A 427,500-nucleotide genomic window follows, 5' to 3' on the forward strand; every position below is an offset into this window, starting at 1 on the left:
TGGCTTTGTTAAGTAGCACGCTACCCGTCTGAACACATTTGCTCACGTCCGTCAGTGACACGATGAAGAGAGCGGAACCTTACGCTGTCGTTTATTTAATTAGGAGAACTTTAAACGGTTCATTTTAGAATGGTTATGTCTTAATTAATCTTTTTAGCTGCATTTTAGTTGGAAGCATTCCGATGACTGGCAGTTTAACTGTAGAATACTTCCTTTTTAAAGTCATTTAATTTGATATGGCAACATCAAAGATATCCTCATCTCAGAGGGTGAGTTGTAAACGCTGTTTATGAGCTCAGAGAATTAAACGTCTCACCGGTGTACTTTTATCTGAATGCATCCCAAACTAAAGAACAAGCTCTTATCTGTGCTATGCATATATCAAAATAAAAACAAAATATCAATTTCTGCGGCTACTTCATAGTGGTACAAATGTCAGGCAATCCCAAGCCTTTTACGTATATGAATATATAACATTTGTGAATGTATTCACCCTGTTTCAGGCATATAAGAACCCATCATGGTAATTATGCGATACACAAATGCTTGTTTTCTCTAGCAATGGTTTTGTTTGTTGGTTTCTTAAATTAGAGTAATTTTTGTGCATCCTTTCCTCCGAGCTAAATTCCAATATCATATTTTTGTAATATCTTTTTTTAAAATGAACACAATAAAACTACACTGACATACATTAAGACAAGAGTCACTAATTTGACCAGAGAGCTTTTTTCTTAAATGTCAGGTCGGGGCAAGTTGTCGCATTTTTAGCAACTCTTTTAGTTGGAAAAATGTTCTATTGAAATGTTGTGGAAGTAATAACTCCTAATTGCTTTAATTTGATAACTTAATTTTAATGTGTACCACCTGTATGAGGGAATCTGTTCTTAATGAGAAATAATTCCAAGATAATCATTTCAACGATAAACACCATCTGGTTTACGAAAGCACTTCTGCACAGGTATTTCAGGTTAATTAAAACTTCATTTCTACACTGAAAATCCAATACAAGCTCAATTTGTGATTACATGCACAATTATCTTATGATTTATACTGCATTATTTTGTGGCCTGCTTGCTATTAAGCCTGATCAGGGCTCTGCGGTTCATCCACATGAATGAACAGGCACTGAGAAATATTAACCGAACGTTTTCTAGCTCACAGACTGTGAATTAGCTGCTCAGATACCAAAACAGTCTTCCGTTTGGTTTTCATACGATCGCATTATACCTCTAAACTGCACTGTGCTCTGGTGTGTACAGATGTGCTTGTGTTTTTATTGGAATATCTTAAACCATGTCCTTGATGCTGCATTGGACTGTGTGTGTGGATAATTAGCAGCATCGTAAACAAACGTAATCATTTTCAGTAATTCCAGTGACGACGTGTTGAGCAGATAGTCAAATGTGTGTAGTGGCACACGTGTGTGCAGTGAAGACCTCGCAGCGCCCAGGATTACAGCCTGCTAACACACACACACACACACACCCCATAGATGAGCTGGTGTGAAGAAGAGGAGCTGGTTTTTGTGGTTGTTTTTCACACTGGCAGACTGGCGCTGCACATGGGGACTTTTGCAATGTTTCGCTGATTTGCTGAAGGAAAGATCCCCTAAAAATATTGATTTAAGGGATAATGTACAACCAGCCGGTCATTATTGCAAAATAAACACTGATAGGGTTATTCAACAACACAAAGCGGGCAGTGATTTTTGCGATAATGACCAGCTTACTGTGTGTAATCCTGGTTATAAGGCTGTTCAGTTTGTGGTTTTAAAACTTGAAAGAGAATCAGCATTTTCAAGTCATAGCTTCCCTCTGGAGTTTCCTATCGGGTTATTTTATGAGTGCTGGTAAGCGAGTTAAATTATACACAGTCATATGTGAATTTTTAAGCCATTGTGTAATGTAACTTGCTAACAAGCTTCTACTTGAGGACTACAACAAAAGAAACTGAGTTTGCATACTTGGCAAATCTGAAAACTCCTTGTTTAGCAACTTTAATTTTAAAGTCTATTCTGAAAACCCAATGGAAATTCCCTTGGGAGCCCATGATGTCTGATCCGGGTCAACCTACAAACTGATGTCATGACTGAACAGCTCTATTTACTGCTACTTACCAAATAAATAACTTGAAATATCAATTGATTTGAGTTATGTCTAATCTGTTGCTTAGGGCAGTGTTTCTCAAACAAGGGGCCTAAGCAGACTTCTAAAATTATTTAAATCAAGATACATTCAAATAATCTTACTTGATTAAAATGCAAAAAAAAAAAAGAGAGAAAAAATCAATGTGTAAACTCCTATTTCATTGCAAAATTAATAAAATAAGTTAATAAGTTTAATTACATTTGACCTTGACACATTTTTACTCATTAAAGCTGCAGTCTGTAAGTTTTGCCTCTTTGTCGCCATCTCTGTTTGAAACCTGCAATTGCAGTTATTTGCGGAATTATCATCTTTATGTGGGTTGTGGTTCGGCACGGTTCCTCAGCACGGGTGAATCTAATGTTTGCTGTCAATCACCACATCGGTGTGGATACTGTACTTCAGAATCACAGATTCTATGTCTTGGAAGTGTGACCAAAATAAGAATTGTCACCAGAGAATGTCATCTGAACAAGTAAGTAACATGTCTGCCACTTTTGTTCTGACCAACTGAGAAAAAAAAAAAGCATTACAATAAATCGCGCTGCCAATAGTGACTTTGCTCATCTCACATCAAACTGTGCAAATTATTATTATTATACTTTATTCTCAAATTGTTAATGTTAACAACATCAGCTTTAAGTATTTAGTGTGTATTAGCATTACCTGTAGATTTCAATTTTTGTACAGTCTAATCTCTAACTTTAATTTTCCATACCATACAATCTGCCATCAAAATGTTTAATTATTGCAGCTATAAATTATCCGCCATCTGCAGCATCCTCACATGTGATATAGCCTACACTGGGACTCCTTCTTTATGAAAACAGATGTGACGCAATGATGCAAAAAGACGATGCTCGAATTTCCCGCGGAAACCTACCAGTACCACTCGAATTAGAAAACATTATTACAAGCTTACCGTTGTGAATCGGGCTAAGGTAAGGACATAGTTTTGAACACTGGCTGGTTATGTAATTGATTTTGTATCTTTTTTAACCAAAACTGCAGCTTTAAAATGTTATTTCATTAACCAAATTTATGGCATTCTATTAGAATATAGCCTATCTGAAGTAACAGAAGGTTGCTATGCAGCAAATATTATTATCCTACTGGCGGCGCACAGGTTAATTATGAATAGTGTATGTATATTACTGTTTTTTCAATATCTTTATATTGCAAAAATAGTAAAAAAAAAAAAAATAGGCTACTCTGCTCTTTCATATTCAGCCATAGTGAACTTTTTGCTTAGCTAGTTGGAGCGCTTCACTGACCAATCAGCATTCAGCATCGAAACTTTTTAAGGTAGGCTATAATATAGGAAATAATACTAAAAGGCAACAGATTATTTTCACCCATTTTCCCTCCCAAATCCTCTGTTTTAATGAAACATGATTTCGCAATGTCTCGCGCGACACATTGTTGTTTTGCTCCAGCAAAAACAACACAACAACTGAGGCACACGACATGCTTTTGCTCTATTTGCAATGCTGAATATTGCATGTCGAAAGCACACAATGTGTTGCGCATAATACACGACCCAACTTGGATAAACAGAGCGTTCAAATTCTCATCTCTCACATCAAAGCATGAATTTATTCTAAAAGGCAGCAAATATGAACTCCTCTCTCCCTAATGATCTCTCTCTCTCTCTCTCTCTCGCTCTCTTCCTCTCTCTCTCTCTCTCTCTCTCTCTCTCTCTCTCTCTTTCTCTCTCTCTCTCTCTGGAGTCGTGGACAGATGCTTGTACATAATTACGTTGTCAGTGCTCGTTATTTGGAAGAGGAAAGCTGTACTGACAGTTTCTGGGTCCATGTGTTTTTTTTTTTCTTTTTTGTCTTTTTTTTTTTTTTGTCCTTGCTGTTGACTCAGTTTTGACAGCATAATGCCGAAAGTGTAAGACAGAAATATCATTGATTAGCTATTCGAAAGGTCTATAGAACTCCACTTCTCAGTAAAGCAGGCCTTCCATTCATCTGCACACTTTCTTGCAATATACACGCCGTATTTGGATTAAAGTCCCAAAAAAAAAAAGAGGAGGAAGACGAGGGTTATAGATTGAGAAGGAGAAGCAGCAGGCTGATTACGAGGTGTCAAAATTGCCAGGAGCAAAAAGGTGAAAGCAATCAGGGGTGAGAAGAGTGCAGCATTCGTGAGGGGCAACTAATTATCCAATTCATTTGTGGAGAGCAGCATTTGAGGCTGAACGCTGACAGATTGGTGCGGAGGAGAGGGGAGGTGTTAGAACAATGGAACCCGGCTCACCCTCATTATTGCCGCATGCTAATCAGACGCTCCGCGCTGCCGCTGCTGCTGCCGCCGCACAGTTCAGCGAAAAACAGCAAGTCACCAGCTTCATTCCAACGCGAAGAAAACCGATGGAGAGAGAGAGAGAGAGAGAGAGAGAGAGAGAGAGAGAGAGACCCGCACAGAACTGTGCTGGCTCAAGTTCCACCAACGCATGAACGAGCCAAAAGGTTCCTTCAAGCAAAAGGAGTTGCATTGCTTGAATAGCCTACTCTTTTAAATTAGGCTGTCTTATTTTAAGAATCTGTCTATAATAATCTATAGGTATACTGTAAAAATGGCTACATATTTCTTTTATATATATTATAACTATAGCCTATAGTTATAAACTATTCTAGATTCAAAACGCCCATTTATTTTTAATGTTTTTATTTTTTATGTTTGGGTAATGCGAACGTTCCATTTTATAATTTTGCAAACACAGAATGCTACTTTCAAATGTTCTAACGTTCTGAAACTAGAAACAAACTGTTACTTTTTGAATGCTACTTTTGAATGTTTTATGAAGGTTCTGAAACTAGTAACATATAAAAACATTCCAGAAACAATGTACACTCTAAAAAATGCTGGGTAAAAAACAATCCAGCGATTGGATTGGATTGAAAATGGACAAACCCAGCGGTTGGATTAAATGTTTGTCCAACGTGCTGGGCAGTTTCATTTAACCCAATCTGATATAGTCTAATATTATAGTTTATATATACACTCTAAAAAAGGCAGGGCTGTTTCAACCCACATTTGGGTCAAATATGGACAAACCCAGTCATTGGGTTATATTTTTTTAATTGAATTTTTAACCCAACTGTTGGGTTTGTCCATATTTAACCCAAATTTGGTTGAAACAACCCAGCATTTAATACATAAGTAAAAACAAAAGTAAAATGTAGGCTACATTATATTATTATATTAAGATATATTATATTAGATTATATATACCCTGCATTTTGACAATATATATAGGCTATATATTAGTAAAAATGTAGCCTTCATTATATATTAGGCTATTATATTAAATAATTAAATATAGATAGCCTGTCATTTTTACTAGGCTACATTTATGTATATATACGGTAAAATTTTAAAATGAACGAATCAAACTGCTCCTTGAGGTAACCTCTATCATTTCGTCTGCTCTTATAATACTTTTCTGTAGCCTATGTAAATGATTTTATTTAAATATATCTAGGCTTTATTAATAATATAAACTAGGAAGTCACGTTGGAAGAGCTTTCTAATTGAATTAATTTCGACGCTACTTACTGTCAAGCGCAGAAATGGGGACACGGATAATGACATTAAATTAGCATCATTTGAAACATCTGTTGCTATTTCATTTGTGTCTAATCTTTCCTCAATTAATGTTTCCTCATGTCCTATAACAGCAGAACATCGTTCATGTGATGAATTTCCCGCGAGATATGGAATTGTAGGCCTGTACTAGAATAATACCAATGAATTATTATGATGTTTTGAGAATCATGAATAATTATTTATTCGGACATAATTTCTACTTTTATTTCACCTTTCTTTACTCTTTGCATTCACTTTATTTTTTTCTGAGAATTAATCTTGCAGTTTATTTTTCTTTTCTTTTTTTAAATGTAACGGCGCATGGGGAAAAACATTTAAACTACTGAAATATTTTATGCGCAAATGCATGAAAAAATACAAAACAGATTATAAACGTGTCTAGAAGAAAAACATTTAGACTACTCGTTTCGTTTACAGCGGTGAATAAACTAACTGGACGACTTTAATTGCATTATTGCGGCATCATAATTTTAAAAGAATCTACCTACATCGAAATGATTATGACATCACAGAGAGGATTTACTGAATTGATCAAAATCGTTCGGCTATTGGCTATGACCCGATTAAAAAACTGGTAGCCTATTTCGTTCAAGCAGATTGTGCGTAAATTGTTTTCTTAATTTTCTTGACCAGTTCTCGTCAACCACTGTAGCAAAAATAATAAATAAACAAACAAACATAATAATTATAATATTTATTAAATAAATTAATAAAAAAAACCTAGAAACTCCCTCTCGTTTACACATTTCCCTATTAAGAAAAATAATACTTTTTGTAATTTCTTTTTGTACAGCCAAATAACCACAAGCTGAGTACTAACCAAGCTGCCAGACTATTGCCAAATAACAGTCTGTGAGAGGAGAGGGGGAAAAAGATGGAGGAATTAATATGTAGTGTTAATTAACAGGAAGTCAGAGACAGTCTCAGCATCACCACTGACAAAGTTTGATCAGAGGAAGTATATTCCCACAGTATTGCGTGCAGTGTTTACAACGGCTGCTCTGTGTTGTCGCCTTTTTTGCAAACACCTGAGATCTGAGGACACAATCGTAATGTCAAATCATGTTTGTTGTGAAATCTAGGGTCAGGTTTGACTGTCATTCTCTTGCCACGTGCCTTTTTTTCCCCTCACATTTCATGATTATGCAGTTTGTCAGGCGTATATTTGCAGTTTTCTGTCCCCCCAGAAAAATACGAATATACACAATATCTCAGCATTTTGGAAATCTATTTTGTATATTATACTCTTAACAGTATTTGTTCATGCACCTTCGCAGTGTAAATCTCAGCAGGTGTTTTAGGTCAGTTGGCCGATATTTTCTAGCCTCCCGATAGCTCGATGGCCATCTCTCCATATCTAGGTCGTGCAGACAATCAACAACTTCCTACATAAACACATGTGAATACATGGGATGCAGACCAAATGTAAGGGCAAGAGAGGATAGGGCCACCCCGCAGTTTACATGTTACCCAACAAGCAACGCGACGGTCCCTCTCGGTTCAGGATGCGATGCGGTTCCTCCTCATGTCAGGCGAAATGTGTTGAAGCGAAAGGCTGCCTTCCGTAGGTCTCTGAGCAGTCCTGTCTGCTGTGTGTGTTTGTTTCGATGCCGGTTTGCGAGCCCCCCGATTCTGGAGCACGGATTTGGCAGTCACAGCAAGTGATGACAGAGGCATTGGTGAGATCGCACCCGGAACCCCAGAGGACGATACCGTTTCTGAGGAAGCAGTGGAAAGGAAGGCCTTTCAGACCGTCTTATAGGCTTTGCTTCAAGCTTGTTAAAGTCATGCGTTTTGGTGGTTCATACACTCTTCGAAATAAAGCGGGTTTTCGCAGAGATGCCATAAAAGTATTCCATTTCCAAAAGTTCCTTGAGTGAACAGTTCTTAAAAGAACCATTTTCTTAGTATGAAGAACGTTTAAATATATATCTTTAAGGTTCAATGGATTTTCCCAGCTAACAAAAATCTGAACGTTTTGCATTAATATGTTAAAATATTGCTTCTGAATGTTCTAGATTCAAAACACCCATTTTTTTCTCTCTCTTTTTTAATGTTTGGGTAATGCGAACGTTCCATTTTATAATTTTGCAGCAACGTGAATGTTACTTTTGAATGTTCTAACGTTCTGAAACTAACTGTTACTTTTGAATGTTTTATGAAGGTTCTGAAACAACATATAAAAACGTTCCAGAAACAATATACACTCTAAAAAATGCTGGGTTAAAAATGATCCAAGTTGGGTTGAAAATGGACAAACCCAGCGGTTGGGTTAAATGTTTGCCTAGCCTGCTGGGTAGTTTTATTTAACCCAACTATTGTTTAAAAATTACTGTATTGCTTGCTTAAAATAAAACCAAAATATGGAAATTACCACTTATTAATATGTTTAATAAATGGACAAGTTTAATGAATAATACACTCTAAAAATGCTGGGTTAAAAATGACCCAAGTTGGGTTGAAAATGGACAAACCCAGCTGTTGGGTTAAATGTTTGCCCAAACCTGCTGGGCAGTTTTATTTAACTCAACTATTGTTTAAAAATGACTATATGTCTGGCTTAAAATGAACCCAAAATAGGTTGGAAATTAAAAATCAGACACATAATTACTAGAGGCAACAACAATAATAATCTAAAGGTGAACATTTATTAATAAGCAATTTAATAAACGTTTATTGTTTAAATATTAAACTTATTAATAAATGTTAATTTCCAACATATTTTTGCGTTCATTTTAAGCAAGCAACACAGTAACTTTTAAACATTAGTTGAATGAACATTTAACCCAACCGCTGGGTTAAAACAACCCAATCGGCTGGGTTTGTCCATTTTCTGTTTGTTTTTTTTTCCATTTTGGCTTTTTTTTTTTTTTAAGAGTGTATAATAACATTTTTGTGCTAAAATTTTGAGAACATTATTAAGATCATATAATGCTGAACGAATGTTCTGTTAATGGTAGAACGTTTGTTTGTAACTTTGAAAGAACCTTGTCATAACATTCCCTGGGCTCAAGGTTCTTCATGGACTCATAGAGATGCCAATAAAGACCGTTTATTTTTAGGGTTCGATTCTCAGAAGGCCTGATCATATGCGTTGCAAGTCACACAGCGATCAATCCATCTATCTAAAAAATATATATATATTTTTTTTTTTTCATGCAAATTTATTCATAACACCGTTGCAAGCTGCGATTGCGACACCGCTGACCTTTCAGAAGCAATAATGATGCACAGCGTTTCATGTTGCATTCATATATATGGCTTTTCCCTTTGCTTTAGCTGGTTAAAAAAAGGAGGAAGGGAGAGATGCAATGCGCCTCAAGGGTTAAGGCAGCATGAGAGAATCCATTCTCGGCTTAATGACCTAGCCTAGCTGGGCGAGGACGGCAGGGAACACGCTCTTGACTTGTACCGAATTTGCCAATTAACACCTCGGATAACAGGCAGCCTCGGAACATCAGGCGCGTTGGGAGGAGAGGCTCACATGCACTTTGTTTTTCATTCTTGGCCTGCTTCCTATGGCTGGCATGCGTGCGTTTCAGCATCTTAAAGGCTTCGGGACGGCGCTTCAGTCATTCATATCGCGTTGAACACAAAGATCGATTCAAGAAACGTGTTCGTTTTGTCTCTACAGCTGGAGAGAGATTTGGCTCCGGCTGCATAGTCATATCTAAGATATTCTTCGACTTCTTCTCTTTTTTCCCCTCCCTTCGTATTTCTCCGTTACTGATAGCGTTTGCTATTTTCACACTAGCCCATATGGCCGCTTGCAGCCTCAATTAGATCCACAACTCTGGTTTCCAAGACACTCTCGTCTCTCTCTCTCTCCCTCTCTCTCTCTCTCTCTCTCTCTCTCTCTCATGCCTGGCTCAGTCTCCCTCTTCCTCTCTTTTGTTGCTCCTATTGAACAAATGAAGACTAACAGACTGATATCGTCTTGATCACAAAGTTAATTATTCAAAAATCTAGATCTTGACTCTGGTCTCCTTGGTTGAAGCACCCACTCCTCTCCAGCCTATTATTTTCTCACATGTTTATCAGACGCCTAAACAACACCTTGGGCGGGTGTGAATTTTCAAGCCCCCAGTGAAATTCTCACCGGGCTCCGTCACTGTTTTTCCTCCGAGTCCATTTACAGGTAGGAGAGAGAGAAACACCGCTGCCAGGTCCTAATGACTGGAAGCCCGTCTGAAACACCTTTCGGCCCGTGTGTCGCGCGGACGTCCTCACATCAAGCCGATGGTGAAATTGAATACGCGCGTTCCACACGTCGTTTCGCGATTCATTAGCAGCTATTCTAACGGAATGCGATCATCAAAGGAAAGATACATAATTGATAGAGGTTCACACCGCAGCCAAAGGTGATGCAATCTGTCTAACAATGTTCGCAAATGTGTGCCTTATACATCTAGGAGGATAACACTCCGAAGTGCGAGTTGCGTTCGGATGAGGAACGCGGTTAACACTTCCTTTAAACGGCCGCGCGGCCCGTCACAGCGCGCGTTCCGCTCACCTCCGAGGTTGCGAGATCGTAACTCGCCTCGTCTTCAAGACGAGCAGGGAGAATGTGATCCGTGCTATGGAGGTCCACACACCCGCATTCATTTATTTATGCAGTGTGAAGAAACCATCTGGCCGTGGAGAAATTGAAAGTGGATGTAATCTGGCAGGCGGCGGAGTGTATGACTGACACCTCATGCGGTATTAGTGGGAGGACAAAATCATTAATGCTCCGTCTGAACCGGCACAGGCCATTAAATGAGTGACTAGTAAAAACCTTCGATTCCTTGAAAGTCTCCCAAACATTGATGATTCACTTACATTCACAAAATAGCTAGTAGGCCAGGTCAAATTTACTCCCAGTGAGTCAGAAGTTGTGTGTGTTTTGTTGGACATTGAATTTTCTAGGATTTTATTTGAATCCCCACAGCTGTTGTTGTTTTTTTTGCCCCATCATTTTCCACTGGGTTTGCAGAGAGTTCAAAGCTGCATCACATTGTGAAAGATTCATAAAACGTGCTAAATTGTGCCCAAACTCTTCAGATCAGACTGAAGTGACCAGGAATCTTGTGATTCAAAATAAACTTCGGCTGCTCATTTTTATTTCGCTATAGGTTCTTCAGGCATTTAGGAATAATAGTATGGTGAATCACATGTGCTAATCTATTCACCTAAATGTTCAGAAAGGCTCATTTTTGCAGTTTCGTTTCAGCAAATGCTCTTTTTTTCAGTGGTGTTTCATAGTTAATCTGAACAGATCAAGGAGATTTTGATATGCCTCGTGATATGAGCCCTTTTCTGATCTCATGTCAGGCCTTCTCAGTATTTGGAAGAATCACACCTTTGCACGGCTATAAATTAGATTCAGATGAAGTTACTATATAAAGTGCTTGCATTAGTGCTTTTGGTAAACACCCTAAATGTGGAGAGTGAAAAATGTCTAAAAAAATGTTTTAAAAAACAAATGGAAAGCAAACAATTATTTTGGTGATGTTGGTGTCACTCAATAAAGCAATAAGGCATGAGATGCTGTGTTATAATAACTGTTTCAAACAATACAGCCAACGATATAGCAATTACTATAAAATAAAAAAATATTAAAGGGTTAGATCACACAAAAATTAGATTTTTGTCATTAATTACTCACCCTCATGTCGTTCCACACCCTTCGTTCATCTTCAGAGCACAAATTAAGATATTTTTGATCTAATCCGAGACAGCATAGACAGCAATATAATCAACACTTTCAAGGTCCAGAAAGGTACTAAAGACATCGTTAAAACAGTCGATGTGAACCTTAATTTTACGAAGCAACGAGAATACTTTTTGTGCGCAAAAACAAAACAAAAATAATGACTTTATTCAACAATCTCTTCTCTTTCCTGTCATTATCGATAAGCTCAGTGAAGGCTTCCGTGTTTACGTCCGAATGCCGACTCATTATTGGTCGACGCCGATCACGTGATCAGCACGATGCATGCGTTGTTTTGTTTTTGCACACAAAAAGTATTCTCGTCGCTTCATAACATTAAGGTTGAACCACTTCAGTCACGTCGACTGTTTTAACAATGTCTTTTCTGGACCTTGAAAGTATTGATTATATTGCTGTCTGTGGACGAGTCATATACCTCACGGATTTCATCAAAAATATCTTAATTTGTGTTCCGAAGATGAACGAAGGTCTTACGGGTGTGGAACGACATGAGGGTGAGTAATAAATGACAGAAATTTCATTTTTGGGTGAAGTAACCCTTTAAGGACACAAATTGTCCTTTACATTTTATTTTATTAAGCAAATTAAATGCCATATTTCTACTAGAACATTTAGTCTTTAAGTAGCACTTTATAGTTTCTATGGGTCCTGTGCTAAATCCAATTTGAAAGAAACATTGTTGATTTGTGCATTCATCTTATATATTTTTATAGCAAAGTAAAACAGTTTGAGCAACAGATGCACTGATTATATAGACTGAATTCATTTGACGTTTTCTTTTCCTAAGGTCTTTTAATTTAGTGCAAAACAAATTTGTTGCCTACTCTGCTCACACACTCCTCTATCTGGGGATGAGCTAGTGCAATTCTCCGCTGGCTTTTCTGTGACAACAACCTGCAAAGTGCTCCCACAACCCTAATCTGCACGTCAGGGACCCCACACCTCCTGAGCACCGACTGCTTCTCTTGTTTTCCTGCGAGTCCTGCTTTTGTTCTCTTGTCTTTGCATCCCGCAGGTCATGTCAAATTCATTGCATGTGTTTACAATGGAGCGAATGCATGTGCAAGAGGATGGAAGTGAGAGTTGTGTTCATTTCACTAGCTGTGGTGATGAACCAACTCCAGACATAAATGCCAAGTTTGGATTTAAAGCTGAGAAACAGGTGTGAGAAGTAATGAGAAATCCATTATTTCCCTTTCGAAGTTCTTTTTAAGGACCTTTGATTTCTGTAAACTTAAATTAGCACTTTTCCTTTTCCTCTAAGCACAGAGCTGGTAGTGCTAAGCATGTGGGTTCAATTTCCAGAGAACAAAAATATTGCAAAAATATACCTTAAAGGGATAGTTCACCCAAAAATAAAAACTGTGTCATCATTTACTCACCCTCATGTCGCTCCACACCCATAAGACTTTCATTCATCTTCAGAACACAAATGAAAATATTTTTAATGAAACTTGAGAGAAGTTTACACAACTACCACTTTGATGCTTCAAAAAGTTCATAAAGAGACTGTAAAACTAAGCTATATGAATCGAGCGGTTTAGTCCAAATTTTCAGGGGATACCCAATCACTTTATATGATGAATAGATTGAATTTAGACTTTTATTCACATATAAACATTGATCAGCGAACATAAACAGAAGCTCAACCTAACCTGCTTGATATGCGAGAACAAACCTCATCGGTTCTTGCGGAAGCTCAAAATGAACCTCATTGGTTCTTGCTGAAGCTCAAACGTGCTGCGTAACTCGAGAATGAACCTCATTGGTTCTTGCGGAAGCTCAAATGTGCTGCGTAACTCGAGAATGAACCTCATTGGTTCTTGCGGAAGCTCAAATGTGCTGCGTAACACGAGAATGAACCTCATTGGTTCTTGCTGAAGCTCAAACGTGCTGCGTAACACGAGAATGAACCTCATTGGTTCTTGCTGAAGCTCAAACGTGATGCGTAACTCGAGAATGAACCTCATTGGTTCTTGCGGAAGCTCAAATGTGCTGCGTAACTCGAGAATGAACCTCATTGGTTCTTGCGGAAGCTCAAATGTGCTGCGTAACACGAGAATGAACCTCATTGGTTCTTGCTGAAGCTCAAACGTGCTGCGTAACACGAGAATGAACCTCATTGGTTCTTGCTGAAGCTCAAACGTGATGCGTAACTCGAGAATGAACCTCATTGGTTCTTGCTGAAGCTCAAACGTGCTGCGTAACACGAGAATGAACCTCATTGGTTCTTGCTGAAGCTCAAACGTGATGCGTAACTCGAGAATGAACCTCATTGGTTCTTGCGGAAGCTCAAATGTGCTGCGTAACACGAGAATGAACCTCATTGGTTCTTGCTGAAGCTCAAACGTGCTGCGTAACACGAGAATGAACCTCATTGGTTCTTGCGGAAGCTCAAATGTGCTGCGTAACACGAGAATGAACCTCATTGGTTCTTGCTGAAGCTCAAACGTGATGCGTAACTCGAGAATGAACCTCATTTGTTCTTGCGGAAGCTCAAATGTGCTGCGTAACACGAGAATGAACTTCATTGGTTCTTGCTGAAGCTCAAACGTGCTGCGTAACACGAGAATGAACCTCATTGGTTCTTGCTGAAGCTCAAACGTGCTGCGTAACACGAGAGTGAACCTCATTGGTTCTTGCTGAAGCTCAAACGTGATGCGTAACACGAGAGTGAACCTCATTGGTTCTTGCGGAAGCTCAAACGTGCTGCGTAACACGAGAATGAACCTCATTGGTTCTTGTGGAAGCTCAAACGTGCTGCGTAACACGAGAATGAACCTCATTGGTTCTTGCGGAAGCTCAAACGTGCTGCGTAACACGAGAATGAACCTCATTGGTTCTTGCGGAAGCTCAAACGTGCTGCGTAACACGAGAATGAACCTCATTGGTTCTTGCTGAAGCTCAAACGTGCTGCGTAACACGAGAATGAACCTCATTGGTTCTTGCTGAAGCTCAAACGTGATGCGTAACACGAGAGTGAACCTCATTGGTTCTTGCGGAAGCTCAAACGTGCTGCGTAACACGAGAATGAACCTCATTGGTTCTTGCGGAAGCTCAAACGTGCTGCGTAACACGAGAATGAACCTCATTGGTTCTTGCGGAAGCTCAAACGTGCTGCGTAACACGAGAATGAACCTCATTGGTTCTTGCGGAAGCTCAAACGTGCTGCGTAACACGAAAATGAACCTCATTGGTTCTTGTTGAAGCTCAAACGTGATGCGTAACACGAGAATGAACCTCATTGGTTCTTGCTGAAGCTCAAACGTGATGCGTAACACGAGAATGAACCTCATTGGTTCTTGCTGAAGCTCAAACGTGATGCGTAACACGAGAATGAACCTCATTGGTTCTTGCGGAAGCTCAAACGTGCTGCGTAACACGAGAATGAACCTCATTGGTTCTTTCTGAAGCTCATATGTGATGCGTAACACGAGAATGAACCTCATTGGTTCTTGCTGAAGCTCAAACGTGCTGCGTAACACGAGAATGAACCTCATTGGTTCTTGCTGAAGCTCAAACGTGCTGCGTAACACGAGAATGAACCTCATTGGTTCTTGCTGAAGCTCAAACGTGCTGCGTAACACGAGAATGAACCTCATTGGTTCTTGCGGAAGCTCAAACGTGCTGCGTAACACGAGAATGAACCTCATTGGTTCTTGCGGAAGCTCAAACGTGCTGCGTAACACGAAAATGAACCTCATTGGTTCTTGTTGAAGCTCAAACGTGATGCGTAACACGAGAATGAACCTCATTGGTTCTTGCTGAAGCTCAAACGTGATGCGTAACACGAGAATGAACCTCATTGGTTCTTGCGGAAGCTCAAACGTGCTGCGTAACACGAGAATGAACCTCATTGGTTCTTGCGGAAGCTCAAACGTGCTGCGTAACACGAAAATGAACCTCATTGGTTCTTGTTGAAGCTCAAACGTGATGCGTAACACGAGAATGAACCTCATTGGTTCTTGCTGAAGCTCAAACGTGATGCGTAACACGAGAATGAACCTCATTGGTTCTTGCTGAAGCTCAAACGTGATGCGTAACACGAGAATGAACCTCATTGGTTCTTTCTGAAGCTCATATGTGATGCGTAACACGAGAATGAACCTCATTGGTTCTTGCTGAAGCTCAAACGTGATGCGTAACACGAGAATGAACCTCATTGGTTCTTTCTGAAGCTCAAACGTGCTGCGTAACACGAGAATGAACCTCATTGGTTCTTGCTGAAGCTCAAACGTGATGCGTAACACGAGAATGAACCTCATTGGTTCTTGCGGAAGCTCAAACGTGCTGCGTAACACGAGAATGAACCTCATTGGTTCTTTCTGAAGCTCATATGTGATGCGTAACACGAGAATGAACCTCATTGGTTCTTGCTGAAGCTCAAACGTGCTGCGTAACACGAGAATGAACCTCATTGGTTCTTGCTGAAGCTCAAACGTGATGCGTAACACGAGAATGAACCTCACTGGTTCTTGCTGAAGCTCAAACGTGATGCGTAACACGAGAATGAACCTCATTGGTTCTTGCTGAAGCTCAAACGTGATGCGTAACAGAAGAAAAACTCAAGCACGCTTGAGCTTCTGTTTACCATAACTGATATGCGAGTTGATGAAAGTTTATATGTGAATAAAAGTCTAAATTCAATCTGTTCATCATATAAAGTGATGATGTCTGTTCAGAAAATTTGGACTAAACCTCTCTATTAATGTGGATTAGTTTTACAATCTCTTTATGAACTTGTTGCGTAGACTGTCAATGGAGGGACAGAAATCTCTCAGATTTCATCAAAAAGATCTTCATTTGTGTTCTGAAGATGAACGAAAGTCTTACAGGTGTGGAACGACATGAGGATGAGTAAACGAAGACACGATTTTCATTTTTGGGTGAACTATCCCTTTAAATGCACTGTTAGTGTATGCAAAATATAAAGGTTGTACGCCATTCACTATTGAATTGAGAATGCCTTTAAAATTCCTGAATTGAATGCAGTTTATGCGCAACAAACTTCCATCTTCTGTAAAACAGGTTGCATTGCATGTTGAACACTCATACGGTTGCATCTTTATTTAACAAATTCTTTAGTGAAGCCTTATTAACTCCCATAACTTTAAGCGCCTCTATAAGCTGTAGTCTTTCATTGTCATATCCTTTACTACACTTTATTAAAACATGCTCGACTGTTTAAGGAAGATCACATCTGACACAACATCCAGATTCATGTTTTTCAATCACATGTAGTGTCTGCCTGGTAAAGTGCAGAGTGCCCAATTCTGAGACCAGATATTATACTGTCTTCCCTTCTATTCCCAAAGCTTCTCAACTATTCTGTTAACACTTTCTCCAACAAGCGGATGTGATGAGACCTGTTTTTTCCCGTTTATTCATGTGACATTCGGCGTTCACACTAATAAAATGTCGTAATTACCGTGATTTCGAGATGACAACATGTGACATTCTCCTCTGAGCTGTTTACGTCCTCGGACTGGGAATTATGCAATTTTATGGCAACACTATCAATGCCTAAATGAATCTGCAGCAGTCAGGCGGTACAAATAGGAGCTCTCAGGAAATTCCCAGCTTACAAGTTGTAATTACGAGCTCTGTACAAGAACGTGAATGCTCTTTACTAGTTGAAATCTCGTAATTACGACATGCCCACTGAGGTAACTGGATGCAGAGTTGCATTTTGTGTTGTGGCCAGTTCGTTAACTAAAAGCAGACCAACAGTTTGAAGAGTATCTTGCTAAACGTGTGTTAAAGTCATATTCCATAACAACTAATAATGATAACACATCTGCAACACGACTGTGTTCACGCATGCGTTTATGCACTTGAATGAAGTTTCTGATCTAAGTCACTTAGGATAAAAGCATCTGCCAAATGCATAAATGTTAAATACAGTATATGGTATATAACTATTCCACACTTGAACTTAATAATGTAGCATGCATACTAGCGGCATCCAAGTGCAACTGACATAAAAGCAAAAATAAACGCAATAGAGTTGATCTTAAAATGTTTGTGCCTGTTTTATATTTTTAGGTTCGAATGATTGCAGATATCTGAACGGCACACAGACGCTGGACAGCTATCAAGCACGGCTTATGTTAGTGCCATCCAGAAATCTCAGCTCCTCAGCCATGATGGCAGAAAGAGAGAGAGAGATGTGTGCTGGCAGCCTCTTCCATCTGCATTACTAAATCATACACTGTCTCTCTGCAGGGACAAATAAAAACCTCAGTGCTGAATATTTCAGCAACGGCTTGGATTTCATCATGGTAGGCCTGACAATATTGATAGAGGAGCCAAAAAGATGCTAAACCTAAAGCCAATGACATGAGACTTGTTTAGTAGCCTCACTGTTAGTAATGCAAGAGCAGGTTTTAATCATTCATTTATTTTTACTCTTGCGTGGAAGCGCTGAAGTGATATTTCTCAAAACAGTTCAGCCAAAATCGCAATGCCAGTGTTAGATATAATGTCTACTTTGGTTTTTGTAAACTTGATCATTTCTAGAAAATCTAAGATTAAAGTTTGAAAGTCTACCTGTTGACTCACACAGAATGTTCCCCATTCAAAACGTAAATGATTGTGATGATCTACACTCAAAATGTTGGGTTAAATATGGACAAGCCCAGCGGTTGGGTTAAATGTTTGCCCTTTGTGCGGGGCAGTTTTATTTAACTCAACTATTGTTTAAAAATGACTATATGGCTGGATTAAAATGAACCCCAAACAAGTTGGAAATTAAAAATCAGACACATAATTACTAGAGGCAACAATATTAATCAAAAGGTGAACATTTATTAATAAACCAATTTAAAAAATGCGTATTGTTTAATTATCATTTATTAAACATATGTTCATTTATTAAACATATTAATAAATGTTAATTTCCAACCTATTTTGGGTTCATTTTAAGCAAGCAGTACAGTCATTTTTAAACAATAGTTGGGTTAAATAAAACTACCCAGCAGGTTGGGTCAAACATTTAACCCAACTTGGGTTATTTTTAACACAGCATTTTTAGAGTACACTTTCTTGAATTTCTGCATACTAAATTTTGATTGATCTTGACTTTTTAGCCATGCTAACTAGTTTTTAGTTTTTTTTTTACAGTTGTGAAAAAGTTGTGATAACATTTTCATCCTATGTCATTAATATGACATTTCTTATATGACAACATTTTTCCAATTCAGTCCTTTTTTCTTTTTCTCTTTTACCTATTTCAACTTAAAAACTTAAGTATAATAAACTTGGTAACTTGGTCATTTCAATTTAATTTATATTACACTTGAGTTAAATCCTTTTTCTAAAAAAGTCGCTTGATTGCTTAAAATTGCTTAATTTATTTTAATAACTTTAAATGTAAAGTTACCATGACTTACTGATCATATAATTTTTCACAGCTATTTTTTAAATAAAAAATACATATTTTCACAGTGTTGCAGATACACTTGTCCTTGTCTAAATGTTTCTTTCTTTTTTTTTTTTTGTCACATTCATCTTTAAAAATAAAATGTTACCAATAACATAAAATGTGCATAAATGAGAAAAAGAGAGAGGAGTGAAGATTAAAAAAATAGTGTATTTTTGTATTTCTTCATAACTAATTTGCCATTCATACTGAACACATACAGGCTGACTTGGAGGGAAATAAAATGACTGGCATAAATCAGATTATCATACTATTAATAACTGTAATTTAAGTTCTCTGAGACGCAGTATTGAAGCGTCTCAGATCAACATTCAGCACTGACATCTGCCAGACTCCGATCTCGCTGAGACGGAAAGTGTACGAGCTCTGAGGTTATTGATCGATCCGCCTCTGAAGGCCCTGTCATGTCACCTCTGCGTTCTGGTGATAACTCGTTGTGGTGAGATTTGGCTCCTGTAAGATGAATGTTGTCTCTATATGTCACCTGTCTGCTGCTGCAGGTGGCCTCATGCTGAAATGCAAGTCTTTGAGCCTGTTTTCACACTTGGTTCGATTGCTTGGTCCGGACCTGAGTTCGATTCCACATCCTGCCCAAGCACACATTGGATTATTTGGGTCCATGCTACTTTTGCATCCTATTTTTTAAGGTGCATCACATTAGAGCTTTTGGTGCAGACCTGAATCAATTTGACATTCGAGTTCAGTTTTTTAAATGCAAAACTCATGATAGTACTCATGTCGAGGCATGTTTCAATATTTATTCTCTTTGTACATATGTGTCTAAATGCTTGTTGGCTTGTATATGTATTGATTTTCTGCATGTCTAAGCATGTTAGCATGTAATTGGCAAGTAACTAAGTGCATACCAAAGTCCTTATAAGGGTAATTTCACTCAGCGGCCATTTTTGAAACACCTCTGGCTCAGCTCCTGTCTCTTTGAATGGGGAAACATCAAATTCTCCAAAGCTGTTCACCAAGCTTATGATTAAATTTAATATTTCTTTTGCTCAAATAGCATTAAAAAGCTTAGTTTTCAGGCTGGACCAGCTTCTAATGGCAACTGCAGTGACACGATGATTTTACCAATTAGCAACTGGCTCTTTTATTTAGAAGGCGGGACTTATTCCGTTACATTGCTTGTTGCACTTTCTCCCATTCATAAGAAATATGAGTGCACCTTCTTTGTATATCTAAAGTCTTTGGCGCATACAGACTTCATTGAAACTTTATTTTGTGGATAATTTAATCTGTGTTCACATTGTACGATTTTGGCCATGATTTGGCTGTCTGAGACAAATTTTGCGAATCCTAAAAGATTCCTCTGATCCTAGGCCAAAATCTGAAGTCTTTGATCGCTAGTTTGACATGTTTGTGACAGCCGATTAATAACCATTGTGATCAAATTTTACCTCAGATGAAATTCTGTATCAGAAGTTTTGAGGCACAGTCCTGCAGAACCTGATGACTCAGTTAGTGAAACAACAACAAACCACCGCTTTCTCCACACACAGTCTTGTTGTTGTTTTTTTTTTCACTTTTCTTTTCAAGACAAGCCATGATCAAAATTAATGCTAGAGATTGTTTTTGTTTGCTAGACAGCATTTCAATCCTGCATGTAAATGCAACTCACCATTACCGAACGTGTCACAGATTGATAATGTAAAACTCCAGACGAGTCTTGACGATAGCTATGTTTCCATCCAAAGTTGCGAATTTAACTTGTGCGCAAATTTGGAATATCGCATTAAACATTAGCGCATAAAGCATACAGTGAGTCAAAGAGAACAAAATCGTCACTTCCTGATAAACTGGCGCTAAATATCACTGAGAAAAATGGAAGTTGCTGCATAGAAGCCACTGTATATAATAATTTTCATATATAAAAATTTGTGCCTCAGAACGCGCAGACGGACCGCAATAAATGCTTGTTACACGTCATGATATCTTGCATTTAGATGCCTAGTGTTTGTGAACGCAATTGTGTGAGGCGCTTCTGGGAGGGAATTAAACTGAATCACTTTAAAGCTGCAGTCTGTAAGTTTTGCCTCTTTGTCGCCATCTCTGTTTGAAACCTGCAATTGCAGTTATTTGCGGAATTATCATCTTTACAAGGGTTGTGCATTGGCACGGCTCCACATTGTGGATGAATCTAATGTTTTGAGGAGAATGTGTGGCTGTCAGTCATCGCCAGTGGCGTAGCATCTGGGCATGCAAGGTATGCACGTGCATATGGGCCCGGGCGGATTGGGGGCCCGCTATTACGGGCTTAACCCCAAAGTATACTTCGGCATCCGCGCACCGTCCGCATCGCGAAATTTTCGTCATTAAGAGGGTTCGCTGACGTCTGCACTCCCCGTCCACGTGCAGCCCAATTTTTGTGATGGCACGGACAGTGTGTGTACTGTACAACAGCTCATGCGAGAGTGAATTGAGTGCTTGAAAACAAAAGTCCACTAGATAGTGCGCAGTGCACACACCGAACACGTCTTTCTGCAGCCAAATACTTTCAAAGGCTCGCACGCGCGTCTGTGCGCGAAACAGAACCCGTGTACATTCAGAAAAATGAAGTATAATAGAAATAATGTTGTCAATAACTTGCTATAGCATATCTATGTTAAATGTACTGAAAATCATTAAGAATAAATGGACCATAAAATGGTCAATGCCATGTCTTAGCCATGATCTATTGTATTTGACTGGTATTTGCTTTTCTGTCATTTTATCTAGATCTGCAATGCAAAGTCAAAATAATGGAGGAGCGCATATAAAACTGTAGTGCTGTTGTTGTCATTCCTAGAAATGTTTTTTTACCATTTTTGTCTGCATGTTAGTGATAATATCTTATGCATATTAAAGTCCTGGGACTCATTCACATAAGACGCACATCCCCTCCAGCTCAAATTTCCAGCGGAAGCCCACCAGTACCACTCAATTTAGAACACATTATTACAAGCTTACCGTTGTGAATCGGGCTAAGGTAAGGAGATAGTTTTGAACACTGGCTGGTTATGTTGCTCAAAAGTTGATTTTGGATAATTTTTAACCAAAAAAAGTTACGGACTGCAGCTTTAAGTTTAAAGTTAAAAATGTAACCGGTAGTGATATATATATTTCTTTCTTTTCTTTCTTACATCTATTTAACCAAAAACTGCATTGTAAAAACATGCTTTTTAAAGTTGTGAAAGAGTTATTGTATAATAATGTATACAATGATACAATAAGAGGTCATGGCATTGCATGGCGTGGTCATGGGTTTGATTCCCAGGGATGCATGAACTGGTAAAGCATTTACCTTGAATGCAATGTAAGTTGCTTTAGATAAAAGTGGCTTGCAAATGCATAAATGGAACTGTACACATACATGCATTTCTTTTTATGTGCTACATTTGCATGCATATATGTGCTCGCCTCTCTATGTGTTTGTGCACCATCGATTATCTGCGTTTTAGCATGTCTAGCGTGTTAGCACGTCTGTGTGCTCTTGTATATATGCGCTTAAGAACAGGAACAGAGAGAAGTCTAATCTGTTCAAGCACCTCAACAGTTCAACTGTGCCCTTCAACAGTTGTCATTTGCTTCTTCAAATACCTTTGTCATTGAAGAGAGATTAAAAAAAGCCTCAAATGAATGTGAACAAAGGCACAGCAGCGGAGCAACACAGTGCAAATTGCCTGATGATGAGGTGGCTAATCCCACTGCTAGTTTAATTGATACTTAAAGGCCTGCTATCTGCTCTGAAGTGCTGAGAGGCTACAAACCGCCTCGGCCAAGGTGTGGTAACAGGGTGAGTAACTGCAAGCGAGTTCTCTGTCTGCTAATGCTCTCTTGCCTTCCTCTGCAGTCTCAACTCGCTCTTGCACGTTTGCACTTGTGCATTTTAGGTGCCACTTTAATCACTGTCTATTGTTTTGGGGTTTCTTTTCACACCCCTGTGATACCTCAGACCTTGTCTACCCGCTTTATACCAGTTGTCTCAGACGATGTCTTCTCATTCGCAGGGTGGCATGAGTCCAGAGTGTTGTTGTGTGTTGACAGGCAGAGCTGGGCACTGTTACCTGTGGAAATGTGCATGCACAAATGAGCAGAATGGTTTCGGACAGTGACAAAATCATTCTGGAAGCAATGCAGGTTGCTCAAGGTAAGTTTTTTGAGTCTTCTATCACGCTTAAAGATGAAGTCTTCCAATATTTAGCTAATGTCATATTGCTCAAACTCAAAAATACTGTAATTCCGCTTGGTGCCACTAGTGGCGCAATAATTGCATGCTATTTGTCTTGTACATAATGTGGATAAAATGCATCATCAGAGCAATTATATACTTTTGGCTGTCATCACAACTCCTCATATGGCGTTCAACCACCAGAGCAGAAGTTGCATCCCATTTGACAAGTGTTTGTTTGTATTTGAACTAGTTGCAATGCATTCTTCAGCATTTGAACTAGTTACACGGTTACACAGCATGCCAAGCGTATGGGTTCAATTTGCATGAAATGCATGAACTGATCAAGTATATACCCTGAATGCAGTGCATTCATGCAAATGCATACATGTAAATGTACGTAAACATGCATGTGTGCATTTGCTCCATATGTGCATATATGTGTGCATGTAGTATAGCCAAAAATACTGTAATAATGCTTGGCTAATGTCAGATTGCTCAAATAAAACAAAACAGACTGCAATTCCGCTTGGTGCCACTAGTTGCGCAATAATTGCATGCTTGTTCAACCAACTCAAACTATTTGTCTTTGTGCATAATGTGGGAAGAAAAGCATCACCAGAGCAATTATATACTTTTGGCTGCAAAATAATCACGAAGTCCTCCTCATATGGTGTACGGTCACCGGAGCAGAAGTTGCATCCAATTTGACAAGTGTTTGTTTGAATTTGAACTACTTGCAATGCATGAACTGATCAATATACCCTGAATGCAATGCATTCTTGCAAATGCATACATGTAAATGTACGTAAACATGCATGTGTGCATTTGCTCCATATGTGCACACAGTAAAGTATATACAGTATATGCATGTGTGCATGTAATATAGCCAAACATACTGTAATAATGTTTGGCTAATGTCAGATTGCTCAAATAAAACCAAACAGACTGCAATTCCACTTGGTGCCACTAGTGTATGCAATAATTGCATGCTTGTTCAACGAACTCAAACTATTTGACTTTGTGCATAATGTGGACAAAATGCATCAACAAAGCAATTATATACATTTGGCTGCAAAATAATCACCACGACGTCTTCATATAGTGTTCGGTCGCCGGAGTGGAAGTTGCATCCAATTTGACAAGTGTTTGTTTGAAGGTAAGTCTCTGAAATAAGCACTCAATTCTTCCTTCCCCTTCCCCCACTCTCTCAACTTCAAGAAGACTTTCTCCCGCTAGAATTCTGGAATGATCATTAACCTTTCCTTTGGTCCCCCCTCCCTCCTCCTTGCCAGGCTGTATCTCCTGTTCTGTTTGGTTCCTGGCCCCATATGCCACTTTCCTATTTCCTGGCTGTAGACAGCAGGGAGTAGCTCTATTATCACCTCCACTGAGCTGTCTTTGAATGTGAGAGGCAATTCCATTTCACTTTGCCACGGGGAGGAGGAGGCAGGCGTACTACCCAGCTCACAGAAATTGGCTAAGGGTTCATTTTTATAGACAGAGCGCAAGGACACCGCTTTTCCTCTGGTGTTATAGAGGATTTCGAATGTACTACACTAATGCCATGATTGCTATTGTGAAAATTGCTCAATATGGGTTTTGACAAGTGCACAGATCGAGACTGTTTGTTTGTTTCAGAGAGGTGTCATTGCATTTAAATATTGCACATCCAGACGTTTATTCATATATTTACGTTTCTAGCATTGCTATATGATTGATGCGCAGACCGTTTTTTAATTTTATCTTTAGTTTGTTTGAATCAAAACATGCTTTATGTAGGTACTTAGTTACTAGATTTTGTGCATTACAGAGGATTTCGAATGCACTACACTAATGCCATGATTGCTATTGTGAAAACTGCTCAAGATTAGTTATGACAGGTGCACGGATCATGACATTTTTGTTTGCTGCAGAGTGGTGTCACTGCATTTAAATATTGCACATCCAGCCATTTATTCATTTATTTATGTTTCTAGCATTACTTGATTGATACCTGCACCATTTTTAAATTTTCAATTTGGTTTGTTTGAATATTCCCCAAAACATGCTTTAAGCAAGTATTTGAAGTAGTTAGGCTTACAGAGGCCATTAGCCCAAACTATCTTCTTGTACTGTCAATTTTCTCTTTCAGAGCAACAGTTTGAAGTTAATCTAGTTAGTTAATCTGACAATAGCTGCTTAAATAATAACACAGGCATTTAAAGGAAAAACTATCACCAACCAACAAAAGATTCCAGCGACAAACAATTAGTCTTTCCACACCAGACGCGACGCAACGCGACTATGAGATGCAATAAAGTCGATCAAAAATCACAGCCAATCAGAAGAGCATGTGGGCGGGCTCTCTCGACCAGCTCCCGCCGGTACTCGCAACGAAGTGGATATGTAATCAAATTCATGAATATTACACCATTTTAACATTATTGAAAATACATACTGAGTTACTGAAACAGTAAAAAATCTGAAAATCTGAGGTGAATTGTCCTTTGTTGTTTTCCGTTCGGCTATAAAAAGCACACAAAATGATATTCAAACTCACATTAGATGCTTTTAACATTAAATAAAGCACATAAACATTACCTGAGATTATCATTGCCATACTTTGTGTTGTTGTTCCAGCCGCGACATCGCAGAAAAATAGAAACCGTTTCTAGAATCGTCGCGTGTCACCGACGCGGCTAGTTAGGACAAAAATGATCGCGTGTCGCTGCATCGCGTCTAGTTGGACACGGTGTATCATGCATTTGAGCACTGAAGCTTGGTGCAACCACAGTAATGCACATTAAGTTTGCACAACAAGATTGCATGTTTGTAATGCATTGGCTAAACATTTGCGTCTACATTTGCATAAAGTATGTTTCTGGCCCAAGTCTCTGAGATTCTTTCAACCTGGTGCTTTGCAATGGTGTTTTCAGTGTATTTTTCTGTGATGCGACAATGCTATTGTACTTAAGTATGCATAATGTATGCTGAACTTCAATTCTGCAGAGACTGTGAAAGCATAATCTTTGGCAGCCATTTATTCTTAAGTTTCGTTAACATGTTTTGCCACATATTTTTTTATATTATGTGCAGTTCTGACAACCGAAAATCAAACCTGCACTGCTCAGGACTATATATATTGGGATCTGTTGCTTACTAGGAAAAAAATCAGCACAACACGTGGGCTAGAAAGGCTTTTCTATCGTTTAGGGTCTGGGCAAATATGCTGAAATCCTCTAAGGAGGCTGATGAAAAATGCACCCGCTTCGAGCCATCACTAGTCTTAAGCTAAAATTGATGTTTTATAAATAATTTCGACCCCGCAAACATCAAAGGCCACAATCACAGCGACTCAGTGATATTCATTTGGCATAAGTCAGTTTCATTTTTCCGAGCTTTTCATCAGAAATGGCTTAAAAAGTAGCCTTGCTCTGAATCTTTCATGACCTGGGGCTTGCAGGGGACAGTGGCTGATGTTCTTCACTTGTAGACGTCTGACAGCGCTCGGCAGCATCAACAACAAAATGGTCACAAACCCCCGTTGCACTTCCTGGGTCATACGGCCTGATAAATATTTCAAGGGACTAGCGACACACTGAGCGGCTGATAACAGGTCAGTTGCAGGTGATAAAAGTCGGTTTTAGTTGGGACATTAGGCCTTTTCTTCAGTGTGCGATATTATATCTTCACTATCGTTTAGCCCTGTATTACACATCAGTGATTTAGCTTCACATCGTCTGTACAGTGATAGATATCAAATTGCTGATCCGAAACAGTTGTGAGCTGTATATAGGCTGCAACTCTTCACGTGAAGCACATGAGAGACTTGAATCGCAATTTAGGCCCCATTTACACTAGTGTGTTTTTGTTTTAAAAAGGCGTTTTAAAATGAAAACGATCCTCGTGTACACTGGCGTTTCCACAGCATTTCAGAAGCAATCTCCGTCCACACTACACGACTCAAAACGCATGTCACATGACCGTTCATGCACATTGGGCATGCGCATGGAAGTGTAAACAGTTGTCTCTTGTGCATGTAGGCAGCTGCAGTTTTAAAAAATGCGTTTGACTGCACAAAATGGCTGCTAAAAATGACATCAAAGCCAGCAAAGATTGCAGTTCAGTCTCCATGTTATTGTTTACACAGTCGTCAAGGATACACAGAGCGAAAGTGGGCAGACACAATGTTTTCAGAAGTCTCCGTTCTGGTCCGTTTATACTGAAACGCAACCCCGGCGTTTTCAAACTAAAATGGAGTCTGCAGCGTTTTCGAAAGTCTCCATTTTCGAGGTTCAAAAACGCTGGTGTAGTGTAAACGACAGGTGTAACCGTAGCAAAACTTATGCGTTTTAAAACGAAAACGCACTAGTGTTGTTAAGCTAATGACGTAATAGTCCAATAAACAGTACACTCTAAGAAAAGCCTGCAAAAATAGGGTCCAATGTACTGTTATTTGCAGAAATACAGAATATAAATATTGCAGTATTTATTATAAATTATTTATCTGTGCACATTAGTAATTTTTTTTAAATTCATGTGTCCTTATATTCTTAAATCAGAATAACTTCCCATCCCTCTTGCAGCAACACTTCTTCTCTGATGATGAGGGCGGGGCAACCTGTCACTCACATGAGATCCACCAATAGCAAACCACAACCATCCAATCAATTCCACATGGACAAAATCAAGCCCCGCCCTACATTTTTTCTTGTTTGAGAAGCCATTTTACTCTGATCTTGTTTGAGAAGCCATTTTATTCTCATATGTACGTCACAATTGGGAAGAAAAGACAATCACAACTGCCGACTTTAAAGGAAATGTCTGTAAACTTAACAGAAAACATTCTGGCAGAAAATTACCAGTACATTTCGATCTTTCTACAGAAACAGTGTAAAATACATAACACAAAAGTTTAGTAAAATACTATATAAATATATAGTATTTTAAATAGTATAAGAGTACAGTGCTTTTAATTGGATTTGAAATTATTTTTTTCACAGATAAACATTTTCTATGATTGAAATGGAGGATGCTCAGGATCAATACAGCCTCTAGAGTACTGTAAAACATATTTTTGTCTTGTTTTTAAGCATTAAAAACTAATAACATTTGAGGTTTAAGCTTTAAAAAAAACTATTTGCCAATGTAGTATGAAATATAAACAAGATATCCAAGAGAACAAGTCCAAATATCTTACGCAATTTTATCCAAAGTAAATTGATCTTGCTTTATGGATGCGTCAATATTTTTACAGTCTTAAAATGTTGCCTATTTAGGTGCTCACTAGGTTTTTAGAACAGAGCCAGGGTGTAGTCTATTCACTATTAAAACAGAGTAAATGCATAAAGAAGATTATTAATGTGTAAATGTCATTACCTGAGATGTTTGCAGCTGGGAAAAGTCAGGGTGATCGTTGTTGTTTTTTTTCTCTTTATGGTGCTTCACCTCTAGAGTGATTGCCAGAAGGAAGCTAAAAGTAGAACAAGACATATTTTATGAGAATTCTTAATTAAAATGCTAATTAATTTGGTGTCCATTGGTCTGTTATTGCTGCTTATACGGACGCCATAATTAGACTAGGTTCAAGTTCAGCAAAGCTATACCGTCGCAAAGTGAACCAAACAGACCCTTTCCTACCTGAAAGGCCAGTGTCCTCATTAGCCTTGCTTTTGTGGTGTCAGGTGTGGAAAATAAAGCCAATAAATTGCTCTAATTTACTCTCTCTAGTGCACCTTTGTATGAAACAACTTTTATTGATTTACTTTTATTAGGTGCATATCGTCAATTAACACCTCTTAAAAACTTAGGGAACTTATTGCGTACAAAACTCATCATTCGCTTGTAAATAATAGAATGCCGTGAGCATAATACTACTAATAATATCATAGACTGACTTGAGTCAACCATGAAACGAGGGCACGGATAATTGGCCCATACTCTGATGTGGGCACCTGAAATGTCAGGCTTCAATTTTGCATCAATTCAAGAGAGAAAGTGTATTTAGAGGGTCAGCGCATATGCAGGTAAATCTGGCTCCTTTACTAGGCTGACAAGGAGAACATCGGTGACACCTGAGCAGGAGACCTAAAAGGACATCAATAATGAGAGGTGTGGGAGTGCATCTCAGGGGACGACATGGGCCCGGAGTCGTCTGCACAGAGGCTAATAAGGGTTTAAAAGCCACAACTGTCCACAGCCCACGCCAGCCCACCAGCCGTCTTTCTTTTCCAAAGAGCTGCCTGATGCTTTCTGACAGGCCTCAGCTGCAACCGCGGGGGACCATGGCGGTCAGTGGTTATGTCAGCATCAAACAATGCAGCCCGCGCCTATTAGAGAGCCGAGGCGTTGATTAGAACGCTCTCCCTCTGAATATCCTCTCAATTCGACAAAGAAAGACGTCATATTTCGGCTTGACTTCTTCGTATGAATTTCATCTGGCATCTGGCAAACAACTTATAAATAACTCAAGGGCCATCTTAAATGCATTCCCATGAAATTTTTAGTGACACTGTAATGTAAGCCACTACCTGTCATGAATCGCAAATAACCTCGGCCTCTTGCCGTGTTTACTCTGTTGTCCATCAGCTCGCCGTCTTCCTCTTATATTCACCCAAGAAAGCAATCTCTTCTGACTGGGGCGGCCTTCCCTTGTCCCCGTATCCAGGCTGGCAATAATTTCGTTGTCATTTGCTGTGCGGTGACCACATCATTGATGTGACAGTGCCGGGCATTAGGTAAAGTCCCCAGACTAGTGCTCACTTACAGAAGCTGCCTCGATCTGTCATTGACAGTGATTAGATTAGACCTGGCTGGCAAACACGTTCCTTAGCGACAGGACTTCTTGATTTGTGTGGTCCTTAACCAACCTCTGAAAACTTTAATATGCAATTTGTTTTAACATTTATGCATTTTATCCAAACGGACTTGGATTGCATTTAAGGTGTAGACTAGAGTTTATCAGTTCATGCATTTCCTGGGAAACGAACCCATGACCTTGGTGCAGCTCTACTGTTTCAGCTACAAAAAATGCCTTAATATGATTTTTTAGGTAATAATATTTCATCCATGGCATTGTTTTGATTAAGGTCACATCGGATGCATTGTGTTTCAATCTGCTGTTTGGCTTCTTCATCTAGGCAGTTGTTGGCATTGCACGACTAATGAATGCCGTGATGAAGAATCTGCGATCCGACCTCCAGATTGATGTCATTTGTTCAAGCTGTTTTCGCAGGTGTTCCTTAGTGTCAGGACTTCTTGATTTGTGTGGTCCTTAACCAACCACTGAAAACTTTAATATGCAATTTTTTTTTAACATTTATGTATTAGAGACACTTTTATCCAAATCGACTTAGATTGCATTTAAGGTGTACAGTTTATCAGTTCATGCATTCCCTGGGAATCGAACCCATGACCTTGGTGCAGCTCTACTGTTTCAGCTACAGGAATGCCTTAATTTGTCAAATGATTTTTAGGTAATAATATTTCGTCCATGGCATTGCTTTGATTAAGGCTTCTTCATCTAGGCAGTTGTTGGCATTACTCAACTAATGAATGCCTGTGGTGAAGAATCTGCGATCCGACCTCCGGATTGATGTCATTTATACAAGCAGTTTTCGCAGGTGTTCTTTAGCGACTGGATTTCTTGAATTGTGCAGTTCTTAACCAACCTCTGAAAACTTTAATATGCAATTTTTTTTTAAAATGTATGTATTAGAGACACTTTTATCCAAATCGACTTATAATGCATTTAAGGTTTACAGTTAGTTTATCAGTTCATGCATTCCCTGGGAATCGAACCCATGTCCTTGGTGCAGCTCTACTGTTTCAGCTACAGAAATGCCTTAATTCGTCGAATGATTTTTAGGCAATAATATTCCGTCCATGGCATTGTTTTGATTAAGGTCATATCGGATGCATTGTGCTTCAATCTGCTGTTTGACTTCTTCATCTAGGCAGTTGTTGGCATTGCACGACTAATGAATGCCGTGGTGAAGAATCTGCAATCCGACCTTCAGATATGTCATACAAGCTGTTTTCGCAGGTGTTCCTTAGCGACTGGATTTCTTGAATTGTGCAGTCCTTAACCAACCTCTGAAAACTTTAATATGTGATTTTTTTTAAATTTATGTATTAGAGACACTTTTATCCAAACTGACTTCGATTGCATTTAAGGTGTACAGTTTATCAGTTCATGCATTCCCTGGGAATCGAACCCATGACCTTGGTGCAGCTCTACTGTTTCGGCTACAAAAATGGCTTAATTTGTTGAATGATTTTTAGGTAATAATATTCCGTCCATGGCATTGTTTTGATTAAGGTCACATCAGACGCATTGTGTTTCAATCTGCTGTTTGGCTTCTTCATCTAGGCAGTTGTTGGCATTACTCAACTAGTGAATGCCGTGGTGAAGAATCTGCGATCCGACCTCCAGATTGATGTCATTAATACAAGCTGTTTTCGCAGGTGTTCCTTAGAGGCTGGACTTCTTGATTTGTGCAGTCCTTAACCAACCTCTTAAAACTTTAATATGTGATTTTTTTTAACATTTATATATTTGAAACACTTTTATCCAAATCGACTTAGATTGCATTTAAGGTGTACAGTTTATCAGTTCATGCATTCCCTGGGAACTGAACCCATGACCTTGGTGCAGCTCTACTGTTTCAGCTACAAAAAAAAGCCTTCATTTGTCAAATGATTTTCAGGTAATAATATTCCGTCCATGGCATTGTCTTGATTTAGGTCACATCGGATGCATTGTGTTTCAGTCTGTTGTTTGGCTTGCACATATAGGCGGTTGTTGGTATTGCATAACTAATGAATGCCATAGTGAAGAATCTGCAAGAATTTTGATTTTTAGGTAATAATGTTTCGTCCTTGGCATTGTCTTCATTGTGTTTCAATCTGATGTTTGGCTTGTTGTTGGCATTGCACGACTAATAAAGAATCAGTCTGACCTCCAGGTTGATGTCATCTACACAAGCTGTTTTCGCAGGTGAGGCTTTATTAGAGGTTCTTTCAATATCATCACCTTCAGGTCATTCGTCAAGTCACCTTCATTTGTATAGTGCTTTATATGTCAAACAGTAATATAACAATCTTCTGCTTCAAATTCTGCTGTAAAGCAGCTCTAGTGTCATTATTCGGCTAAAGTCAGTTCAGCATATAATTCATAATGGAAAAGCATTTAGTGAAATTTGTTAGAGACGCGTATGTGCAACGCAAACACAGCAGCTGCTCGCGTGGGTCAGTGCAGTATGTTTGTACCCACCTGATGATGGAAAAGCTCTCCATCCAACACAATGACCCCCTGAGGGAGCGGCTGGCCTTACCGTTCCTAATCACGGTGGCCCCTCGGCGATTGTGGCCACTGACTGCGCTAATAAGTGCAAAGTACAGGGGGCTAATACACAACAAAAGGAGAGCACAAAAAACAAGTAGGGGAGAAAAACAAACTCTTCGGGTAGGCGCATGCACGGTTAATTCAACAATAAGGCCTCAGAGCAAAGCCTGTCGGTAGCCTATTAAAGAGGAGGAGAAAGGGAGGAAAGGCAAATAATCCGGTAATGAGGATGAGAAGATGGCCGCTCGCTCTGCTGGAAGGGTGCAGGCAAGCCCGTGCATGCATGTTTCAGGAGAATAGATTACTGGACTCCATTGCCCTGTTATAATGACCCTTCTTGTTAGCCTTGGAGATGGAAGCCTCTTCATTAGGACTCACAACAACTCACCTCTGCCTGCATCCCCTTTCCGGAAGACAGGAGCTGTTTTGCACCCCTAAACACACGTTATCTTTGGCTTGCGAATCAGTTGGGAGATTATGAGGTGCGCTGAGGTCTCACCTGTGTGGCTAAATATCGTATGCAAGCTAAGTAGATTTCCTCAATATTAGAGATGAAGGGAGATACTGCAAGGATCTAGTTGTTGAATTTATCTCTTTATGGTTTGGGTCCTCAGAGATTTGTGTGTAAAAATAATTTTAAATTTTAAAATGAACCTCTTCAAATTATTTTAATACGTTCCTCTGACTAACTCAAAACCCATTTGACAGATGTTATTGAAGCTTAAACCCTCTGTAATCAAGTAATAATGCACTTTTCAGAAATGTGACTTCTTGCTCTCAAATATGTATTTAATAAAGGTTCCAAAAAAGGGTTTTTGAAGTGATGCCATAGAAGAACCATTTTTGGTTCCCCAAAGAACCTTTTACTTAACAGTTCTTTAAAGAACCAGTGTGAAGAACATTTTATAATCTTTTATAATCTTATAATCTAAAGAACCTTTTGTCCAATGGAAAGGTTCCAGGTTGCTCATCAATGCCAATAAAGAACCTTTATATATATATATATTCTGTGTATATATGTGAACCTGGACCATAAAACCAGTCATAAGTCGCACGGGTATATTTGTAGCAATAGCCAACAATACATTGTATGGGTCAAAATTATCGATTTTTCTTTTATGCCAAAAATCACTAGGATATTAAGTAAAGATCATGTCCCATGAAGATATTTTGTAAATTTCCTACCATAAATATATCAAAAAAAATTTTTGGAGTGGATATGCATTGGTAAAGACTTCATTTGGACAACTTCAAATGCGATTTTCTCAATATTTTGATTTTTTTCAGATTCCAGATATTCAAATAGTTGTATCTCGGCCAAATATTGTCCTATCCTATTGTCCTAACAAACCATACATCAATGGAAAGCTTATTTTTTCAGCTTTTATATGAATCTCAATTTCAAAAAATTGACCCTTATGACTGGTTTTGTAGTCCAGGGTCACATGTGTGTGTGTGTGTGACAAATCAGGACACAAATTTGTATAATGACATGGGTATGACAGGTATTACAAGGAGAAGGTGACTTATGAGGACATTACTCCATGTCCCCATTTTTCAAAAGGCTTATAAATCATACAGAATCAGATTTTTTGAGAAAGTAAAAATGTGCACATTTTTCTGTGATGGGTAGGTTTAGGGGTGGGTTAGTGTCGGGCGATAGAAAATACGGTTTGTACAGTATACAAACCATTACGCCTAAGGAATGTCCCCACAATTCACAAAAACAAACGTGTGTGTGTATAAAACATGTTTTATGTATGCATATGGTGGAAAAAAATATGCATATGAAAAAAAATATATAAATTATATATATATACAGTCAAACCAAAAATTATTCAGACATTTTTATATATTTTTGATATATTTTTACTAGTTGGTGCAGGACACTATAGTTCATTTATGTAAGTGAGGATAGCAAAATAAAGTGAACTGTGACATATTATACCCAAAAATTCTTCATACAGTGGACTACCAGTCAAACTGAGAAAAATTTGGAACCAAAAATTATTCAGACACTTTGACCTGACCATGTTTTGCTTAGGTGTTATCTGACATAATTAAGCTAATTTTTTCTGACACAGTTTTACTCTGAGATCTTGTCATATTTTATTACAATTTTATTACATATTTTATTTATTAGTTTTTAAACTATAGTGAATAAACTGTAATAATAAATGAAATGTTCAAGGTGTCTGAATACATTTTGGTTTGACTGTATATATATTATCATGTTTAATGTTTCTAGACCCCTGAACAGAAGTAGTTGCAACAGCAGGGGAAAAAACTAAACAAAAAGAAAAAAAAAAAACAATGCAAATAATAACATGCAAGGAATTGTGCATAGTTAGAATGGCAAAATGAATAGGCTTATCACCTTTTCTAAGAGAGGAGAACATTTTTCCCATTTCTTTTGTTGTTTACGTCACCCAATCAAACTGGTATTTTGGCGCAAATTCATCTGTCACTAATACTAAAACAATATTTGGCCCAGTGTTTATTTCTATGTGTTATGCTGTTAAATCACACTTGGGGTGTTATGCATTTACAAAAATTGTCAATTTTCCTATTCAGTCTCTGTCAGATTGTTGCAGATTGTTGGGCTTGTGCAGTTCAAGGTAATATTAATCAATTTCAGTAATTGATTTTTTAAAAATCTGAATGAAATCCAGTTGAGAACCACTGCTCAAATAATTGTTTTTAATTAATTATTTTGTATATATTTGATATTATTTATAATCAGTTCTAATCAAGTTTTGAACCTGATACGCAATGTTATCTGTGTTTTTGCCTTATTTAAAGGGCCAGAACATGAAGGACTCATCAAAGTCTTCTAATCGCTCGTGGGGAGAGTCAGTTGTGCCAGAGAGACAGGTGAGATGAACTGATAAGAAGAACCTATTTCAGGCTGGTGAGGGGGAGGACGATGTGACTCCTATATCAGATGACCGCTGGGATGCTGACATACGTGTTACTCTAGAATAGGCACAAGTGAGGGGTGATTAGGTAAAACTTTGAAAACTAACTGAAGCTATATGATTTCTGAGAAAAAACAAATGAACACCACTAGCCGTCGCGTTTTTGAAATGCATGCAATGACTAAAAAATGCAATAAACAATCGCAAAATCATTTCCCCTATTACTTACTCTGCAATGCATTATTTTCCCCTCCTCGAATATAGACGTTTTCTTTACACATTTCTGTTATAAAAACTGGATATTTGAGGAAACACACTCAGTTGGCTCAAATCCATCAAGCAGTCAGGACACCTCAAGACCATCTCTCTCTCTATCTTTCGCGGCCAATATGAGAAATCCTCTTAATGCATGAAGTATATATATTATGGGGGGGGAGATGCATTGCCATTTAATATTATCCAGATTTGAGTTAATTATAAGATGCGAATTAGAGCTGTTAATGCTTTGCTTTGGGAAAAAAAAATATTTTATTTGTTATTATTATAATGACAAATCCTTTCAAGATATATCATAAAAATAAATTGATAAACACAAAGTATTTTTTTTTTTCCAAAATGTGGTTTGACTCATGGCTGATTTTATTGTTTCGGGCATGTTTTGAAGCGTTGAATGCATAACCTGAAGTAGTCCATCCACATCAAATATTTATATGCCTTGGGAGCAGTAAACAGATCTTCAAGAGAAGCCAATATTTCACGCTATAACGCAAACATTTTAGGTAGGGCGCGAGGCGTGTCATTTCAAGCGTTTTAAATAATGAATAATGAAGTTTTCGTGGACTTCTGCTGTAGCTGAAATACCTCCAGCACACAATGACCTCGAATGGAAGACAATAGGGTTTATTTGCACTACTTAGTGGGCTACTGAAGAATCACACGAGCCCCAATTTTCACAGACTACAGTATACAAACATGGATGACCAGCAGAAGTGAATACACTGTGGCGTGTAAGCCTCCTTGATTACACTAATTAAGTTCTGTCTAATTAAATTACCGTCACGCGTTAACCAATAGCAAAAGTTGATTCATTAACCATGCAGACCGAGGACTGAAAAGCAAAGCCTTTCCTGATTGCAGGCTAGTGTCAATTGGCTAATTTGCCGTCTTGCACAAAGTAGCTCGAACCGCAGGAAGGCGTTAGTTTTCTCTCGCGCTCGCGTTAATTGCTATTTGTCATCGAGCGATGCAGCTCGAGCGTTGCATCTCGCCAGCTCTCGCGCGCTCCAAGAAATGTATGATTGTGGGCAGTGGCTACCCAAACTCACAAGCATCTGAGCTCGCCTTGCAGGACTACCCTATTATATCTGTCGGCGACAACCTGGAGAGAAGTTCACCTCTGAAAAAAAACTCCGCTGGGATGACGAATCAGTCAGAGGCAGACAATTTCGCCGACTCGAAGGACTCATCAGGGGACGTCCAGCGAGGCAAACTCTCTCCTGATCTTGACGGAGTCGCCGACAGTCGTCACACTTTCGATGGATCTGCAGGAGAAAGGTATCTCCTGTCTCAGTCCAGTCAAGTTCAGCCGAGTCCCACCACCATGTTTCCCTACCCGAGTCAGCATGGACCGACGCACCCAGCTTTCTCCATCGGCAGCCCGAGCCGCTACATGGCTCACCATCCGGTGATCACGAACGGAGCCTACAACAGTCTGCTGAGCAACTCTTCTCCGCAAGGCTACCCGACCGCGGGCTACCCGTACGCGCAGCAATATGGACACGCGTACCAAGGCACGGCTTTCTACCAGTTTTCCTCCGCTCAGGCCGGGCTCGTGCCCGGTAAAGCGCAGGTTTACCTCTGCAACAGGGCCCTGTGGCTTAAATTTCACAGACATCAAACGGAGATGATTATTACCAAGCAGGGACGGTAGGTGTTTTGCAATTACGGGTCCGTTCTAGAAGCGTTCCGCAAACTATATTCCTCACAAATTGAGGTTTTCGTTTCGCAAATATCTATAGAATAAATTAAGGTAATGAGATGTGGGGAAATTAGAGCACAGCATATTTATTTTCTTCCGAAAAATAAGCTTAAGCTTTTTTTCTTTTCTCTTTCAGTCTGCATTATCCAAAAATCATTTGATTTAGGTCAACCTATTATTTTCTTTAATTTAAGTATTATTTGTAGTATATATATTTCATTCTTTGAGTTTGTTTTCCAAACATTTAAACTAATTTAATATTCATGCTATATCCTTTGTCTTCATTAATCCAAAGTATTCTTTTTTCGATTTGCTTTTCCAAGATATTTAGATTCGTTTTATACTGATCCTTTTCGATTTTTTTTTTTTTTTATTCTTTAATCCAACGTCCAAATATATTTTTTTCATAGATTGCAAACGTTGCAACCTGTATGCTACATTACTGTGCATTGAAACTTGAAATTTTATGTACCCTCAGACGTATGTTCCCGTTTTTGAGTTTCAATATATCTGGTCTTGACCCAACGGCGCATTACAATATCTTTGTGGACGTGATTCTCGCGGATCCGAACCACTGGCGCTTCCAAGGAGGAAAATGGGTCCCGTGCGGCAAAGCGGACACGAATGTAACAGGTGAACAAAATATGCCTCCCTCCCCCAATTTATTTAATTTTATTTCCAATAATAAAGCAATAATATTTGCATTATTATTATTATTCGCCTATTATATAACTGTTTAAACAGCATTGATTTGAATAAGACGCAGAGATTTTATTTTATCTTTTTGTGCTACCTCAGCACTCACATTCCCATTATGATATCTGTGAACAGGAAACAGAGTGTACATGCACCCGGATTCGCCAAACACCGGTGCGCACTGGATGCGTCAAGAGATTTCCTTTGGAAAACTTAAACTAACCAACAATAAAGGAGCAACTAACAACACAGGACAGGTCAGTTATTGATCGTTAGATTTATTTCATCATTTGTAATTTTACTACTGTGTCATGCATTCAGACTGCTTTAGGAATATTATCAAGAATGCTGTGCATCTCTGTGTGTGGAGAATATTAAATTATATTGGATAGCATTTTACACACGTTACACAATAGTGTGGAATTACAAGCAGCTCCACAAAATGAGTTCCGTTAGGTTTATTATTTAGTATTTTTGTAAATACTACTATGATCTTTTGTGGTAAGATAATTTAACTGAAAAAGGTGAACATTAACGATATATTTGAAATAAACCAGCTAATTTACAAATGAGCTGCTAAAACTGGTTCTTTATTGGTGTGTGAAATGGAACTACGCGAGCGTAAAGACGCGTGAGGAGATGTTCTCTGACTCTCGTTTTTTCGCTTGAATTCCTGCAGATGGTCGTCCTGCAATCGCTGCATAAATACCAGCCTCGACTGCATGTGGTGCAGGTGAACGAGGACGGAACCGAGGATACGAGCCAACCCGGGCGCGTGCAGACCTTCACTTTCCCGGAGACGCAGTTTATTGCCGTCACCGCATATCAAAACACTGATGTAAGAAAGAAAGCTGGATTTCTGAAAATTCGATGGATTTATGAGAGTGTTTTGAAGTGTGTAATTTTTCTTCTTGTTGATTGCAGATCACGCAGCTAAAAATCGACCACAATCCATTTGCAAAAGGATTCCGTGACAATTATGACACGTAAGTTTTTTTTTTTTTTCTTGTTGAAATGATCTGACCCTTTCTATCCTGTCAGACCTATAATTAATTATATTAAATATTAATGAGTGAAACAAATTAATTTAGATGCAGTACATTTTTGCTTTTGCCTGAGCTTAATCAAAACACATCCTGTATTTGTGCGTGCGCATTTCTATTTCTCAGACTTACAGAGCACAGAACAATAACAGGTGCTCCTATATGTGGCATGTGAATATTTTAGCAAGATTAGGAGTCGTGTGTGCACTTTTTGTTTTATTTGCTTATTTTAATTTGTGCATGTGGATAAGAGTGTTTTTTATTTTTATTTTTTAATCACAAAGAAAGACTCCTAATTCCCATGGCCGATGCATTAATAACATCTGTCCCGGCTAATCTCAAAACAAATATATCTTAATTTCCATTCACATCATCTCAACAAAAACACAATTTAGTTACTTTCTAATTTTAATATTTATAATCTATATTGGTGCAATGTGCAGTTGGATTGTCCGTGCGCAGTGCTAATTTGTTCATTTGCGCAATTACGCACAGAAGTGAAAATTAGTTGTGAGCAACGCTCTCGAGCACATTTGCAACGCTTTATTTACGGTTAGCTACGCGTCTCATATGCAACATTAACGTGTTTGTCCACCATCTTTCTCCAGTGTCTACACAGGGTGCGACATCGATCGGTTGACGCCGTCCCCGGGTGACTCTCCACGCTCTCAGATCATGCCTAGCGCAAGATATGCCATGACTGGTTCTTTCCTGCAGGACCAATTTGTCAGCTCGTATGCCAAGTCCCGCTTTCACCCTGGCGTCGGAGGCGCTCCTGGCACGGACCGCAGCGTCCCACTTAGTAACAGCTTGCTCTCCCCGCAACAAACCGAGGAGACCACGGTGGCCTCCCCGCAGCGATGGTTTGTCACCCCTGCCAACAATCGACTGGACTTTGCCGCCTCGGCATACGATGCTGCCGCGGCTGCTGATTTCGCCGGTAACGCGGCCACCCTTCTGTCGTACGCAGCTGCTGGAGTTAAAGCGCTGCCCCTGCCCGGGGCGGGATGCTCCAACAGACCTCTGGGGTATTACGGCGAGCCGCCGGGGTGGGGCACTCGCACGCCACCGCAATATTGCAGCAAGTCCAGCTCCGTCCTCTCGTGCTGGCCGTCCAACTCCGTAGGGAGCAGAACGACCTCCTCCAGTTACCTGGTCCCTGGCCTCGAGGACGGAGACGCCATCGCGTCCGAGAGGTCACCGCTAGGCGGAGCGGATGAGTCCAAACCCAAAGACCTGTCTGAATCCAGCTGGATAGAAACCCCGTCCTCAATTAAGTCGATCGATTCGAGCGATTCTGGGATTTTTGAGCAAGCCAAGCGGAGGAGGATTTCGCCATCTGCCACGCCGGTTTCAGAGACATCGTCTCCATTAAAATCTGAAATGTTGACGCCGAGGGAATGCGAGAAAAACTGCTCCAAGGACATCGGCTACTACAGCTTTTACCCCCACAGTTAGAAACTCGGAACAACTAATGCATGGCTCATGTGTTCAAGGATTCACAAGTGACTTACAATCTATTTATTCCTATTTATGTGCTTATTTATTTATTTGTTTATTTATTCATATATCCGGTCGCCTCGTTCGAAGGACGTCAAACGACAAACTTTTGACACGAAAGCTTGAGCAGAGATATGTAAGCGGTTTTCGTTTCTAAATGACATTTTAAGGTTCTGAACCTACTTGTAAGTATGAAAGTACTGTACATAACTGTATTTATCTATCCATTTGTGATTTTTCTCGTTGAATGTTGATGTACAATATAGAAAACCGGATTAGGTTTATGTTTAATGTACTTAGAACCGTACGTACGTTCGTTAATTCGAATAGCTACATATATTAAATATTTTGATGTTTGAAAAAAAGAGTACAACTCGTGTAGGTTCCCGGTTCCAGTCGTTATTATGACAGAAACGATGGTCTGAGTGAATTGGAAGTAGCTGCTTACCCGTTGAAGAGCCCGCCAAAAAGAGTTCCTCTGACAGCAAAATGGCGGACGCATGTCTGTCAGAGGTCGGTTTTTATGTGAGCTTATATTGATGTTGCTTTTTAGAGTCGCGTCGTCTGTTCGTAAATATCATAGTCCGTAGTTTCATTTTGTGAATGTTGTTGTAAAGTTATCAGAAAGTAGGCTATGTTTTAACCGCACCAGCATAAATTCATTAATCCCATTACTTTTTTCTTTCTTTCTTTCTTTTTATTTTTTGTAGAGTTAAAAACATAGACTATCACTTCACGTATTCCCACCAACCCAGACATTTTCATTTGTACTTCATGGGCTGTTTTCTCATGAGAAAATACGCGAGTTAGGCCTGCTAATGTGTAAAGGTAATGTAATTGTGGTGTGCTTAATTGCAATAAATATGACCGAATGTGAAACCCGGGCGAAGTACACAAGATTCCAACTAAGCTGATTTCAAAACCAAATATTTCTGTTCTATTTTTCTCTACCTGTCTTAGAGAGGAGGTATATCGATAACGCCAGACACAATGTGAATTTTGTTGCCTGTACGATGCATTTTCATAATAAAATGTAGTCATGCAATGCAACAAATAAGCAAATCGCCCAGAACAACCTTTTTGGTAGTTTTCTATTGGTTACTCGTTTAATTCGACTATCTTTTTAGATGGAGAAAATGCTGTTGGCTACTATTTACAGTAGCCCCAAAGGTAAACACACAGGACACTTAATGTGTCAGTGTCATTGCATTTAACAAACTAGGCATGCACAACGAAAAATAGCACCAAAAAATGTTTTCAGATGATAAAATAAGAAATTCAAAGTTAAAACGGTAGTATTTGGATACTTTTGTCAGATTAGAAATAAGTGGTGCGCTGCCATGCATGGTGAACTACACCTCTCTAGGATATCAGGGCCAGAAATTAACCAGTTCTCATGAAGAAAGAAAAATAAATGCCATGGATTCTTTTTTTAAAATGGGGAGGTGTAAATATATTTTATTCTAGGCTTTTCAGTTAACTGATTCATTTGAAGTAGTGGACTTAAATGGACACTTAAATGTATAAACTGCCTCTGAAAATTAATGTTGACATCCATGATCAACCTTGGCACCACTTGTATAAAATTCATTGCAAAAAGGCTGATGTTGACAGAATTATGATATTTTATATTATGCAATTTACATTCAGATGTTAAGTGTGACTTGCATCCAAATAGCTACCTTTTGGGGCCACGGTAGCCTATGTTGGACACAATCTAAGATATGACAAAAATAACATATAATAATAGTCTTATATCACACAAATCTTAAATCTATTTCAGCTCATTTATGTCCATATAAATATGCATATCCGTGAATGTAAATAAGCACTTGACTATTGCCAAAAGCAGACTTTGTACACTCTTCTGGGACAGAACAAATACATTTGAGACCATTTTACAATTTCCACCAAGATTTCATAAGCTGTCCAGAGTTTTGAACGGATATATAAAATATGTTATAAAACGACACCATTGGCTGGTATACTGCACATTTGTTTACATGTGAATAAATCATCAACTGATTAGTGGCGTATTCAAGACTTAAACTGAATGGTCCAGAAAAGGGAGACATCCAAAATGTGTAGGTATATCTCCTTTATTTAATACACTTGATTCAAATAATCAGCTCGATTGTTGTCAGAAACAAGGGAGTGATGCAAAATGTGCAGTATTGTGCGCTAATCCTTACAAATCAATTCAGAATAGCATACTATCATACTACTTTTGCTTTTCCCCTGCTAAACAAAAACAGAAACACAGCAGTGTTTTAGTATCCTGTTCTGAAATCCTGTATGCTTTTTGATAGTTTGCTGCCTCCCTGTGGTTCAGTGATAGGCTGCCTAGTAAATAAAGCTATTTTAAATTCGTTATTTTAGAGTTCCAATATAGAATTATGAGAGTAACGTAAAGTTCATTATTTGTTACAAAAATCTGATGTCCGAGGAAGAAGCCTGCATATCTTACTACTAATCAGATCAGCAGCTGTAAAGCCTTAAACCTGCATTACACAATTGCGAACACTAGATGGCGACAGCGTCGCATAGATAAAACAATAGACACTTGCATTATTATTTTTCATAGTATATTATTACATTGTAGCGTGATATGATTAAACATTATGCTACAATATAATTATATACTTTATTAAATTATATGCAATACATTATTATTAAATATAAGAATACTGGAAAAATATGTGGAAAATATTGCACAAGTGAGTCCCAAATATACAGTAGCCCAAAAAGCATTTGGATAATACATAAAAGTGCAGCATTTGAGCACAGATGATACTTGCTTTGATAATCTGCTATCTAATGCAATGAAATTCAAACCTTTTTTGGCTCTTAATATAAAACCACTGTGCTGATCATGACTGTATGACTGTTTCCAAGCAAATCGAGTCATTGTAATGAAGAAAGCATTAGCCACGTAAATAATATGACAGAACTTGTTTTTATATAGATCATATACATAGGGGAGACATGGGCTAGTTTACTCTATAGTGAGACACTTTCTGTTGCACAAACCTATCAAGAAAGAACATTTTCACCATTACAGGAAAATGGGATCTTGCCGTTAAATAGGCTAATTTTTGTTGACCTTCATATAGGCCTAGTTGACCTTTGCATGAACATCACATGTAACTCTCACGAGACATTTCTCAGAACAAGGGTTACCATCTGGCCACTAACCAAAATAAAAATACACTATAGATGCAAACCAAATATTCTAATGAAAACTGTCATCATTTGCTCACGTATCTTTTTCCAAACGTGTATGACTTTCTTTCCTCTGTGAAACACAAAAGATATTTAGAAAAAATTCTGAAGCTTTCATATAGACAAAAACACGAGGCATTTTACCAAATAATAATAAAAAAAGTGTTCCACAGAAGAAAAAATTGAGTAAACGACTGATGGCAAAATGTTTAGTTTTGGGTGAACCAGCCTATTCCTTTAAGGCAATTTTAAGGTGTTCAAACAAGTGTTTGTGTAACTGGACATAGACAAATGTGCCCACTCAGTCCTGTGGTCTCCCCCACTTTCCCTAGTTATTTGTTCAAAACGTCGCTAATCTCTCTCATAAGGCCCAGTCCAGATCATTTACTAGGCACTATAACATAATGCCCCCTCCCCTGTGGAGTGAAAGTCCTGCTCCACTACTGCGTCACACAGCAGCTACATGCGCCCTTATGAGTGAGCTCGGTAGTAATATCACTGCACTAAATATGTGAGCACATCATCTGCCGCTGATCGGCGACGCGACACGCAGTACGCACTACACGCACTAGATCTGTTCTACAGGTACAGAAGATGGACGTGAAGGATCAAGGCGCACAAATGGAGCCTCTGCTGCCCGCGGTAAGACGCTCCTTCAGCCGTTATAACGCAGCGAATGCAGTGCACTACATCTGTCCGATCAGGGATCGTATGTTCTGATTGAATGGATGTGTGCGAGACCTTGACATAGACGGAATGGCTCGTTGCTCGTGAGTGTTTTGCGCATCTGCAGTTCGAAGGCGTCACGCATGGTACTGTTGCATTTTACTGCATTGCATGTTGCAGATCAGCACGGATTTTATTAACCCGCGAGGGTCTGTTCGCCACAGGTTCTGTGACATAAATGTGTGTATTTACATGTTAAACTTCAAGATGTCTTGAGAGGATGACGATCTTGATAAGAAAGTTGATTTGTACCATGAGTGAACTTAAGCAAACTCACATGTGAGAAATCAAGATTTTATATAAATAAGATTTAAATAAGATTTATATATATATATATATATATATATATATATATATATATATATATAAAGAAAATGAAGTCTAATTGCATTTTTTTTTCATGACAATTAATTATAATGTGATATGAAAAATTAATTAGCCTAATATTTAAACTGTAATGTATTTATACATCATGGTAGTATTTGATGTACTGCCATTAATTTGTTAATTTGAATCATTTTTATTACACTCAGTCATTGTATTGCAGTAACTTTGTAATACAGTAGAACTGTTACTGTATTACAGTAATGAGAATCTGTTAAATCATCATAATGCCATACAGTTTTTAATGTTCCTCAAAATAGGATTAATTAAGCAAAATATTATTTCTTTATTCTTTCTTTTGGGGTGGAACAAAGGAGGTATAAGTCAGTCATCTTTATTTTATAGTGCTTTATACAATACAGATGGTTTCAAAGCAGCTTCACAGCAATAAACATCAAATATAAGACAAATTCATATTCTGCTGTAAAGCTCTAAACAGACAATAGAGTCATTATTCAGCTCAATTCGGTTCAGTGTTGATTCAGTTTAGTTCAATAACCGTGTAAAGTTCATCAATTAAACAGCTATAAGCAGCTCTATAAGACAATAATGTCATTATTCAGTTCAATGTTGATTCAGTTTAGTTCAATAACTGTAAAGTTAATCAACAAAACAGCTATATAAGACAATAATGTTATTATTCAGCTCAAGTCAGTTCAATGTTGATTCAGTTTAGTTCAATAACCGTGTAAAGTTCATTAATGAAACCGCTATAAGCAGCTCTATAAGACAATAATGTCATTATTCAGCTCAATGTTGATTCAGTTTAGTTCAATAACTGTAAAGTTCATCAACGAAACAACTATAAGGCAATAATGTCATTATTCAGCTCAGTGTTGATTCAGTTTAGTTCAGTAACCATGTAAAGTTCGTTAATGAAACCGCTATAAGCAGCTCTATAAGACAATAATGTCATTATTCAGTTCAATGTTGATTCAGTTTAGTTCAATAACTGTAAAGTTCATCAATGAAACAACTATAAGACAATAATGTCATTATTCAGCTCAAGTCAGTTCAATGTTGATTCAGTTTAGTTCAATAACCGTGTAAAGTTCATTAATGAAACCACTATAAGCAGCTCTATAAGACAATAATGTCATTATTCAGTTCAATGTTGATTCAGTTTAGTTCAATAACTGTAAAGTTCATCAACGAAACAACTATAAGACAATAATGTCATTATTCAGCGTGAGTCAATTCAATGTTGATTCAGTTTAGTTCAATAACTGTGTAAAGTTTTATCAGTGAAACAACTATAAGACAATAATGTCATTATTCAGCTTGATTCAATTCAGTGTTGATTCATTTGAAATGTTGAATTAAGGTGAAACTTTTAGTGACATTTATCCAATTACTAGTAAACCATCTATAACTTGCACATCTCTTAATGTTAGATTTCATGTCTTCTCAATATAAATTGCAGTAGATGATAGTGTGTGTTTAATCCAGGATCTAATGATCCTCTCAGAGAGCAGTTTCGACAGCTGTCAGCGTCATTTTAATTCACAAATCAGATGAGAGCCACTGTGACTGGAGATTATCTGTGACACTGGGGCAATAGATCAGGCAGTGAGGTATCACATGATGTATAGTGTTTTTCTGACCATTCTGTTACATATAAAATAAAAACAGCTCAAGGGTAATGAAGTCATAAAGGCATTTAACAGATGTTTTGTAATGATTCTCAACTGGTTTTGCTCCAGACATCAAGTGGTGACCCAAAATGTTCTTAAGATCAAACGTTGATATTTATATTAATTTAATATAGAGATCCACCAGTTGAGGACCACCGATCTAAAACGGCTTTCAGTTGATTGTGAGATCTCCGATTAATTAGGAGTTTTGTATTTTGTACCCTATTGTAATTGTTAAAATTTCCAAGGATCAGCATTCTCCCATAAAAGTGATCAGGCAGACCAAACCGTAAGTCGTTGAGACTTTGAGACATTGAGACTTTGAGACGTTGAGAGCTTGTAGTACTCACACCGCCTACAATGTCACCAAGGCTTACCCCAGTCAGCCTGATGGGGGCGCTACAGCAGTCAAAAGTATGAAATCACTTAACTCCTAAACTGTTAGGCATAGGCTCAAGTGTCTTATTTCGTTGGAATCCTTGGCTCAAGACGGACAAATTCCATTGTCGTTCTGGTGAAATTTTTGGGTATTTTTGGATTTTTTGAAAAACCTACTTTTGCGAAGTAGTCCTAGGTTTTTGGCCCAATCGGAACCAAACCAGTGCAGCGAGATTCTCCAGTCTGATTCTGAGTCTGACTGTCAATAATTATCAAAAAAAGTTGAAATTTCAATTCACGGTCCCTAAGGGCTGCCAAAACATTACTAAAATGGCTATAACTTGTGAACGGAATGAGATATTTTCACCAAACTCGGCACACCTATGCAAGAGCTCATTGTGTGGTCACGTGAAAAAGGATGTGGCGACTGGCCACTTGATGGTGCTATAACATGAAAAAACATGAAAATGGCTATAACTACTTCACCGTTAGTCCGATTGACTGTGCAGTGTCTTTGTCCAAGGTGCCGTGATTGTCTATGAGGACATTGACATATCTCAAAAAACATGTCTGCTATCGGCCAATGAATTTTGAGAAGCTATCAGACAAGGTTAACGGAGGCCGACTGGAAACAAAACACGCTGGGCCTCTGACTCACGGCCCTAGAAGCCTGTGAGAAATTCGAAAGAAATCGGCCACCGGGGGCACCTTGCGTTTTTCACATGCATAAAGGATTGTGTATCGTGTGATTTTTTGCACACGCTCATGACATTCATACCACATAGTAGAATTCCTCATTCTGAGAAACTTTGCCTCTAGGACCGCTGCTGTCCATCGAATCGTTCGTTAAATATAGGAGATTATTTCAAAAACCAACTTTGGCGATCTAGTCCTAGGTTTTTGGCTCAAACTCGATAAAACCATTGCGGCACAATTCTCGGAACTCTCTAGGTCAATAGTTATCAAAAAAAATGTTGAACTTAAACCTTTGCATAGCTATAGCAGGGTCATTTAGAAAATAGGTGTCGCCAAGTCTACCAAAAGCCTATCATTCCTAAATGAAAAAATCAGAACTTCGCATCATTAGGTGAGCACATGCGGAACATGATTCTAAAGAAGCATGCATACCTTTATGGAGATCGGCCCATAGGTGGGGCTATAACTGCTAAAAAGGTGTAAAAATGATGTATTTCTATGGCAAATCCCATGAAATGGCTCAAAGAGGTCCTCTTCCTGCCTGATTTGTATAGAACTTCTTGAAATTGGTGTGCACATGTGTCACATAATTCTAAAGAAGCATGGAAACTTTTATGGACATCAGACCATAGGTGGGGCTATAACTGTTAAAAAGGTGTAAAAACCATTTCCTTAATAAATTGCCTGTATTGGCTGTAAGTGGTCTTTCCATCTATGATCGAGATTGTTACAGGCTTGATAAATAAAAAATAATACCTTTTTACGCATGAGCATAAAGGCCTTAAAGCGCTTGAACCCCGATATTGATTACCCCTGAATTGCTGCTTGCAGCTATATTTCTCAGGTATAAATGGAGCATATGTGCATAGTTAAATGTAGAACATCAAAACATTATTCCTCTCGAGTGTCTGGGTTGATAAACCCAGCAAGCTTCACATTAACAGCCCAGATCTTTGCTCATAAAGCTGTACTGTACCTCATGCCGGCTGGAGTGTCTCTGACAGGCCTAGTTTTATCAAGCATAGAGCTCATTTGCACTTGTCCAGCTGCAGTGGACTCTATTTTTGTTTGACGTGACGAATGGCAGGTCCAAGCTTGGCTGTGGTTCATTTCTGGAAGGGGTTGGTGACTGAGAGAGCCGAATAAGTTTCTGAAGATATATTTGAGAAAATATCATTTAAAGGGCTTAAATCACATAATGCAATGTAAATGTGAAGAAAATCAGACCATTAGCTTATGCCTGGAGAGTGCAAGATTGCAATGAACTGTTTAATGTTAATATGCTATTTTATATTGCTAAAGATTTAGAGTAAGGCTTATTGTAACTCTTTAAGATGTTAGTGAGATGGAAAAAGGCAGCATTGGATTCAAAATCTCTTTAGACCAAACCCAGTGACCCTTAGCTGCTGAGTGTGCTGGAGACTTGTACTGCTGTACAAGTAAAATGTAGAAAGTGTACGTTTAATCATTCAAGCAAGCAACTCTAATCACTTCAGAACGTTTCTTTTCATTATTCATCCAGTGCTGGCAGAAAAGGAGCTTTTGAATGACCCTTAAAACCGTTCTGAGTGGGTTTGTGGTTTAAAGCACCTTAGCACATGTTTAAGTAGGGATATCTGAGGTATCAGAGTTGTTTGTGTGATGCTGTGTCACTTTCTCAGCACATATGATTTAAGGGTCAGTGATGTGATGCTCTCTCTGTCTAGGTCTATTTCTATCATGACAGCTCTGAGTGTTTGGCATGGTAATGGATATGGCAATGTTGATATGTTTGGCGGAATAGATCTGCTATGTTGCTGCTGCTGCTGTTGGTTATTGCTGCTGCTGCTGCAGAGAAAGTACGGGACCTGCTACTGCCAATACGTACACAACACGCTGCTGCTGTACAAAACAGCATACATGAATTACCTGTAGTAGATCTATACAGGTGGAGCTGGGAAAGGTGGAGGGTTTCTGAAAGTGCGCTGCAAATGCTACAGCAAAAGCTGATCAAGTATTTGAAGGTTGATCAACGAGTTCATTGGCTGCTGATACAGCAGGAACTAATCAGCTGTGCCCTATAGAGAATGATGTGATTGCAAGCAGACTGAGTTAAATAGTTCATCCAAAAATGAAAATTATTCCATGATTTACTCACCCTCAAGCCATCCTAAGTTTATATGACTATCTTCTTTCAGACGAACACAATTGGAGTTGTATTAAAAAATATCCTGACTCTTCCAAGCTTTATAATGGTATGAATGGCGCTCCTCATTTTGAAGTCTAAAAAAGTGCATCTATCCATTATAAAAGTAATCCACATGGCTCCAGGGGGTTAATAAAGGCCTTCTGTAGCTAAGCAATGGGTTTTTGTAAGAAAAATATCCATATTTAAAACTATTTTTAAAAAATAACTAGTTTCCGGCAATTTTCATTTTTGGGTGAACTACCCCTTATCAGCCTGCACCATCTAGAGTTTCATGACAACTTTGTATTAATTTGTTCAAAAAATATATTAAAACATTTATTGGTAACACTTTACAATAAGGTTTATTAGTTAACATTAGTTAACATGAACTGATAATGAACTGCACTTATACAGCATTTATTAATCTTTTTTAATGTTAATTTCAACATTTACTTATACATTATTAAAATCTTGTTTAGTTAATGCCCTGTGAACTAACATGAACAAACAGTGAGCAACTGTATTTTCATTAACTAATGTTAAAAAAGATTAGTAAATACAGTAACAAATGTATTGCTCATGGTTAGTTCATGTTTAAACTAATGTTTAACTAATGAACCTTATTGTAAAGTGTTACCCATTTATTTATACAGACAATGACTTGATTACACCTTAAGCCCAGAATACACCAAACCGACGCCGATGAACTAGTGGCGATGAAAGCAGACTGCGGGGTTGGCTCACGTCGGCAGCGTCTGGGTCCAAAGTTGCCCTGACACACCAAACCGATGCTCAACACCCGTCGGCCAAGTAGCACTTCCGTTCTGCGCCTGCGTAACTAGAAATGCCTTTCCATACCAGCAGGTGGCAGTAGCTGAACAGCCAATCAGAATGACCCACGAGCTCTGACGCCGATTCGAATCGGCCGAAAAAAAGCCAACGAGGACCAACTTCAGCCGATGGTGCGGAACACACTGAGAAAACTTAGTGGGCAGACAAACAAAAACTGCCCGACAACTGACCGTCGGCTTGGTGTGTTCTGGGCTTTAAAGACATGTTGTTGCATTAAAATTAACTTTTAAAATATATTTTATATATTTTTTGTGGCGCTTCAACAAAGGTTTTAGGTGGTGTAATGGTCCAGAGATTATATTAAAGAAAAAAGGTCTCACTGAAAGGTTGAAATTCTGTTAAGTAGTTTGGTGTAATTATTTATTTGGGGGGGGAAAAGCAGTAAAACAATGTTATATCATTTGTAATATTATTTTATATAGATTTATTATGGGTGCAACGGTTCTAATTACTCACAGTTCAGTTTTATCACGGTTTTAGGGTCACGATTACAGTAGTTTTCAGGTACGGAAATTGAATAAAGTAGCTACACAGCAAAATCCCCAGAGTTAAATCAACTCTGCTCAGATTACATATGGTCCCTCTCTATATAATGTTAAAGTAACACTGAAGCAGTGTTAAAGTTAATGAGATAATTAAGTGATTAATTAAGTTATGATTGAGCATTAGTGATGAACACCTGCTGTTAACAAGCAGAATCACTGAAGAGAAATTTAATAACTACAAATGACTTCCAGCCACAGCCTTAGATGAAATCAACTGAAGATAAAATACATTAAATCTCTCAAGATCTGAATAAACAACTCCACAAAAAGTATATTATCTCATTAACTTTAACTCATTATCATTATTAATTATTAATTAAGTTACAAAAGCTATTCAGTTAAGAGCAGTCAGTGATTTCCTTGTCTTTTGTTGTTTGATTAACATTAAAAACTCTGCTGTCACTTTAAGACATAATCCAGTAGACTACACTGGTATTAAACATATGTGTTCTTTCTCGAGTGTTTAAGTTGACTTAAGACATAACTTAATATGTTTATAGGATACTCGCCATGACGGGCACGTTGACAAAATTTTTGTGTGAATTTGTCCTTTCAAGCACAAGACTTAATAGAGAACTCAATATTTGCGCGCTGTACATGTGTTTCCGTGTGCGCGCTTCAGACGAGTATGCGCTACCGAGAACCGTTACACCCCTAAAATGTATATAATTTTAATAGTAGTATTTTATATAAATTTATAATATTATTAATATTAAAACTTTGGTCTGCAAAGTCAGTGTGGTGTTAGCTATGCAGGATCACATTTTGAAGTCACGTGACAAAAAAGCAAAACAGGAAAAGGACCCCTGTAGACTCTCATAATTGTGTGTTAAGGTCAGTAACTTTCTTTAAAATATCATATATTTTGACCTTTTTCTGTCGTGGCAAGTTTAGTTCAAATAATACGTTAGAGTAATGATATTCATGATTTAAAAGGTCATATTTGTTAAAAAAAAATTAATAAAGATGTGTAGATGTGTCTTTTTACGGTGTAAGGAAATATTGTATTATTGAATGGTTATACTAAAAATTTAACTTGCATTTTGAAGTAGATATGTCTAAACTCGACACACATGATGTCGTCTGGTATCACAGGACAATATAATGATGGCTTTTTCAAAGCTCTCTGCTAAGACAAAGCTAAGCTTTATTATTCAGATTACACTGAAAAACATTTTCCGCTCAGCGTGAGTCAAAGCTGCTTATTATTGCTTAATGGAAAATAAACAGTGAGCTGTACAGAGACTTACATCTGTTGATAGTGATTATGTCACGCTGAACCAGGTAAATTGTCCGTCCAAGATGACGATAGATGAGAGCCAATTATGTGTATTGTTTGGACTAATCTGTTGTTGTAGTCTAGAGCTTGTAATCTCGATATGAATTCAGTGAATGTACTGATATGGATCAGTAGTAGAATAAAAATATGTCCTAAGTCTTCTCCCTCTGTTTTTGGATAATCCGCTAGAGATGCTCATGTAATGGCCTTTAGCAGAGATTAAGCATGTACAGAAGGCTTCTGAGATTGTTTTAAAACTAATTGGTGCTCTTTGGATATTCAGGATTATTGTGTTTGAAAGGCAAGATGTCCTGGTACCTCGTCTGTTAAAAATATCCTACCTTTTCTGGGGTAAAATTAGACCCAGAAGAAATCCACTCACTGCCGTCCAAAACGCCAGATATGTGCAGCTTGAGTGCCTGTAAAGGTACAACACAACAGTAGGTGTGTTTACATGCACTAATTGTTGTCAATCGGAATGAGTCCAATCCGATTTCAGATTCTGGATGTTCTGTTTATATGAACCCTAAACGATTCACATAATAGTTTATTTCTGCATTTCATGTATTCCGAACAAAATTGCCTTGCTAACATATATATATATATATATATATACACACACACCGATCAGGCATAACATTATAAGCACTGACAGGTGAAGTGAATAACACTGATTATCTCTTCATCACAGCACCTGTTAGTGGATGGGATATATTAGGAAGCAAGTGAACATTTTGTGCTCAAAGTTGAAGTGTTAGAAGCAGGAAAAATGGGCAAGCGTAAGGATTTGAGTGAGTTTGACAAGGGCCAAATTGTGATGGCTAGACGACTGGGTCAGAGCATCTCCAAAACTGCAGCTCTTGTGGGGTGTTCCTGGTCTGCAGTGGTCAGTATCTATCAAAAGTGGTCCAAGAAGGAACAGTGGTGAACCGGCGACAGAGTCATGGGCGGCCGAGGCTCATTGATGCACGTGGGGAGCGAAAGGCTGGCCCGTGTGGTCCGATCCAACAGACGAGCTACTGTAGCTCAAATTGCTCAAGAAGTTAATGCTGGTTCTGATAGAAAGGTGTCAGAATACACAGCGCATCGCAGTTTGTTGCGTTTGGAGCTGCATAGCCTGTAGACCAGTCAGGGTGCCCATGCTGACCCCTGTCCACCGCCGAAAGAGACAACAGTGGACACGTGAGCATCAGAACTGGACCACGGAGCAATGGAAGAAGGTGGCCTGGTCTGATGAATCACGTTTTCTTTTACATCACGTGGATGGCCGGGTGCATCGCTTACCTGGGGAACACATGGCACTAGGATGCACTATGGGAAAAAGGCAAGCCGGCAGAGGCAGTGTGATGCTTTGGGCAATGTTCTGCTGGGAAACCTTGGGTCCTGCCATCCATGTGGATGTTACTTTGACACGGACCTCCTACCTAAGCATTGTTGCAGACCATGTACACCCTTTCATGGAAGCGGTATTCCCTGGTGGCTGTGGCCTCTTTCAGCAGGATAATGTGCCATGCCACAAAGCAAAAATGGTTCAGGAATGGTTTGAGGAGCACAACAACAAGCATGAAATGCATTATTTTGTATCATGTCAGCAGTGTTTGCCTCTCATTTACATACAGTTCAGCATTATGCAACTTTTTGACTCTTTCACCACTTGCTGTGCTCTGCTGTCATTTCCACAATTCACAGCCTGTGACTAATGTCCCTTAGAGAATGAACTGAAAACACCCACTTAGCTCCGTTCGCTTTGCACCAGTTGACAAGAACGGTCAGATTCACAATAGTTTTAAGTGTACTCTAACTGAATGTTGATCAACAATTTATTGGGTTATATCCTGAAAACAAACCCTCAGGCTAGCACATTACTGTGTGTTTCATGAAAATAATTATAGGGGGCGAAAATGATACATAGTAGGGTTAATCGAAATAAAACCGAAATTGTGATATGGTTTAGTGTGATTACCAAATCAGAAAAGCTGCAATTTAATTAAATAAATATATGCACTGCATGTTTGAAGCATGGCCCTGTGTTCTTATTTTTTAATTATAGTAATATGTCTTATTTTGTTTTTATTTGGTAATTTGGAGTAATTTGGAAAAGCAAATGGAGAATAATTAGCGTAGCTGCTGTTCATAACATTAAGCAAAGATAGTCATGTGCAATTGATCTGATATGAGATGCATTATGTGAATGCTTTGCTAAAGAGATGCGTCTTTAATCTAGATTTAAACTGGGTGAACAAGTCTGAGCCCCGAACATTATCAGGAAGGCTATTCCAGAGTTTAGGAGCCAAATGTGAAAACGCTCTCCCTCCTTTAGTGGACTTAGATATCCTAGGTACAACCAGAAGTCCAGAGTTTTGTGATCTTAAAGAGCGTGAAGGATTGTAGGGCGATAGAAGATCGGTTAAGTACACAGGAGCTAAACCATTTAGAGCCTTGTAGGTCAGTAGCAATACTTTATAATCGATACGGAACTTAATAGGTAACCAGTGTAGAGATAATAAAATTGGTGTTATTTGATCATATTTTCTTGACCTGGTAAGAACTCTAGCAGCTGCATTTTGTACTAATTGTAGCTTGTTTATTGAGGAAGCAGGACAACCAGCTATTAATGCATTACAGTAATCTAGTCTAGACGTCATGAATGCATGAACTAACCTATCTGTATCAGAAACAGATAACATGTTCCGTAGCTTAGCAATGTTTCTGAGGTGGAAGAAGGCTGTTTTTGTAACATATGAAATATGAGTTTTGAAGGACAAGTGGCTGTCTAATATAACACCCAGGTCTTTAACTGTCCAGGATGGAGTAACAGTACATCCTTCTAAATGCAGATTGTAGTCTGAGAGATTCTGTGTACAGGTTTTTGGTCCAATAAGTAATACTTGAGTCTTATCTGAATTTAATAGAAGAAAATTACTAGTCATCCAATGTTTTACTTCTTTAACACACTCTGTCAGATTGGATAATTTGGAGATTTCATCTGGTTGTGATGAAATATGTAACTGAGTATCATCGGCATAGCAGTGGAAACTAATTCCATGTTTTCTTATAATATCACCAAGTGGCAGCATGTATATTGAAAATAGCAGAGGGCCTAACACAGATCCTTGCGGCACTCCATAATCTTAGATTTTTCCCCGTTTAAATAGACAAAATTGTGACGGTCTGATAGGTACGACCTAAACCACCTTAAAGGAACACTCCACTTTTTTTGAAAATAGGCTTGTTTTCCAGCTCCCCTAGAGTTAAACAGTTGAGTTTTACCGTTTTCGAATCCATTCAGCCGATCTCCGGGTCTGGCGGTACCACTTTTAGCATAGCTTAGCATAGTTCATTGAATCTGATTAGACCGTTAGCATCTCGTTAAAAAATTACCAAAGAGTTTGAACTAGCATAGCTTAGCAATGAACTATGCTAAGCTATGCTAAAAGTGGTACCGCCAGACCCGGAGATCGGCTGAATGGATTCGAAAACGGTAAAACTCAACTGTTTAACTCTAGGGGAGCTGGAAAATGAGCCTATTTTCAAAAAAAGTGGAGTGTTCCTTTAATGCCTGTCCCTGAATACCAGTGTAATTTTGTAGTTGATCTAGGAGTATTTTATGATCTATAGTGTCGAACGCAGCACTGAGATCAAGTAACACTAGTATTGAGATACAGCCTTGGTCAGAAGCTAGAAGTAAGTCATTTGTAATTTTAATGAGCGCAGTTTCTGTGCTATGATGAGACCTGAATCCTGACTGAAATTTTTCATAGATAGATGAAGGAGCACAATTGGACATAAATTTTAGTATTTTAGACATAAATGGAAGATTTGAAAAGGGTCTGTAATATGCCAATACATTTGGATCTAATTGTGGTTTCTTAATGAGGGGCTTAATAACTGCTAGCTTGAATGGTCTTGGGACATGGCCTAGAGATAAAGACGAGTTAATAATATTGAGAAGAGGCTCTTCTGCTACAGGTAACAGTTCTTTCAGTAGTTTAGTGGGTATTGGATCTAATAAACATATTGTTGGTTTTGACGCAATGATACGTTTATTTAGCTCTTCCTGTCCTGTAGTTGTAAAGCACTGAAACTGTTCTTGATGGGCAGTAATTGAAGCTGAATCATAAAACGCTGTCGAAGGTTGTACATTTACAGTTGTATTTCTGATGCTTTCGATTTTCTCAGTAAAGAAATTCATAAAGTCATCACTACTAAACTGTAATGAAATGTTTTGTTCTGGTGAGGTCTGTTTATTTGTTAATCTAGCCACTGTACTAAACAAGAACCTTGGATTGTTTTGGTTATTTTCTATGAGTTTATGGAGATGCCCGGCATTATTATGAAGCAGTTGAGATGGTGTTCTAAATGTGTGTGAAAGCTGTGCGCTAATTTTAGTAATTAGTAATTAGTTTTAGCGAGTCAAAACAAATGACATGAATTTTATCTGTAAATATTTGTATTTTGCAGGTGGTCACCTCTCCTGGAAGACAAAGTGTGGTAAGTAGAAATGTTTAATACACTTTATATTTTCTGATGGTTGATATAATGCCAGAATCGTGTCACATACTGGACTGGATCATACATGGATGGATTGGACTGGATTGACAAAGAAACTGCCAATATATTTTGATTTGTCCTGGAATGCTGTTCTAAATTCTGTAAGCATAAATTATTTGTGAATACTGATAGAAACAGATGCATGATTGGGGAAGGACAATTCACTGCCATCAAAATGTAAAAAAAAAAAAAAAGCCCAGTATGCTTGATCTCCTAGTGCAGCATTTTCTTCCTCATGTTGTTTTTCTCAGTATGCGGCTTATGCATTCAGACAGCACTGTAGCGTCTAGATACCAAAAGGTCACAGATGTTATAAATCTGTCATGTGTCAAAGATCACTGCTCACCACATGCTCATTTGCTTCTTTTGTGCAGGTTCAGAAAAGACCTTGAAACGTCAGAGGTGCCACAATGCGTAGTTACAGTAATCTAGCTGCGTAGCAGAGATTTATATCGCATAAACCGCAGCATTAAAGCATGTTTTTAAATCATTCTCCTCTGATCTTAAAATGCAGCATTATTAGATGAGCTGCATTGGCCTTTTTTGGAAGGGTTTTCATAAAATTATTCATTTATGTATTGTTTTGGTAGATGGCATATTTTTAAGAGAGGAAAATCCTGCTACGCAGCAGCAAAAGATCAGTGAAATGCATCACACCGACACTCAAATCGAATCTCTTTTGTTGTCTGAGAGCTTTTGATCTGCTTCTATATTTGTTCTGAATCTGTGTTACACAAGCTAACGCCTGTACTGATGTCAGACAAAGGCAGGAAAAGGTGAAGGATAAATAGTTTTCAGAGTATTGCTTTTTGTTCAGGATAGTATGTTATTTTTAAAAACGTGTTTTCCAGACCTGGGACAGCCATGCAAATACATTTTTGCAATTATGCTTTTTATTATTATTATTATTTATTTATTTATTTTTTATCAGTTTGACATTGTTATGTAGAGTAAAAATCATTCACAAGTAACACATTCACATGGAATCATTTTTTAAAGTTAATCCTTTTCCAGTATTCCTGTAGCCTACCTTAAATAAGCAGTAACGCCAAAGTCATGTGTTCAATTCCCAGGGAATGCATGAAGTCTCTTTAAGACAAGTCATTTCACTCGGCGGCCATCTTTGAAACGCCTCTCGGGCATGCAAGCCTAGCTCCTATCTCTTTGAATGGGGAAACATCAAATTCTCCAGAACTGTTTGCCAAGCTTTCGATTAAATTTCATATTTGAAATCACCAGTGAAATCTGACAACAACTGTCTCATAAATTTTGTTTCTGAACGCTTGAATCATGACAAAAAAAGGCATTTTTTTCAGGCTAGATCAAACTAATGCTCACGCGCAGTCCTAACTGCGCGTCTCTATAGGAAGCGCGCGTCTGACTGTTTCTATAGGAACCGGAGCTTCTAACGGCCGCTGCAGTGACGCGGTGACTTTACCAATCGGCGATTGGCTCTCATTTAGAAGGCGGGACTTATTCCGCCATATTGCGCGTTGCACTTTCTACCATTCAAAACAATACGTGTGACACGTGTGCTGCGTTTCAAACTCCATCTCTGCATATGCTGTGAGTTTGGATTGCTTTTAATGTTCATCTGGAAACGCAGTGTGCGTCATTTAATCAAATTTGTAAGGTAAGTCATCTGTAAACCTTAGCAAACACAGGAGAATACATACAGTATGTTTTTACTGTGCTAACTGCTCGTCGCGATTTCAAAATATAAGTTTAAGCCCTCGTTTAAGTCCACATGTTCTTGTTTAAGAAATTACAGTGGTTGTAGCATTTCTGTTGTAAAGAAATGGCCAAATATTAAAGATTAATTGGACAGTTGAAATAAATGTTGTAAACCAATATTAAACAAGGATTAGATCGCGTTTAGAGTGTAAAAACAATCGTCAGTCCACTGGCGCCCTCTGCAGGCATTTGTTATAATACATGAAAAACATTAGTTTTGATCAGTAAAACCATACGATTACTTGTTTTTCATACTTTACTTGAATCAATTTTTTATTGTGTTATTGCTATTATATATTTATTTTTAAGCCATATGTGTAAGTGAATGTGTTTTGTTGTGCAAGCACCAATGATCGCGTTAGTAGTTGAGCTATATGCGCGTGCCATGTTTGTTTATGCCACGGTCAGGAGAATAGATCTGTCGGATTTACACTTGGCACGATTACTCGAGGAATTGTTAGAATAATCGAATGATTACTCGATTACCAAAATAATCGTTAGCTACAGCCCTATAGCATGAACATTCCCATGAACATAAAGGGCCCTATCATACACTCGGCGCAATGCAGCGCCAGGCGAGACGCTTGCAAATTCCGCCATGTAAATAGCGAATCCGTCATGGCGCGAGCGCAACTGGCTTTTAAAGGGAATGGGAGATGAGACTCTGATTGGCTTATTGCACGTTATGCCCAAAACACACCCATGACTCATTAAGAGAATGTGTACAACCCTTTTAGACCATGTGCCTGGTGCGCTGACCATTTTTCCCATCATTAAACCAGCAAAAGTGGATTCGGACATGCCCTTAAGTGCACTTGCGCCGTGCGCTTTAGACCATGTGCTTAGATCGTTAAAATAGGGCCCAAAATGTAAACCTTGAATGTGTAACAGACGTAGGCTAGTAAAGGCCTTTTCACACTGAGTCTGAAATTCGCATCTGAAATGTTCGCACATTAAAAAATAAATACAACCTCACGCTGTGTCAATCACGTTTACACACTGCCTCCGAAACTTTCGTCCATCATAAAAAAATTAGGATCAGGTTCCATTTTCTGCGTTTTTCACATCCGTGCCATGCATTTTGAGAGACGTTTTGACAATTCAGAGCCACCGTACGCGAATGCCAAAATCCCCAATGCCATCTGACAAGTTAATCCACGTCGTCTACAGCACAAAGCCGTATGACAAACAAAGTGCGGAAAGAGACAGAATATAAAGATAGAGTGTGCCAGTATCGCTAGCAAAGCATCAATCTGAGGCACTGACATCCTGAAGTAAACTTTGAAACGCTCGGGATGATCACGCAGCTCCTTGATGAGGTGGAACTCTCCTTCCTCTCTACACAATCTCAGGATTGGATGTACCCAATATTTCCTCTTTCTTTTTGTCTTTTTAAGAAGAGAGAGGACAACAAAATCATGCTCACTGCTCGAAGACTTTATTTTGTATTATTTTGCGAATTTTTTTGCATCGGATTCATTAATACACACCGGACTCAGTGTGCAAGGTCTCTGTGCATGACGAATTTTTAGGATCTCGAATACGAAAAAATGCATACGGAAATTTCGGACTCAGTGTGCAAAGGCCTTAAGAGCTGTGCATGTAAACCTCACTCCCCTGAACTCAAGAGGTGCTCTAGCGACTGTTAGAGTGCCCGACTGCAATGCCAGGGGACCTGGGTTCGAATCCTGCTTAGAGTGGGCGGTTCAAACAGGTGGGGTTACAAATGCAATGTAAGTCAATTTGGATAAATGTAAATATTTTCATTAGCTCTGTTAAAGGAATAGTTCACTCAAAAAAGAACATTCTGTCATCAGCTCCAAACCCATAAGACTGTAGAAATTTTTAATGAAATCTGAGAGATTTCTGTCTTATACACACACACTAGGGCTGTGGAATATGGACAAAATAATCATATTGCGATTTTTTTTTTTTTTTTTTTTTTTTTTTTTTAATGAATATTGCAATTGCGATTTTATTTGCGATTTTGGCTATTGTTTTTGCTTTTTCAAATATGCTACATTTTAAATGTATTCAGTGCACAAGAAGTGCATAACAAACATTTCACAATTAAATAACAGTATTAACAGCTTGATAAACAGAAATGGCATCTTTAGTCGAGTGTTTGTATTAGTCTTTGGAAGCCGTCTTTACTGACGATGTACGCAGGCACCATGTCTTTGCATATATGTTAGGTGATCGCGTCGGTAATTTCTTTGTGCCGTTTTGATCCTTTCTCATAAGGCGTGATGCTTGCAAATGCTTGAACAGCGGATACTTGTTCAGTCAGTTCAGGCTGGCTTTGAGGTGTGCTTTTGTTAGTTTCGATGGACTTTGTCGACATGCATTGATCATACAGTTTTTATGGCGCTGTTTTAAGTGCTGGAACAGGTTTGTTGTATTGCCCCGTTTCGTTGCAATAATCTCACAGGTCTTGCAAATTACCTTGCTCTCTGACACATCCTCTCTCCTGAATCCAAAATACTCCAAAATATTCTGAATTAAAATATAAATAAATTAATAAATAAAATTGCAGTCTTATGCGATTTAGAAGTTGCATGTGCTCAAATCGCGATTGCGATTAATTGCACAGCCCTAACACACACACACACACACACACGCACATATACGTGTGTGCATGTTTTTGTGATTTATTAGGACACAAATTTGTATAATGACATGGGTATTACACTGGTATTACGACGTAAACATGAAATATGAGGACATTTCATGAGTCCTCATATTTAAAATAGCTTTACATACTAAACAATGTTTTATTAAAAATGTAAAAATGCAGAATGTTTTCTGTGATGGGTAGGTTTAGGAGTAGGGGTAGTGTAGGGGGATAGAATGTACAGTTTGTACATTATATAAAAACCATTACGCCTATGGAATGTACTCACTTTGATAGCAAAACAAACCTGTGTGTGTGTGTGTGTGTGTGTGTGTGTCCAGTCAAATATTGTGCTGCAAACATCATGTCATCATTAAAATCATGGATTATCCCTTATACAGTGTATACATAGATATACATATATTATCAGTGCAATGTTTTTCTTTTTTCTCTTTAAAGGCTGTTACAGTTGTGAAATAGACTCATATATGTCTGTTGTCTGTGACGTCACAGCTCAGGATAGACAGTGAAGGGATCAGTATTTTCATGATGTTGTGTTTCTCTGGCTCTAGATTGATTAGTCTGATTAGTCAGATTTTCAGCTGAAGTGATATGCTCTTCTTGAAGAACTAGTTCTTCCAGGTGGTCACACGCCAGCCAAGAACTGCCACTGAGGAGAATGGAAATGCTAACAGATAGTTTTCTCCAGGTATATTAGACCTCCTTGGTGAGAACCGTGAGAGAGAGAGAGAGAGAACAAGGTCAGGCCTCTTCTGACAGGTCAGCAGTTTACTCCCAGCATGCCTCTGGGGAGGAGGCGGGCAGAATACAGTGGTGCAACACCAGGAGGAGAAACAATTCCTCCCTATGAGAGAGAGAGACAGTGCAAGATTAAAGAGAGTGTAAGTTTGCATGCGAGAGATGGTGCTGATGTCACTGCTGTAATCGCTGGAGTAAGCTGTGTGTGTGTGTGTGTGTGTGTGTGTGTGTGTGTGCATGCGCTGAAGTTAGAGATCAGTGGCAGTGCATGCTGCATGAGGTGAAACCGTCCTGACTAATTCTGGAGCTGAACAGAAAGACCTGGGATATGCAGAATTTGGACCTTTACAGCCGACTGGACTGTCAGGTATGACCGGGGTGCTTGTTTTACTGTAGTTCAGGTTTTTAGCAAATTCTGCTGCATGCAAAAGTTCTAGGATGCAGTTATTGAAGTGTTAATATTGTCAGATAATATGCATTAGTCGTATGTTTATTTACTGTGTGCATCTCTGCATTGTTAACAGTGTGCAAATTGCAGTAGTGCACTACGGAATTGTGGGTGATGTAGTCCGTGTGTGTAATGCAGCGAATGCAGCACTGTTCTCTGCAGGCTGAATGTCATTGATCAGATGCGGGTTAGTTCTGTGGAGGAGGGGTGCTGAAGCCTCGCTGCACAGTTAGAAGCAGGTTAGCGTGCTGCAGATGTCGGCCAAGACCTCCCATGGATCCAGCACAGATCTCTGACACTGTCGAGCTTCATCCCTCGCTTTCTCTCTAGGACTAGCCTACTGAATGTGATCATGAGTTGCTTCACATTCTCAATTGTAAAGACACTCTAGATCCTACCTAGACAACATTTTTTAAATTCACTATAGGTGTGTTCTGGACATGATCCAAAAGCTTCTATCCCTATAATGCCGACTGTATATTTGATACACAAAGGCCTCTAAATGATTAACATGATTAAAACTTTGCAATCTACTACACACCTTCTGTCATCTGATTGATAGTTTATACTTTTTTGGCAAGTAAAAGGCCTGTTAGTATAATTGTAAAATGTCTCCCTTCAGCTTGTGGTTCCCTACAGCTAATATTTATATGCATTTTATGCAAGTAGTCTATTATACCGTTATAAAGATCTCATTGATCAGAATTTCATCTTACTATTTGGCCATAAAAATATCAGCAACTGCACAAAATTGCATATTTTTGCTCAGTTTTTTCCCACCTTGTGTATGAGCTCCATATTCTCACTATATCATACTATATGAGCCATAAAAGCCTGATGTATCAAATATGATACTTTTTAAGCATTATGTGCTTATTCACTGAACACAAATTAATAATGAGTTATGCAACAATTCTAAACCTGTAACCATACAGTATATGTGTTATATACTATAGATCAGATGTGATTGTTTATAACATCGCAATGTAATTTAAAGGGGTGGTTGATTATGATTTCACTTTTTTAACTTTAGTTAGTGTGTAATGTTGCTGTTTGAGCATAAACAACATCTGCAAAGTTACGACGCTCAAAGTTTAATGCAAAGGGAGATATTTTCTTTTACAGAAATCGCTTTTTAAGGACTACAACAAACGGCTGGTAGGGACTACAACGAGCTTGTTCCCGGGTTGGTGACATCACTAACCCCAAAATTTACATAAACTCCGCCCCTGAGAGCACGCAACAAAGGGGGCGGGGCCATGTTGGGCTGCTTTAGAGAAGAGGAAGAGTTGTTGTAGTAGAGTGTTGTTGTCATGCCGTCATTTTACGCCGGACTGCTTCACAAACGAGGGTCAATTCAACACTGGATTTGCACAAAAGAATAACATGACGGCACATGCTAGTCGATGAGTTGAATCAACTCCACAGCAACTGCATAAATTTATCCACTAACCATTCAGAAACGTCCAGTTTCATTCTAAAAGTTGTAACTTCTTCCTGAGTCTCTCCATCAGTGTCGACTCCGGTTTGAACAATGTAAGGCTGAACACCGTTACTGACAATCCTCATTTTGGCTGCGAGATTCTCCAGCTTTGCTGTTGTTGAGCAACCGAAGCACGAGCTGTTAAAGCTCCGCCCTCTTCTGGAAAGAGGTCCGGGAGCAGCAGCTCATTTGCATTTAAAGGGACGCACACAAAAACTGCGTGTTTTTGCTCACACCCAAATAGGAGCAAATTTGACAAGCTATAATAAATAATATAATATAGCAAATCTCAAATTGATTGAGATTGATTGTTTGTATAGTCGGAAAATGTAACTATATTATCACACAGCTCTAATCTGCTAAATGCAACTGTAAGGCATGAAGATATTAAGACATTATAAACTTCATGATTTTCTGTAAAGATGTGTATTGTGATAAGCATAATACAAATAAAATTGACTTGACGTAGTAAAAGAGCTCATCTGTGGGCTCTTCTACAGCATTTACTGCACTGAACAGCCCTCTATGGATTTGTTTTTGCAGCTGATAGTGATATTCTCCTCCATCTGCCACTTTCAGGATGCTCAATATGATTATCTGCTTCATCCAATTAAATCAATGCCAACCATCACGGGACGCTTGCTGATCTCTCCCCTCTCTGACTGCCCTTATGCTGCTTTAAAGAGATACTTCACCCAGAAATGAAAAGTCGGTCATCATTTAATCACAGTCATGAATTCTTAATTTGTGTTTTAAAGAACATTGGGGACCAAACAACATTGGACCCCATTGACTTTCATTGTATGGACAAAAAAACTGATTTTGTCAGATTGGACTATATTTTTAACCCATGATGCATTGCAGTTGCAGACACCTGTGTCCTCAAAAAGCATTATTCAGTGCATTTATAGTCAATATTGGCAACATTTTATGTAGTCGCTTTGCATAAAAGCTTTTGCTAAATGAATAAATGTAAATTTGATGGCATTTTTATTGTATGCTTAGAGTATTGAGCCATTGAAATCAAATGAAATTGTGAGTTGCATGGAGTTGTTGCCTACAAATCAGTCGCTAATGATGTTGTGTTACTATATTATAATATAAATGTCCACCCTATAGAATGCCACTCTTGGACTTGGCATCCCAGCATGCTTTGGGACAGTAATAAAGTCTGTGTTGTGTTTTTGCAGGTCAGTATTGCATGTTACTTTGCCTCGAAACTTTCCATCTTCTGTGAGTTGATCCTTTCACAAGGTTTAAGTGCACAAAAGTCTTTTTTTCCTACGACTAAGAGGATTTCATGTCAATTTGTGTCCATTTTTTGTAAACAAGCATTAGAATTAAGCTGATTACTCTTTCTGTTGTTTGGGGGGGAAATCCAAAGTTCTTTTTCTTTAGACATTTCCACAAAAACGAGATTATATTCAGGAATAATGGACCTGTATACTAAGAAAACAGGAGCTGTAATTATTCAAGTGTTATTTTTCAGATACTTTTGCTGCTAAAATTATACCAAAGCGGTGTCTTTCAGCCAGCTGGAATCTATCTGATCCACAAGAGAATAGTGATGAAAAACAAGATGGTGACTTATTTTATGCTTCTGTTGCCAGACTTTTGATTATCTGTCTTCATCTGGCCAAGAACTGAAACGTCTGTCTGACCGACATGCTAACCGGTCAATCGCAGTTTCTTTTGCTTTTACATGCAGTTTCTCTGAAATACAGTTCTACCTGCCTGGTACCTTGTAAACATGACTTTGCAGCGCTGTGCTGCCGGCAGCATTGATCTGAATGTGCAGGCATCCTGAGGTTTTGGGTCAGTTACATGGAACCTGCACTGTTTATTGATCGGACAGGAAAGGGCTCATTTTAAGCACTTGGAACGGTCAGTCCGTCTCAGTCTATTGACTGCAGGATGCAGAACATTTAGAGCTGCTATTTATATCTGTCATGCACAGACCAGCTTTGTGAGACACCCACATGTTATTGCTCTTTAAAAGCTCAGGAGTATTAATAGAGAGTTTCTTAACTTTGTCTTAGATACACTACCAATCAACATTTTCGGGTCAGTAGAAATTAAAGTGCCCCAATTATGCTATTTTAAAGGCTCTTATTTTTGTTTTGCATGTTTCCTAGAATAGGTTTACATGCATCCAAAGTCCAAAAACACCTTAATTTTCTCATAATATACATTGCACATCATCTCATTTCTCAAAGAGTCTGAAAACGGTTAGTTTGAAGATTCAGTCTCTTTAAACTCCTCCTTTCTGAGAGCCTGCTGTGCTCTGATTGGTCAGACGGCCCAGTCTGTTGTGATTGGTCGACCGCTTACAGCATGCATCGAAAACGATATGCCTATTACCATATCGGAATTTCAGCTCCAGATCGTCTTCAGCGCTTGATACACAGTGAAAATAACAGTAATGATGGCGTCGGTTTTACCATATCAGTTCGAGAGCGAGTCTCATCCTTTTAAAGTGGATTTGCTTTGGCAGCGCAGAGAACAGCATCTTCTCGACATGTCAACAACATGAACCAAACTCTTTCAGTCTCAGCTACAACTACAGTGTTTAAGGACGGGGCAAAGTCAGGGTTGCCAGGTTTTCACAACAAAACCCGCCCAATTGCTACTCAAAACTAGCCCAATCGCGTCCCCTGGTAAAAATCGCGCCCCGTGGGGTAAAAGCCACCTTTTTTGGTAGAGTTCCCCTAGTAAAATTAGCATTCCAGGGGCTAAATATCATTTTATTGGGGTCGCTTTAACCCACGGACATGAAAAAACAACCCTTGGCAACACTGTTAATGTAGCCCAATTCTGCGGGAAAACCGCAGACTTGGCAACACTGGTCAAAGTAGATGTTGTTCGCTGGCAGCCAATGAAGACCATAGTCTGGCATTATGCAAATTTGTTACAAATTTACATAGATTCAAGCAGGAAGTAAGACTGGAATTACTGATGATTCATTTCAGCAGTTCAGAATCAATTCTTTCTTTTAGGAGACAATAACTTCATTTTTTCGTGCACTTTGATCTTTAAAACTTTGCAGACCTTTTACATTCACAGACAGCTATATTACACAATATGTGAAAGATAATATCCGAAAAAGCATAATAGGGTCATTTTAATGCTTTGATTCAGCAAGGACACATTAAATTGATCAGAAGTGACAGTAAAGACTTTTATAATGTTACGAAAAGATTTACATTTCAAATAAACACTGTTCTTTTGAACTTTTTATTCATCTTACTTGCCTCAAATGAACCTGCGTGTGTGTGTGTGTGTGTGTGTGTGTTGTCCCTTTACAGGATTATAGTGTAGGATGTGTGTAGTTCTCCACACAGAAGGAGAGCGTGTGGCTTTTTGGTCATAAGAAGTGAGGATTCAGGATAAAGAGATTAGACCTCATGCAGATTACATGCTATTCATATTTTAGGCAAAAGGCACTTGTCTGAACGAACGCCTTGTGTGTGTGACCATGAGAGAGGTTATATCTGAACCTTATCCTATTTTAATTAAATCAAGACTTTATTTGTAATTACAAGCTTAGAGAATCATTTATAAAGGAATAAACTACAAGATACCAACTCGCTTGCAAACCTACATTTTTAAAGCACACAACAGTTTCAAAATTCATATTTGAAGAATGGCTACACTCTACAAAGTTATTTAGGACACACACACACATGGGTTTTCATGTTTTAAAGGGACATTCATAAACTTTGATTTTTTTATTGTACAAACTGTATATTCTGTCCACTAACCCTAACCCTACCCATTACAGAAAACCTTCAAAAAACATCACTTAGTATGGTTTATAAACTGTTTTCCTCACGAAGACCAAAAAAAAAATCCCCACAAGGAGAAGGATTTCGGATATTGCCATTGTTGTGGACACACACAAACACACACATTCTCTTTCTCACACATTCTCTCTCTCACTCACACACACACACACACACACACACACACACTATTAGCTGCTCCTCGAGGCCGTGTGAAACGTGACTTTCAGCTGCTGAAGGTGTTGAGATTTAGGTTGGATTTCAGTAAACTACTGTCAAACCAGATGGAAAGAAACTCAAATTATTTGCATCTCATTTACATTTATTTGCATTTGGCAGATGCCAAGCAACTTACATTGCATTCAGGTTATGCATTTTGTATCACTTCATGAATTGAATCGATCTGGTGCCAATCTTTTGAGTTGACATCAGAATGAAATCCAATGTGAAATCAAATTAAACTCTTAATGCATGTTTCTGCTTTAAATAGCATCTTTGATTTAAATGTCAGTAGCTAAAATACTGTTAGAGTTCAGTTCATGCCTGAATCAGTTCAGAATGTCTGATTCATTGAATCAGTTTGATTAAAAACTGATTCAGTGATTCATTTCTATCATCACTCAAAAATGTGCCATGTTAAAATGTTAAAAAGTAAATATTGCTGCATATTACTATTGATGCAAATAAATAAATGCTATTTTGTGCCTTGATTTCAATTGTATTTTAGTTCTTACATTATTTTTAATCAAATCACAAATGACTCTTAAGTCATTCAGAGAAGATACATATACTACCGTTGAAAAGTATGAGGTTTGTATTTTTTTTTTTACATTTAATTTATTATTATTATTATTATCAATGTTGAAAACAGTTCTGCTTCATATTTTTGCGGCAGTCGTGATACATATTTTCCAGGATTCTTTGATGAACGAAGTTGAACAGTTCAAAAGAACAGCATTTATTTGAAACAGAAATATTTTATAATAATGTGAAAGTCTTTCCTGTCACTTTAATGATCAATTTAATGCATCCTTTCTGAATAAAAGTTTTCATTTTTTTCAAACAACAACCCCAAACTTTTGAATGGCAGTGTACACATTGAGATATAAACTGAGTATTATTTTATCTCCCAGTATTTAAAGACTTTTAATAGTTTGTGTATGTGTGCAACCGTAGTATTGTATGTTTTTTTTTTTTTACACTCTTATGTAATTGCTCTGAGGGTTGATCTTGGCTCTGCACCATCTGTTTTAATTCTGCATGTTTCTCAGTAATGAGGCGCTAAAACACCAGCTCGTTGAGATTAGCAGCTGGCCAGTAATGCTGTCTGTCGAGGACAAATGCACTGATCCAGCCTACTTGCGTTATGTCTTTATGCCATATTGACATGAAGGGAATCTTGACTAGAACCTGCTTTAACCCAGTTTATTAGACCAGCAACCATTCTTTTAAGACACACTAATTAAAGACTCCCCCAAGAGCTCATTATAACACTAATTTGTTTTGTGCAGAAGCTGAGTGATGAGTAATTGTTTTCTAATTGTATTTCCACATGAAATATAAATAAGATACCACCAAATGAAATTAAGTGTGTTATATTCACATTATAACTCAGACATCTTATATAAAATGCACAACTGCTCTTTCATTAATAAATAATTTAAATTACAACCAACAGTGATTCTCAGCTGTACATGTTTTTACATATACACCGGGAATGATGGCACGAGGAGACGTGAGTGGCTCTGTGCTGATGTCTAATATGAGCAAATTCAACTTGACATTTACTTGAATGCATTTGGCAGCCGCTTGTTTTTTCAAAGCAACTTGCATATTTTCATTTATGCACTACCATTACAAAGTTTGGGGTCAGAAAATTATTTGTTTTATTCAGAAAGGATGCATTAAAGGGGTTGTTGATTATGATTTCACTTTTTTAACTTTAGTTAGCGTGTAATGTTGCTGTCTGAAGGAAAAGGAGATTGCTTTTAAAGAATTCGCTGTATAAGGACTACAACAAACGGCTGGTAGGGACTACAACGAGCTTATTCCCGGGTTGGTGACATCACTAACCCTAAAATTTACATAAACTCCGCCCCCGAGAACACACAACAAAGAGGGTGAGGCCATGTTGGGCTGCTTTAGAGAAGAGGAAGAGTTGTTGTAGTAGAGTGTTGTTGACATGCCGTCATTTTACGCCGGACTGCTTCACAAACGAGGGTCAATTCAATGCTGGATTTGCACAAAAGATTAACATGACGGCACATGCTAGTCGATGAGTTGAATCAACTCCACAGCAACTACATAAATTTATCCACTAACCGTTCAGAAACATCCAGTTTCATTCTAAAAGTTGTAACTTCTTCCTGAGTCTCTCCATCAGTGTCGACTCCGGTTTGAACAATGTAAGGCTGAACACCATTACTGACAATCCTCATTTTGGCTGTGTGAGATTCTCCAGCTTTGTTGTTGTTGAGCAACCGAAGCGTGAGCTGTTAAAGCTCCGCCCTCTTCTGGAAAGGGGGTGGGAGCAGCAGCTCATTTGCATTTAAAGGGACACACACAAAAACGGCGTGTTTTTGCTCACACCCAAATAGGGGCAAATTTGTCAAGCTATAATAAATGATCTGTGGGATATTTTGAGCTGAAACTTCACAGACACATTCTGGGGACACCAGAGACTTATATTACATCTTGTGAAGGGAGCATTATAGGTCCCTTTTAAATTGGTCATTAAAGTGACAGTAAAAACACTTTTCTTATGAACTTTCTATTCATAACAGAATCCTGAAAAAATGTATCAGTTTCCAGAAAAATATGAAGCAGCACAACATTGATAACAATCAGAAATGTTTCTTGAGCATCAAATCATCATATTAGAATGATTTCTGAAGGATCGTGTGACACTGAAGGCTGGAGTAATGATGCTGAAAATTCAGCTTTGATCACAGGAATAAATTACATTTTAAAATATATTAAAATAGAAAACAGTTATTTTAAATTGTAATAATATTTCACAATATTCCTGTTTTTACTAAAGACTTATTAGTAAAAAGTTTTTACCAACCCCAGACCTTTCAACGATAGTGTACATTTTGTGCATTTTGTGGTGTTTGATATGAAAATGATATAAGATTATTTATTGACCATGATCTATAACTGTTGTCAAGTTTTTGCCTGTTTAATGTTAATGTATTTTAAATGTTAAGTTGCTACAATTTCCCTTTTTTTAACCATTTCATATAGATTAGTAGTAGTAGTATTTACATGTTAATATGCATTTTATTATGAATATTCTACTTACTATGTTTATGATTGTTAAAAAATCCCTGGCATTTGTCCTGTGGTAATGTGCTCGTATTGACACCTGTCCAGTACAGGCTCTTTTACACTGTAAGTAAAGGTAAATGTTGCCGTCATGTTGGGGAGCATTCAGTATGAAAAAACACAACAAAACATTAGTTTGTTGAAGAACATGGGTCGGTTTGATTTCATGGAGAGGCTGCTGCTATTGGCTAGATTAGTAACCATGGTAACTGTCTTGTGGTTGGACTGCACTTTCGTTCCCATAATAAGCAGAGAAATACGTTGAGGAACTGGATGGAAATAACTGGATGGTGTCCTCAAGCAATACATGTGATTCTTTCCTTTTTCAACGCAGTGCATTTGTGTATCATTATTTACTCACTGTCATGTCATGTCAAACCTGTATGGAGCTCAGCAACTGTACAGCAATGCCCTAGTTTCTCAGGATGAAGCACTCGCGTTATTCTTCAGAAAATGTTCAAAACTATAGTTCATTATTCACTCAGCTTTGCAGTGTTTGGACAGCGAGCATCAGATGAGTGAGTGTGTGTGTGTGTGTGTGTGGTCAGTACAGTGAGTATCTGTCTCTGTGACATGCTGGGACAAATGCATCTGTCAGTGAGAGACGCATCCATTGCGCCCTGTCACTCTGAGACAGACCTCCATACTGACATCTCTCTCTCTCTCTCTCTCTCTCTCTCTCTCTCTCTCTCTCTCTCTCTCTCTCTCTCTCTCTCTCGCGCTCTCGCTCTCGCTCTCTCTCTACACAGAGGAATGATGAGGAGGCTGTCGTGGACAGAGGAGGCACTCGATCCATGCTTAAGGCTGGACTGGAGAAGGAGGAGCTAGAAGGTAAACACACACACACATTTGTTTTTGTGAATTGTGGGGACATTCCTTAGGCGTAATGGTTTTTATACTGTACAAACTGTATTTTCTATCGCCCGACACTACCCCACCCCTAAACCTACCCATCACAGGAAACTGTGCGCATTTTTACTTTCTCAAAAAACTCATTCTGTATGATTTATAAGCCTTTTGAAAAATGGGGACATGGAGTAATGTCCTCATAAGTCACCTTCTCCTTGTAATACCTGTCATACCCATGACATTATACAAATTTGTGTCCTGATATGTCACAAAAACACACACACACACACTCACACATACACACTCTCTCACACAGAATTAAAGCATTACTTTTTGCAATTAATTTTATTTTTATTTTATGTATTTACTTCGTTGCACCAAATTCTAAGGCAGCACTGCATGTACACTAGTGTTCAAAAGTTTGGGGTCAGTAAGATTTTAAGACTTTTATTCAGTAAGGATCCATTAAATTGATCAGAAGTGACAGACATTTTTAATGTTACAAAAAAAATTCTGTTTTAATTAAATGCTGTTCTTTCTATTCATCAAAAAGTCCTTAAACTTATCATGGTTTCCTCAAAATTATGAAGCAGCACAGCTGTTTTCAGGATTGATAATGATAAGAAATGTTTCTTGAGCAGCAAATCAGAATATAATGATTTCTTAAGGATCATGTGACACTGAAGACTGGAGTAATGATGCTGAAAATTCAGCTTTGATCACATGAATAAATTATATTTTACAATATATTCACACAGAAAACAGTTATTTTAAATTCTAATATTATTTCACTATTTTTATTGTATTTTTGATCAAATAAATGCAGCCTTGGTGAGCAAAAAAAATAAAAATAAAAAAATCTACTGAACCCAAACTTTTGAAAGGTATTGTATCTGTTGTAGACAATCCCAGAATGCTTTGAAATAACCCCAGTGGAAAAAAAACAATGTCATAGATGGTGGTTAAATTGAGAAACATGTCAAATCTATATTTAATTTGCTTATTCATGTACGTCCCACCCATGCGAGAACAATAAAAAATAGTCTAATTTGCTATGTATTTTAAGCTAACCTCAAAATCTATTGAAATCAATTGTGAATTAAAAAAAATTCTGTTAGATTTTATTTTCAAACGATTCTTTCATTGTAGCAATTCTGAAGTCTAGCATCAAAATGGCAGCTTCCAGTGTAGGAAACGTCAATCTGTGACGTGACATTAGTCAGTTGCAGAAGTAAAGCTCATCCTGTAGCTGCTGTCTCTCTCATACACACAATAATAAGCAGCTCCAGAGCAAATGCTCAGAGAAGTTAATGCTATGTCTGAGAGGAAAGTCTGTGGGTGGCAAATCAAGGGCACCAGCGTGGCCTGACAGAAGAGACGTGTGTGTTTATCTGCCTCTGAAATGACACGAACAGAAAAGACTGGTGGGAGGATGGAGAGCATTTCACAGGGGAAAAAGAGCAGCTACTCGAAGCGTCTTCTCAAAGGACTGCAGATGACGTCAGCTGCTCTTCTGCCCCTGGATGAGCTATTTTTACATCCTGCCGGTGAGAAAGAGACAGGAACAGAGAGAATAATTACACTATCGAAATTATAATAATAAATGGGTCATCAGTATCTAAATAGAGGCTCCATATCCTACACACCTCTGAAATAATCATATGCTTTTCTGTTTATTTTTGTACCTGCCTTATTTGCATTAATTATTGTAAATATGCATTTCTAACTTTGGCTGATAAACTTGAAGACCTCATTGTGTGTCATGATGAGCACAGTTTTCTTAAATTTTTTTTCTCTATTGAAGCATTTATGCATTTTTAAATGTTTTTATCTAAAGCGACTTGCATTGCTTTAAAAAAAAAAACTATATATATATATATATATTTTTTTTAAATATTTTATATAGAATTATATCACATCTTGTGAAAAGGAGCATTATAAGTCCCATTTAAAGCAAACAGACATGAACTAAAAGCCCTAAATGTCCCATTTTGATATCATGGGGGCTTTGAATACAATGGTTGGTCAAGAAAGTGTCACTGATTCATTATAGTGGTTTGGCAAGTTGTAAGATGCAAATGTAAAATCCACTTTCCAGAACTCAATAGCTGAAGCTCAGCGGTTCTGAGTCTTCATGATGTGTCATGACAGCAGTCGGTCTCATGCAGGAGACATATTCACTGTTCTCCTGCATTTCGCTGAAACGACAGGCTGGCATTATGTGGATATTACCCAGAATTCCATGCAATAATGAGCCAACTGTCAATGTATAGGCCTATATTAGACTGAGTTGTGTTGAAAATATTGCTTGTGACAGCAAAAATATGACTTTTCTCCTCACTCACTGTGGCTTGTAAATACATTTGCAGTTTCAGCTTGTGGATACATGTCATTTATTCAGATTCAGACACGTTTTATAACCCAGTGAACACTAAGCAGCTGTAAGCTCACAAAATGGTACTTAAACACTTGAGGTTATTTTCTGGATATTTTCTGGTGCTTGAAGTTGATGTGACAGTTTCAAAATATCATATAGTAAGTATATACTAAAATAACACTGCTCTGATATTCCAGTATGGTGTTTTTGATCACAGACAAGTCCCTTTAAGACTTTATAAAGTCTTTATCTGAATCTTGTAAGCTTCTTCACATCATCTTGAGTTTGAAATGTCATGACTTTGTAAACATAAGTTGTCAACCTTATAAAGTCTAAAGCTTTAGAAATCGATATAAGCTCATGTCATTGAGCCATTTCCCATTGCAGGACGATGCTATGCAATGTTATGCAATTCAAACACACCATTAGAGCTTTAGTGATGTAATTTAAGCCTCATTTCATCCAGCTTTCAGCCATTTTTAACTGACAGGAAGAGGAAATCTCTGTTGTCTGTAGGTTGGCATTAGTCTGTATATGTTGTGTGTGTGTGTGTGTGTGTGTGTGTGTGTGTGTAAGCTTACGTACAGATGTTATGTCAACATTTAAACCCATGCTGCTCGACCTCTCAATCATTCAAATGCAATTAAAGTGAGTGATTAAATAAATATGGGTTAAATATGTTTGGTAAATTAAATTTTTCCATTGCAAGGTGAAATACAGAGTGAACTAAAAAAGCAGTACACTTTAAAATCTAGTGAGCTGCCTACCTAGACAGCAATTTAAGGTATCATATGTTTAAGGTAGCATCCGTATACCAAACTGTAGGCAGCCGTATAATTATTTTATAATTATATTTTTTTAATTCATAATTATGCAGGATAATCATTCCAAATGAGCCACAGCATAATTATGCTGCCTTCTAAGACACCTTCTTTTGGCCAAGTACTAAAGCAGCACTGCATGTCTTTTATGGAAAAGACAAACCCAAACGCAATGCAACAGAGTCAGTCAGTCAGTCAGTCAGTCAAAAAAAAAAAAAAAAAAAAATCGAGACTGTTTAAAGTTAATTATAAAAGTTGATTATGTTAAAATATTGATTACAAATGTACTTATATTTCAATCACTGCTGGAAAATATTGTGAAAAAATATTTTGCTCAATATTTGCTGCTTTCATTACTTTTTTTGTCTTTTATTTGTAAATATTGTGTGTTTTATGCTCAATATAAGACCAGTTAGTATGTTTGTTACATGTGCACTCTGTTTTGGACTTGTGTTGTACCATTTCCCACCACTAGTTTGTCACCATAGTTACAGATCACCCTAATCATCACATCCAGCTGGTTTCAATCACCCACCTCGTTTGTCATTGTATATAAGCCCTGTGTTTTCAGTCCTGTATTGTTTGTGATTAGCGTGGTTGTGTTTCCTGTGAACCTGTTTGTGGATTACCTTGCCTGTGGTTTTAGTAAAACCTGTTATTCTTGAATCTTTCTTGTCGTGCGTATGCTTGCAACCAGCAACTGTAACAATGTTCCAAATGTTTGAGGTTTTATTTCAGTGAATGTTATTACTGTTGTTGAAAAATCCTACTTACCAAATGACCTCAGAACATGATCTAAAATGTGAAAAATTATGATTTAATATACGCTCACCGGCCACTTTATTAGGTACACCCGTTCAACTGCTTGCTAACGCAAATATCTAATCAGCCAATCACATGGGAGCAACTCAATGCATGTAGACATGATCAAGATGATCTGCTGAAGTTCAAACTGAGCATCAAAATGGAGAAGAAAGATGATTTAAGTGACTTTGAAAGTGGCATATGCCAGACGGGCTGGTCTGAGTATTTCAGAAACTGCTGATCTACTGGGATTTTCACACAACAGCCATCTCTAGGGTTTACAGAGAATGGTCCGAAAAAGAGAAAATATCCAGTAAGCGGCAGATCTGTGGATGAAAGTGCTTTGTTGGTGCCAGAGGTCAGACTGGTTTGAGCCAATAGAAAGGCAACAGTAAGTCAAATAACCTCTCGTTTCAACCGAGGTCTGCAGAAGAGCATCTCTGAACGCTCAACACGTCCAACCTTGAAGCAGATGGACTACAGCAGCAGAAGACACACCGGTGACACTCCTGTCAGCTGAGAACAGCAAACTGAGGCTACAATTCACACAGACTCGCCAAAACTGGACAATAGAAGATTGGAAAAACATTGTCTGGTCTGATGAGTCTCGATTTCTGCTGCAACATTCAGATGGTACGGTCAGAATTTGGCGTGAACAGCGTGAAATCATGGATCCATCCTGCCTTGTGTCAACGGTTTAGGCTGCTGGTGGTGTAATGGTGTGAGGGAGATTTTCTTGGCACACTTTAGTACCAACTGAGTATCGTTTAAACGCCACAGCCTACCTGAGTATTGTTGCTGACCATGTCCGTCACTTTATGATCGTCTGATGGATACTTCCAGCAGGATAATGCGCCAAGTCACAAAGCTCAAATAATCTCAAACTGGTTTCTTGAACATGACTAGAGTTCACTAAACTCAAATGGCCTCCACAGTCTCCAGATCTCAGTCCAATAGAGCAGCTTTGGGATGTGCTGGAACGGGAGATTCGAATCATGGATGTGCAGCCGACAAATCTGCAGCAACTGTGTGATGCCATCATGTCAATATAAACCAAAATCTCTGAGGAACGTTTCCAGCACCTTGTTGAATCTCTGCCATGAAGAATTAAGGCAGTTATGAAGGCAAAAGAGGTCCAACACTGTACTAGAAAGGTGTGCCTAATAAAGTGGCCGGTGAGTGTAGATTTTACATTCTCTGAGTCCCTGTCTGTTTGCTTTTGATCAATAGGTCACAGGACTCTGTATATCGGCGTTCATGTTCCTCTGGGCAGAAAAACCCATCGACGCCATCGGCATCACGGACACCGACACAGGAAGAGAAGCAGGGAGAGAGACTCAGGGGTCGAAGACGGACGAGAATCACCTTCATACAGTAAGAGTCCATCCTTCCTTCAATGCATGCTGTTACTTTTCTTCCTCAGTATTTTTGTCTTGTTTTCCAGTACAAATATCTGAACATTCTTAGATACATTTGAGACACAAAATGACTGAAAAACAAAAGTGGAAATTCAAAATTAACCAAATTTTACCATATTTTTTGGCAGATTTTTTTTTTTTTTTGTTTAAAGCTCAAACTCAGTTAAATTTGATACATATTTAATATCTTATGTAATTTCGAATTTCAAGTAAATGTATCTTGAATTAAGCATGTTTAGATGTTTGTACTGGAAAACAAAACAAAGATACGGAAACACTGTATATTAAGGTCATTAATGCATTAAAAGCATAGTTTACACTGAAAATGAAAATTAAGTCATCATTTACTCACCCTGCTGTGGGTCTAATGTCGTATGCCCTTCTTTCTTTTATGGACCACAAAAGGAGAAATGTTAAAAAATGTCCCGCTCAAGCTCGTCCATATAATGGCAGTGAATAGCAACCAGCATCAAGCTTTTAAAAAAGACGCAAAAGTATCACAGAATGATCCCATGAAACATGTGTCGTATATTCCAAGTGTTCTGGAGGTTTACGATAGTGTTTGGTGAAAAACAAGCCAAAATTGAATGCATTATTTAAAGAAAGTCCTCACTTTGGCTGTTCTATGCTTGACTGCATGTTCGTGAGACACTATTAGCGCTGCAGTTCACTCTGACTCGCCCAGAAAAACACAAGTTGTGAGAAATCAAGATTAATAAAAAATGCAACATGTAGGCCTAATACAGTGCCTAGAAATCCCAGTAAAGTATCTGTGTACTTTCTTCACTGAGTTAAATATCTCCGGACTGGAACTCTGTTTGTCTGATGACAGTCAGAATGACTGTTGACAGATGTGAACGCTATGACTTTGTGTTATGACGAACACAATTACCTAGTTCTGGCATGAAACTCTAGATGGTGCAGGCTGATAGGTCTTTAACTTATTTGGTAGCGATAATATTATCTACATTGCATAGCTCATTGGTTGCCATCGCATCAGCAGCCAATGAGCTGCGGCTCAACATTCAAACAAACACTGGTAGTGTTGCTGTAAGCAGTATGCAGCACGCTTTCAGAAACCCTCCACCTTCCCCAGCTCCACCTGAGTCTCTCCATCAGTGTCCGACTCCGGTTAAGACTGAACACCGTTACTGACAATCCTCATTTTGGCTGTGTGAGATTCTCCAGCTTTGTTGTTGTTGAGCAACCGAAGCGTGAGCTGTTAAAGCTCCGCCCTCTTCTGGAAAGTGGGGGAGGAGCAGCAGCTCATTTGCATTTAAAGGGACACACACAAAAACGGCGTGTTTTTGCTCACACCCAAATAGGGGCAAATTTGACAAGCTATAATAAATGATCTGTGGGGGATTTTGAGCTGAAACTTCACAGACACTTTCTGGGGACACCAGAGACTTATATTACATCTTGTGAAAAGGGCATTATAGGTCCTATTTGAAGCTTGATGCTGGTCTCTATTCACTGCCATTATATGGACGAGCATGGGCGCGAGCAGACCTTTTTTTTTATTTTTTTTTATTTCTCCTTTTGTGGTCTGAAAAAGAAAGAAGGGCATCCGACATTAAAACAACACCACGGTGAGTAAATGATGACTTCATTTTCATTTTAGGTTGAAATATCCCTTTAACTAACATTATTATTTATACAGTATTTTTTTGTTCTGTTTGATGTCTTCTTCTGTTCCTTCTGATGCCCTTTCATCATTTCTTTTTGTCTTTGACGGTCTGTCCTATTTGATTATGTTTCTTTGATGTGCGCTCTCTCTGTGTGTTCTGGTCTCTGATCTGGACAGGCTCACAGTCGTATTGCTCCTTTAGCAGCTCATCACTATGACTCAGCAGGGACAAGTCCAAATTATTTCCTGTGGTGTATTATTGTCAACATAACTTGTGTTATTTTGGCTCTCTGATGCCTTTTTAGCTGATATTGTATGACTATTTTAGCCATGTGACCTTTTCAACTGAGCTGAGTGGCTTATTAAAACAGTTGAAATGATGTGTCACAGATACTCCCTCTCAGAGGGTTCAGTTTCTGCTGGGCACTGAGGATGATGATGAAGAGCACATACCACACGACCTCTTCACTGAGCTGGATGAGATCTGCCTCCGTGATGGAGAGGATGCTGAGTGGAGAGAAACCGCCAGGTACTGAACCATGCGACTTAGTCATGTGATGTCACCTCAAACACATTCATACTGTGTTCATGACATGTTGTAATTACCATAATTGTGAGATGACAACCCGTGACGTTCTTTAATCTGCAGCAGTCAGGTGGTACAAGTTAGAGCTCTCAGAAAATTCCCAGTTTACAAGTTGTAATTACGAGTTCTACGAAGACCTGAATGCTTTTTACAAGTTAGAATCTCGTAATTATGGTATCCGATATGGCGTGAACGCACATTTTGTCATTTAATAAGCATTTATGGGTCAACGACAAATAAGGATGTCTGAGAAAATGAAAAGTATTTTAAAAATCTAGTTTAGAATGCATGTGCATTTTTAAAATATAATTTTTATAATCTTGATTATTCAGTGACCCTAAAAGAAATTGCCGTTATCATCTAGTAGAAAGTAAACATTTTATAATTTTAATGTTATTAAAGCTCTGATTTTTTTAAAATGATTTTTATTAAATGATTTTATTCAGTGACTCTCCATTTTCAAGGAAATGTTTTACATTTTTATTTTATTTTTATTTATAGTTAAAGATCTTTAGCTCTGATATTTAAAAAAAATCTGATATCTGATATTTAAAAAAAGTTAGTGTAGTATAAACAACATACAGGAAGCATTTTGTTGTCATGTGACCAGTCCAAGAACAGGAAATTACATCACAGAGAAGGCCCACTGTAGGCCCTCATGGCCACATGTCAAGGTCAATACATGTAATTTTTTTAAAATATCAGATATTTTAATATATGTTATGGTTAGTTCAGGTTGTCAAGTGGTGAAATAGCAAGAAAATGTTATTATAATCTAAAAAATGGCCAATTTGAATATTGTTTTTGAGCATAATGAAAGACATCCACTCAGAAGTTTTCCAGGTGTTAAGGGAAATATTTTAGGATTTTTACTTGATGATTACACAGATATAGAGTCTTTTATTCTTTTTCTTTTTCTTTTTTGTCAAAAATTATATAGATGTTTTTCAAAATGCATGAAACCAACCTGATGAATACAAAGATTACATTTTGCCCACAAATATTTAGCCCACAAATATTTAATCAATATTTTTTGGCTTTTGACATGATGTGTTAATGTTTTTCGGGGATTGATTCTTGGCTGCTCTGATATGAGCATGAGGGATGCATTAAATCTGTTGAGCAGCATTAGTCTAAGAGAGCTGAGATTATATAAAGAACCATTGTTGTGTAATAAAACAGAAAGGCTAAATACAGCACTTATAATGATGATGATGTTTTCTACATTGTCATATGGCGTCACATCTAAGTGCACTCAGCATGGGAATTATTTGTATTTTTTTTCATGAAGTACAGAAAATATGTAAACTGTAGTTCTTTATATCCAAAAATATGAAATATTCACATGAAACAACATAAATTATCATTTGCTTATTCAGTTACAAAGAAGGGCATTACAAAAATACCCTGAAAGTCAAAAATAATTATTTTTCACCTGCATGTCATCGCAAACACTGAATGACATATTTGACATAGGAAATAAAGGACGTGTGGCTTGTGTGCTATATTCTGATTCTTCTGGATTAGTACGAGAGCTTCATGTGAAGGTTCAGTTCTGAATTGCATCTTGAAGCTCTTATTTTCCACATGCATTGGTCGTCTGTCATTGCTTTTAACTCTGTCCAGGTGGCTGAAGTTTGAAGAGGACGTGGAGGACGGCGGCGAGCGCTGGAGTAAACCGTACGTGGCCACGCTCTCTCTGCACAGCCTCTTTGAGCTGCGGAGCTGCATCCTCAACGGCACCGTCATGCTGGACATGAGGGCCAGCTCTCTGGAAGAGGTCGCAGGTAGAGTTTTCTGTACTTTTACACTTATGCATTTAGCTGACGCTTTTATCCAAAGTGACTTACAAGAGAGGAGCAAAGCAGTTCGTCAAGGAGCCAACTATAGTCATAATATAAAATATTTATTTGACAACTAAATTAGGAAGCAGATGCAGGGAAGATTTTTTGTGTGTTTTATGTTAAAGAGATGCAAGAAATGCAAGAACTGATTCCAATGGGCTATAAAAACATTTTTGGCGAAATCTGTCATTTCTAGGTCATATTTATTCCAAAAATTTATTAAAAAAAGGAAATAATACAAAAAAAAATAGACTTTTTAGGACAAATGCATTGACATTATTTTTGTGAGAATTGCATTTCCCCAAATAATCCTTATTAATGCAAAAAAGAAAATTTCAGCATTCTGTTTGGGAGCTTGTTTCTGCCACTAAATAAAAAATAAAAAAGGTAAGTGCAACTTTTTATCTCACAATTCTGAATTGTGAGTTATAAAGTCAAAATTGTGAGTTATAAAGTCAGAATTGCGAGATATAAAGTCAGAATTGCGTGATATAAAGTCTGAATTGTGAGATATAAAGTCAGAATTGTGAGTTATAAAGTCAGAATTGTGAGTTATAAAGTCAGAATTGCGTGATATAAAGTCAAAATTGTGAGTTATAAAGTCAGAATTGCGAGATATAAAGTCAGAATTGCGTGATATAAAGTCTGAATTGTGAGATATAAAGTCAGAATTGTGAGTTATAAAGTCAGAATTGTGTTATAAAGTCTGAATTGTGAGTTATAAAGTCAGAATTGCGTGATATAAAGTCAAAATTGTGAGTTATAAAGTCAGAATTGCGTGATATAAAGTCTGAATTGTGAGTTATAAAGTCAGAATTGTGTTATAAAGTCAGAATTGTGAGATATAAAGTCAGAATTGTGAGTTATAAAGTCAGAATTGTGAGTTATAAAGTCAGAATTGCGTGATATAAAGTCAGAATTGTGAGTTATAAAGTCAGAATAGCATGATATAAAGTCAGAATTGCGAGTTATAAAGTCAGAATTGCGTGATATAAAGTCTGAATTGTGAGATATAAAGTCAGAATTGCGAGGGGAAAAAAAGTCAGAATTGTGAGTTTATATCCCGCAATTATGACTTTATTTCTCGCAATTGTGAGTTTATATCTCCCAATTCTTAGAAAAACATTCAGAATTGTGAGAAAAGTCGCAGTTACCTTTTATTTTTTATTTAGTGGCTAAAACTAGTTTCTGTAATTCTGAGAGCTGTAATGCGAACTGTAAACTATTTATACAACATTTACTGAACTTCCTTTACATTGATTTATATATAAAAAAAAAGCACAAACATTTTTTACTGTAATACAGTGCTTGAAAAATATTGTCAAAATGCAAAATAAGTAGTGCTGTCTATAGATTAAAAAATAACTAATTAATCACACATTTTTCTGTAATTAATCGCGATTAATAGTGCCTAACATTAAAATGTTGGTTACACTTTATTTCGATGGTCCACCTTAGACATTCTACTAACTATAAGTAACTTTGCAACTACTAGTTGACATGTAGTTGGAAAGTTACTCATAGTTAGTATAATGTCTAAAGTGGACTATCAAAATAAAGTGTAACCTAAATTTGTAATATATTTTGTATTGTATTGATTTTATTATTTTTTCATTGTTTTTGACCCATGTTACCTTGTATTTTGATAAATAAGTTTATGAAACTAACAATTTACATACCAGTAAAACTTTACAATTGTTGATTCTAATTTTTTATAACACAACAAAAAGCTTTATTTCCTTTTTGTAAAATATAATTGGTTGTTTTTCTCTTTTGATTGTGAGGCGAACTGTGACCTGAACATGTCCCTGTGAGATTCATCCTTTTATTCTTTGCGGTGCTTATAAAATGTTTGCCATCTTTGGTCAAATGAGCTTTCCTTGTCAAATTATCACATTGTAATAGGCTGTGGATGTGTCAGCGCTGGTATGTCGCTGAGGAACACCTTAAACTGAGTTCAACACTTTAATCTCTGTGGTATTGGTGTAAGACAGCTCAAGCCATGTGTACAGACTCACAGTGTTTAAAGCTCAGCTAATTGACACACATGTACAAAGATTTAGTGTTCGGCTTCTGAGCATCAATATTTCATGAGTTGAGCCTGAGAAAGTGTTGCAGATTCATTAGCATATAGAAGAGGAAAGTTAAAATTAAGTTAAATGGGAGACTGAGGGTTTTTATTTCTCTGAATGTTTCGCAATTCTGACTTTATAAATCGCAATTATGACTTTATATCACGCAATTCTGAGAAAAAAATCAGAAGTGCGAGATGTAAACTCGCAATTGCGAGAAAAAAGTCAGAATTGTGAGATAAAAAGTCACAAATTGCCTTTTTTATTTTTTATTTTGTGGTGGAAACAAGCTTCCATACTTTAAAGTCTTGACTAAAAAAAATCTGATTCAACATTTCCACCATTATTGCTCAGGGGATAAAAAAAAAAACAGGTCATCCAACACAACATCAAGAGGAGATCATGCTGTGGAAATGCATTGTCTTTATCGCTTGGTGTCAGTCATGAATTATACAGCGTTTGCACCTTCTCACTTTCTTAAGCATGTGAATTTTGCATAACTCAAAGCTGTTCTGCCTCTTCAGATACATGAGACGGATCTCTGAGCAGCTGCTCCTTCGGTTGTCATCAAGATCAATGTCAGTTTCTGATGCAGAGTTCAAGGAACATCTGCAAAAATAGGCACAGATTAGTTTTTTGCCAAACATTTAGCACAGATTAGCCATTTAAAGAGCACATTAGCTCCGTATCAAGACAGCACTGGCCAGACATATGCCTTGTGGGGAATTTGTGCCGTTAGGAATCCATAATTCTATTTATTATTCAGGTTTGAAATGAATAATTAACACTTTGGTGCAGCATATGAAGTTGAATATACCATTAGTCAGCATTATAACACTGCACATCTTTGCTGCTGTTTTAAAAATGACAATGAACATGTGAAAACAAGATCTTACCGACATCAGGTGATTGCAAAACTACAACCCGAATTCCGGAAATGTTGGGACGTTTTTTAAATTTGAATAAAATGAAAACTAAAAGACTTTCAAATCACATGAGCCAATATTTTATTCACAATAGAACATAGATAACATAACAAATGTTTAAAGGGAGAAATTTTACACTTTTATCCACTAAATGAGCTCATTTCAAATTTGATACCTGCTACAGGTCTCAAAAAAGTTGGCACAGGGGCAACAAATGGCTGAAAAAGATTCAGCTGGGAGAACATCTAGCAACTAATTAAGTTAATTGATATCAGGTCTGTAAGATTATTAGCTATAAAAGGGATGTCTTAGAGAGGCAGAGTCTCTCGGAAGTAAAGATGGGCAGAGCTGTGAAAGAGTGCGTAAAAAGATTGTGAAATACTTTAAAAACAATGTTGCTCAACAACAAATTGCTTTGCAAATCTCATCATCTACATAACATCATCAAAAGATTTTGAGAAACTGGATAAATCTCTGTGCATAAGGGACAAGGCCGAAGACCTTTATTGGATGCCCGTGGTCTTCGGGCCCTCAGACGACACTGCATCACTCATCGGCATGATTGTGTCAATGACATTACTAAACAGGCCCAGGAATACTTCCAGAAACCACTGTCAGGTAAACACAATCCGCCGTGCCATCTGCAGATGCCAACTAAAGCTCTATCATGCAAAAAAGAAGCCACATGTAAACATGGTCCAGAAGCGCCGTCATGTCCTGTGGGCCAAGGCTCATTTAAAATGGACTGTTTCAAAGTGGAAAAGTGTTCTATGGTCAGACGAGTCTAAATTTGATATTCTTGTTGGAAATCACGGACATCGTGTCCTCCGGGCTAAAGAGGAAGGAGACCTTCCAGCGTGTTATCAGCGTTCGGTTCAAAAGCCAGCATCTCTGATGGTATGGGGGTGCATAAGTGCATACGGTATGGGCAGCTTGCATGTTTTGGAAGGCACTATGAATGCTGAAAGTTATATAAAGGTTTTAGAGCAACATATGCTCCCCTCCAGATGACGTCTATTTCAGGGAAGGCCTTGTGTATTTCAGCAGGACAATGCAAAACCACATACTGCAGCTATTACAACAGCATGGCTGTTAGAAGAGTCCGGGTGCTGAATTGGCCTGTCTGCAGTCCAGATCTTTCACCTATAGAGAACATTTGGCGCATCGTTAAATGAAAGACGACCACAAACTCTTCAGCAGCTGGAAACCTATATCAGGCAAGAATGGGACCAAATTCCAGCACCAAAACTCCAGAAACTCATAACCTCGATGCCCAGACGCCTTCACACTGTTTTGAAAAGAAGAGGAGATGCTACACCATGGTAAACTACACAACTAGACCTGTAGCAGGCATCAAATTTGAAATGAGCTCATCTTGTGCATAAAATTGTAAAACTTAAAATATTGGCTCATGTGATTTGAAAGTCTTTTATTTTTCATTTTATTCAAATTTAAAAAATGTCCCAACATTTCCAGAATTCAGGGTTGTATTAAAATTCCGTGATGTTAAAGGGGACCTAAAATGCCCCTTTTCAAAAGATGTAATATAAGTCTCTGGTGTCTCCAGAATGTGTCTGTGAAGTTTCAGCTCAAAATACCCCACAGATCATTTATTATAGCTTGTCAAATTTGCCCCTATTTGGTTGTGAGCAAAAACACGCTGTTTTTGTGTGTGTCCCTTTAAATGCAAATGAGCTGCTGCTCCCGGCCCCCTTTCCAGAACAGGGCGGAGCTTTACAACAACTCTTCCTCTAAATCAGCATGGCCACACCCCCTTTGTTGCATGTTCCCAGGGGTGGGGTTTATATATATATATATATAAGGCCAATAATGCAATTTTATCCTCTTAACTGCTACTGATCATTTAATGTTGTGTGTTGAATTTCTTAGACATGATTCTGGACCAACAGGAAGTGGCTGGGCATCTTGAAGATGATGTCAGGAAGAAGATCAAAGAGGCTCTTTTGAAGCAGCACCATCATCAGAACCAGAAGAAACTGGCCAATCGGATTCCCATCGTCCGCTCCTTTGCTGATATTGGGAAGAGACAATCTGAGTCGAACTGCGTGGACAAAAACGGTATTCATGTATCTTAGCACAGAAAATACATGAGGTCTGATTCTGCGGATAACAATAAAATTATATACACTACAGCTCAAAAGTTTGGGGTCAGTAAATGAGTATGTTTTTTCAGTAAATATACATTAAATTGATCAAAAGTGACATTAAACTGAGTGACTCAAAGAATTCAAAGAATCCTGAAACAAATGCAAAGTTTCCACAAAAATATGAAGCAGCACAACTGTTTTCAACATTGATAATAGTAAGAAATGTTTCTTGAGCAGCAAATCATCATATTAAAATGATTTCTGAAGGATCATGTGACACTGAAGATTGAAGTAATGATGCTAAAAATTCATCACAGGAGTAAATTACATCTTAAAACATAGTACACTAGAAAACAGCTATTTTAACTGTAATAATATTTGACAATATTACAGTTTCACTGTATTTTTGATAAAATAAATGCAGCCTTGGTGAGCATTTCAAAATCTTACCAGCCCCAAACTTTTTGAACAATAGTGTATAACAATATTCAATGTTCAAACAATTCATAGTGGTATGTAAAATCTCTTAAAATGCAGAAATAGACATAATTGTAAAAGTGACTCTTGTATTCTGTACACAAATGGAAAGATAATTTAGGCTATTTTCCTTTTATAGGCTATTTACTTGCATGTAATTCAGTAACGCTGGTGATTTGCTTTGTTTGATTGTTTGTTGTTGCTGGTTTCATCAGAAATCTGTCACTCCATTCTGTGGATGTTTAACTTACACATGTCAGATCCACCATCTCAGAGTTTCTGTGTCTGTGTTGTTGTCCCGTGTGTGTGTGTGTGTGTGTGTGTGTGTGTGTGTCTGACAGGCGTTTCATCTCATCTCTTTAAGTCTCCTCTGTGGCGATCAGTTGTTTCAGATGGGGATGATGGGCAGGTCTCATCTTGTTCTCCATGTTGGCCTCTGTGCTGCTCGTCCAGTGTGTCCATCACCTCACCTCTCCCTCCTCCATCATCCTCCACTTCCACCCACCCAAACAAGAACCCCACCGCCACCTTCAGCCCGGACAGAGAGGACGGCTTGGATCCAGGCAACTTTTAACTTGAGAGACTTTCCCTTCTGCTGTAGTGCTTCCTAAAACATAACATGTAAAGGTGGTTATCTCAGTGAATAGGTTGCACGTGATAAAAATCATCTTAAATGGTGGCGGAATGTAAATAGTTAAAATGCTGAGTAAGAATGCATGACCCTCTGAGAAGATATTAACAACAAATAGGAAATGTTGTTAAGCTAAACCATTTCAATAGCCATGACTGGATATATTTAGTTGCTTTACTTCTAAAGGTGATATCAAACAGTTTTACACTAATAAAAAGCTACTAAACAAAAATTAGTTAACTGTATCTATTCTATATTAAGTGGTGAGATCTTTTAAATTATGATTAAATGAGTTTAAAAAGAGCAGTATTTATTTGGTGCTAAAATAAGGATGTAAGTTAGGGTGACGGCATCCATCTTAAAGGATTAGTTCACTTCAGAATTAAAATTTCCTGATAATTTACTCACCCCCATGTCATCCAAGATGTTTATGTCTTTCTTTCTTCAGTCAAAAAGAAATGAAGCTTTTTGAGGAAAACGTTCCAGGATTTTTCTCCATATAGTGGACTTCACTGGGGTTCAACAGGTTGAAGGTCCAAATGTCAGTTTCAGTGCAGCTTCAAAGAGCTCTACATGATCCCAGACGAGGAATAAGGGTCTTATCTAGTGAAACCATCGGACATTTTCTAAAAGAAATACAAATTATATACTTTTTAAACACAAATGCTCATCTTGCACTGCTCTGTGAAGCGCCACGCATTATGTAATCACATTGGAAAGGTCACGCGTGACATAGGCGAAAGTACCGATCCAGCTGTCTACAAAGGGAATGTGCAAAGACTAAGTCAAACAGCCTTTACAAAAAAAAGGTAAAACAATGATGTCGGACACTTTTGAAGTTGGAGGAGAAAATGAGATGGAGTTTTTCGCTCTACCGTGGTACTTCCGCCTACGTCACGCGTGACCTTTCCAACATGATAACATAATGTGTGGCGCATCGCAGAGCAGTGCAAGACGAGCATTTGTGGTTAAAAAGTATATAATTATTATTTTTTTTAGAAAATTACCGATCATTTCTCTAGATAAGACTCTTATTCCTCATCTGGGATCATGTAGAGCTCTTTGAAGCTGCACTGAAACTGACATTTGGACCTTCAACCCGTTGAACCCCAGTGAAGTCCACTATATGGAGAAAAATCCTGGAATGGAATTCCTTTTTGGCTGAAGAAAGAAAGACATAAACATCTTGGATGACATGGGGGTAAGTAAATTATCAGGAAATTTTAATTCTGAAGTGAACTAATCCTTTAATATGATAATATACATATATGCTTATAAATGACACACAAAAGTTCCAGGAACACAACTGAGTGATGATTTAAATGACCTGGAGAATCATTTTGCCATTAAAATGATCTGTCTGAATGAATCAACTCACTAAAATGAATTCAAATGTTTTTTGGAACATCCGAATGATCATATTTATGAGACAAATACACATGAACACCACCAAAAGTCATAATCACTGGTGGGAAGATTTCCTTTAAGTACATTTGGTATGAAGAACAATGAAAAAGCCTATAGCAGAAAATTCTACTCATTTGGCCAGTTTAATAGAGCGTATTAGTACCTGCCCACTTTTTGTGGTTCGGTTCATTCATGAACCAAACCAAACCATCTATGAGTTGAATCACAACAATACAAACCTTGATTTAAAGAAAAAAGTATTTGAAAATCAGACAAAAAGACAAAGGTGCAGGACTGTGAACTTAACTTTAGTGAGGGAAAGAACTACAATCCCATGAAGCAGTGCAGTTGACATAAAAAAAAAAACCTGACAGGTAAATATAAAACTATTGATTTAAAGATGTTTATTGTGTATATAGAAACAACACATTTAATGTTTATCCCAGAAATGGTTGTTGCGGATTACGTCATTCGGAGCCCGAGTGATCCCGAGATATCAAGGTCCCGCCCACACTCCCGCTTCCGCAAGCACAGCTGTCAATCATGATGTTACCATCAAATAGCTAACTAAACCTTATTGGAAAAACAAATACTTGTACATACATCTGCGTCATAAGAACTACCTAAAATGACAGAAGCCATCTTTGGAAAAAAATTATTTGAAGTGAAATTAGATTTTTTAATTTGGCTCGTGTCCCATTCAATTACATGGAGAGGGCGGGGTTTATGACCTATACTGCAGCCAGCCTCCAGGGGGCGATCAAAATGTGTTGGCTTCACTTTTTAGGACTTGTGTGGCACACTTGATTATGTCATTTGCAATGCTTCATGGGAGTGGGCAGCGCTAAAGTGTTTTTTGGTGTGATTCGCTTGTTACGATTTTCTGGTGGAGATTTCTTTGCAGAATCATGGTTGATATAGTTTTTCACCAGGAATTTCACTTTTAAACATTATTTATTATTTAAAAATTAAGTTGGAATGCATGCTTATGGCTTCAACAAAAGCAAATACCATCGATTAACAACCTCGTAGCTGACATTAGGTCTGTCTTTAATGTTTTTTGTTATCATTCAAACCAATTCCCCTATGGGGAAAATGAATAGGATTGTTGCATTCTATTGGTAGACAGGTTTGGGTGACAAAACTACATTTCCCATGATTCTCTATGGCTGCACAACTCACAAGATGGATCAAATACAAAATAAAGCATCAATTAGACAAATTTTCTCTTCATTGTGTTGCACAAATGCTAAACAACAGCTTGGAAAATTGTCCAAAACATCATAATTAGCTTTGGCTTGTAGACCAGCAAGAGTTGAGCTACTTTCATGCTACTGGAAAAATGTAGTTAAGTTGCTTCGTTTAGTTGGTTCACACCCAAACACTGATGCTAAAATGTAAGCAATAAGTGTGAATTTAGTATTGTACGATCCGTACCAGTAGATAAGCAGTGTTTTTGCAGATAAATTACATTATTATACCGTGAGGAAGGTGAAGGCTATTCTGAATATTCATCACCTTTATACAGGGCTTATGTTTAGGAAGTTTGCCAGCTTCCCACACGCTAACGCTAACACATGAAGTGCACCAGACCCCTTCGTTCTCCTCTGCTGTTTTCTGTACAAATGCTCAGAGGATCATTAATACTCTAATTCATGCAGCGCTGAGCCAAAGCTGCATTAAAACAGCAGCGAGCATGACTAATAAACACAAATCTGTTCATGCGATGTAGGACTCGCTCATGCTCTCTTAACGAAAGGGTTTGGTGCTTCTTCATGCGCTGAAAGCTCTAGAGATGTTTTGCCTGCTTTAGCTGCTTTTAGAGTAGAGCGCAATTGATTTGTTCATCGAGTTTGGATACAGTGATGCTTGGTGATTTGTTTATATCCATTTTTGAAGGCTGCTGTAGTTGGCATACTCGCAAAAATGAGAAATTAGTACTAGACATCATCTCTCAGCTCATTATGTCTCACTTTGTGGATGTTTCATTCAATTGTGATGGTTATAACACATCTGAGATCATAACAGAACTTCATTAAAATCATTTTCTCTCCTATCAATCCATTAACTTCGCTACATTTAATTGGGAAATACAGCCGATGCTTATGCTGCGTTCCATTAATCAGTTGATTAACATTGATTAGCGTTGGCATTGTGTTGATTGATTGATTGATTGGTAGCTTATGGGTTTGCAGGTCAGATGATTTCACCCCAGTCTCAACCCATGAGCACAGAGGGCAAGAATGACGTGAGCCGTGAAAACAGTGCCGTGGACTTCAGCAAGGTAATGACACAGAATGATTCCTCAAATACTGCAAGAAGCAACTATAGAAATATAACTATTTCAATAAAATATACTGCCAAGAAATTAAAACTTTTATTCAGCAAGGATGCATTAAATTGATCAAAAGTGATGGTAAAGACAAAAGATTTAACACTGTTCTTTTGAACTTTCTGTACTTTAAAGAATTCTGAAAAATTTATCAGTTTCCACAAAAATATATGAAGCTGCACAACTGTTTTTAATAATGATAATAATAATAAATGTTTCATGTTAGAATGATTTCTGAAGGATCATGTGACACTGAAGACTGGAGTAATGGTGCTGAAAATTCAGCTTTGCATCATAGGAATAAATTACACTTTAAAAAATATTCAAATACTAACAGTAATTTTAAATTGTAATAATAGTTCAAAATATTGCTGTTTTTACTGTATTGTTGGTGAATGAATACAGCTTTGGTGAGCAGAAGAGACAGAAATCTTTCTGACCTCAAACGTTTGAATGGTAGTGTAAAATATAACCAGATGTGGTTAGGATTGCAAAGGGGCAGAACATTTCCAGAAACTTTCCATGGGAAGTTAAGATGGGGAATTTTGGAAATATTCCAAGTTGGAAACTTAATGAGAATTTACAGGGATTAAAGGGAATTAATTGGAAATTTTGGGTAATTTATACAAACTGTATCATATACAGACGTAAATATAACATTTTGTTTGGTCATAAGCAGACATGCAAGCAAACTAATACAATTTTTTTTTAAATGACATTTTTGACTGATTTATTTGAGAGTAGAACTGTAATCAATTCTTTCATTGGACCAAAAAAAAAAAAAGCTTTTCCAACTACATTTCAGTTCCGTTATAGGCTAAAATCCTGGAATTTTGCAACCCTAGATGTGTATATGGAGCCCCGCACATGACATGCAGGAAAAAAAGTAAATCGTGTGCACGATTTACTATTTCGTTCCCTCGGTTTGCTAAATCGTACGCATGACGTACTATTTTGTTCCCTCAATTTTACTAAACCGTGCACACGATTTAAATATTTCGTTCCCTCGGTTTGGTAAATCGTGCACGGTTTACTATTTCATTCCCTCGATTTGCTAAATCACATGCACGATTTACTATTTCGTTCCCTCGGTTTGCTAAATCGCATGCACGATTTACTTTTTCGTTCCGTTGATTTGCTAAATCGTGCACATGATTTACTATTTCGTTCCCTTGATTTATAAATTGTGCGCATGATTTAGCAAATCAAGGGAACAAATTAGTAAATTGTGTGCACAATTTATAAATCGAGGGAACGAAATAGTAAATTGCACGCACGATTTAGCCTACTATTTTTTTTTTTTTCTTCATGTCATGTGCAGGGCACCGTAGATGCATAATTTTTTTTGGTAAAAAAAAACAAAACAATGTTAACATCAATTTACTGTAAGAGTATAGATTTTCAAAAACTTGTATTACATTTATTTAAAAAAATGTTATGGTAATTCTTACTTTTTCTTCCCCAAAAAACAAATCTGACTGTATTTTATAGTAAAATTACACAATGTCCTGGTAAATTTTTTTCATCATTATATGATGAAGTAACTTAAAGTTTCTGTTAAAACAACTAACTTTTTTAGAGTGGATAAAAGGTCTCACAGTTCAGGACAGTACAAAGAGGCCTGTCGATTTCTCTGAACCTCCGTCTGTCTGTTCTGTGAAAGGGATTATGGTTTAAACACATTGTGGTTGAAACCCTCTTTACCTGACATTAGACTGTTCTGGTTCTTGCGTTAAGTGGGTATTATGGTTGTGATCCCATGAACAGATGAGAGTGCTGTCTGGGTTCACAAGGGTCATGATGAAATGCTGCAATAAAAGAATCGCATTATGAAATCTTACACAACACATGGCCTTTTGCTTTATGTTAGCCTACATAATCTCTTTGGCTCTGTACATCATCTTGATCTTTGACCCTAAACCAGTCTAAGAACACATTTCCACAGTAATCAGAATTCTACAAAGCGTTTTATATAGTATGTGCGCATATAGGATTGTTTTTTTCATGCTTTTTAATATTCTATATGAAGATTTGATGATCAAATCTCAGAATTCTGGATATGGATTTGTTGCATAATTATGGTGGCTTGACAAAACCAGCATACTAGTAGAAAAATGGGTTAAGATTTCTATCATAACCAGTGATATTTTATAGTTATCTATATGTTCTATTTTCATTTTAGTTAATTTAATTTTAGTAAATTAATTATTTTTTGTTATATCTGTACTAACTTATCAAAATTATTCTTTTCCCATAGTTCGCCAAAAAACACCTAGGATGATTCTAACTCAACTATTAAACTTTTAAAATCACTTTAGAGTGTCCAGTTATTTAAAAACAGCCTAAGGCTTGAATGACAAACCTGTTCAAAACATCCGTGCAAGACTTTGTTCTCAATATGCATGTGTATTTCTCACCTAGTGATGCAGTAACCTGACTCCTGCGTAATAATTTGTGTGTAGATAGACCTGCACTTCATGAAGAAGATCCCTCCAGGTGCAGAGGCCTCTAATATCTTGGTTGGAGAGCTGGAGTTTCTAGACAGGCCTGTAGTGGCGTTTGTCCGCCTCTCTCCTGCCGTACTGCTCAACGGCCTGGCAGAAGTGCCCTATTACGACCAGGTGAACATTGAAGCTGTGATTGTGAAACTCAGCATAAGAACACCAGTTACATTACTGTTTTGTGCTTGATCTGTCAGGTTCCTGTTCATCCTGCTGGGGCCTCTGGGTAAAGGGCCACAATATCACGAGATTGGCAGATCAATTGCAACCTTGATGACAGATGAGGTAAGAGAGCATTGTATCGTTGTACAGATTTACAGCTTTTAACAAGGCCCATTTTAGGAGGGCTTTAGCCTATATATGAAACCGTTGACAGGCTTCGGCTCATCCTTGTATTTTAGTCTGCGTTATTCAACGTGTTCTTCAATCCGCAGCAGCGCAGCGTCAAAAGCAGAGGACGACATGTGCGCATTTATTGATAGATTGTTATGATATCTGCATCTGTGTAGTTCTTTGTCATAAATGCAGTTTACATAATATGATGTGGGAGCAAGTCAAGACGGTTTCCCATCCACTGTGAAATCTGGGCTTATTTATTTATTTTTATGAAATTCGTTTCATTTAAATGGCATGAGACTTTTCCTACTCTTGCTACTTCATACTTCAGTGCAATAAAATTGCTAAAATTTGTTATAATATTCATTTTATAATAAATCCAAAAGCAAAACACGTGAGAAGGACCATAAAAGGGACTGGAAATGGCAAATGAGCTGATGAGTGGTCCTCTGCTGCCATCTACTGGTTATAGTGGTAATTTCTTGTCATTTTCATGTTAAAAGTGTTTGTTTTCCAGCAGTTGACAGAAATCCTCCACTAAAGCATGGCACATTTTCCATGTTATCACCATGCATAAAAATGATAAATGTAGATCTTCTTTAAAGTTAATTTTACTGCACAAATGTAGAGTTAAAAAAATAACAGTGTTTAAAACATTACATGTGTTGAAAAGAAAATGTAAAAAATATTTTACCCACATATTGCCAATCTAGACAATTACAGTAATATAAAGTTTTTCTATATTCTTAATGGATATTAATGGATATTAGCTGGTTATTTAAAATGATTAGAAATTAATTAGATATTCAGGGATTGACTTGATAGGTAGTGTAGAACTTACTGTATTTTTCATGCCTACCCTAGTATACAAACTATTATTATTATTATTATTATTATTATTTTGGATGGAAAGGGAAAAACCTACAAATTAATTACCAACCAATGTAAAATTACTTAAAATGTACTTGTTTACTTAATTGTGATAAAAGAAAACAAACTAATGTGATATACATAAAGTGTTTGATATTGCGTATTTATGTTTGTTCTCTAAAGAGCGTCAAAGGGTTTCTGTTTACAACGTGTTTTTGCAGCGTTGAGCAATGTAGCCAATCACAGACATGTCTGATGATCTCTTGAACGCAGTGGCCAATCAGAGGCGTTTAAGTTAGTCAGAATCCACTCACTGTTTAAACGCCAGAGTTTTGGTTCAGTTCTGCATGCCTTCGAATCCTCTCATTATAACAAACGAAGTGTAAACACAATGTAAATAAGAGGTTGATTGTAACAGATCTTTGTGAGACTACCATGAACTGAGATCAGTGACAGCTTTTTAGTGATTTTAAATGAATTTATGCCAATTAACATCCTTTTATTACTTTAGATTACAATACAATACGATAACAAAGAATAGTTGACAACGTTATGTTGGACTAATTTAAAAACTGCCTGCATCATGACGTGATTAATACATAGCCATAATGCATTAATTATTGATAACAGCACAGTTACCTAAGGTATTAGTTTTTAGCATTCGCAACTTAAACTGTGCTTTGGAAAAATGAGTGAAAATCACAAGTTAACGACTCTTCATGGCAGACACTGATGTTTGTGTACTATTCTGAAATAGCTTTTTTAAAATCTCGCCTAGGGCACTAACAAAGCCCTGATTTTATCCAACATTAAAATGCATGATGGAAACATTCAAATGTACCCATTAATATTAATAAATGTAACTCATGAACGTTGATGTCTTTTATCACATTACTGTTGTTGCTGTGCTTTACATTTTATCCAGAACACCCTGCAAATTCACTACCTTAAATGGATTATTACTACTTTAATAAAACGGGTTTCATGCAGACTGGTGTCTCGCAGAGATGAGAGGATACGAAACTCCTGAGGTCTTTCACAGCTCAGCAGATTCTCTCTCACTTAGTCTTTGAGGTGCAGAGGAGACTTACAGAACGGCCCTAATAACATGCAAATGACTGTTAATTAGCCAGAAAACCACCCTTCGTGCCAAGCTGCTGGTTGATGTTGCTAAGGCAACATCTTAAGACATTAATGAAGAGCATGAACATGTGAATATGTACTTTTTTCCAGGCTTCCTGTATATGTGGTCTTAAAGAAATAGTTTATCTTGAAATGAAAATTGTTTATTCACCCTCATTTCATTTCAAATCCTCGTTTTTTTTCTTTTGTGAAACACAAATGGAGATACTACTAGGAAGAACATTCAAAATGTTTTTTAATACAAAGAATGTGGACTTTACTTTTTTGTCCTTTTTGGAGCTTGACAATACTTTTGTTGTTCTTTCAAACTCTAACATTGAATCTCATTTTGTGTTTCACAAAGGAAAGAGAATAATATGCTAATAATATGACAGAAAATATTTTGATTTTTGTAAAAACTGTTCCTTTAATTCAGATTTCTTCTTTCATCACATCTTATTCATATTTTTGACTAAGAATGTTCTGCTTTTTCTTCTTTTGCAGGTTTTCCATGATGTGGCCTATAAAGCTAAAGATCGCAATGATCTGATTGCTGGAATTGATGAATTTCTTGACCAAGTTACAGTTCTGCCACCAGGAGAATGGGACCCTTCCATCAGGATAGAGCCGCCAAAGAACGTCCCATCCCAGGTCAGTGGAACAGGACTACAGACAGGAACTATAAACCACAGCTGATGTAGGACAGAAAAAAAGTACTAAAAAGTTAAGTACTAGTCAAAAGTCTGGACACACTTGACTAAATTTATGTTGCTCACAATCTTAAAAGGCTTTTGATCTAAAGAAATACAATTTGTAGAGAAATACAAATTGCACATAAATATGAATTTCTGTACAAAATGAAATGTTTAATTGCATTGAAAGGGATGAGTTGCAGTATGTGGTGAAGGAAAAGCATAATGAAGTAGTCATCACACATATTCCTTCTTTACTAGTTTAAAAGCATCCCATCATGCACCTCATGGGCTTGATTTTGTTTTTGGGCTCTACTAGAAAAGGTTTTCATGTTTGAATGTTCAAAAAGCACATAATTTTCCCATATTCTCCATTGTTGCAGCTCCTTTCTTCCCAGTCTGTCAGTAACGCTCTGTTTAGTTCCTGTCTCTATGAAGCCCCTCCTTCAGAAAATCTCAGTGTGCTCTGATTGGTCAGCTGGATCAATGTGTTGTGATTGGTCAAGCGCTTCGAGCGTGTTTGGTACAGTAAATGTCCCGCCTCTTACCATAACCGCCAGTTTCAACACACTACTAACTAACTCAACCAAGCCCCTGCTCCTTTATTTTGCATATGCCTTGGGCGGGAATTATTTAAATAAGGAATATTGTGACGTGTTCGTTCCCGGAAGAAACTCAAGACTACAATGGAGGCGTTTCAGGGAGTTCAGAAACAGTGACACTGATATAGAGAATAACTCCCGCTGGAGGGACTTTGTGCTTTGGAGCTTTGCAGACCTTTTTTATGCTCAAACTGCAACATTACACACTAAAGAAAGATGGAAATGTAAAAAAGCATGAAAAGTCCTCTTTAAATATATGAGATTTTATGTCACTACATCATTCCCATACTTCCATTGTGTTATTTTAGAGTTTTTATCACCTTTAATATTATTTTAGAATGTGTAAAACATAATGAATAATTAGGTGTTAATGAATAATTAGGTGTTTTCAAACCTTTGGCTGGTAGTGTAGTTAGACACAGATATTATTGTGGTTAATATCAAATGAAAAACTGTTCTGTTCAGTAAAATCATTTGTCTGTACAGTAAGTCATGTGATGTAATGCACATGATTTATAAAGAGCACAGCTGGCTGTCTTCTCACTGTGAGTCTCCGTCTGATTATAAAGATTAAAACGGAGCATTTATTGTAGAAATCACGATCTAGAAATATTGAAGAGAGGATTAACTGTAGCTTTGCACTGTAAAACGGAAAAGAGCGAAAATAGACCCATTTTCTTCAGTGCATTTCAGCGATGTAAGCACAGAAGAGCACACAGACATTAATCTGAGGAGCATATTCATCTCAACCCTGATTATCTAAATGATTTACTTGTCCCTAGTGCTTTTAAATGTTTTAATGGGATAGTTCTGTCAATATTTACTTAATGTCATGTTGTTCCAAACCAGCATGACTTGCGTTCTACCATGGAATACAAAATGCATAAGAAAATTTTGCTCAACCATTCAAAAGATCAACTTTTTGAAAGAAATTAATACTTTTATTCAGCAAGGATGGATTAAATTGATCAAAAGTGACAGTGAAGACATTTTTAATGTTACAAAAGATTTGTAGATGGTTGGTGTAGATAGATATGCAAGGAAGACAAGACCAATCACAATTCAGTATGCAAAATTTCATAGCTGTCTACAAAGCAAATGTCTGTATGTTAAAGGTGCAGTAAGCAATTTCTGAGAAACATTCATGGCTCCGCCCCCAAAATAACAAACACGATATGCAACACAGGCAACGACTAACAGCTGCCGCATTAGACAGCTCGCGCAAGCATGGATGAATCAGCTGTGATTCAACAACAGCATATCTTGGTTTTGTGAAACATAGAAAAACCAATGTTACTCGCGTATCGAGCAGAAACAAAGTCTGTTTTCAGGCCTTCCCGCTCTCTAACGTCTCTCCTGCACTGGAAAGCGTTTCCAATATTAATGCGGGTCATATAGCTTCTTTCCAATTACATTCCTCTGACCTTTTCCTCTTTGGTAATATCTCACCCATCTCTCTTTCTATAAATGTCCTGCTTTCTCACTCTCTCCTCCCCCATCATGAGCAGACACGCCCCCTACTGCTGATTGGGTACAAGAGTGTTGTGGGGCTCAGTCTGATTGGTCTGATCCACTTTGTTTTTTCTCCTATTTACACAGTCAGGACTATGTACAGGACTATGAGGGGGTTTTTTCAGCACACACACACAGAACAAACCTCTAGCAAATACAGACATCCCACCCTGCGAAAAAAGAAGTGAGAGTCTCTACAAAATCCGAACACAAGTGGTCACAGTAGACGCCTTTGAAACGTGTAATAATACCAGGTGTAACGGAAACGTGTCATGGCTGACCACTTGTGATCTGAGACTGATACAGATTGCTCTGATTGGTCGGCTGGATCAGTGTTTTGTGACTGGTCAACCGCTTTGAGCGTGTTTGGGAAATAACTGCGAGTTTCAAAAAACTAAAAACTCAACTCAACCAGGCCCTGTCCTTTTATTTTGCATATGGGCGGGAATTATTTTAATGAGGAATATTGTGAAAACACATCTTAATTCCAGGTGGAAACAGGCTTTCTCTCTCGTTCGCTCGATTTCTGGGATATTGTATATAATTTGTGGGGTGTCAGGGAGCTGCTATCAATATGCGGGAGACTCCTGGACCTTCCGGGAGAGGTGGGATATCTGCAAATATTCACAGAATTGTTTGTTTGGGTGTTTCACTTTTCAACAGCATTTCTCAGAAATCGCTTACTGTACCTTTTAAGCTCTTCAGGCTTAATTAATTGCAGTAGTTCAACACTTATGATTACAGATTTAGAACAAACACTAACCTTCCGTTTCTCAAAAGCATCTTAAGCCTAAGTAGATCGTGGAACCTCGTAAAAGCTCACAATGCTTTTGAGAAACGCTGCCCAGAATGTTTGAGGAATATCTCTGTGAAGTCTTCTGCTGCTTGCTGTCAGATCTCCTCTAACAGTTTTATGCTAAGAGTGTTGGTGTATCCCTCTATTGTCTCTGTGTTTGATATAACAGGAGAAGAGAAAGATCCCTGCAGTGCCTAATGGAGAGCTGGCAGAGACAGAGGAACATGGTGGACATGGAGGCCCTGAGCTGCAGCGCACCGGGAGGTCAGTCTGGAGTGTGTGTATGTGTGTAGACACATCACAATCACATGTCAGTTTGTGTGAAAGCCTTGGAGAAAAAAAAAATCGTAAAGGAGATCTCTTTAATATCTCCTTTTAGAAGGAATAGAGATGTTTGCAGAAATCTCCTGCTTTCTAGATCTTTTTTTCCAGGTTTTAGAAGAGATGTTAATATAATCTTGCACTGCACTGACACTATCGGATAAGAACAAAACTTGAACTGAATGGACCATATGCACGGAACGTTCTTATGAACTTCCGCAATAAAATAAGCCAACTGGAAAACTTCAGGTGAAATGTCACATGTTGGTGTGTCTGTATCTTCATTTGTCCTGAGGCAGCTTTAACAGCATCAATAGTGTAATATTTAGTTTATAATCAGAATATAGTCACTTAAATAGTCAGGCCTAGCATTAATTTAGTAATTCAAACATAAGACAACATAAAAAAAGACATGTATCAGTGTTCCTCGTCTGCAAAATTCAATTTGCCCATCAGTTTTCACACTTTTGTGTGGAAAAAAACACATTTGAAGTGCTGGAAGAATGTTGCATGTGCATGTTTAATTACAGACAGTGTTTCTTATTCAAACGAATGAAATCAAATTAAGATATTTTTGATGAAATCTGATGGCTCAGTGAAGCTCAAGTTAATTTACACTTTCAGTGCCCAGAAAGGTACTAAAAACATATTTAAAACAGTTCATGTGACTACAGTGGTTCAACCTTAATGTAATGAAGAGACGAGAATACTTTTTGTGCGCCAAAAAAACAAAATAATGACTTTATTCAACAATATCTAGTGATGGGCGATTTCAAAACACTTCATGAAGCTTCGAATCTTTTGTTTCGGATCAGTGATTCGGATCGTGTGTCAAACTGCTGAAATCATGTGACTCTGGCGCTCCGAATCACTGATTTGAAACAAAAGATTCGAAGCAGTGTTTTGAAAGCGCCCATCACTAGATATTGTTGAAAAGTCATTATTTTGGGTTTTTTTGGCGCACAAAAAGTATTCTCATCGCTTTATAATATTAAGGTTGAACCACTGTAGTCACATGAACTGTTTTAAATATGTCTTTAGTAGCTTTCTGGGCATCTGAAAGTGTTAATTATCTTGCTGTCAATGGAGGCCTCACCGAGCCATCAGATTTCATCAAAAATATCTTAATTTGTGTTCCGAGATGAACAAAGGTCTTACAGGTGTAGAACATGAGGGTGAGTAATAAATGACATTATTTTCATTTTTGGGTGAACTAACCTTTTAACCTTTACAATTGTGCCTAGATACCAAAGTCTGCAATCAAAAGTCTGAGATGTCAATCTGAACTCTTATCAATTATCTGAGCTGTTATTCACATTTTGTTGATTTATACTCTGATTTCTTTAAGAGAAACATCTAAGACGAAGTTAATACTTAAACATAACACAACTTAATTCCATTAACTCTCATGAACTATTAAAAGGAGAAATGTTCCTCTCAGAAACCAATATGATGTAAAAGGTCACGCGGCTCACCGTCGTGTTCATTATGACAGTTAAAGGGCACATAATAACGCAGATCATTTAGGATGAATGTTTCATTCTCTACTACAATGTAACCGAGAGCCGTGCCACTGAAGACCAGGTTTTCAACTCTCCAGTGAACTGGACAGATGCCATGTTTGACATTTGGTCACACTCTTCCTGTTGAGTGACAGTTTTCACAACTTTGAGTGACTTTCTCTCTTCTCACAACAATAATCCCCTTCTGTTCTCAGATGGCTCTTTTCTCCCAAATGGTCTGCAGTGATCATATCTGATCAGCCCTAATTAATATTTCTTTCTGGTTAAAGAATACTTTCTTACATAGTCTGTATGCATGGAATACCTGAATGACCTGCTATATTTGCTAAAATGTGCAACGACAAATACTATGCACATTACTGAATGCTCTCGACTTGATATTACATTTCCAGTGTGACACTGGACATAATATCTGCTGTGATTTTAACATCTCTTTCTTGAATTTTTTCGTCAGCACTTGACCCATTAATATTAGCACTTACTTTTTTTTCTATTTCTATTCTGTCTCTCTATTTATTTACTTAAAAAAAGAAAAACTATGTGCACTTTGCTGTAATAACTGGGATTTGACACATACTGTTGATTTGATTGCTTCTATTGTTCTCAATTGTAAGTCGCTTTGGAGAAAAGCGTCTGCTAAACGTAAATGTAAATGAATTGGACTGCCAAATATTGACTTTTTAATACAAAATTGAATTAAAAATGTTAAATAGATGATAACTAGACAGTGTTTTACCTTTATATCTTTATATTTATGTACTACATTGATTTCAGTTTTTATATATTTGTAGTTAATTTTGTGCCACACCAGTTAATGGCGGTGAATTGTGAAAACTGTATTTAGCATTTACTAAATGTGACCCTGGACCACAAAACCAGTCATGAGGTTTGAAATTGAGATTTATACATCATCTGAAAGTTGAATAAATAACCTTTCCTTTTATGTATGTATGTATTTGTTAGGACAGGACAATATATGGCCGAGATACAACTATTTGAAAATCTGGAATCTGAGGGTGCAAAAAAATCAAAATATTGAGAAAATCGCCTTCAAAGTTGTCCAAATGAAGTCCTTAGCAATGCATATCCACTCACAAACATACATTTTTTATATATTTATGGTAGGAAATTTACAAAATATCTTCATGGGACATGATCTTTACTTAATATCCTAATGATTTTTGGCATAAAAGAAAAATCAATCATTTTGACCCATACAGTGTATTGTTGGCTATTGCTACAAATATACCCGTGCGACTGGTTTTTTGAATAAATAAATTAAAAAAATTAAAAAAATTGTCCCTGTGACAGTGCAACTGTTTTTCATATGCAAGATGCGCCAGACTTTCTGTCTTGCTGTGAAACTGCACTGGTCAGAAAAACCCGTGACTTACTGCGAGGAATATTCCACATATGTGTCGGAACATGGAGAAAAAAAACATCTCCAGCCATCCTATAGATAAAATATTTTTCTGCGTAGGAAAATGTTGGGAGAAGACGTGTGACTTGCAAGAAATTCTTTAGACTGTAAAATAAAAAAAGAAAAGAAATAATAGTTTGAAAATTAAGCCTATTTTTATAAGAGAATTAAGCAAGTTTACCCCCTAAACTTACATTACAGTAATACGTCTCGATATTTTATATCTGAGGATCTTTTTAATTCCCATTATTCTCATTAATATAATACAGTACTGTAAAAACACGAAACTGTATTTGGTCAGAAAACTGTGGCTTATTGCGAGGAATATTCCACATATGTGTCAAAACATGGAGAGAAAAAAATCTCTGTCCATCCTATAGATAAAATTATTTTTCTGCGTAAGAAAATGTTGGGAGAAGATGTGTGACTTGCAAGAAATTATTTAGACTGGAAAAGAAAAGAAAAGAAAAGAAAAGAAATAATAGTTAAACTCACATTACTGTAACGCATCTTGATATTTTATATCCGAGTATCTTTTTAAGTCCAATTATTCTCATTAATATAATACAGTACTGTAAAAACACGAAACGGCACTGGCCAGAAAACTGTGGCATAATGCAAGGAATATTCCTCATTTGTGTCGAAAATGCAGAAAAAAAAACTCCAGCCATTCCGTGTCCCAAATGTTGTTAGAAGATGTGTGATTCGCAACAAATTCTTTGTACTCCAAAATAAAAAAGAAACAAGAAAGAAAAAAGTTATTTTTTAGGTGCATTGAGATGTTTTATAATCTGTCACAATAACTGTGACAATATTTTAATGAGAATTAAGCACATTTACCCTCCCATATTCCCATTACTGTGATATTTTACATTTGAGTACATTACATTACAGTAAAAATTACAATTTAAGTAATACTAAAATCCTTTTTTTTTTTGCATTATAGTAATGACAATTTAGAAGGAAAGCATGTTTAATTTTCACGAAAATAATTTTGGTTCCTGGTGAGTGTTTATTTATGTAATTCTCTGTGGAACGTGACACAGCTCTAAATGTGTGGCACTGAATTCCGTTTAAGCCAGTTTTCCAGCTTTTCCGCAGCTCAGAAGGGTGTCTGGTGTTTTTTGTCAGGTTTTTTGGTGGATTTGTTCTGGATGTGAAGAGGAAGGCTCCGCACTTCCTGTCAGATTTCACAGATGCGCTCAGCCTGCAGTGTTTGGCCTCTTTCCTATTCCTGTACTGCGCCTGCATGTCCCCCGTTATCACCTTCGGAGGGCTGCTGGGAGAAGCTACAGAGGGACGCATAGTAAGAACACGTGAACATCATTCAAATACGCACATGTGGTCTGCTTCTGATTGGCTGGTTTAAGTTGCATAGTCAGTAATATTTTAATGTATATTAATGTAGTCATATAAACATGGTTGTTTTTATACATATTCTCCCCTCTTCTCAGAGTGCAATTGAATCTCTGTTTGGAGCCTCCATGACTGGAATCGTGTACTCTCTTTTTGCCGGACAGCCCCTCACTATCCTGGGCAGCACCGGACCCGTTCTGGTGTTTGAGAAAATATTGTTCAAATTCTGCAAGTATGTCTGATGATTTATATCACTGACTTAAACCGCATTAATGAATGAACGAAAATTATTTATACTTATTGGTTTAGATAATGGAAATTCGTTCTATTCTGTCTATCTCTCTCTCTTGTTCTAACACTATCGTTTTATCTCTTCTCTATCGTTCTATCATGTATCTGTCGTTCTGTCTATCAGTTGTTCTATGATTTTATTCTTTGTTCTATCTATTGTTCTATTGTTTTGTCTTGTTCTATCTATCGTTCTCTCTTTTATCTGTTGTTCCAGCTATTGTTCTATCGTTTTATCTCTCATTCTGTCTATCTCGTTCTATAGTTTATCTCGTTCTGTCGTTTTATCTCGTTCTATCGTTCTATCATTTATCTCTTGTTCTATCTATCTATCTATCGTTCTATAGTTTATCTCGTTCTATCGTTTTATCTCTTGTTCTATCTATCTCTTGTTCTATCTATCTATCTATCTATCTATCGTTCTATCGTTCTATAGTTTATCTCGTTCTATCGTTTTATCTCTTGTTCTATCTATCTATTGTTCTATCATTTATCTCTTGTTCTATCTATCCATCTATCTATCTATCTATCGTTCTATAGTTTATCTTGTTCTATCGTTTTATCTCTCGTTCTATCTATCTATCTATCTATCTATCAATCATTGTTCTATCATTTTCTTTTATCTATCATTTTATTATGTATCTGTCATTCTATCTATTGTTCTATCATTTTGTCTTGTTCTATCTTTTGTTCTGTCGTTTCTCCATTCTATTGTTTTATCTCCCGATCTATCTAACATTCTGTCGTTTATCTCGTTCTATCGTTTTATCTCTTTATCTATCATTCTACTGTTTCTCATTCTGTCTGTCCTTCTATCATTTTATCTCTCGTTCTAGCTATCATTCTATCGTTTATCTCTCATTCTATCTAATGTTCTATCTATCGTTCTATCGTTTATCTCTCGTTCTCTCTTGTTCTATTGTTTTATCTCTCATTCTAGCTATCGTTCTATCGTTTATCTCTCGTTCTGTCTCTTGTTCTATCATTTTATCTCTCGTTCTAGCTATCATTCTATCGTTTATCTCTCATTCTATCTAATGTTCTATCTATCGTTCTATCGTTTATCTCTCATTCTCTCTTGTTCTATCATTTTATCTCGTTCTATCTATCGTTCTATCGTTTATCTCTCGTTCTGTCTCTTGTTCTATCATTTTATCTCTTGTTCTAGCTATCGTTCTATCGTTTATCTCTCGTTCTATCTAACGGTCTATCATTTTATCTCATTCTATCTATCGTTCTATCATTTATCTCTCGTTCTATCGTTTTTATCTCTCGTTCTAGCTATCATTTTATCTCATTCTATCTATCGTTCTATGGTTTCTCATTCTGTCTATCATTCTATCGTTTTTCTCTCATTCTAGCTATCGTTCTATCTCTCGTTTTATCTACTGTTCTATAATTTTATCTCTCGTTCTATCTATCGTTCTATGATTTTATTTCTTGTTCTATCTATCATTCTATCTATGTATCGTTCTATCGTTTTATCTCTCGTTCTATAGTTATCTTTTATATCTTCTATCATTTAATCGCTTGTTCTATCTGTCTATCATTCTATCGTTTATCTCTTGTTCTATCATTCTATCGTTTATCATTCTGTCTATCTATTGTTCTATCGTTTATCTCTCGTTCTATCTATCATTCTATTATCTCTTGTTCTATCTATCATTCTGTTGTTTATCTATCATTCTGTCTATCTGTCATTCTATCGTTTATCTCTTGTTCTATCATTCTATTATTTATCTATCATTCTGTCTATCTATTGTTCTATCGTTTATTTCTCGTTCTATCTATCTATTGTTTATCTCTTGTTCTATCTATCATTCTATCGTTTATCTATCATTCAGTCTGTCTGTCGTTCTATCGTTTATCTCTCATTCTATCTATCATTCTATCTTTTATCTATCATTCAGTCTATCTATTGTTCTATCGTTTATCTCTTGTTCTATCTGTCATTCTATCCTTTTATCTCTCGTTTTATCTACTGTCCTATAATTTTATCTCTTGTTCTATCTATCTATTGTATCTGTCTGTCTATCATTCTAGATAGATAGAAACCAACCAGAACACCCTAGAATCTGCTTAGCAACCACTCGGAATACCTTAGAAACCTCTTAGCAAGGCCTGCGTCCCTTCAGACTTGCAGTCTCTCTCCAAACTGTCCAGTAACTCAGAGTAGATAAGGCCTGTGCAGCCTTCAGACTGTGTTAGCGTTCAGTCCAGGCTGACGGTGTCTGTGTTCGCAGGGAATACGGGCTGTCGTACCTGTCCCTCAGGACGTGTATCGGGCTGTGGACGGCGTTCCTCTGTCTGCTGCTGGTGGCCACTGACGCCAGCTCACTCGTCTGTTACATCACACGCTTCACGGAGGAGGCCTTCGCCTCTCTCATCTGCATCATCTTCATCTACGAGGCCTTGGAGAAGCTCATTCATCTTGGGGAGACGTATCCCATTAATATGAACAACAATCTGGAGAAACTCACCACTTACAGGTGAACACCCAACTTAATGAGTGACAGAATGAGATGGACGCCAATTCTGTGTAGAAGATTATAGAAAAAAATGCAGTTTAACAGCAAAGCGAGTTAAAGGATGCTTCTGTTTGTAGATGTTCCTGTATTGAGCCTGCAAACCCCAGCAATGCCACCCTTCTGTACTGGGAGCAGAACAACATCTCGGCTCCGGAAATCTTCTGGGAAGCTCTGGAAGTTCAGGTCAGAAAAGCAGTCCTGACTTTTGAGATTACCTGTCCTAGTTTACAACTGATATTACTCCGCTTCACACGTTATGTTTTATGGGAATAAAAATGTCTCGTTTGAGTGACATGATGGAGAGACTGTTAAGGGAGATTAATGAAATTGGAGGTGTAATAGACTGGATTACATCTGTTAAATCATCATAAAAGATAAAAAGACTGGCAAGAGTGGCAATAACAGCATGTTGAGCAGATGTCTGTGTGATTGTGTTTGTGTTTTGGAAATTCGTAGCATTTAAAGGAACAGCTCATCCACAAATGAATCACTTGTTACCATGTTGTTGTGAGTGAACTATTCCTTTAAGTAATAAAAAACAAACCTATTGTTTATCTTTCTCATTTCAGGACTGCATTGAGAAGAAAGGAGAATTTGTCGGGTCAGCTTGCGGGCCTCATGGTCCGTACGTTCCCGACGTTCTCTTCTGGTCTGTAGTTCTCTTCTTCTCTACAGTGGCCATGTCAGCGTTCCTCAAAGAATTCAAGACCAGCCGCTACTTCCCCACCAAGGTACTGCAGTCGTCGCTCGTCTGAGAGCTGCTGCAGCCTGATGGGTTATCTGCAGTCTGGCGCCCCCTAGTGTTACTGTGGAGTGTCTGCTGCTGCTGTAAGGAGGGGAATAACATTTGTCATTCCTGTTTCCTCCAGGTCAGATCCATCATCAGTGACTTCGCAGTGTTCATCACTATTGCTATGATGGTTCTGCTGGATTACGCCTTAGGGGTGCCTTCACCCAAACTACAGGTCCCCAGTGAGTTTAAGGTATCTGTCTATCTATCTATCTATCTATCTATCTATCTATTTTTCGTTCCTTCTGTCGTTCTGTCTATCCATCATTCTTTTGTTCTATCTATCTATCTATCTATCTATCTATCTATCTATCTATCTACCTGTTGTTCCTTCTGTCGTTCCATCTATCCATCGTTTTATCATTCTATCATTCATTCTAGCGTTCATTCTATCAAGTTGTCATTCTATCTATCTATCTATCTATGTCTGTCTGTCTGTCTCTCATTCTATCTATCATTCTATCTATCGTTCTATCTATCATTCTGTCTATCGTTCTATCTATCATTCTAATATTCTATTGTTCTATCTATCATTCTATCATTCTATCTATTGTTCTATCATTCTGTCTATCGTTCTATCTATCATTCTATCTATCGTTCTAATATTCTATCTATCTATCTATCTATCTATCATTCTATCTATTGTTCTCTCTATCATTCTGTCTTCGTTCTATCATTCTATCATATCTATCGTTCTATCGTATTTATTTATCTAATGTTTTATCGCTCTATCTATCTTTTTTACCATTCTATCTATCGTTCTGACGTTTTGTCATTCTGTCTATCCATCATTCTATTGTTCTCTATCTATCTATCTATCTATCTATCTATCTATCTATCGTTCTATCGTTCTATCGTTCTGTCTATCTATCTGTTGTTCCTTCTGTCGTTCTGTCTACCTATCGTTCTATCATTCTATCGTTCATTCTATCATTCGTTCTAGCATTCGTTCTATCAAGCTGTCATTCTATCTATCTTAAGTTCATTTACACAAGGATATATTTGGGCTGTAAAAGTAGAATAAATTATAGAAATAAAACATTTTAGGAAATATACAAAAGTGTTGTCATATACAGTGGAATATAATAAGGAAAATGCAATATGTAAAAGTACAATAATGTTTATGTGTGGAAAAAACAATAAATATACAATGAAATATACAGTGGTATGTACAGCTAATTATATAATTCAATATAATAACTTCATAAAAAAAAAACAATGTTCAAAGTTTAGTATGTTATATTAATAGCCTTGATAAGAATAGATGTTGCCAATTTAATTCATTCTTGCAACATGTTTTCAGCCGACTCGTGATGACCGTGGGTGGTTCATTAACCCTCTGGGTCCGAACCCGTGGTGGACGTGTGTGATTACAGTCCTTCCCGCCCTCCTCTGCACCATCCTCATCTTCATGGACCAGCAGATCACAGCAGTGATCATCAACAGGAAGGAGCACAAGCTGAAGGTGCTGCTAGTTTCATCTACACATACAAAACTAGTGAGTTTTGCAACGGAGTTAACCCTTCGTTTAACATCTTGTTCCTACAGAAAGGCTGTGGCTATCACCTGGACCTGTTCATGGTGGGCGTGATGCTGGGCGTTTGCTCTCTGATGGGGCTGCCGTGGTTCGTGGCGGCGACGGTTCTGTCCATCTCTCATGTGAACAGTCTGAAGCTGGAGTCGGAGTGCTCGGCACCCGGAGAGCAGCCCAAGTTCCTCGGGATCAGAGAGCAGCGGGTCACCGGTCTCATGATCTTCCTCCTCATGGGCTGCTCCGTATTCATGACCTCAGTGCTGAAGGTCTGGAGCTCAATCATCAACATACTTTCAATAACATTTACATTTATGGGTAAAGGTGTGGTCTCATTTACTGTTGCTCTGTGAAATCCAGTCATTCCAATAAGAATCTGCGTGATCCGGAGTTTCACATGAGGGCGAAAACACAGATGCGAATGACAAACAGTTGGTTGCTGCGCTGACCAATCTTGTTTTGAAAGTGACTTCTGTGTGAGCTGTGTAAATTATGACTGTTTTTTGCACAAAACCTGCACTAACAAAAACTAATAGTAACAAAAAATGTTTAATTTTGTCTCCTTAGTTCATTCCAATGCCGGTGCTGTATGGAGTTTTCCTTTACATGGGCGCATCTTCACTGAGAGGAATACAGGTAAAAACACTATAGACAATGTCTGTTTATCTAACACTGTGTCCTGACCAGGTGTGAAGCGATTAAAAGGCATCTTATCCATGTTAAAGGAATAGTTCACTTCAGAATTAAAATTTCCTGATAATTTACTCACCCCCATGTCATCCAAGATGTTTATGTCTTTCTTTCTTCAGTTGAAAAGAAATTAAAGTTTTTGAGGATTTTTTTCTCCATATAGTGGACTTCACTGGGGTTCAACGGGTTGAAGGTCCAAATGTCAGTTTCAGTGCAGCTTCAAAGAGCTCTACATGATCCCAGACGAGGAATAAGCGTCTTATCTAGAGAAACAATCATTTTCTAAAAAAAAAAAGAAAAAAAATGTACATACTTTTATCCACAAATGCTCGTCTTGCACTGCTCTGTGATGCGCCACGCATTATGTAATCATGTTTCAAAGGTCACACGTGACATAGGCAGAAGTACCGCGGTAGGGTGAAAAACCATCTCATTTTCTCCTCCAACTTCAAAGTCATCCGACATCGTTGTTTTACCTTTTTTTGTAAAGGCCATTTGACTTAGTCTTTGCACGTTCGCTTTATAGACACTGGATCGGTACTTCCACCTACGTCACGCGTGACCTTTCCAACGTGATTACGTAATGCGTGGCGCTTCACAGAGCAGTGCAAGTCGAGCATTTGTGGTTAAAAAGTATGTAATTTTTTTTTATTTTAGAAAATGCCCGATCGTTTCTCTAGATAAGACCCTTATTCCTCGTCTGGGATCATGTAGAGCTCTTTGAAGCTGCACTGAAACTGACATTTGGACCTTCAACCCGTTGAACCCCACTGAAGTCCACTATATGGAGAAAAATCCTGGAATGTTTTCCTCAAAAACCTTCATTTCTTTTTGACTGAAGAAAGACATAAACGTCTTGGATGACATGGGGGTGAGTAAATTATCAGGAAATTTTAATTCTGAAGTGAATTAATCAGAGGTTTTGTCCTAACCAGCGATAAGCAATGATTCTATTTTCTATTTCTGCGATGTTATAGAAACGAGACGTCGATTTTGTTGTTGCATCACATCTGGTGTGGACAGACAAATTGCTTATCACGTCGCATCTGGTTAGGACACGGTGTAAGCATTTCCAACTTTTCAAACTTGAAAAGTCTGTCTTGATGAAATTTTACTTTTTAATCTCCACAACAATATTCAAAGCAATGTTATTTTAGTATTATTGAGATACTATTGTAGTTTTTGTTCATATTTCCATTTTGATTTTAGACAGATGATTTTGATTTTAGTTTTTGTCATTTTTAGTATTTTTTTTTTTTAAAATATAGTTTTTATTAATTTATATTTCAGTTTTAGTTATTTTAGCTCAAGTTAAACTACATTAAAATGAGAAATGTTGGCAGCTAGCTGAAATAAAAAAGTTTGTTTTTATGATTTTTTTTTATTATTTTAAAAAATATTTTTACATAACTAGAAATATAAATATATTCATTATAAAAAAATGAATACGTTTTTTTTTTTATTATTTTACATTACTTTTCAAGGCCTAGAAATCACACTTTTAAAGTTAGGCTACTTCATATATCCAGTTTTTCCAAGACAGCAGCAATCCTGGTTCTTCAAAGACAAAAAAAACTGTTGAATTAAAATGAGAAATAGCTTGATTTTTGTTGTTGTTTTAGCTTATTTTAATCGTTTTGTCTTATTTATAAGTCATCTTGAGGCCCTATTGGAAGTTTGCTGAGGCCCCCTGGTTGAAAACCGCTGCTCTAATACACATTTCTCATCATCTCAGTTTTTTGATCGTTTGAGATTGTTCTGGATGCCGGCTAAACACCAGCCAGACTTCATTTACCTGAGACACGTCCCGCTCCGAAAGGTTCATCTGTTCACCATCGTCCAGCTTAGCTGTCTGGTTCTCCTCTGGGTCATCAAAACCTCCAGGGCTGCCATCGTCTTCCCCATGATGGTATATATTTCACATACTAAACCTTATTATATTATTGCTAATATTTACCACAGTATGCAAGTGTATGCAACTAATATCATCCATCGTACAGTAGATTTCTGACAACCAAGTTTATGTACACTACCAGTCAAAAGTTTTGGCATATCTACTTAATCTCCTCCCAATCCATTAAAAATATAAATGTATAGTTTTAGTTTTGTGAAGACATTCACAGGCACAAAACTAATCAGAAGGTTTTTAAGATCATGGAAACATACATGTCTAAACGTTTGTAATTGCCTCTCTTAACTGTTTTGATTAATGTACTTGGTGTAATATGTGATAATTGAATTAGTGATTTGCTCTTGGCAGGTGTTGGCGCTGGTCTTTATTAGGAAGCTGCTGGATTTTTTCTTCACAAAGAGAGAGCTCAGCTGGCTCGATGACCTCATGCCCGAGAGCAAGAAGAAGAAGCTGGAGGATGCTGAGCGAGAGGTGAGCTTTACAATTTATTATCTAATTGTAACATTCACTGCAAATGAGCACTTTTGCTGCAAGCAGCAATTTACAAGGTCCAAGTAGAAGAGAGAGAACCAATGAAATGCACAGATGCGCCTGACATCGAAGATTGGAAGGAGGATTTTAAAGGCAGCAAAAGGCTTCTAATCAAATCCTGAAAATCCTGAACACTACCATTCAAAAGTTTGGGGTCTGTAAGATTTGTTATTGTTTATGAAAGAAGTCTCTTATGTATGGAAGCTTGTTTCCGCTATGGAATAAAACTACAGATCCACAGATACAAAATTTCTTGGCCGATACCGATAGCTGATTATGCAGAATGATATCTACCGATAGTTTGTTTTTTCTTATATATATAGCTAACTAACAAACTGTGAACACTGGATAACTTTCCTGAGGTAAATGCAACGTTAAGTGACATTGTTCACAAGCTGTTTTATTGACATCTTTCGCTGTTGAAACACTGATTGAGTGATTACATGAGACATGACACAGATTTTGGTAAGTTGTACTGTATCTTTTAACATACCTTCAGATGTTCATACATGTTTTTCGAGCTGTAACTTGTATTAAATTGGAAGAGATGACTCGCGCTCTGCACTGCCGCTTAAAATGAGGCTCTACAGCGATCTGACACGTCACATTTAAGAGTGTCAAAACGGCATTTATTGTTTATTGCATTTATTGACAGAATTTGAAAGCTGAGACTTTGTTTCTTTTTAGAAGTAACAAAGCACAAAGCTCTTTGTGATTATTGGATGAGAGGCACGCTAGAAATAATGATTAGTGTAAGGAAAAACTGCAGACCTGGCAACCCTGGCTTGAACTACGGGTGATTCATAGAGCCTGCTTTAATGTCGCTATTTTTTAACTGATAATGTGTTATTATTGCATTAACTTGCCCTAAATTGACCCACAAGAGATTTTCTTCACACACAGTATGAGTTGCAGTCGGACACATTTTTCCGCACCCTTTTGATTGACAGGATATAATCGGCCCTGATCATCTGCTGTTTTTAAACAATCGGCCAATGGACGATAGTGAAAATAATTGCTTTTATTGGCCGATACCGATTGTTGGCTAATACATTGGTGCATCTCTAAATAAAACAATTTAAAAGATATCGGCAACTTTTTTCTCACAATTACGAGAAATATACTCGCAATTGCGAGTTATAAAGTCAGAATTGCAAGATATACTGTAAACTCACAATTCTGACTTTTTTTTCTCAATTGAGAGCTTATATCTTGCTGACTTCTTTTCTCAGAATTGTGAGATAAAAGCTTGCAATTGCAAGTTATAAAGTCCAATTCTGAGGAAAAAATGACTGACTTTTTTTCTCAGAATTGTGAGTTTATGTCTTGCAATTTTGACATTATAACATGCAGTTCTGGCTTTATAACTCACAATTGCAAGTTTATAATATCATGCAATTCTGAGAAAAAAAGAATTGTGAGATAAAAAGTCACAATTACCTTTTTTATTGTTTTATTCAGTGGCTTTCATCAAACTTCCATACGTATGCTCACCAAGGCTGCATTTATTTAAACAAATATACCATTTATTACTATTATCAATGTTGAAAACAGTTGTGCTGCATTTTTGTGGAAACTGATACATTTTTTCAGGATTCCTTGATGAATAGAATGTTCAAATGAACAGAATGTATTTGAAATAGAATCTTTTGTAACAATTTAAAGATCTTTACTGTCACTTTTGGTCACTTTAATGCATTCTTTCTGAATAAATGTTTAATAAAAGAATTAAATCTTGATCCCAAACATTTGAATGCTAGTGTATGTTAATTAAAACTGTCAGCAGCGCCCTCTGTCGGATTTGAGTGGTATGACATTCACTCATACTTTATTGACATTGAGCCTTATTCATTAAACATGAGCAGAATACATTTGTGTAAAATGTTCATAAAACCAAATGTGCATAATTCATAATCACTTAATCGCTCAAGCCTGTTTGGCAAAGCCAGGCTTTCAGATTTCAAAATGTTACAACATAAACTGTACATTTCTAAATACTCTGCAAATATTTGCCAGCTATTCCTTCACATTTAGTTAGTTATATATCCAGGTATATAGCATGTGTGCCCAATTTTGTGCAAGGTTACATGTTTTAAACACTTCCCAAAAAATCCAGGAAAAAGATCTGCAAGAGCTGAGAAAAGGAGCATTTCACACAAAATTTCTCTGCCGTCACTCAAACCGGCCAGCAGTACTGAGCACTTTGCAATTTGAGCAATTTTATATTGTTGTAATTTAGTTGCTAGGCAGCATAAATCCATCACATAATTGGGATTATTACATTTTGCCACAGAAATAACCCTAATGCAAAATTTGGTGACTTTTTGCCACACGGCGACAATAATAATAAGGGGGAAATAATAACCTGCTACAAAAACTTCACTGTTTGGACCCCTAATAACACAAGTAATTAGTATTTGGAAGACGATTTCTATGTAACTGAATGATACAACATGACTGCTGGTTGAATTTATTTATATAAGCTGAATGAGAGGAAAAGGACGAGATTTCTTCTCTGTTTTTGAGAACTCATGGAGGTCCTGCTTTAATGAGGAGATCTGATTTGTGCTCCAGTTTTACAGTTTGTTTTTCCTGCATTTAGAGACTTTCTGACCCCCTGGCAAATAATCTCATGTTTTACTCTTGCTAAAATTGCCATGATACGTTTCTTATAGAGAGACCCCGATTCACCCACCTCAGTATCTGAATGCATTCATTTCATGCCAAACAAATGGAACATGAATTGATCTGCCAAAATGTCCCTCAGCAAAGTTATTTAATCTCAAAGGGTCTCTGAAGTTCTCTTTGGCTGGACGGGAATAAAACTCTCTCTCTCACTCCTTCTCCCTGTGTTTTCTGCCAGGAGGAGCAAAGTATTTTGGCAGAGGAAGAAGGAATCGTACAAGTGCCATTGGAGGGACATTACAAGTATGGACCAGATTTTCCTAACTAATTCTCACAATAGCAAGCAATACTAGTTTTTGTTGGCTTATTAAAACAGTAAGGCCATAGTTACAGTGATATCCATGGGTCCCATAAAACACGACTTTGAGTGCAGTATTTTATTTTTTAAAAACAGCGACAGAATCAGTGTTCACCGACACACACTCTTAGAAAACAATGTTTAACGGGGTTCTGTGTAGAACTTTATACTACGGGGCTGTTGAATGCTTGAATCTGATTGGTTGACGAATGTTCTAAGGTGTGCAATTATTTTCAGGGAAACGCACGGCTAAAGTAGTTCTAGCAGGTCTTGACCGCATTACAGTTCCATATCACTTCGCCAAATGATTTCAGTTATCTCAAATAGGTCCTTACAGCCTACAACCGCAAAAGAACCAAAGCCCACAACGACACCGACCAAGCAAATAAATATAGTAAACAATAGGATAAAAACGACAAATTTTTTCCATGTTTTTTTGCCACAAAATTATATTTTATTATGTACGGAACAGTACAGACACACACTCGCACAGAAAGGTGTTGTCAGCGCTGCTCTGACGATTTTATCTGTAAAATAGTTTAGCAACTTAAAAGCTACATGACATTTCTCACTAGTGAGGCGATAACTGCGCTGTTCTTGAAGCAGATAAACATACAGTTTCGCTATTAGTAGAGACGCTGCTGCCGAACACTGTTGAGAGATGCACACAGACTCAGGTAATTCACACGCTTAATCTCTCTCTCTCTCTCTCTCTCTGAATAACTGATTAATGTCTCCTCTCAATGGCTCAAGCCTTCGTTACTAGTTCTGAAAAGATGTTTTGGAATTAGCAACGGAGGCTTGGGATGAGATGCGTAAGAAATTAGTCCCACACACAAGAGCATTTTAAGGACAAAAACCTGACAAATGTCTTGAAATACAACATCAGAACAGTGTCTTCAGGTGTGGTAACTGTAGTATAAGCAGAATAATTGACTTCAGTCTGTTGAATTATTAGAAAAAAATGCACACCCGCTTCGTTTCATGGCCGCATTACCACCTCAGGTGTGAATTATTTTCTAATAATTCAATGCCCCGTCATCAATTATTCCTTACCAAGTGTTTTTGACTCAATTTTAAAGATTCCTTTATGCCAAAAAGGTTCTATAAAATGAGAAATGTCTTAAATGATTGCATACCTTTCATATTTAATGGGTTATTTAAATGTTTTCTAGTGATGAAGTATGTTTATGAGCTGCTTATAATTCATAAAATTGAATTAAAATCGAAAACTATTGAATTAGTTAAAACTAAATTAAATCCAATGGGGGGTTCTACTGTATATATAAAGTGCCTGACAGAAGTTTCTGTATAAAATCTTTTCTTCTAAGAGCAGCACAAAGAATTTGGTATGGTCAATGTCCCTTTAAAGGTGCAATATGTAAGATTTTCTGTCCACTAGAGGTCGCTAGAGGCCTATTCTAAACAAAGGCGTAGCTTGATGACGCCAAGTTTGAGCACGAAATCTTGGGACATGTGGTCTTCACCTCACAGCCGGTGCAAAAGAATAGGGATAGGACTTGGGAAGAAATCATGTTCATGGATGCGATTATTAACGTTACTGTAGTATGAAGCAGAGCAGGACTGAGTGTTGTGGGAGCTGAACGAGGCCTCTGGAGCAATTGCGAAACACACGCCGCGAGCAGCGGAACTTTTATTATGCCACAGTCGCCGGCGCCACTTCCGCTTTTCCGGTCATGAGTATGAGGTAACACAGCTCTGTTTATCATATTAGATACATTTGAGTGTGTTGAAAATGAGGTTATAACGTTACTCTGTGCGTTCGCTCGGCGGCTGCTGTCAGACACTTGTTGCACACTGCAGTAAGCTTGATTGCAATTGACAGGTGACTCCTCACGCGTCCCAGAGCCTTGGTTAAAATTGCGATTTTCTCACGATTTACAAATAGTTGGAAACATTTGGGATATTCTAAGTACTCAAGTGAACAAAATATATAACACTGGCCTAGTGGTTTTTGGATATTTTACTGCAAAGATCTTACATATTGCACCTTTAAGGCAAGTTATTTCACTCGGCGGCCATCTTTGAAACACCTCTCTTTTAGTCATTCAAGTGAAGCTTCAGTCTCTTTGAATGGGGAAATATGAAATTCTCCAAAGCTGTTCACCAAACTTATGATTAAATTTCATATTTAAAATCACCAATGAAATTTGAAAGCAGCTGTCTCGTAAACACTCAAATCATGACAAAAAAAACTGCATTTTTCAGGCTTGACCAGCCAATGTTCACGTGTAGTCCTACATGCGTGTCTCAGAACAGTGACTGTGTCTATAGCAACCAGAGCTGCAGTGACACAATGACTTTACCAATTGGCGATTGGCTCTTTTATTTAGAAGGCGGGACTTATTCTGCCATATTGTGTGTTGCACTTTCTCCCATTCATAGTAATATAAGTGCACCGTCTATCTATATCTAAAGTCTTTGGAATGGATCCCAGATGCTCTAGGTACTTACAGTACATGCATACTGTACATATATACCCAAGAGAGAATAGATAATTCAATAAATAGAATAAAGGTTGAAAATCTTCAAGTAATACGTTTTGAAAAAAAGACACAAATGATAAATATTAACATTTATTAATAAGCAATTGTCAAGCATTCACTATTATATTACAATTTTGAGTCTGAATTTCTATTTTTTGACTGGTTTCATGCACACACCAGAATATTAATGTTATATTTATGTTTTTATTGGATATTTTCAGAGATGATCCTTCTACTGTCAACATTACTGATGAAATGTCCCGAGGCTCCTTTGGAAATACTTGGAACACCGTCAACTCCAAAAATGATCCCAAAAGGTTCTGATTAATTTTCATATGAAATGTTTTTGGTATAAACACATCTTTCTGAATCCAGCCACATGATTTGAAGAATCAATCATGTTTATGGCACTTGGTTGTAAACGATGAGTTGCTGAAGTTAAGCCAGGTACACACTGTATGATTTATAATAGTCCTTTACGGCTGTTTTACTGTAGTATTTACAGGGAATGTAGACACAATATCTGTTTTAGTTTTCTGTACATTAACTTTTAAAAAAATATTTACCACACCTTTATATGGTCATTGTTTGGAAACATCATACTACATATTGGCCTTTTTTAATCCATTTATTCTGCATGATAACCCAGTTTCATTTAATTATTTATTCTTTCTTTTTTCTTAGTCCCCTTTCCTAGATGCTGAACCCCCAAAGGTGAGTGTTCTCATAGCAACATCCCACGTCACTTTAGGATCTCATCTCGTCTTTCTTTGCATGGCAACAAGTATTTTGGTCAAATTGGCGGCGTTTGATAAAATTTGATTGTAATCCATCTGGAACAGACATTTACCATTATGTGTCTCTCCAAGAATGTTGGAATTCACCCCAATTTTCCCATCCAGTTAGTCAGTCGAAAACAATAAATCATTCACATCTCTCTGTAAGTGTCAGACAAAGATAGACAGCATGTGATCGTCTTTTGTTGTTGTTGTTGTTGTTTACTACTTGGACAAGAAAAATGTCTAATCAGCCGTGAACATGAATGTGTGTCCGGGCTGCTTATTATTATTATTATTATTAATTATTATTATTAAGATCATCATGTGCAATGAATTCAGAGGTAAATATTCTGCATATAAAGCCTATTTGACATGAATAAAACTAGCAAACTCACCAAATGGCATCTGTGCAGCAGAGAACTGTTTTTCCCATTCTTTTTCTTCATAGGCATTTGAAAATTTTCTATAATTAAAAAGTTCTGATGCATTAAAACCACAGAACCAAAACCAGACAGCTCCAAGATAAATCAAAATATTATAAACTTTGATGTGAATTATTTGGAAAAACAACATATGCACAAGAAATGAACTACATACAATGATGCATTGCATATCAAATTAGCAGTGATGGAACAATATAAAACTATTGACTGTAAATCACTGCAGTAAAAACATTATGAATATAAAATACCACATATTTGAAGTGCAATATAGAAAAGTTAAGAGTTAAGAGTGTAAGGAGACTTGATTACAGCGTTCGCAATGCTTCTTGGGAGTGCAGTTTCCACAGTAACTGGATTTTTGTCCTGATTGTTATGGGTAGTTAAGTTCTCCAGCCTGTTTTTATTAATTAGTTTATTTTATTAGTTAATCTGTGCTGTCTATACAGGAAGACTCAGGGCTAATGATTGAAAGGTTATTATAGTATAATTAAAAATCAGGTTCTCTGGAAAAAATTAATTGGATTTGCCAAACTGATAATCATTACACACTAAACTATTGCAGTTTAAGTACATTCTGGTAAACTAATTATCCTTTTTGTTATTTTGCAGCCTGTCTAATAAGAGAGTGCACAAGGAGCATCGATGGAAAGAAGAGATGAGAATCTGACTTATCTGATACACTGTGTACACACACACACACACACACACACACTTACCTAGCTATCCAAATAGACTTCTATTGTCTTTTAAAGGAATAGTTCATAAAAATGAAGAAAAACTATTCCTGAACTACTGAAGTGAACTATTCCTACTGTGGCCAGTTTCATAAACATAGCTGCTAAGTTAAGACTGTGTCTTAAGAACTAGTCTGATCAACTAGCAATTAGTTAGGGCTAATCAGTGTTGCCAAGTCCTCAGTTTTCCCGCGGAATCGGGCTACTTTTACACTGTTGCCACGTGTTGTTTTTCATGTCCACGGGTTGAAGCGACCACAAATAACATGATATTTAGCCCCTGGAATGTGAATTTTACCAGGAGAACCCTGCCCAAAATGTGGATTTTACCCCCCGGAACGCAATTGGGCTAGTTTTGAGTAGCAATTAGGCGGGTTTTGTTGTGAAAACCTGGCAACCCGGGGGCTAATCAGTCTTAAGGTCTTTGCACACTGAGTCCGAAATTCGCATCCGAAATTTCCGCACGTTAAAAAATAAATACGACCTCACATTGTGTCAATCACGTTTACACACTGCCTCCGAAACTTTCGTCCGTCGTAAAAAAATTCGGATCACATTCGATTTTCTGCGTTTTTCACATCCGAGGCACGCATTTTGAGAGACGTTTTGACAATTCAGAGCTACCGTACAAGCGAACGCCAAAATCCCATCTGACAAGTTGATCCACGTCGTCTACAGCACAAAGCAGCAGCACTGTATGACAAACAAAGTGCGAAATACAAAGAGACCGAATATAAAGACAGATTGTGCCATGTAGCAAAGCATCAAACTGAGCCACTGACATCTTGAAGTAAACGAAACGCTCGGGATGATCACGCAGCTCCTTGATGAGGTGGAACTCTCCTTTCTCTCTATGCAATCTCGGGATTGGATGGACCCAATATTTCCTCTTTCTTTTTCTCTTTTTAAGAAGAGACTAAATCATGCTCGCTGCTTGAAGACTCCATTTTGTATTGTTTTGCGAATTTTTTCGCAAGGGATTCATTCAAGGTCTCTGTGCATGACGAATTTTTAGGGTCATGAATACGAAAAAACGCATACGAAATTTTCAGACTCAGTGTGCAAAGGCCTTTACACCAGACGCGATGCAATAAGATTCCAGCGACAAACAATATAGGTGCGTTCACGCCATATTGTATTTGTTTTAACTATGATATTCTGGCTCGTAAAAGGCGTTCACATCCTCGTAGAACTCGTAATTACAGTCCGTAAGCTGGGAGTGTACCACGTGGCCGCTGTACTACCTGACCGCTGTAGATTCATTTAGGCGTTGATATTGGTGCCATAGAACTGCATATTTCCCAGTCCTTGAACGTGAACAGCTTTGAATATCATCTCAAGTTTACGGTAATTACGCGGTGGCATGATTGCAGCATTTCCACACCAGATGCGGCGGCGACGCGACTATGAGACGCAATAAAATCAATCAAATATCACAGCTAATCAGAAAAGCGCGTGGGCAGGCTGCCTCACAGTGTTGCCGCAGGTTTTCCCACAGAATTGGGCTGGTTGTTTTATGTTTGCGGTATGAAGCGACCCCAAATAACATGATATTTAGTCCCTGGAATGCGAATTTTACCAGGAGAACCGCGCCAAAAACGCGGATTTTACCCCCCGAAACGCGATTGTGCTAGTTTTGAGTAGCAATTGGGCAGCTTTTGTTGTGAAAACCTGGCAACCCTCTCGACAAGCTCCCGGCACTCGCAACAAAATGGATTACGTACATAAATTAATGAATATTACACCATTTTAACATTTATTAAAAATACATACTATGTTACTGAAACAATCTTTGTCATAGAATACACTTCTGTGTTCACAATGAGTTTGAACGTTCTTGTTACCTTTATTTATTTTGAAAATCTGAGGTGAATTGTCCATTGTTGCTTTCATTTCGGCTATAAAAGACACACAAAATGATATTCAAACTCACATTAGACGATTTAACATAAACATTACCTGAGATTATCGTTTTCATATTTGGTGTTGTTGTTCCAGCCGCGACATCACAGAAAAATAGAAACCATTTCTAAAATAGAATCACGTGTCGCCGTTGCGGCTAGTTAGGACAAAAAGTCCGATTAAAGACATAGAAAAGATCACGTGTCGCGGCGTCGCGTCTGGTTAGGACACGGTGTTATTTTTTATTCAAATTAGACCAATCTACCTTTTTATGTAACTGACTTTCTTTAAGTTATGACCAGTCTTGGAGAACATCATTAGCTGACAAATTTGTAATACTAGTTTAAGCAGTTTATGCAACCGGCCACTGGTATAGCCTAAGTAATGCGAATTATAATCAGAATAACCCATACACACACTCTACCCCTAACCCAACACGTAAATGAAAACCTTTCAAATTTGTGTTATGATAAAAACATTTGCTTTATGAACAACATATCCATGAGTTTTTACAGATTCTGGGCACATTATCCAGCATTTTTGTCCTTAAAGTAACAAGCAAACGCACATAAAGCTCCCAGTCTTGTCTTGTGTTTCTATATTTTTAAAGTATATCACAATGCTAAGCTTTTTAGCTTCTAGGTATAAAGCCTGTACATACGTATAGTAATACCAGCAAATAAAGCGGAGACATGGATTGTGTGTAAGATGAGGAGAAAGTGTGGCAGAATTTGAAAAATTTTAAACTTTATTTTAAATGCTCTCTAAAATGTTTTATATGTTTTGTATTTTTTAAAAAGTATTCCTGCACAACTTTCACATCCCTAAAGGTACAGTTTTAAACAAATGTGTAGACAATATCTACAGAAATTGATTAGCTAAACCAAGGATATTTTTCAACTTTTTAGCAATATATTCAATATTGCCACCATTGGGTCCTTGAGCAAGACACTTCACTTCTTGATGTTCAATATTCCTGCAGTCACTGTACTTACTTACTTGGATAAAAACCATAAAAACGTATTGTAAGTTCTTGATATACCTTCAAATATCAGAAAATTGCTGTATTTTGCTGAACGCTGTCTTTGCATTTATGCAATGAGGAATTAAATCTTAATCATAGAACATTAATTTTAGCTATTCATATTTTTGCAATTATTTGTACTAAGAATGCTGCTTGTGTAAATATTATTTCCATCAGACTTGTCAAGAGTTCATACCTCTATTTTGAAGGCTGTATGTTGATCCTCACAATGCCAAAGTGTAGATGTGTTTTCATGCCAATAATGATGATGGAAAGACATCTGAAGTCATATCAGCTGCACATCAGTAAACTGTCCCCTCAAAATGATTGTCTGTATTATCTCTTAAGCAATTGAATGCATTATCTGGATACTGTACTGTAAATGCATCTTCAGATACAGATTGCATTCCCTTTCCAGAAAAAGCAATAGTGTTTTAGAAGTGCGGGTCCATCTAATAATGTTTTCAGAATTTTGTTGCATGTTGAGTTCCTTATACAATGAATTATTTCCATTTAAAAACCTGTAACTTCTGCCATTTATATTGCTATGGATATTTATAACAAATATATACAAAATCATACATACTGTAATATTATTACCATAGTTTGATTCACATGTTTTGCTCTTATTGTTATGCATAGATTTGTTTTGTATGGATTATATCTTCACCCTCAGATGTTTTGATTTTAAAAGACAAGTGATTGTTATCATGCTAATATTTTCACAGTTTATTCTGACTTAAGCTTAAGTCCTATTATATTACTGGAGTAATACATCTTCTTTTGACTGTGTGTTGATGTTTGTGTAAATTATCTGGAATATAACTATATCCTCTGTGTGGTGTGACTTTGGGATCTTTTAACTGTGTGCTTTCATTGTTTTTTGGGGGATATGGCTTAAATATCCTTCATTTGCACTTGTATTTCATGAACTGGGAGAGATAATTAGATTTTTCTGAAGTTTTTGTTCCTGCTTTTTCTTCTACAGTGAAATAAAAAGCTCTGCCATATGAATATGGATGTGTCCCTGGATAAAGAATATCTTATTTTCTGTAATTGACAAAAAAAAAACAACAACAAAAAAAGCATAACAGTACAGTCAAAATCATATCAGTCTGACATAATCTATCGCTTCATCCCTTCTCTATATGTGGAGATGGCTGGAATTTACAGTTTTATTATTTCTCAAACACTGAGATGAATCTTTAATAAAGTACACCTTCACAAATACAAAAACAGACTCTCTCTCTCTCTCTCTCTCTCTCTCTCTCTCTCTCTCTCTCTCTTTCTCTCTAAAATTGCATTACCATGACACTAAATTACTGATTTGGGGGTTTTGCTCATTCATTCAGAAAATAAAAGTTTTAAATTTTGCTTGAAACTTATTTGACATATCAGAAGGCATTAAAAAGTGTTGTGGATATATAGTGACAGTTCTTTTTTTAGTACTACATACTAATGTTATCAATGCAAAACATCCTCAGATTTGTTAATAATAATAAATGTCGAGTTGCTGTACAAGCCAGGGTTTTATAGAAACTATTATTTATATAAGAATAGTTTGATAAGTCGGTAGAAGACAACAAAGTTATATGCGAAACAAAAACAATAGTAAAAAAAAAAAATTATATATAGTATAAGGAGAAATGAAATAGTAAGTGCAAATTTTAGGCTTGTGCAAATCTTTAATATAAATAAATTCAATTGCGCAGTAAGTCACTTTCGATAAATTGAATGCCAAAATGAATATAAAATAAATACCATAGGTGAATACTAAATGAATAAATTTAAATTGCCATATGAAAAATAAAATACATATTGATCGAAAGCCTATGCATTTTTCTCATAGACTTTTGGAAAATCGCAAAAAATAAGCTGTGTTTAACAAAGGGTTATGACACTTACACGTTTTGTCTATCAAGATAATCTTTACAAGTTAACACAACATTTATACATTTTGAAGCCTAAATAAAGTCGTCAGATATAAAAAGCTAACAGTAGGCTATAAACGGACTACAGCACACCATGGTCGTGGATCAACGTCACCACCACCAAGCTTCCTCAAACTTTATTTAAAAAACAACTTTATTTAAAAACATGCTCGCTAATTATGATCTGCGCTGTGTATGAATACTTATCCACTTTTTCATGAGAAATGCTGTCCAAATGTCCTGTTTGTCATGATGACGTGTAAAGTCCCTTTTAGCAATTTGTTAGCAACCGCCATTTTTAAGACACAATAAAGGTTTAAAAAAATCACAAGCGGGTTATAACTGGTGTGTTTTATGTCATAGATCAAAACGTGAAAATATTTAGAGGCTTTGTTAACCACAGACCTTATTTCAGGCGATTTAGCAAAAACCCATAAAAAAACCCCATAGACTTTAGGGTGATGGAACCGGAAGTCCTAAAATGCTAACTCGCTTCCGGGTTTTGCCCGAAAGCGTCATCCCTGAGGTACTCTATGAAGCATATAGACCCTTTTCACATTTCCGGTTTCTCAGAAGCGGTAGTCGTCATAGTTGGGTAAACTTTTATAGAGGTGAATGAGAGACTTCATTAAATATATTTTTTTGTGTTTCCATTTGTGCAAATAGCAAAAGAAAACCTTCACAACAGTGTTTTCACAAATTTCAAAAAGAGGAAAAAAATAGAGAGTGATTGATAATGGCAGTCAGAAGAGAGAAAGATGTCATTTTTACAGTCACTCCCTTAGCCGCTGTATTATAAACACCCTCACAGAAGCGTTAACTAGTTTTTTGTAATTTGACGCAAAGATAATATAATACTAAGTATAGTGTTGTAAATCTACATAATTTAAAAAAAAAATGAAAATATAAAAAAACTTTACAGGATTTGCGATATTGATGACCGTTAAAACGCGTCATCACAGTCTGTAAATTTTTTTGTTTTACAGGACTAGACCGCGCTTTTTACCCAATCAGAAACGCGCACTGCCTGTCAATCATTTTACATGACAGCTGGTTTGCTGTATTTGGGGGCGGGGTTTGCAGAGGGTTTTTCGTACCTGTTACGTTGCTCGTTACTAAGCACCGTTTTTGTCGAAGACGTCTTGTTTGGGGAACGAGAAGACGATTCGATCGTTCCTGTACAATTTAAATTACAAGGGTGAGTTGCAAGTTGTTGTGGTGGTTTCACAAAGGCAACATATTGTTATTGGACAAAATGTGTTTGGCTTGTTTCAAAATCCATAACATAAAAACGACATTTCTGAATGTCCCATAGAGCTGTCAAGCTACATTCACTAATTAACGGCAAACATAAAGATATACAAGATCTTTAACATGCTTTAATGTAATCTCAGCTCTTAATGCTGAAAATCTAAATAAACACACATTTGTTTCACTATATTAGTGAGGACATTGAATTGACTTCCATTGATTTTATATCAGGTAAGTTAAATGATATTTTCTATGGCCTGACCCAACCCTACCCCAACCTACCAATCACAGAAACGTGTGCAAAACACTAGATTTAAAGAAAAAACTTGTTTTGACTGATTTATAAGCCTTTTCAACTAGTAAGGACCAGTAAAATGTCTTCATTAGATGGTTGTACTAATATTTCACTATAAAAATGAGGACATTTGGCCCTCACAAGTATAGCCAAACCAACACACACAGGTTTTCATGTTTTATGGGGACATTAGACATAATGATTTTTATACAAACTGTATATTCTGCCCCATAACCCTAAACCTACCCATCACAGAAAACTTTCTGCATTTTTACATTTTCAAAAAACATCACAGTATGATTTATAAGCTGTTTTTCTCATGGGGACTAAAGAAATGTCCCCACAAGGACAAGGATTTCCGATATTGCCATCTTTGTGCGGACATTTTGTCCCCAGTACGTAGAGTTTACCACACACATTACACACATTGGTTTACCAGGACCACACGCGCACACACACAAATGTATAGGATGATTGTTTAGAAAGACTTTTTTTTAAAGAAAGAAATACTTATTCAGTAAGGATGCATTAAATTGATCAATGGTGACAATAAAGACATTTATGTTACAAAATATTTGTATTTCAAATAGGAGGCTGTCAAGCTCCAAATTTATGAAAAATACACTGTAATTATCATAAAAGTAGTTCCAACTTAAGTACATCAGTCCTATGTAACTTGAAGAGTTTTTAAACTTGCAGGGAAGAGTTTCCCTTGACAAACAACCAGTGTTACATGTATTAATTATATTTAGGTTCTCCTCTTTTAAAAAGAGTGAGTGTGTTGGCTTGATATTTTGTGCTTTTTTTGGTGAACAGATGGTTTGTAGCATCAGCTGACAGCTCAGAGAGAGACCTGCTCCCAGGACGGACTGCATCTCTGGCACCAGTGCCGTTTCCTCCATGCTGAAGGACCGGAGACGTGCGGCCCCAGGGTCCCTGACAGTGCTGGATAATTGACACATTTCCACAAGGCTTTGGTGACTCCCATCTTCTGTCAGTGTCATGTTAGATACGGTAAGGTAAGCAGAAGTGACACATCGGGCCAGTTTAGAGTGCTGAAGTAAGTTCTCCTCTGGGATTACGGAGGAAGATCATTTGAAAAGGTACCTGAGTGGAGTTCAAGCTTTACTTATGCCTGAACTCTGAATTCTGTTTGTTATACTGACAGAATGATTGAAGCCATTTGACACATGGTTATTCTGTTTGATTGCAGTTGCTTTCCCACATGGATTGTGTTTGATTTGCAGCATTTGCTTGCATGACATCTTGACAAATAGCGTTTTAACTGTTCATGAAGTCTCAATGTTGTATGTTTTCTCAAAGGGACAGTGAGGTAAATGTGTCAGATTCTACTGTTGCCTTTTAAGTGAACTAAAGGTTATCATTAGGTTTTGCATCCAGGCTTAGATTTTACATTGGGCATCAAGTGCCAATCAATGGAAGCTTGTTTCCGCCATGGAATAAAAAAAAAGGTAATTGTGACTTTTTATCTCACAATTCTGACTTTTTTTTCTCGCAATTTCTCAGAATTGTGATATAAAGTCAGAATTGCGAGTTATAAACTCACAATTGAGTGTTATAATGTCCAATTGTGAGGGGGAAAAAAGTTTTTTCTCAGATTTGCAACTATATCTTGCAATTCTGACTTTATATTACACAATTCTGACTTTATAACTTGCAATTTTGACTTTATATCACGCAATTCTTACTATAACTCGCAATTGAGTTTATATCTCGCAATTCTGACTTTATAGCTCGCAATTCTTACTATAACTCGCAATTGCAAGTTTAAATCTCGCAATTTTGACTTTATATCACGCAATTCTTACTATAACTCGCAATTGCAAGTTTAAATCTCGCAATTCTGACTTTATATCACACAATTCTGACTTTATATCTGACTTTATATCACACAATTCTGACTTTATATCACGCAATTCTGACTTTATATCACGCAATTCTGACTTTATATCACGCAATTCTGACTATAACCCGCAATTGTGAGTTTATATCTCGCAATTCTGACTTTATATCACACAATTCTGACTTTATATCACACAATTCTGACTTTATATCACGCAATTCTGACTATAACCCGCAATTGTGAGTTTATATCTCGCGATTCTGACTTTATAGCTCGCAATTCTGACTATAACTTGCAATTCTGACTTTATAACTCACAATTCTGACTTTATAACCCGCAATTCTGACTTTATAGCTCGCAATTGCAAGTTTAAATCTCGCAATTCTGAGAAAAAAAGTCAGAATTGTGAGATAAAAAGTCGCAATTACCTTTTTTACTTTTTTATTTAGTGGCAGAAACAAGCTTCTATACTAATCCAACACAGGGCAAAATAATTTATCATTAAAACTAAAGAAAATGTCCCAAACTGCCAAACAATATGCAAGATTATTAACATGACAGACTGAACAGAAAATTTACAAGCTTGGTTTTCAATTTCAAGTATGAAATAACTGCCAAAAAGCCAAAAGTTGAATACACAAAACACAATGTAGTCTGTGCAATCCACTTTTATCCTCAACCGACCCTGTTTTTTTTTTTTTTTTAATTTGTTTTTTTTATACATACTCTGGGTTGTATTTTTTAAATTGGTTTACAGAGTCGCTCAGAAACCAAAACACCAACTGCTTCATTTGAAGAAAGATTTATTTGCATGATTCGATGAAACTGACAGCACTAGTCATTATAAAACAGAGTATCGTTGAATATCACAGTTATGCAGGGTAGTTTTTATCTCGTTCTGGAGAATCCTCACTCGCGTCGCCCTCTCCCTGTTTTCAGCCAGGACACAAACTCTTTTGCCGCCTGGTCCTGCAGGTAGGAGCTGACATCACTGGTGTATGTGCCGTCTGCGTGGCGTCGTGTGGGAACTCTGGGGGAGTAAGGATGTTTAGTTAGAAAGGCTGATATTCTGTGTCCGATATAAAAATATATATATATTAATAATAAACTATATTTATTTATACTTCCATTCAAAAAATGTAATTCTTAAAGGAAGAAATAATTGTTTTTCAGCAAGGATGCATTAAATTGATCAGTATAGTAAAGTATAGTAAAGCTGTTCTTTTGAACTTTCTATTTATCAAATAATCCTGAAAAATTGTATCGCAATATGAAGCAGCACAACTGTTTTCAACATAGATAACGTGTTTCATATAAGAATGATTTCTGAAGGATCATGTGACACTGAAGACTGGAGTAATGATGCTGAAAATTCAGCTTTGATCACAGGAATAAATTACATTTTACTATATATTGAAATGGAAAACACTTATTTTAAATTATAATAATATTTCACAATTTTACTGTATTTTTGATCAAATAAATGCTGCCTTGGTAAGCATAAAATGAGCACTTTTTTCAAAAACATATTTTTTTTTGGTCACACTTTAGATTCCAATTCTCAATATTAACTATTAACTATGACTTTTGCCTCAATAAATTCCTGCTTATTAGTAGTTAGTAAGGTAGTTGTTAAGTTCAGGTATTGGGTAGGATTAAGGGATGTAGAATAAGGTCATGCAGAATAAGGCATTAATATCTGCTTTATAAGTACTAATAAACAGCCAATATCCTAGTAATATGCATCCTAGTTAATAGTGACAATTGGACCCCTATCTAAAGTGTTACCATTTTCTTTACCAAGTACAAACTTTTGAATGACAGTGTAAATGTACTTTAATTTAAATTATCACCATTTGGTAATTTTAATTTCAATACAAGGCATTTTTAACCATTCTAATGCTGTATTCTTGTCATGTGGGAATTAATTGAAATTAATTTCCAATGAGTGAAAACAATATTTTTCTATTTTCATAATTACATTTAATAATTTTAACTTCTTTTGCTTAACGATTGAGATGTCATGTTTTTGTTTCTTAAATATTTTGCAAGAGCTTATAAACTTACCCGCTCCTTTTGGAGTTCATTAACCACTGAACGAAGTCTTGTGCTCTCCTGGTCTCCAGGTATTTACTGTAATCGTTTGAGAAGGTGCCTTCTGAATGTCTCTTCATGTTGTTTACTTCTCTTGGGTCATTAAATAGTGCGTCCTCCTCAGACATAAAGCTGAAAGTCAATATCAAATACGTCATTCTCCAAAAAGAAAAACCCATCAAGAGCATGCCTGGGTCACATTTTACCCCAAAATCAAAAGAAAGAAATAATGCATTCATTTTGACATTATTTTTATGACAGATAAACACATTTCACATTAAATGTTTGTATTTTGTTGAATCTGTATCTGCCATGTAATAGCCTGTGAAGCTATAAAATTGCACATTTCACAACAAAATTAGAAATATTTAATGACATTTAATTGTCCTAGAAAAATGCTTCATTTTCTTTCAGTTCCTTTTTTTATTTTGAGGTTAAAGGTGTCCCAGGTTGTGTTTGATTGTAAAGGGAACAATCACAAATCCCAGCTGTAGAGGCCATTAAAAAATGAAATAATTCAGAATAATTTAGTTGCTCTTACCTGGCGTTTTCTTCCGTGTCTTGTATGGGAATCTGCAGGCTGCTCTGGATCAAGATGAGAAGTAAAAGTCCAATGAAGGCGTAGATCTTTACCATCATCTTACCTGAGGATGCAGACCGTACAGCTACTCAGTAAACCATTCACGCATTCTACCTGTATAGATATAGTATAGTGCCAAAGAGTTCTCGGGCTCACCTTGATTTTTGTTGGGTCGTCACGGAGAAATATACTCAATGATTTTGTCTTGCTGGTTTCTCCTTCCTGGCTCCCAGTGCGATTTCACAGTCCCAGCCTGATGTTCTGAGTCTTATATAGTGATGCCCAGGTGGCATGATCCACACACACACACACACACACACACACACACACACACACACACACACACACACACACACACACACACACACACACACACGTTAGTTTCAATCCATTAATCTCAATGCATCAATGTGTTTGCAGTGTGAACCTGCTTAAAAAGAGAGATGGGGAAATGGTCAAACAAGTCAAAAAGTCACTTAAGGGAAAAATCAAACATGATTTTTGTCCTGTTAAAAACAGGGATGAGCAAATAATTGCACAAGTACTTTCAGGATGAGAAGCATTCGGTCATATTTCCAGGAATTGATGTTTGTGCTCTGCAAAGCTTTCTTTCTTTTTGTGAGAAATCAATTGATATATCCTTTCATAATACAGGGAATTTTACACTATATTATTATTATTATTTTTTTTTTTTTTAGGTAGGATATACAAGTATTTGGACATTTAAATCACACTTAAAAATGTCTGAATGGCATTGCATTAGATAACCAAATATTAAATGAAATGCTTCTTTTCTCTGTAACCTCACTTTTCTTCATAATTTTTTTTTGTGTCTATATGCTTTTAGGTTTCGTATATCATGAGCTTTAACTATTTAGAATAGATGTCAGTCATGTTTCATTGTCATTCGCATCATATTTATATTTTTCTTGATTATAGAAATGTTTATCATAAACTGAAGCTTTTCCACTGCATGTCCTTGTTTTTAAATACTTCCTAAATTCTTTATATTGTATCAAGTGTTAAAGGGGTGGTTGATTATGATTTCACTTTTTTAACTTTAGTTAGTGTGTATTGTTGCTGTTTGACCATAAACAACATCTGCAAAGTTACAATGCTCAAAGTTCAATGCAAAGGGAGAAATTTTCTTTTAAAGAATTCTCTGTTTAAGGACTACAATAAACGGCTGGTAGGGACTACATTGAGCTTCTTCCCAGGTTGGTGACATCACAAACCCCAAAATTTACATAAACCCTGCCCCTGAGAACACACAACAAAGGGGGTGAGGCCATATTGGGCTGCTTTAGAGAAGAGGAAGAGTTGTTGTAGTAGAGTGTTGTTAACATGCCATCATTTTACGCCGGACTGCTTCACAAATGAGGGTCAATTCAACGCTGGATTTGCACAAAAGATTAACATGACAACACATGCTAGTTGATGAGTTGAATCAACTCCACAGCAACTACATAAATTTATCCACTAACCATTCAGAAACGTCCAGTTTCATTCTAAAAGTTGTAACTTCTTCCTGAGTCTCTCCATCAGTGTCGACTCCGGTTTGAACAATGTAAGGCTGAACACCGTTACTGACAATCCTCATTTTGGCTGCGTGAGATTCTCCAGCTTTGTTGTTGTTGAGCAACCGAAGCGTGAGCTGTTAAAGCTCCGCTCTCTTCTGGGGGCCGGGGGCCGCAGCTCATTTGCATTTAAAGGGACACACACAAAAACGGTGTGTTTTTGCTCACACCCAAATAGGGGCAAATTTGACAAGCTATAATAAATGATCTGTGGGGTATTTTGAGCTGAAACTTCACAGACACCAGAGACTTATATTACATCTTGTAAAAGGGGCATTATAGGTCCCCTTTAAATACTGTAATGCCTCAGTCTCACAGAGATCAATGTAATTACATCTAATTCTATTTAATTTAATTTATTTTTTATCTTATCAATCAATCAATCATTTATTTATAAAGCACTTTAAAAAAACCATAAAAGTATACCAAAGTGCTGTACACAAAAATCATTTCAAACACATCAAATGCCTGTGAGTACAAATAAGTCTTAAGACGTGATTTGAACATCTGCAGAGAGGTCGAAGAAGGCACAGAGAAAGGAAGATCATTCCATATTCTAGGGGCCACAACTGAAAATGCTCGATTCACCTCTACACTTAAGACGTGTATGTGAAACCTTGAGCAAAATTTGCGAGTTTGATCTTAGCAATCTTGAGGAGGACTGAATAACTGACAGATCCTTGATGTACTCTGGTGCCAAGCCATTGATGGCTTTAAAAACAAATAACAGAATTTTAAAAACAATTCGTTATTTAACTGGTAGCCAGTGTAGAGAGGCCAGAATTTGAGTTATATGGTCTCTCTTAGTATTAGTCAGCGGTCTGGCCACAGCATTTTGAACCAATTGTAACCTCGACAGGGATGACTGACAAACCCCTGCATATAACGAATCACAGTAATCCAAGAGTGAAAATATAAAAGCATGTATAACTTTTTCAAGATCATTCTTTGATGAAATTGATTTCAATTTTGCAATCCTCCTCAATTGAAAGAAACTATTTTTTACTACTGTGTTTAGTTGATGATCGAATTTGAGCTCAGAATCAAAAATTATGCCTAAGTTAGTGGCATGACTTTTTACACAGGATGAAAACTGCCCCAGACTCGTTTTTGGAGTAAACAATGTGCTTTTTTCCCCCTCAAAAAGCACAATTTGAGTCTTTTTATCATCTAACATTTCACCTCCTCAAGGCAAATCAGCAAGGCATTTTCAGCTGCATTATTTTCTGCTTTGAAAAGCAGGTACAACTGCGTGTCGTCAGCATAACTATGATACGAAATGCCAGATTTATTAAATATAGAGCCCAGTAGAATCATGTATAAAGAAAAAAGCAACGGCCCTAAAATAGAGCCCTGAGGTACCCCGTAACTTACAGGAGCAGCAGAAAAACAATTATTCCCAATCTTTACAGTGAAAGTTCTACTCTCCAGGTAAGAATGGAACCAGAGTAAAGCCACCCCAGTTACCCCAACACACCGCTCAAGACTCTCTAACAAAATGGTATGATCCAGTGTGTCAAAGGCCGCGCTGAGGTCTAACAAGACAAGACCGACACAATTTCCATTGTCAACTTCCAATAAAATATCGTTTAATACCCTAATAAGGGTGGATGACTGAAACTTATCTATTATGTCAATCTCTGCTAAAAAAGAAGAAAGCTGACAAAACACAATCTTTTCTAGGATTTTTGCAATAAAAGGAAGCTTAGAAATTGGATTTGGAAATTGGAAAATTTTGAAGTATAAATGGATCTAGGCTGGGTTTCTTTAACAAGGGCTCCACTACCGCATGTTTCAAACTCTGTGGTACACAGCCCTTGGCCAGACTTTTGTTTATGATTGATAAAATGTATGGACCAATACTATCAAACACTTCTATAAAGAGACTTCTTGGGATCACATAATTTGTAGATAAAGCGACATCATCTTAAAGCCTTAAAGGAGCCTGAGGGAGCAGCAACAACTCCAAGATCTAACTTCATTGGTGGAATTGCAGAGCGAATACCATCGATTTTATTAATAAAAAAAACTTAAAAAATCTCTCACAATTTTGCAACTGAAGACTCAAGACAAACCACGACTGAAGGCTCTAAAATGGAGTTAATAGTATTAAAAAGCACATGAGGCTGGTGAGAATATTTTACAATAATTTCAGAAAAATAATTTGCTCTAGCCATTTTTGCTGCTTCCTGAAATTTAGTCGAAGAATCCCTCAGCATAATATAAAAAATCTGCAACTTATCCATCTTCCATTTTCTTTTCGCACATCTACATTCTTGTCTTAATGACCGTATCATTTCATTTACCAATGGAAGAGATTTGACTTTCTGATGATGAATTTTACAAGGAGCAATATGGTCCAGTATATCTGAACAGAGTCAAACAGTCTTATTATTATTATTATAGTTAATTTCCCTGAGGATTCTTAATAGAACAGCAACATCGATGCTTTTGTAGTCATAACTGATCAGCATCAATTATTCCAGAGATCAATGTAATATCATATATCTCTGATAATGACCACTAAACTGTATAATTGTCACAGAAAGCTGATTTCCAACATAGCTGTGCTGTGTAAAATCATAGTATGACATGAGTTGTGTTGTATCAGTCTGCACACTTTCTTCTCACTCAAATGAATATTCTTTGTCCATTTATTTATTTGTTGAGTAGACCTGTAAAAAGCGTTGCTTGAGGTCCTAATTTTGCTATCGTGATTGGCTGACTGTACATTATTTCATAATGTTAATGTCTCTTGTCTTAATTCATGTGGGTTTTAGCTCATTTATCTAGTGATGCCAAAGTTTTGAACGAAATTATCTGTGCTCTTGGGCAACATCCAAATGGCATACATTTCAATAGTTCAACCAGCAGGTGGCACTATTCATATACTATTATATGTATACGCTACCAGTCAAAACAATGAAATGACACACAGAAGAAGAATGGGAATTATGTAGTGAGTTTCAGGAGAAACAAATTCAGTCCTAATTTTAGTAGTGTATAATAATATATAATATGTAAAATATATATTTTATATATATATATATATATAAAAGAATTAAGCATCCAGACGTAGAATTCCTTCACACACAGAAGTATTTTTAATTTTGTTCATTTTTCAGGATATATGAAACAGAGTCAGAAGACAAAGGCATCTAAATCCAGAATGTTTTAGTTGATCAGTTTTCGTACAGACATGCTCAAATCACACATTGAAGTCAGTGCATAAACACAACCGCACAAATTCCACAATCAATTTGTAAATGTAGAAATATGAAACATGACAAAAGTCTCTGATATAAACTACATTCATATAACTTTACATTCGTAAAGCGAGTTATCATCACAGCAATGTGGTAAAAAATTAAAATATCACATTAAGCAATATAAAAATAATAATAACAATACAAAATCAAATGTCATTGACTCTGACATAAGAGTTTGTTCCCATCAACAAGTTCTATATACAGACTAACATGTAAAGCGTCAAAACAGTGTTTTGTGTCAATGTAAGAGGAACATATTTTGTTTACATAATGCATCAATATGTCCATTTATTTTTTCTCAGTAAAGCAGTTCTGCAGAAAATGGTTCAAGTGTGTGTAGAGGTGGTAACGTGCTTTACCAGACAGTCCGTGATCTTTATCGGTGTACCACTGAAAAACATTGCACATTTAAATATGAGTACATTTTTAGACAGTTTTAAAGAAAGCAAGAGCTTGATAAAATGTTTTTCATCACCTTCAACCATTCATTAATACTCACCATTGCTTCAAAGTCCACTTGATTTTCCACCAGGGCCTTGGAAATTTGAGCAGCCTGCTGAAAGTGGACGTTGTCTGGAGTAGTGAAGTCAAAACAGCAAGAAAACATGTTAAGAAAACGAAACAAAAATATAAGCAATTGTCGGGGTTCAAGCGCTTTAAGGCCTTTAAGCACTAGATATTACGTTTTATTTAGCAAGCAAGTAACCACTTAAATCATAGAAGGAAAAGACCATTTACAGGCAATACAGGCAATTCACCACTGGAAATATATGGGATTTAAAGCTTTTTAAGAGTTATCGAGGTTTGAGCCAAAAACCTAGGACTAGTTCGTCAAAGTTGTTTTTTTTTTATTTTTTATATAATCTCCAATATTTAAGGAATGATTCAATGGACAGCGGAGGTCCTAGAGGCAAAGTTGCTCAGAATGATGAGTCCTATCGTGTGGTATGAATGTCATGGGCAAAAAAAATTGCGTGATACACAGTCCTTTACGCACGTGAAAAATGCGAAGGCGCCCTACGGTGGCCGACTTTTTTAAAACTTCTCACAGGCCTCTAGTGGCGTGAGTCAAACAGGCCCAGTGAGTTTCATTCTGATCTGCCTCCATTAACCTTGTCTGATACAGTAGCTGCTCAAACTTCATTGGCAGATGGCAGCCATGTTTATCGAGATATGTCAATGTCCTCAATTTTCAAGTCTATCGGACTGACAGTGAAGTAGTTATAGCCATTTTCATGTTTTTTTGCTGTTATAGCACCACCAAGTGGCCAGTCGCTGATCCTTTTTCACACGACCACAGAATGAGCTCTTATATGTGTGATGAGTTTGGTGAAAATATCTCATTCTGTTCATGAGTTACAGCCATTTTACTAAAACTGGCTCCGTCCACTTCAAAAGTTTTGGCGGCCCTTAGGGACCGTGAATCAATTTAAAAAATTTTTTTTTTGATAATTATTGACAATCAAACTCTGGAGAATCTTGCTGCACTGATTTGGTTCCAATCGGGCCAAAAACTTAGGACTAGTTTGCAAAAGTAGGGTTTTCAAAAAATCCAAAATACCCAAAAACGATGAGCGAATCCTTGGGTTTTGTCTGTCTTGAGCCAAGGATCCCAATGATATAAGAATACACCTAGCAGTTCAGAAGTTACGAGTGATTTCATACTTTTCACTGCTGTAGCGCCCCCATTAGGCCGATCGGGGTGAGTCTTGTAGTACTCACACCGTCTACAACGTCACCCAGCCCTCAAAGTTTCAAGTCTCTACGACTAACGGTTTGGTCTGCCCGATCACTTTTAGGGGAGAATGCTGATCCTTGGAAATTTTAACAATTACAACAGGGTTTCATCGATACGCGCTTGAACCCCTATTAAAAGGTACAGAAGCTGTCACTGAGGCAGAACCCTTTCAAAGTTGGTACCACCCCAATAAAAGCTTTTGTACCTTTATTTCTGAGAGTCAATCTATCAGATTCTAAATACAGATCTATAAACTTTACATTGCTGTTTTGTCTTGTCTATTCTCAGGTTTAGATCAAATTGTGTTTACCGTCTGCAGTGCCGTGCACCAACATGTATTGCACCGACTTGAAATTTCTGGCCCTGTCAGTCACTGTTGAATTCTGCAAACAAGCAAATCAGCCAAATATATGAAAAACTATTGATCACTGTTCATAATCCAAGGATGTGTTTTCTTACAGATTAACTTACTTTATATCTTTCAGCGTTCTCCTCAGGGCGAAGCATGTATCTCTCTGTATATACGGCATCTGTGAAGAACGCAGGGTGTGAGTTAAGTTTGCTAAATTGTCTTTGGTTAATCTATAACATAAATCAGAAAATCCATACCGTAATAATCCCACTTTGCAACAGGAGCCACAGCAATTCCACATTTGAACAGTCCACTTCCTGATCCCAGAACCATGGACGTCACATAGCCGCCATATGACTGAGCAAGACAAACGTTTCATAATTAGTCTGACGGTTTTCAGTCATCAGATCTTATTTTATCTTAATGAGAAAAGTTCATCAAGACAAACTTTGATGTCGTTATCTGAAAGTTTAAATCTGTTTTAAAGACTCTTGACATTTGACACTCATTTAAGTTGTATGTCGTTAAAATACTTGATTTGAAGATCTAAATGTTTTGTTAAAATATTGACTGTCTAAATGCTACAAATGCCTTGTGTACTTGGTTTAGTGTGGTTGATTGCTAGGGTGTTTTGGGTTACTTCTGGTATAATATACTAAAAGTTGAGTTTTACTAAGATACTAGATATAAAAAACAGTAAAATTGTGAAATATTATTACAATTTAAAATAACTGTTTTTTTATTTAAATATATTTTAAAATGTAATTTATTCCTGTGATCAAAGCTGAATTTTCAGCATCATTACTCCAGTCTTCAGTGTCACATGATCCTTCAGAAATCATTCTAATATTCTGATTTGCTGCTCAGATAATAATCAGAAACATTTCTGATTATTATCAATGATGAAAACAGTTGTGCTGCTTCATATTTTTGTGGAAACTGTGATACTCTACCACTTAAAATTTAGGGTAAGTATGCTTTAAAAAAGGTATGAAATTAAACCTTTTATTAAAAAAAAACTCAACATTTTCAACATTGATAATAATAATAATTGAACACCAATAATAATTAGGCAGCAAATCAGCATTAATTAGAATGATTTCTGAAGGATCATGTGACACTGAAGACTGGCATAATGATGCTGAAAATTCAGCTTTGATCACAGGAATAAATTACTTTTTACAATATATTCACATAGAAAACAGTTATTTTAAATTGCAATATTTCACAATATTAATTTTTTTTTTTTACTGTATTTTTGATCTAATAAATATAACCTTGGTGAGCAGAAGAGACTTCTAATGAGACTTCTTTCAAAAACATTAGAAAAATCATTATTCCAAACTTTTGACTGGTAGTCATTACCTCAGATTTATTATTTATTTTAAATCTCTTGCTTGGTTTGGTTTTTAATGAAAGCATTGCACTTACCCAACCCCACATTGCAATTCTGTCTTTGTCAATGAAACCCATTTCAATGAATTTCCTGAAATTAAACACAAAGTCACATAAAACAATAATTAAGATATTCCAAAACAAAATTACTACATTAGTAGAATACATTTTTTTTTAGTTGCTTTCAGTCAACTCAACTAGTGTTTGACCTCTATCAACCTCATTTTGACACATGCTCCGTGACAAGCTTGTTCCCTCTTGTAGGAAGCTGCTTTGACTCACGTCTGCCTCGTATCTCTCACCCGTCTGTGAGTGTTACATCAAGCTAAATGATTCTACATCACCGCCTGAATCACGAGCGTGTGCACATCGTTCCCTCCGCCTCACCTCACGGCCGAGATTTGATCTTCCACCTCGTACGTTCCCAGCCGCTTGTAGATGGCGTGCATTATCTCATCACCCTGGAAACCACTTCCCCTGCCATCAAAGCTGGCGATGATGACCTTCTCTGTGCTGCACAGGTACGTGGCCCACTCCAGTCGAAACACATAGTCTGTGTTCTGGCTGGCTGGTCCGCCATACCTTTAATGTGACAAAAACACAATTATATTAGAGAAAAACTAAAAACACCAATTTATTCGTGTCATGAAAATTTTTTTGTAATGGAAAAAAATTACTTTCTTTAAAATGCAGTTTGGTTAGCTGACATTTTATGATATTATACTTAATCTAAAATTGTTTTAAACAGCATTTTGCTAATTTTGTAATTATTATGCTTCAGATGACCCAACACCTGCGAGGACTTCAGATGATGCCTACTCTGAATCAACATACAACATACAATCAACAACTGCCAAATTTTCTATATATTGTAATCATTATGTTCACAAATTGCAATAATTGCTTTAATAAGCTCATTGTTTCTGCATAAAATAATACATGATGTTAGCTAACTGCATGATTTGTATTATCTGACATATGGACATTACTTTGACACAGTCACCACTGTTAACAGATCACTCTAAATTGTAATGTAGAAACATTCATTTTCTGTAAAGATTCTTTGAAATTATATATATTATGAAAAGTGCTATACAAATAAATGAAGTGAACTGGTCAAAACTCAGTTTTATGTTGACTGTTGCATTGAATATCTTCAGTTGGTTCAACTGAAGTGCCAGTGTTAAAAGACATTCAGGTCATATTACGGATGACCATAATTAACCTGTTAACCGACAGTAAGAATTTTGACCTATTGTTACTATCAGTAAACAGCTAAAAAGGTAATTTAAATAATTTTTAAAGTAATACGCTGCACATATCAGTCAAAATTGCATTTTTGAGAGAAAACAACAGATAAGTTGTGTATGTCATATTTTATTTTAACATTCAGAAATAATGTAAAATAAGCGTATACAAATAAATACTAAATAATAATATGCCATTTTATAAAATAAAACGATAAAAAGTGCTGCTTTATGCTGCTATTTGAGCACGTAAATCTAAACCTTTGTGGTATTTTAATGGGCCACAGACACTTATCCATTCTAATTTAATTTAAATCTAATTTAACCTTCTCATCTTGTTGGTTAACAGATAATAATAGGTTAAAAGGCATCGGCTGTCAGTCATCCCTAGTTCATATAACTGAAAATTTTGAAAACTGACCTCCAAAATCTTTACAGTGTGTTTGTGATGGTAAGAAATGGCAAATCAACTAAACAGGTGTCGCACTTTACCATCTAATGGGACCAAAGGCATTTTGTTTAATAAAATTACTATTTACTCTATAAACTGGTGACCTGCAATTGTTACCTTAAAGAGCTATTTCTGCTTGATTTAAAACATAAAACTTAGTTTTGTTGGTATAGTTTAGTATACCAAAAGTACAATTGCAGGGTATATTTTTATTTAGCACATAAATTATGCATGCAGCTTGTATGAGCTCATTTTAATTGAGAGACTACATGGAATTTGTACTTTGTTCTTTAAAAAAATGTTTGTTTAAATTTGTAAATGTGTTACACTACCATTTTACACTACCATTTTATTCATGCAGTAAATTCAGAATTGATGGAAAAGACTTCTACATGGTTACTAGAAAAATTCTATTTCAAATATATGCTGTTCAACATTATTCGGCATCTGTTTCCACATTATTAAGCAGTACAACTGTTTTCAACAGTTCAACTGTTTTCAACGATTAATTTAAAGCACAATTTTTTGTATATATTTTATATATATATATATATATATATATATATATTATTTTTAATGTTGCTTAGAAAAAAAAAATTATATATGTATAAATTGTAACTCACACTTGAATTAAAAGAGGGTACTTTTTGGAGGAGTCAAAGTTTGGTGGGAACATCATCTGATACCAGAGGTCTGGAGAAAGATAAACAACGCAAACAGCTTTAGAAAAAATATGATGCTAGAACCTATTTTCCTGGAATACTTTAAAATGTTGCACATACTGAATCCTGCTATCTTCATTGTGGCACGTTTGATGGTTGGCATCAGAAGCTCAGTAGTCAGAATTGTTTCCAGTTTCTTATTGTCCTCAAGAACCTGAATCTCTAATCCAAAAAATAAAATATATACATCAATTTCAAAACATTGGAAAAATAATGGCATACGAGTTTTAAACAACTTGAAGAATAGTAAATGAGGACAGAAATTTCATTTTTGTGAACTATACCTTTATTTAGCTCATAAAGGGATTGGATTAAACTGTTTCCAGCACAAACCTTTAGCAGGCTCTCTGTTGTCCATCAGTGTAAACAGTGGAATCCCTGGTCCTGTGAAATCAGTGTTTATTAGATTCAGCATACAGTTACCTCTCTCAGTCACCTCAGATCATCCAAGGTATCGTTCAGGTGTTTGTTTTGAGTGAAAGCGTGTTCACTAACCATAGCAGTCCATTCGGAAGTAAGAGGCGTTCAGGCTGAAGTAAGCCGAGTTATACTGACACCTGTCCTGGTACAGTGAACAGGTGAGACACTCGGGGGCAGAATGTCCACTCTTGCTTATAGAAATCCTGAGAAAACATTTCACAGTGATAATTAGAGATGGGAATCATTAGAAAATTCTGAACAAATTACTTCTAGTATCTTGTGTGCACTATTTCTGTGTTGTTGTGTGGTCTTGTGCTGTTGTATTAACTATAATATACAGCAAAATCTCTCTCTCTCTCTCTCTCTCTCTCTCTCTCTCTCTCTGTCTGTCTATCTATTGTTAATAAATATAATGAAAATAGAATTTTAATAAAATATAATTTTCTTAATATACAATGAATATATATATATATATACAAAATTTACAAAAAAATGTGTGTATGTATATATTATTTGCTGTATATTAAAATATTTTATTAACAAAATTATTCATATATAATAATTTAATTATATATATATATATATATATATATATAATTAAGATTGTTAATAAAATATAAGAAAATATTTTATTAGCAAAATGATATGTTCATTATTTATATATATATATATATATATATATAATATATATCAAATATCATTTTTTAATATACAGCAAATATATATATATATATATGTAATATTAATAAAAATAATCAAAATATAATTTTGTTAATAACATTTTCTTAATATACAGCGAACACTATACATAAATATATATATCATTTTTTAAAGTTATATATATATATATATATATATATATATATATATATATAAACTAATTCACTGTATATTAAAGTTTGATATTTTATTAAATTAGAAAATGACTTTATTAAAATTATATTTTCATTTATATATATTCTTTGCTGTATATTAACAGCAGCACAAAACCACACAACAATATATATATATACACTTTGCATTGTTTGATCCACATCTGTGCAGAAAGTGTCAAGTATTCTTTGATTGATACATCTGAAAATTGATTGTTGAATTTTGTTCAGTGCTGACAGAAAATTAAGTTTGCTGATTGTTGGAACAAAAAATAAGTAATTTTAAGAATCTTTACAGTATGGAATATTTTTATAATGTGCTTTTTTTTCTTTTTCTCTTTTTGGAGTTTGATAGTCATAAACCGTTGTTGTATAGGTGGAATGCATGCAGACTGCATTTATCAAAAACTGCTTTTATGATCCACTAAAAAAAAAAAAGAAGCAGCAAACGGGTTTGGAACAACCACCTGTGACATTGAGTGTAAATAAATAAATGATAATTATGAGTAATATTTATATATGTGAATAATTGGTTCTCCAACATTAAAATACAATCCTGATACAAGATGATGCCAAAAGGTATTTTTACTTGTAAAGGTTTCTCTGTCCAGGTCTTTGCATGTGTTCATTACTCACATAGTATCTGTGGAAAGAGCAGATTTTAGATGCATGCTGGAAAATTTGTGCATAAAGACACATGAGAAGCTTGTGACAAAACATACGCATTTCATACGCACATGGAATCTTTGGTTACTTTTGAGACGTATATCACTTCCCATTTGCCTGAGGTGATGGGTGTTGTTGTTCCCTACAAAGAAAACAACACAGTTGGCAGACCAACATCTTTGCTAAGCTTGTACTACAGTGTTCCTTTTGTATGCCTTTTAACAGTTATTGGCCAAAGGATATAGCATGTTATAATCTGTAATACAATGTATAGACATATCTGAAACTTGCACAATAGATCGCAACAGTGATCGCCTTCTCTTTCAGCCGCATTTGTTCTAGATATATTCATTCATTTTCTCCTTGGGGATTTCATAATATTTTGCAATAAAGAGTTCAAAGTCATGATCCAAAACAACCAGCTCTAAGATTAATCACCACAATCTTCCAAATGCTCATGGTAGGTCTGTTTTGAAAGGTTAATAAAAAAATACTACATTACTTACAGCATTCACATAGTGGAGATGTTTATAACCGTTGTCATTGCTCATAAGTTTGTAAAAACTCATGTTATTTTCAGCAAAGTAAGGAGCCGAAGGAAAGTACTGTGACGAGAAACACAGACCATTATGTATTAAAAGGTTTCATGGCAGCATCTTTAGTGTAAATCAGGACAATTTGAAGATTTTATGCAATTGCTGCATGAACTCACCCGTCCAACCCATCCAGTTTTGCTTTTTTGCTCAAATTTCTGTAAAAAAAAAAAAAAAGAAAAGATAAAGAAAAAAAAAGTTAAATCCCACTATTCAAACTATTTGGATGGCTTGAGGTCAAATTAGGGCAGTTGTTCTCAAAGTTTATGAAATGTCTGCATATGTAAACCTGGTCAGTTGACGATACATGTTTGTGTGCAGTTTCTTCCCTTACTTTTATTTGAGTTGTAATCTTTTAATGAATAATAAATCAAAAATCAATCTGTTTGTTACATAGGTCTATAATAAGGCTTCAGAAGATAAAAACTTACTGAGGTAAACACTGCACAATGGTATCGCTTTTTACAACGTCGGACACATAACGGTAATTAATATGATTAGCCTTTTGCTTGACTATGTTATCAAACAGCTGATAATGTGCTGCAAATGTTACACAAACCATGTTCCTGTTCACCGTCTCAGACTGCCTTCTAACAATCAGCATCGTTAGAAATGCTTTAAACAACTCAAAATGTCAGTGAAGAAAGGTATAGTTTATCATAACATCGTAATATACATCATACACTTGCTATATTGCTAAATCTACCCGATTTTTCAATATCAACAGAAAAATATACCGGGATAACCTGGCTTCTTTTGAGACTCCCTTGCGTGGTCAGTTAATGATATGCTAAAGCCCGCCGGCATGTTGACGTGATTGTTACAAGGTAGTTTGTGACGTCACAAACACCAGCGATTTCAAACCACTGTCTTTAGATCACTTCGTTTTAAAGAGAAAATACTCAGCATGGTGTTGACTTATGAATTTGCACATGGTTAGTCTTAAAGCATATTAAAAACACCACATAGACATATAAACAACATTAAAAACTTGATTTTCACCACAAGGAGACTTCAAATTCATCCATTTTTTAACCCTATGTGCCAAAGTCTGCAACAATACTGATTAGCATTCATAATTTAAAAAAAAAATAATTTCTTTGATTGGCCGGACCAAAAATAACAATAGAATCACTGCCTCTGGCAATTACAATGTTGATTCTCACCGAGATTTCTTTCCAGCTGGTGCCATCGTAGTCGTAGATCTGCAGAAGGACTCGGTCCTGTCTGCGTGGCTGCCATTGAACGGCCAGTCGCTCATCTGTGACCCAGGTGACTGTGGTCAGATAGTGATCGCTGGGAAAAAAAGCAGAATAAAAATGATATTACACTGAACTTTAAAGCTTATGTTTCAGATGTGAGGCTTTGTGTGAAAATGTGAAAGTAGAAACAAAAGAAGGACACACCCTGATCCGACAGATTTCGGGACCACCACTTCTGATTGTTTGGATGGATTTTCGACATCAATCACAAACAGCTTTGCTCTGGGAATAACACTGCCTGCCTTTGTAAGCAGAACAACAGTTTAGTAACAAAATTAGATTTTGGATGAAACTGTAATACAAGAACAGCAGAGTTCAACATGTCTATTTCATGCTACATACGTTTTTAATGCTACATTTTATCATGAAAAATAAAGGTTCTGTATTGGTATTGATAGAACCTTTAACATCCATGGAACATTTCCATTGCACAAAAAATTCTTTATAGTGGAAAAGGGTTCTTTAGATTTTTTTAAATGTTCTTCCTACTAAGAAAAAAAAAATGGTTCTTTTAAGAACTGTTAACTGAAAGGTTTTATATGGAAGCTTGTTTCCACCACCAAATAAAAAAATATAAAAGGTAATTGCGACTTGTGACTTTTTATCTCACAATTCTGACTTTTTTCTTGCCATTACGAGTATATCTCACAATTCTGCCTTTTTTTCTCAGAATTGCAAGATATAAACTCACAATTGTGAGTTATAAAGTCAGAATTGCATGATATAAACTCACAATTGCATCTTATAATTGCAATTTTTTTCTCAGAATTGTGAGTTTATATCTCACAATTCTGACTTTATAACTCGCAATTCTGACTTTATATCATGCAATTCTGACTTTATGTCATGCAGTTGACTTTATATCAAGAAATTCTGACTTTATAACTCGCAATTGTGAGTTTATATCTCACAATTCTGAGAAAAAAAGGCAGAATTGTGAGATAAAAAGTCACAATTACCTTTTTTAGTTTTTATTTCATGGCAGAAAACAAGCTTCCATAGTTTTATGGTGAACCCAAAAAGGTTCTTTTTGGAAAAACACCTTTTGGAACCTTTATTTTCAAGATTGAGACCAGGGACCATTGTAATAGGACAAACGTACTGTATTACTTTAAATGCTCAATAAAATTCTCTTTGCATTAGAAAAATAACTGTGACTGTTTCACTTTGTAAGTGTATTTTTAACAAAAATACAGTAATCATCATTTGAAGTGGATCAAAAAAGTTCATCAGAGTTGTCCTAAGAAGAAGGTTTTAGGACAACTTTGATAAAAGGTTTTGATCCACTTCAAATGTTGACTACTATATATTGAGATATAAAAAATATTTTTGTATGTCCAGTATTTTTTTCCCCCTGCTGGCTACAGACTTTGAATTTAAACTTTCTAAAAGTTTGGCTATGGTAAGGATACTTTGACACATAAAGAGTATGTTTCGTATACTAAAAGATGACCGGTAGATTTGTCTGTAAATTATAATGGAAAAATAATTATAATTGGTGGTTTCATTGGTCACCTTTATAACATGCTTTACAAGTCATAGGATAATTAAAATCTCATCATGGTAGGACAATGTGAAAATTTACTAAACATTCGGATATTTACTTTTGGGTAGGGGATAAATACTGTGGTGGGGTACTGGTCATTTCCATACATTGAGTATTCAATGTTGTGAACTCCAGTGTCATTAATTTGTAGATAAGCCAGATATTTCCCCTGCGGAGACCACCAGATGGCTTCGTTGGAGGCAAAAATCTCCTCTGTTGAGCAAGAAAAGATGCAGATGGATTAGCAGGTGTGACTGAATGCTCGGACATGTAAGGATGTCTGCGTGTGAGTGCATTACCTTCATAAACCCAGTCTGGTACTCCATTGAGAATTTCATTGACTTTTCCATTTTGAGTGACTTGTACAGCCTCAGCAGTGGCATTCGTTTTGAGGTAAATATTATAATCCCAGACGTAAGCCTGTGAACGATGTATGGTCATTAGCATTGACTATCAAAACAATACGGCTCAACTGCTATATATTGATCCCCAACATAAAACAACATTTCTTTTTAGAATATATAACAGTTGGGAACTCTGTGTTATATAGCCTACTCATTGGGAATGGAAGTAAAAATAAATACCCATCTGTTTTCTCAATAGATAAACAAATTTTTAACAGTAATGTGTAAACTTTTCAAGACAGATCTACCATAAGCTCTGAATTTAAGTGGTGGTATTGTATAGAAAGTGTCTGGAACCAAAGCTAGGCAAAGTCAAGTCAAGTCGCCTTCATTTCTATAGCGTTTATACAATACAGACTGTTTCAAATCAGCTTCACAGTAATAAACAGGAAAATAATGCAAACTTCAAATCAAATATGAGAAGCTCAAATTCTGCTGTATAAAGACAATAGAGTCATTATTCGGCTCAAGTCAATTCAGTGTTGATTCATCAATTGTGAAATAAGTTACAAAAGACAACTGTGTCGTTATTCACTTTGAGTCAGTTCAGTGTTGCTTCAGTTCAGTTCAATAACAGTGCCGATGTTGCAAAATTTGTCAATTATGAAACCAAGTTGAGTAACTGGTGTACTCAATGTGTTTTTTTTTTTTTTATTTATTTATTTGGTTTTTTTTTACACATTTTGTAGTAATGGTGTTGTTTTACATTAAATTTATTGTAAAATAAAATAAATTTGTATAAAAGATGCACAAGAAAAAAAAAATGAAATCTTGGACACTAGAGCCTTCAATAATGTAATATAGTAACTGGACGGTGACTGTTAATTTTTTGTCCGTGTTACTGTTTGTAACTCACCAGTTTATTTCCTGTTGGTGCCCAAACTAAGAGCTGCGTTACAGGTGGAATCTGAAACTTGGAGAAAAATTCCCTGAATCCAACAGAAAACAAGACACGTCAAAGTGAAACATTACCAATTGTTGGAAGTAATATATGTAAACAATTATACTTATTAGTGTACTAAAGTGTTCTAGACTTCTTTCTAAAATCACTCACAATGAACTACAGTACATCTATGTGAGTGAGTTTAAAATATACTGTTAAAAGCTGTTGAAATGTTCAATGCTTTCCCAGGCAATCACAATTTCAAAATGACATTTCCAAGTTTTCCCTGTATATTGACTATACTTTGACAGCTCTATTATAGTAATGTAATACTAAGTGAATAATTTATAACACTGCAGCAAATAATCTTTACTCACTGAGACTCCATGTTGTAAATGTGGTAGGAGGCATTGAAAGAGTGTCGCCATTGCTGTTGAAGCATTTCAAGCAGATATCAGCAAGAATCACTAATGCACAATATTAATGTGTATGGGTTATTATGAAGTGGTTTTATTTTTATTGCAGTCAAGTTACCTTTGAGTAATTGCTCTCAAAGACGACAAATTTTCTATCTGCTGACACAATGTAATCTGTGGCATCCACTTGGGCCTGTAAATCAAATCACATAAATGAGTGTTATTTACAACATATGAGTTTCTGGAAGTGCTCTAGAACATAAAACAACATCAGAGGCTCTTTAATGAGAATTTATGATGAAGGACGACTTTGTGAAGAGTCATTCAAAGACTTCAAAAATACATAAATAAATGTGAGGCAACCTACAAATGTTGAGTTGCTCAGGTACATTGAGCTTTCCTTCGTTTCAGCATTGTGCAAGTAAATATGTCCTTCATTGGTTTTGTGGAGGTATTCATTGTCTGTTGGAAAATGAGACTTTGAGTATATGTGTCAGGGTGATTTAGAGGTCATTACAAAAAAAAAAAAAAAAAAAAAACAGGGACCATGTGAAGCGCCCTCGGGTGTCGTACCTGATATCCAACGGAGATTGTATGTTTTATACCTGATGGTATCGTTGTAAAAATCATCAAAAGAATAAGTTCTCTTTAATCCAGACTCATCTCCTGAAAACAGAGTTTAAGTTTCAATCTTCAAATAAATATATGTATATATTTCAGGTTATGACATTCCCACCATTTCTTTGATATTCACATGGGGGCGCTACAGTTTTTTTTTTTTTCAACGAAACATACAAAAAAGATTATCTATAGGCCTCATATATATATATATATATGCTAGCCTATATCTATAATGTTGTTAAGAAATTGAAGACAAAATCACTATGCAGGAGATCGACAATCTTCAACAGATTGTGCCTCGAAAATTACCTTCACAACAAACGTTTAAATCGTTAACAACAAACATTTGTCATTTAGCCGTACATGACTATAAACTCACAAAAATACCAAGGTGAAGAAATGGTTAACTATCTTCTCCTCATTAAGACAAGTGATGCCCTTGGTAGGACCCTCACGTGTTGAGGTATAGACACAATATACATGCTTTTAAATGATTTTTTCTATTGACTGTTTAAAATAGAAGCAGATGAAGAAGATTTCACTCACTGTTCAAGTAAATTGCCGTGGGAATAACGATGAGCGTGATGACGACAACCGCCCCGATCAGCGCCACGCACACCTTATTACAGCCCTACAGGTGAGGCGAAAAACACTGCGCTTCACAACTCACCTCACATACAGTAATTCTGTTAAAAATCAAATTGTAAATTGCTCACAATATGATAGAAGTTGCGTTTAAACTGACACACCCAACTTTTTTTTTTTACCCAAGTAACTTTTTTTTGGCTAACACCGTGTGTGCAAAACACCACAATCCTGAGGAAAACATCAAGTAGTACTGACCATAATTGCGCAGGACTTTTTAAAAAGCGCATCCAATCTCCAGGAATCCACTTACGATGTCCTTAAACTGATCGTTAAACACCTTCGTCCGCGTTAAGTGCACTAGTTGGACAGACTGCTGCTCTTTATTCCGCCCGAATGCAATTTTCCAGGTTAAAAATGTACTTCCTCCGATGCATCATTGAGTCTGGAGTGAGGAAACAGTGGCAAAACTTCCTCAGAATCAGCATTCAGCACAACTTTCCATCGGAGTGCGTTTAGGACGTACTTCTCTCCGCGAGCGCCTATAAAACTGTGCTGTTGCTGCACAGCTGCTTTGACTCTATCGAGTTCAGCTCGACCGTTCTGCATTGAATGTGATATATGGAAGGAGAATGGGTCAAATTAAGACAGACTTACTTTAGTTTCAGGGAAGTTTTATTAATGTGAGGTCACACGTGTGAAGATGCTCCAGTGCATACTTTTATAAACCAATGCAAAACATTTTCACTACAACTGAACAATCTTGTTTTTCTTGTTTAATGGCAGCATGATCTTGAAAGTTTATGCAAAACCTCATGATCATGTTCTCTAGCACCAAAGAGCATCTTAGGCTTCAATGCAAGCAAGAACATCTAACCGTCTGTACATAGTCTTGTGATCATATTTGATTAGTCACCTAGATTTAGTGCAGAATGATACATTTTATGTCATAACCTTTTTTTTTTTTTTTTTTTTAATACTTGGTTTCAAAGTTTTGGACTGTACTGTGAATGGTTAGTTTAGACTAGAGCATGCATGTTTCTTGGTGACTGGATTTATATTGCATGCAAGTAATACTGCGTACATTTTTATAGTATCATATATAATATTATATGAGTCACATATATATATATATATATATATATATATATATATATATATATATATATATATATATATATACACACACATACACACACAGAGATCAGGCATAACATTATGACCACCTTCCTAATATTGTGTTGGTTCCCCTTTTGCTGCCAAAACCCGTCGAGGCATGGACTCCACTAGACCCCTGAAGGTGTGCTGTGGTATCTGCACCAAGATGTTAGCAGCAGATCCTTTTAATCCTGTAAGTTGTGAGGTGGAGCCTCCATGGATTGGACTTGTTTGTTCAGCACATCCCACAGATGCTGGATTGGATTGAGATCTGGGGAATTTGGAGGCCAAGTCAACACCTCAAACTCGTTGTTGTGCTCCTCAAACCATTGCTGAACCATTTCTGATGCTCACTTGCCCACTGTTGGCTCTTTCGGCAATGGACAGGGGTCAGCATGGGCACCCTGACTGGTCTGCAGCTATGCAGCCCCATACACAACAAACTGTGATGAACTGTGTATTCTGACACCTTTCTATCAGAACCAGCATTAACTTCTTGAGAAATTTGAGCTACAGTAGCTCGTCTGTTGGATCGGACCACACGGGCCAGCCTTCGCTTCCCACGTGCATCAATGAGCCTTGGCCGCCCATGACCCTGTCGCCGGTTCACCACTGTTCCTTCCTTGGACCACTTTTGATAGATACTGACCACTGCAGACCAGGAACACCCCACAAGAGCTGCAGTTTTGGAAATGCTCTGACCCAATGGTCTAGCCATCACAATTTGGCCCTTGTCAAACTCTCTCAAATCCTTATGCTTGCCCATTTTTCCTGCTTCTAACACATCAACTTTGAGGACAAAATGTTCACTTGCTGCCTAATATATCCCACCCACTAACAGGTGCCGCGGTGAAGAGATAATCAGTGTTATTCACTTCACCTGTCAGTGCTTATAATGTTATACCTGATCGGTGTGTGTGTGTATGTACAGTTGCAAGAAAAAGTATGTGAACCACTTGCAGAATCTGTGAAAATGTTAATAATTTTAACAAAATAAGGGAGATAATACAAAATGCATGTTATTTTTTATTTAGTATTGTCCTGAGTAAGATATTTTACATAAAAGACGTTTACATATAATCCACAAGACAAAAAAATAGCTGAATTTATTAAAATAACCCGATTCATAAGTATGTGAACCATTGGTTCTTAATACTGTGTGTGGTTACCTGGATGATCTATGACTGTTTTTTTGTTTTGTGATGGTTGTTCATGAGTCCCTTATTTGTTCTGAGCAGTTAAACTGAGCTCTGTTCTTCAGAAAAAATCTCCAGGTCCTGCAGATTCTTCAGTTTTCCAGCATTTTTTGAATATTTGAACAGTTTACAATTTGTCTTCCGGGTAACGTGCAAGTATCTTCTGTTGCTTCCGAAGGGCAGTACTAAATGAAAAAAAAAGATATGCAAGCGAAATAAGAAAAATTTGGACCTCTTCATCCTGTTCAGAAGTTTTCACCCCCGACTCTTAATGTATTGTGTTTCCTTCTGAAGCATCAGTGAATGTTTGAACCTTTTTGAATAGTTGTGTTTGAGTCCCTCAGTTGTCCTCCATGTGAAAAGATGGATCTCAAAATCATTCAGTCACTGCTGTAAAGGGTTCAAATATGCAAAAGATGGTGGAAAACTGAAGAATTTTTGGGACCTGGAGATTTTTTCTGAAGAACAGAGCTCAGTTTAACTGCTCAGAATAAACAAGGGACTCATGAACAACCATCACAAAACAAAAAAACAGTCATAGATCATCCAGGTAACCACACACAGAATTAAGAATCAATGGTTCACATACTTATGAATGGGGTTATTTTAATAAATTCAGCTATTTTTTTGTCTTATGGATTATATGTAAACATCTTTTATGTAAAATATCTTACTCAGGACAGTACTAAATAAAAAATAACATGCATTTTGTAGGATCTCTCTTATTTTGTTAAAATTTTGCACATTTTCACAGATTCTGCAAGTGGTTCACATACTTTTTCTTGCAACTGTGTGTGTGTGTGTGTGTGTGTGTATATATATATATATATATATATATATATATATATATATATATATATATATATATATATATATATAAAAAAGGAAGTACTTTGACTCTGGAAAAACTTGTTGAGCATTCATAACTTGTCATGCATAATGAGAGCCAGTTTCCTGACAGGTTTTCTCAGGTGATGTTTGCTCAAAGGGAGCCCATGTCTTCCTGAGAACACCTGAACAGGTGTGTGAGAGAGTATGTGTCACACTCTTCCCTGATGGTCCATCTCGTTTTTTCTCCATGAATGCATGATTCATAATCAAAGACTGTTCATGCGAGAAATAGAAAACAGATGACACATTAAGGGTCATTTTAATGTAAAGTATTTATAGCACATTGCATGATATCCTCTAGAGTAAAACTGTACTGTGACAGACTGCGTCTGCTTCATTGTGATTCTACATGCATTAAATGTTACAGAACAAAAGCTCAGACTGTAAAATCAATCAAAAAGTCTTCATTCAGTGCAGTTTTAGTAAATGCAGTTTGCTGATGAGTGGCGCTGAAGCAAACCTTCTTTTTTTAGCTTACAAGACTTTCCCCTGATTCATCTTTGCAAAGGCATATTTAAATCAAGAAATTAAGCAGAAATAAACAATATCTGATACATTAGAACCAGAATTTAAAAGTGCCACTTGAGAATTCTGGAAATTACAGATTCCATTTACCCACTTAATGTTGAGAAGTGCCAGTGCTTGCAGTACAACAGACTTGGTAAACAGTGCATCATTTTACAGGTAATGACATTTGATCGACTGTGACAGAGATGAGTTGGAATATCTTCAGCTCTTAATTTTCAATCAAAGTCCATGTCTTCCTCTGAGTCCTCTACAAGGAGATCGGCGTGTTGGGTGTAGTCAAATGCAGTGAAACTTATGGGCAGCTCGCTCCATTTGCTGAACGTCTTCTTCTTAGAGCCGTATGTGACCACAAAGTTCTTGATATGGAGGCAGGGACACTCAATGCTTTTATACAGCATCATCGAGCCCCATTGCTGCTCAGGAACGAGACAAAATGGAAGATTTAAAACAAATGCATAATAAAGGAGATATATATCTGTTTACTATTTTACTATTCTGTACTGTATATATTTTGTGATTTTTGTTGCCGGTATTTAGTACTACTTCTATTTTGAATCTACTTGGCTACCCTAACCCATATTTTTACATTATTTAAAGGGGCCATTTATAGAATTCCGTAACCTGTGTTATTAACGACACCAGTGGTCGTTAAGTGAACTGCAGCCATCAGCTTATTGCTCGTGCTAGCTATTGCTAGAGACTGAACATGATTCAAGTCCCTGCATATAACGTTACTCACGGCGCGAAGTTCTTTCTCGTTCTTTGCTTAGGAGTAAAAAGATTGAAGATATACTTTGCAGCGATATACTGTTAACGAACATCCAGACGCCGTCCACACTGTTGAGAGCGCTATGTTTATATGAATATGTAAATATGTGCTGCGCGCTTTCCTCAATAACAAATTTGATTATGAAGTATATTTGAGACTATAGATCTGGGTATGTGAGACTAAAGTTTAAATTAATACATTTTCTTTGCATGACACATTGACATTACAGTAGCTGTTTTGGCATTATCCTGAACATTGCATATGCATTTATTTCATGCGTCATTGAACGGAAGAGAGTTTCACCGGAGCGCGCGTAACCGTCACATCCTTGGATTTTCCCGGCAAAAACGTCCCGAGTCCTTCATATAAAAACCAGTCTACATGCTTTCATAGGCAACTTAGGAAGTCGGGAAAGGTCTCGTTTTTAAGTTTCGTTACAAGCTGTTCGCACTAATAAAAAAGCGATTAATACTTGAAGATTCGTACATATAGCCCCTTTAATCATGTCATTTTAATCATATATTTATAATTATATTGCCTAGGCTCAGTGGTGTAGTCTAGTTTTTTGTAGTGAGTATACCGATTTTTTTTCCCCCTCCCAGCCTCAAGTGCACCCATCCCAGAGTGGCACCCTATAAGCACCGCCACACTTACTAATGCATATAGTATGCATCTGATCTAGGCTACATGTAATTGAGAGTATTCTGAAAGACTGCCTATGTGTGTGTTATCAACATGTCAATTAAACACAAGACTTTAACAGCCAATGACATTGACAGCTGGAGAGACTTTTTCTACTGTTTAGTGTCATTCACTATCTAACTCAGCCAGTTAAGATCTACATTAGCCTTAGATGTTAAATGAATATGATGCCTGGAGCTTGGGTTTTTTTCAGCTGGCAAGTTTCATTGCACATTTAAGAGTGCAAGTTGCAACTATTATTACACTCTAAAAACTGCTGGGTTAAAAACAACCCAAGTTGGACTTTGTTTTCTGTTTTGCACCATTTCCTGCCAATTTGTCATCATAGTTATGCATTTCAATTCACTAACTTGCAATTCGATATCAGTTATTTTGGTACAAATGTAAATTACACTTAAGGAAATTTTTATAATAATAAGGTAATAATATGCCTTCTAACTTTAAAATTATTTCTACTCCAATTCGTTTTTTGAATATAGACATTTAAATGGTGGCTGTCAACTTGACGTATTTACTCAAACATGCATTATATAGGCTATTGAAGAACAATAAAATTTTAATTAATATGTTATATGGTGCATATATTTAGCTAAATGCTCCTCTCTATAGTTAATTTTTCTAGCTGACTAACAAGTTTATGGTCACTGAATATGTGTGTTCTGCCTAAATGTGACGTTACGTGACATTGTTTACTGTTATTAACCTCTTTCCACGGTTGAAACACTGATTAAGCGATTACACAAGACATGATACAGATTTCGTTAAGTTGTACTATCTTTTAACATACCTTAAGATGTTCATTCATGTTTATTTCGCACTGTAACTGGTATTAAAACGGAGGAGAGGATCAGTTCACGCGCGCTTCACGCTGCCACTTCTCTTGAACTACAGTGATCTCTCACTACACATTGAAGAGCGCCAAAGCAGTATTTGTTTTTTGTTTTTTTTTTATTTCGAATTTGAAATATGAGACTTTGTTTCATGTCAAAAGCAACAAACCACAAAGCTTATTGTGATCTATTGGGTGTTACGTATCCTCGTGCTTTTTTAAGTGGGTATACAGAAATCCTTGAACTTTTCTAGTGGGTATACGGCGTATACCTGCGTATCACGTAGACTACACCACTGCCTAGGCCTAATACTTAAGGTGTTTAAAAATACTGTGGGTTTTCATAAGAGTGTAGAGTTGTTTTTTGTAAATGGTTTTATAGATAAGTGTTTTTTCTTACACTACTCTGTTCTGTGAAATTCACAGTTGTCTAATGTCCGAGTCAAACTAAATTTTGCCATAATACTGTTATGATCAGCAGTAATGCAAAGACGGTTTATTTGAATGGAAGAGCTGACGTCAGCACGCACCTGTCCGCAGTTTTTGCATGCAATGACTCCGTTGGTCTCATAGTCCAAGAGTCGCTCCTGTAGTGACGTATTCTCTCGGACCGTAAACAACTTACTGCAAATGTCAACAACATTTATTGTCATTTATCATCATTATGCAGGACAAACATAATTTGCATTCATATTTCTGATTTTTCTGAGAAAGGTATTTGTGACAATCAAGCCTGTGAGTTTTTACCTAAACTGCTCGGTGACATTGACATGGTGCATTTTCTCGATGATCTCAATGTTTTCTCCAGAGCACACGAACACACTGCACTGCCTGCAGCTCAGGCTGATTTTGGATGGCGATTCCTTCATCATTCCCTTCTGCTGTTTCTTCTTTATCTTGACCTTCTCCTCCATTATGGCCTGGATCTGAAACTCTCTGATCTACACAAAACCAAAAAACGTTTATTTTGTGAGGTGAGGTATGTTGCAGTATATTTTCTGCATTCATTGAAGTAGATTCTCACTTTCTTCTCGTAGTCGGCTCGATTCATCTTGCACACTTTGATGATGGCTTTGCTCATCATTTTTTCCCTGTATTCGTTAACGCTCTCTCTCTCTGCCACCCCAGACCCTGCCTCCGCCACCAGCGTGTAACTACTGTCCTCCGCTCGTCCTCGTCCACGGGCCTGCAGAGAGGGAAAGATGGCACTCCTTACATCTTCATTAGAAGAATGCTGATCACAGATACTTTAGCATGAGAATACAATCTCAAAAACAGGCATGGCATCAGCAGTGTTCAATACGTAAGTCTCTGATCACTTCATTTGTCACTTTATAAGTAGTGATAGACTGAAATATTAGACAATCTTCCAAAATTATGGCCATTTTAAAATTGCCCTATTACCAGATATGGTCATTCAGATTAATGTCATTTTGTTCAAAAATTTAAGGTCAGTAAGAATACTTATATTCAGCAAGGATGCATAAAATTGGTCAAAATTGACATTTAAAATGTTGCAGAAGATTTCTATTTCAAATAAATGCTTTTGAGCTTTCTTTTCATCAAAGAATCCTGGAAAAATCGATCATAGTTTCCACAAAAATATGAAGCAGCATGACTGTTTTCAAGATTTATAATGAGAAGAAATGTTTCTTGAGTAGCAAATCAGCATATTAGAATGATTTCTGAAGGATCTTGTGACACTGAAGACTGGAGTAATGATGCTGAAAATTCAGCTTTTTGCCAGAAATAAATTACATTTTAAAATGTATTCAAATAGAAACACATTATTTGAAATTGTAATAATATCTTACAATATTACTGTTTTTTTTCCCTGTATATTTGATCAAATAAATGCAGCGTTAGTGAGCAGAAGAGACTTATTTCAAAAACATTGAAAAATCTTCCTGACCCCAAACATATTTTTTTATACAACCCAAAATCTGGAAATGTTGGGACGTTTTTTAAATTTGAATAAATTGAAAACTAAAAGACTTTCAAATCACATGAGCCAATATTTTATTCACAATAGAACATAGATAACATAACAAATGTTTAAACTGAGAAATCTTACAATTTTATGCACAAAATTAGCTAATTTCAAATTTGATGCCTGCTGCAGGTCTCAAAATAGTTGAAACGGGGGCATGTTTACCATGCTGTAGCATCTCCTCTTCTTTTCCTCTTCTCTTCTTTGACGTATTTTTCGTTTAATGATGTGCCAAAAGTTCGCTATAGTTGAAAGATCTGGACTGCAGGCAGGCCAATTTAGCACCCGGACTTTTCTACGACGAAGCCATGCTGTTGTAATGGCTGCAGTATGTGGTTTTGCATTGTCCTGCTGAAATACACAAGGCCTTCCCTGAAATAGATGTCATCTGGAGGGGAGCATATGTTGCTCTAAAACCTTTATATAACTTTCAGCATTCATAGTGCCTTCCAAAGCATGCAAGCTGCCCATACCGTATGCACTTATGCACCTCCATACCATCAGAGATACTTTTGAACTGAATGCTGATAACACGCTGGAAGGTCTCCCTCCTCTTTAGCCCGGAGGACACGGCATCCGTGATTTCCAACAAGAATGTCAAATTTGGACTCGTCTGACCATAGAACACTTTTCCACTTTGAAACAGTCCATTTTAAATGAGCCTTGGCCCACAGGACATGACGGCGCTTCTGGACCATGTTCACATATGGCTTTCTTTTTGCATGATAGAGCTTTAGTTGGCATCTGCAGATGGCAAGGCGGATTGTGTTTACCGACAGTGGTTTCTGGAAGTATTCCTGGGCCCATTTAGTAATGTCATTGACACAATCATGCCGATGAGTGATGCAGTGTCGTCTGAGGGCCCGAAGACCACGGGCATCCTATAAAGGTCTTTGGCCTTGTCCCTTACGCAGAGATTTCTTCAGTTTCTCAAAATCTTTTGATGATGTTATGCACTGTAGATGATGAGATTTGCAAAGCCTTTGCAATTTGACATTGAGGAACATGGTTTTTAAAGTATTTCACAATCTTTTTACGCACTCTTTCACAGCTCTGCCCATCTTTACTTCTGAGAGACTCTGCCTCTCTAAGACATCCCTTTTATAGCTAATAATCTTACAGACCTGATATCAATTAACTTAATTAGTTGCTAGATGTTCTCCCAGCTGAATCTTTTCAAAATGTCTTGCTTTTTCGGCCATTTGTTGCCCCTGTGCCAACTTTTTTGAGACCTGTAGTAGGCATCAAATTTGAAATTAGCTCATTTAGTAGATGAAAGTGTAAAATTTCTCCCTTTAAACATTTGTTATGTTATCTATGTTCTATTGTGAATAAAATATTGGCTCATGTGATTTGAAAGTCTTTTAGTTTTTATTTTATTCAAATTTAAAAAACGTCCCAACATTTCCGGAATTCAGGTTGTATTTTTCCACACTGCCCTCTAGATATTATTGTATTGTATTGAAACTGTATTGATCCTTTACAGATAATTACATTGTCACAGCAGCTTCATCACACAAAAACATAAACCAATCATAACAAGCAAGTCATTTCTGACTCTATACCACAGGTGTCAAACTCAGTTCCTGGAAGGCCACAGCCCTGCAGAGTTTAGTTCCAACCCTGATCCAGCACACATACCTGCAGTTTTCAAATAAGCCTGAAGGACTTGATTAGCTGAGTCAGGTGTGTTTAATTAGGGTTGAAGCTAAACTCTGCAGGGCTGTGGCCCTCCAGGAACTGAGTTTGACACCACTGCTCTATACCAAACTAAAATATTAGTAGTTGCATTGACCATAAAAAAATTACCATATCGGTCAACCACAATCACAAAGTCTGCATAAATGTTCATGACGTAACAATTTGTGTATACTATATTGTCAGGCTTGTTTCACACATCCTGCTATAAAATCTATGAACCCAAACCACAGACAGCTTACACTGAATATGGTTCTAGAAACAAATACATTAAGGCGTCCTATTGTTTTTTTTTTTTTTTGTGTGTGTTGTTTGTTCATTAGGGATGTGACAGTGAGAAAATTTTCCCACAAGTTAATCAACATGTGACAACACTGGTAATACTGGTGTCACTCTTTTTATTCTTTGTTTTTTAAATCGCTTATGAATGCCGGTGCGACTGTGTGCATTTTACTTTCACTTTGAATGGTAAGTTATTATTCTTACTGAAAAACAAAACAACAAAACAGTACAACGACAAACTTGATTATATTAAACAGAACTTTTATTAAAAAAACAAATAAGAATACAACATGCTAGGCCTAATATAAAATAACAAATAGGCTAACTTACACAACGTTTATATATATATAAAAAATGAAAATCAAACTGTGGAACCAAATAAATAAGGAACAGAATGTTTAAGTTCTTTAGTCAAGAGAAGTGAGTAATTCTCTCTCTTACCTTTGTATTTTGATTAACATTAATGACACTTTAAGATTAACTTATGATTTAAGTCACTGACAGACTGGGAAGAGAGGAGCTGCAACAATGAAAAGATGGGAAAAATAATCTGATAGAGCCCAAAAAACTTAAAGGGGGCCTGTTATGCCCTTTTTCGAAGTAAATATTGATTGAAAAAAATAACAGAAACATCAAGCCTTTAGGAATAGGCCAAAAAGAGTGTAGCATCATCTTGAGCATCTTTAGAAATGAGCAATAATCTAAAATCATACCTGAATCATGGCGACCTCATTGGTCACAAGGCAGTAGCGTATGACGACATTGCACTCGGCGATGTCCAAGCCCTCTTCTGCCACAGTGGTGGCTATCAGTAGATTGATCTCCCCTTTACGAAACCTTTGCAACACATCCTTCTGCTCTGCCTGAAGACAGCCAGACATTATTTTATTTAAATTGATATTATGCCTCAAAATCAATGAAATTGCTTTCATTCATTTCAACGAATGCAGAAACAGATACATTGCTCTAGTGACTTACAGCGGTCATCGGTTTGACCACGCTCTGATCTCCACCGCCGATCAGATAGCTGGCACTGACTCCCACTTCCTCAAACTTGGGGTTTTCTTGAATCCACTGGCAGAGAGCGATGGCACTGAGACGGGTCCGGGTGAATATAATGCCTCTCGCTACCTCTCTGGTGCTGAATTCCTTCAGGATGATGGTTTTCAGCTGGGCCAGATTATTATTTTCATATTCTGGCTTTCCCATCAACTCCTGCAGCTTTGCTTTTTTGTCTGTTGTGTATTAAGCAGGGTTATTATAGTTAACTAAAACTAAATCCATAACAAACACTTTTGTTACTTGCAATATATACACTGTAAAAAAGAATTGTTGGTTTAACTTAAAAAAGTAAGTTTCCTGGTTGCCTTAAAATTATGAGTTCATTGAAATTATAGCTTGTGTCATTGCTGGAGCCTCATAAACATTGCATTTTTTTGTGGGGGGGCGTTTATTTTTATAATACCTTTGAACAAAGTGAAGAGGAATCGCTCTGTGTCCGTGATTGTAATGGTGCCTTCGTCATCGGGGCTGGATTTCGTCTTCAGCTCTTCGTTGTGATACTTGTCGAGGAAGCGGAAGGCGTCTGACATGCGTATGGTGTTGCTCTGATGAAGAGCCTCATTGTAATGGCGTAGATGTTCGGCGCAAACACGGACCTTCTGATTCTCTTCCTTAGCAGCTGGTGAACAACACAGAAAGTCAATATTTATAATAGAGTTCAACAATATAACTGCTGTTAGCAGGAACTTCATCATGGAGGTGTAATGCAGTTTTAACATCATTTTATTAAAATCATATTTAGTTAAGTTACGTCATTCGCCGTGCATGATGGGATGAGATAATTCTCACATTAAATAATTTAAGTACACTTGTCTTGTAACATTTAAAAAAAACTAAAACTAATTAAGTAAAACTTTAACTAAAATTAAAATGTAAACAGAATATATACAAATAAAATCTAATTAAAAATATTAACAAAAACTATAATAATATATCAATAATACTAAAATAACCAAAGCTGAAAAAGTAGGCGGTGATTGTTAAGCTCTATACTAGTTAGTCATAACTAGCCTTTGAGGACGCATATTATTATACGACTACTGGATCTGTTCAGTTATTCTGAATGTCCGAACACAGATCAGAAACTTTGTTGGAATTCACAGTAAAATAACAGTCGCTTCTTTTAAAAACAGGAAAGAGACCCTGTTATTACTGCGGCTTACTGAAACACATTTTGCATGAGTGCATGACTGTATATGAAATTCTTATCATGACTTCAACAATATGGTGGTTAAATGGTGGTTAAATCATGGTTTCTGCAAGAAGCAGAGAACACACAGAGAGAAACCGCATTTTTTAATAAGAGCTTTGGAAAAATCCTCACCCAACTTTCTTTTTTTTACAGCCTTTCTAAAGGATCCGTGTAATTCTGACAAAACAATATTTTTGCAAGCAACATGCACAGTATTTTGCAAATATTTCTTTATATTGTAGTAGCAGACTAGTGAGAGATTTACGTTTTTGCGAGTGCGACTGTGTGTGTTTGTGGTGTCGTCAGCCTATCAACTTGGTCTTGATGTAGCAGAAGAGACTTCTTTTAAAAATCTTAAAGGGGTGGTTGATTATGATTTCACTTTTTTAACTTTAGTTAGTGTGTAATGTTGCTGTTTGAGCATAAACAGCATCTGCAAAGTTACGACGCTCAAAGTTCAATGCAAAGGGAGATATTTTCATTTACAGAAATCACTTTTTAAGGACTACAACAAACGGCTGGTAGGGACTCAATGTCCGACTCCGGTTTGAACAATGTAAGGCTGACAGTCTTTACTGGCAATCCTCATTTTGGCTGCGTGAGATTCTCCAGCTTTGTTGTTGTTGATCAACCGAAGCTCGAGCCGTTAAAGCTCCGCCCTCTTCTGGAAAGGGGGCCGGGAGCAGCAGCTCATTTGCATTTAAAGGGACACACACAAACGGTGTTTTTTTGCTCACACCCAAATAGGGGCAAATTTGACAAGCTATAATAAATGATTTGTGGGGTATTTTGAGCTGAAACTTCACAGACACATTCTGGGGACACCATTCTAAAACTTATGAACAGTAGTGTATATGACACCTTTAAGATTTTAATAATTTCTATGACTTTTTCCTGATATTTCCAGGTTTTGAATGACTCATTAAACCTCTATATATCTAAGAGTCTTTTTAAAATGCAGTTTTCTCACCATTCTGCTCTTTCTGTACCGCCCACTGTTCGTAGTTCTGTGTGCCGGGCTCACAGAGGGGCAGAAGACCAGCATGTGTGTGGATTTCATCCATTATCTTCTTGATTACATCTCCAAACGGGTCCTTTAACGTGCAGTAGAATGTTATGTTAAAGACACATTATTTTGAAATAATACACCTCTGAACTGAATGCTAATGCCATAACAGTACAGTACGTATGTTTTTGAGTTTTATTGTTTACAGGCAAGAAATCTTTGTATTGTTATCGTTGTTTATACAGATTTTTCTAGAAATATCTAAACATTTATTAAATGTGAAATGTATAATTTCTGCGCCACTAGTGGCACCAAACAGAATTGCAAAAATCTGACTGTTTTCAAACACTACCCTCATCTGGGACTGAATTCACCAAAATATTTGGTCACACATTAGAATGGGGAACACATATTCACTATTAACTATGACTTTTGCCTCAATAAACCTAATTTACTGCTTATTAATAGTTAGTAAGATAGTTGTTAAGTTTCGGTATTGGGTAGGATTAAGGGGTGTAGAATATGGTCATGCAGAATAAGGCATTAACACATGCTTCATAAGTATTAATAAACAGCCAATATGCAAGCTAATAAGCAACTAGTTCAAAGTGACAATTGTTCCCATACTAAAGTGTTACCAAAAATTCTTAAGAAAGAAGTTAAGAAATTTCGTAATATAAATTTCAAGAATTTCATAACAATGTGCAATTCATTGTGCAAGATTCTTTTGAAGAATTTGAATTCTACTTATGATTTGTCTTAAGAAAAAAGATAAGAACATTCTTAAGAAGAATTTTTGGAATACAAAATATTCTTAACTTCTCTCTTGAGTAAGAAAATTAGAAGAAAACAATATTTTATTACTAAGAATGTTTTGTGAATCCATGATACACATTAAGTGGAATTACCTCCTTCCGCTCTTCTGCTCTTGCTATCCTTTTGTACGGCGTTTTGGCCTCTTCTTCTTCGAAAGTCTTTGTTTTTATTGTGAAGGCGTCCAAGTTTGCACAAATCTGCAATTCATCAAAATAATGCTTGAACTCACAGTTCCAGATTGTAGATGACTAACAGATGATCTTATCGATAACATCATACACCAAGGAACACAAACTGACCTTCACTGTTTTAGTACCATTTACAAACAGCATTTTACAAACTGTTTTGACTATATATCGACATTTAATTCTTGAATTATCTGTTTCTTTGAAATATCCAGCTCACATGAATCATTTGATTGTGAATCAGACTACATTTGTTGCGCTATATATATGTTTGTTGTTCCGCATTGGAGGACAAATGCAGATGTTAAGGAACTGCTGAAGACATGAAAATCATTCTTAATTCTTAACCCTGTTTTCTAGCACTGAGAAACAAATGTAAAAGAGTTTCACTTGGCGCTTTGGTGGTGTTGTCATAAAGATTCATGGTAAAGCAGACCAGCAGGGTAATAATATAATGCAGGGTTGGGGCTGATTCTCTCTCCTGGCTGGAGAGGCATGAAAGGCATGCGGAGGTTTATGGCTGCCTCCAGCGCAGGGGTTGCGCGGAACATTGGAAACAGCTTTGTGGTGGAGAAAACTGTAAGAGATGTGGGAGAGGAGGAGGGTGTGTGTGTGGATGTGGAAAAGTAAGATTAGAGAAAACAGTTAGGGAAGATTTGATTTGAGAAAGGAAGGGAAAGATGTTTTGTTTGTTTTTTTCGTTTTGGAGAAGCAAAGCCAAATCTTTATGTGTGTAGGGCAATAACAGTGTGAAGGCATGGGTGTGGTAATTTTTACAAATGTAACAAATATGCTTCCTCTTAATGATTTCAGTTCCTTAACAATTACATTGAAGCTTCTTTTAGAACTTTTTAGGAACTATACACTCTAAAAAATGCTGGGTTAAAAACAACCCAAGTTGGGTTGAAAATGGAAAAAAAAACAGCGTTTGGGTTGTTTTGACTCAGTGGTTGGGTTAAATGTTTGCCCAACCTGCTGGGTAGTTTTTTTTAACCCAACTATTGTTTAAAAATTACTGTATTGCTTGCTTAAAAAGAACCCAAAGTATGTTGGAAATTAACATTTATTAATTATTTTAATGAATAATAAATAAACAATAAACATTTATTAAATTGCATATTAATAAATGTTCACCTTTTGATTATTATTGTTGCCTCTAGTAATTATGTGTCTGATTTTTAATTTCCAGCATACTTTGGGTTCATTTTAAGCCAGCCATTTAGTCATTTTTAAACAACAGATGAGTTAAATAAAACTGCCTAGCAGGTTGGGCAAGCATTTAACCCAATCGCTGGGTTTGTCCATTTTTAACCCAACTTGGGTTTTTAACCCAGCATTTTTTTAGAGTGTACTATGTTTGTTTATACCACTGTTCAAAAGTTTGGGATCAGTAAGATTTTTTAAAAATGTTTTGGAAACATTCTGCTCATCAAGGCTGAATTTATTGAATTAAGAATACAGTTGACACAGTAATATTGTGAAATATTATAATAATTTAAAATAAGTTTTTTTTTTTTTTTATTGTAATATATTTTGAAATGTAATTTATTCCTGTGATCAAAGCTGAATTTTCAGCATCATTACTCCAGTCTTCATTGTCACATGATCCTTCAGAAATTATTCTGATATGCTGATTTGCTGCTCAAAAAATGTTTCTGATTATTATCAATGTTGAAAACAGTTGTGCTGCTTCATATTTGAACTAGACTTTTGTAACATTATCGGTGTTTTTACCATTTTTTTTTGACCAATTTAATGCATCATTGCTGAATAAAAGTATTAATTTCTAAATATGGTCACACTTTAGTTTAGGGTCCAATTCTCACTTTTAACTATGACTTTTGGGTAACACTTTAGTATAGGGAACACATATAAACTATTAACTACAACTTTTCCCTCAATAAACTCTTAATTTACTGCTTATTTATAGTCAGTAAGGTAGTTGTTAAGTTTAGGTATTGGGTAGGATTATGAATGTAGAATTAGGTCATGCAGAATAAGGCATTAATATGTGCTAATAATGTACTAATAAATAGCCAATATTCTAGTAATATGCATGCTAATAAGCAACTAGTTAAAAGACCCTAAAATAAAGTGTTACCGACTTTTGCCTCAAACTCCTAATTATTGCTTATTAATAGTTAGTAAGGTAGTTGTTAAGTTTAGGTATTGGGTTGGATTAAGGGATGTAGAATAAGGTCATGCAGAATAAGGCATTAATATGTGCTTTATAAGTACTAATAAACAGCCAATATCCTAGTAATATGCATACTTATAAGCAACTAGTTAATAGTGAGAATTGGACACTAATAGTGAGAATTGGACCGTATATATTCAAAAATGTACTGGTCATGGTGTATATTGTCTTTTTTCATGGCACCTAGTCATTCTCTTTCATCACTTACATTTCAAATATCACTCAAACTCAAATAACTCTTTTTTCTTTGCTCTGTCACTGTAGATTCAGATGCAGATTAGAAGAACAACACAGATTGTCATTTACCTGGAGAATGTGTTGCTCTGCCATCTGCTGACTCATTGCTCCTCCCACTCCAGGTGAGGCAGTCAGACCCAGAATCTGAGGGATTGGAACTGGACTTTTATCCTGCTTCTTCAGCAGCTGGTTCTTATGCTTTTGTCTTAGGTAGCGAATCATGATGTGGTTATACACATCACCCTTCTTCGTGTGGTGGCATTCGTCAATAACCATCAGGGTGAACTCTGCAAATGTACGAATTGAATCAGTATTACAAATCATATTTACCAGATATATTAGAGTTAAAATATATTAAAGTATTCTCAATACTTTAATAAAATTATTAATGTCATTCTAGTGCAATAGTTCTATACATAGTCTTAATTTTATTTTTATTTAAATTTAGATTTTATTCCAAGTTTAATTTGAATAAATGACTCATTAAGGCAAAACCATAGCTTTTCCAGGCATTGGTCAATTTTGAGATTTTGAACTATTTTACTTCCATGACTTCTTTTAGATTAGTGGAAAGAAAATATCCAAAATATGCATTTAAGTGTTTAGTTTATTAAACTTTATCTGTAGATTTCAATTACAATGCATATATTTAAAGGCTGTTTTCTCAAAATTATTATTTTTTTCATCTGCACTAAACCAGAAATCTCCACTTCAGTATCACTTACATATACCAAAATTTACTCTATTATTCTTATCTCTGTTCTGAAGGTTTGTTCATATATCTTTCGTCTGGTTTATGTAACATTGAAAAAATATGGTGAATCTTTTTTCTGGCTGTTGACAGTATTTTCTATGGAAGCTTGTTTCCGCCACTGAATAAAAAATAAAAAAGGTAATTACGACTTTTTATCTCACAATTCTGACTTTTTTTTCTTGCAATTGTGAGTTTATATCTTGCAATTCTGACTTTATAACACGCAATTGCAAGTTTATATCACATAATTCTAAGAAAAGAAGTCAGAATTACGAGAAAAAAAGTCAGAATTGTGAGGAAAAAAGTCAGAATTATGAGATAAAAAGTCACAATTATTTTTTTAATTGTTTAATTCCTTGGCGAAAACAAGCTTTCATAATTTTCTGATTTATGGAGTGATAAAAAGAGATCTCAAAAAACCTTTAACTTTAATATGTCAACAAAATTAAACAATTTTAAACCTGCTTTATCCAATGTTCAGATTTCTGTTCTGGTGCGAATTAGTGCATATAATTATTTAGATGATGCATCATTTACATATTTAAACATAATATTTCGGAAAACTTATAGTACAAAACAATTGTCTTAATGTACTGTGATTAATTAACTGGGGAAAATATAGTGATATCTATTAGTTAACATTTTTTACCTATAGGTCTGTCTTGTCCTAAATCAGGGGTGTCCAATCCTGCTCCTGGAGGGCCACTGTCCTGCAAAGTTTAGCTCCAATCCCAATTAAACACACCTGAACCAGCTAATCAAGGTTTTTAGACATACAGGAAACTTCCAGGCAGGTGTGCTGTGGTAAGTTGGAGCTAAACTCTGCAGGACAGTAGCCCTCCAGAACCAAGTTTGTACACCCCTGCCCTAAAGGGATAGTTTGCCCAAAAATGAAAATTCAGATCAAGAATTCATCATTTACTCATCTTCATGTCATTCCAATTCCAAACTTGTACGACTTTCCTTTGTCCATGTAACATAAAAAGATTTTTTGGTTTTTTTTGTCCATACAATGAAAGTCAGTGGGGTCCAAACAACATTTGGACCCAAAGTTCTTCAGAACATAATTTTGCTCTGAAGAAGTAAGAACATCACACAGGTTTGGAACAAGGCAGAATGTTTAATTTTGGGTGAACTATCCCTTTTATTTGTATGACAATTAATCGCCAGCCAGAATTTGTGATCAGGACAGCACTGTGTATATATACAGTATGAAACACATGTTAATAATACATCGTTCATAGTCATTTTATACAAATAGTAAAAGCTCTTGGTCATTTTTTTTCTAGCATGTGTTTCTAATCAACAAAGGCGAGTGCTGTAAACCCGCAGTCCATTCTCACCGGCTAAGTTTACAGTTTTTGTGCCGCCCTCCGGCGCTCCCAGGGGACTCTGGGGGGAAAAAAAAGGTAGTCTGCATTTTCCACCGACAGAGGTAGTGGGTGATGGGGCCACATTTTACAAATCAGACTTTAAAGGTGCTGCCTGTTTGGCCCCTGAGGGCTGGAATGGGACATGCAGTGGAGCTCAGACTCTGAAAATGACAGCAAATCTCCACTGAATTTGATCAGCCAGACGTGTGGCCCATGGACCAAAAAATAAAAAAAATAAAGGCTTTAAGAGTAAAACGAGGGGGGAAAAAATCAACAAACAGCATATGCCACAGAGGAGGAATCCCACCTTGCGGCGGACGGTGCCAGAGAGACTCACAGGAGAGCTGAATCTGCCAGCAAAGACTGATGGGGAAAACACTGTCACATGAAACCTCAGAGGAGGAGCTTTGGTCTCCTTTCAACATCAGCAGAAGGTGAACCCATTTGACTGGACTCTGACTCTCTGAATGTGTTGAAATAATTCTGTTTAATGCAAGGGAAATGTGACCTACGTGATAATTTGATCCCATCCTCATCGCCATTCTTGGCTTTGGCGAAAGAGTTTTCCAGAATCTGTGCCGTGCAGATGATGATGTCATTTTGCTCTATGATTTGTGGTAAGGAGATTTTGAGCTGCGAGGCTCCGCTGACTCGCTCAACTGAGTATTGGTGCTTCAGAAACCGCCCAAACTCTGCCTTGTAGTGCTGCTCGACCAGGGGAACCTGGAAAGATTATTTAGCAGCATTATTACACGGCTCTCTGAAATGCAACAGTGCCCGCCCCCTTTTCAGTGATGCTGGTTCCGGAAGTATTTTTTCGTAAATTTTTCCAATAGGGATTTTATAATAGTCTTTGTTAAAGAGTTATAAGCTGATCAGCTACGAGGTGAATCACAACACTACAAACTTTGATTTGAAGCAAAAAAGTTTTTGAAAATCAGACAAAAAGATACAGTACGTAATGCTTTAGTGAGGGAAAGAACTACAATCCCATGAAGCATAATCGAAAACTATGGAGAAATGTAAAACTACTCATTTACAAATGTTTATTATATGTATTTAAAATAAATATTCAAAATATGCCTATATATACAAACATTTCACATTTTGAGAGCGTAGTGAGACGACCAACTCGATTACGTCATTCGCAGTGCTTCATGGGAATGGGCGGAGCTAAAGAGCTATTTTGTAGCTTGTTCCTTATTTCGACTCTGATTGGAGTAATTTTCTGTACAGCATCATGGGTAATGTAGTTTTCACTGTTAAACATGATTATTTTAAAAATAAGCTGAAATAATGCTTTAGCAGAAACAAATACCTTCAATTAAAAACCTTGTAGCTCACAGTAGGTCTGACTTTAAAGGTTTATAAGTTATCATTCAAAATCAGTTTCCTTATGGAGAAAATGAATGGCGTTTTTACTTCCGGAACACAACTGTTGCATTCTATTACACAGCTCTCTGAAATGCTGGATTCTGATTGGTCAGTCGCGACATTCTGAGGTCAGCTGTTCACCAATAATGACCGCTCATCCGGATATTTGAGGCGGGCATTTCCTTCATGTCTCTCATTTCATTTAAACGGAGCGTCAGTTATTGAATGTATTTATAGTAAAATAGGACTTCTGTATTAATAGTATTAATAAGATAATAAATGGGTCAGATTTTAAAATGGTTTCATCTTAAATGTGGCAAGTAGTCATGTAATAAGTGGGGATAAGCAGGATAATGTACATCCAGCCACTTTTTTTGTGATAACAACCAGCTGAATGTACATTATCCTCCTTATTAGGCAGTTGCTAATGTTTTCTTTGTGGTCGCTATAGGATATTGCATGACTTTTTTGTGATTTCACTTTAAATGGTCGTTATTTCGCTGCAGGGAACTGGCCGTTTAGAGGAAGTCTGGACCAACCGAGGTGCTGAGTAGTAGATTTGCAACACACTTTTGCTGATGTGGATCTTTTAACACGGTTTATAATTCAAGACATGATTCAGCAGTACAAAAAGTCCCTCTGCTGCTACAGCAAACACTCAAAAACATCATCTCATTTCTGTTTTTCTTTTGCAGAGACTTGAAAAAGACTCCAAGTCAGTGCCTGCTGAACTAATCAATCACAGTTGGGCGGAGGATAATGTTATTGCTCAAAAGTTGTTCTTTCTGTTTTCATGTAAGTATCAACTTTGTCTCAGATGTTTCCCTTAAAATTCTTAGAACAGACTCAAATGAGACATTTGTTGACATACAGTGAGACTTTTTTTCTCAGAATTGCGAGATTTAAACACGCAGTTGCAAGTTATAAAGTCAGAATTGCTTGATATAAAGTCAGAATTGAGTTATAGTCAGAATTGTGTCTTATAAAGTCGGAATTTTTTTCTTGCAATTGTGAATTTTTAATCACGCACTTCCGACTTTATAACTCACAATTTTGACTTTATATCTCTCAATTCTGACTTTATAACTAATAATTCTGACTTTATAACTCACAATTCTGACTTTATATCATGCAATTCTGACCTTATAACTGGCAATTCTGAGTATAACTCAATTCTGACTTTATATCACGCAATTCTGATTTTATAACTCACAATTCTGACTTTATAACTCGCAATTCTGACTTTATAACTCACAATTCTGACTATAACTCAATTCTAACTTTATATCACGCAATTCTGACTTTATAACTCGCAATTCTGACTATAACTCAATTCTGACTTTATATCACGCAATTCTGACTTTATAACTCGCAATTCTGACTATAACTCAATTCTGACTTTATATCACGCAATTCTGACTTTATAACTTGCAATTCTGACTATAACTCAATTCTGACTTTATAACTCGCAATTCTGACTATAACTCAATTCTGACTTTATATCACGCAATTCTGACTTTATATCACGCAATTCTGACTTTATAACTCGCAATTCTGACTATAACTCAATTCTGACTTTATAACTCGCAATTCTGACTATAACTCAATTCTGACGTTATATCATGCAATTCTGACTATAACTCAATTCTGACTTTATCACGCAATTCTGACTTTATATCACGCAATTCTGACTTTATAACTCGCAATTCTGACTATAACTCAATTCTGACTTTATCACGCAATTCTGACTTTATAACTCAAAATTCTGACTTTATATCTCGCAATTCTGAGAAAAAAAAAGTTAGAATTGTGAGATAAAAAGTTGCAATTACCTTTTTTATTTCATAGCGAAAACAAGCTTCTATAGTAAGGACCTTTGAAATAGCTGAAATCATTTGGCGAAGTGATATGGGACTGTAATGCGGTCAATACCTGCCTGGAACTACTTTAGCCGTGCATTTCCCTGAAAATAATTGCACACCTTAGAACGTTCGTCAACCAATCAGATTCAAGCTTTCAACAGCCCTGTAGTATGATATTTTTTTTTGATTATTACACCTAATAATGTTTTACTATTTCTATAATATTGACACAAGCTATATGTTACAGGTGAATTTGTCATATTTGTAGTAGATGGATGGCAGTGAGGCACCTTGTTGACCAGAACGACAACTTTCCCTGGTTGTCCCATCTGCTTCTTCCTTTCCAAATGTTCCTTAGTGATATACACAGCAACTCTGGTTTTACCACTTCCTGTTGGGAGGCAGATGATGATGTTCTTTTCCTCCAGAGCTGGTCTCGCCACCTCCATCTGATAGTCACGCAGAACAATTTCCCTCTTACTCACTAAGAGAGAGAAGGAGAGAGAAAGTGACATGCCATATATCATGATCCTGCAGGTAGACAGTTGTGCTTGCCTTCAGCATCCAGAGCAGAGGAGGGATTCTGTGTCTCGGCGGAGAGTCAGCTATTGCAATTACAGCTGTGTTTTCTTTATCCCCTGCTAGTTAGAATAACATCGTTGTTTATGAAGTCACCCACTCTAAAGCTCATTCAGACTGTCTATAAGCCTGCTGTGAGTCTCACAAAGCCTGTTAAGAACGTGTATGCTATGTTTAACCCCCAAAATCAAAAGAAAAAACATAATGTGCATCCCAATTCACATACTTATGCACTATTCTATGACGTTTTTAAGTACAAATAGTGCAAGTAGTGCGTTCACACAGAAAATTCCAAAAAGAAAAAGTGCACTTTAAATACCCGGATGATGCACTAAATTAATGGAAAAAATGAAGTGTGGAATGTTGGACACTTCATGCACTCAACTGTCGCAGCTCTAATTACGTATCGGAGGGAGAGAGGGGATATCAGACTCCGTTGTTAAATTCCAAAATAACCTTATATAATTCACGCAATGGTATCGGTGCATCCCTAATATATATACATGAATATATTTACATGAAGTAAAAAAAAACTTTTCTTTTGATTTTGGGATGAAATGTGAGCTGCATATGTTTTTGTGAGATTCCCCTTGTAAACATTATTTTTATAGCCTCTAGCTCTCAGTACTATTTAGACTAATGAATCCACATTATCCAAACACAAGCACACAGATATCTCACTGGGGTCTATTTGAGTCCATTTACACGTCTTTAAGTGGTTTCACTTACAGAAAGGCAGAATTCAAAATAGGGTTCCTAAAAGAAACCAGTCTGCTTCAATCTGGAGGAACAATTACCCTCGAAACATGTGAACTGAGAGCTTCTGGCAGAGGACAGATGAGCCAGTCAAGTAGGTCTGTGTGTTTTCATTCACGTGGCTTGATGTGTGTGGAAACTTGATGAGCTCTGCCAGTATTAAACTTTAGTTTTAGTTCTAGGATAATTTAGCATTGGCGTTCAATTTTAGAATAGGGTTTTTAGAATAGTCATTTTCATGAATCTGTGTAAAGATTACTTTTAAATTGTAAAGTGGTATATGTATTCATTACGGGGGTGCTTAATGTCGTGAAAATAATGCAACACAAATTTTTAAACTCAAACCCTCGTGGTAGTTGAAGATACTTGTTCAACTACTGATCTTGTACAAATGTGTTTAACTAATGGTCAACGTTTGCCTACAAATTGACGTCATGACTGAACAGCTCCATTGAGCCAGATTTTATAGTTAAACTTGTAATTTCACATGCCATTGAGAATTAGAGCAAAACTGATATGTAGTGATAAACCGAATCATGGGAATATAGCAAGCCAAATCCATTTGATAGTTCTGAACATCCACTTAACTCTATGTGTCCTTTTTATCTAAAGATGCCCTCATTTATATGATTTGACAAGGTTAATCCACATGCAAGCTCTTGGAGAGTGCTGCTTTAATCAAAGAGGTCATCATTCATAATCAACGTGTTATAGCGAGGCAAAAGAAATATCTAACCCACATACAAAAGAGTGATAAAAACCTTGAAGGATAGCATTACATTGCGAATCATATTGAATTTTTCAGTCAATATTAAGTCAAGCTCGCAAGCCGACCCTGTCCAACCTGACCATTTGATTAATGAAACAGCTTTTAGTTTAGGGAATTCATTACACAAGAAGGAAACAAGGAAGCAACAAATCACATTCCCGGGAGCGAAATTTTATTGCTCAAATGTTGTTCTTTTATAACTCAAGAGACTTAATGGATTTCTCAGTTACGTTATGCAAGTATGTATCAACTTTTATCTCTGATGTTTCTCCTAAAATTCCTTAGGAGAAATAAAAACGGACACAAATGAGATGGTTGTTGCATACACTACCTTTCAAACGTTTGGGGTCAGTAAGTTTTTTTTCAGACATTAATACTTTTGTTCAGCAATAATGTATGGAAGCTTGTTTCTGCAACGGAATAAAAAAAAAGGATAATTGCAACTTTTTATCTTAATATTCTGACTTTTTTCTCAGAATTGCAGGATATAAAGTCGCAGTTGCAAGATATAAAGTCAGAATTGTGAGATATAAGGTCAGAATTCTGAGATATAAGGTCAGAATTGCGAGGTATAAAGTCAGAATTGTGAGATATAAAGTCAGAATTGCGAGATATAAAGTCAGAATTGTGAGATATAAAGTCAGGATTGTGAGGTATAGTCAGAATTGCTAGATATAAAGTCAGAATTGCGGCATATAAAGTCAGAAATGTGAGATATAAAGTCAGGATTGTGAGGTATAGTCAGAATTGCTAGATATAAAGTCAGAATTGCGGCATATAAAGTCAGAAATGTGAGATATAAAGTCAGAATTGCATGATATAAGGTCGCAATTGCGAGTTATAAAGTCAGAATTAAGAGAAATAAAGTCAGAATTGTGAGATATAAAGTCAGGATTGTGAGGTATAGTCAGAATTGCTAGATATAAAGTCAGAATTGCGGGATATAAAGTCTGAATTGTGAGATATAAAGTCAGAATTGCGTGATATAAGGTCGCAATTGTGAGTTATAAAGTCAGAATTGAGAGATATAAAGTCAGAATTATGAGATATAAAGTCTGAATTGTGAGATATAAAGTCAGAATTGCGTAATATAAGGTCGCAATTGCGAGTTATAAAGTCAGAATTGAGAGATATAAAGTCAGAATTGTGAGATAAAGTCAGAATTGTGAGATATAAAGTCTGAATTGTGAGATATAAAGTCAGAATTGCGTGATATAAGGTCGCAATTGCGAGTTATAAAGTCAGAATTGCGAGTTATAAAGTCAGAATTGTGAGATATAAAGTCTGAATTGTGAGATATAAAGTCAGAATTGCGTGATATAAGGTCGCAATTGCGAGTTATAAAGTCAGAATTGCGAGTTATAAAGTCAGAATTGTGAGATATAAAGTCAGAATTGAGAGATATAAAGTCAGAATTGTGAGATATAAAGTCAGAATTGAGAGATATAAAGTCAGAATTGTGAGACATAAAGTCAGAATTGTGAGATATAAAGTCAGAATTGAGAGATATAAAGTCAGAATTATGAGATATAAAGTCTGAATTGTGAGATATAAAGTCAGAATTGTGTGATATAAGGTCACAATTGCGAGTTATAAAGTCAGAATTGAGAGATATAAAGTCAGAATTGCGAGATATAAAGTCAGAATTGTGAGATATAAAGTCAGAATTGTGAGATATAAAGTCAGAATTGTGAGATATAAAGTCAGAATTGAGAGACATAAAGTCAGAATTGTGAGATATAAAGTCAGAATTGAGAGATATAAAGTCAGAATTATGAGATATAGTCTGAATTGTGAGATATAAAGTCAGAATTGCGTGATATAAGGTCGCAATTGCGAGTTATAAAGTCAGAATTGAGAGATAAAGTCAGAATTGTGAGATATAAAGTCAGAATTGTGAGATAAAGTCAGAATTGTGAGATAAAGTCAGAATTGTGAGATATAAAGTCAGAATTGAGAGATAAAGTCAGAATTGTGAGATATAAAGTCAGAATTGCGTGATTTAAACACAACTGATCTCGCAATTCTGACTTTTTCTTGCAATTCTGTCTTCTTTCCTCAGAATTGTGAGATATACTTGCTCATACTTGTGAGTTATAAAGTCCAATTCTGAGGAAAAAAACACTGACTTTTTTCTCAGAATTGCGAGTTTATATCACGCAATTATGAGAAAAAAGAATTGTGAGATGTAAACTCGCAATTGCGAGAGAAAAAGGTCAGAATTGTGAGATAAAAAGTCGCAATTACCTTTTTTATTTTTTATTCAGTGTCGGAAACGAGCTTCCATAATGATGCAATAAATTGATCAAAAGTTAAACTAAAGACAGTTATATTACAAAAAATATATATTTCAAATAAATGCTGTTCTTTTGAGTTCTCTGTTCATCAATGAATTGTGGAAAAAAAAAAAAATGTATCAAGGTTTCCACAAAAATATGAAGCAGCACAACTGCTTTTTGAACATTGATAATAATCAGAAATGTTTCATATTAGAATAATTTCTGAAGGATCATGTGACACTGAAGACTAGAGTAATGATGCTGAAAATTCAGCTTTGATCACAGGAATAAATTACATTTTGCAATATATTACAATAAAAAACAGTTATTTTAAAATGTAATAATATATCAGGGGTTTTTTTTTTTTGATCAAATAAATGCAGCTTTGGTGAACATAAGAGGCTCCTTTCAAATACATTAAAAAAAAAAATTAAAAAATCTAACCGACCCCAAATTTTTGAATGGTAGAGTATAGTAAGAGTTTAGAGTTGTTTAGTAGTTTGGAGTTGTGGACAGCAGCTCAGGAGAATCATAGTCGGTCATATTGTGAGTCAAACATATTATTAATATGTTTGTTCATGTTTAAAATATTTATTGAAGACATCTGATTAGTCTTTTTTGATTGCTCACAACTACTCTTTGTCTAGTAGATAATTTATTTGGAGAAAATTTGAATGAAATCTCCATTCTGATTTTTCTTTCCTACGGGTCCGTCCTCCCTGATTGTGACTTCATGGAGTAATGAAGCGAACTGGCGGATCTCCAAACTCTTCAATCTCTGTGAGCATATGGAACATGTTCTCAATACTCCTGAGAGTCATTGAGGAGATTCACGGCTCTCTCATCCACTCACAATCTAATGCACCAAACAGCTAAACATGTGAATTTTGCTGGTCTTGTAAATCTGCCACTGTAGTTTTCTGAATGGATGTTGGTTGGTGCGATGCATTTTTTACATGCTAACAGTAAAATTAGAGTGTTTATAATCTTCTGACAATATGACATTCCTAGAGAAGTCATCTATCTAGATGAGTTGCTTTTATAAGCCTGTACGATAACTGTTAAGCTAATAGCATTTTTGGCAGGAGGATAGAATGCACTAAACAAATAATTAAAATTGTAGTCAAAATCACATGGAATTCCTCAAGTGGTGAAACACCTGAAGATTTTTAGTGTGTAATGAATCTGTGCATCAGTTTTTACATGCTGCAGTTGCATTACGCTTGCCATTTTTCTTTGCAATGTATATTTGAAGCAATACTAGGCCTCAGTGATATATATTGAATATGTATTTTTGCAATGATTATGCTAGCAATCATGAGTGTTTTTTTTTTTTTAACTTTTTATTCCCTCCTCTAAAGCCTTCCTGTCTCTGGAGAGTATAATGTATTATGAAAACAGAAATTCGCATATGCATATTTACTCATCACACATTTCCTCCTCTCTCCTGCAGATCTTGACCCAACCCGTTCTTGATCACTTCAATATGCCCTCATGTTAGCGGCAGGCCTCGGTCTGGAACAGGCGTCTTTGCTGAACTCCGAGTGGAAATATTCCCTGGATGTGACGGTGATTTAGCACTTTTTTGAGGAGATGGGACTGGTGAACTTTATGCGGTCGAGGGCAAAATCTCACATGTGGAGCTCTAACAGAACCACCGAGCGTCAGCCCGCTGAACACAACTAAGCCATTCTTTTCCATATGCTTTTTAATAATAACTCTTTGAAAATTCCCGAGAGATAATTGCTAGCAGGAATGTTTCTAAGGCGAAGGCTGGATTATGGATCATTAGTTGTTTTGCACAAAAGAACTAAGCTGAAATATCAAAGGGTAAAGAGATTTGATGCCTTATTTCCTTTTAGACAATGATTGAATGTTCAATTAAAGACATGACCAGTATTAAAGCAGGGTTCATTTTAATAGCTCTGTTAATTAGGGTTTTGTGGCATTTAATTCAGTTACTAATTTCAAGGTTCGCTTTTTGACCAATGAATTTGACTTTTCCAATCGTTCGTCATTACTGGAGAAGTATTGGTGAAAATTCATAATTACTTGTAATTCCTATGAATTTGAACGGAAATGGCCAGATCACACAGCATGTACAGATTCAATATACGTCTCAATACGTGTTGGTCTATTTTATTATTTTATGTTATTATTTTATTTTCATTTTATTCATTTTTTTTTTAATTTTTTAAATGTTATTTTATTTTATTTTGAAATGTATATTAATTCATTTTAATTTATATTAATTTGGTAACACTTTACTTGAAGCCTTTATATATAACGCATTATAAACATTTTCAATGCATTAAATAAGGCTTGTAATGCACCTTATAATGCATTATAAGGTCTCATGAATAATTGTAACCATAGTTATAATACATTATAATACTTATCTATTCTTTAAACACACCTTTAGAAAGTATAATGCATTAAAACACATGACAAATTTCATATGTATCTGCAAATATAATGTATTTTAACTTTGGTTACAATTATTTATGAAAAGCTATAATGCATTATAACACACATTATGAATACCTTTATAATGCATTATACAGAAAGGCTTTAAGTAAAGTGTTTCTGCACATTTCTATAGTAGGGATTTTGTTTATTGAAACTTAAGCAACATCAAGCATTTCTCAGTTTCTGAGTGAATGCTGGATAATGATTTTAAAATATATATATTTTTAGAGTTTGCACTCAATAATAGTTCAGAGATGGGCATAACTAGAAACTAAATCCCTGTAATTTGTAATTGAACTGTAATTCTTTTCCCCCCATCTTTTACAGTACATTAATTGCTGGGACTGTCCAAACTGGATCAAGTGCATTAGATACGAACCCACACCCTTTCAGTTTGGATGAAAGTCATTTGACTGTACCTGGTGGATCATCATCCTCTGTGAGATCTCCTTTCTCTTCTTCCTTGCCATTGTACATGTCGACATCTGTGAGAGAATACATGCATTGCGGTTAGTTTGGAAGATTTGAAACACTGTTCTTGGTCTCTCACACTTTTGCATTGCATTGCATGTGTCTGTCCAGGCTTTGATGTTTTTTCAGATAGGATAGAGAAATCAGTCCAATAATGCCAAGATATAGAAAACATTTATCCACGTATCTCCTCACAATAGATGAGCATGAGCAGTTGACCCTTTGCTGGCAGTTTGACAGGCGATCTAGTGCCGAATCCTCTGTTTTGTCCGACAAACCAGACAGGAGTTAGTAGATAAACGTTGGTGGACTTGATGTTGTGCAGTTGAAACAACATTCCTTCTGATGTTCATTCATGTTTATTTGATACTATAAATTAACTAGGAAGAGTTGATCGGTTTATGAGCCGCTTGAACTGAGGCGCTACAGCGATCTCACAGCACATTAAAGAGCAACAAAATGGTATTTATTGTTTACATATCTTAAAAAATTACAAAATTTGAAATTTGAGACTTTGTTTTATATCAAAAGTAACCTGCTCTGTCTTGTATGTCGACACGTTGTCAGTGTCCTCTTTGCTCTGCAATGTATTTTTCACTGAGTGAGAACATGATGTGTGGCGTGAGAGTGGCATGGCTTGTCAGACGTAGTAACAGTAACTAAAGGGGGCGGGTCTTTGCGAACGGCCAATTCCTCACAGAGCCAACAATAACAAAAACAACACCAAAAGCCAGATTAGGAGTTGTTGATCAAGAGCAGGATTGTTTGTTTGCTCAACCAAGTTTTTTGATTTGTGAAAGGAAAAGCTTCAGATATTCACCCTCATTTTCAGCAGACACACTCAGAACGCTGCTGTCCACACTGCTGTTTAGGTCCTCTGACAAAAGTGAGCTATTCACGGAGTCCGCCTCCTTTTCAGCAGCTAAACACATCTGTTCACCCTCCTCAACAGTTTTGAACTCGTGGGTCTCGACTGACATGGACTCTGTAACGCACAAAGGTAATCAATACAGTTGAATTCAGTGCAGCAGCTCATTGTAATTCAGCCTAGGCATAATACCAATGCACAGAATATCTTGTTATCCACAGATTCTTTCTATAGGAATCATTCAGGAAAAACTCATATTCTCATATCATATATACATATAATCTCATATTCATGCTTTTTCTTTTAATATGCTATAAAACTTACTAAACTGCAGGTCATTATTACTTTTGTTGAAATTAGAATATTAACAACACACTAGTGTTGACAAGTTTTTTTAATGTTTTTGAAAGAAATCTCTCTGCTCATCAAGGCTGCATTTATTTGATCAAAACTACAGCAAAAACAGTAATATTGTGAAATATTATTACAATTTGAAATAACTGTTTGCTATTTGAATATATAGTAAAATGTAATTTATTCCTGTGATCAAAGCTGAATTTTCAGCATCATTACTCCAGTCTTCAGTGTCACATGATCCTCCAGAAATCATTCTAATATGCTGATTTGCTGCTCAAGAAACATTTTTGATTATTATTATTATTATCATCATCAAATTTTTGCTTCATATTTTTGTTCCCCAGGATTATTTGATGGATAGAAAGAGCAGCATTTATTTGAAATATAAATCTTTTGTAACATAAAAGTCAATTTAATGATCAATTTAATGCATCCTGAATAAAAGTAAAATTTGTAACGTTATTTGTAAATAAAGTACTTAAGCTAAGATTTATTTATAAGAACATGAAGACAGATTTGCTATAGGACCTATTATTTGGCTACGTGAGATTCTCCTGTTTTGTTGTTGAGCAAAAGATGCGCGAGCTGTTAAAGCTCCACCCTCTTTTGGAAAGCGGGCGGGAGCAGCAGCTCATTTGCATTTAAAGGGACACACACAAAAATGGCGTGTTTTTGCTCACACCCAAATAGGGGCAAATTTGACAAGCTATAATAAATGATCTGTGGGGTATTTTGAGCTGAAACTTCACAGACACATTCTGGAGACTTAAATTACATCTTGTAAAAAGGGGTATAATAGGTCCCCTTTAAGAACATGTGAAAAATCAGACAATATTCTAGTTAATCAATCTCAAAACGACCATCTTTTTTCAGAGCTGATTTAGTTTGCAGGAATATACAGAAACTAACAGTGATGTTTCCAGGCTACAAATGTGTAGTCTAAACAACAGAGAGACGTTTGACCTCTGCTGGTTTCCTGTTTCCAACTACTGTTTTTCTAAGAGAGCCTGTGACAGCTTGATGAGAAAGCAGCACTTATTTATCAGTGGCTGGAAATGATTTGTGCAGAAAGGTTTCGTCCTCCATATGACCCTCACCGTCCTTGTTGCACGGCTCTCCCCGCAGCTCGCGCACCAACTCATGGTGTTCAGTGTCCTCCAGAGCCTGAAGGAATTTGGAAAACCAGCCAGCTTCATTTTTCACTAGCCTTTTGAGGAGCACTCGAGCGCCTTTTATGTTACCGTGATTCTCAGTGGCTTTCGTAATCTGCAGGAGTAATAATGAACAAATAGTTAATGCATTTAATATGAGTGACAGGCGAAAAGATTGGACCGACTGAGACAGAAAGACAGACAGATTGACGCAAAGGCAGGTCAGTTAAACTCAATATGGGTTATTTGTGATAATGTTTTGAACTGTAATACTCTACCAATTCCTAACTAACTATTAAAGGCACACTATGTAATTTTTTGCCACTATAGGTCGCTTATTCAAAACAAAGGCGTAGCTTGATGACGCCTTGATTTCGTGGAATCATGGGATGTCCAAACGTCTACAGCCGGTGGAAAAGAATCCGACAGGACTTCATATTAATGGATGAGCTAATGTATTAAAGATTTATTAACATTACTGTGGTATGAAGCAGGGTGTGGCTGAAAGCCGTTGGAGGAGTGGAACGAGGAACGATTGTTAATGAGAGACGAGCGTGACACACGGCTCGAGAGCAGCGGAGCTTTTATTATGCCGCAGACGAGCGCTTACGCTTCTTCCAGTCAAGCGTATGTGGGGTAACACAGCGCTGTTTATCATATTAGATACATTTTTGTGTTAAAAGTTGTTATAATGCTACTCTGCGTTCACTCGGCGGCTGCTATGAGACACTTGTTGCACACTGCTGTAAGCTAGATCGATATTAGTCATGGTACAACATGGTACTCGCGGTAAATCAAAAAAACGAGATTTAAACAATAAGACTTACTGTGTTGAGCTATATAACATGATTAGTTTTCTGTCCATGAATGTATCCAAACAGTTGCTCACCTGTCTAATAAAACACAAAATATGTTTAAGCATCTTTGGTGTTTCCATGGTTTCTACAAAATAAAGCCGAGGGTAACGCGGGTATGATGTCATTGACAGGCGATGCACGGACACGATCTGTGTCCTAGTTAAAATTGCTTAATTCTCTGGATTTAAACATTCTTGGAAACATTTGGGATAATGTAAGTACACAAGTCAACAAAAAAAATATAATATTGATCTTGTGGTTTTTGGATATTTTAATCCAAAAATCTTACATATTGTGCCTTTAACTACGACTTTTGCCTCAATAAACTCCAAATTACTGCTTATTAGTAGTAATGTAGGTGTTAATTTTAGGTATTGGTAGGATTAAGAATTATATCAAATATATATATATATATATATATATATATATAGTAATTAATATTTTATATTGCATTTAATATACTACTACTACTAATAATTATTTCTTATTAACCACATCAGTAAATTCATAAATTATAGCAAATCTGTATCTGTTTGGTTTCTAGCGCCCTCTACTGATGATAATGTTGTTTTACATGACTATATCTGTTTACACTCTAAAAATGCACACAAGCCCATGTTTGGGTCAAATATGGACACCCCCAAACTTTAATTTAGAACTTTAAACCAACCGTTGGGTCTGTCTGTCTGTCTGTCTGTCAGTGGTCCACAAACCCCAGATTGGGAAACCCTGCTCTAATGGATGACAGTATGTAAATATTGAAGTTGGATTACTAACATTCTCGTGGTCCTCCTGTGTTAAGAGCCCCTGTGAGAAGCAGTGCGCGCACACGTCGCCGGTTTTCATGTTGATCAGACTCAGCTGCATGAGATCGATCAGCCGAACACAGCTGTCATTCTCGGCCTCTTCTGTGGGGTTCGGTGGGCTGTTCAGCACATAATTCACAGCATTTGTGCACCCGACAGTTTCCAGTGCGGTGATCAGCTCTCTCGACCATCCTTTGTCGTGTGTTTTAAGAATTTCGTCGATCAGCAGTGCTGCGGCGCTTATGTCCCCGTCCAGGCGCAGCTTGGCTCTTATTCGGTCCTTTCGATCCGGTTCGAGGAAATGCAACAGATCCAAAAGTGGCTCGACGATGATGATCCGCTTCAGTCTGTCTCTGAAACAGTCCAGAATATGACGCGTCTCGGCGTCCTGATCACTACTCATTTTTGATAAGAGACTAGATGAGAAAAGTTCTGTCAGAGTTCACCGAGCACCGGTTACTACAAGCCAGTGAATCCGGGTTTTATTTCCCCAGACTCGGGTTACTTTCGGTTTCGTTTCGTGTCTTGGTTTTCAAACGTAATCGGTCAGATATGTCGGCGCGTCTTGCTAAAATTATCAACATTATTTAAAACCGCGATATATAAATAATTATTATATGAATAATTATTTACTGTTGAAATAACATCTGCTTTGCAGGAAATTAAAACATTTTGTACACAATTTTTCGGCAATATTAAATAACATAAACACTAGATGGCGACAGAATCCCTTATGCCAAACCGGTAACGTCCTGATAATATAATATAATATATTTATTTTTAATATTGATTTTGTAATAGTAGAAAAAGTGTGTTTATTAAAAATCTTGAAAGTGTATTAGGCTAATTTTTATAAGCTGCAACATTCAAACCTCATTGATCAGGACATTTTTGTTGTTAACTAAAACTATTAAACATTGTTTTTGCTAATTGAAAAGGCTGAAATATGTTGCTTGGCAACTAATTGAAATAAAATAATTTTAAGTTGAAGTACTAAAATTACAAAAAGAAAACAAAAACGAATAAAAATGACAAAAGCACATAATAAAATTACTAAAACTTAAAATAAAAAAAATAAAAGCTAATTCTAAATATTAATAATATTGGTATAATATCCTTTTTTTGTGCATAGCAAAATGACTAAAACTTGAACTAAAAATATAAAAATAAAAGCTAATTCTGAATATTAATAATAATTGTATAATATGCTTTTTTGTGCATATCAATAGTACTAAAACTTAAACTAAAATTATAAAAATAAAAGCAAATTCTAAATATTAATAATAACGGTATAATAATATCTTTTTTAGCGTATAACAAAATTACTAAAACTTAAACTTAAAATATTAAAATAAAAGCTAATTCTGAATATTAATAATAATGGTATAATATCTTTTTTTGCATGTAACAAAATTACTAAAACTTAAGCTAAAAATATAAAAATAAAAGCTAATTCTTTACATTAATAATAATGGTATAATATCCTTTTTTGTGATTAAAAAAATTACTAAAACTTAAACTAAAATTATAAAAATAAAAGCGAATTTTAAGTATTAATAATAATGGTATAATATCTTGGCACTATTGACCAGCTGACTGTATCATGCTCATTACAGGTTACTTTCTAAATAAATGCATGGAAATCAAATATTTATTTTAGTATGTGCTACAAGAGTAATGCTCTATTACAATCATGGTTATCATGTGTACTGATTTTATATTTCAGTGCTTCTCTCTTAAAAAGTACATTTTGACCCAACAAACAGCTACAAGAACAAGCACAAAACTGATATGCGTTCCTTTTATTTATATACTTTTTATACAGTACAGTTAGTCAAAATTGCCTAAAGCAAATGCTTCAAATGTATATATATATATATATATATTAAATCTTTAAATAACAGACACATTCAAAACACCTGTAGAGTATTGTGGTGTACAAACTATACAGTGCAAACTATAAAAAACAAGTCAGTCCAAGTGAAACGCTGGGATAAAAAGTGAGTGTTACGTGCAAACGTTTGCAGTGTTATTAACAGTATTAAATATCTGCCCAAATAATAAAAAAAGCCACCTCTGCTTCTGGCGGCCTCCAATGTATGATTATTATGCTTGGGACTCACGCCACATATAAACCAAATTAAATTAATAAATAAAAAAATAAAGACAGACATACACACACAATCACACACAAAGAATCTGCCAGCGCTCGAAACACATTCACACTCATGCAGAGGTTGGTAACATTTATTGTAAGGGCATGGAGTCTTTATTTTGAAATAAAGTGCAGATACTCTCCCTTTATGCAGAAATGAAACAATATTCCAGTGAGATTCAATGCAGATTTGATATTTGTTTGGGTGTGATGATTCTTAATTTTACATGCTGCTCTGCAATTTACTAGATGAAACTGACCATTGTTTGCTTTTAATCCACAGTACAGTGTTTTACAGTCACATATAAAAATAAACATACATGAAATAGCTCAAATCAAAGCTGTAACTTTCAAATCAACTTTCAAAGTCTTGATAGAAATTGAAAAAGTAATTTAAGAAAGCGTTTATTGCACATAAAAAAACTCCAGTGTATTACTGGGTATAAATACATATTTTAAGGTATAAACTAACATTACAGAAAAAGAAACAGATGCAAAAATATAACCCTCCCCCCTCAGATTATGACGTTAGACAGTGAATTTTACAATCTTTGCAACATAAATCAATCCTCTGACAAGAAACATGAGTGTAAAGATCCAGGCTGTGTCCCAAATCACATACTCTCTTCAGTAGGTACTTATTTTGAATAAGTTACTACTTCATGATCGCTAAAAAAGTATGTTCTATATAGTATGAATGTAATACATTCACCATGTTGTCATCATGTGACCTACCTGAGCGCCCGACTCCCATGCGGATGGGCTTGGGTTTGCTAAGAGCAGGCGGTTCGAACCGGAGTGGCTACAGTGGTTGCCCGTTCAGGGATTGAACTCGTGACCTTGGCGTTATCAGCATCAATATCTGTTTGAAAAGCCTGCTCTAAGCGGGACTCGAACCCAGGCCCATCCGCATGGGAGTTGGGTGCTTTAACAAGAAGGCTAAAGACCGAAGTCTCTAGAGCGCCTCTTGAGATCAGGGGAGTGAGGTTTACACGCACAGTTCTTACTAGCCTATGTCTGTTACACTTACCCTCCTAAACCTCACTCCCATTTCCGTACGGCGCCACCACTGTAGCTCCTCCATTTTGAACTGCCCGCTCTCTGGAGGACTCGAACCCTGGTCCCCCTGCATGGGAGTCGGCCGCTCTAACAGGGAGGCTAAAGACCGAAGCTTCTAGCATCAGTCGTTAGAGCGCCTCTTTAGATCAGGGGAGTGAGGTTTACACATACAGCTCTGGCCTACGATAGTTACGCTCACCCCCTTAAACCTCACTCCCATCCGGGTCAAGGCACCAAATGTAATTGGTTCTACGTGACCCGCTTTGAGCGAGACTCGGACCGTGGTCTCCAAGGAAGCTGAAGATGCCTCTTGAGTTCAGGGTAGTGAGGTTTACATGCACAGCTCTTACTGGCCTACGACAGTTAAACTCACCCACTTAAACCTCACTCCCATCCGGGTCACGGCGCCAAATGTAACTGATTTTACTTAACCCGCTCTGAGCGAGACTCGACCGTGGTCTCCGGCGTGGGAGTTGGGCACTCTAACAAGGAGGCTAAAGACTGCTTCTTGAGTTCAGGGGAGTGAGGTTTACACACACAGCTCTTACTGGCCACGACAGTTACACCCACCCCCTTAAACCTCACTCCCATCCGGGTCACGGCACCAAATGTAACTGGTTCTACTTAACCCGCTCTGAGCGAGACTCGACCGTGGTCTCCGGCGTGGGAGTCGGGCGCTCTAACAAGGAGGCTAAAGACTGCCTCTTGAGTTCAGGGGAGTGAGGTTTACACGCACAGCTCTTACTGACAGTTACACTCACCCCCTTGAACCTCACTCCCATCTGGGTCACGGCACCAAATGTAACTGGTTCTACTTGACCCGCTCTGGGGTGCGTTTCCCGAAAGCATCATTAGTCAACTGTGGTCGTAAGTCCCATTGAACTCTATTGGCAATGACGGAACTTGCGACCATAGTTCACTTTGCGAAATGCACCCCTGAGAGAGACTCGAACCGTGGTCTCCGGCGTGGGAGATGGGCGCTCTAACAACAAGGCTAAAGACCGCCTCTTGAGTTCAGGGGAGTGAGGTTTACACGCACAGATCTTACTGGCCTACGACAGTTAAACTCACCCACTTAAACCTCACTCCCATCCGGGTCACGGCACCAAATGTAACTGATTCTACTTGACCCGCTCTGAGCGAGACTCGAACCGTGGTCTCCGGCGTGGGAGTCGGGCGCTCTAACAAGGAGGCTAAAGACTGCCTCTTGAGTTCAGGGGAGTGAGGTTTACACGCACAGCTCTTACTAGCCTGTTACACACACTTCAGAATCTCTCCAGAAGTAGTAGGTCATCCGGGTACTTTTTGCCTACTCTTTTATGAATACTATGAATTCGGACATACTTTTTTTTGTCACATACTGTTTCTCAGATACTATAAAGTAGGGAAGTATGCGATTTTGGACGCAGTCCTAGTGTTTTATCATTATTGCTAGCAGAATTTGTGACAGAAGCTTCTCTAGACTAAATATTTGGAAAACAAAGTGATTTTGTTGTAAGAAGATTTCCAGTGACTCTAAGCCAACATGATTGTAGCTTTTAACATTTGAAGTTGATAAATGTACATATTCTTTTATGCATATATATTCATAGCTACATATTAAACTAACATGTGCTTTGCAAACAGTGGCGTACTGCAAAACCGTACAAGCAGTGACATCATATGTGAACGTTCTTGTGTTTTGTGCTCCGCTACAATATCTTCTGTGCGTATGTTTAGATGATATAGTGCTCTAAAAACTTCAATCAGTGAGTATCTTGCTTTCTGTCAACTTTTCAGTGTCTATAGCTATGCTTCCATCCACCTATTTTTATGTGCACTTTGGAATATCGCATAAAAAAAAAAAAAACGCTGGATGAAAACGCCAAGATCCACATAAATTCAAAAAATGCTCAATTGAGGCAGATCGTTTTTTATCTGATAAAAAGACATGCTTATAAATTGGGATGGAAACACATTTACTGAATAAATTCCTCAAAACGCAACAAAAAAACTAGAAGCGTCTCAAATGTGTTCCCAAATACCAGCATCTGAACGCAAGAGAACATGTCAGCATTTATTGTGTTTCGTCTGCGCTCTGAGATGCATGTCATTTGATGGAGGAAAATAGAGCCCGATTGCAGCAATTTCCATTTTTATTATAGATATTTTGCGCCAGTTTCCCAGGAAGTGACTGTTTGTTCTCTTGAACACATGGGATGGAAACGCTGCTTTATTTGTCAGTGTTTTATGTGATATTCCAATTCTGTTAAATCTGCAACTTTGAATGGAAACATAGCTTATGATTCATTGCTTCCCACAATTATGATTCCAGTAGAAATACAATTTTGCTGCATTAAAAAGTAATTATTATTAAATTGTCAGGAATGCATGGATTTTCCAGCACCTTTAAGACGTGACTTACATAACCCTACATATGAGGTTGTCTCATACACCAGTGTTTGCAAAGAGGCTGATCAGTGTAGTTGTTTTATGCCATGCAGAGTTTGGTTCAAGCTAGCATGACCATGTGCAAATAAATTAGAGAGGAGTGTGTTCAGTGATCAGCTCTGGAACATGCCGACATAACCTGCTTCCCAATATGTTGCAGTAAACATGCAATGGGTAAAACCTTCAGCCATGCGTCTCTTTTCCTTTAATAGAGGGGTATAATGTATGTACATGACAGCTACTTAAGATTCCATTTGCAGAAAATTAAACATTTGCAAACAAACAATATTTTGCTGCAGCGCGGTCCAAAACTCTGAGAGCACATGGAAAATCTTTTTAACTTTTCAATTTAAAATTTATATATGAAACTTTATGATGTAAAATGAATTTACAATATAATGCACTGAATTAGTAAGTGAATAAAAATTCACATTTATATTAATTTATTTATTTTTTATATTTATATTTGTGCTGTCATTTAACTTTTCACTCAAATTGTTATACTGATAATATAATGGTAACACTTTTCAATAAGGTCTCATTAGTTAATGTTAGTTAATGCATTAACTAACGTTAACTAACAATGAGCAAAGCATTTGCTAGTGTTAATTAATATTTGTTAATGTTAGCTAATAAAAATACACAAATAAAAATACGAACAAAATAGAAAATAGAGAGAATGAAACAGTAAATCGTGCGCAGAATTTAGTAAATCGAGGGAACGAAATAGTAAATTGTGCGTGCGATTTAGCAAATCAGAGGAAAGAAATAGTAAATCGTGTGCGCAGTTTAGCAAATTGAGGGAACGAAATAGTAAATTGAGGGATCGAAATAGTAAATCGTGTGCACGATTTAGCAAATCAGAGGAAAGAAATAGTAAATCATGGGCGCGGTTTAGCAAATCGAGGGAACAAAATAGTAAATTGTGCGCATGATTTACTTTTTTTTTTCTTGCATGCCATGTGCGGGGCTCCATACTAACATAGTTAACTAATGATAACAAATAAAACCGTATTGTAAAGTGTTACTAATATAATTTATGTATATATATTTTTACATTCTAAAAATTATTATTTAACATGTTTGGTCTGTTACAGTTTGACATGTTTGCATTATTTTTTTGCCCATAATATTTTGTATAACATACTGTTTAATTCTAATGAAAAATGCTATACTGAATTAAAATGCTATACTGAATTATTACAATAATGCAAAAAAAAAATGTTTTTTAATAATAATAATTCTCACTAGTGGACCACACTGTATGTAATTCCACAGAGTTCTGCAAATGGAAGTGTAAAATGTCATTATTATCATTTGGAATTTGATAATGATAAAACAGGGAAGAAATTCTGCCAGACACTATGATATATTAACTGCCATCAATATCCTGAGTCTTACATCGGTGTAAAAGTGTGCAGAACACAGAGTATGTGTAAAAGTGTTCAAGACAAGTTTCACCCTCTGTCTATGATAGATTTACTTCCTGAAAATGGAAGTGTTGTCCAAGAATCCATTCGAAATCTTCCTCGACAGCATCGAGGAGCATAACGCAGGAGAAGGAAGTGAAATCACAGAGGAAGCGAATGTACAGGCGAGTGCCAGTGGAGAATCTTGCATTAGTATTAAAGTTTTGCCCAATGCCTGTTTTAAAATGTCCTTTATACTTCCAGTGGAAGAGCTGTGTGACGTCCTGTAGATGAGAGAGTCAGTGCTGCTCCTTCAGCAGTCCTGGATCAGACAGCGGTCGGTGGAGATCCGGAGGTCCTGTCGCTGCACTGTTAAGCGGTGCGTCTGGGGGGGAAGAGTGCTGGATTGGAAGCAGGGATTTTGAATGCTGCCGTGTCAGAGGAAGAGTCTGGCTGTTTATGAAACTGTACATGGCAGTGGAGTCCTGTGTGGACAGACCTGACAGAGAGTCTTTGGGGTTCGGATGGATGTTTGCCATGGCCAAAAATTCCTGTAAAAAGAGGAATTTATAGCAACTTTTATAGACGTTTTGGGTATGTATTTCAGTATTGTGAACTTAAAGGATTAGTTCACTTCAGAACTAAAATTTCCTGATAATTTACTCACCCCCATGTCATTCAACATGTTTATGTCTTTCTTTCTTCAGTCGAAAAGAAATTAAGGTTTTTGAGGAAAACATTCCAGGATTTTTCTCCATATAGTGGACTTGAAGGTCCAAATGTCAGTTTCAGTGCAGCTTCAAAGGTCTCGACATGATCCCAGATGAGGAATAAGGGTCTTATCTAGCAAAATCTGTCATTTTCTAAAAAAAAATAAAAATAAAAAAATAATACACTTTTTAACCACAAATGCTCATCTTGCACTGCTCTGCGATGCACCACGCATTACGTAATCACGTTGGAAAGGTCACACGTGACATACAGTTGGCGGAAGTGCCGATCCAGTGTCTACAAAGCGAACGTGCAAAGACTAAAACATTGATGTCAGACGATTTTGAAGTTTGAGGAGAAAATGAAATGAGTCTTTCGCCTACTTTCGTGTGACCTTTCCAACGTGATTACGTCATGCGTGGCACACTACAGAGCAGTGCAAGATGAGCATTTGTGGTTAAAAAGTATATAAATTTTATTTTTTTTAGAAAATGACTGATCGTTTAGCTAGATAAGAAACTTATTCCTCATCTGGGATCATGTAGAGCTCTTTGAAGCTGCATTGAAACTGCAAGTTGGACCTTCATCCCATTGAACCCCAGTGAAGTCCACTATATGGAGAAAAATCCTGGAATGTTTCCCTCAAAAACCTTAATTTCTTTTCGACTGAAGAAAGAAAGACATAAACATCTTGGATGACATGGGGGTGAGTAAATTATCAGGAAATTTGAATTCATTTCCTGTAGGTTTGTGTACTGCTTGTGTAAGGATGAAGGTGTACCTGTGATCTGCAGGGCGGAGGGTTGGTGGCTGCAGAAGCGACGGGCTGCACTCTGATGGCTGGTCTCTTGCACTCTGGGCCACCTGTGAGGCTACTGTAGGCCGGAGGTCCTAAACACGTCTGCCTCTGGAGCAGCTGCAGGACACTCTGAATGTCTGATGTCATCTGAGACTCTAACCTGGTGAGACAGTAACAAGAGCACTATGAGAAAACTGACCTGGAACAAATAGTTCTGTGAGAGAATGAAAATCATTTACGCACTCCCGTGTTATTCCAAACCTGTATGACTTTTGTTTTTCCATGGAACATAAATTATTTTTTAAGTACGCTAATATTTGGGGTCAGTAATACATATGTATAGCTATGTATGTATTTATGTGTGTGTATATACTGTTCATTTCCAGTCAAAAGTTTGGAAACATTACTATTTTAATGTTTTTTCAAAGAAGTCTCTTACAAGGCTGTATTTATTTGATTAAAAATACAGAAAAAACAGTAATATTGTGAAATATTATTACTTTTTTTTTTTTTTTAAATGGTTTTCAATTTTTATATACTTTATATTACTTTTGTTATCAAAGCTGAATTTTCAGCATCATTACGCCAGTCTTCAGTGTCACATGATCCTTCAGAAATCATCCTAATATGCTGATTTGATGCTCAGTTATTATTAATGTTGGAAACAGTTGTGCTGATTAATATTTTTTTTGGAACCTGTGATAATTTTTTCAGGATTCACTGATGAATAAAAAGTTAAAAAGAACAGCATTTATAATTTTAATCAATATAATTTTTTTTAATCAATTTAACATATCCTTTTCTTTCAAAAAAAGAAACAAAAAAAATTACTGACCCCAAACTTGTGAACAGTAGTGTATATATTTTCCAAATATTTCTTTTTTTAAATAAATGCTGTTATTTTTTAAACATTTTGTTCATCAAATAATCCTGAAAAAAGTCTTTCCAACATTGATAATAAATCAGCATATAAGAATGATTTCTGAAGGATTATGTGACACTGAAGACTGGAGTAATGATGCTGAAAATTCAGCTTTGATCACAGGAATAAATTACATTTTAAAATATTTTCAAATAGAAAGCCATTATTTTAAATTGTAATATTTTTTCACAATATTAATGTTTTTTTTCTGTATTTTTAATCAAATAAATGCAGGCTTGATGAGCAGAAGAGACATTAAAAATAGTAATGTTTCCATTACTTTTGACTGGTACTGTATATAATTAGATTAGATTTTTAAATTAAATCAATACTTTTATTCAGCAAGGACTGCATTTATCAAAAGTGACAGTAAAAACATTTATAATGTTAAAAAAAGAGACACAATATTAATGTTTTTACTGTATTTTTGATCCAATACTTTCAAACTTTCAAAAACAAAAAAATTTTACTGACACCAAAAAAGTTACACAAAGTTGACATATTGTGCATCAAATATGGTTCAAGCTTTATTGGTTCTCACATGTTACAAGCATGCAAGTCATATGAACTACAGTGCTTGTTTTTGTCATTTTGACAGCAACAGTACCTATTCACTTTTATTATAAGGGGAAATACTATACATTTCTATTTATTTACATAAAGAATGCTTATTTTGAAAAGAAATATGTGTACAAACCTAGATTTAGATTAGAAAATGCTGTAAATGAGTTAAATACTCAAGAGTCTATCAGAATAAGAAAACATTGATAAAAGGGTTTAATTTTATTTATATAGTGCTTTTCAAAATGTTTCAAAGAAGCTGTATAGAACAAAACTGCAGTAAATAATCCTTTAATTTTGTGAGGTCTTCATTTAGCAGTTCAATTAAAGGAAAAGTATGTTCTAATACATTTGACTGAATGTCCATAGTTCATTGGCGTTGACTGTACAGCAGGGGGAGTTCTTGCACTGATCCTGTCAGCATTGCATGCATCTGAATGCTTATTTCCAGTTTATCACTAAACCTGCTCAACTTTGATGAGAAAGTTATTTATAACCTAGTTTGTATAGGGCCTAGTAGAGAGAGATGACCACAATATAACACCATTTCTGCTCCAACGAGGCATGATTACTTGATAAAAACCATGATCTGGCCATTCATGAACATTTCAGAAGCAGTAGCATTCATTATTAACATTCCTCGAAGAAAGGAGGCATGTTCATTTTTCATCCAGGTAATGGACATGTTTGGAGGTAACCGTGAGGACAGGGGTATCATTTATAGTATGTGATATGAAGTGTTCAATGAGCCGGCGCAGGTTTAATCAGTGTGTAAGGCACACCTAGTCATTAAAATAGAGATCCATTAACTGGAGCTCTCAGAAAACAAAGGAATAAGATAATCCCTTCTTTCTTGGAGTCTGCAGGCTGGAAATGGTCTTGCATGCATGCGCAGCCGCACACTTCTGATGCCTCTCCTGCGCAGACCAAAAACACTTCTGTGCAGAGTCAGACTCAAAAATGTGCGGGAACAAAACTAGAGCGCTCTCGAGCTAAATTGAATGGTTAGCATTTCAACACTGCACATCTAATGATTTTCTATATGGAGCTGAAGCTGTAATAAATCTTGTGTGCAGAAATACAGCGTTGATTAAATTTGCAAGATACGGATTGCATCCTATTTTGAGTTCACATAAGCGGCACCAGACAGAAATCCTAAAATGATGACAGTTTTGAAACTACAGAGGACATGCATTATTAGTTTTATTTTCTAAACATCACAACTTTTTTTGTGTGATCTTGATCTTGGCAAAAGTTTTTTTTTTTATTTTTAAGTTACCTTGAGAAAGCAAGCTATCTATCTATTATAGCTAAAGTATTGTGCATAGTTATATATACAGTTAGGAATTACAAATTAAACGCCTTCAAACAGATGATCTATTCTATACAATGGTTTTTAAATGCATCGTTTAAGCATATGTGCGTATGTATGTCAGCATATGGAATGCCTAGATTTTCCCTGGAATCTTTCCTCTTTCCAATCACATGAAACCTGCCAAGAACATGTCAAGGTAATTTCATTTCATCAAAAAAAAAAAAAAAAAAAAACTTTGCATAAAGAAAATTAAACTTATTTTATCATATTTTCACATTGTGATATTATTTGCATGATTATTAAGCACAATTTCACCACCAAATTCTCTTTACTGTAATGTGTCCAAATGCTTTACTTTAAATTTTCTATTATTCTAAATTGTTGCCATATTTTACTGTATTATGCCACAAGTGCTGGAATACATTATGTATTAATAATAATATTAATAATATATATATATATATATATATATATATATATATATATGTGTGTGTGTGTGTGTGTGTGTATAAACAATTTAAATATAAATCTAAATATTTAAATTTTATTATATTTAAAAAATAATATATCTTTATATTTAATATACTTTTACTATATATATATATATATATATATATATAAATATATATATATATATTATTTGGCAAGACTTTCGCTACAAGCATGTGAAAAAACGAGCCGCTCAGTTTCGCTCCCCTAGTGACGTAGGAAGGGGATCTTATTATAATATTACCGCCCCTTAATCTGCACGTTTCCACCCACGGTGCCACCATTTTGTTTTCGCAAGCGAAAACGTTGTACCAGTTCTAATGCCATGGAAAAAATTTGAGCAAAGCATGCTAACTGTTCTGTCGTTGGCTGCACAGATGAGCACAGAAAACTATTTAACTTGGATAGCCTGCAAGTTGACCCTGGCAAGCTCGATTGCTAAAAAAGGAGCATTTCCGTCCAAGCGATATTTTGGAAAAAATATTAGACCATTCACAGCATTTGAAAGCAATCATAAACGTTAGCCTGGTGTGTATGGCTCTGTTTGGCAAACAGGTACACTGTATAGTGGGCATCTATACGGGTTTTGCACAAAAGATTAACATGACGGCACATGCTAGTCGATGAGCTGAATCAACTCCACAGCAACTACATAAATTTATCCACTAACCATTCAGAAACGTCCAGTTTCATTCTAAAAGTTGTAACTACTTCCTGAGTCTCTCCATCAGTGTCGACTCCGGTTTGAACAATGTAAGGTTGAACACCGTTACTGACAATCCTCATTTTGGCTGCGTGAGATTCTCCAGCTTTGTTGTTGTTGAGCAACCTGAAGCGTGAGCTGTTAAAGCTCCGCCCTCTTCTGGAAAGGGGGCCGGGAGCAGCAGCTCATTTGCATTTAAAGGGACACACACAAAAACGGCGTGTTTTTGCTCACACCCAAATAGGGGCAAATTTGACAAGCTATAATAAATGATCTGTGGGGTATTTTGAGCTGAAACTTCACAGACACATTCTGGGGACACCAGAGACTTATATTACATCTTGTAGAAGGGGCAGTATAGGTCCCCTTTAAAGTCATTAAAACCCCAGGAAAATGTGCCTGAATATATTGTCACAGTGCAAAAAAAATAGTAATGTCCTAAAAACAGGTTTCATTGTCTTTAATAAAAATATGATTTTGTTAAAAATGACCCGTATATGTCCTTGTCAGGCCTCATCAGATTCTGTGCTTTAAGATGTGAGATATGGAGCTCAGCTGATGCAGGATTTTTGCTGCCTGATGCGTCTTTCTCTCTAAGCCAGTATTACAGCTAAAAATACCACCTGCTGTGATTCTGCTCACCCTGCTGCTTCAGTGTCAGTGTGTGTGTGTGTGTGTGTCTGCGCACGTATGTATGTATGTGTGTTTTAACTGCTGTTATCTAAACTTGTTTTGTCAGCTGAGGCTAATTTTCATGTGCATGTGAATGATAACCACAAGCAATGTTTTGTTTAGTAATGTTTATTGCAGGCGTGCATGTGGTTAGTGTAATTTGTTGTAGTGCACAGATCCCCTGGAAACACAGTGTAATGTACTGGAAGACTCACTCGCCTCTCAGAGATGCAGTATTTCACCATTTCAAATACGCACATGACTGAAGGGAAGCTATCAACAAAAAATATTTAATCATGCACAGGAATGCAATTTTAAATTTGCTTGAATAATTTTTCTATATATTTTATTAATTTAATACAATTATTAAATAATTGTAATAAAACATTTTTATAATTACAGTAATAGTGTTCCATCATAAAAGTCAACATACAAACCCGATTCCAAAAAAGTTGGGACACTGTACAAATTGTGAATAAAAAAGGAATGCAATGATGTGGAAGTTTCAAATTTCAATATTTTATTCAGAATACAACATAGATGACATATCAAATGTTTAAACTGAGAAAATGTATCATTTTAAGGGAAAAATAAGTTGATTTTAAATTTCATGGCATCAACACATCTCAAAAAAGTTGGGACAAGGCCATGTTTACCACTGTGTGGCATCCCCTCTTCTTTTTATAACAGTCTGCAAACGTCTGGGGACTGAGGAGACAAGTTGCTCAAGTTTAGGAATAGGAATGTTGTCCCATTCTTGTCTAACACAGGCTTCTAGTTGCTCAACTGTCTTAGGTCTTCTTTGTCGCATCTTCCTCTTTATGATGCGCCAAATGTTTTCTATGGGTGAAAGATCTGGACTGCAGGCTGGCCATTTCAGTACCCGGATCCTTCTTCTACGCAGCCATGATGTTGTAATTGATGCAGTATGTGGTCTGGCATTGTCATGTTGGAAAATGCAAGGTCTTCCCTGAAAGAGATGACGTCTGGATGGGAGCATATGTTGTTCTAGAACTTGGATATACCTTTCAGCATTGATGGTGCCTTTCCAGATGTGTAAGCTGCCCATGCCACACGCACTCATGCAACCCCATACCATCAGAGATGCAGGCTTCTGAATTGAGTGCTGATAACAACTTGCGTTGTCCTTGTCCTCTTTAGTCCGGATGACATGGCGTCCCAGTTTTCCAGAAAGAACTTCAAATTTTGATTCATCTGACCACAGAACAGTTTTTCACTTTGCCACAGTCCATTTTAAATGAGCCTTGGCCCAGAGAAAACGCCTGCGCTTCTGGATCACGTTTAGATATGACTTCTTTTTTGACCTATAGAGTTTAGCCGGCAACGGCGAATGGCACGGTGGATTGTGTTCACCGACAATGTTTTCTGGAAGTATTCCTGAGCCCATGTTGTGATTTCCATTACAGTAGCATTCCTGTATGTGATGCAGTGCCGTCTAAGGGCCCGAAGATCACGGGCATCCAGTATGGTTTTCCGGCCGTGACCCTTACGCACAGAGATTGTTCCAGATTCTCTGAATCTTTGGATGATATTATGCACTATAGATGATGATAACTTCAAACTCTTTGCAGTTTTTCTCTGAGAAACTCCTTTCTGACATTGCTCCACTATTTTTCGCCGCAGCATTGGGGGAATTGGTGATCCTCTGCCCATCTTGACTTCTGAGAGACACTGCCACTCTGAGAGGCTCTTTTTATACCCAATTATGTTGCCAATTGACCTAATAAGTTGCAAATTGGTCCTCCAGCTGTTCCTTATATGTACATTTAACGTTTCCGGCCTTTTATTGCTACCTGTCCCAACTTTTTTGGAATGTGTAGCTTTCATGAAATCCAAAATGAGCCAATATTTGACATGACATTTCAAAATGTCTCACTTTCAACATTTGATATGTTATCTATATTCTATTGTGAATAAAATATAAGTTTATGAGATTTGTAAATTATTGCATTCCTTTTTTATTCACAATTTGTACAGTGTCCCAACTTTTTTGGAATTGGGTTTGTATAATAATGCATTTATGCACTTATTTACTTTAATAATAATAATGCACATTCCTGCTCTTATTGTGCACAATGCATCACTCCATGTTATTAAATGTTTATTTTAAAGTACTCCTATTATGCTATTTTAAAGGTTCCTCTTTTTTCCTACAATAGGTTTACATGCATCCAAGGTCAAAAAACACATTAATTTTCTCATGACATACATTGCAGCATCACCTTATTTCTCAAAGAGTCTGAAAACGGTTCGTTCGAAGATTGTCTCTTTAAACCCCTCCTATCTCAGAGCCTACTGTGCTCTGATTAGTCAGATGGCCCAGTCTGTTGTAATTGGCCGACTGCTTACAATGCGTGTCGGAACCGAAACTCCCATTACCATATCTGTTGACTTGTTTTGGCAGTTCAGAATTCATTCTTTTAGGAGACAATAACTTTGTTTGTTGTGCACTTTGATCTTTATATCTTTGCAGACCTTTTACCTTCACAAACAGCTATATTACACACTGCATAAAAGGGAATATTAGAAAAAGCATAATAGTTTGTTTTCATTATTTTAATCAAAATTTAGTTTAACTGATGCTCAACATATGAAATATCTTTACCTTTTTTAAGCTAATATCACACAACTCCTCTCCTCCAGTCACCTGACCCCACACCCCTATCCAATCAATTACCATCTAGTATGAAATCAGCTGTTGCAATCAAAGCATTAAAATCAATTATGCAATCACAAGCTTGTGTTTATGATCATTTTGCGATGTCATCAAACATGGCTCATCCAGAGTGCTAATGAAGCATTATTTCTGTTACCTGCTCAGGTGTTCCTGCAGTTGGTCTAGTCTGTGCTCCACTTCTCCATACGTGATGTCACCGTCCAGATCATCAACTTCAGCGCCAGCCTGTTCCTGTGCAGCCATGTCCATGTCCGCTTTGACGCTGTCAGCTAACCACCCATCAGTCTGGATATCTAAAACAGGTATTTATTTAATACACAAACATGCATTTGTGCTCACATTCGAGTGTTGCTACATAATTGTTCATTTTTCACTATAAACGTGTACATTTAAATGTTAAAATATTAAAAGTATAGTAAGTATAAAGTATGTTAAACCCGTAAAGTGTGACATATGAAATAATAGTCCATTAAAATTGATCTAAAAAAGGTTGTATAACAGTACAGCACACTACTACTTACATAAAATGCATATAAATATCAGTCGTCACTCTATATCTGCCAATAATATGTCTTAGTAGGATGATATTTAAATGCTTCATTTTATGATCAAAGCTCTGAAGTTTTAAAACATAAAATGCAATACAATGATGATTGAGAGATGAACAAATAAATGTTCTTCAAAAGCCTGATGATCATATTTGATACTCACATTTTAACGTGATTTTTCTAAAAAATGATGTATGGATAATCACCCCACAAACAAAGGAAAAATACCACATACAGAGATTTACTGTATTTTTAAATATTGCTGTAATGGCCTTTTTTGGTGCCATTCCATCATGTTTTTTAAATTTTCCTCAATTCTTACATTTGGATTGACAGGATTTCCCTTCCACCATGTCTACAACGGCACAACAGTTTGAATCTGTCTACATTGGACCCATAACGTGACTGTTGCAAAATGCAAATCCATTTGTCCATGTCAGAAATAGCACGAGCGCTTGGAGTACAATACGTCAGAATTATAACAGGACATCAATTTACTGTTTGGGATTTGTTGTGTGGCATCCAGTGTTGCCAGTAAGTTACTGTAAAAACCCTCCTGAAATGTGTAACAGTTTGGTTCCCAATAGGATTTTTCTAACGGGATTTTGGATTATTGCAGAAAATAAGATCTGCGACCAACAAAAGTTTATGATTCTTACACGTTTTGTTCATCATGATAACCTTCACAAATTCACACAACTTTCATGAATTTTGAAGCCTAAATACAATCACCAGAAGGCTATAAATGTCCTACACCATAGTCACATGACTTCTGGCTTCATGCAACAACTCTCTCAGTCTTTATTTAAAAAACATTTTCCCTTAAAGTTTGAGTTAGAATAGTTAGAAAGTGCATGATCATAAGCACAACGAGGCTGTAAAAGTGGACTAGTGAGTAGATGAGTTTATCTGTTCAGCCTGATGATGTTTAATGTTCCCGACAATCTCTGTAGTCCCATTTAGACACTTAGCAAATGGGTTTTTCAAGACACGTAAAAGCTTTTAAAAATCACAATGGGCTATTACTGCTGATAATAAAACGTGAAAATATCTTGAGCTTGTGTTCAAAACAGACCTTATTTCAGGCATTTAACCAAAAACCCATTCAAAAAACCTATTGACTTTGGGAAGATGGAATGGGAAGTGCTAAAATGCTCATTTCCCAGTTTTGGTCTACAAAAATGCGTCATCCTTGCAGAACTCTGTTTGACTAGAATTTGCATCGAAATACTATAGTTTCATTGGACACATGACCTTTGACATCAACAACAAAACAGATGGGATGTGCTTTCTCCTCCTTTTGAAAAGTTGTTATATTTACTATGTATGATTATAATATTAGTTGCATTTGTGATTCCCCGAACACACATGCACCACAAAGTCCTGTGCAGAATGATGTTGTACAGGAAGAAACTGAGAAATTGCGTCTCAGGTGCGTGTATAGGGCTGCTGTCTCTGTGTTAGCACTTGTATTGGTGTTATATTGCTGTGACTTTCCTGTCAGTGAGACTCAGGACTAATAGAAACACTAAAGCCAATGGTTATCTCTCACAGACACCTGCTCCACGCTGATCAGAACGGCTGCCTCTGCGCAAGATGCCAATTTATGTCTGATCACAGACTGTGGAGGAACCAGACATGAGCAGTGTAGTGAAATTAGATTCCTCCAGGACAGATTCACCCTCATGGATGGACAGAGACTGAGAAGACACCTGAACATGTTCACCGGGTGAGGTTTCTCTTTAAAAGCACCATGAAAATTGCAGATTTCCTGCTGAAACCGGAAATGGGGCATATTGAAGCCTTGAAGCTGAGCAGTATTAAAGGGGTGGTTGATTATGATTTCACTTTTTTAACTTTAGTTAGTGTGCAATGTTGCTGTTTGAGCATAAACAACATCTGCAAAGTTACGACATTCAAAGTTCAATGCAAAGGCAGATATTTTATTTTACAGAAATCGCTTTTTAAGAACTACAACAAACAGCTGGTAGGGACTACAACGAGCTTCTTCCAGGGTTAGTGACATCACTAACCCTAAAATTTACATAAACTCCACCCCCGAGAACACACAACAAAGGGGGTGAGGCCATGTTTAGTTAATCAACTCCACAGCAACTACATACATTTATCCACTAACCATTTAGAAACATCCAGTTTCATTCTAAAAGTTGTAACTTGTTCCTGAGTCTCTCCATCAGTGTCGACTCCGGTTTGAACAATGTAAGGCTGAACACCGTTACTGACAATCCTCATTTTGGCTGCGTGAGATTCTCCAGCTTTGTTGTTGTTGAGCAACTGAAGCGTGAGCTGTTAAAGCTCCGCCTTCTTCTGGAAAGGGGGCCGGGAGCAGCAGCTCATTTGCATTTAAAGGGACACACACAAAACAAGCAAAAACAAAATAATAAAAGATCTGTGGTAAATAAATGATCTTGTAAAAAGGGGCATTATAGGTCCCCCATATTTTTGGTTTATTACCCTGGAATAGACATTTAAATCTGCTAAATGTTAATTTTTTAAGCATATATATGAGCTCAAAATGTCAAAAGCACCATAGGGTTTTACTAAGAGTGCATCAGTGTTATTTTAGTATCATTGAGATACTATTATAGTTTTTATTAATATTTTGAATCTGTTTTTATTTTTATATTTTCTGTTTTAATTTTAATTTTACTTAAAGCTTCAGTAATTTTGTAGTGTTTTTGTCATTTTTATTAGATTTAGTTGTTTTTGTTTCATTTATAAAGATGTCTATATAGTTTTTATTCATTTTTAGTTACTTAAGTACACCAAGTTAAAGGGGTCATATAACGCCAGTTTTACAAGATGTAATATAAGTCTCTGTGAAGTTAGTATGTGAAGTTTTAGCTCAAAATACCCCACAGATCAATTATTATAGCATGTTAAATTTGTCACTTTTTGAGGGTGAGCAAAAACACTCAGTTTTAGTGTGTGTCCCTTTAAATGCAAATGAGCTGCTGCTCCCAAGAAGAGGGCAGAGTTTCAAGAGCTCCTGTTAGCAGCGCGATTACCTCACGCAGACTCACTGAAAATGTCAGAAACCATTTAGCCTTTTATGTTCAAACCGGAGTCGGACACTGATGGAGAGACTCAAGAAGAAGTGACAACATGTGGAATGCAACAGGACGTTTCTGAATGGTTAGTTTATGAATTTACGTAGCTGATGTGGAGTTAGCTATCTTCAAGTCATTGATTAGCATATTCTGTCATGATAATCTATAAATCGCTCGTGTGGGAACTGTTGTAAGATCCTGCAGAGCCAGAGAATATATGCTGCATGAAGAGAGAACAGGTATAGTTTAGTTTAATTACGGTTATAACTTATGTTGTCATCTTGCTTTTATGACATGCTATTGCATTTGTGTTACGTACTGTATTGCAATAACATGGCCTCACCCCCTTTGTTGCGTGTTCTCGGGGGCGGGATTTATGTAAATTTCAGGGTTAGTAATGTCAGAAACCGGGAAGAAGCTCGTTGTAGTCCCTACCAGCCGTTTGTTGTAGTCCTTAAACAGAGAATTATTTAAAAGAAAATATCTCCCTTTGCATTGAACTTTGAGCGTTGTAACTTTGCAGATGTTGTTTATGCTCAAACAGCAACATTACACACTAACTAAAGTTCATAATCATAATCAATGACCCCTTTAAACTAAATGAAAATGAGAAACGTAGTCTTGAAATAAAATAAGTTTACATTTTTTATATTTTATTTCAGTTATTTTAGTAAGGAAAATGTTTTTTATGGTTTTATTTTTTGTTAACTAAAATGACAAGCATCAGCTTTAAATCATCAGGCAAACTTGCATGACCTCTAATATGTAATTCTTTAGTGGTCAAATTTTAGATGTATACAACTAGGGATGCACCGATATGAAAATTTGGCCGATACCGATAACCGATAATTCTTTAAATTTGAAAGCCAATAACCGATATATTAGCCAATGGACCGCATTTATAAACATTTTATTGTGCTTTTTAGAGCTTGAAAGTCTCATTCTTCATACATACTGTATGGAAAAGAGGGTCCTGAGGTTGGAAGGTAAATGATTACAGAACTATTACATGAACTATTGCTTTAATATTTCATGATAATCGTGTTCAGTTTAGTGTGTGTGTGTGTGTACACGTGGAGGTCATATTCCAATGGCAATCCCCCTCTCTAGTGGTTGGTGTGCATTAGCTTGCTTGGCTGTAGCGCAGGAGGGAACATTGTGTACTCGTTGAGGAGAGTTAGGGAATAGATGCCCAGCGGATTTTCCTAAAGCCTGTAAAACGGGCCGCACTGTGCCTTAAGCTCCTGAAAGACCCTGTTTTACCGTGGCATCTACTTCTCTCTCTCTCTCTCGCTCATCATGCTGCTTTATCTTGGATTTAGGAACAGACTGATTCGATCAATACTTTTTTTTTGTGTCTGAGCTCTGCTTTCCTTTTATACCCTGTCGAGCAGTGTTTTAAGGACTAACAATGTCTAAAAAGTTTTAAGGATGAATGTACAATGGTTTGTTTTGTTTTGAAGTCATCCATCAAGCTAAAAGCCTGTTTTATCTTCGCTGAAAGCACAGAATATAAAGAGCATTTTAAAAATTTGTGAAGGTCAACATACTTTTTTTTACATACTATGCTTTGGCAGAGATAGTTCTTGAAGGATTATGATAATATAAGAAGCCACTGACAAGTGTAAATAATTCAGTGTTTCCTTCATTTAAAGGTTTTTAATTTGACTATTAATGTTGCCATCATGGTATACGCATAATATAAATTATCAACTAAATATTTAGAAACAAAGATATAAAATACACAATTAAATTACTAATTAAAAGAAGAAAAAAACTATGGTAGTATTATTAGCTATTATTATTATTAGAAAATATTCTTTCTTATTATGCATGTGTGGATTATGTTGAATGTGATGATTTTGTGAGAAATGTTAAATTATTATTTAATGCTATAATAGATTACTATTGTCATGGACATTTCTATATTCTGTAATGTTTGTAGGGTTTTGGACTATATCAGCATAAATCCTTATCAATCCTTATTACTTTAGGGACAAACTAATAAAACATTTTATATAAAAAAGTAATGAATTTTATTAAGAAAAATAATTCAAAACTTATTAGAGCTAATAAACAACAACAACAAAAAAAATCATTACTGCTTCTCTTCAATGATAACTGCAAGTAAATTTGACACATTTATGCCAAACAATTATAAGGATTTATGCGGAAATTGAAACCTAGAGTGTTTCCAAAACTTTGGAGGACTGTGGTTTTTCTAGTTATGCTCTATAATATTTCATTAGCTATCATAACTATTTCAATCTTTAACTTTACAAACTACTTCAAAAATGTTTTGGCGAGGCTTTCTCAAGCCAACATAAAGTTTGTCTAGACAAACATTCTATCTAAATTTAGTGTACAGAAAAGTGCTATATAAATTTATAAAATATGTCATTTTATTATTATTGGTGTGTTTCCAAACTTTTGGAGGGTTTTGCAACAGGTTCACAAATCAGTCTCAGATTTATTGGTCTGAATTAATATGATTTTTTAAAAATCCTCATTAAGAGATTTGTAATGTAATGTCATTCACTCACATTTCATATTGGAAATCTGTTCCTGTGAATAAAATACATTTGTGATAGCTAAGGGAACTTTAGCTTCTGTTTGATCAAGTCTCTGAGTTGTTGAGATGTCCGAGTCAGGATCCAAGAGATCGACCGAAACCTTTATTAGGCAAAATGGGCTGTTGGGAACAGACAGGAGAGCGATGTCTGCCAAACAGACCATATAATGAACACAGTGTTCTCCTAGACGGCCGGAAACAACTTCATTTCGGTCATTGTTTTTGACTGACTTTGACATTTGCCTCTAATTCCCAGCCATGTGCATCTGACCATATCAGGCAGCTTTTAGAATTTCACCATAAAAGCTAAATTAGCTATAATATGAAAGTAGAATTTTCAGTTAAAAATGACCTATTATGCTTTTTTCCATGTTCATCTTTCTTTAGTGTGTAATGTTGCCGTTTGAACATGAAAATGGTCTACAAAGTTTCAAAGTCCCTCCAGCGGGAGTTATTCTCTATATCAGTGTCACTGTTTCTGAACTCCCTGAAACGCCTCCATTGTAGTCTTGAGTTTCTTCCGGGAACAAACACATCACAGTATTTCTCATTTAAGTAATTCATATGCAGAATAAAGGGGCGGGGCCTGGTTGAGTTAGTTAGTAGTGAGTTGAAACTCGTGGTTATGGTAAGAGGCAGGACATTTCCCAAACACGCTCAAAGCGCTTGACCAATCACAACACACTGATCCAGCGGACCAATCAGAGCACAGGAACTAAACAGAGCGTTACTGACAGACTGGGAAGAGAGGAGCTGCAACAATGGAGAATATGAGGAAAATAATGTGTTTTTTGAGGAACATTCCAGGATTTTTCTCCATATAGTGGACTTCACTGGGGTTCAACGGGTTGAAGGTCCAAATGTCAGTTTCAGTGCAGCTTCAAAGAGCTCTACATGATCCCAGACGAGGAATAAGAGTCTTATCTAGAGAAACGAAAAAAGTATATACTTTTTAATCATGCTCTGCGATGCGCCACACATTACGTAATCACGTTGGAAAGGTCACACGTGATGTAGGCGGAAGTACCGCGGTAGGGTGAAAAACTCCGTTGTTTTACCTTTTTTTGTAAAGGCCATTTGACTTAGTCTTTGCGCATTCGCTTTGTAAACACTGGATCGGTACTTCCACCTATGTCACTCGTGACCTTTCCAACGTGATCAAGTAATGCGTGGCGCATCGCAGAGCAATGAAAGACGAGCATTTGTGGTTAAAAACTATATAATTTTTTATTTTTTTTAGAAAATGACAGATCATTTCACTAGATAAGACTCTTATTCCTCGTCTGGGATCATGTAGAGCTCTTTGAAGCTGCACTGAAACTGACATTTGGACCTTCAACCCGTTAAACCCGTTGAAGTCCACTATATGGAGAAAAATGTTTTCCTCAAAAACCTTAATTTTTTTTTGACTGAAAGACATCTTGGATGACAAAGGGGGTGAGTAAATTATCAGGAAATTTTAATTCTGAAGTGAACGAATCCTTTAAGATAAAACTAAAAGCACTGTGTTAGTTGCGGTGGTTTACTTACTATAAATAAAGAAACTTCAAAAGACTTTAATGTTTATTGTGATGTCGTTTTAAATTATGCATCATTGTTCTGTTTAGGATGAATTAGAATGCATTTTATATAAGTGACTTTATCAGCCAAAATTTTCATATCGGTGCCCTAGTTGTATAAAACTAGGTATGCACCGATATGAAAATTTTATCCGATACCGATAACCGATTATTCTTTATTACATATTAGAGGGCATGCGAGTTTCCCTGGTGATTTAAAAAACCTTTGAATTCATCGCTTCAGGTTTGAGACACAACAGAAATGGACAACAAGGACACATGGTTAGGACATGGTGTTAAGATGAAATACCACAAAAACCTCACCATCAAATGTCTTTTTTTCGGCGTCTTCGGTGGGAGGACTGCAGCCCGGTGTGGAAGGGTAGCTCTGAACAGATGGATACTCTATTATTGCTGCTCCCAGAAGCCTCTGCTGTTCCTCTCTGGAGGTGTGACGGTCCTCTGAGCTTCTCTTAGAGCTGAGACGAGACTCTCGCCGCTCCGTCCTGCACTCGCTGTCCGCTTCTTTGAGGCTTCCTCCTACGGGGCGATCGGTAAGGGTTACAAAACGTGTTCGAGATCAGACCCGATGAAAAACAACACTGTCTGAACATGTTTTTAGGCAGAAAGAGCTCTGTGTACAGAGTACACTGAAAAAAAATTATACTTTGAACCAACTTTAAGAAAATAGCTAATTATAGCTAATTTAGCTTCTGTTAATAATTATTTTGACCAACATTTTGGCTAAAGAAAATATATTAAGTATGGTCTTTATAATAAATAATCTTTTTACTTTGTATGAATGTTTAATATTAAATGAAAATGTACCAAACCATAAATATAATTTGACAAAAACCAATGCATTTTTTTAGTAACACTTTACAATAAGGTTCATCTTTGTTAATGTTAGTTAATAAAAATACAATTCTTCATTGTTTATGTTTGTTCACAGTGCATTAACTAATGTTACCAGATACAACTTTTGATTTTAAAAATGTTTTAGTAAATATTGAAATTAACATTAAGATTAACTAATGCTGTAGAAATATTGTTCATTGTTTACTAGAGTAATTAACAAATGAAACCGTATTGTAAAGTGTTACCATTTTCTTCCCATAGAAGCCTGTTATAAAGAAATAAGTTAAAGCAACAATGTAGTCGCACAGAATTTCTCTCAACCCTTGATCATAATTCATAACCACTGTCTACAAGCGTAAGGGTGATGACATAATCATTGTTAAACATTACAGAAATGTTCTTTTCACCGGTCATGTTTTATTATAGTATGCAAGATGTAAGATTATGGGCTCATCTATAGAGAGCTTTTATAATCAGTGAGGTGCAAAAACAAAATGGTCTCTCCAGTCAGTGTCTCAGTACATTAAGCAGCGTTAAGCTGTTTCCTTGTAATAGGGGTCAATGAGGTCAAAAACTCTTCACATTAAAAAATATTGTCTTTCTCCTTGGACTACGGAGTAGATCATTTTTATGAGCATAAATTCAGTTCTCCCTGGTCATTGAAGTTGTGCATTTAGGCCACGGTAAGTGTTTTAAAATGTCCCAACAGTGTTTTAAAGGGATAGTTCACCCCAAAATAAACATTCTGTCATTAACTGACCCTTCGCAAAGAGCCGCCCCCCTTAGTTACTGTTGCTTTGTCGACAAGCCATGGCGCTGTCACGCCACACAGAGTGAAAAATACATTGCGGAGCAAAGAGGACACTGACGACACATCGACAGACAAGACAGAGCAGGTTACTTATGATATTAAACAAAGTCCCAGCTTTCAAACTGTGTAATTTTTTAAGAAATTCAAATAATACAAACCGATTTGTGGCTCTTTAATGTGTCGTGACAGATTGCTGTAGCGCCTCAGCTAGTTAATTTATAGCATCAAATAAACATGAATGAACATGAGAAGGAATGTTGTTTCAAACGCGGAAAGACGTCAGTACACACCTTTTTTCAAGTTCAAGTCCACCGAGGTTAATCTTCCAACTCCTGACTGCTTTGTCGGACAAAATGGCAGATTCGCCGTTATGACTGGTTAGATTGCTTGTCAATCAAACTCCCGGTGAAGGATCAATTACTCACCCTCGTGTCGTTCCAAACCTGCAAGATTTTTGTTAATCTTTGGAACACAGATGAAGATCTTTTTGATGAAATCGGAGAGCTTTCTGTCCTTCCACTGACAGCCTACGCAACTACCACTTTCAAGCCCCACAAAGGTAGTAAAAACATCATTATATGTATTTTTCAAAATATATATAATAAATCATTATTATGAGTAATTAATGACAGAATTTAAATTTTTGGGTGAACTATCCCTTTAAGAGCTCACCAAAGATATAGATGTTCATCAACAAATTTAATTTATGTCTTTTAGTTTGTAAAGTTTGTTCGCCATTTTTGAAGAGTGCACATGTGTGTACGAGCTCTAGTACGTAAGGGCTATGATTAAATCTGGAAATAAAGCAAAATAACTGAGAAAAAAAAAATAGTTCTCAGATGTCACATCCATAATTTACAGCAAAAATCTGGCATTAATTAAAGGGACATTAATAATCATTCTAAAAGTTGTAACTTCTTCCTGAGTCTCAGTGTCGACTCCGGTTTGAACAATGTAAGACTGAACACCGTTACTGACAATCCTAATTTTGGCTGCGTGAGATTCTCCAGCTTTGTTGTTGTTGAGCAACTGAAGCACGAGCTGTTAAAGCTCCGCCCTCTTCTGGAAAGGGGGCTGGGAGCAGCAGCTCATTTGCATTTAAAGGGACACACACAAAAACGGCGTGTTTTTGCTCACACCCAAATAGGGGCAAATTTGACAAGCTATAATAAATGATCTGTGGGGGATTTTGAGCTGAAACTTCAGACACATTCTGGGGATTCCAGAGACTTTTATTACATCTTGTGAAAAGGGGCATTATAGGTCCCCTTTAAATCTCAAGGAAACGACGAATTTGCAACATTACGGTTTTGGGAAACTATCGTGACTAGCTAGTTGATTTCTTTAAGGATGCATTGTACTATGGTAGTGAAGCAGCGAGCTACGTCTTTGTACAGGAAACACACCCCTAAACTTATCCATTTTATGCCTAAGTTCCTGCAACAGTGGCATGGTGTAATGTAATCAGTCGTTCATATTCACCTTTTGATGGTTTACGTTTAAAGGAGATCTTCCTTCGGCTCTTCGTGTCCTCTCCGTCTGAATCACTGGCATGTGAATAAGTGCTCTGAAGAGAAGGAGCCCAACAACAACAACAACACACAATAATAATCTCAGGTGACTGATAAATGCTTTATTTTAATCTGTTTTGTATATTATTTCTTGCTTTTGATGGGAAGTACCTTTGAATTCTCGTCCCGCAGGTTAAAGGTCAGCTCCAGATTGGTGAGGAAATAGTCTGCGAACTCTGGATACATGTCCAGAACCTCCAGCAGCTCTTCTCTCTGGATGGTGTGCAGGTCGCAGTAGCTGAGCGCTCTGACGTCTGCATTCGATTTCCCAGGCTTAGCGTACAGGTGGATCATCTCTCCAAATATATCATTCTTGCCTGGAGAACAAAGGACACATTCAGGTTAGGTATTTATTTTTATTTGCACATCTGTGTCACAGAAGACGTATCACACTGTGCCTCCTTAGAGATCTATCTGTATGCATGTGGTAGCATGTGTCTGCATGGGATTTCAGATGTTGATTGTGTCTTTATAAGTGTGTTCTGGGCAAGCAAGGTCAGTTTAGGTCAGAATGCATGCGGATTATCAGCGCACGCTCTATCTGCGGGGATTATAAATCGGATGATGTCAGGTATATGTTGTTTTATTTTACCCTCGACCTCTCGTTGAATAACAACTGTTTGTTCTTTTGCCTTTCTTTAAAGGTCACAGAATACAGGATTTGAACTGCTCTTTTGCATTAAAATATGGTTTAAAGTGCCCCTATTATGCTATTTTAAAGGCTCCTGATTGTGTTTTGGAGGTCTCGTACAACAGGTTTACATTCATCCAAAGTCAGAAAGCACTTTTCTCATAACATATATTGCAGCATCACCTCTTTTCTCACAGTGTCTGAAACATTCGATAAAGGATTTGGTCTCTCTAAACCCCTCCTTTCTGAGAGCCTGCTCTGCTCTGATTGGACAGATGGCCCAGTCTGTTGTGATTGATCGACCGCTTACAGCACACATCAGAAACGAAACGCCCATTACCATATCTGAATTTCAGCTCTGGATCTTCCTCAGCAATTGATACACAGTGATAATAACAGTAACAATGGCATCGTTTTTTCCGTATAAATTCAAGCGCGAGTCTCATCCTTTTGGAAGTGGATTCACAGCACAGAAAACAGCATCTTCTCGACATGTCGACAACACGAACCAAACTCTTCCAGTCAGCAACAACTACAGAGTTTGAGGGCGGGGCAAAGTAGATGATGTTTGCCAGCAGCCAATGAGGACCATAGTCTGGCATTATGCAAATTTGTTACAAACTTAGATAGTCTTTCTACTTCAATATTTAATTCAATGTGTTACTCGCTTTTTCTTTGTAATTGTGCAATTTTTTGAGTGAAATTTTTGGAAAAACAAATTATTTTCAGTGTATACTGTGTAGTTTTGCTTTTGTAAACATTTTACTTTATTATTAAGAAATTGTAAGGATAAAGTCTGGCTCACAGTGGGACATTTTAAGAGAGGGCATCACTATAATATTCCAACTGGTCTTCTTTCTTTCTTTCTTCTATTTGCATTCTGAATTGTAATTGGTCATGCCTTCCTTGCATATAATTAATCATTTATAGCCACCTCATGTATTATTACACTATTGATTCTTGTGTGCAGCTGAAAACAAGACGTGTGCTGAGTGATATGACAGCTGTGATGCAGCATTTCATTATTGCAGAACCTAAGAATTTTATAAAACATAAGAGACAATGAAAAACCTAAACTTACACTATAATTTTCAAAAGTTTGGGATCGGTAAGATTTTTAAATGTTTTTAGAGTCTCTTCTGCTCTTCAAGGCTGCATTTATTTGATCAAAAACAGTAAAATCTGTAATATTGTGAAATATTATTACAATTTAAAATAACTGTTTTATTTGAAAATATTGTAAAATGTTATTTATTCTGATGATGGAAAGCTGAATTATTAGCATCATTACTCCAGTCTTCAGTGTCACATGATCCTTCAGAAATTATTCTAATATGAAACATTTATGATTATTATCAATGTTCAAAACAGTTTTTGCTGCTTCATATTTTTGTGGAAACCATGATATATTTTTTCAGGATTCTTTAATGAATACAAAGTTTAAAACAGCATTTATTTGAATTACAAACCTTTGTAACTATCAATGACTTTACTGTCGCTTTTGATCAATTTAATACATTCTTGCTGAAAAAACAAACAAACAAACAAAAAAAAACTTTTGTATCTCAGCCTTTACCTTTACAAGCACTGCTCTTCCTTTAGGAAGTGCAAATTTAGTTCATTTTAATTATACATTTTCCCTTACCATTGTCTCTTATGTTTTATAAAATGGCAAAAATGCCACCACAGTACTGCGCCAAAGTCCATTCAAGTTATAGTTTATCTCAAAAATCAGCGGGTTCTCAGCTGGGCCGCTTTCCGGGTAAATGTCAGGCCCACCGAGTGATTCTGCTTTAAGTAAGAGAGACGTGACTGAGCTGCAGGTGACATTAAACTCAACTGGCTAAAATGCCTGACACAGATGTTCATAAGGGATCTGATACCTTTCTAAATCTCACCATAAAGCAGCAGACACAAAGCATTGTGGGCTCTTCCAGTGGGGAAGAGGAGAGATGAGAAGCACTTTCTCTTTTTAATGGATCCAAAGAACATTATTAAACGAACACTCAGGGTTCAGCACGAGTTCAGCTCTATCGACAGCATTTCAGTTTAAATAGTCACTTTGTGAGGTTTGAGAACTTTTCCCCATGGCTGTCTGCACTGTTCTTTGTTTTGACCCTATTATGTCACCGGATTAGCCAGCGAATATTCATCTGATGAAAGAGAGCTTTTAAACTGTGTTGAAGTTAAGAACACCTGTCAGACACACTATGCAAAACACCCTTTCCGGTGCACTCAGTGTCCGAATTCACTCACTCGTTTTCATTCACTCCTTCAAGTGGGCTATGTCTTTTTGAGATTTAGCAGCAGAATTTATGGTAGTACTGTCAAATTGATTTTCATCTCTCCCTTTCTAAGCAGATGGAAATATGGCTGAAAACTGCCGACCGCATTACACAGATGGGCACCGAGTGACCTGACTGGCTTTAAAGGTGCAATATGTAAGATTTTCTGTCTGCTAGAGGTCGCTAGAGGCCTATTCAAAACAAAGGCGTAGCTTGATGACGCCAAGTTTGAGCGTGGAATCTTGGAACATGTGGTCTTCACCTCACAGCCGGTGGAAAAGAATTGAGACAGGACTCGGGAAGAAATCATGTTCATGGATGTGATTATTAACGTTACTGTAGTATGAAGCAGAGCAGGACCGAGTGTTGTTGGAGCTGAACGAAGCTGCTGGAGCGATTGTGCAACACATTCCGCGAGCAGCTGAACGTTTATTATGACACAGTCGCCGGCGCTGCATCCGCTTTTCCGGTCATGAGTATGTGGTAACACGGCTCTGTTAATCATATTAGATACATTTGAGCGTGTTGAAAATGATGTTATAACGTTACTCTGTGCGTTCACTCGGCGGCTGCTGTCAGACACTTGTTACACACTGCAGTAAGATAGATCGATTTTAGAATATCATATTAAATGCTGGATGGCTTGTGTTGATAAATGGCATGCAATTCATTTTAAAACGTATTGTATGATGGAGAAAATGCTGTATTACTGTTACTAAAAATAAAGCTGCATCTGATTATGCTATGTTAGCTACTTCACAAAATAGTGTTTTTCTCTGAGGCATGGTAAAGCATGGTACTCGCAAAAAAGATCAAGAAAATTCGATTTAAACAATAAGACTAAACGTGTTGAGCTATAAAACAATAATTCGTTTTCTGTCTATAAATATATCAAAACAGTTCCCTTGTTTATTAAAACGTGTAATAAGGCATCTTTGGTGTTTCCATGGTTTCTACAAAATAAAACCGGAAACCGAGGGTAACGTGGGTATGATGCCATTGACAGGCGACTCCTCACACGTCCCGGAGCCTTGGTTAAAGCAATTTTCTCACAATTTACAAATAGTTGCAAACATTTGGGATATTGTAAGTACTCAAGTGAACAAAATATATAATACTGGCCTAGTGGTTCTTGGATATTTTACTGCAAAAGGTATTTCTTGCATGGGATACTGTATCCCACAAAGCACTGTTCTTGACTTAACCTTCCCTTTCCATTATCTGTGATTTTAACATCTCTATTTTGACACATTATTTTATTTCACTGCCAAAAGTTGACATTTTTTACACTAACTTCGCTATATGTTCAAGTAGTAAATAGAACGATTAATGGGTCAATGCACAATTTCTGAATTCAAATACTTGTGAATTTTAAGTATATAATCCATAAAAAATACAGTAAAATGTATTCCTGTGATCAAAGCTGAATTTTCAGCATCATTACTGCAGTCTTCAGTGTCACATGATCCTTCAGAAATCATTCTGATATGCTGATTTGCTGCGCAAGAAAAATTAGGGGTTTAAGCGCGTAGCACTGAAACCCTATCGTAATTGATAAAATTTCCAAGGTTCAGCATTCTCCCCTAAAAGTGATCGGGCAGACCAAACCGTAAGTCGTAGAGACTTGAAACTTTGAGGGCTGGTAGCACTCATACCATCTACAACGTCACCAAGGCTCGCCCCGATCGGTCTGATGGGGGTGCTACAGCGGTGAAAAGTATGAAATGGCTCGTAACTCCTGAACCGTTAGGCGTAGGCTCAAGTGTTTTATATCGTTGGAACCCTTGGCTCAAGACGGACAAAATGCAATGTGGATTCGCTTGTCATTCTGGGTGAAATTTTCAGGTATTTTGGATTCTACTTTTGTGAAGTAGTCTTCGTTTCGTCTGATTGTCAATAATTATCAAAAAAAGTGGAAATTCTGATTCACGTTCCTCAAGGGTCGCCAAAACGTTCAAAGTGGGTGGAGACACTTTTACTTAAATGGCTATAACTTGTGAATGGAATGAGATATATTCACCAAACTTGGCACACCTATGTAAGAGCTCAATCTTTGGTCACAGTAAAAAGGACGCGGTGACTGGCCATTTGGTGGCGCTATAACAGCAAAAAGACATGAAAATGGATATAACTACCGATCGACTTGAAAATTGGCATGCAGTGTCTTTGTCCGAGGTGCCATGACTGTCTATGAGGCCATTGGCATATCTCGAAAAACATCGGCCAGTGAATTTTGAGCAGCTATCAGACAAGATTAATGGAGGCCAGTTTGAACGAAACTCGCTGGGCATGTTCACCTCTGTAATCAATTGGTGTTTCACAAATACACACAATATTCATATCATTTGATAGATCTTTTCATACTGGAAAAACTTTGCCTCAAGAACTGCTGCTGTCAATCAAATCGTTCATTAAATATTCATGATTATGTAATAAACCTACTTTTGCAAACTATTCCCAATCGGAACCAAACCAGTGCAGTTCTCTGGACTCTACAGGTCAATAATTATCAAAAAAAAAATTTTTTTTGAACTTTACCCTTTGGATAGCTATAACAGGGTAATTTAGAAAAGGGGTGTGGCAATATACACTCAAAAGCCTATAAATCCTATAAGAGCACATGTGACATAAGACTAAAAAAGCATGCCTAATTTTTGAAGATAGGACCATAGGTGGCGCTATAATTTAAAAGCGATGAAAACCATGTTTCCTATGGTAAACTGCCTGTATTGGCTGTAAATGGTCTATGATTGAGATGGTTAAAGGCTTGCTAAATGAAACAATACCCTTTTACACATGTGCTTAAAGTGCTTGAACCCCGATAGTTGCTGCTCTCAGCGATATTTCTTATTATTATCAATGTTGAAAACAGTTGTGCCACTTCATATTTTTGTGGAAACAGTGATACATTTTCCATGATTCTTTGATCAATTTAATACATTATTGCTGAATAAAAGTATTAATTTCTTATATAAAAACCTTTGAACGGTAGTGCATATATGTGTGCATCTCATGTGTTTTAATTAAATTGTATAACTCTATATCAGCCATCATCTAGTTATCAATATTAGCATCTGCCATTAAAAAAAATAACTCATTTGTCAACCACTACTAATCTAGTATTCCATTCAGACAGGATCTACAGTTATTTCCCTTTGTTCTTTCCCTCACACCTTCTCTAATGTGCACTTGCATTCTATAGGCCGTTAGCTATAAAAAGCCCAGTGCAGCTCTCTCTCTCTCTCTCTCCTGTGCTTTGAAGATGCCAAACACAGCTAGCAGGATCCACTTAATAGAAATGTCAGAAGCCTCTTCTTATCAGACACGGTTCCAGGCACAGAATGGAACACAATGCAAAAACCCTGAAAAGGAAAGACAGGCTTGTTTCGAGAATATGCTCATCTGTTTGACATTTTCTGAGAGAACAATAATGGATACGTTTCACTCTGCCTTTTGATTTGGAGACAGAGCAAACTGCACCCTGGGCACCTGGGCTCTCTGCTGCTGTGTTTAAGCATGTAAGGACAATGGCACATCTACCCACTGGGAGATACAGCGTGTGCCTTCTCTCGCTCTCGTTGCTAACCGCCACGTCGGTAAACAACATGCCTAGGCAGAAAGTCCTCCACAGGACGCGGCTGTGACGCGGTAATATCTGCAGGCCGCTTTTAGCAAGCGCACACACAACTCAAGATACTAAACATTCAGCAGCCATCGATCACAAGAGCACAGTGAGAAATAATGAGACAATGAAATATATTCTTATGCAAGACTTTAAAAATAGTCTACCTCTGATTAAAATAGTCATTTATAAGTAAAAAAGTGATTTCTTAATTAAATATCTAGAGCAGGGATATTCAATTAAAGCTCCAAGAGGTCTAATCTCAAAATTTCCTTCTAACTAACATTCAAAAGTTTGGGGGTCAGTAAGTTTTTTTTTTTTGTAAAGAAATTAATGCTTTTATTCAGCAATTATGCATTAAATTAATCAATAGCGACAGTAAAGCATTTATAATGTTCTAAAAGATTTTAAAAGTGCAATGTAGTGTTTTCAAAAATATAGATTTTTCGATACATATCGATACTGAAATACGCTTCCAATACTCATTTTCCGCAGAATAGCTACACAATACCAGCTGCTCTTTCTCTCTCTCTCATCTCTCCGACAGCGAGTTGACACACAAACCCGCCTCCCCTCACTCACTCGTTTCATTTGCTCCAGAGGAATATTGTTGGTGTTACAGGGCTTGAATTTTGCCGTGGGATTGCACGTATTGCACATAATTTAACTTATTGCCGCAGATTTTGTTCTCACACTCAAAGTGCGGCACATAAAGCCGTCTCTCGGTACTAAACTGAGTTCTTTTTCACTGCTTATTGTGCTTAAACAGTCAAATACACACAAAATAATGTCAAAATGCCGGTCTTTTTGAGTATTCATGTAAACACAGTCAGTTATGTTTTAAGTGAATGTAAACAGTTGAGAAAGAAAACGCATGTATAACAGTATAATGGATCCGTGCGTCAGGTCTTAAAGTGACAGCAGCCTAATATACCTGCTGCCAAATTATGAGATAATATTAAAAAATATCTATATGGCAGTTTTTCCCCCATGGTATCAGTCAAAATTGTGGCCAGTGAAAATGCTGAGTGGCTAGTAACTTTGGAAAACGACTAGCCACAGTGGCTGGTGAGCAAAAAAGTTAATGTCAGACCCTGGTTGTATATGTGTGTGTGTGTGTGTGTGTGTGTGTGTTTGTGTGTGTGTGCATATATTAAAACAAGCTTGTGAGCTCTTACCCAGAATGGCCACCACTATGTCGTCCTTAAGAATCTCAATGGATCCTCGAGACAGGAAGTAGAGTGCGGTGAGAACATCTCCGCAGTGCACGAGTGTGTCTCCTGGAGGAGCATGGGTGGTTTTGAAGCGCATGGCGAGAGCACGCAGGCATCCTTGAGTCGCACCTTTGAATGCCTTACATCCCTGAAGGAGACTGTCGTTCAGATGGAGACAGATATCTGCCTGCAAACACTCAGGGAACCCTTTTAAGACCTGCAGAGAGACGTGAGAATTACTCTATCAGGTCCATCACTGAAGATTAAAGGAAGTACATTAGTGTAGACATTATCTATAATTACACTGTTAGTTATTCTGTGGTGTTATAGGCTCTGTTCCAACACAGTAATGTACACTCGCAGCATCCTGACTGAAACTGATTTCAGAGAACTGCTGTTTTGCACTGACAATTCAGCACTCTAATAATAATAATAATAATAACACTCACAAATGTTAAGTACAGTTTTTAACAAAACTGAACAGAAATTACTGTTCTAAAGTTTGGGGTCGGTAAGATTGGGCTGCATTTATCTGATCAAAAGTAAAAACATTAATATTTTGAAATACTGAATGTGATACAACCTTCAAGATGGGAGCGTTTCTATGATGCCTTAAAGTGACAGTTCTCTAGATTTTGGAACAGAGTCCTGGTGTTGAGATTTTTTTCCACTGCTAATGAAATTATTTTGCATTATGATGTTTCTGCCAAAGTATTCATACAGCTAAAGTGGTGAGAAAGAGACAGATTAATGATGCAAGTGCCAACTACTGTGCTCATATTAGCAGTCCAATCATAAATTAAAAGAGATGAAATAATGAGGGTTCAATAATGGCCAACAGAAATGATTCAGTTTCTTAGCAACATGCAGACTTGCTTTAACAAGAGCAACTTTTAATCTCCAAGTCTCATCTAAAGCAGAATGGCTACCATAGATCCCCATCTAATATATGCTAATTCATGCTAGCATGGAATATGCAAGGGCTGGGCAATATATTCAATATTTGCAATATATTGACAGTGATTTTGCTGGAAAAATATAGCATTTTGATGCACTTTTTATTTGGTCATTGTTTTTTTGTTTTTTCATTTATTTATTTGCTTTCTTAAAGACAGTATCACAAGAATAAATACATATTTATCAAAATGCTGAAAAATACTATATATATATATTGGGGCTGTTTTTGTAATGCTACTTTTTGTAATTTGCTTTTCTCATTTAATGCAATAATGACTTTAAATTATCTTTTGGGGTTAATTTCTTAGCCGAATTTGATGGGCAATTAAATTGTGATTAATTAATCGGCACATCATGTAATTATTTCGATTACAAATTTTGTTATCAAATTGCTTGACAGCCCTAATATATATCCCCCAGCCCAAAAATACATATTTTTTGAAATTGTGATGATTTCGATGCACTTTTTATTTGATTATTATTATCACTATTATTATTTGTTTTTTTTAAAGACTGTATCACAAGAAAAAAAAAAAAAAATAGGATATATGCATCAATTGGTTGCAAAAAAGATGTCTAAAATAAGTACCATCATAAATACTGCCTAGCCCAAAACTAATTTTTGAAAACATGCATTTCCTGCTAGAAGACCTTGAAAGAGAGTGTTAAATATGAAGGAGAGTTTCTGCACTGTGTGACTGAGATGAGCATCAGTACAGTATGTCCAGAACAGAGTGAAGGTTGATGTGAATGAGAGAGACTAAGAGCTAAGACATGAATGAAGATGAGTCCTGCGTTTATATAAATACCTCCTGCTCTTCCCAGGGTGACGAGGTCAGTCCATTTCATACGAGGCAGACATGGAGAGAGACAAGTGTTGCTTTCAGTACATAAACACACATTTATATTGTGATAACATGTTCAAATAGCATTTCAGAGATCATTTATAGGAATAGTTCAGCCAAAAATGAAAAGTCTGCCATTATTTACTCTCGATATTTAGTCACCCTTATATTCCAAACACCTATTATTTTCTTCTTTTTTTGTGGATCACAAAATGAGAACTTTATTTCTGCTCTTTCCATACATTACTATGGAAGCTTGTTTCTGCCATGAAATAAAAAAGATAATTGCAAATTTTTATCTCACAATTCTGACTTTTTTTTCTCAGAATTGCAAGATATAAAGTCAGAATTGAGTGTTATAAAGTCAGAATTGCATGATATAAAGTCAGAATTGCATGATATAAACACAATTGTGAGAAAAAAAGTCAGTCCCCCCTCACAACTGGACATTATAACACGCAATTGCAAGTTTATATCCAGCAATTCTGACTCTTTTTTTTTTTCAAAATCCTTACGTTTTTCTCAGAATTGTGAGTTTACTTTATAAGACGCAATTGCGAGTTTATATCATGCAATTCTGACTTTATAACTCAGAATTGTGTTTATATATTGCAGTTCTGAGGAAAAAAAGTCAGAATTGCAAAGAAATAAAGTCAGAATTGCGACTTTGTTCTGACAATTCTGACTTTATATCTTGCAATTCTGACTTTATATCACGTAATTCTGAGAAAAAAAGTCAGAATTGTGAGACAAAAAGACACAATTACCTCTTTAAAAAAATGTATTAAGTTGCAGAAACAAGCTTCCATACATTACAGTTCATTTTCAGTGAATAACAACTTTAATTTTGGTCTTTTCCTGAAGGAAAACAGCGCATGAGTTGTACTGTATGAACTAATTTTATTATTCTCTTAAGGTGCTTTTTCGTCTGTTTTAGAGCTTGACAGATGTGGTCACCATGAACTGTTATTGTATGTAAAAGTTTCTGCATACAATACGTTCGGAAGATGTGTGTCGCGTTCTATAACGGTCTGACTGGAAACAAAGCCGTCGTGAAGCCAAACCCCCTCATGGAAGAAGAATCCCAGTCGTGTTTACAACTGTGACTGTGACTTAACAGGATCAACTAAATGCTGACGATCCTATCTTAATGAAGCGCCAATTTAAATTTAATAAAGATTTGAAAACATCATGGCTAAAATGGTTGAATAACTAGACCTGGATGCATCAAACGCACCATGTTCAAGTCGATGCCGTTGGTGTAGGTCCACGAGTGTTGGAAGTACTCCTCCAGTCTCTGCCTGAGTGGGTTCGGGATCTGGTGGAAACGGATGAACTCTTTCACACGGAGCATCTGCATGTGGTAGCGAGCCGTTCCGGAATACAGCCTCTGGATGATGGCAGAAACGTTCCCAAAAATGCTGGCATACATCAAAGCTGGAGAAGACAGGACAAGGTCACACAGGTGAGATTGAAAATGCAAGGTACATTTTGTCTGAGGAGGCCAATTCAGATCAAATATATAGTGCCTTCAATGCCCTGTAGATGGCGATATTACTTCTTTTGTAGCAGAAATAAACTGCTGCAGAAAAAGTTAGGTGCTATGCAAAATGTAATGAGTAAATGTATTGGAGTAAAGATACATACTTTTTCAAAAACTTAGTCAAATAGAGAGTAAAAGTTGCTAATACCCTTGATACTCAAAGTACAAAGTAGCCAAAATGATACTTAAAGGGATAGTTCACCCAAAAATGAAAATTCTGTCATCATTTACTCACCCTCAAGTTGTTACAAACCTGTAAGAGTTTCTTACTTCTGCTGAACACAAAAGAAGATATTTTGAAGAATGTCGGTAACCAAAGATTTTTATTTAAGAACATGGTAACCAAACAGTTGATGGACCCCACTGACTTCCATACTATGGAAAAATAAAAATACTATGAGGTCCATCAACTGTTTGGTTACCGTGTTCTTAAAAATAAAAATCTTTTGTGTTCAGCAGAAGAAAGAAATTCATACATGTTTGGAACAACTTGAGGCTGAGTAAATGACAGAATTTTTATTATTATTATTATTATTTTTTTTTTTTTGAGTGAACTATTCCTTTAAGTACAGTAACTAATTACTAATTCACTCAAATACTTTACACCACTGTCTGTTCCTGAGTGCAGTTTTACTGTAAATGTATATGCTAAAATATATTTTTGTCAACATTTATCAGTACACTAGCTGGGCTAAAGACTAACAGACATGGATTAAAGATGATGTCATGTGGTCATGAAAAGACAATAAAACATATTGATTTGAAAAAGTCAGCATTGTTTCCAAGTATAAGAATTCATCTGCTAGATTGAAACGGAGATTAAATATATCAGTATGAATAGTTTACAGTTGCCTGAGTCATTTCAAATTCATTACAGCCATCTCAGGACATGCACTACAAATGAATATTGAAGAATATTAATTTAAAAAAAAATTCTTGTACCTTGATAAAAAAAATAAAAATAAAAAAAACCATTTAAACGGTTGTGTACATATTGCTTTCACTATTTAAAGGAATATTTCACCAAAACATAAAACTTTTATCATTATTCAGTCACCATAATTGTTTTATTTATTCCATGGAAACTTTCTCCCTTTGTGTTTCTCAGGAAAATAACAACATCCGGGTTTGGGACGTCATGAGGATGAGTAAATGATGACAGAATTTTCAGTTGTGGAACGACCAATCCCTTTAAGCTATTTGCGCACATGCATGTTTTTCAGACTTACATCCAATGAGCATGACGCAGATGGAGAAGATCTTCTCCGAGTTGGTGTTTGGGGACACGTTTCCAAAGCCCACGCTGGTCAGCGAGCTGAATGTGAAGTACAGTGCAGTGACGTATTTATCCTTTATGGTCGGCCCAGAGCTGGGGTCACTAGTGTTTATTCTCTTCCCAATGGACACCTCGAGATTGTCAAGCCAGCCGATCTTATGGTCCAGGTACGGTTTCTCCATATTTCCAATGGCGTACCAGATACAGGCGAGCCAATGGGCAATCAGAGCAAAAATACACATAAGGAGCATGAGAACTGCTGCGCCGTATTCAGAGTAACGGTCTAGCTTCCTGGCAACACGAACCAGTCGGAGGAGTCGCGCTGTCTTCAACAGGCCAATGAGAGTGGTTGTCTTGGGAAGAAGAGTAAAGGTGCTCATTAGTTAACCAAGAAAGATAGGAAAATACTCATTTGAGTATTTTTGGTTACTCAAATGAGTCTGCCAACTCTAGTGATCTGTGTCATATGATGCTTTTTATTGTTTTCCTATTCCTTGAGTGTGTAATGTATCTGTTTGTACATGTGTAAGGTCTGCAAAGTTACAAAGCTCATAGTCTCCCACAAAGGGATTTATTCTATCTAACAGAGAACACTGATACTGCCTAAAATGCCTCAATCGAAGTCCAGATATTACTTCCTCAAACATCCATGTCACAATGTGAAATATTAGCATAATGCCTGCTCAAAGGCATATGCATAAGAAAGAAGGACTTCAGTGAACTGTAGTGTTGTCATGTCACAGAGACACGGATGTGAAAGCAAAACCGATTTGTTTGGCTTTCTGAAAACTATGGAAGCTTGTTTCTGCCATGGTAATTGCAACTTATTATCTCACAATTCTGACTCTTTTTTTCTCGCAATTGTGGGTTTATATCTAGCAATTCTGAGAAAAAAAAATGTCAGAATTGTGAGATGTAAACTCAGAATTGCATGATAAAACTTACAATTGCGAAGAAAAAGTTTATAACACGCAATTCTGACTTTAAATCTTGCAATTCTGAAGAAAAAGTCAGAATTGTGAGACAAAATGTCGCAATTACCTTTTTAATTTTTTTTTTAGTGGCGAAAACAAGCTTGCATAGAAAACAGATGAAATTGGGAATCAGAGGTTAAGATTTATTTATAAAGCTGTTCCTGAGCAGTACAACCCAAAAGTTTGCTTGTGCATAGTGTACTTTACAGAGGACAGCTTCCTGAACCTGGGAGATTACAACGCTATACACAAATACTACTAACCACTGTGAAATGATCTGCTCAAGTCTTGCTTGCAAAGTTGGTTCCGATCGATTGGCTTGATTTTCAGAATCTGACTCAGGCTCGAACTGATATGGTGAAACTGACGAGATTATTAATTGTGTTTACAATTGCTTAAAGCTGAAGCTGAAGCTTGTGATTATGGTAAGGGGTGTTACATTTCTGACACACTCTTGAGGTGTTTGGCCAATCACAACGCACTGGGTCAGCTGGCCAATCAGAGCACTCTGAGCTTTCCGCAAGGAGGGGCTTTGTAGAAATCAGAGCATTTTACAATGTACAGTATGTGAAAAATGTGTTTTTTCAATATTAAAGCATGTTAACCTACTCTACACCTAATATTCAAAATAATGAACTTTTAAAATAGCATCATATGACCCCAAAACAAATAATGTCCAAGAGAATACTGTAGGTATGACCCGTTAAACGACCCAATACTCTAATAAGCGTAAAAATACATACAGTAGTAACACATCCCCCGAAAGAAAATTTTACAATTTAAAGTTAAATTCATCAATCTGGTGCACTTTGGGAGTTCAAAATTAAGAGCTCCAACCCATGTTTAGTGTGCAAATTAAAAAAAGAAGTTTCACAAGTATATTATTTTATGCTACAGTAGGCAAATTAGAATACTAATTTCTACACTTGCAAAAAATAAAGCCTTAATTTTGGCGGAAAACTGGTTTACAACTGGGTTTTACAAATTACAAATCTAGTGAAATGCTGTGATCATCTTCCTACAAAAATGTTGGGAATTAGGCGAATGTGAAAATGTACAACTGGTGCCCGCTACATTCCCAAATGCACGCTAAAGGTCCTTGCACAAGGCTTAAGCTAGTCCTAGACTAAAGTGTATGTTTGAGCTGTTTTAACTGAAAGCAACTTGATCTGACATATCTTAAAATATGTCAGTGCCATCGTTTTGTCTCAAAATGCACAACAGTAATGTTTTTGTTTTCTATGTTTATAAAAGCTACTTAAATATCCTAATTGAACTAAGGCCTAATCCTGGTTTAGGCTAAGCCCTGTCTGTGAAACCGGGCCTTTATGTTATTATGAGAAGTTTAAATATATTTTCAATTCATTATAAAACTGTGGCGGGACAGATTAGACTATTGCGGGCCACCACAGTCTAGTTTAATGAATGGGAAACACTGGTATTGGGCAACATGCTTAACTTAAACTTCAAACCATACTGAAATCAGTTGTGATTTTAATATCCCATGCACTCTGTGTAATTTAAATAACACTTGGAATTGAAGAGTTTTCCAAATCAGTCGCTTATTCCTGCATATGTAGTCAGCTCATGAGGTTTTGGAACAGAGCCGTGAGCTTTTATAGCTTTAATTATCCACAGTTAACTGTATTAGAAGAGCCGGAACACATTGTGGTCTAATACACCCAAAGCTCATAACAGGGTGCTACTGTAATGTCTGCACACACTAATTAATATTTTGATAATCCTGTTTAATTTTAGTCCATTACACACTGCTGCACCAACACCAGAGATCCATCTCATCAAAATTTCGCACCATGAGGATAAAATAAACACCCAACATGAGAGACCTGGGTAATGAATTTCAGCATCCACACTTCTCGTCCAGCTCTCGGTAAACAGTGCATAACCAAGCTGAGCAGAAAAGAGATAAATCCTCATTTGCAGGTGAAATCTGTTCAATAGATAGAGACACGGGAGAAAGGTCCCTGAGAGCTGACAGCGGGCACTGTCTCATCCGAAACGACTCCTTCAGCAACATCACTCGTCCCCCGGTGGGAGATCATTTGTTTAGCTGGCAATTATACGGTGGCCTCACAAAGCGAGGTTAGGACCCGCACGGGTATTTTTAGAATATGTCTTAACGGATGCGTCTGACAGCAATGCTTAGCATGCATACGAGCGCTGACAGTGTGTTAGCGAGCTTGTGGAGTGAAGCACGTGGGGTTTTTTTGTACTCTCACGTTGAGAAGTGCTGAATCTGTCATGAGCGGCCCATTAAAAACTCATTAGTAGATCCTGTTCACAGCAAATCAAGTTTTTGAGTTATAGCTGGACATGCTGATAAGACGGATGCTCAATTATACCGATTGTTCATCAAGTCTGACCTCACATGATTGGCCTATATTTTAAATTCCACTGTTTAACTAGACAATTAAAGTTTGAAGACTTTGATGGTTTGAACAAAGCCTTGTCTGAAAGTTTAAATCAACTGAGTGAAACCTTATACTCAAGGTTTTAATAGTCAGAGAAAGTCAATAAAATATGTTTTAGCACAATGCTAGCATGTTTTAACATGTTAGCATGATTTAGCATGTTACTATCATGATTTAGCAGACTGCTACCATGTTTTAAACATGTATTAATATTGATAACATGATGTAGCACCCTGCTAGCATGTTCCTAACATGTTTTAACATTATGATAACATGTTTCTAGCATGTTTTAACGTTGCTAACATTTTTCTATCATGACTTAGCACAACGTTAACATATTTCTAACATGTACTGTACATGTTTTAGCACATTGCTAGCATGATTTAGCATTTTATTAGCATGTTTCAACACTGATAGAATTCTTTAGCATGATGCTAGCATGTTTAAGCATCTTGGCTGTGTGAAATATAGTGTGGAAACCATGCCTTTAATAATTTTAAGGTATATTTTTCACCAAATATTTTGAATCTACTTGACTACACTGATTGTTTGGTTATGAAAAAATGAGACATTTGGATTCCTGTGATTGCAAAAAAAAAAAAAAAAAAATCACACTTCAATTTCAGAGCACAGATATATAAATATGAAGATTTTTTTTAGCTATATCACCCAGCCCTAGTTGCGACCAGAGACAGATGTGAGAGCGCCTCCAGTGAAAACGAGTGCAGATGCTGAGAGCGTGAGCTTTGTTAATTGGGTGATCTTCATGGCTGTTGGATGGCTAGAGCTCGACGGCCCTTTTCAGAAAAACTGCAAATATGAGACCTTTGGGAAAATATTATCTAGACGAAAGCAATATACTTAGCAAGACCAAGCATCAAAACTCATCCATAGTCTAAAAATATACTGCATGCCATCAAATAATGACATTTCCAGTAGGTCTTAATCTGTAATTCCATTCTTTAATATTTTAAAAGCCACTGTGTTTGTTTCTGGTGTCCTTAGGCTGTATATGGCTCTGACAGAGTTGCTGTCACTGGAACAGACCACAAAGCAGGAAAACCATATGCCAGGATGTGCCAAGAGCTCATGATAGGCCATTGACGGATGTGCCTACATAAACAAGCAAGGAAACGAGCCAACCGGCGTGCCAATGATTCAGCCTGTAAGCTGTTCAAACATCAGTTTTCTCTTTCCTCTCTCTCTCTCATCATAATCATTGACTCCCATTTGGTAAGCCACTAATCCAAATAAATGGATTCAGAAATGAGGGCCATTCAAAAAAAAAGGGGGAGAAAACAACATACAGTATATTCTGATACTGTAATCCCTGATTCACAGAAATAGTTTTGCTGTGGTCGTAAGAATCAGCAGCCAACCAGCGCTAAAAGCTCTCTGACCTCTGCAAAATGCCCTGATCGGATCTACATAATGGACACAGTACAAACAAACAATTAAATAAATAAATGGGTAAACAAATCGTTTAGGTCTCAAACTATCTGCCCGCGAGATTGTTTTATACAGACCTGTTTATCCCTAAAAGATTTTATTTTTATTTTTTTTGACAAATGTTTTTCAGTTGTTTTCTTAAAGCAGATAGCCTAAATTATAATTACTTTAGCTCCAAATGTTTACGTAGCTCAACTGATATGGTGATTGCAACGCCATTTACTCACCCCCATGTCATCCAAGATGTTTATGTCTTTCTTTCTTCAGTCGAAAAGAAATAAAGGTTTTTGAGGAAAACATTCCAGGATTTTTAGTGGACTTCACTGGGGTTCAACGGGTTGAAGGTCCAAATGTCAGTTTCAGTGCAGCTTCAAAGAGCTCTACACAGTCCCAGATGAGGAATAAGGGTCTTATCTAGCGAAACAATCGGTCATTTTCTAAAAAAAATAAAAATGTACAGACTTTTTAACCACAAATGCTCGTCTTGCACTGCTCTGCGATGGGCCACGCATTACGTTATCATGTTAGAAGGAGGAAGTACCATGGTAGGGCGAAAAATCTCATTTTCTCCAACTTCAAAATTGTCCAACATCGTTGTTTTACCTTTTTTTATAAAAATGTTCACTTTGTAAACCCTTGCTCGGTACTTCCGCCTAAGTCACACGTGACCTTTCCAACGTGATTACGTTGCATGTGCCGCATCACAGAGCAGTGTAAGACAAGCATTTGTGGTTAAAAAGTGTACAAATTTTTATTTTTTTTAGAAAATGACAGATCGTTTCGCTAGATAAGACCCTTATTCCTCGTCTGGGATCATGTAGATTTGAAGCTGCACTGAAACTGACATTTGGACCTTCAACCCGTTGAACCCTGTTGAGGTCCACTGTTATGGAGAAAACCTTAATTTCTTTTCAACTGAAGAAAGAAAGACATAAACATCTTGGATGACATGGGGGTGAGTAAATTATCAGGAAATTTGAATTCTGAAGTGAACTAATCCTTTAAGTGTCTAACTGTGCGAATGGGAAGAGAACACCACCTGCCAAATTGGTCATTTGAGTTTGTGATCCCTAGTTTAGACCAGCAGCCAAGTGCAGAAGGAAGTTGATTAAGTTCTGGTGTCACTTACATCTTCTGATCCTGATCCAAATATGAGCAGGTCGAAGGGAATGGCCGCCACCATGTCTATAAGGAACCAGCCTTTGAAGTAGTGGATGGCGATCTTCCCCGGATGGCTCACCACCTCCTCGTTCAAGTTCACGTACGTGGTGCGAAAGTTTATGAGGATGTCGATGATAAACATGATGTCCACCATTAAGTCCACCATGTTAAGAGGGCTGCAGGAATAGCCACATTTCCGTCTTTTTTGCTCCTCGATGTCGTTGAGCAGGAAGGCAGCAGAATAAGGGGTTAAAATGGCTGTATAAATAACCAGCAGCAGGATGAGCCAATCCCACATCGCTTTGAATGGGCTGTAGTGCAGGATGGTGAACTTATCCATGCGTGGCGTCTGGAGCTTGTATTCTGGCAGCACATCGGCGCCCAGAGACAAGACCTGGAACAGGAGAGGCAGACAAAACGTGAGTATTGTATGGTACATAATCAAGTCTGTCCTGATAGAGAAACATGCTAAACCAGTAAAGAATCACTTAGTTAGGTAATAAGTTAGCATCTAATGCAGATGGAATGGAGTTTATTTAGAATGATAATAATAATAAATACAAAGTTCTGTCATGAAACTCTAGATGGCACAGGCTGATAGGTTCTTAACTCAATTTGCTTGCAATCACATCATTCTCTTTAGGGCACAGCTGATTGGTTTCTGCTGTATCAGTAGCCAATGAGCTCGCTGCTCAACCTTCAAATACTTGGTCAGTATTTGCTCTAGCAGTTGCAGCACGCTTTCAGAAATCCTCCACTTCCCCAGCTCCACCTATTCCGGTCCCAAAAAACGCGCAAACGGATTCTACGAAGAGCATGCCAAAATGGACTTGAGGCTATATCTCCAGAACGCTTTAGCGTATTCAGACCAATCTTGGTATGTTTTATGACAACCAGGGTACCTGCATAGTTTCAGCACAGTGCCACCAAGTGGTCAGGAGATATTAAAAAATGGCTATTTTTGCTAATAAGTTCTAAACAGTTTGACAAAAAGAAAATCACAAAACAGGTCACTTTAGATTCGGTGCAGCATGCTGAGTCAAACGCTACCCAATTTTCCCATTTTGGACAGTGGCCATTTTGAATTTTGTCATAAAATGCTATATTTTTTTACGAATGCCTTGGTGTATCATTACGAAATTTGGTATGTTTCATCGGCACCATGCACTGAAGGTACTCAGAAATTTCAAGACAGCACCACCTTGTGGTCATAAATTATAATTAAATATCAAAAAATTATTAGTATTGCCTATTGTAATAAAACTGATCATAATATATTCCATGGGTCATGCCGAGAACAATTTTGAGTCTTATCATCTTCAGGCAAAAGTTATAGATTTCGTGTCGATAGACGAAACTGTATATCGCATCAACGAATTTAAAGGCATAATGCCAAATTGCATCTGACAGCTATATCTCTGGAAAGATTTGACATATTGACACCAAACTTTGTTTAATTGTCACCCAACATTGATTACACTAGGGGTGCGTTTCCCGTACAATGACGTAACTCACTGCTTCACTACTATAGTACGATGCATCGTTGAACAAATCAACTAGCTAGTCACGACTTTTTCCCGAAACCATATTGTTGCAAACCTGTCGTTCAACCACGTTAGTTAATGATGTCACACAGGTCGTGGAGTATTAACTTCTTTAAATTAATCCATTTGAGATTGAATTAATGCTAGAGCTGCCGTTCAACCACACAAGTTTGCGATGCAGTTTGCGAATGTTTGTTTGAACTATGGTTTCGGGAAACACCAAATCGTTGAACTATGTTAGTAACAACGGAACTTGCGATGTTTGTTGGCTAACGATGCTTTTGGGAAACGCACCCCAGATCAGCACCACCTATTAGTCAAAGGTAATATAAGCAATTATGTCACATTACAAGTGATTGTATTTATGGGCTTTCAACCATTTTGCTTAAAATCATCTCCAAATGTCTTCACTCATTTTTGCAGTCGATGCTCGCTGCCTTGATTTATTGCTCCTCATTCTGCTTCTGTAGTGTTTGTCCCTGATAATTGCTGCTTGCAGCTATATTTTATTATTATTTTTACAGTTTAACAAATCAAGAAGTTGAGTAATGTATAATTTTTCACTGTTTGTTATTATTTTTTACAGTAAAGAAGTTGAGTAATGTATAACTTTTCAAACTTTTCCCATTTAAAAGTAAATACTGCCATTTAAATATAGTGTATAGTTCTATGTAAACATTTTAGTTAAAATATTTCTGTCATGTTTCAGTAACCAGAGCACTGTTGATGGTGATATTAAATCTGAAACACTGATGTCAAGTTGCTGATTTGTGCATTTGCAAAAAAAATGCTGATTTGTGCATTTCTATAATCAGATCCGAACATTTTTGAATTATCAAAAATCTCTCACTATACACTACCAGTCAAAAGTTTGGTTCTCTATTTTAATATACTTTAAAATATAATTTATTTCTGTAGTCAAAGCTGAATTTTCAGCATCATTACTCCAGTCTTCAGTGTCACATGATCCTTCAGAAATCATTGTAATATGCTGATTTGATACTCAGTTATTATCAATGTTGGAAACAGTTGTGTTGCTTAATATTTTTTTTGGAAGCTGTGATACTTTTTTCAGGATTCATTGATGAATAAAAGGTTAAAAAGAACAGCATTTATTCAAAATATAAATCTTTTCTAACAATATAAATCTTTACTATCACTTTTTATCAATTTAACACATCCGTGCTGAATAAAAGTATTAATTTCTTTCAAAAAAAGAAAGAAAAAAAATTACTGACCCCAAACTTTTTAATGGTAGTGTATATTGTTACAAAAGATTTCTATTTTAATAAATGCTGATATTTTTAAACTTTTTATTCATCAAAGAATCCTGAAAAAAAGTATCACAGGTTATAAAATAATATTAAGCAGCACAACTGTTTCCAACATTGATAATAAATCAGCATATTACAATGATTTCTGAAGGATCATGTGACACTGAAGACTGGAGTAATGATGCTGACAATTCAGCTTTGCATCACAGAAATAAATTATATTTTAAAGAACATTAAAATAGAAAACCATAATTTTAAATTGTAATAATATTTCACAATATTATTGTTTTTTCTGTATTTATTATGAAATAAATGCAGCCTTAATGAGCAGAAGAGTCTTCGTTCAAAAACATGAAAAATAGTAATGTTTCCAAACTTTTGACTGGTAGTGTATGTTTATATTGTATTACTTGACAGCTGTCAGTTACATGTCCACAGGCCCATCATCATAATGCAGTATGTTTCGCCGCGCCTCACATATATTTTCCTGTAGTTGTCATCTGTTTCTTTCCAGCTGATGCAATATTTCATGAAAAGCGCCAGCACAACTGAGTTCCTTCACATTTCATAAGTGTACCGTGTCAGGGAGCCTCAGAGCATGACATAAATATTCATTTATTTCTCTATAGTTGCACAGTACAACCGTCTCTGCTGTCAGAAATGCTCACATTACATATAGCTTTTTGGATTATGAAATCTAGCTTTCATGCATCTCAGGTTGATTGTGAAGTTATCTGAGCACTCTGCTCAAGGACAAAACGGTGCACAAGACTTCACAAAATCTTGTTTTTCACATACTGAAATATGCTATTCAGGCAATCAGATGTCCTTTCCCTTTTCTTTAATGTGATTCGTGAAACGCAATCTAAATTCTCATTCTCAAGGCAGTGGAATTTACTTTTATTACTATTTCAACAACAATAAAAGCTAGAATAATAATTAAAAACACCTAAATAATAAATAGACACTAATTATCAAATTAAAACAAAAGCTCTACTATTCCTTCTGTTATTTTATAGTATGTTGCCTACATCTCTGTGTAGCTGTTTTGCATTTTCAAAGCAATTCTGGAACTTTTATTGTGGCTCTTGTCATGTTATTGTCTGCCTAGAATAAATCGCTTTTGGTGTAGCATTTCTTGGATGAAAGTATGTGTTAAATTAATTTAAAATCTGATTCTGGGACAACAACGTATAATTTTGCATGAATTTTATTATATAGGCTGGTGGCTAAATCATTTATTTTATTTTTTTGCTTCAGGAACTATACAGAATTTTTACATTGGCCATCAAGTGGCAACCCAACACGATAACAAAATTGTGTATCATAAAATAATATATTAATTGGTTTATTCTTGATTTCTGAATGTCTCTTGAATTTTGAAGGTTTCATGCTCTTAGCAGCCAATAATAATATCACATGGCAACACAAACATATTTATCCTCTTCAAACCCATTTTTAATGTAGTTTGGGTCATATTTTTCTCTATCTTTTGTAGTTTTGTTCATAGTTTTTGAAGACATAACACACTATCTGTTCATGTTGACATCTGTCAAATACAGTTTGAGTGGACATGTGAACTTTGACATCAGTGACACAAGGTAAGGTAAGTGTTTTCTCCTCTCTTTTATACAAATAAGTAAATCTGTATCTTTACATATTTATCTTTATATCATAAATATGCATATTGTTAGTTGCAGGGTTATTATAGTTAACTAAAACTAAAACCTTAAAAAAACAAAATTGTTGTTACTTAAAATAAAATGAACTATTACAACTATTAATAAAAATAACATGTGGTTAGTAGCAATTTATTAATTGCATTTAGTATTGTTTGTCTCTGCTATCTGTGACCCTCTGAACAGACTCGTGATCAGTGATGTATGTGTTTTGTCGAAGCTTGAATAGAAAGATCTTCAAGATAAGCATTAACACATTGCTTTCCTTTGCACTATAAAAGACACTGCCGGGGTTTCATTTCACTATTTTGCAAAGCCATTGAACAGCAGAAGTCCCCTGGTAAAAGCATTAGGATGATAATAGTCTGTAATCCAGCAGTGTGTGTCTGTAATTGAGCTTTAAATGAACACACGCACACCTTACTGCAGGATTTAACCAACTTTGACATTCAGCAAATGAGGTGTCTTTTCCTGATAAATACTTTATTAGAAATTATGCAGTGATCAGTTGCCATAGTCGATTTTTTTTCTCTCTCTTTCTCTTCTAAGAAAGTGTTGAGTTATGTATCTTTTTCTCTTGCAGGCTCTCACACGTCCAGGCAGGTCGGAGAAGGCAATGTGCGAATCACTCAGATGTGACAAGCCAAAAGTCCGCAGTGAACGAGTCAACTTCTGAAGTGAGGACTTATGTCCTTTGGATGGGCTGTCATCGACTTCCTTCACGGCTGGCCAAAAGGCGGACGCATTTACAACAAGGTTTGACCCAGTACTGTATGTTACAGCCTCACAGCGCCATGACTTTGACTTTCATTGAAGGATATTTCCAGTCACTAACCTTGATATTTTCAGAAGAATGGTAGAATACTTATAATTAACATTTCTATTGCTTCGTCCACCACATGCAATACATTTTTGTGATTTATCATTGAAAAACACATGTAATGCTGCCTTAGAATTTGCCAGAAAGTATTATCTTACAGTTTAAAACATCATTTGCACCGGAAGCGTGCCTATATGATGCCTTAAAGAGGTCATGAATTGAGAAATCAAATTTTCCTTGATCTTTTGACATGTCAGAGATATGGCTGTCACTAATGATTACTTTGGTAATTGAGTAACCGATCGATTATTTTGACGATTAATCGAGTAATCGGATTTTTTGTGGTAATAAAAATAAAAAATGCATTATGTACATTATGTATTATAGCAAACGCCTGCAGAGGGCACCAACGCCAAACACCTACTTCTATATCATTGTGTCTTTGGCCCCGCCCACTGGCAGAGAAGAGAGATACAGGATCACTGGACTAAAAATAACATTACCTTCCAAACGATCCGAATGCAAAGAAAGTGCTTATTTAATTTTTTATCTATGTGAATGTCTCGGCAGAGCATTATTTGTTTATTCAGTGTGTTTCACTGTGGATTCTTTGGTAAATCAGTCACAATTTCAGCGCAGGCTTTGCAAACAGACTTTTACTGTAAGATATGGACCTGACATAATGCCACAACATGCAAGTAACCGTGTTAATTCTAATGCCTGATCTGTGATCAGTGATTTCTGATATGATTTATATACAGTCAGACGTTCTTTGTCTCAAAATCATTTATTGCTGTTTATGCGTCAGTGACTAAACGGTCAACTTCATATTGTTTCTCTTAGTAGCATGAAAATAATCTGTTATTTAAATTGTGATTAAATTATATAGACCTTATGTAGCCCCACTCCTTTTCAGCGTTGTGCACGTTGTGTTCTGTTTTCTGGTTTTATATCCACCGCATGAAGGTAAGATCTTACTAGGGATGCAAAGGGGTGAAAATTTCCAGAAAGTTTCCAAAATTTCCCAAAAGTTTCCAAAAATCCTGGAAAGTTTCCAGAAATTCTGGAAATTTACCGGAAATTTTCCGCCCCTTAATGATTGAACTGCTCGTTTTATAATCTTCCCGGTCTACTGACGTTTGTTATGACATCCGCTTCAAACATTACAATACTCATGGTAACTTTCTTTAACCCTTTAAGACCTGAAGGCATTTTTAGAGTTGTTTAGAGTTGTTTGAGTTGTTTTAGAGTGTCATACACAAAAGTAAAGACCCATAACTCCAAAACTCTAGCAAGGAGAGTCAAAAGGTAGGTGTCATTTGATAGAACACTTTTTAAATTTTTAGAAAATATAAATTACATTACAATTGGACATTTTCATGCTGAGAAACATGAAAATTTTTATTATAATTTTACATATCTTTCTTATTTGACATGCAATAATTCAGGAAGGAAATAAGATGAAGCTTTCCTACATGTGAGCTGTATCTCAATCAAATTTTGTGGTGCATAAAGTATGCATAAAGTAATCAAAAGTTACAGTTTCGTTGCAAGGTGGTGCTGGCGGTACACTCTGGTTTATAGGGACTACTCAACACTCGTTAAGAGTTGATCAAAAAGGTTAAATGCATTAAAAAGTTGATTTCTAAGCTTTAAAATGATACCTATTTTGTGTTATTCCACATTGGGTAACAAGCATGGACGGTTCCGGAAACATTGGATAACACACTGCATCCCAGAAAGACGAGAGACATGTTTTGGCCAAATATGTTACATAATCCGTGAGTAATATCTTGTGATTGACACAATGGATTATGTTGTTTTTGGTCTCATTTTAATCGTAAGAATCTGCTGTAAATGGTGATGTGCCATGATCTGTGCATTTTTCATTAAGTTATAAGCAAAAATGGCACGTGAAACCTATTTGTTTACAGTTAGTGCATGTGCGCTGTTTTTGTTGTAAACTCAATTTGTGCAGACTCATTAGAGGGTGAAAACAACGCCACAGGAGCATGTTGGAGGCATGATCTGAACGTGTAAAGTCTCTGATATTATATGCAAAAAGATTTATTGTGCTACCTACTTGGTTTCAGTTTGTATTGGCTCTTAAAGGGTTAGTTCACCCAAAAATGAAAATAATGTCATTTATTACTCACCCTCATGTCGTTCCACACCCGTAAGTCCTTCATTCATCTTCGGAACACAAATTAAGATATTTTTGATTAAATCCGATGGCTCAGTGAGGCCTCCATAGCCAGCAATGACATTTCCTCTCTCAGGATCCATAAATGTACTAAAAACATATTTAAATCAGTTCATGTGAGTTCAGTAGTTCTACCTTAATATTATAAAGCGACGAGAATACTTTTTGTGCGCCAAAAAAACCCCAAAATAATGATTTTTCAACAATATAGTGATGGGCCGATTTCAGAACACTGTTTCGGAGCTTTACGAATCGAATCAGTGACTCGGAGCGCCAAAGTCACGTGATTTCAGCAGTTTAGCCGTTTGATAGGAGATCCGAATCACTGATTTGATTCGTAAAGCTCCGAAACAGTGTTTTGAAATCGGCCCATCACTATATTGTTGAAAAGACGTTATTTTGTTTTTTTGGCACAAAAAGTATTCTCGTCGCTTTATAATATTAAGGTAGAACCACTTTATGGATCTTGAGAGAGGAAATGTCATTGCTTTGAATGCAGGCCTCACTGAGCCATCGGATTTAAACAAAAATATCTTAATTAGTGTTCCGAAGATGAATGAAGGACTTATGGGTGTGGAACTACATGAGGGTGAGTAATAAATGACATGATTTTCATTTTTGGGTGAACTGACCCTTTAAAGAGAGACAGGCGGGCGCAGCCGTAGGTTTTAAAGGGTTAACTCTACAATAAGTAAATCCACTTCCCAGCTAATTACTCTTAAACAGCGATGCCATAGAAATATACAGAGCAACCGCAAAAACGGAAGTTCAAAGACAAAATTCTAAAGATGGTATAAGGTCTATACAGAAAGACATAAAAGAAGTTTCCCTTTAGAATCGCTGGAGCTGTCAATCACACAGCACAAATTCGTCAGTGGGCTCTCGCCAAAACTCCCGTTATAATCATTGATGCTGTCTACACTGCACAACGAATCTCTTCTTTACATTGTGTTTGCACCGTTAAGGCCCTTATATACTCACAACAAAGTTTTTTTCGTTCTTCGTTTAGGGGTTAAACAAAGTTTGAAATACATGAGCAGCGATATACTGTTATCGAACATCTGACGCTGCACACTGCTGAGAGCGACGCTTAGATGAATATGTAAATATGTCATGTTTATTTATATGGCATTTTATTCAATAGATTGCTTAAAAGAAAGCTTACAGTATCAAACATGAAAAACGGTGTCAGTGCCTCTTTTCATCAGAAGCACAACTTCATTTTCTACTATAAAGCGGCTATCCAGTGTTCATATTTTAACGCGTGGAAATCTTACCTCGACGGACTCAACAGATGAAATGAGTTCTGTGTGAAAGAAGGCGGAGCCTCAGAGCACACTTCCTATTGCGTTATCGTCACGGACCAATGGTAGTACGAAGGTGTTTTGCAGCTGAAGAGAACTTTTCCTGGGAGTTCACTTTGGCAAGCCGTTCGTCACATCAGTTCATTCTTCGATTTCATTTGAAGTATATTGGGGCCTTTAGTTATGTTAGTTATGTAGTTATTTGTGAAGGTGCAGAAATCAAGTTGAAATGACGAGATCACTGCATTCATGTGCTCAACAGATATGTCTGTCATCGGCTATAATGCTGCAACCTTTCATGTGATGAGAATAGATCTAAAGTTCACATGTATAGTTCCACATGTAATACTTATTTCATATGCAAAGATGTTAGCCAATCACAGCAGTGGGCGTTTACACTGAAGTCTCACAGCAGACACGCCCCTTCAAACAGAGCGTTCACATCAGAGAGCTAAAATCAGGGTAGAAAATGACCTTTTATTTCTAAATTATGACCATTTTTGATGTAAAAAAAATCATACTAACATTATAAGGGCACCTCAGGAAACATTATAAAATAATAATAATAAAAAAATGCTGTTCATGACCCTTGTAAATGCTGTCTAGCTATGCAGCTCAGCTGTTTTTGTAGCAGAGCCAGTGTGCAAACACAAATCTATCTTCCATGGATTAAAGGGGAAAGTTCAATTTACACTTGAGTCTCTAACACAGAAACTGTCACAGCGCTACTGAATCGTGTTTTGCCAATATTTGGAGATCCATTTCCCGGAGGTGGTAGAAAATCCATCTTCATGCTCAGATGCTCTTTTCAGTGATGCATTTCGGTGTCAGAAAAACATGCTAAATATGGCTGAGGTAAGAAAGGACACATGGACTCAGAATAATTAGTGGCTGTTGCCCTGTATTCTTGCTCTCATCTTAATACCCCCTAGGTTAAGTAGTATCCTCATTAGCATTTATTTGCATACATATGTCTGTTAGCATCATTTAATGCATAACCGAGCAGTAGTGAAATTATGCAGGAGAATTTGTTATAGTTTGTTTGTACTCGTTCACAAGACTATTGGATTTCCAATCGAATCATGAAGCACTTGACGCATACAATATTTCAAATAGATTACGCTCGCGACACATTGATTAACTCAAACTCCGAGGAGAAATAGAGCAAAAGCACATCCTTAGCTGAGGGCCTTATTGAAAAACATGAAGGGAGAACAACTGATTTTACTCTGTTAAAGTCAATGTGAAACGTTAATAACCAAGTGGGTCTATTATATCTATCTGTTAGCATTCACATTCATTTCACGCTTTTAATAGCCCAATATTGGGTGCTATAGTACATATATTACATTAGGGATGCACAATATATCGGCCACCATATCGGTATTGGCCGATATATGTTCATTTTTAATGTTAAAAATTAATAATGTATTATTTCCTTCAGATGAGACACTTCAGATGCGCACTGTTCACCATGATGGTTTTAAATTGCTTGAAATATGATTAATATCACTTCAAAAAGGAAAATACAGTTAAGTGCAACATGTGCAGCTCAAGTCTGTCATATATGCTTCATAAAATTATAATGAGAACATTATAATCGTGTGTTTAGAACATGGCTTTTAATGGTGAGACTTTTGTTTTTGTAATCAGGCTCTCAAAAAATATATACAAATTTGGATTTAGATTTATCGGCCAATATATCGGTTATCGGCTTTCAAATATAAAGAATTATCGGTTATCGGTATCGGCCAAAATTTTCATATCGGTGCATCCCTATATTACATGTATTATTATAATGAATTATTTGTGATTTATATACTATCGTCCAAAAGTTTGTTAATAAGTTGAACACTGAAGACTGGAGTAATGATGCTGAAAATTCAGCTTTGCATCATAGAAAACAGCTATTTTAAATTGTAAAAATATATTTACTGTTTTTACTGTATTTTTGATCATATAAATGCAGCTTTGATGAGCAGTTTTTCTTTTGAAGTAATGAGAACTGCAAAGGAATCGATCTCAATAAGACCAGAAACGTGTGTAAAGAAAGTAAATAGGGTTGGATTAAACTTCACAGTCTTACCTGTGTGACCTTCTCAGTGACGTTGTGTGTTCTGTCTTTGACCTTTGGTGCTATGATGGTTTTCTCTGAGGACGGAGGGGAAGGTGCTTTCTTATCGTTGGCTTCAGAGAAGTTGAGTGCGATGAGCGGGATCTTGTTGATGGTGCTGTATTTGTTCAGGTTCGAGTCTGAGGTCGATCCCAGCAGACTGGACTTCAGGTGGTTGAACGGTCCTGAAGATAAAGAGTAAAAAGTTTAGGTTTTGTTTATTCTTGTTCATTCTGCAGTGGGCTGGGTGATAAATCTAATATTCCTAATTTATCATTCACAGTGACTTTTCTTTATTATGAATATTGTTGATTTCTAATTGGTCATTAAACCCTTAGTTCTCCCAAAAGTGAAAATTATGCCATCATTTACTTGAACCTGTATGAACTGGATACTTAAACAATGACAAAATTTCACTTTTAGAAGAACTATTGCTTTAAGTTTCCTAAAAAACAATGTCATTATACCAGTTTCACAATCCTTCATTGACTTGTGATTCCTGTGTATGAGAATATTAAGACAGAGATGTTTTAATAGTGTAAAAAAGTTGATCTCTCTGCACATTATATATCTTCATTTGTTTTTTAATTTAAAAAGATTATATGCAGGTAAATATTGCTTTTAATTTCAGTATTTGAAAATATAATTAATCATGATATATTAAATATATATAACGAAATATTATATATATATATATATATATATATATATATATATATATATATATATAATGAAATATTATATATATATATAATGAAATATTATATATATATATATATATTATAAAATGATTTTAAAAAATTTAAATGTTCAATTTAAAAAGGAATTGATCGACAGGTCAAATGCTTAAATAAATTATGTCTGGCAGAAGAACAATTGTATGATTTTGCCTTGAATACATTGTTTGCTCAGCTTAATAAACCATTTGAATGAACCTTTTGTAAACACAGTGTGACAGATGAATTAAAACATCTTCAAAAATGTAGATGTGATTTTACTGTTAGAAACAGGATTTTTTTTAGTACATTTCAAGCTTTCCATAAACATCATCATTCATGCTTGAAACAAACATATGCAGTTCTGTAAGCATCCATTAACAATCCATTAAAATCCTGTGCAATATAATAGACAAATGATCAATAACAGTACCGCACAAGCTCTCTTGGGATAATTCAAACTTTGATTAAAGAAATATCCTAAACTGAAAGTGGCTGTGCCGGTTAACAGCTGATGGAAGTCATTCAGCATGTAGCATTGATTTTCTGTCCTGACTGTGAGCCGGAGCATCAGTCTCGTTCAATGGGATGTGAAGAAGAACTGCTTGTACAAGTCTGAGCCATTCTAATCCACCTTAATGCAAGACGGTCCAGACTAGAGCTTTACTGAAATAGCAGCAAATGTTCTGTATGATCTAATCAAGACATCAATAATAGCTGAGAGGAGAAATCAGACTGAAAATGGATAATCACGAAACGGCATGACGTCCCAGACACTGTGATGGGAGCTTCTGATCTGTATTCTGAGTGCGCTTTTGAGGAAAGATAACGGGTTTTATCTAGATTTTTTAGGTATGTTGTTTTAACTGGTCCAAGTTCTGATTAGGACAGGGGTGTCAGTGTCATTTTAAGTTGAAAACTGGACTAAAAGTTGCCATATGCTGACCAAATTTGTTATTTGTTAAATCTTGGGGTGTTCATGCAAAGTGCATGCAGAAAACACAATCTTCTGAAGCTTATAGTTGGACATAAAAACTGTATTTAAAAAGTGTTTTCATTTAAAGACCGGCTTCTCTGTCAAATTCAGAAGATTTTAAGGATCTAAGCACATGGTCTGAAGCGCATGGCGCAGGTGCACTTAGGGCGTGTCCGAATCCAAAATGGTCGACATGCCAGGCGCATGGTCTAAAAGGCAAAACAAAGGGGCGGGGCCTGGTTGAGTTAGTTAGTAGTGTGTTGAAACTGGCATTTATGGTAAGGGGCGGGACATTTCCCAAACACGCTCGAATCGCTTGACCAATCACAACACACTGATCCAGCCAACCAATCAGAGCACACTGAGCTTTTCAGAAGGAGGGGCTTCATAGAGACAGGAATTAAACAGAGCGTTACTGACAGCCTGGGAAGACAGGAGCTGCAACAATGGAGAATATGGGGAAAATAATGGGTTTTTTTTTGAACATTCAAGCATTAAAACCGTTTCTAGTAGAGCCTAAAAACAAAATCAAAACTTTGTAAAAGGGCAAAATATGGCCTCTTTAAGTAGTCAGTAATATGAATGATGGTGAACCCAACTGCTGTGTGTTTTTAAGCATGCAGCAAGAAGCCAGAGACAGTTATACATTCCTACAGAGTTCAACGTTACCTTTCGGACCGCGTACACGGTCTGAAATGGAGCAGTAAAGATTAGAAGAAGAAAATTAGGAAAATTCACCCAATTAAAGAAAACAGAATTAAAAGAGTTCATGTAAAAAAAATTTCAAGCACACATGCTTCTTTTAAAACTGATGAGAGCCAGCAGTGGATCATTTCATATTTTGGTTCTTTACAATGACTCTAAATTGATAATATCAACAAAACAGGCAGGGAGAAGGTCATTCATTATGATGCCATTATAATTGCCATTTCTTGCTGTTAGATGTGATTATCATTTATCAGTAAAAGCAATACTGGAAAATTATACATTCCTGTCTTCATTAAGAAACTATGCATTATGATGGTTGAGTTAATTAATTGCACAATTTAATGGACTTTATAATTCAAACTATTTTTTGGTGTAAAGAAAATGGCTTTAGACCAGAACTCCTCAAATTACATAGCTATTTCATATTCATTTGGTTTAAAACACAAACTTTTATTTTGGATGCGATTAATCTCGATTAATCGTTTGACAGCACTAATAATATTGTTCTTTTACAGATAAAATAGAGATATATTGTATTTTTTCTATAGTCTTATCAGTCCATGTGCTTCTTGAAATCAACATGGAATGTCAATATAAGTTTTAGTTCTCACCTTCACTTGCGTGTCTGTCCATAAACAGACGTTTGGAGTTCGTACTCAGCCCTTCAATGTCGTGAACGGAGGAGGCCCGTCTCCGGCTGCACATGCTGTCTCTAGAGATGGACTGGGCCAGGCAGGTGGTGGACTGTGCTTGGGAAGGACTGGGCCGATCCCAGGGCTGCTTGGGCGACGAGTGGTCGAGGGGAACGGACACGCTGACTGGGGAGGAGTGAGGGCTGGAGCTGATGAGCGCCCGTGTGTCGTTGGCATCCGCTGGACTGGAACCGTCCTTCGTGGGCGATCGGACGTCCATCACGGCCGCAGAGTCGTCACTGGCCCTGGGCGAGTCCACCATGATTGAATCTGGATCGTCCTGCGGGAGAGACTGCTTGCTGGTTCCCAACAGATTCAAGGCTGGCAGACGGAAGCAGAAGAATCTTCCTTTTCCTGGAGATATTCGGGGAAAAAATGTGTAGAACGTTTCATGTAGGGCTATTATTTATATTATTTATAAAAATAGAAATACTCACATAATTCTATCTATCTATCTATCTATCTATCTGTCTGTCTGTCTGTCTGTTGTTCTATCTATCTATCTATCTATCTATCTATCTGGCTGTCTGTCTGTTGTTCTATCTATCTATCTATCTATCTATCTATCGTTCTATCTATCTATCTATCTATCTATCTATCTATCTATCGTTCTATTGTTCTATCTATCTATCGTTCTATCATTTATCTATCTATCTGTCTGTCTATCTATCTATCTATCTATCTATCTGTCTGTCTGTCTGTCTGTCTGTCTGTCTGTCTATCTGTCTGTCTGTCTGTCTGTCTGTCTGTCGTTCTATCTATTTATCTGTCTGTCTGTCGTTCTATCTATCTATCTATCTATCTGTCTGTCTGTCTGTCTGTTGTTCTATCTATCTATCTATCTATCTATCTATCTGGCTGTCTGTCTGTTGTTCTATCTATCTATCTATCTATCTATCTATCTATCTATCTATCGTTCTATCGTTCTATCTATCTATCTATCTATCTATCTGTCTGTCTGTCTGTTGTTCTATCTATCTATCTATCTATCTATCTATCTATCTGGCTGTCTGTCTGTTGTTCTATCTATCTATCTATCTATCTATCTATCTATCGTTCTATCGTTCTATCTATCTATCTATCTATCTATCTATCTATATCTATCTGTCTGTCTGTCGTTCTATCTATCTATCTATCTATCTATCTATCGTTCTATTGTTCTATCTATCTATCGTTCTATCATTTATCTATCTATCTGTCTGTCTATCTATCTATCTATCTATCTATCTGTCTGTCTGTCTGTCTGTCTATCTATCTATCTATCTATCTGTCTGTCGTTCTATCTATTTAATTTATCTGTCTGTCTGTCGTTCTATCTGTCTGTCTGTCTGTCTGTCTGTCTATCTATCTATCTGTCTGTCTGTCTGTCTGTCGTTCTATCTATCTATCTATCGATCTATCGATCTATCTATCTATCTATCTATATATCTGTCTGTCTGTCTGTCTATCTATCTATCTATCTATCTGTCTGTCTGTCTGTCGTTCTATCTATCTATCTATCGTTCTATCATTCTATCTATCTATCTGTCTGTCTGGCTGTCTGTCTGTCGTTCTATCTATCTATCTATCTATCTATCTATCTATCTATCTGTCTGTCTGTCTGTCTGTCTGTCTGTCTGTCTGTCGTTCTATCTATTCATCCACCCATCCATTGAATACACTCCTTTATTTACAGTTAAATATTCATTAAATATTAACAAATTAAAATAGCTTTCAAGTATTTCTCAATTATAAATTATATTATATTATGTCATATTATATATTCATTGAGGAGAGTCAAAACTGAAACTAACAGGAAAAAAAAATATTATATTATAAATATATTATAAATATAAAATATACTATCTATCTATTATATATATATATACAGGTGCTGGTCATATAATTAGAATATCATCAAAAAGTTCATTTTTTTATTATAAATTATTTTTAAAAATGAAACTTTCATATATTCTAGATTCCCTACATGTAAAGTAAAACATTTCAAAAGTTTTTTTTTTAAATTTTGATGATTAGAGCGTACAGCTCATGAAAGTCCAAAATCCAGTATTTCAAAATATTAGAATATTTCCTAAGATCAATCAAAAAATGGATTTGCAAAACAGAAAAGTTCAAGTTCTTTAAAGTATGTTCTTTTGTGCACTCAATACTTGATCGGCAGGACATATTACAGCAAATGACTTGCTCCTAGCACAAATTACAGCATCAGTGAAGTGTAGCATGGAAGTGATCAGCCTGTGGCACTGCTGAGGCACTATTGAGCCTTCAGATCATCTGTATATTGTTGGATCGACTGTTTCTCATCTTTCTCTTGAAAATATCCCATAGATTTAGGTCAGGCATATTGGCTGGCCAATAAAGCACAGTAATATCATGGTCAGCAAACCACTTGGAAGTGGTTTTTGCACTGTGGGCAGGTGCTAAAGTCCTGCTGGAAAAGGAAATCAGCATCTCCATAAAGCTTGTCAGCAGATGGAAGCATAAAGTGCTCCAAAATCTCCTGGAAGATGGCTGCATTGACTTTGCACTTGATAAAACAATGGACCAACACCAGCAGACGTCACAGCCCCCCCAAATCATTACTGACTTCAGAAACTTCACACTAGACTTCAAGCAGCTTGGATTCTGTGCCTCTCCAGTCTTCCTTCAGACTCTGGGACCATGATTTCAACATGAAATGCAAAATTTACTTTTATCTGAAAAGAGGATTTTCGACCACTGTTCACTGTCCAGTTCTTTTTCTCCTTAGCCCAGGTAAGATGCTTCTGACGTTGTTTCTGGTTCAGAAGTGGCTTGGTAGTCCTTTTCCTGAAGATGTCTGAGTGTGGTGACTCTTGATGCGCTGACTCCGGCTTCATTCTACTCATTGTGAAGCTCTCCCAAGTGTTTGAATCGGCTTTACTTGACAGTATTCTCAAGCTTGCGGTCATCCCTGTTGCTTGTGCACCTTTGCCTACCCAATTTCTTCCTTCCAGTCAACTTTGCATTTAATATGCTTTGATACATCACTCTGTAAACAGCCACCCCATTCAGTAATGACCTTCTGTGACTTACTCTCTTTGTGGAGGGTGTCAATGATTGTCTCCTGGACCATTGCCAAGTCAGCAGTCTTCCCCATTAGTGTGGTTTCAAAGAACAAGAGATACCCGGAATTTATACTGTAGGGATGGTCATTTAATGAAACTCAGATGTAAATATTCTAATATTTTGAGATACTGGATTTTGGACTTTCATGAGCTGTACGCTCTAATCAACAAATTAAAAAAAAAAACTTTTGAAATGTTTTACTTTACATGTAGGGAATCTAGAATATATGAAAGTTTCATTTTTTAAAATAATTTACAATAAAAAAATGAACTTTTTCACGATATTCTAATTATATGACCAGCACCTGTATATATATAGGGGTAGAGTCAAAATAGAAACAATATATATATATATTTTTTTTTTCCTTCAGTGAAAGTTTCAATGTTGACTCTCCTCTGAAAATGACTGTTTATAGTGTTTCAGAAGTGGCCACTGAATACACTGAAATGATTTGTCAGCACCCCTGGCAACATTATTATAAGAATGGGTGTATTCAGCAAACATGCAACTTGAGCGGTCAACATTCATTCCCACAATGCATTTCCCCCAGGAGAACAACAATATGACATATGGCTCATTTGTTCAGCCATGCCTTTAATTATCCCACCGGCCTTTGGTCTGAATTCCTCCTTCAGTACGGACACAGCTCACCGCAGCTTTAATTAGCAGCCTCTCAAAATGTGTTTGTTTTTTTTTGTTTTTTTGACAGGATATGATCAAACAAATCCACTGCTTCCCCATGGAATTCAGTGTTTCCTCTCCAGTACATCACCGCTTTGAAGAGTAAATTGGAGTACACAGTACACACTTTCTAATAAATAAGGTCTACTTCAAGAGGAAGCTCTTTCGACTGTACAGGACTGCAAGTGTGGCGGAAATCAATGACATGCACAAGATGCGCTTACTATAGACTTTATGTTCCTTTCACTTCCATTCGTGCACATGAGAGAGCGGGAACACAAGCATATGCCAAGAAATATGTGAACAAATTTCAAGTTTGACCTGCAAATTTGTGTAGAGCATCTCTTACAAAACTAAAGGATTTAATACAAGTGGTGTAGACGGCATATTTTAACATTATGAATTTGTTATTATTTGTAATGTATTATTAAAAACAGAAGCCCTACGTGACGTTATATCCTGTTTGCTTCGGCATCCTGCATAAGTTCTAGAGATTGAGCAATATTATTTTTGTTTGCTGATAGCAATACAGATGTGTCCAACTGATGATTCATTTAAAAATAATTTAAAAAAATTATCGTTAAACTACATCATGGATTACTGTAATAATAAAAATAGCATTATTTATATACCATTATAGTTTTTAATATTTTTTGAATTAGCTTTTATTTCTATAATTTCAGTTTTTTTATTTTATTTTTAGTAACTTTATGTGCTTTTTGTCCTTTTTATTAGTTTTATATTTCTATATAGTTTAAATTCATTTTCAGTCATTTTAGTACTTCAATTTAAATTAATTTATTTCAGGTAGTGGCCAAGGCAATATTTTTAATTTCAAGTTTTTAAGTTTTTCTGCTAATATTTGTATTATACTTTTCTTTTTCAGCTTTTTTTTTTCAATTACAAAAAAAAAAAAGAAAAAAAAAGAAAAGAAATGTTGTTTAGCTTTCTAAATGATCACATATTTATTTTATCAATTTTAGTTTTCTTATTGTTTTGGACTGTGTAACCATTGAGCTACAAATTATGGAAACTTGTTTCAGCCACTAAATAAAAAAAATAAAGGTAACTGCGACTTTTTATCTTACAATTCTGACTTTTTTTCTCAAAATCGCAAGTTTATATCGTGCGATTCTGACTTTATAACTCACAATTCTGACTTTATATCTCGCAATTCTGACTTTATATCTCGCAATTCTGACTTTATATATCACAATTCTGACTTTATATCACACAATTCTGACTTTATAACTCGCCATTCTGACTTTATAAATCGCAATTCTGACTTTATATCACAATTCTGACTTTATATCTCACAATTCTGACTTTATAACTCGCAATTCTGACTTTATATCTCACAATTCTGACTTTATATCACAATTCTGACTATATCACAATTCTGACTTTATATCTCACAATTCTGACTTTATATCACACAATTCTGACTTTATAACTCACAATTCTGACTTTATATCACACAATTCTGACTTTATATCACAATTCTGACTTTATATCCCGCAATTCTGACTATATCTCTCAATTCTGACTCGAGATCTCTCAATTCTGACTTTATAACTCGCAATTCTGACTTTACAGTATATCACACAATTCTGACTTTATAACTCACAATTCTGACTTTATAACTCGCAATTCTGACTTTATAACTTGCAATTCTGACTTTATAACTCGCAATTCTGACTTTATATCTCACAATTCTGACTTTATATCTCACAATTCTGACTTTATAACTCGCAATTCTGACTTTATATCTCACAATTCTGACTTTATATCACAATTCTGACTATATCACAATTCTGACTTTATATCACACAATTCTGACTTTATAACTTGCAATTCTGACTTTATAACTCACAATTCTGACTTTATATCTCACAATTCTGACTTTATATCTCACAATTCTGACTTTATATCTCACAATTCTGACTTTATATCACAATTCTGACTATATCACAATTCTGACTTTATATCACACAATTCTGACTTTATAACTCACAATTCTGACTTTATATCACACAATTCTGACTTTATATCACAATTCTGACTTTATATCCCGCAATTCTGACTATATCTCTCAATTCTGACTCGAGATCTCTCAATTCTGACTTTATAACTCGCAATTCTGACTTTACAGTATATCACACAATTCTGACTTTATAACTCACAATTCTGACTTTATAACTCGCAATTCTGACTTTATAACTTGCAATTCTGACTTTATAACTCGCAATTCTGACTTTATAACTCACAATTCTGACTTTATATCTCACAATTCTGACTTTATAACTCGCAATTCTAACTTTATATCTCACAATTCTGACTTTATAACTCGCAATTCTGACTTTATATCTTACAATTCTGACTTTATATCACACAATTCTGACTTTATATCTCACAATTCTGACTTTATATCACACAATTCTGACTTTATATCACACAATTCTGACTTTATAACTCACAATTCTGACTTTATATCACACAATTCTGACTTTATATCACAATTCTGACTTTATATCCCGCAATTCTGACTATATCTCTCAATTCTGACTCGAGATCTCTCAATTCTGACTTTATAACTCGCAATTCTGACTTTACAGTATATCACACAATTCTGACTTTATAACTCGCAATTCTGACTTTATAACTTGCAATTCTGACTTTATAACTCGCAATTCTGACTTTATATCTCACTATAAATAAACTCACTGAGATAAAACGTCGCAATTACCTTTTTTATTTCATGGTGGAAACAAGCTTCCATAACAAATGCTACATTTCTCACTTGACAGTGAATGACTTCAAATAATTAAAGAAATATAAATAAGTAGCTTTACTCATAAATACCAGTGTTTCCTGTTTAATACACAGGATGTTACTGGGACTAATGGTAGATGCAGAATTAAAAGCATTCAATTGTGTGAATATGGGTTAAAATATCAGTTCGTCTCTAATAAATCTACATGCTTACAGTCTAGTATCGCTGCACTTTTAATGCTGAGTTTCTCTCTCCCATTATGCTTTTAAGGCAATGTACAAAACGTGTGCACCTGCACCTACAGTAATTATCTAAAAGACCTCAAACAGCTCATTATTAAGACATTACAGCGTGTGTCATGCATTACAGTACGCAGGTGTACAGGAAACACCATTTCTGTGTGTCAACAGAATGACCTGAACAACTCACTCGCTGAATTATAGTCCCTCTGCACAGCTTTTCTTGACTGTCAGCCTGCCTCATTCAGCTCAATGGGGTTTAAAGAGTGCACCTGTTAAACAGAGGCAGGTGTGCTCACTTAAACATGAAGCATTAACCTGCTGGCTGATGCTGATGAAGAGGAAACCCTGGAGTAGGTGCAGAACTCAGTGTTGTTCCGGTGGCCGTGTGCATGACTGTAAACACTCCTCAGGAGGGCTGTTTTGGATGCTCAATGACAATGGCGAGGTTGGAAGTGATCCAGCACCCGGGAATATGAGGACTTCCTCACTCAGCAAGCCCTTCACGTGCTGTCACTGCCATCACAACTACACATGATACCGCTGACCGATGCCCCCTGCAACGCACCCAGATCCAGGCAGGTATGGAAACATTAAGTATGTGTGTTTTATAGTTAAATAACAGCAGTTTGAAAGTTAAAATGGAAGAAGATATTCAACAGAATCATTTAAAGTGCCCTTATTATGCTTTTTCAGATATTTCCTATCATGTAATGTGTAATAGAGCTGTTTGTGAATGTAAAAAGTCTGCACAGATTGTGTCCCAGAAGAAAGAATTGATTCTGAACTGCCTGAAACGAGTCGTCAGTAATTCCAGTCTCACTTCTCACAATTTGCATAATGCCAGCCTATGGTCCTCATTGGCTGCTGGTGAACAACATCTACTTTGCCCCGCCCTCAAACACTCTAGTTGTATCTGAGACTGGAAGAGTTTGGTTTGTGTTGTCGATGTGTTGAGAAGACGCTGTTTTCTGCTTTGCATGAACTTCAAAAAGATGACGACTCGCGCTGGAATTGATACGGTAAAACCCGACGCCATCGTTACTGTTCATATCACTGTGTATCAAGCACTGAGGAAGATCTGAAACTAAAATTGGGATAATGGTAATGGGAGTTTGGTTTACGACATGCAACGTAAGTGGTGGACCAATCAGAGCAGAGTAGGCTCTCGGGAAGGCAGGGTTTAGAGAGACCAAATTCTTTATCGAACGTTTCAGACACTGTGAGAAATGAAGTGATGCTGCAATGTATGAGAAAATTAAAGTGTTTTTTTGACCTTGAATGCATGTAAACCTTCAAAGCAAAATTTGCAAAGCCATTTTTGTGTGTGTCCCTTTAAATGCAAATGAGCTGCTGCTCCCGGCCCCCTTTCCAGAAGAGGGCGGAGCTTTAACAGCTCGTGCTTCAGTTGCTCAACAACAACAAAGCTGGAGAATCTCACACAGCCAAAATGAGGATTGTCAGTAACGGTGTTCAGCCTTACATTGTTCAAACCGGAGTCGACACTGATGGAGAGACTCAGGAAGAAGTTACAACTTTTAGAATGAAACTGGACGTTTCTGAATGGTTAGTGGATAAATTTATTTAGTTGCTGTGGAGTTGATTCAACTCATCGACTAGCATGTGCCGTCATGTTAATCTTTTGTGCAAATCCAGTGTTGAATTGATGCTCGTTTGTGAAGCAGTCCGGCGTAAAGTGACGGCATGGTGCACTCGAATGACTTTCTCGACAAAGAGCAAAATGATCTGGTAGTGAATGAGTGTCTGAACTCTATCTGAGCTCATTCTGCAGTGTTTGCACACACGACCAGTGTCCAGCACTTCAGACTCCCTCTCAGAAACAAGAACTTCTGACACAAGAGGACACAAGTATCACTAAAGGCTGAAAACATCATTTAAACGGCACACAAAAGTCAAACGTCAAGCTTTGTGATTCTTGAAGTTTGTGATGAGCGATGCTGACGGTGAGAAGGCCAGTCAGCGGCGAGAGGTTAATTAAGCATAATGAGATATTAAACCATCACGGCCATGTCCCTTTTCTTCCTGTGACTGTTAGACATTAATACTCAATCATGTTCTCTGCACAAAATCTCTCTCTCTCTCTTTCTGTCTGGACTCCACTACCAGCAGCGGCCATCTAAAACAGACAGAAACACTGCTCGGACAATTTTTCACCTTTTGATTGTCAGAAAAATTGGAGAATTTAAGTTAATTTCAAGGACTTGTTGACCCAAAGATGAAAATTCTGTCATCATTTACTCGCCCTCAAGGCCGGCCTGTGGGTTTGTAACGCCCTGGGCAAGATCGAACAAAACACACTGAACATGAATTTTTCATGACATTTGTATGGAAGCTTGTTTCTGCCACTAAATAAAAAAATAAAAAAGGTAATTATGACTATTTATCTTACAATTCTGACTTTATTTCTCAGAATTGCGAGATTTGAACTCGCAATTGCGAGTTATAAAGTCAGAATTGTGATATAAGGTCAGAATTGCGAGTTTATATCACAATTCTGACTTTTTTTCTCAGAATTGCGAGATATAAACTCAAAATTGCGTCTTATAAAGTCAAACTCGCAATTCAGAGAAAAAAAGTCCTTCTTTTTTCCTTTGCAATTGCGAGTTTATATCTCACAATTCTGATTTTTTTAACTCACAATTCTGACTTTATATCTCGCAATTTCAACTTTATATTTCGTATTTCTTTATATCACACAATTTCGACCTCATAACTCGCAATTCTGACTTCATAACTCGCAATTCTGACTTTATATTACGCAATTCTGACTTTATAACTCGCAATTCTGACTTTATAACTAGCAATTCTGACTTCATAACTCGCAATTTCGACTTTATATTTCGCTTTTCTTTATATCACACAATTTCGATTATAACTTGCAATTCTGACTTTATATCACACAATTTTGACTTTATAACTTGCAATTCTGACTTTATACTACGCAATTCTGACTTTATAACTCGCAATTTCGACTTTATATTTAGCTTTTCTTTATATCACACAATTTCGACTTTATAACTCGCAATTCTGACTTTATATCACGCATTTCTGTCTTTATATCACACAATTTCGACTTTATAACTCGCAATTCTGACTTTATATCACGCATTTCTGTCTTTATATCACACAATTTCGACTTTATAACTCTCAATTTTGAGTTTATATCTCGCAATTCTGAGAAAAAAGATAAAAAGAATTGTGAGATAAAAAGTCACAATTACCTTTTTTATTTTTTATTTCATGGTGGAAACAAGCTTCCATACAACTACAACTTTGCAGAGATCTGTGTTGCACTCATCAGTTACTATGAAGAGCATATATGTTATTAAATATGTTTCTTCTACTAAGACTTAATCTATATGCATAAATTAGTTTGAATAGAAAATGAATTGGCAAATGCAGGCATGAACAGGTTGTTTATTTCATTATAGCCTAGATAAACAGAACATTACAAAAGACTGTATCCTAGCAAATTATTCATGACAGCAAGTTGATGTGTGTGTGTTATGTGTGTGCATGCTAACAGTCACAGCTCATATGTAGATTGCTTTATTTGAAGGTCATGTGCTGTTTGGTTAGCATGATTCTAATGTACATTAGCATGTAAATTACATTGCGTTTGCTGTTTTCTAATCATAGGGGAGGAGTGATAGAGTTTTGCAGTCTAAGCATGTGACATTCTCATTCAGAGCTTCTATTTCAGAATAAACTAGAAACTAGAGACTACATCCCATGATTCAAGCACTTCCATTTGTTGCTATGATACTGAGTATATGCATAATCAGCTTCTTGTTTGCCCCAAAAGTAATTTCAATCTGAATTGAATGTGTCACATGAATTCTACACACATTTGTAGAATCTGTGTGAAGAAATTTAAATATACAGTATATAGTAGTGGCCAAAAGTGATATTACTACTGTATATGACCTTATGGTATATTGTGTTGCATTAATCTACTGCTAATGTTGTCCAAATGATGCTATTTTAAAGCACTTTTTAATCATTTTTCATAGTTCATAGAATCAAAGTTCTACAGTATATACAGTAAAAACTACGCTAAAACTAAAAATGTGAGATTACACAACTTCAGTTTCACATATCACTTAGAATATAGTGCACAAATAATATGGACTACTATGTATGTATTTTATTTATTTATTTATTTGGTCCTTGACAGTATAAATCATCCACTTTCTTTGTCTGACCAGCTCAGACAGTCTGTCTAACATCTCATTTTGTGTTTCACAGGACGAGAAAATTTAATATAGTGTCGGAACAACGTGAGGGTGAGTAAATGATCTGTGAGTGAACTATTCCTTTAAAGTAATTTTGCCAGGCATTTTATATGTTGTGATGGAGAATGGATTATCTTCCCTCCAATCATTTGGCCTTTTTATCGCACTTGGCTTTCAATGCACATAATGTGTCTTGATATGCCACTGTGAGTGGTTTGGGCAATCTGATTAGCAATGCATCTTGGTTTGTACTTGCTATGTGGTTTAGACCAGATGTCTGTTTGATTTACTCAATATATATTATATAGCAAATCCAGCTGTGTGATATGTTTATATATTATCGCCCAGCTCTTTATATAAAGTTGGATATACAAGTGTGTCCAACTTTATCAGCATAAATACAGTATACTCGCATAGGGCGATATATATTATAGAGCAAATCTCAACTGCTTGATTGCTTGTATTGTTGCAAAATGTATATTATCTCCCAGCTCTAATCTGGTTAATGGTAAGTCTAAATCTAATCTAAATGGTAAATGCAAGTATAGGGCATGAAGATATTAAGATATTATAAACATTACATCATGATTTACTGTAAAGCTGCTTTGAAACAATGTGTATTGTGGAAAAGTGCTGTATAAATAAAATTATTTCAAGTCTCAAAAATCAGTGCCAACAACAGCAGTAAATCACCAGTATTAGCAATGAATGTTGCATTATTATGTTTGCAAAATTTCAGAGTCCAATTCACTAATTGACTATGCAAATTAGGTAATGCCGCAAACACACCCGTAAAATCTAATTTGCAAAGAGGCAAACATGTTGAATGGCCACATTAAACATGCAGTATGCTATTCCGAACAGTGCCATATGACATGCTTTCACATCATCCTTTGATACTCATTCAGGCCTTGTTTATACCTGGTATTAAGAAGCATTTTGGTCGATTGGATCACAAGTAGACAAGGGAGACACATATCCGTTTACACCTGGTGTTTTAATCCATCTCTTTTGTCCACTTTCAACCACTTCTGTACTGATTTCTCGAGGGGAGGGTCTATGGGCAGGTAAATGTATGGGCTTTTCAGATCTTTCGAAAAACCGACCGAACGCTGTGAGTGTGTGATAAAAATGAAGAATGTGAGAGAACATTGTGCTTGGTACATTTTTCATCTAAAACCAAAATTGGGTTTTTAGCTGACAAAGTTTAAATCCCATCTGGCTAGCGCGCTTCCCATAATGTTTATGCTTTAGGTCAGTAGGGTGGAGAGTAGGCGTCTTTTGCGCTGTTCGAACACATTTGATCACATGAGCATCTACACTACGAAAACAATCCAGTTGAATGCGTTTTCAACTACCTCTGGAAGTGGTTGAAAGTGGACAAGCTCAAAACGTTTTAGATCCCATTTACACCTGTATTTAGCGTCGTCCACTTGTGATTCGTTCGACCAAAACACATCTTAAAGGGGACCTATAATGCCCCTTTTTCAAGATGTAATATAAGTCTCTGGTGTCTCTAGAATGTGTCTGTGAAGTTTCAGCTCAAAATACCCCACAGATCATTTATTATAGCTTGTCAAATTTGCCCCTATTTGGGTGTGAGCAAAAACACGCCGTTTTTGTGTGTGTCCCTTTAAATGCAAATGAGCTGCTGCTCCCGGCCCCCTTTCCAGAAGAGGGCGGAGCTTTAACAGCTCACGCTTCGGTTGCTCAACAACAACAAAGCCGGAGAATCTCACGCAGCCAAAATGAGGATTGTCAGTAACGGTGTTCAGCCTTACATTGTTCAAACCGGAGTCGACACTGATGGAGAGACTCAGGAACAAGTTTTAGAATGAAACTGGACGTTTCTGAATGGTTAGTGGATAAATTTATGTAGTTGCTGTGGAGTTGATTCAACTCATCCACTAGCATGTGCCATCATGTTAATCTTTTGTGCAAATCCAGCGTTGAATTGACCCTCGTTTGTGAAGCAGTCCGGTGTAAAATGACAGCATGGTAACAACACTCTACTACAACAACTCTTCCTCTTCTCTAAAGCAGCCCAACATGGACTCACCCCCTTTGTTGTGTGTTCTCGGGGGCGGGGTTTATGTAAATTTCATCACTAACCCAGGAAGAAGCTCATTGTAGTCCCGTTTGTTGTAGTCCTTAAACAGCGATTTCTGTAAAAGAAAATATCTCCCTTTGCATTGAACTTTGAGTGTCGTAACTTTGCAGATGTTGTTTATGATCTAACAGCAACATTACACACTAACTAAAGTTAAAAAATACCAGGTGTAAACAGGGCCTAAGACACATGCATAGCTGTTGTGTGTATGTAAACCCTAACTTGGTCACACGCTTTCTATAGTGCAGTTGTGTTACTGGTGCTTCACTAGGTTTGGGCCTTATTTAACACCTACAGTACAATCAGGGTTCAGCGGTGAGTCCTTGTTGACTCTCCATGACACCCAGAGGCAGAAAAACACACACACTCTCTCCAAACACTCAGCAACATTCTCCACTATAAATAACCTTCACCTAGAGCAGCGTGTTTGCTAAGTGAGGATTTCTATAGATGCTGAAGCGGACCTGAGGCCCAAGCAGCTGTGCAGAGCTCTAAACGACCACACGACCCCCACGGACACTCAAAGATGCGTCATCGCTGCCACGATCACCCACCCTGCGGCCCACTGCGCTGTCAGAGGAAACTGGCCTGCAGATAGAGGAAATTAAGGAGACGATGGAAATGATAGATGCATTAATACCATCCGCTTCTTTTCTCATCCTCACTGAGGCTCTTTCTGGGTTCATATCGGTGAACGTGATTTCACCAAGTACAACATGTAACAACATTACAATCAACCTATCAGATTTAAAGGACAAGTTTACAGTTCATGTCAAGTTTAGGCTTACAACCAGTGTTAGGTGCTTCTATATCAGTGTTATTTACCTATTGTTTCCATCTGATTTTAGGGATAATTATGGGTAGGGTTAGGTTTATTTGGTCAGGGCTAAATTTTCAGACAGGAATATTGTTCCAGGATCAACAAAATATGTTGACCCATGCAGGGACATGTCTTACTTGGCGAAATCACGGTTAAGATCAGCCAGTTCACCATTCATTGGCCATTTGATGCACACAAAACCAGAACATTAGAACAAAACAAGTAGAACACATTATAATCAGTGATGCTGTCTACACTGGATGCCGCATGATGCGACACGACAAATCCCCAACAGTAAACTGTTGCCTTTCTATTTTTGACATACTCCATGCGCTCGCGCTACTTCTGACACGAAGAACACGCTTTGTCGCGTCTAGTGTAGACAAAAAAGAGAGTAAAAAATAGAGTTAACTATCATGCAGACACTGTATACAACAGTTTTTTTTTTTTCAACAAAGTTTTGATAACGTTGATAATTTAGAAGCCTTAGAAATATGGGTATCAAATATGACACAGTAGGATTTATAGAATTATATTATGTTTGAGGCTGTTAGTAGACAACAAACTAGATAAACAGAACAGTACAGTGCTTTTTTCTGCCTGTGAAATGATCTAGACTTTGATAGTTAATAATTATGATCAGTCTTACATCTATTTTCTGTGTCTATTTGAGATGCACCAGCTCTTAGACAGCATTCAAAAACACAACTAACTGTGATTAATCACTTTACGTGCCAGTCAGATCACCAAAGGTGCCCGACAGCATCCTGTCACCTGAGATGACAAAAAGAAGACCATATTGGCTTGTTCTGCAGGCCGGGAACTAAAGCTGTGCATGCTGATGAGCGTGTTAAATCCTTGATATGAAGCCAGTTACGAAAGCGTCCCTCATCTGAGCCGAGAGGAGAGGATGCCAACATCCCACCTGCTTCTGAGAGTCTCAGCGAGAGCCTCCTGTCTAATTAGCATGCTCTGTTGAGAAACACCCACTGCGCTCGACTGTTCCACACGCTGGCCAGTTAAAGCACTTCCTGTTGTCACTGGGTCTGAACACGACTGATTACAATGGCTGGTTTAGCACAGCGGAGGTGGGGTTGTGAAGGAGTCACTAGGAAGTCGCTTTACAGTCGGTTGCAAAGTGATTCCTGCATGATTTTAATTCCACCAGTCAAAGATTGTCAGAGAAATGTCTGCAGCTTATTTACACGCATAACATAAAAGTGGTTATCTTCAGGGGAATAGGAACAATGTGAAAGCTTCAGCTTTGTTGTTAATGCATTAGCAAACAAAACCTTTCTCTATAGAGACAACTGCTAGAATATTAAAGGGGTGTTTGATTATGATTTTACTTTTTTACTTTTTAGTTAGTGTGTAATGTTGCTGTTTGAGCATAAACAACATCTGCAAAGGTACGACGCTCAAAGTTCAATGCAAAGGGAGATATTTTCTTTTACAGAAATCACTTTTTAAGGACAACAAATGGCTGGTAGGGACTACAATGAGCTGTGACATCAATAACCCTAAAATTTACATAAATCCTGCCCTCGAGAACAAATTTATCCACTATCCATTCAGAAACGTCCAGTTTCATTCTAAAAGTTGTAACTTCTTCCTGAGTCTCTCCATCAGTGTCTGACTCCGGTTTGAACAATGTAAGGCTGAACACCGTTACTGACAATCCTCATTTTGGCTGCGTGAGATTCTCCAGCTTTGTTGTTGTTGAGCAACCGAAGCGTGAGCTGTTAAAGCTCCGCCCTCTTCTGGAAAGGGGGCCGGGAGCAGCAGCTCATTTGCATTTAAAGGGACACACACAAAAATGTTTTTGCTCACACCCAAATAGGGGCAAATTTGACAAGCTATAATAAATGATCTATGGGGTATTTTGAGCTGAAACTTCAGAGACACATTCTGGGGACACCAGAGACTTATATTACATCTTGTAAAAAGGGGCATAATAGGTCCCCTTTAATAAATGTTGTTCTTTTGAACTTTCTGTTCATCAAAGAATCCTGAAGAAAATGTATCACGGTTTCCACAGAAATATAAAGCACAACTGTTTTCAACATTGATAACCATCCTTAATGTTTCTTGAGCAGCAAATCAGCTTAATAAAATGATTTCTGAAAGATCATGTGACACTGCAGACTGGAGTAATGATGCTGAAAATTCAGCTTCAATCACAAGAATAAATTACAGTTTACAATATATTACAAAAGAAAACAGTTATTTTAAATTGTAATAATATTTCACAATCTTACTATTTTTACTGTATTTTTGATCAAATAAATGCAGCCTTTGTAAGCAGAAGAGACATCTTAATTATAAACTCTAAAAAATACTGTTGTTTCAAACCATGTTTGGGTCAAATATGGACAAACCCAATCGTTGGTTTAATTTTTTTAATTAGATTTTTAAACCCAATGGTTGGGTTTGTCCATATTTGACCCAAACATGGGTAGAAACAACCCAGCATTTTTTAGAGTGTAGGACTCTTTAAAAGAGACTTCTTCACACACACACACACACACAAACATGTTGTGATTAATTTCAGAGCTAGTTAGTTTGGATCATGTTTTAGAACTCTTGTTTAAATGATTTTTAAAAAATGCTTATGGAGGGAAAAGATGGGATAAATATTTGCGGAAGGAGCTGCTTGAGTGGAAAATCGATGTTAGGAACCAATCTGGAAAAGAAAACAAATAATAATAATGAAAGATTTTGCACTCACTGATTTCAGGTTTGGCAAGCGGGGTGAGGTTCAGTCTCTCCATAGAGTCGCTGTTCTCCTCATCTAGAACATAATCGAAGTTCAAGATGAACATCATCACAACTCCTTCCTGGTTCTTCACTGGGATGATGTGAGTGTTGCACTGGAAGTCTGACCCTACAAGAGGAAGATGAAGACATGTTTCATTTCCAAAAGCACTAACTCTGATCTGGTTGTTTCATCTGGTTCATTTGGTTCTGTTACCACCACCCATTGTCTGTCTCTGGACCACATCTAACATGTTACTGAAGACATGTGGCATGGTTGAGAGAAGGGAACCGAAGAGGGTGAGAGGGGTGAAGATTTTAAACTGACAAATCAAGCAGATAAAATGGAGAACTAAATCACCATAACAAGGTACTGTACTCATCATAAAAATGGTTTCATTTCAAAGTAGAGCAGCACGATTAATCGCTACAAGACCGCAATCTCGATTCAAACACCCACGCGATCTTATTCTTAAACTACTACGATTCGGATATGTCTATTAAACATTTGACAAAATCACACCGAAACATTAAAATCTGCATTGACGCTGCCACTTAGCCAGAGAGAGCACAAACAGTCTTTTCAACCACACAGTGTCATTGTTTCTGTGTTACAAATATTTATATTATCACAGAAGAACTGGGATAAAAGCGATAAAAATAGAGTAAATCACCTTTAGAAAGCAACATGGCCATTCTAATAACAACTGTATCAATTACATCGTTACACCAGTAGGTGGTGACATCTGACTGTTAAAAAAAGAATCAATCATTCAAGAGATTCATTTAAAAAATGCTGATTCATGCAGTAATGAAACAATTGAAGTTATGAATGAGTCATTGAATCATTCATTCAACCCGATTTTTTAAAATAATTCATTCAGATTAATTAAACGTTTTCATTTTTCCATATAAATGAACTTTTTCCAAAAAAATTTTTTCCATAAAATAATAAATGGTTTTTCATTGTTTATAGTAGGAACAAAGCACACTATAAGAATAATAGTAGCGGACTATATTTCAAGTTTTCTGAAGTCAAATTTAAGATGTTATTCACTGAAAATGTTCCCTTTTAGTGGTTTTTTGAATTAATCTTTTTGACGTGGGTCAGTTTTTGAATGTCAGGATTTCAGTCTTCTGTATTATTGCTAAATATTACCTTTATAATCAGTAGAAATTATGTTGCAGGATAAAACACAACAGAACATAATTAGACCCCTCAAAATGCACTTTTTGTGAGCTCCTTCAAAGCAGATGGACTGAAGCATAACAAACTAATTTGCACTATACAGCAGGAGAAGGTGAGATTTAGGAGCTGAACCTGAAGGAGTGAAGAGGTGATGGCAGCTTTCATCTGCTCTCTGATACTGACGGTACATTACTGAAATACCCTCTCCAGATCCACAACCTCTAACAGAGAAACAATGTGAGAAAGCACCAGTGAAAAGATGGAGAGAGAGAGAGAGAGAGAGAGAGAGAGAGAGAGAGAGACAGCCTGAGCTAGAGGGTGTGATCATGGATAAATGTGGTGAATCAGACCCAGAGGTCAGAGGTCACAGCCTGTGCCTCTCTCTGCAGGCTTAGCCCTGTTCAGCTGCTGTTTTTCTGCAGCCCGGCCCACGTGGACGCGGCAGGGACTTAGCAGGGCATGACAGGCACAATGAATTTGTCCACATGGACAGCAATGTTCTCCTTTTATCTTTTTTTCTTTTTTAGTCCAATCCATCCTTGTGTCCTTCTCATTCAGTCCACTCCCAAAGCCCCTTTAGTGATGAAAGGATATCTGCTGCACTGAAAGATTATTAAAATGTTTGGGAGTCCGTATGAAAGCTTGTGCCTGACATAATATAATATATCATACAAACAGATAGTATCTGTCCTGGATGCTGATCTGTCCTCAGACTCTGAATGTTTGAACTTGATATGGTGTCTTAAAAACACACTGTTCAGGGCAGAGACGTGACCGCAATGGGTAAAAACGTCTGTCTGCATGTGTATGTAGACCAACCATTCAAAAATACTGCAAACAGAATATAATACAAATTCTGCGAAGCAGGGTTATTATTGTTAACTAAGGGGCCGTTTAAACAGCATTGTTTTTAAAAAAAAACAGAGAAGTTTTTTATGAGTTTTGCCGTTTATTTACACAACAACGGCGTTTTGGGAGCCTGAAAATGGAAACTTTTGAAAACGGGATTCAAAGTACAAGTTTTTGAAAACGATTACCATTATTGTCTCCGTGTAAACTACAAAAACACGAACTTGTGAATACGGTGACGTCATGCGCATGCATATTACATGTTCAGTCTACAGGAAATAGAAAATAGAAATAAAAAAATGTACAAAAAAAACTCTTATTACTCTTAAAAACTCTATTACACTCACTAACCTAAACTGCACTCCTATCCGGGTCACGGCACCAACGTAACCAAAAGCGGGACTCGAACCCGGGTCTGCTGGCATGGGAGTCGGGCCTTCTAACAAGGAGACTAAAGACCGCAGTCTCTAGTGTGCCTCTTGAGATCAGGGGTTTACACGCACAACTCTTACCAGCCTATGTCCATTACATATGAAATTGAAATCTTTTGTAACATTATAAATGTCTTTTGAAAGGTAGTGTATTATCAGCAGAAATGTACTGAAATCTGGTCCAAAACAGCAGTGTTTCACACTATTCCTTCTCTCTGTCAGACCCTCCACACCCCTTATGGTCACAGTCACACCCAGCAGGAGCCAAATATGTCAGCTTTTCTTCTACAGCGCTGAAGCTCATATAGGACACAAGCAGGGGATAGTCTAGGGTTCTTCTTGAACATGCTGGACTAAGCATTTCCCGCATCCTGAGCAGTACATCAACGTCTCCAGCACCAGCAGGTATCATTAATACTTCTAACACAACACCGGCAAGAAAAATGGATCAAATGAGGTGTGGAATATTCTGTGGCAACTCTCCTCAAATGTAATCGAATCTACATGTTCAGTATAATCTAATGAGCATGCAGAGGAGAAGTGCTCTGAAAATCCTCTGAACATGAAGAACATCATGTCCTATCAATGAGAAGATACAATCACAAAATGATTCCAGCCATTTACCAAGATGTCCTAATGCAAATGTATTTTAGACTGGAAGTAGCCAGAATGTGACATTGAAAATTAAGCATTAGGCCTGTTTTACACTGCACGCAAATTTGGTCAGATTTATTGAATAGAAAGTGCTGTTTGGTAGATACTGAATATGATGTCTGCATGTGTAAATAAACCAACCATCCAAAAATATAGTGGATTTTTATAAATTATTTTAGAGATTGTACTCATAAATAGTGGAAAAAGTCAAAAAGACATTTTAGAAAATGAAAAATTAACAATAAATATTTACATGATTTTATAAAAATGTGTTAATTTAAAATAAAATTAGGGATCTAAATCAAAATGTTTATATAATTTTTGAGAGCCTGATTACAAAAACAAAAGTTTCTCCATTAAAATCCATGTCCCAAGCACACAATTATAATGTTCTCATTATAATTTTATGTAGCCTATATGACAGACTTGAGCTGCACATGTTGTACTTAACTGTATTTTCCATTTTGAAGTGATTTCAATCATATTTCAAGCAATTCATAACCATCACTGTGAACAGTGCGCATCTGAAGTGTCTCAGCTGAAGGAAATAATCCATTATTTATCGGCTTTAATATATTAGCTAAATTCTCTTATCTGGCCGATAACAATAACATTAAAAATGTACATATATATCGGCCGATACCAATATGGTGGCCGATATATCGTCCAACCCTAAATAAAATAATAATATTTGCAATTTTCATTTGATTTATCTTTACTTTTATGCTTCTACCTGATCTGACTCCAAATAAATTACTTTTGTTGGTGTAACTTAGTGAATTCAGGTTGTTTCAGTCATATTAAATAATATAAATGACTTGAATAAAATGGTTGAATTTAGATGTTATCACTTATCACATTTTTTTAGGTCATTTGACAAAACATTTACAGCACAGTTCTTTAATCACTTTAGCTTTTATGCAGTTCATTTACAGTAAATAGACTGCAGGATGAATTTATGAATATATAATGTATATTTAAGAAATAGTAAATGCTGTTCATAAGAACTCTGATGTTCTGTATGCATAAAGTCTGAAACTGTATGTGATACATCCCCTCAAAATGACGACATTTCAATGCTTAAATCCTGCTTATGTTAAACACTTCAACAAAATCTTGTTCTGCTTATGGAAAAAGCTCATGATGGAAATATAAGTGGCTCCACAGGACAACGAGAGGAGTTCAAAGCAAATTTACTAAACAATTGTGCTATTTTTGTGCAAAAACATGTTTCTTATTCATTAACCAGATGCAATTCCATTTATCTATATACTAGTGGTGCAAATGATATGATATAACATCGATTATTTAAGCCAGTAATATGATAATTGTCATAACTAAAAGCACGGCATTATGATTTGATTAGATTTAGGGGCCTGAAATCAATTTATCGATGATATTATATTATGTGCTAATTTTACTCAAACAGTTACATTTTTATTAACTCACAAATACAACCAAAATACAACATGAACATTTAATTTAACTCTCTGAAAATTGCAAATCCTGTATCCTAATTAGAACATACACAACATTTTTTTTTTTACATATTAGTCATTTGATGGATGTACCGATCCATATGGATGCATCGTTACACCCCTAGTGTAGCACTTTATTCAGTATTTAAAAGATTTCTTTCATCCTTTTCAACACAGCATACTCACTGTCTCTGTAAATATGCCAGTAAATAATACTGCTTACTTGTAACTTGGACTGTAATGTGTTCACACTGATTTCCCCCCTCAGCATCTGAGCTCTTATGAAGATCTCATGTAAAATGTGTGTTCACAAACACAACTGTCTTAACCAAACCCTCTCGCTTTCTTCTTCAGGGAGGAAAACTGATGTGCCGTTTGCAGACGGATCAAAGATTCTCACTGCACAACATAAGTGTCTGTTGAGCTCAGACTGTTTGAATGTCTCTCACTCCCTCCGTCTGGGAGGAAGCCATTGGTAGACTTCATTAGCAGCATGCTGGCTGTCTGACTAAATATAACTACTGTAGCTGGTGCTGGAGCAGGTCCGTTCAGAGCAGGCATCCATACAGACATTTTGATTTTTTTTTTAGTCTCTAACCAGTTTGAAATATACGGAGCCCCACACATGACACGCAGGAAAAAAATTGTAGGCTGAATCGCGCGCAAAATTTAGCAAATCGAGGGAACGAAATAGTAAAAAAGTATGCCCAATTTAGCAAATCGAGGGAAAGAAATAGTAAATTGTGACCACGAATTAGCAAATCAAGGAAACGAAACAGTAAATCTTGCGCGCAATTTTGCAAATTGAGGGAACGAAACAGTAAATCGTGGTCCACGATTTAGCAAATCAAGGGAACAAAATAGTAAATTGTGTTTACAATTTCGCAAATCAAGGGAACGAAATAGTAAATCATGCTCATGATTTAGCAAATCGAGGGAACGAAACAGTAAATCTTGTGCGCAATTTTGCAAATCGAGGGAACAAAATAGTAAATCGTGCGCACGATTTAGCAAATCGAGGGAAGGAAATAGTAAATCATGCTCATGATTTAGCAAATCGAGGGAACGAAACAGTAAATCGTGCACGCAATTTCGCAAATCGAGGGAACGAAACAGTAAATCTTGCGCACGATTTAGCAAATCGAGGGAACGAAACAGTAAATCGTGCACGCAATTTTGCAAATCGAGGAAACGAAACCGTAAATCTTGCACGCAATTTCGCAAATCGAGGGAACGAAACAGTAAATCTTGCGCACGATTTAGCAAATCGAGGGAACGAAATAGTAAATCGTGTGCACAACTTTGCAAAACAAGGGAACGAAACAGTAAATCGTGTGCACAACTTTGCAAAACAAGGGAACGAAATAGTAAATCGTGTGCACAACTTTGCAAAACAAGGGAACGAAATAGTAAATCGTGTGCACAACTTTGCAAAACAAGGGAACGAAACAGTAAATCGTGTGCACAACTTTGCAAAACAAGGGAACGAAATAGTAAATCGTGTGCACAACTTTGCAAAACAAGGGAACGAAACAGTAAATCGTGCAGACGATTTAGCAAATCCAGGGAACGAAACAGTAAATCGTGCACAAGATTTAGCAAATCAGGGGAACGAAATAGTAAATTGTGCACACGATTTAGTAAATCGAGGGAACAAAATAGTAAATCGTGTGCATGATTTATTTTTTTTTCTCCAGCATGTCATGACTCAAGACTCGAGACTACAATGGGGGTGTTTCAGGGAGTTCAGAAACAGTGACACTGATATAGAGAATAACTCCTGCTGGAGGGACTTTGTGTAACTTTGCAGAGCTTTTTCATGCTCAATCAGCATCATTACACACTAAAGAAAGATGTAAATGTAAAAAAGTGTAATAAGACCCCTTTACAATGTACACCATTTTTGTAGAGAATGTGATGCATTCAGTCAAAACTGATTTAAATGCTCATTTACAAATGAGGTCCTTACAAATAAATTATTTAAAGTGTTAAATTCATGACGTTTGTGTTTCACAACATTTCCAGTCTAATGACACTATGATGCCTTTTTCTCAAATTAATTATGGAACAAAGACGCAGATCGTGTATCCACTTGCCAGTCCATCTATTTGACATTTTTGGGCACTATTGCAGGTCAGTCAGGCCTCGTATTGTGACTCTACAACTAGTAACTAAACAGGTTCATTCCTGTTCGGCAGAGCCTTCTGAAATCTTAAGTATTTTTATATAGCTAATTATGCACCAGATTTTCAGAAATATGCTCTCATAAACTTCAACTTTATTATTTCCAGATTATTTGCACAATGACAAAAAAATGATCAGAGCTGTATTAGTGATTGCATAGTGAAAGATTGATAGTTAACTTGTATGAGGACATCAATTTAAAGATCGTTTTCATATTTTAACCTATAATATATTCTACTTGTATTAAATGTTCTTAAACTGAGTGACACAAACCAACTAACGTCACCAAATTCATCAAATCTAATACTGATTACTTGTTTTTTTACAGGTACAGACTGTGTTTTACATGATTCATCAGCAACAATTAAAGATAATTATAAACATTACTGAACTATGTCTCTTGTATGTTTAGCGCCATTAACTTGATGGTGCTTCACACAGTAAAGTGTGTGTAATTAATCTCTGGTGTCTCACGTCCTGACTGGGATAAAAGATACCGCAGACGCTCTTACACCGCAGACATTGTGACAGAGATGTGATACACAAAGATCTAGTGTCTTGATGCAGGTAAAGTTGAGGGAAAGAGGTCAAGAGGAACAGTTACATCCAGAGACACAGATTGTCTTGATGAATACGAATCACATAACTACACAACTAAAATGGCCTATTCCCTTGTTTTATTAAGTTTTATTGAAAATGTTTTATTTAGCTCTATTTTTTTTTTTTTTTTTTTACTCATTTAAAGGGACAGTTCACCCAAAAATGAAAATTTGATGTTTATCTGCTTACCCCCAGGGCATCCAAGATGTAGGTGACTTTGTTTCTTCAGTAGAACACAAATGATGATTTTTAACTCCAACCGTTGCGGTCTGTCAGTCGTATAAAGGGGCTCGCACACCGGACGCGAAGCTCAGCGCCGCGCAGCACCGCGACACGTCTTTAAAATTCGAACGCATTGTTTTCTTTTGTTTTCCGAGTCGTAGCTGGGTGCCGCGGACAGGCGCTGAATGTCGCACCGGTGTGCGTACACTCATAGAAAACAGTGCGTTCGAATTTATAGACGTGTCGTGGCGCTGCGCGGCGCTGAGCTTCACGTCCAGTGTGCGAGCCCCTTAAAGCATGTCAATGGGAACTCCATCTATAAGAGTCAAAAAAACATGCACAGACAAATCCGAATTAAACCCTGCGGCTCGTGACGACACATTGATGTCCTAAGACACGAAACGATCGGTTTGTGTGAGAAACCGAACAATATTTATATCATTTTTTACCTCTAATACACCACTATGTCCAACTGCCTTGAGCATCCGGTTGGTGAGGTCTGAAAACGCGCTCTGATGATGGAAGTGATCTCTCGCGTGTATACGTCAATGAGTGCGAGACATCACTTCCGGCATCAGAGTGCATTCAGACCTCACCAACCGGATGCCGTGTGTGCGCTCAAGGTAGAAAATGATATAAATACTGTTCGGTTTCTCGCACAAACCGATCGTTTCGAGTCTTAGGACATCAATGTGTAGTCACGAGCCGCAGGGTTAAATTTGGATTTGTCTGTGCATGTTTTTTTGACTCTTATAGATGGAATTCCCATTGACATGCATTATACGACTGACAGACCGCAACGGTTGGAGTTAAAAATCATCATTTGTGTTCTACTGAAGAAACAAAGACACCTACATCTTGGATGCCCTGGGGGTAAGCAGATAAACATCAAATTTTCATTTTTGGGTGAACTATCCCTTTAAAATTCTTAATCCATAATATAAATAATATTTAAGGATTATTCAATTCACTTTGATGGAATTTTACTATACAAGTAAAATTTGTAAATCTTAAAAAAAGGCTTACATTTTTTTGAGTGTACAGATGTTTTGTTGAAATTTAAATATATTTAAAAATATATAAAGATAAAATGTACTAATATATATATATATATATATATATATATATATATATATAAAATAAAAATACAAACATTTAAAACATTTAATTATTCAAAAATAAATGTAAAAATTTGATTGCATGTGATTTCAGCCAGAGTTATTTTAGTATCATTAATCTACTATCATAGTTTTTGTTAATATTTTGAATTAGATTTTATTTTTATATTTTCGTTTTTTTTCATTTGAAATTTTGATAAAATTTTAGTAATTTTGTTGAGCATTTTTCGTGATTTTTTTTTAAAAATGTCTAAATAGTTTTTTTTATCAAGTAGTTTTTGTTTATTTAGTTTTATGTATTTTAGTACATCAAATAAAACTAAATAAAAAAAGAATCTGAAATAAAATAAGTTTAAGTTTTTTATATTTTATTTAATTTAAGTTAATGTTTATTTTATTTCAAGTAATGAAATCGTTTTTTTAAATGGTAGTAGTTTTGGTTATGATAATAACCCTGATTTCTGCACCATTGGTGTCCCAAACAGTGCTGCCAATTTAGCGATTTTGTCTCAAGATTTAGCGACTTCCCTGCCCCTTTTGAGACTTTTTTCAAAAGCCTAACGACAAATCTAGCAACTTCTTGGACAAACCTTATCTAGATTGCATGACTCGCCCACTAATCTATATTTATATTAATATAGATCAGTGGACTCGCAAGTATGACGTCATCTAGCGACATTTAGCAACCAGTTTTAGATACTTTCAGCTGAAAGCAATTGGCAACACTGGTCCGAAAATGGATTTTTTTTTTTTTTTTAAGGTTGCATTGTGGGCAGCAGTATAGTTGGTACCTGGCGTGTCTGGCTGGGATCCCTGTGTGTCTGGGCATTCAGAGCAGAGGCAGATGGACAAACACTAGTTGAATGAAGAGATCTCCTTCCATCCTGTACCATGCTGAAAGTCACCTCTAATCTACAGAGTGTAGCATATCAGAGCTGTCATGTGCAATAGTATGTGTTTAAAATGCAGCTTTAATGCCAGTTCAGTGTGTGGATGTGTAACCCCTCTAGTCCTACTCGGACTGCTCTGAGCGGGACTCGAACTGGCGTCTCTGGCATGGGACAAGGATGCTAAAGACCTCAGTCTCTAGCATCAGTCGCAAAATAAAAAAGTTAATTAACTAAATCTTTTATGTTAATTGCTATCAAAATGTATGAGTTAGCTAATCAGTACTTCAAGTTAGGAGAAATTAACATGCATGAGTACTACAAACTCAAAATAGTTCTGCTTACTTAAAATTGGGAACATCATAACTCAAAAAATTTGATGTAACTACCTCAAATTTTCTGTGTTAGCCCAACTTATTCAGGTTTACATGGCTTGAAAAGACTTGTGCAGAAGTTATATGGACTATGTTTATGATATTTTATGGTGTTTTTGTCCTTTTCAGACATGGAGAGTGCTTGGTCCCTATGCAATTTCACTGTAGATCAGAAATTCAGCTAAACTTAGTTTTGTTTTGTTTTTTTGTTTTTTTTGACAGAAGAAAGAGAATCACACAGTTTTAGAAGGATATGAGGGTGAGAAAATGATGACAGATTTTACATTTTGGTGTGAACCATCCCTTTAAAGGTGAGGAGTGCACTTTGTGTGACTGTGATTTAAAGGTAAAGTGTGTATAATTTCTGTCACAAGCAGACATAACAACATTGGCTCCACCAATGGCATGAATCTGGGGTGGCCATTATTTTTGCAATATTGTTTGGTGCTGCTAGTGACAGAAATTACACACCTTACCAGTAAAATTACAGTCATCAGTCTGTGATCTAAAATTCAAGGAACAATTTTTTTCTCTCTTTTTCTTCTGTTTCTCCATCTGTCACCGAAAATCCTTCATTTCACTCTCTGCTGCTCATTAGAGAGGCGTGTTGTGGTAATACAGTAGACTTGTTTGACTCGTTGTCAAAGCTATAACACGCAGAATTTTAAAGCAATAGCACTTAAGTGACTATACATATGTTTCCAGACTCTTCTCAAGTTCCAGATAGGAAAGATACCCTTGTTAAATACTTAAGAGCCCCCCACAGATTACGGCGGTTAACCCTTGACACTCGTGTTGAGCAGGTCTATAGCGCTGATGTATCAGTAACCTGATTCGTGTTACAGAGAAGTCAGACAACAGGTAACCTTTAATCTGTACATTACTATCCTTTCTTTAAGCATTTCTTTAGAATTTCTCAGCTGCCACATTCAGCATTGAAAACACACAGTTAAAAGCATTCAAAAGAAATTTTTTGTGATATTTAAACAAATATTTTGTCAGAATGCACAGCTAATTTGAACGGTCGTTAATAGAGAAAGATGCATTTTGTTGCTTCTACCAGCACTTAACCAGGACCTAATGGGAATTAGTCGATGAGTTGAATCAACTCCACAGCAACTACATAAATTTATCCACTAACCATTCAGAAACGTCCAGTTTCATTCTAAAAGTTGTACCTTCCTGAGTCTCTCCATCAGTGTCCGACTCCGGTTTGAACAATGTAAGGCTGAACACCGTTACTGACAATCCTCATTTTGGCTGCGTGAGATTCTCCAGCTTTGTTGTTGTTGAGCAACCGAAGCGCGAGCTGTTAAAGCTCCGCCCTCTTCTGGAAAGGGGGCCGGGAGCAGCAGCTCATTGCATTTAAAGGGACACACACAAAAACGGTGTGTTTTTGCTCACACCCAAATAGGGGCAAATTTGACAAGCTATAATAAATGATCTGTGGGGTATTTTGAGCTGAAACTTCACAGACACATTCTGGGGACACCAGAGACTTATATTACATCTTGTGAAAAGGGGCATAATAGGTCGCCTTAAATGTATGCGCAAAATTGGAATATCATATAAAACATTTGCGAATAAAGCAGCATTTCCATCCCATGTGTTCAAGAGAACAAAATTGTCACTTCCTAGGAAACTGGCGCAAAATATCTGTAAGAAAACTGGAAGTTGCTCTTTTTCGTACAACATAAATGACTTATGCCTCAGAGCGCACAGACAAACGCTGTCATGTTATCTTGCATTCGGATCCTGGTGTTTGGGAACGCAATCGTGACAGTCATTATACACACCCATTTTGATGGCAGACATTGGCTCAGGCATTTCAGAACGACTAAACCAACATTTGATATGCTGTGCAATGAAACTGGTCCAGTGCGTCCCAGTTTCGATAGAAAACCGCTTTTCCATTTCGCTGTACAGTATAAGTTGGCCACATGTGCATCAGGGGACTTATTCGGTAAATGTGTTTCTATCAAAGTTTATTCACTTGTCTTCATTTCTCATGTTTTTTATACACATTTTTAGAACATATTTTATGCAATATACAAAAATTTGCATAAAATAGGTGGATGGAAACATTCCACCTGTGTTTGACTATATAAGCCCTGTATGTTCTGTCAGTCTTTGCAAAGTCTTGTTCTTCCCTGTTTGCCTGTGTCTTGGACTCTGTTATTATCTGCCCTGTTATTGTTATCTGTTATTATTGTTTGCCCTGTGGTTTTGGCCCTATGAGCGCTTATGTTTTTTATGCACATTTTTAGAAATTTATGCACATCTTGGCATTTCCATCCAACATTTTTATGCAATATACAAAAAATTGCATAAAAATAGGTGGATGGAAACTACAGTCTGTAAAAAAAAAAAAAAAAAGGTCCATTGCATGCATGCATTGAACTAAGCACTGGTCTCTGTCCCCTCTGTCTATACCTGATGGCCCATCTGAGACACCTTATCGACTCACTGTTTTTCCAGCTCACTGCGCTCTTCCTCTTCCCCTGGGCCTTCAGCATTGAGCACGTCAGTCAGGATAGAGCTGCTCTCATAGTACAGTCAGCTGTCTCACAGCTACGCTCATTCAGAGACTAAACCTCTTCAGTACACACGTAATAAAGAGTTACCGTTCGGTGTGCTGTTACTAAAACAATCACTTCTAGAGTCATATCTAGAGACCAGACAATCATACAAGGACAAGGCAAGTCACATTTTCTTCAGAAAATGTAAAACTCTAGTTGTGATTGATATGTGCTTTTTAAAAGTCACTGCCATTAGCAGAGAGCAGGATGTCTGATATAATGCTGATATATCCATAATGCAATAAGGACAAATGAGACATAAAAGAGTTGCTTTAAGGCATGTCATGTTCAGTCTTTGCAAAGTCCTTGAGAAGCTATTTTCAAGTCAACAGGCATACAAATACAGCTCCTGTTTACTTCAATCGGGAAAGACTGAGATCTCCAGAACAAAACAAATCTGTTTATGTTTGTTTCAATGAATCAAATATCAGATAATTGCATAAATCCGGCTTCTTTTGCTCAAATCACACTAAAATAATGTATTTTTCTTTTACAGGATGGTGCAGATGATGTTATGAGAAGGCACTTACAATACATTTTTCAAATGGACTGTCTTTTCGCACACATACTGTGTCTGGATGTACACCAGTATTATTTTAGTATTATTTATATACTATTATAGTATTTATTAATATTAGATTTCTTGTATTTTTGGGTTTTCATTTGAATTTTAGTTAGCTTTATTTTTGTTTCAGTTTTTTTTTTATTTTAGTTCTTTAAAGGTGCAATATGTAAGAATTTTGCAGTAAAATATCCAAAAACCACTAGGCCACAGTGTTATATATTTTGTTCACTTGAGTAATTACAATATCCCAAATGTTTCCAACTATTTGTGAGAAAATTGCAATATTAACCAAGGCTCCGGGACATGTGAGGAGTCACCTGTCAATTGCGTCATACCCGCGTTACACTGCAGTGTGCAACAAGTGTCTCACAGCAACCGCCGAGACAACGTTATAACATCATTTTCAACACACTCAAATGTATCTAATATGATAAACAGAGCTGTGTTACCTCATACTTATGACCGGAAAAGCGAAAGCAGCGCCGGCGACTGTGGCATAATAAAGGTTCCGCTGCTCACGGTGTGTGTTGCATTCGTCTCTCGTTAACAATCGCTTCAGCGGCCTCGTTCAGCTCCCACAACACTTGGTCCTGCTCTGCTTCATACTACAGTAATGTTAATAATCGCATCCATGAACATGATTTCCTCCCAAGTCCTATCCCGATTCCTTTCAACCGGCTGTGAGGTGAAGACCACATGTCCCAAGATTCTGCGCTCAAACTTGGCGTCATCAAGCTACGCCTTTGTTTTGAATAGGCCTCTAGCGACCTCTAGCGGACAGAAAATTCTACATATTGCACCTTTAACTTAAATTTCAGTTACTTGCCAGGTTTTTAAACTAATATATATTAGTTTAAAAACCTGGCAAGTATATATATATATATATATATATAAAACTGTAATTATATATATATATTGCAGTTTTATTTCCATTACTGAATACGATTTTTGATGTACACAAGATTTCTGAGATCAAATGAACACTTACTGTGCAGAATATTTACTTGAACCATACTAAAATTGGCACAAAAAAATTCTGAAAACAGATCAAGTTTATTATCCATTGACAAGTGTCAGTATATTTTGGAACTGACACAAGAAGGAAATAACACTTCTGTTAAAAGGAACAATATGTAGTTTTTTTGCCACTAGAGGTCGCCTATTCAAAAGTGTAGCTTGATGACGCCGAGACTGAGCGCGGAATCATGGGAGGTGTCATCTTCACCTCACAGCCAATGGAAAAGAATCAGGATGGGAATCAGGCAGAAATCATGTTCAAGGATGAGATTATTAACGTTACTGTAGTATGAGTACTGTAACAGAGCAGAGCAGAGTGATGTTGGAGCTGTATGAGGCCGCTGGAGCGATTGCTAATGAGACACAGGCCTCAAGAGCAGTGGAACTTTTATTATGCCACAGTCGCCTTTTCTGTTTCTTCCGGTCAAGCGTATGTGGGGTAAAGCAGCAATGTTTATCATATTAGATTATGGAATATGATATTGGAAATGATGTTATAACATTACTCTGTGCGTTCGCTCGGTGGCTGCTATTCAAACAATAAGACTAAACGTGTTGAGCTACGTATATAACAATGATTAGTTTTCTGTCTATAAATGTATCCAAACAGTTGTTCCCTTCTTCTAATAAAACATATTAGACAAGGGAACAGAAATATATTAAAGCGTCTTTGGAGTTTCCACGGTTTCTACAAAATAAAATCGAGGGTAACGCGGATATGATGTCATTGATAGGCGGCGCACAGACATGGTTAAAATTGCTTATTTCTCTGGATTTAAACATTCTTGGAAACATTTGGGATAATGTAAGTACACAAGTCAACAAAATATATAACACTGTTCTAGTGGTTTTTGGATATTTCAATCTAAAAATCTTACATATTGTGCCTTTAATCAAAAAAAGATGGAAACAGGCCAAATATTGACTGATATATTAGTCTATCACTAATTAAAATGGCAATCTGTCACCAAACTTCCTCTTTAGAACAACAGCTACACCAATATCAACATCAGAGAACTTTACTGGACTGAGACTAGTGTGCCAGTGTGTGCTTATCTATCAATTACTTCCATTTTGAAATGGTCACTGCTCTTTGAACTCCATGGCAGTGAGAAACTAACCTGTCAATCGCTCTCACTGTGAAACTGAGAGCAAAGTAATGAGCAGAATGAAGCTAATGACAGTATATTATTGAATCCGCATCTGCTGCACTTGCCTGCACATAAATAGCTCTTGATCTTAGCGCAGTTCTTCTTTCAAGATGATGGAAATTTCATTAGATTCCTATTTCCACCATCAATAATTAAAACAATGTAGCACATCGCAGTCATCAAAATACAAGTATGCATTTCACTGATGACCCTGTGAATGAAGACTTACACGCAGGGTTCAAAATTAACATTTTGTCGCACCTGACAATGGCGAGAAAGAACATTCACAAGTCATCTATAAATATATTTACTGGCCATGCATGAAATTGTATTTTGCATTATTTTTATAGCTGTATTTTTTTCATCATCACTTGATTTTGATCTTGCCTACAGCTAAAAGTGCAAGACAGATCCTAAGTCTTTTTTCATTCCCTGATTGCTTTTCCAACCAAAAATAACATGCTTAAAAAGTAAAATTGGATTAGCTAATAATCTGCAATGTAATAATCCAATCTCTTTAATCTATTGTGGCGTATCTGAAACTCAATGTCCAACGTGATCTCTTTAGTAAACATAGGTATTTGTACGTAAATGCAAACAAGCATTTCTGTACATTTGCACAGACACTGAAACATACAATAATAACATATTCACAGCATCTGGAGTAAATGCAGTTTTCGTATGAACAACTTTACAAATGTACAAATATTTACAAATCCTTTTAGGTTCATTGAATATATAATTCATGGAATTATTAATAGGTTGATTTTATTCTATTTAATCATTGATATTAATTAAAAAAAAACATATATTGTGATTAAAATTATTGTCAATGTACATTTATTTGATTATATTATGCATATATTACAACAAACATTGTTGTCACTGTACATTTATCTGACTATTACTGACATAATTAGGGGAAACCCTGAAATTCTGTTATAATTGTTAAAATTTCCAAGGTTCAGCATTCTCCCTTAAAAGTGATCGGGCAGACCAAACCGTAAGTCGTAGAGACTTGAAACTTTGAGGGCTGGCGAAATTTTCTGGTATTTTGGATTTTTTGAAAAACTACTTTTGTGAGCTAGTCCTACGTTTTTGACCTAATCAATACCAAACCAGTGCAGCGAGATTCTCTGGAGTCTGATTGTCAATAATTATCAAAAAAAAGTTGAAATTTCGATTCACGGTCTCTAAGGGGCTCGAAGTGGGTGGAGTCACTTTTACTAAAATGGCTATAACTCGTGAACAGAATGAGATATTTTCACCAAACTCAGCACACTTATGTAAGAGCTCATTCTGTGGTCACGTGAAAAAGGACGTGGTGACTGGCCACTTGGTGGTGCTATAACAGGAAAAAAGCATGAAAATGGCTATAACTACTTCACCGTTAGTCTGATCAACTTGAAAACTGGCATGCAGTGTCTTGGTCCAAGGTGCCATGACTGTCTCTGAGGACATTGACGTATCTCAAAAAACATGTCCGCCATCGGCCAATGAATTTTGAGCAGCTATCAGACAAGGTTAATGGAGGCCGATCGGAATGAAACTCGCTGGGCCTGTTTGACTCACGGCACTAGAGGCCTGAGAGAAATTCGAAATAAATCGACCACTGGGGGGCACCTTCGCATTTTTCATGTGCATTAAGGATCATGTATTGCGTGATTTTTTCGTGCACGCCCATGACATTTGTACCACATGGTAGAACTCCTCATTCTGAGCAACTTTGCCTCTAGGACCGCCGCTGTCCACTGAATCGTTTGTTAAATATTGGAGATTATTTCAAAAACCAACTTTACCGAACTAGTCCTAGGTTTTTAGCTCAACCTCGAAAACTGTTAAAAAGCTATGGTAAATTGCCTGTATTGGCTGTAAATGGTCTTTTACATCTATAATCTAAGTGGTTACATGCTTGCTAAATAAAGCATAATACCTTTTTTACGCATGTGCTTGAAGGCCTTAAAATGCTTGAACCCCGAAAATTGCTTCTCACAGCTATATTTGTAAAGTGTAAAAATATTTTAAGTTTCTAAAGTTGTGCATATGTAAATCCTTTTGCATTTTAGATGCTGTCAATATATCCATATTGTACTATATGTTTACAAATGCACATATATTTACATTTAAATGTTACGTGCAAATGGTAACAAACTTTTATGAGATCAATCTGCAATATATATGGTTGTTACGGCCCTGTTGATACTGATTTATTTGATGTACATGCATCATATGAGTACTGGATCTTTGATTTATATGTCTGTTTAATAGCAGAGTATTATAATGGCATATTTGTGCTTTTGTGCTTTTATTTTCAGGGCTGATGTGACCGGCAAGTCCTGACATGATGATCTTTAATAGAAAGCTGCACTTCATTATCAAGTAGGATGTGATGACGGGCACAGAGCAGTGTCAAAAAAACCTGTCAGATCCTCATCATTTCCATTACGGTAAGCATTATTTTTTTGGTCTATTCAGTGAATGCATTACAAGGTGATAAAGCAATTCCCATCATCCCAAAGGAAAAAAGTGGAGGATGCAAAATAAAACATTTCAGTAATCTTCCCATTTTTCCCCCATAATTTCGCCTACTCGGTTTGCCTCAGACTCGAGCAATTGAGTTCCTGCATCCCCAGGGAGAACAGATTTTGTTTCATTCACTGAGCAAGTTACGGCTTTTGAAGGCTAAAAATAGATCCATAATGGTCATACCTTCAGGAAAGACTGTGTTAAGTCATTACCGAGTGGACGGATAGGTTTCACTCTATAACTCCCTCCATTGAGAAGCTTTTTATTCGCTAGACAAGCCATCAGTGTCTAATGACCCCTGATGAAAGGTTGCATCTTTGTCATTCACTGGTGTGTTTTTAAACGCAATGCAATTTAGAGGCAACGGCTCAATGATACAGCGGCAGTCATCCATTATGGTCGAGAAGATGAACAAGACAGGCTGGAGTCCAGGCAATCGAATTCTGAATGAACATGTGAGAGGGAATCAGATTACAGCGTATGCTTGGGTAATCTCCAGCAGTTGACTATTTTAATCCAGTGTCGCGAACATTACTCAGGAGATAACACATGACCAGCTTAGGGGAAAAAATCATGTTGTAGAAAAAAACTGTGAATGCCCACAGTACACCAGAGAGGTCTGGGCTTTCAAGGACTGCCATTTTAGAAGTAAAACGACATGTATTTGATGTATCTGAAATATATTGAATTTCTAAACATAATAAAAAATATCAAGGTGATATTTCCATATTTGCAACATTGTTTTCTGTCAATGCATTAATATTGCACGGTATGTATACAAATGCAGATAAATCTGCATGTAAATGTTAAGTATTGTAACATGTCATGAATAAACATGGTTGCGTTACGGTTGATTTGTGATGAATATGCATCATATGAGTATTAGATTTTTGATTTATATCTCCATTTAATAATACAGATTTATAATGGCATATATTCGTCAGATATCATCTTGCGTGCACATTTTTCTGTACGCAACAACGAATGCAGGAGAATGCAGGTCGTAATGCCTGATTCACGAACAAATTATTCTTATTATTCTGATGGCCCTGTGCCAAATGGAACCCTAAGCCCTCGCTATCTTTCTCCGAGTCCGCACTTTTGTGATGTAACGGCGATTTGACTGTCGGGAAGAAGTCTGCGGAGCTCGCTTCAGGCAAAAGTGTGCTCACGAGCATCCTGCTGAAACATAAAATAAGAAACGGGACACCCTAAGGTCTTGTGGACTTCATGGACATGCAAGATTTATATATATAATATACAATGACAATAATATATACAATTCTGACTTTATATCACAGAATTCTGACTTTAAATCTCGCAATTCTCACTTTAAATCACAGAATTCTGACTTTATATCACACAATTTTGACTATATATCATGCAATTCTGACTGTATATCACATAATTCTGACTATATCACAGAATTCTGACTTTAAATCTCGCAATTCTGACTTTATAACTCGCAATTGCGACCTTATATCACGCAATTCTGACTTTATATCACGCAATTCTGACTTTATATCACGCAATTCTGACTTTATATCACAGAATTCTGACTTCAAATCTCGCAATTCTGACTTTATATCACGCAATTCTGACTTTAAATCTCGCAATTCTGACTTTAAATCTCGCAATTCTGACTTTATATTACAGAATTCTGACTTTATATCTCGCAATTCTGACTTTATATCACAGAATTCTGACTTTATATCTCGCAATTCTGACTTTATATCACAGAATTCTGACTTTAAATCTCGCAATTCTCACTTTAAATCACAGAATTCTGACTTTATATCACACAATTCTGACTATATATCATGCAATTCTGACTGTATATCACATAATTCTGACTATATCACAGAATTCTGACTTTAAAACTCGCAATTCTGACTTTATAACTCGCAATTGCGACCTTATATCACGCAATTCTGACTTTATATCTTACAATTCTGACTTTATCATGCAATTCTGACTATAACTCGCAATTCTGACTTTATAACTTGCAATTGTAATAACTGTCAGATATAAACTTGCAATTGCGAGAAAAAAGTCAGAATTGCGAGTTATAGTCAGAATTGCATGATAAAGTCAGAATTGTAAGATATAAAGTCAGAATTGCAAGATTTAAAGTCAGAATTGCGAGTTATAAAGTAACCTTTTTTATGTTTTATTTCATGGCGGAAACAAGCTTCCATAGAAAACAGCTTCATATTTTTGTGGAAACTGATTTTTTTCAGGATTCTTTAATGAATAGAAAGTTCAAAACAACAGCATTTATTTGAAATTGAATCTTTTGTAAAATTACAAATGTTTTAACTGTGACTTTTGATTAATTTAATGCTTTCTTGCTCAATAAAAGTATTAATTTCTTTCCAAAAAATCTCTGAACCATATATGGGTATATTAGTTGAAATGTGACTCTGACATGTTTTCATACACTGACGTGGCTTCATGTCATGAACATACAGTAGAATCGATCTTCTCCACTGTGATCAAATGATTCTTCATGTTTGGATAATAGTGCAGAGAAAAGCTCAATGGCCATGAGAAAACCATAGAAAATTCCTCTTTGCCCAGCGTATCCGTCTAATGCGCTGTGACAGCGGTGGTGTTGCAGGGCTGTTTTGCTGTAGTTAATGCACAACTGGTCTGGGAATCCACCAATCAGAGACGAGCGATGGAGGAGGGGATGGAGGGTAACTAACCCTTTGTTTGCTGTCTGCTGGCCATGTGGCTTGCTCTGGTCTTACTGGGGCTGCTGCAAGCCAGACGACATGGCCTACTTTCATTTCTAATCAGCTCTGCCTGAAGTTGTCCTCCAGACCGATGACTGCCTCACGCCCACTCGATGAGCAAAACTGATTGGCTATTACATTCGTGCAGAATTTTGCTGAACCACCAGTGATGTTTTTCCCCGCTGTCATGTTTTCAAATGGCCGAAAGGCATTTGTCATATTCTATTCCTCATCTGTGTCTTGGAGCAGCATGATCCATTGGGTTATATCATGAGAAAACACCCGTAAGACCGAATGAGAGCTGTGAATGTCTATGAATGTGTTGAAACCTGAAAAACGCTGTCTTAGAAGGCAGAAGACGGCGGTATGAAGGAACCAAGACTCATCTGAGTCCAGTGTTTGTATATCACATTTACGAAGCAGTGTTATTTTAGCATCGTTGCAATACTGGTTAAAGGTCCAAATGTCAGTTTCAGTGCAGTTTCAAAGGGCTCTACACAATCCCAGATGAGGAATAAGCAAAATGATCATCTTCATTTTCCAGACGAGGAATCTAGCAAAACGATCATCTTCATTTTCTAAAAAAAAAAAAAAGTACATACTTTTTAACCACAAATGCTCATCTTGCACTGCTCTGCGATGTGCCACGCATTACGTAATCACGTGAAAGGTCACGCGTGATGTAGGCAGAAGTGTATTTGACAGTTTAAGCGCAATAAGACGTGAAAGAGAACTTAGTTTAATACTCACAGGATGCTATAGGCTCCTCCCTCTTCCGGATAGGGGGGCGGGGAGCAGCAGCTCATTTGCATTTAAAGATACATGCAGGAAAACAGCATGTTTTTCCTTCTACTCAAAAATAGGCATTTACAACATGGTATAATAAATGATCTGTGGGGTATTTTGAGCTGAAACTTCACAGACACATTCTGGGGACACCAGAGACTTATATTACATCTTGTAAAAGGGGCATTATAAGTCCCTTTTAATTAATTCCCTCATTTACGTAAATCATTGTACTAATTCATTCCTTTGTTTAGGTAAATCGTGGCCATGTTGTACACTGAAAAAAAAATGGTGTTTACAATTTTCTTTTGAAGCTGTTTTCACTTAGAAATTGCTTGTACATTTCACAAATAATACCAAATAAATAAATTAGTTCCCTCTTTTTAATTTAGTTAAATCGTGGCTACGCTATTACTAAAATGAGGGAATGAATTACAATATTACAATGTGGCCATGATTTACCTAAATGAGGGAACAAGGGAATTAATAAGTTGTGGAAACAAATGATATCTTGATTTCTTTTCCCTCACATTTCATGTGCGTGACTTCTTAACTATGAAATGTCATTGTATGGAAAAAATTCGTCAAATTTTCCATAGAGTTTTCAGGGAACAAATAACAGCGTGCATTTGGGACGACATGAGGATGAGTAAATAATGACTGGAAAATCACTTTCAGTAGTTGTTTAGTTAAGCTCACTTTTTGTTCCAGATCATTACACGTAATGATATGAGGTCTTGGAAGGCAGTCTGAAACTTTAGGAGGTGTCTTCATACAAAACCGTTACCAGGTAAGTCATTGACTAATTGGTCAGCAAGGTTCCAGTCAACTAAATGGTCGTCTTCACCTTTAAATAGTAATGCAATGATGAGGAATTCCCAAGAAACAGTCATTGCTCTGAAATATTTTCTTCTACACAAGGATTTCATATTGGAATCACCGTGATCTCCCTTTCATTCTCATTTCCTTTCATATGTGCGGGCCAGATTAGATCTCGCTGTATTACAGTCGAGAGGGTCGAGAACAGAAGGAGCAGTAGGCGATGCTGGCAGCGGCAGAGGAACAGATGGTTTAGGTTGCCTCTGGATGGCTTTCAAAAAGGCTTCCCTTAGCTGAGCAGATATGTTTCATTAGAAGTGGTCCTGATGTATTGGACAGACATTTGCCCCTTATAATGCACTGCCCATCTGGTGCTGAAGTGTTGGTCGGGGTGCTGGTTATATCTGCTAAATAGAACGTGTGTGATCTTAAACAGAAGAGATCAGAGAAGATCTCTGTTGTTTCTCCTTGACAGCCGTGCATGGAGAGTGTTTGCCAAGAGAGAGGTCTGTGATCTCAATATGAACTCAAACATTTCTCATCAAATCATCATCATCTATACTTTTACTGTGTTTCAACAATTGACTCATTTGTTTCTATTTTTATTGTATATACAGAAGCATCTGAGAAAGGGTTGATGCCTAAATGCAATATATCTGAGCTGAGAATGTAATGAGGATCTATTATACTTTTTTACATTTTCACCTTTCTTTAATGTGTAATGTTGCTGTTTGAGCATGAAAACGGTCTGCAAATTTACAAAGTCACTCCGTGAAACGCCTCCATTGTAGTCTTGAGTTTCTTCCAGGAATGAACACGTCGTAATATTCCTAATTTAAATAATTTCCGCCCAAGGCATATGCAAAATAAAGGGGCGGGGCCTGGTTGAGTTAGTTAGTAGTGTGTTGAAACTGCCAGTTATGGGAAAAATTATGTGTTTTTTAACATTCAAGCATTAAAACCTATTCTAGTAGACCCAAAAACAAAATCAAAACTTTGTAAATGTGCAAAATATGGCCTCTTAAAGAAATAGTTGACCCAAAAATTTATTTTAAATTGAAATTTTAATTTCAACTGAATTGATTTTTATCATCCTTTACTCACTTCAACCCCGTATTCTTTCTTTCATGAACTTATAGCATTGGTCTGACTTGTATAAAGGTGAATTTTTTAAACACAAGAAGCACAAATTAGATTTAAAGGGATAGTCATCTTTGTCATTTTTGGGTGAACTATTCTACCACAATGCTGGGAAAAAAAAAAAAAAAAAAAAAACATTCTTTACTTTTAATGCAGAAAATAATTATATTTTATTTAGTGCACCATAGTCATATTTTCTTCTTTTATGCTTATTTAAATAAAAAATAATAATAATATATATATATATATATATATATATATATATATATTTTTTTTTTTTTTTTTAAAAACAAACATTTTCTTTATAAAAAAATATCATATAAAATATATGTTAAAAACCTTCCTTTTGAATTTAAGTCTGGCAGATGGGACAATTATGAGTGAATATCACACAGATTTATCATATGACTTCAGAAGACTTGGAAAACTTATGTGAATTTAATTTATGATATTCTACACTCTAAAAAATGTTGGGTTGAAAATGGACAAACCCAGCAATTGGGTTGTTTTGACCCAGTGGTTGGGTTAAATGTTTGCCAAACCTGCTGGGTAGTTTTATTTAACTCAACTATTGTTTAAAAATAACTGTATTGCTTGCTTAAAATGAACCCAAAATATGTTGGAAATTAACATTTATTAATAAGTTTAATGAATAATAATTAATAAATGTTCACCTTTTGATTATTGTTGTTGCCTCTAGTAATTTTGTGTCTGATTTTTAATTTCCAACCTATTTTGGGTTAATTTTAAGCCAGACATATAGTAATTTTTAAACAATAGTTGAGTTAAATAAAACTACCCAGCACGTTGGACAAACATTTAACCCAACCGCTGGGTTAAAACAACCCAAACTGTGTATACAAATGCAGTCATAGTTTTGCAGAACAATGTACTGTTCAATGTACAATGAACAATGTACTGACGACACCTGATCTCAAAATAAACTTGATATGTTTTGAATGATCTTTATTTTGATTGGCCGACCGCTGTCACTCTCTCTGCCAGACATGCATGCATCCGACCCAGCCAAACACACGTCACTATTTCACAACAGATGCAAGAGTAACCAAAGAGGTGGCGGCCCTTTAATAATGCATGCTGCCCTTTCAGGAGCAACCATCCTACACCTGCTGTTACACTGTACCTTCAGAGCCCTCCATCCACCAGCCTTCAGCTGTGCATGGAGGGAAGAAAGACGAGGATAAAGCCCTCGGGCCGGCCCTTCACGGAGGGGATGGAGCGAGTGAAACCCAACACCCTCGCCCGCCACATGGCTCAGATCCTGCGGCGTTTCTGTGCACAGGTGGAGCGGTGAATGTCTCATTATCTCTTTAGCTCCGGCACGCTCGATCGGTGTCAACTGTTTTCCTTTAAAGGACGCGTGACTTTACGTGAGCAGATACTGACAGATGCAACAAACACATGCTTTGACATGTTCACGGTGGAGCAAACTCATGATAAAGACACAATAACGGATGGTGAAATGCAACCTTTCCGACATATGCACGGCACAAGTGTTTGTTTGGAAGAAGTGTATGGAGACCTGTCCGTGCCCAGAGGAAAGTTTTATAGCTCTTTCATTATAATTTGGTAACACTTTACAAAAAGGTTTCACTAGTTTCACAATGAACAATACTTCTACGGCATTTATTAATCTAAGTCAATGGTTATTTCAACATTTATTAACACATTTTCAAAAGTTGTATCTGTTAACATTAGTTAATGCACTGTGAACTAACATGAACAATTCAATTTTTACTATCTTTATTAACAAGATTAATAAATGCATTGTTAGTTCATGTTAGCTAATGCATTAAGTGTGAGATATTTTTGAGAAATCGCTTATAGCTCCTAAACCATTAGGCGTAGACTCAAGTGTCTTATATCGCTGAAATCCTTGACTCAGATTCGCTCGTTGGCGAAATTTTCAGGTTTTTTGGATTTTTTGAAAAACCTATTTTTGCAAACTAGTCCTAGGTTTTTGTCCCGATCGGAACCAAACCAGTGCAGCAAGATTCTCTATAGTCTGATTGTCAATAGTTATCAAAAAAAAGTTGAAATTTCGATTCACGGTCTCTAAGGGCCACCAAAATGTTTGAAGTGGGTGGAGCCACTTTTACTAAAATGGCTATAACTCGTGAATGGAATGAGATATTTTCACCAAACTCAGCACACTTATGTAAGAGCTCATTCTGTGGTTGCGTGAAAAAGGACGTGGTGACTGGCCACTTGGTGGTGCTATAACAGGAAAAAAGCATGAAAATGGCTATAACTACTTCACCGTCAGTCCGATAGACTTGAAAATTGGCATGCAGTGTCTTTGTCTGAGGTGCCATGATTGTCTATGAGGACATTGATGCATCTCAAAAAACATGTCTGCCATCGGCCAATTAAATTTGAGCAGTTATCAGACAAGGTTAACGGAGGCCGACTGGAATGAAACTTGCTGGGCCTGTTTGACTCACGGCCCTAGAGGCCTGAGAGAAATTCGAAATAAATCGGCCACATTTTTCACGTGCATAAAGTATCATGTATCGCATGATTTTTCACACATGCCCACGACATTCATACCATACATTGAATCGTTCTTTAAATATTGGAGATTATTTCGGAAACCAACTTTGCCGAACTAGTCCTAAGTTTTTAGCTCAACCTCGATAACTGTTAAAAAGCTATGGTAAACTGCCTGTATTGGCTGTAAATGGTCTTTTCCATCTATGATCGAGATGGTTACAGGCTTGCTAAATAAAACATAATACCTTTTTACACATGTGCTTAAAGGCCTTAAAGCGCTTGAACCCCGATAATTGCTTCTCACAGCTATATTTTTAATTGGGACTTGAGAATGAAATATATATCTTACCACTCATATACTGTACAGTATATACTTTAAAAATTTCTCCATTTGCTCTCCAGTTAATCTCACTGATATATAGAAGAAACAATTAAGTTATTAAATAGATCTAATTTGTAATTTTTTATTGCTACGTACACGTATGTCAGTGGTTGAAAGTTTAGTCTTAATATACTACACACAGCATCCTTAATTAACACTCACCAAGTGACACATGCAAGTAAAATAAGTTTGGAAATTAAATAAAACATTTACTTTATTAGGAACTGCAACTTTAGGTGGTTTGTGTTGAAGAATGTTAGTCAGTAACATGCATGATTCAAATCAAACACATACCAAACACCTACTGAAGAAATCATCGGTTGCAATCATACCAACTTCATCTAGCAAACCTAGGTTAATTTCCTCCAGAACTACATGTGTAATATTCCTCATATTATTACACAAGCACAAAACTACGAGGAACTAAATGGCGAGGATGTGCCTTCGCATTTTTATGACAGGTGCAGTTTCACAGAGAGACGCAGACGGGCTCATCTCGTATTTGCCGCTGCGAGTGACACGATGACCTGTGCTGTCTGTCACAAAAATGCAAGCAATGACATTGTCATAGGGACTAAAATATATTTTTTTTATAAAAAATACTGCAGAGGGCCAGTGGTTAGTAAATGTGCTCTGACATGTTGCGCAATAGTGCTTGTGTGCTGGTGACTTCCGTTTGAAAAAATAGCAAATAGGATAGCATAGAAACTATTGTGTCTCGGACAGAGAGCAGAGTATGACAGAGAAAAGAGGCATCATCTGGACTTATTTCACTTCAAGAAATGATGAAACGTATGACATTTATTAAATGCTAGTAGTGGTTTGTGGTGTTTTATATAAATGTAAACTATAAAAGTTGTTAAATGTTTGATCGTGCTCGTATAAATTTTTGTTGGAAAACAAAAACAGTCTGATCATGTGCAGTTTAAGTCCATTTAATGATAATAGTGACTATTTAATGTTAAATGGGCAAAGTTTATCCATTTATCCTCTTAAGTCACATAAACTTTTAATTTATTAAAAGTATTGTAATTGGCAGAGATGATGCTTCTTTATTGAATCAAATTATATTTTCTTTTTTAAGGTTAAGTGAAGGCCAGAGACTCATCTGTCATGTATTTGAGCTCCGTCTAACTGTGCGAGTGCTGAACTGACTCGTATGGATCCTGAATGCTCTCAATACAGCCTTCAGACACACACAGATCTCATTTCCATGTCAGAATGTGACGGTGAGGCCATTAGGCCCAAGATTATCATAAATTCAATCTCCTTCTCTCTCGGGCATCTCCAGATGTGTTCGAAAGCCTAGTGAGCTGCCAACTGCCTTAGCCAGCATCCGCTAAAGCAGCATGATAATTTAAAAGTATTTTAATTTTCGCTCTACATAGGCAGAAACAGAATAGAAATGGTGATTCTCACATGAACCGTCAGTAGATGTTGGCATTAGCTAAGGATGTGATACTCTCATAAGCATAAAAACATTTAGTGCACAGAAATATTGGGTAAAATAGCAGTTTTTTCTTTTTTAATCAGCATGTCTTGTTTTGTCCACCTTCTTGGATTTTGTCATGCAGCTTGTTGCAATGCATTATGAGATCCCATCCTCTGTGAGAGATGCATGTAATGCTGTCTTAGAAAGGAGAAAATACTGCTTATATTATAATGACATAAAAATGGATGATTATTGACAGCATTCAATATTTGTAATAATATGCAAATTTTAATTTGACATTTATATGATTTAATTACAGAATTATTTATAAAAAGAAGTATTTATAAAAATATGGTGGTGCTTGCTTATGCAAATTTCACTAGGGTTTCTAGGGTGTTGCTAGGGTGTTCTGGATGGTTGCTAAGTTGTCAAAAAAAGCTTTTACAACTCTAGGGGTTATTGTTGTTTTAAACTCCACTTTTAACCCCAGGTAAAGGAACATTTCACACTTTATAATTTAGAAGAGTGGTTAGCACCACTTTTTACCGGGTTTAGTAGCGCTTTTGCGGTGCCAAACGTGTACAGTGTGATATGATGCAGTGTTAGAATGTTATGACTAGGATGCTTAGCAACTGATAACCAATAGCGTGCCTCATATTCACATGCTTTGGACAGTCACAGAAACACAGCAGAATGTATAAAGTGTTTGAGTGTTTCAAAGTTTGAGGGGGAAAACGTCAAACAGCGACAGAAAATGCGACAATTGGAGTGAAGAAGAGAGCGTTTCATTCTTACCTCTATAGTCAGGATAAACTTGATAGTACAGTCGGCAAATTCGGCAATATATTATATGTTAGACACTTCCCAAGTGTATAAATTGCAAATCATTAAAGGGGTGGTTGCTTATGATTTCACTTTTTTAACTTTAGTTAGTGTGTAATGTTGCAGTTTGAGCATAAACAACATCTGCCAAGTTACAACACTCAAAGTTCAATGTAAAGGGAGATATTTTCTTTTACAGAAATCACTTTTTAAGGACTACAACGAGCTTCTTTCCGGGTTGGTGACATCACTAACCCTAAAATTTACATAAACCCCGCCCCCGAGAACACGCAACAAAGGAGGTGAGGCCATGTTGGGCTGCTTTAGAGAAGAGGAAGAGTTGTTGTAGTAGAGTGTTGTTACCATGCCGTCATTTTACGCCGGACTGCTTCACAAACGAGGGTCAATTCAACGCTGGATTTGCACAAAAGATTAACATGACGGCACATGCTAGTGGATGAGTTGAATCAACTCCACAGCAACTACATAAATTTATCCACTAACCATTCAGAAACGTCCAGTTTCATTCTAAAAGTTGTAACTTCTTCCTGAGTCTCTCCATCAGTGTCGACTCCGGTTTGAACAATGTAAGGCTGAACACCATTACTGACAATCCTCATTTTGGCTGCGTGAGATTCTCCAGCTTTGTTGTTGTTGAGCAACCGAAGCGCAAGCTGTTAAAGCCACGCCCTCTTCTGGAAAGGGGGCCGGGAGCAGCAGCTCATTTGCATTTAAAGGGACACATATAAAAACGGCGTGTTTTTGCTCACACCCAAATAGGGGCAAATTTGACAAGCTATAATAAATAATCTGTGTGGTATTTTGAGCTGAAACTTCACAGACACATTCTGGGGACACCTGAGACTTATATTACATCTTGAAAAAGGGGCATTATAGGACCCCTTTTAAAGAAACATTAATCAAGTTGCTGACAAAAAAAGTATATATATTTACATTTATTTTTCTTTTTATTACTATTTTCCATTGTAAAATTGACTCTCACAAGATTTTTTTTAATGTTATTGGATCTATTTTAAGTCAGAATATCTAATGGACAATAATTTTCCATAATATGAACATAATTGACAACACACTCTGATATACTGGTTTCTGGATTTTTTGCTTGTTTTATTCTCTTCTCAAGCATATAAATAGCAATGAATATTATTCTAGTTTGTGGAAAAAATTATAATTTTTCATTAAACAATATTTTTTATTGCTATTTCCCATTGTGGAATTGACTTTCACTAAATATTTTTATTCCCCTAATTAAACTAACAAAAAAATCTTTCTATAATTATGCTACTGGAGCTAATTATGTCAGAATATCTAATGGAAATCAAATGAACATCGTTTATAACACACACTAGGCCCTGTCTCATCAGTAAACCTTCATTACAAACAGCTAGTTCAAGCACCAGATTCTGTTCAGGAACGACACTACGAGCAAGTGTATCGAAATAAATAAACAACTAGATGGCTCATCAGCTTTGCATGAGCGCTGTAATCCATCATGAGCCGGGAGTGAGGTGTCAGGGTGCACAGGTGTAACGACTCCATTAAGACTGCACACGAGCTGACATCTCCATATGCTCTACAACACTGATGTGACATCAGAGCCCATTACCCACAAACCTCTTCATCCACACCGCGCCCTGGAAGTGCTAAACAAACTCTGTTTACCAGGGGTCATGACAGCTGTGCGGTGTGATCGCGATGATGGTTTCATTGGCTGCACGCACACATTGATTTGCTTTCAAGGTGACTTGGAAGGGATTGCAAATGGATGTAACCTCGTTAAAACTGTTCAGAGGCCTTACTAGAAACCGCTTCTCAACACCAAAACTACTGAAAAACTCATTTTCATCGGGTACTACAGTAGATCAAGGATGGACGTTATGATATTAAAGGGTGTTTTTAATGCAGAACTTTGCCTTTTTATTGTATTACTTTTGCTTTTTGAGCCTTTTGTTTTGAACTGGTGTTACATAATGTGAAGCTGTTTTTGCTTCACATTATGTAACAATAAGAAGAGAAGAGAAAAAGATCAAATGGGATGAATTTTCTGCCATTTTTTCTGCCATTTTCTGCCACAAAGTATGTACTGGATTATCCAAAACAAGTCATCACCATATGGTTATTTATTTAGAAACCATATTTTTATTGAATTTTTTATACTGTATTATAGTAAAGTGTTTTTAAAAGAAGTCTCTTCTGCTCACCGAGCCTGCATTTATTTGATCAAAAATACAGTAAAAACTGTGATATTGTGAAATATTATTACATTTTAAAATAACTGTTTTCTATTTGAATATATGTTAAAATGTAATTTGTGATCAAAGCTGAATTTTCAGCATCATTACTCCAGTCTTCAGTGTCACATGATCCTTCAGAAATCATTCTAATATTATGATTTCTGATTATTATCAATGTTGAAAACAGTTTTTTTTTTTGGAAGATTATTTTTGTGGAAACCGTGATACATTTTCTTCAGGATTCTTTGATGAATACAAAGTTCAAAAGAACAGCATTTGTTTGAAATAGTAATATTTTGTGACATTATATACAGTACATATATATATATATATATATATAAGGTACGAGAGGCTGTGCTTTATCATGAATAAGTCACGGCTGAAGGGCGTTGTTAACCCTTTCAGCCGTGACTTATTCACGATACAGCACTATAGCCTTGAGTACCTTATTGCTTTTATAAAATGGTTACCACACAATACAAATATTAAAGCCAAAAATATGTATCAATGCAACTTTCATGAAGTAAACTTTCACTAAAAGCCTTCCTTCCGCCGGAAAAAATAGTCACTGACTGTGAACAGCAACAGAAGTTACATTATCACGCCTTTAGATGGCGCCAAAGACTGTCTTTATGAGTGTGTCAGTCAGTAGCGAAGACTTTTACATTGAAAAGACTGAATTGTTGTGAACACGGAACAAGATGCAAATGACAAATGCTTTGACTAGTGACTGTCAGTCACGGGAAAACCCCTTAACTGTTAAAAGGACAAGATAAAACATCGGACATTTAAACAGATTTTTTATTATGAACATAGGACTGACCTGAAGGAAAATGCTAAATCTGAATGCAGGTAATATATATATATATATATATATTCTGTCCTCTCCCTGACATAATAAACATATTTGACACATTAAACATTACCAAAAGTCTTATCAGATCATCATTTTAGAGGTGGTGCTTCTTCTCCTAAACAGGTCTTCATCGAGGTGCTTTATCTATCTCAAATTTAATTACACCTTCTTTATAATTCATATCTTTCGATGAAAAGCCAGCACAAGGTTCCTGGCAAAAGCTTGAGTCTCAGGTGAGCTGCACTGCTCTCTGATACCCAGCTGATGTGATGTATTGTTAGTCCGTGCATGTGTACAGGGTGTTGAATTTCACTCTCAGCTTGAAAACACTCTTTAACCGAACCTCTAATGATTCCTTAATGAGCCTCAGTCTGCTTTTCAGTCCCACTTTTATGCTAGCTAAAACGCTGCTTATTAATATCTATGTACAGGGGAAATGGCTGTTTGAATCGCCCTACAGGTGCTATTAAATTGCAGTGCTCAGCTGAAACTGCAAAGGCAAGTCATTAAACAATGGTGTTAATATATATATTCCCCAGCTGAAGTTCATTGTTAACGGTTTTCTATCTGAGCAGGTACAACCATTGACTTTCTCCCAGTACATAGCTAGTATGTAATAATTTCTAGATGCCATAAGTTGTCTATCAGTGGTATACCAATTCACTATTACAGAGATGTGCTGTTATCTGTTTAAAATGTTGAAACTTACTTCAGAAAGATGGTTTACCATGTATACTTACAGCCAGTATCCCTCTATGGTACATTGCCAGTATGTCAACCTATTAATTTCCTTGCATTGTTGCAATTAAAAAGATCTTTAACTAAAATATGCTGTTTTTAAGCCACATGACATTTAATTTTCTGTCTGTTTTTGCTCCTCAGATTGCACTATTAAAAAGTCTGTACATTTCTCCAACATTTGGATTTTTTCTGCATCATTGGCAAGTCAAATACATGTTTTTGTTCACAGATCATAGATTTACAATAAATTATTGGTATTACTATTGTCAAATTTTAGTGATGCATATTTGCCCATAGGGATTTATTTTAATCATTATCAATTATCAATTATGTTTTTGTCAGTCGAACCCCTTTGACATAAAATATTTACTTAAAGTCCCCCTGAGATTTTAAGTTAATATTTAAATAATTTAACAACACATTCACATGGTTCTCTGATGTTGGTTAAATGTGACATGCAGGTAAACAAATGTAATATTTATAGTAAGTTTTTTATTTATTTATTTTTTTAAATTACTTATTCATTTTAATTTTACATTTATATTTATTTAATTATTGATTTAATTATTTTTTTATATATTTAATTAATTATTATTATTATTTTTATTTAATTATTTATTTATTTATTTATAATTTATTTTTTATTTTTATAATTATAATTTTTATAATTTATTTTTATAATTTATAATTTATTTTTATTATTTAATTATATATATATATATATATATATATATATATATTATTTAATGCATTGTTGCAATTAAAAGGGTCTTAAACAAAAAATTATTTAATTATGTATTATTTAATTATTAATTATTTAAATAATTATTTAATTATTTGGAAGTGCTTATAATAATAAACACATGCTTTTATATATAACTAAACCAAAACAGAACATACAATACAGCTATAGGGTGTTGTGGGTGGTTGTTAAGTGGCCAAAAAAGTCCAGCAGCCCACTCTATGATATTCTGGTCTCTAGATTTGTTTTCCTTGTTTTATTGTGTATAAACTTCAAATCATAAAAAAAAAAAAAAATCTAATTAGTGAACAACTTGTTAATTTTTTATTTTTTTAATTCCCCCATTAATTAAAATATTTTTATGTTATTGGAGCAAGTTTATGTCAGAATATCTAGTAAAAATAAAATATTCCATCACTGGAACATAACTGAGACCTCATGGCTCATCTAGCGCACACTGGGATCAGGCTCATCAGCAAAGCATCTTCCTGAGTAACTGTTCAAACACTGCTAGCATAAGAGCCGATCTGAGCTCTAGCAGCAGACGCTGGCGTGTGTTTTTCTTTAATCCTGTGTGTTTGAAAGGATTGGACAGGCTGAGGGCTGAATTTGACTGAGTAGCTCTAGGCGGGTGTAAGGATGCCCACATTAGTGAGTCTGCTTCACTGCACACTTCAGCTGAAATCAGCTTTCCTCCCCACCAAATGAGGCGCTTACGATATTGTAGCAGAGACGGGCGAAAGAAAAAATAAAAGACAAAACAAAAGGATAAAAGAGAGAGAGGGCATGTGAAAAATGAAACACACTACTTGCATGTCTAGTTCTGTTTCAAAACCTGGTGAGCTGCCTGTCTAGACTGTATTTTAAGGTGTCATTCGAAACTGCTTATGAAAATATATAGAATTATTTTCAATACCGTAAAGTATTAAAACTTGAGTATTATGTACAATATATATATTGTGTCACAATATATTGCAATTAGTGCTGTCAAATAGATTAATCGTGATTAATCACATCTAACATAAAAGTTTGTAAATATATATATATATATATATATACTGTATATATATACACACACACACACACACACACACATATATATTAGTGCTGTCAAATCAATTAATCGCGATTAATCGCATCTAACATAAAAGTTTGTTTATACACACACATATTATATAAACACACTTTTATGTTAGATGCGATTAATCGATTTGACAGCCCTAATATATGAGCAATATCACACAAGTAGCCGTGTGTTATGGCTGTATATCAGCACGGCTGTGGTTCATATTAATATTTTTATTGGATTTGTAGGTGGCCGAGTGCCGTAGGTAATCACAGTGTGCTGATATACAGCCATATCGCACAGCTACGAGTGTGATATTGCGTTTATACAACAGTTCAACGGCACGAGTGTGTAAATAATTAAGAAATAACAATGGAGTGTCTTTAAAACCCTCTTTTGCACAGAACTACTTCCTTCCGCCATGGATTCAAATCTCAAGTTGACAGTTTGACCAATAAAACGTCACTTTAGAACTAGTAACGAAGGAATGTTGAGTCCCTCCATTGAAACTCATTGTATTTTGTACAGTATTAGAGCGAAAGAGAGAGAGAGTACCTGAGCGAGCATTACCTGTGTCTGATATAACATTCATTCTTCAGGTTGATGTCCATAATATTATATCCATTATAAAAATGTCCGCTGAGGAAAGCAATCTTTGTATTTGTCCTTTTTACAGCTAAGGAAATTTTCCATAACATACAGTGCTAAAACAACGTCCTTTGTTTACAAAAGTCCCTTTCAATCTAAAAGTCTCTTACAACTGACTCATTCACTCGTAAAGTTTGCCGCCATCTAATGGTGTATTAATGTAACTTTCACTCAATCCATATTACGCACTAATGGACCCTTTCTCAATACCAAATACAACATATTATTTATATAAAATAATAGTTATTGAACAACAATATTTAAATTAACAACAATAGCCGTTATAAATGACAATAGGAAATAAACACAATTGTATAATTCAGTCAAACGTACAAAAGCAGAGCTCTTCAGGATATAAGTTAAATATAGCCTTAATATTAAATTATTAAATTTAACATAGCCCAATTCGATTTGCTGTGGAACAGGTAATAGATTAAAAACCAAAGATTTTAATCCTGTTTTATGTACCGTTTTATGTACTTCAGTCTTTTTTGGATTCAGTGTGCGGTTAGCTATTTTTTTTGTTTTGTTCAAGTATATTGTTTTTGGTTCTACGCACCTGAAGGCAAAGAGAATTTTTCCAACTGAGAGCACAACTACTTTTTTTGATCTGTTTTATGTACCCAAAATGAATTATTTCTCATGTTCAACCATTATAAGAGCCAGCGGCAAATCCCCGAAGCACTGGCCGAGATGAAGCTGTTCTCGGCGGGTACACGAGCACTAAACGGCCCCTGACGGCCTGGAGCTCGCATCTCCAAAAAACGTCCAAACAAATTGTAAATTGGCACTATGATTAAATATGAGTCACATATTTCAGGTCTAAACAACTACATTCTCGCCTAAAAAACTACAGTTCGTGGTACAAGTGTAGTATTTGTAAAACATACGGTGGATTTGCTTGGCCGCCATGACAGTCGCTTCAAGCAGTGATACAAACAGTGAAAAGGTAGGAGTGCTGTTATCACTAGAATATCGCACAGCTCTCAGCCAATCAGATTCGAGAACCAGAAAGAACTGTTGTATATATATATATATATATATATATATAGATGTGATTAATCGCAATTAATCGATTTGACAGCACTAATCGCAATACAAATATGTGATGTCATAGATTTCGACAATATGTATTTTGTTCACCCAAAATGAGAGTTCAAAGTTTAAATTTAGCATCAAATATGGTAAACCCAAAAGTCAAGACAGAACAGACTAGCATGTTTAATTTTTTTCAGTCCTCCACGACGGGTTCTGTCACATCTGTGACATTGACCAGTAGGAGTACAGAAGCTCTTGCATACACACCTTTCAAACATGGTGCTGCTAGGTGGAATTATGCAACAGAGGAAAGGTTCGTGGAGCTATGACAACAATACTCCTGTCCTCGAGGGACTACCACGACAGAGTGAAAAAAAGATAAGTGCGGGCAAACGATAGCTGAGGAGCTTCAGCAACCTGGTGAGTACTGGAAAATAGCATTAGGGTAGTACAGCCATTGTTTGTTTACGCTCTTGTTTCCGAAAGTCAGTCACTAGTTCTGCCTTCTCGGCAAAGACGGCAAACGATGATTGGTCAGGAAGCAGCGTGTAGTCTGACCTGTTTCTTGCCCACGACACGACAAGAATTTAGGAGTCAAAATCGCATAATCTGAGAAGGTGACTATCGTAACAGACAAAAATATAGTGTAGTCTGAACCCGGCTTTAGTGTGCAAGCAGTAGATACTTGGTTTTGGAACAGAGCCACTCTTTCTGTTTATCTCTCTTTCTCTTTTGAACAGAGCAAAACCACTGACCCAACAGGAAAGGATGCTGTTGGACTCACCGTCCTTGCGATGGTACGTAATCTCCACTTTCCGTTCCTCTGACCCCAGGAGAGCCTGAGCCACCTGAGCAATCGCATGTCTCTTGGTTTGCTCCCCATGCAGGAAGTCGCATGTACAAGGTTTCTGCATGACGTCCGGCCGTGAGAATCCCGTCATCTCACAGAATCCGTCATTACAGTAAATAATAGCACAGTTCTGGACCCGAGCATTGGCTATGATGAACTTCTTATCTGCAAACAACCAAACATCACATGAAATTAGGCTTGGGTAAACATTTAAGATGAGTATGAGTTCACATTTTGAGACATTGTTCGGATCTCCAGGGATTACTTGGAAAAATATTAAAATTCTATTTTCATTGAATTGGATTTTGATTTGATAAACAGATAAGTTCATCCTTAGGTCTTTCTCTGATAAAGTTTATCCATTACTGCACCCAGAACTCTCAAAACTCATTAAAGACAAACAATCTCAAGTGAATATGTGTTTCATCCGCAGCATTGTTTTTAATTTATAAGTGAATAATTGCAATAATAAACCTATAGTTTATAATATTTACGATAATGCTAAATGGAAACCAGTATAATATGAGTTCACATTAAGTCGAGTATAAGTCAAGAAAGGTTGGGAAACACTGGTCTAAACAGTGACTAAAACATTTTAAAAGCATTACTATTACTGAAACTGACAAACAACTTAAGTTGTATAGTTTCATATCTTATTTAATATTAATAACTTTTTTAAAATATTTTACTTCTATTATATTTTAATTAGAGCGGTCAAATGATTAATCGTGATTAATCGCATCCAAAATAAAAGTTTGTTTACAAAATATATGTGTGTGTACTGTGTATAATTATTATGTACACACATATACATGTATTTATTTATTTAAGAAATATTTACATGTATACATGTGTTTACATTTATATATTATATATATATATATATATATATATATATATATATTTTATATATAAATATATATACATGCATGTGCGTGTATTTATATATACATAATAAATATACACAGTACACACATTATATAAACACAAACTTTTATTTTGGATGCGATTAATCATGATTAACAGCACTAATACTGTATTTAGTGCTGTCAAATCGATTAATCATGATTAATCGTGATTAATCGCATCTAAGGTTTGTATATGTGTGTATACATAGTTTACACACACACACACACACACACACATATGTATATGTATACATATATACACAAACATATTATATATTTACAAACTTTTATGTTAGATGCGATTAATCACGAATAATCGATTTGACGGTATTGTTTATTTTTATTATCAATGTAATAAAAACTAATACTATTTTATATTATTTTAGTTTTATTGTATTTTAATAAGTTTTACTGTTTAATTGCATCATAAAATTTAACCTGAGATCTTTTTGATATCTGTACAGCTTATATAATGAGTGCTTAAAAACCTTAGATGCCATAAAAATCCTTGAGCAGTTTAGATTTCACTGCGTATGTGAGTAATCTTCAGTATATAGAGTACTGGGAGCATCATTTATCTGAACACACAGAGAGAGTATGTTCTCATTCATGCATTTCAATGGTATAGCTGCTTTGTACATAAACACAGTCATCTGACAGATGCATCTGAAAGCCACAATGCTGAAAGTCTCCTGACTGTCATCTGCCAGTCTCTCTGTTGATAAGGAGACCCTTTGTGTTTCGCTTCCTGCCGTTACACTTATGCTCCGAAGCTTTATCAAATGCTATATCACATATAATCCCATTTATTATATTTTTAGTGTTTAAAACCTTATATAAAGGAATAATCGAGCATGCACAAAACTGGACAGTGAATGCACTCAACAAAGCTTAAAACAAACAACTGTTTACTTTCCTTAAATGTATATTAAAGGGTTTGTTTGTATGTAAATATTGTACACGTTAGCTATAAATGTGTATGTTAATAACACTTCCTTTATCATCTAAATGATATGGACACAAAGAATCAAGTATGTTTGATTTGTAATACTTACTCTGTCCCTCGAATTTCCGTATTATTATTCCAAGAAAGGTATTCTGAGGAGCGACATGACCTCTCCGTACAGGCATGATTATAACAATCTTCAGCTGCTCCTCCAAAAAACGCGAACCTCCTCAAAGTTATCGCTGCATCTGAACGGCACCTCTTTGTCCGATCTCTCCACTTTCAGGGAGCTTTTGCAGGCGTGAACTCACATACGGTGGTTGTAGTCACATGCGTGTCGGAACCTTGGCTGAACTCCTCGAAACCGACACCGACAGGAATCGGTGATGAGGAAGAGTCGGGTGAGATTCGGATGGAGAAGCATCGCTGTCCGCAGACGGGTAAAGTCCTGTGTGGTGCTGAACGCGAATGGAAGACTGTGTTGTGATGCGCCTCTAGGGGCTTTAACTGAGCTCCGCCGCCCCGGGCTGAAACTAAACTCACCCCAGCGCACGGGCAGGCTCAGCGGCGCTCATTTCGTCGACGATACGTAAAGGGGGTTGAGTTTGCGCGCTCATGATTCCTGTATTCGTGGCTGTTTTTCTGAGCACCCAAAGTGTGACAAAAAAGTACCCAGCTAACAAAAATGTGTTCTAAGAACGTTTTGCTAACGTTCCAGTTAAGTTATGAAAACCTTATTTTTGAATGTTCACTGAACATTCACTGAATACTGTTTTAAAACGTTTTTATTGGTTATTCGAACTTTAAAAGAACACGAACATTCCATTTTTATCATTTTGCAAACATTATGGAAATGTTCATTTTTGGTGTTCTGAACATTCTGAAACTATAGCCTTACATTAAAAAAAAAATGTTAGACGAGCATCCAACTAAAACTTCCTTGACCATTAACGATTTATAAATAATGCTTTTGTGCTAACGTTTTGCTAACGATAATAAAGACCATATAACTTTGAACAAACCGTCTATAAATGTTACTGGAAGAACGTTTGTTCATAACAAACCTTGAAAACCTTGCCAGAACATCCCTGTTAGCTGGGTATAAGAGGCGTGGATGGATTTGTTAAACGCAAAGTGCGAATTACACCGCGTTTTAGGCTACACATAACTTCAAACAAACATAAGCTGTGTCAGTAGCATTTTGGTGTTTAAATTGCATATGACAGCGATTTCACAACGACAAATTATTATTAAGAAATACAAGACGACACTCATTTCATTTGATCTTACCTTTTCACTATGTATATAAGAAATCGCTAAATAGCGAACAGAAATCGCGTTGGTCTGTTGACGTAACCACAGCAACGGTTAGCGAACTCCCACGTTGGAATTTCTGTCAGTGATTTTCTGTCGAGGTTCATCTTGCGAAACTCTGGAAGCTTGTTTTCGCCATGGAATAAAAAATGTAAAATATTATTGCGATTTTTTTTTTTTTTTTTTTTTTTATCTCGCAATTCAGACTTTTTTTCTCACGCAATTGCGAGTTTTTATCTCAATTCTGACTTTTTTTCCCTCACAATTGCAAGTTTATATCTCGTAATTCTGACCTTTTCTCGCAATTCTGACTTTTTTCCTCACAATTGCAAGTTTATATCTCGTAATTCTGACCTTTTCTTGCAATTCTGACTTTTTTTTCCTCACAATTGCAAGTTTATATCTTGTAATTCTGACCTTTTCTCACAATTCTGACTTTTTTTCCTCACAATTGCAAGTTTATATCTTGCAATTCTGACCTTTTTTCGCAATTCTGACTTTTTCTCACAATTGCGAGTTAATATCTCACAATTCTGACTTTTTTTCTCTCGCAATTGCAAGTTTATATCTCGCAATTCTGACCTTTCTCACAATTCTGACTTTTTCCTCACAATTACGAGTTAATATCTCACAGTTCTGACTTTTTTCTCTCGCAATTGCGAGTTTATTTCTCAAAATTCAGACTTTTTTTTCTCACGCAATTGCGAGTTTATATCAATTCGGACTTTTTTCTCACAATTGCAAGTTTTTATCTCGTAGTTCTGACCTTTTCTCGCAATTCTGACTTTTTCTCAGAATTGCAAGTTAATAGCTCACAGTTCTGACTCTTTCTCGCAATTACGAGAATAAAAAAAAGAATGAAAAAGAACTGAGAGATGTAAACTAGCAATCGCCAGAACAATTTTTAGAATTGTGAGATAAAAAGTAGCAATTGCTTTTTTTATTTTTATTCAGTGGTGGAAACAAGCTTCCATAATACTCAATTTTTATCCAAAACCAAAATACTATAGATTGTGCAAGATGAAACCCAACAGAAAATTACTGACAGAAATTCATCTGTGGATTTCAGTGGTTTGCACCGAGAATTATAGTAATGCCCCTTTCTTCATTTATTTTAAAGGCAATACATACTTAATTTTTCTGTAAAAGTATACAAATATGCATTCAAACATACATTTTTTTACAATATTTTTACTGTAAAATGACCTGTATTGTCTTTTCAAATATAACAGGTTTTTACTTTGACTTTTTTGGGTTAAAATTATTATTATTATTATTATTATTATTATTTCAATGTACTGTCATTGTTTCTCATATAACAAGTGGAATGTACCTTTTTTTTTTTTTTTTTTAAGAAATTCTTACGATAGTAAACATTTGGCCAACTGTGGCACCAAATGAAAATTTGACTAATTATGCCTAAAAATGACCTATAGAAAATCCTTTTCAAAATTCGCCACATTGAATGTTGTTTTGTAAGTCATTTCATCATTTAAAATGTATCCATAATTACGGATAAATGTTATATACCAGTAATGTATCAGCTGAAATCTTCTTCGCAGCTGCAATACAGTGACCTGTCCATGGTCCTGAAAAGCCCTCTACAATATTCCCACTCCATATGACTATACCAGACCTATTTTATGTGAACCCGTGATACCTATATGTTATAATCATGATGCAAATTTACTGAATGGGCTTCTCTGCTGCTTTGTGGGTGTTTGCATTAATCCATATATGGCCTACTGACAAATTCAAGCTAATCTCCAAGCTTGGGCTGCGTGCGGCTTCAACAGGGCTTAAAAAAGAAAGAGAGAGACAAATAGAAGGAAAAAGCAGAATGGATAGCTTGTCTTACTGAAACATCTGTCCCAGCATTTCAGTGAGGGCTGAAAACCCATCTGCTCCACTGAGAAAAAAAACAAGAGGATGGACCGCATTGAAATGCAAATAACAACGACATCAACAACAGAAGTGTCTGACCTGCTGCTCTTTTCCCAAAATCTCCTGTCAGATTGAATTGTTTCTGCATCTTTGATTCATTTCTAAAAGGTTTGTTAATGTAATCTCCATAATATCTCCTTTGTTTCTCATAGACAGTATTGAGAATGGAGAGCAAATAGAGATTTTGCTGTTTCAGTTCAAGTTTTGTTCTCATCCAATATCACAAACTGCAATTATTTCTCACCAAATGACTGGAATTGATATCCACATTAGTTTACGAAGTGTACGTAAATTGTGGCACAGGGCTAATGATCCTCAAAGCAAGACGTTTGAAAAGTCCTTAAAAATTCATTAGCCTAACCATTGGAGTTTGTATTGAGACAGGGTGGAAGTGTTTTGATTCAGCTTTAATAGGGAGTTTAATTGCGTGAGGAGTTCACAGCGATGATGATGGAGGTGATCTGGACTCTAGATACTGATCCAAACAGAAAGTGTACTGTTGCTATAGTAACCTCCTCAGACGAACCCCATTTCTGTTTGTGAGCATCAATTTAGTGCCAGCTGGGAAAATGCCATTTTTCGAAGGCTAGACTCCCACCACCCAAACCTTTTGTTTTGACTTCCTGTGGGGGAGTTCAGGTCTTAATTGGGGGAGACAAACCCCTCTGTATTTCACACGCTGATGTGAGTGACTCAACAGCCGAACAGGGAACTGCAGGTGTCAGTGTGAGACTCACACAGCTGTTGGAATGTCATCAAACATGGAAGCAGCTCAGAGTCACTTGTCACACGTCTACTTTTAGAGTCTGCATGATTTTCAGTGTCTTTTAGCATTTGCTTTTAATGTCCCATATGTTGCGGTGAATCTTATTGTTAGCAACATAAGAATGTGCACGGATGCATATAATCTGAACAAAAAACAGCATAGGCCTATATTTATACTAATATATATATATATATATATATATATATATGCTGTTTTTTCATATATATACGTATATACGCTATATTTTTCTGTGTGTATATGTATGTATGTATGTGTATATGTGTGTGTGTGTGTGTGTGTGTATATATATATATATATATATATATATACAGTATATTATATAAAAATTATGAATAAATGATTTTATTTATACACCATTGTACTATTTGTTGAGCTACTTTTAATTTATGCTTATTTAAATAAAAAAATTAATGTCACTATAAAAAAACAAAATTTTCATTCATTTTCTTGAGACAAATTGTAATCTAAAAATATATTATATATATATATACACACACACACACACACACACACACACACAAAACAGCATATATGTGTGTGTGTGTGTATATATATATATATATGTATATATACACTAATGTAACTGTTAGTGTTTTCTGATAGTAACACTGAATAAAACAAAATCACATCTTATGATTTTAAAACATATTTACTTAAAATTAAGTACATTTAGAAAACAGCAACATAAGTCAAGTCAAGTCAAGTCACCTTTATTTATATAGCGCTTTTTACAATGCAGATTGTGTCAAAGCAGCTTTACATTGATAATTGGTATATAATTTTGGCTGCACAGCAGCTCTTAAAGAAAATGGTGTCATTGTCCATCTTAAGTAAATTCAGTATTGATTCATTTCGATGTAAGAATCAATATTTATTAATTAATTTATTTATATCAGCACTGGAGTAAACAGTGATGTCATCATCCAGCTCAGTTCAGTTCGCATACAATGGTGTCAATGCAGGCAGATCAAAACACTGTTGAATATCAAATGTCAAGTGTCCACAACTAAGCAAGCCAAAGGCGACGGCGGCAAGGAACCCAAACTCCAACAGGTGACATCAGGTGGCAAACAGGTGTTAAAATAGAGAAAAAAAACAGAAACCAGGCTCAGCCGGAGGGCCAGTTCTCCTCTGGCCAACAGCAAATAGTGCGTGATTATGATTCAGGTGGCTATCATAAGTCCGATTGAGATCGCAACAGTCAAAGTATTTATTCCAGTTCCATCCAGTTGAGGATCGTATTCATCACGCCGGTATGGTTGGTTTGTTGAGGAACTGTGCCACTGGCTGTCGTGTCGATGAGGCCTTCACAGGCGATGATCTAGTTGACTCAATCTCTGCTGACACTTCAGGGCTGCGTTGTCGTCGTGTCAAGGCGCAGGTCCTCGATCTCACCTGGATACGGCCCGGATCCGGCTGACTACAGTAAACCTCGGGATAAACAGAGAGACTAATATTAGCGTAGATGCCATTCTTCTTCTGAGTACATCTGGTGTTATAGGAAGTGTGTTCCCGGTTCCGGCTGACCTAATTTATGCAGCCTAACAATCCTTTAACAGATTTTTTGAAAACATAAATTGATACAAAAACAAATATTCTTGTTGTTGCTGATTTCTGTGCACGATTCCACACCCCTCCCCCTCACCGCCGGAAAAACTCGAAGAATCACCAACGTATATAAGCGGCAGGTTTATTATGAAAAAAATATAAACGTTAAAAAAATGTAAAATTAGGAGAATAAATGAATTGTGATCAACTTACTGCCATTGTGTAAATAATATGTAATCATGTAATTCATAAAAAAGTAACTGTAGTCTGATTACGAGTATTTTAAAAAGTAGTTTACTCTAATTACAAGTACTTGATTTTTGGAATCTGATTATGTAATCCAGATTACATGTAATCCGTTACTACCCAGCTCTGTATATATATATATATATAGGCTATTCTGAACAAAACAGCATAGGCCTATATATATATATACAGGTGCTGGTCATATAATTAGAATATCATCAAAAAGTTGATTTATTTCACTAATTCCATTCAAAAAGTGAAACTTGTATATTATATTCATTCATTACACACAGACTGATATATTTCAAATGTTTATTTCTTTTAATTTTGATGATTATAACTGACAACTAAGGAAAATCCCAAATTCAGTATCTCAGAAAATTAGAATATTACTAATGACCAATACAAAGAAAGTATTTTTAGAAATCTTGGCCAACTGAAAAGTATGAACATGAAAAGTATGAGCATGTACAGCACTCAATACTTAGTTGGGGCTCCTTTTGCCTGAATTACTGCAGCAATGCGGCGTGGCATGGAGTCGATCAGTCTGTGGCACTGCTCAGGTGTTATAAGAGCCCAGGTTGCTCTGATAGTGGCCTTCAGCTCTTCTGCATTGTTGGGTCTGGCATATCGCATCTTCCTCTTCACAATACCCCATAGATTTTCTATGGGGTTAAGGTCAGGTGAGTTTGCTGGCCAATTAAGAACAGGGATACCATGGTCCTTAAACCAGGTACTGGTAGCTTTGGCACTGTGTGCAGGTGCCAAGTCCTGTTGGAAAATGAAATCTGCATCTCCATAAAGTTGGTCAGCAGCAGGAAGCATGAAGTGCTCTAAAACTTCCTGGTATACGGCTACGTTGACCTTGGACCTCAGAAAACACAGTGGACCAACACCAGCAGATGACATGGCACCCCAAACCATCACTGACTGTGGAAACTTTACACTGGACCTCAAGCAATGTGGATTGTGTGCCTCTCCTCTCTTCCTCCAGACTCTGGGACCTTGATTTCCAAAGGAAATGCAAAATTTACTTTCATCAGAGAACATAACTTTGGACCACTCAGCAGCAGTCCAGTCCTTTTTGTCTTTAGCCCAGGCGAGACGCTTCTGACGCTGTCTGTTGTTCAAGAGTGGCTTGACACGACAACTGAAAACCATGTCTTGCATACGTCTGTGCGTAGTGGTTCTTGAAGCACTGACTCCAGCTGCAGTCCACTCTTTGTGAATCTCCCCCACATTTTTGAATGGGTTTTGTTTCACAATCCTCTCCAGGGTGCGGTTATCCCTATTGCTTGTACACTTTTTTTCTACCACATCTTTTCCTTCCCTTCGCCTCTCTATTAATGTGCTTGGACACAGAGCTCTGTGAACAGCCAGCCTCTTTTGCAATGACCTTTTGTGTCTTGCCCTCCTTGTGCAAGGTGTCAATGGTCGTCTTTTGGACAACTGTCAAGTCAGCAGTCTTCCCCATGATTGTGTAGCCTACAGAACTAGACAGAGACCATTTAAAGGCCTTTGCAGGTGTTTTGAGTTAATTAGCTGATTAGAGTGTGGCACCAGGTGTCTTCAAAGTTGAACCTTTTCACAATATTCTAATTTTCTGAGATACTGAATTTGGGATTTTCCTTAGTTGTCAGTTATAATCATCAAAATTAAAAGAAATAAACATTTGAAATATATCAGTCTGTGTGTAATGAATGAATATAATATACAAGTTTCACTTTTTGAATGGAATTAGTGAAATAAATCAACTTTTTGATGATATTCTAATTATATGACCAGCACCTGTATATACATTTTTTCATTTTGACGTTTTCACTTTAAAATACAAAATATGTTTTTTTTTTTTTTCCTTCTGTATTTGGGGTGAAGTATGACCTCAACATGTTTTAATGAGATGACTCAAGAAAGTGAAACCTGGCTCTGGATTGTCATCATTCTCGGATGCTTCATGAAAGCCAGCACAGTGCAGCCACTCTGGAAGTGATCGTTTCTGGCAGTATAGACAGTTTCAGAGCCATGATCACTTAGGGCTTTTCTTCCGCTGATAAGAGCTCTGAATCTGTTGAGCTGTCAGTCATGAGGAGACACCGCAGATCTCTAAAGATCTGAGAAGCTGCAGTTTACCTAATGAAAGAATTTTAGTCTGAGGCATTGAATGAAAGCGCATGTGTGTGTGAGTTCTTTTCAAATTAAACAGTGCATGCTGTGAGATCAGACTGAAATGATCAGGGATCACTGAAATCCCACTTATGGCACCGCCCCCTTTTCTTCATACCCTCTGTTTGTCTTTGACATCTGCTAAAGATTGTGATCTTCTCATGTGTGATCAGCTGATACCTGAGCTGTGCATGAACTGACGAGGTTCATACGAGCTAAATTGCATGATGCATATTCATCAGCATCCAGGTCTGTAGATTCTGCAGGGGTGTGAGGTAATGCCGGGTGAAGAGGGCGTTACTAATCCTGCGTGTGAGATTTAAATGATGCACAGTGTGAGAGATGACCTGTTGTGATTTACTCCCCATCTGGACGAGCACTAACCTCAAAAGAAATTGACCATTTCAGACACTGCAGGTGTTTTTGATGTGGTCGTATTTCTGAGAAACTGTGTATCATCTGTGCATTTTTAGGCTCTGGAAAGGAGTACTGGCATATGACAGCTTGGCTGAGATTTCATCAAATTACTGCCCTGAAAGCAGAGAAATTGTAATATTGACTAAAATTGTGTCAGAAATGATGCATGTTGCTGGAAAAAGTGGTATGCAGCCTGAAAGGTGAAGATAAGCACAGTTTGTGCTTGAAAATGCTTGAAAACACAAAATTCAAGAGAAATTGTGAGCTGATTATGATCAATTGTCCTATTTTGCCTATATCTTTTGTTAGTAGTTTTGCATATTTTGGGGCCTATGCAGTTTAAATATGGAAACCCAGCAGTTGGGTTAAATGTTTGCCTAACCTGCTGGGTAGTTTTATTTAACGCAACTATTGTTTAAAAATTACTATATAAAATGAACCCAAAATCAGACACATAATTACTAGAGGCAACAATAATAACCAAAAGGTGAACATTTATTAATAAGCAATTTATTAAATGTTTATTGTTTAATTATTATTCATTAAACTTATTAATAAATGTTCATTTATTAAACATATTAATAAATGTTAATTTCCAACATACTTTGGGTTTATTTTCAAGTAATTTATTTTATTTAGTTGAGTTACATAAAACTGCCCAGCAGTTTGGGCAAACATTTAACCCAACCGCTGGGTTAAAACAACCCAATTGCATTTTTTAGAGTGTATGATAAACAGTTTTGCCATTTAATGTTCAATGTAAAATCCGGGTCTTGAAGTAAAACCCTGTGAGAAGAGGACTATCTATAGTCTTTGCAGCTATAGATAGCTTGATTGATCTGTATGTGGATGAACTACACTAAAGCAGAATGGGGACAACTCTAGCCTGCACTGTCATATTTAACCTCAAAAATATTAATGTTTAAACCTTCCTTTCTGTATACAGGAAGTGAAACCGCTCATCTGGATGTTCTAGACTGGAAGGTTAAGAGTAATCTGGGGCACAAATGACCAAATGCTGAAGTATAACTATTTTGCTAGCTAAAAAGTCAAATATTCTCAATATTCTCACCACCCTGAATACCCTATAGCGACCACCTAGCAATGCACTGGCAACCACCCAGAATACTCTAGCAATGCCCTGGCAACTAGGGTTGCAAAGGGGTGGAAAATTTCCGGTAAATTTCTGGAAACTTTCCAGAAACTTTTTAAGGGAATTTAAGCTTGGGAATTTTGTAAATATTGTTGGAAACTTAATGGAAATTTATGGGAATTAAAGGCAATTAATTGGAAATTCGGGATAATTCATAAATACTGTATCGTACCTATTAAAAATGAGGTAAAAGACCCACTGCAGTAAGTAGTGTGCTGTGTGCATGTGATTCAACTGAATTTGCAATCTGGTTTTTAACCAAGATTATGCTGCAAGATTTTTTTCTTTTTCAAATACAGTTAAGTTCCCTGTTATAGGCTAACCTGCAATTTTGCAAATTTCCTATTAATTCCCATATATTCCCATTAATTCTCATGGAAAGTTTCTAACTTTGAAAATTCCCGGAATTTTGCAACCCTACTGGCAACCACCCAGAATACCCTAGCAATGCCCTGGCAATTAGGGCTGCAAATGTGGTGGAAAATTTCTGGAAACTTTCCATAGGAAGTTAAGTTGGGAAATTTTGGAAATATTGTTGGAAACTTAACGGGAATTAAAGGCAAATAATTGTAAATTTGGGATAATTGATACATACTGTATCATACCCATTAAAAATGAGGCGAAAGTCCCATTGCAGTAAGTAGTGTGCTGTGTGCATGTGATTGAGGAATGCGCAGGGTTGAAATTCAACTGAATTTGCAATCCGGTTGTTTTAACCAAGAATATGTTGCAAGATGTTTTTTGTTCTTGTTGTTTTTTTCCAAATACATTTAAGTTCCCTGTTATAGGCTAGCCTGCAATTTTGCAAATTTCCAGTGTATTCCTATTAATTCCCATATATTTCCATTAATTCTCATGGAACGTATCCAACTTTGAAAATTCCCGAAATTTTGCACCCCTACTGGCAACCACCCAGAATACCCTAGCAATGCCCTGGCAACTAGGGTTGCAAAGGGGTGGAAAATTTCCGCTAAATTTCTGGAAACTTTCCAGAAACTTTCCATGGGAAGTTAAGCTGGGGAATTTTGGAAATATTGTTGGAAAGTTAATGGAAATTTACAGGAATTAAAGGCAAAAAAATTGGAAACTTGGGATAATTCATACAAACTGTGTTGTACCCATTAAAAATGAGGTAAAAGTCCCATTGCAGTAAGTAGTGTGCTGTGTGCATGTGATTGAGGAATGCACAGGGTTGAAATTCAACTGAATTTGCAATCTGGTTCCCTGTTATAGGCTAACCTGCAATTTTGCAAATTTCCAGTTCATTCCAATTAATTTCTGTTAAATCCCATGTATTTCCATGATTTCCCATATATTCCCGTTAATACTCATGGAAAGTTTCCAACTTTGAAAATTCCTGGAATTTTGTAACCCTACTGGCAACCAGCCAGAATACCCTAGCAACATCCTGGCAACCACTCAGCAACACCCTAACATATCAGCCTAGAGATCAGGCAAACACTGCTCATGTTATGTTCAGAAGACTTCAGACTCTAGCTGACTATGTTGTTCTACATCTCTGCAGTGATAGAGTCAGTGTTTTCCAGCACGAAAGAGCTTGACTAGCCTATATTGCTCTTGATTGTTTCAAAGAGCTGCCGTTTTTCCCAGTGACATGCTGCCATGGATCGTTCATTTTCCCTTAATCTGTGGGAATGAGGAGCAATTGCCGAGCAGCAGGAGAGAGGAGCGGTTAATCCAACTCTCTCCCTCACCTCAATCTCTCATTCTCTCTCTCTCTCCTTCGCTCCTGTCCATCACGATTAGGGTCAATGCCATCAGCCTTTTCAATAGCAATACGGCAGGCTGATTTGTTTCCCCTCTATCGCTCTCTTTGCCTTCTATCCCTTCATTCTCCACCCAGTTGTGTTTTCACAACGTTGTTTTATAAGAGCAACACTCTTGAGGCTGTGCATTACAGGAATTGTACCTCTTTATCTGCTTAGCAGCATGCATAAGAACACAATTTACTGTGGTAAATTTACTCTATCGCACAACCTCTAGTTGCTTGTTGCTTTAATACACTATACTGTTCAAAAGTTTGGGGGCCGGTATGATTTTTTAAAATGTTTTTAAAATGAGTATTTAGAACTTTCTTTTTCATTTGAGTTCACAGAACTGACACATTTAAGTAATCTGAATTGTTTCATTGCTTTGAGTTTCATGAACTTGTTTCTTTTAGTTTAGACAAACTTAAATTTACCTGAAACTGGGTTGGGATTTCTGTTGCCCAGCATACTTTGCCATGACACTCGAAAGGCAGAATAAATGGTAAAATTAAATGTTATATAATGTTTTTTTTGTGTGCAAGATTAATGTTAAGTGGGGGATTTAGCAGTGTTTAATACTTTGCCATCCCAATTTAGAAGAGTTTCTGTTATGTGTTCTTTTAGGGGGGTTACCATAATGGTGACGAGTGGAGCATGAGCTTAGTTTGATAAAAGGTATATGATGAATTTTCTATATTGCCATACTCTTTCAGTTTTATCAAAGCATTGTGTTACCAATTAGCATTTGCTGAATTAGCTAGTTATAGCTAGCTAAACTTCCACTACAAAAAATATAAATTGAGATTACATGATAATTTTAAGTTAAATGTATGTAATTTAAGTTAACTTACTCAAAAAATTCAAGCTAAGAGCAATTAAAATTTATTTGAAATCTGCCAGTTCTGCTTACTTAAACTTTGAATTTCTTAACTTAAAAAATTTGATGCAACTAATTACCTCAACTTTTTTGAGATTTGCCTACTTCGGGTTTACAGTGATATGTCAAAATTGCAAAAAAAAAAAAAAAAAAATGTGCATGGCATTTCATGCTGACTACGTTTCAAAACAAGAACGAAGATACATGTTCAAAAGTTTGGGGTCTTTTTTTCATAATTTTATGGAGCAAGGATGCATTAAATTGATCAAAAGTGACAGTAAAGGCTTTTATAGTGTTACAAAAGATTTATATTTCAAATATATGCTGTTCTTTTTAACTTCATATTCATCAAAGAAAAAAATTAAACAATTTACACAAAAATACGAAGCAGCACAACTGTTTTCAAATCAGCAAATTAGAATGTATCCGAAGGATCATGTGACACTGAAGACTGAATAATGAGCATTGAAGAATTGTCCACAATACGGAACATGTGTTAAGAAAAGGGGTGGTTGATTATGATTTCACTTTTTTAACTTTAATTAGTGTGTAATGTTGCTGTTTGAGCATTAACAACATCTGCAAAGTTACGACGCTCAAAGTTCAATGCAAAGGGAGATATTTTCTTTTACAGAAATCGCTTTTTAAGGACTTAAAAATTTACATAAACTCCACCCCAGAGAACACGCAACAAAGCGGGTGAGGCCATGTTGGGCTGCTTTAGAGAAGAGGAAGAGTTGTTGTAGTAGAGTGTTGTTGACATGCCGTCATTTTACGGCGGACTGCTTCACAAACGAGGGTCAATTCAACGCTGGATTTGCACAAAAGATTAACATGACGGCACATGCTAGTCGATGAGTTGAATCAACTCCACAGCAACTACATAAATTTATCCACTAACCATTCAGAAACGTCCAGTTTCATTCTAAAAGTTGTAACTTCTTCCTGAGTCTCTCCATCAGTGTCGACTCCGGTTTGAACAATGTAAGGCTGTAACAGTAACGTCGTTACTGACAATCCTCATTTTGGCTGCGTGAGATCCTCCAGCTTTGTTGTTGTTGAGCAACCGAAGCGCGAGCTGTTAAAGCTCCGCCCTCTTCTGGAAAGCGGCGGAGCAGCAGCTCATTTGCATTTAAAGGGACACAGAAACACCCAAATGGGGCAAATTTGACAAGCTATAATAAATGATCTGTGGGGTATTTTGAGCTGAAACTTCACAGACACATTCTGGGGACACCAGAGACTTATATTACTATCTTGTGAAAGGGGCATAATATGACCCCTTTAAGAAAGTAATTTTAAGTTGAGTTTAAAACAACAAATAAACAGTATAACTTTACTATGTTTTTTGTGCATAGAGTTGCAATGGAAACATTTAACAACTACTGTACAAATGTGTACAAACAACGGATGGTATAAAGTTTTTGGAATAGCTGGATTTGGGTATTTTTCCAAATAACACAAGGGCCGTGTATTGTCATGGGTGCAGGGCTTGTTTTGAGTACAATGCAACACAAAGCTTCTTTTTTTTCCGTTCATTTAGAGAGGTGATAAGTGTCTCACCATGCGAGCGCTTCTATCTTTAGCGAGGAGAGCGCATGTCCCGTGGGAAGAGGCCACAGTGTACATTCGCTAAATAACAGACACATCCCGTCTGTCACGCGCTGATAGTGCCGCCACTCCGTCATAAAACGCGCTCTCGCGCTCCTATTTTCTCTCTTGTCGGCTGTCAACCTCAGATGGTGTCACAGCCTGTCGTAAACTTTTTCTTGCTCTTTATCTCCCCCGTCTCCCTCCAGTTTATACCTCCTTCGGCGTTTCCTTTTGTGTGTGGTGTCACCCGCTGCTCTTCCCAGAAAGACCCCAGCGCGAGAGTCCTGAGCGTCGGCTCTCTCTGATGGGGTTATCAGGTTGGTGAAAGGGCATAACAGGATCTCTCCAGCGCCGCCCTCCTGGAGAAACAGACCCCTAGAGTGAGAACATGTGTCAGCACTTCATACCACCACTGATAACACGCGTGAGTTTACAGATTATCATTGTCTCACATATGCTTAACACATCTCAACTAAGCTTCTTTAAGTTTGAAATAATACAGCTACATTTTGACAAAGTAGTAAGCTGAGTAGTTCATCTATTTAATCTAACTTAAAGGGATAGTTCACCCAAAAAAAAAAAGTGAACCGGCGACAGGGTCATGGGCGGCCAAGGCTCGTTGATGCACGTGGGCAACGAAGGCTGGCTTGTGTGGTCCGATCCAACAGACGAGCTACTGTAGCTCAAAACGCTCAAGAAGTTAATGCTGGTTCTGATAGAAAGGTGTCAGAATACACAGTGCATCACAGTTTGTTGCGTATGGAGCTGCATAGCCGCAGACCAGTCAGGGTGCCCATGCTGACCCCTGTCCACCGCTGAAAGAGCCAACAGTGGGCACGTGAGCATCAGAACTGGACCACGGAGCAATGGAAGAAGGTGGCCTGGTCTGATGAATCACGTTTTCTTTTACATCACGTGGATGGCCGGGTGCGTGTGCATCGCTTACCTGGGGATCACATGGCACCAGGATGCACTATGGGAAGAAGGCAAGCCGGCGGAGGCAGTGTGATGCTTTGGGCAATGTTCTGCTGGGAAACCTTGGGTCCTGCCATCCATGTGGATGTTACTTTGACACGGACCACCTACCTAAGCATTGTTGCAGACCATGTACACCCTTTCATGGAAACAGTATTCCCTGGTGGCTGTGGACTCTTTCAGCAGGATAATGTGCTCTGCCACAAAGCAGAAATGGTTCAGGAATGGTTTGAGGAGCACAACAACGAGTTTGAGGTGTTGACTTGGCCTCCAAATTCCCCAGATCTCAATCCAATCCAGCATCTGTGGGATGTGCTGAACAAACAAGTCTGATCCATGGAGGCTCCACCTCACAACTTACAGGATTAAAAGGATCTGCTGCTAACATTTTGGTGCAGATACCACAGCACACCTTCAGGGGTCTAGAGGAGTCCATGCCTCGACGGGTCAGGGCTGTTTTGGCAGTAAAAGTGGGACCAACACAATATTAGGAAGGTGGTCATAGTGTTATGCCTGATCGGTATATATACATGTTGTCTTTATTAGTTTGTATTAATTAACATCATCTTTTTGAAGTGACTGCTGTAAATGAATGAAATTTACACACGTGGATGAATGGAAACACCTGCCACATGAATGGAATCATCTCTCTGGATTATGAAGACACAGGATTAGCTGTGATGATTGTGTACAACACAATTAGGTCAAATACACACGATTATCTCTCTGTTCCAGTATATGAATGAAGTAACTTGTGCATATTTAGACCTGCATGGGCTGAAGAGGCCTGAATCTTTTCTGGGTATCTCTGAATGTTTTAGAGGCTCAAGGGTAAAGCAAAGTCGATGAACTTTGACTCTGTTATTTATGGGTCATTCAAAGACGATCTTAGAGCGAACAGATCGAGACAGGCTGGAGAATATGGACTGTAATGCTCATGCTTTGATGGGCCGGGTGAGTCAATGCCATGCATACTGCCATTCGCAAGCTGTTTTAATTAACATGCCATATTTTTAAGTGAAACAGGATATTCAACTAGCAAAAATGACGGGAAAAGAAAAGATTAGATTGGGAAAAGTGGTCATTTCCCAGAATAGAGCCAGACTGAATGTGAGTTTGCTAAAACAATGATTAAATAATTTGAATATTGATTAACATTATCCAATATCCCATATAGCCTAAGTGACATCAGTGAAAAAGGAAAGTAGTTTCAGACTAAATCTCAGAACAAAATGCACTAATAAATTGTTCACAAAGACCAGGCATTCAGTAAATATTATTAGCTAACATATGACTTCAGAAGACTTGGAATATAATCTACACTGAAGAAACAAATGGTGTTGAAGAAATGTTCACTCAGAAAGTAAGTTACAGGGAAGAAACAAATTGAATTAAATGTGAAATTTTGAAGTAGAAAGACTGCATCTTTTCTTATAAAATCTACTGAAATAATCTTGAAGTAAAACTTCAAAAAATAACGTTTTACAGTGTACTTTTATGGTGATTTTTCTCCTTTTTTTGAGCTTGACAGTTGTGGTAACTGAATTGTCGTTAAATGGAAAAGCATGTAGAGTTACTACTAAATAAAACAACAATTAATAGGTTTAGTATGTTAACTCCTTTAAGGCTGAAGTATTTGAACTGGTTAGTGTCCTCATAGGTGGTTTCAAACCACAAACTCAATGAGCCGTGTGTGTGTGTGTGTGTGTGTGTGTGTGTACTCAATGGGTTTATTACCTCACCCTCATCTGTGTCTGACCTGGCCCTCGCTATCACTCACGTAACCATAGTAACCACCCCGCACCATCACAGGCTGCTTTTTTTCTCAATGCAAATTGACTTTGTGCTTCAAAAGCCCCCCGGATCCTCAACCCTCCACCGCATGACCAGCAAACCGCTCTCACAAATTAAACAGCCCAGACACAATGTCATATTTCAACAATGAAATGATTCTGACATCCAGCTGAGATGAGAGCATGTGTGCTTGAGTGTGTGTTAGTGGCCTTTAGATCAGTGTTTCTCAACCTATAAGAATATAAATACATGTATTGTGTGTGTATATATATATATATATATATTGCATTTAAATTATTATTATTACTACATTTTAAGTTGCACTTTAAAATATAATTAAAATATTAAATAAATTAAATATAAATAAAAATAATAACAAAATATTAAATAAAAAAATATATTAAAAATATATTATTTTCTTGAATGTTTTTTCTTAAATAACAGCACATTACTATATATATATATATATATATATATATATATATAGCATTTAAATTATTATTATTATTACATTTTAAGTTGCACTTTAAAATATAAATAAAATATTAAATAAATAAAAAATAAGGAAAGAAAACTATATATATATATATATATATATAGTATTGTATTTATATATTATTTTATTTCTTTAAAAAGTATTTGAATGTGCTGTTATTTAAGAAAAAACATTCAAGAAAATTATGTATTTTTAATATATTTACTATTTTGGTATTATTTTTATTAATAATTTATTTATATTTTAAAGTGCAACTTAAAATATAATAATAATAATAATTTAAATGCAATATTAAAAAAGTTTAACACTTTAACAAAGCAAAATCTTTCTAACATGGACAGATTTTGTTACCATTAACAAAACTAGACAAGGCTTAAAATGTAATTTAAATAATAAAACAATAATTTAAATAATAATAAAAATGCAATATTACAAATGCAAAACAGGTTTTAAAAGTTTAACAAAGCAAAATCTTTCCAACATGGACAGGTTGTGTGACGCTCTCATCCTCAAAAACCATCAACAAAACCACACATGGTCAAAGAAACTATGACCCAGACTACATGCGTGCGGATTCATTCATTCATTCGTTTATTCATTCATTCATTTATTCACTTAATTATTGGCTGCTGAGAACAGGAAAGCATTGAAATGCAGGCAATATTTACAAACAAAAATGGTCAATTTTCCTGTTCAGTCTGTGTCATGTGAATATTTTTGCATATACAGTAGTTGGGCCTGTGCAGTTCATAGTGATATTTATTTCAGGATTTGATTTTAAGGACATTTTTGTTGACCTTTGTTTTACAGTGTTCAGCAAAGCCAGTTGAGAAGAACTGCTCTAGATCAATATGAAACAACGTCTAGGACAAAATGAAACCATTCAAATGATGTTGTACTTAAGCAGCAGATCCACACACACACACACACACACACACACACACACAGTCTGTCTCTAGTTAGTCCTCAGAGGGTTTTGGGTTTGTGGTTAGTCTGTCTGTCTCCATAACAGCACGTCTGGCGGGCAGCCAGGAACTCATCTCTAAGGGTGTTTTCACTTGAGTCCTCTTTAAAGAACTTAAAAAAGTGAAGCCATTCAAGTCTTAGGCATTAAAAGTGGACTCAGATCTCATTTTGCTTCGGCCTTCCTTCCAGAAGATTAAACATTTAATCAGTATGTGCTTTTATTGGAATATAATTTTGGTCATATTTGTCATTTAAGTTGCTTTGGATGAAATTTCTGATAAATTTATAAAGATAAATGAGCAATAATAATACTGATACTTGCTTTAGCTAACAGCACTATTTATGATTGTAGTCTTGCACTAGTCTGTCTGGTACACAATAGTAAAAAGTTCTCCTAAATAAAAGTATTTTAGAGTGCTGCTGTTGTAGACTTGTTGGGTTTTTGCTGCCATCTAGTGGATTTTAGGGGTGCAGCACATTTCATTACCCTGAGTGTTAAAGCTGAATTGTAGTTTCAGGATTTTTTTTTAATCAAACTTTGTTTAAAGATGAATCTCAACTATGTTATGAAAGATATAACGGAATGCATTGATATACCATTTTACTTTATGCAATATGTGTGAGTAAAATGGCTTTTCCCATTTAATGTAATGTATCTATACACTGTATCTAATTTGCATATTAATGTGTTCTTGGAGCAACGTGTAATGAAAAAGAAGTGTAATAATGGGAGTAATAGTTGGCAACATTTTCATAATAATATCTAATATTTCATAGGAATATTGATATGTAATTTCTTTCCCTATTCACTTGTTGTGTCTCCTAAAATGCCTGATAAACATGATTTAAGTCCTGGTGTCCTCGACTGAGGACGTGTATGAAATCAATGCCCTGTTTTGTAACAGAAAGTCATATTTTGATTGGAAACTCCATAACATTTTCCTGAGATGTTGATTTATATCAAACAATTTGAAAATTAGTCAGATTTAAATTATAATTACAAAATATCATCACATTTCCATAAGAGTGCTAAATTTGATCTTTCAGTCATTTTTAAAGACCAAGGAGAAGTTGTTGTCTTGGTGAAACCTCCAAACATTTGATATCTCTGAAAAGTGTGCTCTTTACAGGACATCCAGACTTAAAACTGTGACATGTATGGTGTCAGAGAAGTTCACTAAAATATAATGTCCTCGAATGAGGACAGAGGGACCCAGGAGGTTAAAGTGGAACTGAAAAAAAGTATTTTAATATATATGTATATATATATATATATATATAACTAAAAATGTATTGTATTTTAATATATATGTGTATATATATATATATATATATATATGTATTTTAATATATATGTATATATATATAATATATATAACTAAAAATGTATTGGTGAATGAAAAAAACAAAACAAAAAAACATTGTTTGTAATTTCATGACCACCTCATAATGCCAGTGAATTTATATTTTGTCAAAGCTTTAGATTCATATTAGGATATAAAATAACAGAAATGACTGTTGTTTGTGTGCACTGTAAAAAAAAAAAAAAAAAATCAAAGTTGTAAACAAAACAGTTTATTGGAGCGCGTTTTACAAGACAAATCCATTTCAGTCTTTCTACTTAACAATTTAATGTTTAATTAAATGTAACTTGCCGCTTCTTTGTAATTATAAACAATTTCTGAGTAAAAATTGTTTCAATATAAATCCTACACATGTTCCCCCCTTTGTTGTTGGACCTGCATGTTAAAATGCCACAAAAAAAAAAAATGTTTTGCATTAAAGGCAATGTTTTTCATAAACATGTTTTGTTATACTGGTTGAAACTTTCTTCTCATCCTAATATCAATCAATAGGCTAATAGAAGTGGCCTATATATTAAAAAAAAAAAAAAAATCTTCTGTGGAAGTCTCAGGACCAAAATGTTCGTCCAATCATTGCATTCGGTTCGAATCCAATGATAGGATGCCTGTCAACTTTTATTTGCATACCATCGCGCACCCTGCTCGCGCAGACATCACACATCGGCTTGAACATGAGGCAATGCAGAGTTGTCACCGAGCGCAGCAAACAATCAACAGCCACCTTTTATAGTTCTTCCTGAACCAAAACAACAAGCTTATGCTGCGTTCACGGCATGTCGCAATTACAAAATGGCAACCCGTGACGTTCTACACGGAGCGGTACACTTCCTCACACTCGGATTTTATCAATGGCAACACTATCAACGCCGAAATGAATCTGCAGCAGTTAGGTGGTACAATCAGAGCTCTGTAAGTTGTTTACGTTCATTATTATTGTAATGTTATGTGCTTTTTGAAACACGAGGTCATTTAACGCCATCTCACGTGACGCTTTGTAGACTGCTCTGGCCTTGCGCGTTCATGTGTTATTATGGAGGAGGCGTGGCTTTGAAAAGAGAGCTCTGAAGGGAGGATTGGATCTTCAAAGCTAGCTTGCTATTGCTAGCCTCTACGAATTTGCACACCATGGCTTTAAATAAATAGTTATATTTAGTTGTAATACGTTGTTTTATGCCTAAATTTCCTGTTATTGAGCGTGGATCAAACTGATAGTGAGTTTGGTTTTCAGCCAGCGGGGGCAGCACTGTTTTTCAACGATTTTTCTGAATTAGATCTTTTAACTAGAATTATAGACGTGAGCTTTAGTTGTGTAGCAGCTCTTGTATTCAAGCTAGTCTTCCGTTATTTAATGATAACCACGTGTTCAATGATAAATGCACTATGCGCGCCATTATATTCTGTCTGCTGTTTAATTTTATTTCCAGTATGGAAAATAATGCACAATGGTTTTTGAAGATGGCCCTGAAGTTTCGTCAATCCCCATGTTTCTTGTCATAGAGGTGATTTCTAAGATAAAACACAGTCATTATTGCTCATGCTCTCTACCATTTAACTGTAATTACATTAAAATGGTTTAAACCTGTTAATCTTTTGCATGGAAGTCTGTGCTACAGACACGAATAGTCAAATTATGTGACTTGTCAAGGAGATTTGTGCTGTTGATTTACTTAGTGATCTGATTTTTTTTTTTTTACCTGTTGGATGATAAAACAGGTGAGAGAATCCACCAGAACATCACCGAGACGTGAGGACGAACTCTCCTGACACCAATTTCTGAACAGGTAAATGCTTTTTTCTTCAGAAAATGCAGTTTTTGTTTTGATTGTCAAATCTTTACCTGTCATCAGCAGTGACCAAAAACATCATATTCTCCTTATCAGTCCACAATAATACGCAAACCTCATTGCACAGTCAAACTAGGCTGTGTTCAGGGGCCTTTGTGATAATATCATTATCATCCCGACATATTACAAGTAAAAATTAGCTCATATCTAACTGAGAGGCTAATCACCATCCTGTAGTATGATTGCACCCATTGGAGTCATGAAACAGGCCTCTGATGAATGGATAAAGGCCCAATATCAACACGATCCCATCCAGAAACACACTGTTTTACAGCAAGCCTGTGACTGTATTACCTTTAATAAAAAAGAAAAATACCAGTCATAAAGAAAATAGCCTCCCCCACAGAATAGTTCATTTTCCTGCTGCAGAAGCTATTAGTTTCTCCCTCTGCAAAGCAATTTACATCTTCATAAACAATTACAGTCCTGCTCGGGCAATTTACGCCGTTGTTTTAAGGACATTGTGTAACCGAAATTAATATTCCGAGCCGATGGAGCAGAAGTGGAGCGGTCATTAGCTGAGCTGCCTGGGAAACGCAGTCAAATCTTCGCCCATAAACCACCGTAATCCTCCTTGTTTTACCCATTCAAGATCTTTATCAACAAACAGATCTTCTGATAAACAAGACATTACGAGTCTGCGTTAGGTTTGTTCTCTGTAGTAAACAAGAAATGAATTTAGCATGTGAATGAGTTTGGATGCCTAAATTAGCTTGAACGGATAGACGTATTAAATATTTATGCCAGCTCCATGTGAGATTTTTAAAAGCACCAGAACAATGATAATCTCAATCCTTCATGGTGTGCTGTTGGATAGAAAAATGAGAAAATAAATAAATATGAGATCAGACAAAAAAAGAGGTCATGAAGAAATATAATAGAGAGCGAAAATACAAGAAAGCAAGCTTAATTACAAATGGTATTTTTACAAATACAGTACATAGACTCATTTTCCATGACAGTGAGCAATAATCCTGCAGGATATTCTAGCATATCATATATTCCTCATTTTTGTTGATTTGTCTTTTTTTCCCAGATGCCACATGGAGAGATATTAGACAATTTGCAATAAATTTGAAGAAATTACACAAGGAGGAATTATTTTATGCAAAATTTGGCTTCTGTTGGCTAACATTAGTTAATGCATTTTGGATGAAGTTGAAACAAACAATTCTTATACAGCATTTATAAATTCAGGTTAAATAATTTCTACACTACCATTCAAAAGTTTGAGGTTGGTAAGAGTTTTTATTGGTTTTAAAAGAAGTCTCATCAAAAGCTGTTCAAAAATACATAATGTTGTGAATTGATCCTTCAGAAATCATTGTAATATGCTGATTTGCTGCTAAAGAAACATTTCTTATTATCATCAGTCATATTGTTTTGGAAACTGTGATGCATTTTTCAGTACTAAAACAAATATAAATATGAATGTTAGTGCTTTGTTATAAAGGAAACATTCTAATTTCCCTTTCCTTCCTCTAATTTCCTAATATCTCAAATAAAACTATTTCCAAATCACAAACCTCCTTGTGCAAACACTTTCATTTCCTGTCCTCTTGTTGACCTCTGTCGATCACAGCACCTCTATGCCTCACTATCAGAGCAGCTCTCCTATTGGCTGGAACACCGGCTGTGAGCTAATCATGATGTTGTGTGTTGAGCAGTGCAAACCTTCGCTGGTTTTGCTTCATTTTACATTGGACAAAGTTGTTTATCGTACAAAGGTAAATAAAATGTCCGTAAAATCAGATTTTTATTAATATTACCTTAAACTGCATCTTTTTTTTCATTTTTTTATTCGCACAACCTGGCCACGTTGACGTATGTAATGTGACTGGATTGTTTCAGAAGGTGTTTCTTCTCTTTTTTTAAATTTTTTTTAAAGTTAATAAGCTTGTTTATTTACCTATCTGAACTAGGGGTGAGTGATATACTGGTAGACACGTCTCTATTGTGGTTACTCTCATGTGATGTTGCTGTGCTGCGTGGTCACGAAAGCATATCGTTTGCATACGTTTTTAAGCATTACGGTTTAAAACAAGTGATTTTAAACTGTTGAAGCGCAATAGAGTGCAAAAGCCGGGTTCCGGAAGTAAAAACTCTATAATGAAATTGATTTTGAACGATAACATAAACCTTTAAAGACAGACCCTACTGTGAGCTACGAGGTTGTTAATCGATGGTATTTGCTTCTGTTGAAGCCGTCAGACTGCATTATTTCAGCTTATTTTTTAAAATAATCATGCTTAGTAGTGGAATTCCTGGTGAAAAACTACATCACCCATAATGCTGTACAGAAAATTACACCAATCAGAGAATAGAAAAAAGCAACACGTTCCAGAATTGCTCTAGTTCTGCCCACTCCCATGAAGCATTGTGAATGACGTAATCGAGTCAATCTCCCTACGCTCTCAAAATACTGAAATGTTTGTATATACCTGTATTTATGCATATTTTGCAATAAACTTAAAATACATTGTTTTTATACATATAATCAACATTTGTAAATGTGTAGATTTATATTTCTCCATCGTATTTAATTCGATTATGAAACACTCACTAAAACCTAAGTCTTGTATCTTTGTCTTTTTGTTTGATTTTCAAAAACATTTTGGCTTCAAATCAAAGTTTGTAGTTGGGATTCACCTTGTAGCTGTATGGCTTGGTTCAGGACTTATAACTCTTTAACAAAGACTATTTTAAAATCCCAATGGGAAAAATTAATGAAAAAAAAATACTTCCGCAACCAATGTCACTGAAAAGGGGGGCAGGCACAGTTGCACACTATAAGCAGCGAAACAGAACTCATTTCGCCATATGCGCGTGCTGTCAGAGAGAAGCGGCTGCTTATGCGTGTGAGTACTGAACTGAGTTCTTTTGCCGCCTTATTAGGCTTGAACGGTTAAATACACATACTTATGTGTCAAAATGCCCGTCTTTGCAACCATCCTTTGTAAACCGTCATTTATGTCTTAAGTGAAGGTAAACAGTTGAGAAAGAAAATGCATGTGTAACAGTATATTGGATACGTGCATTCTCTCTTAAAGTGACAGCAGCCTAATAAACCTGCCGCCATCTGACATTAATGTTACTCAAACATCAAAAGAGAGAAAATTAATCACTGCTCTTGACTGAATTATTTTTTTTAACTTTAAGAATATTTAATTTACATAGTGAAGACTATGCAGTGCTTTTTTTTAAACATTTGATTACTTTATATAATAGTATTTCTTAATTCTAGTGCTTGAAGTTATTCAGGTAGGTCTATTTCTTTGTTCTATTGTAGTTTGTTGGCCTGTTGCTTGTAATTTGTTACTTTGTTCTTATTTTATCACTGACTGTTTACTTGTCTTCAGTAAACTTGAGGTTTTTTATTAGTTAGGCTAATATAATTTTTTTTTTGTGATATTGAAATTGGTGACTAGAATTTGAGATAAAAGACACAAAGTGTAAATATTTTATGCAAAAGTTTTTGCCAAAACATTCTCTTTTTAAAAAAAAAGTTCAACGGGGTTCTATTTGGAATTCTAGGGTTCTCGACACAATTTTAAAGAACGCTTTAGGCCAAAAAGGTTTAATAAGGAGCAATGTCTTAAATAATTGCATAATACGTTCATATTTAACTGGTTATTTTAAAATTTTCTAGTAATTAAGTATGTTTAAGAGCGGTTTGATTCATAAAATGTAATCAAAATAAAAATGAATTTATGCAAAATTAATTCATTAGTCCATAAAATGACCCCATGATAGAAGTGCCTGACAGAACCTTTTAAGATTATCTTCTAAGAGTGAGGTAATGCTTCAGTTAGTTAAGATTAGTTAATGCATTAGGGATCATAATCTAGCAATAAACAATTATTTTATAGCATTTAATCTGGGTTAATTAATTTCTTTGCACACTACCATCAAATGTTTTTGAAAAAAGTATCTCATGCTCACCAAAAATACAGTAAAAATAGTCATATTTTTCCTCCTCTCTTTTAAAAATTGCTAAGCCTGTTTATTTTGCTACCTGAACTATGCATGATGGTTAGTTGCATTTCACAGAGGACTGGCTGTGTGTTCTCCATAACTGTGACGTTTTATTTTCTGCCACAAGGGGGCAGTGCTTGGTAAACAAAACCACAGTTATGGAGCCGTTATATGTCCCCTTTGGTGTCTTCTCCTTCACAGTCCCATATACTAATAAAGTGTGTTGAAATTCTTTCCTCAACAGTTGAACAAACCCAGATGACGCCACAAGGAAATCTGCAGGGTTATGGTAATATTTTATAAAATTTTTAAATCCAGATTTTTCTTAGCCATGATGGAGAAAGAGGCGGGCGGGGGAGGAAAATGCCAAGGTATGTAACATTCATATCATTTAAATAATAAATCAGTCTAAGGTAAAGACTACGGTGCGAGTTTATGAATATTTAAAATGTGGAGTTTACAGATCAGAAACATTGACAATGGACGAATACTAATTTCCTGCGGCCGGTATCTGATGAGGGGTTAAACTGGACGCTGGATACATTATTCATTTCCTTTCTTCCTGTTATTTTCGTACCTTTGATAGGCTTCCTTTGGTCAGGCCACTCCTGTATATTTTACTGTTTTATCTGAAAAACAGCAGGGAGAAAAAAAAGAATATCCACTGAAATATTAATATATTGGAATCTTGGCATGTCAATGAGAGATCAGACAGGTAGAGTGTGTTTTACATAACAATTCAGGTGAAGATAAAGTTCACCTCCCTGCAAAACACAGACGGAAGCATCAGATGTCTCCAGCCCATGTGTGTCTGCTCTTAATCTAGCTGTGGATGCATAATTTGTGTTGTAAATGGGTAAACACAGTAGCCAGCAGGAAGAAGTGTGTATGGAGAAGAGTTCTTGTGCTCATGGAAAAATGGGAGGTGTCAGGGAATAGTCTTTTTTCAGGCCTGGAAAAGCAATGGAAATGTATATAGTTTATATGCATTTATTGTGATGGTTGATGGTCTTATTGGACACATTTATGCAGTAATTACTGTCAAAAGTATTTATAATGTTACACAAGATTTCCATTGCAAATAAATGCTGTTCTTAAAAGGCATCGCCAGACGCGATCTAATAAGATTCCAGCGACAAACCAAACGCGATGCGATAAAGTCAATCAAAAATCACAACCAATCAGAAGAGCGTGTGGGCGGGCTCTCTCGACCAGCTCCCGGCACTCGCAACGAAATGGATAAGTACGTAATCAAATTCATGAATATTACACCATTTTAACATTATTAAAATACATACCGAGTGACTGAAACAATCTTTGTCATCGAATACACTTGTCTGTTCACAATGAGTTAACAGTTTGAACGTTCTTGTTGCCTTTTATTTATTTTGAAGATCTGAGGTGAATTGTCCATTGTTGTTTTCAGTTCGGCTATAAAAGACACAAAATGATATTCAAAATCACATAAGACACTTTTAACATTAAATAAAGCATTACCTGAGATCATCGTTATCATACTTTGTGTTGTTGTTCCAGCGGCGTCGTCGCAGAAAAAATAGAAACCGTTTCTAAATTTGAATAATCACGTGACGCCGTCGCGGCTAGCTAGGACAAAAACTCTGATTAACATAGAAAAGATACCTTTTATAGCGTGTCGCGGCGTCGCGTCTGTTTTGGACACGGTGTCAGGGTTTCCACAAAAATATGAAGCAGCACAACTGTTTTCAGCATTAATAATAATAATAATAATAATAATTAATGTTTCTTGAGCTGCAAATCAGCATATTAGAATGATTACTGAAGGGTCATGTGACACTGAAGGCTGGAGTAATGATGCTGAAAATTCAGCTTTGATCACAGGAATAAATTACATTTTAAAATATATTCAAATAGAAAACTGGGGGGGGGGGGGGGGGGGGATTTTGATGAAGTGAGGGCAGTTATGGTAAGTTGGCTGCAGTGCAACTTGTTTGGATGTGAGCTTGAAGATCCGACAAATCTCTTTTGTTGGATCATAATCCCTACTTTTCCAAGTGAATGTGCATTATTCCATTTCAAATGAAAGGAAGAGTGAGGGAAGTGCTAGAGGAAATCGATTCCATGTAAATTATTAAGAGTGGAGGAATGTGAACCCCCCCCCCACCACCACCACCACCACCACCGTCAGACAGACACACAGAGAGAGAGAGAGAGAAACGGGCTGCCAGGTGGACTGAAGCCTCTCGTCCTGTCTCTCTCTCCCTGTCTCTGTCTCTCTCTCATTAGCGGCTGGAGTCGGGGGTTCCCTGAGAGTGAGGAGGCAGAGAGCTCAGTGGGGGAGAGGCGGCCGGACCTTCACATCCTCAGGCTCGTGCTCTTTCTCTCTCCCTGGAAGCTCATTAGTATGAGCACTGATGCATAAGAGCTGGTCATTAGCTCGCTCTGTCTCTTTCTCTCCTCTTTTACCTCTCAACATCCTCCGTCCGTCTGTCTGTGTCTCAGAACTGAGACCGACACGAGACGAGGAGCGTCAGACAATTAACAACAGACAGAAACTATATTGTCCTTCTCTTTATATCTCTTCGCAATTCAATTTCAAGTACTTTATTGGCATGATTGGGTTTACATAACAAAGCATTGTACATGAAACCAGTAATAACATACAATATACAAATATACAATATTACAATAACAAATTACAAATATATAGTAGCCTGCTAAATTAAAGTGCTACGCTATTAATAAAATAAGATATATTTATATAATATAAACAATTTTAAATAAAAATACAATATTACAATAACAAATAAAAAATATTATTATAATGAGGTGCTAAGAATTTAAGAAAAATAATGCTGTCCCCTCAAAATAACTCAACACACAGCCATTAATGTCTAAACCGCTGGCCACAAAAGTGAGTACACCCCTAAGTGAAAATGTCCAAATTGGGCCCAATTAGCCATTTTCTCTCCCCGGTGTCATGTGACTCGTTAGTGTTACAAGGTCTCAGGTGTGAATGGGGAGCAGGTGTGTTAAATTTGGTGTTATCGCTCTCACTCTCTCGTACTGGTCACTGGAAGTTCAACATGGCACCTCATGGCAAAGAACTCTCTGAGGATCTGAAAAAAAGAATTGTTGCTCTACATAAAGATGGCGTAGGCTATAAGAAGATTGCCAAGACCCTGAAACTGAGCTGCAGCACGGTGGCCAAGACCATACAGCGGTTTAACAGGACAGGTTCCACTCAGAGCAGGCCTCGCCATGGTCGACCGGAGAAGTTGAGTGCACGTGCTCAGCGTCATATCCAGAGGTTGTGTTTGGGAAATAGACGTACGAGTGCTGCCAGCATTGCTGCAGAGGTTGAAGGGGTGGGGGGTCAGCCTGTCAGTGCTCAGACCATACGCCGCACACTGCATCAAATTGGTCTGCATGGCTGTCGTCCCAGAAGGAAGCCTCTTCTAAAGATGATTCACAAGAAAGCCCGCAAACAGTTTGCTGAAGACAAGCAGACTAGGAACATGGATTACTGGAACCATGTCCTGTGGTCTGATGAGACCAAGATAAACTTATTTGGTTCAGATGGTGTCAAGCGTGTGTGGCGGCAACCACGTGAGGAGTACAAAGACAAGTGTGTCTTGCCTACAGTCAAGCATGGGGGTGGGAGTGTCATGGTCTGGGGCTGCATGAGTGCTGCCGGCACTGGGGAGCTACAGTTCATCGAGGGAACCATGAATGCCAACATGTACTGTGACGTTCTGAAGCAGAGCATGATCCCCTCCCTTCGGAGACTGGGCCGCAGGGCAGTATTCCAACATGATAACGACCCCAAACACACCTCCAAGACGACCACTGCCTTGCTAAAGAAGCTGAGGGTACCTAAACCCTATTGAGCATCTGTGGGGCATCCTCAAATGGAAGGTGGAGGAGTGCAAGGTCTCTAACATCCACCAACTCCGTCATGGAGGAGTGGAAGAGGACTCCAGTGGCAACCTGTGAAGCTCTGGTGAACTCCATGCCCAAGAGGGTTAAGGCAGTACTGGAAAATAATGGTGGCCACACAAAATATTGACACTTTGGGCCCAATTTGGACATTTTCACTTAGGGGTGTACTCACTTTTGTGGCCAGCGGTTTAGACATTAATGGCTGTGTGTAGAGTTATTTTGAGGGGACAGCAAATTTACACTGTTATACAAGCTGTACACTCACTACTTTACATTGTAGCAAAGTGTCATTTCTTCAGTGGTGTCACATGAAAAGATATAATAACATATTTACAAAAATGTGAGGGGTGTACTCACTTCTGTGAGATACTGTGTATATATATATATATATATATATATATGTGTGTATATATATATATATATATATATATATATATATATATAATATACACAGTGCTTCCCACAGGTTTGAAATATACTTGCGGTGGTAGCCGGGTGGAAAATCCTCCTATTCCCCATGGCACAAAAATGGTCTTCTACATGTGACAAACAACAAATAACGTGATTTTTAACAGTATAATTACTCATTGAAATTAATTTTAACTACATAGCCTACTGTTACATTTAATTACATTCTAAAATTATGCATTATTATGCATTGTAAATTATGCAAAATTACAACATTTAAATAGTAAAGTTCTCCTTGCTATGTCATATAGTGTCTCTCTCAGTAATTGGGACACAGATTTTACTAGTAAAATTTATATAATGAATACATGTCAAATCATGTTCTTAGTCTTTTCTTCCTGTGAGGGAGAGTACAGTAATTTACTATGAATTAAATGTAAATCAAATTAAATACAATTTATTGTGTAACCAAAATACCAATAATCCCCAGAAGGAAAAAAAACTTAGCGTGTGACTTTTAATTATAAACAAGCCCGGAATACACCGGGACTCTTATTTTGAAATGTCTACTATTGCGGGCTGATCCCTTAGATGAGAGAGATAAAATATGCATTCTTACAACTGTCTAAAACATATTATGTAAAGGCAATAAAGTAGACATTGTCATAATTCATAAACTCGAGTTCATTAGCAATTCATTGGTTGAGAATTACTTAGAAGCAGTCTAAAGCCCTGTTGCGTGAGCCTGTAGAACGCGCAACAGCGCCGCCTTGTGACTTTTGCAACTTGCAGCGCTCTTTGTGAAATATCCACCGTGTCTCTGCAGCGCACGTGGGAATGTCAGGGGGAGTAAACAGTTCTCGCGCACAAAGAACGAACAGGTACGAAACGCGCATGGCGAGGGGAGATTCTCCACTAGTTAATCAATCGCGGATGGTTTCATCATCAATGTGTCTCCAAATATACTTGGGCGGCCCAAGTAAAGTCTATGTGTGGGAAGCACTGATATATATATATAATTTCTCCTCATTTTTCGTAAGTTTTTCTTCCTCTCTATGCTGCACTCACTTTGTTCTTTCCTCTTTTTTCTCATTTTGCATTGTCTTTTCTCTCTGCTTTTCTGCTTTCCTTTTCTCCTCTCATAATCCTCTTTGCTCCTCTACTCGCATTTCTCTTCTAGTACCTGGTGATTGACCAGGGAAAGACTCTCAGTAAATAAGATCTCTCTCTCTCTCTCTCTATCTCTCTCTCTTTCTCTCTTTCTCTCTCTCTCTTCTCATTGGTTGTCTGCTGTAGGGGCCGCTGGTAAATAATGTCTGGTGAGAACAGCGTGCCCGCGAGCAGGGTGAGAGTCGGACCACAGCGCACTCCTGGGGCTCCATCAGTCTATCTATTCTTCCCCCGTTCTCTCTCCTTTCCTCTTTATTTCATTCCTGTCTTTTTCCTTGGCCTGACACATACACAATTCACGTGACACCTGCCTTTCCATCTGCTTCACAAGCACACACACTGGGCTCTTCCTACACACACATACACACGTATATACCAGGCCAGATTCAGAATGGAAGAATCAGCTCAGTGTGATTTTGATTTGAATTGGAATGACAGGAAGAGAAATTCACTAAAATTGTGATTCAAAGAAATTCAGGTTGCACAACAGGACTGTTTTGCAACAATACGTAAATAATTACATGAATAATTTTTAGTGATTATGTATATTCACTGATATATATAATATGTTTTCTCTCATCTGATTACATATAGTTAATACTTTTATTCAGCTAGAATTCATTAAATGAATCAAAATTGGTAGTAGACATTTAAAATGTTACAATCTGAAGATGTTTCAAATAAATGCTGTTCTTTTGAATTTTATTTTCTTCAATAAATCCCCTTTGAAAAGTAACATTTTAAACAAGATCGCAATGAACGCAAAACAATTTCCAAAATGTTGACAAGACCAAGTTTTATATAACATCTGCTTAGCTTATAACATAAAAGTAAGATTAATAATATAACTTAAAGAACAAAATTTTCAGTTTTACTCAAATTAGGGTGATGCAAAAATGACTGAAAGTCTCTGGAGCAAAGCTAAATTTTAGACTACAAATGTCTAATTTAACAAGAATTCAGCCACAGGTGAGTCTAATTATTCATTACACAGGTGTCCAGTAGACAGTTGACTATAAAAGGGTGTTAAAACCCCTTCCCATTTCATGCTGTCAGCAATGGCACCACATGGAAGAGAAATGTCACAAGACCTGAGAAAGAAAATCATTTCTTTACACCAGAAAGGTGAAGGCTACAAGAAGATCAGCAAAGCTTTACTTACCAGTCAGAATACTGTAGCAAAAGTGGTACAAAAATTTAAAAAAGATGGAACTGCAACCATCTCACAGAGACGTCCAGGTCGTCCACAGAAGTTAACACCTCGACAGGAGCGTCTTCTGATGATAAGGGTTGAAGAAAATCGGCATGCAAGTTCACTGCAGTCATCTAAAGAAGTAGAAAGCCAAACTGGGGTGACTATTTCCCATGACACAATACGGCGTACACTGCAGAGGAATGGCATGCATGGGTGCTGTCCACGAAAGAAGCCTCTCCTAAAGCCCAGGGCCCATGCTGATAAAGATGAAGACTACTGGGACTCCATACTCTGGAGTGATGAGACCAAGATAAATGTTTTTGGAACTGATGGCTTCAAAACTGTATGGTGTCGCAAAGGTGAGGAATACAAAGAAAAAAAGCATGGTGCCTACAGTGAAACATGGTGGTGGCAGTGTCCTCATGTGGGGCTGCATGAGTGCTGCTGCTGTCGGGGAGCTGCATTTCATTGATGGCATCATGAATTCACAGATGTACTGCTCTATACTGAAAGAGAAGATGCTACCATCACTCCGTTCCCTTGGTCGTCGTGCACTTTTCCAACATGACAATGATCCTAAACACACATCTAAGGCCACTGTTGGATTTCTGAAGAAGAACAGGGTGATTAAGTGGCTCCTGATCCGAACCCAATCGAACACCTATGGGGAATTCTGAAGAGACAAGTTGAGCATCACTCTCCATCTAGCATCCAGTCTCTAAAAGAGGTCATTCTTGAAGAATGGAAAGATAGATGTTGCAAAAAGTTGCCAACTTGTTCATTACATGCCTAGAAGACTTGGTGCTGTCATTAAAAATCATGGAGGCCATACAAAGTACTAGATCTAGTTGTTTTTGTTGTGGGGTCTACTCATTTTTGCATCAACCTAATTTGAGTAAAACTGAAATATGTGTAATCTAAGTTATATTATTAACCTTACTTTCATGTTATAAGTTAAACAGATGTTATATAAAACTTAGTCTTGCCAACATTTTGGAAATTGTTTTTGTGTTTATTGAGATATTGTTTAAAATGTTACTTTTCAAAGGGGTGGTACTCATTTACACTGAGCACTGTATATTAAATTACACAAATATACTTTATGCATTTAATTTCACTTTATTAACCAGAGTTTCTGCTGCGTACAAATAAGCATGACTTTAGATAAACACATTTGTTTCATTTTTGTTTATTGCTGAAGTAAGAGTGTTGAACTTTCTTCTCCTGCATCAGCTGCAATCCAGAATGTTGTGAATTTGCATTTCCTTCAGTCTGAGGCTTATTCATTTCACTTTTTGTGTAAAAGGGCCTTTACAAAAATAAATAGAACTTTTTTTTGTTTTGTTTTTTCAAAAACCTACAAGCAAGCCCAGCCCAGGTTAGAAAAAGTAACACAACGCATTACTTTCCATAAAAAGTAACACAATTAGTTACTTTTTAAGGGAGTAATGCAATATTGTAATGCATTACTTTTAAAAATAACTTTCCCCAACACTATATACATATATTTTAATTCTACTTTCTTGAGTTCAAATTCGAATTATATTTCTGCATCCTGTTTCCTAAATCAATTCAAATGCAATTCAAATTCAGGAATTTAAAAGACATTTTTGATTCATTTCTGATGCACACCTGCCCTTCCACACACACACACACACACACACACACACACACGCACACACACTGATCTCCTCAGTCTCTCCCTCAGTCTCTGCAGTAGGTTGATTAATGTTAGCTGGCTTTGCTCATGAACTTTCAGCGCCTCCAAAGTGCTAATAACAGTGGTGTGTGTGTGTGTGTGTGTGTGTGTGTGTGTGCACTGCTCCAGTCCAGAGCCAGTCACTGAATTGATTTGCTCATTTATTTAAGGCAATATGAGCAAATTTGTCCAATAAGGCAGAGGGAACAGACCTTTTTCTGTTTGTGCTGGATCCACATCCCATAATTACTGTTTCACTGTGCGAGATGGACTCCAGGAATCTGGGAAGCAGAGAATATTATGCCAATCAAATTGCTCTGAAAGAACATTGAGCTTGATTTACAGCAGAGCCGGCTGACCATGACTGTACATGTGGCATATATATTCACACGGGATCAGATCCCATTACAAAAGCTCAAGTATATGACATTCATTAGATGACAGGACTCAAGAAATGCACAGAAATATCATTTGTTGGGAATATGTGATGACATCTGGGCTGCTTATGCACTTTGTTGTTTGTTACGCTGTTGTAATGCATAATTGCAGGGTGTGCAATGCTGTATGTCCTCTAATAGTGGTCTGTGAGGAGACCTGCAAAGAATTCTGGGAGATGTTTAGGACAAATGAAGATGTTGCAAAGGTGACCTGCCGTGTGGTCTATGGTAACTTTACACTGAAAGCCACAAATAAATGGATTTCATATACAGCCAGGCGATGAAAGAACTTCATTTCAGCCGTCAGGTGTTTGATTTCCACGCTGGAGAATCCGGGCTTGTGCTAGAAAGGAATTTCTTTGCTGCCTTTCAGAGCAGCTTTGGTTTAAACCAGCTGCATTGGTATTTTTTTTCTTTTTCTTTTCTCTTTTTCTTTTTTGAAGTAGATTCATTAATGCACATTTTTACAGGAAAATCTCATTAAACTGGTCTTGAACATGTTGTATTTTAAACCAAAATTTTTCATTTTTTTGCATTGTTACATTAATTTCATGACAGTTACACACGTCCACAAATGTATAAGTAGTGAAAAAAACATCAAGAAATTAGTATGTGCGTTTATTCAGCAAGCATGCATTAAAATGATAAAAAAAAAAGGGACAGTAAAGACTTTTATATTGTCTTTACTGTCACTTTTTATCAATTTTATCACTTTATGCAATTGACTGCAATTTGGACCTTCAACCCACTGAACCCCAGTGAAGTCCACTATATGGAGAAAAGTCCTGGAATGTTTTCCTCAAAAACCTTCATTTCTTTTCAACTGAAAAAAAGAAAGACATGAACATCTTGAATAACTTGGGGGTGAGTAAATTATCAGGAAATTTTAATTCTGAAGTGAATTAATCCTTTAAAAAATCAGCTCACTCAGGGCGGATCTATGCTAAAACGGCAGTGTCCGTCAAGAGTTGTGGGAGGGGCCTGTGCAAATTTATGTCACTTTGCCAATCTGTGAACAGCTTGATCTGACAAAGTGCTCATGATTTGTGGGGATTAGAAGCACTGGGTGGATTTTTATAATTATAGGGTGGTTGTGTAGACACACTGCCAACACACATTTATGTCCAAACATCATGTAAAAGTGAATTTTGCATCCAACGTCCCCTTTAACAAAGCCAAGTAAAACATCTTATATATAGATATACTTTTGTGAGATCCCCTTATGTACCTATATTTATCTGTTCTTACAGAGAAAACAAGAGAAAGTGGCAGTGAGAGGGAGAAAGATTGACAAGAGACGAAACCTGCCTTCCATCAGCCTCTAATTGGAGTGAAGGTAAGCTTGATTCTGGATGGCAGAACAAGTGATCTGCACAGTCATCTAAGAGAATGTGTCCCAGCTAATAAAAGACGCCTTTAGGGGTATTATGAAAGTTTGCAGAAGAATTCCAGTGATCTTAATGCTGCAAGAGAAACAGGAAACACTTGTGCCAATTAATGCTGTTTCTCTATGCTGCTCTGTCCACATTCCCCCCATTACTGCTGTTTTTGGACGCACAGGCCCAAACCCCTCGTTAAGGGCCAGAAGTGTTCAGCCCACCAGCAGAGGCACACAACGCGTGTCCACCGCCAGCAATTAGCAAAGGTGTGGAGGTTTGGAATGTGGAGACGGGACATTGGGCCATTACAATGCTAGGGCCGGAGCGGACCTGATCATGGCCACACAGCGCATACGGTGTTTGTTAACCCTGCAGGTCAATCCTGCTTCACTTCGGCCAGTAAAAGACAGGGTTTATGTAACTCAAATCAGCACCATGGACAGAGCTTTCACTAACATGAACAGAAAGTGCAGGGGTGTTGTTAACTATGGGGTGCCAAGTGTAACCTGACTAAATTTGTGGACTGAATGAATTGTATAATACAAAATGCAGTTAAACTTTAATGCACGTACACAGAAAGACAAAGGTCAGTTGTATAGTATTGGTGCAATTGTAAAGTCAGCAGTTTCGTGCACAAAATTTTAAACCCAAAACCCAAAGTTTCTTGCATTTCGGTCATCTAAGGATGAATGTATTTATTGTCCACAAAATGCACATTTCATAGATAGTATATGCATTTTTATGGACGTTTCTTAGAGTGTATTATATTCATGTCAGTGTAAAAGTCATGGCAACATGTTTTTCCATTACTTTAACTCATCAAAATATTTTAGTTTTCCAATTTCAACTTCATTTCAAGCTATACAAGATTCAACCAGACAAAATTAAAAAAGAGAGTTGAAATGACTTGTACAGCCAATTTGATTATAGTTAAAAATTTAAGGAAGCAACTAAACTTAAAGGGATAGTTCACCCAAAAATTCTGTGATTAATTACTCACCCTTGTGTTGTTCCAAACTTGTAAGACTTTCTTCAGAACACAGATCTTTTTAATGAAATCCGAGAGCTTTCTGTCCCTCCATTGACAGTCTACGCAACTACCACTTTAAAGCCCTGAAAAGTAGTACAGACATTGTTAAAGTAATCCATGTGAAGAGCCATGATATTTTTAAATATATCTCTGATTGTGTTCGTCTGAAAGAAGATAGTCATATACACCTAGGATGACTTGAGGGTGAGTAAATCATGGGAAAAGTTTTCATTTTTGGGTGAACTAACCCTTTAACTTTTAAAATTGAATCAGGGAGAAATTTCCTTACAGGGTGGGGGTCCAAAAATCTGAAACTTTGGGGCCCCCAAACATTATAAACCCTTCGCAGAGTAAGTGTTTGCTTTCCCTCTTTAATGCAGGCAGTGATGAATCTCTTGACATGCTTGAGACGATGACGCGCAGCACCGATGCGGCCTTAATTTGTCTGCGAGGACGTGTGAACATCCCGGGGCCGCTGTTGTTGTGTCTGTGATGGCCTATCAGTCCTCCTGCTTATCTACAGTTCTACCGCAGAGAAAAGAATCAGTCATTTGCATCCTCCGGGCCAATATCAGAGGGGTAATGAATGACTTTAGTCCCGTAAACGGCGTCTCTCTCCCTCTCGTCTCTGTGTGGAGTAAATTAGTATCAGCGTCGGCACACTGTGCCTCGGTGTAAAAGCGTCTCTCTGGCGCTTTTCCTGTTATTTGCCGGACAGGCGTCTGTGATTTCATTAACACCACTTGTCAGCCAAACACAATGGGGTTCCCACCTGGCAGCATTTTAGCACGGACACAAATAAACGTGCTCATTCACGCGCTCTACTGTAGATGACAAACACAAAGAGTGTGCTGCCCTTCTCACGGCGCCGCACAATAATGTACAATTTGTTTAATGTCCCTCCCGTTTCAAGACAGCGAGTGACGCATGTTATTTGTGTTCGCCACAGACGACACAATGGGGGAATGCATCCGCGTGCCAGGCTCTGTTCTAAAGGGCTGCCTTCCAATTGATTAGGCGGCTTGTGAAACAAACCCGTTAGAGAACGGCAACGTGCTGCTGGTGAGTGTTGGGAACGTTGCCAGAGTCAGCGCCGAATCAACGTTCTGCCAGCACTACGGTGGCAGCTGTGAATGGAGAATGTTTTAAAGTCAACTTCTTGGTTAAAGCCACAGTCTTTGTGAGGCCTACAAATCCCAGAGTCTGACAAACTGCCAGATGTGCTGCTTTAGCGTCTTTGAATTCGGTTGGCGTGATTTTGCCCAGTAAGACAACATTCTTGTCCGAAAACATATCCCATTCCCTACCCCTAACCATAACTTATCCCGGAGGAAAATGTTAATAACACTGATGTAGAAGCACCTAATCATGGCTGTAAGCCTAAACTTGTAAACGCAAATCTGACTAATGGATTGGAATGATGTTCCAAGATCAAAAAGATCCAGGAACATGTTGTACTTGGTGAAACTCCAGGAATGTTGCAGTTTGGACTTGTCAATGTCAGAATGTCTATGCTACTTACAGCCCTGGGCAGAACAAAAATATATATTTTAATATGTTTTTGAAATAAGTTTCTTATGATAAAAAATACAGTAAAACCAGTAATATTGTGAAATATTATTACAATTTAAAAGAGCTGCTTTCTATTTTAATATTGTTTAAAAATGTAATTTATTCCTGCGATCAAAGCTGAATTTTCAGCATCATTATTTTAGTCTTCAATGTCACATGATCCTTCAGAAATGATTCTACCATCCTGATTTTAAACATTTCTTATCATTATCAGTTGAAAACAGTTGTGTTTTTTTTTTTTTGCAGAAACAGAAAGGTTAAAAGAAAAGCACTTATTTGAATGACTTCTGATCATAAATCGCGTCTCCTGTTTTCACATCTGTTCTTGTATCTCCTTGTACTTTTAAGGAAGAACTAATCACTGGATTTGCCAAAGTTTTCCAGGTTAGTGACATCAAATCTTTAAAAAAAAAAAAAGTATTCAGAGTTTTATTTGAGGCTCTTAGTAGTAATTAAACGTAATATCCATGAGTAGAACTGTATATTCTGCAGTTTTTTGTGTTATGTTTGTGGAATAATCAGTACTTCTTATTTTTGAATATACATACATACGTTTTTCATTATCACTGTATTTATGTTTTTCATCCAGTAGTGGCCGACCATTGATGTGCTACTACATGAACAATTGGTATTTCCCTAAACGGTGTGCACAAATGTTCTCCTCCCATCTAAGTGGACGATGCTTGACCAGAATAAGCTGCGATATGGACCAGATGTTTTGCCGCAAATATGCATAAGGCTAGTATTTAGCAGACACCTGTGCTAGAAATATTTTATGTCAACATGAAATGTACAGAAAATGCAGACTAAGAATGCTCAGTTCAAAGACCAGTCATATGATTAGCTTAGATCATTACAAACCAATCACCAGAACAAATCACAGTGAAGAAGACATTGATTTTTACTCAACTTTTACAAGACTTAAATGTGCATGTATCTTTCTATTCATTGAGACTCACTCTGTTGTTGTGATGAGTGACCTCCCAGCCGTAAATAAAACTTTCTGCAAAGAGCAACTTGGAAGTCGTGTCAGGTATATGCTGCGCAGCTAAGGAATAGAAGTACTAAAGATCTACGCTCAAAAGACCACAGCAGAGACAGTGATAGTGTTGGAAGACTATAGAGTCGCCCTCGGGGTGAGGCTGTAATACTCAGAGTTAGTATTAATGATCCTGTGTCGGACCAGCGTACACCTGAGAAGGACGGTGAAAGTGTACAGATGCTAAAGACCTGTGTGCTCATGTGTGATTGAGGTAGTGATAGTAGCTTCTTGACGGGATGCCGTCACCTTACTTCAGGAGGGGCATTACCTCGAAGTATTGGAAATGTATTAGAAGTATTCGAGAAGGGAATTACATTGAGATACTGTAGTATTGTATTATATTCGGGATGGGAATTACCTCGAAGGTACTGTAGTACTGTATTGGTACTGTAGTATTGTATCATATTATATTGACAACTGGAGGTTGTTTGAATTGTCAGTGGTGAAGTCAGATTAGTATTGGGAATTTCCACGACACACCTTTCTCCCCAAAGTAATTTACAGGGATTTTTCTGGGAAAGTCCTGCAAGGGCAACCTGGGGTCAAGTGGCTTGCTCAAGGGGATGATGGTGGGAGAACTGGACTTTGCTTACAGGAAATCTTCACATTGTGGATCACCTCTACATGGAACTGAACCTGCAGCATTTGCATTTGCAGACTAGATCCTTAATGGTTACATCTGGGCCCAAACAGAATCTGCATCGCAGGACAGCTCTACATCACTGTAAAAAAATGATTTATTGGTTTAACTTGAAGGTTCAACCCAAAATGAAAATTCAGTCATTAATTACTCACCCTTGTGTCGTTCCAAACTTGTAAGACTTTCTTCAGAACACAAATGAAGATTTTAGTGAAATCTGAGAGCTTTCTGTCCCTCCATTGACAGTTTACGCAACTACCACTTTCAAGCCCAGAAAGGTAGTACAAACCCGATTCCAAAAAAGTTGGGACACTGTACAAATTGTGAATAAAAAAGGAATGCAATAATTTACAAATCTCATAAACTTACATTTTATTCACAATAGAATATAGATAATAGAATATAGATCAAATGTTGAAAGTGAGACATTTTGAAATGTCATGCCAAATATTGGCTCATTTTGGATTTCATGAGAGCTACACATTCCAAAAAAGTTGGGACAGGTAGCAATAAGAGGCCGGAAAAGTTAAATGTACATATAAGGAACAGCTGGAGGACCAATTTGCAACTTATTAGGTCAATTGGCAACATGATTGGGTATAAAAAAACCTCTCAGAGTGGCAGTGTCTCTCAGAAGTCAAGATGGGCAGAGGATCACCAATTCCCCCAATGCTGCGGCGAAAAATAGTGGAGCAATATCAGAAAGGGGTTTCTCAGAGAAAAATTGCAAAGAGTTTGAAGTTATCATCATCTATAGTGCATAATAACATCCAAAGATTCAGAGAATCTGGAACAATCTCTGTGCGTAAGGGTCAAGGCTGGAAAACCATACTGGATGCCCGTGATCTTCGGGCCCTTAGACGGCACTGCATCACATACAGGAATGCTACTGTAATGGAAATCACAACATGGGCTCAGGAATACTTCCAGAAAACATTGTCGGTGAACACAATCCACCGTGCCATTCGCCGTTGCCGGCTAAAACTCTATAGGTCAAAAAAGAAGTCATATCTAAACGTGATCCAGAAGCGCAGGCGTTTTCTCTGGGCCAAGGCTCATTTAAAAGGGACTGTGGCAAAGTGGAAAACTGTTCTGTGGTCAGACGAATCAAAATTTGAAGTTCTTTTTGGAAAACTGGGACGCCATGTCATCCAGACTAAAGAGGACAAGGACAACCCAAGTTGTTATCAGCGCTCAGTTCAGAAGCCTGCATCTCTGATGGTATGGGGTTGCATGAGTGCATGTGGCATGGGCAGCTTACACATCTGGAAAGGCACCATCAATGCTGAAAGGTATATCCAAGTTCTAGAACAACATATGCTCCCATCCAGACGTCATCTCTTTCAGGGAAGACCTTGCATTTTCCAACATGACAATGCCAGACCACATACTGCATCAATTACAACATCATGGCTGCGTAGAAGAAGGATCCGGGTACTGAAATGGCCAGCCTGCAGTCCAGATCTTTCACCCATAGAAAACATTTGGCGCATCATAAAGAGGAAGATGCGACAAAGAAGACCTAAGACAGTTGAGCAACTAGAAGCCTGTATTAGACAAGAATGGGACAACATTCCTACTCCTAAATTTGAGCAACTTGTCTCCTCAGTCCCCAGACGTTTGTAGACTGTAATAAAAAGAAGAGGGGATGCCACACAGTGGTAAACATGGCCTTGTCCCAACTTTTTTGAGATGTGTTGATGCCTTGAAATTTAAAATCAACTTATTTTTCCCTTAAAATGATACATTTTCTCAGTTTAAACATTTGATATGTCATCTATGTTGTATTCTGAATAAAATATTGAAATTTGAACATTCCACATCATTGCATTCCTTTTTTATTCACAATTTGTACAGTGTCCCAACTTTTTTGGAATCAGGTTTGTAAAAACATCATTAAAGTAATCCATGTCACTCCAGTGGTTTAACCTCAATTTTTGTGAAGCGACACGAGTGCTTTGTTTGTGCAAAAAAACATATTTTACCACTTTATCTCCAACGCGCATTCACGAGAGTACCACAATGCATGCGTGTTGTGTTGACGCGAGAGCAGACGTTGCGTGAACGCATTGGAGATTAATATTTTGTAAATAAAGTAGTAAATTATGTTTTTTTTTGCGTAAACAAAGCACTCGTGTTGCTTCATAAAATTGAAGTTAAACCACTGGAGTCACATGGATTACTTTAATGATGTCTTTCTAGGGCTTGAAAGTGGTAGTTGTGTAGACTGTCAATGGAGGGACAGATTAAAAATATCTTCATTTGTGTTCCCGAAGATGAACAAAAATCTTAGGGGTTTGGAACGACACGAGGGTGAGTAATTAATGACAGAATTTTCATTTTTGGGTGAACTAACCCTTTAAAAAGTAAGCACTGGTTGCCTTTAAATTGAGTTCATTGAAACTAAAGATTTGAGTTAATACAAAGAGATTTTGTTCTCTCTTTTTTGTTCTCTCTCTCTCTCTGACCTCAAAATTTTAAGGCAACCAGGGGACTTAATTTTTAAGTTAAACCAACAAATTTTTACAGTGAGATTGACATGCATTTTGCATGTTTGTTTATTAAATATTGGGCTAATTTGAGTGGCTTTCTGCTACCAATGTGTAGCACTCATTCTCACTCAAAAAAAAAAGAAGAAGAAAAAAAGTGCATAAATGCAAAAAAAAAAAAAGTCTGTTATTTCAACCATTTACAACCACTGCAGCATTTTACTGTGCATACTACACCAGGTCTCATAGAATAAAGGCAACTATTAGGCCTTTCTTGGAATGATTTTCCTTATTTTAACTAATAATTAAGGATTCCAAGCCGAGTGAGAACATCTCAGTGCTTTGGTCCGAGCAATGCAACATTTGATTAGAACCTTTTAAATACAAATCAGTGAGGGCACCAGCGCCTAGTTATTATTGTTGTTTTTTTCCCCCTTTTTTATCATAGCAATGATATTCATAACGGTGAAGTATTCTGGAATACACTTTCCACATTTCGTTTGAGATTAAGACACTTAGCAATTAACAATCAGTAATCAGTCTGTTTTACAAATTTTACTTTCCGCAATGATTCTCGGACTATTAATTTAATCACATATCAAAATCTGTGCCACAGGATGTGATAGAAGTGAATCAGGAAGCACTTAAAATATTGATTGCCAGAATTAGCCCGCAGGTCAGCCCAGGGCCAGAAACACAACTCGGGGCTCGGAGAGGGCAGCGGCGCGCCATAATGGGGGCCAGGCACTTCCAGACTACACTTGAGTTTGCAATCTGTGATTAGTGGCCACTTCAAAATGTGTGCATGCTTCGAAGCACAATCTCTCTTTCTCTCGCTCTCCAGTGCTGGCTAGTAAAATAAAAGTTGGTGATTGGATAAACAGCACCAGATTACTGTGCTGGAAAATGAAAACATATGCGCTATTTGCATGTTAATGAGCTGGTGAGGTCTGAGAAATAAATGGCTCTCGAAATGCACAGCCGATAAACAACAACAGCTCGGGTCTGAATAATACACTAAATGACCATGTTGGTTAGAAGGGCTGGGCGATATAGCTAAGAAAAATTATGTCTCAATCATCTTTAGCCATTTCATATATATCTTGAATTGTATGCATTTGCTCTGAAATGGCATAAATTGGTGTTATTATAAAACTTGAAATATAAAATACTATAAATATAAAAATATAAATAATGTGTATATGCAAATACATTCATTGACATGGACAATTTAAATTGGTTCACAGAAATTTGTGAATTGATAATGCCATTTTTAAATTTTAAAGACACAATTTTATCATTGTTGTGTAGTTTTTTAATCATCACTAATATATTGGGAACATCCAGGATCACCTGGATGGATGGATGGATGGATAGATGGATAGATAGATGATGGATGGATATTCTGTCCATATAGATAGATAGATACCTAGATGGATGGATGGATATTCTGTCCATATATAATAGGCTATAGTACACTGTGTTTATAATGGGAGTAATATGAGCATGCATTGCTATAGTTATGCACATCTGCAGCATGTAGACAAACTTACTGAATGTTAAAGCTTCATGTTTCCAATCATTCTGAGAATATCACGCGTCAATAAGCCACGCGTGAAATTAATGCACGGCTAAACAAGAGGCGGGTGCTCGTCGGGAAACACTGTTCAATTAAACGCAAACCAACGGCATCCAATGCAAAAGAGAATACGGACGCGTACACAGAGTGACACGGCGGCACAACGTCTCTAATTCAGAAGCGCTTCATGCTATACAATTTAGTTAATGCGTTTTCTCTTGCTCTTTAAAACAGTCGCACATTCAAATGTGCCAGCGTAATCTCTATGACAGAAGTCATTAATTATGGTCGTCAGACGATCCTTGTTTCTTCACAACATCTCTGATTAAAATTTCACACTTTGCAATGATGTGCGATGGAGCCACTAGCTGTGAAATTTCCCAACGCAGTCAATGAGCTTCACTTCGTATCCTTCAGAGATTCATCAAGCAGAAAAAAATGATGACTTACGGCCCGCCACAGTCAAATCAAAGCCCTTAAGTGCTTGAGGAAAAGCTTTATTTACATGCAAATGGTAATATATCTGGAGTTTGTGTTCATTAAAATATTGTGCAAATGAGGGAACAACAAAGCAATAACTTCTCTTCTTATTCATGGGTTCAAATTTCATATTTGGGAAGTTTAATTAAGCAATAGATTACGTTCTGAAGGGAACGTTGGACCTAATGAATCCCACGAGACGGCCGATAAACACGGCAATAGTATCAAAGCATCCGTCTCTTTAATGGATGGGTAAATTAGGGATGTAAATGCTCTTGGGTGCTTCTTTGCATTGCTCGTGGGAATGTTTACCAGATAAAGATGACACTTACATAACCTGCATTATACGAGGCTTCTTTATTTATTTAACTGTTTGTTTTGAGCTTGTGAATACTATTTTTGGTATGCTAATGAAGGACAAGGACAAATGACACCGAGTTTTGCCATCTTCCTATATGTCATTTAATGAGAATGGATGTTGGGACGTGGCAAAATATGTTAAAGAAATTATCCAAAGCTGATTAGTATCTGTCATGGCTCGGGTTGGGGCTTTGCTCAGCGCTGTTTTCTGTGTACCTGTACATGCAGTTGTGCAAACTTTTTACAGCATTGAAACTAATGCATATACCCTTGTGACTTTAGCATACTTGTAAAAAGAATTCTTAATATGGAAACAATATACTGAATGTAATGTTTTCGGACACGTGTAATTTACAATTAAATGAAAATGAAGTACATTGGTAATTTCATAATTACCTCTAGGGTCTTTGAAATATGGTTAAAGTGTACTGACTGAACATATTGACAAGCATTTATGGTAAACCAAAATATACCTTAATGTCACTTCTATTGAATCTTGTATGTCCTGTATTATATTTGTAATTACTCGTGGAATTTTGAAACTGCAATTTAATATATGTCAGCTTTAAATGTTATCAAATAACACACTAAAGTTAAAATTATATTCAAAAAATATACATCAATATAAGTGTACTTCTTTACAGCACAACAAAAGATTATTAAAACAATGATTTAAAATGAAATTTGATTTCATATTCATTTTAAAAATAATGTACTTTAAAGTAAAACTTTTAAAAGTGCATTTTTTGAAAGTGTGTTAAGAAATAGTCATGAAAGTGTACTCTCTTTAAGTATACTCAAGTGGCCTTTTGTTTCGTTAATATTATATTATCTGCAAGTACAGTTCTTTAAAAAATATAGTTTTAAGATTTGAAGTAGAGTACAAGTGCACATTCAATACAATTAAGCACACTTTTTTTTCCACAAGGGTATGCACAGAAAATATCTACATATATTTACTTAAAGGGGTTATGAACTGCATTTTTTTATTTTTTATTTTATTTTTTTTCCTGGGGTGCACTTATTTTTTTTTTTTTTTACATCAAAAATTGTCATAATTTAAAAATAAATGTAGAAATTTAGCCCTCTGATTTGAACGCTCTGTTTGAAGGGGCGTGTCTGCTGTGAGACTTTAACGTAAACGCCCACTGCTGTGATTGGCTAACATCTTTGTATATGAAAAGTATTACGTGTGAAACTCTCACTACGCTTTTACTAACACAACTGTATGAATGAAGTGATCTCGTCATCGCAACTCAATTTCTGCACTCTCACGAATGCTTTCATCATAATTAATAGTGCAGACACGTGAATAGGAGATTCATTGTGCAGTGTAGACAGCGTTATTGATTATAACGGGAGTTTTGCCGGGAGTCACTGATAAACTCGCACTCTGATTGACAGCTCCAGCGATTTTAAAGGGAGGCTTCTTTGATTGCTTTCTCTATTTAATTTAATCACAATTTAAATAACAGTATTTTCAATTTAAATGTAAAATTTAAATTGAAATTGAGTAAATTTATTTAAATACTCATTATTTAAATTTAAATAATGAGTATTTTCATGCTACTAAGAGAAACAATGTGAAGTTGACCGTTTAGTCACTGGCTTGATTTACTGACGCATAAACAGCAAGAAATGATTTTGAGACAAAGAGCGTTTGACAGTACATGAATCATTACATATCAGAAATCACTGATCACAGATCAGGCATTAGAATTAACACTGTTACTTGTAACATGTTGTGGCATTATGTCAGGTCCATATCTTACAGTAACAGTCTGTTTGCAAAGCCTGCGCCAAAATTGCGACTGATTTACCGAAGAATCCACAGTGAAATGTACCGAACAAACAAATAATGTTCTATAACATTCACATAGTTGAAAATAAATAAGCACTTTCCTAGCATTAGAATCCTTTGGAAGGTAATGTTATCTTTAGTCCAGTGATCCTGTATCTCTCTTCTCTCCTTCTCATCTCACTAATGCCAAAGACGTGATGAAGTAGAAGTAGGTGTTGATGTGATTCTGCAGAGGCGGGCTTTCATCGCACTATTACGTCATAATGTGACAAAATCATTTTCGTAGGCTAATGAAGTTCTGAAACTTACAGGATGTTTTTATAGTACAATGACCTCTTACATGTCAAAAACAATTAGATTACTCAATTCATGACCCCTTTAACTTGTTGAAGACAAGCAGTTTAAAAACTGTATGTGGTTTGAAAACAAACTGGCTTGTTTCCATCCATCACATTCTGATTGAATCGGTCCTGTTTGTTTGTTAGTAAAAGCTACCATCCAAATACATGAATAAAAGCATTTTAAGTCGATTCTCACTGTAAATAATGCAACTTTCTCTTCTTTTTAAACCCCAGGCCTGAGGATTGCAGGAATCTGGCTTTCCATCTTCACTTTTACCAGCCGGCAGAACAATGAAGTCCACACCTCTGTTTGAATCCATCCTGCAATTTCTGAAACAGTGGAGTCAGTGAACCCTGCTAGACCGCGTGATGGAACTGTGCGATACGTGCCTTTGGTGTGGAGCTCTCATACGTGAGCATTGTTTATCTCTGTAAGGCCCAGTTGATTGCACGGCTCCCCGAGACTCGGCGGCCCCCGCTGCGCTCAGCGGTGTGAAGACGTCGAGGCCAGTTGAGTGGTGGTCAGTAGCTGTCAATCACAATGCCAGGGATCAGGTACTTTCCATCATTCTGAAGCCCTGTGTTAGATTCTAGGCTCTCTTCTCTCATCTGGTGTTTGAGACGATATGGTTGAACTGCTCCTAATGGATTTGGCTGAGGGCTTGATTTTTCACTAGACTTCCTCATATGTTTGGACTACAGTGTTTTTTGACATTCCACTCACATTCAAATTTTACATTTAAATATTTGGAATTTAAAAGGCTCTGTTCTAACCTACTGTAGAGTGCTGCCTACATAGAAAGTGCTAGTCTGTTTTATTCCAAGATGATAGATGATGTGATATATAATTATTACTTTATACTTTAATTATTTTTTATTTATATATATATATATATATATATATGTATTTTTATTAGAGTATCATGACATTATCTGAGCAGTATACTAATGGCTACCTTTATTGTCGAGTCGAGTTTGTGTATCATGCATTGCTCATGTGTATATCAGTCAGTTATTAGGATTCACAACTGTTAGGATGCTGCCTTAGTAGGCAGTAGACAGCAAGGCGGCTCACTAGGTACAGCAATGCTGTGCAAGTTTTGAGAGTCAAGCCGTTAAAAGGGGGCATATGTTTGTTTGATTGAGGATGACAGGTTGTTTTTCTCTATGCGAGCGTGTGAGGTGTCCGTGCTGCTGTATGCAGGGTGAGAAGTAAGAAGTGAGGCAATCTATTCTTTACCTGCTGTGGCCTCGCAACCGGGACCCTTTGTGCTGGTGAAAACTCCCAAACACACACACACACACACACACACACATTCTCACAAAACATGTTCCCGAACCAGATACGAACGCATTGATTGTTTTATCTATACGGCGCTGGAAGCCCACGAGCTTCTGTTTTCTTGAAATGAAGTAAACAGAACATCTGACAGTAGCGTCGTCCTCTGTGTTTCATTTGCGCCGTGGCCTTTCCGACGCCGTCACTGACCTCTTCCCTCATCTAATTTCCCCCATCACATTCAGATCAGACGGCCAGCGGTCAGCCTCATTAGGGCCAATGTTTTAAATCACCTCTCGCATGGCTCTTCGCCGGCCCGCGCCCCGTCTCTCCTGAATCATCAGCATTTAAATTTGGCTCCGGTGATTGCGGTTGCAGGTGGTAATACATTAAGGGACTGAGGCGGTTGGCTATGCCGGGCTGAAAGCACCTTTTCCTATTTGCGCTAAGTTCGCCTGTGCATTCTCAGGCATGTAGCCTCCTAATTAGGCTGCTAGTTTCACCTGTTGTCATATTCAGCCGGGGCAATTTGGTCTGTGTTGTACAACTCGCTGATTCTATATCACAACAACAAATCTATAGGTATAAGACGGTGAACTGGTAAATTATGTCACGGGCTGGGGGAATTTCAAAGAGAGACGCTGCCTTAATTCCAGGAGGGAGGACGCCACAGTTCATTTTAAGCTTTATGCGCTCCAAAGCCAACAGGGACTACTTTAAACCTGCTCTTCAGACTAGAAAAACATGCGTTCAGCATGCAATACACTCAAAATGGGAAATGAGATATTACAGAACTGCTAAAGTCACAGCTTCAGAAGAAAACAATCAAAAAAATGACTTTCAAGAATTCAAGTTACTAAATTCCCATATTGATCAATTCCATAAATATATTTATATTTATATATAAGTTAATCATACACCATGTATCTGGTTTAACACATTCATTTTGTCATCATTTCCTATATCCATCAAAGTAAACCATCATATTGAAGGGTGATTCTCCCAAAACTATATTTTCTGCATTGTTTTTTTCCTATGTAAATTTCGGTCTTTCCAAAAATAGGACACTTGGAGACTCCAAAAGGACACCAAATAACCAAATGATGAAAGGAGTCCATATAATTCATTTATGCACACCAAAGCACCCATGGAAAAAAAAAAAAAAAACATTACAGAAAAAAACTTTTTCACAGTGTATAGTATTTGTACTTCAACTGCAACAGCAACAAGTCAAGTTGCGATACTGAACAAGACCAAATGGAGATGACAAAAAAAAAAAACCTAAAACACCAACCGCCTTGACCTGACTACATACTACAGTATACAGATCCATTCAGAATTACTAAACACAGCAACATACACATGACAAATCAAAACATTATTATTAATATGTGTGGAAACGACGTAAATGTACTGAAATGTGTATAAATACAATGTACGATCAGTGCATCGGGAGTGCACTTACACAGTTTTTTTGCATATCAAAGTAACGGACTCACGCTTGCATACCATATGAGTCCTGTACATCACTGCAATCGTCTTTACCTTGATTGCAATCCTCATCCTTTAAAACTTTACTAGCGAGACGCTGGTTTGCTTTATCCAGTCGAGAAATGTAGTTTGCGTATTATCAGGTCATACAGCGGTGGGATGTTTTGACGTTCTATTCAGTCTGTTTTTCACAGTGTTTCAGTAATTATTTGCATTAAATTATTTTAACGCGTTAAGGATTTTGAATTAATTGCAAGCGTTAATGCGTTAATGTTAACAGCCCTAATATTTCTACCAAGTGACATTAATTTTTGCCAAAACTTATTATTATGTTATTTTAGCAAAAGAATAGTTTGTTTGGATGCAAAACCATTCACATCATCAGCAAAAGATATGGGAAGTGTCTTCTCTCGAAATTGAATAATTTTACAGTACTGATCATGCACTAATATATAGTTCTTCATTTTGTTAATTACAATAAAAAATATAATGCCTCGCACACCCGAATCATTCGTATATGTGACTCTGGACCACAAAAGCAGTCATAAGGGTCAATTTTTTGAAATTGAGATTTATACATCATCTGAAAGCTGAATAAATAAGCTTTCTGTTGATGTATGGTTTGTTATGATAGGACAATGGCCGAGATACAAGCTATTTGAAAATATGGAATCTGAGGGTGCAAAAAAATCTAAATATTGAGAAAATCACCTTTAAAGTTGTCCAAACGAAGTCCATAGCAATATTTGAAATATTTATGGTAGGACATTTACAAAATATCTTCATGGAACATGATCTTTACTTAATATCCTAATGATTTTTGGCATAAAAGAAAAATCGATCATTTTGACCCATACAATGTATTGTTGGCTATTGCTACAAATACACCCGTGCGACTTATGACTGGTTTTGTGGTCTAGGGTTACATATGTGTGGGATAAAAAGAAACAATTTCAAGCACCAAAATGACAAAATACATTAAAGTAGTCCATATAACTTGTGCACTATGTTCTGAATTTTTTGAAGTCATAAAATGTTTTATGTAAGGAACAGACTGTAATTTAGTAATTCAGTAATTTTATTCACATTTTTTCACTGCAGCCAACCATCCAGTTGACAACCACTAAACATCTATGATGGTTAAAGCCATGAATGGATGTGTCCAAAGATTCATTTTTCTACAGTTACTTCAGAAAACATGTCACATGTTTCCCCAAATCAACTCCAAGTTCGGATAAAAAGTCGCCTGACATCCAGCCGAGGGAAAATCCGCTTGAAATGACACCAATCAGTGTGTGTGAGTGTCAGAATCTGCAGTCTTAAAGGAAAGAGAGAGTCTTTGTCCAATAGAGCTCTCCCCCGCCCTCCCGAGGCTCTCGGAGGTGGGGGAAGCGGATTACGGGTTTCCCCCAGCACTCGGCCTAAGGCCCATCCAGGCGCCGATCCCTCGGCTCACAGCCCATGGAGCAACCCACCAGGCAGCCAGAGAGCAAAGAGACACTGGGGACTCGTCTAATTGTCCATGCTCTCAGCAGCGCTCGAGCAGCTCAGCGCCAAACGCACACTCCCCCCTCGTCTTCTTCCTCCACCGTTCCCAAGGCAGCACCGGTCCTTCTTTCTTTTTTCCCCCTCTCCTTCTCTCATTGGATGGAGAGATTTAAAACGGAGAGCTTTGGTTTGAGGTTCTTAGGGACCGAGGCCCCCAAGTCCACCTGGAGATTCAGGAGAGAAGTCCAGAAATACTTCAATCAATATGGCTGTCTGCCAGTGCCATAGCAGAATAAGAAGGTCAGAGCTCTCCACACTAGTGCTGCTGTGGCTCTGTGCGCTGCCCAAAGGACAAGCGCTCTCAAGCACAGTTTGTATTCATATCTGAGTCTCAGCTTTAATAGAAAAGACACCTCCCCTGATAAATACACAGCCTAAGTTACAAACCAAGCTAACAAATAAACAAAGTAAGTCTTAAAGCAGTATTCCACCCATATATTTTCAATTTTCATTTTCAGTCTTCATGCATTTTTTCCCATACTTCTTAAAGGATTAGTTGATTTCATAATTAAAATTTCCTGATAATTTACTCACCCCCATGTCATCCAAGATGTTTATGTCTTTCTTTCTTCAGTTGAAAACAAATTAAGGTTTTTGAGGAAAACATTTCAGGATTTTTCTCCATATAGTGGACTTCACTGGGGATCAGCAGGTTGAAGGTCCAAATGTCAGTTTCAGTGCAGCTTCAAAGGGCTCTACATGATCCAAGGGTCTTATCTAGTGAAACCATCTGTCATTTTTAAAAAAAAATAAAAATGTATATAGTTTTTAAGCACAAATGCTCGTCTTGCACTGCTCTCGACATGCCACATAATCACATTGGAAAGATCACGTGTGACATAAGCGGAAGTACCGTGGTAGGGCGAAAAAATCTAATTTTCCAACTTCAAAATCGTCTGACATTGTTGTTTTACTTTTTTTTTTGTAAAGAGCGCTTGACTTAGTCTTTGCACATTCGCTTTGTAGACACTGGATCGATACTTCCGCCTACGTCACGCATGACCTTTCCAACATGATTACGTAATGCGTGGCGCATCGCAGAGCAGTGCAAGACAAGCGTTTGTGGTTAAAAAAATATATTCCAATTGATTCCAATGTTATAGTTTCTCTGTGCAGTTATCGTTATAGTTGTGCTATGGACTCTCTTATTCTTTTACATTTTAGAACGATTTTGAAAAATATCTTTATCATTATGATTATAGTTAATGTCCTTGGTGTGAACGGACCTCCATAAGACTTGTGCACTATATTAATTTTGAAGTCTTTAGAAGCCATAAATTGTTTTATGTCAGGAACAGACCCTAATTTATGACATTCACTGAAAATCTTTTTCTCTGCTATAGTTCTCAATTCTCATTTCCATATATTAAAACATGCAAAACTTATGGCAGATGCACTGCAACAGATTTGAGTTACTTAGTACTTATATTACTTATATACTTTATATTATGGAATAGCAACAGTAAAGGCGTTAAAAATATATGATCTTGCTTTGGTTCATCATTCAAAATGATATATTTGGGTATGAAGACATTGCAGTGAATAATACAGTCAAAACTTAAGTTAGTTTTATTATAAATAATAGTTAATAGGGTTTGGTGAAACAAATGGTGTTATCAGAAAGTCAATTCTGCTTTGAAAATGCAGGGCGATAAAAGTACACCACTAGACTATCATGACTCACAGTCTTAGGAAGAAGTGCCAGAACTGGCAAAAAAATGCCATTGGCTTGTGTCTCTTGTGACCAAATGTAATAGAAGTCCATTTGTGCATTTGTGTTGAGTAAGTGCATTAAATTTTCTTTGCATTCTTGAATGCATAAAATTTAATGCATAAAAGTTTCTCACACAAACCTATTGCATGGCGTCACAAGATTTTTCTGGACTACTGTAATGGTGCTTCATTTTAGTCATTTTTGATTAAACAATTGTGAATGTACACGTATCTGTGTATTTTGATTTATATACATCATATGGCTTTTGAACGGTAGGCATTATGAAAAGTGCTGTTTTTGTGTCATACAGATCATTGAAGATGGGATCCTGAGAATGAGGTGCAAACATCACCATTGTGACTTCTAGATGGTTCATGGATAAAGGTCTCAACAGCAATGTTTTCCCATATGAGACCGCCCTGATTAGGGTCTTTGATTGATCTCTATTGAAGCATCACCTGACAGACTACCTGCCACCAGGATCCTCTCAGCGAGGGATAAAATGAAGAGACATTTGTCCTGGACATATTACAAATATCACCATGTTTCCTGCTGACTGTCACACGCACCCTACCTGGACCGCACGCTGACATGGCTGCACACAGCGGCTCCGCTCAGCAGAGATTGTGTGCAATGATCTGAGACTCGAGTGTGTTGAATAGTCAGTACAGAGAGGAGCAGCACATATTGTTTCCTAGCGATGCTGCTGGTCTCCTTCCTGTTTTATTTATTGTATCAGAAATAATACCTGCCAATGAAGAGCTGGGAGGGTCAGGCCAGTGTGCCGTTTTCTCTGTGTGTTTGTTCACTGACGCAGGTTAATGTGGAGAAACTCTTCTCTCCTTTTTGTATGAATATGAATAACCGTGAGGTGCAATCGGCCAGAAGTATATTAAACTCAGTGAGTGGAAAGAAAGCCACAAGCACCGTTGTTTTGCACTTTACCCTCCAACATCTTTAAGAACAAGCAGCAATGCTTCATGTGTGATTTGTGTGAGTTGCCAATGATGAAATAAAACAATGAAAGGGACTTGAGTCTGTGCGTTAAAGTGATTTTACTATGGGTACGAGCTGTTTATGGAAGCCCTTTTCACCTCAGAGTAAAAAAAAAACATATTCTTGCAAAAGAAATATTCTTCCAATTGCAAGTTTATATTATATATAGTTAATATCTCAACCTAATTTCATAATTGCAGTTTCTTCATAATTCTGACATATCTTACAAAGTAACCTTTATAAGTGCAACTTTATATCATATTTGACTCACAATTGCAACTTTTGTCCTGACTGCAATTCTGCATTGACTAAGAATTTCTACTTTATTTTTCATAATTTTGACTTTATATCTCACAAAGCGATTTTATTTTATTTTTTTCCAATTGTGACTATATCTTACAGTTGCAATTTTATATCACTCCCATTTTTTTTTCACAGTGTGACTTTATATCTCTCAATTGTGACTCAATTTCTCATAATTGCAGCTTTGTTTTTATGATGACTTTATCTTACTGTCACTTTTTTGCATCTCAACCTTTTACTCAACTGTCTTGAAACTGTCTTTGGTGTTTCTGAGACTGCTTTAACCTGGTTTAGATCTCATCTCTCTGAACACCGCCTGTTTGATTTTGGTTTCAGGTCTGAGATTGGCACTGTCCCTACTGGTGTCCCCCAGGGTTCAATTTTAGGCCCCTTACTTTTTAGCATTTATATATTTCCTCTTGGATTGCTCTTAAGATCACTCAGGCTTAATAATCACTTTTACACAGACAATACTCAGATTTATATCCACTCTAAGCCTGGTCAAAATATGGATGCTTCTTTTCTCTCACACTGCATTTGTGAGATAAAAATATGGATGACCCAAAATTTTCACATCTTAATAGTAATAAGACTGAAGTCATGCACATTGGCTCTCCTCATCAGCTTCGTAAAGCTGGTTCACTAATTTTAAATGTGGATGGCTCTGTTATGGAGTTGACTCGAATTTGTCTTTTGAACCACATGTGCAATTCACATGCTGTAATCCACGTTTTTTCAACTCAGAAATATTACTAGTCTATGCCCTATGCTATCCTTTCCTGTGACTGAAGGCTTATCAATACTTTTGTTTTTTCTCGCATTGACTACTGCTATGCACTTCTTGCTTGGGTCCTTAAAACCAAAAGTGGCAAAGTGTGCAAAATTCAGCAGCTAGGATCCTGACAAATGAGCACATTCCTTGTACTGGCTCCTGGTCAGGATCTGTGTTGATTTTAAAATCCTTATGCTTACATATAAGGCATTGCATGGTCTGGCCCCTGAGTATCTATCTATGCTTGTAAATTTATATACTCCCAATAGTCATTGGCACTCCTCCCAAGCTGGTTTTTTGGTAGTCCCACAGACACACTTGCAGGGCTTTCTCATCCTATGCTCTTAGACTCTGGAACACATTCCCTTCTCATATTAGAGATGACGCTCTGACCACGGAAGTGATGTCTCGCACTCATTGAAGTTTAAGCGCGCAAGATCACTTCCGTCATCAGAACGCGTTTTCAGACCTCACCAACTGGATGCGCAAGGCAGTTGGACATAGTGGTGTTTTAGAGGTAAAAATAATATAAATACTGTTCGGTTTCTCGCACAAACCGATCGTTTCGTGTCTTAGGACATCAATGTGTCGTCACGAGCCGCAGGATTTAATTTGGATTTGTCTGTGCATGTTTTTTTGACTCTTATAGATGGAATTCCCATTGACATGCATTATACGACTGACAGACCGCAACGGTTAAAAATCATCATTTGTGTTCTACTGAAGAAACAAAGTCACCTACATCTTGGGGGTAAGCAGATAAACATCAAATTTTCATTTTTGGGTGAACTATCCCTTTAAGTGTTTTATTTCTTATACTCTGAGATGGAAACAGACTTCCATAGGTGTTTGCGGATGCAATCAGAGTTTAGCAAAGAAACCACTGATTTTTGATAACTGTTCCTCAACTTTCTTGTAAAAGGAAAAAAAAAAAATGGGGGGGGGGCGGAAATGATTCAAATGACAAACTACATAAATAGAAATGTTCCCAACAATACAAGCTTGGCCACTTTTGCAAAGTTCACGAGAGGCCGAGGCTCAACCGGGGGTCGTCTTAAATCCGAACGCTCGCGCCTTCCCCCGTTGATCCCAAGAGATTCGGCCACGCCGGAGCCTCTGAATGGCTGACACCACCCAAATTAGACAACCCACATCTTCTGGTACAGCTCTTATTGTCAGACTATTGTAAAAAAGAATGAGAGCTAAAATACGCGAGCCTCGCGTGGCCGTCACGCCGGAGGCAGTGCAGCGAGAGGACAGCTTCACAATACTCGCTAACTGAGCTATGACAGGCTAATTATTGGCCCACTGTTGTAAAATTCTCTCTACATAGGTCACTTGGACAGTGTAATTAAAAATGCATTACAGATTCTTTTTATTGAAGCAATTAAATCAAAAAAGCAAAAAGTAATTAAGCGCCGAGGTAATGATAGTGTTAGTCAACAACGTTTATTTGAGAGATGAGCTGTGTTTGCTCAGCCTCTTAACGCGTTGCGCTGTTGTATTTATAGCCGGCGATTTGATGAATGTGTCACGCAAGCCTTCAGTAAGAGCCAATTATGTTGATAATGTCAAATTTTGAGCAAAATTACTTTTATGGCTGTATTGTCATCTAGGAGGTAATTGGAGGAGCGGGCTCTGAGCACGATTCAAATCGTGAAGTGTACTTTAGCGTATTACGCCATTTGAAAATACTGCCGTTCCATTTGTGCCACCAGGTTTATAATTACATTAAATTGCTTGTCTTATCAGCACTTAAAGAGCTGGGATTATCAGAGTCGGGGCTGTTCCGGCCTTGCCAAATACCTCGCGGGCGTTTGCCCACAGCCCGCGGAAAGAGAAGAAGAAGAAAGAAGATAATATTCTGAGGTTAAAAACCACAATTTCCTCTTTAAAGAGGGTTCTGTGTGGAGGAGTCATCATATTAAAGCGCACAAAGCTTTGTGAGGTAAATCAGTCTGACTTTGAGTGTGGGAGGCATTAACATCCACTTGACTTTGAGTGTGGCTGAATCTTGCTGCCAACGTATACATGAAGCTGACACATCAGAGCCCCACATCTCTGTTATTATGTCAGGTAACTGAATTCTGATGATATGGAAATGCCGAGAGGCGGCCGGATCGCCGACGCTGGCCTAGTTAGCATATGGAACCGGTCCTCGCGGTCCCGGGCCGCGATTAGAATTCAGCGTGCGTGCTATGGCGCAACGAAAATACTAATGTAATTGTCAGGTGTGGAAGAAAAAAAAAAGCTGTACGGCAGCTATTAAGGTCAAATTTACATTCCTAACGAGGACAAAAATGCATCCAACATCCACGCTTCTCAAAGGTTCAGAGATGTGTATTCCAAAGTATATACACTGAAAAAAAAAAAATCAGTTTTCTTACTATATACACAGTGAAAATTTAATGGGATATTTCATTTGACAGTTTTTGTGAAAAGTGAAAAAGAACAAGTCATCTTGTAATTTACAGTGAAAACCGTAAATTGACGTTCCCAGAATTCCCTGCACTCTTAAAAATAAAGGTTCCAATGGGGTTTTTACAGCAATGCCATAAAAGAACCTTTTTTTTTCTTAGAGTGAAGAACATTTTAATAATCTAAAGAATCCTTTTCCACTATAAAGAACCTTTTGTGCAATGGAAAGGTTTCGTGGACGTTAAAGGTTCTTCATGGAACACTAAAAATGCTGGGTTAAAAACAAAGTTGGGTTAAAAATGGACAAACCCAGCGAAATTAAATTGCTTATTAATAAATGTTCACCTTTTGATTATTACTGTTGTATTACTCTAGTAATTATGTGTCTGATTTTTCATTTCCAACCTATTTTGGGTTCATTTTAAGCCAGACATATAGTCATTTTTAAACAATAGTTTAAAACATTTAACCCAATCGCTGGGTTTGTCCATTTTCAACCCAACTTGGGTTGTATTTTTTAAAGCAACCCATTTATTTTTAAGTGTGTGTGTGACAGCTCACATTTGATATTTTTCTTCTTAGTTTTTTTGTGCACATAAGGGTTTTATGTTGCATCTTATGCTGTTAAATGTTTATTGCATTACTTTAGTGTTGTGTGTGTTAGTGTTTTTGTATGTGTGTGTATGACACGGTGCACTTTCTATATATTAGTATTTTCCTTACTTGTGATGAGCTTTGATTCTACATGTGGCTTTCTTTACCATCTGTGTTTTTAAGATGGTTGTCAGTAAAGGTAAAAAACAGATTTTAGTACTTAAGTAGGTTGGTATAATCTATCTACCTATCTATATGGTATATATTCTACATTGTATAGAATCACATCATCTAAAATACATTTGTCAGCTGATTCATTCGGCAGATGCTTTTACCCAAAGTGACTTACATTGCATTCAGCAACAATTAAACAAAGTTGTGCTATTTATGAAATGTCAAAAATGTAAAAGGTAACACAAACCATTGTTTTCACTGACAGATACTGATATATTGTATAAAATCATCTAAAACACATTCGACAATTTGTCACGACCTGGCATTTATTAACTAAAAAACATGCAAAAGCACTTCTAAAACAAAAACAAAACAAATTTGTGTGACTTTTGACTTAAACCTGAATTAGATCTTGTGACAACTAGCCCCGGTCTCCCCTATACAGTTATGCTTACTCAAAAAGATTAATGTTGCACACAGCAGAATGACAGCAGATGAGCAGACGCAGGTGTCAGTAATGATGCTGTCCATGTGCTCATTTGTGTCTCTCCGCGAGTGTTTGTCTCCACACAGCTCGATGAGAGACAACAGGTCTCCTCAGCTCTATTGTTATCAGCCTTTGTCTTGTCATTGAGACAATCAACAGTAGAGGGCAGCTTGAATACACAAAAACATACTTCTATCAGTTACACACACACACACACACACACACACAACATTCGTTCATGTCTGCTGTTCTCCACAAACAGCAACGTTCCTGGTAGTACATTCATGATGGAGACAATAATATACTCCTTATAAACATGAAACTTATTTTTTTCTTGTTCTAATCTTTTAGACTTCCTTGGCTAAAGCAAGTTTTTCAATTTTATTGTGTGCAATCCACTTAAATGTGTAAAACAGTCACCACTTTCCATCCTGTTAGTCTTTTTAAATCCCTTCAACAAAACAAAAGCCAATTCCCCATTGACATCATCAGGAAGTGACATCATTTCGGTGAGTGAATATACGCAATGGATTTGATTAATTCTGTGGTGTTTGTTGGTTTGTGTCGCTCTCATTTTTACTCATAGAATGTTTGTTTTGCTGCCTGATCAATTTACTTAATTAAAATTGGCTCATTTTAAGTAAATTGAGCAAGCAGCAAAACAAGCACTTATTGTGAGCGAGGATGGATAGTTTACTTAATCCATCTGTTTTGGGACTACATGGATAATTTTTGTTTGCATTAAATGAAACTGGCCAGGGGATTTCTAGTTCCCAGCATGCTTTATATGGGACTGGATTGGGAGAGTAAATATTGAAACTAAATGTTTTGAAGATGAAAATGAGAGTTGTTAGTGTTTAAGCTTGAGTTATGTAGGGATTTAGAAGATTGTTTATGATTATATTGTTACAAAATATTTTTATTTCAAATAATTACTGTCCTTTTGAACTTTGGATACATCAAAGAATCCTGAAAAAAAAGTTTCAGTTTCCACAAAAATATTAAGCAGCATAACTGTTGTCAGCATGGATAATAATAAGAAACGTTTCTTGAGCAAATCAGCATTAATTAGAATAATTTCAGAACTGAAGGATCATGTGACACTGAAGACTGGAGTAATGATGCTGAAAATTCAACTTTGATCACAGGAATAAATGTATATTAAGTTTATAAATTACACAATAAACTTTGTTAACTGTGTTTTTGATCAAATAAATGCAGCGTTAGTGAGCATTTTACAACACAGTCATATTCATTTACAAGTTACTGTAAGTCTTGAACGCAGTGTGTTTGTGCGCGGTCTCCGCGCGTGTGCGCGTCTCCACTTCACCCCTGCTGCAGCGCTCAAGATGAATCTGCGCGCGTGTGCCCGCGCGCTCCATCACTGTCAGGCGCCTGGCGGTGGTCCTCCTTTCCCTCCGAACCGAGTACCAACTGCTGACCAGAAATATCCTTCACGAACAATCCCACGGCTTTAAATAAACAGAGCGCTCAGTGGCTTCGAAGTGCCGCCCATCCATCTTTAAGAATGAGAGTCACTTTTTCACTCTCTGTGAAGGCCGCCATTTTTAACAAGCTGCCCTAATCATATATTTCGCTCAGAGTAAATGCGCGGGGAGATACTGTAATTTTATTGTTATGGGCGGCAGTGCAACAAAGGAGCTCTGTAAAGGACACTGTTTACTGCTTTACAGGCGTTTCTGGCGTGACAAAAGAACATTTATTTTAATCAAATTGGAGAAAATCCCTATTTGATTCCCATTTTTTAACATGGCTGCTGTACTGTATATATTTTGTCTTACAGAAATTGTGAGGGGACAGAACAGGAACACAGCACAGCTATGAATCAAACAGGTTTCCTGGTGAGTGGTCAGTTAGACATTACCCTGGTCATTATATTATTATTATATTAGCCTATATATTTTTCTACTAAATGCCACAACTGTCAGAATCATGTATTTTAGAGGCATGTGTCTTAATTATCAGCTAGACATTTTTAGTATCACACATTTAAAACGATTTGAGTGCAAGTTATCTTGTATTTGTTTAACTATTATGTTTTAATAACCTTTATTCAAATGAAACATTCCATATTCATAAAGTAACATAAATATTCATAAGGCATCCATAAAATGACACTTTACACAAGTTTAGACGTTGTGTAGATTACATTAGCTCAAATAAATTTAAAGAAGAGCCATATATCTATCTTTCTTATCTTAAAATAGCCTATCTGCTCAATTAATTTGCTTCACCTCTGAGATTTTTAATCTCTAACTGTGCTTGAAGCCTCCATGCATAAATGAAGTAAAAACACTTATGAAAAGACTGGTCAATTGAATTTTGACTCATTAACAGGCCTGCGAAAAGGTAAAAGATTGCGCCTGTGTAATTTGACTGGTGTAATAATAATACAAGCTGATTTTAAAGTCTTACTGTAATAGAGACAGGATTGATTGGATAGCCCCAGCAGCCATTAGTGAGGAGGTGGTGGGGAGCGCTGAGGTAAAATGATGGAGCTCCCCCCATGCAGAGGCCCTCGCTGTGGGGTGGGATGATCCCTGCGAGGGGGTAGCAGGGCCAGCGATGCTACATCTGATGGCAGTTTGAGAAACTACAGGAGGGATCTGTGTTAATTAGGCATTTTTCAGCACACTTGGCTCAGCCTGGCTGTGATATTATTATCCAAACTTACTGGAGCATTTAATCTGAAAATTTCTTTAACAGTTAAACACGAAATCAAAACTGACCCTATTTACTTTTTTAATGCATGTTCCTGGTTTTATTGTGTATGATTCATCGTACGTGTTATTCTGTGTAAAAAATGTTCTTTGATCAAAATGTAATGACTTTCTCTTTTTCTGAAACAGCTTGCTTCCCATCTGACGTCACAAATTTCTCCTACTTTTCAACTTACAACTTACAGTCATCAGGATCCATTTTGGTTCGTAATGCTTGTTTTTTACTATGACTAAATCATTATTTTATGTTTCTAGCATGTTATATGTTTGGGAACAGTTCTTCTAAGCCTAATTGATGGAGTGTGTAGCTTTTCATTTCTCAAACAACCATGTAGAAAGATGTATCATGGTCATATTCAAGGACGACAATGTCAAGATTCATCAGGCTCAAATTGTGAAAGAATGGTTGGGAAGGAGCATGAAGAATAATTTTTTACACATGAATTGGCACCTCTGAGTCCAGACCTTAAAGGGTCCCATGACATGCTGCTTTTTGGATGCTTTTATGTAGGCCTAAGTGGTCCCTAGTACTGTATCTGAAGTCTCTTTCCCAAAATTCAGCCTTGGCGCAGAATTTCAGCCACTACGAGCCAGTCCCACAATGAGCTTTCCTTAGGACGTGCCATTTCTGTGTCTGTAGCTTTAAATGCTAATGAGGAGGAGAGAGGCGGGGCAAGGTGGAGGGTGTGTGTTTGGCCTTAACCAGCTTGCGGCCACGGTACCATGCGCTAATGTTATTTTATTAGTTAATTTTATACTTCAGATATCTTAAAAGTTTTTACAATCTTTCTTATTACAATTACATCAAGCAAGGAAATGTGGATATCGCGTGCGCCATAACACCAACAGCAGAACGGTTATCCAAACAACAAAGAAATGTACAACACTCGCGTTACAGTGTGTGTATTCACACACATACTTGATGCTATCTACCTTTACATTAGCGACAGTAACTGGGCTGTTAGCTGTTAGCTGCAGAGCTAATTTTACAGCCACATTCTAAGGATAACAAGCTAGGTAACCATATACAGTAAAGCAACAAAATTGTATAGCGTTAGTTGACTTACTTGTCTGAGGTTTGTAGCTGAGCCAAGGAGAGTTGGTACTGATCCAGACTTTATTTTCAGACGTTCAGCAAGGCCAGCACTGTATTGGCCCAAGTTGAGGAAACAGTCGTCGGTGAAATGTTTGGCGTAGACATACAAAACTTTGGGAAGTTGTGTTGGCGCATTACCAGAGAAAATAAAATTAACCCACTGTTTCTTCATAGTCTCGGAAGAAGGAACTAAAAAAATACTTCGGTGTTCATTTGTACATCCAAACACTGAGCAACTGCCATGCTTCGCTTGTTTGCAAGCCATGATGTCTCTCGAGGAAAAAAAAAATATTGCGCTAGCCTCACACGGTAGTAGCTCATTTTCTCATGGGCGGGCAAAGCAGAGAAAGGGGAGGTAACCTTTCCCCGTATGACGACATATAGGGAAGTTTCCAGATTGGGCCATCTGAGCTTTCATTTTCTCAAAGGCGAAGCAGGATACCCAGGGCTTGGTTTACACCTATTTCCTTTTCTAGCCACTGTGGGACCATAGGCAGGCTTGGGGAACTCGTATTAATGTTAAAAAACCTCATAAAGTGAAATTTTCATGCCATGGGACCTTTAAACTCATGGAAAGTGTTTGGGATGTGCTGGAGGAGACTTTACAGAGTGCTCACCTCTTGCATTGTCAATACAAGATCTTGATCAAAAATTGATGCACCTCTTGATGGAAATAAATGTCCATCAAGAGGTGCATCATTTTATTTGGTCAAGATCTTGTATTGACAATGCAAAAGGGGACCTATTATGCAAAATAGCATTTACATAATGTTTGAACATGAATTATGTGTTGGCAGTGTGTGTACACAGCCACTCTATAATGGTAAAAATCCACCCACTCCTTTTTTATATTGTCTATAAATAGAGATGCACCGATACTAAATTTCTCTGCCGGTACCAATAGCCGATTATTCAGAATGATATCGCCCGATACCGATTCCGATACCGATTCCGATACCGATAGTTTGGTTTTTCTTAAGGAAAAAAAAATCTCTCCCAATTAATGTTGCAAACTATACAGGGAACTCTCTCATTTGGTACACTTCAATATTAGAGGTTACAATTAACAGTAGAGGTGTTATATTCAGCTGCTGTTTATTTTCAGATATAATAATTACACTCAAATAAAAACTGAAATGTATAAAACTTAGTATCACATAAGGTAGTTTTCATAAGCACTTATCTTTATGGCAAATTTTGCACAAACATATAATTAACAGTAAATAAGCTCCTCTCTAGTGTTTTTTTATTTGTAGATAGCTAAGAACTGTGAACATTGGAAAACATTCCTGAGGTAAATGTGGCATGATGTGACATATTGTTCACAAGCTGTTTTATTGATGTCTTTCCGTGGTTGAAACACAAATAAAGTGATAACATGAGATGTGATACATTCTGGTAAGTTGTACAATATATTTCAACATACCTTTGATGTTCATTCATGTTTTTCGAGATATAACTTGTATTAAAGAGGAAGAAAAGACTCGCGCTCCGCGCTGCCGCCTGAACTGAGGCATTGCAGCGATCTGACACGTCACATTTAAGAGCATCAAAATGGCATTTATTGTTTGAATTTCATGATAAAATGGACAGAATTTGAAAACCGAAACTTTAATTTTTATCAGAAGTAATAAAGCACAAATCTTTTTGCGATTATTGGATGGGAGGCGCTACAAATAATATTTGATGTAGAAAAAAAAAACGCAGACCTGGCAACCCTGGCTTGAACTACGGGTGATTCATAGGGTCAAAAAGAGCCTGCTTTAACGTCACTATTTTTAAACTGTTAATGCGTTAAAATTCAACACGAGTGATTTTCTTCACACACAGTATGTATGAGTTGCAGTCTGAACACATCTTTCCACACCCTTTTGATTGACAGTATATAATTGGCCCTGACCATCGGCAGTTTTTAAATAATCGGCCGATAGTGATAATAATAGCTTTTATCGGCTGATACCGATTGTTAGCCGATACATCGGTGCATCTCTATCTATAAATCATAAACAGTGTCTCAAAATGATTCCTTCGTATTATTGTGATATCACAATGTAACAAGCCCCGCCCATGACTGGTGACGAAATCTGCCTTATTAGCTTAGCTACTCCCCTGAGTGAGCTGTACGCAGTCCGCCATGTTTATCTCCTCACCAGAGCAGGGAGTGGAAACACAAGAATGTCTCAGTTACATGATAAACAATCGAAGTGTTCTGTTGTTGGCTGTGTCAATAAACACAGAACACGTTTTTCCATTACACTGCGCTACTTTTCCATTGCTTTTATGTAAACATGCTAGTTAAAAGAAGTTTAAGTTTAAAAAAAAACGTCTTGACACCTTGCGTTTTCCACTGCCCACATCTTGTTTTTAGAAGCAAAGACACGTTATGTGTGAATGGCCCGAAATGGTCCATCTAGCACGTTTACATTAAAAATAATGGAAAAGCAGCACAGTGGAATGCAAAAACGTGTTCTGTAGAAACGGCCCCATATAATGTTCCTCCTGTTTTGTTGGTGGCAGAGTATCTGATGGGGAGTCGACTCCAAATGAGTCGATTCCTTGACTCTTAATATCCCTAGAGTTGGAATCGACTTCACACTCCGCTGACTTCATTGCTGTGTCTGAAATTGCTCACTTGTGCATAAGGAAAATGGAGCTATCGCAGAAACAGTGACTACATGTGCACCAATAATGCGATTATTTCTCATAATCAGAGTAAGGTCTTAATCGCAGTAAGATGTTTACATGACACGAGCACAGTTTACATGCAGTTTTTCATTACTCTGATTATTCACTAATAAGTATGGTTATACCACACTCAGATAGGCATTAAGAGCTTAATCGCATTATTTTAATCGAAGTATTGCGTTTACATGAGGTAAAGTTTTATCCTACATTTAGACTAGATATTATTTTTTAGTATCTTGAATTCTCCTGTCCAAGCAGCTTTTTTTGCACTATTGCAAGAGATGACAATGTGCTTATCGCCCTCATCTGACCATTTAGATGAAATAGATGAATTGGTTAAAGAATTCATTACCTTCTCTTTCGTTTATTTAACTCTGAAATAATATTTGACCAAGGCTTTTTTTCTTGTGACTTTCCCTCTTTAAAATTAGATTGGCAACAACTATAACGCATCATTTCAAGGTAATGTCATCTCTAAACTAGACTAATTTGACTAATTTGTGTTGTTTTAATAAAGGTAGTTTTAGACTTTGTGTCGGGAAAAAAAGAAGAAGAATAGCCTACATTTAGTGTGTAATAATGATGGCAATCTTGTATTCTTAAATTGCCGACCCTGTTTTGACTTAAAGTAAATGGAGCAATTGAGTCAATTCCCAGAGTCAATTCCTTCGACTCCTACAGTGGGAGTCGGGAATCGGAGTCGACTCCGAAAAACCCTGAATCAAACACCCCTAGTATCTGAGGCATGAGCTGTAAAGGCTCTGCCCTCTTCTGGAAAGGGGGGCGGGGAGTAGCAGGTCATTTGCATTTAAAGCTACACACACGAAAACAGCGTGTTTTTGCTTCCACCCAAAAAGGGGCATTTTGGGCATGCTATAATGAATGATCTGTGGGGTATTTTGAGCTAAAACTTCACAGACACATTCTGGGGACACCTTGTGTTACATTTTGTAAAAACTGGCATAATAGGTCCCCTTTAATTTTCAACTTTAGAACTGAACAAAAATCTTGCATTCTCAAAGACCGCCATTTAGAGTCGAGTCAGTTCGGAGCAGTTCAGATTACTTTCATCTTATCGCTGGAGGTGGGACGTCACAGTCACCTGTGGATGAGGAGGGACAGTGATTTAATTGCCTGTTAGTGGGATATTATGCAAAGCAGCGAGCGTCTCCTCCATGCCAAATGCCTCACGCTCGTTGGCCTTCATCGGCTACAAAAACGTGATTTCTTTTCCTCCCCGCCTCTGTCAATTTACCAGACTGACTTCCGTGCACGTTTTGTTTAATGGTTAGAGATAATGCAGCACGGGCTCCGTGATATTAAGCTAAATGAAAAGAGCATGGATTCATACCACACAGAAATTAAACTGCAATATGACAGCCATAAATCACCTTAAAAAGGAACCCACCTGGAATACCTCTTGATTAGGAGTTAAATAAAATGACCCAGAATTCTAGACCTTTAGTCAATCTCATATGAAAGTAGGCGCTCAGATATTTTCCATCCCCCCTCCTCCTTTTTCCTGCTCGAAACAGTCCTCGATCCAAATACGCACTTATTAAGTTCCCTGAGTTCAATTTGAAATGAGTTTCTAATTAACAAGTAAAGCCAAAGCTTTAAAATGTCAAATTTATTGTATTGCTATATCTCTGAAATTCAGAACTGAGGCAGAGTTCTACGGCGCCGTTGATAAGAGGCTTACACGGGCCGAATCTCAATGCTGATCACTCCGCTAACGACTTTGGTGGCCACTAGTTAAATTGGTTTCACCCTCATATTTGGGCCCTTTCTCAGAGATATCGTTTTTGAATGGTGGTAAGCAGTTTAGCTCGTCTAACAGGCGGAGGCCGATGCAAATTAACTCAGTTTTGGCCTGTTTTGTTTAATGTCGAACATTATGTGTTTTATGAAAATCTACATTCAGCCCGCCCGGCACATTATATAAGCTTAGCTTAGACACACCTATCTTCCCGTACGTTTGGTCTTTAAACCCTCACTGCATATCAAGGACACCGGAACACAGTATCTGATAATGCCATGCATTCATTACATTAATGAATCTAATATGAATAAGTGTCCCCCCATCAAGCCGCGCTCATTAGCATAGTCATTAATATTAATATCAATGCAGGTCTGTGTTAAGGCGAAGGCTGCATTCACAAATACAAAGAACTTCCTCCCAAATGCTAAACACAGTAATCTTTGCTGTTGCAAAGTGTGGTTTACGTAATATGAATCAACAGAGGAGGGTGACCGTGTTGGCTGCGGCTCACACATGAATATTACTCATATGCAGATCAGACTAGGGCGTGCTATGCCTCGACGGCTCGTTTGAAGCCAGCCAGAAGGAGGGGTGGGAACCCTTTGACTCCGTCCACAGGAGATTGAGCAACCGAGATCATTCGCTCTCTCTGACACTTGGGTTATTATACATACAATAATGAAAGAAATGAGGAGTGCACTTTCAGCTTTGAGTGTGTGTTATTTGAATATGTGTGAACATTTTATTGATCAGGAGCTTAATTGAGTTCTTAATTATGTTTCATTTAAGTATATAATTTGTCTCAAATGCGTGCATTCCTGTAGTTAAAACAGTACTGTTTTAACTACAGGATGCATTGATAAAATGCAATGATGCAATGATTGAATGCAGTGATAAAATTGTAAAATGCGTAATGCATAAATGTGTGTTTCTCCTAAAATTCCACACGAGAAAAGTGAGACAGTTGTTGTCAGACAGTAAGAGTGTGAATAGCATAGGTCAAATAATGTGATATTTTGGTCTTGAATTTGAGAATTGAGAAATGTTGCAATTTTTATGTTGAGATTTGACCGGAGTCTCCATATTCTCTCTTATTGTTGTTATATATAACAATATATCTTGACTTGCAATGCATGTCACTTTGGATAAAAGTGTCATGCATAAATGAAAGTGTTACTCCTAAGGAGAAATAAAAATAGACATTAAATGAGTGTTGTTGTCAAACAGTAAGACTGTGAATGGCAACTCTGGTCTTCATCTCTGGAGTCTCCATTTTGTCTCTCATTATATGCTCGATTATGGCAAAAATCACAATCATGATTATTTTGCTCAATATTGAAATCATGATTATTTAACATGATTATAGGTCGGTGATATGATCAAAGTCTTATTTCATGATATGACTAATTTTAAATGTCAGTGAAATTTCAGCAAAAACTAATCCTAGGTTAATTAATGTAAGTAAAAGTCCTCAGAACAGTTACAGAGGACAAGTAAACAGTCAGCAATACAATAAGAACAAAGAAACTAAATTACAAACATAACCAACAAAAATACAACAGAACAAAAACAAATTAAATAAATACTGCTTTAGGTTTTTCAGAAAGATGTACTAACATTGGTATTCAGATAAGTAATAGCCTACAACAGAAATTGAATAAAGTAATCAAATGTAAAATAACACTGCTGTATACATTAAATATAGACTAATCCTTATTAAAGCTACAGTTTATTCATTCAAGAGCAGTGAGTGATTTTATCTTTGTCTTTTGTTGTTTGATTAACAATAATGACTGCAGCAGGCTGCTGTCACTTTAAAAGCTAATGCATGGATCCAATATACTGTTACACACGCGCTCTTTCTTAGTGTTTACATTCACTTAAGACATATTTGTGTGTAGGCTGTTTGACCGTTTAGGCGTGTATCTGTAGCCCACAGTATAATTTGCTTATGTGCGTTCTGCCCCATCTCAAAGTCAGAGCGTGCGCATAGGAGGCCGCCTCATGGAACAGTATCTCTTTGGTAGCTTAATACGCTTTCAGCCCTACCTGTGGGTGTGTAAGAGTTAATAAGTGTTTGCATGTGTATGGTAAGCACAAGTGTGTGTGTGTGTGTGTGTGTGGTCCTGGTATTCCCTGAATAATGGGACAAAATGTCCCCATAAAGATGGAACTATCCGAAATACTTTTCCTTGTGGGGACATTTTTGGTTTATAAATCATACAGAATGATGTTTATTGAAAATGTAAAAATGCAGAAAGTTTTCTGTGATAGGTTTAGGTTTAGGGTTAGGGGATGGAATATACAGTTTATACAGTATAAAAATTATGTCTATAGAATGTCCCCATAAAACATGAAAATCCAACGTGTGTGTGTATGTGTGTAATGCATGTTCACATGATGCTCTGGTTCTGCAGCTGTCAAGTGACATTTAAAAGGCCTTTTATAGCCTCCATTATATAGCCCAGCTTCTCCATCATAACATCTTAAAATAATTTAACAGACATACTGTTTAGTTAAAGCATTAAACTCACACACTGTCAGAGCAGCTGTAGTGAATTCATTTGAGCAATCAATATGAGTTAACCCTCATGTTCTGTAGGGGGTCCGACAGACACAGAGGCCCTTTTAATATCTCTGAAACACATTTAACATCAAAGAATGTAGTTGATACTTCATGACTTTTCTTAATCTTATGAGAAATGATTATAAACAAACTTTCAATGTGATGGCATGCTGTTTGAATTACATCTATTTCTTCTTCTGCCAGTTTGCATATATTGTATTTTTCCACAATGTTTTTGAGCCCAAACAGAACAATGTTAGTCTATCATAAACAAGGTCATCTGAAAAGTGTACAATTGTTAACAACAGAGGGTTAAAGCTTCAATAATATCTGTTAAATGGGTATTGATTAGGTTGGAGGAACATATTAAAGAATCTGAAAAGGTTAATTTTGACATTGAAGGGGTAGAGAAAAAAAGGCATTACATTTTGCCATTATAAACAATATTACTTTTCAAAGTTTTCTTGAAATGTGTTATTCATATTTTTCTTTTAAGACCTTTAGAGTCTTAAAGGGTTAGTTCAACCAAAAATGAAAATTATCCCAAGATTTACTCAACCTCAAGCCATCCTAGGTGTATATGACTATTATCTTCTTTCAAGCGAACACAATCTGAGATATATTTAAAAATATCCTTGCTCTTCCAAGCTTTACAATGTCAGTGAATGGGGGGCCAAATTTTGAAGCCCAAAAAAATTCATCCAAGCTCCTCTTGTCTTATATCGAAATCCTCTGACATTTCTCTTTAAAAATTATCATTTTAGACTTCTAATCCTTGACCGGTGTTTTGTTTTGCTCTATCCTCTGCACTTCTGCGTTCATCATTATGTCATGCGTCGGGTCAGAGGTCACTCTTCCACAACAAATTGATGTGTACGGCCGAAGCTAGTTATTATAGTTAATAAAGTTTTAAATATGGATATTTTTCTTACAAAAACCCATCACTTCGCTTCAGAAGGCCTTTATTAACCCGCTGGAGCCTTGGAGCTTGGAGGAGCAAGGATATTTTTAAATATATCTCAGATTGTGTTTGCCTAAAAGAAGATATAGAAGATAGTCACCTTGCTTGAGGGTGAGTAAATCATGGGTTAATTTTCATTTTTGGGTGAAATAACCCTTTAAAGTAGGCATGAAATGGAAGTTGTGATAGTGTTTTCTTCCCTATTGTGAAGTATATCCGAGTGAAACTGCTTCTCAAACTACACAAAATGTAGGGCGGGGCTTTATTTTGTCCATTGGTAATTGATTGGATGGTTGTGGTTTGCTTTTGGTGGATCTCATGTGAGTGACAGGTTGCCCCGCCCTCACGCCAGTAAACACATCATCAAAGAAGAGTAGAGATGTTGCTGCAAGAGGGAGGGGAAGTTATTTTGATTAAAGGTTATAAGGCACATGAAAAAAAAAAATTAATGCATAAATCATTTATAATAAACACTGCAATATTCTGTAAAAAATAAGAATTGTCAATTTTGACTTTAATCATGGATGACTGCATTTCTACAATTGCATCAGCAACATAAAACTTTTCAAGCTTAAGACCACTGTATCAGCCAGTAAAACATAAACAAAATGATTGAGTGTTACTTTTTTAGGCATCAAGAGACTTGGCTATTTGGGTTGTGAAGATCAGTCCTTCAGGTATCTGGACGTCTTTGAAGTAGATCGGACGTCATCTGATCTGTAGTCTATCACAGGAGGGCTGTTGGTACCATCCTGTGCCGTGGCCCAAGGGTTCCTCTTTGCATGCTTTAGGTTTGGCAGCTGAAGAGATGCGCTTTCACATGCCAGCGGAGGTCACCCAGATTTTCCAAAGTGGGCGGCCTCCCTCTTTTTCCCCAGCTGTTTCCAATCAGCTGGCCTCTTCTTGGCCCATATTTTCTCACTCTCTTTCTCTCTCTCTTTCTAAACACAGGAGTTGCAACTTGGCTGCATCAACAACACCAAATACCAATATCAGCACCAAGAACAATGTCAGTATTAAAATATCAAATATATTTTAAAATATTTGAGACTTTATTTAGATATTTTTGATTAGTATATTTGATTATTTTAAGGTGAAATGTGTATTTTTTTTTGTTCCTGAAAACACTGATTTGTTTGTTTGTTGTCGTTCTAACCAGCCCAACACTGACTCAACCAATGACGTTCGTTTGGGGGCGGGACTAACGGTTTTTCAGACCAGTAGCAGAAAGGGTAAGTGTTCTGGAAACCTTTGCACCTTTGCTTTGGTGCTTCAGTTTTAAATGAGCACATTTTTGCTTCATATCCATTTTGTTTAATTTTTTTAGTCAGTTTTTTAAATTACATTTCACTGAACAAAAATTGGATTTACTTTGAAAATATTCTACGCCGAAATTGCTTGTAAATTTCACGAAGAAACGGCAAGTATCGCACTGAATTAAACATGAAATTTTGACTGAAATAGTATTTTCTTGTAAAACATACTCCAATAATCTTTGTTTCAATTTGAATTCATTTCGAACTTTGACTTTTTTTAAAAAATTATTTTTTTACAATGTATACTAAAATATGAGCAAAAAAATATGTACTTAGAAGGTGACTATCGAAAAAAAAAAAGAGTGATCTGCTTCAACAATTGTGACATTTCAATCTTGTAATTTAGGACCGTATTCCAGTCCAAATATGAAATGATATCATTTTAACATAATAGTCTGGAGTCCTCTGGGTAATTTTCCAGTTCCGCCCCCCCTCGACGCACATTCATAAAGACATATATTAAATGTGACGGTTGGCAATATTCACTAAAGAACAGTTGTACCTCAAGGATCAGAGATGATTCATCACAACGGCGAAAAAAGTGAGAGACGAGGCGTGCTAAAACCGTCCAATGCAAATTAGTCCGATTTACAATCGTGTATTCTTCTGCAGACCATTGCTAAATTGTCAGGCTAGCTAGTCACAGATATTAAAATAAATTATGTCTAATTTGAATTTTAGTCACGGTACATTAACTAATAGAAAGTTATTAACATTTCAAGAGAGGAGGAAAAAAAAGCTTTTGCCTGCAAAATTAACAGTGGCTGGGCCTGACCTGTGCCGTGCACAGTTTGATCACTGTAATGACAGCCTAATGGCATATTTACATTTAAATCTCTGTAGCTAATATGGGATTCAGAATGGGACGCTAAGTCAAGGATTATTTGGTGTGGCCTGCTGGCCCCTCCGAGAGAATTTCTTCACTTCAATCCTTGGCAGAAACTTCTTATTTCATGACTATTTATACCAGAAGCCTCTGCGGTCTTGCCAACCCCTCCCATGTCCTAATGTGCTCTTTGGTGCGTATCTTTTATCTGCGCTCCTCTCTTCTCTCTTCCTCAGTCTTTAAAGGCAATTATCATCGCCCCGCTCCTCTGCCGCGTGCTTCCAGAGCCTCGTTAGATGAATGAAATTGCACACGGAGAGTGACGGCTGTTCGTTCGTAGCCCTCTGTCGCCCCCGTCCTCCAAATCCTCGAGCCTTGAGAACAGCACAGGAGAGTTTTCTTGCATTTTAAACGTTCCTGTTTCTGTTTCTATCTCTGCCCCCTCCGTTTGCCGTTTCTCCGTGTTATTTTGAGCGTCGTCGTGCGGCTGCATGGATGATTTGATTTCTCAGCTGAGGATTTTAAGGTGCTGCGATCCAAAAAAAGCCTGTGATCTATATGATCGGAAAAATTCTTAAACAACTGAGGCTTGTCAAAACAGCCTGATGTGTTGGCAGGTTGAACACGACCTGTACGTTTAAATGCAAAGACAACCAGATAGATGTGAGACATTCAAAGAGTCCACAGAATTTCCTTGAAATTTTTTAAGATACATGATAAAATGAGAGAGGTCAATTGGTAAAAAGAAGGTTATCGTACAAACTGGAGTGAGAAATGATGTGAAAAACTGACTGGCATGAAGAAAAAAAAAAAAAAAAATTTCCTGTCAGAACTTAAAGTGTTTGAAATCTTCCTCACCATGGTTAAAGATTAGATCCATCAACATCCTCTCATGCCACAAAGCCTGATCAAAAAAAGCACTCCTTAAGCTTAACGGTTTGACCTAAAAAAGCGAATTGATATTTGAATGTTGAATCGAGACAAGATGATGTGTAGTAAAAGCAGAACTGACTAGCCTAAACACTTAAAAGCCTGGTTTATCTACAGAATATCTGGCCGATTCATCTTGTTTTCCCAACATGCTCTTTGCGGGAGGCATTTTAAAATACATCTATTACAGGGAGCTGCGCCTCCGGCTGATGCTATCAAACTCTGACATTCTGCAGGTGGGGGGATGTGACGCGTATTTAAAAATGCAAAATGACATCTAGTGTTTACGTGCTAGCGTGTTCCTCAGACCCCGAGTGTAGCCGGCCATCTGTTGATCTGGTCACATGAGCTGAGAGCTGGCAGGACTCGAAGCAGAGCCTCTGTACACATTCTCACGTTCTGAGAGGGGAGGAGAAAAGAGGAGACGAGACAAGATGAGCAATTAGGAGAGGAGAAAAGAGCTGAGAAGAAGAGAAATTTGGACAGAATAGGAGAAATAAGGAGAAAGGAGCATCAAAGAGTTGAAAAGGAGTGTAGAAATGAGGAGAAAAAAGGAGAAATTGAAAATAAAGAGGAGAAAATACAAGAGGAGAAATTGGGAGAGGGAAAGAGAAGAGAAATGTGGAGAAAAGAGATGAGAGGAAGAGAAATGAGGAGAGAATAGGAGAAAATTGCATCAAAGAAGTGAAAGGGAGAAGATAAATTAGGAGAACAAATGAGAAATTGGGGGGGGAGGTAAAAGACAATAAGAGAAGGTAAGAAAGGGGAGTAGAAGAAAATTGAGGACAAAACAGCAGAGAAGAGGATAAAATGATGACAGAATTAGAAAAATTAGGAGAAAATAGCATGACTGAGGTGAAAGTGAGTGTGGAAATGAGGAGAAAATAGAGGAGAGAATAGGAGAAATAGGGAGAAAAGAGCATCAATGAGGTGAGAGGGAGCAGAGAAATTAGGAGAAAAAAGAAATTAGGGGGAAAAAGTAGAAAAGACAAAAGGAAAAATCAGGAGAAGGAAAGAAAAGAGAAATGTGCAGAAAAGAGCCGAGGAGAAGTAAAAATGAGCAGAGAAAAAAGAAATTAGGGGATAACAGGAGAAATAAGAAGAATATAGCATTAAAGAGGTGAAAGGAAGTAGAGAAATGAGGAGAAAAAAATGAGAAATTGAAAAAAAGAGGTGAAAAGACAATAAGAGAGGGTAGGAAAGGGCAATAGAAGAGGAATTAGGACAAAACAGCAGAGAAGAGGATGAATGAGGACAGAATAGGAGAAATAAGGAGAAAATTAGGAAAAAAGGAGAAAAGAGAAGAGGGGAAGAAAAGAGAAATGAGCAGAGAAAAAAGAAAAGAGCATCAAATAGGTTAAAGGAAGGGGAGAAATGTGGACAAAAGGGGAGAAATTGGAAAAAAGACGAGGAGAAATTGGGAGAGGGAAGGAGAAGAGAAATGTGGAGAAAAGAGCTGAGAGGAAGAGAAATGAGGAGAGAATAGGAGAAATAAGAAGAAAATGAAAAATGAGGAGAACAAAGAGAGATTAAGAAAAAAAGTGAAAAGACAAGAAAAGAGAAGAAAGGGGAATAGACAAAACAGCAGAAAAGAGGATAAATGAATAGGAGAATGGGAGACAATAGCATGACAGAGGCCAAAGTGAGTGTAGAAATGAAGAGAAAAAAGAGGAGCGAAAAGAAATAAAATTTGGCCAGGAAAGGGAAAGAAAAGAGAAATGAGCAGAGAAAAAAGAAATCAGAGGATAAGAGAGAAAAGAGCATCAAACAGGTGAAAGGAAGTTGAGAAATTAGGGGGGAAAAGGAGAAATGGAGAAAAACAGAGGAAAAAATACAAGAGGAGAAATTGGGCGAAGGAAAGAGAATAAAAATGTGGAGAAAAGAGATGAGAAGAAGAGAAATGAGGAGAGAATTGGAGAAATAAGGAGAAAATTGCATCACAGAGGTAGAAGTGAGGAGAAAAAAAGGAGAAATTAGGAACAAAAGAGAAGAAATGTCAAGAGAAAAAATAAGGAGAGAGGAAGAGAAGTGAAATGAGGAGAGAATAGGAGAAATAAGGAGAAAAGAGCATCAACAAGGTGAAAGCGAGGAGAGAAAATTAGAAATGATGAAACAAGAGGAGAAACAAGGAGAGGGGAAGAGAAACGAGGAAAGAACACGAGAAGAGATGAGAAGGAGGTGTCATAGGGACTCCATGTGGAAAAGCAATATGGCCGAGGAGTCTCCACAGCGGTGAGACAATGTCACATTACTGATTAAAGCTCTTCAGAAAACACTAAAAATTAATATCATAAGCACACACAGAGTGGCCATTAGGGTGCTGTAATGTGACTCAGGAGGGACATGATGGATGTCCAGTGGCTCGAGGGCCTTATTTGCACACAGGCTGTTATTAGGCCAGCGCTGGAGGCAGAGGAATGGAAAGATGGCTTTTTATTAGTGTAACGTCCACAGAGGTGGACTCAACCCATCACTAACGGCACCGCGCTTCTCAACTGGCTTCTCCACCCAGAAATGATCGCAGGTCTGTCACAGAGAAGAAAAAACAATGCTAATGCAAAAATGAACAAATAATAATGCATAGTTTTTTTTTAGTGTCTACAATCAAACACTACAGTATTTTGGTGCAAATTCATCTTGTACATCACTGGGTGGGAAAGTGCAGCTTTTTTCCATAAGCCCATCTTATTGGCTACGCTTCTCCTTCTTGATCAAAGCGTGAGTCATATCAGATAGTCTCCTAAACTAAAGCCATTTCCCTGTAAAACACTTTTTATGTATGGTTTTCACATTCTCAAACATAGATTTACTCCCTGGCTTTGCTCTCTCCCCCTTTGACAGCGCTATTGCATTCTCCTCCTTTTTATCTTCTCACATTTTAGGAGAATGAATTGCCCATCGCTGTCACTGGGCTCTGGCCGAGAATTCATTTTTGTGGGTCAAGTGTTTCAGAATGTCATCTCTGACAGGAACCATCCAACACGATGAATACAGGGACAGACCTTGGCTCGCCTCATCCTCCCATCACAGAATACACAAATACAAGGCCTCTGCCACGAAGATGTCCACTCGATGGTGGGCAGAATGCAGAAAATAACCACAATAAAATACCACAAAGCAGGGAGAATTTATATGTAGAGAACGACTGACATATTTCAACCTCGCCTTTGTGTAACTGCCAATGAGGCTGTACATTGTGAAGAACCTTTTTAATGAAAAAGTCCCTTCAAGCCTTTAAGTATCTTTTTGATTTTATTTTTTTAATAGTAGTTGCAAGACAGCACTGTACTGATTAGAAATGGGTCATTAAGGTCTTGACTTAGTCAATTATTGAGGTTGGCTAGTGTAGACACTTTTATTGCATCTCAGTATAGATATATATATATATCTCAGTGGTGTGCGGTGGTGTTTTAAAATGAGGAGGCAAAGTCCTTGATTTTTTTGTTAAACATTACATATAGAGACCAAATACAATTCTAATTTGTATTTTTACACTATGTAATGTTCTATTTACTAAAACAAACTCTAAATTTCATCAAGTTAGTGTTTTTACGCATGTTTACATTTATTCCCAAATAAAAGACTAACTAAAGGCAGTAACAATTTAAACAATATATATATATATTATTTGTGAACTAATGTTCAGCTTTTCTTTTTAATAGTCAACTTATTTTCAGCAGTTATTAAGCTTGTACAAGCTTGAGCCCAAGCTTGTACCTTTTATTTCATCACACTGATTGCTCACTAAAAACCCCCTCAGTCATCATGTTTTCTGCCATTTCAAGTTCACTTTTGATGTGACATAATGCGGTATCTAAGGGTTTGAGTTGTTTACTTACTTTTTAATTAGTCTTCCCATTAACGCCATCGGTGTCTTCATTCAGGCTGATTCGATGAGAACGCGTACAAAAACAAGAGGTGGGATTTATTGCACAAACCGATCATATCCAATCATAGCACGATGGAGGCACTGCCTCCTCTCGCATGACTTTGCCCCATTCATTCTCAATTACCCCCCACTAAACCCACCGCATGCTTTAGGGGTTCTGCTTTATTTCTATGAGATAAAGGGAAGCACGAGAGATGCAGACACCCCGCTGTAACTTCACCTGCGGGTGTTGCTGTTGGACAGTGTTTCTTTTTGAAAAATTTCTAATTTTGTAATATTTGCGTTGTTTTATTTTTGAAATATCGATTATTTCCTCATCCAGTTTTTTGACGAGGCACTGCCTCCCTTGCCTCCTCGGAGGAAACGCCCCTGATATATGTATATACAGAAATCTTTCAAACTTTGTTTTGCAGATAATTTTGGCCTTTTTGTTTTGCAAACATTCCAAAATACAATGATAGAATGTTTAGAGAGAAAGAGAAAGAAAAAGAGAGAGCTCTGAGCGAGCATTACCTGTGTCTGATATAACATTCACTCTTCAGGTCGATGTCCATAATATTATATCCATTATAAAAATCTGTTTGAATGTCCATTGAGGAAAGCGATCTTTGTATTTGACCTTTTTACAGTTAATGGAATTTTCCATAACATTTGTTTACAAAAGTCCCTTTCAAATTAAAAGTCTCTGGTGACTGACTCATTCACAAGTTTGCCGCCATCTAATAGCGTATTAATGTAACTTTAACTCAATCAATATTACGCACTAATGGACCCTTTCTCAATACCAAATACAACATATTATTTATATAAAATAATATTTATTGAACAACATTTACATTAACAATAGCCATTATAAATGACAATAGGAAATAAACACAATTGTACAATTCAGGCAAACATACAAAAGCAGAGCTCTTCAGGATATAAGTTAAATATAGCCTTAATATTAAATTATTGAATTAAACATAGACCAATTTGATTTGCTCAGGAACAAGTAATAGATTAATAAGACCAAAGATTGTCCGTTTTATACCCAAAATGAATTATATCTCATGTTTAACCATTATAAGAGACAGCGGCAAATCCCCGAAGCACTGGCCGAGATGAAGCTGTTCTCAGCGGGTACACGAGCACTGAACGGCCGCTGATGGCCTGGAGCTCGCATCTCCGAAAACGTCTAAACAAATTGTAAAATAGGTGCTGTGATTAAATATGAGTCACATATTTCAGGTCTAAACAACTACATTCTCACCTAAAAAAACAAACAAACAAACAAACAAAAAAAGAAATGGTGGATTTGCTCGGCCAAAATGACAGTCGCTTCAAGCGGAGTGATACAAACAGTGAAAATGTAGGAGTGCTGTTATCACTAGTGATGACATCATAATATTTGCATATTCAATTGTGGAAGGAAGAAAACCAACTTCCTTGCAAATATGAATCATTTGTAGCCTCGTTTACACTATATGTTGATTCTTATGTGCCGCCGACAGCAAACAAGATGCATGCTTAGAATCATGCCAGTGGCTCTGATGTTGGTTTTTTATTATCCACAGAACTGAAGCCCAAAACATAAACTTACAAAAACGTCTTAAAACTTAATTTAGGAAGTGCAAATGTAGTTCTTTTTTGATGTCTCTGCTCCTCTGCTTTATCCCCTCGGCGCTGGTAATGAAGCTGAGGCTATGTGACAGAATTCAGCAATTACATCGGCCATAGTGTCGCTTTAGACATAGCACGGCGTTGCTAATGGAGAACGCTCTGCTGGAACACGGTTCGCTCTGTGAGGAAGCAGACGCACCGCCAACAGGAGGCTGGGGGGCTTCTGAGGGGCTACGCGGTCTCTAATGCGATCGGACTGTAACGGACAATCTATTTACAGGGTGCTCTGGGGAACTAATAAACAAATGTTGAGTAATTTCAGCCAGCAGTAATTACCCTTGCAGCTGACAAGGAGAGTGTGATAGTTTCTCCTTCACCCTGCACCCTGAGCAGGAGGCTGAGGTCCCAGGCAGTGAAACATACACATGGATCTGAGCCAAAAGCCAGTCCTGCAAGATCACTTGACTTACCACAGCCGGGAACAGAGACCAACCAGAGCCCAAGATATGGGCGGTAGCTTTGTGCTGAGAATGTGCATTGTGAGTGAACAGCACAGCAGTATTAGCTTGAATTTTTATTTTCCTGTGATTGTATAAATATTAATGAAACAAGTGGGCTGTTTCCGGCTGTCCCTAAATGACCATTAGGGCTGGGCGACATGACATTATTTAAATATTTATATATGCCATTTATACTGTGTGAAAAAAAAAAACTAAAGCATGATATAATTAAGAAGACATGCTTCCAAAAATAAATAATTGGCTTTTATATTGTCACTAAAGCCACAACAAATTAAAATATTATCTATAATATTTTGCCTATCTTTTTTTGCTTGCACTCTAAAAAATGCTGGGTTAAAAAAAAAACAAGTTGGGTTGAAAATGGACAAACCCAGCGAATGGGTTGTTTTAACCCAGTGGTTGGGTTAAATGTTTGCCCAACCTGCTGGGAAGTATCATTTAACTCAACTATTGGAAATTAACATTAATTAATATGTTTAATAAATGAGCATTTATTAATATGTTTAATGAATAATAATTAAACAATAATCATTTATTAATAAATGTTCACCTTTAGATTATTATTGTTGCCTCTAGTAATTATGTGTCTGATTTTTTTTTAATTTCCAACCTATTTTGGGTTCATTTTAAGCCAGTCATATAGTAATTTTTAAACAATAGTTGGGTTAAATAAAACTACCCAGCACGTTGGGCAAACATTTAACCCAACCGCTGGGTTTGTCCGTTTTCAACCCAACTTGGGTCATTTTTAACCCAGCATTTTTTAGACGGTAATATTAGAAATGTTTTAATTTTTTATGATACATCACTGTGTCACCAAATTTTCAGCTTTATTCAAATTTTTCCACAATAAATATTTTTCTAAAGAAGCTTTACAACATAAATTTGAAAAATCTTTAACATATATAAAAATGCAAAGGAGTTAGAACTTGGCCTGAGAATTTTTTTCACAAAACATATTAGGCAAATTTAGTCTGTTTTTTATTTTTTTTATTTATTTATTTTTTATCACTGTTGAAATACATTTAGTCAATTTCTTTTATATATATAAAAACATACATATATACTGATTGATTTAGATGCAAAATTACTATTTTTGAACAGGTTACCCAAATACTTCCCCGTCTGCCATTGGTTGGTTGGATAAAGCAAAAGCTCCATCCAAAATTGCATACTTGGTTCTACAATTGGTTTGAAACTTACTTCGTGACCATTAGAAAGTATGTTTTATGTAGTATGAATGTATGTAGTATGAATATAATTCAGACATACTGCATCGGCCATTTTGTTATTGTGACCTACCGTGTCAGTTGCGTCGCTTCAGTTGCTTCTATTCACAAATCCTCTCCTGTGGCCTCATGCAGAATCTTACCGGAAGTAGTAGGTCATCTGCGTACTTTTCACCTATTGTTTTATGAATACTATGAATTCGGGCATACTACTCACCTCACATATTGTTTTTCGCCTACTAGTATGGAAGTATTCCGACACAGTGAGATAGTTCCGTCTCCAAACTCATGCCATTGGTTGAGCCGATGTTGCTGTGCTGTAGTGATCCGAATGATTGAAACTGACCGTTTGAACTGACTCACAGAAATGAACCGAATTAATTTGCTACATGTTTAAACACTCCCATCCCCTTTTGTGCGTGGCAGGACGAGAAAGAATCAGGAAATTAGTTTAATGATGCAGCCTTTAGGAAACTTAATGGTCGAATAAAAAGCACATTAAATCATAAGCATGAATATACTCAGTATGGTTCAGCCCTAAAAAGCATTAACAGAAACGATGTATAGCACATGATTAATTCCAGCCCGACTCTTTGTAAAGACATTGCTGTTCACCTCTGTCTGTTGTGGAGGTGTTCGGCGGGCCAGCGGCGTCTTCATCCCCACAGCTCACATCTTGATCCTGGCCGCCATTCGCTCAGGCTGCCAAATAGATTTTTATGCAAATTCCTCTCTATCGATTGCAGCGCCTCTCATTGACGGACTGGGGGTTTGTGGAAAGCAGCAGTAATTAGATTATGTGATAATGATTACAGCGTAAACATTGGTGGATAAAACCGGTTACATGTATCTGTGGGGCAATCTGGCACAAACAATAAAGCATCTGAAATCCATGAAAATGTTTTCCGCACTTCTCTCTCTCTCTCATTTTCCCCTGACTCTTTTTTTTTTTTTCCTCCGCTCTCCCTGTACTGAATAATAAGTGCTGGATGGCGTGACAGGCCAATATGATCCGCTGACAGACGGGCAGAGGGGTCCGCGAACGCCTCCCTCTCTCAGACAGGCAGATGTCGTGCGTCCCCGTGCGGAGTGAGCCGGGGGAGAGCGGGCGGCTGCTCAAATGAGGAGGTGGGAACTTGAGCGCTCCTCGGGGGGTTGAGTGGTCATTTGATGTCCGGCACAAGGGCAGCGTGTGATGGAGAAAGAGCCGGGCGTAGAGAAAGGGAGAACTCGCAGTCTGCTGTAAAACTGGGCTGGCAGGAGGGCGAGATGGACGGGGGGCATAGAGCAAAACACAGACAGACTTCATTGCATGTTTGGGGTTGTTTTATTTATTTATTTACTTTTGGTCTTTTTTATTCTGACAGCAACGCACACGAGTGAATTCACTCTTTCAGAGTGTTTAATGCTTAAGGCCCTTCTTCGAGGGAGCATAAAATATAGGTATCATATGTATATCCCATTTATTTATATAAAAAATACATTAATATTCCAAAAATATTATCTGTAATATTTTGCATAGTTTTTAAATTAACAGATCGGTTTTTTTTAACCCAATATAAGACATTTTCAACCTAATTCAAATTTATGTGTATAGGATTTTTCCACAATATATTGGTCCAAAGAAGCTTTACAACACTAAAACAAATGCAAGGAGAGATTTTTTTCCCCCCACAAAACATAAATGGCATATTGTTTTCCCCCTGACTCTTAAAATATATTTAGTCCAATCTTTTTTTCTCCTTCAGTCAGTAGTCAGTAGTACACTGTAAATAAATTGGTGTAAAAACCATTTTCAATTGGTAGTACATTTCACAATTAATTACAAAGAAACATTTTTTTTTATTAAGTTAAACATGAAACTTCGAAGTAGAAAGACATACCTCAATTATCTCTGTTTTATTTACAACTTCGAAAAATACACAATGCATTTTATTTGACAATTTACAGTGAATTTCAGTGCAAAAAACAATTACGGATTGTAGACAAACGCATTACAATTACAATTGTACAATATGCCATTTTAAAGAGACAATTTGGGTATCTGGATTTGCATACATGTAGTTTCTTTAGTACAAGCTTCACATATATACTTTTAAACCCTTTAGAACAGTGGTCTCAAACTGCCGGCCCGCGTGCCTAAATTTCAGTAAAAGCACTCACGCAAGTCGCGAGCGTCGATTTAAACCACCGAAACGCGTCCGATGCTATACGTTACCGATGCACAAACGGCATCTTGGACAAATGTGGCTCAGCTGTGTGAGCAGAAGCGCTGCCAGGTGTCTGGCAAGAAATAGAATAGTGTACAAATGTATTCAGGGATTGCATTTGTTCAGTACAGTGTTGTTCAGTGCAAGATTTTGATGTTATTTAAGCTAAAATAAAGTAAGTGAAAATATTTGCACTAACTGTTAAAAACTAATACTGTATGTAACAATGATAGAGACACTGCTGTTTACTTTTTGTTACTGCTGTTTATTTTTGTTATGGCAAAAATATTTTAGTAACGAAATTTGAAGTAAATGAGAAATAATGCAAAGGAAAGTAAATTTTCAGAAATTTTGCGCTTTCTTGTGTTTGAATGTTAAAATGGCCCTCCTATGAGGTGTCAATCACAGCAACGGCCCCCAGCCAATTTGAGTTTGAGACCCCTGCTTTAGAAGGTCCATTTACGTCCATTCTAAGTGTGTTACTTCTGCCTCAATGTAGTAGTCAGTAGGTATTATAAACACTCCTTTAAAGGGGACCTATAATGCCCCTTTTACAAGATAGTAATATAAGTCTCTGGTGTCCCCAGAATGTGTCTGTGAAGTTTCAGCTCAAAATACCCCACAGATCATTTATTATAGCTTGTCAAATTTGCCCGTTTGGGTGTGAGCAAAAACACGCCGTTTTTGTGTGTGTCCCTTTAAATGCAAATGAGAAGAGGGCGGAGCTTTAACAGCTCACGCTTTGGTTGCTCATCAACAACAAAGCTGGAGAATCTCACGCAGCCAAAATGAGGATTGTCAGTAACGGTGTTCAGCCTTACATTGTTCAAACCGGAGTCGACACTGATGGAGAGACTCAGGAAGAAGTTACAACTTTTAGAATGAAACTGGACATCAGGGTTTATGTAAATTCTGGGGTTTGTGATGTCACCAACCCAGGAAGAAGCTCGTTGTAGTCCCTACCAGCCGTTTGTTGTAGTCCTTAAAAAGCAATTTCTGTAAAAGAAAACATCTCCCTTTGCATTGAACTTTGAGCGTCGTAACTTTGCAGATGTTGTTTATGCTCAAACAGCAACATTACACACTAACTAAAGTTAAAAAAAGTGAAATCATAATCAAGGACCCCTTTAAATTAAAGTGTAAAGTTGACACTGCTTGACATGTTTCACCATCAGCTACATGGTGTATCACAGTGAATCTCAACCTTTTTGACTTTAAGGCCCCTCATTGTCCACAAATACACTATTTCTACCTGATAAAATATTTTAGAGCTTGGCATAACTAGAAAGATGTATATTTGTTATAAAAATAATTGAATAATAATAAAAAAAATTCTCAATTTTTGTGGTTTTAGCTTATTTTCATGCTTGTTTTGTTTAATTTTAAGTCATCTTGAGGCTCCCTTGGAAGTTTGTTGAGGCCCCCTGGTTGAGAACCACTGGTGTATCGTATTGTAGCACTCCTAAATTCTTTTGTGTTTGTGTTAAGTAGGAGGAAACAAAAGCTTTGTGTGAATGTCCGCTCAAACCTTGCTGCTAAATGCCACCATTGAGCTTTCTTCCATGACGGCTGGGCAGCAGGGCGAACAGACCGCCGTTGAGCTCTCCGGGTGACGTTGTGGTCTTTGATTTCCTGTGAGGGGCTCAGATGAGCGGAAGGCCAGCCTGGAGAAAGAAGATCGTCACCGCACGGCTCTCAGTCTGTAATTAATCGCCAGTGATCGGAGGTGCGGTCCTCCGATACCCGGTATGAAAAGCCGCTCGTCTCCCAAGCGGTCCAGCCCACGGTCAGCAGACGTTAGGCTACATTAACTGCCTGCGCTGTTGCTATTTCAGAGAAAGAGGGCGAGAGAAGAGTAGGAGACTCGTGAAGGTGCTTGATCCCTCGGAGCTTAGGTGCATGAGACGGTAGCTGTGTACCTTTCATCTTAGCAGAGATTTGGAGAGGGTTCACACCACAGAGGCTCCTTAATTCTCACTAATTCATTTGCGCTCCAGATTCGCTTGGCGGCGGATAACCTGAGAATGATAATGAAGAGGAGAGAGTTTGGGCAGAGTCTCCTGCCTTTGAATGTGCCTGGAATGGATCGAGGGAATCTTTCTCTTTGAATCTTCGCAAGGAGAAACGAATCTTATTAGTATCTGTCATCAGATGTCCTGAAGACAGAGTACGAGAGGTTTTAAAGGCATAGTTCACCTAAAAATAAAATAATATGAAATTATATTTACTTACCTTTATGTTCTTCCAAAATGATGTTTTTCCCTAATTTACAAAATAGAATCAAGCTCCAAAATGACAAATAGATGTAGTCCATTATAAATCTTGCACTGAACACTCTAAAAAATGCTGGGTTAAAAACAACCCAGGTTGGGTTGAAAATGGACAAACCCAGCGGTTGTGTTAAATGTTTGCCCAAACCTGCTGGGTAGTTTTATTTAACTCAACTATTGTTTAAAAATGACTATATGACTGGCTTAAAATGAACCTAAAATAGGTTGGAAATTAAAATTCAGACACATAATTACTAGAGGCAACAATAATAATCAAAAGGTGAACATTTATTAATAAAAAATGTAATAAATGTTGATTGTTTTATTCATTAAACTTATTAATAAATGTCCATTTATTAAAGATATTAATAAATGTTCATTTCCAACATATTTTGGGTTCATTTTAATCAAGAAATACAGTAGTTTTTAAACAACAGTTGAGTTAAATAAAACTGCCCAGCAGGGTGGGGCAAACATTTAACCCAACCACTGGGTTAAAACAACCCAATCGCTGGGTTTGTCCATTTTCAACCCAACTTGGGTTGTTTTTAACCCAGCATTTTTTTTTAGAGTGTATTACCAAGCTTCTCTCCATTGCAAAATGCAATATAGCTAAATCTCAAATGGTGGATCATTTAAATCATCAACATATATTGTCATATCGCCAAGCCCTAAAACTGATGCTAAAGCAGTAAGGCGAAACAATACAGACAAAACCATTGTTTTTTTTGTTTTTTCAGGCATTAGTCAATTTACTAATTAACTAATTTGCTTCCATACAGTAACTTGTATTTTTTTAGACTAGTGGAAAGAAAACATCCAAAATACACATTTAAGTGTTTATTTTAGTTTTATTACATTTTTTGGCATATGTAGATTTCAATTACAATTCATATCTTTAAAGGACATTTTCTCAAAATGAGTTTCTTCATCTGCACTGAGCCAGAAATCTCCACTTACAAACTTTTGCAATTTTATTCCTGTCTAGAATTGGATTTTTTTTTTTTTTTTTAATATGTCATTTACCTGATTAATTTTGTTCCTAAAAATATGGTGATTTTTTTCTGGCTGTCGACGGTATTTTCTGATTTATGGAGTGATAAAATGAGATGAAAATCCCCTCTGTAAAAACTTTATCTCTAATATGTCAACAAAAACGTTGCAAAACCTACACTAAAAAAATGCTGGGTTAAAAACAACCCAAGTTGGGTTGAAAATGGACAAACCCAGCAGTTGGGTTAAATGTTTGCCTAAACTGGGTAGTTTTATTTAACTCAACTATTGTTTAAAAATTACTGTATTACTTGCTTAAAATGAACCTAAAGTATGTTGGAAATTAACATTTATTAAAATGTTTAATGAATAATAATTAAACAATAAACATTTATTAAATAGCTTATTATTAAATCACCCTTTGACTATTATTGTTGCCTCTAATAATTTTGTCTGATTTTTAATTTCCAACCTATTTTGGGTTCATTTTAAGCCAGTCATACAGTATTTTTTAAACAATAGCAAACATTTAACCCAACCGCTGGGTTTGTCCATTTTCAACCCAACTTGGGTTGTTTTTAACCCAGCATTTTTTAAAGTGTGGCTTCATGCAATGCTCTGATTTCTGTTCTGTAAATTGGTGTAAATGAGTGCATATTTAATTAGACAATGACTAATTTGCATATTTAAACATTACATTTCTGAAAACTTGTAATACAAAACAATTGTCTTAATGTACCGTTATTAATCAATAGGAGAAATATAGTGATATCTGTTACCCTATTCACCTGTATTGTCTTGCTTTAAGGCATTATAGACATAAAAGTATGAGTTTCTGTAAAGCTGCCTTGCAACAATGTATATTGTGAAAAGTGCTTTACAAATAAATTTGATTTGACTAAGTCTTCTGAACTCATATGATAAATTAGTGTGAAGAACAGAATGAAATTTTAGTCAATAATCTGATAGCTTTGTAATCTTCCCCTTTGCCAAAGCTCTAAAATCTCAAAATGGCGCATCAAGCCAGGTTTAACATAATTCACTCAGAAGACTTATAGTGTTGCATAAACTACTTTTACAGTATTTCTCTGTCATTTTAGGAGCTTGACCGATGTATACTGTCACTATTTGGAAAACAAATGTGAAGATTCTTCAGAAATTCTCCTTTTGTATTCTACAGAAGAAAAAAAAAATCAGCATACGGGTGAGAGAGGGTGAGTAAATAATGACAGAATTTCCATTTTTGGTTGAACTGTTCCTTTAAACATTCAAGCTTTTGCATGTTCAGGTTTTTTTCCGGCCTCCCGTGTGAATATAAAGCTGTGGGTGAGCTCGCGCGGTAGCAGCTGTGGTCAAGCAATTACGTCCGCTGATGTTGAGGCATGGAAAGCGATCCGTTCAAATGCTGATCACCATTTCACAATCAGATTCCGCAATGAATATTTATCACTCCAGAGCTGCAGGAATTCTCAATCAATAGATTTTACCCACTAGCAGAAAGATCTTCTTTTTCCGTCTCTCTCTGCTAACACCAACCTACACAAAAGTGGTACATTATCATCAGAGATGAGCAGCACCGTATTTACATTTATGGATTGAAATGCCGCATTTTTTTTCCCAGCCACACTGAAGTGAGTTGGTTTATTCCTAACGCGCTCAGTTGTGAACAGGATATACAGTGGAAACAAATGTTTTTATCGTCAACAATGTTTTTTAAGTTCACAACAGGCCATGAAAGTGCTCTCAAAACCCCTGAACTCATGGGCCTGTATATCACTGAAATCTGACCTAAGATTTAAACAGAAACTTTGTAAAAATGTCAAGGAAGCAACTGCCATAAATTGACAACAGCAGCACATTTAACATGCAATTGAAATGTCTAGCGCTAACATTTTTGTCAGTGACCTTTGTTCTTAGCAGATGTGGCTAGCAGTTGCTGTTCCTTCCCTCCTTTTTTGGAAGGAGAAAATTCAGCTAGACATTTTACGTTTGTCAATGCTTTTATTGCAGAAATGTGTATTTTCTGTGCCAAAGCATCTCTAAATAGCAAAAATAATGACCTGCAATTGGTCAAATAAACTTACTCATTAGAGGATTTCCTGGTGCCATTATAAGGCATGACTTTTAGAAATAGCATGCTACTCTTACTATTTCTGCGGTTTTTATGCTGTGGACAGGATGCAAAACTTCTATATTTAAAACTGTACCTATGTTTTAAAAAGTAGCCATTTACTATGCAATATTCATGAATTATTAAGCTACACTGTAAATCCTCAAAATAATTCATTGGTTTGAGTAGGGTAAACTTAAATTAAACAAAATAGTTCAATCAAATTAACTTTTTTGAGTATTTATAACTTTCTTTTTCTTTTGAGTTAAAAAAACTGACACATTTTAAGTAATCTGAATTGTTTCATTATTTTGAGTTTTATGAACTTGTTTCTTTTAATTTAGACAAACTTAAGTTTAACTGAAACTGGGCTGGCTTTTCTATTCCCCAGCATGCTTTGCCATGACACACGAAAGGGAGAGTAAACGCTAAACTTAAGTGTTATATAATGTTTTTTCGCAAGATTAATGTTAAGTGGGAGATTTAGTAGTGTTTAATGTTTTGCTATGCTAAGTTAACAGTTAATTGTCCTTTATTGCCGTATTCATTAAGCAATTGCTATGCTATGCTAATGCTATAAAAAAGCATTGTGCTAACAATTAGCATTTACTGAATTACCTAGTTGAAGCTAGCCAAGTTTCCACTACTAAAAATATTTAAGTTGAGATTACATGATAATTTTAATTTAATATGAATTAGCTTACTCAAATATTATTGAATACTCAATTAAAATGTATGAATACAAAATAAAAATCTGCCAGTTCTGGTTACTGAAACTTTGAATTTCTTAAAAAAAATTTGATGTAATTGATTACCTCAGTTTTTTTGTTTTGTTTTAGTTTTGCCAACTTATTTGGGTTTACAGTGTAGTATTCCGTTCCAAACAGTCTGTACAAATTGATTAACAAAAAACATTTACATTTTTAGATTTATATATTGTCAACACTATTATTATACTTGACTTTTTCCCCATGCAACATGGGGAAAAAGTCAAGTCAGGTCAAAACATTAATTTATATCAGAGGCATATCCAATAAGTGGCGGATCCAATTCCAGAGCTGTACAAATTAAGCCCTACATCCTCCTAAATAAGCACAAGGAGGCAGAAGCTGGTTCATTTAGCTCTCTAGGCACTCACACTGAGATGCTGGTTATGATATAATGTTGAGTTATATACTTTAAACTAATTCCCTGAAGCTCTCGCTGTTCATCCGCCAGTTTGGCAAAGCGCGGCCGCAGAACTAAGGCAGATCAATGAGGTGTAATGACTCTCCAATCTCCGTCAATACTCAATTAATGAAAAGGATGGAGAAAATATCAACGCGCCGCCAGCCAGCGCCGCTCCAAAACTGTGAGTAATGATTACTCAGGAAGCACTTTACAGCCGGAGAGAATCCCAGCAGAGCTCTGGACACTGGACTCCTGGGAGGTTTGACCATAAACAGGGAGATTCGGCACAGATTTACAGCTTGGAGAGTTTTGAGAGCAGAGCTGTTGAAAAGCTTCACTCGCTCAAGTAGAAGCGAGTCTAATTTGTAGCTCTGCTGGGAGACTTTTAAAAGAGAAGTTTTCTCCCTTTACAGAAAAAAATTAAACTGAGCTGCATGAGGGTCAAATCATGATTCTTTTTTGCCATATGGAATAAAACATGACAATTAGGTAATGTTAGAGGCAGTACAAAAGATTAACATTCTTTCATTACAACAAATAAATAAAAAAAAATTATTATGTATATTTAACAATAGGCTACTTAACAGTCAATAGTGATTCTGACACAAAAACTGCATTACTGAAAACAATGATAACCTGCTGTTCAGTAAGCGAGTCAGACATTGATTCAGTAACTGCTCTATTCAATTCAGTGATTGATTCAAACTGGTAATTCGTTTTTAACTATTCATTGAAAGAATTGGCTCATTAGAATCATTAGTTTGAGAATCAATCTACACTGATCGTGCTGATGTTTTTAAAGGATTAGTTCACTTCAGAATTAAAATTTCCTGATAATTTACTCACCCCCATGTCATCCAAGATGTTTATGTCTTTCTTTCTTCAGTCGAAAAGAAATTAAGGTTTTTGAGGAAAACATTCCAGGATTTTTCTCCATATAGTGGACTTCACTGGGGTTCAACGGGTTGAAGGTCCAAATGTCAGTTTCAGTGCAGCTGCAAAGGGCTCTATACAATCCCAGACGAGGAATAAGGGTCTTATCTAGTAAAACAATCAGTCATTTTCTAAAAAAAATAAAAATTATATACTTTTTAACCACAAATGCTCGTCTTGCACTGCTCTGTGATGCGCCATGCATTATGTAATCATGTTGGAAAGGTCACGTGTGACGTAGGCGGAAGTACCGATCCAGTGTTTACAAAGCAAACGTGCAAAGACTAAGTCAAACGCCCTTTACAAAAAAAGGTAAAACAACGATTTCAGATGATTTTGAAGTTGGAGGAGAAAATGACATTGAGTTTTTCGCCCTACCGTGGTAATTCTGCCTACGTGACCTTTCCAACGTGATTACGTAATGCGTGGCGCATCGCAGAGCAGTGCAAGATGAACATTTGTGGTTAAAAAGTCTACACATTTTATTTTCTTTTAGAAAATGACAGAAAATTTCACTAGATAAGACTCTTATTCCTCGTCTGGGATCATGTAGAGCTCTTTGAAGCTGCACTGAAACTGACATTTGGACCTTCAACCCGTTGAACCCCAGTGAAGTCCACTATATGGAGAAAAATCCTGGAATGTTTTCCTCAAAAACCTTAATTTCTTTTCGACAAGAAAGAAAGATAAGAACATCTTGGATGACATGGGGATGATTAAATTATCAGGAAATTTTAATTCTGAGGTGAACTAATCCTTTAAATTCAGTAAAAAGAACCGTCTCATACAAGTCATTTGTTTGGGAATCAGTCTACACTGATTGCGCTAATGTTTTTGATTCAGTATAAATAATCGGCTCATATGAGTCATTCTTTGGTAATCAGACTACATTGTCACAGCCACGTTTCCCAAAAGCATAAGCCTAAGTATATCGAGGACCATTGGTTTCTGTGATCTAGCTTCTGATGCTTTTTTAAAAGCAGCCAGCACTGTAGGTTCTGATTAACTATATCTGGCTCGTAAGTGTCCTTCATTCGAGAATCAGACAACATGGTCATGATGTATGTTTTGATTCACCAAAAAGAGCTGACTCATTTGTACTTGAATCGCACTACTCACTGGTTGCATTGACTTTGTTTTGGCGTTCAACCCGCAAGGACAATTTACAAGAAGGACATTTCATCTTGTCATTATTTCGCAGTGCACTGTGATTTTATTGTCATATTAAGTGCAGACTGCAAACTAGGACTGGACAATATGAGGATATATATCATTACCATGGTACATTCTAAAAAATGCTGGGTTAAAAACAACCCAAGTTGGGTTAAAAATTGACTAACCCAGCAATTGGGTTGTTTTAACCCAGCGTTTGGGTTAAATGTTTGCCCAACCTGCTGGGTAGTTTTATTTAACTCAACTATTGTTTAAAAATGACTGTATTTCTTGCTTAAAATGAACCCAAAGTATGTTGGAAATTAACATTTATTAATATGTTTAATAAATGAACATTTATTAATAAGTGTAATGAATAATAATTAAACAATAAACATTTATTAAATTGCTTATTAATAAATGTTCACCTTTTGATTATTATTGCTGCCTCTAGTAATTATGTGTCTGATTTTTAATTTTCAACCTATTTTGGGTTTATCATTTAGTAATTTTTAAACAATAGTTGGATTAAATAAAATTGCAAACATTTAACCCAGCTGCTGGGATAAAACAACCCAATCGCTGGGTTTGTCCATTTTCAACCCAACTTGGGTTGTTTTTATCCCAGCATTTGTTAGTGTATTTTACCTGAAAAACTTAATTTGTATAATTCATATTTTTGTTATATTGTTTTTTGTCCTATTGCTTCTTTTTTCTTATTTTTAATAACAGAAATGAGATAAAATGACACAAAATAACTATGTCGTGATATAAAATTTAAATTTCTCATCTAGTGAAATAAGTATTTGGTCATATCGCCCAACCCTACTGCAAACTCATATTATAAATTGTTGGTAGGAACAATTGGAAAAATTGTAGTTTGTTCCGTGTGTTTATTGTCATATCTAATTTTATTTCTGCTTTTTAAATCTTGATGTCTACAAAAGAGGCCCTGTTAAATGGCGGCCAGAAAATTTGTGACCCGAAGTGGCTCTCTCAGCGAAACGGCAGTATGAAAGTGAAAGCGTAGCCGGCCTGCTGTATGACTGTATAAACATAACAGGTTGTGAATGAATCAGAGGTCATCGCCTGTCTGCTGGTTAATACATAATTTATGTCTCAGCATTGCTTCATTACAGAGCATCAAAGAAATCAATGGCCCAGCGGGGTTGCTATCACAGAGTATACAAGAGCGTGCGCGCGCACTCCTATAGAAATCTCACCCGTAGCCCTGTCGCACCTTGAGCTGTAACTCTCCTGAGCGGCTCTGCCTGTGCGCCGACACTCTGACAGCGAGGAAAATAAATCCCCTCCTTTATTCGGCACAGAATTCAGCGCACAAGTGGCTGTAATCAATAAACACCCAGTCGAGCGGAGTGATTTACGCGGCCCCGTGTTTCACGCACAAAGAAAAGCTCAGTTCCCCCCACAGGCGGGCACCATAATGGAGGCCTTTCAATCTTAATGGACGGCTACGATTGTCATGCTTGTTGTAGCAGTATTCAAAAGCGCCATCCGATCAGCCTGCAGGACAGCGCAGAGCAGACAGATGATTAGGTACTGCAAACGAGCCTTATCGCCAAAGGAAATTGATGACTCAATCCAAGGGAAGATGGACGACTTCATTTGTGTCATATAAAGAGCTGTATCGCTCATAACGGAGTTATGATTGAGCTTTAAGGGAAGCGTTCATAATGACATTACATCCAGATATGCCTCTCCTCTTCATCTGGCATCCATCCATGCGTGTGTGTGAGGGCTGGTAGGAGGCAGAGAAGAGAGAAAGAGAGAGAAATAAACGGGTATCGCTTTTTCATAGCTCAGGAGACTTAATGGAGATTTCAGCTGAAGTATCAACATTGTCTCAGAATCAAATTCTTGACATAACAATATAGAGCTATAACATTAATGTGAAATGTTTGCACTCATATTGAGATCTCTGACTTTGACTGAAGACTGTCTTGGTAGTTTTAAGCACATTGCTGACATCTCTTCTGAAACTCTAGAAGAAATTCATGAGGTTTCTGGGGTCTTTTGCTCAAGTACCAGTCTGAATTTTTTCTCCATTCAATCTAATCTAGTGGTTCTCAACTTGTTTTGCTTCAGGATTCAGGCTTTAAGTGGTGACCCATCAAACTACTCAAAACTGTTTTCAAAATTAAACAAAAATATAAAAAATTGAAATGTATTAATTAATGTAATTTAATTTATTTTGTTATCATATTTATACACAATTAGAATCAGCCTGCAGGATGTGTATATTTACACACACTGTAAAAAATATTTTTGAAGATGTAAATAAAACAAAGATTATTAGAGTATGTTTTAGAAGAAAATTATGGAAGCTTGTTTCCGCCACTGAATAAAAAATAAAAAAGGTAATTGCGACTTTTTATCTCACAATTCTGACTTTTTCTCAGAATTGCGTGACATAAACTTGCAATTGCAAGTTATAACGTCAAAATTGTGAGATATAAACTCGCAATTCTGACTTTATAATGCAATTGCGACTATATATCACGCAATTCTGACTTTATAACTTGCAGTTGACTGTATATCACGTAATTCTGACTATAATTTGCAATTGTGACTATATATCACGCAATTCTGACTTTATAACTCGCAATTGTGACTATACATCACGCAATTCTGACTATAACTGACAATTGGGACTATATATAAAGCAAATTCTGACTTTATAATTCGCAATTGTGACTATATATATCGCGCAATTCTGACTATAACTCACAATTGTGACTGTATATCATGCAATTCTGACTATAATTCACAATTGTGACTATATATATCACACAATTCTGACTATAACTCGCAATTGCGACTATATATCACGCAATTCTGACTGTAATTTGCAATTGTGATTTTATATCACGTAATTCTGACTTTAACTCGCAATTGTGGCTATATATCACGCAATTCGGACTTTATAACTCTCAATTGTGACTTTGTCACTGAATTCTGACTAATTCACAATTGTGACTATATATCATGCAATTCTGACTATAACTCACAATTGCGACTTTATATCGTGCAATTCTGAATTTATAACTCGCAATTCTGAGAAAAAAGTTAGAATTGTGAAATAAAAAGTTACAATTACCTTTTTTATTTTTTATTCAGTGGCGGAAACAAGCTTCCATAGAAAATACTGTACTCTTAAAAATAAAATAAAGAATAAAATAAATGAAGGTTCCAATAAGGGCAGTTCTTTAAAGAACCTCTTTTTCTTAGTGTGAAGAACATTTTAATAATCTAAAGAACCTTTTTCCACCATAATAACTATAAAGGTCCCATGGATTTTAAAGGTTCTTCATGGAACTGTTGATGCCAATAAAGAACCTTTACTTTTTAACAATGTATTTCAGTCTTTCTACCTCAATTTTAATTTGATGTGTTACTTGCAGTTTCTTTGTAATTCATTATGAAATATACTTGCAATTTCTGAGTGAAAGTTGTTCCTACACCATTTTTTTCAATGTATATTTATTTGCATTTAGCACTGCTGTCTGCGACCATCAGAACACCTGTGACCCACCAGTTGAGAACCACTGGTTTAAGGGAAACAATTGAGATATTGAAGAGATCTCAATTGAGATTTTTTTTTTTTTTCATTTCTTATAGGAGGAATAGAGAAAGTACAAACGAGCCAGAGATGGAGGAAAGTGAATCGGCGAGGGAACAAAGAGAAAACACTTGAGGCGATCATTCCTGGCAGAGAGCTGGCAGCTCCTGCGCTTTCTTTCCCGTTTTTTTCCTTTTCTTTTTTTCCTGTAATTTTAAAATGTTTCCCTCCACCTCCAGCAAAGTGCAATAACAGTGTACAGATTGCTTATGTCATCACATTTTGACAAACCTCCCAATCCAATTTGACCTTCATTTTCACCCATCTGCTTCCCCTTTATTTCACTGTTCCAGCACTCTTTCTATTTCTCCAGATTTCCCTTCCTGTCATTCAGTCGTTCCATTTTAATTCCTCCTTCTCTTGTCAGTAAATCTATATCATAACCTCTCATGTCTCGTACACACCTTTTCATGCAGTTAATGTTCATGTTTTAGAGTCTGAAATCTGTAGACAGGAACGTGAACACTCATTAGACATTCAGATACGGTTCAGTTATTTCAAAATGTCCTCTGTTGGCAATGTTTCTTGTTTGGAGACAAAAATGCTGCTATGTTTATCACTTCATTTCAACCACTATTGTGACTGGCATCTAGTGTCTGTTTGGACATTATACTTAAGATTATGTTGCTGTAGAATCAATGCTGTGTTTTCTGAACTACAGATGTGATTTCTGATGGCAAACCATGAATTTAGACTCAGAAGAGCTCCGGTCGACACACAAGATCCGTTTGAGCTTCGTTCTAAATCCATTGACAGCATTTTTGAGCCAACGTGAAGGCTACTGCAAAAGGTAAGTAGCGTATGGCACCATCAAACATACCTTCTCTTGGCATGGCAGCATGTATCCTTTGTGGATAGTGTGATCCAGTAATGCAATTAGAAATTGACTATTTTACCCCAATTTTTTTTTTTTTTGTGCTTAGGGAGTGCGGTAGGGATGATGTATTTGTAGGCCAACCCTGAAGTTAGCATCACACAAAACTCTGTTTTCATCATCTTAGGTGGAATATCACATTGATATCTTTAGTATCACAAATTCTACTAAAGTTCAGTTAGGATGTTGTCTCAGTTGCCTTTGTAGGCCTTAAATAGCAAGGCAGCGCACACTATAGGTTTTAGAGCAGACCAATGACTGTATCTGTATTGGCAGTCCAGATGTGATATTTAATTTAATATTTCTCTTCATAAATTGTCATTTCAAGTATATGTGTGCTTCTATATTAACCCAGGTTTGGTATGAGTCAATCACTCATCTGAGGCAGCGATATCTGATTTTCATGTGTGATAAACAGAGCAGCATGAGAAAACGAGAGACGCTTCCCATATCAAACAGACGCCTGTTTGCGCTGCAGTCGTTGTGAGAAACACTCACCGGGGGAGATAGAGACTGACATTTACCTGTGATTCTTCCAGTCGGGCCTGAAATGACAGAGCGCGTAATATGTTCAGGCCCTCAAAAAATGCCACTTCAGATCTGGAATCAATTTGCATTTCCCCCGAGCCCGGATAACACAGCCCTGTCAGAGGAGGATTTAGATCCGCCATCAATAATGATGTTACGGGAGAGGTTTGCGGAGGGGAGAGGGATCAAATTGAAAGACTGATGCTATATGTTTCAAATGATTGCCCTGTGAGCCGTGTGTTTATGTGTGTGTGGTTATTGGACGCGCTAGTGTAGCGCACCCTATTAGCTCCTCTTGTTCTTTGCTCCAGGTTAAGACTAGCAGGAAAAGATGCATTAGAACTAAGAGATGAACATGTCAGCCGTTGCTTTTTAAAAGCCGCAATAAAGCGCAACAGTAGCCGGACACGTTTACAGAGGCTTTCCAAGCTAACAAAAATATGTTCTAAGAACGTTTTGTGAACATTCCCATTAAAGGGTTAGTTCACCCAAAAATGAAAATTCTGTCATTTATTACTCACCCTCATGTTGTTCCACACCCGTAAGACCGTCATGCATCTTCGGAACACAAATTAAGATATTTTTGATAAAATTCGATGGCTCAGTGAGGCCTGCATTGACAGCAAGTTAATTTACACTTTCTAACGCCCAGAAAGATACTAAAGACATATTTAAAACAGTTCATGTGACTACAGTGGTTCAACCTTAATGTTATGAAGCGACGAGAATACTTTTTAGAACTTTTTTAGAAGGCTCTATCTCCTCAACGCTTTATCATATTCAGTATTGGTCCATGTTATCACAAGCATGACCTGAGGTTACATGCTGCGTGCAGCACCACCTACTGGTTCAGAGAAACGGAAAAAAAAAAATTCTAAATGGTTTGTCCAAAAATCATAAAAGTGGTCTCATTAGAGGGCATTTCAGGGCATCATGCCAAGTCGAATGATTTTCCCATATCTGCAATTTTGGGTGTCGGCCATTTTGGAATTTTGTAGTAAAATGCTGTATTTTACGAACGCATGATCGTACCATTACAAAACTCGGTATGGGTCATCGGCACAATGCCCTAAAGGAGTCTGAGAAGTTTCGGACCAGAAAAATTATTTACATACTTATAACTTTGGATGTGGTTGACTTATTTTCACTCCTTGGATTCCTGAATCCTTGCTGAGTCCAACGATACCAAGCATTCTAGGTTTCACCTTATGGTTAGTGCAACGTTGTGATTTAGCTTTTAAACAACATTTACGAATATATTAAAAACCATTAGTCCGATCGAGATGAAACCACCATAGGAAAATACGAAAATATAGGCTATTGATTATATGCTTATGGCCAATTGTCAAAATTTTGATAGTAAGTGGCAAAAAAATGCAATCAAAGTCAGTTTTTTATGTTTTTATACACATAAATGTCTGTAACTCCTAAACGAAATTAGACATGCTTATGTATGGGGGCACTCTGAGGACACACAAAAAGTGGTGGGACTGCGGCACTTGTTGGTGCTATAATTGAACAAAACATGAAATTGGCTCTAACTACAGTAATGTTGGTCTGATTGACTTCAACAATGACATGCAGTGTCTTTGTCTCAGTTGCTATCATAGTCCATTATGACAATGTTGGTCTGCTGCTAGCTTCCTTGTTTGCTTCTGTCATGCTTGGCCCCTTAATAGCTTCTTGCAGCTATATTTATTATTATTATTGAAATTAGTTGAGAGTGTAGGTAGACTTGATTACTTAATTCACACATTTTCAGGATTTCTCTTCAATTTTGCAATTAAACAACTTTTTAAAGCTTTTTTTAAAAAAATGTTAACGTGTGTCTTCTACAGAAGCAAATATCATCATTTAACATTCCTGCGCTACAACACCAAGGTCATGTATAATGTATACCTTGAATGCAATGGAAGTCCCTTTGGATAAAAGCGTCTGCTGGATAAAATGCGTAAATGTAGCTTAAAATCATGGTCACAGTAGGTCTGCTTTGAAAGGTTTATACTGTATCTCTAAAAATCAGTTCCACTATGGAGAAAATGAATGGGATTTTGACATCTGGAACGTTACTGTTGTGCTTAATAGAAAAATGAATAATTAAACAGTGGGAAAACAATAACCAGAGGTTCTTTTGCTCTGTTACACCAATTTCTATATTTGAAATGACCTACAATCAATAGAAGTGCTAAGTATTACAGTCAATTAGGGATTTCCAAATAGTAATTAAGATATTAATAAGAATCTACACTATCAGAGTTTGAGCCGGAATGCTGTAACAACTTCATTTATTGTTGTAATTAAAATGTTACTTGGATATTCGAATCTTAAAAAAAAAAAGATGGATAATTGCCACTGAATTAGAACAGAAAATTGTGTCACTCTACAGATCAAGAAAAAGAGGCTTTATTAAGACTTAACTTTTAAATAATGGGCCACTCTTTGGTTTCTTGACATTAATGAGGATATTTATTGCGCAGTGGCAGAGGAACAGGTATCAGCTGTTATCAGCACATCATTAAGTTCTTCCTGAGCTGCCGTTCTCAGCACGCTAAAGGGGAACTACATGACACTTTGGCCACTTTGTGAAAATGTGCAGCCAATGAGAGATGATGGTATGATTATCTGGCATGTTCCATCCTATGCGATGGGGGTCGTCCTTGTGTATATGAAATGACAGGGAGAGGAAGCTGACCTCAAGCCATTGGTGTTTGGATGGATATCATTGCCGGCCTCTTATCAGTGTGAGATTGGGATGATCCATTTGTTCATGGTAAAATTAGGGAGAATCAGTTGTTGTTTGGGTTTGGCTGGTTTGTTTAGTCATTTAGTCCATGCTGGGAACTACATTGGCATACTTATAATGTGATTAAGGCAGTACTGTGATGTGAATACTGTGATTAGTATCCATAACCATAGTAAAATATGAAGAGTACTCATGCATGATCAATTATGAATGTTGGAACACTTATAAAGAGAGATTTTAGCCAACAAACAAGCCTCTTGCATTTGAATTTAACATTTTCCCCCGGTTTGACAGACAAGGCTTAAGCCTGTCCCAGACTAAAATGCTTGTTTTAACTGAAAGCAACCTGCACTGATATATCATAAAATATGTCAGTGGCATTGTTTTGTCTCAAGATTCACACCAGTAATGTTTTTTTTCTAAGGCATGTTTATGAAAGCTATTTAAATGTCCTAATTGAACTAAGACAGAATCCTGGCTTAATCTAAGCCATGTCTGTGAAACCAGGTTGTGTTGTAGATTAAGGTACAACTGAATTCACCCTCTGCCGGGAGTTTGATTTGACCAATCATAACGCCAAATCCACCTTTTGTCCGACAAACAAACCACACAGGGGAGTTAGTATATTAACGTTGGTGGACTTGAACTTGAAACGTCTTTTTTGCAGTTGAAACAACATACCTTCTGATGTTCATTCATGTTTATTTTGTGCAATAACTAGGAAAAGATGCTCGGTTTAAGTGTCACTTGAACTGAGGCGCTACAGCGATCTGTCACAACACATTAAAGAGGCACAAAACGGTATTTATTGTTTAAATTTCTTTTTGAAAGCCGAGACTTTGTTTCATATCAAAAGTAACCTGCTCTGTCTTGTCTGTCGGTGCGTTGTCAGTGTCCTCTTTGCTCCACGATGTATTTTTCACTGCGTGAAAACATAAAATGTGGCGTGAGAGCGGCATGGCATGTCGGACATAGCAACAGTAACTAAGGGGGGTCTTTGCGAGGGGGTCAATGACAATAGCAGTAAAATAACCAAACTGACCTAACTTTTAAAATAAAATAAGGCAACCTATTACAGTGAATTTGTTAACTCAACTAACACTGGAGAATGTAAAACACTTTTGCCCATCTAATTGTAAACGTGTTTAGCAGTGACAAAATTCCTTTTTTGCATTTTTTTCTCTTTCCTGCAAACAGACCAAAAATGCTGATGACTCATCCTGAACTGACCAATCGAATGGTGTGTTGAACAGGGTTAATACAGTTAACAAAAACTTTAACTAAAACATTTTTGTTTCTTGAAATAATACATAGTTAACATTAACTGAAAAAATAAATAAAATATACATAAAAAATAATCTTATTTTACATTTTCATTTAGTTTAACTTGATGTATTAAAATGACTAATTAAAATTATAGACAAACATTTTTTACATAAAAAAAACAACATTTAAACAGACATATTTTTTTTTACAACACTGGTGTTGAATGAGAATGTCCCATCCCCTAATACAATCTACACTAAAAAATACTGGGTTAAAAGTTAAAAATGGACAAACCCAGCGGTTGGGTTAAATGTTTGTTCTGAGTAGTTTTATTTAACCCAACTATTGTTTAAAAATCACTATATGGCTGGCTTAAAATGAACCCAAAATAGGTAGGAAATTAAAATTCAGACACATAATTACTAGAGGCAACAATAATAGTCAAAAGACGGACATTTATTAATAAGCAATTTAATAAATGTTAATTATTTAATTAATAAGTTGAATTAAATAATTATAAAATAATATATTAAACATATTCATTATTTTGGGTTAATTTTAAACAAGCAATACAGTAATTTTTAAACAATAGTTGAGTTAAATAAAACTACCCAGCAGGTTGAGCAAACATTTAACCCAACCGCTGGGTTTGTCCATTTTCAACCCAACTTGGGTTGTTTTTAACCCAGCATTTTTAGAGTGTACAATTGACTAGAAAATAGTATATTTGAATATGCAGGATGAGTCCTTCAATGTGCACAGGAATGAAAACTGCACTCGTTTAATGAGATTTTTAACCCCCCCTGTTATGTGCAAATTTTTAGCAATGTTTTTGCGTGGGGTCAAATTGCCCTCAGACATCACCGATTGGGTAAAAATGTGTACAGGCATTTTGAAAAGTCTGTACCACAAGATGCGCATGTTTATGAATTCTTCTAATAAATACAATTAACATATTTTTCAGAGATGTCAAAGTTGTTTTGGAGTCAATTTGACCCCAGACGTTACAGGGACATGCTGTTCACATCCATGTAGCAAGTGTTGTTCCTGTAGACACAGGAAGCAAAAAGCATCTGACATGACTCAGTTTTAAACTCCTCCCCCGAATGCAACCGGCAGGTATTTTCGCCGATCGGCAAGGCTAAGCGAGGTTGACGTCAAACACATCTATACACATCGCAACCGCTGCGAACTCAGCTCTCTCAAAATTCAGCAGGTTGACCTTTCGACCCTTACCCAGACACCTCTTCTCCTTCGTGATGGAGTGAAGGTTGTGCGTTTTTAACTCTATGCAGTGAAGTCAAGTGCTAATTGGAGGTGGGCAGTTTGTCGGTTTGACTGGAGGCCACAGCCACCTGCTCTCGCTCTCTCTCTGCAAACACACACACATGCAGCTCTCACGTTCTGCATGCACTTACGCCTTTGCTCACACAGTCAGTCCTGCCTGCAGCTAGACAGCAGCCTCAGTGGTCTCGCATCCCTGTTTGGGCCAAGCAGCTATTCCATATCGATTTTTTGGAAGCTCTTTAAATGCATTTATAAATGCACGAGTGTGAGAGCGTAGTTGGCTGCTCTTTGCAGTCCGCAGACACTTTTTTTTGTTTCACTCTTTATATTATATTATATTATATTATATTATATTATATTATATTATATTATATTATATTATATTATGTTATTAGATAGACTAATAAATCTACCCTAAGTTGAAACAAATGTATTTGGGTGAATATTACAAAATCTTTTTTTCTTTTTTTTGAGGAGGATTTGACCCTGAAATTTTCTTAACAGATTTTGTAATATTCACCCAAATACATTTGTTTCAAGTGAGGAGTGATTTAGCAGTCTATCTGCTGTTTTATATAATGTAATGTAATATAATATAATATAATATTATATAATATAATATAATACAATGCTTTATTTAACCAAAATCAGTACTATATATATATATATATATATATACATATATAGTCTACTATATATTATATATCCAATTCTCACTATTAACCAACTACTATGACTTTTGCCTCAATAAACTCCTAATTACTTCTTATTAATAGTTAGTAAGGTAGTTAAGTTCAGGTATTGGGTAGGATTATAGGATATAGAATATGTTTAAGCAGAATAAGGCATTAATATGTGCTTTATAAGTACTAATAAAAGGCCAATATCCTAGTAATATGCATGCTAATAAGCAACTAGAGAATTGGACCCTAAACTAAAGTGTTACCATATATATAGGCTATATACACAGTCAAACCAAAAATGATTCAGACATTTTTTATATTTTTGATATATTTTTACTAGTGGGTTTAGGACACTATAGTTCATTTATGTAAGTGAGGATAGCAAAATAAAGTAAACTGTGACATATTATACCCAAAAATTCTTCATACAGTGGACTACCAGTAAAAAATTATTCAGACACTTTGACCTGACCATGTTTTGCTTAATTGTTATCGGACATAATTAAGCTAATTTTTTTCTGACACAGTTTAACTCTGAGATCTTGTCATATTTTATTACCACTTTTTTTAAACTATAGTGAATAAACTGTATTAATGAATGAAATGTTCAAGGTGTCTGAATAAATTTTGGTTTGACTGTATATATATATATATATAAAATATATAATATGTATGTGCGTGTGTGTGTACTGCCAATGTTTTTTTTTTTTAATATGTTCTTGAGAGGTTGATATGTAGCAAAATATACACTAATATTCACCCAAATATATTATATATTCAAGTTACACAATTCTATACAAATTTTAAAATTAATTTCTATCATCACAATGTGCTAAAATATGAAATATAAACTTTATGACATTGTTCTGAGTGACTACAATAAAACTGCTAAGAGAGAAAAAAGCATGCGCATGTTTGCAAACGTGTTGGAGTGCAAGAGAACTATTGCCGGCACATTGTCTGATTTTATCAAGTAATTGCAGTAGTCCTCAGATGTGGTAAGGCAAAGTACACATAAAAAAGCATGCTCCTCTTTTTTATATCATGCACTTACACACACACATACACAAACCATTAACAAATCCTTCACTTTTTTTCCCCGGAACACACACACACACGCACACACACAGGCGTCAGGGATTGTGTGTATGGCTTGTTAGAAATGAGGAGATAAAACTTAGCATAGTGCTCCCAATTAGTGCAGCAGTGACCATGCGCTGTCTCAGACTAACGCGCTCTCCTGACGGCACGCGGGAGACGGAGCGCGCAGACGTGCGCGGAGGGCGAGAGAGAGCGATAGTGGAAGAAAAGAGGGTCGTGGGGGAGAGAAAGAGAGAGAGGGAGAGAGATGAAAACGGCTTAAGCATTCATTCTGAGTAGAGAGACAGGTCCTATTAACATTTAACAGCATTTGTGCAACTTGGTGCGGAGGTTATGATGCAAATGAAGGAGAATTAAAAGTGGCCAGGGGTTTGGCATTGATGGATTGCAGTCTGGCAGCTCTCACACTTTCCAGTGTCCATCAGAGGCGATTACTATGTAATTAAAGCTTATTTCTGGACTCTCCGGCGCATAATTACTTTGTGAATGTAACCATCATCTAAAAGCTAGAGAAAACGCTTTAGCGTTTAGTTGGCCAGTCATTTCCGCTGGCTTGTGTCAGATATAGCCATCAGACGGTGCAAAAGAACTGTCACTTTTAATAAGAGGCAAAAAATTAAATGAAACAGTATGCTTATTACCGAAAAATTAGGCTTTCAAGAGTCCTTTCTGTGATTTGCATAATTTATTCTTTTCCCCCCTCCTCCTCCTCGCCCGGAGCTTTAGGCAATTTCCCTCACATTTAAATCGATTGCACATTTAAGGCTACTTAAAGAAAATTATCACTTTGCATATTTTAATTGTTATGAAGGAAGTGATTTGAGAGAGGTCCGCGCCTCATCCTCTTGAGCGGTGCGTGTGCGCGAGAGAGAGAGACGCGCGGCGCCGGGCGCTGTGGCGTCAGATAACCTCCGAGTTCACAGACTTTCCACTCCACTTTCATCAGAATGCTAATGAGGAAGCTAACGCTAGGACAAGTGGATCTTTGATATTTACAAAATAGGCCCTAATAACTGGAGTGTAATTTGTTTCACACAACTTTAGTTTTTCCTCTTTTCTTATCACCATTTATATTTCATTTCTTTTTCTTTTTTTTTTCTTTTTTTTTTGGCTAGAAATAAAACAGAATAAAGTTCACAGACTTTCCACTCCACTTTCATCAGAATGCTAATGAGGACACTAACGCTAGTGGATCTTTGATATTTACAAAATTTAGGTCCTAATAACTGGAGTCTAATTTGTTGTACACAACTTTTTTTTTTCCATCCCCACTTACTTTTTATTATTTTTTTATTTGTGTATTCATGTATTTGGTCAGTTGTTTTAGTGCAGAAATAGACTTTCTGCTTCACTTTCATCAGAATGCTAATGTAGAAGTTAATGTTAGTATAAGTGGATCTAAGGGATATTTACAAAATACGTCGAGTGTATCTTTATTTTTTTGTTTCCTTTTCTCCTGATTTTTTTGTTTTTGTTTTTCTGTTTTTAACTTTACCAGTCATACATTGACATTCATCATGCTGATCAGGAAGCTGATATTGATATTCACAAAACAGGCCCTAATAATTATGTAATTTTATGCAGTTTTTACTTGGTTAGCACTTGGACAAGTGGATCTTTGATGGGCCTATTTACAAACCCCAATACCTGGAGTATAATTTTTTAACTCTTCCTGTTTTCTAATTAAAGGGGACCTATTATGCGCTTTTACAAGATGTAATATAAGTCTCTGGTGTCCCCAGAATCTGTCTGTGAAGTTTCAGCTCAAAATACCCCACAGATCATTTATTATAGCTTGTCAAATTTGCCCCTATTTGGGTGTGAGCAAAAACACGCCGTTTTTGTGTGTGTCCCTTTAAATGCAAATGAGCTGCTGCTCCCGGCCCCCTTTCCAGAAGAGGGCGGAGCTTTAACAGCTCACGCTTTGGTTGCTCAACAACAACAAAGCTGGAGAATCTCACGCAGCCAAAATGAGGATTGTCAGTAACGGTGTTCAGCCTTACATTGTTCAAACCGGAATCGGACACTGATGGAGAGACTCAGGAAGAAGTTACAACTTTTAGAATGAAACTGGACATTTCTGAATGGTTAGTGGATAAATTTATGTAGTTGCTGTGGAGTTGATTCAACTCATCGACTAGCATGTGTCGTCATATTAATCTTTTGTGCAAATCCAGCGTTGAATTGTTTGTGAAGCAGTCCGGCGTAAAATGACGGCATGGTAACAACACTCTACTACAACAACTCTTCCTCTTCTCTAAAGCAGCCCAACATGGCCTCGCCCCCTTTGTTGTGTGTTCTCAGGGGCGGGGTTTATGCAAATTCTGGGGTTAGTGATGTCACCAACCCGGGAAGAAGCTTGTTGTAGTCCTTAAAAAGTGATTTCTGTAAAAGAAAATATCTCCCTTTGCATTGAACTTTGAGCGTTTAACTATTGATCACACTTTAGATTAGGGTCCAGTTCTCACTATTAGCTATGACTTTTGCCTCAATAAACTCCTAATTACTGCTTATTAATAGTTAGTAAGGTAGTTGTTAAGTTTTAGGTATTGGTAGGATTAAGGGATGTAGAATATGGTCATGCAGAATAAGGCATTAATATCTGCTTTATAATTATAAACAGCCAATATCCTAGTAATATGCATACTAATAAGCAACTAGTTAATAGTGAGAATTGGACCCTAAAGTGTTACCTAACTATTTTGTTTTTAAAATATATAATATTAAGTGCACTTACAGATACATACAAAGATCTCACACATACATTGTTCTACAGGCTCACTTACACAAAAACACACCAGCGATCAATATGAGGAAGGAAGAGTTTTATATCCGTCTCTGTTTGTTTGAAACTGAGAAACGAAGGAAAGTGAATCTCTCATTCATCATACTAAAACTGATGACAGCAAACCGAGGCCTGCAGTTTGATTCTACAGCCCGTCTGCGTGAAAGGAAACATTCTCGAAGTGTTCTCTATTGAACGTTAAACCACAAAGAAGAGATCAGTTTAATTGACACCTTATAGAAGGGAATAAAACACGAGTACATGTTGGACTTAAAGCATGCTGTATTGTATTATATAAAAATCAATGTGTTCTAATCAGGTTACGTTGGCATCCATTTGTCATTTATAAAATAAATGGTAGTTTTGCATTGTTAATGCAATTTTGTGAAAAATATCTTAACTGTTGCAGTCCGGTTTAATGAGTCAAGAAAGAGAAAAGAAATCACAGTTGATGTTTCCATTAATTCATCACTCTGAACATGAAAGGTCAAGCAGCATTGCTTTATGCTTTGTTGTAGACTGCACAGTTTAACAAATGGAGTAGGCATTCATAGAGAATTTGTAGTAACACTTTACTTTATTTGTTAACATTAGTTAATGCATTAACTAACAAACTAACAATGAGCAATATATTTTTTCACAATGCATTAACTGATGTTAACAGATACAACTTTTGATCTTAAAAATATATTAGTAAATGTTAACTTTAACTCAGATTAATAAATGTTGTAGAAGTATTGTTCATTGTTAGTTAACTAATGCAGTTACTAATATGAACAAATGAAACTATTGTAAAGCGTTACCAAATTGGCAGCAGCTATTTGCTAAGTGAAAATAGCAATATATTCAATTTACACTAAGTGACAATAGCAGCATTTTCTTAGCGATATGCTGTTTACACTAGGTGAAAATAGCGATATTCTGTTTACAATATGTAAAAGTATCAGTTCTTTGCAATAAGAGTAAATAGTAATTAGATGCTATCTATACTTTATATTGCACCTCAGTATTTTTGTACATTAACAGGATGCAGTAATATCATAGAGTGCAAATGATTATATTTATTAAAATTATTCAATGGATGCTGCCTTATTGGGAGAATAAAAACCCTCCCTACACCTTCCCCTAACCCTACCCAGTAAACACTTTTAATATTATTTAACACTCGTTCGCAGTTTATTTCCAGTTTTAGAATATTTTTATTGAAAATAAATGCAAGCTCGGCAAAAGTCGGATTCGAACCCGCGTCGATTGCGTTAAAAGCCAGGTCTGCGAGACTTACTCGCTACTACTGCGCCACTGAAGACGTTGAATTTTGCATGTCTTTTTTAAAACTTGATTGACCCAACCAGACATTGGTGGGCGGAGCTAGTGTAAATAGCGTTTGCCAACAAGGGACGCTATTTGCACTTAGTGTAAATAGACATTCCATACCAAATTTACATACTATTTGCAGTAGGCCTAAATATTATGGTAACACTATACAATAAGGTTCCATTCAGGAAACATGAACAATGAAAAATACTTCTAAACCATTTATTAATCTTAGTTATTTCCAACATTTAAAACATTATTAAAATCAAAAGTTGTATGCTACTAATAATTTGGTAACACTTTAGTATAGGGAACATGTATTCACTATTAACTACGACTTTTCCCTCAATAAACTCCTAATTTACTGCTTATTAATAGTCAGTAAGGTAGTTGTTAAGTTTAGGTATTGGGTAGGATTAGGAATGTAGAATAAGCTCATGCAGAATAAGGCATTAATATGTGCTTAATAAGTACTAATAAACAGCCAATATTCTAGTAATATGCATGCTAATAAGCAACTAGTTAAAAGACCCTAAATTAAAGTGTTACCAATAATTTTTAATGGACCTGATAACAAACTAACAATGAACAGTTGTTTTTATGAATTAGCATTGACAGATTAATAACTATTGTAACAAATCTAGTGTTTATTCTTAGTTAATACATTACCTTTTTCCTCGCCATTGCTAGACTTTTCAGGCAATCCATTTGTTCACAGTCATAGGGTAGGGGGCGATATTTACACATCTTCTGAAATAGTATAGAATCTCAGGATCAAAACACAGGGAAAACAGCAGAAACAAGTGATAGAAGCATTGCTCATGCACACATACAATAAAGCCCAAAGTATACTTCGTTTTTTTTTTTTTTACGCGTACGTGCAGTTTTGAGCAATCTCTCGCCACAAGTTACAACCCATGTAAACATCTCTGTATTCTTTCATGCTAGAGTTTTACAAATGAGAGTACTTTCTAACCTTTTCGCACAATCTCTCATCTATGTAGGCCTCCATTGTCGCTGTAGCTTGCATGCGTTCCGGTCTGTTGTGTTTATGCAGTTTTTCTTTGACTTCCTTGTGAATCGACACCCCCAGGGCATGGATGCCACCTTGTGGATAAACTAATTACTGCAAAGAAAATTAAATGCGCATGTGTGACCTGTTACAAAAATCAGGCATTGCACGTAGTCTTCTGATGAAAAAATTAGCGTCACGCGCACTGTACGCTGACCCTCGCATGTGTGTAAAAAGTGAAGTATACATTGGGCTTTACGTGATCATCAGACATTAAGCAGCATATAAATCAAGACTGCCTAACGTTAATGAATGGCACGTCGACCCAGCTGTGAAGTTTTGGGGGTGTTGATGAACTCGATGTACTCGGCCTATGTTTTGATCATCGTTCTGAATCTGATCCGGATGTAGTCTTTGACAAAAACGTGATTTTCTCAGCTTTTTGTTCAAAATGTTGCCTTTTTTTTTTTTTTATGAAACCGCATTTAAGTGTTGATTAAAAAAACGCATGAAGCTAGAATACATTTTTTTATTGTTTAAAAGCAGAGACTCTGTTCTTTCTTTCAATATATTGCATGTTCAGATATTCATGGGTCAAAGACATTTAGATGTCCGCATCAATAGAAATTGACAAAAGTGATTTTATATACATAGAAAGCACATTAAATGCAAGCAAAATGTCTACTTTTAAGGTTTCAAATAAGTTTTGGGTGAAATAATGTTCCATTGTCATTTAGTGTAACACTTATATTTATGTAAAAAATTGAAACAACATACTTATTCTGATCTGTACGTATTAAAATGTGTAAAAGAATAAGTGAGCATACTAAATTATTGCATTTTAAATGAGTAAAAAATTCTTGCTGACAAATGGGCAAAACCTAGGATAGTGGCAAAGTTTAATTACAAGTAATTAGCATTTGGGGTAAAAGTAATTAGTCTTTAATACGGCATAAATAGATTTTTTGTTGTAAATATCTCTGACAAGATTGTTACACTGAATTACATTTTAGTGGGTGTTTTTTTGTAAATCATGGTAAAAATGTATATTTCATTTTTGCTCAGAAAAACAAACAAATTTAACAGGACCCATTCTGATGTATCAAAAAACAACAACCATTCAAAGCTATATTACACTTATTGTTTTGATGCTTAGAGTCTCATACAACAAAATATTCTGGGGGCCATGAAAGTTTTGTAAAAATGATCAAAAATACTTGCAACTTTAAAAAATGCTGACAGAGAAAGAGTTAAGCAGCTTTAACTAATGGTGCCTTATTGTAAAGTGTTGCCCATAATATATATGACAGCAATGGTAGTAATATGATATTATTATGCTATTTTTAAAACACCCAAACTTCACACTATGAAAGTATTCATTTCAAAAGACAAAAATAGGAGATAAAATCTACAGTGTTAAACTTACCTAGAAATTTAGATGTAGAGCCACATGGACATTTTTTTTTTTTACTATTCTATATGGTTTCTGTCCTACACTGAGTTTGATTGTAGGTCATTATTACCTTAAAGTTTGTTTTAATAATTTATTACACATTATTGTTCATTAGCCTAATCATTTGAATCAAAATATAAAGCACTAAATGTAATGAACACAGTGCTGAGCGACACAAATGTGCGACACCTCAGCTGTGACATTAAGGACTGACCAGAGACTTTTGATCGTGCTAAAGCCTCCTGATTAGAAGCTACCATCAGTCGATGCATGACTCAGCAACACTAGCCGTATCGGCTGCCACACTGTGACCTATATCGAAGTAAAGGAGACTCGCAGACATCAACAGCAGAGTTGCAGAATTAATTGCATTTTAATGAACACTGAGGCAACCTTCCAGATATTTGAAATAAAAAGAAAATGTACAGTCAAATGAGAAAGAAATTACACGTCTCCCATTAATGTCAGATTCTGAAGGCGTTTACGTGAATTTATCTTCCCACGACGAGGCCCACGTCATAAACACACACGGCACATGACTCCAGCGATGTGTGTTTGAGGTCCGCTCGCCGCCTTACCCTATTTAAGACATAAATTACAAATGTGAACACGAGACGCCTCAATAAAAAGTACATCTCATCGTCCCCTCGTTGTGATTTGGCCCGAGCGCGTTCCCTGCGTTTCTGTGGAGGACCCTGTTGAATTGCATCCATTAAGAGAGAGTATTTTAACATGTACAGCCATGGAAATGACACACAGCTCTTTACAAATGAAACAGCCATGGGCACCAAATGCACCAACTTCCCAATGTTAATTGTACTGCAGCTTCCCACGCATAGACCATCCAACTACATAATTATGCCATCAAAAAAAAAAAATCCAGTGCATTAATGGAATGTCTTATTCGAAATGAAGAATAATGAAATATCACAAACAATGGAAACTGTATTTAAGAAATGCAGCAAATGGTTTTGGAAACAGATGCTAATGGTCATCTTTCAGAAGCGTAATTACTGGGTAGCATCAGGACGACTCTGAAAACGTGCCGCCTAAACTCCAGGTATTGTGCTTTAAAAGCTTTAGTTTTGTTTAATGCAGAAGTGCTCAGCCTTTTAAATGGGTTGCGGTGTAAAAACTTCAACAAATAACATTTACAGTGCTAGGGCTGGGCGATAAAATGAATAGTCAATAAATTCACAATGATTAAGCAACGTTGTAGGCCGACAGGTAAAAGTTGTGATGATTAAGTTTCAAGATGTCAGACTTGTATTGCAAAACATTTTAGTAGCGAAAACGTGATTTTCCAAAAATCAGTTCAAATTGTTTTTTAAAATAAATAAATTCAAAAACCTAATGAACTTTTTGTTTACATCACACAAAGTCCCTGTCCCAAAGTCCCCAGTAAATCACATATACTTCAAATGTACATATTGAATATTGCAAACAGGTTGAAAAATAAAGATTTAAAGGGATAGTTCACCCAAAAATGAAAATGATCCCATGATTTACTCACCCTCAAGCCATCCTAGGTGTATATGACTTTCTTCTTTCAGACGAACACAATCGGAGTTATATTAAAAAATATCCTGGCTCTTCCAAGCTTTATAATGGTAGTGAATGGGGAATTTGAAGCACAAAAAAAGTGCAAAAAGTACTCCATATACGGCTCCGGGGGCCTAATAAAGCAATGCGATGCGTTTGTGTAAGAAAAATATCCATATTTAAAACGTAATACACTAAAATATCTAGCTTCCGGCAGACGACTGTAAACATCGCGTTACAGAGAAAGAGTGACCTCTGACCAGACTCGGAAGTGCAAAACACCGGTCATGAATTAGAAGTCTAAAACGAGAATTTTTAAAGACTAATGTCAGAAGATTTCAATATAAGAGACGAGGAGCTTGAGTTTGTTGCCCAGCCCTATTTGTTTGAACTGCGAGAGGCGTCTAAGCTTACGATACTCCTACATCCTACGTCATACATCGCTTCATGGGTTACTCTTTTGGCGCAAGTCGACTTGCCTAGGCCATCTGTCGGAAGCTAGTTATTTTAGTTTATAAAGTTTTAAATATGGATATTTTTCTTACAAAAACACATCGCTTCGCTTCAGAAGGCCTTTATTAACTCCCTGGAGCTGTATGGATCTTTTATGATGGATGGATGCACTTTTTTGGACTTCAAAATCTCAACTCCTATTCACTCCCATTATAAATCTTAGAAGAGCCATGATATTTTGTAATATGACTCAGATTGTGCTCGTCTGAAAGAAGATAGTCATATACACCTAGGATGGCTTGAGCGTGAGTAAATCATGGGATAATTTTCATTTTGGGGTGAACTAACTCTTTAAAGGTAGGGTAGGCAATTTCGGAGAGGCTAGCAATAGCAAGCTAGCTTTGAAAGCAGCCATGTCGTAATTACCGTAAATAAAAGATGACAACACGTGACGCTGTAATTGGAGCTGTTGACATCCTCGAATGCAGACTTCTCTTGCACCATTAACTATTAACAAAATAAATCTGCAGAGGTCGCGTTTTACAAGTCGTAGCTCTCTGAAAATTAAGAGTCTAAAGTTGTAATTACGAGTTCTACGATCACGTGAATGCTTTTTAAGTCAGAATAGTTATATTCATACTAACTTCATACTATTAATTTCAACCAGTAGCCTATAACAAAAAGTGTATCTGAAAAACATTGCCTACCCTAGCTTTAATTTGTTAAAGAAAGTCCATATTATTTGTACAGCACTTTTCACAATGCATGTACAGTTTCAAAGTAGCTTTACAGAAAAACATCCTAAAATCTAAAAAATCATCAAATAATTCAAGCTGTATTTACAGTTCATTGAGAGTGTGAAATATTAGAATTTTCTACCATTTGTGGAGGTTAATAGTTTTGTATTAGATTAAACTTTATTGGCTGGCACCTGAAAATCCATTAGCAATTATAAATGTGCACATTCACACATGATAATGACTGTGCATTTCCAAACAAAACTAAAGAAAAACATAAATAAATGCAAAAATGAATGTGATTGGATGTCTATGCTGGTGCCCAGTTATGTCATAAGTTGAAAAAAAAAAAAAAAACCTTAATGTTTGATATATTGTGCAGTGTATAGGTCTCTCTCAAACACATCTTTCAATTAACCATTTAATTTCAAAGCAGATCTACAAAACTGTGCAGTAGACATACAGTTCATAGAGAGATCTGAAGTAAAATTGTGATGCATGAGGAATGCAACAGAAAATAAAAATAAAACACGACGTTTCAAAAGCATTTGAATGATCTTTTATTGTCCTTTGTCCCTATGCATACATGAAAATACATTTACGTTGAATGTAATTATGGCAATATTGTACATACACACACATATTAACATGTATGTGGTGCGTTTCAAAATGTTATACTAATAACAAATGTACATTAAGTACACAAATGTGCAAGTGTATCTAATGTACAAATATGGTATATGAAATGTACCTACATTTCATATAGAATTTTCATATATAAAAATGCACACTTACACACTTCATAATAAGTGCACACACATACACATCCACATGCACACTACAATTCACAAGGGGGAAAAGCGATTTACTTCAATTGAAAAAATGAAAAGAAAAACTTGCATGTAGAGACCTTGGAGAAGACCTATACAGTCCACAATATCCCAGATCACGGCGGCGTAATGAATCGTCCGAGTTCATGTGGTCAGTGTGCATCGTCTCTGCCTAATGTGTGTCTTTTCAGTATGTGCAGCTACTCCACTGCTCAGTGTACGGACAGACAGTCTTTCTGAGGTAGACTGCTCAAGTTAAAGAACAAGCCTTTTTGATTTTTTTGTTCTTTTAAATTGTTTTTATACGTTTTTCTTCCTTTTTATTTTTCTTTTATACAAATGTGTGACATTCAAAAAAGACAGAACATAGGTACTACATGTCAATATGTAGCAATGAGGTAGAAATGGTCATAAAGAATAATGGTTGAAAAACAAACACTGATGACAGTTACATATTGATGAAAGAAACATCTATAACAGCGCTGAAGCAAATTAACACAAAAAAGAGAAATCAAGTGATATTTTGATTTATATCTACATAGGAGATGTGCTTTAAAACTTCTTGTACTTTTTGGATGTTCCCACATTTCTTTTTTTCCCCCCCTCTCTCTATTTTGCAATCAATTAAAGGAAAGTTCAGGTTCAATACAAGCTAAGCTCTATTGACAGCATTTGTGGCATAACATTGATTACTACAGCATATCATTTGGACTAATCCCTCAATTTTTTCCCTCAAAATTCAAAGTTACAGTAACACTTACATTGGAAGTAAACAGGTCAAGAGTTTTGGAGGGTTTAAAAGCAGTTTTTGCTTGCATAATTTATGCATCAAAAAGCTGTAAATTTGTTATAATTTAGCATTCTGAAGTGGGAAGACTTTTCTAGTGGATGAACGTTCGATTATCATGATAATTGAGTAAAGTTACTAGCTTTACTATACATTTGTTATTTAAGTTGAAAAATTGGATACAACTTTACTTGTTACCCTAAGTCTAGTGAGATCAAAATAATTTGTTAAAGACTTCTGGCCAAAAAAAAAAAAAGTGTATTTTAATTGGCGCTGTGTACTTAAGGCGAGCATTGATTGTGTTTAAAAAACGATTCAAAATAGAAACAAGCAACGAGTCAGAATTAATTGATATTATGCTACCAATGCTGTCGGGAGCATTCCTTTAACCAATTATAAAGAGCTTTCAAAAATAAAATTTAGGCAGAATCTGTTTTGTTCATCAGTGCTATTTGGCTTTGAAATCCAGAGTATGATCATTTTCAACAAAACTGAGAGCAATACTTTGTGGATATCACAGGTTTAACCTATGTGAAGTTCCATACTAATTTATCTAAATGTGTAAATGTGTGGATAAACTCAGATCTCATGGCTCTGAATATTAGATCTTAAAGTTATGGATCAGTTTGGGATCTTAAATAGTTTTGTTCGCTTTGGTTTTGTGGGAGGACAAATAAGTATGATAGGCTTTAACACAAAAACATTAAAAGTGCATTTGACAAATTGCACAATAGTAACTTTTCTTCAAAACAACACAAAACAAAAACAAGAAAGCAGAATGAAAATACCACTCAAGAAAAAAAATAAAGGTTTCCACTTTAGACGACAAAACAAGGCTAGAAATCGTAGTCCTTTGGGCGTACATATCACTTTACGAACATTGTGAAGTAAGTGGTGTCTCACAGCTACTGAAAAGACTATCTGGATGTCTGTCAAAAAAGCAAACAGATATTTCTTCAAGGATATGTCATATATATACACGTGTATTGGAGGTCTGGTGCCTCCAACCGCTAAATAAGCACCTTAAAATGGTGTCAAATTACACTGCAGTGGACAAAAAAAAAAAAAAAAGTTGAAAACAAAGTGTGCATTCTCTCCAACATTTGAGACACATGATATAAAGGCAGAGAAAACTGACAGAGGGAACACATCGCTTCACCAACTCTCTAGTGCTAAGACAAAAGAAAAAAGCTGACTCAAATGATCAGAGGAAGTAAACATAAAAAAACAAAGAAAAAATACATTCAAACACAAGGTTTCGTCTTACGGTTACCAACATCCTGTGCTACCTTGAGCCAGAAACATACTGTAAAGCAAGTGCACAAATGGCAAAGCTTAGCCAAAGCATTGCAAGAGCTGTATGTAATACTGTGGTAGTGGCAAACCTCCACAACTCAAGGGGGCAATAGAGTTTCCTTCAAATGTCTGCGCCAGTAAACTGGGTGTACAAACTTAAAAATGTAGACAGTTTGACTAACTTGCTCAGCAATATTCTCTAAATAAACTGTTGCTCTGCTATTAAAGTACTTGACCTGGGGGGAAAAAAAAAAAAGTTAAAGGATTAGTTCATTAGTGTCTTCCTTTCCTGTGTCGAAAAGAAATTTAGGTTTTTGAGGAAAACATTCCAGGATTTTTCTCCATATAGTGGACTTCAGCGGCTACCAGCGGGCTGAAGGTCCAAATTGCAGTTTCAGTGCAGCTTCAAAGGGCTCTAAAGTAAAGTGGACATGCAAAGACTAAGTCAAATGCCCTTTACAAAAAAAGGTAAAAATGATGTCAGGCGATTTTGAAGTTGGAGGAGAAAATGAGAAAATAAGTTCTTCGTCCAACTGCAGTACTTCCGCCTATGTCACGCATGACCGTGATTATGTAATGCATGGCGCATCGCAGAGCATTTGTGGTCAAGTATACAAATTTTTAGTTTTTTAGGAAATGATCAGTCATTTCACTAGATATTCCTCGTCTGGGATCATGTGGAGTCCTTAGAAGCTGCACTGAAACTGACATTTGGACCTTCAATCAGTTTGTAGCCACTGAAGTCCACTATATGGAGAAAAATCCTGGAATGCTTTCCTCAAAAACCTTAATTTCTTTTCGACTGAAGAAAGAAAGACATAAACATCTTGGATGACATGGGGGTGAGTAAATTATTAGGAAATTTTAATTCTGAAGTGAACTAATATTTTAATAGTAGTGCCTGCTTTGGCGCCCTTGCATACTTGTGTTATAAATTGCGAAACTGACGCCTTTTGGAATGCAACAACGCTTGAAATCTTCTAACTTGCGTTGCTAGAAGCGCTTGCGTACTTGAGTATGTTTCTGGCTTTAGGCAATGTGGCCCCAATAAGTGGCCCCATAGAGACCCCATCAATAACATGTGTGTACACGGAGGGGTTTTTAGAGTCATCTGGCCACTCTAAGCTGAAAAATTGCACAGGTAGTGTGAGACAAACATTTGTTGTATCTTTTTTTTTTTTGGAAAAAAGGCAGCTTGTTCTTTATGGAGGCTTTAGAGTGGAGCAAACCTAAAGAGGTCAAAGACACCAAGCTCTCATCTTTCTGTTCTAGTTGCAGAGAAAATAGTGCTAAACTGAGGTAGAACAGAATGCAGGGTACACGTGATCCTTCAGATATCTTTACACCAACACCACACAGCAGCAGGACAGTCCCCAAAACAAAAACGAAACGTACGTAACTGTGTTACGAAGAACGTGAAAATGTTTCCACTTCAAGAATCTAGTAGCCTCTTTTTAAAGTTTTGGTTCACCCCAAAGCTTCTGTCTATTCTGCAGAAAGGAGACAAACACGCAGATGTTAACGTCTACTGCATACTCTGGTGTGGACTTGGTTTCAGAGGAACCTTATCTACACAACAAGACAGCGCCCATCTCTAACTCGAGCATTCGTTGTAGAGTCTGAACTGTGCTATGCAGGGAGGAACCGGCGCTGTAGTCAATACTGGCACGCAATTCTGCTTTCGAAACTCAAAGCAATATCCACAATGGAATTTAAACTTAATTTAGAAAGAACAATAAGAATATAACGGAAGAAAAAGAAACTCCTCAAATTTTTCTTCCAAACAACCCAGAAATGTTCTGGTTACATTCATAGTCATATCCTTTTGATTTTTTTAATTGGTTGAGGTAAACCTAGAGATTTAGAAGCAAATTAGAAACCAAACCCAATGTTGTCAGCAGTATGTAGTGCTATCGCATAATCTTTTTTTGAGGTACTATACAAATCACAATCACTTTCCTGAGATTTTGAAGAAAATCAAACACAAACGAATTTCATAAATTAGGATCCAGATTCAAAGTACAACATGGACCTTCTCCTGCCCTTCCTGGGGTCTACAGGTCAGACTTGATTGAGGAATACTGTTGTTCTTTTGAAAGAAGTGTCGAAAACAAGGAAAGGAACAAAAAGCAGAACATGTCTGTTTTAGTTTCATGTTAAAGCTCTCTATATTAGCACATGCCACCAATGAGATGGTGAGGCAAACAAATTCAAATCCAAATCAATAAAGCACCACTTCAGGCACTTCATAGCAACAGAATCTCAAAAACAGCAGAATGATATTTACACACAAAGAAGTTTGTCCTCACTTACAGAGCACCTCGGTAAGTGGAGCTCTGCGTCTGCAGTACTGAGCCCAGAAAACAGTATTTCTCTGTCTGGATTATGTGCAAAGGGCCAGACCTTGACTTAAGTACAGTCATGCATCATTCAACTCTATCTGACCGTCCTTCAGGTTCTTCTTTAGGGGTCATCTACATTTGTAATAACCACACTGTTTAACTGCATGTGTCACCCAAAGAATTCTGAATTGTATCCCCTTTTAGAGTAGGGGAGGTCACCCCACTGACTTAATTATGCCCTCACTCTTTACTGACTACAGCCAAACATCTTATTCCATTCAGTGTATGTATCAAGTTCTTTCTGTGATATGCTGGGCTGGATTTTGCAAAACACATTCTCAAAGTCTTGATATGATACCGGTCTCATCTGACCTGGCATCATTCCGGAAATGTCTGCACCGGACATGCCATGGAGAGGACCGACCATGGCCTCTTGGCAAAGTCGGACCACATCCAGCCCGGAGAAGCCGTCTGTCCGCTGAACAAGCAGCGCAACCTCTTTGTCACTGAGGCAGTAGTTGTGCTGTGAGAGCAGCTGGCTGATTATCTGATGTCGTGCAGTGGCATCCGGTGAGGGGACGAGCAACCGCTTTACAAAGTACCTTCGTAGAGACTCATCAATCTCTTCAGGTTTGCTGGTGGAACACACCACTAGAACATGTTCCTCTGGTGAGCTTAGAACTCCATCAAGCTGGAGGAGGAGTTCGCTCTTGATTCGGTTCACCGGGCTTTCTTCGCTCAACTGGGCAGACAACAGCAGATCAACATCACTGATGAAAACCACCGAAGGCTGCCGGCAGCGAGCGACAAGAAACGAGGCCTGGACAATCTTCTCGCCCTCTCCCAGCCACTTTGTGACCAGCGCAGAGCCACTAAGCAGGAGGAAAGCAGCGCCAAGCTGACTGGCCATACACCGACCAAGCAGAGTCCGGCCCGTGCCCTGAGGTCCAAAGAGAAGCATGCTGCGAGGTAATGTGGCCATTCCGCTGAACATGTCTGGCCTCAGAATAGGCCACAGGACCTCATCTTTGATGGTGGCTTTTGCCATCTCCAGTCCAGCAATGTCGCTCCAGTCAACAGGGGGCGTCTGCTGCAGAATCTCAGTGGTGACCATCTCTACCAAACTAGCATCGCTGTTTTTTAACTGCTCCTCAGCAGGGTGGCTTGATGAAGTCGCCGTGCCCATGGAATGGGGGAGATGCTGTCTGTTGTCGTCACCATGGTCACTCAAAACAGGGGAACCAAACTTTCCAAATGACTCGCCTGACCGCAGGGATCCCAAGGAACCTTTGGAGGATCCGTATGAAGGAGGGGTTAGTGCCCTGCCGGACTGGCTGCCGAACTTCCGCTGCTGATCCGGTGGCATTGACTGCTTTGTCGGCTTAAACGCCAAAGATGATGTGTCAGCATTCCTGTCAAATCCATTCCCTCTGGTTGAGTCAACAAGACTGTTGTCTGGCATTCTGTACATGGGGCTTTGAGCAGAACGCTGCTGGCTGTAGTTGAAATTTCCATAACTGGAGTCCATATCTCCCTGGCCCGTCATGTAAAATGCTTTTCTTTTCAGTGTGTTGGCCGAGCTGCCATTCAAAGGGGTTGGTGCAATTGGCGCATGGTTGTGGGACTGGTAGGAGTAACCGGGAAGGGTGGAAGGAGGTAGGGGAGTGGGGGCAGCAATGCCTGAGGGCAAGTAAGCTGAAGGAGGTGGTGCTCCTCCTGGGCTGTAGCCTGGGGCAACAGCAGTCTGTGGGGGATACCCTGCTGGAGGGTAATTGTAACTGGAGAGATTGGGGGAACCTGCGTTGTAGCTAGGCACCAGGGTTGGAGGTGGCGGGGGTGGAGGCTGAAGGAGCCCAGCGCTGTGCAAAGGTGAGGGATGTGGGGACGGGAGAGCTGGTGTGCTTTGCCCGCCACTGTAAGTGGAATGCAAGTACGAGCCATTGTAACTGCTAGCGAATTCCTGAGAGGGGATCCCCGAGTGCAGTGCAGTAGACGCATGATTCCCACAGTTACTGCTGGAGTAGCTGGGCTCGCTCAAGCTACTAGCCACCCCCGTGGAGCTGCCAACACTTGCCGTCACATCTGGAGGAGGCAGGGCGGCCGTCATGCCAGTCTTACTAGCAGAAACCACATCTGCAGCACAGCTCATTGGGTAGATCCCCTCCTGCCATGCTTCGCTCTCTGACTTGCGTCCATTCAAGAGTCCTGGGGCACTCTCGGAGTATGAGCAGAGGAGCGCCCGCTCGCTGGGACCCTCTAGGATACCAGAATACTTCTCTGCATACTTCTTAAGAAGGTTGGAGGCTGTCAATGCTGATATATCGTCATTTGCCCAAGCATACTGGTAGGTCCGCTGCAGGTGTCCACGGTACGCCTCTGCTTTATGTGCGGGGGAACGTGTGGTGGATGAGATGTCGAAATGTTGCTCGGCCCACTGCGCATGCTCTGGGGTCCACTGCATCTTTAAGCCTAAACAATCAGCAAACAAAAACAAAGAGGTGTTAGAAACTTGACAAAGAGCATCTGCCAATTTTGGGGATTTTGAGATTTTTGCTTTGAATGTAAAGGAAGTAGCAAAATTGCAAAATTAGTGTCAGTGGGTAGTACAAATATTCTATTTTCAATATTTTTAAAAATATAGCTTGCCGATCTTCAATAAAGACATTTTTCATGCATATAATCTGTTTTCAAATTATTTTAGAGAATTGTGATTAAATTGTGCCAATGACTAACCTCGTGCACGTGGCCGCTCATTTAGAATACTCCAAATTCACTAACATTAGAACGAGATTAAGAACAAATTCATGTGCATACGGACGCGTTGTGAATTATTTCTCCTGTACGCACAAATACGAAATAATCCACGCAATTATCAGTGAATGAGACCCAGTGATCCAATAAGCAACTGCTATTGAAAAGAAAGGAAATACACACAAACTGCAACAACAACAACCGTAAAATATTATTTCCATTTTCCCCCATCCAGCTCTCCAAGAGTCCTGGCTTCATATCGCAGACACTGCTGACAGTTGGTATCGCAGGAACAGTGCAGATTTGGGCCTCCAACACCTGGTTAGCACAGTATAATGCACCCTGCACACAGCCGAGTGACACAGACATCGCAGGTCACTCTATAATCCAACTCTCATCTAAAGCAGTCCCAGACAGTTTCAAATCTGCTTGGAGGAGTGCAGCAAAGCAATCTCCCAGGCAGCGCTCTACTGCTTTCATCACACAAACTCACAGCACGGCATGAATTACAACAGCTTTCTGTCTGCCGCCCGCCTCCCGGAGCACAGGGAACTGGAAAGGGGGAAAAAACATGCCTGCCTCCCTCTCATTCGCTCTAACACTCCCCTTTCTCTCTCTTCCTTTTACTCTGACGCTCTGGGTTCTGCCTCTCTCTTTCTCACTGTCTTTTCTCTCCACAGCCTCTGTCTTTTATTGGCTCCAGGGCTCAAAAGCCACCATCAAGTTTAATCCCAAACTCCATCTGCAAACACAAGCAGTTACATACGCTGTCATCTTAGACACAGCATGGGATTATCAAAGAGACATTTACTCAAGAGCCGACGGGATGACGGGGGTGGTCGCGCGCACACTCTCGCCGTCTGTAGATAGACTTCTGATGACAACAGCGCTCGGCCGCAGTATCCAGCAGGCGTGTTATTGTGCACACACCTCCCGCTTATCAGAGCTTACTGGGCCTAAGCACTCACAAACACTATTCACGGCACAAAGAGGAAAGAAGATGTCACAGAAAATGACGCCGTTTACGAGCTTTCAGCCATGTGACCGTGTACCTTGATCTCAAAAGTCTGTCAAATTACCTATAGACTGAACCTTTTTTATTACTCAATGGCCAATAATAGCAAATGGGCATTTAAAAACTTTACACACCTCATAAAGCCAAGACATAATAAACACAGATAATTACTCCCTGTAGCATGTGCATCACAAATAAAGACCACAATATAGGTTGCATTTCATTTTCTGCCTTCTGAAAATATCCTATCTATATATCTTGATATTTATTTATTTGCTTTTTATTTTTTATTTTGACAATTCAATTAAAAATGTTTAAATGCAAAATATTGTACAAATCTAGTTAAAAGCATTTATATTTCTCCACAAATATAACAATATTTAGCAAAAACAAAAATGCAACTGAAACATTTTAATATATAAAAAATGATGCATTATGAACATTTTTTGAGCAATGATGCAAATTAGTCATTCTGATTAATTGAAATGGACAGTTTGAAAAGGTTTACAGAAATGAATTAAGCTAACCAACTCAAACGCTGTTTTTACTACTGAAGTTGAAATTTTCTTGAGGCAATAAATGATCATGAAACTACTCTAATTACATAGTCTTTCAGACAAAATAAAAGTGCACTAAAATCATTGCAATATTCTCAATATTGCCAACAAAATCATCACAAATATAACATGAATATTCAGTATATCACCCCGCCCCAACTGTAGAAAAGAACTGTTGGTTTAACTTAAAGTTATCTGGTTGCCTTAAAATTTTGAGTTCATTGAAATTAAAAATTTGAGTTAATGCAATGAAGGCAATTGGTTTAATCAACAGAAACTCAAAATATTATGTTATCTGAACCACATTAATTATTGAAGTTGATTTGACAAAAGAAAAAATGTTGTGATAACAAATCATGAAAATATTTTTTTTGCAGTGTAGTTGTATTTGACGTATTTGCGGAATCTGTGATGATGTCTACTCACTATATCTCTATAAATAAATCCCCTCTGATACCCCCATCAGTGTACTGCGTGTATATCAGAGCACTTTTTCCACAATAGAAGATGGGCATGTGGTTTTCCCTCGCCTGAATCCCCCAGCAGCCTGGCCAGACACCACACACACACACACACACACACACAGAGAGCTAATTAGCAGGATGATGCTGAGCTAATTGTGTTAATTTACAAGGTTTTAGTCAAAGGGATCGCTGCTTTGGCTGGCGAGGCTGTCAGGCCCGCGAGTTAATGACTAAGAAAGGCTGAAGACAAAGAAAGCTGGCAAGAACATGGCAGACATGCCAGCAAGCCCATTAATAAAGCCCAGGGATAAAACCAGCGCCGCAAACCTTGACAGATGTCAGTTCTAGCACGATTATCAACTGATCAGCAATGTAACACCTATGTTTAAGACTTGCTAGCAATAAATACATTTAATTATCGCAGTCCACTGTATGACACTGACTTTTTATCCCTTAATCAATTTCCAAAAGCAGGTCTCTACAGTGCGTAAGCATTTATAAGTGCAAAATTGCTGCATGCAAATGTGAAAAATAAAATTATTTGGAGCAATTATGCCATTGCAAGTGACATTTGACATCCAAATAAAAAGTAATTTTTTCAGCAAATCCTCACTTTGCAGACAAATTACGTTTCACACATTGCGATTTGCAATGTCAATATAAAAAAGCGTGTTTAGGATAAATCTTGGGTTAACTGAAAATATTAAGTGTTCATAACATACATTTACATATTAAATGCACGTACTAGTCTTTAAAAAATGATCTTTGACCATGTCCTTAAAAAAATAAATCTGTGATAAGAATTTTAATTTATTTTTCAATACAAACATTTGCTGGTACATATTGATTTATCATCTCCATTAATAACCTACTAAACACTGAACACATATTTGCAATCATCCGAGGACATGCTTTTAATTTCATTTTTTTCTTACTGTGGCTGCAGTGCCAGGGAATATTACCTTGGGAATACAGAGGTTCAGCTTTCTCCCTGCCTCTGTACATCCACTTGTTAATACATTTATTACTCTTCTTTCATGTTCCACTTTCGAATATATATATTTATATATATATTTATATATATATCGCTCCTCTCACAGGCAGGTCTTTGTGAGGAATGTGGGTGTTAACTTGCTCTACAACAAAGTAAGACATTTCAAGAGGTTGAAATCCTCCGCTGCGCACACAGAGAGATTTCAAACAATGCTCTCGTCTCGCGGTTTGATGGGTTTTATGAAACGCACTACACTCGAACAAAAGAACAAATTCACTTCCCGTCACTATTACCGAGCCATTACAAAAATAAAACCTTTCTCAACAAGATTAAAGCAGTTGGAAATGAGACATCAGGGATTTATTTTACAGATGAATAGCGAAGAGTTGCTCTGGACACTTTGAATTACAGTATTCACCTCATGTATGTGCCAGTATTTGTAAATTGCTTCTTTTCTATTTTTATTCAATATGCTTACATTGACCCTTCAGTCAGTCGCAGCCCTGTCGTCCCTATAGCTTGTTTAAACGTAAATTGGGAGCTTTGTACGATGGCACGACTTGAGAAAGATTTAAGGAATATAATTGAGCGTACAAGTGAACTATGGAGGAGGAAAACGGCAGAGAGAGAAGAAAATTAATCATGTGTGGTCTGAGTTTATACTCCACTAAATCAACGGCTTCATTCCACTCCACACGGCGCTCAAGTTTCAGTTAGCACTGTGACAGAAACATAAATAACACAAAAAGCACATCCTTATCGCTTCTAGAGGTATAAAAATATCACTCAGCCTCTCTAATCTGTCATCGGTGAGCTTGCTAACATGTCGACTAACACTATAATCAACAACGAGGTTCCTGTGGCCATACTATAGTTTACCATCTTATGTCATAGTTTCTAAGGTCTTAATAATCAACTGATTTAAATTATTTAGACATTAATAAAATAAGTAAATACAAACATATTTAAATAAGGTCTCATGTTAATTTCATTAAATATCAAACTAAAAATGAACAATACTTCTACAGTATGTAGAAATGTTAATTTCAACATTTACTTTTTTAAAATCAAAAGTTGTATCTTTTAGCTTTAGTTAATTCACTAAGGAGTAACATGGACAAACAGTAAACTGTATTTTTTATTAACTAAAATGAACGATTAATAAATGCTGTATAAAATATATTTACAACTGTTTGGATACATTCATCAACAGAAAACTAATCATTGTTATATAGATCAACACAGTAAGTCTTATTGTTTAAATCTCGTTTTTTGATTTACCGCGAGTACTATGTTTTACCATGACTAATATCGATCTAGCTTACAGCAGTGTGCAACAAGTATCTCATAGCAGCCGTCGAGTGAACGCAGAGTAGCATTATAACAACTTTCAATACAAAAATGTATCTAATATGATAAACAGCGCTGCTTTACCCCACATACCCTTGACCGGAAGAAGCGGAAACGGTGACTGCGGCATAATAAAAGCTCCGCTGCTCTCGAGCTGTGCGTCGCGCTCGTCTCTCATTAGCAATCGCTCCAGCGGCCTCGTTTCTGCTCGCACATCACTTGCCTCTGCTCTGCTTCATACTACAGTAATGTTAATAATCTCATCCATGAACATGATTTCTGCTCGAGTCCTGTCCCAATTCTTTTCCACCAGCTGTAGACGTGAAGACAACACATCCCATGATTCCGCGAAATCAAGGCGTCATGAAGCTACGCCTTTGTTTTGAATAAGCGACCTCTAGTGGTGAAAATGTACATAGTGTGCCTTTAAGAGGTTCCAATTCAGTTATGATGCTGTCTATGTAGGCTGTAGACAACAAGGCAGCTCACCAGGTTTAGGAACAGAGCAAACGTCAGTCCTAAGAAGCATTAATTCTTCTCTGTGTAATCTGAATAGTCATATAATTACTTGTATTTGTATTACAGGGCTGTTTGGAGACAGCCTAAGGCCCCAAAGCTCAATTTTCACTGATTGACTTCTCACAAAACCCCCTTTTGTTTAATTCACCACTGTCTGCTGGTCTACTTTACGCCTGGAAAATCTTAGATTACGCTGACCATTGTCACTCATTTGGGTGAGATGCCAAACAAAAGCAGGCAAGACTGATTGATCGCAAGCTGGACTTCATCAGGTGCATTGACTCTATGATAATAATGCGCTACTTTCTAAAAGAACTTTGCACACGATTTGGTGCTGGTGCGTTTCTGGGTCGCAGGTCTTTTCTAAAGCTCTCAGACAGCAGGGAAAATCTGCATATAATAAAATACAAAATGAACAGTTAGGGTAGTGTAATAAGTCAAATGTCTAAAAGTATGGAGAAAACACTGATGCCAACAGACAACATCAAACTCGACTTTTGAGGAAATTCATCTGCCGTTTCATAAACTCATCAAAATAGATTCCAACATAGGCTGAGACATGATCTCATCCTCAAAATCATGAACAAAATCACGTGAAGCGAAAGAAAATATGACTCGAAATACATTTGGGTTCATTTGCAGCAGGGATAAACATGGTTTGACAATATGTTGAGAATAATGAATTATTGGCTGTTTGGAGGATGAAACATCAAATTTAAAACATTTAGAAGCCACAATCGACTTATTCTATTAAGGCTGTGTGATTTTGAATTATTGTTAGGCCTGTGAAGTTCATGGTAATATCAAAACATAGTGGTTTTTTTTTTTTTTTTTGAAGGAATTTTTTGTTTCGTTTTATACTATAAAAACTTCACAATCCTGGGTCCTGAAGCAGAAACCAGTGATTTACAAATATGTGCTTTGTACAAACTCCACTATCACACAAACACGACCACACAACATCAAAAACGAGCTAAAATTCAAAAAGATAATGGTCAACTTTCTCTCCCGAACATCCGAGCATCGACTCATCTGAATGATTAAAGATACGGCATACTTCCTCACCTATTACAAGCTGAAACCTGACAGTAATTACTGATCATCTGTGCTCATCTAATGGCTCTGTTAGTTCTCAGAGTGATCAACACAGTGAGTTCGGATGGAGGGGGAGCGGGCGTGAGCGAGCGAGCGCGCGGCGATACACTGCAGTGTGTAATTTCAGACACTGTGATCATGGCCAATGAGACAGAGAAGCTGACCTTTTTCGGATCTATTAATCTGGCTAGCCTCGGCTGATTTTAAGCAAACAGCAGCGAGCTTGCGCTCTGTCTGTCCAATTTCCCAGCGCGTAAATTGGACAGCCGCTCGCACCATTCTCAATTCATTACTGTGCTGCTGAAAGGAAGCTATGAGGTGGCGGAGAGGTGTGTGTCCTGGTGTGTGTGTGTGTGTGTGTGTGTGTATCGACTAGGGATGTGCCGTTTGGTCATTTTGACTGCTTGGATACTCAATAGATAAATCAGATGAGTAACCAGTGCAGAATATTGGGTGATGGAGTTCTGTCTAGAGTTCACTTGTTAATTTATGCACATATCCACCACAAAAGAAAACTTCGGCCATTGCATTGTACCTTCTGTGCCATATTAATTCTGTTTTCATCTTGTTTTTTCCTGTAAGATTATCTAAAAATCCATAAAACAAGCTGAATTTACTAAATTGCACAGTATATTATTGTAATAAACATACTTTTTTGCATACTTTTATTTTCCTCACAACATTAGCAAATATATTTACTATGGAAGCTTGTTTCTGCCATGAAATAAAAAAGGTAATTGCAACTTTTTATCTCACAATTCTGACTTTTTTTCTCAGAATTGCAATATAACTCGCAATTCTGACTTTAAAACTCGCAATTCTGACTTTATAACTCGCAATTCTGACTTTATAACTCGCAATTCTGACTTTATATCTCACAATTCTGACTTTATAACTCAATTGCGAGTTTAAATCTTGCAATTCTGAGAAATAAAGTCTGAATTGTCACAATTACTTTTTTAATTTTTTTACTTAATGGAGGAAACAAGCTTCCATAATTTACAGAACAAAACAAAAAAACAACTGTACAGTGGACATTTTTTTTAAGACAAAGTTTTAGAAGTAAATATATATTGTTTTAAGGATATTTAAACTGTATTTTTACCAGAAAACTACAAAAATGCAGATGATTATAAAGACAAAATGATTGAGATGCAATGCATCAGCTAGAGATGACAAAACTACAGATTAAGATTTTTTTTTTTTGCAGTGTGCTATTTTTATACATATGCATCAAAATGCATAATGTCTTGCTGTTTTTTTTTTCAGTGTAAAAAAAAAAAAAAAAACCTTTAAAAATCGGTCTCTAACTTGCGTTTTGCTCCATTTCATCAGACGTGTGCTATTTATCGTCTATCGTTGCTGTTCCAACTTTAACCAATCAGACTGAGATACCACCTAAAATGTCATCACAATTTCAATAAAAAAATGTTTGAAAAGATTAAAATAAACAAATAATAAGTAAATAAATTTCACTATCAAGCCACTGTAGTATCAAGCAGTGCTAGTTTAGTATCATTGATATACTAGTATAGTTTGTTAATATTTTGAATTAGATTTTATTTTTATATTTTCTGTTTTCATTTTAATTTTAAAGTTTAACTTCAATTACTCATGCACATCTCTCTAGCAGAATTCCGTCGCATAAAAGGCCCGTTTTCGCTCGTTCTCACTCTGGTGTTTCGTGCGGGTGGATGGATGCGGTTGCCCTAGGAGGAAGCTGTCATAATTGAAACGTGGCCTAATCAGACTCATTACCATTTTGGGTAATTTGCACCACCAAAGATGCTTATTAGGTAACTGTGTTTAATAAAGCGCTCTTTAGAAAGCTAACAGTAATGAGCTCTTTAAAGTCAGCTCGGAGTGTGATTATGCCAGTGGAAGTGTTTAGCCTGCCGCGCACAGACTGCTACATTTAGTCTTGTGCAATGTCATAATTAAGCCATGCAACCTGCTTTCACTGCCTCACAATGGATGCGGCTGCGGCCTGTAAAACCCGGGAAAATATTTATAATTACTGATCATTACAGCCCAGGGATTTTTATCTGCGGATGTAAACACAATTATGAGAGCCTCTTGCTTTCATGTGCCTCAAACAGAGGACTCCATATGACAAGCGTGCAAATAGTGTGGACACACATTAATTACATTTATAAATAAAAACAAGCTTGTGTTTTTGTTTCAACTCTCTACAGATCTCTCTCGCACGCATGCCTTTTCCGTTCTCCTCTTTTGGTGCGAGCCTGGGATGTGCTTCTAATTCAATCGCTACTAGAAATCATTATGGCAATTCATCTTACATATCAACTTAAAAGGTAATTTGAAAATCCATGTCGTCCTCGTTCAAATGCTGCCGGAGACTAGAGGTCATCGTTTAGCCCCTAATTTACTCAAGAAATTTAGTCAAGGCCCTCTAACTGCCGTGGA

General features: G+C 36.8%; 9 protein-coding genes and 5 long non-coding RNA genes across 23 annotated transcripts in view; 8 read left to right on the forward strand and 6 right to left on the reverse strand.

Moving 5' to 3' along the window:
* tank (TRAF family member-associated NFKB activator) overlaps positions 1-691 on the forward strand; it is a 17,324-nt gene extending 16,633 nt beyond the window's left edge. For both annotated transcript variants that reach the window (XM_051905652.1, XM_051905653.1), the window contains exon 8: positions 1-691. This exon is cut by the window's left edge and continues 213 nt beyond it. The gene's annotated coding sequence lies outside the window, so the exon portion shown is untranslated.
* Positions 692-13,108: 12,417 nt separating this feature from the next.
* On the reverse strand, positions 13,109-16,073 carry LOC127518751 (uncharacterized). 5 transcript variants are annotated; one of them, XM_051905839.1, is made up of 3 exons: positions 15,532-16,073; positions 14,818-14,868; positions 13,109-13,848 (listed from the first exon to the last, which is right to left on the reverse strand). In XM_051905839.1, the coding sequence occupies exons 1-3, from the start codon at positions 15,993-15,995 to the stop codon at positions 13,155-13,157; spliced, it is 1,209 nt and encodes a 402-aa protein (XP_051761799.1). In that variant the 5' UTR covers positions 15,996-16,073; the 3' UTR covers positions 13,109-13,154. The 5 variants fall into 5 exon arrangements, with proteins under 5 accessions (XP_051761799.1, XP_051761797.1, XP_051761796.1 ...); XM_051905837.1 differs by having other exon boundaries at positions 14,818-14,919; positions 15,481-16,073; XM_051905836.1 differs by having other exon boundaries at positions 14,818-14,919; positions 15,430-16,073.
* Positions 16,074-22,460: 6,387 nt separating this feature from the next.
* On the forward strand, positions 22,461-42,751 carry tbr1b (T-box brain transcription factor 1b). Of its 2 annotated transcripts, none has more exons than XM_051906084.1 (7): positions 22,461-23,054; positions 35,206-37,247; positions 37,778-37,932; positions 38,131-38,252; positions 38,675-38,833; positions 38,920-38,981; positions 39,647-42,751. In XM_051906084.1, the coding sequence occupies exons 2-7, from the start codon at positions 36,565-36,567 to the stop codon at positions 40,494-40,496; spliced, it is 2,031 nt and encodes a 676-aa protein (XP_051762044.1). In that variant the 5' UTR covers positions 22,461-23,054; positions 35,206-36,564; the 3' UTR covers positions 40,497-42,751. The 2 variants fall into 2 exon arrangements, with proteins under 2 accessions (XP_051762044.1, XP_051762043.1); XM_051906083.1 differs by lacking the exon at positions 22,461-23,054 and adding an exon at positions 24,784-35,021.
* Positions 42,752-44,194: 1,443 nt separating this feature from the next.
* On the forward strand, positions 44,195-124,112 carry slc4a10b (solute carrier family 4 member 10b). The gene is given in 28 exon segments (XM_051906082.1): positions 44,195-44,402; positions 56,883-56,912; positions 71,869-71,950; positions 77,201-77,344; positions 79,409-79,547; positions 81,231-81,391; positions 86,337-86,525; positions 91,265-91,353; positions 93,864-94,007; positions 94,009-94,022; positions 94,100-94,187; positions 96,735-96,881; positions 100,002-100,096; positions 104,228-104,402; positions 104,551-104,684; positions 106,984-107,229; positions 107,346-107,451; positions 107,838-107,999; positions 108,138-108,251; positions 109,362-109,523; positions 109,607-109,858; positions 110,157-110,225; positions 112,015-112,188; positions 112,540-112,662; positions 115,586-115,650; positions 118,434-118,529; positions 118,897-118,926; positions 120,044-124,112. Coding segments are annotated over 27 exon segments (3,261 nt in total). The 5' UTR covers positions 44,195-44,354; the 3' UTR covers positions 118,910-118,926; positions 120,044-124,112.
* A 5,109-nt stretch (positions 124,113-129,221) lies between these two features.
* Positions 129,222-131,447, reverse strand: gcgb (glucagon b). The gene is made up of 4 exons (XM_051905760.1): positions 131,266-131,447; positions 131,071-131,173; positions 130,503-130,661; positions 129,222-129,465 (listed from the first exon to the last, which is right to left on the reverse strand). The coding sequence occupies exons 2-4, from the start codon at positions 131,166-131,168 to the stop codon at positions 129,345-129,347; spliced, it is 378 nt and encodes a 125-aa protein (XP_051761720.1). The 5' UTR covers positions 131,169-131,173; positions 131,266-131,447; the 3' UTR covers positions 129,222-129,344.
* A 4,320-nt stretch (positions 131,448-135,767) lies between these two features.
* Positions 135,768-150,732, reverse strand: fap (fibroblast activation protein, alpha). The gene is made up of 26 exons (XM_051906646.1): positions 150,387-150,732; positions 150,090-150,174; positions 149,496-149,588; positions 149,290-149,384; positions 149,041-149,115; positions 148,884-148,936; positions 148,480-148,552; positions 147,519-147,639; positions 147,278-147,432; positions 145,818-145,915; positions 145,578-145,707; positions 144,531-144,569; positions 144,325-144,423; positions 143,890-143,960; positions 143,742-143,795; positions 142,356-142,483; positions 142,194-142,244; positions 141,921-142,022; positions 141,762-141,831; positions 139,828-140,022; positions 139,477-139,531; positions 138,303-138,402; positions 138,165-138,223; positions 138,004-138,076; positions 136,455-136,528; positions 135,768-136,345 (listed from the first exon to the last, which is right to left on the reverse strand). The coding sequence occupies exons 1-26, from the start codon at positions 150,387-150,389 to the stop codon at positions 136,244-136,246; spliced, it is 2,253 nt and encodes a 750-aa protein (XP_051762606.1). The 5' UTR covers positions 150,390-150,732; the 3' UTR covers positions 135,768-136,243.
* A 2,895-nt stretch (positions 150,733-153,627) lies between these two features.
* On the reverse strand, positions 153,628-184,099 carry ifih1 (interferon induced with helicase C domain 1). The gene is made up of 16 exons (XM_051905327.1): positions 183,563-184,099; positions 181,875-182,043; positions 180,373-180,537; positions 179,501-179,566; positions 172,520-172,713; positions 169,506-169,716; positions 166,936-167,153; positions 164,340-164,444; positions 163,396-163,519; positions 161,637-161,852; positions 161,150-161,406; positions 160,885-161,034; positions 157,226-157,387; positions 156,949-157,142; positions 156,732-156,825; positions 153,628-154,314 (listed from the first exon to the last, which is right to left on the reverse strand). The coding sequence occupies exons 1-16, from the start codon at positions 183,992-183,994 to the stop codon at positions 154,117-154,119; spliced, it is 2,955 nt and encodes a 984-aa protein (XP_051761287.1). The 5' UTR covers positions 183,995-184,099; the 3' UTR covers positions 153,628-154,116.
* Positions 181,935-183,226, forward strand: LOC127518535 (uncharacterized). Its single transcript, XR_007931591.1, has 2 exons — positions 181,935-182,149; positions 182,259-183,226. It is a non-coding gene; the product is annotated as an uncharacterized LOC127518535 (long non-coding RNA).
* Positions 184,100-190,724: 6,625 nt separating the features above from the next.
* LOC127518531 (potassium voltage-gated channel subfamily H member 7-like) lies at positions 190,725-298,721 on the reverse strand. The gene is made up of 16 exons (XM_051905328.1): positions 298,259-298,721; positions 296,230-296,460; positions 259,617-259,772; positions 242,842-243,276; positions 239,804-240,015; positions 228,862-229,287; positions 222,831-223,230; positions 221,296-221,495; positions 220,023-220,025; positions 218,221-218,473; positions 210,616-210,821; positions 210,416-210,500; positions 207,589-207,804; positions 199,651-199,807; positions 192,137-192,314; positions 190,725-191,195 (listed from the first exon to the last, which is right to left on the reverse strand). Exons 1-16 carry the CDS (start codon positions 298,332-298,334, stop codon positions 190,944-190,946), a joined length of 3,486 nt encoding a protein of 1,161 aa, XP_051761288.1. The 5' UTR covers positions 298,335-298,721; the 3' UTR covers positions 190,725-190,943.
* Positions 191,037-214,158, forward strand: LOC127518532 (uncharacterized). 2 transcript variants are annotated; one of them, XR_007931586.1, is made up of 8 exons: positions 191,037-191,238; positions 192,150-192,317; positions 199,659-199,816; positions 201,617-201,791; positions 207,509-207,818; positions 210,439-210,550; positions 210,637-210,845; positions 213,497-214,158. It is a non-coding gene; the product is annotated as an uncharacterized LOC127518532 (long non-coding RNA). The 2 variants fall into 2 exon arrangements; XR_007931587.1 differs by having other exon boundaries at positions 207,633-207,818.
* LOC127518533 (uncharacterized) lies at positions 227,301-243,023 on the forward strand. Of its 2 annotated transcripts, none has more exons than XR_007931589.1 (6): positions 227,301-227,448; positions 228,892-228,993; positions 229,123-229,312; positions 233,210-233,312; positions 233,974-234,146; positions 242,870-243,023. It is a non-coding gene; the product is annotated as an uncharacterized LOC127518533 (long non-coding RNA). The 2 variants fall into 2 exon arrangements; XR_007931588.1 differs by having other exon boundaries at positions 233,274-233,317.
* Positions 243,110-247,759, forward strand: LOC127518534 (uncharacterized). Its single transcript, XR_007931590.1, has 2 exons — positions 243,110-243,315; positions 246,719-247,759. It is a non-coding gene; the product is annotated as an uncharacterized LOC127518534 (long non-coding RNA).
* A 34,282-nt stretch (positions 298,722-333,003) lies between the features above and the next one.
* On the forward strand, positions 333,004-336,913 carry LOC127518481 (uncharacterized). Its single transcript, XR_007931574.1, has 3 exons — positions 333,004-333,540; positions 336,534-336,569; positions 336,775-336,913. It is a non-coding gene; the product is annotated as an uncharacterized LOC127518481 (long non-coding RNA).
* A 79,212-nt stretch (positions 336,914-416,125) lies between these two features.
* The window catches only part of fign (fidgetin), a 66,774-nt gene continuing 55,399 nt past the window's right edge, over positions 416,126-427,500 (reverse strand). For both annotated transcript variants that reach the window (XM_051905155.1, XM_051905154.1), the window contains exon 2: positions 416,126-418,797. In XM_051905155.1, the coding sequence (XP_051761115.1) occupies positions 416,576-418,789 (2,214 nt within the window). In that variant the 5' untranslated portion in view covers positions 418,790-418,797 and the 3' untranslated portion in view covers positions 416,126-416,575. The remainder of the gene's footprint in view (positions 418,798-427,500) is intronic.

This window comes from Ctenopharyngodon idella, chromosome 9, assembly GCF_019924925.1.
Source record: "Ctenopharyngodon idella isolate HZGC_01 chromosome 9, HZGC01, whole genome shotgun sequence".
Lineage (NCBI taxonomy): Eukaryota > Metazoa > Chordata > Actinopteri > Cypriniformes > Xenocyprididae > Ctenopharyngodon > Ctenopharyngodon idella.

What these genes read in the sequence shown, in the direction of transcription:
- gcgb (XM_051905760.1), bottom strand. Translation starts at nt 131,168, where the DNA reads ATGATGGTAAAGATCTACGCCTTCATTGGACTTTTACTTCTCATCTTG. An exon ending in GACACGGAAGAAAACGCCAG is followed by an intron (nt 130,662 to 131,070) that starts GTAAGAGCAACT and finishes ATTGACTTTCAG; the next exon opens with CTTTATGTCTGAGGAGGACG. An exon ending in ATGAACTCCAAAAGGAGCGG is followed by an intron (nt 129,466 to 130,502) that starts GTAAGTTTATAA and finishes TTACTCCCCCAG; the next exon opens with AGTTCCCACACGACGCCACG.
- LOC127518531 (XM_051905328.1), bottom strand. Translation starts at nt 298,334, where the DNA reads ATGCCTGTACGGAGAGGTCATGTCGCTCCTCAGAATACCTTTCTTGGA. An exon ending in GCTTGCCAAACCTGAAATCA is followed by an intron (nt 243,277 to 259,616) that starts GTGAGTGCAAAA and finishes GAATATCTCCAG; the next exon opens with GAAAAGGAAGATTCTTCTGC. An exon ending in TCACTGAGAAGGTCACACAG is followed by an intron (nt 229,288 to 239,803) that starts GTAAGACTGTGA and finishes CTCCTGTTCCAG; the next exon opens with GTCTTGTCTCTGGGCGCCGA.
- LOC127518751 (XM_051905834.1), bottom strand. Translation starts at nt 15,995, where the DNA reads ATGAGGTTCATTCTCGTGTTACGCATCACGTTTGAGCTTCAGCAAGAA. An exon ending in CTTCCGCAAGAACCAATGAG is followed by an intron (nt 15,124 to 15,276) that starts GTTCATTCTCGT and finishes AGAACCAATGAG; the next exon opens with GTTCATTCTCGTGTTACGCA. An exon ending in CTTCCGCAAGAACCAATGAG is followed by an intron (nt 13,900 to 14,460) that starts GTTCACTCTCGT and finishes AGAACCAATGAG; the next exon opens with GTTCATTCTCGTGTTACGCA.
- fap (XM_051906646.1), bottom strand. An exon ending in ACCAGACTGGGTTTATGAAG is followed by an intron (nt 147,433 to 147,518) that starts GTAATGCACTCA and finishes CTTGCTCAACAG; the next exon opens with AGGAGATTTTTGCCTCCAAC. An exon ending in CCAGCTGGAAAGAAATCTCG is followed by an intron (nt 144,570 to 145,577) that starts GTGAGAATCAAC and finishes TTTTTTTTACAG; the next exon opens with AAATTTGAGCAAAAAAGCAA.
- tbr1b (XM_051906084.1), top strand. Translation starts at nt 36,565, where the DNA reads ATGCAGCTCGAGCGTTGCATCTCGCCAGCTCTCGCGCGCTCCAAGAAA. An exon ending in AGCGGACACGAATGTAACAG is followed by an intron (nt 37,933 to 38,130) that starts GTGAACAAAATA and finishes ATCTGTGAACAG; the next exon opens with GAAACAGAGTGTACATGCAC. An exon ending in TTCCGTGACAATTATGACAC is followed by an intron (nt 38,982 to 39,646) that starts GTAAGTTTTTTT and finishes ATCTTTCTCCAG; the next exon opens with TGTCTACACAGGGTGCGACA.
- ifih1 (XM_051905327.1), bottom strand. Translation starts at nt 183,994, where the DNA reads ATGAGTAGTGATCAGGACGCCGAGACGCGTCATATTCTGGACTGTTTC. An exon ending in AGAGGATGATGATCCACCAG is followed by an intron (nt 172,714 to 179,500) that starts GTACAGTCAAAT and finishes TCTCTCTCTTAG; the next exon opens with TGAGTAAGAGGGAAATTGTT. An exon ending in GAGCCGACTACGAGAAGAAA is followed by an intron (nt 157,143 to 157,225) that starts GTGAGAATCTAC and finishes GGTTTTGTGTAG; the next exon opens with ATCAGAGAGTTTCAGATCCA.